This window comes from Narcine bancroftii, chromosome 5 (assembly GCF_036971445.1).
Source record: "Narcine bancroftii isolate sNarBan1 chromosome 5, sNarBan1.hap1, whole genome shotgun sequence".
Lineage (NCBI taxonomy): Eukaryota > Metazoa > Chordata > Chondrichthyes > Torpediniformes > Narcinidae > Narcine > Narcine bancroftii.
In genome coordinates, this window is record NC_091473.1 from 233,350,191 (window position 1) to 233,926,906 (window position 576,716).

At 39.7% G+C, this 576,716-nt stretch overlaps 4 protein-coding genes and 3 long non-coding RNA genes across 8 annotated transcripts; 3 read left to right on the forward strand and 4 right to left on the reverse strand.

Annotated features, from left to right (window-relative positions):
- The first annotated feature begins 127,370 nt into the window (after positions 1-127,370).
- Positions 127,371-429,385, forward strand: LOC138765041 (leucine-rich repeat-containing G-protein coupled receptor 6). The gene is made up of 18 exons (XM_069941695.1): positions 127,371-127,631; positions 220,062-220,133; positions 286,504-286,575; positions 299,869-299,940; positions 345,432-345,647; positions 351,982-352,053; positions 379,592-379,660; positions 390,130-390,201; positions 392,024-392,095; positions 393,687-393,755; positions 393,972-394,043; positions 406,080-406,145; positions 413,145-413,216; positions 416,350-416,421; positions 420,128-420,253; positions 422,989-423,149; positions 426,887-426,967; positions 427,208-429,385. Exons 1-18 carry the CDS (start codon positions 127,390-127,392, stop codon positions 428,458-428,460), a joined length of 2,931 nt encoding a protein of 976 aa, XP_069797796.1. The 5' UTR covers positions 127,371-127,389; the 3' UTR covers positions 428,461-429,385.
- Positions 362,861-415,740, reverse strand: LOC138765042 (uncharacterized). The gene is made up of 4 exons (XR_011358435.1): positions 415,590-415,740; positions 390,943-391,065; positions 364,142-364,266; positions 362,861-363,209 (listed from the first exon to the last, which is right to left on the reverse strand). It is a non-coding gene; the product is annotated as an uncharacterized lncRNA (long non-coding RNA).
- LOC138765043 (uncharacterized) lies at positions 396,369-401,810 on the reverse strand. The gene is made up of 2 exons (XR_011358436.1): positions 401,758-401,810; positions 396,369-396,897 (listed from the first exon to the last, which is right to left on the reverse strand). It is a non-coding gene; the product is annotated as an uncharacterized lncRNA (long non-coding RNA).
- Positions 429,386-470,194: 40,809 nt separating the features above from the next.
- On the forward strand, positions 470,195-482,761 carry LOC138765045 (uncharacterized). The gene is made up of 3 exons (XR_011358438.1): positions 470,195-470,267; positions 472,440-472,566; positions 482,600-482,761. It is a non-coding gene; the product is annotated as an uncharacterized lncRNA (long non-coding RNA).
- Positions 476,624-490,773, reverse strand: ube2t (ubiquitin-conjugating enzyme E2T (putative)). Of its 2 annotated transcripts, XM_069941697.1 has the most exons (7): positions 490,689-490,773; positions 488,814-488,935; positions 486,345-486,414; positions 485,385-485,490; positions 483,312-483,410; positions 479,143-479,229; positions 476,624-476,831 (listed from the first exon to the last, which is right to left on the reverse strand). In XM_069941697.1, the coding sequence occupies exons 2-7, from the start codon at positions 488,920-488,922 to the stop codon at positions 476,712-476,714; spliced, it is 591 nt and encodes a 196-aa protein (XP_069797798.1). In that variant the 5' UTR covers positions 488,923-488,935; positions 490,689-490,773; the 3' UTR covers positions 476,624-476,711. The 2 variants fall into 2 exon arrangements, with proteins under 2 accessions (XP_069797798.1, XP_069797797.1); XM_069941696.1 differs by lacking the exon at positions 483,312-483,410 and having other exon boundaries at positions 490,689-490,751.
- A 9,742-nt stretch (positions 490,774-500,515) lies between these two features.
- LOC138765046 (ADP-ribosylation factor-like protein 8A) lies at positions 500,516-530,679 on the forward strand. Its single transcript, XM_069941698.1, has 7 exons — positions 500,516-500,927; positions 508,545-508,625; positions 509,633-509,706; positions 511,233-511,326; positions 518,771-518,838; positions 524,360-524,430; positions 528,755-530,679. The coding sequence occupies exons 1-7, from the start codon at positions 500,805-500,807 to the stop codon at positions 528,802-528,804; spliced, it is 561 nt and encodes a 186-aa protein (XP_069797799.1). The 5' UTR covers positions 500,516-500,804; the 3' UTR covers positions 528,805-530,679.
- Positions 530,680-559,431: 28,752 nt separating this feature from the next.
- Positions 559,432-566,352, reverse strand: LOC138762942 (G-protein coupled receptor 37-like 1). Its single transcript, XM_069936449.1, has 2 exons — positions 565,291-566,352; positions 559,432-561,013 (listed from the first exon to the last, which is right to left on the reverse strand). The coding sequence occupies exons 1-2, from the start codon at positions 566,062-566,064 to the stop codon at positions 560,210-560,212; spliced, it is 1,578 nt and encodes a 525-aa protein (XP_069792550.1). The 5' UTR covers positions 566,065-566,352; the 3' UTR covers positions 559,432-560,209.
- Between the last annotated feature and the right edge of the window lie 10,364 nt (positions 566,353-576,716).

The window sequence follows — 576,716 nt, forward strand, 5'->3', positions numbered from 1 at the left end:
GAACTATTTCTAACAGTGACATCATAATTTCAACGCGTTACCGCCACCAAATAGGCAGGAGTCAAAATCATGTTTCATTCTTCCATTGCATGACTGGGTCATCCTATTAAAATATACAACATAAAACACTGCAGCACAGTCCAGGACCTTTGGCCTTCGATGTTATGCCCACTCATATATTCATTTAAAATAAAGTGCTAAACACTCCCTACCCCATAATCCTCTATTTTTCTACCATCCATGTGTCTAAGAGTCTCTTAAATGCCCTTAATGTTTAAGCCTCTACCACCACCCCTGGCAAAGCATTCCAGGCACCCACAATACTCTGTGTTAAAAAAAAAACATACTCCTGATGTCTCCCCTAAATTTTCTTCCCTTCACTTTGTACAGATTTTCTCTGGTGTTTGCTACTCATGCCCTGTGAAAAAGGCACTAGCTGTCCACCTTATCTATGCCTCTCAGTACCTTGTAGACATCTATTAAGCCTCCTCTCATCCTTCTACGCTTCAGAGAGAAAAGTCCCAGCTCTGCTCACCTTGCCTCATAAGACTAGTTTACCAATCCAGACAACATTCTGGTAAATGTCCTCTGCACACTCTCCATAGCTTCCAAATCCTTCCTTTAATGAGGTGACTAGAAATGAACACAATATTCCAAGTGTAGTTTCACCAGAGATTTGTAGAGTTGCAACATGACCTCTTGAACTCAATTCCGCACACCCCCCCCCCACCCCGACAAATGAGGCCCAGCATCCTATAAGCCTTCTTAACCAAACCTTGAGGGATGTATGGATATGGACTTCAAGGTCCTTCTGTTCTTCCACACTGTTAAATATCTGACCATTAACCCTGAACTCAGCCTTCCAAAATGCCTCATCTCACACTTATCTGGACTGAAGTCCATCTGCCACTTTTCCACCCAAATCTGCATCCTGTCTATATCCTTTTTCCACCTACGACAACCTTCAACACTACCCACAACTCCTCCATCTGCAAACTTACTGACCCATCCTTCCACTTCTTCATTTAGGTCATTTATAAAAATCTCAAAGAGCAGGGGTCCCAGAACAGATTCCTGCGGAACTCCACTAGACACTGACCTCCAGGCAGAACACTACTACATCCATCCACTACTACTCTGTGCTTTCTACAGGCATGCCTGTTATGAATGCACATAGCCAAAGTTCCATGGATCCTATGCCTCATGACTTTCTGAATGTCTCTCACGGGGGACCTTGTCAAAATGTCTTTCTAAAATCTATATAGACCGCATCAATTGCCCTACCTTCGTCATTTTGTTTTGTTACCTCTTCAAAAAAAACCTCACTTAGGGTTGTGAGGCACATGACCCCTCACAAAGCTATGCTGACAATCCCTCACTCCATAGTCTGTACTCCATCTCCATACTCCACTGAGTAAGCACTCTCCCTTGATTCTGAGAAACTTCTCATTCAGTAGGAAAGGTGCCATCAGTGACAAAGGGACAATAAAGACGAACAAAGGTGTTGTAGGTAATTGTATATTGGGGAAACACAATTAGCAATGTGATAATTTTAAAAAGTGATTGAAAGCTGAAGGAGAATATTGGAAACATTTTGAAAGCCTCAAACAGAAATTGCATTAAATCTCAAGGAGCTCAGCAGGTCAAGCAACATCTGGAAAGCAATTGTTACCGGGTCTTGACCACCCCCTCCCCGACGTCAACTATCCACCTCCCCTTCCGCCCCCCCCACCCCCCCCCACCAGATGTTGTTCAACTCACTGAGTCGAATTTTCCTCTGGCAAATTGCTTTTTGTTCCACATTCCAGCATTTGCAGTCTCTTCTATTAAATCGCCATGTTCTGGGTTGAGAAAATGCTATGAAGATGCAAGGCGGAAGGGCTCATCAGTCACTGAAAGGTGTACGAAAATTTAACCTAGTCTCATTTCTAGGTCCAGAATCAGTGCCCAGTGAACTCTGCAGGCAAAGTATCTGTGAAAAATATTTGGAATGCTTTTCTCATGTCAGGGCTGTTGAAGGGCAGCAGCTGGAGAGTTCATGCCTCCGAACCATGCTAGTCAAGATGAAATTTTCAGTCTTAATAATAACCGGTCTCAAGATCATCCTTAATATCAATAAATGAAGAATAGAATTGAATTTACAGATCTCATTAAATGTAAGATGTTACATATTGAAAATTTTAGCTCTCATTTATCTCATATTCTGATTTCAGATCTATTGCTAGAGTACATACATGAGATGGGTGGCATGGGGTTAGTGCAATGCCTTTACAGTGTCAGTGATTAGACCTGGGTCTGAATCCCATACTATCTGTAAGAAGTTTGTACCTTCTCCCCATGTTTGTGGTGTTGGTTTACTCTAGGAGCTCCAGTTTCCTCCCACCGTTCAAAGACGTACAAGAGGTGTAGGTTAATTAGGGGCTAATTAGGCAGCATGGACTCGTGGGCCGAAATGGCCTGTAACCGGGCTGAATGACTAAATAAATGGCATCACATACATCCCTGAGATTCTTTTTCCTGTCGTAGTGCAAAAAAATTGTACACATGTAAACAAATAAAGAAGTGTAAGCCAACTGGCTGAATACAGAGAGAGAAAAAAAAAATCAGTAAAGTGCAAGAGTCCTTAAATAAGTCCCTGATTGAGCTTGCTGTGAGGAAACTGATGGTGGAGGAGTAGTTGCTATTCCTGAAGCTGGTGGAGCGAGTCGTGTGGCACCTATACCTCTTTCCTGATGGTAACAGTGAGAACAGACCGTGTGCTGGATAGTGTACATTCTTGATGATTGCTGCTGCTTTCTAACACCAGTGCTCCCCAAAGATGTTTTTGATGGAAGGGGTTTGCCTTTGATGTCCTGGGCTATGACAACTACCTGATGCAGGGCTCCACGCTCATGGGCATTGGTGTCCCCATGCCAGATCGTGATGTAACTGGTCAGTACATTTTGCACCAGAGACTTGTGGAAATTTGCCAGGGTTTGTGATGTGACACCGAACCTCCGCATATTCCCAAGGAAATAAAAGCACTGATGTGCTTTCTTCATGATGCATTAGTTTGTCAGCTCCAGGAAAGATCTTCTGAGATAGTGACTCTGAAGAATTTAAATTTGCTCACTCTGTCCATGTCTGATCCCCCATTGATCACTGAATCATCTGGTTTTCCCTTCCTGAAATCAACAATTAACTCCTTGGTTTTTGTTTCATTGAGTTTGAGATTATTGTATGTGCACCATTTCACCAAGTTTTCAATCTCCCTCCTGTATACTAACACATCACCTCTTTTTATACAACCCACTACCATGGTATCATCAATGAATTTGTAGATGGTATTGTTGTAGTACCAAGCCACTCTTTAAAATACAGTTATTTCCTAGAATAAAAACATATTGTACTTATGTTGTCAGATACATGACGATGATATTTTGCAGGTATTGATAGAATACCAACACTGGACAAGTTCACACAGTAAGCCATCAATCACTTGAATCAGCTTGGCCTCTGACCAACAGATCTGGATGGTGCATGGCAGAGTTCTGCAAGAAACCAAAAGCAAAATTGTTTGGGGCAAGCATTATTTTGCCAGAACCTGGTGAGGTATGGTCCCCAGATGTAACAGGCAGGAGGTCTTATTCCAGGAGGCCGCAAACATCCACCAGATCTAGACTCAGCCTCTGATGTAATATCCTGTTTTGTGGTTGTGGCTCCTGTGGGCTGCATGTCTGTTTGTCATTCATCCACTGCTGGTTACCTCTGGGGCACTGCTTTCTGTGAGGTGCAGCCTGATGGAGTGGAGTTAATTAAATTGCTCCCTGAGATCCAAGATAAGGTAGTTCCAGTAGCACCTGATGTGACAAAACAAAGCTGCAAAGTGTAGAGTGTCAAATCCCAGCCAAAGAAGTGTCTGAAGAAACTTCTTTTTCCTGCTTTCAGATAGGAAAGCTACTGAGAGTGGATTGACCTATTTGCCCAAGATTGCATGTCGACTTGTTTTTGTTTTTTTTGAGAAATCCTAGAAACAATTAGAGCAAAAATTCAACTCAAAGGTCTATGTAAATGCTTTATTTATTGACCAATTCACATGTTAATTGTTAACCCGTCTCACCTGACAGTGTTGCCATCACATCGCCTGGCCTGCTGTGAAATTGAGCATCATTATATTTACCAGCAACCTTATCTCACTTTTGATAGTAGACTTAAATGAGGACACAATGCTCTTGTTTGCTATAGTCTTAATTTCCTGGTTTCCTTCCCTTCCCTAAATCTTTTTATCACATCAGCATCTTTCTATTAGTAGGTTCAGCCACTGAGATACCACTTAGATAAATTGCTCCCTACAGTTCACACGTGGGTGACTTGATTCCTTCAAAATCTTGTGCAAATGGAAATAAGGGTTCTGAACACAAAGAAAACTTCCTCACTTTGCATTTAACTTCCTGAAACCAACAATAACTACAGGACCGTTGTATCTTTCTAAATGTAAATATGATATTGAAACTAAGAATTTTGTCATATTTAATGGGCTAAAGTAATGAAGGTGATAATATTCTGGAAACAAATGAACTTATTTTGCAGCACACAAAATGTTCACATCTTTATATCAAACCAGTTGGTGAATTACATAATCTATTAATGTATCATAAAACCCAATTAATTAAAATAAACTAACTTGAATACAAAGTAGATTAACCTCAATTTAATCAAGTGGCATATAGGTCCATGAAAAGTTGCTGAGGTTAAAGAGGTAAATATGATGATCAAAGCTTTATGTGTGAAAAATGGGTTCCAAATCATGGGATATTGACACCAGAAATGGGGAAGAAGAGAGCTGTACTTTTGGGATGGGCTCCAGCTAAACCATGCTTGGACATGTGCCTTGGTGAATCACGCAACTCTTTTAAATATTTTTAATTGAGTTTTAGGAGTAAATGATACTGAGGTGGTATAATAATAATTATCCACCAAAGTAACTATATTGGTACATATAACAATGAATAACCTATGATACATAACCAAAAGACAGAAAAATAATTATACTAATAATCTACCCCCACCCTTACAAAGTTATACATACTCCACTAGTGTAAAAAAAGGAAACCGGCAAATCATTAAATGAGATCTTATTAGCCTTATAAATTATGAAAATAATTCAAAAAAGGACCTCATAAACTGATAAAGTTAAAATTCATTTCAGTAGTAGAACATTTTTTTCTAAAGTCAGATATGCCATCACATCAGGCAGCCACTGGGTATGCATAGAAGGGTCAGCATCTTTCCATTTCATCAATATAACTCTTCTAGCAATAAGAGAAACAAAAGCTACTACATGGGATTATGACCCAGACAACATCAAGTCAGTAGGCTTACTTATTCCAAAGAGGGCAAGAAAAAGATGAGAAGTCAAATTAATATTAAGAACTAAAGACAAGGTGCGAAAAATACTTCCCAATAATTGGAAAGAGAAGACCATGACCAAAACATATGAAACAATGTGGCTTATTCAGTCTTGCATCTATCACATCTTGAGGAAATATTAGACTAGAATTTAGCCAAATGAACTTTTGAGAAGTAAGCTGATGCACTACTATAAACTGTAATAATGAGTGTTGGGCACATAGAAAAGATGAATTTACCATTTGTGCGTCACATAACTAAGGATGTGGATGGGACTTTCAACAAACCAGGAAGAGGTGGTAGGATTGGCTCCAGGAACAGTTGGTTCAATACATCAGGAGGAAATGGAAGAGCAATAGCACAGGTTAACAAGTGGTGTAATAGACCAGGGCAGAAAATGTTAACAAAATAAAAGCAAAACAGAGCATGTTCAAAGTTCAAATTTATTGACAGAGTGCATAACCCTGAGATTCTTTTTCTGTGGGCCAGGCTTAGTAATTTCTATACTGGTAACCGTAAACTGTACTCATCATGAACTGTAAACAAACTGACTGTGCAAATGCAGATCTATAAATCTATAAATATACAGTAATAAATGATGAGCATATGAGTCTCTGAATGAGTCTACTGTTCAAGAGTCTGATAGCTGAGGGATAGAAATGACTTGTAAAGTGAGACCTGTGGCACCACCGAGAACTGGGTGGTTTGGATCTTATTCATCATCTGTGATAAGTAAATTGAAACAGATTTATGTCACCATTTAGACAGGACCAGATATGCCTCAACACTAGCCTCTAAAAACACTTCACCAATATGGATGTGAGTGCCTCTCATTGAATGTCATTTAGGCAGTTTACCACACTCTTTTTGGGTACCAGTAATTGAAGTCTTTTTTGAAACAAGTGGTATCACACCCTGTTGGCATGAGAGGTAACTGTGAATATACTAGTCGACACAGATTTTCAGTAGCTGGCCAGGTACTCCATCTGGACCAGATGCTTTCCTTGGATTCATTCTCCTGAAGGCAGACTGCACATAATCTTAAGATACTGACAGTAAGAATCATCAGGAGACATGGGGAAAATTCAGTTTGATGTTCTGTTACGAGCCCAGAGGACCCCAAAACTCAGCAGCAATAGATATTTACCAAGACAAATGGTTACTTAAACAAAGTTGCTTTTAATTATCTTTAAACATGAAAACAGGATCAAACTCTTAACTTATTAATATTAACTAACCTAACTTAGCCCCCTTCTAATTCTAAGTGCCCGTGCATATAATGTATGTGTAAGTTTAGAAAAGTTATTTGATTCACAGTCCAATCTCACTTCTTATTCCTTCAAGTTTACTGGTTGCAGGCAATTCTTATACTGTGCACAGAATTTAACATTTATGAAGTTCACCAGGCTTTGGGGCTTGAAAGATAAATGGTTACCACTCAGAAAGGTTCTTGTCAGTTTTCAGAGAGTGATTTGTTGTTCCTGGACACAAACTGATCCCTTCTAATCAGCCACATCAGTGTCTTGCTGAAGAAACTTGCCCCATCAGAGTTTTCAAGATGATAATCTTTCTTTCAGGTCACCACAGAGTTCCTTTTTATTTCGCTTATTTCAAGTGAAACATTAGGCAGCCAGTTCTCTCCTCTTGCATGGACCACAAGGTCTTTGACCAGGCTGATCTAAGCCCTTACAACCTGTCATCAAAATGTTTTTTTTTCCACAATCTTTCCAGCTTGTCCTGTTCCAGTCCCAGCTGTTATTGTTGACTGTAAGACTGCAGAACTGAACTCTCTCTCTCTCTCTCTCTCTCTCTCTCTCTCTCTCTCTCTCTCTCTCTCTCTCTCTCTAACTCAGAGAAAAGCCTGTTGGACTCCCTCTCTGCTTACAAAAAACAATGACCCTCTTAGAACAGCAAACAGCACTCCCAGACAACCTACTCCTCTGAGTTCTTTCATCTGTTGCTTTTCAAAACAACAATCCGTTAGAAAAGTCTCTTGGACACTCTCGAAAGCTTTTGCAAATGCTCTTGGAGTCGGCCTGTCTAGCTGGAGCAGAGCTCCAGTATTTTAAATGAGATCTGTTTTGAAGTGTGTGTGTGACCTACACTAAAAAACCTACACCAATTTATTGCCTTTAAAACATATCTATAATCTGTTGCATATAGTGTTTGCAACTACTGTACAGAGATGAGTTGATAGCACAAATTTTTAAGTGTGATGTGATAGTTTTTTTTATAGAAATGTTGACACAGACAGGGTTCTCAATATTCCAGGTTTTAAACTGTTTGAAAATAACAAGGACAAGAGGAATGGGAATGAGGTAGTGTAATCAAGGAAAAGACCAGAGCACTGGGGAGTCATGATATACAGGCAGTGGATAGTGACATGGAATTGGTTTGGGTTGAAATATTGAATAGTTGGGTAGGGAAAACATGGATAGAGTAGTATATAGATATCCAAGATATGAGTTCTCAATAGGTCAGACCATAAATAGAGAAATATGAAAGATGTGTTTGAAAGGAACTGCAATTCTTAACACAAAATCTCTGTAAACAGTTCCACTTATTTACATAATGTAAAGTTCTAAACAAAGATTACTCCTAACATTTCAAGAGTAGTTTTATGACAATAGAGTAGATATCAATGATACAATTATATTAGGTTTTTTTTTATCTGTTCAAGATATCTGTAAACAAAGGGCAGAGCTTGACCCATGCTAGAGCTAAGACTGCTCTAATCTTTTGTGGCTGCAAGGTTGATCTCTTGAGCACGTGGGGCAATCTTGCTTTTGACAGCACTTCATAAAACCTCACCCCCAGCATCACCTTGTGTACTAACAATAACCACACCAGCAGTGCGAGTATAAGACAGCTTTAATAAACTAATATGTACACTAAGAGGTCTTGTCTCTCTGCAAGACGAACATAGAAGGCTAGACTGTAGCTCTGGACTGCTTTATATACAAGGTCACCGGGATGACCCCTGGTGACCTAGTGGTGTAATTAAATATCACCACATTCACCCCCCACTTAAAAAAATTGTCATTTCACCTGACCCCCCACCCCCCACCCCCATCCTCCTTCCCTTGTTTGTAAGTTCATGTCTAACATTTTTCGTGGCTTCCTTTGCCTTCTGGATCTCCTCGGTAGTGCGGTGTGCCTTTCGGCCTTCCTTGGTGGAGGTGTGGGAGTGGAAAGTACTAGATGGCCATGTGGCCGTGTGGGCTGGGGATCCTCTTGTATGGGATTAGGTCCTACCATCATTTAGGGTGGTGATATTTTGTGGGGCGGGCATACCCAGAGTCCTGATTTCTGGGATGGGTGTATAGTCCTCTGGAGTGACTTGATGGACGACTTTTCTAGTGACTGCTGCTGTGCTCCTTGTTAATCCATAGACATCTGTGTTTCCTCCGCGTTGTTCACACATCCGGCTGGCACGAGATCCCTGGTGGCCACCGAGTCTTCTCTTCCATCTGAGAATGTGACGAAGGCGTACTGAGGGTTTGCGTGCCTCAACTCCACTTGATCCACCTGTGGGTCCGCTTTATGGGGTCTGCAGTGCTTCCGGAGGAGAATAGGTCCTGGTGTCATCGTCCATTTAGGCAACACTGTGCCCATCATGGCTTTCCTTGTGAAAGAAAAGATACGGTCATGTGGGGTCATGTTAGTAGAAGTACACAACAAAGTACGTATAGAGTGTAGGGCTTCTGGCAACACTTCTTGCCATCTAGCAGGTCGTTTACTTTTAAAGTCAAGAGGACTGTTTTCCAGATAGTGGCATTTTCCCTTTAGACTTGTCCATTCCCCCTGGGATTGTAACTTGTAGTGCAGCTGGTAGCAATCCCTCATTCATGTAGGTACTGCTGTACTTCTGCGCTCATGAATGCAGCTCCCCTGTCTGTGTGTATGTAGTTCGGGTACCCAAATATGCTTAAGATGGGTTGGAGGCATTTTATAACAGTGGCTCCTGATACATCAGAACATGGGATTGCGAAGGGGAAATGGGAATATTCATCTATTACATTTAGGAAATAGACATTTCTATTTTTGAACGGGAGCGGGCCTTTGAAATCGAGGCTGAGGTAGATTTGGTCGCTTTTATCAGGGTGGCTTCGTCTGGCTGATAAAATAGCAGTTTGCATTCTGCACTGATGGGGCAGCTCTTGTTCACTGACCTCGCTTCCTCTACCAAAAATGGGAGGTTTTGGGTTTTAATGAAGTGAAACAATCTAGTGATCCCCAGGTGGCCCAGCTCATTGTGCAATCTCTGCAACTGGGACATGTGGTTAAGGATGGCATAAGTACCTCTGGTCAGCAAGTCCGGTGGCTCGATGAGTCTCCCAGGGTGGTATAGAATGTCATAGTTAAATGTAGACAATTCTATCCGCCAGCGCAGGATTTTGTCATTCTTAATTCTCCCCCTGTTCTGGTTATCGAACCTAAAAGCCACAGACCGTTGGTCCATGATGAGGGTGAAGTGATTGCATGCCAGATAATGTCGCCAGTGCCTTACTGCTTCCACAATGGCTAGGGCCTCCTTCTCTACTGCTGAGTGTCTTACCTCTGATCCCTGTAGGGTTTGCAGGGAAAAGGCCACCGGTTTAGGGTGGCTGCCAGAGCCACATCGGATGCATCCGTTTCTACTTGAAATGGGATCGACTCATCTATGGACCGCATGGTAGCTTTAGCGATATGGTCCCTAATGTCCCTGAATGCTCTGGTGGCTGCTGGGCACAGTGGGAAGCAGGCTTTTATAAGTTGGTGGGCCCTGTCGGTATAGTTGGGGACCCATTGGGCGTAGTAAGCGAACAGTTCCAAACACCTTTTTGGTGCTTTCAGCATGTGTGGCATTGGGAGGTCTAGGAGAGGGCGCATACAGGCTGGGTCTGGGTCGATTTCCCCATTCTGCACCATGTACCCCAGGATTGGCAACTTCCTGGCGCTAAAGATGCATGTGTCCCTGTTGTATGTTTGGTTCCTTTCCTCGGCTGCCTGGAAGAAGCGTTTTATATTCGTGTCATGATCCTCCTGAGTGTGGCCTCAGATTGTCACATTGTCGAAGTAGGGTAGCACCACTTTCAGTTGGAACTCATCTACTATTTGGTCCATTTCACTCTGAAACAGGGATACTCCATTGGTGACACCGAAGGGGAGTTGCAGAAATTGATACAGCCTGCCGTCTGCCTCAAATGCCATGTAAATGCGATCACTCTTTCTTATGGGCATTTGATGGTATGCTGCCTTTAGGTCTATGGTGGAAAACACCTTATACTGAGCAATGTTGTTGACCATGTATGCTATGCGTGGCAGGGGTTAGGCATCTAGTTGTGTAAATTTGTTGATTGTCTAGCTGTAATCCACTACCATGTGCGGTTTTTTTCCTGACTTTTCTACAACCACCTGGGCTCTCCAGGAGTTGGTGCTCTGCTCTATGATGCTCTCCTGTAGTAGCCTGCGGACCTCTGTCCTATTGAAGGCTCTGTCCCTCGGGATGTACCTCCTGATCTTTATGGCTATTGGTGTGCATTCTGGGGTCAGGTGTGTGAACAGGGGAGGGGGTTCTATGTTCAGGACGGACAGGCTGCAGTGTTTCTTCATAAGGCATAGTGGGGGCTGAGGCCCGTTGTGCATTATTGTAATGCTTTCTAACCGGCACTGAAAATCTAACCCCAATAATACCGGGGCACGGAGGTGAGGGAGTACTAGTAATTTGAACCCTTCGTATTTTGTGCCCTGGATTTCTAGAGGAACCCTGCAAAACAGTTTTACCTCAGCCGCAAGGCTGCTGGCTGCTAACACGGTCTAGTGCTCACTCGGGCATGTGGGGAGGGCAAGGCGGTTAACTAACCCCTGGTCAATAAAACTTTCAGTGCTTCCACTATCTATTAAGCAATTTACTCTCACATCATTAATTTTGATGCACACAGTGGCATCAGATAAATTGTATGGACTCGCCTGATTCATGCATAGGGAAGCAAATCTGGCGTGTCCTTTGTGTCCTTCCATCCAATAGTACTCGGCGTCATATTCATCTCCTGAAGACTATGTCCTCTGCTCTGTACCATTTGTCCAAGATGGCCGGCTGCACGTGGCATTCTTCTTCTTCATTTTGTCTGTGGAGAAAGAAGAGCTTTCCCGCCTCTCATTAGCATGAGAATGGGCCTTGGTTGTGGCCTTGGGGCTTCTGCAGACTTGCATAATGCCCACGTTTTCCACAGTTGGAACAGACATTTTCTCTGGAGGGCAGAGGGCTCTGGGGTGCTTTCTTTGTCCACAGAAAAAGCACTTGGGACCCTCAAGGTGCTGCTGCTGTGAATTCCTGTGAGGCAGCAAACTTTTCTTTTTGTGGGGCTAGAGAGTCCAGCAGTGTGACGTTTGTCTAAGCCCCAGGGCCCTGTGAGAACTCCTCCAATTCTTTCCTGGTGCTTTCTAAAACTTCTCCAATAGTCTCTGCCTCATCTAGCCCCACCATTCCTTTCTCTAGCAATCGATGTCTCGTCTCAGTTGACCGTATGCCCGCAACAATTCTGTCCCTAATAAGTCCTCCGCATATTCCTGTGCTGATACTGCTTTAAAGTTGCAGCCTCTCGCCAGGTCTTTCATAGAGAGTACAGAGTTGCAACGTGACCTCAGTATTCCTGAACTCAATCCCTTATTAATGAAGACTTGCATTCCATAGGCCTTCTTAACTATTCTATCAACCTGTGTGGCGACCTTGAGGGATGTATGGATTTGATCCTCAAGTTACCTTTGTTCATCCATACTCTTAAGTAACCAACCATTAACCCTGTACTCAGCCTTCTGATTTGTCCTTCCAAAATACATCAATTCACACTTATCCGGATTGAAATTCATCTGCCACTTTAATGCCCAACTCTGCATCCTGTCTATATCTGGGGACAACCCGCACGCACGTGCATCCGAGGACAGTGATGGCGAGGGACCGCTGTACTGGAATCGTGGTGGAATGCAGGGAAGACCACAGAAGTCGATAGGGCAGGTAAGAGCCCTACCTACCCGTGGGTTCGCCAATACAGGTGCCACCGACCCTAAACCCCGGTCCAATCAGAAAGTGGCCACTACAAACGCGGGTGGAAGGATCTCTACAAGTCGCGCTCCCGATCGCCACGTATGTACAGAATTCCCGACCACTCCAGAGCCAGGAAAAGCAGACACCATTACCATCACTCCCCCAGCAGCAGTTTACCCAGTACCACGGAGACCTGACGCTACCTCTTGGATCCCCCCTAAGCCCGCTGCAAATGTCCTAAAGCCAGAGACTCAGCCAACAGCCCCAAGCACCCTGGTTACTCCTCCAGCAGACACAAGCCCCACAGAGGCTCTACCAGCAGCTCCCAGTAGCCCTTGCTACACCTAGACCCAGAGACCATGTGGAGACCGGGAACGACCGCTGGGGTGCCCCCATATTACAGAAGGGACAACTGATTGGCAGCCGGCCAGGTGTTGTCCCCTTATACTCCTGCAGGTACAGAGGTTTCCCCCTACAGTAGGCCGGTGATGTACCACCACATCCTTGGCAGTCAGTATTATCCCATCAGCTTTAAGCTGTGCAATGCACCATATTATTGAACAATACGCAGATGTGTCCCCCTCCTCTAAGTTATTTTTACAGCTTCGGTTCACGTTAATTCTTGTAAATCACATGATTACAGCAAGAAACAGGCAACTTATTTTCCAGAACTTCTTGCTGTCCTTGGTCCGGTTAGTGGGATTTCAGCTTGTCTGTCTTTGCCAGGCAACACACATCCTCAGCCCCCCTCACTGTCCTTAGTTATCTGCAACTGTCCAAGCATAAGCATTAATCAAGTTTTTAATTAATTAATGTGTTAATGTATTAATCAACATCAATCTAAACTAGAAAGATCCTTACTTCTACAAGTTGCACACCGTCTTTATTTTAAATTATTTTTTCATCACTAAATTCTCCACTTTCGTGCATGTACTCAAAGGACTGAAGCAGTTTAAGCAGGTGGTTCTCTACCATCTTCTTGAGGACAACTATGGATAGGCAGCAAATGCTAATGGAAGCACAGATCATGAAAAGTGAATAAATACAACAAAAAACCCTCGTCTACAAACTGAATAAGAAAAAAATAATATTTGCATTTTTTTTCTGAATTCACGGTCTGCTCTGTTTACTCAAGTTTCCTGGTGGAAGCAGATTAGACATTTGTTCCCCGTCATATTTTGCACTTGTAAAATCCCCAAATTTCAAATTTCTGACTGTCATTGTCAGAAATTAGTTCGAGACATAATTTACAACTTATGTATTAATGAAGAAAAGTTATGAAATTTATGTGATTTAAAGCAACTCCCCAGGATACAATTTTTAATTTGTTGAATGTCTTCCACCTTTAATTTTGATTTCTGCAACATGTTGTTGCCTGCTGCCTTTAGTATAGTCTAGGGCTTATTTGCGGTTATATGATTCCCTTAATCTGTGACTTGATGCTTCCATAGATCCTAGGTTTGAGGGAACATCTGTGGCCAAAGGGCATGATCAGCTCACTTCATTAGATGGGAGGAATTTTCTCAAGGAGATCTTTTTGCACTGTTATCCTTTTCCATCTGCATTTCCCCTGTTACAATGTTTCATGATCACTCCTTTCTCCACTTCCCCCTCATCCAATTTGCCCTCATCTGCAAGGTCACACGATAGATGTTGATGTTAATACTGATAGAAAAGATTTCCGTGCTCCAGAAACCCTTTTTAGTCCAGTTTTAGTATAGAGGTGCTCCCCAACTTACGACGGGGTCACGTTCTGGCAAATCCATCTTAAGTCAGGGAAAAATGGTAAGTCAGAAAAAGAATACCACACCTTCCATTTTATAGAATTAAAATTTGAATACCTTTATTCCACACTGAAAAAGAAGCATTAACACACGGCTGAAAGCACATTGGGCAAAAAGAATGCTTGAAGGATTGAACTAAAATTAATTTCTCTATGGTGATTATGCTAAAGTGACCTAGTACCACATATCTCAAGTGCGGGAAGAGATTGGAATTCAAAGTTGAATGTACAGATTCTAACCATCATAAGTCCGACCATTGTAAGTAGGGGAGCACCTTACAGTGAAAAATGCAACAGACGTTGTAGATATATGAGAGCGGAACCCATCTAGAAACAAAACTACAGGTAGTGAGATGAGAGAAGAATTGTTCTAAATTGATCCTAAATTCCTAAACTGTACAGTCCTTATTGTCCATCATCCTAATTCTCACTCTACTACATTGGTTCCTGATCTAGCAATAATTTGATTTTTAAAATCTACTTGTGTTGGACTCCCCAGATTGTTTGCAAATCAACTGATTATTTTGCTTAACTTCTTTTCTGCACACAAAATAGCAAATGATTACATTGATGATTATTCTTCAAAATGGAACCATTAGAATCAGATTCTTGATTTCATATCTGCATTCTGATCTGTATTCAGATCTGGTCATTCAGCCAACACCGGTGAAACTATCCATGAGTGTATTTTCTTATCATTGCCATTCTGGTGTCTTTTTGGTGTGCGCATTGCTTGACAAGTTTGTTAGTTATTCAATCTTGATATTCTCATATACTCAAGGTGGTTGAATTTCACTCAATCCTGGATGCAAAAACCATGAAATCTATGATGATGGAAATGAGGAATGCACCCAATCCAAGGTACAAATGTGAATGCTGGTTAAAGTCTTGTAAGCCTGACCCTTCCCCTTTAAAAAAAAACAGGTGGAGGAGGAGTTATACGATTTAGTATGAAATGGAATTCAAGTGAAAACAATTAAAGTGATTGGGAAATATTAACTACAGGAATGCCTATACCAATTTGTGATGAACAGAAGGCAACCTCCTTCACAGGATGATTTATATTCAGAAGCCAAGGTTTTCAACCAACTAAATCTATTTCATATATCTATTTTAAATGTAATGGGGGTAGATTAATTGGGTGTAAATTGGGGTGCACAAACACATGGGCCGAAATGGCCTGTTTCCGTGCTGTGAGTCAAATTGATTTTGTAAATCGTCAAGATATTGCAAGTGTAGATCATGGTCTGTTGTGCAATTAAGCTGGTCCATTAATAACCATAAGTATCAAGGAAGAAAACGTTTGTGTATTAGTAGTGTTCAGGTGGTCACATGCTCACAATGTAAAGCTGAAAAGAAACACATGTACGGAACTAGATATTTTACCTTGGGCTAAAATTTGATGCAAATAGATTGTAACCTGTCAACTAAAAGATGGAATCATTTGTGAAAGCAAGAAAACTGAATACATTGTCAAATTTAGGTCATTCTTTGGCACAAGATTTTTTTTTTTTTAAATTTTTTATTTTTCACACCATAAATCACAATAGCCATGATATACACTTTTTCTTTTTCACACATTTACAGTGACTTTTTCTCCCCCCCCCTCCTCCCAAGCCACCCCCCCTCCCTCCTCCCAAGCCACCCCCCCACCCCCCCCCCCTCTCATCCATTTTAGGTATACAATCTAGGTTGCATTAATTCAGTCAGACTATGTTGTCATTCAACAAAAATACACCAGAAATTCTACAGAGTCCATTCTTTTCTTTCCTTCTCCTTCCATCAACTTAGGTATTGTTTGTCCCCGGTAGGTTTTCGCTATTGTATTTAATGTAAGGCTCCCATACTTGTTCGAATATTTCAATATTATTTCTTAAACTATATGTTATTTTTTCTAATGGAATACATTTATTCATTTCTATATACCATTGTTGTATTTTCAAATTATCTTCCAATTTCCAGGTTGACATAATACATTTTTTTGCTACGGCTAGGGCTATCTTAACAAATCTTTTTTGTGCATCCTCCAAGTCAATTCCAAATTCTTTATTTTTTATGTTACTTAGGAGAAAGATCTCTGGATTCTTTGGTATATTGTTTTCTGTTATTTTATTTAATATCTGATTGAGATCATCCCAAAATTTTTCTACTCTCTCACATGTCCAGATTGCATGAATTGTTATTCCCCTTTCTTTTTTACATCGAAAACATCTATCAGATACTGTTGGGTCCCATTTATTTAACTTTTGCGGTGTAATGTATAGTCTGTGTAACCAATTATATTGTATCATACGCAGCCTCGTATTTATTGTATTTCTCATCGTTCCAGAACATAATTTCTCCCATGTTACCTTTTTTATCTTTATATTTAAATCTTGTTCCCATTTTTGTTTAGTTTTACCATTTGTTTCCTCATTCTCCTTTGCTTGCAGTTTAATATACATATTTGTTATAAATCTTTTGATTAACATTGTATCTGTAATCACATATTCAAGGTTACTTCCCTCTGGTAAACTCAAATTGCTTCCTAATTTATCTTTCAAGTAGGATCTCAGTTGGTAATATGCCAGCGCTGTATCTCCAGTTATATTGTACTTATCTCTCATTTGTTCAAAGGATAAGAATCTACTTCCTGAAAAACAATTTTCTATTCTTTTAATCCCTTTTTTTTCCCATTTTCTAAAGGAAAGGTTGTCTATTGTAAAAGGGAGTAGCTTATTTTGCGTCAATATTAGTTTTGGTAATTGATAATTTGTTTTATTTCTTTCTACATGAATCTTCTTCCATATATTGAGGAGATGGTGTAATACTGGAGAAGTTCTATGTTTTACCAATTTTTCGTCCCATTTATATAATATGTGTTCAGGTATCTTTTCCCCTATTTTATCTAATTCTAATCTCGTCCAGTCTGGTTTTTCCCTTGTTTGATAAAAATCTGATAGGTACCTTAATTGTGCGGCTCTATAATAATTTTTGAAGTTTGGCAATTGTAAACCTCCTTGTTTATACCATTCTGTTAATTTATCTAGTGCTATCCTCGGTTTCCCCCCTCTCCATAAAAATTTCCTTATTATTTTCTTTAACTCTTTGAAGAATTTTTCTGTCAGTTATATTGGCAATGCCTGAAATAAGTATAGTATCCTTGGAAAAATGTTCATTTTAATACAGTTTATCCTTCCTATCAGTGTTAGTGGTAGCTCTTTCCAATGCTCTAAATCGTCCTGTAATTTTTTCATTAGTGGATTGTAATTGAGTTTATATAATTGGCCTAGATTTTTGTTTATTTGTACACCTAGGTATCTTATTGCCTGCATTTGCCATCTGAATGGGGATTCCTTCTTAAATTTTGAGAAATCCGCGTTATTCATAGGCATTGCTTCACTTTTATTTACGTTTATCTTGTATCCCGACACTTCTCCATATTCCTTCAATTTCTTATATAATTCTTTTATTGATAGTTCTGGTTCTGTTAAGTACACTATCACATCATCCGCAAATAGACTGATTTTATATTCCCTGTCTTTTATTTTTATTCCTTTTATATTATTATCTATTCTTATCGATTCTGCTAGTGGTTCTATAGCTAGCGCAAACAATAATGGTGATAGTGGGCATCCCTGCCGCGTTGACCTGCTTAAGTTAAATTGCTTTGATACATGTCCATTTATTGTCACTTTCGCTAACGGTCCCTTATATAATGCTTTAATCCAATTAATATACTTCTCCGGTAAACTGAATTTTTGCAATACTTTGAACAAGTAATTCCATTCTACTCTGTCGAAGGCCTTCTCTGCGTCTAAAGCAACTGCTACTGCAGGTGCTTTATTTCCTTCTACTGCATGAATTAAGTTAATAAATTTACAAATATTGTCTGTTGTGCGTCTTTTTTTGATAAATCCAGTTTGGTCTAAATTTACCATTTTCGGTACCTGTTCTGCTAATCTGTTTGCTAATAGTTTAGCTATTATCTTATAATCTGTGTTTAGCAGAGATATTGGTCTATATGACGCTGGTGAGAGTGGATCTTTCCCTTGTTTTAGTATCACTGTAATTATTGCTGTTTTACATGAATCTGGTAAGTTTTGTGTCTCATCAATCTGGTTGATTACATCCAGGAGGGGCGGTATTAATAGATCTTTAAATGTTTTGTAGAATTCTATTGGGAGTCCATCCTCTCCTGGTGTCTTATTATTTGGTAATTTTTTTATTATCTCTTGTATTTCTACTGTTCCAAATGGTTCTGTTAATTTATTTTGTTCCTCTATTTGTAGTTTTGGTAGTTCAATTTTAGTCAAAAATTCAACTATTTTCCCTTCTTTCCCTTCGTTTTCAGTTCGGTATAATTGTTCATAGAATTCTCTGAAGTTTTCCTTAATTTCTTTTGGATTATATGTAATTTGTTTGTCTTTTTTCCTTGTTGCCAATACCATTTTCTTAGTTTGCTCTGTCTTAAGCTGCCATGCTAAGATTTTGTGTGTTCTTTCACCTAGTTCATAATATTTCTGTTTTGTCTTCATTATATTCTTCTCCACCTTATATGTTTGTAATGTTTCATATTTTATTTTTTTATTCGCCAATTCTCTTCTTTTGGTTGTATCTTCCTTTATTGCTAATTTTTTTTCTATGTTTACTATTTCCCTTTCCAACTGCTCTGTTTCCTGATTATAGTCCTTCTTCATCTTGGTTGCATAACTTATTATTTGTCCTCTAATGAATGCTTTCATTGCGTCCCATAGTATAAACTTATCTTCCACTGATTCCGTATTTACTTCAAAGTACATTTTTAATTGTTTTTCAATAAATTCTCTAAAATCCTGTCTTTTAAGTAGCATGGGGTTTAATCTCCATCTATACATGCTTGGAGGGATGTCCTCTAGCTTTACTGTCAGTATTAAGGGTGAATGGTCCGATAGCATTCTCGCTTTATATTCTGTTTTTCTTACTCTATCCTGCATACTAGCTGATAACAAAAATAGGTCTATTCTTGAGTATGTTTTATGTCTAGTCGAGTAGTATGAGTATTCCTTTTCTTTTGGGTTTTGTTTCCTCCATATGTCCACAAGTTTCATTTCTTGCATTGATTTAATTATAAATTTGGTTACTTTGTTCTTCCTGTTAATTTTTTTCCCCGTTTTATCCATATTTGGATCCAAATTCAGATTGAAATCCCCTCCTATTAGTATGTTCCCTTGCGTATTAGATACCTTCAAAAAGATATCTTGCATAAACTTTTGATCTTCTTCGTTAGGTGAATATATATTAAGTAGATTCCAAAGCTCCGAATATATCTGACATTTTATCATAACATATCTCCCTGCTGGATCTATTATTTCCTCTTCTATTTTAAATGGCACATTTTTGCTAATTAATATAGCCACTCCTCTTGCTTTTGAATTATACGATGCTGCTGTTACATGTCCTACCCAATCTCTCTTTAATTTCTTGTGCTCCAATTCAGTTAAGTGTGTTTCTTGGACAAATGCTATATCTATTTTTTCCTTTTTCAGTAAATTTAGTAGTTTCTTCCTTTTAATTTGGTTATGTATTCCATTAATATTTAAAGTCATATAGTTCAGCATAGCCATTTTATATTTTGTTTATCTTCTCTTTCCGTTTTTCCATCATTACCTTTCCTCCTTTTCCATTTCTGTTTTCTTATTTTCAACTCTTTACCAGACAACATTCCTACAACATCCAACATTTTCCTTATTCTCCTATTTCTATCTTCTTTATCCCCAATCTCCCCTTCCCCTCCTGAGTTGTCCTTTATCCCTTGTCGGACAACCACATCTCCCCTCTCCATTTGGATTTGCGAATCCACTCGCAAGCATCAACTGATTTTGCAGTGACCGCTCTTTTCCCCCACCCAGCCCCCCCCAGAAAAGATTTCACTTTTCATATGTCACAAAGGTCACTCTTTTAATTCCCTCCTTATTCTCTCTATTTCATTACCTTCCCTTATTAATTATTGTCGATACTATCTATGTTTTCCTCTAATTACAGATACTTTCACATATGCCCATTGTCTCTATTCACTCTTATACCTCTTTACCCGCATACATATCAATCGTGGTCATTTTTACCCTCATTACCCGTCTTCATCCCTCAGTCTATTTTTGTCTTTACCCACATACATATCAATCGTGATCATTTTTACTCTCATTACCCGTCTTCATCCCTCAGTCTATTTTTGTAATTGTTCTGCAAATTTTCATGCTTCTTCTGGATCCGAGAACAGTCTGTTTTGTTGTCCTGGAATAAATATTTTCAATATCGCAGGATGCTTCAGTGTAAATTTATACCCTTTCTTCCATAAAATCGCCTTTGCTGTATTGAACTCTTTTCTCTTCTTTAGGAGTTCAAAACTTATATCTGGATAAATGAAGATTTTTTGCCCTTTATATTCCAGTGGTTTGTTGCCCTCTCTTACTTTTTCCATTGTCTTCACCAGTACCTTTTCTCTTGTAGTATATCTTAGGAATTTTACTACAATAGATCTTGGTTTTTGTTGTGGTTGTGGTTTAGAGGCCAATGCTCTATGTGCCCTTTCTATTTCCATTTCTTGCTGTAGTTCTGGACATCCTAGGGTCTTAGGGATCCACTCTTTTATAAACTCCCTCATATTCTTGCCTTCTTCATCTTCCTTAAGGCCCACTATCTTTATGTTATTTCTTCTGTTATCTTCTTTGGCTTGGCTTCGCGGACGAAGATTTATGGAGGGGGTAAAAAGTCCACGTCAGCTGCAGGCTCGTTTGTGGCTGACAAGTCCGATGCGGGACAGGTTTGTTATAATTTTCCATTATATCTATTTTTTGAGCTAGTAGTTCTTGTGTCTCTTTAGTTTTTTTATTAGATTCCTCCAATTTCTTTTTTAAGTCTTCTACCTCCATTTCTGCTGCTACTGCCCGTTCTTCCATCTTGTCCATTTTTTTCCCCATTTCTGTTAAGGTCATATCTATTTTATTCACTTTCTCTTCTGTGTTGTTTATTCTTCTTCTTAAATCATTGAATTCCTGTGTTTGCCATTCTTTAAATGACTCCATGTATCCTCTAACAAGAGCAAGTATATCCTTTACCTTGCCTTTCCCTTTATCTATTTCACTGTATTCTTCCTCTTCTTCTTCCTCTGGGATGGCCATCTGTTGTTTCTTTGGTGCCCTTTCCTCCTCTTCTTTCTTGTTTCTATTGTCTTCTGTGGTCTCTTCTTGCTGCAGGTGTTCTGCAGCTGTCGTTGCCGGCTGTGGAGATCGACTCCCCAGCTGGTCCCCCCTCCCGTTGGTGTGTTTTTTTTCATGCACGGTTGCGCACTTTTACTCGGCTCTGTGAGCCATTGTTGTAGTTCTTTTTCTACCGACCTGAGGTAGCGGGCTCCTCTCTCCACAGCGGGCCTCTTCGGACAGGTAAGGCCTTCACCTTTTTCCTCCGTTGTCTTCTCTTCCTCTCTTCTTACCGTTGATTTTGATTTTTCTTCTTTTGTCTCCATCTTCTTTCCACCTTTATACTCACTTTTCTTTAACTTGTATTTCTGTGCCGTTGTATTTTCTCTTGTTTTTCCCGACTTTTCTGGAGAGGGCTGGAGTTCACCGTCCGGCCACTACTCCATCACGTGACTCCCACCGGCACAAGATTTTTGATGGCACTTTCAAAAGTATTGATGCGATTATGTCTGTAATTGAAGAACGGCGAGAAATGGAATTGAAGTAAAGAACAACAAAAACCTTGAAAAGGGTGTGTGAAGTATCATAGAGCCATACAGTGAAAGAAATTGGGCCTTCAACTGTATTTTGGAGGTAGCAGGATTCCTTAACACTCACTCAGCAGATGGAGCCGTCCTCCCACCAGCCCAAACTGAAGAGATGATGAAATATTCACACGTTAATATCTGATTGCTTTCTAATGTTCTTCAAAGTTATCAAACTCCTGATTTCAAAGCTTATGGCACGGGAACATTAGTTTTCACCACTAGGGGGGGGGGTGTGGGGGGTTGTGGGGTGGGTGGGGGGGGGATGAGGAGGAAATATGCAGAGGACAAGAAAGTAAAAGAGAAGGAGAAGGCATGACATGGCCAGGATATCTGAGGAATAATTTTCTTATCTAAACCATAGTGTAGAACATTATGTGAGATATTTGACCTTCAATAATATGCCAGCCACATTGCAACTTCAGGATACCATGACAAATAATTTAACTCCATCCACTTGATCTTGGAAAAATTTAAGTCAAATTTATTCTCTTCTGATTACACATGTACCACCTGAGGAAACAGTGATCTCTGGTCCTCAGTGCAAAACACACAGACACACAAGTAACATAGCACACATACAGACAATATACATGCAGGACAAGTATCCATATATACAAATAAATAAATAAATATTGTTTCGGAAATATGAGAGTCTCAAATCGTTAGTGTGAGCAGTTCCTTTGTTCATTCAGCAGTCTCACTCCCCATGCAAAGATGCTGTTTCTCAGCCTGGTGGTGCTGGCTCTGATCCTTCTGTATCTCTTTTCTGATGGGAGCAGCTGAAAGATGCTGTATGCAGGGTGGAAGGGGTCCTCAGTGATTTTGCATGCTCTCTTCAGGTAACAATCCTGGTAGATCACGTCAATGGGGGAGAGGGAGACTCAAGTGATCCTCTCTACCACTCTTATGGTCCTACGAATTGACCTCCGATCCATTTCTCTGCAGCCAATGTACCCACACTATGATGCAGCCGACCAGGACACTCTCGATAGAGCTACTGTAGAAGATTGACATAATGGTGGCCGGTAGCCTTGCCCACTTCAATTTACTCTGGAATTTATATTCCATTGTGACTTAAATGCAGATGTGCACTGGCGCAGAATGAAAGCAAGCTAATCTATCTGCAGCTGGTGGAGTTGGAAGCAAAACTAAAATGTTGGAAGAACTCAGTCAGGCACACAACATCTAAGGAAAGAGAAACCAGATAATGTTTCAGGTCAAGGATCTGTGTTATTGTGTTATTCCAGCATTTCTGTTTCACTTTCAAATTGAGGGCATCCTGACTTGCATAATGCCTTGCCTAGGTTCACACTCAGGGAATGGAATCTCTTGCTTTTCCTTTCTGGGGCCATGCTGGCAATAAGGCCCAGCAAACTATCATTCGTGAGCATGGTCAAGGAAACCTCACATAACATCCTACATCATATGCAAAATATAATTCACTCTCTTTGAATGGATAGCTCAGGGCAACAGTGGACAGCAAACTGAAATGTTGTCCACATCAAGTCCTATCTCATTGTTGCCACAGATATCTCCTAACCCCAGTTCTCACAAAATTGTTGCTGCATCCAGAAACAGAATTCAAGATAGAGCTTTTTTTTGTTATTGAAGCAGGCTCAATTTTAAAATTTAAGAAAAATTTGGACAGATACATGGATGGGAGGCTATGGAGGGCTTGGACTGGGTGCAGGTCAGTGGGAATATGCAGAATAATAGCACAGACTAGAAGTGCTGAATGGACTGTTTTCTGTGCTGCAATGCTCGATGGTTCAAAAGAAAACTTCTTAGCTGAAATCTCTTGTTTTCTATGTCATAGGCAGAAGGCATTTCAGCTCAGCAAATCTGTTCTAGCTCATGGATTCTACCTCATTTATACATTAGGGACAATTTACAGTAGCCAATTAATTCTGATATGGGAAGAAAGCAGAATACACACACACACCAAAACTCTCAGAGACTGGCCCTGCATTAATTAAGTTTTAAAAGAACCAACATATGGTACTGGATAAAGGAGCTGGTAAATGATGTACGGCAGCAAAGAAGGGCAAGTCCCTACATGTCCTTTTGCAAAGGAGTCCATATAGATCTTTCTTGGTTTAGATGACAGCAAGAGACGAATGCAACTAAATAGTTGTTGCTTGGAATATCTTCCTGAAAGTCTGCATGAATTGAAATGGGGAATCCAGCAACAGATTTTTGCAATATTTATGCACAGATTAGAAACCATTCTTTCTAACACAAAACACATGGCCACCACGATCAACACTACAAAGAATTTCAGGTTGAGAAAGTCTGATCAATTGGCTCTCAGCTTTTATCACTACACAGATACTTTCTATTGCCTTACAATCACTAAAATGTCAGCGTGCAGCAGTGGAAGCTCATGCAAGTGGGGCAGCAGATAAAGAAGAGTCAGAAAGTGGAAGTAACTGAAATTGGAATATTCAATATTTGTGTGGTTGGATTTTAGGAAACCTCTAAAAAAAGGTTGCAACACTTTATTTCCAACCATATTACAATTTTTGCTCCAAATTTTGATTTGTCAAGTGCTTTGTAGGCTGTTAAATGTATGCCTGGACATGGATATTTTACCCATACCTGAAGCACCTTTCCATATCCAATATCCAATACTGGACTACATGATATTTCTTCTTAAGTGTGTGCTTTGAGTACATTCAACAGCTGTGGGGGCGGAGGGGTGGGGGGTGCGGAAACAGTCTGCAATATAAAAACGATGTGTCACTTTTCTGTGAGCATGAAACGAGAAGTAACAGCAATTCTTGGTAAATATTTCTCTTGACCCAATAACACACAAAAAAAGACCCACCTTACCTTTTATTTCTGCAACATATAAAGTGTAAGTTTTTTTATCTAAAAAATAATAATTTCCAAGCAATGTATTGCTGCACAAATCAAAATGATTTACTTTTAAAAATTTTATTGCTGAGGTGATTATCTGTGAGAGAACATAAACTGAATGCTCATTGAATTCTCTGAAACTTGCAGGGCAGAACAAGATAGAAATAAAACTAATTTCCTTGATGCAGGGCGTGAATGGTCCTGTTTTATCGAGAGAACATCTGCTGCTGGAGGTCGTGCTATTTGTGAGTAAAGGCTCAGCTCAACCTCTGCTTTATTTGAGCCACAGAATTTCTCTGCTGCAGGGATAACACCATGCTGTCAGTCAGATGCCATTCAATCTTTGACTGGTATCTTCTCTCACTCTCAGGGAAGGCCACTTCATGTACAAGTCATTTATCCCAAACAACCGCGGAAAGGAGATAATAAACTCTCTAACATTTGCTGTTGCATTTTATTATTGGTTCTATCTATGAAGAGCAACAATTCTTAAATCAACTGAAAATAGGCTTATCATTTCCTCTAAAATCCCACAGGGTGAATATACTGTTCAGAGCAGTGTTGAATTATTGTGATCTATCTCCTTGCTGTCAAGATATTTCCCATTTAGTTTCATGAAGGAAAACCCATTCCAATATAAATTCACCAGGGTGATGTAGACAAATGTGAAGTGCCAGTTGATGAAGACGATGTGGTCAAACAATAATCATGTCTTTTATTAGCAGAAACTCATGGTACAATAATGAAAGACAATAGGTGCAGACACAGTCATACCCAAGGGGAGTGTCCTTAACAGTAGAGATAATGCACAGCCAATGTTAGTACCGCAAGGCTCGCCAGAGGGGAGCTTGGCAGACATTCACCACAAAATGATTCTCCAGTGGCTGGGGAATCTCGCAGTGAAAGTAAAAGCAAATCAGTCAGCTGTTATTAAATGTCACTTGCCAAACCTTGACTGCCATTTTTGTTAAATTGAGATGCTCATTTTAGAGAGAAATTAAAAATAAAGGTGCAAAATGAAGACAAACAAAAATCGCTGCAAGCCGCTGATAATGAGGTTGGATTTCTACATCAACATTTGGTTTGGAAAATCGCATCCGTGAGAGATAACCTCCTTCAAGCTACTGTAGCCCAGGACTTTGGGTCATTGCATGCACAAAAACTTGTTCATTCTACTGAAAAGTATCTAGCAATGTCCAAGGATGCAAAAATAGCAGCATCACCAAGGAAACCACCTAGTTAAGGTTCTAAGGATTGATCACCAAAACAGTTCTTTGTGCTTCTGGGTAGAGATGGAAAAATGTTTCTAAGTGTTTGATTTCAATTGCATGATTTCTGCAAATGGATCAAGTATTTAATATTTACCATATATGTGTATCCCACAGAGAAAACTGTAATTACTATAATTCCATGTGATACAATTAAGTGAAATTATTTGCCCTATAATGCTCTGTTACCTGATCAGCTATTCTTCACCCATTGTTCAACGGGTAATATTGTTTCCGACTGACATTTTACCATTATCCACGTGAACTGCATTTCAAAAGTAAGATCATAAATTGTCAAAGTGTGAAACAGACAGATCAATGCTTAGATTGGAAACATCATGCTCAAGTTCTTGTGCAATATTTCAGTTTCAATACATAACCGATGTTTCAGGCTTGAGCCCTTCAGCCCTGAAGGACTCAAGCCCGAAACCTTGGTTCTGTAGCTTTGCTGTTGCTACATACAGGACACTGTTTGGACCAGCTGAGCCGCTCCAGCATTTTGTGTTTTTATCAGTCACTTGCATGAACATTCGGCAATGTGAAACTATTCTATCTAATGTAATCAGACCAAGTTTAAATCTACTTCGCCATAACCTTCACTCAAGCGCCATGTTGACATAATAATTAAAATATATTCTCTTTCAAGCGAGTACAGTATATTCTTGGTTGACTAAGTCTTGCCTGAGGACTGAATGCATTCAGATTACACAAGCTCCTCCACAGTTGTATTTTTTGACAGTATTATTTAATTGTACAAGTTCAGACAGCTGACAGGCATTCTTGTACAGCGAAGGGGAACAAAATGTCCAATATTTTAATCAGCCATCAATTATATGTTCAAAGCCAACATTTGTTTTGAACTGCGGACATGAAAATAAAAATCAATAAATGATTAACCATTTTCAGATTAAGTTCAGTGTTAATGGTTATGGAATATCTTAGCTTTTAATCAAATGTTACACACAAATCATAGCGCAATTGTCACAAGGAACAAAGTGAAGGAGGTCAATTTCTGGCCACTTGGTTATTTTTTTTCTAATTATTCCTGGAAGTTCTTTATTTGGGTTTCCAGTTACAAATTTAAATTCAAAGAAAGATTTTGAAATATCCAATTTATTGTATTACCAAATGTAATCTAGTGACTTGCATGAATCTTGAAGCTGCAGAGACGGATACTATACAATTAACTGATTAATATTTTCAAACAACTTTCTTAATTGAATTCCTGAAATTGAACAGTGATGGAATTAAGTGTCAAAATGTTTTTGCTTCTGCCCCCAGGTGTTATATTTTGGAAACAGTCATGTTTAAAATAGTAAAGGGAACATGTGTATTATCAGCAGGAGTAAATCACATTGATTCAATAAACCTGAAGATTTTTCAGTGATTGTTTATTTTCAGAGTATTCCTTTGGGCCAGAGCAGTGCTTTCATGGATCCTGAAGCAAGCATTCAAACACTCTTTTTCCAAGCTGAACTTCTCCCTACTCCTGACAATGAAATACAACTCAACCCAGACCCACCTCTGAACACGATCTTTCCCTCTCTGATTCTGCTTATTCTCCTATGGCTGTCAGCTCAAAGGGTTGAAGGAATTCACAGAGGTTTGGTCATATGATATTCTGACCACATGGCAAATGAGCAGGCAGAGCCTGATAATGTAACTTCTACAAACTGCATCCCCTTCAGCTTGGTAAGGATTTGCACCGCACCGTGCTACGCTCTTCATGGTAGAGCTTCTATTTCTTTAAGTGAAATATCCTTTGTCACATTTTGTGAGTTGGTAAGTCTTGTTATAAAATGATCTCAACACTCCAAGAAGGTTGATTTTCATCTCGTTAAGCTGACCCATAAATGCTTGGTGCTCCCAATTGTTGATTACCATGAGATCATCCTGAACGATGCCTCATCTACTACACTCTGGAAACTGCAGTGAGGCCAAAAACCCAGAACCAGTCTCAATCAGGTGGAGGAGGAGCCTTGGGAGGAAGAAAATGTAAAAAAAAAAAGGCCAAGAAAGGAGGGAAATTAGGGGTTGGGAAGAAAGGAGCTAAGGGTGGGGAAGAAAGAAATCCAAGAATGTGGCAAATTGGAGATACCATTTCAAATATTTATCCCATTATATTTAAATCTAAAATTATTCATGAACAATTTAGCTAAATTAGCATGAGAGTATCAACTGCCAGTTGTATACTTACAATTGTACTGACCTTCTTCCCATTTTGTATTGCAGTCAATACAATCCTATCCCAAGGTGATCCCCAAAGAGAATAAAACAATAATTAAAACACCAATTTGGAGGAAAGGAGTCTAAGAAATTTATTCAGACTCATCCAGACAATTAAAACTTACACAGGAAAATGCTAGTCCTGTGGTTTCAGGTACTCCCCAACAACAAGGCTATCTTTACATCCTTCCTGTTCTCTCTATCCCTCTCATTCTTTACACTTTAAAACAAACTTGTTCAGGAACATTAATCTGAATTAATTAATTCTGTTTACTCTTGTCCATCTGGGTGAAAAAGGTAGGCAGTTTTATGTGCGGTGAAGAAATTAAGCGAGATGGATTGCTTCCTGTGGCAAGATCTTACCTTTCAAGAAGGGACCTCCCCAACTGTATTGACGATAACCACACCAGCAGTGCGAGTATAAGACAGCTTTAATAAACTAATATGTACACTAAGAAGTCTTGTCTCTCTGCAAGACGAACCTGGACTGTAGCTCTGGACTGCTTTATATACACTGGGATGACCCCTGGTCACCTAGTGGTGTAATTACATATCACCACACCAACCAGATGGCATTAACCTCGACTTCAATTTCTGTTAAACCCCTCTCCCAAACTTCTCTCTTTCTCTAACCTGCTTCCTTTCCTCCAGCTCCCCACCTCCTTCCCTTTCCATTGAGAGAACTATCCCTTTCCCCTACCCATCACTTCTCAGCGTTGGTTTCTTCTATCCTCCCACCCATGTACACTTATGACCACTCACCTGTTAGCCTGTAATCCTCCCTCTGTCCCTTCCTCGCTCTTCTTCTCTCCTTCCCCCACCTTTTTCTTCAGGCACCTGCCTACCTTTTGCTCATACCTCAATGAAGGGCTCAGATCTGAAATGTTGGTAGTGGTTTACTCCCTCTAGATGCAGTGTGACCTACAGAATTTTGTGCACTATGGTTTCTTCAGAAACTGATCAGTTGCTTTGGAATTTTTTTTTTCACTGAGCGAAAATATGGTCACAATTTTGCCATTGTTGTTTTTTTGCTCTCAGAATAGATAAATGCTGTTTTAATGAGAGCCACCATGTATCACAATGGGGCAAACATTACTAAGATAGATTGAATAGCCTCTTTCCTTTAAGTAAACCTTAACTGCTCATTAGCTTTAATGGTCACATTTGTTTATATTTGTATTCTTCAATTAAAAAAAGGAAAGTCGCCACTACTTGGCAGAAGATTCTGGATTCCCAGAATACTCTCTTTCAATCTTTTTATAGAAGATTTATAGAACAAGCCCTCATTGTATAGAAAACACAAGATTACCATATACAAAGAATGTAAATCCATTTCCTAAAATAAAACAATAGGGATTATGCCCTATTGTTGTCAGAATGACAAAAAAGAAAAAAAAAACAAAGAAAATAACTCACCCCTTACTGAAAAAACTTGAGATGTTTTGACATAAAAATAAAGGTAATATAGTTCTGATGAATCAATAAAACATTACCAACTGAAGAAAAAAAAACCATATACATAAATAAATACATTCAATGATCAAGGCAAACAGATTTAATGAGCATGGAAAAAGTCCATAAAAGGACTCCAAATTTAAAAAAAAATAGTGTTAGTATACAACGTGGAGCCCCTGATCTTTACTAAATTAAGGCAAGACATGACATGATATAACCACTGAGTACTAATGGGTGGAACAGGATTTTCCATCTGAGTAGGATAGTCTTTCATGCCATAAGAGTTGTAAATGGTATGACTTTATGATCAGAAGAAGAAAATAGCTCGTTAATATCATGAACACTCCAAAACAAGCCACTAAAGGATTAGGTTCAAGATTAACATGTAATATTATTGACAAAACATGAAAATCTCCCTCCAATAAGGTCCAAAAACTCAACAAAACCAGAACATATGTATCAAGGTTGCTTCCCCAACATTCCATCTGTCACATCGGGGATTTAGATCAGGAAATATACAGGATAATTTGTCTTTAGACATGCAAGTCCAATGTACAACCATGAACTAAGTAAGAGAATGTTGAGCACATAGTGAAGAAGTGTTAACTAATTTAAGAATCAAATTCCAATTTTGCCTGAGATAGAAAACTCTAAATCATGCTCCCATGCTCTTTTAATCTTATTGAGGGAAATCTGATGCGATTTTGAAAGCATATCATATATCAAGGTTGTTAAACCCTTCTGGGAGGCTTGTAATTTGAAAATTACATCCAGCATGTTAGATTCACAAGCCATGGGAAAATTGGAAATTGAACCTGCAAAAAATTTCTGATCTGCAAGTATCTAAAAAAAATGTGAATTTGGTAAATTAAACTTCACTGATAGCTATACAAAAGACAGGAGACAACTGTTAACAAACACTGAAAACCATTAACATACCAATTGACAAACATTGAATCATATAAAGAAGGAAAAAATACATAATTAGATGTTATAAAACTTGATTAGGGTAAACCTTTTAAATCAAAAAAAATCCTGAATTGAAACCAGATACACAAGGAATGTTTTACTAAGATACACAAGGAATGTTTTACTACACGGCTGTATGTAATTTTAAAAAAAACTTTAGCTAAAGAAAAGGGAAGTGCTACTCTTAAAAAGGATAAAACAGAAAACTTCTCAGCCGACCTCAATTCCAAAGAGACCCAAACTGGACAGTCCAAGCAATTAAAATATTGAATCCAGTAATAATATCCAAAATTCGGCAATACCAAGCTTCCATTTCTTTTAGATTTCTGCAAATTAAGCTTATTCAGCTGGTTATTTGTTTTGCCAATTATAGGAAGATATAATCATATAACCATATAACAATTACAGTATGGAAACAGGCCATCTCAGCCCCTCTAGTCTGTACCAATTTAAGTGATTTCCTCTAGTCCCACTTACCTGCTCCCTACCCATAACCCTCCAATCCCCTCACATTCATGCACTTACCCAACCTTTTCTTAAATGACAAAATTGACCCTGCTGCAACCACCTCTTCTGGAAGGTCATTCCATTCAGCCACCACTCTCTGAGTAAAGAAGCTCCCTCTCATGTTACTTCTAAACTTTTGACCCCTATCCCTTAACTTATGACCAATGAATAAAGACCCAGTCTAATCAATCTTTATAATAGTCAAGGGAATCAAAAATGACTTGGGGATGAAGACTGGAATTGCATAAAAAAGGTATAAAAGATTGGGTAAAAATGATCATTTTAATAGAGTTAATATGGCCAAATAATGAAATAGAGAAAAGTGACCATCTGGATGATGTCTGCTTAAATTGTTTTAATAAATTAAGAAACTTTTCTGTAAATAAATGTTTGTGGTTTTGGGTGACTATCTTCTTTCTTTGGCTTGGCTTCGTGGACGAAGATTTATGGAGGGGTAATGTCCACGTCAGCTGCAGGCTCATTTGTGGCTGACAAGTCCGATGCGGGACAGGCAGACACGGTTGCAGCGGTTGCAAGGGAAAATTGGTGGGTTGGGGTTGGGTGTTGGGTTTTTCCTCCTTTGTCTTTTGTCAGTGAGGTGGGCTCTGCGGTCTTCTTCAAAGGAGGTTGCTGCCCGCCGAACTGTGAGGCACCAAGATGCACGGTTTGAGGCGATATCAGCCCACTGGCGGTGGTCAATGGGGCAGGCACCAAGAGATTTCTTTAGGCAGTCCTTGTACCTCTTCTTTGGTGCACCTCTGTCACGGGGCCCAGTGGAGAGCTCGCCATAGAACACGATCTTGGGAAGGCGATGGTCCTCCATTCTGGAGACGTGACCTACCAAGCGCAGTTGGATCTTTAGCAGCGTGGATTCGATGCTGTCGGTCTCTGCCATCTCGAGTACTTGGATGTTAGGGATGAAGTCGCTCCAATGAATGTTGAGGATGGAGCGGAGACAACTCTGGTGGAAGCGTTCTAGGAGCCTTAGGTGATGCCGGTAGAGGACCCATGATTCGGAGCCGAACAGGAGTGTGGGTATGACAACAGCTCTGTATATGCTAATCTTTGTGAGGTTTTTCAGTTGGTTGTTTTTCCAGACTCTTTTGTGTAGTCTTCCAAAGCCGCTATTTGCATTGGCGAATCTGTTGTCTATCTCGTTGTCGATCCTTGCATCCGATGAAATGGTGCAGCCGAGATAGGTAAACTGGTTGACCGTTTTGAGTTTTGTGTGCCTGATGGAGATGTGGGGGGGCTGGTAGTCATTGTGGGGAGCTGGCTGATGGAGGACCTCAGTTTTCTTCAGGCTGACTTCCAGGCCAAACATTTTGGTAGTTTCCGCAAAACAGGACATCAAGCGCTGGAGAGCTGGCTCTGAATGGGCAACTAAAGCGGCATCATCTGCAAAGAGTAGTTCACGGACAAGTTGATCTTGTGTCTTGGTGTGAGCTTGCAGGCGCCTCAGATTGAAGAGATTGCCATCCGTGCGGTACCGGATGTAAACAGCGTCTTCATTGTTGAGGTCTTTCATGGCTTGTTTCAGCATCATGCTGAAGAAGATTGAAAAGAGGGTTGGTGCGAGAACGCTGCCTTGCTTCACGCCATCGTTAATGGAGAAGGGTTCAGAGAGCTCATTGCTGTATCTGACCCGACCTTGTTGGTTTTCTTGCAGTTGGATAACCATGTTGAGGAACTTTGGGGGGCATCCGAGGCATTCTAATATTTGCCAAAGCCCTTTCCTGCTCACGGTGTCGAAGGCTTTGGTGAGGTCAACAAAGGTGATGTAGAGTCCTTTGTTTTGTTCTTTGCACTTTTCTTGGAGCTGCCTGAGGGCAAAGACCATGTCAGTAGTTCCTCTGTTTGCGTGAAAGCCGCACTGTGATTTTGGGAGAACATTCTCGGCGACACTAGGTATTATTCTATTAAGGAGAATCCTAGCGAAGATTTTGCCTGCAATGAAGAGCAGTGTGATTCCCCTGTAGTTTGAGCAGTCTGATTTCTCGCCTTTATTTTTGTACAGGGTGATGATGATGGCATCCTTGGTCCCAGCAGAGCTTGAAAAACTCATGCAGTTTGGCATGCAGAGTTTTGCTGCCAGCCTTCCAAACCTCTGGGGGGATTCCATCCATACCTGCTGCTTTGCCACTTTTCAGTTGTTCAATTGCCTAATATGTCTCTTCCCGGGTGAGGACCTCATCCAGCTCTAGCCTTAGGGGCTGTTGAGGGAGCTGGAGCAGGGCAAATTCTTGGACTGAGCGGTTGGCACTGAAAAGAGATTGGAAGTGTTCTGACCATCGGTTGAGGATGGAAATCTTGTCGCTGAGGAGGAATTTGCCGTCTTAGCTGCGAAGCGGGCTTTGGACCTGGGGTGAGGGGCCATACACAGCCTTTAGAGCCTCGTAAAAACCCCTGAAGTCGCCAATGTCGGTGCTAAGCTGGGTTCGTTTGGCGAGGCTAGTCCACCACTCATTTTGGATCTCCCAGAGTTTGCACTGAAGATGGCTGCATGCGCGACGGAAGGCTTGTTTCTTCTCTGGCCAGGACGGCTTTGCAAGGTGAGCCGGGTGGGCAGCTCGCTTCTTTGCCAGCAGCTCCTGGATTTCCTGGTTGTTTTCATCAAACCAGTCCTTGTTTTTCCTGGAGGAGAAGCCCAGTACCTCTTCAGTGGATTGCAGTATGGTAGTCTTCAGCTGATCCCAGAGGGTTTCAGGGAACGAGTCTGTGAGGCGGATTGCATCCTTGAGCTTTGCTTTGAGGTTTGCCTGGAAGTTTCCAACTTTAAAAGAGATATTGCCATTGATAGGCACCATTGTATTCAGGGGAAAAAGTTCACTCTTTGTAAATTTAGTTTATACCCTGAAAAGTGACTGAATTCTTATAGTAATGACAACATAAAGGGAATAGATACTTGCAGATTTGAGACAAATAAAAGAAGGTTGTCCATATATAAGGAGAATTTGTGAACTATATCCCCTCTAGAAATCGCAGAGATGTCCTCAGAATCATGAAAAGCAATAGTTAATGGTTCTAAAGCCAAATCAAACGAAAAGTGGACTGAGAGGGCATCCCAGCCTAGTTCCATGATGTAAGTTAAATAAAGTGGATTGTTGATTATTTGTAACAACAGATGCAGGAGATGAATGGTATAATAATTTAATCCATGAAATGAAACCAGGACCAAAATTGCATCTTCTTAGAATTTCGAAAAGATATTGTCATTTAACCCTGTCAAAGACTTTCTCTGCATCCAGAGAGATAACACACTCTGGAATTTTAGAAGATGAATATATTATATTTAGTAATGTACAAATATTCAAATATGAGTGAATTTTTTTTAAATGAAACTGGTCTGATCTTGTGAAACAATCAGAGGTGAAATATTCTCTAGTCTGTTAGCTAACACCTTAGCAAGAATCTTAGCATCTCCATTCAATAATAAAATAGATCTGTAGGAGGCACATTCAGTTAGATCTTTGTTATTTAAAAAAAAAATTAGTGATATTTAAGTCTCATAGAAAGTTTTGGGCAAAGTCCCCTTCGCAAAAGATTCAGAAAAGACATTACTTAATGAAGAGGACAATAAGTGAGAAAAGGATATTTTTAAAAATTCTTCAGGAAAGCTGTCCGGACTGGGTGCCTTCCCAAATTGGATAGATAAAATGGCTTTAGAGATTTCCTCTTTTGACAAGGGTTCCTCCAATCTTATACAATACTCTAAGGATGAAGCTGGAAAATTAAGTTGATCAAGAAAATTTATCATTGAACCATTTTATCTGGAAACTCTGAAACATATAACCTGAAGTAAAAATTTTTAAATGCATTATTAATTTCTGTGTGATAAGTTGTGACGATATCATTCTTTTTACACACTTCTGTTATCTGTCTCCTGATGGAAGCTACTTTTAATTGATTAGCCAGAAGTTTTCCAGATATATTGCTGTGTATTTAAAATTGACTTTTAATTCTTAAGAGTTCAGTTTAAATCAGATAGGTTAAAAAAAGGTTATACTTTATTAGTAATTCAACTTTTTCCTTTATAAATCCAGACTAAGAATTGAGGCATGCCAAGAGTTCATTTGTTTTAACCTATCTGTTAATTCTTTAAGTTCTCTGTTAGTGATTTTCTCTTCAAGTTTGCAGAGTAGAATATAATTTGATTCCCAAAATACTCCATGCTTCTTCTTGGAGATAAATGTTTAGTGGAAAAAGTGAATGTTTGGTGGCTATAAATCTTAGTGTGCTGACGGGCACACTATTTTATGATTGCTGTGGCATGGCAATGAACTAAAGATAAGAAAAAAACCCCCAGAAATTAAAAAGCACATCATGAGGCTTTCCAAGTGAAGCAAAACTTCACTTAAGGATCTGCAGGCGTCATTTACTGTGTCCATTGTGGCCTCCTCTACATCAGTGAAACTGAATGCAAACTGGGAGATTATTTTGTTGAGCACATTAGTTCTGTCCGCTGCAACAGCATCGACCTCCCAGTAGCCAATTATTACAATTCCACACACCATTGTCACACCAACATGTCTGTCGATGGCCCGAGATACTGATAAATCTAGCCCACCCGCAAAGAGGAGGAACAACATTCTATTGAGCACTCTCCAACCAGACAGCATTAACATTGACCTCCAATTTCCATTAACACTCTTAGTCTCTCTCTTTCCATATCCCTCTGTCTCCTTTTCCACAGCTCTCCACCCTTCCTTCTCTTATCAGAGAGCAACCCTTGACCCTCTTCCCCCTGTATTCATCTATGACCACTTACTTGCGAGACTGTGCTGCTTCCTCTGCCCCTTCCTTCTTTCCTCCCTCATCTCCTCTCCTTTCCTCCTCCCACCTCCCCCTCTCTCCAGTTTTTTTTCTTAATTCAGGCCTGTAATTGCTTATACCTGATGAAGGATCTGGGTCTGAAACATTGGTTACCCTTTTATTTCCTGTGAATGCAGGGAGACCTGCTGAGTTTCTCCACCACATTTGTGCATTGCAATAAATGTCAAACATTGAAAAACAAAAAGGAAAAGAAACCAGGTGTTTCCTATTACTTTCATCTGACTTTCATGCCCTAAATTACATCAGGAGCCCATGAGAGAATTACTTTGAAGCTGGCTCTAAGGTAAAGATTATATTTCCTGAAACAAAACAATTATCTTCTAGTACATATACAGCACCTTTGCAAGGGGAAAAAAAGGACCTGGCATATAAAAAAATATTCGTCTCTGCTTAATGGCTTGGCTTCTATAAGCATAGCTTCATAGCCTTGTCAATGGATCAAAAGCAGGCAGTGTGAATTCTATGTTATTAGGGTAGTGAGCAAATTTTTGCACATTTATATAATGATAAAATGGTTTGAATATGGTGATCCAACTTGGTAAGTGTAGGTACAATGGTACCTATTGCATGGTTTTTGTTTAACATCGAGCTTTTCTTGGTAACTGCGCACCTTAGCGAGAAGGGGATTGTGGAAAAGGATTTTGGAGGAGTGGAGGCTTCAGTGGATGAACAGCTGATGGGCCAGATGATCAGGGAGGGGAATGGAAGTTGACCAAAGCACTGAGAGGTGATGATCAGGTAGACGACGGAGGATTAGAGTGAGGAAACTTTCAGTGGAACCAAGTGAGGCTCACCCTATGGCTTGGAGTGATGGCATGGGAGCATAAGAACATGAAAATTGGCAGCAGGAACAGGCCATACAGCCCACCAAGCCTACTCTGCCATTTAATGAGATCATGGTTGATTTGATGATACCTGCCTTTTCCCATCTGCCTTATTTCCCCTACTCTATAAAAATCTATCCAACCTTGTCTTGAATATATTTATTGCTTTAATGGGCAGCAAATTCCATAGATTCACCACGCTCTTGGAAAAACAGCTCCTCTTCATCTCCTTCTTCAATCTTTTATCCTGAATCTTGAGGCTATTCCCCCTAGTTCTAGTCTCCCCCACCAATGGAAACATCATATATAATTGTATGGATCGATCTGCTGGGCATTGGTTGGAGGTGATGGCTATCACGGAGGATCCATTGACACAAAGCAGCACGCGACGAAAATATGAACTGGCAAAAGATTTTGACCATAAAGCTGCAAGTTTTCACGTTTATTGTACCTAACCGGCAGAAACACCAGTTTGCATTGGCAAATATCGAAAACATGGACAAAACCCCCATGAATTTCGACTTGATAGGCAATAGGTCAGTGGAATAGAAAGCTGTTAAAACTGTGCAAACCAGAAGGACAGGGCATGAAAGGACCAGGTTTACTGTGGTGTTATCGTGTATGGCTGAGGGGACAAAATTAAGAGCTACGGTAATCTTGAAACCGAAAATGAAATTCCTTGCAGGTATTTTTGTAACTTTCATAAAAAACGATGGATGGATGAAAATCATGTAAAACTATGGATAAACAATGTGTGGAACAGGTGGCCAGGCAGTTTACACAAAGAATGGATTTGTTGGACTGTGATATGTTTCGTAGCCAATTAACTGAAAACACTAAAAGTAGTTAGCACTACCTAATATCTGGGTGGTTTGACACTAAGACCTTTCGATTTCTGCTTGTACAAGCCATTCAAAGACCACGTGCATGAGGAATGGAAAACATGGATATGGGGTGCAGAAAAGTTGTTTACCAAAGCCAGAGCAATGCAGGCTGCATCACTTGATATGCTGTGTAACTTCAAGGCACGGGACAAAATTGAAATTATTTAAAAAGTGCAGTATCTCTTGTGCAATTGATGGCATGGAAGATGATTTATTTTGGGACACTGATGACGAAGCTGAACCTGCCTCATCAGATAGAGACTGGGACCCATATGATTACAGTTTAAACAGTGAGAGTATGGATGAGCTTGCCGCCATCTTTGCTTCAAATGATGATAATAAGAGTGATTTTTAAAGGGTTCTAAATGTGTTGTTGTTTTCAGACAGTGATAGGGATTTTGAAGGGTGTTAATTGTGTTGTGGTTTTCAATAAAAATCTCAATGAAAATCTATCACAGTCAGTATTTTGGGGGATTTTTCAAGGGTCAACTAATATGCTGAATCTGTTTTTCAAGGGTTGACTTATACGTTGGTTCAGCACGGATTGGATTTTGAGCTGAATTTAAGGTAAACAAAAGTATATCTGGCATATATGTCGAGCCTCATTTTTGAGAGATATTTTTGGGTTTCACGACTTGACTTGTATACTGAAATATAGGGTATATATTGTACAATTTATATGACAATAAGCCTATTGACAAAAGGCAAAGGAGGAAAAACCCAACACCCAACCCCAACCAACCAATTTTCCCCTGCAGCCGCTGCAACCATGTCTGCCTGTCCCGCATCGGACTTGTCAGCCACAAACGAGCCTGCAGCAGACGTGGACTTTTACCCCCTCCATAAATCTTCGTCCGCAAAGCCAAGCCAAAGAAGAAGAAGAAGCCTATTATAATTACCATAATCTTCAAATTTCTGTGTCCAGAAAATAGTCTCTCAGTACTAGTCTCATGCAACCTTGGAGAAAGTGAAGAAATATCATTAAGCCTTTAATAGCCAAAATTTCTGAGCCTTTGAATTATTTGTGGATTCACTGATATCTCTGTCCTGCAATCACTTAAAATAGAAAAGAACGTATCCAGGAAGGCCTCTAGTCTGTGATGGGTGCATAAAAAGGTCATGCACAAACAACATTCCTTACTACCCTCCCATGTGCCCTTCCTATCAACTGCCCCAACTGGTAGAGTCTTCAGACCATGTTGGTCATGCCACCCACCACAAACTTTACAGATCTGCGGTGGAAGCAAGCCTTTCTTGAATCCCAGAAACCATCTAAGAAGAGAAATCATATGTACTCTTCAAGCAGATTGGAAGAAAAAAAAGAATATATTTAAGGTGAAAAATCTCATTTAATACCCCTAATTTAAAGATGAAAATCAATATTCATCCACTCTTGAAGTAGATGTGCTGGAAGTTAGCAAATTGGACACTATTCTCAGAGGACTTCCAATTTTTACAAAATTTATATAGTCCCTAACCCAAGTTATTAAACCCAAGTTAAGAAAAGAGAGCTGTCATTATGTCTCTGCTGACCTTCATACCTAACCATACCAATCCCATTTCCCTCCATTAATCTCATATCCCTCTAATTCTTGCTCACTCAAGTACCTGACCAGATGACTTTTAAATATTGCAACTGTTCCTGCCTCCACCATCTCTTCTGGCAGCTCATTTCAAATATCAGCTATTCTTGGAAGAAGAGCATATCCTTCAAATCCCCCCTGTCACCTTAAAACTATGCCCTATAATTTTAGATACACCTACCATGGGATGCAGATCTATTGTGAAGGATATATCCTAGATTCTCACTGTTCAACAACCCTCCCCTCAGGGCCCTGTGATTCACTGTGTATGTGCTCGCCTGGCCTAATTCTCAAAATGCATCACCACATTTGTCTGGAACAGGAACCTATTGGATGAGCTTGCTACTAGACTGAATTTGATATATCTTTCAAGGAATTAGTGATTCCACAACCCAGGTAATGCAGGGAAACTGTAAGAGGAAGAATTCACTGATGAATGTTGAATGTGGATCACCTTCAGCAAGTAGGTGAGCTCAAAAACTCCCTTTCTGCTGTGCTAAAAATTGAAATGGAAACCTTATTGTTGGGTAATTGGTTCTGTGTCTACAGTTACATCTTCTGACATTTATGTAATCAATTGACCAGAAGGACCACCTCCATGCCATGCCTTTCTTTTAAAGTCCTCATCACCTTGAAAAAAATTATTGACTTCTTCTGAAGCTTTTCTGCTTTCTCTTTCCCTCATGCTTTTTGCCTCTTCTATCTCTTTGCTACCCTGGTAGCAACTCTTTAATCCTTTGCAGTTTCAAGAAAATCCCTCAGATTTGAAGACTTAATTCTCCCTTTTTCTCTACAGGTGTTGCCATGCCTGCAGAGAATTCCCAGCTTGTTAAATTTATAGCTTTGAACATGCAATGTTGTAGAATAGGTTTTCATATAAATATGTTAATGGTGCAGCTGATTATGTCCTACCTGTTTTTCGTTCTTCACTTCCACTGAAGTCAATGGAAATTAAAATCAACTGTTTTGTTATAATGGTTGAAGAGTCCACAATTTTAAGACCATAAGACCTTATTACACAAGAGTAGAAATAGACTATTCATCCCATCAGTTCTTCCCTGCCATTCAATCATGAGCTGATCCATTTTCCAACTCACCTGCACCGCCTGGCCTTCTCGCCATAACCTTTGACTCGCTGACTTAAATATACCAAATGATGTGGCTTCTACAACCACCTGTGGCAACAAATTCCACAGATTTACCACCCTCTGGTGAAGAAATTCCTGCACATCTTTGTTCTAAGTGGATGCTCTTTAATCCTGAAGTTGACCTCTCTTGTTCTCAACAACCTTTCAACGTCTACTCTACCCATGCCTGTCAACATTTGAAACGTTTCAATGGCATCTCATTCTCCAATATTCCAACGAATACAGGCCGAGCTATCAAACGCTTCTCATATGACCCTTTTATTCCCAGAATCATCAATAGTGGACCTCTTTTGAGCCCTCTCCAATGTCAGCACACCTTCTCTTAAATGAGCTCAAAACAATTCACAATACCCCATGAGGTCTCACCAGTGCATTATAAATCTCAACATCACATCCCTACTCTTATATTCTAATCCTAATTACTTTTACCTTCTTCACCAGCATCTCAACCCGCAAATTTACCTTCAGGTTATCCTGTTTGAGGACTCCCAGGTCCTTTCACTCTTGGCCATTGATAATTTTCTCCCCATTTAAAAAATAGTCTGCTCATTTATTTTTTTCTACCATACACTTTACGAAATAATATTCCATTTGGCACTTCTCTGTCCATTCTCCTAATCTGTCTTATGTCCTTCTGTGGCCTCCGTGTTTCCTCTGCACCACCTGCTCCTCCACCAACCTTCATATCATCTGCAAATTTTGCTAAAAAGTCATTAATTCTATAATCCAAATCATTAATATACAACATAAAAAAGAAGCATCCCAATTCCGATCCCTGTGGAACAGTGCTAGCAACTGGCAGCAAATCAGAATGTGATCCTTGTATTCCACAATGCTCTGCTTCCTACTAATCAGCTAGTGCTTGACCCATGGTAATATGTTTCTGGGCACTTGTCTTGTTAAGTAGCCGAATGTGCGTCATTTTGTCAAATGTCTTCTGAAAATCCAAATACACAACATCCACTGCATCTCCCTTATCCATCTTGCTTGTCACCTCCTCAAAGAATTCCAATAAGTTTGTAAAATAATATTTTCACTTAAGGAAACCCTGATGGCTTTGGCCTATCATGTGAATCCAAGCACTCCGTAACTTCATCCTTTATGATGACTTCAACATCTTCTCAACCACTGACTTCAGGCTAACCGGTTTATAATATAAAAGAGCCCATGGTATAACAGAAAACATACTGCTGCCTCTCCCCATCCACCACCACCTCCACCTTCTTGAATAGTAAAAGCTTAGGTCATAAATTGAAATTTTATGGGATGTGTAAAAAAATCGGAAAAGTAAAGAAAGTTCAGAAAATTTTGCACTGGAAAATATAAACAGACAGATAACATTTGCTATTTTGCTCTTTTCAGATACCTGCATGGATATAATCATACATGAAACATTATATGATTTCACGATAGATCAAGCTTTGCTACATGTCAAGAGTATCAATAACTTTTCCATGCAGGCATAAATCCACTAGGAATATTCAATTATCCTCCACTCTCCAGCAAAATATCTTAGATTATATCATTTGGAATGCATTCCTAAGGAAGAATTTAGGGAAGCAAAAAGAAAACTTAGCAGAAACTTCAATTACAATAATTTACTCACCTGCAGATGATATATTTGCAACATATTGCACATATGCTAAAAAGCAACATAAATTAGGATTTCATTGGAGCTTCAGGATTTCAATTGCTAATTTCACACTTCAAAACATCACTGCAAATAACAAGAATTGAGCTGACCACACTGGAGAAAAACTGAAAAGTAACTGGTGGCCTTGCCCTGCAACTACAAGATGAAATAATTATGACATTAATATTCATTTGTTAAAGCATATGAATGACTGTTGTTTTAAAAGAAAATCACAGAAATATACAGGGTGTATTTTTTGTGTTTTAAACTACAGATTGTTGATTATAAAGGGAATTAATCCATATTTTCATTCCAACAGAAACATGGTGACAAAATCTAAAATAAACATATCATCTTATCACTGGAAATGTATATGTGAGAATAAACCTTCATCTAAGTCCTGCTGTAACAAAACTAAATGTGATTTAATCTTTATCTGCTTTACAGAGTCTTTGATGGATCTATGGTGACATTTTAAATTTGTACTGAAGAGTAACAGGCCATGTAGCAGGCCTTTCAACACAATCTATGCAATTGACACTTCTAGGGGGATGAATGGGTCATTAGTTTAAGGGGGAGCCTTGTCTTAAGAGCTTGAGGTTTGAAATATGGCTAAAGTCATTATTTGCTGTCACCCCTTGACAGATATTTCTGCTATCAGAAATTTCTGGTCAGGGTTTTTCTGGTAGAGTTGCTCCCCCAGGAAGAAAATATGCATTTGCCCCACTTCAAGGGTGATTTCAATCAATGTTCTTGTCATGTAATTTAACACATTCTTTTCATTAGGCATTTTAAAACTTCCCATTTCAGAACCAATTTTGGCACAGTTAGCGAAGTGGTTAACACAACGCTGTTACGGAGCCAGCGATCATGATCAGAGTTTGAATCCCACACTGTCTGTAAGGAGTTTGTACATTCTTCTTGTGTCTGTCTGGGTTTTCCCTCAGGGCTCTGTTTTTTTCCCCCACTGTTCGAAACATACTGGGGTTGTAGGACTATTGAATATAATTAGATGGCATGGGTTTGTGAGCCAAAAGGGCCTGTTACTGTGCTGTATGTCTAAAGAAAGAAAATTCATATTCCAACTTGCTACTGAGAAGTGAAAACATATCATACATTTTCAGGTTGCTGGTAGAAAGGGTTTCTTTTGATTCTTGAACTTAATTGTCTTTTTCCCAAATTGTGAATAGCTCGTTTTGAAATGCTGCTTGCATGAATGATTAAGGGAATGCAAAATAATGTTTCATTTGAAGTGCGCAATGTAGCAATGATCTATTTCAAAACAAAATGAATGGCATTATTGAATAACATTTGATAGTAAAGAGGAACACTAGGATCTTCCTCCCCCCCCCCCCCCCCCCACCCCATTGACATGATCTACCAGGATCATTGTCTGAAAAGAGCTTGCAAAATCATTAAGGATCCCAATCACCTCTCACATAGCATCTTCCAGCTAGTCCTGTCAGGAAAGAGATACAGAGCCAGAACCACCAGGCTGAAAAATAGCTTCTACCCATGGACAGTGAGACTGTAGAATGATCGATGAACTGTTTATACTGCTCATACAATCCCACTGAGAATCTACTATTATTTAACAATATTTATTTATTGTTAAATATAGTATGTACTGCATATAATTTGCGTGTATATATCCGTACTATGTCATTATATGTGTTTGCATGTTTTTACAGTGAGGACTAAACAGTGCTGTTTCATCCAGTTGTACTTTACAATTGTATAATAATAATGAATTGTCTTGAATTTGTATCTGTATCTTGAAGAGAATGAGAATCAAATGAACCAAATATAATTATGGCCTAATCTAAACTCATCAACAAAAAGGGTAATGACTGCATATTTGCAATCCAAGGCCACAACCCCTTTAATAATAGCAAACAATCGAACGATCAGCATAGAAACTACAAGACAGATGCAGTCAAATCAAATGCAGACATAGGCACCAATAGGGACCAAAATGTAACCTGGAACACCAATGATTTCAGATCTCAAAAATGCAAACTCAGATCATAAAAATGCAAATCGGACATAACAAAGCTAGAAGAATCTTGAAAATCAAACTCTAAAAGTAAATACAGCCAAAAAAATGTTTCAGCTTGATGCTGAATGACAACTTTATTACACTCGAAAGGCCAAAGAGCAGAGGTTAACATCACCAATCACATATTCCCAAAATTGCCCTGTCCTATAAAATAATCAGTTATTTTAAGAGCAAATAACATTGGAAATAACCTTTTGCTTTTTAGGAAGTTCCTTTAAATAATAATATTTATTTATATTCCCTGTCTGAAAGTTAAAAAAAAAAGCATAATAAACTTTCTGCTAAATTGAGTAGATGTCAGCTCCCTGAGGGGCTGCTTTTTATCTTTTCACTTGAGGAGCTTGTTGCACCATTTGCTAAAATATGAATGGGCTCTTTGTTTTGTTGTATGAATATAATGCAAAATCCTCTGTGGGATCTCAGATGTTTTTGCCTGATTTTATAATAGTATATTCCAGCTGAGAATGTAATTGAGATGGGTGAATACAAAGGGCCATTGACTTTTTTAGTAGATGTTCTATATTCTGAGATAATGTGTTAGTTCAATTCAGGGGAAGGGTGGTGGTGTTTTCTTTTGACTTCACGAAACTAGCACTTGATTTAATTAATGTCTTTGTGGGGGGGGGGGGGGGGAATGATTACAAAAGAGGTCACATTTCAAAAGTAATTTAACTTCCTGAAGTTGTGAAAGGTGCTAAATATATTCAAGTTTCTTTTTCACTTCATGAAGTTGTGAATTCATAGAGCCATGCACAGAAATTGAGTTTTCAGTCCATGGTATGACAGACCATCGAGCACTCTTTATTCACTCTGCATTCCAATCAACTCCTACATTTTGCTCATACTTTAAGGGAAATTTATAGTATTTGCATGGTTTACATGGCTTCACTTGACTCTGATGGGGAGGCTAAGCAGATATTACACCTTACCCAAGGGTGACCTGTAGGCTATTGGACAGAAGGAACACCTTATACCTCCTTTTGCTGAGCAATTGCGCAGCACTGACACCAACATGAAGCCATGGAATGCAGATGGTGGATGATTTTTACAAGCAGATTCTACAAGTTGATGGTCGTAGAACTAAAGACGCTGGGCATTCGAATCTGCTGATCAATGGCCAGAGTTACCTGCCGAGTATGGACATTGCAACTGAAGAAGGCAACAGGAAACCACTTCAGTATTTTTCCCTTGTATAATAGTGAACTCAGCATCAACCTCAGCCTCGGCTCAAAGATGGAGCCTTCATCAAAGGAGAACTACAATTCAGAGGGTCAGAGATCATGACGGATGGAGGAACATGATTGTCTACACCAAACAGCAAGGCACCTGAATGAATGATAGTTGTCAATTAAGCACTCATTGATCTGCAGACCTCATGTAAGTTATTTCCTTGCAGTAATTCTTCACTGGTGGTCTTAAGAATTTAACAATCTATAATTAAGGACAATTGGTTCACTTTCAGCAGGGTCTCGGTTCAGACAAGGTTTCAAGCCCAAAAGGGATTAATTTTTGAAAGTTTCTACCATGCTGACCATGACCTAAAATGAGCATCCCAATCCTTCCTCATCTAAATAGGCATGTCTGCTACATGGTGTGAGAGATGAGAAAAACTGACATTGCAATATGAACATAAAGAAATGAAGAAAATAAAATTGATACATAAGTAAATGAATGAAGCCAGTACAAACAACATGAGACATGGATATTAGAAGGCAGGAAGCTGACACTGTCTGAGTAAGGTAAGAATCTCCTAGCCCTTCAGATAGAAGCAGCAAGTTCACTGAATGAAGGAGATAAGGACAGACAATTGAGAATAGAAGTAGAGTTAGTCTGAACGAGATAAGGGTCGCCAAGCCCCAGATAGAATTAGCAAGGCTTGCATAAATAATTAGAAAACCTTAGATAGTATTAGCAAGTTATACATATATAATTAGTAAGCCATACAACAGATTTTTCAAGTATGCATATCTAACTAGTAAACCCTAGACAAGATTAACGAACCCTGCAGATGAAGGGACTGTAGCCCTGAGAGTCCGGAAGGTGTGAATGGGGACAAGGGCTAGGATGTGAATAAGGACAATGGGAATAATGGCTTAAGAAGACACCGACAGGATACCCCCTGGTCCTCCAAGTCTACTGAAACTGCACGTAGGCAGGAAGGATTGCCTCTGCCAAACCCATCCAGGGGGCAGAAGAATGTAAGGGGGAGGGTATTCTGATGCTGAAATTTACTGTATAAAAGTTGGGTGAGCCCCAGTGTATGTGTGTATTCCCAGGGTAAGGGGAAGCACCCAACTTTGCATTGTTGCTGTAATAAATGTTCTTTGTTCTCAATTTTTGTCTCGAGCAATTTCTTTAAAGGTACATCTATTTCTAACAATGGTGACTACTTTCTCAGAACCATCAAATACAACATAGTAAGTGACATGTTTTATCATTCAGGTCTATATTATATACTGTATATCTCAGTGAATAAGAAGACTCTGTATAAAATTACCCCCAGAATTTGCACTTAAAATCTAGATTTTGAGCTATACTTGCTGTGAGACTACCCCAAATCTGCCACTTACCACTGACCAGTGGAGTGATGCTGTCACAATATTTTCAACGAAAATTACCCAGTAAAGGTTTGAATTTTATCAGCATAATTTAAAATAATCCACCATGGGCTCTTTTAATAGGCCATTTAAAGCCTGTAGAGAGCCAATGGCAATCAGATGTGGTGGATGGATCCTGTGGAGGAGTGCTGAGACTTCACTTTAAGGTTCAGATTTTATGCTTGGTTCCCCATAAGATGACCCCTGGTTTTGGGGTGACATTTTTAAGATTCAAATGCCGTCTTATATGCTGACATATACGGTATTCCTGGGATATGGTTGATAGAATAGGTACTCCTGTGATCCATTGTTCAAAAAAAAGAAAGCAAGCAAGAAAAAAAAATCCTTTTGATATTTCTTTCTTTGGCTTGGCTTCGCGGACGAAGATTTAAGGAGGGGGTAAAAGTCCACGTCAGCTGCAGGCTCGTTTGTAGCTGACAAGTCCGATGCGGGACAGGCAGACACGGTTGCAGCGGCTGCAGGGGAAAATTGGTTGGATGGGGTTGGGTGTTGGGTTTTTCCTCCTTTTCCTTTTGTCAGTGAGGTGGGCTCTGCGGTCTTCTTCAAAGGAGGTTGCTGCCCGCCACAGCTACAGCTACAGTGTTTGTTTTGTCAGTTAAGCAGTTTTGATGTTTTGCACAGCAAAGTGTCACAAAGGTCAATGAGGTAATGACCAAGTATCCTGTGTCACTGCCATCAGGTCAACCTCCTTTGAAGAAGACCGCAGAGCCCACCTCACTGACAAAAGGCAAAGGAGGAAAAACCCAACACCCAACCCCAACCAACCAATTTTCCTTGCAACCGTGTCTGCCTGTCCCGCATCGGACTTGTCAGTCACCAACAAGCCTGCAGCAAACGTGGACTTTTACCCCCTCCATAAATCTTCGTCCGCGAAGCCAAGCCAAAGAAAAGCACAAGAATTGAAAATGGCATCAGAACTTCCAAAAGAGTTAAATCTTTTTAATTCATCTGAGAGGGCAGAGTGCACCTTTGTTAACTATCTAATAGGTGATGGTGAGTCTTCTCTCTACCACTAATTATCTTTATAGACATTTACAGATGGCATTTAGCAGAATGTAAACTTCCTGTTGTTGAATCAACTGGGATTTTTATGGCCATCTTGTGCCAAATCAACCAAGTCTATATTTTCAGTTTGTCATTTGCATGTTGCTCAATATAGAGCACCAAGGCTATAGCTGATCTCATATGCATGCTTTTATTTCATGCTTCCATGTGCACAGAAGACATCATCCTCTATTGGATTATTAATTCCCTCACATAAAGTGATAATTTCCATTGTAATTTTCTAATTTTTGCAAGGATTTTATTTTTAACACTATTTCACTCCATGCATGCAACAATTATGTGAACGTTAGCCTGGGAATTCTTGTGCCTAACTCTGAATGTAAACAAAACTGTATGGCTGACAATTCTTTTTACTTGGAGGAGAATAAAATTGCATGCATTTCTGCAAATCTCAGCATCCTGCAGGAATTTGGTTCCAGAATTGCAGTGGATTTTTTTGTTTGCTCTAGAACTTTCTTTCCAGTTGAAAAAAAAATCTCTCAAATGTGTAGAGTACAATTAATTTTCAGTGAGACATTCAAACTTAGTGATCCTAAAAATGTAACAATTTTTGTTTACACAAAGAATATTCAGCTTTTACTAAGCCCATTTTCCATCGAACTATTTCAGTACTCAAACTGGATTCCTTATCATCAGGAGGAAGGTGGAGCTCCTACAACCTCTTGGAGTGCCTTCTCCTCTTTGCCTCTGGAAGTTAAGATCGATGGCACTCTCAACTACTGAGTCTTAGGATTAGTATTTGCAGTCCATCATGGAATCAGAGAAGCTGCCTATATGAAACAATCAAACAGAAGTGATTTTAGTTCATCAGGTATAGGCAGAGCAGACATAGTGATTTACCTGCAATGTAGACTACGCAAATGAGAAGATTGCAGTCATGATCTTATGAAGTTCTCCTTGACCATCTCACAAGAAAATAGGAGCATGAGTGTCCACATGGCTCATCTGCTCCAGCTCCGGGCCTCAATTTCTCTTTCATGCTGTTTCCATTCGCCAACATTTTTCCCATCGTTCAACAATGTATGAATCTCCCCTAAATGCCTTCATTATTTCCAGCATCTGCAATTTGCCATTCACTTACTTGTTGAATTCACTACCACTACAACTCCATCAACGACCAACCTGAAGAAGCTGATGAAATTAATGACAGTAAAACCCCAGGAGTTCAGCACATATGGAGATTGGTAGATGTCGGATAAGTGAATTTTATGCTGGCTTGAGATTATGTGTTGCATGGATTAGCAAACAAATCACTAGGGAGTGCCAATTTAATTTGTTTAACACATTTTTTATCCACAATATTTTTGCCAGTAGCTTGAGGCTGCTGGTTGCTTGAATTCCGGATAATGGGGATTTTACTGTATATTTCACTTCCAATAGATGTGGCATGATCTGTTGAGTCCTTTTTCTTTTTAATGTAATATAGGTCTTAGTACTATTTGTATTGCTGTACGAGATTTGTTAATATTTTATTTTTATGTACCTATGGAAGAGTTATTTGATAAAACCAATAAAAATATTGAAAAAAAGGATACGATAAAAAGAGAATTGATTTTGGCTCTTTGAAAGGAGTCAGAAGGAAAAGTGAAAAGAGAGAGAGAGTGAACTAGAAGGGAGAGAGAACTAGATTGGGGATGAAGATGGGTAGGTTTTAACAGAAACCAGAGAAGTCAGTATTAATACCATCTGGTTGGTGGATGCCCAGACAGAAGATGAAGTTTTGTTCCTCCAATTTGCACATGGTCTTTGTCTGCCGGTGCATGAGACCATGGACAGCATGGAAATTGGGCAGGGAATTGAAATGAGTGGCCACTGGGAGATCCACGTTATTCCAGTGGATAGAGCCGAGGTGCTCAATGGAGCGATCTACCAGTCTGGGCTGAGTCTCTCCCAGATAGGGATTTTCCTGCATTCACAGCCTCTGCAGACTTCTGTGTTTCACCTCATAATTAATAGAGACAATTTAATGTTTGCTTAATTTTAATTTTAATGAAAAAGGTCTTAGAACTATAGAAAAATAGTAGAGGGACTGGAGCCAACATTGTTGTTGTGGCCATAATGTTGAAGCAATGATGATACCCCACACAAATGAACACTAGTTTTGGGTTGTAGCTGATTTTGCTGTTAGCATTTTTTTAATGTCAATGTAAATGATTTGTTTTTCCTGCTGTATTGAAGCAAATGTTTTTTCTTTCTTCTTTATTTGGCAAACAGGGTAATAGAATAAAAGCTTTAAAAGGATGAATTGGTTGTTCATAATTATATGAAAAAAAAAGGAATTAACCTCATTAGTTTGCTTAAATGGGAAGTCTGCTGCACGGAATGGGAATATTTATATTGTATTTTGAAGCTTGAGCACATGAGTGCTTTCACCAAATTTAATTATGAGTAAGTTTAAAAATGTAAATGAAAATGTACACAAGAACATAAAGAAAAATAGGAGTAGGAGCTAGGCAATTTATTCACCTTTTTTTCTGTCTATTTGTTATTGGTTTGATCGTTTTGACCGGGGTTGTAAATCCTTACAGCAGATATCCTTCACGGAAGAACAATGAGCCTTAACATATTCCTGAATTTCTTTGTCATATTTAGGTCAGGCGGTTTGGTTACTGTAGCGGTTAACACAACACTATTGCAATGCCAGCAACCCAGGTTTGAAGCCAGCGCACTCTGTAAGGAGTTTGTACGTTCTTCCTGTGACCTGTGTGGGTTTCCTCTGGGTACTCCCATTTCCTCCCACCTTCAAAAATGTATGCAGTTGTAGGTCAATTGGATGTAATTGACCTACAACCTTTAGAACTTATTGGAGTGGGGTAGGAAACCGGATCCCCCAGCATCAGGCTCTTGATGCTGAAAAAGCTTTTGATCGGGTTGAATGGAATTTTTTATTTAAAGTCTTGGAGAAATTTAAATTTGGACCCTTTTTTATTGGTAAAGGCACTATATAATAATCCTATTGCTTGGGTGGTGACAAATGGTCAAATCTCTTCGTTATTTAAATTATCGCGTTCAACTCGTCAAGGTTGTCCTTTGTCGCCAGCTCTATTTGCATTGGTCATCGAACCATTAGCTCAAGCTATAAGGCAGAATGAGAATATTAGAGGTATAAGAATAGCAGATGATGAATATAAGATTAATTTATTTGCCGAGGGTGCTTGGGTTTCTGATCAACTGGGCTGTTTTTCCATGAGTTCAAGTCAATTATTTTCTGATTGTGCATATAAAACCCGTCAAAACTGTATATCTCTAGTTCACAATGCAGGCATACAGATACACAGTACACCCTACACAAAAATGACACATAGATATAGCGATCCAAAATAAATATATATAAAAATAATTTATGGGATTTCTAGGATTGTTCAACAGTCTCACCACCTGTGGAAAGAAGTTGTTTCCCAGCCCTGCAGTCCTGGTTTTTATGATCCTGTAACTCCTCCTTGAGGGTATTGTCTCAAAGATACTGCTGGCTGGATGGTAAGGGTCCTCGATGATTCATTGAGCCCTCTAAGCATATCTCCCTGAAGATATCGTCAAAAGAAGGAAAAGAGACCCCATTAATCTTCTCAGCAGTTTTAATCAACCTCCGTACTGACCACTGAGCAGATACTTTGCAAATATCATCCTACCAGCCAGCCAGGACACTTTCTATTATGCTCGTGTAGAACATTGTTAGGATGGTGGCAGGTAGCCTTGTCCTCCTCAAACTCCTTAGAAAGTCTTTCTTGATGAATGAGAAGGTGTTATGGGTCTTTTAAATATTCGCCAAGGAACTTTGTGCTCCCCACTCACTCTATGATGGAGCTAGTGATATGCAGAGGGGAATGGTCCTTCGTCTTCTTAAAGTGATAACCTTTTCTTTTATCTTGTCCACATTGAGACTCAGATTGTTGCTTTTGCACTACTGTACAAGCCTTCTAACCCCTTCTCTGTAAACTGACTCATTATTATTGTCAATGAGGCTAAATATCATTGTCTCATCTGTACACGATGATTCTGCTGGAGCTGAACCTAGCATTACAGTCATGGGTTATCAGCATGAACAGTAGTGAGTTGAGCTCACAGCCCTGGGATGCACCAGTGCTCAATGTGATGGGGCTTAATGTTCTGATGCCAACCTGGACAGATTATGGTCTTTCAATCAAGAAGTCCAAGATTCAATTGCAGAGAGGGTACTGAATCCCAACAAGGATAGTTTATCCAACAGCTTCTGTTGAATGCTGAGCTCGTCAATGAACAGCAGGCTGGCATATGAGGCATAATTTTCTAGGTGTCTCAGGATGGAATGGAGGGTCAGGGCCATTGAATCATCTGTGGATCGGTTTGACTGATAGACAAACTGGAATGAGTCCATTATCGCTGGTAGATATGTTTTGATGCGCTCCATTACCAGACACTCAAAGGACTTCATGATAGCAGAGGTTAATACCACTGGATGGAAGTCATTTAATTCAGCTTCCATCTCTCTCTTGGCCACTGGTATGATGATGGCTGCCTTGAATCCTGCGGGGACAATGGACTGCTGGGGTAAGACATTAAAGATGTCCATTAGGACCTCAGTCAGCTGGTCTGCACAGTCCCTCAGTACCCTATCTGGTCCTGCTGCTTTGTTTGGGTTCACCCTGGATAGGATACAACTCACTTCAGCTGTGCCTGTTCCTAGGGGCATCAGGGTTTTCATTGGTGACGTGCTGTTTTCTGCAATGAACTGTGTGTAAAAGATGTAAAGCATCTCAGAAATGGAGGCATTATTATCATTGACCTGCAAGATTGACTTGTGGTCAATCTTATGGTCGCCAGTTGTCTATGGATCTTCTGAGTATATCCACACTTTGTCTTCTAGATTGCCAGGGAGAGTTTGGCCCTTCTTGTTCTTCATGCCACCTTATTGCCTGACCTGAAAGCAACATCCTGAGCTCTGACTAGTGCACAGACCACTGCATCTATTTTTTTTCTGGTTCATCCTTGGTTGTGTAGTGTGGAAAATTCAGAACTTGGCTGGAGGAGATTCATTGAGTTGGCCACCTATATCAACAACATTGGCATCAATGAGTATACAAGCACAATGACCAGCCTTAGGCAAGTTTCGATTTGCCCTGACATCCTCTATATACTTGCCGATGCAGCTGGTCACTGCACTTGAACACACGTTAATGTCGATGTGTTCATTTTAGGTGGCTGCCTCTTTGAACCTCCTCCAGTCCATGGTTCCAAAGCAGTTCTGTAGCGCTAATGTGGCTTCACCTAGCCAAGTTCTGATCTCCCTGCATACTGCTTTGACTCTTCTCACATGTGGTCTGATGCAAGAGTTAGCAGAATGGAAATGTCTGAGTTATTTCATTCTGAGTTTCATTCATTCTGGCTATTTAAGAGTGTGCTACAAAACTTCTGACACACTTTGTAGAAGGTGATAAGTCTGTGTTGTGAAGGACCAGGATGAGGAACTCATGCCACCTCTTACATGAGATAAAACCATGAAAAATTGAAGCAGGATGTCCACTGGGATGGTCTTGCAACTACATTATTTATGCTCTGGTTCATTTTATGGTTAATGGTGAAATCTTTGTATCATCAATAAATCTTCATTCTTTATCAAGTCTTCACATCCTCCCTGAAGTAAGGCACTCAAGCTGATCACAATATTTTAAGTATGACCTGACCAATAATTTGAAGAGGTCTGGCATTTTCACATCTCTCTGTGCTTTATAGTTTTATTTAAAAATCTAGAAACATTCCTGTATACCTTTTACTTTCACCAAGCCTACTATTAGTCTTTTCTGCTTTGAGTAACATCTCAATATTATCATTACCTTTTGAAAATGTTAGCATTAAGTAATTTGTACAGCTGAGTACATATTAAAGCATTCTGCAAATTAAGACACATCAGAAAAAAAAGCCTTGTCGAATAAAACAAGGAAAATTTTAAATATTTAATTTATATTTTCACTTAAATGAATTGATGGCCAGTTTCAATTATGCCTTGGTCATATCAGGGATGAAAAATAAAAGCATCTATTTAACTGTATAGTGTTTGTTGTTCAGCACGGAGAAATCCAATCAGGTAACCACTTTTAAAATGTGTGTCCAATTGCATTGGGAGTCATTGTTATCGAAATTGCAAATGTCACTGCAATTTAATATCAATTTATTAGATTATAAATTCAATTAATTTGAATGTTCATGCATGAATCAGGTATGGCCAGTAATTGAATATAATGCAAGGTATGAACCTCAACTGATCCCTTTGACTCACAAGACCCCAGTGATGGGATTCTCTGGCAAGCTCTATGAATGGATAATCTCCTATTTGAATCAGGTGTAAGCCTGAAAAATGGGGGAATTGGGGTCCTATACTCATTACAGAACCTGTGTACCCAGTTCAAGTACCTGCAGATATTAGAGTAATCTGACCATTGGATGTCACCCAAAAAGCGCGCAGAAAAATCTAAGGTTTTATTTTTTGTGAGCCTGGAGTATGTTTTGGATAGAAATTCATTTTTTCAATTACATTATGTTGAGGCATTTCAATGTCTCAGGGCACCACAGCAATGCAGTTACATTGGTGCAACACTGATCATTTTACCACTAGATATCCTCCCCAGGCCCTCACCCCACTATCATTTAGTTCGGGAGCCTGCAAACATTTTTCATACTTTGATGAAGGGCTCAAGCGTGCAACGTATCTTTATCTTTACTATATAATGTACACTGTTTTACCAGCTGAGTTTCTCCAGCAGTGTGTTTTTACTTCAGCCATGGTGTCTGCAGACTTTTGTGTTTGACCACAAGTACGTTTGGGATATGAAATGGATCATGTTTTAGTCTAAAAGTGGATCATGTTTAAATGTAATAATCCCACATAAATGGCGTTATTCCAGAGCAGATTACTTTAGCATGTAACATCAATATATTTGTGCCATGCTTAATTTGGCCCATATTGTATAAATTGGCACTTTTGGATGCAAATTTCTTGTATCTTTGAACAGTCACGCATTAATTGGATTGTGCCATGCTCCTTCACATTATTTTTCTTTCATGTAAAAGAGCATTTTACCGAGGATAGTTGTAGGCTGCTCTAAGTCTAGAGCTTCACTGTCAATGGACAGGCAAAAAATTTTCCACATTAAGGATGGCTATGACATTCAATGTGCCTAAATAGTGACATACCAGCAGCGCTCCATGACCAGAAAATGAATTTGAACTACTATTACAAGGCTTTTAACTTTAATGGGATTAAACACATCTCCAGTAAGAGTAATGTGGTGGCTGATGCCCTGTCCTGCTCCTTTGTTCAAGCAGTCCGTGCCCTCTCTCTGGATGTAGACTTCATGGCACTCACCAAAGCTCAATGCCAGGATGACAAACTCCTGGCTTATAGAACTGGTGTCATGAGCCTGCAACTCGAGGATGCAGCCTTTGGGTCACAAGGTACCACTCTCCGGTGCCACGTTTCCACAGATCAGGCTTGCCCTATTGACCCTGCTGTGTGGAGACATTGCATTTCTGATGCCATTTATGGACTGCCCCATCCCTCCTATCGCCGATTCTGGGGAGAGGCATGGAGAAAGTAGCGGCTCACTGAGGCTTAATCGAACCAGCTCGAGAGGTTCACAATGCGATTACATCATTTGGAATGCATGGGGCTTTAAAAAGCTGCGTGTGACTGTTTGAATAAACGACTTTTACTGAACTTCAACTCGACTCCGTCTGATCGTTTTCTCATTCTTCATTTCACACAGTTGCTATAACTTGTTCATGACAATAAATCCTGATTCTGTTTCTGACACAGCCAACCTCAGAGTGATTGACCCGCAGATATTTTCCACACTCACCACTGTGGAGAGTGGTGTGTCTTGCGTGACAAAAGTTGCTCCCAAATTCCCGATTCACCTTGCTCAAATTCACACCCTTACCACAATTCTTGGCTTTGTCACATTGAGAGCCATGGAAATTCCAGAAGGGTTGTGGAAAATGCTATTTATCTTCAAAACAATGTAGTGTTGGTACTTGCATCAAATGGCAGGCATGGTCGCACAAGCACTCAGGAGGTTCAAAAACATAATGATAAGATTGGCACTTATCTATAGACCTGGTGTGGCAGTTGTTAGAAGACATTGACAACTTCTGTTGCAGCATTTTGTCACAAAATGTCAGTAGTTTGTTTTCACTTCATATATTCTGCTCAACAAGTTGAGTTCCATCAGCACTTGTTTATGCTCTAGAGTCTAGATTTAGGCATCTGCTGTTTTGAATGTTCTTTAACTTGATAGATTCTGCATTACAAAGGTTATCCCCAGATATCGGTGTCACATTTAGAAGGTACAATATGGCTGGTGGATTGAGCAAAAGGCATTGAAAGAACTGGTGAAATAGGGACAAATGACAGAAGTGAAGAAGTCATATCTATCCAAAATGTTCATGGAACATTTCTCGCATATATGCCTTCGCAAGGATCCATATGATATCTAATCTTGACTTGCATACTCAGATCAGGGTAAGAAACAAAACTTCAAGGATAAAAAGACAATGAAATTCAAAGCATTTGTCTCCCTGGAGATTGGGTTGGGGAGGTATTTTTAATTGTCTACAATTTCCTATCTACTGTTGTGCAAGGACACTAGCAGGTGGAGATAGTACTCATCTTTCCCAGCAATGTAGGCTTCCATGTAGCTCTTGCACTATACCAGAATCAAAACTGAGGTGTATGAAGTCTTCCATGTAGATCAACCGAGATGTCTTCCAAAAAGCGTGGCTTCCCCTCTACTACAATCAAATGGCCCTCACCATATATCCTCCATTACTCAAACTTTTGCACTGACCACCGCTCTGCCTCCACATGCAACAAGGGCTGGATTCCCTTTGACCTTACCTACCACCCCACCAGCCTCTGTACCCAACATATCATCCTCCACCATTTCTGCCACCTACATGATCCTATCACCAGACACAACTTTGCTTCTTCTCTTCTCTCCGCCTTCTGCAGGGTCCGCTCCGTCCATGACTCCCTTGTCCACTCCTCGTTTCCCACCAATTGCTTATTTGGCACCTACCCCTGTGACCTGGACTTGCGCCCACACCTTGTCCCTCACCACCATTCAGGGCCCCAAACAGTCCTTCCAAATGAAGCAACATTTCATTTGTGAATCTCCAGGGGTCATCTACTGTATCCAGTGTTCCTGTTGCGATCTTCTCTACATTGGAGAGACCGCTCACGGACCTGGAGATCTGGGAGCATCTCGGTTCTGTCCCCACAATAGCGGGGATCTCCCAATGGCCACCCATTTCAATTCCCATCTCATTCCAATGCCGACACGGTGTTCGTGGTCTCATGAGACCACCTGCAAATTGATGGAAAACCCACTTTGTATTTCGTATCTGGACAGGATTAACATCAACCTCCATTTTCCATGAGTCCCCCCCCCACTTCCTCCCCCCAATTTGTCTCCTTTATTCTAGCTCTGTCTCCCCCTTTCCTTCTCCCTCTGTTTCCTTTACCCCACAATTCTGCATCCAAAGATCCAAATCCCCCTCCCCAAATCAATTCTGACCACCCTCTCTCCTGTCCTCCTATCCATATCTCATTTACACCTTTTCTCTGGTGTTCTGTGCTCCTCTCTCTTCCTTTTCTTTTCTGCAAAATTTCATTGTTAAGGTGCCTGTTCATCAATGAATAATTAGCCAGCTGTCATTTTACAAATAGCCAAAATGCCTGGCTAAATGCATTCAAAAATGCCTGACTAATTTTATATCCAAATCAGGGGCATGCTTAGTATGGAGGGAACTTCTGACCAGCTTCATAACACAAACTGCTGGTAGGAGTCAGCACGTCAAGTAGTATCCGTTGTTGACAGTTTGGACCGAGACCCTCCATCAGGACTAAAAGTGGGGAGGGATGGTAGCCATTATATTGTGGCGGGGGAAGGGGTGGATTAGGGGCCAGTTAGGGTTAGGTGAATGGAGGAGGGGGTGAAGGATGATGGGCAGATGAAGCCAGGTGGAAAGGGATCAGGGGATGGATGATGCTCTTAGAAGATGAATGACAGATGAAAGCCAACAAGGAAAATAAAAGGGCAAGTGGAGGTTGAAAGCAGAGACAACTCATGGAGGGTGATGCAGGGATCAAAGGATACTGGTACTAGATTATCAGGATAATGAAAGCTATAAAGGAAGAGATGAAGGGGAGATAAAAACAGATTGGAAAAGGGAACAAAAATAGGTGACGGTGCGGGGGGGGAGGTGGTGGGCTGGGCTGGAGGTTGGTATGGGAAAGGGATCAAAGAGGAGGAATGGGAGAGAGAGGGAGGGAATGCAAACAGTAAGAACTAGCTGAATCTGTAAAACTCATTGTTTAGACCATTAGGTTGTAGAGGATACAGTTAATGTTCTTTTAGTAGAACAACACCTTATGCTCTAGAAGCAAAAGAGAATGCAGATACTGGGATCTGAAGCTGTTGGAGGATCTCGGTGGGTGAAGCAGCATCAGTGAGGGGAAAGGAATGATTGAGACCCCCATTGGGACAGAGGGTGGAGAGGACAGACAGAGGGTGGAGAGGACAGTTGCCCACTATAAAGAGGAGAGAGGGGTGGAGTGAGGAGACAGAAGCTGGCGGGTGAAGGATGATGGGCAGATTAAGTCAGGTGGAAAGGGATAGATATCAAGAGGTTCCATTTTGGCTGCCACTTCACTGAGCTTCTCTCCCTTGATACTTTGCTAACATCTGGAAGCATCTAGGTGACCACAGCCTGAATATATCATATTGTGTTTCAACCTTGGTCCTGTCTAAATGAGGTCATAACTTCCATTCCTTACCTTTGATGCAACAGACAAAGAGCACACAATGGACAATTAGTTGAGCGTGTCAATATCAATTCCTAATATTGCAAGCCATAGGGACTACGGTCTCATTAAGGTAAACATTCAATGCCTGATCAAGTGCTGGGGGCAAAAGTGTTGGAGAAACACAGCAGGTCACGCTGCATCCATGGCAATCAAAAGGCTGCTGCCATTTAGGGTCTGAACCCTTCTTTGTGGGTGCTGAAAATCAGGCAGACCCCTGAAAAAGTTGGAGGGAGGAGGGGCAGGGAGAGGAGTTTATCACCTGCTACCCAATGGTCCTTAGCTTCTGTTCAATGAGTCTTCCATTGAGTATTGTTTAAATTGGAAGAGATACTTAGAATAAAGAAATGTATTGATGGTGAATTTGAAAGACTCGCTTGATCATATATTACTGAAGTTTTGCCTTGAAAGGAAGATTTTTATTTCAGCTTTTCAACCAAATAAGAACTCAAAAGCATTCAAAATATTCGAATCATATTTTAAAAGTTTGCAAATATTTCCAGATTTTATCTGATACTGGCAACTGACTGAAAACATCACTGCATTTAGTTGTATCTCACGTAGACCTGATTTTTAATGTAATAGACAATAATCTTCTGCTGTCATACACAAGAATCCATATCTTCTATTGTTTGCCAGATAAACAATCATAAAGAAGAATAAGACTTTATTTTTTTGTTGTGGTTGTTGGGTTAAGAATAATACCTTACTAATCTTGCTAAAAAATTCTAGAAAATGAAAATAAATCCAAGATTTGATCTGTTACTACTAGCTAATGTCTGTTCTTCAAGCTAGTTTTTACAACTGCAAGTCATACTTATATTTAATACAAAGCACGAGGTAACATCTCCCACATGTTATTTTTGGAAAGCAGCATGGTCCCATATGTGAATATTGTCAACTTTCCATAATCTTGCAAGAAATCTATTGGATAAAGTTGAAACATTTAAATAATTTACTTGGTTTAATTTTCACATTTTGGCTGGCATTCATCTATAAATATGTATGATACTGTCCCGCTTCATAGAAACTACAAAGTAATACAACTTTAGCCCAAAGCATGTTTCACTTGTAATTTATTTAAATGTTTGAATATATTCAGTGTGCTGCTTTTAACCATTTACTAATATAATGAATATGATCCCAATCCAAGGAACTCTGAAACAATATTTTTCTACTTTGTAAAGCTTACATTGGAAGTGCAACATAGAGTATCATCTATAAGTGCATTTTTTCTGTCAGAAAAAAAAAGTTTAGATATACACATTCTGAGATGCCCAATGCTTTATTACTGAATAATTATATTGTAAAAAAATGTAAAAATGTAATGATAATCATAAAAAATTAGAATTTTAAAAACCTATCAAGAGTGAAAGAATGACCAAAGTAGATATAGAACCGATAGAAAATGATGCTGAACAAATTGTAATGGGAGATAAGGAGATGGCAGAGGAATTGAATGAATATTTTGGATCATTATTCACTGTGGAAGATGTTAGTAGCATACTGAACTGTCATAGCTCTCTTGGAAAAGAAGTGAGTGCAGTTGAAATCCTGAGAGAGAAGGTATTTGGGAAGAGAAGCTAAATGGTCTAAGAATAGATAAGTCTCCTGGACAGGATGGAATGCACCATCAGGTTCTGAAGGAGGTAGATGTAGAGATTGTGGGGACATTGTAAGTAATCCACCAGGAATCAATGGCATGCTTCCGATAGACTGCAGAATCATGAACATCATACCTCTGTTTAAGAATGGAGCAAGGTAGCAGAAAGGAATTATACATCTATTAGCCTGACATTGGTGGTTGTTGGAGACAATTGACAAGGATGAGGTCACAGAATACCTGGAACTACATGAAAGATAGGCCCAAGTCAACATGGTTTCCTTAAAGGAAAATCATGCCTGACAAACCTATTGCAATTTTTTGAAGAGATTGCTCGTAGGATAGACAGGTGAAATGCAATGTATGTTGTGTATTTGGCCTTTCAAAAGGCCTTCGACAAGGTGCCACTCATAAGGCTGCTAAACAATCCATGGAATTACAGTAAGGATACTAGCATGGGTAAAGCATTGGCTGATTGGCAGGAAACAGAGAGCAGGAATATAAGAACCTACTCTGGTTGGCTACCAGTTACCAGCAGTGTTAGGCTGGGGTCTGTGTTGTTGGGGCCACTTCTTTTTATGTTGTATATTAGTAATTTGTATTATGGAATAGATGGCATAGTGGCTAAATTCACAGATGATACAAAAATAGGTGGTAGGGAAAGTGATGCTGAGAATACGGAAAAGCCGCAGAGAGACTTGGATAGATTAGGGGAACGGGCAAAGAGGCGGCAGGTGAAATACAAGGTTAGAAAGTGTACGGTCATGCACTTTGGTAGAAGAAATAGACAGGCAGACTATTATTTAGATGGGGAGGAAATTCAAACTTCTGATGTGCAAAGGGACTTGGGAGTCCTCATGCAGGATACCCTAAAGATTAACCTCCAGGTTGAGCTGGTGGCAAAGAAGGTGAATGCAATATTGCCATTCATTCCTAAAGGAAGAGCATAGCAGGGATATAATGTTGGGAATCTACAAAGCACTTTGAGTACTGTGTACAGTTTTGGCACCTTGTTTGAGAAAAGACATGCTGCCATTGGACAAAGGTCAGAAAAGATTTACAAGAATTATACTAGGAATGAAAGGCTCTTGGACAGTACAGAAGAATGAGGGGGGACATCATAGAGGCATGTTGAATGCTGAGAGGCCTGGACAGAGTAGATATGGCAAGGATGTTTCCTGTGGAGTAGATTCGAGGACAAGAGGGCACAACTTCAGGTTTAAAAGGCATCCATTTTAAACAGAGATGCAAAAAATTCCTTTCGCCTGAGCGTCATGAGTCTGTGGAACTTGTTGCCACAAGTGGCTGTGGAAGTGAAGTCATTGGGTGTATTTAAGGTGGAGATTGACAGGTATTTGATTAGTCAGGGCATCAAGGATTATGGGGAGAAAGCCAGGGAGTGGGTGGATGGATCAGCTCATGATTAGAATGGCAGAGCAGACTCGATGGGCCAATGGATCAACTTCTGCTCTTATATCTTGTGAACTTAGAACAGTAAACAAAATATTTCTCTTAATCATTCTTTCAGAATCGATTGAAGGCAAGCATCTGAAATGCTTATTAGAACATAGAACATTACAGCACAGTACAGGCCAATACAGTACAGTACAATGTTGAGCCAACTAATTTACTCCTCTTCCACCTCAATTTCACCTTCCCTTTCTCACAGCCCATAACTCCCCATTGCCAGCCTTTACATATAAATTACTTTTTTTTCTATTAGTAGAAAATAAATGTCAAAAGTCTATCAGTCTTAAGAAACTTTTTTTTTAACCACAAATTGAACTTGTAGCATAATGGAAGAATGTAAACCTCTGATGTTCCAGAATACATTACAAACCCAATATATAAACTCCAATCAACCCTAATTATCTAAATTATTAGCCTTGATCAAAACTATGATTGTTAATTTAATTAATTTAATTTAGACATACAGCACGGTAACAGGCCACTTTGGTCCACAAGTCTGTGCCGTCGAATTTACACCCCATTAACCTACACTCCCGGTATGTTTCGAATGGTGGGAGGAAATTGGAGCCCCCAGAGAAAACCCACGCAGACACAGGGAGAGTGTACAAACTCCTTACAGACAGCGCGGGATTCGAACTCAAGTCCAGTCCCGATCGCTGGCACTGTAAAAGAGTTGCCCTAACTGCTACACCAACCATTCTTTAAGGTATGGAAAATAATTTCTAATCAACAAAATGAATACATACAGATCAACTTAACTGAATAAATAAAGCAAATTACCTTGTATTTATCTTTCTTACTACAAATCTTTCTTCCATTAAAGTTACTGGACCCATGATTAATTGGTCAGAATTAGGCTGGGAAATTTGGAGATGGCCTGTTCAACCCTTGGAATCAAATGGAAGAATGGAGTTTTCCTAGGAGTAGTATGAATGGAATTTCAAGGCTGTTGGTTTCTAAGTTCCTGTACAGTTATGTGGATTTTAAAAAAATTGGAATACTGTGTACAGTTTTGTCACCAACTGATAATTTATTCAGACAATCAATGGCAAAATCTGTATAACAATAAGTCAAACCCAGATAACCGAGCAGAATTTTGCATACATTGTGATTACAAAGTTTTATAAATACTTGGTTTCTTAGTTTACATACTAGATCTTTAACTGTATGGGTACTTGGCTTGGCCAGACATCAAAGCATTTCATTGGGACTGACAATTTCTTTCTGCTTCTCAGGGCTTTGACAATCACTTTGGAGCCTACTTCTCTAAAGGATTCGTTTTGAGCAAGAAGATGTTTAACTGTTTCGAGACTACCAACTGTGGGTGGTGGTGAGAAGTGTTTGCAACAAAAAAAATAACCAATTAACTACTTTTATTTTTTCTGCTTTAATCTCTGATACAGTATATTTCCTGGCCTTAAACCATTGAGGTAATACCTTGTATCAGGAAGTGATGCTGCAATTGGACAACATGCCAACCTGTAAATCTGCATTTGTTAAAACCTCTCTGGGACATGGGAATAACATCAATGGCTTCTTTTTTTGGCTAGCAGGTAGATCAATCTGAATAGTATTCCTCTATATTGTATATTTTTGTAATTCTGAACAGGTAACTATACAGGTATAAATTTTGATCCTTGAGATTAAAATAAATTAGCATTAAACAATGGAAAGTTTCGGTTTTCACTTATCATAAAGTTAAATATAAAATCATAAGTACAGCTATGTGAATTGCAGAGGTGTTTTGGCTGTCTTGTGTAGTTTGTACCATCCATTGTTTGTGCCCTGGAGCAAGAGAACTCACCTCCGATCCACAAATCATTTCCTGAATGGCTTTCATCCCACTGTGCCATCTGTGAAATGTGCCATGTAAGCACAAATCCCATACGAGTGAGGGGTGAGTGAGTAGGGAAGGGGGAGGGTGGGTGGAGGGGGAATGGCAGAAGTGGGGAAGAAAAGGCCATAGAAAAAATGAATGACAAGTCAAGGCAGTCCAGTGATCCTTCCAATAAGCATTTCAAGAGTAATATCTTTCAGATGCCCAACAAATGTTGTTTTTCTCTTTTCAGGCAAAATAAAAAGCACTGGAGATGGTGAGGTGAATAAATCTACAAGAATTATGACAGTTCATCTATAACATCTAAACTGTGTGATCAACATAAAAGATACCTGGCCAAAAAAAACTTTTCCGCAGTACTGATGTACTGTAACATCAAGGTTAATGCTCCAACTACACTGTATTTTCAAAGTTGAAAGATAAAAGTTCAGTTTAATTTATTAACAGAATACAAGCATAACATGAGATTCTTTTTACAGCAGGCAGGGCTTAGCAAATCTATATATAAAAAAAAATTAGACATACAGCACTGTAACAGGCCAATACGGCCCTATGAGTCTGTGCCGCCCAAATTACACCCCATTAACCAACACCCCAGTAGGTTTTTGAAGGGTGGAAACTGGAGTCCCTGGAGAAAACCCATGCAGACCAGCAACTGTAAACATCAGGAATTGTTAACTATAAACCAACTGCAAATTCAGATGTAAATAAACAGCAATAAATAATGAATGTAAGAATACTTGAATGAGCCTCTAAATAAGTATAATTGGCTCCTATTGTTCATAGTAGGCAATTTATCCATTTGGAAGCACATCATTAAAATTTCATCACCAACTGATGCATTGGCATTGTATATTTATTACAGGATCTTCATCTGTGACACATTTTTCCTCACAAAGATTTGAGAACTTTCACCATTTGGCCAGTCTTGACCGTTGCAGTGACTGTCACCATCAAGTCATACTTCCATCAACATATCTGCTATTTCCTTTACATCTGAGTGACTCTCAAGGGTTATTCTACTTTATCAATCTTTACTGCTCAGGAATACAATTGAAGTTATTTTAGCCTGCAGCCTATTCATATAATTTGTACACATCCTCTTCGTTTATCTCCCAAACCTCCTATGCACTGCTGGACAGAGAAAATGAGTGTCATCAAAAGAGAATTTTCTGCTTCCCAGCTACAATGTTTGCAGGATGGTGGTGGTTAATGGTGGAATACAGAACATTTTTATCGTTATTAGGAATTAACTCTTGGCTTTTATTCTGCTGAGTCAGAAGGTATTATTTCACACAACTGCATAAGAAAAACATGACACCTTTGAAATTGTATTTTAAAATGTCAATATACAATTTGCTTTCTTCATCCTGTCTGAGATCTGTGATATCCTATGACCTCAAGCTTGCCCAGATGTCTTCATCTTGGAGGTCAAGGTCATAGTGTTCGAAGTACTGGCAGAATTTCAGACTGCTGATTTTGCAGGACTAAGGAGGTCAACCTGGATCTATACAAAAAAAAACCCATTTCATTCTCTTATTTCCCATGAAAACAACAGGCAGGCATGGGAATTTGACTGCATTGCAGGATTACCTAATTCTATGTCTGGAAATTGGACTCACCCATTCTCAGTGCACTGGACTGCCATTAAGCTTGGCGTTAGTGATCTTTCAGGTTCCCAGGAAATATTGTACGGTAGAGTCCTTGGCCCACCATGCCAACCATCAAATACCCATCATTACTAATCCAATGTTCCATCATTCTGACCACTAAAAGAATGCCAATGCTTTTCCCAATAGGAACTGCAGGTATTAAAGGACCTATCCCATGACAACCCTAAAGCTCCCATGGAGATGGTTGAAAAAGCAGGGAAGAAAGGGCAAGGTAATCCTCAGTGCATGTCCATACCTGCAATTCATACCCCAAGAGTTTCATGACATGTGTGGTCCTGCAAACTGTGACATGCAAAATGATTAGTGCTGCAGAGATCGCAACACTATGCACTGTGAATCAAAAAGAGAAAATATTTGTAAAGATAGTTTGATCAATGGAATATGAATCCACTAGATGTGCTCAAAACTTTAAAGCCAGGATAAAGACCATTTAAATATCACCTATTTTTTGAGACTCTTGTTTGTATCTTTGAGCTCTAGATGACAAGGCTAAGGGAGGAATTAAATATTGTGCAGTGAACAACATCATTTGGTGTGTACAGTATTGCAAAATGTCAGGTAGCAAATCTGAATAACATATGGAAAAGCGACATGAAAATTTACAAAGGGTGAAGATCATAATTGATCGAATTTACTCATGGGTTAACCTGAATTTACACAAACAAGATTTGCACAGATAAAATGGACACTAATTAATCTAATTTCTAGCTTATGGATTGAATTTACCATGATATAAATCCCTGACCAATAGCATCCAACTCAAGTCCTGGAGAGTCTTGGTTGAAAGTTGCATGAAATGACACAATTCCAGCAGGTACTGTTCTTCACCAGCCTTTTCAAGTTTCCATGACTAACTGTTGAACACCCTTCTGAGCTCTTCTGCAATCATTCAGCACATGTTTAGTCAATACCTATGCTCCCCTTTTATTAGGATAGTATCGTTTGTACATGCTCTATGAAGTCTTGAGCTGAGATCATAGTTGCTTGGCTAAATGATGGCAACAAATAGAATTTATAAATCATTTAGAATGTTGCCTTGAAATAGAAAAAAATTACAATAGGGGTTTTGTCACACTCATCAAAGATCCCAATCTTCACACAATTTAACCAATGTATAAGGGATCTACAATGTTGCTTCAACACCAATAAACATAGGTAAAATGTTTTCTAAAACATTGGTTCAAACCTTGCTTTGGATAATCCTGCAAAATTGCACCAAATTCTGGGCTTGCATTGTTAGGGGCCCATGGGACTTTTAACCATCAAAACCTGTAGAACCCCACAAAATTCTCTGTGTATAGAAAATTTCATATCCTTTGCGTTGATTGCAGCTGTGAAAGGATTTACAGTCAGTTAATCAATGGCCACCCATTTACACTAGGAATAGAGAAGCAACAAAGATTGCTCTCAGACAACCATTGCATCTTGTTTGTGAACAATGAGTTCTGAAAAACAAGATATTAATGCAGTCAACATGGTCTGTAAAAACTCAACGGGGAACATTGGCTCAGAAACAAGACTGACATTTATGAGCTTTTTTTTTACAAGTCAAAGCTATATTGAAACTGTGTTTTTACAACAACAGTCATGTACAATCTGGTTGTAATGGATCTGCTTTTACAATGTGTTGCAAGAGGATTTGACATTGCGACAATCTTCCAGCAAATGAGCCATGTTGAATCTCTGGAATTCTCTGAGGGCAATGGAGACCAGATCATTAGCTAGATTTAAGGTGAAAATGCACAAATATTTGAAAGATTGAGGAATTGATGGTAACAGAGAAGTTCTGGTGAGAGTGAAATCTTGGAGAAAAGGATCTTTGCAAGAACACTCCATATAAAATCTGACCTGTGATTAGAAACATACCAAATTGAGAAAAGTTAGATAACCGACGTGCAGCTTCATAGCTTGTAGCAAATGTGCTGGAGAAACTCAACAGGTCACGCAGCATCCATAGGAATTAAAGGGGAACTAGCACTTTGGGCAATCAGGCAGGTGGCTGAATCCATAGGTGGTGAGAGGATAAGAGGAGGGAGGAAAGGGAATGAAGAGGAACACAGGTTGACAGATAGGAAAAGAGAAGAGAACCACCATCAGCCCTTTTCCGATCACCTTTTTCTCTTCTACCCCATTACCTGTATCCATCTATTGCCTTTTACCTGTTAACCTCAGCTCTCCCCTTTCCCCTTCCTTCCCCCTTCCTCCCCCATCTTTTTATTCAAGCTTCTGTCTGTTTTTCTTATTCTTGGCAAAAGTCCCAGGCCCAAAATGATGATTACCCTTTACTTCCTATGGATGTTGTATGACCTGCTGAGTTTCTCCAGCACATTTATGTAGTGCACTTGACCCCAGCATCTACAGATTTTCTTGTTTAACTATTATAGCTTGTCAATTGTAAACTCTACCATAGTTTTTTTCAATGGTGCTGAAGTTAAAGCCAACTTTAAGGTTAAAATAACTTTCAAAATGTTTTGTGATTAACATTACAGATGCATCAACAAATTAACAAAGACCAGAGGACATCATGAACTCAACATCAACTACAGTCCAAGCTCAAACATGGAGCTTTCACCGAAGAAGAACGGCAGAGGCAATAACTGCAATTCAGAGGGTCAGAGATCGCGACGGGTGGAGGGACACGATCGCCCTCACCAAACAGCAAAGGCGTCTCAATGAATGAAAGGTGAGGGGAAGAAAAATTAGTGAAGATGTCAGGGGTAAGTTTTTTTTCCATAGAGAATAGTGGGTGCCTGGAATATATTGCCAGGGGTGGTGGTGGAGGCTGGTACACGCAGGTGTGTAGATTTAAGAAAAATGGGTTGTGGGTACAAGGTAGGGAAGGTTCCGTTAGTTGAATATGGGCCTGTATTGTGCTGTCATGTTCTATGTTCATTCTATTCAAATAATTCAAAACATTTTTGAACTAACTGCATACCCACAAGGACAAGTTAAAATATCGAAATGCAAGAAAAAAAAATTGAATTTGTTTTCGTTTTATTTTTTTCTGATATTCAGATATTAAAAGGTTAAGCTATTTCTTTTAATTTCCTTGCATCTCAGGATTGGTAAATAATTTGAATTCTCACTCTCAGAAATGATGGACTAGTTGAAACATTCAATACTGAGATATATTTCTCTTAGATAATTGTGTCAAGGAATTAAGAAACAAGGAATTAGAGCTGACATGCAAGAAAACCATTGAATCATGGAACAAGATGAAACCTGAAAAGTGCCATACTGTTTTGTGATCATTATAATTAATCCATAAATGATTCTAGAGTAGACTAGGAACTGGTATTGCATTCCTTCAGTTCATAATTGGAGGATTTGATGAGTACATCTGAAAAAGCACTTTTTGTCACTTGTATATCATTGGATATTATTCACCCCACTATAGGAAATCGTGTGGTCAGCTGTCCAGTCTTCAAGCCTTGAAGTATACAGCCTAAACCACCCTCCCTCTCTCCTACATTGAAAGCTCTTTGAACCCTATTTGCCCAACCATTTGGTTAATCTACTTTAAAATCAGCATGTGTTTATTTTTGTCATATTTCAATTAATACTGGTCTTTTTAAAACGTGTTACGTAATCATAAGTTGTTGCTCTATTTAAAAACTTTGTGAATATTGGGATAACACAAAATGTGCACACTGTGAAAATTTGCTGCAATATAAGAAGAACTGTGATTATATTTCTAATGTAATTAATTAGCTATGAAGTACTTTGGGATATATTAGTATCAGGAGTAGTGGAAGTGAAAGTACTTAAGTTTCCATTTTCTCTTTCACAAAATAATGATGCTGTTCTAAATATGAATTGTCATGTCAAGCAGAACACCCTGGAGTTACACAACAAATCAGGTGGCAGCAAAGGAGAGAGAAAAGCAAGGAGCAACATTTTAGGTTCCCTGCTTTGCATCAGAGCACCCTCAAGATACACTTCACTTTAAAATTTGCCCAAAAACAAAAGATACACTAGATACTGCAGATGCTGGAATCTGAAGCTAAACACAGGCCGAGCATCATCACTAGGCAAAAAGAAACAGCCAGCGTGGTTGACCCTTTATCAGGGTGCAGTTGAAGGCCTCTGGCACCAAACGTCAACCATACTTTTCTTCCCACTGATGCTGCTCGACCTGCTGAGTTCTTCATGCAGATTGCGTTTAGCCAAAACAACAAAGCAGCACTTTACCATTTCTGTACTTTGTTTTTGTTACAACAAACTAATTTTCTTTTCTAGGATTAGTCTTTGGCTTGGCTTCGCGGACGAAGATTTATGGAGGGGGTAAAAAGTCCACGTCAGTTGCAGGCTCGTTTGTGGCTGACAAGTCCGATGCGGGACAGGCAGACACGATTGCAGCGGTTGCAGGGGAAAATTGGTGGGTTGGGGTTGGGTGTTGGGTTTTTCCTCCTTTGCCTTTTGTCAGTGAGGTGGGCTCTGAGGTCTTCTTCAAAGGAGGTTGCTGCCCGCCAAACTGTGAGGCGCCAAGATGCACGGTTTGAGGCGTTATCAGCCCACTGGCGGTGGTCAATGTGGCAGGCACCAAGAGATTAGTCTATAAACAAATAAAATGCCTGAAACATAGGGCAATATTTTTAACAATGGTACAACTTAAATTGGTTGAGTTGTTCAGCGGATAACTGATTGTAGATTTTTGAGCTGTCATGTTTATTTTTCTCCCTAGCTAGCATTCAGTTTTTTTCTAGCTCCATTTTGAATAACCATACAATTTTATAAAGTAAAAAAAAAAATTCACGATGATTGCTGACATTGGGCAGGAATGGTTGACCCACCTTACCCATCAGAGCCTGGAAAACGCCCAGTGGAGCACAGCAGTCTTTCCTTCCGATGAATCCCATGTCACTCTAGTCTCGTTAGGTCATGAGATGTCACTCATCCATTCTTGAGCAAAGTAATGATACTATTATTAAAGGCTCACTCCTCATTGACTTCATACAATGTACAGACAATGACAAACATCAAAATTGCCATTATTATAAAGGTAGATGGGAATAAACATTTCCACACCATGCATTCTAATGTTGCACATTTTATGAACAGAGCAAGATACCTTATAATCTGTTTTATGAATGCTACTCCACAGTATTAAGTTTGCTAGATTATTTTGATCATATCCTTTTGCCTTGGGTTTGATCAAATCTTTAATAAGGTCTCAATATAATTTTGTTTCAACCAGGCTTCTTTTTTATTGATGCCATTAATTGTTCTGTCTTTCCTTGTGTCCTGAAGGTGCTAAATTTTGTCATATTTCTATGCATTTCACTAATAGATTTGCAGATTCAATCTCCCATAAAATAATGTCTGCACGATTTCTTCTTTCTTTGGCTTGGCTTCGCGGACGAAGATTTAAGGAGGGGTAAATGTCCACGTCAGCTGCAGGCTCGTTTGTGGCTGACAAGTCCAATGCGGGACAGGCAGACGCGGTTGCAGGGGAAAATTGGTGGGTTGGGGTTGGGTGTTGGGTTTTTCCTCCTTTGTCTTTTGCCTTTGTCTTTTGTCTGCGGTCTTCTTCAAAGGAGGTTGCTGCCCGCCGAACTGTGAGGCACCAAGATGTACGGTTTGAGGCAATATCAGCCCACTGGCAGTGGTCAATGTGGCAGGCACCAAGAGATTTCTTTAGGCAGTCCTTGTACCTCTTCTTTGGTGCACCTCTGTCTCGGTGGCCAGTGGAGAGCACGCTAAAAGGAAGGCCAGCACAATAGGTGTCTGCATAACACATTGCTGGAAAAACTCAGCAGGTCAAACAGCATACTCTGTACAGCAAACGTAAAGAAACATAACCAATGTTTCGGGCTTGAGCCTTTCATCAAGATATGAGCAAGATGTATGCAGCCGCCTGTATAAAATGGTGGGTGAGAGGGCAAGAGAGAGGAGCACAGGCACACAGGCAAGAGGTAAAAGATCAATAAAGGGAGGAAGGTCATAAGAGAAAAGGGGATCACTCTGTGAATGGAGAGAGCAGGGGAGAGAAGAGCTGGAGGAATAGAGACAGGGGATAGGGAAGAGAGGAAAAATGGGGAATGATTTAGCAGAAACTGGGAAGTGGGCGAGCAGAAAATGGAAAAGTCGGTGTTAATGAAATCCAGTTGGAGAGTGCCCAGATGGAATATTAGGTATATATTCTCTAGTTTACGGGTGGCCCTGTTTGGCAGTGCACAAGGCCATAGACAGACATGTTGGCACGGGACTGGGGCCCAGTATTGAAATGGTTGGACACAGGGAGATGCAGACAGAGTGGAGATTCTCAGTGAAGCAATCTCCCAGTCTGCATCCAGTCCCTCTGATGTAGAGAAGGCCACAATGGGAGCGACACCTGCAGATTCACAAATGAAGTGTTGTTTTACTTGGAAGGACTGCTTTTTAATTTTTTTTTTTATTTTTCACACTATGAACCATATTAAACAAAATACACACAAACATTTCCCTCTTGAATATACACAGTGTCATTTTCTCCCCTTTTTACCCCTTCCCTTCCCTCCCTCCTTCCCACCCCCTCCCTACCCACTAAATGTTCAACATATACAATACAATAAACCCATTAAACAATGTCATCACACAATGAAAATAAACAAGAAAATTGTGTCATCTACTTTTACACACTGGGTCAGTTCATTTTGTCACTGCTTGGGGCCTTGAATAGTGGTGAGGGAGAAGGTGTGGACATAAGTGTGGCACTTCCTGCTGTCACAGGAAAAGATGCCAAGTGGATGATTAGTGGAAAGTTATGAGTGGACAAGGGAGTCACTAAGGGAGGAGGAGGGGGTAAGATTTGTCTTTTACAACACATAAATGGAGAATTTTTACAAAATAAAATAGACACACAATAGCTTCTTTTTGGTCATGTGATTTGACTTTGTGTGAGAAGTGAGTAGTACTTAGAACTGAGTTGGGAGTGGAGATAGAAATGCCTAGAGCATAGACTGACACTCATCATTCCAATCAAACTCATCAGCTTCAAATGAGTCTTCGGACTGAAAAAGAAATGTGGTCCCTCCAAGGTTGAATAATTGGACTCCCTCCAAGGTTGAATAATTGGACAAATTTTGCTCCTTTCAAAAACATTCTCATTCCTCAATAATGTGTAAATAATTACCTCTTTTCTTTATTTATAATTACTCCTGTGACCCCCTTCAGAGATGAAGCGGTTAGCCAATGGGGAGAGTTTGAGTCATCTGAGACTATACTTACTAGAAGAATGAGAAGGGGTCAACGTATAAGCCAGTCAATGGCCCATCTAAGCCATTGTGAGTTTTGGGGGGTCAACTTATATGCCAGTCAACAGGGCACCTCAGGCATCCAGAAAATGGGGGTTAACATATACCAGTCGAGTTAAACGCCGCAATGCTTACTTGCTTTTTACTGGTTGCCTTAGTTGCTTTAGATTGGACTTCAAGCATAGTATAGAAAGGCAATCAGAAGTAAAATCATAAGTGGTTATCTGAGGGAGCACCTGAAGTCACATTCAAAACTAATCAGAGTGTACAGAGAAGAGGGGTATCAAAATCATGCTCCCCTTTGTTAGTTTATTATTTTGAGTTAAATATTAGCCAGGACACTCCATTGTTTTTCTTCAATATGGTACTAATTGCACTAACCCAAGAGGAATGACAGGCCCTCCTATTTCACATGGTCTGAAAGGCTCTTCCAATGGTGCAGCAGTCCAACAGATCCTTCAGATATTCAGATGCTGGAATATCTGATGATACTTTTATGCCCACATCCCCTGATTTCCTTCCATCAATGAGTGTGCATCATGTTAACCAAAATACAACAGTGTCTATGGTTATATCAAGGTTTCTCATCCATTACTATTAACAATGTTTGAGAGTGGATTTTGAGAAAAAGCCCATGGGACTCAAAAGTCTTTATTGTGTTGAAGATGGAATTTTTCTGTTTTTCTTAGCTTTGGTCTGTTATGAAAATAGTTATCCCAAGATTCTAATTCAAGGATTCAAAAATAGCTGTTGAATGTTCAGGAGTTGGTCCTGAATTTAAATTTAGGCATACAGCATGATTACAGGTCCTTCTGGCCCACAACCCCATGCCCCACCCAAATACCCTAATTAACTGACAACCCCCTGACTGTTTTTTTTGAAAGGTGGGAGGAAGCTGGAGCACCTGGAGGAAACCTACGCAGATACAGGGAGAATGTACAAAGTCGTTACAGACAGCGCTGGGTTCGAACATGGGTCGCTGACATTGTAATACCATTGCACTAACTTCTACACTAACTGTGCAGCCCATGGATATGAACATAAAGATTCCCAAATATTAAGATGTGAATGAATGTTCACACAAATGATGCAGTTGTTGCTCAGTAAAGTATTCCCATGATAGCTCACCTGAAGTAGCAATTTTAACTTTCAGGGTATTTGTTTGTATTCATTATTATACTGCTTTCTGAAAAAAGGTTTCAGGCAATAAACTCCTTCAGAAACTGACTAATGCAGGAAGGAGTATCCATACTGTACAGAGTGTGGACCTACTGTAATTTTCCATTTGATGTGCAAAGTATGCACACACATAGAATTCCCCTTGCTCTATGTTCACTGGATACCATTATCTGAGATATGTCAGCCTATCTGCCAGTTTTATATGCAATCAGTAGGCAAAAGATACTTATCTGAGATGTGTGACTTGCTGAATGTACCCCTTTCAAGCTAGTTTCCGTGTCCAATTACTGTAACAGATTTTTTTTAAATTGGTTCTGGATACATCTCTGCATCTGATGCCTCAGAGATTGCCATTTGAATCTAATTTTAATGATTTACAGATATTTTATCCTGAGTGAACTTTGTATTTAAAGGGTTAATTCTCCACTTTGTAAAATACCCAAGCAATCAAATTGTGTAATTGCTTTCAAGGCCGTAAGTGTGACTTCCTATTAAGTATCTAGAACAATCATATTTTGGATCACACATTGTAATCATTATGTGTTTAGTGATTGTAGGCAGGGGAGTGTCTGCAGATGTACCTGGACTAGGATCAGTGACCCTCATACTGTGTTTCACAGTGAGAGCAACAACTAATGAATTCAAGCTGAACTGAAGTTTTTGCTGTTCTTTACGCTTTGACTGTTTGCTAAAAAACACCATATGAATCCAATAAAAAATCGCAATAAACAGTCATCCGCATTCATCCACATCTCCCTCCATGCCAGAATCAGCCCTTAGTGACTTAACCTCCCATCATAAAACTAAACTGATTTTAGCCACCATTTAATATACAGAGAACAGTAGGAAACCATGAAACTTTTCAGGCACGTGTGTGAGACTGGCTTTTTCTATGTAATCCAATATGTCAGAAAGAAAGAAATTCTGTTTCAAAAACCATTAATGAAAGCCAGAGATTTTTTTGTTACTAAATCTACAATATATAGAATTGTCAAAGGGTTACTTCATCTGAATTGTAAAATAATTAATCACAATTTTAATTTAAATTGATATATGTGATAATAGACAATAGGTACTGGAGTAGGCCAATTGGCCCATCGAGCCAGCACTGCCATTTATTGGATCATAGCTGATCCTTCTCTTTCAATAACTAATCCCAGCCTTAACCTCATAACCCTTAACTCCCCTGTCCACAACAGCCTTATCCAACTCTCTCTTAAATCTATCCGGCGAATCTGCCCCCACCACCCTCTGTGGCAATGCATTCCACAAATCCAGAACTCTCTGGGTAAAACAAATCTCTTCATTTCTGTCTTAAATCGCCTTCCCTGTATTCTTAACATATGTCTTCTAGTCCTAATCTCTCCCATCATTGACATGCTGAGTTTTTTTTTCCATTTTCTCACATCGAATAATTTCTAATTGCACTGTCTTATAGCAAGATGCAAGATTTGTTCCAATGTACAAAGTTCAAGGAGGTACTAAATCATTAATTCACTTCTTCATTAACCCTGTTTATTTGAAAGCTCCATATATGATTTTTCAGTATGAAAGATTCAAAGATGAAGCATATTCTAAATTTACTTTGTTCAACATGTTTGAGAATAGAATTTTTCAAAATTTTTTTTACAATTACAATCCTTGGACATAGGTTTGTGTTCAGATGATATCTTAAGATTCAAAATTCCAATTTACACACTAACAACACCAAAAGTGCAATGCATACTCATTCAAATTCTTCTATTACCACCCTGAATCTATGCCAGAAGTTATCAACTTCTAGTCTATCTAAGGTCAGTAATTGAGCAATAGCCCAATAATGTTTAGGCTTTAAAAATTATACAGCCATCTATCACCTTCAGCTTAGTAAACAGAAAACACCATGAAAACAATCTGAATCTCATGTCCATAAAAGGGAACGTGATCCATGCTACATATCAGCAAATTGTAAATAGATTGCAGAAAAGGAAAGAGAATGGAATTGGAGCACCCAGTTCAAATAGTTTCATTAGGTACAATGACTTGTATTCTGTCATTTATGCACAACACTTAAGCATGCTGGATCTTTAACAGAATAATAGTGAAACCTTGAAAAATAGTGAACTCCACTGCACAGCAGTCATTCATAAAGCGACTCTCTCACTTTTCCAAATAATAGATATTAAGACAGTTTTCAATCTATTAAAAGTAGCACTATGGCATCACGCACATGGAATTAAGGATTAAAAATTAATCTATACAATTCTAGGTAAGAGCTGCAAGGAGACCGGACATAAGGCAGAAAACACTGGTAGTACTCAGCAGGTGAAGCAGTATCTTTGGAGAGAGAAACAGAGTTAGTGTTTCAGGAGAGTGACTTCGTCAGAACTGGAAAAGTGAGAAACAAGTTTTAATTTGCAGAAAGGGCGAGAAGTCGAGAGAACAAATGAATGTCTTTGTTCAGGTGTGGATTGTGGTTGTAGTCACACAATTTTAATGATCTCCAAAATAAATTTGAGGAACAGCATTTCATCTTCCAAATGAACGTGCTGCTCAATCCTGAATTAAATATTTCAAGTAACCAGCTATTTCTGTAGCATGTTTCAGTTTCAATTTTTTTCTTGCTTCTTTTCTATTAGTGTCTAATTAAAATTGATTACTAAGTACAAATGGTTCCTCACAGCATACATTTTTTACACACTTGCCCAAAGGTTGCAGAGTACATCAGAACAAAGTCAATCATCTTACAATGCAGATTAGTTGAGATATTCGCAGTTTACACTCATTGTGGGCCAAGCATTAGAAATTAGATGTGAACAGTGGGAACAAGCTACACACCCATGCTAATTAAAGAGAGATCGATCATTTGCAAGTTTCTTATAGGAACTGTTGGAACATGTCTCAGAAACACAGAAGTCTGGAGATCTCCATCATGTCTGGTGATTACATCACCCAAGGTGAGAGATATTTTCCTTGAAAAGAAATGGGTGGTCTGGCCAAGGTCCCAGTAACCTTTCAGCACGAAGCCAAATTGGGAGGGGGAAAAATGGCCATGGCTTGGAAATAGTAACCATGGAAACCTTCCAGATTTTCCAGTCTTAGCTCATTTTCCAGGGAGTTAACCATTAATTTCATTAACGGTTCTTGAAACAGAATAAAGTGCAATTTGTCACTTATCAGCTTATTGATTAAATGTGTATCTGAAGAGTAAATTGAGAAGAAAATTTAAGGTTTCCTGCAACAAGGACAGACAAGAGACATATCAAGTAGGAACTTCAGGACACTTCACATGTCTTGCTGAGATACAAATGCAGATGGCAAGGCATAAAGTTCCTGAGCTTGAGAGGCTCTGAAGCTGAAAAAATGTAAGGTAAGGTAACACTAAGTCTCTTAGCTAAAGTTTTGCAAAATGTGGGATAAATGGAAAGCTCCTGAAAGGCTTTTCTTCTTTCCAGGGATCTTCTATTCAGACCAGGCACCTAGTCATGCTAGAGGAACATTTCAACAATACTCACTGAGCCATGAGGATATTTCTACTGATTTGATTTATGGACTATTGAGGAGTTTAGAGTTTCCCCTAAGAATCCCATTTTGTTGTTGCTTATTGCATCTTTCACAACCTCATCTTCATGAAAGCGCAGCATGCATCTGCCACAGAGAAGCAGTGGGAAGAAAAATGAGAAAGAAGAGCAACCAAAAAAAGTGGAAATGAGTAAGAGGTAGTAGATGAAGAGAAATGTTTTCTAGATCTCTTAATAGATGGCTTATCTTGTTAAGATGCTACATCATCCACAAGTCCCGTCAGGTTTGTGCGAGTACCCATTGATGTCTGTAGAGATGAAATGATGTTCTCCACATGCCTTGATGGATGTAACATGAAGTTCTTTTGGAGTCACTATCTCAAGAATCTTTCTTGGACCCAACACACTAATGGGATCATGAAGAAAGCACGTCAGTGGCTCTACTGCCTCAGGAGTCTGCAGAGCTTTTGGCATGACTTCAGAAACATTGGAAAATTTTTATAGATGTGTGGTGGAAAGTGTGTTGACCAGCTGGGGGCATGAATACGTCTGAGCTTAAAGCACTGCAGAAGGTTGTGAACATAGCCCTGGATATCACAGGCAAAACTCTCCCCACCATTGAGAATATCTACAGGGAGTGCTGCCATTGGAGAGAAGCAGCAATCATCAAGGATCCACACCACCTAGCACATACTCTGCTCTCATGGCTACAGCAGAATACAGCAACATACAGAATGGCTACAGGCCCTTCCAGCTCACAAGTCCGTGCTGCCCAAATACACCCAATTAACCCCATATGATCACCATCAAGAAATAAGTATAGATGCCACAAAACTCACATCATGAGGTTCAGGAACAGCTGCCAACCCTCCACCATCAGACTCTTGAACAACAAACTCAATTATAGAATAATTTAAGGATTCTTAATTTTGGACTTTATTGATTTTTTTTCTCTCTGTATTGCACAGAAGTCTGTTTACAATTTTTTATTTGTTTGCACGTATGTGTATCCTCTTGAGTACAGTTTTTTTTTGCACGACTAATAAGTGGTAATTCTGCTTGTCCACAGGTGAAATAATTTCAGGGTTGTATATGATGTAATTATATACTCTGACAATAAATCTGAACTTTGAATTTCAAAGACAATGATGAACCTTCATCTAGTTCTCCATAAAACAGATAATTCAAGAACGACCCAGAACTTTTACCACATGCACCATGTCCCATGTACCATGGATAGCAGCAATTTGTTAAAGCTTTCTTTCCTTGCAAAGAGGTCCATGGATACTGAAGAAAAACTAAATATATTCAAGGCTGAGATCAATACATAGTTGATCATAACTCAGTGGAAATGGCAATTGCGCAGTTAATGGATATGGTGGGAAAATGGAAAGATGTGCAATCAGATACTGAATGGTGCAGGAGGAGTGTATAGCTTACTTGTTCACTTAATTCTGTATGGGGAAAATGCTGCAGGAAACAATTAGTCCACATCTACCCTCTCACCTCCTCTCAGAATCTTGTTTGTCCAAATGAAGTGCTCTTTAATCCTTTAAATTCCACTCAAGAGATTGTGACTAAGGTTATGGGGCCCATCTATGAGATTTGCACCTTTATAGTGCTTTCGCTGGATGGGAGGTCAACTCCATGATGTACTTGGCTAGGTTTGTCACTTCCTGTTGCCTTCTGGGTTCCTGGGCACTCAAGTTTCCAAACCAGGTAGTTATGCACCTAGTCAGTATACTTTCTGCTGTATGCTAGCAGAGGTTTGATAGAGTATTCAATGACATGCCAAATCTCCTCAAATTTCTGTGGCTTTTGTGTGGTTACGTCAAAGTGCTGTCTCTAGGAAAGGTCCTCCGTATGTGAATACCAAAAACTTGAAGGTATTAATCCTAATACCTCTTGTTAATGAGGATAGCTATGTGATCCTTCAGCCTCACCTTCCTGCAGTAATCTACTTAATTTTGCTGATGTTTAGAACAAGTCTATTGTTCTGACACCACAAAACAAGATTCTTGATCTCCATTCTCTTTTTAAAAAAAATATATTTATTGAGTTTAATTTTAAAAAAAATATGCACACATCTTAATTCAATACATAGACTGAAATATAAGAAAAGACAGATCATTTGTACTTCTCGAATAATACCTTAATCATAAATAGTATAAATTGTGGGTACCCTTCTCAATCAAACACATTTTGTCAAAATATCTCAAAAGGCCCATTCTACATTCTGATTCATAATTTCCCATTATTCAGCCAACAATGGAAATATTGTCAGTGATTTTATCAATTGGAGCCAAACTTGACTATTCCATGTGTAAACAATGTGTCTTAAGCCAGAAGCCAGAGTGCCAGAAATGGATGGATTTGATTTGGAGCACTTGCATGAAAGATACAGGTCAGAATTTATTGTCGTGAACAAGTCACGAAATTTGTTGTTTTGCGGCAGAATCACAGGTCCAAATATTGCTGTAAATTACATTTTGAAAATAAATAAATGAGTGCAAATAGAGGAGAAAGTGAGGTAATGTCTGTGATTCATTGCCCATTTGGAAATCTGATGGCCGAGTGGAAGGAGCTGATTTTGTGCCGCTGGGTGCTCGTCTTCAGGCTCCTGTACCTTCTTCCTAATGGTAGAAGTGAGAAGAGGGCATGATCTGCATGGTGAGCATCCTTGAGGATTGAGGCTGATTTCCTCAGACACTGCCCCTTGTCCTCATTGGAGGGAAGACTGATAACCATGATGGTGATTTCTGAGTTAACAACTCTGCAATTTTTGCTGTCCTATGCATTGGCAGCTCCATACCAGAGAGTAATGGAACCAGCCAGAATGCTCTCCACAGTAGAAATTTTCGAGAGTGTTTGGGGGGCATGGCAAGATAGCGTAGAGTCTAGACGTGCAATCTCGACCTCTCTGGCCAGACTTTTAAATACTCATTTTTTAACCCTTTGCTTCCAAGTTTAAACTTTTAAAATTTTAGTTTTAAGTATTAAGGAATTATTCTGGCCTCTAATGGTAAAAAGACTAAATCTCAAGTTCAAAAGAAAATACATTTTCGAAATACTGAAGATTTGGGGCCTAGATGACTTGAAACAGCCCCAGGCTCAATTTCTTCATTGCCTAAATCCCAAGGATCGCCTGTGGAGGCTGAAAAGGAAATGCATCAGGCAGCATTACAATCTGGAAAAGTAATTTTTCTTTGCGAATGGATGAGAAGACAAGATGAGGGGGGAGACCAGCGGCGACTCCCTGAAGAAGTTGGGATGCCGTCAGTGGGAGTTCAGACCCGCAGTAAATCTTTTAAAATGCCTTTTGAATTGCAGCAGGTGCTGCAGTTACCTTGTTCTGCCACCATGTCAGAGAGAGCAGAGCTGAGATTTACGGATTCACAATGTATGCAATTGAATGCATTTATTCAACCTATGTTGACATCTCTAATGAATGAGATGGTTCAAATGAACGCTGGTATAAGTTCAGAATTAAATATAGTTAAGACACGTGTGGATGCATCTTTTGAAGAATTAAAAAATTTCAGACTGCTTTTTTGGACTGTAAACAACAAGTGACTTCTAACACAGAAAAAGTGTTGAAGGTGGAAAAATCAGTCATAGAATTAGGATATCATGAGAAGGAGCTAGAAAGAAAAATAGATTATTTGGAAAATCAAAGCTAAAGGAATAATGTGAAAATTGTTGGTTTGCCAGAAGGTATAGAAGGACAAGATCCTCTTCATTTCTTTAAAGACTGGATTCCGCAAATATTAAGGCAAGAATTTTTCTCTGGGGGATTGGCACTGGAAAGAGCCCATAGAGCTTTAAGAAGAATACCCTCAGCTGGTCAACCCCTGAGACCGGTAATAATTCAATGTCTGAGTTATTTCGATAGAGAAGCAATACTTCAACTTGCAGTACAAAATGCGAGACGACAAACCCCATTATTGATTCAGAATAGTAGAGTCTTTTTTTATCCTGATCTGAGTCAAGATGTCATTCAACGCCGACGTTGATTTAATGCAGTTAAAGAAGTTTTGTGGCGTAAAGGTTATAAGTCTACTTTTCATTACCCTGCAGTGTTGAAGGTCTTTTACGGAGACTATCAATTTCGTTTTTTTGAAACTGATTGTGAAGCAATGATTTTTGCTGATTCATTGCCGGATATAAGAGGACAAAGACGTAGCTCACCATTATCTTCTAAAGAAAAATTTGGTAGTTCTGGAAATGGAAGAAATGGAAGAAATGGGAAAAATGGGAAAGGAAAGAGTCCACCTCCTTCCGAAATGGGATCTTCGAGACCGAGTCTTTTGGATGAAAAGAAGAATTTTCTTATTTTATTTTTTCTTTTGTTATTATGATACTTGGATGTTACAATCCAAGTAGACATCGATGTTTGACTGGGGAGGGGGAGATTTGCACTAAGTTCTTTACTAGTCATCAGCCACTGATGGGTGATCCACACCCAATTTTTGTTTAGGGGATTGGGATTACTACCTTTTGGTAGTTTTTTTTGGGGAGGGGTTATTTGTTTTTTTTTACTTTTTTCTTAGTTTTTAATTTGTGATTTTTTTTTAAATTGGAGGGCCTATATACGTTGATTTGAGTTTTTATATAAAGATTTTCAATACATAATCAAAGTTTATTGCATTGGAGATTTAAAGGTGTGGAAAATTTGGGAGATTGTTTTAAAGAGGGTAAGTTTTTATCTTTTAATCAGATGAGGGAAGATTTTGGTATTGATAAGAATTCTTTATTTTTTAATTATTAAATTCAATCTTTGGTAAAATATACATTTGGTAGAGATATAATTTTACATAAAATTACTAAATTTGAGACTTCTTTTATGAAGGTACCAGAGAAGGGTTATATTTCATTTATGTGTCAAATATTACAGGATGGTATGGATAAAAAGGGTTGGGATAGATCTAAAATTAAATGGGAAGTGGATATTGGTTTTACTTTTTCTGAAGAAGATTGGTTAGATATCTGTAATGATAGTGTAACTAGATTGATAAATGCATATTATGGAATGATCAATTACAATTTTTTACATCAATTATATTTGACACCTGAAAAATTAAAAAAAAATGGTTTTAATGAATCAGACTTGTGTTTTAGATGTAGTGATACGGTTGGAACTTTTTTTCATGCTGTTTGGTCTTTTTGGAAGAAAATTCAATTATTTTTAGAATATCTGTATAAGATTAAAATAGTTTTAGATCCAACAGTATTTTTATTGGGTAGTTTGCAACCTCTGAAAGGCTTGGGATTAGATAAGTTTTAGCTTGCTTTTGTATATTTAGCTTTATCCGTAGCAAAAAAATGTATTGCTAGTACGTGGAAAGATACAAATATGATTGATATTAATAGATGAAATAATGAGATGAAATATTGTTTAATAATGGAAAAAAATATGTATGTTTCGCATATTGCAAGTTACTGAAGGTTCATTTTAGTGTCATGCAGTAATACATAAAAATAATTATTACAGCAAAACCGAGATCTGGATATGTTTATCAATGCATCAAAAATTTCAACCTGAACATCACGTGGCGGTGAGCGGGAGGTTTGAGCTAGTGGTTATATGATAATTATAATTTTTTTATTAATAAGTGGTTGTTATATTCAGAATATTTACATTTCAATTTATATTGATTAGATTTTAATATGTATGTTTAACTTTTTTAAAATATTCTTTCTTTTTTCTTTTTTTATGGCTCTCCTTAGGAGAGTTGGCTGAAGGGGGGGATCTTTTCATTTCTTTTTTTTATATATATTAAAAAATGTTCATGTTCATGTTTAATTGCTGTGTATGTCATATATTATTTGTTTTTTGAACTAATAAATAAAGTTTAAAAAAAAAGAGTGTTTGGTGACAGACCAAATCTCCTTAAGCTCCTCACGAAATATAGCCACTGGCAAGCCTTCTCCATGATTGCATCAACATGGAGGCTCCAAGACAGATCGTCAGAGATGTTAACACACAGGAATTTGAAATTCTTAACCTTTCCACTTTTGACCCCCCATGAAGACTAATTTCCCCCTCCTGAAGTCCACAATCAGCTCCTTAATTTTGATAATGTTGAGTGCAAGGTTGTTGTTATGACACCACTCAATGAGCTGATCTATCTCCCTCCTGTATGCTTGCTCCTTGCTATGATCCTGCCGACAACCGTGGTGTAATCAGCAAATTTGTAGATGGCATTTGAATTGTGCCTGGCCGCACGGTCATGGGGGTAGAGTGAGTAGAGCAGTGGGCTAAACACATTGCCTTGAGGTGCACCTGTGTTGATTGACAGTGAGGAGGAGACATTGCTTCTAATTCGTGCTGACTGTCATGTTCCGATGAGAAAGTAAAGGTTTCAGTTGCAGAGGGGTGCAGAGTCCCAGGTTTTGGGGCTGAAGTTATGATGGTCTTTAAAGCTGACAGTTAGTTGATAAAGAGTAGCCTGATGTGTGTGTTACTGTTGTCTAAGCGATCCAGAGCTGACTGGAGAGCCGCTGATATTGCATGGAGCGATTGCGACGGTAGGTGAATTGCAGTGAGTACAGATCTTTAGTTAGTTACAAGTTAATTCTGGCTATGACCAACTTCTCAAAGCAACCTCTTAAAGGTGTGACATCAACCCACATGAACAAGTTTCAAGTGGTGCACGAGACGCCTGATCTTCCTTGTCTTTCTTGTCCGCTAATGATATACAGGTTGCTATTGACAGCTTTGAAATGAATACATTTGTACAAGAAAGTGGATACAGCAGAATAATATGCCACAATGAGCCCTCTCAGCACCACAATTTTAATGCAAACATCCTAGAGATTTGATGTTTTCAGTCTATAATTGAAATGTAAATGTCTAAAATTGAATTCTACAATGCCCATGTCTACAAAGGCTCCAAAGAAAGTCATTGAAAATATTATTTATTGAAAGGCAGTTAAAATAAGGAAAGAAAGGTAGTTCCTCTTAATAAATGAGAAAATAGAGCAAATGTATAAATATATATTTTAATTACTTTAGCGCAAATGCAGTCCTCTACTACCACAAGTTTGGCATGCGAGTATCTTGCATTTGGGGACATCACAGACATCAGCACATCCGAAGTGCAATGGGTTTGCCATGAGCTGGGAAATCTGCCATCATTCTCCTAAGAGGAGGGTAAATGGGAATGGGAATGGGAAGAATGGGAAGAAAGAAGAGCTGACACAATGTCTTCTTGACATCGAGGACCCGGAACAATCATTGGGTCTGGAATCATTGGGCTGAATGTATCTGTTATATTTGATTGTGTTTATTTCGGTAATGTACATAAGTCTGGCTTGGGGAGGAGGCGGGTGGATGGCACTGAAAGCCTTGATCATCATTTGCCACTAGTGGGTTTACCACACCCATATTTTTAGGGTGTTATTACCTTTGGGTGGTTTTTTTTGGGGGTGATTTTCTTTTTGGGGGGATTTTTTTTCTCTCCCCTTTTTTTACTTTTGTGTTTATGGGGGGGATTGTGATTTTGAAGATTTATAAGGGGAGCATTATTTTATAGTGTGTAAATATACTAACAGTTAGTAAGAATGTCTACCTTGAACTTTGCAACTTTTAATGTTCAGGGATTAAATAATCCAATTAAGCAAAAGCAGGTATTGGCTTTTATTAAAAAAATGAAAATTGATATTGTCTTTTTGCAAGAAACACATTTGACTGAAAAAGAACACTTGAAATTGAAGAGAGATTGGGTTGGTCATGTGTTTTTTTCTTCTTTTAATTCTAAGGCGAGAGGGGTAGTGATTCTGATTCATAAGAATTTGCCATTTGAATTGGAATTGTAGAGGGAAATGCTCGGAGAGTTTTATGGGTGAACTGTAAATTTTTTGCTGAATCTTGGACTTTACTTAATCTTTATGCACCTAATGTAGATGATGAACGATTTATTTTAGAAGCTTTTCTATTGTTAACTCAAGCTAATGAAAATATTTTAGTTGGGGGAGATTTTAATTGTGTTTTTGACCCTTTATTGGATAGAAATCCGAAAAGTATAAGGAAATCAAAGATGGCAACACAAATTGGCATGTTGAAGAAAGATTTAAATTTGGTGGACATTTGGAAAAGGGTCAATCTTACGGAGAAAATTTTTCTTTTTATTCTTCATGACATGATTCATTTTATAGAATAGATTTTTTTTTGGTATCAGCACATTTACAGGGTAGAGTATTGCAGGCTGAATATAAAAGTAGGGTTATATCAGACCATTCATTATTATTTTTTTCTTGTGAAAGTTCGGAAATAGTACATTCGTCTTACTAAGGAGGTTTAATGCGATGTTATTGAAAAAAAAACTAGAGTTTGTTACCTTTGTTAAGAGATTTCTTTATTTTTGACTGAGAATGTTAATTCCATGGATAGTCATTTTGTATTATGGGATGTCTTGAAAACTTGTTTTAGAGGGCAGATTATTAGTTATTCTACGAAAGTTAAGAAAGAATATATGGCAGAAAGTTTAATGTTGGAGAAACAGATTGCTGAGTTAGACAAAAACTTTGAGGTGGATGTGACAGAAGACAAGAAGGCTGCATTAGCGAAGTTGAAATTATGTTACAATACATTACAAACTTATCAATTTGAGCATTTAATTAATCGATCTAAATAACGTTATTATGAACTGGGAGAGAGCTCATAAGGTACTTGCATGGCAATTGAAAACTGAACAGGTATCACGGACTACTAATGCTGTCAAAAAGAGTTCAATAATTACCTATAAACCTCAGGAAATTAATGATCAGTTTTATTCATTTTATCAAAAATTATATACTTAACCATATAACCATATAACCATTTACGGAGCGGAAACAGGCCATGTCAGCCTTTCATGTCCACACCGGTTCACTAGAACAGCTCCACTAGCTCAAACCTCCCGCTCACCACCAATAAATCCTGATGGGAAGCAGGATAATGGTTCTTTTGAATCTTACTTATCCAAATTAACACTACTAGTATTAGGAGAGGAAGATGTTCAGGAACTGGAATCTCTTTTTACAGATTTTGAAATTAAGGAAGCAATCCAAGGAATGCCAAATGGAAAGTCCCCAGGGAATGACAGATTTTCTGTGGAATTTTATAATTTTTTTAATGATGATTTATCCACTGTATTTGGAGATGTGTTACAACAAGTTACTGAAGATCATGTGTTCCTGGAATCTTGTTTGAGTGCTTTAATTACTGTTATTCCAAAAAAAAGATAGAAACCATTAAAAGTATTTTCATATAGGCCTATTTCCCTATTAAATGTAGATTATAAAATTATAGCAAAAGAGTTAGCTAATAGACTTGCTAAGTATCTACCTAAGTTGATACATGCTGATCAAACAGGTTTTATTAAGAATAGCAGTGCATCAGATAATATTCTTCGATTGATTACATTGGTCATTGCATATCGACAGCAACCCAACTATCCTATGGTGGTTGCATTAGATGCAGAAAAGGCCTTTGATAGGGTTGAATGGGATTTTTTTTATTTAAGGTGTTAGAAAAGTTTTAATTTGGCCCTTTTTTATTGGTTGGGTTAAAGTTTTATATACAAACCCGATTGCTAGGGTAGTGACAAATGGTCAGGTTTCTTTACTATTTAAGTTGACTCGTTCAACTTGGCAGGGCTGCCCATTGTCACCACCCTTGTTTCCATTGGCTATTGAACCATTGGCTCAGACTATTAGGCAGAATGATTAGATTAAAGGGATGAAGTTTATGAATGAAGAATATAAGATTAATTTATTTGCAGATGATGTTTTGATATATTTGACAGAACCAGAACAGTCGTTGAAGCAGTTGCAAGAGTGTTTGTTGAAATTTGGAGAATTATCCTGATACAGAGTTAATTGGGATAAGAGTGAAATTTTACCAGTTGGAGTAGGTGATTATTCTGAATTTTAAAATATTATAAAATTAAAGTGGACAGATACAATTAAATATCTGGGTGTGATTGTAGATGCTAATTATCAGTCATTGTATCAGTTAAATTATGTTTCTATATTAAAAAGGATTAAAGCAGATTTGATTAAATGGAAAGATCTTCCATTACCTTTGATTGGTTGGGTCAATTGTATTAAAATGAATTTTTTTTTCAATGTTCATTTTCAAAGGGTTTTCTTCAGGATTTGAATAGAGCAGTGCAGGAGTTTTTATGGAAAGGTAAATCCTTGAGTGGCATTGCATAAACGTACATGGAAATATGCATTAGGTGGACTTCAGTTACCACATTTTCAAAATTATTACAAAGCAGCTCAGTTGAAATTTATTAGTAGATTGATGGAATTGGATCAACCCCCTAGCTGGGCTATAGTGGAAATGGCTTGTATTTCTGAAGTTGAGATACATCAGTTTATATTTAGTTGGAATTTAAATCTGTTGTGGGAATGTAATATGCCGGTATTGAAACATTTGTTAAAGATCTGGACTAAAAAAGATATGGTCTTAGTATCAAAAGGCAAATTATCAATTTTAACTCTATTATTTAATAATCAGCTTATTCCTTTTTCAATGTTTAATAATCATTTAAAGGGTTGGGATTCTAAGGGTATAAAGACAATACAGGACTGTTTTGAAGAAGGACAGTTTCTTTCTTTTAGTCAATTGAGGGAATGATTTGATATATCTGTAAATTCTTTGATTGTGTATTATCAACTCAGAGCCTTGGTAAAAGATAATTATGGTAGAGAGATGAGTTTCCCTATATTTATGAGATTTGAATCTTTGATTTCTTCTATACCAAAGAAGGGTTATGTTTTGGTTATGTATCAGTTGTTACAGGATAATATGGATAAACTGGACTGAGAAAAATCTAAACTTAAATGGGAAAGCAATTTAGCATTTATTTTCCCTGAAGATGATTGGGCAGATATGTGTCATGATGGTGTAACTAAATTGACTAATGTAAGATATGGAATGATTAATTATAATTTTTTGCATCAATTATATCTGACTCCGAGAAATTGAAAAAAAATATGGGTTTAGTAATTCGGATTCTTGTTTTAAATGTGGCTTATGTACTGGATTTTTTTTAACATGCTGTTTGGTCTTGTATTAAAGTACAACCATCTTGGCAAGGAATTAAGGTAGTTTTGGAAAAAATATATAAATTAAATTACCATTAGATCCATCGATTTTTTGTTGGGCAATATGGTTTCTTTGAGGGGACTGGGGTTGGATGAATTTAAAATTGCTTTTGTACGTTTAGTGTTATCAGTAGCACATAAATGTGTACCTAGTACTTGGAAGGATAATATAGAGATTAATATAGCACATTGGCATAATGAATTGAAAGCTTGTATTGTTATGGAAAAAATACTTATAATTTACATGATAATTATTCTTTTTTTGTTAATAAATGGTCTCCTTATTTGGAGTACATGCATTTAGATATATTTTAAATAGTTATTAATACCTATAATTTATAAAAAAAATTATATCTCCCCTTAAGGGAGTTGGCTGATGGGATGGGTGGGTAGGGTGGGGTTTTTATGATTCTATGGTCTTTTTTATGGTTTCCATTTTGTTGTTTTTCTTTCTATTATATTTCTGTAAAATTAATTTGTGATTGTATGTTATTTTTTAAAAATTATCTTTTAAATAAAGTTTGAAAAAAAGGAAATTGGCCATCATGACCACAGATTCTCCCCTGCCAGGTAAGTAATTTTCTCAATATTGGACAACATCATTTGTATGTGTAGTGAAATAATAAATAAGAGTTTGTTATAGAATCAAACAGTGAACTACTTTCATGTTAAGAAACTTTAAGCTGCCACCAACTGTCAATCAATATAGTCCACAGGTATCAATCAAACATGGAACTTGTGGCTCAGTCCCTTGCACTGCCTTCTCCCTGAATCTTTCTACAGCCTCTGTTGGCATTCTAATGGAAATCCAAAATCTTCTCCTTTACTTTATTAACTCATTGCACTGACTGAAAGCCTTGAAATAATTATTTACACTTCTCCTACCTACACCCCCCAAATAAAATTATGACAGCATATCTTGTTCAAATTTAGTGTTTTTTAAAGAACAATCAGAAAGTATTTTACTTCGCTGTGCTAACTACAACAAGCATATATTGGAGAACTAAAGAATCACAGGAGAATTTATTTTGCAGTTTTGCTCATCATCCTTAACCATTTACTCATTTCAGTTTCTTCAATATTATGGGGAAATATAATTGTTAGACGCAAATGGTAATATCAGGGGGAAAACATTTGAACCATGTGGCATTATGAGCTAACATCTGATTCTAATGCTCCTCTGCAAAGCTAAGGTTCAATGCTCAATGTTAAGTGGACCAATTGTTTCAAGTGACCAATGTTGCTCAACAGTTTCGTCATGTTGACAACAAAAGTGGAACCAGAAGAAAAGTTTCAACATGGATTGTTTATATTGGTAATAACGGCCCTAGCCACACATGTCGAAAGCTATGATTATTTTATTCTCTGTGTATTTAACCAAGTATTCTTTCAACTTAAGAGTGATTTGAATCTGTAAGGTTACATTATTACAAAATTTGGCATTTCTTTTCCAATATTTTCATTGGTTTCTTCAGGTAAATGTTACATAGTTAAATGATACTAAAGCATTAACAAATCACATATAATAATAAAAATGGTGTTAAGACCTATGTTACATTGAAAAGAAAAAAAAAACACTATACTAATTGTCAACCTCCTCCCTTTGAAGGTTACTGGCTAAACATAAACAGTCCACTAACTAATAGAAAAAAAGGGGTGCTAATCAATGGGGGTTAAAAAAAAAGATTAAAAGTAAACTAACCTTAAAATTTTTGAAAATAATTAAGAAATGAACCTCATAAGAAAACAAAATTAAGATTCATTTCAGTAGTGGAGCATCTAATTTTTTTTCCAAAGTCAGAGATGCCATCCTATCAGACCACCGTTGCGTATGAGTGGGAGGGACAGCATCTTTCCCTCTCATTAATATGGCCCTTCTTGCAATAAGGGAGGCAAAGGCAGCCCTCATGGGATTGTGAAGCAGTCAGTATCAGACCCTTTGGCCCACTTATTCCAAAAAGGGCAAGAAAAGGATTTGGAGTCAAGGTAACATGAAGAACTAAAGACATGGTACAAAATACCCCTTCCCAAAAATTGAAAAGACAGGGACATAACCAGAACATTAGAAATTTGGCATTTCTAATGTTAAATTTAATTCTTGATTGCAGAGGCCAGTACAAGCAGAACCAAATATTGAAGGCATAAACATTCAATGAAAATATCAAAGGGCTTTAACTAAAAAAAAATAATGATAGCCATCTCTTTATTTATGACTTTTTCCTATTCTGTCTGTGTTCATTGGTACATAACAAGGTCAAGCTTTATCAAGCACCCTGTTTATATTGACTGGCTTAGAATACAGATAAAATCTTTCATATGAAAATTCACAAGTTGAACTTCCATATTATTTTTTCCAGTCAAACAAGTCACAAAGAGAATTTACATGTAAAGCAGACTTTGAGTTTGATTCCTGGCTAGCGCTCACATGGCTAACCGAGTAAGACATCAGTGAGTCACTGACCAGCTCACATCCTTTTCCAATGTCTGGTTTAAAAAACAAGCAAAGCAACAATATTTAAGAAGATGCTTGGAATCTTGTGCTTCACTCTTTCAGATTAACCTCTTTTATTTGAAATCTTCCCCACCGTTTCAAGGAGACATTGAATTTTAATGATCAAAGTGGAATCTAATGCAGAGAGTTTCGGAGAAAAAAAAATTGGTCTGCAGAATGTTAAGATTGAGTCATCATTTTCCCTGATTGGGGAAAGCAGAGAATGAAAGCAAATTCCATCCATTAAATTATGCAAAGGGAAAATGTCTTTTCATACTGAGTAATCTCCCCATGTTCGATCACAGGAACTCACAGCAATGTTCATATTTTTTTAAAAAAAACAACAGATTTTATAAAAAATTGATTATTGGGTTTTTGTGATACGATTCAGTCATAACTTGCATCACAAATAATATTTCTTTACAATGCAAGAAATCTAACTAAATGAGTGGGAGACAGATGATAGAAATCCCTGTGATTAATAAAAACAGAAAATGAAATATTAATGACTTCCTCATGGCGCAGTACATAAATGAAAAGTGTTATGTGGAACTGAGCTTACAAAAGCACAAAGGTCCTGGGGGCTAAATTGAACAGTGCTGGAACAAGGCTATGAGATCAATAACAAACCTGTTATTAATTGAGGATCCCTTGAAATAGCCCAGGTGGGGGTTTCTGATGTTATGTGCCATGCTTTCCATGCAAGTCGAACACATGGTTTAAGCATGGCTATTCACATTTGCAGCCCCAGTGTCAGACAGCAGTCCATAAGGATTAACTTTGTGGTGTGTCCGCTTTGCATAGTTATGGCATGGAAAAACAACGTAGATGCTGGTGTCCTATTAATGTGACAGATGCTGCCAGTTGTATGAGAAATATTTGCCCATGATTTGGCCAAGAAACCTGAGTCAAACTAATACCTGTTAAATCTGCATTTTAGTTCCTGGAGTTCAATTTCAAGACATTTGTGTTGGAATCAAACATGCTGAATTTGGGACAAATTTTGTTTTTGGTCTTTACACTCCAAGATTTGAAAGGGAACATTCCTGTGTTGAAATTGGATGAGCCCATTTGTCTCAATCAGATTGGTTGAATATATTTTTAATTTATAAATTTAAACATACATCAAGCCCACAAGCACACAAACCCATGCTGCACAATTACACCCAATTGATTTAAAATCTCCAGTATGTTTTTTTTTGAATGGTGGTAGAAAACCAGACCACTCAGGGAAAACCCATGCAGACATGAGGAGAATGTGCAAACTCCTTATGAACAGCATGGGATTTAAACCCCGGTCCCGATCACAAGCGCTATAACATTGCGCCAACCGCAACGGCAACCGTGTTGATTTTCCCCCCACAGGCAGTGAGAAAACAGAAAATGCAGAGCAGATGGCGTGAACAGGAATAGAAACAGTATTAACATTTCGGGTTTGAGAAAGGGGATAAAAATCAGCCAATATTTGCCGATTCTTAGGAAATTGTTGGAATTAAATAAGTTTATTTTAGTTGAGAGGACCGATTTTATGATACTTCACTTGACCAGTGGTGCCAATGAACATAGAACACTACAGCATAGTACAGGCTCTTCAGCCCTTGATGTTGAGTCCACCCATATATTCCTTTAAAAAAAGTACTAAACCCTCCCTACCCCGTAACCTTTTTTTTCTTCCATCCATGCACCTAAGAGTCTCTTATATGCCTTAATGTTTCAGCCTCCACCACCATCCCTGGCAAGGCATTCCAGGCACCTACAATTCTATGTAAAAAAAAATGTACCCCTAATGTTTCCGCTAAATTTCCTTCCCTTCACTTTGTACATGTCCTCTGGAGTTTGCTATTCCTGCCTGGAAAAAGGCATTGGTGGCCTCTCATAATCTTGTAGACATCTATTAAGTCTCCTCTCATCCTTCTAAAGTCCCAGTTCTGCTAACCTTGCCTCATAAGACTTGTTTCCAAATCCAAGCAATATCCTGGTAAATCTCCTCCACATCATCTCCATGGGTTCCACATTCTTGCTCTAATGAGGTGATTGGAACCGAACAAAAGACTCTAAGTGCAGTCTCACCAGAGATTTGTAGAGTTGCAACATGATCTCTTAACTTTTGAACTCAATCCCCCTATTGATGAAGCCCAACATCCCATAGGCCTGCTTAACAATCCTAACAACCCATGCAGCAACCTTGAAGGATGTACGGATTTGGCCACCAAGGTCCCTCTATTCATACACACTCTTAAGTAACTGAACATTAACCCTGTACTCAGCCTTCTGGTTTGTCCTTCCAAATGCATCACCTACATTTATCCAGATTGAAATCCATCTGCCAATTTTACACCCAACTCTCCATCCTGTCTATATTCTTTTATAACCTATGCCAACCTTCAGCCCATCCACAACTTCTCCAACCTTTGTATCATCCACCAACCTACTGACTCATCCTTTCACCTCTTTATCTAGGTCATTTACAAAAATCACAAAAAGCAGGGGTCCCAGAATAGATCCATGTGGAACTATCTTCCTTCCTCCACTACTCTCTGCTTTCTACATGCAAACCATTTTTTTTTAACCACATAACCAAGGTCTATGGATGCCATTCCTCATGACTTTCTGAACGTCTCTTGTGGGGGACTTTGTCAAATGCCTTACTAAAATCAATATAGACTACATCTACCACCCTACCCTCATAAATTTCTTTTGTTACCTCCTCAAAAAATTTGATTAGGTTCATGAGGCAGGACCTTCACTTCATAAAGCCATGCTGACTATCCTTGAGTAGACTTACTTCTCCAAATGCTCATAGATCCTCCTATCCTTAAGAATCTATTCCAATAGCTTGCACACCACTTACATAAGACTCATTGGTCTATAATTTCCAGGATTCACCCTATTACCTTTTTTAAACAAGGGGACCATATTTGCCATTCTCCAATCCTCTGGCATCTTCCCTGTGGCCAAATAGGTCTCAAGCATCATAGCCACTGTCCAAGCTATTTCTTCCCTCAATTCCCACAGAAGCCTGGTGTATAACATGTCTGGCCCCAGGGACTTATCAATAAAATTGCTTTAAAGAACATCCATCACTTCCTCTTCCTTAATATCAACATCATCCAGTACACAAGCCTGTTCTATTCCAACCTCACCCTGATCCAGGTAATTTTCTCTCCTGAATACTAAAACAAAGCATTCATTTAAGACTTCCATTTATTTAGGGCCTCCCCAACCATTTCTGGATCCAGGCACATGTTGCCTCCTTTACCTTTAGTGGCCCCACCTTCTCATGCCCCCTTTGAGCTCTCCTAAGTCCTTTCTTGAGCTCCTTCCTGGCTACCATATACTTATAAGCCCTTCCTGTTTTGTGCTTCCTGTATCTAATGTATGCTTCTTTCTTCCTCCTAACTAGCTGCCTCACCCATTTCATCAACCACGGTTCCCTTTTCCTCCCACCTTTTCCCTAACAAACCTGAACCCAGCACAGGGTTCTGTACTTTCACCCTTGAACATCTGTTTCCAATTTACTCCCACTATCATTCTTGCCTCCTCCCCTCATAAATATTCCTTCCCCAATTAATGACTTCCCATTTTGTCTGCTTTTATCCTTCTCCATAGCTATCCTGAAGCTCAGGGAGTTGTGGTCACTCTCACTAAAATGCTCACTCACTCAACCACCTAACCAGGTTAATTACTCAGAATTAGATCCAATATGGCCTCCATTCTCTTCAGCTGTGTCAGAAATCCTTCTTGAACACTCCTGACAAATTCAGCCCCATCTATCACTCTTGCAGTCAAAAAGTGCCAGTCAATATGAGGGAAGTTGAAGTCTCCCGTAACAACCGTGTATTTCCTGCACCATTCCAAACTCTCCCTGCTTATCTACTCCACATGGCCCCAAGGGCTATTTGGAGACCAATAGACTACCTCTAGTACAGAGATTGCTACCTTCCTATTTCTGACTTCTACTCACACCATCTCAGTGGGAAATCCCTCTGCAGCGTCCTCCCTTTCAATAGCCGTGATACTATCCCTGACCAGTAATGCTACCCCCCCTCCCCCACCTTACCTCCCATCCTATTCCTTTTCAAACACCTAAAACCCAGTACCTGCATCAGCCAATCCTGCCCTTCCTCCAGCCAAGTCTCTGTATTGTAGTTCCACTGATCTAAATTAATATTGGAACAGAGCAAATGGACTGAATAACTCGCTCATATGCAATGGGGCAAACTCTCCTGTGTAGAATGAAATCAAAACATAGAAATGCTGGTGGAACTCAGCCAGTCTTGCAGGATCTAAAGGAAGTAAAGATATATTAATGATGTTTAGGACCTGAGCCTTTCTTCAAGATATGATTGAAAGAAGCAGATGTTTGAAAAAAAAGGAATTAAAGAAAGTGGGAAGAATGGGAAGGAGTACAGACAAACAGACAGGAATGCACTTGCTATCTGCATGTTTGACTCTTTATAATTTAAATATTCCTGCTGGTTAGCGTAGCGGTTAGCACAATGCTACTACAGTGCCAACGACTGGGTTTGAAACAGGCACTGACTGTAAGGAGTTTATCCATTCTCCTCGTGTTTCCATGGGTTTCCCCAGGTGCTCCATTTTGCTTCCACTCTTCAAATTATACAGGGGCCATAAGATAATTGGGCTATTGGGCGACACGGGCTCATGGGCTGGAATGGCCTGTTACCATGCAGTGTGCCTAAATTAAAATTAATAAATAAATAGATTTTTTAAAAGCTGACTGATCTTGTTGGCTGAGACAGTGCGAGAGACACACACTAATGCACTATAGCCCTGTGATCAGTATTCATGTGTGATCAGAAATGTTGAGTGTCAGAAAACCACTTGACTAGAGGGGGTATCCCAGCAGGCCTGAATTTTTTTCTCTCTCACTCAACATTCACAAGCGTGTACATTCAACAGACATTGATCTATAATGATTTGCAGTGAGGAACTTGGTTGATTTCCCCTTTATGATCCAGGGGAGACCTGAAGGCAATTGTACTGCTCTGGTTGTAATGAAAAAACTCAACTTCGACCAGCATTTGAGCCTGGGATCTTAATTTTTGGTAACTAACTACTCAATGCTGAGCCATCAGGGCAACAGTTTCTGCATATCAATAAAAGCTTCCAAAATAAGAAAAGAAAAGACAAAATAAACTTTATTGCTTTTGACAATTATAATCAGGTCAGGAAAGAGACTGGGAATAATGCTTAAGATGTTTTAATGAAGTTCTTTAAATGGGATAGGAAAAAAAGCTGTGATTGAAATTAGAAATGGAACTGAGTCACATATAAATTCATCAGGCAAACTGATTGAGTATAGAAAGTTAGTCTGACAAAATGAATGGCTTTATCAGTTAGTAATTTCTACGTTGTTTTTAAATCCCATCCATAATTAAGTTTCTTTTTAAAAATGGAAGAACCAAGCAACACTCCATGTTTTAAACTCACTTGGCCCACTGAACCATGTTTCCATAGAACATTACAACAGAAAAACAAGCCTTTTCGCCCCATTTAGTCTGTGTCAAACATTTTATTTTGCCTAGTCCCACTGACCTGCACCCAGTCAATAGCTCTCCATACTGCTCCCATCCATGTCCCTGTTCAAATTCTTCTTGAATGTTAAAAGTGAGCCCACATTTACCACTTCAGCCATGAGACAACACATCCTGATGCCTCCCCGATCATTGTAGGGGTCTTCAATCAGGCCAACCTGAAGAAGACTCTAACTCTCACCACTCCCACCACTCTCTGCATGAAGAAGTTCCATTTCATCTTCCCCTAAACTTGTCCTCTTTCACTCTTAACCCATGACCTCTAGTTTGTATCTCACCGAACCTCAATGGAAAAAGCCTATTTACATTTACTCTGTCTACCCCCCTTTTAATTTTAAACACCTCCATCAAATCTCCCATCATTCTTCTACATTCCAAAGAATAAAGTCCTAACCTGTTTTATTTTTCCCTGTAATTCAGTTCCTGAAGTCTGGGCAACATTCCAGTAAATGTTCTCTGCTCTCTTTCCATCTTATTGATATCTTTCCTGTAGTTAGGTGAGCAAAACTGCACACAATACTCAAATTTGGCCTCACCAATGTCTTATACATCTGTAACATAACATCCCACCTCCTGTACTCAATACTTCGATTTATGAAGACTAATATGCCAAAAAAAACTCTTTACAAACCTATCCACCCGTGATCCCACTTTCAGGGAATTATGCATCTGTATTCCCAGATCCCTCTGTTCTACTGCACTCCTCAGTGCCCAACCATTTACTGTGTATGTCCTTTCTTGGTTTATCCTTCCAAATAACAAAATCTCACACTTGTCTGCATTAAATTTCATCTGCCATTTTTCAGCCCACTTTTCCAGATGGTCCAGATCCCTCTGCAAGCTTTGAAAACCCTTTTCACTGTCCACAACACCTCTAATCATAGTGTCATCTGCAAACTTGCTAATCCATTTTACCTCATTATCATTTAGAACATTGATATAGATGACAAAAACAGAACAATGGACCCGAAAGATTATATCTTTAATGTCTATTTGTTTTAAATTTAGAGATCCAGCACGATAACAGGCCATTTTGGCTCATGAGTCCATGCCGCTCGACTTACACCAAATTAACCTGCAACTCCAGAACGTTATGAATGGTGGGAGAAAACCGGATCCCCCGGGGAAAACCTACGGTGACCCAAACGAGAATGTACAAACTCCTTACGGACTGTGTGGGATTCAAACCCCAGTCCCAATTGCTGGCTCTAACCGTTACGCCAACATTGCCGCCCCTGGCAGGGTGTTGTTGGCAAGGTACTCAAGTCAATAACCTAAAAGGAAATAACTGATACCTTAAGAAGGCTAAATATTACAAGGTTTTATGAAAGATAAACATTTGCTAATTTTCCTCAAATTCTTTGAGGATTTAATTGAGGGGAACCTTACACAGTGGAACCCGTAGATGTGCCATCTCACTGTCCCAGTAATATGCCTGATGAAACATATCTTGTTTATTGGGCAACAAGGCCAAGCTACACACAGTACTCCAGGTGTGGTCTCGCCACGACCCAGTATATTTCCAAAATCACATTTTTGCTTCAGTTGTCTGAATCCTTTGCAATGAAGGGCAAGATAACATTTATCTTTCTTGCCTACTTGCTTCAACTGTATATTTGCTTTCAGTAGCTGATGTTCAGGAATGTCCAGTTCCCTTTGTACATTAACATTTCCTCATCTATCATCATTCATAATAATATAAATTAAAACCAGAAAATGCTGGTAACACTCAACAGGTCAAGCAACATCTGTGGAAGCAGGAATAGTGTTGAGGTTCCAGGTCAAAGACCCTTTGTCAGAACAGCTCTTTAAATAGTACAGTATTATACTTCTCTGCTTTCCTATTAAAGTGAATAACTTCACATTCGTCCACATTATATTGCATTTTCCATTGGTTTTCCTGCTCATTTAAGGCACATACCAACTTGAAATCTATGTGTATATTTCTCATGCAGTTTTGTGCTGTTCGCAGGCATTAAAATTTTATATTCAGAATCAGAATCAGAATTTATGGTCATGAACAAGTCACGAAAATTCATTGTTCTGGGGCAGCGTCAAAGTGCAAACATCCATATAAATCAGCATGTAAAGATTGTGCACGAAAAGTCAAAGTAAGGCAGTGTCTTTGATTCATTGATTACTCGAGAATCTGATGGCAGTGGGGAAGAAGCTGTCCTTGCACCGCTGAATGCTCGTCATTAGGCTCCTGTACATTTTTCCCGATGGTAGCAGAGTGAAGAGGGCATGGCCTGGGGGGTGGGGGTCTTTGAGGATAGAGGGTGCTTTTTTAAGACACTGCCTCATGTGGATATCCTCAATGGAGTGAGGTCTGGCGCCCATGATGTTGCAGACCGAGTTAACAACCCTCCGGAGTTTTTTTCCTTATCTTGAACGTTGTGACCTCTGTACCAGACAGTGATGCAACTAGCCAGAAGACTCTCCATGATACACCTGTAGAAGTTTTCAGGAGTCTTCAGTGATATACTGAATCTCCTCAAACTCCTCAAAAAGTCTTCTTCATGATTGAATCAACATGGTGGCTCCAGGATAGATCTTCAGGAATTTGAAGTTCCTGACCCTCTCCACTACTGAGCTCTCGATGAGGACTGGTTCGTGTTCTCTGGCTTCCTCCTGAAGTACACAATCACTTCTTGGTTTTGCTAATATTGAGAGCAAAGTTGTTGATGTGACACCACTCAACAAGCTGATCTATCTCCCTCCTATACACTTCCTCAATTCCATTGTAATTCTGCTGACAACTATGGTGTCATTGGCAAATTTGTAGACAGCATTGAGATTGTGGCTAGCCACACAGTCATGGGTAGAAGAGTGGGCTAAGCATGCACCTTTGAGGTGTGCCTGTGTTGATAGTCAGTGAGGAAGAGAGATTGTTTCCAATTTATACTGACTGTGGACTTCTGATGAGGAAGTCAAGGATCCAGTTGCAGAGGGGGGTGCAGAGGCCCAGGTTTTGGAGATTGTTGACCAGCACTGAGGGAAAATGGTGTTGGAGGCTGAGTTATAGTCTATGAAGAACAACCTGTTTTCGAGGTGATCCAGAACTGAGTGGAGAACCAGTGACATTGGCCTGCTGCAGATAGGCAAATTGCACTGGGTCCTGTCTTTTGCTTAGGTACGTTTTAATTCTGCCATGATCAACCTCTCAAATTTCATCACAGTGGATATTAGTGCTACAGGTCATTGAAGCAGATAACTCTACTCTTCTTTGGCAGCTGGGTGATTGATACCCTTTTGAAGCAGATGCATCAATGAGAGATTGCAAATGTCTCCAGCTAATTGGTTGGCACATATTTTCAGTACCCTGCCAGGTATGTCATCAGGGCCTGACGCATTTCGAGGGTTCACCCTCTTGAATATGTTCTGACGTCTGCTCAGAGACAGATATCACAGAATATTCTGCCTTTGCAGGGATCCTTGTAAGCACTGCTGGATTTTCCTTCTCAAAGCAGTCACAGAAGGTGTTCAACTCATTGGGTAATGAAGCATCCGGTGATGAGGTAATCTTTACCATCACTTTGCAACTACCACTCTGTAATGGACTGCAGTCCCTGCCATAGCTGCCGCATATCTGTCTCTGTCTCTAGCTTCCTCCCAAATTACCACTTTGATGCAGAAATAGCCTTTGCAGGTCTTACATGGACTTCTTGTAGAGATCTGGAACCCCAGCCTTAAATACTCTTGATCTTGTCCTCAGCAGGTTGCGAATCCTCTGATTAATCCAAAGCATCTAGTTGGGGAACACCCAGTGTATGCATGTGGGCACACATTTGTCCACACGGGTTTTGATGAAGTCGGTGACATGTGTCATATTCATTCAAGACTATGGATGAGTTATTGAGTTTGATGTAGTTCACCATTTAAGCAGTCTTACAGATGCTACTCCACCTCCCTCAACCATACTACTGGTGCTATGGTCCTCAGTCCCTGCTTGAACGCTGGGAGTAGAAGTACAGCCAGGTGATCAGACTTGCCGAAATGTGGTCGTGGTATGGCTCAGTAGGCCTTCTTCATGGTGGTGCAGCAGTGGTTGAGTGCATTATCTCGCATGTAACATGTTGGTGGCAGTTCATTAGAGTCTTCTTCAGGTTGGCCTGATTGAAGTCCCCTACAATGATCGGGGAGGCATCAGGATGTGTTGTCTCCTGGCTGCTATTTGCAGTGCTCAGTCCTTCCAGTGCGAGCCAGGATAATGGCAGTGAACTCCCTCGGCAGATAGAATGAGCGGCACTTGATCGCCAGATGTTCCAGGTCAGGGCAGCAGGACTGGGACATAACCATCATGTTTGTGCACCACAATGAATTGATGATGACACAAACGTCACCTCCCCCGGTTTTTTTTCCTGATGCCAGTGTCCAGTCAGCACAGTGGAGGGTGTAACCCCCCAGGCTGCAGTGCTATGCCCGGAATGCCCTCGTTTGATTATGTTTCTTATTAGTTTTCTTATGAAAGTAATTATTTTTATTATTAAATTAATTGATCAATAAATTGAATAGATAGGACTCAATCTCTGCACTAATTTATGTAGTTAATTAATTTGCAATCAATAATGATATTTACCCCTCACCCCTGTGCTTTAATTTTACATACTTACATCTTATACAGAACTTCATCAAAGGTCTTATAAAAATCAAAATATGCACATTTCACAAGTTGTTCTTTATCTATTCTGCCGAAAAAACTCCAACAGGTTTATCAAAAACATAATTCCCCTCTCTTAAATTCATGCTGTTTATGTTTAAATATAACATTCTTTACAGTAGTATTTTCCAAGATGCTGATGTTCAATTAGCCTTGCTTTACCTTCATTTAAAAAAAATAGTGAGGTTCTATCTACCATCCTCCAATCCAAAGGAATTATTCCATATACTATTGAATGTAATGTTATACCTGATAGCAATGATAACAAGAACTCCTCAATCTCATCCCTTGCTACATTTTTTAGAGATGAAATTGCTAAAATAAGATAATAGCATTATATTCTGTGGTACCCTTCCTCTCTTCAGGATCATCTCGGGTAACATGGGAAAATAAGGAGTAGTCAGGTTATCTGAGTGACCATCGCTGATCTTACAGGCCCCTACACCAAACATACGTAAAAACAAAAGAATGCAAGTTGTGACTATGTGAGAGCAATTGGGCATCTCTAAACTGTGCTACAACAAGGAAGCAGTTGTCCAATTTTGTCACACGTTAATCAGGGTTAAAAAAAAGGTAAATGGTACCTTCTCGTGATAAGCGTCATATGATGCAAAATCTATCTTTGTGCCATTGAGTTTCCAGGGCAGAATTAATTTGAAATGGCATTCAGAAGAAAAATCAAACAGGCCAAAGATTATTTCTCAGAAATAATTTGGGCAATATGATTTGTTGATATTTTTTTCTGCAATTAGATTGGACTGAACTAAAGTGAAGAGGCAGAGGAAACATACCCTTTGTCTTCGGATTCCTTGTGCCAGGACATTGATTGTTAAGTGCACCAGTAGAGGGCTCCAGATCCCAAATTACCATGGACAATACATTCAGATGCAATTTACTCAAGTATTTTTTTTCCACAAAATATGGTTGCTTCTTTCATTCTTTTTTTTTCTGAAAATAAGTTTTGTCAGTAAGAAAGAAGGGTCAAAAATTATAATTATTTGTCTAGCCATATTCATCTGCAAATACTTCATTTTTATGTAAACACAAGCCACTGAGAGAATTTCATATCTTCTCTGGATCTTGGAAATATCATTGTGGTGATTTGTGCACAATTTGTGACTTATAAGAAAGCTCTTCTGATATATGGCAGGTTTTAAAATACTTACATTAGGCATCATCATTTTTTAACGTTCAGGATTACAGAAAACATAACTTTCTGTGAGGAGTTTGAGGAGATTTGCTACATCACCAAAGACTCTTCAAAACTTTGGCAGGTGTACCGTGGAGAGCATTCTGTCTGGTATGGAGGTGCCAATACTCAGGTCCAGAAAAAAACTCGAGAATTACTAACTCGGCCAACCACATCATGGGCACCAGTCTTCATTCTATCGAGGACGTCTACAAGAGGTGGTGTCTTAAGAAAACAGCCTTTATGCCAGTGGTTCTCAACTTTTTTATTTCCAATCGCATACCACTTTAAGTAATCCCTATGCCATAGGTGGTCTGTGATTAGTAAGGGATTGCTTAAGGTGGTCTGTGCGTGGGAAGGGAAGGTTGAGAATCACTTCTCTAGACCCAATTGTTACTGAAATATTTTGCAGGAGAAAAATTGTCATTAGCCCATTTCTTTTGGAGTGATGAAAATGTGCAATAACGAGTCAATTAGGTCTGATTAAAACAGTGATTTTCAAACCTTTTCTTTCCACCCACACACCGTCTTAAGCAAACCCTTACAAATCACAGAGCACCTATGGCATAGGGAAGTGGCATGTGACTGGAGAGAAAAAGGTTGAGAGCCTCTGCTCTATCCTTGAGGATTCTCACCACCCAGGTCATCCACTCTTCACTCGCTACTATCAGGGAAAAGGTACAGGAGCCAAAAGACAAGCACTCAGTGGCACAAGGACGGCTACTTCCCCTTTGTCATTAGATTTCAGAATGAACAATGAACCACAAAACCACTTTGTCTTTTTTTCTTTTTCTTCCATGATTTCATTTATTTTTGAAATGTTTAATAAAAATGTTTGCATTCTGACGCTGCTGCAAAACAACATGTTCATGACAATAAATTCTTATTCTGATTTATTCTTTACTTTTATTTCTGTTGAACTAACTGAAAAATGTTTTAAATTACTAAAAGGGCAGCTGATTTTTTTTCACTAATGGGTTAATAGCACCAATTACGACTCTTATTAGCTAGGCATAGTTTATTTTAACCACAGTGTAATCTGTGTGTAATTATTCTGCACATACATGTAATGTCCATATGTTACATGACAGCAGATCTAAATAGGACATCTACAGGAACAGGAGTAGTCTTGCTTTAGTTGAATTATCAGAAAAAATAAAAGCCAAGATGAAGATTAAAAAACTGGAACAGATGGTGCTGATGGCACATAGCATTGCACTGTATAGAATATACACTCAAGTGTGAAATGTTAGCGATGGAGATCAGATGCAGCCATTTCTCTGGTAAAAAGACATAGGCCATCTACATCTCCTTCTGTGCTCCTGGACTAACCGCTAAGACCAAAGATATTCAATAACTAACTGAGCTCAGACACTGGACAAAGTTTGTTTCTAGGCCATCAATTATGTGCTCTTAAAATATGCCCTTCATTGAAAAGAATTAGGGAAAGATTGTTCTTCAAAAGGGATCACTAATCTTCATAAAAATATGTTTAGCTAAGAAATGTATTTATTTTTCTTTATTTGTTGTACAGCTATACTGTAGGTGTTGAGTGAAACACAAAAGTCTGCAAACACTGTGGTTGTGGTAAAAATGCACAGAAATGCTGGAGGAACTCAGCTGGTCTTGCAGCATCCATAGGCCTGAGTACTTCTTCAAGGTATAAGCAAATAAAAAACAGTCCACAAAACATGTTATTGGGATATGATAAGAGGAGAGGTGAGAAGTGATTGTGGCTCTATGTAAGGAGACGGCGGGAAAAGTGAAGAGAGAGAGAAAACGTGAGTTGGGGGAAGATTTAAGGTGTTCTTCAACTAAACATTTTTTTTTAAATTAATAGTTAAAAGCTATTTTAATTGCTTTTAAAATCTCCAGTTATCACAGCAAGGATTTAGGATATGTGGTTTAGAAGCTTGGACAGAACTGCTGAAGCTTCCAATTTGTTGCTGGATATGTATCAGAAAGGGTCAATAGAGCTGAGGCCATTGAAATGAGGAAGCTCGGGTCCAAGTGAACATCTTCCTGTGTTAACTTAAGAGACAGTGAGTCACATTTACTGTTCCAACATGCCAAAAGGCAACCAATAAAAATTTACACATTCAGCTTGACCTATTGATTCTAAAATGAAATAAATTAATTAAGCATAGAGCAGTTTAGCTTTATTCCTTTGTCCGATCTATTTGTTTAAGTATGCTGAGATTTTTATGTATAATCAAGATATATAAGCGATATAGTTACTGAAAACAATTCATCTACCATTTTTAAAATTTATCCTCGTCTTTTGCTCTGTTGCAAAATAGTTTGAGATTATTTTGCAGTCAGTCCCATTTTTTGGTGTCCTTTTCTTCCTGACAAATAAAGGTTGTGGATTATGCAGGTGGTATTTATGCAAATGACATAAATGTAGGGGTTGAGAAGCTACAGAGGACTTAGACTAGGAGAACGGGTAGAGAATTGACAAATGAAATACAATGTCGGAAAGTTTACTATCTTACGATCATGCACTTTGGTAGAAAAAATAATTGGGCAGACTGCTTTCTAAAAGGGGAGAAAATTGAAAATACCCAGATGCATATGGACCTGGAGTCATTTTGACTGTCAAAATAGAAAAATACACATAAAATCATAGACATTATTAAGTCACACTAGTGGGAATGAGTGATACTAATATCAGGTAGACCATGGCATTCTTGTCAATGTTGAATCTCATTCAAAGAACACAGGAAAACAGTACCATATTTAAGGCTTTTTCTAGCACCATACCTCTTACAAATTGATAAGCACATCTCAATGTATTTGTTTGAGGCTTAATGTTACAAGTCCTGGTTTAACATATGTCATTGTGTCCTCTCTTATGAAATGGAAATGATTGACATCAGTCATTCACATATACAAGTCAATTCAAAGAGATTTAATTTCTTGCATACAAATGAGTTAATGGCGAGAAGATTTGGTTCTAATATACTTTTACATCCGTGTTCTATGTATCTGAGATTTAGACTTTAATTATCACATGTAAATTACCAGTCTAGCAGTAAAATCAAATTCTTAACATTCACAAAGGAAAAGGAAGCTTCTAGGTTATGCAAGAAACAGAACAGAACTCCGTTGGCGGCTTAGCGTTGACATGTACGTCCAATGGCCTTTCACAGTTGTAAGGCTTAATCAGCTGTCTTTGCCTGGGAAACTATTTATGAATTGAGACCACTACCTTGACAGTTTTGGCTCAAATGCCAAAGCCATTAATGCTTCTGTAAGCTTCAGTTTAGGAAATGGCTTTGGATGGTGGCTTGGAACAATCAGTTCAATTGGTGATTTAGCTTGTCTGGAGTTGCTCAGTAAACATTCACATGTGATCTTTTTCTCACACCAGCTTTAAGGAGAGGGAGTTCCGTATTTATTAAAGACAAGATCAGTGGTGCTGTTTCAGGATGGCTCAAAAATAGAATCTTTAACATCATTATGCAGGAGAGCCTGAAAGATAAATTTACAGGTTGAGTCAGTGGTGAAAAAGGCAAATGCGAAGTTGGCATTTATTTCAAGAGGTGTAGCATATAAGAGCAGGGATGTAATGTTGATGCTTTATAAGACGTTACTTGGTGTATTTGAGCAATTTTGGGTTCCTCTTTTAAGAAAGGATGTGCTGACATTGGAGAGGGTTCACAAGGATGATTCTGGAAATGAAAGGAATATCACATGAGGAGGGTTTAATAGCTCTTGGCTGGTACTTGTTGGAATTTAGGAGAATAAAGGGAATATCTGAAACAATTCTAATGTTGAAAGGCATGGACAGAGTAGATATAGAAAAGTTGTTTGCCATGGTGGGAGAATCTCGGACAAGAAGGCACAACTCAAGGTTTGAAGGCTGTCCACCTAGAACAGGGATGTGGAGGGATTTCTTTAGCCAGAGGGTGGTAAATCTGTGGATTTTTTTTTGCCACAGGCAGATGTGAAGGTCAAATTGTTGGATGTATTTAAGGGAGGGGTTAATAGATTATTCATTAGCCAGGGTATCAAAGGTTATAGTGAGAAGGACTCTGGGTAAATGGATCAGCTCATGATTAAATGGCAGGGCACAGTCAATGGGCTGAATAGCCTATTTTTGCTCCTATGTCTCATGGACTTATAATCTTAAGATGTGCCAAACTGTTGCAATGTAATTTGGAGGTGGTGCACAAAGTAGGCAGGGAATCTTGGAGGTGGAGGAAGTGAGTGTATTGGGCCATGGGTGGACTACAATTAATTGGATACCATTGAGCTTTGACCGTTATCAAGGGAATAACATATCATCGTGTCTTTATTATGCCATCTGGACAGTAAATTGGAAAGTGGTCATTGCTGGAGAATACATTGGATAATATCAACTCTTCCACCCATATTTTTCACACAGCTGGTTCAACTTAATTTAGGTTTATTTGTTTGAAAATAACTCCTCAGCTGTTTTCTTAATTGTGACCTCCATTGTGTGGATGCAACTGAATGTCAAAAGACTGAGACAAAAGCAAGGTTTTAAAGAATGTATGAAAGGAGGAATTACAACTGAGAGGTGGAAAGATTCAGATTTGTAGTGGGCAGCTGCCACTGAGAGAATAATAAATTCAGGGGTAATCAAGGAGCCAGATTAATGGCAGCACAAGCACCTTGGAGAGTTATAGGACTGGACCAAGTCCCAGGTTGGAATTAGTAAATTCACTAAGGTGTAAGTCAATGGGAAAGAAGGTTTTTAATTGTTTTTTCTAATTTAGAGATTCAGCACAGTAACAGACCCTCCTGGCCCAAGAGCCAAATACACCCATTTGATCAATTAACCTACTAAACCTGTACGTCTTTGGAATGTGGGAGGAAACTGGAGCACTTGGACGAAACCCACACAGGGGAGAAAGTACCAAACTTCTTATAGAGAGCATCGGATTCAAACCCTGGACCCTAGTGCTGTAATAGTATTACACTAACCACTACACCAACCGTGCCACGCTGGTGGAACACTTCAGAATAAAACCTTTGCTCTTCTGGGTTCCAATATGTCAGCAAGCCTCAAGTGTCTCGCGATGGAATGCATCAAAGCATGCCTCTGAGGGATGCTGGATCCATTTCAATTTGCTTAAACAAATCATTCAACAGATGATGCTACAGCCTTGTTTCACTCTGTCCTAGCCCACCTAGAAACGATGCCTCATATGCTAAGCTGGTTCATTGACTTAAACTTGGCATTTAATACGATCATTCCCCAGAGGCTGGTAGAGAAGCTGTCCTTGCTGTGTGTACAGCCCACTCCTGTTCATGCTACTGACCCACAACTGCATCACCCAATCCACCTGCAAAAGTGTCATCAAGTTTGCAGATGACACAACAGTAATCGGCCTCATCAGCAACAATGATGAATCGCACCAAAGGTGAAGGTAAGAGGTGGAAGATCTTGTGAGATGGTGCGAGAGTAACAACATAAGTCTCGACATGAACAAAATAAAGGAGATGATCGTGAACTTCAGGAGGACTCGGGACGACCATCCTCCACTACACATCAACAACTCTGTAGTGAAGAGAGTGGAGAGCACCAAGTTCCTTGGACTTCACTTAACTGGTGACCTATTATGGACAATCAACATCCTCTCATTTGTCAGGAAGGTGCAACAGTGACTGAACTTCCTGAGAAGATTGAAGTGTGCAAGGCTACCAGCTACCAGTCAACCTTCTATAGAAGCTCTATTCAGAGTGCCCTGTCTGATTGCATCACAGTGTGGTACAGTTTCTGCAGAGAAATGCATTGGAGGTCAATCCATAAAAGTGGCAGGGAGGATCACTTGATTCTCCCTCCCCCCTCCCCCCCCCCCCCCCACCACCGAAGTGATCGACTGAGATTGTTGCCTGAAGAGGTCGCGCAAAATCATTTAGGACCCCTTCCACCCTGCATACAGCATCTTTCAGCTGCTCCCTTTGGGGAAGAGATACAGAAGTATGAGAGCTAGCATCATCAAACTGAGGAACAGATTCTTCTCATGGGCAGTGAGAATGCGAACAAAACTGGTCCAAGACACTCATTTGTACAAAGCAATATTTATTTATATAGATATAATACTTGTTCTCCATATGTATTATTTGTTTGTCTGTGTGTTATGTTTGGTTGTGTGACTGTGTTTTTTTTTCCACTGAGGGCCAGAGAACACTGTTTCCTTGGGTTGTATTTGTACAATCAGATGGCAATAAATGAGTTGACTTGATCTACTCATTCCAGAAAGCAATCTTATGAAACAAAAACAAATAATACTGGAAATACTGGCAGCATCTGTGGAAAGCTAAACAGTCAATGTCTCAGAACTGAAAACCTTCATCACAACCCAAACTAATTTTTTTTACTGGTTAGTCTACCTCCTGAGACAGAAACACATAGACGTAGAAAGGGAAGAGAAGTGTCAGCATTTAAAGAAATTCCAATGTGAGGGCAAAATGAGCTTGTGAATGTGTGTTCTAATGAAGAGTCTTGGGTATGAAACATTAACTCTGTCTTTGTAATAATTACTTGCATTTTAATGTTCAGCAAACACCTTCAAATCTTCTCTGCACACCTTTTGCTCAAAAATAACATACTGAAGGATACAATGACCTTCCAGAGTTCCCCATTATACTTCATCTGCCATCTACTTGGCCAATTATTTAACTGTTAGGAGGAAGTCAGGGAACACAGCCCAGTCTTCATTGAGGGATCAGTAATGGAGAGGGTCAAAACTTCAAATTCCTGCATGTCAACATCTCCATTTTGATGCAATCACCAAGAAGGCTCAGCAGCACCTATACTTTGTGAGGTGTCTGAGGAGATTTGGTATGTAACCGAAGACCCTCGTAAACTTCTACAGGTGAACCGTGGCTGGTTGCATCACTGCCTGGTATGGAGGCGGCAACTCTCAGGACAAGAATAAACTCCAGAGGGTTGTTAACTCAGTCTGCGACATCACAGGCACCAGAATTCACTCCATCAAGACATCTACATGAGGCGGTGTCTTAAAAAAGCAGCCTCTATCATCACCCAGGCTATGCCCTCTTCTACCATCGGGGAAAAGGTACAGGTGCCTAAAGATAAGCACTCAACAGCACAAGGACAGCTTCTTCCACATTGCCAGCAGATTCCTGAATGATCAATGAACCAAAGACACTGCCGTATTTTTTGTACACTATTTAATTTTTTTATAATGTTGTAAGATGATTATAATATGAACGTTTGCACTAAGAGGCTGCCACAAACCACCAAATTTCATGACCTATTCATGACAATAAATTCTGATTCTGATTCTATCCATCTGTGCCCTTATTGTCTCCTCCCCATGGTTTGTCTTCCAAATTCTGTGTAATTGTTGAATTACTAACTCACATAAAGTATAAAGTGTAAATTGGTCGATGTCATGATAATGAATATGTATGAGATGTACCGGAAGACACGTGGTATGAGAGAGATAAGAACACAAGCAGGAGAACAAAGGAAACGGGAGAATAAAAGACACTAAGAAGTTTACCTGATAAAACTAGTGTTTAATGTTTCATTAACTTCACATTTCTGGCCACAAATGTGACATTGGCGACGAGGATGAAAGAAGCTTGAAGAAAATTAAAGACTAAACAAGATTACAGAGGATTACAGACAACTTCAAGGTGATAAGAATTTTCTCTTTGTCTCAGTACTTTTGGGGCTTGAATATTTCCTCATGGCTGGTGCAAACGGTGACTTTCTAACACATAGTGGAATTGCTCATTTTGACCCGACTGGTGATGCAAGCACTGTAAGTGTGAAGTGGAAGGCATGGCTGGAAGAATTTGAATCCTACCCCGACAGTCGTGGCCTATTTCTACATACTGGTCTTCTCTTTGGCTTGGCTTCGCGGGTGAAGATTTATGGAGGGGGTAAAAAGTCCACGTCAGCTGCAGGCTCGTTTGTGGCTGACCAGTCCGATGCGGGACAGGCAGACACGATTGCAGCGGTTGCAAGGGAAAATTGGTTGGTTGGGGTTGGGTGTTGGGTTTTTCCTCCTTTGCCTTTTGTCAGTGAGGTGGGCTCTGCGGTCTTCTTCAAAGGAGGCTGCTGCCCGCCAAACTGTGAGGCGCCAAGATGCACGGTTTGAGGCGTTATCAGCCCACTGGCGGTGGTCAATGTGGCAGGCACCAAGAGATTTCTTTAGGCAGTCCTTGTACCTTTTCTTTGGTGCACCTCTGTCACGGTGGCCAGTGGAGAGCTCGCCATATAATACGATCTTGGGAAGGCGATGGTCCTCCATTCTGGAGACGTGACCCATCCAGCGCAGCTGGATCTTCAGCAGCGTGGACTCGATGCTGTCGACCTCTGCCATCTCGAGTACCTCGACGTTAGGGGTGTGAGCGCTCCAATGGATGTTGAGGATGGAGCGGAGACAACGCTGGTGGAAGCGTTCTAGGATACATACTGGTACAGTTGAACAAAAAGCGCAGAGAAGGGCGTTACTTCTTTTCACTGCAGGACCCTCAGTTCGGGCAACATTTAAGACACTTTTGAATACTGGAAGAAAGGATGAGTACCAGAAAGCAGTAGATGCATTAAATGCACACTATGTAGTGACACCGAATGCTACATTTCAACGCCATTTGTTTCGGAGAACGAGACAAGAAGATGGCCAGACAATTGCTCAGTACGTGACGAGACTATGCCAGCTAGCTGTTGGATGCAATTACATGCCAGCTGATTTGGACAACCAATTATTGGATCAAGTCGTACAGCACTGCAGATCAGATAAACTCAGAAGACGTCTACTGGAAAGAGGGAGTGAGTTGGAACTCACAGATGCTTTAACCATTGCTGCTGCATTAGAGGCTGTTGAAGGGCAATTTCATACCATGACCCTGAAAGACAACTCAAGCCAGCAAATTAAGAGGCTCTCACATCGCCATAACCAGCCAAGATATGCGCCGACACAGGACGTGGAGTGTTATAGATGTGGAAACCGAGGTCACTTTGGAAAAGACCCATATTGCCCGGCCAAAGGCAAAGTTTGCAGAAAGTGTGGAGGTAAGGACCACTTTGCAAAGAAGTGCAAAAGCAAGTCCAATGCAGACCAGAAGAGGAAGAATACAACTTCCAAAGGCAAAGCCTGGGGGAAAGGAAAGTATCCTGGAAAGAAAGATACCATTCGCCAGATAGACGGTGACGATGATGATACCCAGGAGGAACAGAGTTGTTACCAATTTACGTTGAATGAAGTACATCATGAGAAGGTCCAAGTGATCATTGGTGGAGTGATAGTGCAGGTCATTGTAGACTCAGGCAGTGACAGTAATGTGATTGATCGACATTTATGGGAGAAGTTGAAAAGGAAAAAGATCATCTGTACCTCAAAGAAGTGTTCCAAGAAACTGTATCCATACACAGCAACAAAGCCATTGCAGACCATTGGATGTTTTACTGCAACTGTTGAAGCTGGAGATAAGTACACTGAAGCAGAGCTTATGGTCATAGAAGAGAGGGGAGAACCATTGTTGAGTAGAAGCACAGCGCAAGACCTGGCAATACTTCATATTGGAGCTTGTGTCAATTCAATTCAGTCATACGAGGATATGAAGCAAGAATTCCCCGCAGTCTTCCAAGGAGTAGGAAAGCTGAAAGGTCGACAATTGAAGCTAGTGGTAGATGAAACGGTCAAACCCAAGGCACAACCAATGCGCCGAACTCCGTTTGGACTTCGTGGGAAAGTCGAAGCCAAAATTAAAGAATTGATCGAACAAGACATTATTGAACCGGTGGAACATTCAACACAATGGGTCAGCCCAGTAGTGATTGTGCCCAAACCAAAGGGTGACATAAGACTATGTGTTGACATGAGAATGGCCAATGAAGCTATGATTAGAGAATGACACCCTATACCAACGGTGGAGGAAATACTTCAAGAACTAACTACCAGCAAGGTATTCTCAAAAATTGATCTGAAATGGGGCTATCATCAATTAGAGCTGGATCCAGGTTCCCGAGATGTAACAATATTTGTGACTCACTGTGGATTGTATCGTTACAAGAGACTATCATTTGGAATTAATGCAGCTTCGGAGATCTACCAGTATGAAATCCATCGAGTGATTCAAGGTATTCCTGGAGTTGCCAACATTTCTGATGACATCATAGTCCATGCACCAACGAAGGAAGAGCATGACAGACGGTTGAGGCGTGTACTATCTAGACTACAGGAGGCAGGCCTTACCGTGAATGGAAACAAGTGCCAGTTCGGTGTGTCAGAAATGGACTTCATGGGACACAGACTTACACGGGAAGGACTAAACCCTGCAGAGGCCAAGGTGAAAGCTATTGCAGAGGCACGTGCACCTCAGAACGCAACAGAGGTGAGGAGTTTCCTGGGATTGGTCAATTTTTGTGCAAAGTTCATTCCTAATTTCGCTACAGTGGCAGAACCACTAAGGAAACTAACCAGGAAAGATGTACCATTTCATTTTGGATCTGAGCAGAAGAAAGCGTTCACAGCGCTGAAGCAAAGCCTGACAGATGCAAAAACTCTTGGATATTACGATCCGGTGGCATCAACCAAAGTCATAGCGGATGCCAGCCCAGTTGGTTTAGGAGCTGTGTTGGTCCAGATGCATGATGGAGGACCAAGAATCATTGCCTATGCCAGCAGATCGTTATCAGATGTGGAGAGAAGATACTCTCAGACAGAGAAAGAAGCACTCGGACTTGTATGGGCCTGTGAGAGGTTCCATGCATATTTATACGGCATTGAATTTGAACTCATCACAGATCATAAGCCATTAGAGGTGATCTATGCACCTAGATCCAAACCATGTGCCAGAATAGAGAGATGGGTACTCAGACTACAACCCTACAAATATAAAGTAATCCACATTGCAGGGAAAGCAAACATTGCAGATCCGCTGTCCAGATTGGTGAAGGATGGTGGTCCACAATCCAAGTCAGAATTTGGAACAGAAACAGAGAGCTTTGTACGCTTCGTAGCTATTCAGGCGACATCGAAAGCTGTGACTACGAAGGAAGTCGAGAGAGAATCCGAACGTGATCCAGAACTCATGGAAGTAAGAGAATGCATACAGAGTGGACAATGGGACAAATGTACTCACAAGGCTTACATTCCCATTAGAGACGAACTTTGTTGCATCGGACAGTGTGTATTGAGAGGTTGCAGATTGGTGATACCACAAAGATTGAGACCGAAGATCGTATCCTTAGTGCATGAAGGACACCTAGGCATTGTTGGTACCAAGCAAAACCTCAGAACCAAGGTATGGTGGCCAAGTTGTGATAAAGACGCAGAGAAATTTGTTAAAACTTGTCATGGATGTCAAATCACAAGTAGGAGTAATCCGCAGAACCGATCCGGAGTATGCAACTTCTGACAGGACCATGGATCGACGTAGCTGTTGATTTTCTTGGACCTTTACCGATGGGTGAATCAATTATGGTAGTGATAGATTACTACAGCAGATACTATGAGTACGTGGTGTTGAAGTCCACAACCACTGAAAAAACAATACAAGCATTAGCAGAGATATTCGCAAGATATGGATTACCTGTTACATTATACTCTGACAATGGTCCACAATTCACTTCAGAGACATTTGCAGAATACATGAGGACCACAGATATCCACCATCATAAAGTAACTCCGAAATGGCCGCAAGCCAATGGAGAAGTAGAGAGACAAAATCAGTCCATTGAAAAACGATTGAGGATTGCACACGCAGGACAATATTGGCGAGAAGCATTGCTATCTTATGTGGCTGTCTATCGAGCAACGCCTCATGCAACCACTGGAAAAAGTCCTGCAGAAGCATTTTTTGGGAGAAAAATCCGCACAAAAATGCCAGAAATAAAGGAAATCCGAGACGACCAGGAGATGAGGGACCACGATGCTGAAAAGAAAGGTGCAGCAAAGCTGTACACAAAATCAAAACGTGGAGCCAAGTACTCAGACATCATGCCAGGAGATAATGTTCTAGTGAGGCATGAAACTGGTGGTAAGCTAGACACACCTTATTACCATCAACCCTATACTGTCGTATCCAGAAGTGGCAGTATGGTGACAGTCAAGTCTCCGACTGGAGTCCTGTATAAGAGAAATGTATCAGGTGTAAAAAGGTACCAGTCCAGAGATACATCAAGTGAAGAGGTTGAAAGGCCAATACGAGATGCTGAAACTGAGAGACCTGATGATGTTCCAGAGGCAGTTACCAGCACTCCTGATGAAGTGACTAGAGCGCCAGAAACACCCGAAGCCATGGCGAGCAGTATTTCCGACGCTGAGAGTGAACAACTGAGAAGCGACGACAATATCGCAGGCAGGCTGAAACGAAACCGGAAAGTGCCCAAACGATACGAAGACTTTGTGCCATAGTTTTAATAAGAACTTTGGGACAGCAATTTAATCTTATATCATACAGTGCATGTATGAATGCTGTAGGAAGTAAATTTTATGTAGTTGAGTTATAGTATTACCATTAGTTACGATGTTTGTAGGTTTCCGAGGGTTATTGGTAAGTGAAGGTAAAGTTTATTTCTGATTAAAGGAGGGATGTCATGATAATGAATATGTATGAGATGTACCGGAAGTCACGTGGTATGAGAGAGATAAGAACACAAGCAGGAGAACAAAGGAAACGGGAGAATAAAAGACACTAAGAAGTTTACCTGATAAAACTAGTGTTTCATGTTTCATTAACTTCACATTTCGGGCCACAAATGTGACAGTCATATGCTGATCCCTTGGCCATAATTCAGCTCTGTTATCTTGAAAATAACTCAGTAAGAAAATATTGTGGATGCTGGGTCTAAAATGAAAATATTCCACAGATTCAGCAATGTTTGTGGAAAAAGAACGAAAGTTGAAGTGTAAGAATGATAACCTTTCATTAAAACTAATAGATTCTCCTTTTTTCCTCTTTCCTCATTTCTCTACCCTTGCTGATGTATTGTCATAATTTAAAGAGATCCAATTTTCCATGACACTTATAAAACACTTATGTAAAGACCTTTTGAAAATCCATTCATGCATGCATGAATTCTTGTTAAATTTCATTAATTATGGTATCCACCTTTTCACAGCCTATCCCTTTGTTCTTTTGTTTCATCCTTCCCCTCTTCCTCATTTTCTCCTAAATCTACTTGTTTAAAATTGTTAATTCTGAAGTTCAAGTGTATTTTGCACATTACATCTGGTACAGTAAGAAATATTCTTCAGTGAGTAGTCTTGACAGATAACCTCCAACATGCAGACAGCCGTACAAAGTACAAGGAATGTGGGGTGTGATTGGTCCTTGAATGTTTGCTGCCTCTTCTAGACCATGGGAGATGTAGGTGGATTCTGTGAATGGGGAAAAAAGTTTGTGTGATATTTCATTCACCACCTGCTGTAGCTTCTTCCAGTCTTGGACTGAGCAGATTTCATACCATGCTGCGATGCATCTAGCAAACATGTTTTCAATGGAACGCCTGTAGAGGTAAGAGAAAGACAGAGGGCCATCCTTAGTCTTCTAAAAAAGTAGAGGCATTGTTGTGGTTTTTGACCATTGTTTCCAGCTGGTTGATCCACATCAGGTCATTGGAGATATTTACTCCCAGGAACTGAAAGCTATCTCCTCTTTTCGCTTCAGCACGTTTTGTGACATTCGTTTTAAAATGCAAAAATGTTGCTGTTCACATATCAATTAATTTGAAGATGGAGTTGGAACAGTATATGGCTGTACAATTCTGGGCACAGAAGGAGTGTAAGAGAGGGCTGAATACACATCCTTGTGGATCTCCAGTGCTGAATGCGATTGCAGAGGTGGTGCTGTTATGAATTGTGGTCTGTGAGACAGGAAGGCAAGAATCCAATTGCATTGGGGGCACTGAGTCCTAGAACCCAAAGGTAGCCGCTGAAAGAGCAACTTGTCCGTGAACTACTCTTTGCAGACAATGCCGCTTTAGTTGCCCATTCAGAGCCAGCTCTTCAGCGCTTGACGTCCTGCTTTGCGGAAACTGCCAAAATGTTTGGCCTGGAAGTCAGCCTGAGGAAAACTGAGGTCCTCCATCAGCCAGCTACCCACCATGACTACCAGCCCCCCCACATCTCCATCGGGCACACAAAACTCAAAACGGTCAACCAGTTTACCTATCTCGGCTACACCATTTCATCGGATGCAAGGATCGACAACGAGATAGACAACAGACTCGCCAAGGCAAATAGCGCCTTTGGAAGACTACACAAAAGAGTCTGGAAAAACAACCAACTGAAAAACCTCACAAAGATTAGCGTATACAGAGCCGTTGTCATACCCACACTCCTGTTCGGCTCCGAATCATGGGTCCTCTACCGGCATCACCTACGGCTCCTAGAACGCTTCCACCAGCATTGTCTCTGCTCCATCCTCAACATTCATTGGAGCGACTTCATCCCTAACGTCGAAGTACTCGAGATGGCAGAGGCCGACAGCATCGAATCCACGCTGCTGAAGATCCAACTGTGCTGGGCAGGTCACATCTCCAGAATGGAGGTCCATCGCCTTCCCAAGATCGTGTTATATGGTGAGCTCTCCACTGGCCACCGTGACAGAGGTGCACCAAAGAAGAGGTACAAGGACTGCCTAACGAAATCTCTTGGTGCCTGCCACATTGACCACCGCCAGTGGGCTGATCTCGCAAACCGTGCATCTTGGTGCCTCACAGTTTGGCGGGCAGCAACCTCCTTTGAAGAAGACCGCAGAGCCCACCTCACTGACAAAAGACAAAGGAGGAAAAACCCAACACCCAACCCCAACCAACCAATTTTCCCCTGCAACCGTGTCTGCCTGTCCCGCATTGTACTTGTCAGCCACAAAAAAGCCTGCAGATGACGTGGACATTACCCCTCCATAAATCTTCATTCGCGAAGCCAAGCCAAAGAAAGAGAAAGAAGAAGAAATAGTATTGAAGGTAGAGCTGCAGTCGACGAACCGTGGTCTGACATCAGAGTCCTTGGTGTCTAAGTGTTCCAGAACAAGTAGTGGGCCAGGGAGATGGCATATGCCGTGGACCAAGTGACCCAGCCAGCACTCCCTCTATTATGAGATTTGCAGATTTCTACTTATTCTTTGCTATTCCAAGAAGAACGGCTCAGGCCTGAAACACCAGCAATGTATTTTTTATCTCCTATGGACAGTACAAGACTGGCTGAGTTCCGCCAGCCTTTTTTGTGTGTTTTTTTTTATATATTGTGGAACTGTTCTTTAGCTCCCTGGTCTGAGGAAAGGTTATAACCAGAAACACTATTTCGGTTTTTATCTTTATAGATGCAGTCTGAGCTCCCAAACGCTTCCAGTGTTTTCTGCTTACCGTTCACTGCTTAAAGAAAACATTCCGTTAATATATTGGAGATAAATGTAACGCTAAAAGGAGAAACTAATTCACCGTGATCACACAAAGATTGTTATGCAAAAGTCCATCAAATGGGATCTCAAATATTTTCCACAAAAGCTCTTATGGTCCATTACTTTGATACTTATTATCAGAATAGAGGATATAACTTCCCATTATGTTTCAGGGTGTTCCCCATCAGGAGTGGCTCTGGATCCACATCGGCCAGGTACCGTGAGGTCAGCAGATTTCTTCCCCTGATGGAACCCAGATGGGTTCTGTTTTTTTTTGTTTTGTTGTCATTGTCAAATCCCAGATTCTTAACATCGTGCATCCTGCAGCTGTCATTAGACTTGGTGGCTGTGGATCATTAGTTTATGTTCTACAGGTTAAAAAAGCCTGAGACGTTTTGGATAAAGACTGTTCCTGAGCTCAGAGGTGCTGGACTTCAGGCTCCTGTACCTTCTGCCTCAAGGGAGCAGTGAGAAGAGAGCTGGGGGCCCTGAGGGAGCACTTGAATCATCAGAGCAGAACAGGATATGGACCAAATAAGGGTAAAACATAATGGCTGCCATGGATCAGATGGGCTGAAGGGCCTGTTTGTGTGTCTCCATAACACTATTAACAAAAGGCCCAATTCTCAACCTTCTCTAGGTCAGCATAACATTGTCGGCCGAAGGGTCTGTACTGAGCGGTAATGTTCTATGTTACTAAGCTGGAGCTGACATTGTGCTTAACTCTTCCTCTTCTAGCATGTGCACATAACTTGTATGGACGTGCATGTGAAAGGAGAAAAAAGATATACATGCATCAAAAACAATAAATTAGCTGCATATCAAAAGCAGATGTGCACAGAGTACCTGTCTACTTGCCTTCCTGTCCCTTCCTAAATCATTAAGCAGAGATGTGCATGAGGGGGCTATTGATGGAAAAGTAAGACACAGAAAGCAAGAATTAAAATAATTAAAATGAATGTAATAGGAAGTTCAGGAAGCTGGGCCATGCCTAAAGAAATAAAGATATTTCTGGTGATCACTTTTATGTTACTTTGACGCTGAGGGCTGCGATTGTTCATTTCAATCCATCTGGGGATTCCAATAGCCTCAGGTGTATTTTAAAACTGGACTTGGGATTGGTCATTCTAGAACTTCCACTTTGTTTCCTTCAAGTTACTATCTAACTTTGCTTTGATCTTTGTACAGAGACTTTTTTATAGAAAAAAAACATGAGCTTGTCCGCCACAATGAAACCCAATGAGTGAAATTTAACGCTTTTCCACTTTGAAGCAGATGGCATACTTACACTTCTGTTGGGTATTAACAGTTGAATTGGTAAAAGTAATTCAAAACACCCTTTGTAATACAAGGAAAAAAGGCAACCCAGAACAAAACCTGTTGCACCTACCTTTCAACTGTCCTCTCAGCCCTGACCATGTTATATAGATGATGTGGATGTCATGAGATGAAATTGAATTTAAATCAATTATTTTTTTTTTATTCTTAGTTTCTGTAAAGGGAAAGAACGGGAATAATGTCATACTTAACAGCTGATCACAGGTCACTGAATTCATGAGAATCAGAGTCTCTGCGTGAGCCTTTCAATCTCAAGAATTTAGATCCTGAAATAAAACATTAACTCACTGGTCAAAGTCTTCGACAAGACAAAAAAAAATTGCAGGGAACCTATATGATAAATAACCTTGCAACTCCTGGCAAAATATAACACAGGTAACATAAAAAGCAAAATTATTTTTCCTCCTTATCAGTTCTTCTAGACTTGAAATTGTCAAACTACAAGCAAGTCTTACCTGCATCAAATCAACAGAATTTTCAAACACATGCTGCCATTCCTACAGGTATAATTTTTGCGTTGCTTCTTGTGTTTCAGTTGCTGATATTTTCTAAATTAGAATGCGTTTTATTTTTCAAATCAATTATAAGAAATAGTCCATTGTTCCGGGTTATCACAAGCATATGCTGATCATGAAGTTTATTGGTTTTTCTTACACTTCTCTGATTCAGTTTATCTTTTTTTTTTACACACTTCTCCTAAGTTCAAATTCCTTATTTAAAAAAAAACTTTATTCATTTTTTTTTAAACCTCATATTCTTCAGTTTTCTCCATTCATTTCTATTTTGTGATTCATTTCACTCTCTATTTCTCGATTAAAGTTTTACTGATTTCATCTGCTAAATTCTGCTTCCTTTACCGCTGAACGTCCTCATTTATTAAGTGGCACTTTTGTTACCTTTAGTGATTTTACCATTGTTTCAAGGTTTCACTGCATCATTCTTTCCCTTATTAAATGATGTCTGTTCTTTCCTTTTATGTGGTATGAAATAATATTCCTTTATCTCTGTAATTTTACATTTGTGATGGAACCGTCCTCTTGAATTATTTTCCTTTTCATATGCCTAGAAAGATTTAAATATAAAAAATCTGTTGGTCTCGAGTTCATCTGTGTATGTAAACTAAAGAAGTAATTTCTTTAACAATATCAGAGCATCCTCTTAGACTTCCTCTTTTCTTTTTATTGAGTTTAACATATAAATCCTACATACTAAGTTTCCAGTATAACAAATAACAGATACCATATATATAAAATATATATCACACTTTAATATAAATTGAAAAACCTGTCCATTAACCTGCTCTTAATCTGTTTGATTACTGATTCTTCATTTTGTGCGAGGCATTGTTTATTACAATTTAAGGTGGTGCATAGAATACTTATATATAACATTTTATCGTCGTTATTTATTTAACAATGTTTCTTAAAAATAACTCTGGATAGAAACCAAATAAGCTACATTAGACAATCCCTTCATCTAGACAAAGGGTAAATTTTGTCTAATTTAATGATATGATCTATGTCAACCATCATTAAACCCATATTAAACTAGTTAATCTAAAACAAAGAATAAAAAAAAACCTTAAACTAAATCTAACCTATCCCCTCCTTCTAGTTAAGGTTACCTTGTAGAAAAAGATGTAAACATATGGATCAAATAGCGACTTTCAGAAACTAGACAGAGAATCACCAAAGCATCCAAACTTCTTAAATCTTCCAGTCATGAGAGTGTTCAATGAATGGGCCCCACATTTTATCAAATTGAAGCTTTCTATCTATAATGTTGTATCTAATTTTCTCCAAGCTTAAATAGAACATTACGGTCATGTAACCACTGTGTATGAGTAGGTGAAGGGTCATTTTCCATTTTAATAAAATTGCTCATCTATCTATCAACATGATAAAAGCTAAAGCTTTCTCCTGGGTTACAGGCAGAGGTATATCTGGTTCATGAGTAAAACCAAGCAATGCAATTAAAGGGTATGGCTCTATTTTTCATCTTAAAAATTGTTAATAAAGTTTGGAAAATATTTCCCAAAATCTTCCTAAATTGGGACACTCCAAAAACATCAATGAAGCTTCAAAAAATTTAGACTTCTCACATATGAATCAACATCTGCATAAAAACAAGATAAGTTGAGTTTGGACATAAGTATTCTATGCACCATCTTAAATTATAATAAACAATGCCTTGCACAAAATGAAGAATCGGTAATCAAACAGATTAAGAGCACAGTACTAATCTTCATCTGAAAATGTTAAACTGAGATCACATTCCCAATCATTCTTAATCCCAGCCATTGAGGCTGATCTTCAATCCAATGTCATTATAAATAGATCCTATTAATCCACCATGAACAAACTGTAAGTTAGAAAAAATAAATCAAGAATATTTGTATTTGGGATTCAAGGGAAATCAGAAAGTTTGGACTGAAGAAAATGCCTAACTTGTAAATATCCAAAAAAAATGTCTAGATTATATTTAGCTGACAATTGTTCAAAAGAGGTGCAGTTATCTAAAATGAAAATATCTTTATAACTTTTGATACCTAATCTACACCATTCCTTAAAGTCTGCATCCAACACAGGCAGCTGATAAAGAAGGTTGTCTATAATGGGACTAGCAAGAGAACAATGATTATTACCAAAACAATTTTCTAAATTGAGCCCATATTCTCAACCTATTTCTCTTTACTGTGCTAATTTCGAAAAGGAAAAGGGTAAAATTTCCAACATCGATGATTTTTTAGAAAACTTCAGTTCCATTTCTACCCAAGAAGGACAATTCACTAATTCATCAAAATGTAGTAATAAAAGTAGATTGCGTAATTAATCGCCCAATGATAAAATCAAAAATTTGGAAGTGATAAGCCCCCATTCTTTATAGTCTTTTGAAAGTGGGTTTTATTTATACATGGTTGTTTTCCCTGCCATATGTATGAAGAAATAACAAAATCTAATGAGTTAAAGAAGGATTTAGGAATGAAAATTGGTAAGGCTTCTGAAAAGCACAGAAATGTAGGTAAAATTTTCATTTTAATGGAATTGATATGTCCAATTATTGTAATAGAGACAATGGCGATGATCCCAATAACAGTACTTTAATCTGATTAAGTAATACCAAAAAAAATTCTTTCAATAACTTTTTATAACTTTTTGTAATTATAATTCCCCCCAAAATGGAATTTTTACTATTCCATTTAATGTAGTGAATATTTAATATTCACTATTTAAAATGGAAAATTAGGATACCTTGAAAAAGATCCTTTGAGGGGTAATAGTTCACTCTTGTGCAAATTCAATTTATAACCCAAAAATTGGTTAAATTGGGCAAGCAAAGTTTGGTAGAGAAACCTCAGGATTTGAAATAAAGAGCAATAGATCATCTGTATAAAGAGACACTTTACATTTCCTAATCAATGGAATTTTCTTGAACTGTTGCAGCATGGAAACGTTCTACAGGTATTTGCCATCTCAAAGGAAAATCTCGACTAGTTTAGAATATTTCACAAAACAATATGATCTGAATATTACTGACCTAAAATTTTATGTTTTTAGCTGTGGAAACTATGTGCATGAATTTAACTTGATCCCCATCCATAATCCAAAGGCAAAATTAGAAATAAATTCTTACAGAAGTTTGTGGAAGTTTGTCATGACATCGGAAACCCTGGCAAATTTCTACAGATATGTCATTGAAAGTGTGCTGATTCACTGCATCATGATCTGGTTTAGGGTCTCCAATACTCCTGAGCATAAATCCCTGCAAAAGGTAATGGACACAGCCCAGGAAATCACAGGCAAAACCTTTCATACCATCGAGAACATCCACAGGGAATGCTACCATAAGAGAGCAAAAGTAATCATCAAGGATCCACACCACTCAGTGCACAGGAAAGTGGTAACGGTGCCTCAAGACTTGCACCACCAGGTTCAGGAACAGCTGCTCCCTTTCCATCATCAGACTCCTCAACAACAAACTCAATTAGAGACTCATTTAAGTTCTCTTATTTTTGCACTTTATTGATTTTTTTCTCTTTGCATTGCACATTCAGTCAGTTTACTTTTCATTATTTGTTTACATGTGTATGTTGAGTACAGTTTTTTTTTGCACTACCAATAAGTGGTAATTCTGCCTCGCCTGCTGAAAAAAATAGAATCTCAGGGTTATATGTGATGTCACATATGTACTCTGACAATAACTGAAATATGAAATATTTCAGACTGTCTCAAAGCTTTATATATGAGGAACAGAGTATTTTTGACATGCCAACACCATTATAGAACATAACAAATCAAGGATAAGAAATTAATTTGCAGTGTTTTAGTGTTTCAAAGAATGAGTATTGGTTCCAATTGCATAGCTCAGGGCTACAGTTAATTTTCTGCTTTTGCATAAAAGCACATAGGATATGCCACCTATGTAAACTTAGCAGTAAAACACCTGGAAATATTAAAGCTATGCAGCAGAACTATTGTTTATTGTAGCTTTTGTACCATCGAGAACATCCACAGGGAATGCTGCTGTCAGAGAGCAAAAGTAATCATCAAGGATTCAAACCACTCAGCACACACTTTGTTCTCACTGCTGCCATCAGGAAAGAGGTACAGGTGTACCTTTTTTTTATTATGGGGAGCTTAAAAATTAAACATTTAGATATTTTAATGTCACTGAGAACAAATACTTAAAATAAAATTAGACATTTAACATGGTAACAGGTCATTTTGGCCCACAAGTCTGTGGCGACCAATTTACTCTGCATTAACCTACACTCCCGGTACATTTTGAACTGGAGCCCCCAGAGAAAACTGAGGAGACATGGGGAGAACGTAAAAACTCCTTATAGACAGCGCGGGATTCGAACCCAAGTCCAGTCCTGATCACTGGTGCTGTAAAAGTGTTGTACCAACCACTGCACCAACCATACCACCCTATTATTCATTTTTAGCTTACAATAAGAAAAGAGGGGCAATAAGGTAAAGATAATCATATAAAAGCAAACATACCTCCTACAAAGAGAGCCTGAATTCCAAATAAGGATAGCATAGAATATAACTCAGGTATAACTCCCAGAATCACAGTGCGGCTTTCGCGCAAACAGAGGAACCACTGACATGGTCTTTGCCCTCAGACAGCTCCAAGAAAAGTGCAGAGAACAAAACAAAGGACTCTACATCACCTTTGTTGACCTCACCAAAGCCTTCGACACCGTGAGCAGGAAAGGGCTTTGGCAAATACTAGAGCGCATCGGATGTCCCCCAAAGTTCCTCAACATGATTATCCAACTGCACGAAAACCAACAAGGTCGGGTCAGATACAGCAATGAGCTCTCTGAACCCTTCTCCATTAACAATGGCGTGAAGCAAGGCTGTGTTCTCGCACCAACCCTCTTTTCAATCTTCTTCAGCATGATGCTGAACCAAGCCATGAAAGACCCCAACAATGAAGACGCTGTTTACATCCGGTACCGCACGGATGGCAGTCTCTTCAATCTGAGGCGCCTGCAAGCTCACACCAAGACACAAGAGAAACTTGTCCGTGAACTACTCTTTGCAGATGATGCCGCTTTAGTTGCCCATTCAGAGCCAGCTCTTCAGCGCTTGACGTCCTGCTTTGCGGAAACTGCCAAAATGTTTGGCCTGGAAGTCAGCCTGAAGAAAACTGAGGTCCTCCATCAGCCAGCTCCCCACCATGACTACCAGCCCCCCCCACATCTCCATCGGGCACACAAAACTCAAAACGGTCAACCAGTTTACCTATCTCGGCTGCACCATTTCATCAGATGCAAGGATCGACAATGAGATAGACAACAGACTCGCCAAGGCAAATAGCGCCTTTGGAAGACTACACAAAAGAGTCTGGAAAAACAACCAACTGAAAAACCTCACAAAGATAAGCGTATACAGAGCCGTTGTCATACCCACACTCCTGTTCGGCTCCGAATCATGGGTCCTCTACCGGCACCACCTACGGCTCCTAGAACGCTTCCACCAGCGTTGTCTCCGCTCCATCCTCAACATCCATTGGAGCGCTTACACCCCTAACGTCGAAGTACTCGAGATGGCAGAGGTCGACAGCATCGAGTCCACGCTGCTGAAGATCCAGCTGCGCTGGATGGGTCACGTCTCCAGAATGGAGGACCATCGCCTTCCCAAGATCCTGTTATATGGCGAGCTCTCCACTGGCCACCGTGACAGAGGTGCACCAAAGAAAAGGTACAAGGACTGCCTAAAGAAATCTCTTGGTGCCTGCCACATTGACCACCGCCAGTGGGCTGATAACGCCTCAAACCGTGCATCTTGGCGCCTCACAGTTTGGCGGGCAGCAACCTCCTTTGAAGAAGACCGCAGAGCCCACCTCACGAACAAAAGGCAAAGGAGGAAAAACCCAACACCCAACCCCAACCAACCAATTTTCCCTTGCAACCGCTGCAATCGTGTCTGCCTGTCCCGCATCGGACTTGTCAGCCACAAACGAGCCTGCAGCTGACGTGGACTTTTTACCCCCTCCATAAATCTTCGTCCGCGAAGCCAAGCCAAAGAAAGATCAAGCTCTAGTTATGTCTGTTGGTTGTATCACCACACTCCCAATTACAATCAAAACCATTAATATTCATGTATTTTCATATAATTGTATGTTGGTTTAAGATGTACTTTGACAACATAAGGCCACATTCAGAAAACTGGATAGGATTTCCCCATACATGTCATTTCAGAAAAGAAAATCATGAAATTGTGTTCATTGTCTAAGGTGCACAGCTAGAAAAAGGAAGAAATAAACAAGAAACTTATTTCAAACTGTTGAATAGTTCAACAGCAGCTTTAAAACAAAATCAATCATTCTTTATCAAGTTATTCACTGCTGAAGGATTAGATGCTTTTACAAGGGGATTTTTTTTGGTAAATAGAACACTTTTCAGATGCATTATTAAAAATGCCAGACTACATCTCTTAAATACATCAAAGAATGGGGGGGGGGGGGGGGGGAGAGAGAGAGAAACAGTCACATTCTATTAGGCTCCACAAAGAAATTGCTTCTTGTGTAAGATTAAGTCAATGAGTTTCAAATGAACTTGACATTCATTTTGACCAGTTTCACAATTTGGGTGAAGTTATGCTCCTCGTTGTATCTCCACTTCGTAATGTGCTATAACCAAAACCATACATAATTCTCCCGTCGGAGTGGCAACCCGTTCTCGTTCTGGTGAATTTATTATCGGTGTTACCTTGTAAGGATTGGCGTTTCCAATCACACCTTTCAGAACGGTCATTCGCCTATTCCAAACTGCGCCAGAATTTCCCCAAGATCCCGTTCACCATCCTCCGTCCACAAAATAAAATCTAATGGACCCTAAAAATAATAGGGTTTTTGTCAATCCAGGTTACGCAAAAGATTAATAAAAAATCTGTGGAGGCAGCTTTAGGGAATAAAACGCTCCATCCAGAACGACCCCAACATAAAAAGAGGGGACGGTGTGATGGGCAGGGAATAAATCACAGAGAACCCTATGCCTACATGTGATAACAAGACTGTGGGAGGACGTCAGTGTGTAGTGTGTATGTGGTTTTGATCACAATTCAATATCTTTGTACTGTATAATTAAACAGGCGCCAATACCACTTAGTTGTGAAAGACCAATAAAATTTGTATTAACTTTAGGAAAAGGTGAGGCTTTTAAATATAGGGAACGATTTCAGGATCTTGACGTTTAGATGAATGGAAAAAAAATATAGATCTTTAGCGTATACTTTCCCATTCTAATCTGTCCTGACATTGAAGGTGATTGAGCAGCGGGAAATTGTTTTGAACCCAGTCGGTTCATCGGGGCGATTCTTATCAGCAAATTTCTAATTGTTGACCATTACATTATTTCTGTTTTGGCGCCATTCGTGCAGCAGGACACCAAATGAGTCGTACAGTTTAGAAGTACATTCATTCGCGGGATTAATGTTTAACTTCAGGGGTTTTTCTTTCAAACAGCGCAGTTTTGTACCTGTGCGATTGCTACTTGCAAAGCGTTCACCTGCGGGTGGGGGATAAAGCCAACTTTCCAGATTCTCTCGCTTAGAATAAAACATGCAGTGAAAATGTCCCAGTTAATAACATACCATTAAAATATGGAATGAAGTCGGCCCTTTAAGAGACTGGAACTGATTTAATTGATAATAACATACCATTAAAATATGGAATGAAGTCAGCCCTTTAAGAGACTAGAACTGATTTAATTGATAAAGAATGGATTGGAGGATAAATAAAGGAAAATTAACTATTTGAAAGGCGGCTGTAAATTAAGTCTTGGCGAAGTAACCTTTCAAGGAATCGTTCCATGCGCTGGAGAAATTGTAACTCCACCCAGAGCGATCAATCATCCAACTTCAATGTGCGACGTCAGCCAATAAGGACAACCTGTGTTTGCCTGGAGCTACAATAGGTGGCGGCCAGAGCAGAGTGGGGGTTTTGCAGCGATCTGCGTCCACGCACGTGTGTTGATGAAAGTGACATTTGGCCAGACCCGTCAAGCCGCTCCATCAGCTCAGAGGAGAATGTCCTTCCCCTGCTCGGTGCTGTTCCTCGCTGCCTTGGGCTACGAATGCGGGAGCCAAGCGCCGCCGAGCTCTGCGTGCCCACCTCTGTGCCACTGTGAAGAGGATGGCATCCTGCAGTGGGTCGACTGTTCGGAGCTCGGGCTTGAAGCGACGCCGGAGGACTTAAGCCCGTTGACGTCTTACCTGTAAGTGCCTCCGGGGCTGCGGCGTGGCATTCGAGGAGATCAATCGCGGCATTTGCGCTTTCAATCTGACCCCGAATCCTCAGTGCGCCCGCGGAGGATTGCATTTAAAAATAAGACCCCAGAGCAATTCGGAGAAACTCATTCAAATGGGCAGAATTGACAAACTTTTCCACTGACAGCTCATCCGCGCCGCGCTGAAACTAACCAGACAAATAAAGGCGGGTGCGTGGTGGCAGGGAAATCATCAAACCCATCCAGTGTGATGAGTGTGAACCTCTGCACAGATCGATCACGGTGACCCAAACAAGGGACTGAGCAGGTTGAACATTGTCGTTCAAAGGTGGGGGGGACACGTTTGGGAAAGAGCTGGGCAGTGCCACTTGGAGGTATAGGCTTCATGATAATGGGCCGAATGAACTTTTTTACGGTTTTCTTTTTTTCTCTAGTTAGCATGTCAACGAAGATTGCATCTTGCAAACATTACACGCCGCTTTACTTTCTCATTATCTCAAGATCAAAGTCATCGGATCAGGCCCTTTAGCTCACGAAAGGTTTAGAAGCCATATCATATAATCCGCAGGAATTTTACGCATTAGATTAGGGCGAATGGTGTTCATGGAGACCAGAATGGAATATCTGGACCATCACGGAGGTAGCTTCCTCGAGTGAGGTTATTGATAGTCAATAGCTGTCGTGGAGCAAGAGAGACGAATCCGATATCTGATCACTTATGCTTATTGTCGACTGATCGAACACATTGTTTCTTGCGTTGAAGCTCTCGGCTGCGCGGTCGATTGGCTTCATTCTTGTTGGGATGCTCTGCACGGAGGAGTTTCATTGCAGTTGTAGCCGTGTGTTGTCACAAGACAGATTCCTGTTGAAATTAAATTATACATTTCATTGTTGTAAAGGGAAACGAGAGTCCTGTGCCAAAAAAATGGACTCCAAAAAGAAAAAAAAGTAATTACTTGCTTCCGTCGGTTGGTTAAAAGGGAATTTCCGCCCTGTGCTTAGAATTTTAAATAGCTGAAACTTTATATGAAGGCTGCAGCAGGCACACCGACATGCTCAGAAATACACATCAGAACGCTTTTACAAACCCTCCGTTCACGCTGCACCTGCCAGGAATATTAATCCGGCTCTTTGCATAATTTACGAGCAGTTGTCTACATCTCAAATGTACATGGACAACGATCTCAAGGTGGCCCTTTCACGAAGCGTCTGCCCCTTTAACGGCGGCTACTTGGTTGCTATTGTCGTTAACAATTAAATCACGATGGGACAATGTATTTTCGGAAAGTGATTGCCAAGTGATCATTAATTGTGCTTTTTTTAAAAAAAAACCCTAAAATGAGCAAGTTTCCGTCTCCTTGAGCTCAAAGAGTTACTTCTTCATGGTCTTGGTCCACATCGGTCGGACCCTGACCGCAAATATCCTGGCGATTTCGGATACGAATGTCGTCTTCTGGGGTTGCCTTGGACATTGCGAGCACATTCTGCCGGTTGGTTTGCAAGGTGCAATTCTATCCCTACCGTCTTTGCTGCTTTACAGCAGAATGGCTCATCCCGAATAAATTAGCGGGCTAAAGTTTAACAAAACTGGAATGGCAAACAACTGCCAGGAAAAATCCGGGTCCAGCATTTCATCAAAGTAATTAACAGAGCAACTTCAAGCCCCCTTTCATTCAGCAGAAAAACGCGATGGATTCGGTATTTTCTTTCAGACACAGGCTATTTTAAAATTGAGTCAATTTCACAAATCTTTCTGTCCCAGTGAAAATTAAATGAAAGCTCTGCAGTTAAAGCTGAGCGATTATGCTCTCAACATTCATGCAACGTTGCTCCAGAATCGTGACACGAGTTAGGGTTTAGATGGACTGACAAGGTTCTCGGTCACTTTTAACACGGCGACCTCGTCAATTTCCAGACTAAATAACATTTGCTGCGTTTTTGGTTTTCGCACGGAAGCCCGGGGGCGGGCAGGAGGCTGGGGGCTGACATGGGAAGCCCGGTGAAGATGCATCGCTTCTTTGAAATTCCTGGAAGTGTGCAGGAGAATTGACTTTGCCACCACAAGGACTTCTTATCAATCAGTGGTTTTCGCCTACGGTCTAACTCGCAATCCCCCCCCCCCCCCCCCCCCACTCACATAATTCCTTACTAACCAGAGCACCTAGAAGGTCTAGAATTACTTAAGGTGTCCTGTGAGAGGGAAGTAAAAGGTTGAGAAGCACCTGCGCCATGAATTTTCAATGACAGCGATCGATATTTGATTTATAAAATGTAAACTCTCAATAATCAAATCAAAATAACTATTGAATTGCATTATTCCAAAACTCGTTTCTGAAGGTTTATAATTAAATGGCATTGTTTCTCAGAAATGTGACAGTCAGTGTCCACCTTCTCCCAAATTCCTCATCACCACACTGCTCTCACAGTAATCAGTCCTGGTGTGGAAAACAAGTACCATTCCCTCCCCAGCATTAACATATTTTAACAAACACTAATTTAAAGAATTGAACTAAAATGAGTGTATCTCATAACAAGTGTCAACATGCATATTTAGCAATTGTCTGCTATCGGACATTATGTTGCCTACGAGATGCCATAAACTGATTGAGTGCATTGGTCTTGCATTTGCAATGATGCCAATTGCTACTAAAACTAATTGCCTGGATTGAGTAAGGAAGGAGGTGGTCTTCCATGGTTTTCTTTTCATCATGACCTTTGATGGGATGTGAGGTTTGCTGGTAATCCATCAGTTACTGCCCATGCCCGATTTTCCTTGAGCAAATGGGAATGAGTTCCACGCTGGAATCACCACTGTGTGTGTGGTGAAGCTTCTGCATCAGCAGAATGTATTAACTAAACAACAATGTAGGACTTGTGATTTATTTCCAAGTTGGTGATGTATAAAATTTTGACCGGATTAAACAGATTAGATGCAGGAGAAATTTTTCCAATGTTGGGGAGGTTTAGTACAAGGGGTCACTGCCTAAGGAAACAAGCTGAGGAAAAACCTTTTAATTGCAAGAGTGGTGAACTTCTGGAGCTCCCTACCACAGAGCATTGTTGATGCCATTTCATTTGGGAAATTCGAAGGGAGTAGGATGTGGCTCTTAGGGCTAAAGGGATGAAGGGGTAGGGATAGAAAGCAAGAATAGGGTATTGAGGTACCAAAATCTGCATGATCATACTGAATAGTGGTGCAAATTTGAAGAGCTGAATGGCCTATCCTGCACCAACTTTTCATGAATCTATAATTAGGTACAATACGTTTTCCCTTTATCCAAAGTTCTGAATACCGAAAAGATCCGTTAACAAAACTTTTTTTTGTAGCACCGGCATGACAAAACAAGTTGAAAAAAATTCATCACCTGACTTGCCCACATGGGATTCTGACTCTCTGATGGCACCACTTTGATAACACGGAGCATTTATCTTATTTTGTAAGCAGAGATCAAGTTGTTTTTGGTACATATTAAATATTATTTAATGCTCAAAAGGCCTGCCTTTTTTCGTGGTTGATTGACTGCTATCTTTAATGCCATCTACAAATTTGCCGATGACACCACAGTTGTTGGCAGAATCACAAACGGCAATGAGGAAGCGTACAGGAGGGAGCTAGATCTTCGAGTGGTGTCACATCAACGACCTTGTATTCAACATTAGCAAAACCAAGGAGATGATTGTGGACTTCAGGAGGGACTCAGGGGAACATGACGTAGTCCTCATCGAGGGCTCAATAGTGGAGAGGGTCAAGTACTTCAAATTCCTGGGTGTCAACATCTATTCTAGAGCCTCCGTGTTGACACAATCATGATGAAAGCCCACCAGTGGCTATATCTTGTGAGGCACTTGAGGAGATTTAGTATGTCATCATAGACTCTCGAAACGTTCTACAGGTGTACTGTGGTGAGCATTCTGGCTGGTTGCATCACTGCCTGGTATGGAGACTCCAAATCTTAGGACAAGAAAAAACTCCAGAGGTTCGTAAACTCAGCCTGCGACATCGCTGGCACCAGACCTCCCTCCATCGAGGACATCTGCATGAGGCAGTGTCTTTAAAAAGCAGCCTCTATCCTCAAAGACCCCCACCACCCAGGCATTGCCCTCTTCACTCTGCTACCATCATGATGAAGGATGTACAGGAGCCTAAAGACAAGCACTCAGCAGCTGCTTCTCCAAGGCCATCAGATTCCTGAAAGATCAATTAACCAAAGACACTGCATTACTTTTCGTGCACCTTTATTTTTATTTTTTATATATTGTTATAAGATTGTTCATAGCATGAATGTTTGCACCGTGATGCTGCCGCAAACACCGGATTTTGTGACTTGTTTATGACAGTAAATTCTGATTCTGGAACAAGTCATCTGCTGATGCGACTGAGCTGGTTAAAGCCATTGTTGTTAACTGAAAAAAAAACAATTACCAAAAAACCACATTGTCCCAAGCTTTTCAGATAATGGAGAAACATACTGTAATGTGAAAATTTTGAACGGGGTTTGAAGAAGATATAGTTTATGTACTGGTGCCTTTGTGGGCATTTGAGGTTTTGGATTTATGCGGAGTACTTGAATAGATCTTGTATGCATCTTATACTGCTGCAGAATGGTTCATACTGCGGCATCAGTGAGCAAGTGGGGGAAGAATAATCGACGTGTGTCGATTATTCTGCCAATCAAGCAGGAAAAATTGTGTGATGGCAGTAAGATTGTACAATTTATCCCAGCAAATTGAGGATATTTAATCACCTATATCTTGTAAATGTATAAAACAGCAGTTTATTTTAGCCCCTACACGTTACTCACTGATTTTCTAAGCGGCATTCATATATTTTGGCCACCGATGAAGCAAAGGAGATTGAAAGTAGGGGATTTGATTATGACCATGCTATTAAATGTTGACACGATAGTGTGGCGGTTAAAGGTGCAGCATTTTAGCTCCAAGGACCTCAGATGGATTCTGACTTCATGCGCTGTCTGTGCAAAATTTGCATGTCTCTCTGACTGTCTCAGCTTGGTTTTTGTGCTCTGGTTGACCACGCCCCCACCCCCAAAGGCATGCACAAAGGTTGCTGCACTACTATAAATGATCATTTAGTGTTTTGTTGAGGGTAAAGTAAAAGAATCAAGTAAGAGTTGATGAGTGTGTGTGAGAAAAAAAATGACATTACCGGGGTAAAAGGAAATAAGGAAAACTGGAATAAATAAGATTTCTCCCCTGGGAGCTGGCACAGATCTGATTGACGTGGCCTATTATTGTGTAATTTTAATGACAAGATAATGATAAGCCAAGAGCAAGTTCATCTGTTCTTTCAGTTAAGCGTTGGCAATTGGCTGTCACTTAAGTGTTACTTTCCATTTATTCACCCTACTTTAATAGATTGTTTCAGTTTTTGAAAAGATGTAAGAAGAAGACTGCACAGTCATTGGTGATTTTTGATCTTATATGAAGAGAAGTTCATAGGTGAAACAGTCGAAGATGGTTGGATCTTTGGACATTGACTACTGCAGGAAGTTCTGGAACTCCAACAGATAATCCACTTTCACTATCCTAGTGCTAACTCCAGTTGTCTGTCCCTCCATCCTCACTGGCAGGTTTAGTTAAATGTTTAGCATGACCTCTGAAATTCAGTCCTTTTATCATTGTTTTGGACAAAATATTGGGTGGTCTGGAACTAGATGGCTTTCATAGAACTCAAATTGAACATCGCTCGGTGGAGTATTGATCAATAAGTTGATGGCCCAGTTCAATTATTGCACCTTCCATCATTTTGTGGAGTTGACGAAGTGTAATTGGTTCAGTATAACCATGGGCAGGTGTGCACATTCTTTAAAATGTTTACTGAATATTGTAGGCACTAAGTTTTAAAAAAAATGTTAACATATGACTGACAATATCATTTTTGCTCTCCCAATATTAATATTTGGCTTTGAAGGAGCAAGTATGTGGCCTGAGTAGTAGATGAATGAAATTTACTGGACAATCATTTACAAGATGGAAAATATTTGTAATACCACTCATGTTTAGTAAATCAGGACAATCTTTCTGAGATATTGACAATAAAACTAGGTGCTTGTTTGGAAGATTGATTTCACATTTTTGTCGCTTAGAAATCAATACTTTGAAATCAGTTGTACAAAAGGTTTGCATTTGAAATTTTATTTCAGAAATCAAGGTTATTCAATATGTTGGAATAGGCGGGCAATTTGATTTCACTTTTTACAAATTAGAATGTACCGGCCAGTTCCATTTCCCTTGGCCAGGTAATTTGCAGCAATTGCTAACATTAGTCACATCCCCACCCCTGTCATAATGGGTATTAATTCCCATCATTGGTTTGAATTTGATCATACCAAGTGCTTTGCCGTACACCAAGGCCGTAAGCTGAACGTGCCCAAGAATTTGCGCTTTGATTTTTTTTTTGAAAGACAGATCACTTTGAAGATGTTCCCTTTGATGTTATGAAAGTCTGTGCATTGCATATATAATGTTAAACTCAGCAACATTCTTTGAATTTTATTCATCATTTAGATGATGACTCCAGCTGGTAAAATATATTTTTGATTAAGAAGTGTGATAGATAAATGTTTGGATTTGCTGTGAATCTAGGATAAAAATATGGTTTGGCTCAGTATCAGAGCATTCCTTCATTATTGTGACTGCAACTGAACGAAGGCTTGGAGAATGCACGCGAAACAAAAAGGAATATCACTTCAATAATGAGCTCCAAGGTGTGCCTTTATTTAAGTGCTAGGCACCTGTTATCAAGTTTAGCACTTTGCCATGTCCTAAACATATGCTGATCTGTTAATAACCTATAATAAATGTACTCCATATCATTCATAATCTAAGACTTTGCTAACATTGCCAAGTCTTCAAGAGAATGAAGCAGATACAGACTCTATTCTTGGGGGGGGGGGGAACCTGGCAGTGCAAATTCTTCAGCTTGGTATTGTAATTGAACACCCATTTCTTTTGCTGCAAATTCAACATATTTCATCTCTCCTAAGGCAGTAAGGAAGATTGGTGCAGTTGTTTGAAGTCATGACACAGGCATCCTTGCTCTACAACTGTCTGACTTACATAATTCAAGGTCTTTACTAGTGTAATGGAAGAAGGAGAAGCATTATTATTGGAACAGCATCATGTTTACATTTGATATTCTATGCTGTTGCATTGCTACATTTTATTGTCTTGTGAAGTTGTACGGTAGGCAAATTTAAGGATATGAGATTGCTTGGCAAGTGTAACATTGCTTTGTAACCTGCTGAAGTACAAGCAGAGGAACAGGTTGCCTACCTGTTCCTTCAGGTTTGGCCGAAGCACAGAAACAAGGGCTGGGGAGCAGTCACACAGTGGAATGTAAGCCTAATAAATCTAGAGTCTTAACCTTCCTAATTATCAAGGTCCTCTTTCTGGATCCAATCTGACTACATTCTTAGTTAATCCAAATTAATGCTGGTTGTCCAGCCTTTTATAAATCATTATAATCTAATTCTCATTGTTGAGCAATTTAACCAAATCCTCATTTAATGCACTAGATGGCAGTCTATTCCATATCTCATCTACTCAAAGACATGTTTGTTTTAATTATAATTGTTTAAATAATTAAAATCAAATCTTCTTATGCACTAATGGATTTTGCACCAATACTATTAAATTTCTAATTGATTCCTCAAAACACAATGATTTCTTTAAGAATAATTTGGAATGACTCTACAATCTATTATCCCATACCCAATGAATTTTAGTTCTTTATTCCTTGTTGGCTCAATAAATAAATCTGGAATACTAATTACTTCTTTTTATGCCTTAAGGTTTTGAAAAATAATAATTTAATATTTTACATATGGTTTCTCAATCACGAATTCCAAAATGATTTCCTTAAAAATATTGTTCCTTACAGTTAACTATATATATTCTTTATTTTTGGCATTACAATTTACAAACTAAGTTGCAGCCACACATTTCTTATTTATAGGAACATTGTACATAAAATCTTTATCATACCATTAATCTCAGTAGATTATAATTATCAAAAATATATTTACTTCTCTTGGTGGCAATAGGCATCACTTTCCAGTAATACATCCCATTTTATCTTCTAAATCACTGAACAATTTTGAGAATTGGGCCTCATTTGTCTGAATACTTGTGCTTACATGTTTGGAATGTACAGATCAAAATGCTGATGAATATTTCATTTTTAATTATTTTATCAAGATTGTCTATAACTATTTGGAATAACACTGAATAATGTATCAAATGGAGTATAGGGTGCATTCAACTATAAGCCCATGATCAGGTTATTCTCTGCATTGTTAACCTGCATTTCTTTCTTTTTCAATATTTTTATTGAAATTGAAATTTACATTAAAAAATACAGAGTAGATAAGAATGCATACTAAAACTCAAAATATAGAAAAGTACAGAATACACTGCACTCAAAATTTCATCCAGGGAATCCAACATTATGAATCAAACAGTTTATTTTAAGGCAATATTTTACTATAAAAAGAAAATCTAATCCCACTACCAAAACTGAAACTGTTTCCAAAAAGAGAGAGGAAAAAAAATTCCCTGTCACAGTGATAAATTACCTTATTAGCCAACAGTTCTCCTCATGCTCAATGATTAACTGACAATATGTTGTCTACATTTAGGGAAGCTTTTTTCCTCAATATCTGATTTGAATTTAAATTTTCAAACACTGTGGAGACACTTTTTGAATTACTTTCAGAAGTGAAGCAACATCCTTCCATCTAAGCAACACTGCCCACCTAGCCATAAGAGAAATAAAAGCCAATACATGCAAATCAGATGTCGTTAATACTATGTCTCTCTCTCTCTCTCTGTCTCTCTCTCTCTGTCTCTCTCTCTCTGTCTCTCTCTCTCTGTCTCTCTCTCTGTCTCTCTCTCTGTCTCTCTCTCTGTCTCTCTTTCTGTGTGTGTCTCTGTCTCTGTCTCTCTGTCTCTGTCTCTCTGTCTCTGTCTCTCTGTCTCTGTCTCTCTGTCTCTGTCTCTCTGTCTCTCTGTCTCTCTCTCTCTGTCTCTCTGTCTCTCTCTCTCTCTCTCTCTCTCTCTCTCTCTCTCTCTCTCTCTCTCTCTCCCTGACAATACCAAACAAAGCAGTTAAATATAGGCTTAAAATTTACTTTAAAAAGTACAGAAAAAGTTTGAAACACTACCTTCCAGTATATCCCAAGACTTGGACAATTCCAAAACATATGAATTAGTGATACATCTTCATTAAAGCATCTAACACAGCGAGGAGATCTTCGCATTAATGTCTTGAGAGGAGTATTCATGTGATTGCCATGCTTTTACACTCATAATAGGAGAAAACAAATATGAATAGCCCCTGTCAGTTCAACATCCTTAGCCCCTGTCAGTTCAACATCCTTTCACTACATGTGCAGAGTACATAGCCTCAATGTCATTCATAGATCTGGTGCCTTCTTCCTGGTAATTGCAGATGGTGCCGACAACAATGAAAGAAACAGGAATTTCTTGAATTTGAATATATTTATAGCTGACATTGAGGAATAAGTTCATGAAGATATTGCCTATCTCACGCTTTAGTTTGTTCTTGTACTCCCCTGGTTCTTTGAGACAATCACCAGCTCTTTGCAAAGTGTTGGCATAAGGGATCTATCATTCTAACAACACACAATATGGAATGTGTTCTTTAAAATGGAGTGAGTGTTGGTTATCTTATTTCAATGGATTTTTAGACTTTCTCCTTCCTCCAATCAGAAAGAAGGCTTAAGAATGTCTAAGCATGAACCAACAGGCTTGAAACAGTTTTTTTTCCACCCACAGCTATCAGGCTCCTGGATGAGCCCCATGATATCAGAGCTATCATGCTTGGAGCTATTGTTATTCCTTTTCATTGTAAATCATGCTCTTTTCATGGCAATATAAATGCTAAAGATAACCTGTTAGTCTGTTCACAGAAGGTCCCTTCTCACTGTATAAGGTATTTTATGACCAGTAATCTTAAGCATAACACAATTGAGCTTCAATCTTGGGTTAATTTCAAGTAAGCGAGGACAAGTAGCCCTTCACTACTATTACATAAGCCCTATAATATTCAAATGCTTTGCAGCATTTAATTTTGTTTCACTAAAACCTGATTGATAAGTTGGTAGAAGAATTGTAGATAAAATAATTTCAAAGCAGTTATTTCTGTTTAATACCACCACCTCAACTTCAGGCAAAGGCCAAATGTTGACAACTATGTATCTGGTAAGTGTAATTATTATTAAAATGTCCCATTTTTAGTAATATCCATGCTCGATTGAAGTCTGAAAACTCTCTTTCTGTATCTTTATTTTCCTTTCATTTTCTTTCCTCTCCCTCTGTTTTTTCTTTCTTTGATTAATTTTATAATAAATTTACCATTTTACTTGCTAATCAGAATTGGCGTCGTTAATTTCATAATCCTTCAATAGAATCAGTTACATATGTGCAGTTTTCTCTGTTTACTTCAATGCAGATGCCCTATAAAGGGCACAAAACTAATTTCAATTCCATCAACTTGTCAAAGTGTCAGAGATTTAATGGGGAAAGAGAAGCCTAGCTAATGGTAAGTGATGAAAATGTATTATTCTTTAATGATTTATCTATTTTAAACACACGATTATTGTAAGACACACAATGTACCTTTGTTACATTTCAGAATCTGCAACATTTAGTGAGTGTGATTGATGGAGTTCACTTCTTTTTAATCAAGATGCTCTCCGTAAAATTTGAAAGTCTTCAAACCTTAACAGTAATTTAGATTTTTTACATTTCAGAAGTTTTTAAAAATTATTTTTGGATCAAAATAAAATCCTATTGGAGCTTCTCAGGGGAAATTAATCCCATTTTTTTTCCCAGAAGGACATGAGTCTTTGAAACTCATTCGCTCAAAGTGCAATGGTAATATTGTCTTTACATATTTTTAAGGCCGAGGTCAATACGTGCCTTTGATAAGGACAGGAGTGAAAGATTATTGTGGATAGGCAGGAATCTAGAGGTGGTGTAACAATCGGATTAGCCGTGATCTTATTAAAATGCAATGCAGATTTGAGGACCTCGGTGACCTACACCTGCTCCTGACATTTATGTTTGTAAGAGTACCATGATTATCACTCCCGCGAGAACTAGGTTCCTGGAACCCTGCTCTTGACTCTGAGTTAACCAACGCCTCAATTTCAAACCACTTCACGGCTACACGTCTCTCCTGTTTTTGGCCATAAAACCTTCCACTATATCAACTTCAGCCTCTTGAATATCTTCGGTTTAAAACACAGCATCATTAGGTGACCATGTCATGAGCTGCCGAAGTGTTAAGCTTTCTGAGCTATAGATACTTCCCTTTCTCTCTTTTAGCCGTTAAACCATTCCTTCAAACTTACATGCTTAGTTGTATGTACTCCGATGTCAACTTCTATTTTTGTGAATGCTCCTTAGGATGTTTTCGCAGGTTAAAGAGTTTATAGAAATGTGAATTATTATTTAGTTGGCAATGTTTGGTCAGTAGTTTAACCATTCTAAAATAGCACCATCATGGGCTTGATGGTAGAGTTACTTGAGGTGATTTGAATGATGAGAAATGATCCTTCACTATTTTCCATTTTAATGCAGTGACCTTTCATGATGAAACAATAGATCTTGACCCAGGATATGAATAGAACACCAAATCTATTCAATCCATTAAGACCACTATCATCAACAGTGTTGTCCAAACAAATCTGTACATTCTCAGCACATTCCAGACATATTCATCGATGATGTAAAGTTTGCCATCAACTGTAATGTATGTAAATAATACACTGAATTTATGTATCAGCCATTATCACAACTAGTTAACTAAATGCAGGAAATCACATCTCTCAAGCGATAAACCTGTGTGAAAATTTTCCGTGGTCCACAAAAGAGATTAATCAATGACTAGGAAATCACTGTTTCTACCACAACAAAGACATTTCACCATTAGATTATCTCCTATACATGCTATAAATTTTAAGTACTCACATATTTATATCTTTGTATAACTTATGAGAGTATTTAGACACACTGTTGTGCCTAGTTTTATTATTGGCCTTTACAATATTGTATCTACAAGTGAGTAAACAGATAATAATTGAGTTCAGAAAGTCATTGTGGAATAACTGAACAGTGAACAGCAGCAAAATTACAATGAATACTTTTGTATCCCCTCAACCAATTACCTTTCATGAGATAGTGAAGACTGCTTACAGGTTCTTGGATACACATTAAGGTGCACATGCATTTCATTATCAACACCCATTAAAATAAGGTTTATTTTATACAATTAAATAACTCATAAAAATGTTTATTGTATTTTAGGCAATTAAACCAGAAAAGGCGAATATTAAGCTCCATGCACCTCAAAACTATAATCTGTTTGGTGATTTATAAACATATTGGTAAGCAGAATTATTTATAATCATTGGGATCAATGCATTGAGCAATGATAGCTCCATTTCTCATTCACTCTGCAAAATACAATGTATTCCGATCAGTTTTGTGAAAAATGTTGACCTGTATTTGTCAATGAAAGATGTAAGAGTTTAGTGGTTCACTATAAAGTACATATTCTCAATGCTGCATTGCAACCTTGGAATTAATGATTTTCAAACGGCATAAATTCTACGTCTATTTTTTAAAAATATATTAATGTGTTATGATTTCTTCAATTCAATTCTATGCTTTGAGCTTGGTTACATCTGTCCTTGCCTTAAGATAGACCAGAAATAAAGGGCAACATACATTCCATTATATAGCATTGCAAGCATTTTTGTATCTCAATCAGCAGTTTCGGGTCAGAAATTAAAGGCAGAACTACTCAGAATGTCACTCAACGTCTGTGGAGAAAAGGAGTAAATTATTTAGGTCAATGTTCTTTGATCAAAATTAGAAATCACACATGTTTCTCTGTCAAACATAATCGGTATACTTGTTTCCTAACGAGTGTTATCCCTGATGTCCAGGCCAATATTTAGTTTTGAATTAGCATCAACTAAAAAAAAACAGATAACTGGTCATCACCACTTTGCTGCACACAATTCACTGCTGTATTTCCTGAATGACAACAGTAATTACACCAAACATACTTCAAAGACTATAAGAGCCTTCATAACAATGGCTAAGCGATATAACTGCGTCTTTCTTTCTTACCATACTTATTTAATGACCTTTATATTTCAGTGCTGAAAGTCAAACCAAGCACATCCTATCTAAATTAAAATCTTAAATTTCTGTGTCACCTTTATCTGGAACATTTCAATATCCTTTTATATACCTAAAGCTTGAAGCAAGTTGTCTGCTCTCTTAAAGTTTGGTAGGGTGGCATCATACATACTTTCAACTATTAAACTTCATTGTTGGCGATCCAGGGTAATAAATATAATTTCAGGATTTACACTGTGTTGCTTTCAAAGAAATCACACAAAAATGCACGAACGTGTAGGTAACTACTCAAGTTTTGACTATAAGTATTCATTTTGCTCTGTGGTCTCCAGTCGAACAACTCTTGAAATAACAATGAGTTGTTGCAAGCAAAATTGAGATTATATTTAAACTTTTTGTTTCATGTTAGTATTAATAACATGAAAGTCCATTTTAACTTATTAATTAGAAAGTAAAACCAGCAACTGATGTGTAGCTGTTTATCTCCTGTAATGGCCTGACTCTGAGCTGATGAATGAATGAATTCATGATGAATTCTTAAATCTTTTCTATTACAAAAAATAACTAAAACCACTTTTAAAGATGACTGTAGATCTGATTATAAAAACAAAGGTAAGAAATGTTTGATTCAAACTTATTTGTCAAAAGTGTGAAATTGTATTTATCCTTCAGCCTTTCAAAACTAGAGCATTAAAAGTTGACATCTGCTAAGCTTTGCTGATACCTTGCGGTGTTGAGGACTTGCTCCCATAATTGCAACAGTGTCTTATTTCATCTTGCTGTTGATTTCAAGTCTTTTTGAACATAATAGTCAGAACTTGAAGGATAGAAGCAACGGTAAATAAGTAGTGATTTAGCATTTCAAATGAGAAATTAGATACAGTGTATTAGGGGTAGATTTTACACTTTAGGCAAAATAAATTTACATTTAAAATGTATATGTATTTACACTGGTTGCATTCCAGTTAAAGTTTGTGCTAGTATTAATTTCCATAACTGTATGGAACTGAGTTGTATGTCTACATTTAAATTTAATTTAGATTAAAAAATTTTTAAAATAAAAAAAATTTAGGCATGGAACATTTGGGATGACTGCTCATGGAATCTAGAGTTAAAGGGACATACAGCAAGGAACTTGATTAACCCACTGGAGGGTCAGGTGTCATTGAAACTTCACATGATTTTAGGCTAATCCCTGTCACTGATGTCATGTACGTGACATCTGCATTATTTTCTGTGAGTTTTATGGACTCTTATCATCTAAATTTGGAGGGAGTTGAATCGCCATGATACCCACAGAAAAAAAAATGTTTAAATATTGTTATTAAATTTGTATTTTAAATGTTTTAAATTCTTTAAATTTAGACGTACATCACAATAACAAGCCCTTTCGACCCATGAACCCATGCCGCCCAATTACACCCGATTGACCTACATCTCCATATGTTTTGAAAGGTGGGAAGAAACAGGAGCCCCTGGGGAAAAAAATACACAGACACAGGGAGGTATAACGTGATTTGAACCCCGGTCCTGATTGTTGGCAGTGTAACAGTGTTGAGTTAACTGCTACACTAACTGTGTTACCCTTTTTAAAATAGAATTAAGTTGATTGTTATTTCATAAACTCTGATTTTTTTTTATTCTGAATCATGAGATGGCTTGTGAATTTGTCTTTTTAAAAGCATTTTAAAGATGTATAAGTGTTGTAGGTGTTTGACAATTCCCCGGTCTAGGGATAAAGTTCAGACACCTGTCAATATGCATGTGGACCTTGATTGGCTGCCAAATGTGATATCCCATGGGTCATGGAAGTCTTATAGAGCCTCAATGCACCGAATGCTCCCAGTGGTTTCTGAAAATCACCTCTAGAATTAGCAAGGGGACATTTAGGTATTTTTAAGTGGTTTATTTTCATATTTGCGCAAGGTTCATGAAAGCTTTGGCAGTGTTTGGCATTGACAGGGACTGTTGTAGTTAATAATGTTTCTAGTTTTAATGCATTGCATTCAATGTAAGTCAATCTAAATGTTTCGTAAAACTTGTAGAAAGCAATTATCAATATCCTGAAGGCACAAGTGTCTGCGGATGCAGGAATCAGAAACAAAAAAAAAACTATTCGAGAAGCTACAAGGTCAAGATGATTCACATGATAATGAAGCAGATTCTTAACCCAAAATCTTGGGAATTCTTTTTCCCCCTCCCCACTGCCTATGGATGCTACTCCAGCAGTTTTTTTTAATAAATATTCTGCTTGCTCAAGCACACAGTTTTAATTTTCCCCTTGCGAAGTGTGAATTATTTTGCAGAGAGGCAGCATTATCAATGCAGTTGTTTATAGATTGTAACAATGTCACACTCATACAATGTCGCTACCCAAATGAGAGTGAGGTGATTTCACTTGCTGCATGTGGAGCTTTGCAATTGCCTATTCCATTTTCGAACCCAATGTCTGCCTTCCAGGGTCCTGTTGGATTTTAAAGCAGATGATCATCTTAAGAAAAATAATTTGAGGTTTGACAAAAAATATCGCCTTTATCAATTCTACAACAACCTACATTTATAAAACATAATTAGTATTTGTAGACTCCAACAGGAGTTTCATCAAGCAAAAATCAATGCCTGGGTGTTAACAGAGTGTGTAAATGATCTGTAATTTTACGCATTCATTTTTTTTACATAAGCACTCAGATTTCAGTTACAGCAACCGTAAGAAATGAAAATCAATAACAAACAATCTTCCCAATTTATAAAGTAATGAATATGTAATGATCTAAAAATTATATCACGCAGAACCATGTTTTATTAAAATACAGTACACTTCCGATTATCCAAAAATTGTTCTACCAAAATTCTCGAATATCCAATTTTTTTTTCAGCTGAGACAAGTTGAAAAAAGTTGAAATTTATTTTTTTTTACCCACCGTGCTCAAGTGGGGCTAAAGGAAGTCTGTTTACAAAGGAGACATTTGTCCACAGAATACACAATGAAGGAAAGGACAGCACTGATAATTTATTTATAAATTATCATTTTTTTTTTGCCAGGAGTTACTGCAACTTTTCTTACTGCAATCCCTTTGCCATAGGTGCTCTGTGATTAGTAAGGGGGATTACTTAAAGTGCTATAGTATGTGAGTGGGGGAGAAAAAGGTTGAGAACCACTTCTCGTGACCCAATTGTTACTGAAATATTTTGCTTGAGAAAAATTGTCATTGGCCCATTTCCTTTGGAGTGATGAAACCGTGCACATAACGAGTCAATGAGGTATGATTAAAACAATGGTTTTCAAACTTTTTCTTTCCACTCACATAATACCTTAAGCAATCCCTTTGCCATAGGTGCTCTGTGATTAGTAAGGGGGATTACTTAAAGTGCTATAGTATGTGAGTGGGGGAGAAAAAGGTTGAGAACCACTTCTCGTGACCCAATTGTTACTGAAATATTTTGCTTGAGAAAAATTGTCATTGGCCCATTTCCTTTGGAGTGATGAAACCATGCACATAACGAGTCAATGAGGTATGATTAAAACAATGGTTTTCAAACTTTTTCTTTCCACTCACATAATACCTGAAGCAATCCCTTACTAATCACAGAGCATCTATGGATTGAGATTACTTAAAGTGGTATGTGAGTGGAAAGAAAAAGTTTGAAAACCACTGCTCTATAAAATAACAGCAGCATATAAACCAAAGTGCTAAGCCCTTGCCATGTCACAGAAGTACTACCAACAGTAGGAAAGGCATTTTGAATATAAAATATTTATTTTGTGTGTGGAAATCATGTCTTTGTTCATACTAAATAAATTCAGTTCATTAAATAGAACAGGGCTCATGTGAAAGTAACTGGATAAATTCTATAGCTCCTTGAAATTATTGTGGGGGTTAGTCTTGATAGCTTTCAGTATTGTGTTTCTTCAATATCAATGACTTGTGGTACTGGATCCTTCAGCAAGCTTCATTAAGAAGAAAACATGTAAGATTTTAAATAAAATAGTTTTAGACAGTTTCTATTGTTTCCAATACCACATCATAACCTTTTCTTGAATAAAAGAAACATCTGCTTGATTGAAATCCAGCTGACAGCTACAGTATATGCCTGTTTTCAGTCAAATTTCGACCTTGTATGATGCTTGAGCTTTCTTTAGAAGAGCTACCTACAGGCCTGAACATGCTTGAGATAGATTTTGGCAACACGTGCCAATGAATTATAATTCACTCTTCTGCAAGTTTTTCATGCCAAAAGTTAACAATGAAAATATTCTCAATTTTATAACAGTCCTTAGTCAATCCATGAGGGCTTCATCCTGGAATGAAAATCAGTTCAAATGGATGAGAAATAGACCAAAATAACTTGTTTAAACTAGAGAAAGGGTGAAATTCCATTGCGATACTATCATACAAACATTTTGTTTTCTCCATATGAAATACCACTACTACATGAGCAACAATCAATAATACTAGACAACATTTTTTTTTCAAAAGGTTTGCTTCCTGAAAAATAATTGGGCATTATGATTGACAATTGCATGCTGAATGCTAACATAATTTCAGATTTACTGTATCACATAGGAAGTTGGAGAAGCATTAAATTAACTTTCATTGAACTTAGTAGGTTTAATCACATAATGAAGTTGACACCTTGCGTTAGTTCAACAGACCTAAACATGCTGCTAATTTTCATTTGTACTCAGCACCTGCTGCCTCTCGCATTAGTATCCAGCAATAATTGACCACCATTGATGGATTCCACTTGCCCTCGTACCACTTTTCCATGGTGGCAATGCCCCGGTGAAACCTTTCACCTGACTGCGCCAAGATCAGCAGGGAAGAAGTCAAAGTGCGAATGCAGGAAATGAATTTTCAATGACTTTGCACTTCATGGTTTTGTACAGAATATTTGAAGTACTGTATATTAAAAATATGATAGGAAATGACAAAAATCAGTTATATCTGAAATAAATGGTACACAATAGAAAATTTTTAAGGTGATTTTTGTGATTAGCAGCCAAATATACATAAAAGATGCCAAAAAGTTTTCAAGAAGGAAAATCGTCATTACACATTTATTGTGACCATCAAGATGTCAGGATTAATATGCCAATTGTAATATTGCATTGTACATTTTCACCTTCATATATTGTAATAATCACAAATGGATTAAAGCAACTATCCCTTAACTTAAATCTGTCAATGTGTATCAGTTGATTTCACCTACTCCTGGGGTAGACCAGGCCTATCCATCTTATTTTTTGTTAAGCACCTGCTGCAGTGAATTATCAATAACCATTGTATAGAAATTCTACCAAATTGCCACAAATTCAAAAGAAAAAGCTCAATGCACATTATTGGTACAAAAAAAGATAAAGATTTTGCAGATGTAATATATGTAATGCTATTTATTTAACAATTTCAATTTGTTGTTTGAGACACTTTTCTTTCTTTGAATCACTTGCCATTAGTCTGGAGCACGAAAAAAAAAATTCATTCCTCCATGTATCACTGTAGGTTTGCATGACTTACTTAAGATACATGTAATTTACTTATTCCCCATGGTCTGGGTTTGGCTGATTGATGCCAGACAAAAATGATCTAAACTGCTACTAAAGCACTTCATAAACATCCTCCTTTCACTCCAATCTAAATACCATTCTCTCATAACAGCCCAGAAAAAAATAAACTCATCCCAAACTATAGAGCTAGATTAGAACTCAGATAATGCTTAATAATAAATCCATGTTGCACCCCTCTTCAGATAGTGTTTCTTCTTGACCTATGTTTTTCCAGTCTGTTGCTGCCTTCCTCTCTGGGTTGCTCTGGGGGAATTCACACATATTCTCCACTAGGTCAGATGGAAGTTACAACAGATTCTGCACTCTGTGACAGCACAATGAGGACCTTGAAGAACGAGCTCTGTGTGGAAACCTGCCCTTTCTTACAGTTCAGAAGGACCATCAAACTGGTCAAGCAACCAATCACTTGAAAGCTTTCCTTCAGTACACAAAATCTCTCAAATATAATGAAAATTATGTTGAATGATAAATAAAGCTTAGAACTAGGAGGAAGTAGAAGTCCATGCTTTTTTTTTTGTTAAAGCCAAATTGTTTACTCTGTAGTAATGGACAGTTAATTATTTTTAAACTGAATTTTGGCAATTATTTTTAAACTGAATTTTGGCATTTGTGTTGTAATTATGCCTTCAACTGACATTAAAAATTTACAAAATTCACAAAAGGATTTTGGAGTATTTTATATTTCAATTAGTTTGGAAATAACAAATTCACTTCAGTCCCTTGATTCCACTGGAGAAGGCTATGTTAAACATGACCAGTAATGCAATGGTTCTCAATTTTTTGTTCACTCACATATCACTTTAAGTATTCCCTGTGCCATAGGTGTTCTATGATTAATGGGGGATTGCTTAAGGTGGTATGTGGGTGGAAAGAAAAAGGTTTGAAAACCACTGTTTTAATCGTACCTAATTGACTCGTTATGTGCTCGGTTACATAACTTCAAAGGAAATGGCCCAGTGACAATTTTTCTCAAGCAAAATATTTCAGTAACAATTGGGTCTGGAGCAGTGATTCTCAACCTTCCCTTCCCATTCACATACCACCTTAAGCAATCCCTTACGAATAACAGAGCACCAATGGGATAGGGATTGCTTAAAGTGTTATGTGAGTGGAAATAAAAAAGGTTGAGAACCACTATTCTATACAATTGTAGGATGACATCTTTACTCCCACATTTTAAAAAAATATTAACCATTATGCCATTTTTCTTCTTAATTGGCTGCTGTACGAACATGTCAACATTCAGTGACTGAAGCACAAAGACATACAGGTCTCAATGATGACTGAACAAATTGCAATCTTATTTCAAGGTAGCATACAGAATCTCCTCAAACACCTCACAAAGTATAGCCGCTGGCGAGCCTTCTTGATTGCATCAGCATGGAGTCTCCAAGACAGATTCTTGGAGATGTTGACACCCAGGAATTTGAAGTTCCTGACCCTCTCCACTATTGAGCCCTCGATGAGAACTGGGTCGTATTTCCCTGACTTCATCTTGAAGTCCACAGTCATCTCCTTGGTTTTGCTAACGTTGAGCACAAGGCTGTTGGTGTGACACCACTCAAAGAGCTGATCTATAGCCCTCCAGTACACTTCCTCATTGCCGTTTGTGATTCTGCCGACAACTGTGGTGTCATCGGCAAACTTGTAGATAGCATTGGAATTGCGTTTGGCCACACAGTCCTTGGGGTGCTCCTGAATTGATAATCAGTGAGGAGGAGACATTGTTTCAAATTCATACTGACTGTGGCCTTCAGATGAGAAAGTCTAGGATCCAGTTGCAGAGTATTTAAAAAATGTGGCCTATTATTTATTGAAACAACATACAGAGATTTTAAGTTGAATTCTCTACTGTAATCAAGAGTGAGAGATCATATTTACAGACATTACTATTTCTAAGTCACTATTTTTCATTTATACTTTGGAATAATATTGATGGATACTAGAATTTTGCTTGTGATTTTATTCAACTATATGTTTTGCTCAATATGTACTTTTCAAATGACAACCATATATAAGTTACATTGAAAACATATTCCAGAACTTTTATTTTAAAACTAATTTCAAGAACAAAAGAAGTTGAAAAAAGTCTTGAGGTATGAGCTGACCCCTCAGGCAGTGTAGTACTTGACTCCCTGCCCAGGATGTTGTGGGTTCAGCTCTTGAATCACCCTGATACTTGAACCGTATGCCTCCAGGGCTAATTCTGATTTGTTCTCAGCTGAACTACTTGGGAAGATGCTTCTCAGAGGTGTAGTATTCCTTAGCAGGAGAAGGGGAAGTGGAATTTCCCATCTCTTTTTCTCTTATTTTGTTTTCCCTAGAGGCTTTGAAAGATATTCACAGCCATCATTATCCCATCCTCCTGTAACACAAGATTTGAGAAGAGGAAAACTTTGTGTATAGGATAATAAAATATTAAAGACAATTGTGAAGATTCCCCTGAATAGAGACAATTACTTTTTAAGATTTTAGTAATTTAAGCTTATCATTAACCAACTTTCATGTTTCAAGAACTTAGAACTCAAGTAACTAAACATAACAGCTGACTGCTTTTCATTTTCGTGAGATTCATCTGATTCCATTGGCTTAGACAATTAATTTGTCTTTCGATGATGAGGACTTGTATTGATGGCCTCAGTTATTGACATGAGGCAGGTGTAATGGCACATATCTATTTTCAACATGTTAAATAATTATCTGCAGTAGAATACATCAACCTTATCTTAACTGTGCCCTCAATGTAGTTAAATCAAGCTAGCATCTTTCACATTTTCTTTGTTTCCAAACAGTTAGAGACCTTGACTACTTGAAGGCAAGAATTCAAATTGCCACACTATCCACCAAGATTTTCATTCAGAAATTTGGATTTGCAAAAATAACGAGAGTTATGAAATGACCAGATAATTGCTAATGCACTGTACGACTCATATACTGGATCACTCATGCACTAAATGGAAGAAAATCTGTTATCCATACCACATCTGATCCCTTTGTGGTTTTAGATTATAAGAAATGTGGCTAACTCATAATTGACACATCGACTAGCCCAACACACCATGAAGCTGTGCCATATTTATTCATTCCAACAAAATTAAAGCAAAATTGACCAGCTCACTCAACATTCATCTAGATACGGGATTAAGACATGAAAATTTCAAGCACAGCCCAGACAAATTCTGAAACATTTGGGAACAGAATGCCAGAGAAGATGAACTGTCCCAGTCAATCAACTGCTGATTTGATTGTAATGAAAGGAACATATTTTTCAGACTCCCATATACATTCCCTGGGTATATGTTTCATGCTGGCAGGACAGACCAACAAAAGGTAGGCACATAGCCATATACAGAAGAAGGTGGGGTTTCAGGAGTCCCAACCACAGAAGTCTTGATATTAGTTCAAACACGTGCAAGTACAGTATATGTACTGTTGTTTGTAACTAATCTAACCTCAACCTTCAATTAGAAGATGAATCATTGCTACTTCACTTTGAACACTTGGTAAAAGCACCAAGCATAGCAAAGGGACAGAAGGTACTCTGGAGGGGGACCATCTAGATGCAAGAATGATTCATCTGCACCAGGAGTGACGGAGCTGGCCAGGGCCTGAAGAACATAGCTTTCTTCTTATGAATCAACCTGCTGCAGATCCATTCATCTCTGAGCAGTCCACGTGGATAAATGATTCATGTTCATACAGAGGATATGCTCCATCATGTTTGCCTTACCACTCACAGGGTAGATTCAGAAAAAAAAAGAGATGTTGTTAGCCATTAGAAGCACATAGTTAAATTCCAACATAATCCATAACTTTAAGGCTTGGCATATACCTCACTATGTCTAATGTCAAGCAAGGAGACCAATTCTGGTTCTATGTAAAATGTAACAAAATATCCAGAGCAATTGGCCCTCAAGCTAGAAAGCATGCAGTTTGGGACTATGTGCATGATTAACAGCAAAACAAACAGATTCCACAACATGTCAAAAAAATATGCCGTAACTGAAAATAATCCTTAGTAAAGATGGATAGAAAGGGAATCAAAGAGAAGTTGATGGGCAAGTTAGTGACAATAGGTTACAGGGAAATAAACAGGAGGAAGGAATTGCTGAGATTGAGATCCAACATGGACTGAATAGTCTCCTACTGTATCATTTGGAAATTGTTATTCATAGCTCTGTTTAATCTGACCTTGATCCTCCCATTAAAGATGGTTTGCATTTGAGAACCATTCATTTTCCGAAGGAGGTATTTCAAGTTCAGTGTAGCAGCAATAGCCTGAAATATGCGTGACACTCTAACTGATGCCACTACTGCACGGCAGTGGCCTCCATGAGTGGGCACATCATCTTGATGGAAGATAGCAATTTAATCTTCCACTTCACATTGAAGTTTCACTTCCATTTCACAATCACTCTTGAACTTATAGTATTTTATATATTTATATGTTATGTAGATATGTTTCTAGCCCAACATGAACATATTAAACATTCAATGAGTAATACTGCTCACTAATTTTAGGACTTGAATTCCTTTTGTAGTTGTGATAGAATCAGAGCTTCTCATGAAATATGTTGATCTGATTATCTTTCTCAGAAAATGAACAAGACTTGAGGTCAGGCTGGGTGCATTGATGTTCAATCATGGCCAATCAAAATTGAGCCATAAAATTCATCAAGTAATATACTATATATGCTGATGTACAAGATGGTATTGAATCTTAAAAATATCACCCCAAAACCAGGGATTGTCTTATTCGCCTCGGTGACTGAGAACGGCATAAAACACATAAATCTGTCTAACGTATCTTAAGATAACAGCACAGCAATCAAAGCTAACACCATATGCCAGTTGCCATTTGCAACAGCTGACGAACAACGAAGTCTCTGCGCTCCCCCACTGGTCCATCCGCCCAGTCCAAGTGCTATCGGCTCTGAACAAGCTTTAAATGGCCTGTTAAAGGAGCCAACGGTGGTTTATTTTAATATGTGAATAAAATTTTAACCGTTGCTGGGTAATTTTAAAATATTGTGACAGCATCACTCCACTACTCGGTTAAATGTTTGGTAAAGGATATTGGGGCAGTAAGCTCTCAGCAGTAAATGCCAGACTTGGGGTTGTCTTCTACTGTGAGTATAGTTCAAAACCTACATTTTAAGTGGAAATTCTGTAGTTGTTTTATACACCTATTTGTCTTTTATGCCAGTATTTACAGTATGTTGTTCTTGACCACACTTTAATAATGTGGAATAATGTGGATGAAATCTGACATAGTGTAATTGGTTTCAATAATCACAGTGAGAGAGCTTTACTTAAAATATCATATTTCACAATTTATTACATCATTATTTTATCCTATTTGAGGAATGATAAAAAAAGTTTGCATTCTCACTGTAATGGTGACTTTTAATGCAATTACTAAGGCCCTGTAGCAATTGGTAATATATTGAAAATAACCTGCAAGATCTTAAGACTTAAATTTTACCTTTAATTTGTAATTTTCAATCAAATTTAAAACAGAACCCTCTCTGTCGAAACCATTTTGAATATGCAAACATTTGGAAACCTTAGTAACATCAACTCATTTTTTTATTTTATTATATTTTCCTCTGTTTAGAACTCCCATGGCTTGGCTATGGATAGCAAAAGGGTGTTCATAGCTGATATAATAAACTGACCTTTAAAAAAAATGAAAGAAAGTTTTGAGCACTCTCTCCAACATAAGTTCAAATGTCAAAGACTGAATATTTCTGATTTTAGCACAATCATTAAAAACCAATTTAGTAAAAACATTTTTTAATATTGCCAAACTAAAATTCATTAAAATGTTTAAAAGGTCACCAACAATTGAAAAGTATACTAAATTAACAGACATACAGCACTGTATCAGACCAATTCAGCCTTATGAGTCTGTGCTGCACATTTTACACCCCATTAACCTACACCCTGGTACATTTTTGAAGGGTGGGAGGAAACTGTAGCCCCCCCCCCCCCCAGAGAAAACCCATCCAAACATGGGGAGAATATACAAACTCCTTACAGACAGCCCAGGATTTGAACCCAGGTCCAGTCTCGATCGCTGGCACTGAAAAGGCATAATGCTAACTGCTACGCCAACCATGCTGCCTGAGATTCTGAGTTCATATTGACCACCAAGTACCCATTTACACTAGCACCAATGATATTCTATCATGGCCATCAACTCCATCCCAGAATATACCATGCACCTACACAATTGGGGTAATTTACAGCAGTCAATTAATTTACTAATGTGCATCTTTAGGGTTTTAGAGCAAATCAAAGCTCCCAGAGGGAACCCAAATGATCACAGGGAGAATATAAAAGATGGCTCCAAGATAAGTAGATTGTAGTCAAAACACAGAAATACTGGAGGAACTCAGCAGATCTTGCAGTGTCCAGAGGAGGTAAAGATATATTATTGATGTTTTGGGCATGATCCCTTCTTCAAGGTATAGGCAAAAAAGCAGGCAGGTGTCTGAATTAAAGATTGGGGAAAAGAAAGGGGGAAGAATGAAAGGGGAAAGACTCTTTATTTGCTGGAACAAAACTATTCCAAAGGACATCAGTGGTGCGGCAATACCTAAAAAATGTGTCAAGAGAAATGGTAGGGCCAGACTTCTCACCCTACCATGAAATGATATTGGGCTGTGTCCCCAATATTTCTACATTGAATCTGTGTCCTTCTACATTGAATCAGTGATGAATCTGGTATGGAGGCAATAGGATCATTGAGATTAATTGAATTGGAAGAAATTAAATAACATAATTACTGAAGTATTTGAGACAGTAATTTTTTTTGTATAAATATGAATTTAATTTTTTTGAAGGCAGTTAGTTTCCAGTCATGATTTGGCATAGTATTGTAAACACTGATGTGATTAATTGAGACATTTTATTGAAACTGACTGTGGAGAAATTTGGTCTTGAATACAATTTTTTAAATTAAACAACACTGATTTTCAATTTTAATGGGAAAGGGATGCAAAAGTCCAGGGCACATAATCCAATCTCCTGTGATATTAAACTTAAACTCACTAGGTTTTCCACAGGATAAATGGCAGATATATATATATATATCTATAAAAAAACTCACACATTTCAAACTACAGTGATGCTCAAAGTTGAAAATAATATTTACCAGGAGGGGAGTACTTTCGCACAATTTCTGAGAGCCTTAGCATCTGCTTGATAATTTGCCTCCTCATTTTTATGAGGATTTTTATCTTCCTGGGGCTTATTTGCGGGAACAAAACTGCCCCAAAGGATATCAGTGGTGCGGCAATACCTAAAGTGTGTGTCAAGTGGAATTTTCAATCTCACAAGCCTGATAAACAACAGCTCTTGAATGGTTATCTCATTTATCCTGAAACCATGCCATTTAAAGGTTGCATCCATCCTATCAACTGTATAATCTGCACTAGCTGAGAGCAGAAACCATTGGCTGTTAACCTGCTATACTCCCATTGCATTTAAGGGCCATAAGTTAATTGGGCATCATATTTGCCATATTCATTTTAAGGGTAACCAGATTTATTCCTTTAACAACTAACTGCTTTGCAGAAAGCACTGACTTAACTGATAATATCCCAGTGTTGCAGAGGCATGAAAAAAAAAACTGGTAATTCGAAGCAACATCTTTGGGAGAATTTGCATGTTGAGTTATAATTCCAGTTGTAAGTGTTATGAATTTTATCAGGTTAATTCTTAATCACAAAAAAAAAGACTGAACTCAAATGGAGGTTGTCAGATGAAAAGCTGCCTTTTCCCCCTTTATATCAGCAAGAAAAAGTGCACTGTAGCTTTGATCAGATTCAAACCGCTATCTCAAAGCATTGTTTGCATTTTGCGGATGGGCAGGTAGTAGCACTGTCACTGTGCAGACAGAGCAAAGACTGGAGCAGAATGTGAACAACATGTTTCTTTAGCTGAAACACTAGGGGACAATTGGAGTGGCGAGGCAGACTGACTCCAGCGAGGAATCTGCGAACACGTACTGGCAGACAGCCTGCAGCCAGATGAGATCATCTCTCCTCATCTTTCTACAGTTGTTCAAAGATAGGAAGGAAAACTTGTTCCTGCTCTTCTACAACATTTGAACTGTCACACGCTGAGTAGTTTTATGTAGTTTGTTGATAAATTTAGAATGTGACATTGATCATCAGTTGCAAGATGACAAAATATTCACGTTGTGGAGGGTGATGGTGGATCTAAGCATGGAAATGCTTTCATTTTTCTCTGGATTTATGTCCGATAAGGTGTTATGACTGGCTCTATGTTATGCTTCCATATGGATCTATTGTTTTCAAGTGCTTTGCCAATGTGGTGACTATTATTTCTTGACAAAGAAACTCAAGAGACAATGCAACAATCTGGAATGTTACAGCCACGTCTGATCTTGTCTTACCAGCGCTTCTTACTTTGAGTCCTGTTTAGTGAATCTATTCCATCATTAACTCTTAGTTTACGTATTAATCATACACTAATTGGTTGATATGAGGTTTAAAAAAAACAATGATGAAATGTCATTATCAGTTCAAAATGAAATTGAAATATGGATCTCATGGTTAGCCTAGCAGTCAGCTCAATGCTGTTACAATGCCAGCAATCGGTACAGAGGTTTGAATCCAGCGTGGTTTGTAAGGAGTTTGTACATTCTCCCTGTGTCTGCATGGGTTTTCCTCCAGGTGATCTGATTTCCTCCCACCATCAAAACATACCGGGGGTGTAGGTTAATTGTGTGTAATTAGGGCAGCTAATGGGCCGAAATGACCTGTTACTGTGTGGTGTCTACATTTAAATTTCCATGCACATGTGTGGATGGACCACAACATATATTGGACATCAAAGACTGAAGTGTACATGCATTCTGAAGAATGCCTGGGGAGTGAATGGAAAACTAGGTTTTAACAGGAGGAAGGTAGCCTGCAGTATCCTAAAGATGCAATTCTTACACGAGCCACTGTCAGTCAGTCTGCCATTGTAAAGTGTCATGGAGTTTTCTCTGAGACATCAGACATCTTTGAAGTTCCAGATAAAACTTTCTACTTTCTTTGAAATGTGGTGGCATTTAATGTTTTTCTTTCATTCCTTATACCACAATGATAGAATGATAGCCAGGGTTCACTTCTATCTTCAATCTGTCATTCCTGGTCACTTGAGGCCACTGCATGAAACAGCTGATACCATAGAGAATGGTAAGTTTAAAAGTCCCAGCCATGGCAGGACTCACACATGTTTGTTTGTACTTTACCATATAACCATTTACGGAGCGGAAACAGGCCATGTTGGCCTTTTGCGTCCGTACCGGTTCACTGATTTTGTGCGCCCTCTTCAGGCATTGGTGATTTTAAGTGGAGTGTATCTTTGAGAATTTTAACATCTATCCATAGGTTCTCTGTACTTTGGATGTGAAATCTCATATTAAAATCTTCAAAAACATTGGCTGTGTGGGAGAAGCCAGTGAGTGGCCGTGGATAATAGCTTCTCAGACTGGAGGCCTGTGACTCTTCTACAGTTCTTGAAAAGATGTGTGCGTCATGCATTGATCACTTTGGAGGCTCTACTTTTGTTCACCACTCTTTGTTTGTTTGCAACAAAGAATATCTCTCCACCACAACCTAAATTAAAACAGGTCTTCTACACAACATCACTATAGCAGGTGTCTGGGTGCTGTAGATTTACCAGGCACTTGAATTTTAAAGCATTATTGTTAATTTTCTATTTATAAATTGACATTAATTGACAATAGCAAGAAAGTCAGGATATGAAAAAATAAATTGAAATTTACAGTTCCACATATCTATATTTGCTCCTCATTTTATATTTGCCTTATTATTGTTGCTCAATTTTATTAAATTAAGCAAAATACACTGGTGGTTGTAATTCTATATCTGAATGTATTTAATAATTCATTCACCCACGACATTTATGTAATCAAAATAATTCTGCAGCCAAAGTGAAGAACATTCATTCACAGCTTCTGTGGAGCTCTCAGCAGGGACTAAAAATGTTTGGAAGTTCAAGTCATTTCACTTAACTACTCACAAATAGATTTGGCATGAAACAACTGCTTCTATTACACTGGCTGCAATAGGATAATACAGAGTTGAATACATTCCTAACATCAAGCTTTTGAACTTGTCAGTGGGTGCTATTTAATTTTTTTTAAATTAGGATAAATAAAAATTTAATTAACTGTTTAAAATTGTAAAGGTAAATGTTCTGTGAAGTAACACATCAACCTTTGGTGAAGATAGAAGCAAATATTCAGCGCAGTGCATTGGTTGTGCTTTTTCTCGTAGCAGCTGGTTGAATAAAGTTGTGTGAAATAACAATGGTGTTGCCCAGGACAAAAAGCTGTTTGTTGCTCCTCACTGTTGGGGTGAATCTCTTAAAGTGTCTCCTTATCCCTGCACAGTCGGAGTCTTTATCTTCATTAGTATACTATTAAGGCTTTATCTCTAAACTTGGGGGAGGCGGGTTTAATTATTGTTCATCTTTCGGGCAGCTCCTTGGAGGGGGAGGAGCCTATAGATGCAGCAACGGTTGAATGCTTTCAAAGAATGTGACTGAAAATAAAGTAAGATGCTTTAAGATTTATTTATTCATGCAAGAAGTTTGTTCAGTGTAAGTTCAGTATAGTATTTTTGTCTTTTAAACTATTCTTAATGCAGGTATTTTCATTAGGCTTTGTATGAATGAGCCTCAAGCAAACAGAAAACTTGCTTATCTGGCATCTACCAATCCCCATAGATGCTGGAGACCTGGGGATATACTGTACTATTTTATATGAATATAAAAGACTCCATAGTACTTTTCGAAGAGATGTTTAACCCTCAACCAATGTTATTTGATCAGAGTTATCTGATCATCTGTTTATAAAGACACATCATTGGATACAAATTAGCTGTAATATTTCCTTAGATTACAATTGTGATGAATCTTTACCAATTGTTAATGTCGCCTGATATGTTTTCAAGTTGCCATAAAAATGGAGGTTTTACTGCATTTGTTGTTTGACAAAGTGAAATGTTGATGGTGCATTTTTGCTGCAGGTCTTGAAATTGAAAAACATGCCAAATTTGCCACTTGGTGATGCGACTCACTTTATTTAAGTTTAATTAAACATTACACTTATTTGAGGTTATTACGATTTCAGATTTATTGTCAGAGTACATACATGACATGATATGCAACCTTGAGATTCTTTTTTTTTCCTGTGGGTGAGGCAAAATTACCACTTATTGGCAGTGCAAAAAAAAAGACTCAATGTACACGTAAATAAATAAATACATTTAAACCAAAAAAACCAAACTGACTGTGCAATACAAGTGAGAGAGAGAGAAGAAAATCAATAAAGCGCAAAAGTAAGAGTCCTTAAATGAGTCCCTGATTGAGTTTGTTGTTGAGGAGTCTGATGGAGGGGGGGGGGGGGCACAAATGCTTTTGACATTGCAAGAAGAAATTTGTGAATTTTGGGTAAAGCTGGTACTGATCTAGTTAGCAAATTCAATTGTGGTTTTCCTACACATCATTTTTATATTGGCATAATCACTCATACAATACCAGTAATACTAGTAAACTGCTACTGAAAATTTAATGGTGCTTTTGTCAGAATTTGACAATCTCACCAGAATGTTAAAGGTTAAACTATAGATACAAAGTGGTTTTTTTTTCATTCTTTGAAATTGAACTTAATAGCTAGTAGCCATACGAAGATTTTGCTCAGTCTAATTTGTAAACTGGTTGCTTTTTTGAGTCATTGCATCTATCATTTGTTGAAAAAAGCACATTTATCTTCTCTCAATGTCAAAAGCCTTTGTGAGTACAGCCAATTTCCTTTTGCATGTCTACGTGTGCTTTGTACAGGCACATTGTGAACCTCTCTATGTGTCAAGTCTCCTGTTCTCAGCCAAAGATGTAAAATATCGAGCCTATTCTCTTGCCTACTGGATCAAATAACCAAACCGCTTGACATCCTGAGGTAGGAGCAAATAAAGAATTGTCAGCCTGGTAAAAAGGATTGAAAGAATAGACAGAATAATGAAAGAAATAAGCAGAGGAACAAAAGGGAAGAAAGAATAGACAAAAAAAATAACAAAACTGACACGAGAACAAAAATAGAATAAAAGGGCTTAAATGTGACAATATAGATTACATGGATTTTTCAAGGTTTTGTGTCCCCACCTGTTTGCCATCAGGAAACACCTCAGTAATACATCTGTTTTCTCAAACCCTCTCTTTTCAGCGCTGAAAAAAGTCAAGGTTATTTCTTAAGCTTAGGGGAAGTGAGTGATTGGTAGAAGAAATGATATATAGCTCCACAAATGTTCTAATTTTACTTCCTGAAGAATGACATTGAAATCTGTAGGAAACAGTTGCATGTTAAATTTAGTGATGTATATTAATATTTATACAGCTCCTTTTCTCTCTTTTTAATGCTTACATTTGCACTTAACACTTACATGACACCAGATTTTAATAATTTAGTTTGACAAAGAGCAATTACCCAGATCAGTCAGCAGTGGAAGGACTATGAAATTGTAAGTAAAGCTCATTCGTTTTTGAGCCCCACCAGCATACTGATCTACCCTTAATATGCCATATTTGTTTTGAAAGCTGCAAACTCAATTGAGGTTGCAGCTTTGAAAATAAAAGGATATATTAGCAGAGCTCAAAGCAAGGATTTTTTTTTTTTTGCAATGCATAGCTTTTAACTTCAAACTTCATTTAATCCTCTTAGGTTTTAATTTGTGTGAGGTGGAAAATAGAAATTTCATCAGAGGGGAATGGATATTGTACACCAATGCGATGACAAAGCTTGAATGGTGGAAAATTGCCTTCAAAGCCAGTATCACAGGGGAGGTTTTAAAGAAATGTGGCTTTGTCTGAACCCGAACTGATTTGAAATCACCCAAAGGTGTGTTATGCACCATCCTGACCCTGAGGGGCCTTGTGAACTCTTTGAAAAATTAGAGGTTTCTACTGTAGGGCTTTCGATAAATTACTTTTAATATCCTCACTGAAGCATACAGGAAGCAAGTTGCATAAAGAGACTATTTCACAAACATTTCCATATGTTGTGGAAAGATATCATTGTTTCAGATTGCTTTTGTGTCTTTTGACTCAATGTCTTATTAAGTCAGCTTGTCTAAACTTCACAGCTGTTACAACAGTCAGGATCAAACAATTGTATGGCCTGTTTGCTCAGCTTGATGAGCTCAGACGTGCACAAAAGGAAATATGTAATTGCACAAGGCCTGCTCAACTTTTGAAATAAAAGTAAAATATACTTGACATATTTTCTCACAACTTAAAATATGTCATCTTCTGTTTCTTTCTCTGCACCTTTGAGTGTTATCACTGGATCTCCCACCATCTTATTGGATTGATGGAGGTGTTTTGCAGTCCATATAATGACTTCGTTTGGGGATTGCCACCTTCAATCTTTTAGGGATATGTACCTGTCAACAAGTCTAAGTGAACACTGCCATTGCTCTTGATCTCTTGGTATGACATGGAACACCCAGCACAAGTAAAGGTTAGTTAGAAGATATTTACATCCCTTATTAGCCTCTTTCCATCTTCATATATTCCTGTCAACAAAGCTTATTTATTTCTGACAAGTTAAAAACTTTTTTTTTGCAGATTTCAGAAGTGTAGTTGTTTCTTTTCCTTAAACTAATCAAAATTGAACTACAGGCATTAGATTTTACTTCAGAAACTGTATTGAAACAATTCATGGCCAGTCATTTTAGACTGGTGCTGAGGTGGGGATGTACTTCATTAGGTTCAAAGACCACCAGCAACAACTTTCAGGTGGTCTGTAAATGTGTGAACAGCTTGCCTACTTGAGACAACTTGGCTCAGGCCACACTCCTACCACAGCATAGACAGCCATTACTTGGTGATTACAGGAGCTGATCAAAAGTTATGATAACCAGAGGGGTAGAGGGATCTAGTGGATGGAATATGCGGAAGGATGTGGATGGAATCAGGCAGTGGAGGGGTAGGAAAAGGGATAGAGGAGGGTTTGGAGGTGGCATGGAAATGGGAAATAGGAGAGAAGGATGAGCGGATTAGAAGACAGTGGTGAACACAGGAGGTGAGGGTTACCTGAAAAAAAGGAAAATTAAATGTTCATAGGGGCGACATGGTTAACCTAGTGGTTAGCGCAATGCTATTGCAGCGCAAGCAGCCGGAGTTCAAATCCGGGGCTGTCTGTAGGGAGTTTGCATATTCTGCCCATGTCATTGTGGGTTTCATCTGGGTACTTCGGTTTCCTCCCACCCTTCAAAACATACAGGGTTGTTGGTCAATTAGGTGTAATTTGGCTTGAGGGCCAGAAGGGCCTGTTTGTCTAAATTTAGATACCATTAGGCTGCAGACTACTGAGGCAGAATATAAGGTGTTACTCCACTAGTCTGTGCTGGGTCTCTGGCACTACTGAAAGCTGAGGAGGGGGTAAGGGTAGTTGAAATGGCAACCAAGCAGCAGCTCAGATTGGTCATTGCAGATAGAGTGCGTGCTCTGAAAAATGGTGACCAAGTCAGCGCTTGGTCTCCTCAATGTAGAAAAGTTCACATTGGGAGCACCAAATGCAGTAGATAGAAAATCACTCTATTGACATTTTTGTTCTACCTGGGCATGTCAAATTTTTATCATCATGAATGCTTCTCACTAGATTTAATTTCCTTTGGGAAATGTTGGGGTTAGAAAATAAATTCTCAAACTATTGTCTGGATTTTTGAATAGAAAAGAATTGGCGGCGTTTGGTAGTCCTGAAGTTTGCTTACTCAGTTTATGGCCTCATCACGACTGAGAACGGATGGGTGACAAATTCTACTACAGATCTAATTCCATTCCACTGATGAGTCATTGAGTCTAAGGGATTGAGATTTTCCAGTATGTCGCTGGTCAGGCTACCTCAATGATTCCACCCCAGTGCATGAAAGTTTGTCATACATAATTGAACTTGTATGTTCTTGCCCTTTAAGGATGTTAAACTTGTGCAGTTTATTCATAACCTTCAACAAGAAATTCTACTCACTTTCACCTTTGTTGATTTCCTTTCAAATTTTGCATGATATCAAGTATCTAAACAAACCATATGACCAAAGTTAAACCTATCTGGTGAATGGATAATAGAGCATGATATATAACAGCAAATACTTCACTAAAAGATTTTAATTTTTGCGGACTTTAAAAGACTATTGCATTTCATATTTTATTTAACAATAAACAATGATTGAACTTTTGTTCAGTATTCTTATTATACTCCATTAAAAATTAATAAAAGTAACCTGGAAAATGTGATCTGTACATATTCCTAAGTACACGAAACAGTTTAAAAATGGTTTCTGCATCACGTTACCTGACCCCAGCAGAACACTTTTGGACTGAAGTGACGGAAACTAATTGGCCCTGTTCCTGACCATTACCTGCCTGGTTGACTGGAGGTACAATTGCAGAGCTCGCAGGTGAGGTTTGATGCCTTGTTAAATTTGCTTGTCATCATTTAATGTAGATGAAACATGGCAGCTGAATGAAGTCTAAGACGATGACTTGAATACTTGGAGCCACCCTCCAACATGAATCATTTACTTTAAGTGAAAGGGGTAGTCAGAAGGGGAAACAAAGCAGCCACCTGTAAGCTCAACCTCATAATTTGCTGAAGGCTGATTTGGCAGCAAAATGCAAGTAGACCATAAAAATAACACATTGTGTTGCAAGAATATGAGCTTAAGAACATATTGATGATACTCCATGGATGTTTACAAATTGTAACATACTTATCTTTGCTATATTTGTGGAACAGTTAATCAGTTTAAATTAAAGCTGTCAAGACCAAAAATAAATATACATAACCATATTGAAAGATGAACTGCTAATGTTACATGAATATCTGGGAGCATTTGCAATGCCTTCTATATTCACACTCTGATTTGATATTCAACGACACATCACGAGCATTTGCAGTTCTGCGGCTTGGAATGAATAGAGCATAGAATACAAGAATTTTACAGCAAGTTCCAATCTTCCCAGATCAATATCCAGGTTACTTATGCTTATTTGATTGAAAACAAAGTTCAACAGTTATGTCATTAGTAGATATGAATAAATAATTTCATAATTATTTATTTCATACATGAATATTTCAAAAATCAATGTTGTGTGCACTATGAGGTTTATTGTATTTAAAATGTGAGTTGATAAACCAAGTGATACAACTCACCAGTTCCTGACCAAGTATTCATCTCTATCAGACTATCATTTGTACGGTGACAGAGTATTTAGAGGTGGTTTGGTAGGAATTGTTAGAGCAGCTTGCACACACACATTTTAAAGGACAGAATATTTGCAGGACTTTTGCAGAATGCTTTTTGCAGGAGGTAACAATATACCGACAGCAGCTTGCCTGGAAGAGCATGTGATCTTTGCAGGCAGAGAAGAACAGTTTTGCTCTCAGAGAGGAAGGGTGTGAAACAGAGAGAGAGGAGACAGAAATCAGTTCCAGAAGGACAAGCTGGCAAACTTTGGAAGGCTGCCTTGTGAAAGGAGGAGATTGGCAGTCTGAAAGGTGACCTGAGAGAAAGAGGATCATCTGGAGAACCCTGAAGGGGGAAAATTTCATCAGCAAGACTGATTGAGAAGGAATCAGTTGCGGATGTCCTGGAAAAGGAATCTCTCTCTGAAAACCAGCAAGAACCCTCCTGAGTAGTGCCTGTTAAGCACCAAAGACTGGTGAACTTTGTTAATGCTAACTTTTGTGCACAGGAAAAAGAATTGCCTGCAACCAGTGAGATTGGACTGTGATCCAAAGAACTTTTCTAATCTTAAATATACATTATGCACACCTGTGCTTAGTCTTAGAGGGGGGATTAAGTAGTTAGGTAGGTTAATAGTAATGTTAAAGTTCAATTCTGTTTTCTTGTTCAATTGTAATTAAAAACTACTTTTGTTTAAGTAACCCTGTGTTGTGGTGCATATCTATTGCTGATGGCTTTTGGGGTCCTCTGGACTCCATAACAATACCATGAGGTTGGTCTCCAAATCTGAGGATGAAAATAATTGAATAAGGCGATCCCATATAGATGGTGAGAGACCATTATCAGTTAAGTCACGGGGGTCACAATCTAACAACCTCTGTTTCAAATTCAAATCTTACATGGAGGCTGGGGAACTTAAATTTGATTAATTACAATTTTTTTTTAACTTGGATTGGTGATCACTAAATTATTGGGTTTTTTAAAATCTACCCTGTTCAATCTTATTATTTTAAGGAAGGATAAGTGCTGGCCTTGCTCACTGCCAGTGTGGCATTCCAACTGCCCTCAGAGATGACTTACCAAAGTGTTCATTTCTGACAAAATATTTGTGTCAAGACAAACTAGCTCAAGGACCATATGTTGTCCATTTCCAACTCCTCTAAAGCAGTTAAGGTTTTCCATTACAGTTTGCTCTTGCCAGCAACACCCTCATTATATGCGAGAATCAGAAAAAAAAGGCAGACAATTTAACACAGTTTCTATTATTTTGCTTTATTTCAACATTTGTCAATAAGCTCTAAAAGGCTTTACACCTGTGATCGTGTGGCTCGACATGAAAACACCATCTACAAATTTGTTGATGATACCACGATAGTGGGTTATACCAAAAACAGACAATGAGTCAGCATACAAGAAGAAGATTGAAAACTTACTGAATGACATACTAACAAACAACATCTCATAAAATGTCACCAAATGCAAGGAGCTGATTGTAGACTTCAGGAAGGGAAAACCAGGGGTTTTATGATCCAGTGATCACTGGGAGATCAGAGGTGGAGAGGGTAAGCAAATTTAAATTCCTGGGAGTCACGATCTCAGAAGACCTTTCCTGGACCCAACATACAAACGTCATCATGAAGAAAGCACGTCAGTATCTCCACTTTCAAAACAGGAATTTGTGGGGGGTTTGGTGTGACATTGAAAACCTTGGCAACCTTCTACAGACGTGTAGTGGAAAGTATGCTAATCAGCTGAATCATGGCCTGGTATGGGGGCACCATACCATTTCCTCTGAGTGGAAAGCCCTGCATCACAGGCAGAACTCTCCCCACCATCAAGAAAATGTACATGGAATGCTGCTATCTGAGAGTAACAGCAATCGTCAAGGATCCACATCACCCAGTACATGCCCTGTTCTCATGTCTGCCATTAGGAAAGAAGTGTAGGTGCCACAAGACTGGTACCATGAGGTTCAGGAATGGTTGCTACCCCTCCACCATCAGACTCCTAAACATGCTCAATCAAAGACTCATTTATGGACTCTTACTTTGAACATTATTTATTACAGATTTTTTTTCTGTATTGCAAGTCATTTTGTTTACATTTTTTCCTTTGTTTAGGTTTCTCTCTTTTGTGTATGTACAGTTTACAGTTATATATAAGTAGAAAATACAAGAGTAAATACATTTTGTTCAATAAAACAAACCTTTCAAATATTATACCATCACCTCCCCTCCTTCCCCAGACCTGCAGAAAGAGAAAAAAAGGAGAAAATATACGAAAAAAGATAGAAAAAGAACTGGAAAGTGTCAAGGGAATAAACAATATATATCATAACATTTAATATTAGAGTTTATCAAGAAATGAGGTCTTCAGAGAGTCTGTTAAACATTCATACCCACATTTTGCAAATAGGAGCACCATATTTTCCAAAATACATATTTATTTTGTAAACTGTAAGAAATCTGCTCAAGTGGAATGCAGCTACAAAATTCTGCATTTGTCTCTCCATCCCAAAGTCTGTATCTGATTTCCAAGTTGTCATTATGCACTTCCTAGATATTGCTAAAGCAATTTGTACAAATTCAGTTTGATACATCGTTAATTTCAATTTAGATCTTATAACCTTAATGTTGCCCAACAAAAATAGTATCGGATCCTGTAGGAATTTGACCCCCATTATTCATAGCAAAGTATTATTAGGCACCGTACATTTATTCTTCATTCATTCAAATGTTATAAATCTTCCATCTTCAAAACAATCCTCTACTCTCTCAATACCCATCCACATGCAAGTGCCCAACAATTATCCATAGAAAATTGGAATAAGTCTATTTTGGTATAAAGGCATTTTTCCTAAACTCGTGCCTATATCATAATCAATTTTATTTGAACAATTTGATGATCAAAATAAATTAACTCTGGTTCAGTGACAAGTTGTCAGAACTCACCATATACAGGTCCTCATGATTTGAGAAGTTACCTCTTTTCATGGAGAAAGCAAGAAATACCTCAGATGTTGGAAAACTGGAGCAACACACATAATGCTGGAGGAACTCAGCTGATCAGACAATAAGATTGTCAACAACTCAGGCTATACCCTTCATCAGGAATAACAAGAAATGTGGTTTGTCAAGGACCTTTTTTCCATCTACTGCCATGGGCTTGATCTCCTGGTGGTGAACCACATTAATTCCACTTCCCATTCCCATACTGACATGCTTGTCCTTGATGTACAGTACAGCCAAGCTGAGGCCAGAGGCAAATTGGAAGAACAGCATCTTATATTTCATCTTGGCAGTCTCTAACAAGACAGCATCAACATCAACTTCTCTGGTAACCAACCCCCTCCACCAGTGTCACCGTACACCTCCACCATTGACTGCATGGTCATAATGTATCCCCCTCCCCCCACCTGCCTCCGATGACTGCAGAGTCACTGGGCACCCCCTCAATGACCCTAGGGTTGATATATACCTTCCCTATCACTCTTGCCCTACCTTTACCCTTCCCTTTCCCATCCCTATCACTTTTACCTGCCCATCACCCACACCTTCCTTCATCCCATGACCTTCCATTTATCCCATGACCTATTTCTCCAATCAGAGTACCACTCCCTCAGTCCCCTACCTCTTCTCCCATCACCTCCCAGCTTCTTATTTTTTTCCCCAGTTATTCTAGTCGGGGCAGCACAGTTAGTGTAGCCGTCAGTGCAACAGGGTTACAGCACCAACCATGGGTTTGGAATCTGGTGCTCTTTGTAAGGGGTTTGTACATTCTCCCTGTATCTGCATGGTTTTTCTCTGGGTGCTCTGGCAACCTTCCACCTTTTAAAGCATACTGGTGATGAGGAGGAGGGGGGGTTGTAAGTTGATTGGGTGTAATTGGGTAGCACAATTTGTGGGCCCAAAGGGCTTGTTACCATGCTGTATGTCTAAATTTAAAATTTAAATTTAAATTTATTTCCCCCTCCCTCACAGTTATTTGCCAGCTGGCCCTTGCTTCTTCCCTTCCCTTTCATTTCAGGCTTCTGTCCTTTTCTTGATATTCCTGATAAAGGTTTATGGCCCAAAACTTTGAATATGTATTAGCTCGCATGGATTCTGCCTGACCCATTGCGTTTCTCTAGAATTTTGTGGGTTGCTTCTCTTTTCATGGGTGTCTTCACAAAGGATCAATTTAACTGATCCACCAGATCAAGAGCCAATTTCTATTTGTGTACAGCTACTGTCCTTAATAGACTCGGGCAATAGGTGCATGTTCATGAAAATAAATTCTTATTCTGATCTGGTCCAACAGCTAATTTACACTTTTTGCTTGTACTCACTGCCCATTCTTCGCTTCTCCCCTGCCTTTTAATTCAAGGGCCTGCCTGCTTTTTGCTCATATCTTGAAGAAGGCCTCAAGCCTGAAACATGTTATATAACTTCACTTCTGTGGACGCTGTGAGACCTGCTGAGCTCCTCCAGCATTTCTGTGTTGTTACTTGGTCCAATATGCATCCAACTTGATTTTTTTGTGAACCCAGGGAATAGCCATAATCAGTCTCAAAGCACCGAAGCAATCATTTGTAACACAGCACCCAATCCTACCCAGCCTTCCATTGCTTATCCACCTATTACCTTCTGCCTATGGCCCTGTTCTCCTCCTCTGGCACCATCCCCTTCCCACTCACGATTTTATTTAGTGATTTGCCTACATTTTGCTCGTACCTTAATGAAGGGCACTGACCCAAAATGATGGTTATGTATCTTTAACATTGCTATATAAACCCTAACCCAGCTCTCCTAACACCTCACATCTGCCAGACAGCTGTATGTTACCACCATCATTTTTTTGCCTTAATAAATTAGGGAGAACAGTTCAACAGATGTGAGCTCATTTTGTGCCAATAGTTTATCCAAAACATAAAGCTGAGCATATTATAACGCAAAATGGAATTAATTGGGTAATTCCTACATCAATAAAGTCTGTTAACTGCAGTGCTCTAGAAATTGAGATAGATTTTATTTGCATGATTATTATGTAACCATCCCACACCCAATACATTTTTCAGCTAAACTTACTCTCCATTATCAGGAGAACCTGATGTTGTTTCTGTCACAAGTTCTGCTTCTTCAAGTCTTTAAGTGGACACCATTTTCTGAGTAAATTGAACATCAACTGAAACAGTTACACCAACATATATATTATACAATTACTCATTGTGACTCCAAACATACTCCCTCACCTGCTCCCAGTTCTGAAGAGTCTTTGAAAGAGATACTCAAAAAATGACTAACTGTTCAAACTTCCCAGTTGAAAAACCAATGTCTTCAGATACCGTGGTTGAAGTAAAAACACAATGCTGGAGAAACTCAGCAGGTCAAATTGTATCCTTTACATAGCAAAGATTCATAGCCAACATTTCAGGCTTGAGATCTTCATCAAGGTACTAAAATACGTAGGCAGTCACCTGAACAAAATGTTGGGGAGGAGAGCAGGGGGAGGAGCACAGAGCCAAAGGCAAGAGGTAATAGGTAGATAAGGGAGGGAGGGCATACCAGCAAGCAGGGGGAGGAGGGTTGGTTCTGAGAAAAGTGAGGTGAGGGAGTGAAGAGCTGGAGGACAAAAGATAAAAGGAAAGGGACGAGAGGGAGAACAGAGAGTAGGCTAGCAGAACCCAGAGAATTCGATGTTAATGCCAATTAGTTGGAGAATGCTCAGATGGACAATTACTGTTGCTCCTCTAGTTTACTGAGGTCTTGATGGAACAGTACTTGAGGCTATGGACGGACGAGGTCAAGCTTCCCAGTTATTGTTTTGAGCGCTTGGGTACACACTCTGGCAATATCTTACCATTGTCACATGACTTGACATTCACTCTTGGTGAGTGTGTCCCCACTGCCTGTGCTTCCTGCTGTATAATGTTGACAGTAGACACAATGGATTGAGGCATGTGACTGAGCCAGAACAAGCTCTATCCTCTAAAATTTGGTTCAAATCAAAAACCATGCTCTAATATTATGGTCCATCAAAGTATTTTAAATTTTATGATTATCCCTGACATTCAGAAAAAGTTAGAAATTGTTTACAAGGTGTTTTATAGCAATTTAAAATACTGGATATCTGAAGGATCAATTTAGCTGATCCACCAGATCTGGAGCCACTGTCTGTTACAGATTCAGGCAATGAGTGCATGTTCATGACAATAAATTATGATTTCTGGTTCTGATTCTGATCTGGTCTAATATCCAATTAATACGTTTTGTCTATTGGTCTGTACTTTTCTCCCTGCCCATTCTTCCCTACTCCCCACCCTTTTAATTCAGGTTTTTATTCATACCTTGAAGGAGGCCTCAGGCCCGAAGCATCAGTTATCTATTTTTACTTCCTATGGATGCTACGAGACCTGCTAAGTTCATCCAACATTTCTGCATTTTGACTTGGTCCAATATGCACCAAATTTGATTTTCTTTTGTGAATCCCAGAATAGACATAGTTGGTCTCAGCAATCATCCATTTCATTGCAGCCAATCCTACCCAGCCCTCTCTCCCTTTTGTCACCCTTTACCTCTTTCCTGTAGGCCTGTGCTTCTCCCACTGCCCCTCCCCCTCACTATTTTATTCAGGTGTCTGCCTACATTTTCCTCAATCCTTGATGAAGGGCTCAGACCCTTAATTTTCATTATGTATCTTTATTTTTTGCTGTATAAACCAACACTATCCCAAAATCATGTCTGCCAGAACTTTGACAAGGCTTGGTTCATCCCAGGATTCTCCCTTCATGACTGACCATCTGCATTGTACAGTGTAAGATGCCATGCGATTCTCTTTAATTCTACTCGCCAAGGACATTTCATGGACTCTTTGGCCTTCCTAATGCCTTGTGCTCTTTTGCACAATCTTTACATTCATTCAGCCAGTATCTGATTTGAATTTACTTAATATAACATGTGTAACCTTTTCCCCAGGATTCCTGAACTTATCAGTAATATCTTGGTCAATGTTTTGAAATTTGTACTCATCCAGCTTCAGTGAAGATTTCTCAGCAGTGATACCAAAACGGTGTAAGGGAAACATATTTGGATCAACATAACATTATATAACATATAACCATATAACAGTTTACAGCGCGGAAACAGGCCATATTGGCCCTTCAAGTCCACACCGGTTCACTTGAACAACTTGTTCCATTTGTTTGCAATGACACAATCCGCTTGTCCTGTTCGACTCTGTTCATGCTTGGCTGTTTGGTTTCTGTTGGTTATAGAATGTTTGCTGATGTCATGAAAATATGTGCTCAGTGGACAATGAAAGTTATCTGGATTTGCAATGGGATGTAGACCAGATAACTACAGGCTAATTGTTTAGAGTTGATGATGACCTGCTTTTAATTTTCACGTGCATTATCAGTATTTTGAAATAAATGTTATCTTTTCGGAATATTTTTTTCAAAAGGTAAGTATGAATCGCTTCTCTTTTCAAGTTAAAGAATATTTACTTTGAAGAGACATCACCCACCAATTGCCAGTGGCATATACTTCATCATACAGCTTCTGCCAATAAAGTTGAGAGGTCAATATTTTCTTTGAAATGTAAAGGAGAATTCCAGCAAGGGAGGCTTTGAATTCCATGATGCTAAAACAGCCAAACTTCAAAGCATTCTTCTTGAGTGACAACAAAAAACCTTTTTAACTAAAGCATGATTCAGAAGCTCTCAAGGAATGTGAGTTTTGACAGCCTTGTTTCATATTTTCATCTCTAAGTGTGAATTAATGGCAAATTTGACAGTTTAATTGTGTGCTTCAAGTAAACCCAAGATGATTCAATAACTATAAAATATTTTTTTTCAATCCTCTGTGCAAATTTGCATATAAAATTAAATGAAGAATATTCTATTCTCAAATTATATTAAAATGTCATTTTAATTCATTAAAAATTATTTAGTTCTTTTTAAAATTCAGATTCTCATCTTTATAAAAATCTTTTTATTATGTCTTATCATTTAAATGTTTGAATAGATGTTTGCAAAAATTTCAACTGGATTACCAATAAATAAAATCCTCCATCATATTTTAGTAAGAGAGCAGTAGGGGCAGACCAATCATTTCTTTGAGCCTTATCTACCATCCTGTAAATATGTCTTGATCTGTATCTCAAATTTATTAGTCTGCCTCAGTTCCAAATCATTTCCTAATCTCTTACCTGAAAAAAATGTTTCATGTTCAGTTTCGAGAGTTCAAATTTCCCAGACTTTTTGATTCTCTGGTGGTTGTGGGTGAAGAAAAATAACTTTGGATTTTGGGTTAGTGAACTGTGGGCAGGTGGGCAGGTTGCCGGTGGGGGAGAAGGAGTATGGGCTCCAAACTTCTGTTTTCCAAACTACTTGCCCTTTCCCCTCCTTACCATTTTACCAAGACAGTATCTTTATTATGGAGAGTGACTTAATGGATGTAGAAGTTATGAGGCTATAATATTTTTTACAAAGAATTTAATGAAAATTTTACGATGAAGAATGTGGGAAAAAGCAAAGTAAATTCAAAATCTCAACTCTAAAAGATATTTTCTTTATTGAAGTCTGACAAATTATCAAAGTGTCACACCAAAAATTAGTCGCATATTAGTTTTAAAGCTAGTAAAAAGAAACAAAATCTATAACGTTCAGAATTTTAAAATCAGAAATTTGAAGATTTAAATGTCAAAATCTTTGGGTTTCATAAGTAGTGAGAATTAGGAAGTATGCTGCAATATTCCTGTCAAAACTGAAAGACTACATTGCTTATAAATTCTTGCAATTAATCCAATAATCAGAGCAGATTGAAAAATTATAAATTCCCACAGAAGCATGGAAATTATCAGCAGCTTTTAATACTCTCAGTGCAATGAATTTAATATTGAATGAGAGCTGTAAACTAGGGAGTCTCTTCTTCATGGGATGCACCCCTGTGAAACTCATGAAGGAAAATGGTATATAAATCTGCAAAGAGTCAACTCTTGAGGATAATAGGAATCAATTGGATATTGATTAATCAGCCTGTTCTTTTGGACATATTGATTATGCCACCCCATTTACAGCCCATTAACCTACACTCCCAGTACATTTTGAATGGTGGGAGGAAACTGGAGACCTTAGAGAAAACCCATGCAGACACGGGGAGAACGAACAAACTCCTTAAAGACAACATGAGATTCAAGAGGAATCATGAGTTATGGCCTGCCAAACACTGAGCTGGGGTCTAAGATTAAATTATGTGACTGGGACCTGGAGTTGAGGAGATCAGAGAGAAGGAACTAACAGTGGCAAGGATAATGAACCAGGGACTAGGGCACACATGTCAAACTCTGGCCCGCGGGCCAAATTTGGCCTGAAATATAATTATATTTGGCCCGCAAGATCATTTCAAAAATGTATTAGAGGTGGCCCGCCCTGCAGCGAGAGCCGATGCTGTTTTTTGGTAATGTCACCCCCACCATCCTCCCCCTTCATTGCACATCCTTCCCCATTGTAACACGAGAAGTCTGTCGATGTCATCAGCCGGCAAGCCAGTTGGAAGGCTCCCCGCACAACCAGTCACTTCTCCCACCTGTCGAGCGGTGCGGCAGATGGGCGAGCGCCTGTGATTTCCTGTCGGCGCGACGGGCATGGCAGGCTGCGCACGGCCCCCGGGCAGCGCGAGCCCCGCGCGACTGGCACCGGACGGCCCTTCCACAGCGCGAGCGCACTTCTCCCGGTCGCCACGGCCTTCAGCGCTTGCACCCGTGCGGACCCCAGGGACGGCTGGTTCGGCCCTGCACGTGAAGAGAGAGATGGTGGCTCTCCGCAAAGGCTGATTGGCAGTGCGCTGGGCCTGAATGGGTGGGTAAGCAGGGGTGGGCAGAGGGTGTAGGTGTGGAGTAATGGGCAGGGGAAGTTATGGTGGTGCGAGGGGCAGTTAGAGGGAGGGATGAGTAGAAGGAGGGGTGGATAGGGAAGAGGTAAAAGGGGAGGGGCAGGGCGAGTAAGGGAGGGGTGATTAGAGGGTGAGAGATGGGTAGAGGGAGGAACAGGTTGAGGGGAGAGGCAGTAGAGGGGCGTGCATAGGAAGGGGTGGGTAGAGGCAGAGCGAGTGGAGTGTGAATGAGTAGAGGTTGGGTAAAGGGGTCAGGTAGAGGGATGGTGGGTCGAGGGTGAATAGGCCTGAGGAGTGAGCAGGAAATGCTGAGTCCTGATGCAGGCCAAAATGGACACAGCCTGTGAATGCTGACTACATCTCCACAGGGACCAAATATGTTTCCCTCAGGTCAAGCAAAGGGTGAACTTGAGCTACCTACTCCTGACCTGTAACATTATCCTCCTAAAGTTATATCCTAAAGTTTAACATTACATATGTTGAAAGAAGAGAAAACATGCAGATGTTGTTGAAAATTTTCAATAAATATTTAGTTCGACCCCCGACTTAGACCAAGTTTTTAATTTTGGCCCTCCGTGAATTTGAGTTTGACACCCCTGGACTAGGGTTTAAACAATGAAGGAAGGTTGAAGCTATTTAATAAATATTTTAAAGCCAATCAGTCTGAGTCTCAAGGCTGGGACTTGATTGGTGAGCTTCCCTTGAAAGGAAAGCACCACTGCTAAAATACCCTTGCTCTTGCAAAATGAAAGACAAGCCTCTGAATGGAATGAACTCACATTTTTTTGGCAATATTTAAAAAGAGCTTTGTGTGAGGAATACATTTTGACAGGGAAAACACTCATTGGCATCAACACTGTTCATGACTGGATGTGCTCCACTGTGGAGCAATTTGACCCAGAGATCAGCAACATCATGTTTCCATTCCAGTTAAAAAGAAATAGTTTTCAAATGCATTGTGCTGAACTTGATTGCTAATGTTCAAGCGTATTTATTATAGGTAGAATGAATAAGTGCTCTTCGATATTAATGGCTTGCCATCTAAAAGTTGTTGCTTCCTTGTGCCCTTTGCTTGCTGCTTCTTTGTTTCATATCATTTCTGATGCATCAATATATTTAAGTTCACAGAAGGTTTCACAAATTCGGACTGAAAACTGAAAGTCTTTGAGGTGATGGATCTGCAATACATGAGTTATATTGATGATAATTCATGAAATTAAAGATTTGTTTTAAAATGCATTTAATAACACTGTACAGCAAATGTTTTCAAAAAGGTTTGGTTCCTGATAAAAAAAATTGGGATTAAAATAGACAACTTCAAGCTGATAATTTCTGCATCATGTAGGAAGTTGAAGAAATATTACATTAACTTTTTAATTAATTTAGCATGTTTAATTGCATGTTCAAGCACTCATGGTGACTGCACATGTTACACAACAAATGTGTGGTTTGTTTTGGTCAACAATTTTACAACTGAAGTAGAGCTCATAGGCTTTCTTAATAAATGCGGTCATGCTGTGTCTTTAAGCCTTAAGCATGTAATTGCCACAAATGCAAGAGAATACTTTGCAGCTGTTGTGACATTGATGAGATATTTCTGCTATATTGAATCCTCCTGAAGAAAATAAATGCATTTGTTAAGTACACTCACTATGTTATTGCCTGGAGAACATGTGTTCAATCTATGTCAATGTCATCCACACCATTGATATTTGTGACTTGCTTTTATAACCTGTCTTTCTTTTTAAATCTATTTATTAATCATGTTATAGGTAAATAACACATGATGAGAATAGGAGTACACAATCAAAAAAATCACTATATGACATCATATGATATAAAATATTGCATTACACCACAATTAACAAATATGTTCTTATCTCCTCAAACTGAAATCTTCAAAAAAAAAGAAAAAATATTCTATAAATCCTAACTAATCTAAAAAATAAGAAAAGGAAAAAAGACTGGGCAGCCTATCCTGAGAATTCATTAATAAAAAGTAATTGTCTGCTTTTCTCCAACAAAGAGGAAAGAAATAAAATATAGTCTGGAAGGGAAAATGATTATACTAACTAAGTCACGTGGAAGTAATTAATAAAAGGTCACCAAGTCTCTTCAAATTTAACAGAAGTATCAAATATACGACTCTTAAATTTCTCTAAACTTAAACATGACATAATTTGAGAGAACCACTGAGTCAAAATAGGCGAATTAGAATCTTATTCTTCTTCTTTGGCTTGGCTTCGCGGACGAAGATTTATGGAGGGGTAATGTCCACGTCAGCTGCAGGCTTGTTTGTGGCTGACAAGTCCGATGCGGGACAGGCAGACATGGTTGCAAGGGAAAATTGGTTGGTTGGGGTTGGGTGTTGGGTTTTTCCTCCTTTGTCTTTTGTCAGTGAGGTGGGCTCTGCGGTCTTCTTCAAAGGAGGTTGCTGCCCGCCGAACTGTGAGGCGCCAAGATGCACGATTTGAGGCGATACCAGCCCACTGGCGATGGTCAATGTGGCAGTCACCAAGAGATTTCTTTAGGCAGTCCTTGTACCTCTTCTTTGGTGCACCTCTGTCTCAGTGGCCAGTGGAGAGCTCGCTATAAAACACGATCTTGGGAAGGCGATGGTCCTCCATTCTGGAGATGTGACCTACCCAGCGCAGTTGGATCTTCAGCAGCGTGTATTTGATGCTGTCGGCCTCTGCCATCTCGAGTACTTCATCACCAACATCCAAGTACTCGAGAATCTTATATCCATATAACTTATAACTATATAACTGTTTACAGCATGGAAACAGGCCATGTTGGCCCTTCGAGTCCACACCGGTTCACTTGAACAACTCCACTAGCTCCCCCCTCCAGCTCTCCACCCATAACCCTCTAACCCCGTCACCTCCATGTATACATCCAACCTTCTCACCTTCTCTTAAATGACAGAAGGGACCCTGCCGCAACTATCTCTTTTGGAAGATCATTCCATTCTGCCACCACTCTCTGAGTGAAAAAGCCACCTCTAATATTTCTCCTAAAGTGTTGCCCCTCTACTTAAAACTAAAATAGCTCTTCTAGCTAACAATGTAGAAAAGGCTACAACTTGATGTGCAGAAGTGGGAACTCATCGCACTTCTGGAAGTATAATTCCAAAAAGAACAGTCAATGAGTTAGGTTGCAAATTGATATCCAGTATAGCTGACAAAGTCTTAAAAATATCTATCCAATACTTCTCCATCATTGGACATGACCAAATCATGAGTTAGAGAATTCACTTCTGATTTACATCTCTCACAAATAGGACTAATGTTATAAAATACAGGGCAATTTGTCCTTCGACATATGCGCCTGATGTACCACTTTAAACTGAATCAATGAATGATGAGTGCATATTGAAGAGGGTGGCAAGGTTGGTGTAGCGGTTAGCGGAACTCCTTTACAGTGCCTGCAATCAGTACTGGGGTTCGAATTCCACACTGTCTGTAAGGAGTTTGTACATTCTCCCTGTGTTTGTGTGGGTTTCCTCCCACCATTCAAAACATACCGGTGCTTTAGGTTAATTGGGTGTAAATTGGGCAGCACAGACTTGAGGGCAGAAATGGCCTGTTACCGTGCTGTATATCTAAATTTAAATTCAAATTTAAAAGATTTTAGATATTCTACTGCATACTGAGTCATTGTAAATATGGTTGGGATCTGTCTCAACATAGAGGTTAACTATTTAAGAATGAAATGAGAAGAATTTTCTTCACTCAGAGGTTAGTGAGTTTTTGGAATTTATCACGGAGTATAATCAGAACAGAAATCAATCAGTTTTTGGATTGTAATGCAATCAGGACTTTCAAATATAGTAGAAGAAAGTGATGCTGAGGGCAGAACTGAGTTTAATGAATTGGTGTGGAGGCAAGGGGGACGATATAGGGGATGATATAGACTGCTCCTGCTTCTATTTCTGATATTTTTCTGTTTTTGGTAAGTTCCCAGCCACTCAGGAGATGTCACTTTGCAGAGAAAGTGGGACACATTAAAGATTGCTTCTTTGATATTTTTATTTGTCTTTGACTGTATGGCATCCCATAACTTTATTCAAAGAAGCACATGGAGTTTCAAGTTAATTAATTGATCAGGTTCCTTTTTCAAACTTGCATTGATTGTTTAATGCCTTGTTTGGTGCTGAAAGTTTGGATCTTTGCATCTCACTCGTATTAGCGTGGACACCAAATCTGATACAGAATCAGATAACCAGATTCAGCCACCTGGCAGTAAGTTCAGGTGTGTCACGGATATAGTTCAGATAATTATGAGCCTATGTCAGTCAGTCAGGCATTAACTGCAGCTGTGACAACAATCTACTTGTGTGCTTACAAAGCCACCAACTGAAGGATTCATGGACAATAGTCTAATTAGAAAGCCAAGGGACAGATTTTGTCTCTCTTAGTATTTTGATAATTTTCAAGCATATGTGAGATTTTTTTCTCAAATCTCAGTGTTGAATGGTTAAAAACCTTTCTTGCGGGCTCTATGTGAATTCTTTATCCTTGCTGAGGATGTGGCATAGAAGGCTCAATAACTACTGCTGGCAGCTTCACAAAGATAGCTTTTTATAAACTTCCTGTCATGGCTAGCTAACACTGTGAAATTCCAGACAAAAGCTGAAAGCCAACAACATGCAGTGAAGTACATTGGGCTGAAAAGAGATCTCGCTTGGCAGTGTTTGGTGATCTTTTCCTGCTAGTAGCACTTAAGAAGCAAACAAAATAGGCACCAAAAAAAGGGGATGCAATTTGACATGTTTTTGGAATTTGGAAGAATAGTTTGTTCTTAATAAAGCATTCCACAGCCATGTGATGTGCACTCAATGCATCTTATCATTAGTAGTGCTAGAATATCCTAGATAAATATCATCAAAAACATTTATTTAGATTATATATTTTATAAAAATACCATATTTCTAATGCTATGTTTGACATGTAATTTTACAAAGATATAGTCCAAACTATAAGAAATTGCTCCAAATTGCAAAGATTCTTCTTTCTTTGGCTTGGCTTCGCGGACGAAGATTTATGGAGGGGTAATGTCCACGTCAGCTGCAGGCTCGTTGGTGACTGACAAGTCCGATGTGGGACAGGCAGGCACGGTTGCAGCGGTTGCAAGGGAAAATTGGTGGGTTGGGGTTGGGTGTTGGGTTTTTCCTCCTTTGCCTTTTGTCAGTGAGGTGGGCTCTGCGGTCTTCTTCAAAGGAGGTTGCTGCCCGCCGAACTGTGAGGCGCCAAGATGCACGGTTGGAGGCGATATCAGCCCACTGGCAGTGGTCAATGTGGCAGGCACCAAGAGATTTCTTTAGGCAGTCCTTGTACCTCTTCTTTGGTGCACCTCTGTCTCGGTGGGCAGTGGAGAGAGCAAATAATTGACTCACAGAACATATAAGGGGGCAGCTTAGTTGTGTTCCGCCAACTCCTCAAAAGTACCAGGTGGCTATTCCCACTTTCTGACTCTTTCCCCATTGTTTGGTTCATCATTTGTTTAAAGGAGATATAAATCCAAATCAAATTCCTTTTAACTTATTTTTGTGGATGAAGTAAGCTATATTAAATCAAAAATAAAACACAACTTCAGGCAGGAGTCATCATCATAGTTCATTCTCAAGAGTAGCATTATAACATTTAGAATAGCAGTATCTCTACCATTCAACACACCTTTATCTTGGAAGAAACTACAATGCACCATAGTCAGACCAACTATTCTGTGGTTCCTTTTACAGAGTTAGGATGTCCATTCCTCAGGAGAAAGTTGAAAACTCTTGCCAATCAATGGTTTTGCAACCAGCAGCATCTAATTTTATATATATATATAGGGACATTTTATAGTTATAGTAGAAAGGATATCCAGGAAAGATTGTCAAATGTAGACATCTGGGTAAAGCATTTAAATAAGAGAGGAGTGATCTCTTGGCTAGTGTTCCACTATTGGCTACCCAATAATAGAAATTAAAGGAAGAAATACGTAAGAAAGTTGAAAAAATATAAGAGCAAAAGGGCTAGAGTACTGAGGAATTTTAATTTAGCCAATATTGATCTGGAATTCCTTTGAGTACAAGGGGTTTTGATGGGATGGCATTTCTTAAGATCAAGAGAGGTTTTTGAGATAAAATTTAGTCCTACCAAATCAGCTATCAACCTTATTTTGGGGGCATGAAACTTGGCAGGTGGAGGAAGTGTCATTAAGGGAAACAGCAACCATAATTCTGTCAATTTCACGGTAGTTGTGGAAATGGAGGTGCAAATGGTCTTGGGAGAACCCGTGCAGGATACCGGGTGAGAAGGTCTCCAGGGTGAGACGATGGTGAAGAAGGCAAATGCAATGATGGTCTTCTATTCTAGAAGAATAGCCTTTAACAGAAGGGATGTAATGTTGAGACACTATAAAGCACCTGTGAGACTTCACTTGCAGTACTATGTACAGTTTTGAGCATCTTATTTGAGAAAAGACGTGCTGGTGTTGGATAGGTTTCAGAGAAAATTTACTAGAATGATATCAGGAATGAAAGGGTTCACATATGAGAAATGATTGTCTGCTTTTGGACTGTTGTGAGTCTGTGAAACTTGCTGCCACAGGCAGCTGTGGAAGCAAGGTCCTTGGGTGTTTTCAAGACAGAGATTGACAGCTATTTGATTCATCAGGGCATCATGAGTTACAGGGAGAAAGCCAGGGAGTGAGGCTAAGTGAGAGGATGGATCAGCTCGTGATTAGAATGGCAGAGCAGACGTGATGTGCCAATGGGTCTATTTCTGCTCCTATATCTTGTAATAAGGTGCTCTACAAGTGAAGGCCCCAAACTAAGGGATGGCTGGCTCCAAGAGGGTTAGAAAGAACCCTGTAAAAGTATGTTGAGACCAAAAGAGACAACTGACAAGTGGGAGTCTTTTAAAAGAGACTTCTTAAGAGTTTAGGGCCAACATGTTCAAGGAAGGATGAAAGACAATGATAGTATTATTAGAGAACCTTGATGACATTGAACTTTTGATAAGGGGAAAATAAATTAGGCCTACTAAAGGTAAAAACAATTGGAATTGAGTGAGTCGATAGATGAATATAGAATTTTTCTTCAAGAAAATTTTGTAAAAGCAAGCTGCACAGATGGGCTGTGCTAAGTTAAAGTTGTATAGATATCTGTGATTGAGGATTAGACTATATTTCAAAATTGTAATTGCAACTGAAAAATTAAAAAAAAACCAAATAAAAATGCACAGGTGTACTGACAATACAGTGTAATGTCAATAACATCTGAAATCTACACTGGCAATGATATTGATGTCTGTTTCTCTCATTCTTGTGCTATCCAAAATGTGGTTGTAAGTGGGTGGTGGATAATCTATCCAGAACTGTGAATACTGTACATTTACAAGAGAATAGAATCATCTCATGGTGAGGACGCACTGATAATATCAAGGACATGGATTAACCACATCAGAGGGCCCTAGTTTGATTCAGCCCCCTATGGGAGAAGGAAGGGCCAATCATGCTTGATTCAATTTAATATGAAATAAGTACATTTGTTTCAATCCTGCTCATAAATTATCCTTTGTATTTCTGGCTTCAGATAACAGGAATATTGTTATTTAAAATGGCACTTACTGAACACAGTGAATGATCATTTTGATTGTGGTAGAAAATTTTGAATTGACACCCATGGTTTTGGAAATGCAAGACAATTTGGAACAAATATCTTCAAGAATGCATGTTATTTTTATTGAATCAGCGAACAGACAAGTTTGGCCTTCTCTACACGGAAAGACTGGATGCAGACTGGGAGATCACTTTGCTGAGCACCTTCGCTCTCTATGCAGCAATGACGGGGGCCATCCATTTCATTTCTGTGACCTACTCCCACAATGACATGTCTGCCTGTGGCCTCGTGCACTGCCAAACCAAGGCCACCTGATAATTGGAGGAGCAACACCTAATATTCCATCAAGGAACTCTCCAACCCAATGGCATTAACGTTGATTTCTCTGGTTTCCACTGGGCCACACCTCTCTTCAACATCTCTCTCTCTTCCCCATCCCTCTCTTTCCACTGGCTCTCCACTGCCTTCCCTCTCCATTCAGAGAGCTATCCCCCTCCCTCGTCAATTCTCAGCTTTTTGCCTTGTGCCCTCCCTCCCATATCCACCTATGTCTCTTGCCTGTGGGCCTTGTGCTCCTTACCCTGCCCCTTTCCCCTACCATTTTACTCAGGTGCCTTCCTCCATTTTACTCATATCCTGATGAATGGCTCAGGCCTGAAATGTTGGTTATGTACCTTTATTTTTACTATATCAAGCTCACTGTGACTTGTGGAGTTTCTCCACCAATTTTTTTGTAAAGTCCCAAACAGTGTTTAGGCTATAAAAAGTAAGACCTTTATCTACTTATTAATGTTCTAATGGTTTTACTTTAGCTTTAATTTTAAGTTAGACAAATCATGCATTTCTTTCTTTTTTTGGGGAATGGAGATTATAAATCTCATTATTGAAAATCACATTTTAAATTTAAAAAGTTTAAATGTAGACATATAGCACGGTAACAGGATCTTTTCAGCCAACAAACCAATGCTGCCCAATTACACCAATTAACCTACAACCTCCTGTATGATTTTTGAAGGGTAGGAGGAAACTGAAACATCTGGAGCAAACCCACACAGACATAGGATGAATGTACAAATATTTTACAGACAGCATGGGATTTGAACCCCAGTCCTGATTGCTGGTGTTGTAACAAGGTTGTGCTAACCGTTACATCAACCGTCATGTTTAAAAATGCTTTCAAGATTATTTTTCATCAAAATAGCACATTCTTGGCTATTGTTTCCAAGTAATTCATTTACAGTTCAGTTAAGCCATAAATGTACACCAAATTGTGCTTTTAGCTGATGCAGAACAGTATAAAAGATCAGCCAAGGAAAATGTCACATTTAAAATTTTGATGGTCAGAATTAGAAACATCTAAGAATGCTTTCTGGTTAACTTTCTCATGGATTGAGTGTTCACTCCCAATTGCCAAAGACCAAAAGAGGAGCAAAGAAAATACAGGCTAGGGATTGGGTTATAGATTCTTTGAAGGATTGTAAACTAATTAATGATAATGTTAATGAGTTTATTGTCATATACATTGTATAATGTACATATCCACCAAAATTCTGACTCGCTGCAGCCAAACAGATACTTATAATAATACTATAAGAGTAAAGTAATTGAATTATAATAGATAATAAGTAGTAAAATAGATTATAAATATTCAGTTATCCTGGAAAAAAAAGTGACTTAAAAAGAGTCTTCTTGTGATGTCGGAGCAGTCCAAGAGGATGTCCAAGAGTCTGATAATATAGAAGTGCAGCTTTGCCCAAAATTAGCAGTGAGGAGAGATTGTGGCCAGGGTGAAGGGAATTCTTTTTGACGTTGACTACCTTCTTCAAGCAGCACCTCACATAGTCTGCAATGGGTGGGAGGTCAGAGTCTGGGATGGGGCTGGCTATGGTTGAAAGTTACAAAATTCAGATTTATGGTCAAAGTACATGCATGGTATCACATAGGTCCTTTCTTCTTTGGACCAGGCAGAATTTCTACTTATAGGTAAGTATAAAGTAAAAAGTGTACTCAAGGAAAAAAAAAAGATGTATATGGAAGAGAGAAATGTAAATTAAGAAAGAAATGTAAACAAACTGAGTGCAAAATACAGAGCAAAAGAAATATTCAGTAATAATGTGCAAAGTTAGAGTCTTTAAATGATTGGGTCTTTGTTGAGGATTCTGATGATGGAGGGGTAGCAGCTGTTCCTGAAGCTAGTGGTATGAGTCTTGTGGCACCTAGACCTCTTTCCTGCGGGAAACAACAACAGAGCATGCCCTGGGTGGTCTGAATCCTTGATGATTGCTGCTGTTCTCCGACAGCAGCGTTCCACATAAATTTTCTGATTGTTATACTTCTGGAGCCTTCTGTGTTTCAGGGCACCCGAATTAACAACCTTGTCTTGTTCTTATTTATTCATTGATTATGAGGTAAGTGTGTACTAGACTAAAAGTGTTACGCATTGGGTTTAGACCAATAATAGATCCATGTGTGGCATGGTTTGAGAGGCAAACAAAGAATATTGATTAAAGATGGTATTTTGGAATAAGAAGAATGAAAAACACTGTGGAACTGAAACATTTTGAGTAAGTTATTCTGCAATTTCTGGTTTCTATCACAAACAATAAGAAATGCCATAGTCTTTCAGGGGAAATCCCCACTAATGCCTTATGAGCCAAGATGGTGGTGGAAAAATATGTCAGCTCAGCGAAGAGCAATGATTGGAACTGTACAATAATAGTGAGTAGCAGATCACAAGAGCCAATAGGTTTGGAGGCAAAGGTGAGTAAACATCAGGGGTAAGGTTTAAGATCAGTCCTGTTTGGTAATCATGATGGATTTGCTTACTAAATAAATAGAAAGGAGACCACCCTTGAATATGATGATTGCCACATGGTGGTATTGTTTATGCTGAAAGGCAAGAGGAAACTCAAACTAGATTGAATCAGTGAAAAGAAAAAATTGCTTGAGGGAAATGAAGATCAGTGATACAAAACAGATCAATTGCACTTGTGGTGTTTCTGAGCCTGATGTTGAAACATGATAAACATTGAAGAAAATGCTTGTAAAGTTTGCAACTTTAATTATCTGAGGTTAATCATTCAGTTGAATGATAAATTAGATATGAACTGGAAATTGGTGAAAGAAACATTACATGAGAGGTCAAAATTGAAGCAGAGCAGGAAAGCCCACATGGACATGGACATGGACATGGAAAGCCCACATGGACATGGACTTGGAAAGCCCACATGGACATGGGCATGGAAATGGAAAGCCCATATGGACATGGACGTGGAAAGCCCACATGGACATGGAAAGCCCACATGGACATGGATATGGACATGGAAAGCCCACATGGACATGTGCATCTAGCATCATTGTATGGAGCAATGACCTGATTTTGAATGAAAATGCAATGAAGGAGATGGAATGAGACAGAAATGACAATGTTCCAAAGGATGTGTTGAGTCAGAAAGATGGTGTGACAATGTTCCAAAGGATGTGTTGAGTCAGAAAGATGGTAAAAATGTGGAATTTATACATTAAAGGAGACCAAAGATTGTGATGGCAGCTCAGAAAGCTTGGCATATCATGGGTATGTACAAAAGGGCCTGAAAAGATTTATTACCAAATTACACTATGGTGGAGAATTGAATAAAGAACAGGATCAAAAGGTTGTGAACAGTCTGGTTCAGGTTCAGAGAGCAGCTTGAGAGAAGGATTGCATTAGTGATAAGATGGGGTAAGATGAAGCAAAGTGGTGAAGCAAGATAAAATACACATTTGAAAGAAAAACCGATACATATGGCAAACTTAATGGAGAACCAAGATCAGTGGTGGTTACAGTCTGTTATTGAGGAGGCCACGACTTGGAAGTTCAGTACAGTAAGAGACAAGAAAAGGGCACCGATGCTGGAATCCAAAAAAACGCAGAATCCTGGAAGAATGCAGTGGGTCAGATTGAATCTGGAACCCTGGAAGAACTCAGATTGTCTCAACTTAGTCAACTGCATTTGGTGCTTGTGATGTAGACTATTCCACAATAGAGAGACCAGATATAGATAAGACCAAATAGACAACTGCTTTGCTGCATCTGTCCACAACATCCATCCTGAGCTTGCTGTTGCAGGTCACTTTAACTCTCCTTCCCAGTCTATACCATCTTGTCTGCCCTCAGCCTTCTCCTTTGGCCTATGCAAATAGCAAGAAAAATATCTATTATTCTTAAATTTTATATTTTTCAAAAATTAAACTTAGATGTACAACATGGCAACAGACTCTTTTAGCCCACGTTGCCCAATTAGACTCAATTAACCGACAACTCCTGGTACATTTTGAAACAGTGGGAGTAAACCGGAGCACCTGGAGGAAGCCCATTCAGGTGCGGGAAGAACGTACAAACTCCTTACAGAGAGCGCAGGGTGCGAACCCAGATCCTGATCTCTGGAGCTGTAACAGCATTCCACAAACCGCACTGCTAACCATGGGGCTTGGGTTGAGCAGTAGACCAGTGCATGGGTCCAAAAATGGGGATAACATTACCCTCTCTCCCCCCCACCCTCTCATGTTGAGCAGGATAAGCATGAGAGTGACCCTACACAGAAGGTGACTATAGCAGTGGACCAGTAGAGGCTCATCAGCTGAAGGGCCCACATAGGCAGTGGTCTGTTAGTGAATTGCAGTCAAAGGACTCACATAGGGAGCAGACTGCTGGAGTTTGACTCATGGGAACCAAGTATCGGAACCAGGATTTGAGAGGATTCTGAGGTCAAGAAGGGCTCGCGAAAAGAATTCTGTGAGGCTGCAGGAGTGTTGGATGTAAATCCATGGATACTCAGTGCCTCTGAAGGGATTCTCTCTCGCTTCTCTTTCTCTTATTGTTAGGGGCGCTGACCAATGCTCATAGAGACTCTTTGTTGCTTATGGCAGACAAAGGTTAAGTATATCGTGTATAATATATTTTTATGTAACATTACATGACAATAACAGGAACTTTGAACCTCAAACCTTGAATGAACATTAAAATTTCCAATTTGAGTTACCCACAATCTACAGTATTTTTCTTTCGACTTACCTGTCCACCTTGTTTTCTTCTACTTTTGTAGAGATCTCCCATGTCCGCTCCCCCATAGTTACATCTGGGCATCAATCCCTCCCCATCCACTTCCCCCTAATAGCTACTAGCTACTATCACCACCAACCTCCAATGCTGTACTATTAAGCACTGGCAATTTTCCCTCTTCTTTCTCATCCTGTTGTAACGTCTCAACCTAAAACCTATTTTCCTAGACAGATGCTCTTTGATCTGTTAAGTTCTTACTGCAATCCATTTCTTTGTTGCCTAAGATTTTATTTTTTTTCTCATGCTTTGCCATTGCAGAGCTTTGAAAGGACTTCAGGCGTCACTGAGGTTGAATTGCATAGGAGCTGGAGTACAGGGCAGAAAGATGAGTAATTGGGTTAGGTTAGCTGTTTGAATGAGTGATAGACTGTCCTGGAAGGTTAGCTGATGTGGTTTGGGGTGAAAAATAGGTCTGACATGTTGGGAGAAGGGGCTGGCTGGCAGACTAGTAATGATGTTCATAGGGCTGACCTGTCAGTCTGGAGAAGGAGCTTAAGAACCCTAAAGTAGTGAAGCTGACATGTTAGTCAGTTTATCTGACCAGCAGGCTGGTAGTAGATTTGAAGCTAAATTCACCTCTAATATGTCTGGAGCTGCTGGGTGATATTGTAAGCTAAAAAGGAAAATCAACAGATGCTGGGCTCAAATGCAATACTGAAATGTGCTGGAGTAACTCAGCAGGGCATGCAGGAAGTAATTGATGACCAACATTTTGGGTCTTTGTCAGGAAAGGGTGTCAGCCCAAAACATTTACTTCCTGTGGATCATGCCTGACCTGCTGAATTTCACTAGTTGGATATTGCAAGGGGATATTATAATAACGACTGTTATTGGCATGGTAATAGATAATGAGCTGGAGGCAGTCACTGTCTGATCACATCAGTATGCAGGCTGAAGGCAAACTGATAAATATATTTCTCAAAAGGGACCTGGGTTCTCAGCATTAGGAGTGTCGAAGAAGGCATCACAACTGATGTGAGAACTTGTTTCTGCATGAATGGACCGCATTGACCACAGGCTGTGACATAAATACAAGGTCTGACCTCAAAGTGTGGTTAATACAGTTGTGAATGTCAGGGCTTCAGTGCCTCAAACACACAATTTACCCATAAGGAAAATTGGCGATTATGCAATTTGCAGCAAGTTCCCTTCTCCTTCAGTTTAATAAAAATATAATTATTTACTGGTTTATTACTAGCTTGTTAACCTGATGATGGAAATTATAATTGATTTAGTTTATGAATCATTCTCTAATATTTCTCTTCAATTATTTTTTAATCAGTTACATTTGTTTTTTGAATGCTGATGTAAATACTGTGCAAAATATCCTGTTTCCTTTTAAATGCCTAAATGGGTGTCATGTTGTTATTGATGAAGTTGGAGCTTAGGATCTAAATATAATATATCTGTGTTACAAAAATATATCACATGTGTGTGGTAAATACCGTATTCTGGCAAAAAAAAGATAATTATTTTGGATTAAATAGAATTCCAGAGAACATGATACATTTTGTCTGAATGAATGGTTGTACACATTAAAGGGTGAATCCTTCATGCAATTATAGCTCTCTAACAAGTATGCTGTACAAGAATAGTTGCCTGGATTGAAGCAATGTGTAAGTCTTATTATCTTGTGATTTAATATGCTCTGCTTCCAGAGACTACAAAAAATATCCATCCCAAATATAATTGCTGTGGACCTTATACATATAAATGACTGTGGTTTATTATACATTCTGCAATGCAAAAAGGACCCATGCCATCAAACATTGGTCAATCTCATGAGAATCACAAAATATTCCCAAATCTTGCTAGAAAGTGTCAAAGTTGTGAAAACTGGCCATTGTGCATGAATGATGTTGTCCTTGGCAGCAGTATGTGTATGACTTGTTCTGTTAGGAGACAGCCATTTTCAGGGAACTGATTCTAGACTGGGCATGGGAAATACCAATACATCTGACACTAGTCTTGTCTCTTCTCTTTGGCTTGGCTTCACGGACGAAGATTTATGGAGGGGGTAAAAAGTCCACGTCAGCTGCAGGCTCGTTTGTGGCTGACAAGTCCGATGCGGGACAGGCAGACACGGTTGCAGCGGTTGCAGTGGAAAATTGGTTGGTTGGGGTTGGGTGTTGGGTTTTTCCTCCTTTGCCTTTTGACAGTGAGGTGGGCTCTGCGGTCTTCTTCAAAGGAGGTTGCTGCCCGCCAAACTGTGAGGCGCCAAGATGCACGGTTTGAGGCGTTATCAGCCCACTGGCGGTGGTCAATGTGGCAGGCACCAAGAGATTTCTTTAGGCAGTCCTTGTACCTTTTCTTTGGTGCACCTCTGTCACGGTGGCCAGTGGAGAGCTCGCCATATAACACGATCTTGGGAAGGCGATGGTCCTCCATTCTGGAGACGTGACCCATCCAGCGCAGCTGGATCTTCAGCAGCGTGGACTCGATGCTGTCGACCTCTGCCATCTCGAGTACTTCGACGTTAGGGATGAAAGCGCTCCAATGGATGTTGAGGATGGAGCGGAGACAACGCTGGTGGAAGCGTTCTTGGAGCCGTAGGTGGTGCCGGTAGAGGACCCATGATTCGGAGCCGAACAGGAGTGTGGGTATGACAACGGCTCTGTATACGCTTATCTTTGTGAGGTTTTTCAGTTGGTTATAAACTGAAAAACCAACTGAACAACCAACTAGTCTTGTATCACAGTATAAAAGGGCTGTGCTGAACAATAATTACTGTACTGTCGTCTATTGGTATAAGGCACGTTATCTTGAAGCAGAAGGATGAGCTAATCCTTGTTTGAATGCCAGAGTAAGCTATTGTGATGGCATTCATGACTTAAATATGCCTGAGAATAATGTTAACTCTTTTTGATAAAGTATTCTCTGATTCACAATTAATATTTTATTGATTTTGACCATAGAATAAACCATACATTTATCTGATATTTTACTGCAACAATAATTTGGTCAACGTTCTTATCAAATCAAATTAAAGTTTTGATCTGTTAATCTTTATTTGTACTTATTGTCAAAGTAAAATAAATTATGAAAAATAAATCAGAATTTTGAAAATGTATCAGAATAAAAGTGACACGAGGGACTTGTGATTTAAAACACACTCCAGAGATTCATCGAACAGCAGCCAGACATGGAAGCCAATGTCTACACTGCTTACTTGACCCAAGCGCCCAGAGTTTTCCATCGAGCTGCAGCAGTGTAGTTAGAAGGCTTCTGTGCAATATCACATTTCCAACTTGCAGCACCAATGTCCAGAACAAATTGGGATACATTGGCAAATGAAGCTGGTTCTTGGATCTGGCCTGAAATGAATTTCTAATCCATGGGTGCCAAATTATTGAGTGGCAGGCAAAACACCACAATTTCCTTTATCTCCGTTATCTGTGTGAGAATGTTCAACAAAATATCATACATTTATGAATTTTATAGTACAAAGAGTACTGAAATTATTGGTTGGAATTGCTTGTAATTTGTTCATTTCAAAATTTAATTCCAAACATACAAATTCTTAATATTAGGAATGAGAAGTGACACGAGTGCTGAGGTACAATTTGAGGCAGTGGATGTTGAATGCGCATGTGATTTTTGTGTTTCCAAAAAAAAATGTTTATAAGATGACACAGCTAATATTCTGAAAAGATTGGTTCAAATTTCATTGTTTTGAGCTTCTGAATTATATTGTTGTATTTTAGATGATTATACATATTAGTGTTTTGAAGATATTGATGATCCATATATTAATTTAATTGTAATAAATTATTTATTGATGTTGTTATGGACCATGGACTGACCTTTTGGACTGTGGACTATCATTATAAAGGATGGATTTCTGCTAAGAACTCTATGCAACTTGTGGTAGAGCTGGGTGCTGACTCACCAGGTACTTGAAACTTTCGAGAACAACGAGATAATCTGACTGTGAAGCAGTTGGAGTGGCAGAACAGCAGATGGAACGGCAGTTGGAGAGGCAGAGGGCAAGTGAGGAGTAGTGTGAAATCCACGTCTCGTAAGTGAGGATTCATAAGTTTACTGCAATGCATGAGTCATTTCTCTCTCCAATGTTCAATATGGCATCCTTTATTATCGCTTAAAGAACTGAAATTGGACATTGAACTTTGGATTGAATTCCGTGGACTGTCTTTTTGGACTGGCTCACTTGACTGACTGATCTTGGCTTTTTGGGGTTTTAGGGATTTTTCCTTTTTGAATATTGGGCACAGACTGTACACACATACACACTGTTTATAAATATAAGATATCTGTATATTTGCTTTTTCTAGTGGGGTTAATTGTGTTAAGACATAACATTGTTAATAGTCATTAATAAATAGAGTTAAAATTTAATCCTTTTGCATTGCAAATTCTGTTGTTGCTGGTTTGAGACGTAACAATATATATTCTATTAGTGCAACTCATTGGAAGAACCGCAACAATATATTTTCAATCATGGCAAAATCTTTAGGATCTCCACTGACAAATGAAGAGGTTAGTCAGTAACTAATATTAGATTTGTCTTCAAATATTAGGCACATGTAATGGTTGCCATACTGATTTCTGAATATTAATGGACTAGCAGCATTTCCTTTTATCACAGTATAAATCTGATATCAGCTTTCAAAAGGCACTCTAACAAAATTAAATAGGGAAATCAGAAAGCTGTTGTTTAAATTTCCCTTTTTCACAAATGCAACCTGTGATAGGACAGATTCTATCACCAAGGTGTATATGTACAGATGGTAGTGTAGGAGGACTGTGATTGGCTGAGAGTGTAGCCACACCTACTGCAGGTCTTAAAGGATTGCTCCTAACCAGACCAGGTCATTCTGGACTGGTCGACCTACGTGATATGCTCCAGTCTTTCAGTTTATAAAAGCCTTGGTTTGGATCAACAAGTCTTTGGTTCTTTCGACGTGCACTACAATTTTATTAACTAAAAGGCTGGAGCATATCACAAGTAGGTCGACTAGTACAGATTCTATCACCAAGGTGTATATGTACATATGTACAGATGATAGTGTAGGATGACTGTGATTAGATGAGAGTGTAGCCACACCTACTGGCAGGTCTTAAAGGATTGCTCCTAGCCAGACCAGGTCATTCTGGACTGGTCGACCTACTTGTGATATGCTCCAGTCTTTCAGTTTATAAAAGCCTTGGTTTGGATCAACAAGTCTTTGGTTCTTTCGACGTGCACTACAATTTTATTAACTAAAAGACTGGAGCATATCACAAGTAGGTCAACTAGTACAGATTCTATCACCAAGGTGTATATGTACATATGTAGAGATGGTAGTGTAGGATGACTGTGATTGTCTGAGAGTGTAGCCACACCTACTGGCAGGTCTTAAAGGATTGCTCCTAGCCAGACTAGGTCATTCTGACTGGTCGACCTACTTGTGATATGCTCCAGTCTTTTAGTTAATAAAAGCCTTGGTTTGGATCAACAAGTCTTTGGTTCTTTCGACGTGCACTACACGACGAAACTACGGATTATGTCAGCAGGAGAGGTAATATCTGTGAAGAGACAAAGAAAGAAAATGTTTCAAGTCAGTGACCTTACATCAGAACTCTTCTGATGCAAGGTTAGCTACACAAATTCTGTGGGACCTCCAGAGTATTTACAGTTTTTTTTAAAATCTTTGATATTCAGCATGCACAATGTTTTGGATTTGCTGCTCTGGAACTTATTTTTCTCTGTAACCTAGTATACTGACATTGCGCTCAAATGTGTGAGTATACTTACCTAATAGATGTCCTCAGAATCAGAATCAGGATTTATTATCATGAACAAGCCATGAAATTCAGTGTTTTGTGGCAGCTTCATATTATAAACATACATATTGCAACCATCTTACAACATTACTATAAAATATAAACTAATAATAACAATATCAGTGCACAAAAAGTTTGGTTCATTCATTATTTAGGAATCTGATGGCAGAGGGGAAGAAGCTGTCCTTGTGCCACTGAGTGCTCGTCTTTAGGCTCCTGTACCATTTCCCTGATGATAGCAGTGTAAGGAGGACATGGCCTGGGTGGTGAGGGTCTTTGAGGATAGAGGCTGCTTCATGTAGATGTCCTCGATGGAGTGAAGTCTGGTGCCTGTGAGGTCGCAGGCCAAGTCAACCACCCTCCAGAGTTTATTTTTGTTCTGAGAGTTGGCACCTCCATACCAGGTGGTGATGCAACCAGCCAGAATGCTCTCCACGGTACACCTGTAGAAGTTTACGATAATCTTCGATAACATATCTAATCACCTTAGCCACCTCACAAAGTATAGCTGCTGATGAATGATGGGCGATCAAGTGACTCCACGAGGCAGTAGATCACAATCAAAAGGCTTTTATTGGCTTAGACGTTAGCTGGGGCACAGAGAACATCCTGAATCCGAGCAGGAAGTGATTTGGGGTCAAGGTCTTGGGTCAGAACCTTTGTTAGGGAATCTCCTGGAGGGGAGGTGGGTCAGAGAGAAGGAAGGGGAAGTCCAGGGCAGTACATACAGTTATTACAGTGGTGTAATCCTTCATACTGCCACAGTGAGCCTTCTTTGTGATTGCATCAACATGGAGGTTCCAGGACAGCTCCTCAGTTGTTGTTCTTGGCCCTCTCTAATGAGGATTGGGTCATGTTCCCCTGACATCCTCCTGAAGTCCACAATCATCTCTGTGGTTGTGCTGACGTTGAGTGCAAAGTTGTTGTTACACCTTTCAACGAGCAGATCAATCTCCCTTCTGAACGCTTCCTCATCGCCCTTTGTGATTCTCCCAACAACTGTGGTGTCATCGGCAAACTTGTAGATAGCATTTGAATTGTGATTGGCCACACAGTCAAGGGTGTATAATGAGTAGACTAGTGGGCTAAGCCCGCGTCCTTGGCGTGTACCTATGTTGATGATCAGTGAGGAAGAGACATTGTTTCCAATTCGTACTGAACTGTGGTCTCCCAATGAGAAAGTCAAGGATCGAGTTACAGAGTGGGGTACAGAGGCCTAGAGTTTGTAGCTTCTTTACAAGCACTGAGAGAATAATGGTATTTAAGGCTGAGTTGTAGTCGATGAAGAGCAGGTGTATATATGGGTTGCTGTTTTCGAGGTGATCCAGAGCTAAGTGGAGAGGCAACGATATTGCATCTGCTGTGGAGCAATTGTGACAATAGGCGAATTGCAGTGGGTCCAGAGCTTTACTTAGGTATGTGTTAATTCTGGCCATGACGCCTCTCAAAGCATTTTATCACAGTAGATGTTAGTGCTACTGGGTAGTAGTGGCTTAAGCAGCCCATGCTACTCATCTTGGGTACCGTGATGATTGATGCTCTTTTGAACCTCCGTGAACCTCTGACTGCCACAATGAGAGGTGAAAATATTCACAAACACTCCAGCTAGTTGGTTAGCACAAATTTTGTATTCCCTGCCAAGGTACGCCGTCAGGGCCTGACGCCTTGCGAGGGTTCACCCTCTTGAATGATGTTCTGATGTCGCCCTCAGAGACAGGGTTTCAGGGTCCTCAGTCTTTTCAGGGATTCTAATAGGCATCATTTGGTTCATCTTCTCAAAGCGACTAATGAAGCATCACAACCCTCGCTTTGGCCTGTAATGACCTGCACTCCCTGCCATAGCTAGCATCTATCTGTCTCTTACCCTAGTTTCCTATGGAATTGCCACTTTGCTTTGGAGATAGCCTTCCGCAGGTCATACCTGGATTTCTTGTAAAGATCCCTGGGCTTAAACACCCTTGTTCTAACCCTCAGCAGTTTGTGGATTCTCAGATTCATCCAGGGCTTCTTCTTGGAGAGCACCTGGTATTTGCACGTTGATCCACGTTGGTCTTGATAAAGTCGGTGATACCTGTTCAAGCCAATGCTTACATTAAAAAATTAATTTTAATGGTATAGCAGGGCCTAATTACTCCCAAACAACACTGGGATGCTGAGAATTTAAGAAGTGTGCCATTTGTAATATTGCTGTACATTTTATAATTCACTTATTTTTCCTCCTGAAACTTTTATCTGTCTGTTTCTTTATCCCTGTGTATTTTGTTTTCAGTAAATAACTTTAGCTTGATTTACTCTAACCTACTGTATATTTACTGGGTTAGACTCTGCAAATATCAATAAGGAGTTTTCAGTCTGATTGTTTAAAGAGACAGGCAGCTGCTTGCCTCATCTCAGGTCTCCCATGGAGCTGTTTGCAGTGGCCATAAAATGTGAAACGACATTTCATGACTAGCCCATGGGCAGTCCTGAATGGAATAAACAACCTGCCACTCTATTCAAAATCCAGGCCAATTATTTAATCAGATTTGTCATCTACTTGTGTGTTATCAAGTCAGCAGTTACAAATGTACTCCTTCAAGGAGAATAACTTTCATTTTGTAATGTTTTCTTTGAAATGATTCCAATGCTTTGCTCATGTGAAAAAAAGATCAAAGCCACCCAAAATCCAAACTGAAGATGCCACATGATGGTTATCTTTCATTCATTGTTGCTAATTGTCCTAAATCATGAACTGTCGTCATTCTTAATTGTACTCCAAATGGATTTGTGACTATTGGACTCAAAATGGATTGCTCACAATAACCATATAAAGCAATCATTGTTTTGTTAAATTTGAGACAAATGTTGGGTATAGATCAGTGGTTTTCAAACTGCCCACCACCCCCCCCCCCCCCCCCATAATTCACATTCCACTTTAATCAATCCCTATGCCATTGGTGTTCTGTGATTGATAAGGGATTGTTTCAGATGGTTTGTGAGTGGGAAGGGAAAGTCGAGAACCACTGCTCTGGACTCAATTGTTACTGAAATATTTTGGCTGGAGAAAAATTGTCCATGGCCCATTTCCTTTGGAGTTATGAAACAGTGCACATAACGAGTCAATTAGCTATGATTAAAACAGTGGTTTTCAAACTTTTTCTTTCCACTCACATACCACATCAAGCCATCCCAGAGCACTCTACCTTTTAACTTATGCCATAGGGATTACTTTAGGTGGAATGTGTTTAGGGACAGTTTGAAAACCACTGTAAGTAGACTGATACCAACATCGCAATGATGTATAGGACAATGTTCATTGAAACATGAATTGCTCATTACTAGAAGTTACACAAATTAGGAATTCCAAATGGATGCAATTAGAAATCTGGGCCATAATTATGCACAAAATGTACTTGTCTTTCGAATTGACTTCATTATGCATGTTTCCCTAGATAATGTAGTAGGTCGTGGAAACTTAATTTGCACTGAACATACTTTGATATTTGATTTACATGGACTGTTATGTTAATAATATGATGCATTAGTTAATTTAATTTAACCAACCCCAATTTGTGTGTGTGTGTGTGTGTGTGTGTGTGTGTGTGTGTGTGTGTGTGTGTGTGTGTGTGTGTGTGTGTGTGTGTGTGTGATACCCAGACCATTACAGCTTAGGCACAATTCTGGAAAGTAATTCCAAAGTTCAGTCTTAGAAATCCTGTTTTGAAATGCAGACTCTTAAACAAATGCCCAGAAATAGTTAAAAAGGAGGTGGGAGAGACTGGATCGCTGAAAACTCATGAATCCTTTTCAAGTTTCTTGCTGAGAAATATCCTTTTGGACAAATGTTTGTCACAACTACCCTTTTCCTTGCACAGGGGAAAAGAAACGGGTGACTTCCATGATGCTTCCAAAACCTAGGCATAGGTCAGTTGAAATAACCATTACTTTGGTCACGATCCAATGCCGCAATTCTTCTGCTTTCAAAACCCAGATACAGGTCAAGCAGACTGTGATGATACGTTGCAGTAAATCACTCGGCCAACAGTTGGCCTAGAGACATGGTACCCGACCTAATGACATCTGACCACCAGGTGGGCCCAGAAGGTCCATGATATAAAACCGAGGTGCCGACCATGTGCTCTTTCTCTCTCTCCGGGATCACTGTAAACACAGGTAGAAGCCGACTAGATATTTATGTGAGTGGAATAATGCTGTGTTGCCCCAAACAGTATTGTGCCTGTGTTTTCTTTTGGTGCAGCCTGCCACACAGAGTGACCTTTCCTTTGGTCAAGGTGGTTCAATAATTCTCTTGGCAGGGAGAATCAGCCAAATTGTCCATTTCACACAGTTATTCCACTTCTGTGTTTATCAGATTGCTGGTGGTCAATAATGAAATCCTGTTTCTTTAAATGTCCCACACACATGACTCTCACATCACCTGTTTTCCTGGAAAAACAACCATTGTTTTTTTATTCCTCCAGAGCATCAATTTTGTAGTTAAAGGTGACATCAGTCTCACCTTAACTGTGAATGGTGGCAGCCTGTATTAACCCTTAAAGTCTAAATGAAACATGAGCTCATAATAGGACCAATTTCAGATGATGTTTGCAGTTTAAATGAATAAAAGTAAATATATAGGTGGAAATTTTAGTTTGTGGCTTCCTGCTGGGCTGTAACTTTCTTTGCTTTTTTTTCTAAAAAGGGTATATACTATTTAGAATATGAATTATGGATATGATTTACAATTTATATATGTTAGTGATATATGGAATATCTTATTTAGCTTACATAAATGTCCATGCTATTTTATTGAATTGCACCATTTTTGTTTGTATAAGTTCTTTATCAAAATCAATAAAAATATTTAAAAAAATAAAGTTAAAAGCTCCCAAGCACTTCAAACAATTGAAAACTTTGAATCAAGTAATTAATTAAAATGCAAATAATCTTATAAATAACTAAGTCCCTTGCCACTTTTAGTATGCAATCAACTGAATGGCTTTGGTGTCCCTGCAGTATATCTAATCTATCATGGATTTAGCTCGCTGGTGTACCTTCTATAATTGTGAATGAACTACGGTAACCTATGCTCAGCTGACGGACTGTAGTAGTCGAATACAGCTGAGAAATCATCGATGAGAAGTGGCTGATTGTTTTCACTGGGAAATATTTCAGGGACAAGACCAAAATTGGAACTGAATTTATATCTAAAAAATTGTAAAAATTGCATTAGCAGTTGCAAGAAAATGTATAGCAGTGACGTTGAAATCTAGTTCTCATTTAAGTTTGGAAAGATAGCACACGCAAATTCATAACTGTTACCTCTTGAGATTAGATATATCTTAAGAAATAAGTATGATACATTTTTGAGAATCTGGTGTCCATATTTCATACTGTAGGTATAAATTTATAAAGGGCTTTCCCAAAACCTCTTGAAAACTCGTTAACTCCTTAGAATAAATAAACAAATAAAATGGAAAAAGGTTAGAATTGACTGAAAGGCAATGATCCCTTGACAACAAGGTCTGCTTCTTTTTTCTTACCTTACTAATTATATTTTTCTTTCTTTTTTTATTCTTCTTTTTCTACCCTTATTGGGGTTATTATTTGGGGGAGGGGGTTGGCGGGGTTTTTATTTTTTTTTGTATAAAACCATCATGTCTAATGGAATTGATATAAATATACAATTATTATATTTTGTATGTTGATATGAATACATGTATAGAAAAGTTAAATAAAATATTTTTTTTAAAAAGAGAAGTGACTGTCAATTTGCCTGTACGGAGCCATCCTGAATGTGGTGGCTCTTTGATGCAGAGCTGCAGACATTTACTGCCAGGTTCCAACCTCTTCATCAAAGCCAACACAATCAGAAAAGTGCTTTAGAACTTTTTTTTCATTTTTGAGTTAAAAAAAAAGTCCTCAGTCTATTAATGAATGGTAACCAGGTGCAATTTTTAATGTGTCATATATTTGCCTTATCATGAAAAGAAAACATTTTTACAATAGCTTCTTGTATGCTTACCTGTGATTTAAGATAAATGAAAATCACTTCAGCAATTGCATTAAAACATTTACCTGCTTAATTGATGACACTTGCCAGTTTTGTGCTGATTTGAATATCCTTTAATAGTTAAAAGTTACATAGTAGAATCCCTGCTATCCAGATTTCAAGCAACCGACAGCCTCAATCAACTGGAAAAAAAAATCATAGAAAATAAAATGGCGAAAAGTACGGAAGTTTAAAATTGGTGTGCCTCCCCGTTAGTTCACCAATCACTAAACATGCTTCAAACAACCGGAAAATTAACTTGTCCAGCATCTACCAATCCCAGGGGTTTTACTGTTTTAGTATCCTTGAGATGAGTGTTCTTCATGTTTTTGAGCTTAATGAAAGCTTGTAAATGCCTGCATTGAGCAGAAAATCCCAATAGTGAGTAAGGATGTGGGCAGTTCTTAGAATCTGGTTGATCTCCAGCGCAATGCTTTTATTAAAGCTGATGTTACCGGTTTTAGAAACTGAATTAGTGGTCTGGACAATTCTAAACAAATTAGAGCAGCACAACTAAGTGTAAAACAATTTCTAGATTTTGGTAAAAACTCAAAAATCCTAAAGGAAAGGAGACATAGGAAGAGGGGAAGGGGAGAGACGGAGTCGGGGTGAGTGAGGAGGGTAATGGAAGCCAGAGAAGTCGGTTATCTTCCAGCTCTGTCTGTCTCTCCCTCTTTGCCTTTCCCTCTCTCCTTTCCTCCAACCACCTCGCTTCTGAATTAACTCTCACCTTTCATGTCCTATTATCGCCTCTTGCCTGTGCTCTCTCTCTTCCCTCCTCCCCCAGCCTTTTGATTCAGACGCCCTGCCTGGAGCATTATATTTAGAGTCTAATCTGCAACTCAAGCCAAAGCAAAATGAGTTGTAAAGTCCAAAACTAATTCCCATACTCAAAATTAAAGGTCGTTCAGTGGCTGAAAATAGGAAATAAAATGAGAAATTTCTGGAAATGTTCAACAAGTCAGGCAACATCAGTGGAGAGATAAACAGAGTCAAAATCTAACAGATATAAAAAGATACTGACATTAACTTTGTTTCTTTTCTGTGGATTCTACTAAGCCTGTTGAATATTACCAAGATTTTCACTTTTCATCCCTGTGCGCAGTTACTTAACGATGGGTAAGATCATGTAAGTTTGACAGTATTAACTAACAGAGAATACGGATGAGAGAACACAAGAGTGATTATGTAAATTAGAAATCCCTTCACTAAAAAAAGAAATGATTGTGAGGTGATACATTGGTTGCTTTTAGGGAAATAAATAGTTGGAGCAAGACAAGTTATTTCTCCATCTCAAAGACTACAACCAAAAAATACATGTGCGCTTATTGAGACTGTAGGGAATTGAGGTTGTAAAATTTGGAGAATTGTTTCAAGTACAATGGAACAGACTTTCCAGGAAAGTTGCTGGAATAATTTATTAATGATTCACTTAAATTCAAGAGGAATTGTTTTTTCCTCTCTGAAAATGACATGTCTAGGGGACACTAAGGAATAATTTGAGACATGTACTTGTAATGTGGAAAGCACAGCAAGATTCAGCTATGTATATATTTTCACGGTCACAGTATGTGCCCCAAGTTTGGCAGAAAATTTCCATAAATTATTTGCAAAAAGGATTCAATAACCTTTTTCACTAAAATTATCATAATTCCATAATGATGACCATTAATGTATAAAGATAACTCATTTATTACAATCAGTGATTTTTCTTTGATAAGCCTAGAATCAGCCAGACTAATACATTAATAGATTTCTAAAGTCCATTCATCACTGAAGCACATACAGCAATCTTTTCTCATTAGGCTTTAGTAATCAAGTCTCTTTCCCAATCTCTTTTGATCCCAGCCATTGAGACTGAATTTAAGTCCAGTAAATTATTATAAATCATGCTATTAATCCACCATGAAAATAAAATCATATATTAAAAAACAGATCAAGAGCTTTAATGATAGAGATTTGTGTGAAATCCAAAAGTTTGGACTGAACACAATACCTAATTTGTAAATATTTTAAAAAATGCCCATTGGAAAGATTAAATTTAGCTGATAATTGCTTGAAAGAGACAAAGTTATATAAATAAAAAGATCCTCAAAACTTTGAATGCCTTTTCTATGCCATTCCTTGAAACCTACATCCAACACAAATGGTTGAAATTAGCCCCTTTTATACTTGCAAGTGATCCCAGGAATTAACTTCCCATCAGCCTTTAAAGTGTGAAAGCAAAATCAGATCATTGTCGGCATCAGATGATGTCATCTCACTACTTCGATCCCTAGAACAAACCCCAGTGTCTGCAGACACTTGCATTGCAAACATGCAAGTGTGAAACGGATAATTGCGTTGAGGGATTGAAATGATCTGTTTTTGCATGAGTGCAAGAACATGAAGGAAGAAAAGATTAAAATGATGGTAAAAACTTTGCCTGGGAAAGTCGCAGCGGGAGAGAGAGGGAGAGGAAATAAATAGCAATAAAGAGCAACAGTGGACAATTTTTAAATAGTGTGGGAAAGTTTGTAGTTCTATAGCGCTCAATTTATAAAGACCATGGGAAAAAGCAATGGCAGACCTGACTTCTCAGAATACTGCGTGACTGGGAAACCCCTCCATGAATGCTCCATGCATATTGCCATTTCTCTGTCGCATGGAATTCTGGGAGGGCAGACCTACCATCTCTTTTTCCCCACAGTATATTGTACGCGATAGAGCTACCAACTTTCCTACACTGTATAAATTGTGCGCTAAATCATTACCAACTTCCCTGCCCTGTTTAAAAATTGCTTGCTATTGTTATTTGTTGCTAGCATTTTCCCACAGTCTCTTATAAATGAGAGGTCGGCACAACAACATTAGGGGCTGAAGGGCTCATACTGAGCTGTACATAAAACTTCAGTATGTTATAATTAGGCCTGATTAATTTTGCTCAAATATAAGATCATAATACATTGATCAAGATTTAGGGCAGGTCCACCATCACTCGTTGTGTCATGTTACTAGCAGAAGGTAGAAGAGTCCTAACCCAGGAGATGTCTCCTTACAAGTGTGAAAGTGTTCGATGTCCCAGTTAGAAGTGGTCAGTGTGAAAAGCCAAAGCCTCATTCCTATACTGGGAACAGTGACCGGCCAATTTAATGGGATGCAAGTGTGAAAGGGGCTATTTTTCATCAATGGATTAGAAAAGGCAAATGGTACAGAGGATCCTAAAATTGCTGACATAGAAGTTATTTAGTAAACTATAATTCCATTTCTACCCACTGATTTATCCAAATGTAATAATAAAAGTAAATTATGTAAATGAATTGCCCAATAGTATAATCTAAAATCAAGAAATGATAATCCTCCATTTAATGTAGTCTTTTGAAGATAGGTTTTGTTTATATGAGATTTTTTCCCTTGCTAACATTTCAGAGGAAGTTTGATACACTCTTGAATAATGATTCCTCATTCCATGTAAGACATTGCTTATTACACTATTTAAGGTGGTGCATAGAACTCAAATGTCCAAAATTAAATTATCCCCTTGTTATGCAAATATTGATCCTTTTTGTGAGAAATGTAAAATCTTTGAAGCCTCTCTGATTCACATGTTCTGGGAATGTCCAAATGTAGAGAGATTTTGGAAAGAAATTTTTCAAACGCTTATCAACGATTTTCAAGATTAATTTGGAACCCTGTCCGTTAATATGTTTGTTTGTTTTCTCGCAAAACGGATGAACCTCTATCGGCATCTCAGGAAAAAGTCTTAACTTTTACTGCATTGATAGCCTGATGATCTATTGTATTGAAATGGAAAGGAGAGTCATCCCCTACTCATAAACATTGACTATATGATGTAATGCCCTATTTACATTTAGAGAAAATCAGTTAGGATATTAAAGATATAAAATTTTAATTTATGAAATTAGAATTTTTTTTTACAATTGGAAGAATAAATAATTAATATATGTCTGTGAATTCTTTGTCTGTTTTCTAGGGGTCTCCAGTGATTCCACATCATTATTGATTTTTAAAAATTCTCTTCATTAAAAAAAATGGTTTATTAGAGGGAGGGGACAGATTAGATTAGTTTACTAGTTAGAAGAGTTCTTTTTTTTAATTATCATTTTTAAATTTAACAGTCCAATAAATGGGTCTGAGATGGTTGCATGCATTATGTTTATCACCAGACTGAGTTATTACAAGTAACTATTAAGGTAGTTATACATATTTTATTATTTACTGATTATTTTGTATCTATTTACTTGTATACAATTGATTCATTATGTAATCATCATTCATTATGTATACTTATATGTTAAACTCAATAAAAATATTTTAGAAAGAACTCAAAGTTGGACTCAATTATAATTCCTATTTAAACCAATACCATTTGATGTATTTCTGACATGGTCCAATCCATTTCAATATTGAGGCTCTGTAGAAATGTCATTTTAATTGGTTGTCTTGATGCCTATAATTTTTTTTCTGCATGCTGTGACAAAAATTCCATCAACAAACTTATTGACACATAGATTACACCAAAGTCACAGCTCCAAATGTTGCCATTTAATACTGTAGTTTGCATGCTGGATTTTGTAATGAAAAGATCTTGGTGTATTTTTCACTTTTTTAATTCACTTCATCCATTTGTTCTGAAGATTGAACTGAGAAAATATGAGAGTACAGTTGAGCATGGAACAGTTGGCATAGCGGTTAGCACAACGCCTTTACAGTGCCAGTGATCGGGACCGGACCAGGGTTCGGTTTGTGCGTTCGAGTTTGTACGTTCTCCTGTATATGTGTGGGTTTTCTCCCACCATTAAAAAACATATGGGGCTGTAGGTTAATGGGGTGTAAATTGGGTGGCATGGACTTGTGGGCCGAAATGGCCTGTTACCATGCTGTATGTCTAAGTTTTTTTTTATTAAAAAAACCTTCCCAGTATTTTGTAGGACTAATTATTATAAGCAAATAAGGTTATCAAAGGAAATGAATAATATTTCTTTATCACTGTCCACATCTTGACTTCTATAAAAATAAATGTGTCAGTTCTGAAGATAAACAATCATTAAAGAAGATAAAATATATTATCTGATTAGTTCTTAGTGTGGATTGGTTGAATCAAGGATGTGTGAATGTAATTCAGCTCACCTCAGGTCATTTCCACCTGCTGAATCAGACATGGTCAGATTTGCAGTAGAGGTTTAGTGAAACACAAAAATGATAGACGTTAGAATCTTGAGCAAATGATGAGATGTTGATGAAACTCACCAAGTCAGCCAGTTCCATGGGTATAAAATAGGGCAAGTAGGATAAAAGGTCCCAACCAGAAATCATGACTGCCCATTTCTACCCATGGACATACATAGCAGATGCTGGAATCTGAAGCTAAATACAACCTTCAAGAGGAATTCAGTGGCATCACTGGGAGAAAAAGAATGGTCAACGTTATGGGTTGGAACACACAATTACAACTGAGAGTGTTGAAGAGAGAGGCTGGTATAATAGGCTCAGAGTGGGAAGGATAGGACCGAGGCTCGTCGAGGATATGTCGACCCGAGTGAAGTGAAGGATGCTGGACAGAGCCAATTGTCTGTCAGAGATGGAGAAAAGCAAAGTGATGAGGTGGAGGAAGGATGAGTCATATGTGGAGGAGGGGGGGCGGGGGGGGTGGAAATAGGTGATAGGCTGCCAGTGCTGTAACCTGATAAAAAGAGAATGGAACAAAAATGGTAGAATGAAAGACTAGATGGAACCAAAGTGGAGGGAGAAGAAGAGAAACCAAAGGGGTAAATAGGGTTGGAAAGGGCTGGAACTAAAACACTGAATTTTTTAATTTTAGGTAATCCATCCCCTCTCTTTTCTTTTGAACTACTTCCACTTTTCCCTCTCCTCCACTCCCACCCCTCCCTGCTCCTTCTCCCCTTCCTCTTTGGCTCCTTCCTTCTGCGTGGACAAGGGGCTGGCAGATGGAGAAAAACATTGCAAAGGATAGTAAATCAGATTCTAATTTACATAGTGAAATATTAAAGCCTGCGTAGACTAGGAATGCTTGTGCATGAATGGCAAAATGTTACTTTGCAAATGCGACAGGAAATCAAGAAGGTAAATGGGATTCTGGCCTACATCGTAAGAGGGATTGCATTTAAGAGCAGCGATTTCCTGCTGTAATTGTACAGGGTACTGCTGAGCCTAAAACTGGAGTACTGCATGTAATTCTGGTCTCCTTACCTGAGAGAGTATATGCAGGATTTGGGGACAGAGCAGAGGTTGATTCTGGAAATGAAAGGGTTATCTTATGAGGAGAGACTGAGTAGCCTGGGACTACATTCTTTGGAGTTGAGAAGGATGAGGAGGTATATGGATTTAAATTAAAAATAAGGAAGAACTGTTTTTCTTAGAGAGTAGTGAATCTGTGGAATTCTCTGCCCAACGAAATGGGAGATGCTGCCTCATTGACTATAGTTAAGACACAGATAGATTTAAGAATGGAGAACAAATAGGTCAGTGAGTGAATGTTCTTCAAGTGAGTGAGCATATCCTGTATGATTCCATGTTTTATGAAGATGTATTGACAATTTGATGCTATTTATTCACTTCATTGCATTATGTAGATCTTCGAAGTATCCCATTTCCTTGTCATTTATCTCGCACTACCTGTAAATAACATCCAAGTGATTTGAAAACCTTTGAACATTAAAACTGATCTTGGTTAAGGTAGGATGTGGAGCAACAAAGAACTGGGGTGACAAAAAGGGTGGGCAGGTGTTAGGAATACGTCCATTGAACAGTTTTAAATGAGTCGGCCTTGCCAGAATTAGGAACAATAAGAAACCTGTTCAGGTTAACCATGTAGAACTGAAAAAACAAAACCTGAAAGCTTCAAAATTGCGTGTTGACTCAGGTTATGAAGCTAGCTCTGGTCTTTATGAAGGAACACCAAAGTAGATCTTGAAAAGACTTGCTGTCAAAAGGAAATGCACCTTTAATCGTTCATAAAGAAAAGTGAAAAGATAAAGCAAGAAGTATTCTGAACAAATACAAAACACATACTTATGAAAATATTTTTAAAAAGCAGCATTGTATGATATTTCAGATTGCTCATTATTTTGTTTTGGAATTGGTTTATACATGCACACATTAGGTGAGGAAAATAGACATTTTAAGTGAAAATGTGTCAATTTTCCTACAATAACAGGAATAAAATAACGTGTTTACACGACACCTGATTTGTTTCAGGACATTTCAAAGAGCTTGATAACTAATGAAGTGCTTTTGCATACAAACTTCCACAAACTTTATGGACTTTGACTAGGTCCGGCAAGCATGAGAAATTGGACAAAAAGTTTAGTTGCTCGATATTTTTGATGAGGTAACAAATTAGATGAGCCATTGGCTTTGCAGGAGAAGCTAGAGAGTGGTAGTAGATGATTTGCCTCGTTGACTGGAGGCCTGTGACCAGTGGTGGATCTCTAGGATGGGTGTTGGATCCATTGCCTCTGTATCAACAACCTTGATGATAATGTGATAAATTAGATCAGCAAGTTAGCAGGTAGCACAATGATTGGGGGTGTAGTGGACAGTGAAGGATGCTTTCAAAGATTGCAGTGGGATCTGAATGAGCTGGAAAAATTGGTCTGCAAAATTGCAGATAGAATTTTCTGTGGACAAGTGTGAAGTGTTGCACTTTGAGAGAACAAATCAGAAAAAGACTTACATGGTAGGCCACTGCAGAGTGTATTAGAACAGAGGTATCTTGGAATACAGATAGACACTTCCTTGAAAATTGAATCACAGTTAGATATTTGTGTACCAGGAGTCAGCCATCACAATACTTTTCAAGTTCAAATTCAACTTCAAATTTATTGTCAGAGCACATGCGTGACAGCACGTGCAATCCTGAGATCATTCTTCCTGTGGTGGTCCGGACAGTTATCGGCAGTGCAAACTATTCTCAAGTAAAAGATGTGTATTCAAAAGAGAGAAATGTGAACCAAGAAAGAAATATAAACAAACTGACTGTGCAAATACAGAAAAAAAAATGAATGTTCAGCAATAAATGGCTGCAAAGTTAAGAGTCCATAAGTGAGTCTCTCATTGAGTCTGCTGTTGAGAAGTCTGATAGTGGAGGGGTAGAAAATGTTTGTGAACCTGGTGGTATGAGTCTTGTGGCACCTATACCTCTTTCCTGAGGAGAGCAACCAGAACAGGGCCACCCAATACACTCAATTGACCTCCATCTCCCATATGTTTTGAAATGTGGGAGGAAACTAGAGCACCCGGATGAAACCCACGCAGACATGGGTTCCTTACAGGCAGCACTGGATTTGAACTTGGTTTGCTGACACTGTGACAGTGTTGTTCTAACCCTTTCCCTAACTATGTAATTGATTCAACATTCAATTTATTGTCATGTAATAAAGACAGAGCAATATTACATGAAATTTGTTTTTATCTGCCATAAGGCAGACAGATTCGTCCTCGGCAGAAATTGCCTCTGCAGCACCTCTAGGAGTCACCGAAAGAATGTCCCCTCAGAGTCACTGTTTGTTCATGGATTGACCTCCAGCCCTCCTGCAGCCCCTGCAACCATACATAGTCCAGCCCAAACATTCAGCAGCCAGAGCTCCAGATCCGAACCTCCAACACAATAAGGAACCCTTCAGCATCCTTGGTACCCTCTTGCATCCCAGTTCTAATAAATGGTACCCCTTCAGCTAATCTTGAGCCAGTCTCCAATGATCAACAGCCTGGTGCGAATTCCTTGACCACAGTTACCGGCAGCCCACACCCTGTGTGGGTTCCTCACCTCGAGTCGCCAACTACCCGCTGTCCGTGCGTTCTTCTGCCTCATGTCCCCTCACTGGTCTGCCGTTGTGGTCACTGTCCCATAGGTTGTCTCCTCTTCTTCGTCTTCTCAAATGGGAAGTGTTCTCCCCATTTTCTGGCACCGTGTGCCAGTCCTCTCCTTCCTCGGAATTGGTAACCCTTCGTGGCTGCTGACGATCATAGGTGCTGCCATCTTTGGCGCAGACCCAGTAGTCGCTGGATTTTTAAATAAAGCCTGTATGGATCTGACGGCAGTAGGACTGAGCAGTTGGACCCGCATGGGAGCGCTATGACTCTGCTCCCTGCTCTTTTGGGTCCGTTACAGCAGTTGTTGCATTGTTTTTTGCCCACAGTGACTGTTAATGTGTTGCCTGAAAAGGTAACATGGATGGAACGAATCAGAAAAATGCATTGACCATAACTCAGAAATAATGGACTGATGTATGACAGCTGAAGGCGCTGCATGAGTACAGAGAACAGTAATCGTTTTTCATAAAATAATTTCACTACATCTTATATTTTCCTACTTGTTTTAAAACACATGGAAATGTCTGCTTTGTTCTATTATAGTTATGGACACTCAAGAATGGGGTAAGAAAACATTCAAAACCTCTCCCAGTTATCGGCTATCATTTGGCAAACCGTGAAAAATTCATTGTTGGTGTTTCGACAAAAATGTATGGTTAAGGATGTACTTTTGTCATTATATTATTATGACAGTTCTCCATCGCCCACCATCACTGTTTATTCAAGTGCTGTCATATTAAGGGACTTGGAGAGATGATTGAACCTATCATTTTGTGGCTTTGACCATGTTATGTCCATCAGAAACCAATCCCGACTAGTCATTAACAGGCAGGTAACAATGTTGGCATTTTTGCACAAGTGGTGGATTGTCTGTCAGGAATGTGAACAAAAGCATTCCTCATCTCTGAAGAATGATTGCAGAACAAATGAGATTGGTGACTCCTTACAATAACTAACTTGTTTCTCAGTGGAATATATCCAAGTTAACATTTTGTAATGAAATAATGTGAATCTTTAAATCGAGCCATAAAGCAATATATTTTCACAGATTCCAGGAAAAAAAATATGATCATTTGCACATTTGGATTGTTTACATATTTTCACACCAGTTTCCTATTTCCTGGAGTTAGATGTGTTACTCTCTATGTGTTTTACTTCAGTGTTTACTATCTTTTAGAATTTAGCAATTAGTGTAACGTTATTACAGGACCAGCGATCGGGATTTGGATCCTGAACCGTCTTTAAGGAGCTTGTATGTTCTCCATGTTTCTGTGTGGTTTCTCCCCCAGAGCTCCGGTTTCCTCCCACAATTCAAAACATACCGGGGCTGTAGGTCAATTGGGTGTAGTTGGGCGGCACAGGCTCGTAGGCTGAAAGGACCTGTTACTGTGTTGTATGTTAAAATTTTTAAAAGAAATCAGAAGTATATTGATGAATAGGCTTAAGGTTATGTCAGTGTTGAAAAATTCGTAGCCTTCTTTGTTAAGGTCTGCAGTACATACAAGTACAGTCATCCCTCCTTATCTGCAGGGGATAGGTTCAAAGAAACCCAGCGGATGCCTGAAACCACGGATAGTACGAAACCCTATAAATACTATGGTTTTTCCTCTACATACACACCTATGATAAAGTTTAATTTATAAGTTAGGCACAATAAAAGATTCACAACAATAACCAATAATAAAATAGAACAATTATAACAATGTTACAAAAAAAGGTAACTTGAACACAAGCACTGTGATACCATGACAGTCGATCTAAATACGATCTGTACTGTATTTTCAGACCACAGGTAACTAAAACCACGGAAAGTTGGAAACCACTGTAGTGATGGAGTTTGATCCTAAGAATTAAATCTGATAGGGAATATGCAATCATTAATTGACTTAGGCTTAAATGATTATCAGGTTTCTTTTATCTATTTAGTCTTAGCGGTGGCTAAGAAATGTATAGCGCTTACTTGGAAAGATAGAAATATACTAACCTTAGACAGGTGGTATTTAGAGATGAAGTCTTGTTTAATTATGGAAAAGATATCTTTTTCAATTCAAGATAAGATGTCTTTTTATAAGCTGAAGTGGACTCCATTTGTTAAGTACATGCAATTAAGTTTGATTTAAATATGTTTTATGTGTGATATTTTAGATTTGATAACTTTTTAAAATTAATATTTTTACGTTATTTTTTTGGTTTGTGAGTGTTTTTTTAATATATAATATTACTAACTTTATTAATTCTTCACTCTTTATTTTGGGGGGAAGGGTGTTTTTTTTTTAATATATATAGTTTTTTTTAGTGGCCGTATATATGAGGGGGGGTTAGACTGACTTAAGTTAGGTTATTAATGCTGTGTTGTAATAATTACTTTATTTTTCTTTAAATGTAATTTTTTTTGTTTTATTCATGTGATAAAATCTTTAAATAAAGTTTCAAAAAAAAAGAATTAAATCTGCCTATTGTATGAGGCAACTTAATCTGTTCACAGTTGCCATGCTCACCAAAACTGACACTTTTTTTCAGTTGGAAAGTTCTCGTTTCTGAAAAAGATTTTGGTCCAAGCTCTTCTTTAAAGCTCCTGCACATGGATCTGAGTTAACACCTGAATGAGTAGCTGCTGACAAGGGGGAATATTTGTCTCGAACTCAGTACATTACTTTAAAGAGAAGGAAAGAAGTCTGCAAGTGTGATAGTACAGATCTATCACCAATGTACATAGTGTATATAGTTACTGTATCTAGACTGTGCTTACAGCGATTGGCTGAGAGCTAAGCCACGCCTATTGTCTGGGCCTTAAAGGGTTGTGTCCCTAGCCAGGTCGGATCATTCTGGACTGGTCGGCCACCTGTGAAGAGCTCCTGTCTTTTGCTAATAAAAGCCTTGGTTTGGATCAACAAGTCTTTGGTTCTTTCGACGAGCTCTACAGCAAGCAAATCAGACTACACTGCTGTACTATAGAACACATCAAGGAGAAGAGGTCAGAGATGAATTTCCAAGCAATAACTTTTTTAAGGAAAGTTTGAGCCAAATCCTGTCCAAACATGTTCATATTAACAAAATAGGATCCCATGGCACAGTTTGAAGTGAGTATTTCTCCCTGCATACTGAGTGACAAGATAGTTCCATTTTAAAAGAAAATCACAACGGACATTAACTAGTCATTTAACATTTGGTATTTTGTATTGCATTTTGTGCAAAATTGTTTTCTGCACTTCTACATCCCACCATATGTTATCAAGACTACCTCATTAGCTTTTTGACAGAAACATGCTAAGTTTATAGAAGGCACTGTTGCGCTGGAAGTTGATTGATTTGTTTCACCATCTATTGTTTTTGTGTAGTGTGTGCTTCTAACATGGTCTGATGGGATGAGTTTGAGGCAGGAACGGAAAAGAAGCAAAGGCTGATCTGAAGACCAGCACACTAATCTTGTCAACAAACTAAAGTAGTTTTGTAAAGATAAGGAATAGAACACTCTTTGGGCTTAATTTATTTAATTATTCAAATTGGGGCCTTCTTTTAAAGAAAAAGGTCGAGTTTGTATCATACTGGAGAATAAGATATAGTTAGGTTATCTTTTATTAGCTGATATCTGCTTCAATTTTCATTTATGGAGATGGTAATCTCAGATTATATGGAGCTCTTGGACTGTGAATGATATTTTCTGAGTACAGTAGGAATGCTAACAGCCAGTACCAACAAGATTACAAGGGAGTGTGCAAGAATTCTTTATGTCCAATCTATTTTTTATATATTCCTAGGAGCAGTTTATTGTACTAAAATAGAAATAAAAATGGATGTTCTGAAGAGACTAACATCCCTCTCTACATATTAATAATTCTGAAAATTTCCAACATGTTGCCGAGTTCACGATGCAGTAAAAGTCCAAAAATCTGGATGCCAGAAATCTGCACCACACAAGAATCTGAACTTCTCGACAACTCTTGGCTGTTGTGCGGGTGCATGAATGCATTGCATTAGCATGTGTGTTTGTGCATTGCGTGCGTGCATGCACACATTGTGTAAGTGGCACAGATGTACTGCCTGAGAATCTGGAAAATGCAAAAATCCAGACCGACCCGATCTCTGAGCAGTCCGGATTTTTAGACTTTTACTCTGTTAGTCAATGCATGAGAACTTCACTAAGCTGTCCCGTTCATTAATTTCTAGTTTGTTTTCATCTGGGAAATAATCATCTCTTGTCCATGCCAACATTGTTACAACTTCCTTTCAAATAGAACAAAATGTCCAAAGAAGTATTAACAAAAAAAATTATGTTGAGCTCTATTAGGGCAGTATTGGATGGAAACTTGGACACTTGCAGTGTCCAATAATATTTTCATTGAAATATGGTGCACTGCAGAACAAAAGGAAGCCGTCCATTCTCTTTTGCCCTTCAAACGTTCAGTGCAGTTGAACCCAATTAAAAGGAAGAACAAAGCTGATATTTTCTCAATACTTTTTCAAGCTTCTGCAAAGCAAACATTTTATTCCACTTTAAAACAAATAGAGGACCATGATGAATGTGTTGTTCATTTGTCTTCATGTTCCTCGGAATCTCTTCTAAGGTTTTAATTTTCTGTTTTATTCTGGAGTTTGTTTTTCTGTTTACCCATCAGCTCTGATCTGAGCATTGAATGATAGTCCTCAAAGAAGTGCACGATAGAGGAATCAGGTTCTCCGTGTAATTGGTGCCTTAGGAGCCTGGCGACTTTGATGATGAAATCTAATCCTCGGATTAAAGCATACTTTCAGTTACTGTCATTCTTTAAAATGTTGCAAAGTCAACTTCAAAGATCTGTCTCAGTGAATTGCCATTCCTGAATATTCAGCAGAGATTTGCTGTGTCATGCAAACCAAAATATATTTTTTTAAAGAGCTGCATTTAATTTAGCATCAGTGAGTTTGTCAACAAGAAGGGTGCTAGGTTTAAGAAATAGAATCCATTTCCATTTATTGCCAGATTTCCTTATTTATTTAAATTAATTTTGGTACCCCCAGCCAATGATATGTCACAGGAGTAAGACTAAGTTCACCCACCCCCCCACCCATCCGTTGGCCCCTCGCCCGCCCGTTCGCTCCCTCCCTCCATTTTCAACCCCCCCAACAGTCGCCCATCGCCCCACACCCTCATGCTTCGGCACATCATGACGGAGGCACAATGCGGGATGAATGACCAACTTATTTTCCCATAATACCTCACACAGCTCTGGGAAATCCAGCTGCGTGAGGGATTATGGCTAACAGGGATGGGCATTCATCCCACATTGCGATGCTGTCATGACGTGCCGAAGCAGCCCGCTGTTGTCAAGCGGTATGTATCTTTTAATTCTAATAACCTACATGATGCAGCATGCAAGCCCTGATGTCACAAGGCTTCCCTGCTTGGCCATTTGTCTTTTCACATCGCAGGCAGAGGGTGATCAGGGAAAATTTCCCGGTCCTACGGCCTACCTACGAGGGCCTTTTCACACTGCAGGTTCACGGGAGGGTTCCCAGGAAAATTCATTTTTTAAATTATTTGAACTACTTGTTGTTGCAATTGGCAGTTGTATTATTCAAGACTTGTGGCCAAATTGTTTTTAAAAATAGAAGAAAAAAATGGTGGCGCTGCTGTAACAAGCAGCACTAAAGCTGGTGCGGATCCGGGAAGAGCAGGGATTGGAGACCCAGCACTCCACCAAAGTGTCCCATCACCCAGTCCAACTGCTAATGGCTCTATGCAGGATTTAAGCGGCCTGTTAAAGGAACCAATGGTCTTTTATTTAAAATCCTGCGACTGCGAGGTATGGACCCAAGATTGCGGGTCTGAATTTGGTAGGGGCCATGAAGGGTTGCAGACTTCAGGGAGGAACGGAATGGCGCAGGTCACCAGGAACAGGGAGAACACCCCCACACCCTCACGTTGAGCAGGAGAAACAGATGACGCTAAGGACAATGACAAAAGCGACAGACCAGCGAGGGGCTCTGTGGCTAAACAACACACAGGCAGCGAAATGTTGCCGACTTGCCACACAGGCCACAGGATGCTGGTGACTTGAGGTCAAAGGACTCACACCAGCCTGCGGGTTGCTGGAGACTGGCCCATGAGAACAAGGTATTAGAACCAGATTCGAGAGGATGCTGAGGGCAAGAAAGGCTCCCCTATGGCCCTGGGTACTGAAGGCTTTTTCATCATGTTGGAGCTTTGGATCTTGGCTCAGGTTGCCTATAGTTTGAACTGAACTGGAGGCTTGTGCAGTTGCAGAGGCTGTGGGAGCGCTGTAGGCAAAGCCACAGCTTTTGCTTCTTTTTTTCTCTTACTGTAAGGGACACCGGGCAATTCACACCGGTGAATCTTTTCCTGTCTTACGGCAGACTAAGGGCAATTTTGTGCAATATTATAATTTTATTTTAATCCTTCCTTTGGCTTGGCTTCGCGGACGAAGATTTATGGAGGGGGTAAAAGTCCACGTCAGCTGCAGGCTCGTTTGTGGCTGACAAGTCCGATGCGGGACAGGCAGACACGGTTGAAGCGGTTGCAGGGGAAAATTGGTTGCATGGGGTTGGGTGTTGGGTTTTTCCTCCTTTGCCTTTTGTCAGTGAGGTGGGCTTTGCGGTCTTCTTCAAAGGAGGTTGCTGCCCGCCGAACTGTGAGGCGCCAAGATGCACGATTTGAGGCGATATCAGCCCACTGGTGGTGGTCAATGTGGCAGGTACCAAGAGATTTCTTTAGGCAGTCCTTGTACCTTTTCTTTGGTGCACCTCTGTCACGGTGGCCAGTGGAGAGCTCGCCATATAACACGATCTTGGGAAGGCGATGGTCCTCCATTCTGGAGACGTGACCCACCCAGCGCAGCTGGATCTTCAGCAGCGTGGACTCTATGCTGTCGACCTCTGCCATCTTGGGTACTTCGACGTTAGGGATGAAAGCGCTCCAATGAATGTTGAGGATGGAGTGGAGACAACGCTGGTGGAAGCGTTTTAGGAGCCGAAGGTGATGCCGGTAGAGGACCCATGATTCAGAGCCGAACAGGAGTGTGGGTATGACAACGGCTCTGTATACGCTTATCTTTGTGAGGTTTTTCAGTTGGTTGTTTTTCCAGACTCTTTTGTGTAGTCTTCCAAAGGCGCTATTTGCCTTGGCGAGTCTGTTGTCTATCTTGTTGTCGATCCTTGCATCTGATGAAATGGTGCAGCTGAGATAGGTAAACTGGTTGACCGTTTTGAGTTTTGTGTGCCCGATGGAGATGTTGGGGGGCTGGTAGTCATGGTGGGGAGCTGGCTGATGGAGGACCTCAGTTTTCTTCATGCTGACTTCCAGGCCAAACATTTAGGCAGTTTCCGCAAAACAGGACGTCAAGCGCTGAAGAGCTGGCTCTGAATGGGCAACTAAAGCGGCATCATCTGCAAAGAGTAGTTCACAGACAAGTTTCTCTTGTGTCTTGGTGTGAGCTTGCAGGCGCCTCAGATTGAAGAGACTGCCATCCGTGCGGTACCGGATGTAAACAGTGTCTTCATTGTTGAGGTCTTTCATGGCTTGGTTCAGTATCATGCTGAAGAAGATTGAAAAGAGGGTTGGTGCGAGAACACAGCCTTGCTTCACGCCATTGTTAATGGAGAAGGGTTCAGAGAGCTCATTGCTGTATCTGACCCGACCTTGTTGGTTTTCGTGCAGTTGGATAACCATGTTGAGGAACTTTGGGGGGCATCCAATGCGATCTAGTATTTGCCAAAGCCCTTTCCTGCTCACGGTGTCGAAGGCTTTGGTGAGGTCAACAAAGGTGATGTAGAGTCCTTTATTTTGTTCTCTGCACTTTTATTTTATTTTATTTTAATATTTGATGATTAATAGTACCTGATCTGAAAATAAATTTAAATGCATATCTTCGTGAACTATATCTTCAAAGAAGATGTTATCTGTTTGAAATGTTTAAAACAATACTCCCAAGTTCCATATTTTCTAGAATTTATTCTGAACTCTAAAAGCAATTGTTTTAAGATGGTTATAATATGAATATTTGGACAAAGATGCTGATGCAAAACATTGAATTTCATGACTTCTTAATGACAATAAATTCTGATTCTGAAACAATTACAGTGGTTTACTATGCCAGACACTCGATCCATATGTGGGGCGGATGAGAAGTTAAAATTGCCAATACATTCAGAATTTTTTGCAGGAATTATTTCTTAAATGCTCCTGGTCATGCACAAAGTTGGGTTTGTGTGGTTTTGCTTTCTTTTCCAGTGATATTAACATTCCTGTACATTTGAAAGTCTCTGAAATTTGCAAGAGTCCCATGCTGTAATTCCAATAATTGTGACTGTCAAGGCTACTTTTACTTTTAGATGGTTATGGGAAACAGACAACAGATGCTTCTGTGGTTGTTTCATCTAAATTAAGGAAAACAAGTAATTAAAAGCAATTATCCTACTTCCCACTGGAGGGCCATAATTTTTGGTTTTTTTTTACAAAAGCTCTTTTGCTTCAAATGTAAACATAAAAATACCAACTTGCATATACACATTCAAGAAAAGCTATGGAAGAATGGGAACAGCAAACCTGTTAATAAATTGGGAGATGATTAAATCTCCTCAGTATGAGTATCTCCACACAAGATTCCGTGAGATTGTTTTATTGTTGGTGGGATAATGATCAATTCATTCAAGGGAAAAGCAGACATTATTTCAAATCAAGAAACCTCCTTCAGAAATGGAAGACACATTTGTGCCCGTCATTTTATTTAAAACAAATACAGAGACAATGAAAGGGGAAAAGAAATTGACAAAAAAATGGTGGTGTTGCAAAATGAGAAATAATGAAGCAAGAGGAAATAAATAATTACAGTAGAATAGCAAAAGAGGGAGAAAACACAAATCATCTGGCAAAGGTCTTGCAGTTTGCAGAGGTTTCAAGATTCCTTTATTGCCTTGTAATACTATAGCACATGTAATATTACACAAAATTCCTTTAGACTAGGCAGGCAAAGAGTCACCATTAGTGTCATCCAGTGCCCCTTAACGTAAGAGGGAAAGAGAAGCAGAAGAGAGTCCCTTCAGAGTCATAGAGTGTCCGTGGATTTACCTCCAGTACCCTCCCAGCTTCTGCGGCCGTGCAGACTCCTGTTCGATCCATCGGCAAACCAAGATCATGATCAGGAAACCTTCAGCACCCGAGGCCCTTCGGGAGCTCCTCTCACCCTTAGCACCCTCACGAATCATGTACGTGTGGCTCCTATGACAAACAATCTACAAATTTGCTGACGATATCACGGTAGTGGATTGTATAAAAAGGGGTGATGAGTCAGAAAACCGGAGGGCAATTGAAAACTTGAATGGTGCACCGACAACAACCTCACACTTGATGTCTCCAAAAACAAGGAACTGGTTGCTGACTGCCGGAAGGGAAAACCAGAGGTGTAGGATCCAGTGATCATTAGGAGATTAAAGGTGGAGAGGATGAGTAAACTTAAGTCCTTGCGGGTCACTATCTCCGAGACTCTTTCTTGAACTCAACACACTAATGGCATCATGAAGAATGGACATCAGTGCATCTACTTCCTCAGGAGATTGAGGAGGTTTGGTAGGATGTTGGAAACTCTAGCAAATTTCTACAAATATATGGTGGAAATCATCAAGGATCCACATCACCCAGGTCATGCTCTTGTTTTCGCTGCTATCATCAGGAATGAGGTGTAAGTGCCATAAAATTCATACTGCCAGGTTCAGGAACAGCTGTTACCCCTCCACCATCAGACTCTTCAACAACAAACTCAATCAGGGGCTCTTTTAAAGTTTCTTACTTTTCTACTTTATTGTTTTTTTTCTCTCTATATTGCACAGTCAGTTTGTTTACATTCCTTTATTTGTTTTCAGGTGTACAGTTTTTTTTTCATACGTGGTAATTCTGCATTTTCTGCAGGAAAAGAACCTCAGGGTTATATGTGATGTCAAGTATGTACGTTTGACAATAAATATGGAATCTGAATCCCGGTTCCTTGCGGGTTGCCCGACCTCAAGCCACCAACAGCCTGTATGGATCCTTCAGCTGCTGAGCCTCTCGCTGGTCTGCTGCCATGGTTACTTCCCTGTAGGGTCATCTCCTCTGCTTGGAGAACCAGAACCCAGAGCTGTGAACTCTTCCGTTCCCAGTAGTTCTCTTGCTGGGTATGTTCTCTAAGACCGTCAGAATGGCATTTATGGTCAAAACTTGCTTACATTTCAAAGTGAGGGGCAAAGTAAAATCAATAAAATGTTCCTTCACAGAAGAGCCAATCCATAGATAAATTTCCATAGGTGAGGGAAGTGAGAAGACTATTGGGTAAATTTGGCTCATTATCAGGACCTCCCCACCCACCCTCTGACACACACTCCATCGCCCTCACTCTACACCTGACTGTACCTCGTGTGAATGCTTGGACACAATCAACTTTGACCTCCTACTCCTGCAATAAAGCAGTGAAGCACAACTAGGCCTCAGCTGGCTTATGAAGAATTTCCCCCTACAGCCAGAGGATATCCACTCTGTTGGATGACGGCATCTAAAGCAAGCCACGCGGACAGGAGGCTTTGCGACTGCGGAAGTTACTGTGGCGCATGATGCAGCATCAGCAAAGCAATTGTTGGGATCCAAGATATATCGGGGGACTCTTCTCTCTTTCTTGTCCTGATGGTGACATTGGACTGGTGGCACCACTCTGTGTTCCTTTATTGGTCAAACAACAGAAAACAAATTTTGTGGACATGACGATAAAGGAGGCTTGAGTCTTAATCTCTCAGTTCTTGAAGTGCCATTACTGGCAGTGGTTCTCACCCATGAGTTTTTAAGACAAAATCATTGCATGAAGCATGAAACAGCAATACTGGGAAGACATTAGAGGCTGCAAAATTCTTACAGTGGAGAACAGTACAAGAAGGATCCAGTGTATTAATATAAGATTAGTGCAACACCTGACTGTTCAACACCTCTGCCTCCACTAACTTTCAGACATTACATCGATTTCAAACACAAGGAGAGCTATAATTAGGATGTGGTTTGAAAATTTGAAATCGTATGGCAATAACGGATTATTTTAGTCAGCATTACCCTTTGGCAGCTTTGTTTGAACTAACACATACTTATAACACATACTTTTTAGGACCAAGAGTGAATTAGATTAAGCATGCTGTAGATTACGCTGAAGTACTTTGATTTTGAGAAGGATGGCAACATCCTGCATGAGGTGATTTTGGGACTTGTGGCTGGGACCCTGTCGGAATTGTCTTGAGTAATAACTCGACTCTGAAAACAATGACACATTTTGAAAGCGGAGCGAGGTTGGTCGAAGAGGTGAAGGGGCAGCACAAAGGAACCGCACAGCTCTTTGTGCTGCTGCCTCTCAGTTCCAGCGGCCCAGGGTTGGTCCTGACCTCTGGGGCTCCCTTGTGTGTGCAGTTTGCACATCCTCCCTGAGACCACACGATCTTTCCCGGGGTACTCGGTTTCCTCCCATGTTCCAAAGGCATGCAGGGCTGTAGCTTGTCACTGTAGATGACTGCCAGTGTGTGGCTGAGTAGTAGATGATGGGAGAAGATCATTGGAATGTGGAGAGAATAAAATAAGGCTAGTGCAGAATGACTATAAATGGAGTTTATTCCCTGGAGCATAGAAGAATGAGGGTGATTTGATGGTTATAGATAGAGTAAATGCAAGCAGACTTTTACCACTGGGGGGGAAAAAAAACTAGAGGATATGGGTTAAAGGTGAAAGGGGGAAAGCTTAAAGGGAACATTAGAGGGAACTTCTTCATGCAGAAAGGGTGAGAGTGTGGAATGAGCTGCCAAATGAATTGGTAAATGCAAGCTCAATTTTGACATTTGAGGGATATGGTCCAGCTGCAGGTCAGTGGGAGAATAATTAGTTCGGCACAGACTAGAAGCGCCAAAGGGTGTGTTTCTGTGCTGAAGTATTTATTTATCTATTTACTTAGTGTCCAAATGTAGACATAGAGCACAGTAGCAGGCCCTTTCAGACCATGAGCCTGTGCCACCCAATTGCACCTAATTAGCCTACAGCTCCAGTACATTTTGAATGGTGGGAGGAAATCGGAACGCCCGGAGGAGAATGTACAGACTTCTTACTTAATATTCTATGGGTGTTTATGGTCAATGTGGGCTTGGTAAGCTCTGAGTATCCTGCTTACATGCCATATGACCATAATACTGTGAAGTAAGTAATCAAAGTGGATGGTGCTGCACACAGAGCAGACACCTGATGTGTGAATGAACCTGTATCTGAATTCAAGTTTCAGGATTCCTTTATTGTAATGTTCTAATATGAAGATGTAACAATACACAAAATCCATCGACTTTTGTCTGCCAAAAAGACACACAAAGAAATGTAACTAGTATGTCCAGCGCACTCACCAATAAGAGAAAGAGGAGCAAAAGGTAATCCCTTCAGAGACACTGAGTGCCAATGGATTCGCCTCCAGTTCTTTCACAGCCTCTGCAGCCACAAGGCCTCCTGTTTGATCCATTGGTAACCCCAAGGTCCCAGATTCCAATCTCTGACACAATTGGGAGGCTTTCAGGGCCTGAAGCCAATTCAGGAGCCCTTCGTGCCCTCACCACCCTCTTGAATCCAAGTCCACATGCCTGGATCCCGCCAGCCAGTCCACAGCAGCCCACTGCCAGTGTTAATCCTTCAGCTGCTGAGTCCCTCACTGGTCTGGTGCTGTGGTCTTCTCCAAAGCTTCTCCTTCTCGAGAGAAAGGAGATGTTCTCCCGCTACTGGCACCATGTGCTCCCCCCACCCACTTCTGAGTCCACAACTCCCCGTGGTCCACTGAAAGTATGGGTGCTGCCATCGTGGGTTGGAACTCTGTGGTTTTCAAGATGTTGATAATATATCGACCCCTTTAACAGGCTGTTAAAAGGTATATGGGATGGTCAGGATCACATCTAGGCAGTTGGATCTATGTCTCAGATCACTGCTCTCCTAAGTCGCATCATTACCAGCACCTGCTACTACAGCAGCCCCAGCATTTTCTATCAATCGTATGAATTGTCATGTTCTATCAGGATTATCATTGGTCAATCAGCATGTGTGAATACCATATATACCCATGTAATAGTCAAATTCTGGGGATCAATTTTTTGGGTCAAATTCAGGGGGTTTACTTTTACACAGTTACTACTTTTGACTGCGGTTAAAATTTCAAGGTGCCAGGAGCTTGGAAGTCTGGGACCAGGTGGTAAGTCTGTATTCGGAATGTCAGGAGCTCAGATGGGCGGCTGAGGTGACGATCCATGGCTGGGACATCGCAAGCTCCAGTGGGCGGCCGGCTGAGGTGATAATCCACATTTGGGGCATTGATGGATGGGCAGGTGGGGATCCGCATCCAGGGCATTGGTAGCTCGGATGGGAAGGCAAATCTGGTTGTTGGGAGCATGGATGGGTGGGTGGCCAGGGCGAGGATCCATGGTCAGGAAATCGGGAGTTCAGATGGATGGGCGGCTGGGGCTAAAAATAGGGGACCAACTTTAACATGGGATATACAGAAAATATGCAATTTTTGGGCCAAAAAAATGGGGGTTGACTTTTACACAGGATTAATTATGAGTATGTACGATAAGAATTAAAACATGCTCCATCAAATATTTGTGTAACATTTCAATGTTTATTGAAGAACACTTTTAAGAACATGGATAGTCTCACTGATGTATAGTAAATTCTTTCGGAAAAATCATGGCCCAACAAGCAGCTTTGACCCCTGCAGCAATAGTCTTTAAAGGCTTCTTTGAACAATATGCAGTCTTGGTGCTACTTGCTATTGACGTAGTCAATGAATGAAAATTTTCTTTTATTCTTATTCTTGACATCTGCTTTTTATTTCCTTCAAAGTACATTTTTCATTTGAATGACATTCACAAGAGATTGTTTTAATCAGGAAAGAAATAATGTATCTTCCAGATGAAACTTGCATCATGGAGTTCAAAAGCTCTGGTGGCAAAGCGGCAAAACAATTTATCTCTCGTTGTGGTACTGAGTGAACAATAAACCTACATTGAAGAATGACAATGAAATGGCAAATATCTATGAACATTGGGCATACCGTTACTTTCAAAGCCAAAAGTAGTTTATTAATTTTTCTGTATTTTTTTCTCTTTTCAGTGACTTGAGCATGAACAATATTAATGACCTGCAGCCAAATTCTTTTGAAGCCCTTCACTTCTTGGAAGAGCTGTAAGTAACAAACAACATCCAGAATGAACAGTTATGCAAATATTTTGGAAAAGGATGAGATGCAATTAATATTTATTTGTTTATTTTTAATAGCAGTAAATAGGTCCAAAGGCATTTGTCACTCATTTACAAACCTATTAAAAATTGCAAAGAACTTGAATTAATATAGCAGCTTTTCACCACCTCGTGGCATTTTGAATTGTTTAAAAATTATGTCAGTACTTTTCAAGTGTTATTGATGTTCTTAAACAAAAAGTTTGCAAGTAATTCTCACAAGGCAGCACACAATTCACAATTAATCTCCAAAATTAGTTTTCTGTTGTTAATGCTCATTCTGGTCTGATTATTGGCTCAATCTCCAGCAGAGTTTCTGGTTGTTCTTCATGTCATGTCATGACATCTTTTATTGCTACCTGTGGGTTAGCATCACATCTGAAAGGCATCATCTCTGTGCTGAGAGTGCCTCCCTCAAAACTCCATTGAAACATCATTTAACTTATATGTGTTCCAGTCATGGCAATGGAACATGAACAGACAACCTTTGACTCACAGCTGAGAATAGTATTGATTCATTGAGAACCACTGTTGGCACATGAGTGATGATACTTAAGAAAAAAACCCTCAAAGTTAATGTATTAAAGGACCAAATAAAAACAGTCTTTGCACCAAATTTAGAAGGACCAATGAAACCCTTGTGGCCTGTATTAAGTTGTGATCTTTTCCTGCCCTGCTATGATTTAATTACTATTTATTTAAATATATATTTATAATGATTAAAATATGCCAGAGTTATTGGAGAGAAAACAGAAATGGGGCAAAGATGAAGTTCATAAAGTTAATATATTTTCAATATTTCTTGCTAATTGTTTTTATAAACATTCATTTTGCTTCAGATTATCTTGAAACAAGTGAAATCCAATTTTTCTTTATCTTCCATATATATATATATATATACACACATACATTATATATATTTATATTTATATATATATATATATATATATATAATATATATTTATATATATATATACACACACACACACACATATATATATATATATTTATATATATCCCAATGTTTGAAATCCGAATGATCAATGGAGCAAAGAGAAAATGAAATCTTTTATTCACCCCTGCACTCTTCATTCATATATTTTCTGTTACCTCATGTGAATAAATCATCCACCATATTTGTCAAATGAACATGTGATTGTTGATATTATAAAACTGTTTAACTCCTGCAGGGAAAGGTGAGTGAATTGCACATGTTAAATCTGTTTTAATCATTGTGATATTACAGATTCTATCACCCATTCTGGACTGGTCGCCTACTTGTGATATGGTCCAGTCTTTTAGTTAATAAAAGCCTTGGTTTGGATCAACAAGTCTTTGGTTCTTTCGACGCGCATTACAATCATTTATTTGATGATGCTTTGATTTTAGATTTCATCTTCTGTAGGTGCAGACAGATCATTAAACTTGTAGCCATTGAATCTGAAAGCTTGTTCATGATTATTGTTTTCGAAGAATTCACCTATTAATGATTAATTATTCATCACAAATCAAGAAATATTACAGTTCGTGTAGCGCTTAGCACAAAAATGTTACAGCGCCAGTGACCAGGTTCAAATCTGGTGCTATCTGTAACGTTCTCCCTGTGCCTGCATGGGTTCCACTAGTGCTACGGTTTTCTCCCACCACTCAAAAACATACTGGGAGTGCAGGTCAATTGGGTGTAATTGAGCAGCATGGTCTCATGGGCCAGAAGTGCCTGTTAACATGAGATATGTTTAAATTTAAACTAGTGGTTTTCAAACGCTCCCCCACTCCCAAACTCACACTCCACCTTCAGCAACCCCTATGTTGCTCTGTCATTAGTAAGGGATTTGAAAACCACTGACTTAAACTGTTGTAACTTAAGAGCAAAGGCTGTTGATTATAAATTATAATGAAATGTAAAGGTTATTTCAGTAAAACAAAATATTACAACCGGTAATCACTAAGTGAAACAAGAATGTATCTTGTCCAATATTGCCATGAGGCTGGTGCAGCCTAGATTAGAAAATGACTGGCAGCTACTTCAACACATTTGATTCTAGCAATACTTCTGACCTGACCTGAACTTATACATGCTTCAACATCATCCAAGTTAGAATCAAGAATCCTAACCTCATCTGATATTTAACTGTACAGTTAGTTCAATGCCTCACACAGAATTAATTAATTGTCTGCACGACTTTCCGCCAATGGTCAGAGCTTTCAACCACTGGCATGAATGGGGCTGTTTGGGGTAGATGTGCCTTTAATTTGTGGGGGGAAAGAATGGACATGGACACCACATGACACCAATGACTGATTTGCTGTAGAAGGCAGGTCGATCAGGAAGAGATTTCCTGCAATCGTGCAGGAAAAGAAAACGAGGAGATAAAACATAAAATTTTTTTCCTAAGTGAATAATCATCCTGAGGTGTTTTCAGTGGCTTACTCCCAAATTGGCCCAGGTAGGGTTAGGCCTTTTCAGAACGGGAAGAGTAGGCTCCCACCTACCAGGTGCTTCTGTAGTCGAGCCTTGTACTGTTTGCTGACTTCACAGTCACTTTATAACATTGCCAGAGTGAAGTTATTTATGTGTGACACATCAATTCAAATGTACCAGTCTATCTCGAACTTGGGTAATATGCACAGTGGTTAGGAGATTTTCTGAAAGTGTGTGAAGGATTAAATTCCATTGTGCTGTGTATAAAAACTGAGTATGCGGTAGAATTTTCAGCTTTAATATTTTTTTTAAATATGGCATTGCTTCAAGAAATAGTGCTTCATTGAAAACACTACTCTTAACTAAACATTAAAATTTGTAGTTGATGCTCTTGGTGTAACCAGAGTATGCTGGCTCATCAATAACCTTGCTTGTCTTGTAAGTGCTAGTTTACAGATTTTTCCTGATGGCCAATTTCTATTCGAATGGACCAAGAGCTCAACTGAGTCACCCACTTTAATTTTTGGCTGTAAAAGCAGGGTCAGAAGCTGGGACAGGAGACTCACCTCCAGATATCACAGTATCAGGAATGTGATGTCATATTCTCTATTTGACACAGATAGGATGTTTCCTGTAACCAGCCAAGAAGCTCCACCACTGGTACACGTTAGCTTCAAAGTGAGCAATCCACAAAAGGCACTTTTAACATCAAAATAGGTAGCAGGAGCAGATGCATGAAAACATGCCAATTATGTAAAGACATCAGTTGACTCTACAACACTTGAGGGTGGCATGGTTAGTGCAGCAGTTAGCACAACGCTGCCACAGCACTAGCGACCGAGCTTTGAATCGAGTGCTGTCTGAAAGGAGTTTGTACGTTCTTCCGGTACTTGCATAGGTTTCCTTCAAGTGCTCCAGTCATAATTAATCCCCCCCTCCCCAACTTTACAGATAAAGTCTTATTTATTCTAACAAAGATAAAGACCCTTACTAAGCAGGGTTAGGGAGACACTTTGGGATAGTCGTCTGAGCGGCGAGCGGCATCAGCCAGCTCTTCATCCTGGTCACCACCATTTTATTCAAACATATCTTTATTCAAACTTCATTGAAACACCTGGGTGGGCATGACCGGGGTGATCGCTGGCTGAATGTTTGCTCCCATCTTCACAAAGGGGTTGCATGTTGCTTCAGAGAACATTTACTTTTACAATTTTAAACTTTTATTCTTATTTATTTTAATTTTATTTATTTAGTTATTTCATCTGGTTTTTTTTTGTTTTACCAATTGGTTGGGTTGCCAGTTGCTTGAATTCTGGAGACAGGGGATTTTATTGTACATCCCAAATACAGCTCACCTCAACTATACCAATGCAATATGACTTTGGTCAGGGTTTTAACCAATCAAACTAAATTGTATTTGCAGATGACTGATTGGGTGGAGTGTAGGGAGTGAGAGAAATTTGTAGTAACATAGAAGGAAACCACAATAAAAGCAGCCCATATTTTTTCATTGGAAAACCCAAAGGATTAATCTTCTCTTAAATCCACAAAATTATGCATCACAATTATCTGAAAGAGCTTCTCCTCCTTGTTTGGCCAACTTTCATTCGGGTGTGACTTATGATGGTAAACTGCCATAAGCATGGAAGACTTGTCATAGAATATAGAATATTATAGCACAGTACAGGTCTGCCAGCCCACGATGTTATGTCGAGATTTACAGTATTGTGGTAAAGCACTGTTGCATGTATTTGTCTGGTCAGGCACACCCATTGACCAGCTGTTCCTGTGGCCCCTCCCAGAAGCCCCTGTATAAAGGTAACTGTTCCACAGTCCCCTCCTCAGTGCAGGCCAGTTGCGCTGTATGGATGTGTCTTTGTTCTTTAGTGAATAAAACCCTGTTGGTTTCTCAACCTCAATCTTTGAGTAATTGATGGTGCATTATTTTTAACAACCAAACAAAAAAAAAGAAAACTAAACCCTCCCTATCTCATAACCCTCCATTTGCCTTTCATCTACGTGCTTGTCCAAGAGTGTGAAATCCCTTATTATTGCAAACTCCACCACCACCCCTGGCAATGCATTCCAGGCACTTACAACTCTCTGTGTAAAAAAAAACTTGCCCCTGATGTCTCCCCTAAACTTCCCTCCCTTCACTTTGTACAGATGTCCTCTGGTGTTTGCTCCTAGGAAAAAGGTGCTGACTGTCTACCTTAACTATTCCTCTCACAATCTTGCAGACTTCTGTAAAATTACCTCTCATCCTTTTTATGCTACAAGGACAAAGGTCCTAGCTCTGCTAACTTTGTTTCATAAGACATATGTTCCAATCTAAGCAACATTCTGATAAATCTCCTCTGCACCCTATTCATAGCTTCCACATCTTCCTGTAATGAGGTAACCGGAACTAGGCATAATATTCTAAGTGAAGTCTCACCAGAGATTTTGTAAACTGAAACATTACCTCAATCCCCTGATTAATGAAGCCCAGCATACCATAGGCCTTCTTAACTATCCTATCAACCTGAGTGGTGACATTAAGAGATCCATGGATTTGGACCTCAAGGTCCCTTGGTTCTTTCACACTGTTCAGTATCCTACCATTAACCATGTACTCTGCCTTCATTTGACCTACCAAAATGAGTCACCTTACAACTTATCCAGATTGAACTCCAACATTTCTGCCCAACTCTGCATCCTGTCTATATCCTGTTGTAACTTATGATGTTTCAACACTATCCATTACACCTCCAGCCTTCATTTCATCTGCAAACTTACTGACCCCATCCCTCCACTTCTTCACCCAGGTCATTCATAAAAATCACAAAGAGCAGGTGTCCCAGAACAGGTCCCTGTGGAAATCCTCTAAGTCACATACCACCAGACAGAATTCATTCTATATACTGCTACCCTTTACTTTCTGCAGGCCAATTCTGAAACCACACAACCAAAGTTCCATGGATCCAATGCCTAATGACTTTCTGAATGAGTCTACCACATGGGTCCTTGTCAAATGCCTTACTAAAATTAATAAACACCACAACCTACTGCCCTACATTCATAAATTTATTTTACTACTTGCTCAGAAAACTCAATTAGGCATGCAAGGCATTACCTACCCCTCATAAAGCCATGCTGACTATCCCCGAGAACACTATAGTTATCTAAATGCTCATAAACCGTGTCCATAAGAACCCGCTCCAACAGTTAAAAACAAGTTTCCCATGTCCAGGAAATATTTGTCACTGGTGAAAATGCCCAGCACGTTCATTTAACCTCAGAAAAGATGCAATTTGCGTATAATGAATGGAATGAATTCTTTTTTTATAAAACTTCATTTAACCGCAGGGAAGCAATTAGAAGATGGACATTTGTAATTGGGGTATTGATGAGTTACAAATGTGGATTTGAAAGATCAAAGAAAGAGAACATTCTTTGGCAATCCTTTAGTGAGGAAGAAGGATTATGATGTATTAATTTTTGTATTTGATTGGAGAACTTGAAGCTCTGACTTCAAATTCCTTTATGACAAGTTATGCATTTGATCTGGTCATATCTCGGCCAGCATCTGAAAAACAGCAACCTTCGAAGTTGATGAATTTAGTAGAAAATCTCAGACTCTCAATTAATCTGTTCAGGGAAAGGAGTAGGCAGCTCATATCATGTTGATCCCTTGTGTGACTTCATCCCACAAGAGCTGAACTTAAAGAATTAGAAGTCCGAGTAAGTCATTCTTTCAAATAAAAAGTCTCCATTGATCATTAACCTGGCATGACTAGGTCTTCCTTAATTCCCTTAGTATATTAAAAAAAAAACTCTCTTTTTTCAAATATGCTCTGTCACTGATTCTCAACAGCTCTTTTAGAATTCTACAGATTCACCATCCTCTAGCAAAAACATTTCTTCTCATCTTTCTCCTGAATGGCTGACCTCTTATTTTGAGATGAGTGTGGTGAAATGTAATTACACCACTAGGTCACTAGGGATCATCCTGGTGACCTTGTATATAAAGCAGTCGAGAGCTACAGTCTCGCCTTCCAGGTTCATCTTGCAGAGAGACAAGACCTCTTAGTGTACATATTAGTTTATTAAATTGTACTGACAATAACCACACCAGCAGTGTGAGTATAAGACAGTTTTAATAAACTAATATGTGTACTAAGAAGTCTTGTCTCTCTGCGAGACGAAGCTGGAAGGCTAGACTGTAGCTCAGGACTGCTTTAAATAAAAGGTCACCAGGATGACCCCTGGTGACCTAGTGGTGTAATTACATTTCACCACAATGAAGATTCCTGGTTCTAAGATAACCATGCAGAAGAAGCATCCAATTCTCAACAACCCTGTTAACCTTAAGAGTTTTGAACATATAAAATAGTCCTCTATGTAACTGAGTGCAGGAGAACTGGTGGATGAGGTAAACTTAGATTTCCAAAAGGCATTCAATAAGGTGCCACAGAAAGAAAAAAACATGCATAAAATAAGGATCCATGAAGTTGGGGGTAATGGATTGGCATGGAGAGAGGTTTGGTTAACCAATAGAAGGCAGAAAGTTGAGTTGAATGGGCAGTTATCTTCTGGTTAGTAGGCTGCTGGAGGGGTTGGCGTTGGACCTTCATCCTTTCACAATATACATAAATAATCTGGAGGAAGGGATCGAGTGCAGCAAATCCAAACTTGCTGATGACACTCTATTGAGGGGAAAAGAAATCGTGCAGAGAATGTGCTGAAGTGAATCACGAAAATCTGTAGACACGGTGGTGGAAGTAAAAGCACCAAATGCTGAAAACTCAACTGGTCAAACAGTGTCCTTTATGTAGCAAAAGGTAAAAAATACATAACTGGCATTTTTGGGCTTGAGGTGAAGAGAATGTGCCGAGCCTTCAGAGAGATATAGGTATGTCTAAAAAATTGGGAAGGATCAATAGATGGAGTACAATGTTGGTAAATGTGAGGTCATCCACTTTGGAATGAAAATAGTACATCAGATTATTCTTTAAATGATGAAAGATTGCAGCATGCTGTTGTACAGAAATTTGGGAGTCCTTGTATACAAAGTACAAAAGATTAGTTTGCAAGGAGCACTAAGGAATCAAGAAGGGAATTGGCCTTCACTTTTGGAAGGAATGAATGTAAGAATAGGGGGATTCTGCTCAACTGTACAAAGTACTCGTGAAACCCACAAGTACTGTCTGAAATTCTGGTCTCCTTTCTGTCTATAAGTATATATATTCCTCTTTCTCTCTCGCTCTCTCTCTCTAATATAGATAGATACACACACACACACACACACACACACACACACACACACACACACACACACACACACACACACACACATGTATCTCTCTGTCATATGTGTGTATGTGTGTGTGTGTGTGTGTGTGTGTGTGTGTGTGTGTGTGTGTGTTTAATTCATCAGGGCACAATAGGTAGTTAAAGAACAAAATGGTAAGAAATTGTTGCGGGTATGGCTGAACGTTTCAAAACTGCCTACCTGGAGCATGGATGCTGACATTATTCGACTTCATAACTCCTCTATATTTCTCTCAGAGTGGTAGGAAGAGGAGGCATAAGTCAAGACTGAATCTAAAGGAAAGGCTTACAGGGATCTTACCCTGACTTGCCTTATGTCTACATAGGAATATTGGAAGATTTGGAAAATTTAATCCCAGTTCTTCAATGGACAGCAATTCCATTGCATCTTAATTAACAACATTAATTTCTGTTCCTCAGTGCTTCAGGGTAATATAAGGAGGATGAAAAGAGGTCATTTGATTTTTGGTTCAAATAACAGCCAGTGGCCAAAGTAATACTTCGACCACTCAAGATGACAGTCCATTTGAAGCAACGCATCATTTTTAAAATTTTGTTAGGCATCACTGCTGAGATGTTAATCCCGCCAAGACACACTTGAGTTCAACTTGGAAGGTCATCTTAGCAGTATGGAAGTAAAAATATAAACTAAAGGCACATCATTTAATTTATAGTCAGAGAAGAGAAGAAATTAAAATGGGTGCTTGACATAATCGTATCAATCAAAATTTCTGCAGGGTGCTTAGCTTGATGAGTTCAATCTAGTTCTGACAAATGTCTGGTACATATCGCATGAGTTAATCTTGAACTGGGGGGAGCAGTAGAGGCTAAAAGTAGTGCAACATTCTTTGGGTTGGAAGTTGGCTGGGAGAGAGAAACAATCAGCGAGAGTTCTTGATTCTGATCACTATCCTGTGATCCTCGCTGACTGAAAATGTTTATCAACCACTGATACTTTTGATAAGCACGAGAGGTTTTCCTTTCTTAGCAGGCAAAGAAAACAGAGGACATTTCTACATGTCATATAGCTATTCCTGGGTGAACTATTCTTCATATTTTGGAAGCAAGCAGTTTTCATCCTGCCTTGCATTTATATACAATTTTGATTTTTTTGTGTTATGAGCAGGATTTCTATATAACATAATCCAATGAAGAAACAGCATACTCCATTTAAACTGGAAATGAAATATTAATATGAGCTTAATCAGGCCGATCTGTGGACTTTCCTGGAAGTTGAGAATGTCTGCAATCCCAGCTGTGGACTGCTTAATAAGTACCGATCTGTTCTTCCCTTTTTTTTTAGTCATGACCTGAACGTAGCCTTCCTCCCACTATTGAGCTGTCAATTGAAATATTGGCACAATGTCATCTGGAGATGCCAATTTTCTTCATAAAACAAATTGAGTAGGTTCTATCAAGGTGAATGTGTGTGTAGCTGTCTTGGGGGAATTCCTAACAATTGAAATGAAAATTCTGCAATTAAAGTAAATTATATCCCTACCCTTGTTATAACATGATGCATAAATACTTCAGTGAAATTGGCATTAGAGTTAACAGCCCTTCAGAAGAAGACAAGTTATAACAGTGTTACAACTGAGAGCTTTTGGGCAAGAATGAAATGCATGTTCCACACACAGTACACACACACACACACACACACACACACACACACACACACACACACACACACACACACACACACACACACACACATACACACACAAACGCATACTTTTTTTTGTAGCACTATTTAAAGAAGAAAAGCTGCTGTTAAAAGTCCTATCGAACCAAGATTAAAATTCTAATTACGTAGACAGCTCCAAAAACGTTTTAGCTCTTTATTTATTAGTTGCTTAGAAACTTACTAAAATTATATTCTTATCCCAATCGCCGATTTCTAAAATTGTAAGAAGAATAAAGCAATTAAATACATTTCAAGAGCATATGCAAAACAAGTTGCTTCAAAATTATTTATAAAGACGTAATTTCCACAAAAGCTTAACTCATCTCCCATCATGCCTTCAGAAAGAGACATTCACACTGCAGCAGCAAGTGGATCTTCATTGATCCTAGTGATCTGTTTTCAGCCCTGACTGACTGACTGTGCCATCTGTGTGGAATTTGCGGGCTTTGCCAATGAAAACCTGAGTTTCTACTGGGTGCTCCTGTATCCTCTCCAATCCCAAAAACATGTGATTGCTAGGTTAATTGAGCCCTATAAATTGACCCTGAGCCCTATAAATTGACCCTAAGGTGCTGGTGAGTTGTAGAATTATGGGCAATTGATAGGAGTAGGTAAAAATAAATAAATAGGGATTAGTGGACAGCACGGTTGGCATAGTGGTTAGTGCAATGCCTTTACAGCACCAGTGATTGGGACCAGGGTTCGAATCCCACACTGTCTGTAAGGAGTTTTTATGTTCTCCCCATGTCTGTGTGGGTTTTCCCTGGTGGCTCCGGTTTCCTCCCACCGTTCAAAATGTACCGGGGGTTATAGGTCAATTGAGTGTAAACGGTTCAAAAATTACCGGGGGTTATAGGTCAATTAAGTGTAAACCGTTCAAAATGTACCGGGAGTTATAGGTCAATTGAGTGTAAACTGTTCAAAATGTACCGGGGGTTATAGGTCAATTGAGTGTAAACCGTTCAAAATGTACCGGGGGTTATAGGTCAATTGAGTGTAAACCGTTCAAAATGTACCGGGGGTTATAGGTCAATTGAGTGTAAATTAGGCAACATGGACACATGAGCCGAAATTGCCTGTCCCGTGTTAACCACAACCATATAACCATATAACCATTTACGGTCTAAATTTAAATAAATAAATAGAAATAGCATACAAAGAGTATTTGATGGTCAGTATTCATCAGTGGGCCGATATTATTGACATATGAATTAAATTTAGGCATGAGGCCTCTTACAGGTTCTTCTGGCACATGGGCCCATGCTGCCCTATTACACCCAATTGATCTACAACACCGGTATGTTTTGAATGGTGGGAGAAATCTGGAGCACCTGGAAGAAACCCATGCAGACATAGGGAGGACATACAAACTCCTTACAGACAGTGACAAATTTGAACCCAGGCTATTAGTGCTCTAACAGCATTGTACAACCACTTTGCTAACTGCCATCCCATAGCCATGATCTATGGCTTTATGGCATTGCAGTGATATATTAAAGAATTTCTGCTTCTTAATTGATCATGTACAAGCATACTTTTGCACATTGGTCCAAAAAATTATAGAATTAGGGATTATGCATTCTTTGTCTGTATGTGTATTATGTCTGGTTGTGTATCTGCATGTTTTTGCTCAGAGGATAGGAGAATGCCATTTTGTCAGGTTGTACCATCAGATAGGTAAACTGGTTGACCGTTTTGAGTTTTGTGTGCCCGATGGAGATGTGGGGGGGCTGGTAGTCATGGTGGGGAGCTGGCTGATGGAGGACCTCAGTTTTCTTCAGGCTGACTTCCAGGCCAAACATTTTGGCAGTTTCCGCAAAGCAGGACGTCAAGCGCTGAAGAGCTGGCTCTGAATGGGCAACTAAAGCGGCATCATCTGCAAAGAGTAGTTCACGGACAAGTTTCTCTTGTGTCTTGGTGTGAGCTTGCAGGCGCCTCAGATTGAAGAGACTGCCATCCGTGCGGTACCGGATGTAAACAGCGTCTTCATTGTTGGGGTCTTTCATGGCTTGGTTCAGCATCATGCTGAAGAAGATTGAAAAGAGGGTTGGTGCGAGGACACAGCCTTGCTTCACGCCATTGTTAATGGAGAAGGGTTCAGAGAGCTCATTGCTGTATCTGACCCGACCTTGTTGGTTTTCGTGCAGTTGGATAATCATGTTGAGGAACTTTGGGGGACATCCGATGCGCTCTAGTATTTGCCAAAGCCCTTTCCTGCTCACGGTGTCGAAGGCTTTGGTGAGGTCAACAAAGGTGATGTAGAGTCCTTTGTTTTGTTCTCTACACTTTTCTTGGAGCTGTCTGAGGGCAAAGACCATGTCAGTGGTTCCTCTGTTAGCGCGAAAGCCGCACTGTGATTCTGGGAGAATATTCTCAGCGACACTAGGTATTATTCTATTTAGTAGAATCCTAGCGAAGATTTTGCCTGCAATGGAGAGCAACGTGATTCCCCTGTAGTTTGAGCAGTCTGACAGACTCGCCAAGGCAAATAGCGCCTTTGGAAGACTACACAAAAGAGTCTGGAAAAACAACCAACTGAAAAACCTCACAAAGATAAGCGTATACAGAGCCGTTGTCATACCCACACTCCTGTTCGGCTCCGAATCATGGGTCCTCTACCGGCACCACCTACGGCTCCTAGAACGCTTCCACCAGCGTTGTCTCCGCTCCATCCTCAACATCCATTGGAGCGCTCACACCCCTAACGTCGAGGTACTCGAGATGGCAGAGGTCGACAGCATCGAGTCCACGCTGCTGAAGATCCAGCTGCGCTGGATGGGTCACGTCTCCAGAATGGAGGACCATCGCCTTCCCAAGATCGTATTATATGGCGAGCTCTCCACTGGCCACCGTGACAGAGGTGCACCAAAGAAAAGGTACAAGGACTGCCTAAAGAAATCTCTTGGTGCCTGCCACATTGACCACCGCCAGTGGGCTGATAACGCCTCAAACCGTGCATCTTGGCGCCTCACAGTTTGGCGGGCAGCAGCCTCCTTTGAAGAAGACCGCAGAGCCCACCTCACTGACAAAAGGCAAAGGAGGAAAAACCCAACACCCAACCCCAACCAACCAATTTTCCCTTGCAACCGCTGCAATCGTGTCTGCCTGTCCCGCATCGGACTGGTCAGCCACAAACGAGCCTGCAGCTGACGTGGACTTTTTACCCCCTCCATAAATCTTCGTCCGCGAAGCCAAGCCAAAGAAGAACCATCAGATAACAATAAACTTGACTTGATTGTAGCATATCCCATAAATGAGACTATTCACTTTGCTCTGAAGTGCAAATTTATGTAGAACAAGGACTAAATTCTAATTGATCAGAAGCCTGGCCAAGTGATCGAAGATTCAGTGGGGGAGCATTTTGGGAACAACAATCATAATATCCATAACTTTAAGATAGTTTTTGTAAAGGATAACACTGGTTTTCAGGTGAAAATACTAAATTGGGAGGAGCTATTTTCCACAGTATCAGGCAGGAACTGCAAAAGTAGATTAGGAGTGGATGCTTGGGGCTAAATCTATATCTGACGTGGGAGACCAGAAAATGTCAGCTGGTTAGAGTTCAAGACCAGCATGTTCATGTAAGGGTGAAAGATAAGAATTGCAAGATTCAGAAAACTTGAATGACAAGAGATGTTGTAAATTTGGTCAGAAAAAAAAGGTTGTAAGATTTAGGAAGCTGACATTGGAAAAGGCATATAAGGAATAAAAATTGGACCAGGAAAGAACTTAACCAAGGAAATAGGAAAATAAAAGTGACTATGAAGTGTTCTTGGCAAGTCACATTAAGCAGAATCCCAAAGCATTTTATCAGTTTTATAAGTATATATATATTTGGAGCAAGATAGTAGTTAAGTAAAGGTCAAAAGAGGAGATGTATGCCTTGAGACAGAGACAGTGGACAATGTCTTATATGAGTATTTTGCATTGCATTTGTTGCCAAGGAGAAAGACATGAATAATGATGATGCCATGGAAGGATTTATTGATATTCTAGGCTTGTTGACATTAAAAAAGATGTGACATTGAGTGTCTTGAAAAACTTTTAAGGTAGATAGGATTTCAAGGCCAGGTGGTATCCAATGTTAGGATTCTGAGGGAGACTAGGGTAGAATTTTCTGGAACCTTGACAGAGATCTTTGTATCTTTTTTTTAAGCTGTAGATGAGATCCTAGAAAACTGGAGAATGGCTAATTTTCTCATGTTTATAAAAAGCAACAGGGAAAATCCAGGAAACCCTAGATTGATAACCCTTACATCAGTGTTAGGGAAATCATTGGTAAAGATTTTCTTTGGGACAGGATTTACTGACATTTGGGAAAATATGGGGATTATGAACAGTCATTATGGCTTTATGTGGGACAGCGCATGGTTCGTAATGTGATTGAAGATTTGAGGAGATGACAAAGATGATTGATAAGGATAAGAGATTTAGTAAAGCATTTGATGAAGTCCTTTCTGGTATTTTGGCTGGTCTATAATATTAAATCAAATGGATCCATGATGAGTTGGAAATTTGGATTAAAAATTGGCTAGGTCATAGAAACCAAAGAGGATACTGGGGAGATATAAATATAGTATAATATGTACTATATATGAATCATTTGAATAAAAAAATAGATGGTCTGACTAGAAAGTTTGCAGAAAACATGAAAATTAATGGAGCTATATCAAATGGAGTTTAATGCAGATAAATGTGTGGTGTTGCTTTTTTGAATGACAAACCAAGAAAGAACATACACGGTAAATGGTAGGGCACTGAGGAGTGCGGTAGAACAGAGGGATCTGAGAATACAGATGCTTAATTCCCAGAAAGTGCAGTCACTAGGATTGCAAAGAGAGCTTTTATCATATTGGCCTTCATAAATCAAAGTATTGAGTACAGGAGTTTGGATGTTATGTTAAAGTTGTATACAACATTGGTGAGGTGAAATTTGGAGTGTTGTGTGCAATTTTGGTGACTTAACTATGGGAAAGATATCAATAAGTTAGAAAAAGTGCAGAGAAGATTTAATAGGATGCTGCCTGCACTTTAGGAACTGAGTTACAGGGAAATGTTAAACAGGCTATGGCTTGAACCCTGGAGTATAGAAGAATGAGGGGAGATTTGATAGAAGTATTTAAAATTATGAAGGGTAAGAGAGAGAAAATGTAGATAGGCTTTTTCCACTGAGAGTGGGAGAGAAATAAACAAGAGGACATTGGTTAAGGGTGAAAGGGGAAAAGATAAAGGAACTTCTTCACACATAGTGGTGGGAGTGTAGAATATTTCTAGCTGAACTGGTAAATGTAGGCTCAATTTTAACATTTAAGAAGAATTTGGACAGGTACATGGATGGGAGAGGAATGAAGGGCTATGGGCAGGGTGCAGGTCAGTGGGACTAGGAAAGAAATGGTTCAGCACAGACTAGAGGGGCTGAGGTGGCCTGTTTCTGTGCTGTAATTGTTTTATGGTTCAATGGACAGAGAGGAAAGTTGTCAAAAGATATAGCAGGAGATAGTTCAGTTGGGTTTTTCAAATGGCAGATGGAATTTAATCCAAACAAGTACATGGTGATGCATTTTGGATGTCAAATGTAAACAGTAAATATTAGGTCGTTGAGAGCATTAATGTACATAGGGAAGTTAAGGTGCAAGTCCAAAGCTCTCTTAAAGTGGTGATACAATAAATAAAGTGATAAATAAAACATACAGCTTGCTTACATTCATCAGTCATGGATTAAGTATAAACATTGATGATACATGTTGCATCTGTATACATTTTTTATTAGGCCCTCTTGGAGTTTTGTATGCATTTCTGGTCATCTCAGCAACTCCTCAACTGTTAGGAAGGTGCAACAGCGACTGCACTTCCTGAGAAGACTGAAGCAGGCCACCATTACATCTCTTTCTATAGGAGCTCTATTAAGAGCATCCTGTTCCATTAAGTGGTATGGTTGCTGCAGAGAAATGGATGTAGGTCAATCAATAGAGAGGCAGAGAAGATCAACGCAATCTTCCTCCTCTCTCCACAACTCCCCCCCCCCCCTCCCCACATCGATGTGATCTACTGGGATTGTTGTTTGAAGATGGTGTAGAAAATAATTGAGGACCCCTTCCACCCTGCATACAATATTTTTCAGTTGCTCCCATTGGGTAAGAGATCCAGGAGTATCAGATGCAGCACCACCAGGCTGAGGAACAGCTTCTTCACAAGGCAATGAGAATGCTGAGCGACACAAGGACCATCCGAGACTCTCATTCGTACAAAGCACTATCTATCTATCTATTTATTTATTTATTTTACATCGATAAAATACTTGTCCTGCATATGTATTTTTTGTCTGGTTGTGTGTCTGCTCTACATGCACTGCACTGAGGTCCAGAGAACACTGTTTCATCGGGTTGTATGTGTACAATCAGATGACTCGAGTAAACTTTGGTGGCTCAGAACGAAAAATGTTTAGCAGAAATACTACATATGCATAACATATTCAAAATAAATCTTAATACTTTAAGCTCCTTTGTTAATATAACCTACATTTCACAGACCATCAACACAACAATCTGTACCTATATCGTATAAGTATTCCTTCATATTAATACCTTGTGTATGTCTACCAAATGCTGCAAAATGTTTTAAATTTAGACATACAGCAAGGTAACAGGCCCTTTCGACCCATGAGCCCGTGCCTCCCAAATACACCCAATTGACCTACAACCCCCGGTACATTTTGAAGGGTGGGAGGGAACCGGAGCCCCCAGGGAAAACTCACTCAGATGGGGAGATTGTACAAATGATTAAAATCATGGTCCAAATCGTTCGTATTATTACAACATTGTGCGAACCGCTGCGCCAACCCTGCTGATGGGTTGGAGCTGTTGACCATGTCAGCTAGTTCCTTTAAAAATAATAATAAATAAAATTGCTGAAAGTGAGATATCATCCAATGGTCTCTGAAACCATCGACACATGACAGGTTAATGACCTTTCTGATGAGTAGTGAATGGACATAAAACAGTTTCTCTCTTCATGACTTGATGGGGCATCTTCTGTTTTTATTTGAAATAATCAGTAACTGCAAAATGTGGGTGTTGAATATCTAAAAAGAAGTTGATATCAGTTGATATTGCGTGCTGAAAGTATTAGTGACAGTGACATCTTTTCATTCCCTTTCCCAAAGTAAAAGTTTAAGGTGTAAATTTACGCTGGCGTTGAAAGGGGCATTTGTTACACTTAATTTCCATGTATATAAATAGCATGCTAATGAAGTTAGGTCTTTTCAACTCAACTGAGAGATACTTTTTCCCTTCACTAATCTTTTCTGCCACATTGGTGCCTGCCACATTGACCACCGCCAGTGGGCTGATATCGCCTCAAACCGTGCATCTTGGCGCCTCACAGTTTGGCGGGCAGCAACCTCCTTTGAAGAAGACCGCAGAGCCCACCTCACTGACAAAAGGCAAAGGAGGAAAAACCCAACACCCAACCCCAACCCACCAATTTTCCCCTGCAGCCGCTGCAACCATGTCTGCCTGTCCCGCATCGGACTTGTCAGCCACAAACGAGCCTGCAGCTGACGTGGACTTTTTACCCCCTCCATAAATCTTCGACCGCGAAGCCAAGCCAAAGAAGAAGAAGAAGAAGAAGAATCTTTTCTGGATCCCATCAGCTTTTTTTTGCATTTCCACTGTATTGACTGGTGATTCTTAAAAAGTTGGAATATTCTACAACGTGCAGTCAACCCACACATTCGAATTTTAAGAACAAGGTTGGATAGATTTTTATATAATAGCGGAATTAAGGGACATGGGGAAGAGGCAGGTAGGTGGAGATGAACCTATCATCAGATCAGCCATGATCTCATTGAAGGGTGGAGCAGGCTTGATAGGCTGAATGGCCGACTCCTGCTCCTATTTCTTATGTACCATCTTACGTACAGGTAAATATTATGTTGATAGATATGTTCCTATATACAGGTAAATATTACCACTCATTATTTTTTCAGCTGATGGGTGATGTGATTTATTTGTTAATAAAATGTATTTCAGGTTAATTCAATTTTTTTTATCAGTTCAATATTTATTTTAAGAAAAGATTTTTAGTAAACATAATTTAAAAGAAACATAGCTGGGAGAAATATGCATTGTCAAATAATGTCAGTTAAATGGATGTTTGCAAATGATTTCATTTCCCTTTTGTGGAAGTATAACATCATCGAGTTAGATCTTACTGGTCCAAAGAGGAATTAAGGATGCTGCTCTAATGGTCAAGGCATTTTTTTTCATATAGCAAAAAAAAACTATCAACCTGCATGTTTTTGGAAAGTGGGAGGAAACCAAAGCACTTGAGAAAACCCTCACCATGAGAATTTGCAAACCCCACACAGAGAGCACCAGAGACCAACTGCCAAGACTGGTCTTTTGAACTCAGCCATTGTAGATGAGGAACGAACTAGTGCACGCAACACTTGCTTCTTGGGATAGAGCCTTCTGCCAGTCTAAGAATGGAGAAGATGGAAACATAGCATCTGCCGTCAGGTAGTTCAGCTCCCTTTGCGGGAGTCGAAATGTTTCCTGGATGTAAGCATTTCCTGTTACCACTTGGAAAGATCTTGGTGCAAGTAAGTCGAGATTCAGCAAGATTTCAATGAAGAGAGCAGGCTTATGTGACAATGGTCTTCCAATAGCATTTTGCATACCTCAATAATGACAGTTTTGGAAAACTTGAATATCTTGCTCATCAAAGAGGCCCAAATGGCTCCATAAAGACTTCCTGAACACAAGGTGTTTGTTGACAGACCATCCCCAAATGTAGTCACTATTCCTGACAATAGCAATGGGGTATGGTCAGTGAAATAATTAACTATATGATTATCTCAGCGGCACAATGATCAAGAAATTGTTTCACTATTATTTCACATTCAGCTTCCACATCTCATATTTGTACATGATACTGAAGAAGGCCAATCAACCCATTGTGCCTGTGTCTGCTCAGAGATGAAACATGGAAGTCTGAGAATGCCATGTGGTAGCCCAAACACCGAAAAGCTGGAGGAACTAGTCAGTCTCACAGGATCCAAAGGAGGTAAATATATATTACTGAGATTTCAGGTCTGAGCCCTTCTTCAAGACTCAGGTCCAAATATCTCTTTATTGACACTATGAGACTAGCTGAGTTCATCTAGCATTTCTGTATTTTGGCCATCAGTTTTATGGTTTTTACTTATTTCGCTGTAGTCTATTCCCTCTCACATATCCATTAATGTCCACCGCTGTACAACATTCAACGAATTGAACAACCAGAACATCTTTAGGATATGGGAGGAAACCAGATCACTTGAGGGAAATCCATCTGGTCAGAGGGAGAATATGCAAACTCTATAGAAACAGCCCAAGCTGAAACAGCAGCACTTCTGTGACTTTAAGTACTCTCCATGGGTGTTGGAAGGTGATGGACGAGCCCACAGTCAGGTCTGAAGCTGTCCCATCAATACTCCCATTAGCGACAGAGTGCTATGTCAAAAAACAAGAAAAGCAACCAAGTCATTCTAGAATGAATAGAATCAGACATTATGTGAAACATGACATAATTAAGTATTCAGAGTAAAAAATGAAAGTCTGAAGATGCAGTGATTGAAGTCTCAGCAGGTCAATCAGCGTACTTTATAGGGCAAAGATAAGTATACTGTTTGACCTGCTGAGTTTGTGTTCTTACATTATTAATTGTGTGACTGATACCAGGAAACAATTAAACTCACCATTGTTAATCATGGCCAGACATGCCCAGTGCAATTTTCCACTTGCCACAATGTCACACAAGAAGAATCCAACATCTGGTTGATGTATTTCCAAGTCAGAATCAGATTAAATTCAAGAATTAGTTGTGTTGCAGTGTGTCTGCTGTTATCCCTCTAGGTGGCAAATGTTGATTGTGGGAGGCACACCCTTCTGCCACCGTGTGACGGTTGTGGTGAATGTGAATATTTTGATGAATGATCACATTCAATCAGTCAAGCCACTCTGACCTTGAACTTTGAAAATTGTTGGAGCTATAAAAATACGGCCAAGTGGGAAGGATTCTACCAGCCCGTGACATGTAGATAGTAGAAAGGCTTTAGTGAATCAGTAACTTGAAGCGGAAGAGCCAACCTTTGATCTGCACTAACCCCCACCTTATTAACTTAAGTGTCTGACCAGTGGCGATCCCTACAGGATGTTAAAGGTGAAGAGTTTAATGCTGGAATGCTGTTGCGTGGACAACAAAGGCAATTGTAATTTCACTTCTCATAATGACCATTTCTACAATGGTGCAAATAATGGATACATTATATCAGCCTGAACATTGTTTTGTCCAATTATAGGCACTGTTTGAGGCATGAAACCTTTTTCAACCATTTAATTAAGGTCGACAACTGATAAATGAGTTACAGTGTCCATTCCTTTCCTTTAGGTGGTTCACTGTGAAAGAAACATAGCCCACATTTGAAAATATCAGAATTGTAAGCAAACCCTCAAACCCTTAACTTTTAAACTTCAAAAATCCTTTCAATGGCACAGATATTGTAAATCGGTGGAGACAGAATATGGCCCATTTTATTTTTATATAATTTTAGCATGTACTGTACTTAGATTACACTGGACAGCAAAGATTTTGGTTCCTAAAAGCTGTTATGGATTTGGGGCTACTGATCATGAAAATCACCTTACATTTTTCCAATCATGAACCATTTTGAAGATATAATCTATTTTTGTGATTTCCTGTCGTATTTTAATACATTTCAAGCACACAAAACCATGAAGAGGAACATGTCATTGAAAATGAATCTTCTGCATTCGCACTTGGACTTCTTCCCTGATGATCTTGGTGCAGTCAATGACAAACATGGCCAAAGGTTTCGCCAGGACATTGTGACCATGGAGAAACGGTATCAGGGCAACTGGAATCCATCAATGCTGTCCGATTATTGCTGGACACTGATAGGAGAGGCATCAGATGTAGAGTAAATTAATGGCAAAAAAACATTTTTAGGTCAATTGAATTAACCATGAGTCAGCATCATTATCCTATTAAACATGCTAATTTCAATAAAATTTCATTTAATGTTTCTCCAAATTCCTATGTGAATCTGAAATTATCTTTGTGCTCAGTTTGAAGTTGCCTCTTATAATCCCCAATTATTTTTCAGGGAGCAAAACTTCTGAAAAAAAATTTGTTCAACGTTATCTGTTTTGTGACTCAGGGAATGGCCCATGTTTTTAGCTACGCTGCCGGCGTCATGTGGTATGTCTGCTTGGACTGGGATTGGAAGGGTTATTGAGCATCAGTAAGTAGACCTGAAGGAGGAATGTCTCAGCAGTAGGTGCACAGCCTGATAGTTTTAGGCAATGAGCTGCCAGCAGATGGAAAGATGGTCAGGTCTAGCAAGGCAGGAAATAGGAGGATCAAGAGTGAAACAAAGCATGAGGATATAAATGGAGAGGGACAGGGCTGAGAAGGATGACAATGAAGGGAAGGGGAGACTCAGGAAGACAGTTCTAGAAGTAAAGAGGGGGACGAGGGCCACAAGGAAGGGGTTTGAAGAAAAGGACATCCACATGTATATATGAGAGAGTGTGTGTGTGTGTGTGTGTGTGTGTGGTGTGTGTGTGTGTGTGTGTGTGTGTGTGTGTGTGTGTGTGTGTGTGTGTGTGTGTGTTTGTTTGTTTGTTATGTGTGTGGTCTCTTATCATCTTGGAAGCCCATCTCAATAAACCAAGATCTCACCTATCAGGTGCCGTAGCATCTATGCAACTGCCAGCCCACACAATTATCTTCTACTTCCACTTCTGAGATCTAGAGTGGTCATAAGCCATATCTGAGATGAACTCTTTGTTAGATTTTCATTCCCACATCATTAGATCATGTGGGACTTGAGGACATCTGTGCTTGTTTCTAGGGGACTGTTAATGAACAATGGGCTCTTTCTGACAGGTGATGATTACCAGTCCAATAAGTCTCAGAAAAACAATTTCTGGTTTTATGGGTTGTGGTTAAATAATTTTCCTTAATCTTCCCTTATCAACCAGGATTTTTTCCATTTTTACAAATGTAATTCAAAACCAGGTTCCAATTCTGGATGAAAATAAACACACAATAACTTGTATTAAATTCTCAGTGATTCATTGAATTTTGGCAAACAGTTTGTAACATTTGTAACATTCTGCTTAAACCTTGAAGTGCAGACCTATCCATTTTATTCCATTGCATCATCTTAAATCTTCATCAGCTACACAAATGCACATTTTTTTTGCCAGTATTTCTTTTAAGTTGCCCCTGCTTTTTATCTTCTTAGAATTACTGGTTTGGTAGTGAAGCTCAATTCCCAGTTGATATGCATAAAGTTCTAGAACGAAATGTGAAGAAATTAAATCTTTAAGAATTATTTTTAAAAATATGAAAGCTTGCAAGATAAATCTTTTTGAAAGATCCAAGATAATTGTTGCTATTAATTCCTTTTTATGTGGATTGTAACATTCATCTATAATGGTGTGAACTAATGCCTAGGGAAATAATTGTTTAAAATGAGTGATATTGAAATAACACCATTATTAGAGCAAATATTGTAACATGATGTTGCAGAGCTGTTTAATTTCTAATTGGATGGTAGTGGATGAGCATCTGATTCACTGAAGTCTGGAAATCCATAGATCAAGTCCTGGGATTTGTTCAGATGGCAATTATGCTCAGCATTGTCCAAGGGAGCCACAATGCCTATGTTTTTGCCGTGTGACAATATGACTTGATGACATCCCACTCTGCCAAACAAATCATGAGTCAATTAATATAACACAATCTGCAAAACATTATAAATGGAAGTTATTGGGGAGTAAACGACAAAAGTCTACAGACAGCTTGATTGAAATAAAGACACAATTCTGGAGAAACTCAGCTGGTCAAACTGTTTATGGTACTGACAGCAAAGATAAAGATATATAACCAATGTTTCAGACTTGAAACCTCTATCAAGGTATGACAAAATGTAGGCAGGCATCTGAGCCACATGTTGCTGGGTAGGGGCAGGGGGAGGAGCACGGTCCCACAGATAGAAGGCAATAGTTATATAAAGGAGGGAGGGCAAACAGTGGCAAGGGGAGTGGCTGTGTGAATTGAGAGGGAAGTGGTTGGAGAGCTGGAAGAAAGAAGACAGAGGGAATGGGAAGTAGGCTAGCAGAAACCAGAAAAGTTGATGTTAATGCCATCTGATTGGAGAATGCCCATAAAGAAAATTAGATGTTGCCCCTCCAATTTATGGGTGTTCTTGGTTTGACAGTTCTTGAGGCCATAGGCAGACATGTCAGCATGGGAGTGGGATACAAGACTGGAATGGTTGGCCACTGGGAGATCCCTGTCATTGATGCAGATTGAGCGAAGGTGCTCAGCGAAGTGATCTCCCAATCCGTGTTCAGTCTCTCCAATGTAGAGGAGGCCACAATGGCAGCACAAGATGCAGTAGTTGACTCCCACGGATACAGTAAGTGAAATTATTGGGGTTTTCACTTTTGAAGATTATTTCCTCTCAGGAGGAAGTCAATCTTAATTATGGAAATCATTTTAATCCAAGAGAAAATTATTGCAGATGTTGCAAATTTGAAATAAAATTCTTAAAAAAGGTCAGGTGGAATCTGTGAAGTTAACTGGTAAATATGTAATTTTAATATTATTTACCCTATGTGAAACTGACGAGATCAAATCCTGTACTCCAAATTTCACATTCCATAGGAAAAAATTAACTTTGTGCCATGGTGCATTATAGATCTGGTACTTTTTGTTCAGTTTAAACCTTCAACTTCTTCGCATAGTTCATTAAGAGTGACTTTTTTACACTCCAGTTTTCTTTGCTCTGTCATGGCTTAAAAGGCCAACATGGGACTCTTTCACAAATGGTTCAGGAGGTGGTTGATGAGGTGGATATGTAGGTAGTTTGTGACAATTTGTTATATGCTCTGCTTGATTATCTCATTTAGAATGAGAGAGGAATCAGGGATGGCAAACAATGGAAGATCAATCCAATATCACCTACTTCACACTGTCACCATAACATAACTCTCTCACTGAAATTCAAATTAAATTGAATGAAAATTGAGCCATCAGTACAATCCAATCCAGGGAGTCATCATAGACCTAAATTATACCTTAATTTTATTTAATTGCCCAGTTACACCTTATGAAATTGAGCAATTCACATTGGCTCAAACTTTAGCAAGCAGTTCCACTGAAAAGTCACTCAGTTAAATGCCTCAGGATATTTTATTACGTTAAGGGCGATATACAAATGGGAGCAGTTGTAGTTTTTTAAAATCTACTTCTGAGAGATTTTCTATTTTTATTTTGGTTTCATACCTGTTCAAATAAAACTCCCACAGAACTGCAGTGACTCTTCAGACATTTCAAGATTCAAGATTAAATTTATTGATTGTGGTAATAAAACTGTGTCGTATGACATGAAATTTCTTTTTGCCTGCTGCAAGGCAGACTGCTTCACCACAGGCAGGAATTGCCTGTGCCTTTTACAGTCAGACTTGCAGTCAGTCAGAGAGAGAGAGAGAGAGTCCCCCCACCAGAGTCACTGAATGTCCATAGATTTGTCTCCAGCACTTCTCCGCGGTCCGCAGCCATACAGAGTCCAGTTCAAACCGAGCTCCAGATCCAAACCTCCAATATGGTCAGGAACCCTTCAGTACCCTCGGCACTACCTTCAATCCGGTTCCAATACCTGACACCCCTCCAGCCAGCTTGAGCCAGTCTCCAGCAGTCTGCAGCATAGCGTGAGACTCCCGAGAGTAGTCTCCACCAGCTCACACCTTCTATGGGTTTCTCGTCTCGAGCATCCAGCAGTTCACAGCAGAGCCCCCTCACTGGTCCTATGCCGTGGTCACAGTCACCATGGATCATCTCCTCCACTTTTCCTGTCCTCTGGTGCCCTGCTCCAGTCTTCCGCTCCCTGGAGCCTGCAAGCCCTTATGGCTGCTGCCGATTAATAGGTGCTGCCATCTTGGGTGCAGATCCACGGTTGCAGGATTTCAAATAAAAATCCCTGTCAGCTCCCTCAATAGACTGTTCAAAGCCTGGTCAGAGCCAATGGGAGATGACTGGATGGCTGGACCCCATGGGAGTGTTGCTTCTCCACTCCCTTGCTCCCCACGGGTCCACACCAGGAGCAGCGCCACCATCATCATTTTGACGTGGTCCAATAAATTGCTTGGGAAGTTTCTAACTCCCTCCCTCAGTACGTGGCTTGGAACCAGTCCAGCAACATGAAAGTTGTGCTGACACTTGAAGGTAATTAAATTGTGCTACCAATCAAGCATAATCAGAGAGGGAATCGTGATTAATAGGCTTTAATCATGATGAAGTGTCAGCGCAGTTTGCACATTGCTGGCCCGGTTCCAAGGCAGGTGCTGAGGGAGGGGTTTGGGTGTAACAGCCTTTATGGGGATATCTTGGCGGGAGGAGTCACAGGTCCAGGGTGGTGGGCCAGCCCAAACAATACATACATCTAGAAACATGATGGTATCACTACAACTTCACATCATCAGTAATAAAATATTGGCTTTATAGCTAGAGGAAAAGTTAGCAAGAATTGAGATACTGGTAGATACTGAGAGCCATGATGAAACTGGCAGCGATACCGGATTATGGCTGACCATGCATTATTTACTGAACATGTCCAGAATGTAATTGCATGGCATCCTAAAGAGAATAAAACAAAATTACTCTCATTGTTGCTAATTTTTGTTCTCAGTTTCCCACTGTTGCAGAGCTGCTAAGAATCTCAAGTTCTCTTGGAAGCCTGCACAACCAGCTGATCAGCTATTAGCTAACATAACTGTCCCCAAAAAAGATGATTTTAGCCAAGTTCAGTCATTTTGCTGCTCAACTTCATTATTAAATAGCATGTTATTATTATTGTCATCTGATAATATAATCAGACCAAATTCCATTTTCTGTATTATGATGAAATGACATATTCTCTAAATGGAGAAAGTGTTCCACCTATTAAATTATTAGTGACAGGAGGATAGACAAACTCTCCCATTAGATGTCTTTCCATTACCTGCTGCAAATACTCATGTGGTATTTGTAATTATAATTGTTGAGAGCAAATAACATTCAAAAATCTCAATCTCCAACGTCACAAAGTGAAGGGGGGGATGGAAAGTTTAGGAGGCACATTAGGGTTTTTTTTTCACAGGGAGAATCGTGCATTTCCAGGGGTGGTTCAGGAGGATGGAACAATAGGAGTATTTAAGAGACTTTTAGACAGGTACATGGATGAAAGATAAATAAATGGTTATGAAGTAGGGAGGGTTTATATATCTGGTCTGCACAACATTGTGGGCCAAAGGGACTGTGCTGTGATGCAACATTCGATGTTCTTTAACTGTACACTCATATGGATGGACATGCAAATTAGGAATAGAGGTGGTCCTCTTGGAATTACATTTAATGAACTCATGGCTCATCAGCTTCTGGGTTCCATGTTTATCAAGACCCTCTATCTTTGCCCTAAATATGGATGTTCAGCATGGATGTGCCTATGGTTTGAAATATTAAGATGGTCAAGTCAAGGTTTATTTACCACCTTCTTTGACCAAGTTTATTCAAAATATCCAGAGAGAGGGTGAGCCACAAATGCATGACATTTTTCTCCAAAATCAAGTTACCTGCTCCTAACGTGGCAACTGGATCATTGTATTGAAGATGCCAAATTGGATATTGGCTAAGCATTCAAGTCCAAAAATTGTCAGCTTGGAATTTTGGATATTCTGTTTTGGGTGTTTTGACTATTTCATGGATATTCTGAACTATCTGTGACCTTGTAACAGATTCATTATGTGCTTCTTCAGGCTGACTGCAGAACTTCACCAAATGAATGCTTGTGGCCCAGGGACTGCTTCCTTCCATTGTACTGAAATTAATTATTACTTTTATTACATAATATTACAATTCAGTTACTATGCTGCTCGTGGTTTATGACTGGGGCGCCCAGTTTTTAATAAACTGCCTAGGTTTTCCCATTGTTCCTTATGAACCTATGAAAAAAAATAAGAATTTCGCTTTTCATTATTAGTATTTCTCATTTAATTATAGCTGCAAATTACTCCACTCACTTACTTTTGAATGCAATAGGGTGTTATTGTACCAGAAACAGGCACCAACATGAAGACAAAAGCTTCAATTATGGTCTTTTTTATCACTAGATTGCTGGCCTATATAGGAACATTTGGCAATGTTATAGCAAAATGCTGTCTAAAGGTATGGCCTGGAACTCCTATTGCAGAGGACAATGTATATGCACACATGATCCTGAATTGTTTTTAATCGGAAGCCAGTCACTAAACCTGATCAGTAAACCAGATTGCTGGATTTTTGTTCTGTTCCTGCCACGTATACTTTGTGAATATCCAAGGAACCCATGGGCAGATGCAAATGATGAGAAATTTCTTTGTTGCTTGTGCACAATTGATTTGCAAGATCACGCAGTGAATCAGGCTTTTATTGAAGGGTGTAGTTCTGCTTTCGGACACAATTTAAAGGGACACGTCCACAATTTGGACACTGGACATATCAGACACGCATATTTTGCAGTAAATTATTCTCTGAGTTCTATTTTTTTAAATTTAAATTTAAAAACATACAGCACAGTGACAGACACTTTCAGCCCACGAACCCATGCCACCCAATTGATCTATAAACTCCCCCGGTCCATTTTGAACTATGGCAGAAAATGGGAGCACATAGAGGAAACCCATGCAGACACGGAGAAAACATACAAACTTGTTACAGACAGCATGGGATTTGAACCCCGGTCCCAATCACTGGGGCTGTAGCTGGGTTGCGCTAACTGCTACGTTAATCGATTTTTCCTCAGCCACCCACAATATTCCACTTGATTAATTCCTGCACTTGAATCTTGTACACCAGCCCCCTGCCAGATTCCTTCAGACACCATCACCTGAACTTTCCCTTCTCCCACAATTATATATTCATGCTCCAACCACTTTCCTGCATTCTCTTCTTCCAGCATCTCTTCCTAAGCTATAATCTGCAATCTGGTACCTAAACTGCTTCTTCCAAAATCTGTATTCTTCAAAGTGCAGGTGCTTAAAGACATAATTATCTTGAGGGTCTAGTCTATCAGGCATGGGCTTCCTAGAATTCTTAGACAAAGCTCACACAGAATTTAACAATTGAAAATGTCATTGCAAACATGACAATACTTCCATTTAATTGTTACAATCTGCTGTAAGATCAGATTAAAACTAAACAAATGCATGAGAGGGAAAAGAGCATTGCTTGAGCTATGAGATGCTGAGCACAGCACTTGCCTTGAAATACTCAGTAGATGTAGCTGGTATCTATGGAGGCAGAACAAACTGGGTTAATGTTACGGATGGATGCTAGTGCTGGAGGCCAAAAATATACGGTCAAAGTGGGGTCAGATGGAGAATTAAAGTTCGAAGGAGCTGGAAGTTTTGGAATTGTCCTGGAAAATTGAACTGAACAGAAGAAATATTCTTCAAGTGGGTTCTCACCTGTGTTTGGTTTCTCCAAAGTTAAGGAGACCACATCATGAGCACCAATGAACCAATTCAATGAAGTGCAAGTGAATTTCTGCTTCATGTTGAAGGGCAGCTCTTTCCAGTATTCTATTATTGGGTGGGAAGAGATGAAAGGGCAGGTATTCCCTTCCTGGAAGGTGTTGTGAGCTGTGGGTGTGGTTGGAATTTTATTAAATGTGGTGAAGTGTTTGAACAAATAGCAAATAACAGAAACTTAACTGGAAAAAAAATAAATCATGCTGTAAAAGCTGTAATAAAAGAAAGTAGCTTCATTTCATTAAATAAATACTAATTAATCTTTCTATCAAATGGTGATTATAGCTGACAGAAACTTAAAAAAAAGAACAAGAAACACAACACAATAAAGCCCTTTGGCCCTTAAATTCGGCTTCAACCATGGTGCCACTGCCTAGATATATGGCTTACAACACTCTACCCCATGCCTGCTTTTAATTTTTAATTAAATAACACCGTGGAAGGCCCCTCTGACCGATGAAACCTTTGCTGCTCAATTACATCCAATTAACTTACTAGCTCCTGTACATTTTGGAGGGTGGCACCCAGAGAAAATCCACAGAGGTCATGGGGAGATAGTACAAACTCCTTACAGACAGCGCCGGACACAAAACCATGTTGCTGGTGCTGTAGTAGCGTTGCACTAACTGTGCCAATCAATTGCATACATGGGCCTGTCTAAATGCCTCTTAAATGTTACAATCATATATACTTCCAGCACCCCCGTTGAAATCGCATTGCAGGCATTTAATGCTCTTAGAAAAGTCTATCCTTTCTGTATACTGTAAAATAATATCAAACATTTAAAAATCATTTTGCATTAAATTCTTATTTTAGGTGTTTTAACTCTTCAAGTTAAAATATTGAGACCCAGCCTGCTTTATTTCTTTGGTTATCGGTGAAAAATAATTAGAAGTACTTGCATAGACTTGTTAGTTTCTCATTACCCATTTCAAACTCAATTTCAGATATAAATTAATTAATTTATGCAGAAGAGTGGGAAAAAATGCTGATTCTGCCGCAGTCAAGGAACATGTGGAAAAATTCAAGGAAATACATCAATTTCCCATCAGTCATAATGGATTAGTTTGCATGACACAAAATGATGATTTTATGACTTTCCACTGTCAAGCACTTGGTCCCCAAGTGTTTGATTTCAGGGACTTATTGTTTATAAGGGGTATGTTGGGGAGGAAAATCAATAAGCATTCCACTTTATATAATTTATGTCAGTAACATATTTTAGAAAATATTCTCTAATTGGATTCATATAGATGGTGTCAGATCACTTGAAAATTTTAGATCTTCTCCCAAATCTAAAACATTGTTTGGGTTGAAATCTCCATTATTGGGATTAAGATAATATTAACAGAAAACAACAAATTATTGCAAGAACTATGTGGTTCTGTTTTCCAGCAAACCAATTGTTCTGGTTGTAAGTTGTGCCTACACATCATTTGCAGCGATACTTCCAAAATCTGATGGAGAACTCGCCCATTGTTTCTTCCTGTGCATCGTGTTGAAGCCTACATAACAAAGCAGGAAGCTTGCCAGCCATTTTATTTAAGGGTACAACCCTGGCAAGTTCACGTGTTGTAAAATATTCGTACACGGCTATGAAAAAAAATGTTCAGCATCTTCCATCTTCCAGAGATATAACTCTCTCTGAAATCAGATACACCTAAAGCACTATGTTCACTGAGTCATGAGTAAAACGAGGAAAGACATTCCCCAAATTGGAGTCAGGAGGAGATCTTCACCCCTACCCCCCAAAAAATAACATTTTAAAAATTTCCAATAATCAAAGTGATGTTATTATCTTACTCCTTCTGGACACAGAGCAATAATTGTAGTGTGTCTAAAAAACATCCAAGATATGTTGGAGTGCAACAGATTTTATTGTGCCAACATTAGAAACATAGAAGATAGGAGCAGGAGTAGGTCATTCGGCCCTTCGAGTCTGCTCCGCCACTCAATGAGATCATGGCTGATCTTAAAGTTCAGTACCCCATTCCCACCTTCTTTCCATAACCTCTAATTCTGTAACTCCTATAACTGTTATACTGGTATGATAATTTCAGATATTATATAGATATAACCTTTGGAACAAATTTAAAATCCCCACTTTTATTTAGGATAACATAATAAAGGCATGAGATCTCAAGTTTCAAGGGATAAGGTTTAGGACACAAATGAGGAGGAACTCATTTTCTCAGAGAGTGGCGAGTTTGTAGAATTCTCTGCCCAGAGAAACAAGCTCTTTGAATATTCTTAAAATACTGTAAAGAAGATGTTTGCAAAGTGGGGGAATTAAGGGATAAAGGGGAAAAAAAGTTAAAAGAGTTAAGGGAAAAAGACAGGTAGGTGGAGCTGAGAACTTATTCAGCAGTGAAAATGCTGAACGACTAAAGGAACTGCTCACACCTACAATCTAACATGCCCATATTCATGAAAGAATATTTGTTTATTTGTATATATGAATACTTGTCCTGCATGTGTATTGTTTATCTTCATGTGTATTATGTTTGGTTGTATGTCTGTGTGTGGTTTTTTTTACTGTCGGGTTGTACTTGACAATAAACTTGACTTGATTTGACTTGACTGAGTTCTAGACCAGATCTGCTAATGGGGGAGCAGTCTCCACATGCTGAGTAACCTACCCCTGCTCCTCTTTCTTATGTACATATGTTCAACATCATAATGACCCAGCAAGAAGCTGAGTTTTACTGATAAGAAAGGTTCTATGTTCATCCAGAGATTTCTCAATTTGAAATTTGAACAATTTGGCCCTGTAGTTCCTGGAGTCATGAAAAGAAAAGTTGCAGTCACAGTTCAAAGATTGAGGGTAGTTGGACTTGAAGATGTGGAACAAAATAGCAGCTGATGCTTGAATTCTTCAGAAAAAGCTTGGAATGAGACAGGGCTTTTCATAATGAGTCAGTATTCATGGTAATACTTTTGTTTCCTTGTTCAGCAAGAATGGCTTTAATGACAGTGTTGCACGGTTTGCTGCAAAGAAATGGATTGGAGGTCAATCCAAACGTCCATAATAGTGGCAGAGAGGATCACTGGAATCTCCCTTCCCCCCTTTCCCCCTCGACCAAAGGTCTACCGAGATCATTTAGGACTCCTACCACCCCACACACAGCATCTTTCAGCTGCCCCCATTGGGAAAAGGATATAGGAGTATCAGAGGCAACACCACCAGGCTGAAGAGCAGCTTCTTCCCACAGGCAGTGAGGATGTTGAACGATCAAAGTAACTGCTCATACTGACCATCCAAGATTTTTATATTTACAAAGCAACATTTATTTATTTATTTGTACATATGAATACATGTCCTGTATTTTTTGTCCATATGTATGTTATGCCTAGTTATGTGTCCGAGTCTTTTGCACCGAGGACCAGAGAACGTTTTCTCATCAGCTTGTACTTGTACAGTGAGGTAACAATAAACTTGACTTGATTTAGGACAAGGTTTGTAGCCTTGAATTGAAAAGCTGACAAGTATCCCTCTTCAATATTGCAGGATATATAGAATCTGTACATGGAGAATCAATGGATGATATTGCAATAGGTTTTTGTCTTGACTTTGCAATGAAAATTTTAATAGATGCCATTGAATTTGATGAAAACCATTGGAGTAGTCATACAATGTAGATGATGTATTGAAAGAAACACAGCATCCAACTTGCAGGGAGCCAGGTGTCACAGTCATAAATATGAAGATTGATTGAGGGATAAATATTGGCCAGGACAGAGGAGAACTTGAGGAATACAACCAATTTTGTTCCCTTACCAGTGGATTTATCTTTCCCAATGTCCTTCCTCGACTATTATAAAACTAATGAACCACAAGCGACTTACAGGAAAAGTTGATTGGGGCCTCACCTCCAACTCTGAATTGCTCTACATTACCACATTATCCATGTGGTTCAACCTGCTTGCCTAGAAAATTGTGAACAAATCAGAAATCCAGAAGAAGTCTCAGCCACATGTGAAACCTTTGATAGCTGCCAAGGCCGTGCCACCCCAACTTTACCCACTCCTTGCTTTTTCTGTCTGTCGAAAATACAATGCTTTGAATATGTCTATATGCATTTTTTTAAATTACTGCAAATTCAGAAATGAAGTGCAACTCATCTTATTCTGACCTTTCTTCCTCAAGGTTGTAATTTCTTTCCATTGAAATTAATGCTTTGCAGGTCTTGTTGCAAATTTAAGATCCGTGAACAAATCCTCCAGGTTAAATGCTGGAGAATCTCAGTACACTTATGCTGTGCCATTTGATCCATTCTAATTCCAGTTGCAAAGCTAATTGACAGATTTGCCAGCTAGAATTTGTCATAATTTTGGGGATGTCTGCAGTTATGTCCACATGTGCTGGCCCAAAATTTGTTTTATAATTACAGCTTGAACATCAACAGCTTGTGGTGGAAGTAACATTTCCTCCAAGATTTTACCAATGGTTTGTAAATCCCTTTCCTTCAAAGTCTGGTGAGAGGATCACTGTAACCAGTGCAAAAGGGCAGCAATCATATTTTAAAGCATTTTATGTCTCCCAAAAAAATAGTAGACAATGTTAATAAGCTATCAATAATATAGTGTGTACACATGGAACCTGTTACTGGAAACAAATGCATGTAAACTTGTTAATAGAAACACCTGGCAGATCTGAGACTTGCTAAAGTGCATTAAGTTATTAATAGACTGCTTAAGTGCACACCTGGAACCAGTTTAAAAAGTAATCGTGCATTAAAATTCCATGAAAGAAGAAAATCATTATTTTGACCAGTTTATTGCTACTTGTAAATGTTTATTTATGATGCAATATGGCAAAAAAGAGAGATTATCTGCAGAGATCACCTCCTTTAGAAATGAAATGCCTGTGAGGTATCACGCTGATTCATTGCCATATAGCCAAGTAATATTCCAACAGTCCTGCAATCAGCTCAGACTCCTGTTGACCCATAAATTCATTTTCCCAAAATATAGCATATAAACAATTAAACATGTTTATTTAAAAAATGATGAGGTGAGACAAAATGTGGTCAAACCATGAAATATGGCAATCAATAAAGACATCACTGATAATACTTTAGCTACTGATTTAATACTGAATGAGATTCAAATTGAACATTAAGAAATACAAACTCAATTAACCCATTTTCACTCCCATGCCCATCAACATTTTAATTTGCTCTCCACCAACCTAGCCTATGGGTAATTTATACCAGAGATTCTCAACATTGTTTTGGCTACGACACCCCACCCCCCACACCCACCGCCCCAGAACTCTGCTTGAAGTTTATGGGCCACCTTCCCTGTGAAGCAGTCTAGTTATGGTTTCTTCTATACTTCTCTCCTACTGACTAAATAAAAAGCATAAACATATTTATGTTACGTGCAGTGTGATGTGTTGAGGCCCCCAGCGGGACCGTAGGACCCTCTTTGAAAATAGCTGGCTTATACCATCATCTATATGGGAATGAAAATAAACTGGACCATTCCATGCAATCACAGTGCAAGCAGTCGAGTTGTTTCTTAACTTGGACATCGTGTTTGGCAGAGACACATGGGCTGAAGGGCCTGTTCCTGCATTGTGGTCTTCTATGGGAGAACTTGCAAACTCCCCACAGAGATCAGGACTGAGCCTGGAGTTATTAGGTCTGTGAGATAGCATTACCTCTGAGACTCTGCACCACCATAAATCAGTCTATAAATAACATGCACAGACACAAAGAAAATCATTCTACTATAAACACAGCAAAATTTTCAAGGCTACTTTTCAAACACATTCATCCATAGGGAGTCACTAAACCTTCAGTTGTCCGTCTGTGAATTTTGAGCACAGTCTAGTTCAGATAATCCTGTGGTTTAAATTTTATCCACCTTGAAGAAGGGCTCAGGCCCACAATGTTGGTTATATACCTTTACCTAAATTTTACTTCAATTTTATCTTGATAGTGTCACAATGAGTTTCCCACTGAAGTATGTGTCAGTGCTTTCATAATTTAGTTAGTTACCGCTCTCCTGAGTCACTTCATGGTTCTGTCAAATTTCAGACCCATTCTTCAGTACAAATTCACCTTGCCTGTCCACAGACTTGTTGCCTCATACACCACTAATCACATTTGCAAACTTATTATGGTGTCCCCAATTGTGCCTCACACGCAACCATCAGTCAGTATTTTTTTCCGGTGACCCTCAAAAGAATGTGAGGAGTTTAAAGAGCCGCTTTTTTTTCTTTCCACAGCTCAGGCAGTGGGTAGGTTAGCCACATTATCTAATGACTAAAACCTTCATCAAAAAAAACATAATTTTTTTCTTCAAGAGAAAGTGATGAACTAATGATTCTTAACCATAGCTTTCATGATGTTAAGTTCAAAGCCAAATTGATTTCTGTTGGTGAATTATACTCAGATCATTTAATCCCATTTACAAACATAATGTAAAATTTATGATCTGGTGGGAGTAATTTCTCTGTGATTAAAGCTGCTGTCTCCCTCATAATCAGGGAGTCTGGAAAAAAATAATTTCTGGCACAGTATTTTCATAACATATTTAAATGATAATCAGGTATTTCCTCAAGAACCAGCTTGATTAATTTAAATCCAATAAGTTAACACAGATTCCATCTCAGACAAACCCATCCTGCATGTGCACGATGCTAAAAGATTCTCTGATCAGATGTGTGGAACATCTGATGATCGAATACCAAAGCAGCTGCTTTATCAAGAACTGACTGAGGACAAACGGTCATGTTGTGACAGAAAAAAAAGAGATTCAAAGGTTTTCTTAGAGTATCTGTGAAGACTTCCAACATTGACACATACCATTTAAAACAACAAGCTTAGTGTTGTCTTACTTGGCATGCCCACATAAAAAAATGGTCTTCATTCATGTGAGGAAGCTAAAATGGAGGAAGCAAAGAGAACCTTGAAAATCAGGAACCACTGATGCTACTGAATCTCTATACCTCTGTTACCTGTGAAGAAGGGACCTTCAAGCCCAGATTGGTCCAATCAGCCACCTTAAATATTACAGCACTAAAGACTATGCATCATGTTTACTCAAGAATGAGTGAAGAAGAACAATGACAACTTATATCATAAGAATGTCTCAGAAATTTTGTAGAATATTGATTCATTTCCATTTTCATTCCAAAATCCCAAATCTAAACTCGTCTCGGTTAAAATTTTATTCTGTTACACTTTCTAGCTGATAGAAAAAAATACCCTCGCTGTTATTTGTTTTACTCAATTAAATATTAAGTACACTACAACTCCGATTATCCAAAATCGGATCATCCAAAATTTTCAGTTATCTAAAATCCTTTTGGGCCCGGAAGTGACGTCTGTACAGCTCTGTTTTTTTTTTATTTTCCAGATAATTAGAGATTTCAGAAAAATCAGAAATCCTCATTTATCCAAAAAATTTGAAGCTGAAATGACATCATTTCACCTCCAAAAATTTTTGGATAAATGTGGATGTCCAAAACAATCAGAAACCCTCAGTTATGCAATTTTTTTTTTAGAGCCGAACTGACCTCACAGGTTGAAAAAAAATTGGAATTTTGGAAAAATCTCCGAGTAGAATTTCGAGTTTTTGGAGTTGGATTTATCTTATTTTGTTCAAGTTGGGTTTTTTTTGGTGAGAATTAAACATTATTTCATGCTTAAAGAAAGCCTTCACTTGTTGTTTGTTGTTGTTTAAACACTGTTACATGTGATTTGTTGTTGTACTGGGCTGTTTTTAAAAAATGACCAAATATTTGAAAATATTGTTTATCCGAAATAGGTGCAGCCCCGACCATTTTGAATAATCAGAGTTGAACTCTCTAAGCCTTGTGAAGGCAAAATATTTTTATTCAAATTGTCATTTGAAAAATGCGGATACATTCCTAGATTCTTGAAACTGGACCTTTTGTTTCTTGTGGTTCCAGGCTTTAACGCCAACAGTTTTATGGCTCTGCTTCGAAGCAAAAGGAGTTGATTTGCCACTACAGGAAAGTATTCAATCTTTGTGGTTCCAGTTTTTATTTTGCTAACTGTCTGCTTTGTAGCAGATGGCATGGTTAGCGAAGCAGTTAGTGCAACGCTGTTACTGTGCCAATAACCAGGGGTCAAATCTGGCACTGCCTGTAAGAAGTTTGTACATTCTCCCCATGTCTGCATGGGATTCCTCTGGGTGCTCCAGTTTCTTCCGACCCTTCAAAAGTACGGGGATTGATTGTCAAATAGGTGTAATTGGGTGGGTCAGGCTCATGGGCCGGAAGGACCTGTATGTCTAAATTGTTTTTTAAAAAATAAATCTTCAGCCACATTTTTTCTAAGTCAAGAATTAGTCAACAAAAATCATCTCAAATATTCCAAAATATCAATTCAAACTATTCGACAATTGTTAATTGTAATAACTTGGAATTTTATTTTAGAACTTTTCACATAATTTGCAGCATTAATCAGAATTATATATGATCATCACATATGATCATCAGAATTATATATGATCATTAATCAGAATTATATATGATCACTGTGGACTTGAAAGCCTTATCTTTAATATTAATTCTTATAGTAAATATTGTTTAAAACACAGTAGCTTTGAAACAAAGTAAAAAGAGTCCATTCATAAAATAGGGAGAATAATGTACAATATCCGCACGTAGGCTTTCCTTCTTCATTTGGAAATACAGTAAAACCCCTGTTATCCAGCATCTTTGGGGATTGGTGGATGCCGGATCAGTGCATTTTCTGGTTGCTTGAGATTGCGTGTTTGCGTGGTTGGTGAGATGCGCTAATTTTAAACTTACGCAATTTTTACCTATTTATTTTCCTCAATTTTTTTCCCAGTTGCTTGAGGCTGTGGTTACTTGAATTCTGGAAACCAGTGGTTTTACTGTGTATTGAAAACTTTTAAATGAACTCTTACAATTCCCTCACATTCAGACAACTTCTGAAAGACATACTGCCTCTTGACATAGGAAGTCCTGCAATTTCATTTCACAAGTAATAACAATAATTAGTCCATTATTTGTTTAGGAAGAACCCTGATTGATTCAAATTTCCTCCCACCTCGTACATACAAACAACCTCATTTCCTTATTATTTTATGAACTTTCTCTCTCTTAAAATCAAAATGAATTTCAAATGTTGCTAAATCTCACGCCACATTTAAAAGCTGACAAACTTGTTAGCTCATGAGTTCTGATACAAACATGCACATTTCATGGATCCATTTAAACTTTCTTAAACAGAGAAATATTGTAAAGCTCTTAATAATAACCAAACCTCTAATAGCCTCTAAGAGTCCTCACTTTCTAATCTCTGATCTAAATCAGAACTGGTTGTAATATAGAGGAAAACGCAGAAGTCTGCAGATTCCGCAATTGAAGTGAAAACACAATACTGGAGAAACTCAGCAGGTCAAACAGTGGATTTTATATAGCAAAGATAAAGATACAGAACTAATATTATGATAAAAGGCTCAGACCTGAAACATTGGTTATATATCTTTATCTTTGCTATATAAAGTATGCTGTTTGACCTGCTAAGTTTCTCCAGCCTTGAGTTTTTTTAAACTTTGTAATATAGTTTTGCCCTAGAAATCTAGGTAATGAATCCAATCTTACAACAGCTACACCATGATATCTTTTCTGTGTCCACTGTGGTCTGTATTAGATTTCTTCAACTAGGTTCTTTGCTTTCTGGTAATCATTCAAAAAGAGTTGAACTCCACCAAGAGCAAGACTGAACCTGATTGCATCTTGAACCCATTGGTGGGAGGCATATCCTTTATGGTGTTCCCCCACCCCTTCCAGAGTAAGGGATTTGTTTGAACTTTCAGTCAGGCTCTGAGACAAAGAGGAGACCTGCAACCATCAGAATTTTTGAAAATTTTCTACTACAGATAGTATGGCACTGATGGCTCATGGAGAAAAATTTGTTCTAAAAAAAGAATGTTCAGTCTTTCATTGCTTGGAGAAATTCCTAAACCTCTTTGATCCCAATTAAGGGCCATATTTTCAGCTAGGATCTTTTCCTACACATCTTTCAAATGACACAATTCTTCAAAAGCAATAGCATGATTTTTTTTACCCCCAGCTGCTCTTCTGCATAACATTTTCCATCCTTTACCTCGGAACAGACTTGCTCCTTAAGAAACCCCAACTTCTTCCTGATGCTTATTTCAATTAAAATAATCTGCATATGGCCATCAATTTGATCAGATAAAGATCTGCTTTAATTTTCTTTTGATCTACTCATCTTTTCCACCTTTGAGAAGGGGATTTGGTCTCCCTTTGTGAAGCACTCTGCCCTGGTTAACATATGCAGGCACAATACCTGCATGTGACATTCTTAGTGGGCCAAAAGCATGAGAGGTAGAAGAGTGCAGAAACCTAACTTGTATTCCCTTGGTAAGCGTTATCCATGTCTGACTATGGATCCTGATAAACCAGTACTGGTTTAGTACAGTAAAGTCTTATTATACAAATTTATCAGGAGATTGTAGTAATTCCATAATGCAATATTCCCACAAGTAAAATCTTCCACATTTGAGGACTCTAACTTTGCATATGCATCACCTACGGCTCCTAGAACGCTTCCACCAGCGTTGTCTCCGCTCCATCCTCAACATTCATTGGAGCGACTTCATCCCTAACATCGAAGTACTCGAGATGGCAGAGGCCGACAGCATCGAATCCACGCTGCTGAAGATCCAACTGTGCTGGGTAGGTCACGTCTCCAGAATGGAGGACCATCGCCTTCCCAAGATCGTGTTCTATGGCAAGCTCTCCACTGGCCACCGTGACAGAGGTGCACCAAAGAAGAGGTACAAGGACTGCCTAAAGAAATCTCTTGGTGCCTGCCACAATGACCACCGCCAGTGGGCTGATATCGCCTCAAACCGTGCATCTTGGCGCCTCACAGTTCGGCGGGCAGCAACCTCCTTTGAAGAAGACCGCAGAGCCCACCTCATTGACAAAAGACAAAGGAGGAAAAACCAAACACCCAACCCCAATCAACCAATTTTCCCCTGCAGCCGCTGCAACCGTGTCTGCCTGTCCCGCATCGGACTTGTCAGCCACAAACGAGCCTGCAGCTGACGTGGACTTTTACCCCCTCCATAAATCTTTGTCTGCGAAGCCAAGCCAAAGAAGAAGAAATATTCTGTGTTGTACAGTTAGTTTGTTTGCAGTTTTATTTGTTTTCATTTCTCTCTTTTCTATGCATATTTTCTCTTAAGTCCAGTTATTTTCACTACCAATTGTAGAAACTCTGCCTGGCCTGCATAAAAAAAGAATCTTAGGGTTGTATATGATGTCATGTATGTACTCTGAATAAATAAATCTGAACTTTGATTTTAACTTTGAACTGGTCTTTCAACACAATTACTGCTGATGACATCAACTTCTAATTTATTATTTAGAAGAATTGCCAACAAGGACATGACTCAGATGATCCTGTCTGATGAATGAGTTGACAGTTGATATGAACAATTTTCCATGAGATAAGAGATCTGCAGGAAAAATGGGGATTGGAACAGGTGTGGATGTGAGAGAGGAAATGGCAAGCGATGGCCAAACTATCATGAGGTGGTTATCTGGGTTGAACTAGAAAGTCACTTGGTCACCATTTCTGTGCCATTTTTGATCTTTGGAGCCAATGAATTCAAGTGCATTTTCATAAAGATAATGTATGGATATTGACTTTTCAAGAGGGTTAGGGGAGCGCAGTGGTGCGTCCGGTGGTCCTGTTGTGGCCTTCTCTACATTGGACAGTCTGGACGCAGACTGCAACATAGCTTCATTGAGCACCTTCGCTCTGCCCGCATCATGAGAGATCTCCCAGTGGCCAACCATTTCAATTCTGCACCCCACCCATGCCAATATATCTCTCCATGGCCTCATGCATGACCAAACCAAGGCCACCCATAAATTGGAGGAGCAACACTTAATATTCTGTCTGTGCTCTCTCCAATCGGAAGGCATTAGCATTGACTTCTTCGGTTTCTGCTAGAAAAGTACACATTCTCGCTCTCTCCACTATCCCACTGTCTCCTTTCCTTCAGCTCTCCACCCCCTTCTCTCTCCATTCACAGAGCTATCCTCCTCCTCTGTTTGCTGTTGTGCCCCCTCCCTTATCCACCTCTTACCTGTTCAAGTAGAAATAAACAAGACTGAGAACATCAGTCCAAGATTAGCTCTATTTTTGAGCCATGATGTGACAAAAAGGATTTATGGATCCAGTTTGTTTCACCTTGATTTGTTCTGAGTAACTATGAATAAGTATGAATAAATAATCAATTCCTTACCACAATAATAATGCATATTCATTGCAAAGATCCACTTTGACATTTCAAGCTCTGTAAAAGTTTATTTGCCTATTGGCTCTGTAATCTTGACAATACCAGTTCATCCAAACTAGTGCCAGCTGATTAACAAAATTTTTTGTTCTGTGCTTTCACATTCACAATACGGAATAGTGAGTGGGAAACTCTTCTAAAATTAGTGCTCTCAACTCACTTGGTACATTATAACCATTCCGTGTTTCATTTATCTAACTCTGTTCCATTGATAACTCATTTAATTAGTTATTCTTTGGCTTGGCTTCGCGGACGAAGATTTATGGAGGGGGTAAGAAGTCCACGTCAGCTGCAGGCTCGTTTGTGGCTGACAAGTCCGATGCGGGACAGGCAGACACGATTGCAGCGGTTGCAAGGGAAAATTGGTTGGTTGGGGTTGGGTGTTGGGTTTTTCCTCCTTTGCCTTTTGTCAGTGAGGTGGGCTCTGCGGTCTTCTTCGAAGGAGGTTGCTGCCCGCCAAACTGTGAGGCGCCAAGATGCACGGTTTGAGGCGTTATCAGCCCACTGGCGGTGGTCAATGTGGCAGGCACCAAGAGATTTCTTTAGGCAGTCCTTGTACCTTTTCTTTGGTGCACCTCTGTCACAGTGGCCAGTGGAGAGCTCGCCATATAACACGATCTTGGGAAGGCGATGGTCCTCCATTCTGGAGACGTGACCCATCCAGCGCAGCTGGATCTTCATATCAAAGTGTCATCTAATCATTATCAAATGCATTATATTCTTTAAAAGTTTTATTGTATCATAATTTTAGAACAATATCATGGGTCTTCTTGATATGCTGCTATTGACCTACATACTAGACCTGCCCCACAGGTGTTAATTAAACTTTTTCACTTCAAAGAAAATTCTTTGACAATTTAAATACCATTTCTCTCATTCTTCATCAATGGATGTGGTTCAAGTATAGTTATATTTTCTTGAGCTTCCTCCACGATGCAAATGAAAAGTGCTCATACCCCATAATTCACATCACACAGAAATCTTAACTCCATGTAGCATTATAAACAAAAACAGTTCACATTCCAAATTCCATTTAAATAAGTCATATGCCATTTTATATTCTTAGCTTTAATTTCTTGTCTTGTTTTTCTTCAGTCATTGAAGATTGTAAAACTGTACTTTTGCTGGGGATGATCTTAGTCCTGCAGTAGTCTGAGCTTTAAATGCCTTCATAATTGCTGCAACCTGGAGTTCACTTAACCAGCATCTATCTTATGCATGTCAGATCTATGTGTAGTTAGTATGACTACCTTAATTAATTCTAGATATAGACTGATTCATTATAATTTTCTGCACCAATTATATCTCGCACCTCAAAAAAATACATAAAGATAAACTAGAATTTTCTGCTAAGTGCTTTAGATGTGGCATAGATGTTGGAGACTTTTTTTGGATAACCATGTTGAGGAACTTTGGGGGGGCCATCCGAGACGCTCTAGTATTTGGCAAAGCCTTTTCCTGCTCACGGTGTCGAAGGCTTTGGTGAGGTCTACAAAGGTGATGTAGAGTCCTTTGTTTTGTTCTCTGCCATGAAAGACCTCAACAATAAAGACGCTGTTTATATGCAGTACTGCACGAATGGCAGTCTCTTTAATCTGAGGCACCTGGAAGCTCACACCAAGACACAAGAGCAACTTGTCCGTGAACTACTCTTTGCAGACGATGCCACTTTAGTTGCCCATTCAGAGCCAGCTCTTCAGCGCTTGACGTCCTGTTTTGCGGAAACTGCCAAAATATTTGGCCTGGAAGTCAGTCTGAAGAAAACTGAGGTCCTCCATCAGTCAGCTCCCCACCATGACCACCAGCACCCCCCCCCCCCCCCACCACATCTCCATCGGGCACACAAAACTCAAATCGGTCAACCATTTTACCTATCTTGGCTGCACCATTTCATCTGATGCAAGGATCGACAAAGAGATAGACAACAGACTCACCAAGGTAAATAGTGCCTTTGGAAGACTACACAAAAGAGTCTGGAAAAACAACCAACTGAAAAACCTTACAAAGATTACTGTTGTCATACCCACACTTCTGTTCGGCTCCGAATCATGGGTCCTCTACCGGCATCACCTACGGCTCCTAGAACGCTTCCACCAGCGTTGTCTCCGCTCCATGCTCAACATTCATTGGAGCGACTTCATCCCTAACATCGAAGTACTCGAGATGGCAGAGGCCGACAGCATCGAATCCACGCTGCTGAAGATCCAACTGCGCTGGATAGGCCACGTCTCCAGAATGGTCCATCGCCTTCCCAAGATCTTGTTATATGGCGAGCTCTCCACTGGCCACTGTGACAGAGGTGCACCAAAGAAGAGGTACAAGGACTGCCTAAAGAAATCTCTTGGTGCCTGCCCCATTGACCATTGCCAGTGGGCTGATCTCGCTTGAAACCGTGCATCTTGGCGCCTCACAGTTCAGCGGGCAGCAACCTTCTTTGAAGAAGACTGCAGAGCCCACCTCACTGACAAAAGACAAAGGAGGAAAAACCCAGCACCCAACCCCAACCAACCAATTTTCCCCTGCAACCGCTGCAACCGTGTCTGCCTGTCCTGCATCGGACTTGTCAGCCACAAACGAGCCTGCAGCTGACGTGGACATTACCCCTCCATAAATCTTCATCTGCGAAGCCAAGCCAAAGAAAAGAAAGATCTTGGAGACCTGAAGATGCTGTGAAGGAAGCCCTACACTACTGTGGCATCCAACCAAGAGGATTAGAAACTGCCGCTGCTGACAGATCCCCTTGGAGAGCGCTGTGCTCCGAAGCCCACACCAGTTTTGAAGACAGAAGCTGCCAAAAACTGATGCAAAACTGGGGAGAGTGCCACAAAGGAGCAGCCATGGTTATTACAAAAATGGACTTCCAGTGTCCCCATTGTGTTAGACTTTGCACTTCTAGACTGGGATTGCAAAGTCATCTTTGTGTCCACAGATGAACTGCACAACACATGTCTTCTTCAATCCAAAGGACAACTAATAATTAAGACCCTTTTGGATAGACTTGGGGGAAGTGTTGACAAAAATTGTGGGGTTGAACTTCCCTCTTGACCCAGAATTTTTCCTTCTGGGGAATTTGGCAGTTATAAAATTTCCAGAAGTACATCTAAATTTATTAAAATTGCATTTGCCAATAGCCAGGAAATGTATAGCAGTAATACGGGAAATCCGATCCCCTACTTCACATTGATTGTTGAATCATGGTAGTACAAAGTTTTATTCCCCTTGAGAAGATTTCTTATAGTCTTAGGAATAGGAACAGTATGTCTGTGGAAACTTGGCAACCTTATTAAGATTATGTAAATGCACAGATTGTATAATTTAATTTGATATTTGTTCATTAGTATACCCCTTATTGAAAATTTAATACTTTTTAAATGATGTGACTCTGAGGTGTCAAACCTTGCTTTTTCTTTTCTATTTTCTTTCTTTTTTTCTCCCTCTACTCCCTGCTATCTGTCCCCTTTTCTTTCGAATCTGGGATGGGGGAGTTAGGAAAAGTGGAACTCTCCTTTTCTTTTTAATTTTTTTGGACAGTATGAATGTTTTTCTATGATTTTATACTCAATGTATTATTATTATATTAATTGAGTCCTATATTCTGTATTTTCTTAAAACTTAAATAAAATATTTTTAAAAACAGTGACCTGTCATGGACACGCAACATCTCCACACTTATCAGGAAGGCACAACAGCGACTGCACTTCCTGAGAAGACTGAAGAGGACAAAGCTACTGGCCACCATTTATGTCAGCCTTCCACAGGAGCTTTATTGAAAGTGTCCTAACCAGCTGTATTACAGTTGCAGATATCAATCGTATCGGGGATTGGAGGGTTATGGGCATGGGAGTGGGTAGGTGGAACTAGTGGAGTTTCAAGTAAATTGGTGCAGACTAGAAGGGCCGATATGGCCTGTTTCCGTACTGTAAATTGTTATATGGTCACGTGTCAATTCACAGGACAATAAGAGTTGCAGAGAGGATCACTGGAGTCTCCCTTTCACCCCCCCCCCCCCACCGCACAACCATCAACAAAATCTATTGGGATTGTTGTCTAAGGAGGGCACACAAAACCATTGAGGACCCCTTCCAATTCGCACACAACATCTTTCAAATGCACTCATTGGAATAGAGATACCCTAGTATCAGAACCAGCACCACCAGGCTGAGGAACAGCTTCTTCCCACAGGCAGTGACAATGCTAAACATCTAAAAGAAATGCTCACACTATCCATCCAAGATTCTCATATGCATGAAACAATATTTATTGATTTATTTGTTTTTATGAATACTTGTCCTGCATATGTATTGTTTGTCTGTATGTATGTTATGTCTGGTTGCATGTCTACATGTTTTGCACTGAGGACAGGAGGATGCTATTTAGTCAGCATGTACTTGTATAGTCAGATGATAATATTCTTGACTTCATTTGATTTTTTTTCCTGTTCATTTGCAATTAATTCCATACATTTTATAGCTAAGGTAATTACTTATTTGTGAATAAATGGAAGTGTTTTTATTTTGTGTTTTACCTTGTCTTGATGTAGCCAATAGACACTTCTAATTCTTGGAGATTTTACTCTTCAGTGATCTGCATTTGTAATTTTCTAAACATTGCAGTTTGATGGCAGGTTTGCCCAGGAAAAATGAATCAGTCTACTCTGTTGTAGGTACGTGTAGAAACAGTATTACAATGAGTCAATGTGGCTTGTCTTCACCACTATTCCATCTATTCTAATTCATGTTCTTCAATGTTTATGGAACAATTGAAAGCTCACAGTGGATTGGTGTTACACGCGGATTTGTACTGATGTCAGTAATGTGGTCTGCATAATTTCACAATAATATGACTAAATAAGCATTGTGCTTCATCTACTGCACAGGAAAAAAAAGTTACATAACTCCCTTAATAATAACTGCCTTCTATTATATATTCAAATAGTAAGTGTTTATGTCACAAACCAGCAGCAATAGAAATTCACCAAAGCAATGTTATTCTTGAAACAATATATTCATTATTACCTACTAATAATATAATGCATTAATTTACTTAACCCATCTATGCACAAATATGTGTGTGTGTGTGTGTGTGTGTGTGTGTGTGTGTGTGTGTGTGTGTGTATGTGTGTGTGTGTGTGTGTGTGTGTGTGTGTGTGTGTGTGTGTGTGTGTGTGTGTGTGTGTGTGTGTGTGTGAAAGTGAGAGAGAGATACTGAAACCATTACACCTTAGATACAATTCTGGAAAGTAATTTCAAAGTTCAGTCTTGTTGAAACTGTGTTGAAAGTCAGATTTTTAAACTGATGCTCAGAAGTAATTACAAAGGAGGTGAGTGAAAGAGAGAGACTCTTCGATCAGATTTCAAAAAAAAACCTTACAAATCCTTGTTGAGTTACTTCTAGAGAAATGTTCTTTCCTATGAATGATTGTGTAGGGGAAAGGAAATGTGTGACTTCCATGATACTTTAAAAAATCAGACCATTAGAATGGTCACAATACAAATGCAGGAATCCTCCTGCTTCCTTGACCCAGATATGGGACAATCAAAAAGACTATTACAATGGTCATGGTGGTTCAACAATAATTCCCCTGAAAAGGAGAATTCTCAGAATTGTCCATTTCACAGAACTGTTTCCATCTCTGTGTTTTATCAGATGATTTGCTTATCAATAATGAAACCTGTTTCTTTAAGTATCCCATGAATCATAATCATATGATTCTTTGTCAGAGTCCCATCTTACCTTAAAATGAACAAAAGCAACAGGTATGGATGGAATCCCCCCCAGAGGTCTGGAAGGCTGGCGGCAAAGCTCTGCATACCAAACTGCATGAGTTTTTCACGCTCTGCTGGGACCAAGGAAAGCTGCCTCAGGACCTTAGTGATGCCATCATCATCACCCTGTACAAAAACAAAGGCGAGAAATCAGACTGCTCAAACTGCAGGGGAATCACACTGCTCTCCATTGCAGGCAAAATCTTCGCTAGGATTATCCTTAATAAACTAATACCTAGTGTTGCCGAAAATGTCCTCCCATAATCACAGTATACTTTCGTGCAAACAGAGGAACTACTGACTTGGTCTTTGCCCTCAGACAGCTCCAAGAAAAGTGCAGAGAACAAAACAAAGACTCTACATCACCTTTGTTGACCTCACCAAAGCCTTTGACACCGTAAGCAGGAAAGGGCTTTGGCAAATACTAGAGCGCCTCGTATGTCCCCCCAAGTCCCTCAACATGGTTATCCAACTGCACAAAATCCAACAAGGTTGGATCAGATACAGCAATGAGCTCTCCGAAACCTTATCCATTGACAATGGCATGAAGCAAGGCTGCGTCCTCGCACCAACCCTCTTTATTATCTTCTTCAGCATGATGCTGAGACAAGCCAATAAAGACCTCAACAATGAAGACGGTGTTTATATCCGGTACCGCACGGATGGCAGTCTCTTCAATCTGAGGCGCCTGCAAGCTCACACCAAGACACAAGAGCAACTTGTCCGAGAACTACTCTTTGCAGACGATGCCGCTTTACTTGCCCATTCAGAGCCAACTCTCCAGCGCATGACATCCTGTTTTGCGGAAACTGCCAAAATGTTTGGCCTGGAAGTCAGCCTGAAGAAAACTGAGGTCCTCCATCAGCCAGCTCTCCACCATGACCACCAGCCCCTCCCCCCCCCCCCCCCCACATCTCCATCGGGCACACTGAACTCAGAACGGTCAACCAGTTTACCTACCTCGGCTGCACCATTTCATCTGATCCAAGGATCGACAAAGAGATAGACTACAGACTCGCCAAGGCAAATAGCGCCTTTGGAAGACTACACAAAAGAGTCTGGAAAAACAACCACCTGAAGAAACACACAAAGATCAGCGTGTACAGAGCCATTGTCATACCCACGCTCCTGTTTGGCTCCGAATCATGGGTCCTCTACCGGCATCACCTACGGCTCCCAGAACCCTTCCATCAGCGCTGTCTCTGCTCCATCCTCAACATTCATTGGAATGACTTCATCACCAATATCAAAGTACTCGAACTGGCAGAGTCTGCAAGCATCGAATCCATGCTGCTGAAGACCCAACTGCGCTGGGTGGGTCACGTCTCCAGAATGGAGGTCCATCGCCTTCCCAAGATCGTGTTGTATGATGAGCTCTCCACTGGCCACCGAGACAAAGGTGCACCAAAGAAGAAGTACAAGGACTGCTTAAAGAAATCTCTTGGTGCCTGCCCCATTGACCACTGCCAATGGGCTGATCTCGCCTCCAACCGGGCATCTTGGCGCCTCACAGTTCAGCGGGCAGCAACCTCCTTTGAAGAAGACCGCAGAGCCCACCTGACTGACAAAAGACAAAGGAGGAAAGATCCAACACCCAACCCCAACCAACCAATTTTCCCTTGCAACCGCTGCAACCGTGCCTGCCTGTCCCGCATCAGACTTGTCAGTCACCAACAAGCCTGCAGCAGACGTGGACATACCCCTCCATAATTCTTCGTCTGCGAAGCCAAGCCAAAGAAGAGAGTTACTGTGGAAGAAGTTTTGGAGAGATTAAATTAACCATGCATAAGAGCCATGAACAGGGGCAATTATGCTGTTTGGGCCACCTTTGCATATTGTAAATTAGTCACATAACCAAAGACCTATGATGCCAGGTAATAGCAAGGGAATAAAAACACAGGACACCCCTGTTTCACTATAAGATGCAAGCAAGCGACATATGAAATCATTTGAAATTGATAGTAACCAAGCGAATTGATTTGTGAAGAATAATATAACAACGTTAATTTCAAACTATTGTAAATGGTGTTTGGTATCGACTCAGTGGGATGAAGACTTGTTTTCATGCAGAATCTCATGATGAATCTATGATCCTTGAACAGTGGTAACATCAATAATGTTGGGGTTACTTCCCATTGATAAAAAAAACAACCAGCCTATAATATCTGATCAGTAACAGTGCTATCATGTAATTAGTCATCAATGTGGATCGTTATCAAGGGTTTATTGAAGTATATATAATCTTGAGAATATGAGAGAAGTAATAGCAACATCTGGAAATGACTGATACCAATTAACTGGAAAAATTATTCATAATAGGGCCAAAATAATGCAAAGTATTTTTTTTTACAAATGTTATATTTCAGGAAAAGTTAACTTTACAACTAATTGAAAAACAAAACTATTGTGTAATTCTAGATGTGAAAACAGGTTTAATTTGAAATACAATTAGAATCTCCTATTTTTGATACTAATATTTAGAATCAATTTATTTTTGTTTCAGTGAATTGAATCAGAAGGCAGATTATGTGACTTCTATACTAATGCTTAAGCCTGATCTGAATGTGCAACAATTCAATAATATTTAACATCTTGAATCAATTCTCAAAGTCCATCCCCCTGGACAATTGAAATTGGATTTAATTTTCAGGAAAATATTAACCTTTAGCCTGTTGAGTAAACAGAGATTCCATATGGTTCTCAGGAAGAGTACTTGCAGTGATGCTTTAATGATTAAAATCTTATTCTATAATTGTTTTCAGTTTTACTATTGTCATTTTGATAGCTGACTCCTTAATGCCAATGTATGATCTACTTCTTGCCTCCTATGGATTTAATTAATTTGTTCCCTGTGATCTCAGCGCCTCCATTCATCACCACTCGTCAAGAAAAATCCTCAAAACTGGGAAATTTCATAACCTATTGCTGCTTGGATCCTTCTTGATTTTCAAGAAAATATTGTACCAGTGTTCACACAATTGCACATCTCCTTTCACTGTAAGGAATTTGTTTACAATAAGCTTTGGACAAATTTTGAGAAAGCTTTTATTTATGCTGTGTCGGCTTTTACGCCAAGATAATTGGCTATATTTAATCCTATTAATGTGAAATCTTAAACATATGAATGAGGAATCTGCTCCTTCCATATGTATTAGTGATTCATACAAAGTCAATTAAGAGCAGCCAATGAATATCAGCTGTCCTATCATTAAAACTGTCTGCGAAGAAGATCCTGTGACATAAAATTCTATGTATTCTAAAGAGGAAAAAATGTCCTTAAAATTCAATTAATCTAATTTGCAAAAAATTTGAATAGTCATTCTAAAGTTTAAAACAAACGGAAATATTATTATTCATCGAGATGGATACAGGGACAGTTAAATCAAGAAACAACTCAGTGAATGAACCTTAACCGGAAGTTAGAAATCAACAATTGAATCCTTCAGTTTATGCTATCGTGACAGACACATATTTTATCTAACCCATCGAGGAACAAAGATACTCTTCAAGCCAATAAAAATATTTTCAATACATTTCAATAAATTCCTCTTCATTATTTTAACAAAGGAAATTAAATATGTTAATAGGACTGCTAAAATAGGGTGGAGATATTAAGGAATATATAAAAAGACATTTAGTGAATGAGGCATTACCTTCAAGAATCAATATGAATTAAAAAAAATAACCCATATGGAAAACAGTTAAAGAATCATAGAGGTGAGTGACATGCAAGCAGGCCACACATCCCTACTCATCCAGACCTACCAGTGGGCATGCTTCCATATTAATTCCGCCATTCAATACTTGCTCCAAAGCCCTCTATATTGAGGCAATTCTTATATGTTGTCAGTGACCCCTTTTCAACAACCTCCCTTGGGCAATGCATTCCATGGATTTACCAGACTTTGTGTGAAAACGTTTCCCCACATAACACGTCGAAATCGCTTGCCCCTTATCATAAATGTGTCCTTTAGTTTTATCTAACTCTCATATAGGAAGACGTTTCTTGCAATTTACTCTATCCATAAACCTCAAGGATCTATGAGAAAGGTCCCTCTGATCCTGAAGAATACCGAAAAGACCCTACCATTCATGGCACATGTCCTTGTCACATGAGTGTCCCAAAATCCATTAACTCAGATTACATCATTATCTACTCTTTCGCCAAAACATTGATAACTCTGCAGCCGCAGACTACCTTCCAAACTATCAACAAATCCGTCAATTTTTGTGTCACCTGCATACACACCGTCATGCTTCCCACATCCGCATCTAAATTACAAACAGGAAAGGTTCCAGCACTGATTCTTATGGGACTTCACTGGTCACAGGCATACATTCACAACCACAAATCTTTCCTATCCCTTTCTGTCTCACATTGCCAAGCCAATTTTTTTATCCAGTTTGTCAACTTTCTCTTTATCCCATGGCCACTGGCTTTTCAGCCAGTCTTCCATGTGTTAAAGGCCTTGAAAAAGTCCATGTAAATCACATCTACTTTCCATCTCTCATTGATATACTTTGTTATCTCTTCAAAGAGTTCATTGAAATAGATCAGACAAGGTCTAGCCCTGACAAAAAAAAACCATGTTGGCTGTCTCTAATTAGTCCCTGACTTTCCAAAGGATTATTCATCATTCTCTCAGATTTTTTTTTCAAGTACCCTCCCTGGCTCACTATAATTCCCCAGCTTTTCTCTACTGCTTTTTTTTGAAATACATTAATCTCATTTATATTCAGCAAAACTAAATATCTTGAGCCAGAACCCCTGCTATATCTTCCCTTGCCGCTCATAGAAGTCTGGATAAAATCCCATTCAGTCCTAGGGATTTAACCATCTGTCAAGCCTGCAAAGGTATCAAATACCTCCTCTTCTTTATTTGTTTCCTTTTTCAATCCCTATGCCTATCATGTCCATCTTTTTAAATTTAATTTGAACATACAGCACGGAAACAGGCGCATACAGCCCACAAGCCCATGCTACCCAATTGACTGACAACCCTCATATGTTTTGAATGGTGGAAGGAGACCAGAGCACCCAAAAGAAACCCATGCATGCACAGGGAGAATGGACAAACTCTTTACAGACAGTGCTGGATTTGAACCCATGTTGCTGGCACTGTTATAGCATTTTGCTAACTGCTATATTAACTGTGCTGCCCTAATGCCACTTAATGCAAATTTATCCAAACACTTCTAGGAATTCTGCAAGAACATAATTCCTAGCCATGGGAATTGCTGATAAAAAAAATCCCAGAGATTTGCTTAGGGCCATAATGGTGATAATTTTGGGTAGGTTTGCTTTTTATTAAAAATGTTTTTTTATGAATCTACAGGACCTCTGTAAATCACTTACATTTACCAAAACTACAATTTTGTTTTTGTTAAAGATTGAATAATTTAATGAATGATAATCAAACTGATTTTAACCATGTCAAGAAAAAAATAGACATTTAATTTAGCTCTGTTCACATGTCTTTTAAATTGGAAATGTAATTTTAAAATATTTCTGTTGCTTTAGGACTGAGGGCACATTTGTTGAAGAAGCTTACTGTGTTTGAACTTTAGCCAGCTATCTACTCTCACTTACAAAACATCACACAGTGCCGTAACATTCATTGCTGCATTATCAAAGAGTTTAAAAAAATCTGAATACATATTTGTGGCACCTTATAACTTCAACTGCAACTGATGTCAATTCACATCAACGAATACTTCTGAAAAGTGCAAAATTAAGCAAACATTGTTCAGTGTCTCTGAAAAGTACGAAAATTAAGTAAATATTGTTTGATGTCACTGAAAAGTACGAAATTAAGCAAACATTGTTCGGTGTCACTGGTTAACAAATTGTCTTGTCCTCCTAAAATTTTCTTTAATAGTTATGCATTCTTTCCTGTCATATTTTATTCAGAAAATTGATTCCAGTTGCTCTTGTTGAAAGCAAACACATGTGGTAATCAACCACTTTATCAAGGATGTTTATTCAGTTCATCGAGTATTCATTTTCCATGGATTATGCTGCCAAATAATTTTAAAATTCTGAAGAACACAACCGCAATCCATAAGCTATTGAGGACTACTGAGAAGAAAACCAGTGCAATTTTATCTCACAATTTTAATGCACTCCAGAAACAAAGCCAGATTTTGCAGAATACAAGTTGAATCATTGGATTAGTTAGTGAATAATCAGGTCACAGATTTCTGCAACTGGTCAATAAGGCTTTACAAAAACCTGTCTGGATTAAAAGTGAGTGTGTAAACCAAGGTTTACAGAAGTAAGGAGCAAAGTTTCATGAACGGGAACTGCACATTGTGTAAGAATATATTTTGAAAAAGAGGAATAAAAAAGTCACCAATTCTTAGCTTTATCATTGTTTTAAATGTAAATTTTAAATTTTGAATTAAATTTAAAATTTATTTACAAAAGAGTGGAAGCCAATTCTGGCCATTTAAACCCATGCCACCCAGTTATGCCCAAATTAACCTACAACCCCATATGTTTTGGAGGGTGGGAAGAAATCGGAGCACCCAGCATAACCCATATAGGTCACTGGTAGAATGTACAAACTCCTTATAGGCAGCATTGAATTCGAACCCAGGTCGCTGATGTTGTAACAGCATTACGCTATCCACTATGCTCACTGTGCCGCCTCGTTTAGCAGGTTTTAAATAATAACAGGTTATTTCCTATGCATTTAGTCTCTATTTCAAGATAATAATTGTTTAAACATTTTATGACACCGCAGAGGCACTTTAATTATACTTTGTGTGAAGTCAACTATTGTTATATGTTGTACAAGGGCTTATCGCTGTAAACTGCTTCACCATATGAGGCGAGGGATCATGCATAATTTCAGCACTCAAAGGCCTATTTTTCCATGATCTACAAATGATAGGATTATTGATAGTGGCAGAGGTGATGGCCTGGATTTTGAAGAAGATTGTAGGATGGGTTGGAAAGAATTGTCTTCGCAATTGGAGGATTTAGAGAAAGCCCACCTGGAGATCAGTGGTGGAATTTGACATTAGATCAGGGTTGGATGGTTCAATAATGGCTTATTAACTAGATGTGGGTCAACATTGAAGGTGGTGCTCCAGGTAGGTGAGTTGTGATAGTAGGAGAGGTGCAATTTAAAGGGGTATGGAATGTGACTGGTGGGATGGGGCCTGAGAGGATACCTGCAGGATGGCCGAGGACCTTATATGAAAAAAAGCAGTGGCAAGGCCTGGACCTGCTTGAGTAACAAAGGAACAGCCCTGCCAAGCATTCCAATGGCATGCCTTTGCTTTTGTGGCCTGTGTCCAAGGTCATAGTGTTGACAATCAGGTTTACTTTGTGAACTATTAAATGCCACCAAGTCCTTCCTCCCTTGCAGTAGGATGTCAAATGCATGGAGTACCTAAAAGGAAAGTCACAGGCAATGTGAACTTCACTGTGACAAGATTTCCTTTGGAAATCATTTTATTTTGGCTTATTTTTGTGTGACGCAGCTCATACATAAGTTGGGGTACATGGTGCAACTTTTTCCTAGAGTTTAAGCTGAGTATGCCAGTCAGTATTTGGTTAGTTATGTTGGAGACTGAAATGAAACATTGGCAATGCCAGCCCTCTCAATTATAACCATTGAGAAATGTCTGACAATTTTTGAAGACTGTGAATAAAAACCAAACCACTTACATTGATTATTACGTGAAAGATTATGCTGTAAAAATCTTGAAAAATATATGTTTTATACCCACTGGTTACATACCACCATAAGAAAATCTCAGATAAATATAGTGATCTGTATGTAATTATTTTGGTCCTCACCCTGGATGAGACATATAAGGCAATCGAACAACTGAAAAGTGGCAAAGCAGCAGGTATGGATGGAATCCCCCCCAGAGTTCTGGAAGGCTGGCGGCAAAACTCTGCATGCCAAACTGCATGAGTTTTTCAAGCTTTGTTGGGACCAAGGAAAACTGCCTCAGGACATTCGTGATGCCACCATCATCACCCTATACAAAAACAAAGGCGAGAAATCAGACTGCTCAAACTACAGGGGAATCACGCTGCTCTCCATTGCAGGCAAAATCTTCGCTAGGATTCTACTAAATAGAATAATAACTAGTGTCGCCGAGAATATTCTCCCAGAATCACAGTGCGGCTTTCGCGCAAACAGAGGAACTACTGACATGGTCTTTGCCCTCAGACAGCTCCAAGAAAAGTGCAGAGAACAAAACAAAGGACTCTACATCACCTTTGTTGACCTCACCAAAACTTTCGACACCGTGAGCAGGAAAGGGCTTTGGCAAATACTAGAGCGCATCGGATGTCCCCCAAAGTTCCTCAACATGATTATCCAACTGCATGAAAACCAACAAGGTCGGGTCAGATACAGCAATGAGCTCTCTGAACCCTTCGCCATTAACAATGGCGTGAAGCAAGGCTGTGTTCTCGCACCAACCCTCTTTTCAATCTTCTTCACCATGATGCTGAACCAAGCCATGAAAGACCCCAACAATGAAGACGCTGTTTACATCCGGTACCGCACGGATGGCAGTCTCTTCAATCTGAGGCGCCTGCAAGCTCACACCAAGACACAAGAGAAACTTGTCCGTGAACTACTCTTTGCAGACGATGCCGCTTTAGTTGCCCATTCAGAGCCAGCTCTTCAGCGCTTGATGTCCTGCTTTGCGGAAACTGCCAAAATGTTTGGCCTGGAAGTCAGCCTGAAGAAAACTGAGGTCCTCCATCAGCTAGCTCCCCACCATGACTACCAGCCCCCCCACATCTCCATCGGGCACACAAAACTCAAAACGGTCAACCAGTTTACCTATCTCGGCTGCACCATTTCATCAGATGCAAGGATCGACAATGAGATAGACAACAGACTCGCCAAGGCAAATAGCGCCTTTGGAAGACTACACAAAAGAGTCTGGAAAAACAACCAACTGAAAAACCTCACAAAGATAAGCGTATACAGAGCCGTTGTCATACCCACACTCCTGTTTGGCTCCGAATCATGGGTCCTCTACCGGCATCACCTACGGCTCCTAGAACGCTTCCACCAGCGTTGCCTCCGCTCCATCCTCAACATCCATTGGAGCGCTTTCATCCCTAACGTCGAAGTACTCGAGATAGCAGAGGTCGACAGCATCGAGTCCACGCTGCTGAAGATCCAGCTGCGCTGGATGGGTCACGTCTCCAGAATGGAGGATCATCGCCTTCCCAAGATCGTGTTATATGGCGAGCTCTCCACTGGCCACCGTGACAGAGGTGCACCAAAGAAAAGGTACAAGGACTGCCTAAAGAAATCTCTTGGTGCCTGCCACATTGACCACCGCCAGTGGGCTGATCTCGCCTCCAACCGGGCATCTTGGCGCCTCACAGTTTGGCGAGCAGCAACCTCCTTTGAAGAAGACCGCAGAGCCCACCTCACTGACAAAAGGCAAAGGAGGAAAAACCCAACACCCAACCCACCCCAACCAACCAATTTTCCCCTGCAGCCGCTGCAACCGTGTCTGCCTGTCCCGCATCGGACTTGTCAGCCACAAACGAGCCTGAAGCTGACGTGGACTTTTACCCCCTCCATAAATCTTCGTCCGCGAAGCCAAGCCAAAGAAAGAACATACCACCATAAGAAAATCTTAGATAAATATAGTGATCTGTATGTAATTATTTTGGTCTCTACACACATGCACGCACATGTGTGTTTGTGTATGTATAAGACAGTAAAGATGCTTCTAATTACCTGAAAATAACTATGAAAATTTTAATTGGTATCATTGCCTTCAATTACTTTAAAACCCATATGGAAACAATTTAGCCCAACGTGGCGATTTCATTTCTGAGAATAAGCTCTTCTAATTCCTTAAAATCCCAGATAGTTCCAGATTGATCTACAAATATTTTATTCACAGAAATATATTTAATTTGTTCTTGCAAGTCATAGCTAAATGTGTTTCCCAACTTCTTTAGGAAGTATAAGACAAGTTTTTTTTTTCTAACTTGCTTTAAAGCTTTTAGTGGAGCCCACATTAGCAAATGACATGTCTACATTCAACAATGTCTCCCCAAAAATGTACAACAGCTGCTCACATTTAACATCAGAAATCTTGGGATTCAGGTCCATTGCTCCTTGAAAGTGCCCATGTTATTAGTTGGGGTGCTAAATCAGGAATATTGCATGTTTTCCTTCATTTGGTGGGGCACTGAAGTATATGAAACTTTAGTTAGGCTTGCACTTGGAATACTGTGTGCATTTCTGGTTGCCCAATTGCAGGAAAGATGTGAAGGCTTTGGACAGGGTACGGAAGAGATTTTCCAGGTGTTGTCAGCTAAAGAGGATATGAGATGGAAAACTGAGAAACGACTCAATAAAGGTTTACAAAATCACGAGAGGCACTGACAGGGTAGAGAGTTAGAATCTTTTTCCCATAGTAAACATGTCACAGTAGAAGGTGGACATTTAAATTGAGAGGAAAGAAGTTTAAAAAAGATGCAGTGAGAAAATATTTTACACAGAGGGTGGTAGATGCCTGGAACAGACTGCCAGGAGGAGTGATGGAAGCACATACAACAGCAACATTTAAAAGGCTTCAAATATCTCAGAGGATCTTTTCTGTACCCATCACCCCAACGGCATTGTGAAGAAAACATGAGAGTGCCTCTACTTCCTCAAGAGTTTGAGGAGGTTTGATATGCCACCAGAAACACTGGCAAATTCTGACAGAGGTTGGAGGAAAGTGTGCTGACCGGCTGCATCACAATCTGGTATGGGAACACCAATCCCCCTGAGCGTAAAGGTAGTGGACACAGCCCAAGACATTACAGGCAAAACCCTCCCCTCTACTGGGTACATCTACAGGGAGCGCTGCCGTCAGAGGGCAGCAGCAATAATCAAAGACTCTCACCACCCAGCACATGTTCTATTCTTGCTGCTGCCATCAGGAAAGAGATGTAGGTGCCACAAGACTCGCACCACCAGGTTCAGGAACAGCTGCTATCCTTCTACCATTTGTATCCTTAATGACTAAGTCAATCAGAGATTCATTTAAGGACTCTTACTTGTGCATTTTATTGATTTTTCTTTGCTCTCTCTGTATTGCACAGTCAGTTTGTTTACATTAGTTACCTGTTAACAGTTCTTTTGAATGTTTACATGTTTATGCAGTGTACAGTTTACTTTTTACACTACCAATTAGTGGTAATTCTGCTGCACCCACAGGATAAAGGAATCTCAGTGTTGTATGCAATGTCATCTATGTACTCTGATAATAAATCTGAGACTAAAATGAAATCTAAAATAGACCAATGAATATACAGGGAAAAAAGGGAATCTATCATGTGCAAGCAGCAGACTTTTAGTTTGATTTGCAAACTATGCTCAGCACAGACATGTGGAATGAAGGGGGCTGTTCCTGTGCTGTACTACTAAGAAAATTCTGTATTTAAATATATGAGCCATTTTATTTTCAGAAAATGACATACTGTGTTTCTAGTATTTTTACCTTTAAAAAAAAAATTTATGTCTGATCAGGAAACCATTAAACGAAAATCATTTATAGACCCACTGAGCCTCCAAGTTAAAAGATATAACCAAGATTACACAATATGTCCCCCTATAGTTGATTCCAGTAATTAATTTATCACAAACTTTTTCAATAGTTAATCTTTAGGAACTTCCTCACATTTCAACAGTGTCGTAAGTATCCAAGTTATAGAACAGGTACTCATGAAGCAATATATGTTTATGGTCTTTGTAAAATAACAGAGCCGTGATAATATTGTACATTGATAATTTAAGAAAATGTACAACATGCAATTTGTAACCCTTTAAAGTCCAAATGAACTTGACTTAGAAATTTCCAGCTGTGGGTGAATATTACAAATAGCAGAACCATTAAGAACATTAATGTGCAGCAGGATCTTCCAGTACAAGTCCATAACTTACTGAAAATAGCAACACAGGTGGATACAATGTTAAACAAGATGTACGAGGCTTATGTTCATTGATTGGGCAACTGAACCTAGAAGTCAGGAAATCCTGGGGCAGCTGTACAAAGTTGGCATGGCACAGTTAGCGCAACAGTAGCGGCTTTGAATCCGGCACTGTCCATAAAGAGTTTGTTCCTTCTTACCCCGTCTGCGTGGGTTTCCTCCTGGTGCTGCGGTTTCCACCCCTTTCAAATAAATGTATGTGAATTGTAGGTCAATTAATGTGTTTGGGAGGCATGGACCTGTTACTGCTGTATGACTACATTTTAAAAAAAAAATCATTTAAACCACATTTTGGATATTCTCTCCCATTATGGTTGACACATTATCGGAAGGAAGCTTTGGAGAAGGTACAGAAAAGGTTTATTTGGATGTTGATAGATTGGAGTGTGTGAGCTGGAAGGAGAAATTGGATAGACATGAATTGTTTTCTCTGGTATTAAGGCTGAGCAGCAATCTGATATATAAAATTATTCTTCGCAAAGATAAATGGAGCCTTTATTTCTAGAATGGAAATGTTAAATAAAAAAAATGCAATAGGTTTAAAGTGAGAGAAGTGGAAAGCAAAGCGAGGAAAGGTGGTAGAATTAGCTGTGATTAGCAATATTTAAAAACCATTTTAACTGACACAAGCAGGCAAGAAATAGGGGATACAGATTATACACAGACAAATGAAATTAGCTTAAATTGACATCTAGTTTGGTGCAGATATAGTCAGCTCAAAGGTCTTTTACTATGTTTGATAACACTGGACAACAATTTTTTTATCAAAGGTTTGCTTCCTGAAAAAAAAATTGGGATTATGATAGACAACTTCAAGCTGAACACAGAGATAATATCAGATTTGCTGTATCGTGTAGAACAATGGAGAAATATTACATTAATTTCTGTTGAATTTAGCCTGTTTAAACACATAATGATGCTGACACATGGCATTAGTTCAACTGACCTAAAAATATTTTGCGGCCGATTTTCATTTGTACTCAGCATCTGACGTCTCTCGCATCAGTGTCCAACAATAGTCGGCCAGCTTTGAAGGATTCCAGTTGCCCTGATGACACTTTTCCATGATTGCAATCTCCTGCTAAAACGTTTCACCAGGATCATCAGGGAAGAAGTTCAAGTGTACAAGCAAAAAATGAATTTTCAGTGGCACGTTGCTTAAAGTAGACTTAAAATATGACAGGAAATCACAAAGGTAGGTTTATCTAAAAAAAACAATAGGGCAATTTGAAGGTGATTTTTGTGATCAGCAGGCCAAATGACCCAAAAAATGTTCAGGTAGCAAAAATCTTTGCAGTCTGGTGTAGTTTTACACACACACACACACACACACACACACACACACACACACACACACACACACGCACACGCACACACACGATACAGTTCTTGAGATATGAGGAAGATGAAATATTAAGAATGGGAAATATCTTGAATTATATTGTGATAATTGCAGGAATACTTTTGACAATTGCCGTCATTGAAAATAATCACTCCAGAAGAATAATTAAAGGAGATCTGAAAAGTTAGGTCGATACAAATCTGTCCTCATTGTAGTTATCCACAATTGCCAGAGAATTGAAGTAGTAATTGAAGCTTAATGCTGTTGCAGTCTACTGCAGTGCTATTAATGAAAGAGACATGTTGGCATATATTTTTGGACAAATAATTCATTCTGTGGCATAAAACAGCCATGTCAAACAATTCTGATAGCCTTGGAATACAACAATTTTTACCGGCAGAGTAATAAACAGATGAGAAAATTTACATAAAGCAGTAATGACAATGAAATTCTGTTGTGTTTGGTGATGGAACAGCTAAGATCCAAAATTCGAATGTAGTTCCATATTATTTATGCAGTGCCTCCAAGTGGAGGTCAATGGAACTAGACAGGATAATAGTTCTGCCTGGACCAGATAGGCCAAAGGGCCTGTTTCTGTGTTGTATTGTTTTTTAGTTCTCCTTGGGTAAAGTGTAAAAATACCTTTTAGCTTATATGATCCATGAAATCCAAGCTCTGGCCTAAGAGGTTTTGGAACTGATTTTAATTATCATTCTTTAGAAATTCTGGAGAAGGACCCCCATTCAATATATGTTGTTATTGCTTGAATCTGAATAAAATGAAACGACCTCGACCAGTCCATGGATATTATGATACCAGTCCTGACTTGGCATTCGCTGGCGCTTCATTTCTGTGAGGGGCGCTGGATAAAGTGGTGACTCTCTGTCCTCCTTTTCATGTATGTTACATTCTAAATACATAATAATGTATTTTACCTTTACCTTCATTAGACAATTAAACATTTTGAGTAAGCTTTTCCGATGGATTTGCCAATAAAGAATTGCCTGACATACGTTGCATTAATTCACACATCACCAAATGACTCAGTTCAGCATCATCTCATGCCAGATTTGAGAAGGCACAATTCATCCCACTCCAAGCATCATATCTAGGTAGCTATGCAACTTCTCAAGTAAATCCAATATAATGTAATACTTTACATGTCATTGGTATAATTATGAATTTTGATTGATCTATTTGTACCTTTTCAAAGGGGCATGTAATCTTACATGGAACATTCATAATATATTAATATTTTGCATTTATACCATAAGTAGAATATTGAAAACAGAAGTTCTGTCTGTATCCATCCAAAGAGAACTCAGGTACTGCCTCACAATTTGTTCAAAGTTCAGATTTGTTGTTAGAATACATACATGACATCATGTACAACCCTGAGAATCTTTTTTTTTCCTGTGGGCCAGGCAGAAGTATCACTTATTGGTAGGGCAAAAAAAAATCTACTCAACGTACACATCTAAACAAATAAAGTATTGCAAATAAACTGTGCAATATAGAATGAATAAACAATCAATATAGTGCAAAAATAAGTGTTTAAATGAGCACCTGATTGAGTTTATTGTTGAGAAGTCTGATGGTGGAGGGGTAGCAGCTGTTTCTGAACCTGCTGGTGCGGGTTTTGTTTCACCTATCTCTTTACTGATGGTGGCAATGAGAACAGAGCATGTGCTGGTGATGTGGATCTTTGATGATTATTGCTGCTGCTCTCCAATGGCGGAGTTCCCTTGTAGATCAGTGATTTTCAAACTTTCTTTCCACTCACATACCACCTCAAGAAATCTGTATGCCATAGGTGCCCTGTGATTAGTAAGAGATTACTTAAGATGGTATGTGAGTGGAAAGAAAAAGTTTGAAAACTATTGCTGTAGATGTTCGTGATGGTGGAGAGGGTTTTGCCTGTGATTTCCAGGGCTGAGTCCATTACCTTTTGCAGGACTTTTCACTCAGGGGTAATGGTGTTCACATACTAGACCGTGATTCAGCTGGTTAGCTATTGCTCAATCTTAGCATTAATCTGAAATTTGCATGGCTACATTATACCCATGGATATAAAACCATAACATCTATGGTTACTTTTAGATTATTGTTTTAGTAATGTTAGAAATTAAAGTACCTTTAAAGAAATTGCTCGAGACAAAAATTGAGAACAAAGAACATTTATTACTACAACAATGCAAAGTTGGGTGCTTCCCCTTACCCTGGGAATACACACACATACTGGGGCTCACCCAACTTTTATACAGTCAATTTCAGTATCAGAATGCCCTCCCCCTTACATTCTTCTGCCCCCTGGATGGGTTTGGCATAGGTAATTCTTCCTGCCTACGTGCAGTTTCAGTACACTTGGAGGACCAGGGGGTATCCTGTGGGTGCCCCATCATGTCATTGTCCTTATTCACACCTTCCTGATTCTCTGGGCTACAGTCTCTTAATATGCAGAGTTGACTCATTCTATCTAGGGTTGGCTAATTTCATATGTATAAATCTGTGTATGGTTAGCTAATTAGAAATGTATGACTTGGTACTTCTGTCCAGGGCTAGGAGACCCTTATCTGATCCAGACTACCTCAACTTCCTACATTCTATTGTACCTTACCATTCCTTATCTTAGTCCTATGGTCTTGTCACAAAGGATAGAAGATTCTTATGTTAATCGTGCTGACTCTGCTTTCCTGCATCCTAAGCCCCAAACTTATCCTGTTTGAACTGGTTTCAGCCATTTTACTGATGAACTTTAGTTTCTTCCATGTTCATAATTTTAGGTCAATTTTCCCATCTCTCACAGTAACTATGTTACAAACTAACCAACCCCTGTAGTACTAACACAAGAACAGCAATGGAAGATTCGCCAGACAGTGGTAAATTCAAAATAATAGTTTTTATTAAACTATTAATCACTTCGCTCTCAACTTACTTAACTCTAAGCTTAAACCCTGAATGTAATTGTATAAATGTATGTATTAAAGTCGAATCTATTTCAGTTTAAACTTGAGTCTGAAAAGTTATTTTTAAGGTCCATATTTTAAAGTCTTGGTGAACTTGAAGGTCTATAAATTGTCATTCAGAAGTGATTATGAAACATCAAGTTTTTTTAAGTTGTTGCTTAAAGCAGTAATGAAGAGTTTGTTAACACAGACTTAGTCCTTAGGCTGTTCAAACTCACAAATCTTGTTGAGTTATTACCCCAGGAAAAGAGTTCTTCTTTAACTCTCACACTGGTTGGAAAGAAGCTTCAGAACTCTTAAGAAGCTTCTTTCCAACTTGAGGTTGGCTTCTAATAACAAAAAAACGACAGTCAGAAATGGTCTGCCTTATATTAAAGCCACTTAGAAGAGCACCTATTCCTTCACCAGAGAATACTGTCAATCTTCTTTTCCTTCTGGTTTCTTCTTCTTCTGGTCTTATGAGCTAAATATATATATATACCCTTAGACTCATGAAATTACATCACCAATGAAGTTAATCTTAATTCCTGGAAAACGTGAACGGTTATTGGAATTTTAAACAGTTGCCAGCCCCAGTTTCTTGTAAACCATATGATCTTCAAACCTTTGGCTTGTAAATGTCATGACTCAAAAATATTACCTCACTTTTGCTTTAAAGGCTAAAGTATATACTTCACATGGCTGTGAGTTTCATTTATCTTGTTCAAGAGGCCTTAAGTGGTTTGGTTTAAAAACAGATAGCTTCCTTCAGCAGTTCTTATTGAGTGCTTAGATCAGTGGTTCTCAACATTTTTTTTCCACTCACATACCAATTTAAGTATTCCTTATGCCATAAGTGCTCTCTGATTAGTAAGGGATTGCTTAAGTTGGTATGTGAGTGGTTAGGGAAGATTGAGAATCACTGCTCTAGACCTAATTGTTACTGAAATAATTTGCTTGAGAAAAATTGTCATTGATCCATTTCCTTTGGATTATGAAACCATGCACATAACAAGTCAATTAGGTACGATTAAAACAGTGGTTTTCAAACTTTTTCTTTCCACCCACATACCACCTTAAGTAATCCCTTACTAATCACAGAGCCCCTATGGCATAGGGAATATTTAAAGTGGTATGTGAGTGGAAAGAAAATGGTTGAGAACCATTGGCTTAGATACTTAAGATTTTAATTAAATGAACACTCCATTATACTTGAATAATTAAGACCCACTTCAGATCCATTAGCTCTGTCTTTCTAATAGACGTCGACTCTGAAAATAAGCACTCTTTCTGATTTCAATCTATAAATGTGCTGACCTATGTATCACCCTGTACTAGCCCACAACTTACTAAGAATACATATTTATAAGATATATAGCTTAACAATAACCTAAATATTACTATTAACACAAATCCATTACAACTGCCACCTCTCCATGGGTATTTCCAGCTTGAAGAAGCTCTGCTGCTCTCCCTCGAGTCCTGTTTTACATTTATATTGTGTTCACCTTCTTTGGTTGCTGTTTCCCATTGAGAATATTTAGAAGGATGTTGCCCTGGGACTTGAGGAACTGAGTTTCAGGGAAAGGTTAGACAGGTTAGGACTTTATTCCGTGGAGCATGGAAGAATAGGAGGTATATAAAATTATGAGGGATATGGATAGAGGCTTTTTTCCCACTGAGGTTAGGTGAGACACAAACTAGAGGTTATGGGTTAAGTGAAAGGTGAAATGTTTGGGGGAAACATTAGGAGGAACTCCTTCACACAGAGAGTGGTGGGCGGGTTGAATGAGTTGCCAGCTGGAGTGGTGAATGTGGGCTGGATTTTGACATTTAAGAAAAATATGGATAGGTTGATGGATGGGAGGAGTATGGAAGACAATGGTCCGGGTGAAGCAGAATAATAGATCAGCATGGATTTAGATGGCCTGAAGTGCCTGTTTCTGTGCTGTTGTGTTCCATTGTTCTGTATTTACCAAAAGTTGCACTTGCCACCTTTTTACCATCTATTTTATCTGCTCTTATAATGTAATAAAATAAAAAATCTTATCCATTTTAATTGTGCTGTGAAAGAAATACGATCCCTACAACAACTTGTTTTTGTGTCCTATTTGACGATAAGAATATGGGTACATATCATCTTTTAGTAGTAGAAGTCTTTGATGGACCACAACTGAAATATAATACATCCATTTTAGTGCAGGGGTATTTTTCTTTACATTTGTAAACTGTGCTTCTAATGGTAGCCTACAACACTCGGGTAATTGTTTCTTCATGTGACTTCTAGGGCCTGTCAGCTATCACCAGGCAAGATGATTTGCCATCATAATTCATTTTTTATCTCTCCACTGCTGGTTATATTTTGCAGCTCCTCACCTTCATTTAAATGAATGTATTTTCGATTGCCCGTGAAGTGCGCACAATATGTACACTTTGATTGAAAGAATATTTGTAAATCACAATGTATTCAGCAAAAGTTGAGTTTGTTATGTATCTGCACAAAGATTGAATTATTGATTTTACATAGATAAGCTGTTCCATAGAACATAAATACATTCATTACAAGCATATGTTACAGGTCAATTTAGGAGATTGCATTGGTCTAAAATTGCTGTTAAAATGTGTTTATTCACAGTCAGTACAAACATCCTGCTGGGAAAGGCCTTAGCTGGTCAGATTCATGGTTTAATTATTGTCCTTAACATTTGGAACATCGGTAACTATACATGACCCTGGACTAATATTCCTGAATTAACAGAGTGGAGCTTTGGGAACTGGAGAGAATCATCCAGTCATCAAAACCTACTTACGTTTAAATGAACATGACATGCTAAAGTGTGTCAGCCCAAAAGGAGTTGACCCAACCAGTTAGCTTCAATGGTACAATAGATTTTAATTGATAAATTCAGAATCCATTGTCATGAACATGTCATGAAATTCATTGTTCTGAGGGAACATTACACAGAAAACATTTCTATAAACCACCTTACAAAATAAATAAAACAATAGTGCAAAAGAGAGTGAAAGTAAGGCAGTGCCTGTGGTTCATTGTTTGAACTTTGAACTATATTTATTTAATACAAGGTATATAATGAGTGTGATTCGCAGTAAAAATTGCTATGAGAGCTTCCATAACCAAATAGGTATGGTACCTGAAATATTCTGTGTTCAATAATCCTCACAGTCAAAACTAACTATTCCAGTGGCCACTTCCATCATGAGCTATAAACTAATCAGTAATAAACAATGATAAATTACTTCCATAGAATTATCAGAGATTTCAGTTGGATTTGAACTTGTGTTCCAGAGGTTTTTTATGAACAAAACAAACCTTAAAAGATATCCTTTCTGGTGCACCTGTGTTTACAGTGTGCATTTTGAAAGCCGGCCAAGAAATAACAAAGTTGAACCATCTACTGAAATTTAAATTAGTCTTTTCACCATTGTTTTTGGTAATACCAAGGGTAAAAGTCCTTTATCCTTTGCATGGGGGTGACATTTCAAAAAGAAGTATTTACTGATAGATTTGGACAAAGTCATCTCCAGGCAAATATTGATCCAAGACTGCACTATTATAATGTACAGATTATTCTGCCATGGTGATCTATCTCTTGTATATCCAAAAAAATGCAAAAAAAAAATAACTTGGAGTGGTTGAGTTAGGGTGCACATTGTTAAATATTTTCAGTCATGAATATACATCACTGATTATTGATTATATGTTATGTACAAATCTCTGTTTACCCTTTTTCAAAATATTATGGAAATCTGGTTATGGTTAGCTTGCACACCTGTTCCTCGTATTGCATTTCTGGTAATGTAACCAATTGGCTGTTTTCATAGAGAATTATTTTACCTAGATTAAACACACATGGCTCTATTTCTGTTTTCTTGCAGACGGCTGTCTGGAAATCACCTTGCACAAATCCCCATTGATACTTTTACTGGTCTCTACAATTTGAAAGTCTTGTAAGTATCAGTCACTTGTATCACCTGAAAACATCTTTAGAAATATCAGTCCATTTAATTTGAAATGCTGAAGGGGGATAGAATTCTGAGAACCTCCTCGTCTTGTTCTTTAATCTGAATTACAATTTCAATAGTTTCTATAGCTATATTAATATTAGAAATTGATTTTGCCCAATCTAATAACAAATATGGAATCAGTCCATAAACAGAAAATTAATTCATTTTCTCTTATCAACTGCAGCTACAATCGTTTGTAAAGAGTGCCTTTGAAGTTATAAAAAAATTTAAAAGGATGTTGGCTGACTTGATAGCATTTACATCTTTTGTTAATTTTATCGTTGGGCTTGTTTTCAAATATATGTTAAGAGTTTAATTTACCATTGAATTACTGCTCTAACCTACTTCCACTGAAAATAATTTGTGATATAGGCAGTATTTTAGGAGAAACATGTCGCTTGATATATGACACATTATAGGCCTGATTTTTTAACAGCAGGCCATTTTCCAGCAAAGGTATTTTGTATATAATTTTAATTCATACCTTTCCTTTCATTTGCTATCCTTTCAGTTTGGCTGAAAGCCCTGTCATTGCACCAAAAAAGATGGACCTTTGAATAATTTTAACTCTCTCAGATTCATCTAGGTATCATTATTTGAATTTTCATCTCAGGTATACTATGACAGAGATTCAGGGACTACTAATATTTAGATGAATGGTAGGATTACCCATTAACATCAAAGGCGGAATCAGATAAACTTGAGGAATACCCGTAAAAAAGTAAAATGTAAAACTCACATTTTAAAACTGTCATCTTATTTATTGTTTTGGACACACAGGACACCCACTGTGACTTACAACTCAGGACAACAATTAACAATTGTTGTTGGGCCTTTGTATGTCATGTGGACTTGTTATACATGTTTATTTAGCTTATTTAGGCATCTACTGAGAAGATATCTGAATGTCACAGAAATCCAACTCCCAGCTCGCCAGACTTAGTTGAACCACTTTATTTCACCATCTTAAAGCTAGCAGTGGTTTAGCAGTTACGGTAAATTGTCCCAGGTGTGAAACATTCACTGCTGGCTGCAGTTTCTGAAGCCAGTGCTCCCATTGTGGTCTCCTCTACATCAGTGAGACTGTGCACAGACTGGGAGATCGCATTGCTGAGCAGCTCTGCTCTGTTGCCACAGTAGCACGGATCTCCCAGTGGCCACGCATTTCAATTCCCTTGCTGACCTGTCTGTCCATGGTCTCAAGCACTGCCAGACTGAGAACACCCGAAGATTGAAGGGACAACACCTCATCTTCCGTCTGGGCACCATCCAAACAAATGGCATTAACATTCAAGTCTCTGGTTGAATCCTCACTCCCCTTTTTATTCCCCTGTCTCCTATCCCCCCCAGGTCTGCCTTTCTCTGTCTGTGTGTGTGTGTGTCTCTCTCTCCTCTTTTCCCTCTGTTCACAAAGGGTTTTTAGACTGCAGGCACGTAACGGCACAGTCAAGGAATTTTGCCGCTGCACTGGCAGTCTAAAAAGGAATGTGCAGGAATTTTGAGTCAATTCCTGCACCGCGATTCATCCTGTAGGACCCCTTCAACTTTTTGGAGCAAGCCTGCAGTGTAAATCGTACTGGAAAAATTCATTGTCGGTTATTTGTTCTACTGAACGTCCAACCACCGGGACTGTTGCCCTCAGGGACTTGCAGTCTATAAAGGCGCCCAGTGTGAATGACCACATGAGCAGTAATTATGTTAATTGTTTTTCAGCGATTTCTATGACATTTAGATATTGCAGTCTAAAAAACACCACAGAGTCAAAATCAATTCTCACCTTTCCCCTTATCATATCTAATTAACATATTTTATTTGTTAGCCTGGACAACCCCCTCTCCCATTCTTCCACCTTTCTCCCTCAATCTTTTTTGAGAAGCTGCTGTTTGCTTGTACAGGTACACAATCCTTTATCCAGACATCTAAAATCCAGAAAGCTCCAAAATCCGGCAAGTGGGGAGAAAGACAGCAGCGCAAATCGGGCGGGCGTGGGGGAGTGACCGGCAGTGCGAGTCAGCTGGGCGAGAGACCGGCAGCGCGACTTGACGGGCAAGAGACCGGCAATGCAAGTCGGGCGGGCGAGGAGGGGGAAGATGGCAGCGACTGGAAGGGGGTGGGGGTCGATACGGCAGCATAATTTGAGTGGGCTTAAATCTGGCTTTCCGAAATCCAAAAAAGTCCAAAATTTAGAACACACTGTCCCCCAAGGGTTTTGGATAAATGATTGTGTACCTGTACCTTAGGCCTGAAACGTCAGTAATAAATCTTTACCTCCCATCGACACTGCGCGACCAGCAGTGTTCCTCCAGCATTTACTGTTTATTTCTACTACAGTCACAGTGTCTGCAGACTTCCGTGTTTCACTCCAGATTCTGCCTGTTCAATTCAGTGTTTCCTGTATTTTCTATTTATAAATTAGCGTCTTAACCTGTGTAAATAGTGCTAATTAAATTATCTCAGGTTTGTGGACAATTACCTGTTTCACAATGTTCATTATTTTGAAATCAAACTTTCAAAGGATTTTGATAAATTTGAAAGAATTTAGATTTGTTCCAGCTTATGTATTGAGAGTTCTCACTTAAAAAAAAGTATTGGATCCCTCCAAAATTCCAAATGTCACCTTCTTTGGTGAAGATTGGGAAAAATGTTAGCACTGCAAATAAACAAACTTTCTCCAATGAGGTGTGTTACCTTTTCTCCTTTCAAGTATTTTGATTTAATGTTGACTAGAGTTAAGATGGAAAAGAAAACAAATTACAGTGCTGTGAAGAATGCAATATAAGTGCAGGGAAACAAAGGGAAATGGAAAAGATGAAAGAACGAATGGAAGAAAACAGCTTTCTGATCCTGAAATCTGAACTCCAACTCTTTGATCGTGAGACCTTTAAAATGGGGAGATAATGAAAGGCATTTCTGCTGCACAGATTTGGTTACTGTACATTAGTTAATAGCACAGAGTGACTTTTCAGGCTTAAGCTACAAGTAATAAAGTATTCTTAAGAAAAATAATTGCACCAACATTTAAGTTATAGAGCCACAGATATCTCCATTGAGCATAAATCTCTTTCTCTTAGAATGGACTCTGTCCTGGATAAAATTCTGTTTTCCTATTCACTTTGTTTGTCAGCTTATTCCCTTGATATTTTTGGATCAACAGGGGGAAGTTCCAAGAGACAGCAATGGGCCATCAGACACCCCAAACAGGGGTGGCCAAACTTGCTTAATGTACGAACGACATACGATAAACTTCAGATGTTTGAGAACTGCAAGACATGAAAAAATATTTTGCATAATTTGTTGCAAAAGTTGAATATAAATATTAAGAAATACATGTACATAATTGTCATGATAATGAATATGTATGAGATGTACCGGAAGTCACGTGGTATGAGAGAGAGATAAGAACACAAGCAGGAGAACAAAGGAGACGGGAGAATAAAGACACTCAGAAGTTTACCTGATAAAACTTGTGTTTAATGTTTTATTAACTTCACATTTCGGGCCACAAATGTGACATTGGTGACGAGGATGAAAGAAGCTTGAAGAAAATTAAAGACTAAACAAGATTACAGAGGTTTACAGACAACTTCAAGGTGATAAGAATTTTCTCTTTGCTTAGAACTTTTGGGGCTGGAATATTTCCTCATGGCTGGTGCAGACGGTGACTTTCTAACACATAGTGGAATTGCTCATTTTGACCCAACGGGTGATGCAAGCACTGTAAGTGTGAAGTGGAAGGCATGGCTGGAAGAATTTGAATCCTACGCCGACAGTCGTGGCCTATTTCTAGATACCGGTACAGTTGAACAAAAAGCGCAGAGAAGGGCGTTACTTCTTTTCACTGCTGGACCTGCAGTTCGGGCAACATTTAAAACACTTTTGAATACTGGAAGAAAGGATGAGTACCAGAAAGCGGTAGATGCATTAAATGCACATTATGTAGTGACACCGAATGCTACATTTCAACGCCATTTGTTTCGGAGAACGAGACAAGAAGATGGCCAGACAATTGCTCAGTACGTGACGAGACTACGCCAGCTAGCTGTTGGATGCAATTACATGCCAGCTGATTTGGACAACCAATTATTGGATCAAGTCGTACAACACTGCAGATCAGATAAACTCAGAAGACGTCTACTGGAAAGAGGGAGTGAGTTGGAACTCACCGATGCTTTAACCATTGCTGCTGCATTAGAGGCTGTTGAAGGGCAATTTCATACCATGACCCTGAGAGACAACTCAAGCCAGCAAATTAAGAGGCTCTCACATCGCCATAATCAGCCAAGATATACGTCGACACAGGATGTGGAGTGTTATCGATGTGGAAACCAAGGTCACTTTGGAAAAGACCCATATTGCCCGGCCAAAGGCAAAGTTTGCAGAAAGTGTGGAGGCAAGGACCACTTTGCAAAGAAGTACAAAAGCAAGTCCAATGCAGACCAGAAGAGGAAGAGTACAACTTCCAAAGGCAAAGACTGGGGGAAAGGAAAGTATCCTGGAAAGAAAGATACCATTCGCCAGATAGACGGTGACGATGATGATACCCAGGAGGAACAGAGTTGTTACCAATTTACGTTGAATGAAGTACATCATGAGAAGGTCCCAGTGATCATTGGTGGAGTGACAGTGCAGGTCATTGTAGACTCAGGCAGTGACAGTAATGTGATTGATCGACATTTATGGGAGAAGTTGAAAAGGAAAAAGATCATCTGTACCTCAAAGAAGTGTTCCAAGAAACTGTATCCATACACAGCAACAAAGCCATTGCAGACCATTGGATGTTTTACTGCAACTGTTGAAGCTGGAGATAAGTACACCGAAGCAGAGTTTATGGTCATAGAAGAGAGGGGAGAACCATTGCTGAGTAGAAGCACAGCGCAAGACCTGGCAATACTTCATATTGGAGCTTGTGTCAATTCAATTCAGTCATACGAGGATATGAAGCAAGAATTCCCCGCAGTCTTCCAAGGAGTAGGAAAGCTGAAAGGTCGACAATTGAAGTTAGCGGTAGATGAAACGGTCAAACCCAAGGCACAACCAATGCGCCGAACTCCGTTTGGACTTCGTGGGAAAGTCGAAGCCAAAATTAAAGAATTGATCGAACAAGACATTATTGAACCAATGGAACATTCGACACAATGGGTCAGTCCCGTAGTGATTGTGCCCAAACCAAAGGGTGACATAAGACTATGTGTTGACATGAGAATGGCCAATGAAGCAATAATTAGAGAATGACACCCTATACCAACGGTGGAGGAAATACTTCAGGAACTAACTACCAGCAAAGTATTCTCAAAAATTGATCTGAAATGGGGCTATCATCAATTAGAGCTGGATCCAGGTTCCCGAGATGTAACTACATTTGTGACTCACTGTGGATTGTATCGTTACAAGAGACTATCATTTGGAATTTATGCAGCTTCGGAGATCTACCAGTATGAAATCCATCGAGTGATTCAAGGCATTCCTGGAGTTGCCAACATTTCTGACGACATCATAGTTGATGCACCAACGAAGGAAGAGCATGACAAACGGTTGAGGCATGTACTATCTAGACTACAGGAGGCAGGCCTTACCGTGAATGGAAACAAGTGCCAGTTCGGTGTGTCAGAAATGGACTTCATGGGACACAGACTTACAGGGGAAGGACTAAACCCTGCAGAGGCCAAGGTGAAAGCTATTGCAGAGGCACGTGCACCTCAGAACGCAACAGAGGTGAGGAGTTTCCTGGGATTAGTCAATTTTTGTGCAAAGTTCATTCCTAATTTCGCTACAGTGGCAGAACCACTAAGAAAACTAACCAGGAAAGGTCTACCATTTCATTTTGGATCTGAGCAGAAGAAAGCGTTCACAGCGCTGAAGCAAAGCCTGACAGATGCAAAAACTCTTGGATATTACGATCCGGCAGCATCAACCAAAGTCATAGCGGATGCCAGCCCAGTTGGTTTAGGAGCCGTGTTGGTCCAGATGCATGATGGAGGACCAAGAATCATTGCCTATGCCAGCAGATCGTTATCAGATGTGGAAAGAAGATACTCTCAGACAGAGAAAGAAGCACTCGGACTTGTATGGGCCTGTGAGAGGTTCCATGCATATTTATACGGCATTGAATTTGAACTCATCACAGATCATAAGCCATTAGAGGTGATCTATGCACCTAGATCCAAACCATGTGCCAGAATAGAGAGATGGGTACTCAGACTACAACCCTACAAATATAAAGTAATCCACATAGCAGGGAAAGCAAACCTTTGAAGGATGGAGGTCCACAATCCAAGTCAGAAATGGGAACAGAAACAGAGAGCTTTGTACGCTTCGTAGCTATTCAGTCGACACCGAAAGCTGTGACTATGAAGGAAGTCGAGAGAGATTCCGAACATGATCCAGAACTCATGGAAGTAAGAGAATGCATACAGAGTGGACAATGGGACAAGTGTACTCACAAGGCTTACATTCCCATTAGAGACGAACTTTGTTGCATCGGACAGTGTGTATTGAGAGGTTGCAGATTGGTGATTCCGCAAAGATTGAGACCGAAGATCGTATCCTTAGCGCATGAAGGATACCTAGGTATTGTTGGTACCAAGCAAAACCTCAGAACCAAGGTATGGTTGCCAGGTTGTGATAAAGACACCGAGAAATTTGTTAAAACTTGTCACGGATGTCAAATCACAAGTAGGAGTAATCCGCCAGAACCGATCCAGAGTACGCAACTTCCGACAGGACCATGGTTCGACGTAGCTGTTGATTTTCTTGGACCTTTACCGACGGGTGAATCAATTATGGTAGTGATAGATTACTACAGCAGATACTATGAGTACGTGGTGTTGAAGTCCACAACCACTGAAAAAACAATACAAGCGTTAGCAGAGATATTCGCAAGATATGGATTACCTGTTACATTATACTCTGACAATGGTCCACAATTCATTTCAGAGACATTTGCGGAATACATGAGGACCACAGGTATCCACCATCATAAAGTAACTCCGAAATGGCCGCAAGCCAATGGAGAAGTAGAGAGACAAAATCAGTCCATTGAAAAACGATTGAGGATTGCACACGCAGAAGGACAAAATTGGCGAGAAGCATTGCTATCTTATGTGGCTGTCTATCGAGCAACGCCTCATGCAACCACTGGAAAAAGTCCTGCAGAAGCATTTTTTGGGAGAAAAATCCGCACAAAAATGCCAGAAATAAAGGAAATCCGAGACGACCAGGAGATGAGGGACCACGATGCTGAAAAGAAAGGTGCAGCAAAGCTGTACACAGATTCGAAACGTGGAGCCAAGTACTCAGACATCATGCCAGGAGATAATGTTCTAGTGAAGCATGAAACTGGTGGTAAGCTAGACACACCTTATTACCATCCACCCTATACTGTCGTATCCAGAAGTGGCAGTATGGTGACAGTCAAGTCTCCGACTGGAGTCCTGTATAAGAGAAATGTATCAGGTGTAAAAAGGTACCAGTCCAGAGATACATCGAGCGAAGAGGTTGAAAGGCCAATACGAGATGCTGAAACTGAGAGACCTGATGATGTTCCAGAGGCAGTTACCAGCACTCCTGATGAAGTGACTAGAGCGCCAGAAACACCCGAAGCCATGGCGAGCAGTATTGCCGACGCTGAGAGTGAACAACCGAGAAGCGACGACAATATCGCAGGCAGGCCGAAACGAAACTGGAAAGTGCCCAAACGATACGAAGACTTTGTGCCATAGTTTTAATAAGAACTTTGGGACAGTATTTTAATCTTATATCATAAAGTGCATGTATGAGTGCTGTAGGAAGTAAATTTTATGTAGTTGAGTTATAGTATTACCATTAGTTACGATGTTTGTATGTTTCCGAGGGATATTGGTAAGTAAAGGTAAAGTTTATTTCTGATTAAAGGAGGGATGTCATGATAATGAATATGTATGAGATGTACCGGAAGTCACGTGGTATGAGAGAGAGATAAGAACACAAGCAGGAGAACAAAGGAAACGGAAAAAATAAAAAGCCACTGAGAAGTTTACCGGATAAAACTTGTGTTTAATGTTTTATTAACTTCACATTTCGGGCCACAAATGTGACAATAATAATATTTATTCATGTGTGTCATTTTTTTAATGCTAGTTTGTATTAGTTTTTAATCATCAAAAATTACACATATACATACCAAATATTTTCAAAATCCTGACTGATTTTCTGAGGCTATCTCTGCCCAAGGTAGCAGTAGAGGGAGCCTCATTAAATATATTTAAGATACAGTAAGATCGATGTTAGCATCATAGGGAAATTAAAGGTTATGGGAGGTGGGTAGGAAATGCAGAGCTGGGTCCACGGCTAGATCAGCTATGATCTCATGGAATGTGGGTGCAGGGCTCGACGAGCTGGATGGACGACTCCTGCTCCTGTTTCTGAAGTGTTCTCTTCAGGACCATTGCTGCTACTGATCTTTGCAGACATCTGCACCATTGCAATGCCCACAGCTGAGTAAACAATGCGGATAGCGACCCGATGCAAAGCTGCCTCTTGTGGCTGGGCGAAGCCAAATGGCCCACAGCTCTGCTCCTCCCCGTCCAACCCTCCACTCCTCACTTCCTAGTCACTGGCCGAATGGGGAGAACGGCTGGTGGGCCATGGAACATGGAACACTCTAACTTCTGTGCAGCTTGGTGCTGACTCTCCATCCGGTGGGGCCAAGGCTGGCCCGTTGTCACTGACAAGATCTTCCCTTCTGCTGCCGGCTCTGTCTTGGCTTGGCACCTGGACTTCCTCATTGGGGGATCCCCTCCATCCTCTCCTCCACGTTTCCATCACCTTGCTTCCCCCCTGCCAGAATACCTGCTTTGAACAGATCTCCATCCTCTTGGCAGGCCATGCCTCATCAGAGCTCTCCTAGCCTAGCCCTGGCTTCCTGACCTCTGTGGCCATTCCCTGCAAAGGATCCTCAGCTTTGCCCGACCTTCCTAATGCACACCCCACAATGGCAGGCCTTTGCTCTGGTGTGGCCTGGCCTGAACGAAGAGAATCCAACTCAGACTTGCACTGCTCCCTCCGTTCCACTGAAGGGGCCATTCCTCTAGTGCCACTCCCTCTTCCCTCTCCTTGTCACGCTGCCTGGGCTATGACGATCCTGGGATCTCCCGGTCTGGCTGCAGGAATTCAGTGTCCCTGGGCAGCTTCTGGATCATTGGTATCTCCTTCAACCAGCATATTTCCTCGAGCTGCACGTCATATGTCAAAGAGCAGGATGTGGCCTGCGAGCCGCAGTTTGTCCACCCTGTGTGCTCTTCAAAGCTTAATGAGAATAATTTGATTTATAAAAGGATCCCTTCACAGGTATCCAAAGAAAGGACAGTTAACATAAAATTCAATCCATTTGATTGCAATCTATACATTCATGTGTATTTTAATCAGTTTCATTGTTATGTCAGAAAATAAAGATTTTTGTAATGGGCTTAATCGAAAATCTAAAACTATGCTGTCAAATCAATGTCATTTATATTTAAATTTACGTACTCTGAAGTAACATGGCAGAGCTCTGATTGTTTCATAATGTCTGGTAATCATCAAGGTACATTCTTTATTTTTTTTAAACATTTGTTGTTAATATAAAAACTAAAGGGTGCTTCAGTTTGATTCATTACCATCAACTTAATACAATAAGTAAGTTCCGCGATTCTTTTTTTGTTTGCAGTCCTGTATTGTCAGAACACATATATCATTTTTTATACCCGCGCTGAGTTCAGGCAGTTTGATGTAAGACAACTCATTCAGTATTTTAGTAAAAAAAAATGATGTCTTGCATTTATGTAGCAACTTGCAGTGTAATAATCTTTGATGAATTCCCAACTGAACAAATCTTTTTTTTTCTATTTTGTGAGAAGCAAACTATTTGACCTTTGTTGAGATCTTTTGAATTGATTTCTTAAATACTTGAGGGTTTGTAAAATATTTCACTCTTCCAGCTTTCTGGATCACAAAAGTAACAAAATTGTACATTATACTGGAACCTACAGGAAAGAAATTGATCTTTGGATGTGAACTAAATGCGAACACGTACCCGTTATCCATAGACTTGCATTTGAACATTCAGTTCCACTGAAGCCAATAACTGAACAATCAGGATGAATGCATTCAAAATTGAATTGTTGTACCTGTTTAATGTTATTGATCAGAGATGGATTTGTTCCCTAAAACATTTCATAAATGTCACATGACACTTCACCAGAATGTTACAAAGCAAAACCTGACATCTGGTCAAAGAGGATATGGTTTAAAAAGCTTCTTGAATAATTAAAGAAAAGATGAAGAAGGATTACCTAAGTTTATGGCTTCAGCATCTGAAGTCACACAGTCACTAATTTTAAATGTAGACATATAGCACGGTAACGGGCCCTTCCGGCCCATGAGCCCTTATCCCCCACAAATACACCAATGAGCTAACAATCCCTATATGTTTTTCTAGGGTGGGAGGAAACTGGAGTATCCAGGGGAAACACAGGGAAAACTTACAAACTCCTTACACCTTGCACCTGGGTCGGTGGCCCTGTAATAGTGTTGCACTAACCCCTACCATGACCATGAAGCCAGAGCAGGAGGAGAAGGATAGTCCACATTATTAGCTGCAGCTGCATTCAGGGATAGAGAGGGATATGTCCATGCAGAAATATGAAAAGAAGAATGAGAACTGCACTTCAGAGTTTCCTCTGTAAAACATCTAACAATGGATTTTTTTTTTAAAGAGCATTAGTAGCTGAAGCAGTGATGACTTTTTGGGTGAGGATATGGGTGGGAATAGGACAGTGAGAGAATGTAATACTCCTGCAAGAAGAGAAATATGTTTTACAGCAAAAGGATACGTCACCAAAAAGTCAGATAGAAAATTCAGAGGATATATCTTTATATCTGAATGGATCAAGCATTTGGAATGTTCAATTGAATTTTTTTTAAGAGAGTACTGGAAGGAGAATCAACTCGTGGATATATTGATAGATGTGGGAAGTCAGGAAGTTACTTGAGTGGAGCATAGACAAAAGTAACCTATTTCTGTCAGAAATTCTATATACATATGTAACACTTGGTTTATATAAGAACATGTATAGGACGGTTGTAGATCACCTCAGGTTAACACAAGAGAAAAAATTTTAAAAATTGGAATGGGGTTAAATGAATGATGTAACAAAACATTGGATAAGAATTCCTTCAACTAACAAGTGGAGGTAGAGAGCTCTTTGTCAACATTATAAGTTAAGTTAGCCAGCATAGCTACCATTAATCAGTCTATGGATATTGAAAATCATCCAGCACTAAATATTACACCAGAAGAGGGGGGGGGGGGGGTTAAAGGAGTGTAATTTGTGATGAGCCCCTAAGGTATTAGAATCAGCATTTCTAGTGTTTAATTGGATGAAGTATCTAGTTGCTGAACATTGGCTTTGAGACTTCAGTTAAAAGAAAGGAACAATAAATGCGAAGGGTTGTCCTGAAAATGTTGGTGCAAACTGATGATGTGGTTTCTGGATGCTCCAATGTTCAGAAAGATGACAAACAGGAGGCTCTAATGTTATGTTAATGTTTGGAGTCTTATGCTAAGGAGAATCTGACATGTAGACATTCATGATGTTAGATCAAATTCACAATGGGTTAGTTCTGTAGAAGACCATCAAATGAACCCTTGAAGATAGTGGTCAAAACATTATTCATGTGACTCATGGACACTGGATTTATGTTTAGTTTGAGCAACTTTCCTGTTTGGTCAATGCTGACCAATAACTTTCCCTTTAAATAAATAAATTTATATTTGGTTTGACATTGAGTTAGTTTCTCACTGAGTTTAAAGTTCAAAGGAAATAATGTTTCCATAAATTTTAACCTTTTAAACAGCATAATTAGTTGTAATCACATAATCTCTGTACAATCTCAGATGCCTGCATCAAGATTACCCTGAAGGAAAACGAGCATTCGCCGTTAATTTCAATGGGTGTCCTCCCAATCTCTCAAAGCAACTTCGGAAGAATCACCAGAGAAGACAGTGGATGATCTCAGCTAAATTACCATTCATGCAGTGAAGGAGCAGAATTTTAGTTTCTGTTTGAAAAATGTGCTTTGGTTTTCACTCCATATTGCTCTTCTCCAGAACATTCTATAAAGAATTGCATAAGAATCATGATTTAGATGCATTGCTGCCTTGTTGTTCTTGACTTGCTTCTCTGAAGTCTTAATTTCTAGCATTAATGATCAAGAAGCCAATCTAGTTTTGATCTGCACTTTGCATAGCCAAGGGATCAAGTGTATTACTTGTCTCTAGCTGAGACTATAGATCTTGCATAGATAATGCACTGAACTTGAAGCCTTTCTGATTGATATGCTGTAGTTCAATGTAATTTTCCCTTCTCAGCCAAATGAAACACAGGGAAAGCCACTTTTGGTTTGTCTTATTATGTACAAAGAGAATCAATTGTAGCACCTTGGATAAGCATTCTTCCACTGTCAAGCTGAGGTGGATGTCAAGCTGAGGTGGAAAGGTGGTTGTCAACATTATGGAGATGGAAATAAGTCAAGTGAACCAGCACGGATGTCACTAATTGGTCCGTGGAAATTGAAATTTGTGTAAATATTACACCAAGAAATTAGATGGATTCTTCCATTTATCACTCATCTGCTTCCATCTTCTAACTCCATCTCTTACCCCTGCCCGATCTGGCTCCATCTGTCTCTCATCCTACACTGTTCCTTGACCGACTAATCACCTACTGGCCCCAATCTCACCTGCCATCCTCTCCTATTTATACTGGCTCTCTGTCCTCTACATTCTCAGTCCTCATGCTGGGTCTCAACTTGAAGCACCACCATTTCACTTCCCTTCCACCGTCCCGCTTCCCCCCCCCCACCCCCACACCTCCACCACAGATGTTGCACAACCCACTGAATTGCTTCAGCAATTTATTTTTTTGCAAGAGATTCTATCATCTGCCATCTTTCACGTCTCTAAATTCGATCAAAGAGTTTTCAAGTGCCTAAGGCAACCCATTAAAATAGGCATTCAACCCCATATGAAAATAAGATATCTAATGGTTGACTTCAATGGAACCAAATATTGAGAGGCAAGTACCCCCTGCAGCCAATATCTTTACACTCATTTATCACAAAAGACTGTCTATTCTTTAATTTTGGAACAATTAGTGTGAAATCTAATGTCAATTTATTGCCTTGATTTCAAAATAATTAATTTATATTTCTTTTTAATAGAATGCTACAAAATAACCAATTAAAGAGGCTCCCCAATGAAGCATTGTGGAATCTACCCAACCTCCAATCACTGTAAGTTGTCAAGATTTGCATGCATTAATTGGAGATTAGAATGGGCAGCGCTCTGTAGAATCTAGGTTCTGTAACATTTTGAAGTGCTTGTCGATTCTCATTTCATTAACCATGATGTGCTCACATTGATCCAAAACTGAAAACAATTTTGATTGGATGGCTCTGTGAAGCATAAGAATCTTTTTTTTCTTACAATTTCCCCTGAGCTTTACAATCTTAAATCTTATACCCATAATGTAAAAAAAAACATTTCATACTAATTATGACATTGTTACTGATCTCACATTTGATAATTCATATGAATATCATGCTCTAAAACACATGATTTTCCATTGTCTTAAGGACAAGAAATTGAATTAATAACAAACAGAGAGGGGGGGACAGGTGGCAAAAAACATTCTTTGTGACTAAAGATAATCTTCAAATCCAACATTCAATTAACATGATACATTGATGAATCCTATTTTTATGGAAATATAAACCCTCTTCAATTCCTAAGCAAATTGGTCTAGCCTTTTGTAGTATATCTTAAATGACCAGTTAAATGATTGGCAAATAATTGCCATCATTTTTCGGTCATTTTCTTGTTCACATACTGTAGTAATTTCAAAAGAAAATTGCCCCATGGTATATACCACAACTATACTTAGGAGCATGCCTTTATATGCATTACATTTTCTAAAAATATCCTTTTGTAAACAAGCAGGTACATACAGTAGATACATATAGTAATTCCCTGAAAGTGGTGTCACAGCTAAAGAGAAATGTTGGCACATTGGCCTTTACCAATTATAACATTGAGTATAGGATGTTATTCTTTCTTTGGCTTGGCTTCGCGGACGAAGATTTATGGAGGGGGTAAATGTCCACGTCAGCTGCAGGCTCGTTTGTGGCTGACAAGTCCGATGCGGGAAGTTGTATAAGACATGAGTGAAGCCAAATTTGGAGTATTGTGGGCACCTAATTACAGGAAGGATAACGAATCAATAAGATTTACAAGGACTTGAAGAACTGAGTTACAGGGAAATGTTCAAAAGGTCAGGACTTTATTCCCTGAAGAATGAGTGGAGATTTGATAGAGGCATACAAAATTATGATGTGCATGGATAAAGTAAAGGCAAGCAGGCTTTTTTTGCCCTGAGGTTAGGAGTGATAAAATCTAGAGGATATGGGTTAAGGGTGAAATAGGAAAAGTTAAAAGACATGGTAGTGGAGCAGTTAGAGTAATGCTATTGCAGCGCCAAGGACCCGGATTTGAATCTGGTATTGTCCGTTAGGAGTTTGTACATTCTCCCCGAATTTTCCTCAGGTGCTCTGGTCTCCACTCAGCCTCCAAAACATATAGGGATTTAGGATAATTTGGGTGAAATCAGGCAGCATGGGTTTAAATGGCAGGAATTGACTTCTACCATGCTGTAAATAAAATTTAAATTAGGGGCAACTTTTTCACACAGAGAGTGGAACAGGCTGCCAGCTGAAGTGGTAAAATTTTGAATTTTGAGTAGAATTTGTACAGATTCATGGATGGGAGGGGTATGATGGGATATAATCTGAATGCAGGTCGGTGGGACGAGACAGAAAAATAGTTTGGCACAGACCAGAAGGGCCAAATGGCCTGTTTCTATGCTGCAATGTTCTATCGTTCTAGATAATCAAATATTTATCGTGGATCAGCAGTTTTATTTTACAGAAGCAGAGAAATAAGATGGAGAACTGCTATTTTTGTTAACTTGCAATTAAAACCTCATGGAACATTAGACTGTATCCAGAGAAGAAAACTGGATAACATTCACATCCCCAGTAAACAAACATTCCCTTCATTACACTTGATACCATTCAAGGACAGCTATTCGACAATCAGATAAGGATGAATGTGAAAACTAGGGCTGCAGATAACAATGCCCACATCAAGCAACTAGCTGCAATGAACTTTGCTATGTCTCCTACCTCCTGCTTTTAACCTAATTGTGATGGGCCTTGATTATCTTTTTTTATACAAAAAAAAGCAGTAATTTCTTTGTGTCCAAAGCAAAGCTGAATGACAAATCTTCATTCAGATCTTACCATGACAGTGAATCTATACTGGGGTTTCTAAGCTCATTCAGTTGAGATAAATGTTACCATGTGCATTTATTGGCTTGGAACATCTGGATACTGTATATATTTGAATTTGTCATCAAACCTACCATCAAGACAAAAATAAGCTTGACTTTGAAAGCAGGTTTGTCCAGAACTGCAAATAAATTGATATTTCTTTCATTTATATTTTAAATGTAGATATAACAGCACGGTAACAGGCCCTTTCAGCCCACGGGTCCATGCTGCCCAATTACTCCCAATTGACCTACAACCCCCAGTACGTTTCAAATAGTGGGAGGAAACTGGAGCCCCCAGAGGAAATCCACACAGACACAGAGAGAACATACAAACTCCTTACAGACAGCACAGGATTCCAAACCCGGTCCCGATCACTGGCGCGAAACAGCATTGCACCAACCACTATGCCAACCATGCGACTCTGAATTTTTAATTTTAAATTTAGACATACAGCATTGAAACAGGCCAATTCAGCCCTATGAGTCTATGCTGCGCAATTTTACATCTCATTAACCTAACCCCCCACCCGCAATACGTTTTTGAATAGTGGGAGAAAACCGGAGACCACAGAGAAAACCCATGCAGTCACGGAGAGAATGTACAAACTCCTTACAGACAGCTCGGGATTCAAACGCAGGTCCAGTCCCAATCTCTGGCGTTATTAAGGCATTGCGCTAACTGCTACGCCAACTGCGTGTTTCTCTAAATTTTGCAATGATTGAATCATACAAAATATCTACCCTGTAAATGACGTTTGAATAAACTTCCCAAGAATTAACAACTTCCCCACACATAGAAATACAAACCACATAAACTATTTACTTTTTTATTCCACCTGGCAGATCTCACCACTATTATTTCCCGGCAGTCAACTCCATAAATATATTTAAATTTTGTAGGTTGTAAACAAAGGTAATTGTTTTTGGAGTAATGCAGAGATTTCCAAATTAGCAATAAAAGCAATATCACAAATTTATCTGTTAAGGAAATTTAAAACATTTTTTTTTCAAAAGTTGTTTGATATACCCGGCAGAAAATAAGTAATAGAGATTTATGTAGTGCTAGATTTATAGTTCCCAGGAAGTAAATTGAGCTAGAGTTTTTCTTTTTTTCTCCACATTATTCAGTAAAATAATATTTGTTTCCAAAGAGAGATGTACTAACATCCACTTCCAGGAGACTTTGAACAATGCAGAATTTCCAAGTTAAATAACCTTTGCATCAGTGGTGCTATTTCCATGGTAGAGGTGCATGGAATGACATAACTTCTTGTGCAATATTTTCTTTAAAAGAGCATTACAGGGAAAATTGGACCAGGAAGATTCCATTGTTAGGCACTCAGAGACAATCAGATGTTCATATTATATTGACTAACTTAGTGGATACATAGAATTTCAATAAATTGTTTTAATCATTTGGATCAACATGCTGGATTGAATCAAACTCTCCATCAATTGACTCATCCAAGGCTGAGAGTGTTTGATCTGCCAGCAATCAGTGCTGCTAAACTTTCATGTTTAAGAACTAGCATTCCAATTTCCACATTCCTTCCCCCAACCCCATCACCCCTCACCTGACACAACAGCCATCCTCTATCAATTCCAGATTAATTGCACAATCAATTATAGTGAGAAGCCAGTGACTGAAAAGTGCTTAGGGCACCCAATGGGGTCCAGGAGACTTTCTATTGCATTTATTTCAGATAAACAAGATCCATATCTAAAGCTGAGAAGCAATGACTAAGTTTCATATGCAGGTTCATATGCAAGTTTCATATGTACCCAATACCCATTAGCAGACTCAGTGGGAAGCAAGGATATTATCAACAGAAAGATAGAGGCCCTATTTGTTACCACTGGCTTCAAGTTTCTACTCCTGGCCTACTCCTCTTTTTCATTTTGTAGCAACAGTACAGCACCCAACAGGGCTATGAAGAGCACACATTGACAAGTCTCCAGTTTCTGTTCCTGGGCTGATACCCATTCAGAATCATTCTCAATAGGCGCTTGTCTGACATATACAATATTTTTATATTCTATCTGAGGCACCTTGGAGAGAGATCAAACGCATTAATTAAATCTCAAGGTTCAGCCAAATCTCTTGATTCACGATGTTGCCTGCACACCTTCAGTTAGATTACAACTTTCAGCTGTTCTCTTGTAATGACAGCAAGTGATTAAAATCTCTATTGAAATGTGGATAAAGGGAGCATTGATATACATTTTGGCTAAATAATAACTATAATTTCATAATGTTCTCAAGTCCTGAAATTAAGTAATGTGAAAAATCACATTGCTTATTCCGATTAAAAGCAGAAGAAATAAAACAAATTTAATCAATTTTTAAATTATCTTCAATCAGAAAGTTGTGAATGTAGAAGTTATTGCATTTAGTCATATTACTTTTTCTTTGGCTTGGCTTCGCGGACGAAGATTTATGGAGGGGGTAAAAAGTCCACGTCAGCTGCAGGCTCGTTTGTGGCTGACAAGTCCGATGCGGGACAGGCAGACACGATTGCAGCGGTTGCAAGGGAAAATTGGTTGGTTGGGGTTGGGTGTTGGGTTTTTCCTCCTTTGCCTTTTGTCAGTGAGGTGGGCTCTGCGGTCTTCTTCAAAGGAGGCTGCTGCCCGCCAAACTGTGAGGCGCCAAGATGCACGGTTTGAGGCGTTATCAGCCCACTGGCGGTGGTCAATGTGGCAGGCACCAAGAGATTTCTTTAGGCAGTCCTTGTACCTTTTCTTTTCATATTACTTAAGTTTAACATAAAACATTAAACAAGAAATTGCAAAACACTGCACAGAAACAATTGTTCCGGTCGGTGTCACTGGGTCACTGAATGTGAACTATACTGATCAATATGCTTTGTGAAGTAATTTGAATTCAGTGAATCATTCCAATGGCATTTATTGTTAATTGGCAGGAAAAGCTTTGGGGTAGTTCAGAATTGTATAGATGGGAATGTTAATTGGAGGCAAAAAGGAAAGATTTCCTCTTGCTTGCTCACAAACTGCCCTTCCCAGGAGAGTTATGTTCAAATCCAGCCAATCTCATTTTCATCTCCATTTTTTTTTGGTAGCTATGCACCATGGTAGGAGCCCATGAAACCTGTGCATCACAATTACACCAATTAACCCATCAACCCCATACGTTTTGAAGGTTTCCATATATAAAAATTATGTGACTGTCACTGTTCTAGACCCAATTGTTACTGAAATATTTTGCTTGAGAAAAATTGTCATTGGCCCATTTCCTTTGGAGTTATGAAACCGTGCACATAACGAATCAGTTTGGAATGATTAAAACAGTGGTTTTCAAACTTTTTCTTTCCACTCACATATGACCTTTGCAATTTATGGCCTGAACAATTTCCTTTCTCAAATCATCTGTACCATTTGACATAGTTGATCATGCCATCTAATCAAACATTCTCCATCTGACGCAATGCTCTCCATTATTCAACTGGGCAGAACTTCATTCAGTTGTATGTACTTTATCCCATCCAAGGAAATCCATGCAATTGTCTCTGTTTGTTACCTCTGATCCCAAATTTCTACTCCCTTTTTCCATCCACATACTTCTCTTTCCAGCAATATCCATATCCTTTATTTCCTTTGGCTTGGCTTCGCTGACGAAGATTCTTGGAGGGGTACGTCCACGTCTGCTGCAGGCTCGTTGGTGACTGACAAGTCCGATGTGGGACAGGCAGGCACGGTTGCAATGGTTGCAAGGGAAAATTGGTGGGTTGGGGTTGGGTGTTGGGTTTTTCCTCCTTTGTCTTTTGTCATATCCATATCTATATATCCATATACACAGCTCTAGTTTCCACATTCATTCATATGCACCTCAACACCATCTCTCTCAATTCTCTTCACTTTTTTAAAATTATATAACTGTTTCTGCAATCCATTTGGAGGAACAAAAAAAAAAATCACCATAACTAAATACTGAAAATACTAATTTAATTGTTTCCAGTTCGTACCATAAATTTCATTTCTGACTTACTAATTCCATTCATTTGCTTGGTCATTGACCGAAGCTGATCAGATCATTCACACCCTCTAGTTGTTCCACTTATCTTTGCAATAAAAGCTTACAATTCACTAAACTCTCTATTCTCCACAACGTCTCGTCTCTACTCATTCTGTCTGTTTCCCTCCTCGGTTACTGTCTGACCCCAAGTTCCTCCAGAAATCTTTTTGTCCAGATTCCAGTACAGTATCAGTTGTGTCTTGCATTTCCACTTTTACCCAGCTCCTCTGCTACCGGCACCCTCATATTCCAGTGGCCATTCTCCATCTTCCTTCGCGAGCATAGACTAATTCAAAACCCTGTTCTCTACATCGCAACACATCAAAGCACATTCATCCTTTAACCTAATGGTTCCCAACCTTTTACTTTCCACTCATATACCACTTTAAGTATTCCCTGTGCCATAAGGGTTCTGTGATTAGTAAGTGATTGCTTAAGGTGGTACGTGAGTAGGAAGGGAAGGTTGAGAATCACTGCTCTAGACCCAATTATTACTGAAATATTTTGCTTGAGAAAAATTGCCATGGACTATTTCCTTTGGAGTTATGAAACTGTGCACATAACGAATCAATTTGGAATGATTAAAACAGTGGTTTTCAAACTTTTTCTTTCCACCCACATACCACCTTAAGCAATCCCTTATTAATCACAGAACACTTATGGCATAAGGAATACTTAAATAGTTTGTGAGTGGAAAGTAAAAGGTTGGGAACCACTGCTAACCTGTCCTTTCCACTTGATTTTTGCTTCCAAGTCTGGCAGCATATTCACTTTTAGAATTGTATTTCTTTTCGATTTCCTCCATGACTTAATCATTTTCCTTTCTCTACAGCCATAAAGTCATGGAGATATTTTCATTCCTCTTCTTGCATTTTACTTATCTTACCGGCTCCTCCAATAATTGGCCATGTCCATATCCTAAGATCCAGAAATTCTGTCGTTCCACATCTCTCCAGTTTTCTATTTTTTCCCCTTCAAATGCTTCTTAATATTTCCTTTGGTGGCTTTATTTCACATTTTGTTTGGCACTCCCGGGAATTATTTGTTGCAGTTTAGTATGTTAACAACTTGCATTTATTTGTTTTTGTAATTAAGAAAAACTGCAGACTATCTGTGGTTAACAGAATTTCCATTATTACAGAGAGACCTATCTGTCCTCAACTTCATCCACTGACAGAATGAGAGCAAACATAAACTTGCGGAAGTCTGGGTAGCCTAAAACCTCTTGAATTTTCCAGTTTCAGGTGACCCCACCCCAATCCAGTTGCACTTTTTCCAACTCATTTTCTCCCCACTGGACTCCTCCTTTACCTCCCACCTCCCCACCCTCATTTATCCAGTATTCAATTACCTCTTGACCCTTTTCCATATTTGCCTCAAAAAAGTGTCCCAACCTGAAACATTGATTGTCCCCCTCCATGGATGTAGCCAGACCTGCTGAGTCCCTTTAGCTTCTCAAGAGAAGATAATCAAACAAGTATATAATGAATACTGGCTTTGCAGTTTATTTTTTGCTTCACTAAATTAGCCCAGTAAAATGCACACTCACAACTCCATTGAAAATTAAATTTATCATTAGTCACTGCTCAGAAGATCGTTTTAAAATTCTATTGACTAAATTCTTATTCTGACTGCAAGAAATTAGAACATTCAGTTATTTCCTATTTATAATATTAGTCAACAATCAGAGAAGGTTCATTTTCTTTCAATCACTAACTGACAAAAAGTCCCAAGTGGGGAAGTTTACTTCAAACTTGCATCAGGATTCTTACATAATACGAGTGAATGGGAGTAAAATTCAGTCCAGTCAATTTTTGATTTTGTCCTTCAATAAAAAGGAATGAAATAGTTTATTTAATGTGGTGATGCAACCACCAGCCTACTGCAGGGGGCGGTCATCAGCCAACCTGAATATAAACCTGAGCCGGCCCCTCCTGACCCATTCACACATGGAGCCACCTAGGCTTGAACTGGTGTTCAGAATTCTACTGGAATAAAGCCTGTTGTACAGTCTTTTGAGTTTTGCGCTTGCTTGCTGCTACCTCAGTGCACCACATTTAGGCAGTGGATATAAGAATCTGAAAAAGATAAATATAAGTATTAAGATATTACAAACATTGCATATGTACATTTCACTATATATTCATTAAATTAACAGAAGACAACTTGTATAATTGTTCTCAAGAATTTAAATATATTTAAAATTATGATTTGTATTTGTCAGTAAATGAAATATGAGTGCAAATAATGCATATTTCTAGAAATTCCATCAAACATAGGAGCAGAAATATCCTATTCATCCCATCGAGTTTGCCCTGCCATACAATCATGAACTGATCAATTTTCCAACTCAGCCCTGCTGCCTGGCCTTCTCCCTGTAACCTTTGATGCCGTGGCTAAACAAAAACCTATCAATGTCTGCCTTAAATACACCCAATGACCTGGCCTCCACAACTACCTGTGGTGACAAATTCCACAGATTTATCACCCTCTGGGTGAAGAAATTCCTGCGCATCTCTGTTCTAAGCAGACACCCTTTAATCCTGGAGTTGTGCCCTCTTGTCCCAAACTTTCCCACCATGGGGAACAACCTTAGCCACAAAACTTGGAGAAACTACATTTGTACACAGGGCCCTTTGCATTAACAGCTTTCACACAGTCAATCACATATGTATATTTGTAAATTTCTTTAAATATGTGCCATGAGGTCAATTGTTTATTCATGTAATATTGAAGTGTACATTTGAAAGGTATTAAATAAGAGAATTCAAGCCTTTGAGGAAATTAACTAATTGATGTATATTTTGGGAGAACAGGGAGCCAAGATATAACTCCCATGATAATGTTGCGGGTAATTACTTCTTTGGTCATTATAACAAACTGGACAGGCTAAGAAGATAACTGCTTTGATTTCCATTCTGTTTGGAATTAACTGTTCCCAGCAGAAATGAGGCTAAAATTGACTTCAGTATTCATAAGGTACCAAGGGGAAATAAACTAGCCTTGGCTTCCTTTCTGATTGCTATCATAAGTCCCTTTGGAGCATGTGTGCCTGTGTACATGGAAGGTAAGGTCAGGATCAGGTTAAGGGGCAAGTCCTCTTGGTTGGATAGTCACACCAGTGCAGGTCACTTATGAAGAATGAGTAATTCCTGAGAAGCAGTGCAGTGTGAAGGGAGCAGTCTTGTTTGGAAAAAAAAATGACAGAAATATGTGAAAATTCTAATTTAAATTTAAATTTAGACATACAGAATGGTAACAGGCCATTTTGGGCCACGAGCCCATGCTGCTCAATTACGCACAATTAATCTACAACCCCCCCAAGTACGCTTTGAATGATGGATAGAAACCAGAACCCACCCCCCAGGGAAAACTCACGCAGACACAGGAAGAAAGTATCAACTCCCTACAGACAGGGTGGGATCCATAGTGTTCGTTCCACCCCTACACTAATAATACCATCCAGGCACATGCTGTGATTTTGGATCTTACTATATTTTTTGGTGGAGTATCAATTTTGTCCCTTGCACTCATGGGAAACAGTTGCGGCAACTGAATAACATAAATGAAATGTCAGCATATATTGCAAGGAAGGTGTAATACGAGAGTAAGCAAATATTACTGCAACTGCAAAGAGCAGCAGTGAAACCATACCTGGAGTATCATCTGAAGATTTAGTCTCTTCATTGAAGGATCATATACTTGCTCCGATACAGTGAAGGGTCATCAGAATGAATTCTGGGAAAAGGAGATTGCCCTATGAGCAAAATTTAAGCAAATCTTGTCAGAACATTTTAGGATAATTAGAAAGTGAAAACTGGTTTAGTGTATCCATCAAAATAAACCAGTTTCAAAGCTGATTATAAAATGTCAAATATAGAGCTGTGTTCACAATGTTCATACATGAAACTGATTAGGTAAATACAATCCCGAGCAGGCATGTATTCAATTTGTTATGGCAACAGCGTTTTATGAATTATTGTACTAATACCTCCAGCCTCAGCCTCAGCTTCACATTTTGAGCCATTATCATACCATAACTTGCTTCAGATAAGCATTCTATCAAACAAGATCTTTCAGGGGAAAAAAAAACAGTGAACAAAGAGAAGCTGGAAGGATGGAGGCACTCAATAGGTCAGACAGGAACCATGGAGCAAAATAACCAGTCAACATTTTGGGTTTTTTTTTTATAGACACTGTTAAGAATCCAGAGGACCCCAAAACCCAGCAACAATGGATATGCACCATGACAAAGGGTTACTTAAACAAAAGTTGGTTTTAATTATCTTTGAACATGAAAATAGAATCAAACTTTAGCTTATCTCTATTGACTCACTTAACCCCCCTTCTAACTCTAAGCACAGATGTGTGTAATGTGTGTGTAAGTTCAGCAAAGTTCTTTGGTTCACAGTCCAATCATGACAATTCTTGTACTGTGCCCAGAAGTTAACCTTAATAAAGTTCACCAGGCTTTAGTGCTTAACAGATAAATGGTTACCAGTCAGAAGGGTTCTTGTTGGTTTTCAGAGAGAGAGATTTTCTTGTTTCAGGTCACCACAGAGTTCCTTTCTGTTTCTCCTATTCCAAGGGAAACACCAGACAGCCAGTCCTCTCCTTTGACCAGGCTGTCTTCCAAAGCTTGTCAGCTTGTTCCTCTGGAACAGATGTCTGTGTTTCTCTCTCTCTCTCTCTCTCTCTCTCTTTCTCTCTCACTCCCCCCTCTCTTAGAGCAGAGCCTGTTTTTTTCCTGCTCTCTGCCTGCAGAGATCACATGATCTTCCAGACAGTAAGTTGTTTTCCAGACAAAGCTGCTACTGCCTGTTGTTACATTTGTTGCCTTTTGCAAATGACAGTCCATCATGAGTCTGAGCTCTCTTGCAAAAGCTCCTGCAAAAAAAATTTGTGGTTTAAGTGTTTGTGTTTGACCTGCTCTAACAAACCTTTCCCAATTTATCTCCCAAACACCTCTATATACTCTGTCATAATACTAAGGTAGGAAAGGGAGATACTAAACATCCACTTGCTAATGACCTTAGCTGGGTGTTTAGTGTCTTGCAGCATATAAGCAATGAATATGAAAAGGTAAAAATAGAAATTATCCAACATATTCCCAAGAGGTAGATTTAATGTGCTCCATCTTCTTCTTCCTGGTCAGGGGGAGATGGCCATTTTGTTTGGCAAACTGACAGAGGATGGAATACATTCACAGTCCTAAATTCTAAGGAAATATGGTGCATTAGCCTGGATTGGAGGATTCAGCAGACTTGGAATCTTCATCATAAATCCAAAAGCAAAACTCACAAACCTCTGAATTATTAGTGTATTCATTTTTTTGTTCCCTCTTGGGATGAATTATGGTGTACCACTATTTATTGTTTATTCCTAACTGGTCCTGAACTATTAAGAGTCCACCATATCGGCATATCTGTGAACATGGATGGACCAGATTGGATAAGGCAGTGGTTCTCAACCATTTTTTTAACTCACACGCCACCTTAGGTAATAGGATGCGATTGGTGTTCTGTGGTTAGTAAGGCACTACTTAAGGTGATATGTGAGTGGGGAAAAAAAGGTTGAGAATAAGAACTGCATATTTTATACTCTTAAAAAAAACATTCAAGAACCAGGCAACGCAAGTCCTTCCATTGTTTTTTTTTGGATCAATTTTTTTTCATTTATAGTTAAAACAATACCAAATCATTGAATTGTTTATTTGGCCTTGAGTGCCTCTCAAAGAGGAATTTGTTGAATATAGTGATGGAATTAAATGGAACAAAGGTGCAATAGAATTTAAGTTCCATTTGGTTGTTTTAATTTTAAAAACTGCAACATTACCAAATCATTTCAAATTGAGACAGCTGTTATTATTATTTATAAAGTAAGTTATACCATTTTTAAACAAGATAATAAATCAATATAATATGTCATAATAAATATGATCATTATACTTCTCCTCCAGCCTCTCTGGTTTCTGTTAACCTACTCTGCATTCTCCCTTCCCTTCCCTTCCTTTCCTTTCTCCCTGTCATCTTTCCCTCAGCTCTCCTCTTCTTTTCCTCTCTATTCACCTAGCCATCCCCCTTCACCCTGCTTGTTGCTGTACCCTCCCTCCCTTCTCCTTTTATTACTTCCTGCCTTTAGATCCATGGTTCTCCTCTCTCCCTTCCTTCCTTTACCTTTTTGTTCGGATGCCTGCTGACATTTTTCCATAACTTATGAAGGGGGTCAAGCCTGAAGTGTGGGTTCTGTATCCTTATCTTTGCTATAAAAGTACACTGTTTGACCTGCTGAGTTTCTCCAGCCTGGTGTTTTTTTTATTTTTGATCATTGTACTTTGTAGCCATTTCACATCTTTTCATCCAAGTTATCATGTTTTTGATAGACATACTTTGCCTATTATTTTTCAGGAACCAGTTTTTTTGTTTACAAATGGTAAAAATGGACAGCTACATTCTATTTCACTGAATTAATTCCAAAAAGTTATAAATTGTCAATAGAAATTCTGTAATTGTAATTTGAATACCAATGGAAGAGAAGTACTATTTAGTAATTTGGCCAAATCTCTCTAAGCAAGGGCCAAAGTCCATTAATCAATGTACAAAAGATTTTTTTTTATATAAGCAGTTTAAGATTATGTGCCCATTATAGAGTTGTATGGTATTTTATTTTTGTTAAATGATTTATGAGAATATTCCAAGGTACCAAATAACCTTCAAAAAATTTGTGATACATACACAATCTGAGTTTTCACATGAGGCTGTTTAAAATGAGGAAATCAGCTTCAAACACTTGATTTGAGTAACATAGAAAACCTACAGCGTAATACAGACCCTTCGTCCCACAAAGTTGTGCTGAACGTATCGCCATCTGGGTTTCATGATGGTGTTGAAAGTTGTTAGCAATTAGACACCAAAGCCAAAAACAAATGGAAATGTGATCACTGGTCTACATGTTTAATATCAGAATCAGAATTTTTTGTCATGAACCTGTGTCACAAAATTCATTTGTTCGCAACAGCTTCATTGTGCATTTATAGCTGCAAAAACTGCAGTGAATTACATTTTTTAGAATAAATAAATCAGTGCAAAAGAGAAGATGTCAGATAGTGTGTATGGTTTATTATCCATTCAGAAATCTGATGGCGCAGGGGAAGAAACTGGTTTTGTTCTGTTGGGTGTTTGTGTTCCGATTCCTGTACCTCCTTCCTGATGGTAGCAGTCAGAAGAGGGCATGGCCTGGGTGGTGAGGCAACTTCCTTCTTGAGCCATTGCCTCTTCTAGATGTCCTAATATCTAATTCCCACGATGGCACTGGGTGAATTCACAACTCTCTGGAGCTTTTCCCTGTCCTGTGCATTGGCCTGTCCATACCAGACAGTGATACAACCAGTCAGACTGCTCTCTACATTACAACTGTAGAAATTTACAAGTATTTGGTGACATGCCAAATCTCCTCAAACAGTTAATGAAGCATAGCCACTGGCAAGCCTTCTTCATGATTGAATCGACATGAAGGCCCCAGGATAGATCTTTGGAGATCTTGACACCCAGGAATTTGATGGGTTTGAACATATACCAGGGTTTCAAATACAAAGATTAGCATTTATAAAGCAGCTGACCTACCTCTTTCAAAAGGTTCCAATATGCCTGTTATTTTGAGATGAATCCACTGTTGCTTATTTAGACATGTGGCAGCAAATTTGCAGACAGCAAGTTCCTTCTTATAGTGGATATACGCAGGTCATTCATGAAGGAATGATGTAGAATTATGACTCTTTCAAATCGTGCTCAATGGAAATGTGATGTCATGTTGAAATTTAGAGAAGATTAGATGCTCAATTTCTGATTTGAATTTAAATTTTCAAACAGTGCGGGGACCCTTTTTGAATTACTTTTATAATCTTTGATTTGATTTGAAGGTAGATGTGTTCACTAGTGAGGTAATTTATCACTGATAAGAATTCTATCTTCCTTTTCTTTTGGCCAAACAGTTTATTTCTTGGTAGTGGGTTTAAAATTGCCTTTTTAATAATAAAATAATATAATATCAATATAATCTGCTTGATTAAAATGTGGAGTATCTTGGATAAAATAATATGATTTAATGTGATGTTTTAAATATATTCAAATTCTATATTTTTGGATGTGAAATTTCAATGTTAATAAAAATATTGAAAAATAGTGCATCGTAGCCTTGTCATCACACCAAATCTCTAATGGCACAGTGAGGAAGTCCCACTGAAATATTCCAGTGTAACGGGCTTGGATAGGCCACGGAAAAAAGACCCACCAAATCTCCAATGGCACAGTGAGGAAGTCCCACTGAAATATTCCAGTGTAACAGGTTTGGATAGGTCACGGAAAGAGGGACGACTCGGGGAATTATTTTCTAGCATTGATTCACTCCCTGCAGAAGACAATGTAACACATCAATTGCCTTCAGGTCTCTCTTCCTGCACCTCTGCTCCCTCAGCAATGCAAAATGGCACTGTGAGGGCGGCATGGTTGGTGTAGCGGTAAAGCACAACGCCATTACAGTGCCAGCGATCGGGACAGGAGCAGAGTTCGAATTCTGTGCTGAGTGTAAGGAATTTGTAAGTTTTCCCCATGACTGTATGGCTTTCCTCTGGTGGCTCCGGTTTCCTCCCACCCTTAATTTTGGAGGCACGGACTCGTCGGGCTGAATTGAACTGTTTCAGTCCCGGGTGTCTAATATAAGTTCCTGCTTCTGCCATTCTGGGGCATTTAAATAAGAAATAACTAAAAATTACCAACATTGTAAAAATTGAAAAAAAGCTGAAAATAAATAAACAATAAAAAGATTGAGCATCAAATTACATTGAATTATTAAAAACCTTATATATTCTCTTCCCTTTGTTATACATTTGCAGCATTCTAATCCATGTTGAAATCAATAGATGACAGAAGGGGCAGAGACAGGCCACATTGAAAATTTTAATGGATTCTCAACATATATACATCTGATGTCCAATTAATTAACAGATCCATGTTCTCAATCTCTCAGACTGAACATGATTTTTGATTGGTCAATGCATGTCTGACTTCCATTTAAGCAGATGGTTTCATTCAAATTCATTGGCATTTGCCAGCAATGTTAAATGCTGGCATGAGTTGAGGCGGTAGTCTGTCCAGAGTATTGAAAAGAGTGATATATAAGAAAAAGTGCTCAACAAAATTGTTCCACTCAACTGAAGGAAAATCTTTGTAATATAGTTTAAAAAAAGCTGCCATTATCGCTGCTCAAACCTTTACCTGGGATTTGAGTTGGAATTACCAATAACATTTTCTACCTTCCATACAGAAGGACAAAGATCTACAAATTTATTGCATCTGCATTGCTTTGCTTGATCATCATTGCTGCCGTACATTAATTATTTGGTGTTAAGCCCTCAACTGCAAACAGTTTACATTATGAAAAGTCACTTGTCTGGGTGGAGGAGTTAAGAATTGTGTTCAGGGACATAATTGGGCTGGAATCCAATCAAAGGGAGAAAGCATTGGCAACAATAGTATCTTTCTTTGGCTTGGCTTCGCGGACGAAGATTTATGGAGGGGGTAAAAAGTCCACGTCAGCTGCAGGCTCGTTTGTGGCTGACCAGTCCGATGCGGGACAGGCAGACACGATTGCAGCGGTTGCAAGGGAAAATTGGTTGGTTGGGGTTGGGTGTTGGGTTTTTCCTCCTTTGCCTTTTGTCAGTGAGGTGGGCTCTGCGGTCTTCTTCAAAGGAGGCTGCTGCCCGCCAAACTGTGAGGCGCCAAGATGCACGGTTTGAGGTGTTATCAGCCCACTGGCGGTGGTCAATGTGGCAGGCACCAAGAGATTTCTTTAGGCAGTCCTTGTACCTTTTCTTTGGTGCACCTCTGTCACGGTGGCCAGTGGAGAGCTCGCCATATAATACGATCTTGGGAAGGCGATGGTCCTCCATTCTGGAGACGTGACCCATCCATTATACAATTATACATTATACAATAGTATAATCAGATGTTATAAATAGGACTGACCTGCAGCAAGATAAATCCACCAGACTCCAAGTCTTAAACTTGATCAGGCTGGTCTTTGGTGATGCACCAAGTCTCAACCATCTTGTGAAAACTTACCAACATGAACGTCGCGTTTATTCGACTTCATGTGAAATTACTGCATGTAGTTAATGCCTCCCTTTCATTAGAGCACCTAAAAATGCCTGTTGTAAAACTTCTAGCCTTAGATGTAACAATTGTCATCTTATAATAGGAAGACCGTATCAGCATTCATTCAGAAATTAGTACATACAATATGTTACAGATCCAGAATTATCTGAATCCCCTGAAATTTGCAATCCTTTCTATACCTGCCAAGCACAGGCTAATATGCTGAACAGATGATCTAATTAATAAAAGATCTTTTCCTCTTCATTCTTCAAGTGAAGTTACCCTATCTGAAGATATTTTTTTGCCAAGGGTAATGTTTTTAAATCTTTCAGGCTTGAAATGTAAAAAAAGCTAAAATGATTTTGGCTCTGTGTCATCAGGTCTGACCTAAAGGAAAATATTCATATTTCTAAACTCCATCGTTAAATAATTAATCTTTAGTTTAACCAATTCGTTCATATCTATTGTCTGAAATTTGTTGGTCCAATTTTGAAAATGTCAAGAAAATTCAAGGAATTGCAATGCATGGAGAAAATATTGCTTTTACTAATTTCCATTTCATTTTCCAAATAAGTACCAGGTGATAGAATGGAAATGTGATTATAGTCCACTGAGAGAATTCTGAAGTTGTTCCTTGATTCAAGAGAGTAGCTAATGATGTACCCTTGCTCAAGACAGGAATTAATGATAATACAGGAAACTATAGGCCAGTACACCTCCCATAAGTGAAATAGAAACTACTAGATAGGATTAATGCATATTGGAAACGTCATGATCAGTTTAAGAACATTCAATGTGACTTTGTGAGAGGCAGGTCACGTCTTTCATGAGTTTGTTGAGGAAATGGCCAAGGTGTTTGACGTGGGTACAGCAGTGGATGTTCTCCATAGGGACTTTAGTAAGGTGTTTAACAAGGTCCCTTGTAGAAAGCTAATTCAGAAGGTGTAGATGCATGAGATCCATAATGAGATATAAGAATTTTGATACAGAATTGGATGGCCCATAGAAGACAAGGGGTAGTGGTGGAAAGATTTTATTTGGTCCGGAGTCCATGATCAGTTGTGTTCTGCAGGTATCAGTGTTGGAACCCCCATTTTTGATATATGTAAATGGTCTAGATGAAAAAGTAGTTGAAAAGTTCCGTAAATTTGCAGATGATACCAGTTGTGGACAGAGTAGAGTAGAGTAGAGAGCCCACCTCACTGACAAAAGGCAAAGGAGGAAAAACCTAACACCCAACCCCAACCAACCAATTTTCCCCTGCAACCGCTGCAACCGTGTCTGCTTGTCCCGCATCAGACTTGTCAGCTACAAACGAGCCTGCAGCTGACGTGGACATTTACCCCCTCCATAAATCTTCGTCCGTGAAGCCAAGCCAAAGAAAAAGAGAGATATCAAAGAATACATCAGGATATAGATCAAATTACAGATATGAGCAGAGAAATGGCACATGGAGTATAATACATACAAGTGTGAGAAGCTGCACTCTGGAAAGTCAAATGTAAGGTAATGTATACAATTAATGTAGGGCTCTTAAAAAAAATTGATGTGCAGAGGGATCGAGATGTCCAGGTCCATAGCAAGTGACCACGCATGTAACTCAGGTGATGAGGAAGGCTTATGGTATGCTTTGCATCATCAGGTAGAGTATTGAATATGAAAGGAAGGAAGGGATGTTGCAGCTGTTTAAAACTTTGTTTTAGCCACACTTAGAATACTCTGCACATTTCAGGTCAGCCCATTACAACAAGGTTATGGAGGCTTTGGAAAGGGTGCAGAAGAGATTAACCTGGATGTTGCCTGGTTTAGAGAGTATGAATTATAAGGAGAGCTTGAACAAAGTTGGGTTGTTTGCTCTGGAGTGTAGGAGGCTGAGGCTGAGAGGTGAATAAAATCATGAGATGCATTAATAAGGTGGAGAGTCATAATCTTTTTTTCCCCAAGGTAAAAGTGTCACATAAAGAGAATATGCATTTAAGGTGAGAAGGTGAAAGTTTAAGGAAGATGTGTGGTGCAAGTATGTAATGCAGAGAATGGCAGGTGTCTGGAATGGGCTGCCAGGTGTAGTAGTAGAAGCAGATACAACAGTAGAGACTTCTAGATGGACACATGAATATGAAGAGGATGGAGGGATATCGATCAAAGTAATGGGCCATTTAGCGTAGAGATTAGTGCAAAGCTATTACAGTGCCAGCCATCCCGAATATGATCTGGCACTGTCTGTAAGAAGTTTGTATGTTTTCCCTCTGTCTGCATGGGTTTCTACCATGTGTTCCGGTTTTTTCCCACATTTCAAAAATGTTACTAGCTTAATTGGGTGCATTTGCTCGGTGCAGGCTCATGGGCCAGAAGGGCCTGTTACCTCGTGCTGTATCTCTAAATTAATTTTTAAAGTGCGCACAGCAGTTTTATTTTGGTTTAGATATAATGTTTGGAACAGACACATGGGCAATCTATAGGCTGAAGGTATATTGTTCTGGGATAATCCGGTTGATTTATCCCATATGCATACATGACTTCAGAATACTGGGTTTTCACGCTGAATGTTGAAATGAATAATGGTCTCCTTAAACATCAATATGTAGGGAGGAGGAAGAAAACATCCTTGCCTTTGCAAACATTGTTGGTGTGACTAACTTTGCTAATCCTGCATTTCTGTTCAGTACTTGACAAAATAGGCATATGGTAATTTGAAAGCCCCAAGGTTTGTTTGAATCGACATGCAGCTGCAGTGAATAAATTATCACACAGAGCACAGACACGACCAGCATATTGCATTTTTTTTTGTTGTCTTAATTGATCTGTGACATATTAATTCCTACGTCTGAACTCCTCTTTGGAGGTGTTCATCCTTCAGACTACAACGCACACCTGCCAAACAAGTTTAAAGCTGCTCAATTACTCTCTGATATCTATTTTAAAATATTTTGATAATATGCTACAATCACAAGCTATGATTAAACTCAAGGTTAGTGTATTGCTCCATAAAATTCAAAGATTGTGCTTCTTTAATGCAAGAAGTATTTTTCTCTGAACACCTAGTTTATACAAGACTACATTTTAGATAAACCTTCATGTTTATCACATGCAGTGAGATGTATAAGGAGTCAGGAATAAGCCACAGATAATTTATACGATAAAACATGTTATTTTCAATAATCTACTGTTGTAATACTTATAAGTTTGTAACTTTTAATTCCTATGATATTTTATTTGGATTGTTTCATGTGTGGTTATGTAAATATTTTCTCCCAAACTTTCATTCTTTTCAAACAAAAAGTTGATTAAATTATACCATTAAATTAAATGCACCCATCACAATAAAATGCTCAAAGAAAAATAAGTTGATCAGTTTACATACTCAACTCAAAACCTTCATGTGTTTTAAAATAACATGTAAGCCTTTTCTCTGAAACACACAAATTAATAACAAAGAAATTTTTTGTCTACCCATTGCCTGCCTGATTAGATGGTAAAAATTTAACTAAATTCCTGAGGGTTCCATTTGGAACTGGTTACTCAAGCTTATTGCCTTTGATCATGTGTTGGCATTTCATAATTCATAATTATCAACCTGTGTAGATTGATCATCTCCACTTGTACAAAACCCTCTATGAAGTAAATGGCTTTGGAATTCCTAATGTGGTTTTTTAAATCCAATCCCTCAATAATCTGATGTGCTGAGAATTCCCTTTGCCAACTTTAAAAGTTTTTAATTGCCTGTATATTGATGTTGGATATGCCGAAGTCGCAAAATATGTTTCATAAATGCGTGTTTTTCTCTGTTCTTCCGGTGCAAAATCACATGCCTATGGGGTTGTAGGTTAATTGGGTTTAATTTGGCGGCACAAGTTTCAATGGCTGAAATTGGCTTCTGTGTTGTAAATTTTAAAAATTACAAAATTCATGGTATTGGAAAAAAATTTGGTGACTTGCTCAGTGATAACTTCTGCTCTTTTATCCAACTTTCTTCATTGTGTTATTATTGTCCAAATCATGTTCACTTCTTCCGAAACCAGTTCTTCTTTCTCTTTAACTCTTTGAGAACAAAACAGAACTGAGATTCCCCTTGTCTTCATGTCATCACAATGGCAAATAACTAATCTATCTCATCATTCTTGACCACTCATATTATATGACTGATATTTGCATTCAACTCCACTATGACTGTGGACCATCTTTCCATCACCTTTAATTTGTAGGATCAACTCTTGTTTTCTAATATTGAAGTACAAAAAGGTATATTAGCCACTGCACTAAGTAATTTCACACCAGGTTTAATGCTCAACAGGGATCTCACTTAAGTCTCATGATTATTACCATCTCCATGCTATGGATGCCCCCAAGACTGGTCTTTGCTCTACATTTGGCTGCTTCTGATTGCTACCTTGAATGGGTCTTAAACTGTTGCAGTTTATGATTGAAAGAGCTGATGTTGAACAATTGTTTTCAGCAGTATTAAAAAGACATTGCTATTGATCTTCAAGCTTCTGACTGCTAAATTAGACAGCTCAAATATTAACACAGCTTCCAACAATATGTCAAATCTAGCTCAGTGGTAAACTTTCCTATAGAATGTGGCCTAGTTATATCTGTCCATTGCATAAAGTTAATCATACATGCCTCCATCATCTTGGGGATTGACCTCAACTGCTTTCATCTCTGATCTTTCTACCTGTGGATTTTAGGTGCCACTCCGATATAAAACCTACGACCCAAGGACCTCGCTGCCATGTCCCAGCTTGCTTGGCCACGGCACACGAACCATGGGTGTAAAGGGTGGGGCCAGCACTGCGCGCACTGCACTCCACCTAAAAGCTCCTTTGCGCAGGCCCGAGGACAGGTCCACGTCCTCCCCCTCCACTACAAAATGTTGAATAAGCCACTGTATTGAAAGTATTATCTGGGACATTTTTTACAGGAAAAACTATAAAAAGGTAGTGGAAATGCTATCTTCCCTAATTATATCAGGATGCTGCCTGGACTGGGGTACTCTGGTTATGGGAAGACATTGGATTGTCTGGGCTTTATATTGACCAGATAGAGGTCAAAATAATTAGGAAAAGTAGAACGTGGAAGTGAGTATCTTTTGTCTCATGGTTGGGGTATCAAAAACAAGAGGGCATAGGTTTAAAGGTGAGAGGAAAGAGTTTTAAAGGGGATATTTTTTTCTACACACTGGAGTGGTTGATATCTGAAACTCGCCACCAAAGGATGTGGTTGAATAAGATACAATCAGTTTAAAGTGTATTATGTTTACATTTTTAAAGTCAATTTGAACTATTTTTAAGCATCTCCAACAGTGACTTATCCGAAGGCCCTTGACAACAATGAACCTTTCTGTAAGGGTATTCTGGAGCTAGAACTTCTGGATGCATACCCTGATACTCAGTTGCCATTTGCAGTTTATTTTACTTCACGAGATGCTACACAGCAGTAAAGAATCTGCTCAGATGTCCTTTCATTCCCAGACTTTCATTTTCAGGCTAACTTAGGAAGGACCCCCCCCCCCACCCTGCCCCGAGTCAATATTCAGGCAGCGAGATCTGGCCAACGGACTGTTAAGCAAAGAATTCCAAAATCAAATAGGCAAAATTAAAATTTCAAACAAAGAGTAATAAATTCATAGAATATTCTTCTTGGCCTACATCATTTGTGATTGACCACGGGTACTGAGCTTCTGGTAGTCACTGGTTTGTTGAGCAGCGTCGACTGTGACTAAGGAGGCCAATGCAGGCTCTGCCACCGATGCTGCAAGGGTAGGGCATCGTTGAATTCATAGAATAGATTTCCAGGTATATCAATATAAGGTAATGAGTAGAATTCAAGTTCAGTTTGGAAAGGTAAGCAAACATGTTGCCATTTGAATGATTAAGCACTGTAGGAGGCCTTTTAACCCGTTAAAGCTATGTTGCCCGTAATTAATCCTACATTAATGTATTTTCCCCTTAACCCTGGATTTTCACTCCTTCAATTACTTTCCCTTCTCTTTTCAAGTCACTATTGAATCTCCTTCCCTCATCACTGTGCATTCTACATCAATACAACTTAAAAGAAACTCCTCATGCTATATTAATGACAAGAAACATAGTCATATTACAATACTTCTCAGTAATGTAATAGAAATAAAGAAAAACATTAGAAAGAGTAGGCCATTCAGCCTTTTGTTCCTGCCCTGCCATTCAATATAAATATAGGTGATCCTGTATCTCAATGCTATATTCTGCTCTTACCTTTAGCTTTTTAATGTCTTTTGAATCTAAAAAGTATCAGGTATCACCTGTAGGGATTGGTCTCCAAGGAGCTGCTCGAAAAACAAACAATAACATTAGAGAAAATTAAACCCCCCTCCCCTCCAAGTTTACTGATAAAATATCTAACCAGAAGGACTCTTACAAAGCAGGGATAAGGAGACACTTTAAGAGAGTCACCCAGTGGTGAGTGGCATCAACCAGCTCTTCTTCCTGTTTCACACAACCAACGCACTCACTTGCTGAATATTTGCTCAAAGGTTTATGTGTTACTTCCAAGAACATTTATTTTTAGTTTTAAACTTTAAAAAAATGTTTTACCTATTTTATTCTTATTTATTTTAATTTTTTTTTAATTTATTTTCTTCGATTCTTTTTTTGCCAGTTGCTTGAGGCTGCTGGTTGCTTGAATTTGGGATACCAGAGGTTTTACTGTATACTGTATATGATTTAGAGCCCACAGTCTTCTATGCTAGAGAATTCCATAGGTTCCACAGGTTTACTCCCCTGTGAGTGAAGACATAGAAATGTTATTTCCCATTTCGAGAGACTGTGATAGAATTCAGATGGCATTGGAAGAGTAGAGCATTCCAGGAGCTTCTTCTAATCATAGCATGTTCAAGATGGGAGTAAAATAGTCATATGAATCATTCAGGCAGATGGCGTGATTGGTGACTTTTCCACATAGGAGATTATAGAAAGACAGTTTAAATATGCTTTATCCTTTTATTGTGGCTCATTTCTGAGGTTCTTCAACAGCTTGAATATCTTCCTTTGTATCATGGAATCGAAATGGTTATAACATTTTGTCATCTGAATCCTCTTTCCCATGCAAAGAGAAGCAAAATATATGTGATGATACAGTAGATATGATGGTTGCTATCAATAGGCAGCAAGGTGAAAATATCAAGATCTCAATCAGAATCAGAATTTATTGTCATAAATGTCAGGAAGTTTGGTGATTTTTGGCAGCATCAAGGTGCAGCATTCAAATTATAACCATCTTACAACATTTCTAGAAATAAAAAAAGTGCATGAAAAGTAAGGCAGTATCTTTGGTTCATTGAATCTGGTGGCAGCGGGGAAGAAGCTGTCCCTATGCTCATCTTTAGGCTCCTTTACCTTTTTCCCATTGGTAGCAGAGTGAACAGGACATGACCTGGGTGGTGGGGGTCTTTGAGGATAGAGGCTGCTTTTTTTAAGACACCGCCTCATGTCCTCGATGGAGTGAATTCTGGCACCTGTGATGTTGCAGGCCGAGTTAACAACCATCTGGAGTTTACTCTTGTCCTGAGAGTTGGAACTTCCATGCCAGGCAGTGAAGCAACTAGCCAGAATGCTTTCCACAGTACACCTGTAGAAATTTCCGAGGGTTTTAAGTTTAGTTATATAAATATACTGAAACAATTTCTAATCATAGCATGTTCAGGATGGGAATAAAATAATTATATGAATCAGTCATATATGGTGTGATTGGTGACTTTTCCACAGAGGAGATTATAGAAAGATGGTTTAAATATGGTTTATCCTTTTGTGGCTCATTTCTGAGGTTCTTCAACAGCTTGAATATCTTCCTTTGTACCATGGAATACAAATGGTTATAATATTTTGTCATCTGAATCCACTTAGTTCCTCTTTCCCATGCAAAGAGGAATGTAAAGACAACTTCTAATTTTAATTTTGCAACCTCTTCCACCCATAACATTGGTGTCAGGCATCGGAATAGAGTTTTTTTTTGTTGCAATTCCTTGCTGAGGATTGAAAGGGCTGAGATCAGGGAGAAACCACAGTTGTCCGAGAAATAATCTATTCTCCATTTGAGATTTTTATTGGAATGAAATTTTGTCCCAACCATTGATAGCAGAAAAAGCTTTAAGCCACAATGAGTGGCATTGCCCCAAGTTATTGCTTTCTATCTGCAGGTCCATAGAATTACAGTTACTTAATTTTGAAACATATTGGGGCTTTGTACCAGTTTGCTCTCATTTAATATCCACCTATGTCTTTTAAATAGCACTTTGAGTGAGTCTTGTTTTCTAAGAATTGGGTCAAACTGCAGTTTCTCAATCAACTGCCTCAGCCCTAGCATCTGCTTTCCAGAAATGTTTTAGTTTGTAACATTTAGCATGCCATGAATAGAGCCGTTATCAATTTCATAATGATTGGGTATTGAAGAGGGAAGTGTGTGAGAAATGATGGCGGACACAATGGTGAGGGTTCCTCTAAGAAGAGGTATATTTTGCAAATCATATGTATTGGCTTTCTTAAAATCATTAGATTGATTTATGGATTAATGAATGCCCGCTTACTGTAAGATAGCTTGACATTGCAAATCAAAAGACAGATCGACTTTTATTCATTAAAATAATGGAGATTGTAACACACCCAAGTTATATGTATTGTACACGTATAACCCGATCCTCGGTGCAAAAGCATGCAAACACACAAATACAGACAAACAATACATATGCAGTACATATATAAAAATAAATGAATATTGCTTAATAATGGTAGGGTCTCAGAGGGTTAGTATGAGCAGTTCAGTCAGTCACTAAATTCAAATTTATATTTCTTATCAGTGGTCTCGTGTATAATAGTTAACCTGCTGGTGTACTAGGGCAAATTTTCAAAAGAATTATAGTCTTTTCCACTCAAGGTTTGCATAAATTTATTAATTTTACATATTGTTTCAAAATGTACCACATCACAAAACAATTATAATTGTTCTGTGTAACTCCTGCCACCACGGTAGTGATGGATAGCTATTGGGAGAAGCCTTCCTGTTTTTTGCAGGCGAAATTAACAGATGGGCTGTTTGTCAATGTTCTGGATTACACAAATCCATCAATCTAGCCAGATCCACTCTTGGAGACTGCAGCCAATTTCTTGACAGCCACTTGACAACTCTGTGGGGAAAGACAAATGTTTCCCTTGTCGTGTCACTGGACAGTGGCTTTGATCTCAGAAAGTGGGTATGCATGAAAAGATGGTCACATCCACCAATTCTGACCCACTCCTCCCTGTCCTTTTCATTGTTGTCTGAAATGGAGCAAGTATCTGCCTTTGGGCAACAAGGAGAGGTCAAAGATTAAGAATCATACTTCTGACCTGCTCCTGAACAGAGAACATGCTTCTGGCAAACTGATTTATGTTGATGGTTGATGTTTTTGTTTCAAAGCAGTCCGCATTGTCATTCTTAACACAAAATGCATTGTATGTGACAAATAGGCCAAATGTTTCATATTTCCTTATCACTTACTTCTGTATCCTGTTTCCTGGGTCACTCAAGCCCATGGCATATTTATGCTTTTTGTATTTGCATTGATTGTTGACATTGGAGGCACCTGAATCTAAGTGTTGTTGTCAACAACAGAGAGTGGCAGGAATGTATAGAGTCAAAAGGGCTACCACGCAACTCACCAAATGCATTACAAGGAAGTTTTCTGGTGTTTTTTGCTGCATTCTTTCACTTCTTCCTGTAGTGTCTGATATAAATACACCTGGGCATTCCCTATTAATTGATTGTGGAGGAAATTACATTGCAGGCACATAATGATGTTATCACCCAGAGTTAGCTTGGTAACCCATAAGTGATTTCATAGTGATTTCTTTCCCTTCCATTCCTTAGGACTTTGTGTTCAGTTGTAATGCCTTGTTAATATGCTATAAACGAACAAGAAATTCGACTGCTTATCATGTGCACTTAAACAGGATTAATTTAAAATCTCATCATAAAGTATTTCCTAGAGAAGGGAGATCATAATGTGGTGGTCATTTGGTTGTAGTCAGCACACCACAGGAAGAGGCTGTTCAGATCTCTGAGACCATATGGCTTTCTACTGAGCAGTCCAGTCATTCGCATTCCCCTCCTCTATCTCCATAGCCATAGAAGTTATCACTTTTGAAAAAGAATTTATCACCTTTACTTCCATCACTACTGCAGGTAATGATTTCCAGGTTGTTTCAATTATTGTACAAAAGTCAATCTCAGGACCTTTCCAAAAAACCATTTAGTCCTTGTTCTCTCAGCTAATGGAAAGAGTATTGCTTTATCTACCTTGTGGTCTTGTCTAAAATCTGCTGTCAAACTCCTTCATTGCAAGAACATGCAGTTTTCCTCATCTAACGTTGAAGCTGAAATGCCTTCTATCAAGAAGCTGTCAGTTAAGTTGCCCTGAACACGCTGAAGAACTTTCACACCTTTCTTCGAGTATGGTGTAGACTCAAAATTTTGGTCGTTTTTTTTAAATTTTAAGTTTCAACATATAGCTCAGTGACAGCTCTTTCTGACCACCCAAATACCCCAAATTAACCTACAATCCCCATACATTTTGAAGGGTGGGAGGAAACCGGAGCACCCAGAAGAAGTCCACACAGACATGGGGAAGATGTACAAATTCCTGACAGACAAGATTGGATTCGAACCTGGGTCACTGATGCTGTAATCGTATTTCACTAGCTGCTACACTAACCGTGCTGGCCAATGCAAGGCTACCATTACTTATTCCCACTGTCAAGACCAAAGGTTATTTCCTATCCCTATTTCCCTTTAGAAGTCGATGCTAAGCCATGTACCCTAAACCACTGCAGTCTTTCTAGCAAAGGTACTCCCACAGTACTATTCAGCAGAGAGTTCAAACAATTTCCAAGGTTCCCAAAATATTGGGGGAGGGGTGGAGGAGTGGGGGTGGGGTTTGGGGCAGTGGTGGACTATCCAACATTTAGTTGCTGAGATACTCACTGCTGGCAACACTCTATTAGCAGCAACGTTAATACAGCAATGGCTACCTGTGTAGAGTGGGATAGGGACCTCATCGAGGAGATAAGGGCAGGCCCATCTGTGAGGATTTAGCTACCAAAGATACCACATGGACATCTCTGATGATCATCCAAGACAATCATCACTAAATCCTTGTGCAGGAAAACCTTCAGCTATGCTCTCATGTCGAGTCTCCTCTCTACATGGAGGTCAAGGTCACCTGGACATTAAATTTCCTTGCCACAGGATCTTTCCAAGCAGCCAGATCAGATTCTGTTGTATCTCCCAATTTTCTACTTACAGCTGCCTCAGAATGTCCGTCAAGTACTGTGTTTTTTATTCTTAAAGATTTCTTATTCTTTGATGTTGAGCAGCAGTTGGAAACTTACATGCTACAATTGGCCAGCATCACTGGGTGCAGGTGGTCAATGTCTGTACGTATGTCCGAATGGGTTCCCATCAATAATCTGGACCTAAGATCAAAAAGAAAACTTTCCACTCCTTCAGTGTTCAAAGGGGTTGTGCATCATCCTGTATTCCTGCCAATCAGTGCAATGTTTCCAGGAAGTACTTATGGCGTATTTATCCTCAGAGAGTCTGAAGTGTCAGACATTTTCCACAGCCTGCACTGTAGGGTCATTGTCTTATTTCCCTGGCTCCAGACACCAACCTGCAGTCTACCAGAGCTTCTGCAAGAGTCATGCAAGTACCCAAATAGTTGTGGAAAATACAATTCATTGGCTTGCATCACTCCAGGTTCACTCCATAAGGTACAGAAAGCTGGAAAGGAAATGAAACAGTGTTATGAGAAATGGTGCACAACCCAGAGGTCTGGACATTGAGAGACAAGAGGGCCATGGTGAACAGAGCAAGGGTGGAGTTGGGGGTGGGGGGAGGGGGGGTGGAGAGGAGGGGAAAGCCTCACGAAAACACTGTCAATGTCATTTCAAGCAGAATGCATCGACTGGACAGATAATAAGCAACTACCCCTTAGAATAGTAGTTTTCAATCTTTTTCCTCCCCCACTCACATACCACTTTAAGTAATCCCTTACAGAGCACCTATCGCAAAGGATACCATGGGTATGTGAGCCATGGTTGAGAACCATTATTCTAAGGGGTAGTTACTTGTTATCTGTCTAGTCAATGCATTTTTCTTCTACCACTGCCTTAGAAAGACACATTCACAGGGAGCACATTAGATCATATTCCACTCTAGACTAAGTGAGACACTGTATGCTCTCATCTTTAACATCTCCATAATTCTCTAATCAGACAAGAGAGCCTGAAATGATCAAAAAGGTTCCACTCCCTCAGTGTGGGGAGGGGTTGTGCACCATCAGGTATTCCTGGCAATCAGTGAAATGTTTCCAGGAAGTACTTATGACATATTTATCCTCAGAGAGTCTGAAGTGTCAGACATTTTCCACAGCCACTATGACATATAATCATCTTTCACATCTTCCTCGGCAGGGCGGCCTGCACTGATAAGAAGGCATCAATGAGTTAAATGCTGATCTATTTATTAAAGTGAGTCACTAAAAGTTGTTTTCATGTGTGGGAAGTGTAACTGACACACCTTGTGGGGATATTAAATGTGTGCAGTACTTCAGTTAGTGGGGTTCCTTTTCATGGAGAAGACTAATGTAGCTATTTGCTGCCTGACTTTTCCTGTAGTGGGTCTTTCAGATCCCCTACATCCCTTAGTGGAGGGGCCTCCCTTCTGAGATTTTCCTCATTAATGCACAGACCCAGTTTTTTTTTACTCAGTACTAAGTCTAGTAGTTAGTTTTCTTTTTCCTGTAGCCTCCATCTCCTCCATTACAACCATGGCCTGTGTAACGATAATCTGCCTGCCAGGTGGAGCACACAGTTACAAGTTGTTGGTCTGTGCTCCTCCCCCTGCTCTTTCTTTCCATCTCCCCAGCCTTTAAATTCAAGTTCTTTATTTATATAGTGTAGCAGCGGCGACACTCCTCCTGAAAGAACACACACAACCAGATGGGTTGAGCTGAGTGAGCAGACTGGTTTATTGCAGGTTGCTGGGCTGTACTTATACTCCCAGCCCAGACCTGGCTAAGAACCACGCTGGAGGACGCTGACATCACCCGGGCGTCACGTGGTCCCCTAGCGCGGGCTTATCAGCCCCATGCTGGGAGGAAGGGAACACCCCCGACAGCGCCATTTTGGCAGGCTTCCCTGGCACGTGGCTTACAAGTGGGGCCGGTTCGCCTGCCTAGTGGTGAGCCGCCACACAGCCCCTCCCCCCCCCGAACCAGCGCCAATGTCCTTTTTCACCGGGCAGTCTCGCTTCCTGGGCTGGGCTATGACCATGGGCTCAGTGGGATCGAGATGCGCTGGCTTCAGCCTGTCCACGGTTAACAGCTCCCACCTGCCGCCAATGTCAAGCGTGAATGTGGAGCTAGAATGCTGTACTACCCTGTACGGCCCCTTGTACGGTCACTGCAGAGGTGCCATGGTTGGGCCCCGCTGAACGAAAACATACTCTGTGGAAAGCAGTTCACCGGGAACGTGAGACAGGCGGGTGCTATGCCTGGGTGGCGGTGGGGGTTCGATCGAGTCCAAGTGTGCCATGAGGTGAGGAAGTAGTTTGTGAGGCGACCGCTGGGGATTGAGGTACGTTAATGAACTCACCAGGTAGTGCCAGTGGCGCACCATAGACCAGATCAGCAGATGACACCTCCAAATCTTCCTTGGGAGTGGAGCGGATGCCCAGGAACACCCAAGGCAGTTCGTCCGCCCAGTCAGGCCATGAGTGCCGACTTAAGGTGGCGGTGCAGTCCATTGGCCTGCGAGTGGTAGGCTGTGGTGCAGTGTAGCTGGATCCCCCACCTGTGGCAAGCTGTGCCCAGAGCGCAGATGTGAACTGGGCGCCCCAATCATTGGTGAGGTTAGCCAGAACGCCGAACCGGGCGACCCAACCATGCAACAGTGCTCAGGAGTCGCTGGAGGTGTCTAGCTTCGGGATCACCTCAGGCCAGCGAGTGGTGCGGTCCACCATTGTAAACAGGTAACGGTTGCCCCAGGAAATGGGTAAGGGCCCAATGATGTCCACATGAATGTGGCTGAACCGTTCCCAGACATGCTTGAACTCCTGTACAGGCGCCCTAGTGTGCCTGTGCAGCTTGGACGTCTGGCAATGGGTGCATGTTCTGGCCCAGCCCGCGATCTGCTTCCGCAGCCCATGCCATACAAATTGTTCTGCCACCATCCGGACCATGGACCTGATGGACAGATGTGAAAGGTTGTGGATGTGACTGAAGATGTGCCTGCGCCACTGCTGGGGAACCACTGGTCGTGGAGTGCCCATGGAGATATCACACACGATGGTGCCTTTGCCGCTCGGAGTCGGGAGGTCTCGGAACCGCAGACCTGTGATGGTGATCTTGAAGGCCTTCGTCTCCTCATCAGACTTCTGGTCCCAGGATGTCAGTGCGCAGATGGCCGGTCGCGAGAGTGCACCGGCAACCACATTGTTCTTCCCCGCCTTGTGCCGAATGTCGGTGGTAAACTCCGACACAAAGGAGAGGTGACACTGCTGGCGAGCCGATCAGGGATCCTTTGCCATTGTGAGTGCTTGGGTGAGGGGTTTGTGGTCGGTGAAGATGGTAGAAGTCCTCCCCTCCAAAAAATAGCGGAAATGCCGCACTGCCAGGTACATGCCCAGTAACTCGCAGTCAAAGGCACTATACTTGCGTTCCGGCAGGTGGAGCAGGCGGCTGAAGAATGCCAGCGGCTTCCAATGTCCATTCACCTGCTGCTCCAGGATGGCATCGACAGCTGTGGCAGAGGCATCGATAGAGAGTGCCATATGCAGGTCGGTGTGCGGGTGAGCGAGCATGGTGGCCTTCGCAAGGGCGTCCTCGGTGTCCTCGAATGCGGTGCAGGCTTCTGGGTTCCAAGCGAGTATTTTGTGCTTGGCTTCAATGAAGGCGAATAATGGCTGCATGATGCGCGCAGCTCCTGGGATGAAGCGGTTGTAAAAGATGACCATACCTGCAAACTCCTGTAGCCCCTTGAGGCTGTCCGGGCATGGGAACTCTCTGATAGTGGTGACCTTCTCAGTGGTGGGCGTGGCTCCTTCGGCTGTGATGGTATGGCCCAGGAACTGCATGGACTTTTTCCCAAACTGTATTTGGCCGGATTGATGGTAAGGCTGAAATCGGCCAGCCGGGAGATAAGTGCGCGTAGGTGGGCCTTGTGTTGTGCCTGGTCCTTGCTGGCAATAAGGATGTCATCCAAATAAATAAAGATGAAATCCATGTCCCTGCCCATAGAGTCCGTGAGGCCCTGGAAGGTCTGAGCGGTGTTCTTGAGCCAGAACGGCATGCGCAGGAATTTGAACAAGCCAAAGGGGGTGATGATGGCCGGCTTGGGTATGTTCTCAGGGTGCACCGGGATCTGGTGATATCCACGCACCAGGTCAACCTTGGAGAAAACCCTCGCACCATGCAGGTTGGCCGTAAAGTCTTGGACGTGAGGGATGGGATAATGATCAGGAAATGTTGCCTCGTTGAACCATCGATAGTCTCTGCAGAGACGCCAGCCACTGGAGCAGGTGGAGCAGCGAGGCCCATGGGCAGTCGGATTGCCGAATGATCCCCAGTTCCAACAGGCGTGAAAACACCTCCTTCGCCACCTGGAGCTTGTCAGGCGGGAGCCGGCGTGCCTTGGCATGAACCGGTGGGCCGTGGGTGGGGATGTGGTGGAACACCCCGTGGCGCAGCAAGGCAGCAGAGAACTGTGGCTTGAGGAATGTTGGGAACTCATCCAGGATTCGCTGGAATTTGTCTCTGGGCATGCTGATTGTGGCCATCTGTGGTTGCACCGAGTGGGAGGCATCGAGGTGAATGGCCTGGAAGGTACGGACATCCACCAGGCACCTACCTCGAATGTCCACCAGAAGCCCATGTGCGAGGAGGAACTCTGCACCCAGGATGGCAGTCAGGAGGGATGGGACGGCGAACCTCCACGCAAAATTTCGTTGGCTGATCTGGAAGTGAACTGTTTTCTTTCCATATGTCCGGATTTCTGTTGCATTGGCCACACAGAGGGGAAGTCCATGAGGTCAGTTCCTGGACTCGATGGCCGTGGCCAGGATGACGCTGATCTGGGCTCCAGTGTCAACGAGGAACCGCCGGCCGCTGACTGAGTCCCGCAGGTAGAGGAGGCTATGTCCTTGGCCAGCCATCGCAGCCATTAACAACGGCTTGCCGGGTCATTTCCCTGAAACGAGCAGGGCTGACGACACTTCCAAACCTTGGCTCCCCAGTGCTGGTGGTAAAAGCAGAGGCCTGGAGCAAATGCTGTGGCCTTGGTTATGCTCTTGGGGGCCCCTTCAGGGACCATATGCTCTACCACAGCACTAGGGGCGGGCTTGGCGTGGTCGTGCCCATGCCTCGTGAACTGCTGGACTGCTGAGCCTTCCAGGAATCATGCGAGCCATAGCTCTTGGGCCTCCTCGGGTCAGTGAAGCTCTCCTGGACCAGCAGCGGCCGGATGTCCCCGGGCATATGGTAGAGGAAAATGCGCTTGAAAAGTGGGCAGTTGGTGTGCTCACCCATAAGCGTGAGCATCTTGTCCATCAGCTCCAATGGGAACCTGATCCCAGGGCATCGAGGTGCAGCATCCAAGCGGCATGCTGGTGTCTGGATAGTCCGAGGGTTCCGGTAAGCACTTGCTTGATGGTCTCGTATTTGTCTTCAGCAGGTGGATGTTGAACGAGGTGCAGCACACGTCTGGCGATGGCCTGGTCCAGGGCAGCGACCACATGGTAGAAACTGGGCCTCTGCGTGGCTGAACCAGGTCTCCGGCTCCTGAACCCAGAATTCAGGCAGTTTCTCAGCTAGAGCGCTGATCCCAGGCTCGCTCATGATGGGTTCAAAGACGTTTTAACCAGTCGGGGTCACCAATTGTAGCGGCAGTTACACTTCTCCTGAAAGAACATACACAACCAGACGGGTTGAGCTCAGTGAGCAGACTGGTTTATTGCAGGCTGCTGGGCTGTACTTATATTCCCAGCCCAGACCTGGCTGAGAACTGCGCTGGAGGGCGCTGACGTCACCCAGGCATCATGTGGTCCCCCAGCATGGGCTTCTGAGCCCCATGCTGGGAGGAAGGGAACACCCCGACGACACCATTTTGGCCAGCTGCAAGCAGGGCTGGTTCACCTGCCTAGTGGTGAGTCGCCACAAAAGCACATTTTTTTCAACTTGCATTGACCAAAGTGCTGTACAAACCAAGGCAATCGATCGAAACTAGTACAACTATTTACAGAACAATGGATTAAGATGTTATAAATAGACCACAATAGCAGTGAATAGTACAGTGCTGTCAGAGGTTAGGAACTTACAAAGGGTTTCAGGTGTTAAAGCAGTTGAGGGAGGGGGGGCTAGTTTAATGGTCTGGGGAATGCTGTTTCTCAATTTGGGGGATACAACCGCAAAGACCTGGTCTCCCCTTTGTGTGCGCTCAGTGTGTGGAACAGCCAGGTGTCCTGCAGTAGCTGACCTGAGCTGCTTGGAAGCAGTGTAGGGCATAAGCAGATTGGAGATGGGGGGGGGGGGTCATGAGGGCCTTATATGTAAATAGTAGCAGCTTGAAGTCGATTCTGTGCTGCCACAGCAGTCACTGGATGGCCAGAATTGGGGTGATATGATCCCTCTTCTTGGCACCTATCAGGACCCTATTCAGACACCTGCCTGCCTTTGACTCAAACATTGAAGAGGGACTCAGGTCTAAAATGTCGGTTATATCTTTTCCCCCTTTGGATGCGGTGAGACCTGCTGAGTTCCTCCAACATTTATGTATTTTTACTACAATCACAGCACCTGCAGGCTTTCGTGTTCCACCTCATTGCTTAGATAGGTCTGCAGGGTATTGTAAATGAGAGGGCATTGTGGGGAGGGACCACAGTCTAGACTCTTTCTGTTACTGGGCATTGAGGGGCTGAGACTGAGGAGAAGTCATTCAAATAACAGAGGAGTGAGTAACCACAAGGTGTGATAGCAACGTTGCTAAATGAAGAACAAATGTAACAATGTACAGTGATAGAAATGTATGGATATGACACTAAGGATGTGAAAGAACTTTGAGTGGTATTTCCTTGGTAAATAACTTATTGCGAAGAAAGTTTATTTTGGGGGAAAAAGTAAAATGACTATAAGTGAACTTGGTCCAGTCAGGAAATACCCAGGAAATGGAAATTCAAAAACTGCAGAGGAGAGAGAGCTTCTTCACAGTTGACTTCACTGAGAGAGAAATCACAGTGAATTCAGAAGTAAATAAAAATCTTAAAAGTGCAGAATTCTAAGTACTTCCAACATTTTCTGCTTTTACACAAGGAGCCACTTAGTTTTGGTTTTCGCATCTGATTCTGGATGTAAACTACCGTAAATTTTCTATTTTTTGTTTGTTTACCAATTTCATTATGTTTTTCTGGATGATCTGATTGAGATTATCATTAAAAATAGTGCATTCTTAGCATGCAAAACCTTCAATGCAATTAGGTGACTGCAGAGATTTGTAAATCTAGTGATTCATTCCCTTTTTCCTGTAGCCTCCACCTCCTATAGAGTGTGTAACTATTATCTGGCTGCCAGATGGAAGAAACAGCTATAAGTTGTTGGTCTGCGTTTCTCTCCCTGCTCTTCCTTTCTTTCCAAGGAATAAGTGATGAGTATTCTCTTTGCTCAAGGGTTTGTAAATATTTGGGATTCTCTCACATTGAAAATTGTGAATTGACAATGAGATCAATAGATTTTTGGAATTACTAGATATGGACTTTAGGTGGAAAATGTAAAAGGTTGTGAATCTCCCATTACATCGACTTGGGAGTGTATTGAGGTTGTCATTTTGGGTGCAAATTAGATTATTTTTAGAGAAAGTTTTAAAGGTTAAATTTTCAATAGACACAATGTTATTTTTATATGGAAATATTAAAATATTTAATTTAAAACCAAAGTTAACTGTGTATCAAATTGAATTTTTACAATTGGCTTTAGCTGTTTCATGGAAATGTGTAGCCATTACTTCGAAGTCTGATATAGATTTAGCAATGCAAAGATGACATACTGAAATGTAATCTGGTATTCCTCTTGAGAAAATAACATAGTTTACATGATAAATATCATTCTTTTTTTGAAAATATGGAGCCCAAATTTACAAGTAGGTTTGAAAATTTAAACTCTCAGTGGCTCGTCCTGATATGGCTTTTGTTTCCATGGCAGTTAATTAGAATCTATATATTCATTGATAATCTCTTTCCTTCTTTCTTTTTTTTTCTTTGGTGTGTTTGGGAGGGTGGTGGGGAAAAAATAAGAAAAAAATAATCTTCCATAACATTGTTCAAAGAAGATTTTGCTTCATGAATACTTTTGGGTTTATTTATGGATTTTGGGCTGCTAATTGCGGAAATCACCTTCATATTTTCCTATTGTTTTATTTTTTAGATATAACCTATTTTTGTAATTTCATCTGATATATTAACATGCTTCAACCTTACAAAACTATAAAGTGCACAATTCATTGAAAATTGATTTCCTGCATTCACACTTGGACGTCTTCCCTGCTGGCTTGCTGCAGTCAGTGACAAACATGGTGAAAGGTTTTACCAGAATGTGGAAAAGCGGTATCAGGGCAACTGGAATTCATCAATGCTGGCCGACTATTGTTGGACACGAATATGAGAGGCATCAGATGCTAAGTACAGATAAAAAACAGTGGAAAAACTTTTTTTTTTAACTAAGTTGAACTTATGCAATGTGACAGCATTATTATGCAATTAAACATACTAAATTCAATAAATATTAATTTAATATTTCTCCAACTTCTTACATGATACAGCAAATCTGAAATTATCTTGAAGTTATCTATCATACTCTTTTTTTTTTCAGGAAGCAACCCTTTTGGAAAAAAAATGTTTGTCCATTGTTGTCTTACAGGGGAATGCATTTGTCTACTATTTTTTATTTGTTATTTTGTCTTTGTGAATTTATTAATTAAAATTTCTTTCACTTCAAGGTTGATTTTATTTGTATTGTTAAGCATTATTGAAGGATCGATATCTACAATGTAGACTAGGAAGCTTTTGCTTGAGAATGAAGATGTTGTCAAAATAAAAGACAATTTCTATGTGTATATAGAGGGTCCAAAAATTAAATGATACTCAGACACATGATAAATTAATGATGTTTTGTCCTAGTGTCATTGGTGGGTGACTTTCATTCATGTTCCTGATGCAGTGCCAATAACAGTGTTTTCCATTAATGCACAAAAAGTTATGTGCTATTTCAAAAGACCAACAAAGATAATACTCAGATAGAGGACTAGAGCTCTGTCTATGGAAGATGGGAGACTTTTCCAGCAAAATCCTTGTGAATCTAAGTACCCAATATATTCTGCATCAAGTCGATGAAGGAGCAATTGGTAGCCTTGGGTACTTCTCTTTCATTACAAAATTTGTCTTGCTGGCTCTCCCTCTCCTCCCAGCCCTGGTCATGTTGTAAGACCAGTAAGATTGAGGCTGTAGTGAAATTAACAGACATTGGAGCTCTAAAGAGCTGAATGTAGGTTGATTTGACTCACTGACCAATGAACCTGCATGTAATAAATAAGAAAGAGCAAGGTTTTCCCCTGCTGTTGGAGCTGATCTTCAGTACGAGGGCAAGTTTATAACTCAATTTCTCAAGAGTAACTTTAATTTTGCATTGCATTATAATGACTAATATTTTTCAATACTTTGGGCATGTAGAAATTACACCTTCTAATATGTTGTGTGCTGTGAGATATCAGTCACATTTTGCACTTCGTCCTGTGGTACCATTTACACCTTTTGCGCTTAGAGTACATGCTTTGCACAATTGCACTTTTTAACAAAAGATGTTGCGCAAATATTTTTTTTTCTTATTTTACAAAGCCATGTCCAGGAAGAGGAAGTGTCTGTGAGGATGAGAGTAAATGGCCGTGGGTGGCTATCAGTGAAATATTGTCACAAGAATCTTTCTGTTGATTACAATAAAACTGGAATCTTTCCAGGTTCATTCATCTTGTTGATCCATCCATGATGAGGAACAACTCATCTTTGGTGTATCCTAGATTCAATGAAGCATGGAAACATTAAAGAATTTCTTTCACCTTAAATTCTGACAATCCTTAGTCAAATGTTATTTTAGCATTTCTAAATTTTTATCTTGGCACAAGATTGAAAAATGAAGTCCTATAATACTATATAATACAGAGCTTAAGTGAGAGAAACGTCAATTAAATTTGGAACTCTGGAAGAAGTAAGACATTTATTCAACATTCTTTTTATGTTAATCAATGGATAAAGCAGCCACAATTACATGTAAAATATAAGTTTTGAAATGATGCTTAGCTTATATTACCTGCAAGTCTATACTAATTTTTCTTTGAAGTCTGCAATGGAGCAATAGATTTAAATACTCTGTATAGTTATTTCTATTTTGTCATGAATGGAAAATGTTCCTCTGATTATAATTACAGTGAAAGTTGTGCCAACTATCTCATCACATTATTTTAAAAACAGACCCTGTCTATATTATATGAGTGCAATTTTTGGTGTGTATCTGTAAATTAGTACACAGCTGAAGATTGCACACATAAACATTCATCACATCTGGTCAGCCTCTCATTCTCATCAAACTTATGGAACATTAATTAATTCCTTCTCGGAAAAACTTTCAAAGCATTAGTCCAAAATTCAGGCAATAACAAAATTAAGATGGTTGTGAAAGATTCTTGGAAGCTAATTTAACATAGAATCATAGAGATTAGACATGGAGTCTTACAGTGGAAAAACAGGCCCTTCAGCCCAATTTCTCCATGCCAAATAAGTTGTCTACCAGAAGTAAAACATGAAAGTTCTGGAGGCACCATGATTGAAGTAAAAACATAATGCTGGAGAAACTCAGCAGGTCAATCAGTGGACTTTATAGAGCAAGGATAAATATACATAACCAACATTTCAGGCTTGAGCCTAGTCCCATTTGCCCAGCTTCAACTCATATTTCTCAAAATCTTTTCTTTCCACATATCTGTTTAAATACTGTACCTCTAAAACATTACAATCAAGTTTGCCTGTACCTCTTTCTCTGGGACCTTGTTTCAGAATGAAAAATGTGTCCCTCAGCTCCTTTTTAAATATTAACCCTCTCATCCGAAATCTATGCCTATAAGTTTTTCATTGTCCTTCCTTGGGAAAAATATAACGACCTTATCCATCCCAAAATAATGGATGAAAAATTAGACTGTTGTGAATAGGTTTACATAGGTCAATGCAGCTTCATGGACTGAAGGGACTGTATTATGCTGTCATGCTCTAAAAAGAATTCCATTATGAAAACAAGTAACATCTCGAAGACACTGGTAAAAATTTATTTATACACGTATTATTTTGCAGCACTGGACCAATTTGATGGTCAAATCACTCATGCATGTAAAAGTAGGCATTCTTTGCTGTACAACACAGTACTGTCCGTTTTCAGTTCTTAATGACCCATCCAATACTAGCCAGTTGCCTGTATCAAATGCAAATAGGCAGCCGATATTTGGGCTTTATCAGGGTGGCCATGTTTAAAGTTTGATAGACTGTACATTACATTTTTATTTTACTAGGAGCAATGGTATTGGGTTTATTATTCCATTGTTTTGAATTAATTTGAGATCTCTCTAGTGAATTGCAGTGTTTCTGAACATTCTGATCATTTTTTTTTGTTCACGTTGCAGATTTTAGGAATTAAAGTACAAAATCCAAGAAAGTCTCAGAAATAAAACTATTCTTGTTTTTTTACATCCTGAACCAAACCGAGCAAATCTGGATGACTCCAAAAGACACTTATTTGACTAGAACTGTAGTTGTTTTTCATTAAATGTGTGGCATTAAGTAGATTTAAGCTGTTTTTAAAATCATTCAAGATTATTTTATTGTTATGTAATAAAACAGGAAGTGTGATATTACACAAAATTTCTTTTGGTCTATCTTAAGGCAGACAAAGATTTGCTATCAGCCAAAATCCCCAGTGCCCCTTACAGCCAGAGAAAGAGAAGCAAAAGAGAGTCTCCCCAGAGTCATTAAATGTTTCTGGCTTCGCTTCCAACCCTCCCGCAGCCACACAGTCTTCAGTCCAAACCATCAGCAACCCGAGATCCAGATGCACACCTCTGACATGATCAAGAAGCCTCCAGCACCTCTCGCATCCAGGTCCCAATACCTAGTACACCTTCAGCCAGACTCGAGCCAGTCTGCACCCTGGTGTGAGTCCCTTGACTGCAGTCTGCCAGTAGCCCGCAGTCTACGTGGGTTCCTCGCCTCGAGCCACCAACAGTCCGCCGCCTGGTGTGTTCTTTAGCCTCACTAGTCTGCCGCCAAGGTCACTATCCCATGAGTCATCTCCTCTGCTCCTCCTTCTCAAAGGGGGTGTGTGGTCTTCCTGTTTTCTGGTGCCCTGCACCAGTCTTCCGCTTCCCTGGAGTCTGCATCTCCTCATGGCCTCTGCCAAACGTGGGCACGGCCTCCTTTGCCCCAGACCCCCGTGGTTGCGGGGTTGTGAAAGATGCCACCGTCAGTTCCTTTAACAGGTCAGTTAAATCCTGTTCACAGCCGATGGCAGTCAGACTGGGTGGTTGAACCCAGATCAGGAGTGCTGTGTCTCAACTCCCCGCTTGTCCCGACCAGTGACAGCTCTGCCGTTACAGCAGCTCCGGCAACTTCTTTATTTCTTCAAGGTTTCTGACTTTGCCAGAGGCAAACTAGCACTAGCTAGAATGCATAAATAATACAGTCCAACCAAGCAGATAATTCCAATTCGTGTATCATGCCAGAACAGACAGGGAAATAAGCAAGAGGCCAAGGGAGTGTAAAAAGCAGGAGTTTAAGATGTCCAAAGGTGTATAAAGAGCATGAGATCAGGAAGTCACAGTTGTAAAGTGCAAGAGATGGAAGGGACAAGAGAGGGTAAAGAGAAACGTCAAGAGGGCAAGTGAGTTTAAATAATGGAGTGAAGCACAAAAGTTTGCAGATGCTGTGATTGTCAGAAAAACAGAACAAAATGCTGGAGGAACTCAGCCGGTCATTCAGAGTCCATAGGAGACAAAGATAATATTGCCAAAGTTTTTGACCTGAGACCTTCTTCAAGAAATAAGCAAAAATAAACATGATAAGCAGATAACAGGGAATATCAGAAAGGCAAAAGGGGTGGAGTTCAGACCAACAAAAGATGATAATTGCATATGATAAGAGATGAAGTGAGAACTGATTTTGTCTGTCTGAAAGGAGACAGGGAAACGGGAGGGAGACAGAGCAGAGGGTAGGCGATGGGGTAGAAATGGGGGAGCTAATGAAAGCCAGAAAAGTCGATATTAATGCCATCTGGTTAGAGATGAGGTCGTTGTTCTTCCAATTGGTCACAGTCTGGCAGCGCATCAGATCATGGACAGACATGTCAGCAAGTGAATGGGATCGGGAATTGAAATGGGTAGTGACTGGGAAATCCAAGCTATTGCAGTGGACTGAGCCGAGATGCTCAACAAAGTGATCTCCCAGTTTGCGCCCAGTCTCTTCAATGTAGAGGGAGCACCGGATGCAATGGATGACCCCTTCAGATTCACAAATACAATTTTGCTTCACTTGGGTACAGATGCAACAGAGATGGAGAAATTAATTGAATGGAATGGAATCCCTACAGGGGACAGGGTGTAAAGGGAGTTGGTGGGTTTGCAGATCTCTGTTGAGAGTTGGTCTCCTGAGATGGTGACAGAGAGATCGAGGAAAGGGAGAGTGGATGAAGTCCATTAACTCATCCTGGGTGCATGAGACAGTACCAAAATAGTCGTTGATGTAGCAGAGGAAGAGTTTAGGGGACTTACCTATGTAAGCTTGGAGTATGGATTGCTCCACATAGCCAACAAAGAGGCAGACATAGAAGGGGCCCATGTGGCTATCCCTTTGACCTGGAGAAAGTGGGATGAATCAAAGGAAGTTAATGAGGATGAGGACAAGTTCTGCCAACCAAAGTGGGGAAAGTGGAGTTGTTGGGTCTTTTGTACAGAAAGAAACAAAGGACTTTGTTGCCTTCGGTATGGGGGATGGAGATGTATAGAGTTTGGATGTCCATGGTAAACATGAGGTGATTGAGTTTAGGGAACTGGAAGTTGTTGAAGTGATGGAGGGTGTGTGAAGTGTCCCAGATGTAGGTGGGGATGGAACTAGACCAGGGGGACTAAACAGAGTCGAGATAAGTGGAGACCAATTTGGTGGGGCAGGGCCATGCAATCATGATGGGTCTGCTGAGACAATTGTTCTTTTGTTTAAAGAACAAAAGATGTAGAGGCTGAGTGAGTTTAAAAATCAGGGGTCTTCCTGGGAGAAGGAAAAGACTTAGGCCTAGTCACAAGCAATTCCTGGCGGTTATTGCCAAAGTATGTTGTCATGGCTGATTAGAGGGTATTTTTCTCAATGAGATACAATGCAAGTTTTAAAAGAGGGATGATTAGTTTGTAGTTGGCACAAACATTGGTGGCATTATTGACTGTGACCAGGATATCCTTTGATCATAGGATATTAAATAAAAACTAACAGGTCAACGATAGATCGAATATAATCCTCCTAAGTGCAAAGTGATGCAATTTGTAGGTTTAATGTAGTTACAATCACGATGCTGTATGGCATGGAAACAGATCCTGCAGCCTTAAATCTGACAATCAAGTTATGCATCTAAGCTGGTCTCATTTGCCTGCATTTTGCCCTTATCCCTTTAAAGTTTTACTATCCACATACCTGTCCAAATGTTTTTAAAATTTCATAATTATACTCACCTTTACCACGTCCTCTGGCAGCTGATTCCAAATACTCACCAACCTCTATACCTTTTAAATCTTTCCCTCCTCACCTTAAAACTATTTATTCTAATTGTGGACTCCCCTGCTCTGGAAAACGAAGTCACATCTCACAAACCAGGGAAAAAGATTTAGTGTCTCCCTTATAACTCAAGTCGTCCACTACCAGAAACATCTTTGTGAATCCTTTTTGAATGCTTTCCAGTTAAATGACACACTTCCTATATCAAGGCAAGCAGAAGAGTGCACAGTATTCCATATGTGGCCCATCAACATCTTGTACATCTGGAACATGACATTTTAACTCCTGCACTCAATTCCCTTACCGATGAAGGCAAATGTACCATATGTCTTTGTCGCCACCCTGTCTACCTGTGTTGGTACTTTCATTAAACTATGCACTGTATTTCTGGAAACACACACACACACACACACACACACACATACAAAATATATATGTATATGTATGTAAAAGGAAACAGTATGATAGATAGATGGATAGATAGATATATTTATATATAGATATACTGTATATATAGATACATACTGTATATCTGTATCTTTGCTATATAAAATTCACAGTTTGACCTGTTGAGTTACTCCAGATTTGTGTTTTTATTTCAATCACAGCATCTGCAGGCTTTTGTGTTTTACACCTGTATGTTTATATTTCACTTTTCTACAGCAGTCTCCAGGGCCCTATGATTTACTGTACAAATTCTGCCCTGGTTTGACTGACTGAAATGCAACTCCTCACATTTATCTGAATTAAACTTTATGTGCCATTCCTTGGCCTATTACTCAGTTTTTCAAGATCCCATTGTAAGTTCAGATAACCATCCTCACTGTTCACTATTCAACCAATTTTAGAGACCTCCACATATTTACTAACTTTGCCACGTCCATTCTTAGCTAGATGATTAATATAAATTATGAACAATGTCTGAACCAGAACTGATCCCTGTGGCACACTGCTAGTCACACCCTTTCAAATTGCCTTATAAAATTGGGTTAACCGAGCAATTCACTAAGTCGAAGACCCAGGTACAGGGCTATTTGAAAGGGCTGAACCAGGCAAGCCCAGTCAAAATCTACCCTGGTCCCAGACCTATTTTGGAGGTGGTCAGAAAACCAATTAAAACTTACCCGGCGTCTTTCTCTGCCTATTTGAAAGAGGAAATGGTTCACCCAGTTGCTCTGGAACTTTGAAAGAACACAGAAAACAGGGGTTTCCCTATGGCTCACCACGTCATCGCAGGGGTGGGATCCCCCTTAAATTTCAAGGTTGGCAATTTAACAGGTAGGTTAGGCTGCTATTTGAAAAATGCAGGAGGCATACACTACCCAGTAATCTCACCTGGATCCCAGGAGGGGTTCCCGGATGCTGCAATTCGTAAGTGCCTACACTCCCCAGTCTGCAAAACAACCACTACCATCCTCAACAGCTAAGCCAATTTTGAATCCAATTAGCCAGCCCACCCTGCAACCCTTAGGAATTAACCTTTTGAACCTGCCTACCATTGCTAAAGTCCATGTAGAGACCTGCTCCTTAGAATATCGTCCTCTCTTCATTAATCTAGGTAATCACTTTGAAAAGATCACTCATACCAAACTGTAGCATGAATACAATTCTTTTCAAAAGATTTTGTTCCCGAAACAAAATTGGGGATTATGATAGACAACTCCAAGCTGAACACAAGGATAATTTCAGATTTGCTGTAACACGAAGGACGCTGGAAAAACATTAAACTGACTTTTATAGAATTTACTACGTTTAATCGCATATTGACGCTGCCACATTGCGTTAGTTCAACTGACCTAAAAATGTCTGGCTGCTGATTTTCATTTGTACTCAGCATCTGATGCCTCTCATGTCAGTGTCCAACAATAATCAGCCAGGATAGGTGGATTGCAGTTCCCTGATACCGCTTTTCCATGATGGCAATATCCTGGTGAAACCTTTCACCATGTTCATCACTGACTGCACCAAGATTAACAGGAAAGATGTGCAAATCCAGAAAATGAATTTTCAATTACATTTTGCACTTCATTGTTTTGTAAGCTTGAAGTAACAAAAAAATGACAGGAAATAGGTTATATATATATAAAATGGTATGTGATAGGAAATATTTAAGGTGACTTTCATGTTCAGTAGCCCAAAATCCATAAAATACACCCAAAAGTGTTCAGGAAACAAAATCTTTGTTGTCCAATGTAATTGGACCCTCAGGGGAGTTGAGGAACAAAATGACCTTGGTGTACCACTCCAAAGATACGCAAAGCCAGTCAATTCAATTGACAAAGTGTGATGTCAAGCAATTTGGTAGTGGAATCAAATGGCAGACTATTATATAAATAGAAACTGCCGATGGGTGGAATAGCAAGAGATTGAAGCATTCTCATGTATGAAATGCAAACAGTTATCATGCAGGTGCATCAGGTAATTATGAAGGCAAAAGGCTTTATTGGTGGCGAGTGTGAGCTTAAAAAATAGAGAAGTATTGCTTCAATTGTACAGGGTGATGGTGAAGCCGCATCTTAAGAAAGGATTTACTAGCATTGAAAACAGTTCCGTAGTTATTTGCATGGCTAGTTCCTGGAATGAAAAGGTTGTCCTACCATACATGGCTAAATGAACAAGTCATGAAATTCAGTGTTTTGCAGCAACATCGTAATGCAAATGTTCATATTATAACCATCTTATAACATTACTATAAACAAATTAAAATAATAGTGCACAAAAAATAAGACAGCCTTTTTGGTTCATTGATTAGTAAGGAACCTGATGGCAGCGGGGAAGAAGCTGTCTTTGTGCCGTTGAGTGCTCGTCTTTAGGCTCCTTTACTTTTTTCCTGATGGCAGCAGAGGGAAAATGGTATGACCTGGGTGGTGGGGATCTTTGAGAATAGAGGCTGCTTTTTTCAGACATCGTCTCATGTTGATGTCCTCAATGGAGTGAAGTCTGGTGCCTGTGATGTCACAGGCTGAGTTAACAATCCTCTGGAGTTTATTCTTGTCCTGAGAGCTGGCGCTTCCATTCCAGGCTTCATCTCCAACTCAAGTAAATTGTTGCTGCTCTCAACTCCACCTACCCAGTTAGCTTTGCCTTATAAAGTTACTGTATGTCAAACCTTTCAACTGTTTCAGTTTTTAGAGAAAATTCCAGATATCCACAATATTATCTCTTTTGAGGGTCTTTGAATAGCCTTGTTCTAAGTTCTGTAGATTAATATAATTAATTTGTTTCTTTAAAAGGTTATTTTACCACCAAGCAGTTTTACTAACAAACTAGCAAAGAAGAAGAGTAATTGAAATTTGATTGTTCTTGCAGACGTCTGGATGCAAATCTGATTTCAGACATACCACAGAACAGCTTTAAAGGATTGCAGTCCCTCCGGCACCTTTGGCTCGATGATAATGCCCTGACTCAAATTCCTGTTCAAGCTCTCAACAACCTGCCGTCACTTCAGGCAATGACACTAGCTCTCAACAAAATAGCATTCATCCCGGATTCGGCATTTGTCAACTTATCCAGCCTAGTTGTACTGTAAGTATTGAATTGTTTCTTTTCATTGAGCAGGAGACTCAAACATTAATATTAAATCCTCAGTTTCTTTATAATCTGCTCACCCTAATTTCTCTCCACACATCTTTTATTCTTAAGGAACAAGATTCTGTTTATTGTCACGTAATAATCCAAACAATATAATATGCAGGATATTTATAGTCAGTCAAAAAGTTGTCATTTGCATTCCACCAATCATGAGAAACAAAGTAGACCCCCTTCAGAGACACTGAGAGTCCATGGATTCATCTCCTGCGCTCCCAGAGCCTCTGAAGCCACACAGACCATTCCATCCATTGTTCAGTCCATTGACTACCAGATCCAAACATCTGATATGATCAGGAAGCCTTCAGCACCTGAAGGCCTTCAGGGGCCCTCTCGAATCCCAGCTCTGGGAAATAGGATATTGGGGTTAACCCTATTTAAAAACTACCATCCAGATTTTATTTGTTTTATTTCAAACAGAGCAGCAAGCTAAAAAGAGGCTGGTCAAGCTGGGCAGCACAGTTAGCATAGCACAGTTACTGCACCAGCAACCTGCGCTCGAATCCAAAGCTGTCTGTGCAGAGTTTGACGTTCTCCCCATGTCTGTGTGGGTTTCCTCCGGATGCTCTCGTTTCCTCCCGCCACTCAAAAATGTACTGGGGCTGTAGGTTGGAGGGGAGGGGAGTAGGGTTTAGAATCACGCTTTAGGTGAAAAAACTATATTTTTCTTTCTTTATAGGTTAATTGGGTGGTTTGCGCTCGAGCGCCAAAAGGGCATGTTACCATGCTGGCTGTCTAAATTTTAAAAAAATTAACTTAAGCTGAGATAAAAACAGAAAGTGCTGCAAACCTTTCAGAGGTCAGGTAGCTTCTGCGGAAAGAGGAACAATGAACATTTTAGTTTGAACTGGGAAAAAGAGAAAACAAGTTGGATTCAAATTGCAGGGAAGACTTTGATAAATTGATAACAAAGGCAATATCTTCACTAGGGTGAGGTCAGGATAGCCAATGGGGCCAAGGTATGAAGCTCATCTGATTGATGAGTTTATGGCGGCAGTTAGAGTGAGAAGAAATGAATGAAAGCTACAAAATTAGGAGAGCAAGGGAGTAAGGCACAATGAAATTTGTAAAATGCAGATCAAAAGAGTACATCCAGCAGTTCTGGCTATGCTATTGAAGGGATAAAAAGTATATCGTTGACCTAGAGCAGAACTAGCCAGTTCCAATAGAAACAGAAAATATGTTACCTGATGCTATGGCATTTAATATTGAGTAATAATGCTGCTGGATGTCCAGATCGAAGATGAAGTTCTGTTGCTCAACCTCTTTATGCAGGAGGCCACAGCAGTTAGATTAGACAGGGATGGAAAATTACACTGAGGTTACAAGAAAGTTTAATTCACCTCTAGGAATTGAACCAGTATCTCTAGAGTTGTCATCAATGAGTCTTTGGTTTCTCCAATGTAGAAGGGACTGTGTGGCAGTACACTTGACTGGAAGAAGTGCAAGTTAATCATTGCTTCACCTGAAAGGATTTGTTGGGTCCCTGAATGGTGAAGATGTGACATATCCTGCAGCTGCTTGCAGATGGTTAAAAGTGTCATAACAAGGGAAGAAGCTTGTGAAGATGGAAGAGTAAATCAGGGCATCACCAAGGAAGAGGTTCCATCAAAATGTTGGGTGAGGGCAGAAAGTGTCTGGTGGTAAAATTTCTTTGAAGCTGGGGAAATGGTTACGGATCATTAGTTAAATGCATGGAAACTAGTGAGGTGGTAATGAGGACTAGAGACTGTTCTTGCACTGTCAGGGGTTGAGATGCATGATTAGATAAGATCCATTGTTAAACAGGAGCTAAGATTTTGGAAGAAAGAAGCCTCTCTGGGGAGACTGTCATTCAACATTGAAGCTCCTGCTTATATTCCTAAAATATACTATTTGTCGCCAAATGTTACTCGGCATACTACATATGAATCACGTTGATGAAAGGTAATTGAACTGGAATGTTAACACTGTTTTACTCTTCACGGCATTGGCCTGAATTGATGTGTCATTTATTTTCTTTTTTTATGTCCTATCAAAGAACTGAGGTGGCTACAGTAGGTCAATATGGCTCCTTCTGTGTTCCTCCAGAAACTCACACAATCTGGAGTGAGTCCTTTTGTCTCCCAGCACCTCGCTAGTCTGCTGCCGTGGTCACCTTCCCTGTAAGGTCCTGAGGGCAACACTGCCCTTGCAGCAGCTGCTTTTTTTTGGTGACATCTCGTGGTGTAGCAAAAGTATTGTACAGTAAAACCCCTGGTATCCAGCACCTATGTGGATTGGTAGATAAATGTATTTAGGGGGGCATGGTGATCAATTGGGTGTAATTGGGCAACATGGGCTCATGGACCGAAAGGGCCTGTTACCGTGCTGTACTTCTAAATTTATAAATTTGCCGGTTGCTTGAGATTGCATGTTGAGTGATTAGCAAACTGACCACGAGAGGTGTCTGTTTTAAACGACCGTATTTTTTTACCTATTTATTTTCCGCAATTCTTTTGCCACATACTTGATGCTGCTGGGTCAGGAATTTTACTGTATCGAGAAGAATACAGGTTTTTTTTAAAGGCTTTTTAATTACAAGAAAATTATTCTCAGGCCTTTGAATGTAACTTCCAGTAGATAGGAACATACATCAAAGGCCACTTGGCTGTTCACTGTGATCCAAATGGCATGAAGTACACATGTTGTCCTGAAGATAAAACAATACTATTGCTGTCAGGAGCAGGTTAGTTGTCCCTCCTTTCCAAGTAAAGCTCATTTACTTTTAATCATTGCACAACGAGACTTCGTAAAGATCATGAATAATTTCCCTGGGATTCCTTTCAGATTTCACTTCTGCTGATAATTAACTTCATTGTTAATTGTTTTAATTTGGGAGAATTGTCATTAAAGAATTCTCTGTCTGATGTTAATAATATTGGGAATTTTTGCACAACATTGGCAGAACACCAGATTTTCATCAAAAATTAGCAACAGGATTTCTTTGACTGCACTCAGGAAAGCAGTCCAACATTCATAGGAACATAGAACATAGGAAGTAGGAACAGGAGTAGGCCAAAAATGGCCCATCGAGCCTGCTCCGCCATTCAATACGATCATGGCTGATCGAATTTATGACCTAACTTCACCTACCTGCCTTCTCCCCATATCCCCTAATTCCTCTATCATGTCAAAATTTATCTAACCGAAAGTTTGTATGAGAATTTTTTATTTAAATCTGGAAAGAAAGTTACGCGTGTATTCTTGTTTTTACTCTTAAGTTCTCAACTTCCTGTGTTAAATATTGGTAAAATTTTGTATATATTTATTTTTGATCTCTATGTATATCTCGGGGTATGTCGATTGTGTACGCACAGGGTGTCTGTGTGTACAATGGTCCAGAGATCCACTATTTCATCAGGTTGGGTGTATATATGTACAATCAGGTGACAATAAACTTGAACTTTTGCATTTTGCTTCTCACTGAGAAATGCAATTTGCAGCTTGTGTCAGTAAGACACAGATTTTTCCTGACTATATACAGTTCAGGATCATTTTGAATTATCTGCCGTGCAGCATTTTTGATTGTCCAAAAATCCCTGTTACCCAGAATCCAAGCAACCAGCAGGCTCAAAGAAACAATCGAGGAAAATATATAGGTAAAAAGTATGAAAGTTTAAAATTGACGCGGCTCACCATTAGTTCTTCCACCATGCAACACGCAATCTCATGCAACTGGAAAATTCACCTTCGGCCATTTACCAATCCCCAGGGGCTTTACTGTCATTTATTTTTGGCACAAATGTCTACAAATTCACAGAAATTTGTTTTATTTATTGACTGATGGAAGATGAATGTCCCTGGCTATGTGAGTGCCTATCCTGAGCAAGTAGTGAGTTGTTTTTGGAGCCAGCCCTCGTGGTGAAGGTATCCCTAGAGCGCTGCTAGGTAGGGAGATCTAAGATTTTGACAAAGGTAGGATGGTAAGTTACGTGGAAGTAAATTTGGATATAGTGATGGTCCTGGTTTCCTGCCAACAGTGGCCTTCCAAATGGAAAATGTTGGTGCTTTGGTGATCCTGTAGAGAAGGTTTGAGCTCCCTTGCTGTTGAAACTCTCGAGTATTACCTGGTAAATGTAGAAAGTTTCTTCATATTTTGGCCTCTAGTAAAGAATTGTCACACTGCAGAATGCAAGGCCTCTGACCACCCCTCCTGGCCACAGTATTAAAATGGTTGATCTAATCATATGTCCAGTGATTTAAGATGCTGATGAAAGTTAATTCAACAAATGCAATATCACTTAAAGTTAGAAGAAGTAGTTAATATCCTTCCTCTTCCATCAAGGTTTCAAACCATCCACTACATTTACAACTTCCAATTTCCCTGGCCCCACCCCCCCCCACATCTCATCTTCACCATGGATGTGCAGTCTGTGCACACCTCTAAATCCCCTCCCAACCTGTCCTTATTATGTGACTATCTCCTCTCTGCCTCTCAGTTTTGATGTAGGATTCTGACCTGAAACGCTAACCCTTCTTTTGGTCCCACTGTTGGAGCTCGGCCCACAGAATTCTTCAAGCAGATGGTGTTTTGCTCCAGATTCTAGCATCTGCAGGTTCTCATGCATCCATTCCTTCTTGGATATAGTTACTGGCAGGTGTTTGAGTATTACATTCCACCTTATTTTAAATATTGAGGCCTTTCCAACCCACAAGCCCGTTCTGCCCAGTTACACCCAATTAACCGACAAGCCCCGTATATTTTGAACAGTGGGAGGAACTAAAGCACTTGGGGAAAATCTATGCAAACACTGGGAGAGCGTAAAGCACCGGATTCAAACTCGGGTCACTGGCGCTGTAAAAACATTGTAATAACTGTAACACTAACCTTGCTGTAAGTTATCCAAATCAGAAGTGACAACTTTCTGTCTTCCTTACTGTTGACAAAAGTTAAAGAATTTCATGTACGTTACATCTAAATGTAGTATTACATGACAATAATGGAACCTTTACCTTTACATTGCCAATAGATACAGTTAATAATGTTAGCTGAATAGTTGCAAAAGAAACTGAACATTGTGTAATTATTAGTAAACTTCCATAATTTAAATTTACAAAGGAAGGAGACACTGCAATGAAGTAACCATGCTGGGTGGTTAAAGGGCGTTGCCCTCACAACTTCTACAGTGGACCTGGACTGTCCTGAACTGCTCCAATACCTCCAATAAACAACTTGTTTTTTTGCTAGAGAGTGTGAATGATTCATGGTGATAATGAAAAACAAGTTTACTAGTATATCTTGGGGCTAAACTCACTCAAATGTTGCCTTGATATCACCTCTGGAATTCACCTCTTTAGTTGAGAACAAAATCTCTGAGATCTAGTACTGAATATATCTATCATCTGTTATATTTACAAACACATTTTAAGCAAAATGTGGTGCAAGAAATTCTAGTTTGAACCTGATTCATTAATCAGCAAAACCAAGACGATGTTCTTCACCAAGTGGTTAGGCTAATTCTTCTGAATGAACCATGCGAACAAATGTTGTGATCAATAAATTAAAAATGGGGTTCATTCCAAACCGAGAAGAAAGTTTTATACAAAGATCCAGCAAGCTCTATGGCAATGGTTCTCAATCTTTTCCAGTCCACTCACATACAACTTTAAGTCATCGCTATGCCATCGGTACTCTGTGATTAGTAAGGGATTGCATAAGGTGGTCTGTGAGTGGGAATCACTGCTCTAGACCCAATTGTTACTGAAATATTTTGCTTGAGAAAAATTCTCATTGGGCCATTTCCTTTGGAGTTATGAAACCGTGGCCATAATGAGTCAATTAGGCACTATTAAAAGGTTTTCAAACTTTTTCTTTCCACACACATACCATCTTAAGCAATCCCTTACTAATCACAGAGTACTGATGGCATAGGGAATACTTATAGTGGCATGTGAGTGGAAAGAAAAAGGTTGAGAACCACTGTTCTATGGTGAGAACCTTCCATTTTCCAGAGGCTGTTTGTAAAACCCTCAGTTCAATAAAAAGTTTTGAATGTATTAACTGAAGATTTTTTTTTCTGCTGAGTGTCATGAAAGCTGAATACTATTTCTTTTGATAATGTTAATTATCAGTATTATTGCAAATGACTGGCACAGAAAAATAAACATGCTTGCATTATATTTAATATACAATTTTTATTTATTTAACAGAAAGGATGGACTTTGTGTTAATCAATTTAAAATATTATACAGTTATTTAATTTATATCCCAACTATCTTTTCCTAAATGCAATACCATTGCCTTTCACAGGCATCTCCACAACAATAATATTCAGGCTCTTGGAAAGAATTGCTTTGATGGACTACACAGCTTAGAAACACTGTAAGTAATTTTGTAACTGCTCCCTTATAAATCAAGTTAAAGTTTATTAGCTTTGCATAAGTCATAAAGAGCAGATTTAAAATAAATGTGGATTGACAGCCTTAATAAAATAACATGAGGAAGAAAGAGAATTTCAAAACTATTGCTTCTGCTGTTTCCAACGTGTGACTATTGAATTGATTTTACAATGCATAATTTGAAGTCAAATCACAAGTGCGCGTGCGTGCACTCACACACACACTCACACACACACACGTACACACGCACATGCACACACAGTACAGACGTGCGCGCACGCGCGCGCACACACACACACACACACACACACACACACACACACACACACACACACACACGCGTTTAGCATCATCTCTGGATTCTAAATCTCCCCAGCTCATCTGATCAATATTGTCCTTTGGCAACAAAACACTTTATTGAAGCTGTCCGAAATGTTATTTAAGAGTGTAATTTGTTTCTGCCCTTGTGGCAACTCTCAGAGTTCAAGATAGATTCAATGTTTTTGGAGAAGGGATGATTTAGGAAAATATCACGAAAGGGAATAAAATTGACATTTTAATTTTGACCTGATTGACTTTATCAGTTAATTTACACTTTGAATTTCTGAAAGGTCTTGTGTGATTGACTTGACTGCAATTGTTTATGCAATTTATGTCTGAGAAAAAGGCAAATATTCTTCTCATTGTATTAAAACGAAAACAGAAATACCAAACTATTTTAATGTATTTTAGTTATAGCAATGCTCCTTGACTCACACTTCATCATCCATAGGTTTAACAATAATGTGGAGTAGATCTGCATCATCATAACCAATGACCAATGGCGTTTAAAACAGATCCGTGCAGACTGTTCAAATAAAGCTATGAGTCACCAAAGCTTTCCAAGCAAAATCTTCTTGAAACTTCAAATTAAAAAAACTTTAACTTTTAACTTGATCTTTACACAAGGGTTATAATAAGCATATTTTCGGTTTTACTATTGGCATTTAAAGAGCATAGAAGTAGCTTGCTAGTAGTGACAGTATTTTTACCAAACTTTACCAAAAATATTTAAGGAGGTAACTTTATTTAGGTCCAGTCAAAGGATATTATTTTGCATTTGGATTTGCTGAAGTCTCTTGATAAATATTCACATGTGAAGGATTTTGAAGTTTATGAGGGTAATGAAAATCAGCTGCTAGATTTATTCTTTATAATGGCCAGCAGAAGTTGATGACAGTGGGATTGCTTGAAAGCAGAATCCAATGCAGCAAAATAGATTTTGTTCCCTTTGGTTTACATTATCTGCTAACAATGTGGTTTATCAAATTATATATAACTAATAATCCTGGCTGGTTTCCTAATGTGAGGTCATTTAAAACTCTGCTGCTTATACCCTAACCCAGTTGTTCTCAACCTCTTTTTTCCCACTCACATACCACCTTAGGATGCCATAGGTGCTCTGTGGGTAGTAAGGGATTACTTTAGGTGGTATGTATCTCGGCTGCACCATCTCATCAGATGCAAGGATCGACAACGAGATAGACAACAGACTCGCCAAGGCAAATAGTGCCTTTGGAAGACTACACAAAAGAGTCTGGAAAAACAACCAACTGAAAAACCTCACAAAGATAAGCGTATACAGAGCCGTTGTCATACCCACACTCCTGTTCGGCTCCGAATCATGGGTCCTCTACCGGCATCACCTACGGCTCCTAGAACGCTTCCACCAGCATTGTCTCCGCTCCATCCTCAACATTCATTGGAGCGCCTTCATCCCTGACATCGAAGTACTCGAGATGGCAGAGGCCGACAGCATCGAATCCACGCTGCTGAAGATCCAACTGCGCTGGGTAGGTCACGTCTCCAGAATGGAGGGCTATCGCCTTCCCAAGATCGTGTTATATGGCAAGCTCTCCACTGGCCACTGTGACAGAGGTGCACCAAAGAAGAGGTACAAGGACTGCCTAAAGAAATCTCTTGGTGCCTGCCACATTGACCACCGCCAGTGGGCTGATATCGCCTCAAACCGTGCATCTTGGCACCTCACAGTTCGGCGGGCAGCAACCTCCTTTGAAGAAGACCACAGAGCCCACCTCACTGACAAAAGACAAAGGAGGAAATACCCAACACCCAACCCCAACCCACCAATTTTCCCCTGCAACCGCTGCAACCGTGTCTGCCTGTCCCACATCGGACTTGTCAGCCACAAACGAGCCTGCAGCTGACGTGGACATTTACCCCCCCATAAATCTTCGTCCGCGAAGCCAAGCCAAAGAAAAGAAGAAGAGTGGAAAATAAAGGTCGAGAACCATTGCCCTAACACATGCCAAGTCCTTCACTCATTTGCTTGTAGATCTACATAGTACCCAAGATTCGTTCTTTTTATTGACATGTAATAATCCAAAAAACATACATGATAGACATCAATGTTTGCCTCCTGTAAAGGCTAACAAAGAGTCACCATTAGCATCAAATATTACCATTAATTCTAGTTCATTTTAAAACTCTCAAACTTATTTCCAAATACCTCCATCGTTTCATCGTTCTCGATAATTTCTTTAAACCATGTGGTGTGGCCTCCATCAGTCATGGTCAACCAGGGGTACTGCGCCTCTGATATAAAGTAAAGCTAGAGTGGCCTTTCCAGGGCAGAGCTGAGATGGAGATCCCTCTGTTGCCCAAGCAGTTGGGACAGCCCTCTCTATGCAATGCACAAAGGAATGACAAAAGTCGATGCAGTTTGGTGTTGCCATGCCAGTGCTGGGTACAGCAGTCAGCCGCCTTCGGGACGCCTTGGGGTTTACTGCCAACGACTTTCCTGTGACCGAGTATAGTCACAAGGCAACAGAGGTTTGAGATTGCAGTTTTCCCTCACCTAGATGAGTTACCACCCATGGTTAAAGAACCCCAACTGCCTGGATCAAACTATGTTGACTCCAATATATCTCTGCTTCTCTAACCATAGTTTTTTGATTGCCCCATCATTGGTGGTTATTCCTTCCAAACCCTGGAATTTTATTCCAAATTATCTCTGCATTTCTATTTTTCTTGTCTTCTTTAAGTCATGGCCAACCTTTGGTCATGTATAATATGTAGCTTGGTAACTGTTTTTGTTATTTTAATTCTCTGAAGCATCTGTGGATTTTTAGCTGTATTGAAAATACAGAACAAGTTGTTGTTATTGCTTCACAGCACCTAATAGCCTGAATACGCTTAAGATTGTCTGAGCAGGCTCAGGGCTGGTCAGTACTTAGAGGTGCTGTAAGTTTCTGTGAGGGGCGCTGGACAAAGTGGCAACTCTCTGTCAGCCTTACAGAAGACAAAAGTTAAAGGATTTCATGTATGTTACATTCTAAATATAGAAATGGAACCTTTACCTTTTCTTACATTTTTGATAACAATTCCATTATATTTTTTTGATGGTAACAGGTTACACAGCTAACAGATTTACTGATAACATTCAAAGGTATCCAGACTCTTTGACATGCTGAGAAATCCAGACTGGATTCTTTTGTAGAAGATTTACTGTAGTGTACATTAGTAGATGAAATAAGTACAGTAAGTACTTCGGAGAAGCTATTGTCAATAGGGCTAATTGAAATCTGGGATGTGTGTCAAATATGTTTGATTAGAACATTGTGTATATTTCAAACACCTTTACTTCAAAGGAAATGTGAGAAATTAAATCGGGCACAGAACACGACTAAGTTATGAATAGATGTCTACAAAATTGCTTTCTTTGGAGAAGACTGTAAGAGATGTGATTCAAATCTAGATAACATTGAAAGCAGCATGTAATGTTTATTTAAACTGAACTGTGAATAACGAATTAAAAGAAATAAATCTGATGGACTGCAAATGCAGCTGAAACTGAAAAAATATACGCGGAGTAAGCTCTCGTTAAAAAAAATTGCTTGGGGATTGGTGACTACCTTTATTTCTTGTTGATGCTACATGACCTGCTGAGTTTTTCCAGCAATTTTATGTATCGCACTTGACCCCAGCATCTGTAGACCTTCCCGTTTAGAGTGCTGATTGATACGGCCTTTGGTTCACCACATCCATTTCAACCTTTTTGCTCATCTACAATGAAATTATTTGCCTGCATTAAAGCCATATTGTTCAATGTATTGCCTATTAAAACATCTATCTAAATGCCTGTTCCAGATATCAACCACTCTGTGTGTCACTTTCCCCTGCAATCCCACTTAAACTACCTCTTCTTGCCTTTGATATCCTGGGCATGAGGAAAAAATTCTACCCTCTCTCTGCCTCTTATAATTTTATATATCTTCATCAGTTCACCCATCAGCTTCCTGCTCCTTGAGTTAATCCAGCCCTGCAGATTTATCAATATCCTTATGCACTCAATAACTTTTTTTATCACCCCCTCCTTCTCATTCAAGACCGATTCCAACAATGTGTGATGCTGGTGAGACCACACCTGGAGTATTGTGTGCAGTTTTAGTATTAAAGGAAAACTTGGATGAGAGACGCATGGAAGTGGGTCACTGGAACTAGGTGGGAAAAGGTGTTCGGCGTAGACTAGAAGGGCCAAACTGGCCTGTTTCTGTGCTATAATTGTTACATGGTCTTTCAGGTAGAGGAAGCATTTCTGAATTCATTTCCTTTCATAGCCTTCTCCATGGTGAACATGGGAAGTATTCGTTCAGATCCTCAAACACATCCCCTATTTCTCCTCTATATATCTTTATGCAACTTGTTTACATACTGTTTCTTTTTGATTCATAGTGTTCCACAATATAGAACAAGGCTCTTCTGCCCAACTTATCCATGTTGACCAAGTTCCCTCTGCTTTTCACGACTGCCCACCAGGGGTGGAGTTGATGGGAGTTAGTTATAATGCTGCTCTGGGCTTCCAGAAAATTCTCTTGGCTTGACCAATCAAATGCAAGGAGGGAAGGCTACTGCTAACCATTTTCAAAAGATTGTGAGTTTATGGGGGAATGTTCTTCAAGTGAACCACAGCTCCATTCTGTCTAACTTTGTATTCTTAGTATCTCCATGGACTGATACGTGTTTGAAATACTAGATAGATAAGAAAAGGTGGTCAGAGAGCTATCTTTCTTTCCCCTCTCCACCTATAACTTCTCAGCTTCTTTCTCCTCTATCCTCCCACCTGTGTAGTGTGATAAATAATGGCAAGCAGACTCGAAGCGAGCCCAAATCCAAGGCTGGTATGGAGGGAGGAGACTAGGGCTATCAGCCTTTATTGGGAATCTTATGGGGAGAAGTTACATGGCCGGAGGCGGGCCAGCCTGTACAGTCGAGTGAGGTCACACATGCACTACCACTTTCCACCTCAACCTATATCCATCAATTATCTCTAACCTGCGAGTCCACACTTCTCCCCTTCCTCCCTCCCTCCACCTTTCTTACTCACTCCTGCAGAAGGGCTCATGTCCAAAATGTTGACTACCATTTACTTCCGATGAATGCTACGTCACCTGCTGAGTTTCTCCAGCACTTTTGGTTACTGCACTAGATCCCAGCATCTCAAGAATGTCTTGTTTATTTGCCATAGTTTTGCTATGCTGAGCTCCATGTCTAGCTCAGCAAGTTCGGAACTTCCATCAGTGTTCAGGATCAATATGGCCAACCATTGCATGATTCCCAGCTCCCCGTTCTGCTTGACCACATCTGCAAACTAATTACCAACCATGCTAACTGCATTGTCATCCAAGTCATTAATATGGATGTCAAACAGCAGTGGACTCAGCACTCCACTCGTCACAGCCTACAATCTGAATAACATCTCTCCACTACCACTCTCTGTCTCCTACCATCAAGGCAATCCTTTAAGTTTGACCATAGTATAACTCCAACAAAGTGATGAAGGGCTATTACTTTATTCCTAATTTCTACCCATACAGTTTCACTGGGTGATTCCTTGAGAAAATTCTCTTTAAGTACTGCTGTTAAATTCTCCCCCATCAATAGTGTAACTCTCCCTCCTATTTTAGATTCCGTCTGTCACATTTGATACTTCTATACCTCTTTAAAGTAAAAAAAAGACAAATTCTGCCTTTTTAAAAACCTTTCAAATCCTATTCATGATATCGGAAAGAATCTCAAGAAACAAGGTACTTCTGATGTTTGGAGTTAAACAGGAACGTATTCAGAAGCAATGCACAAAAGAGCTGGAGAAACTCAGCAGGACACAGGGCATCTATAGGGCTTAGCCCTTCATCAATGTATGAGGGAAAAAGCAGGCAGGCACCTCAATAAAAAGGTGGGGTGGGGAAGGTTCAGGAGTGGAGGGAAGAATGGGGAAAGGGGAGGAGCCCTGGCCAACAGGTGAGAGGTCACAGGTGAATATCAGTGGGAGGGCAGAACTGAAAATAAATTGAGAGGTGATGGTGGGAGAGAGTAGATCTCTGAATGGAGAGGCAAGGGGGTAGAGGGGGAGCTGGAGAAAAGGAGTCAGAAGGATAGGGAAAGAGAGAGATGAGGGAGGGGCTTGATGAAAACTGGAGAAGACAATGTCAATGCAATCTGGTTGGAAAGTACCCAGGCAGAATATTGGGCGCATTCTCCAATTTTTTTGGTAGACTCAATTTGACAGTGCATGAGGTTATGGATATGCAATCCCAGCGACACTGATTGAGAACATGGAATCAATTCCATTATACTACCAATCAATAAAACCTTTGCTTCTGCAGTTGCTTCCATCCAAAATTCCTGTTTCCTCTGCAAAAATGTCATGTTTTTAAAAATGCTGTCATCTGCAAGAGGCTGTTGTGTAACAAAATCTTTTTTTTTTCCACAATTGCACATCCTTCTGTAGCTGTGGAATTCATTTCTATGGTTAGTGTTTGAGAGGGAACTACGTCAAACATTCAAAGAGGCTGATGAAGGAACAGATGTTGAAGGGATATGGGAACAGGGTGGATTAAAGCGATTTGCTCTAACAGAGCATAAATACTGATGTGAGCGAGCTGATCAATCAGTAATTCTTATGTAATGCCCTTCTCTGCTGGTCTCTACTGGTTTCCAATCTTGGAGGGGACGGAATTCAAAATCATTGTACTTAAATGTAATTATCTCTTTGAACTTGAACTCACCCACCCTTCCAGCTCCTTCCAAATCCACATCACACCATGCATCTTGTCACTTATTTAATGTCTTAGATTTTCTCATTTGGTGACAGAGTATTCAAACATCAAAGCACAATCATCTCAAGGTCCTAAACATGCATGTGTATGTGAAGATATCTATTCCGCAAATGTACATGTACAATGTAGTTAGAAAGTTGAATAAAACTGTGGTGTGCTGTTAGCCAGAATCAGACACACACAAGGTAAAGACTGTACAACAGGCTTTAATCCACAAAGACTTCCACAGAGCCAGGCTGGCTATAGCTGCAGTAACTCTGAGTGAGCTTCGGGAGGCCGGCACAGGCTTATATACCTGAGGGTGATTGACACCCGACCGGGTGGGGCTTGATCCCTTCAGGCCGATTGATTGACAGCCGACAAGGTGTTGTCCTGTCCCCTTACACTCCTGCAGGTACTGAGGTTGCCCCCTGCAGTGGACTGTGTACCAGCACATTCACCCCCTTCTTTAAAATTGTCCCAGGAGGGGGCAGTAACAAGGAATTGTACCCACTATACACATACACATACAATATTTACAGGTTGGGATGGTCCGGCAGCCGCCGGGGTCTCTGTGACTGTCGTAGGACTGGCCCCTGGTCACTGGTCGGAGGGGAAGTGGGGGGACTGGCGGCAAGGGTCTGTGTTACTGGTGTGGTGCCGCGCGGAGGGGTGGCCAGGGGGGCCGGGGTTGACGTATGAGGGTCATATTGGATGGGTTGGAGGGGCAGGTTCGTCTTCCAGGTCTGAAGTGGGTCCCTGGTGATCAAGGAGGTTCTGCATGCCCCATAACTGCCTGGGGATGGGAATGTATGCCCGGTCAGCATCATGCTGAGCTGGATGATTGCGTGGTTTGGTGGGTGTACCTGCTGGTGCTAGGTCCCTGGTTGAGACAGTATCCTCCCTGCCACTGCCGAACCTAACGTAGGTTTGCATGTCGAAGGAAGACCTGCTCGACCAGGGCTTTGGCCTTGTGTGTCCATACGTGCTTATGCAGGAGCACCGGTCCCGGGGATGTGAGCCATGCTGGGAGGTCAAGGCACCTGCGGAGGGCCTTTAGTGTTTGGGGAGGAGAGGTAACTCCATTAATGGGTGCATCCTTTCTGGATCTGGGCCGACGATGTACCCAAGGATGGTGAGGTTCAGCTCCCCAGCCGTCTGGAGGAATTTCTCCAGGTTAGCATCGTAGTCCTGCTGGTCACGGCCGCAGATAGTGACGTTATCCAGATATGGGAACATCGGCTTCAGCTTGTGCTGGTCTACCATGCAATCCATCCCCCTCGTTCGTGACCCCAAAGGGAACTTGGCGGAACTGGTACAGGCGCCTGTCCTCCTCAAAGGCGATGTAGGGCTTGTCCTTTGGGTGGATGGTTATTTGGTGATATGCCAACTTCAGGTTAATCGTGGAGAAAACCCAGTAGCGGGCTATCACAGTAACCATGTCGGCGATCCTCGGCAGTGGGTAGGTGTTCAGCTGGATTTACCGGTTAATGGTCTGGTTGTAATCCACGACCATCCTCGGCTTACTTCCCCCTTTGACCACCAGGACTTGGGCTCTCCAAGGGCTATTACTGGGCTCTATGACACCTTCCGCCAGGAGTCGCCGTAACTCTGCCTTGATGAAGTCTTTGTCTGCGGCACAATAGCCCCTACTTCTGGCAGCGATTGCCTTGCAGCCTAGAGCAAGATGTGGGAAGAGCGCTGGTGAGATGATGTGCAGTGTGGAGAGGCCGCAGGTTGGCTGGGGCTGGTAGGTTGGCGTACTGTGTAACGTGAATGGAGGTTGGGGCCCCCCTGAAGGCAAGGGTGACCCTCTGCAGGTGGCAATGGAATTCTAGGCCCAGGAGGACTGGGGCACAGAGTTTGGGCATGACCAGGAGGCTGAACCCTGTGTAAGTCTCCACTCCCACACTTATATCGGCTGAGCAAACCTGAGGGTACCAACAGTTTTATCCTTGGCAGCAAGGACGATTGAGCAGGTGGTGGGGTGGACTTTTAATCTCAGGGAGTGGGCCACCCTCAGGTGAATGAAGCTCTCTGTGCTGCCACTGTCGAACAGGCACTTCGTTAGATGCCCGTTGACTTGTACATCCATCATAGAGAGCCTGAGGCCGTGAGGGATGTCCTTGGCAGCATGATGGTGGCCAGGACCGACTCGGAGTCAGAGTTGTCCCTCTCCGGTTGTGCGCAGCAATTTATGGTGTCCAGAGGCATGGGGAGCGTCTGTAGGGTGGCCAGGTCATCGCCCGTGTTGCCCACATTGACATCGGTCGTGGTGTGTGGTGTGTGGCAGCCGTTGGCACCCAGAGGCATGGGGAGCATCGGTAGGGCAGCCTGGTCACTGCCCGTGTTGACAACGTCATTCTCAATGTCTTCGGGGGCCCTCCGTGTCAGCCGCTGCCTGGCCCAAAATGGTGGCGGCATGTGGGGGGCCGTTGCGTGACTGGCCTCCTTCCCCAGCTGTGTTCTTTGCACTGGGGGAAGTGACATTATCGCGGCCACCGGCAGTGACGTCATTACATCAGCCAGAAGTGACATCATGCCGTGAGCCGAATGTGACATCGCTATAGTTCTCGGCGAGTGGCACTGGCGAGGGCGGGGGCTTGTCCAGGTGCTCAGGGCACACTCTGCGACAGTTGCTGGCGGGGCTGGATGTTGCACCGTCGAAGTCGGGGAAAGCAAAAGTCATAGCGGGAACAATGGTACCGCCTGGCACGCGCACGTAGAAGGGGTCTACAGGGGAGGGGGGGTTCATAGAGGGCCGCTGAGCTGCCGGCTGGTTTTGAGAGGCACACATTAGCGAAGTGGCCTTTCTTGCCACATCGGGAACAATACTGGTTCCTAGCCAGGCAGTCGGTCTGACACACACCATGACCCACAGTACTTACAGGGGCACTGGGCACCTGCCGCAGCGATATTTTCCTCCCCAGCTTGGTCTGGGACTGCAGCTGCAGTGTGAGAGGGCCATGAGCGAGCCTGGGGGATCCTGGAATCGAAGGCTTCGATGAGCAGAGCTGTCAATTCCAGGGTTTGGACCACCTCCACTGTCTTGGTTAGGGCGTAGATATTGTCTTCCAGCAGCTTCTGCCGGATGGCCCGCGAGCGTAGCCCTCAGACAAAGGTGCCCCGGATCGGCCTTTCAACCTCCTCTGCACCTACACCGGGTTCAGCCAGACACAGTCAGGCCAACTCTCGCAGGTGTCCCAGGTAAGACTCAGCCGTCTCCCCGGGTTGCTGGGCTTGGGTGTTGAGGAGGTACCTTGCACCATGATGGTACAGTCCTTCATGATTTGACCTGCTTTGCCCTCCAATGTGTTTCGAATGCTTTAATCATAGGTGGGGTCTGTGAGTTCTTTTCTGCAACAAAGTCATTGATCGAGCATAATAAGTTCAATGGTTGTGAAGGTTTCTTTTGTTGGTTGGGAGGAGGTTGACAGATCAGATCTGTGGATAGGGAGCTGGTGGCAGATGAGGTTACAAGCTTTGGAAGAGGACAGGGATCCTGACCATGGGATGGGGTTGCAGGGTACTTGAAGGAACTACCTTGTGCTTACTTACGACTTCTTTAAGTTATGCAGAGAATAGCTGTACAGGCATTCTGACCTCATTGTGACTGGCCTGTGAACAGAACAGACAATGCATGTGTGTTTGAAAATCACAGGAATGGCATTCATGTACATATGTAATGCTCTTTATTGGATGCCATTTTGCATGCCCTATTCTACGTTTATGCCTAATTTTAATTAACATTTTTCCTCGATAGAAATTGAATCATGGACAATATTTTCTGAAAGATCTGTGTGAGAAGACAAGTCTTTTAGAGATGGCCATTGTCAAGTTGAAACAAAATGATAAATTAAGAAATTAGAAGTTGGCTGGCTATTGTCATTACAATTCTTAAGCCAGGGACATCAGGGAAAGGGAGGATGTGGTGGGGGGGGGGGTGGGTGGGGGTGGGTGGTGGTGGGGGGTGTGGCAGAGGCAACATCCAATGAGAAATATGGAAGTAATCTCCTGTTCAGTTTCACCAAAGTAAAGGTTCCTGGGAGAGAGAGAGAGAAGAGAGATTCAGAAAAGCATTGACAAAATGAGTACACAAGAAAGCTTTGAGTGAAAGTTTTACCTGCCCAATTCAACTAATTCTGCCCTGTTAACACTTTAATTTACATGAAACTCTGTTGATTATAACTTTTATAGCTTTCCCTACCTGTGTAGAAACAGAATATTGTTAATATCTCTCAATGCAAGTACCCTTTCATTAAAAAAAAATTGGATACAGCCACTGTTCCTTATTGTCTGTTCCATAATTATCTTCATGTGTGAGGAAAATATATTCTCTCGCCATTTGTTTTTGGCCAAATTAACCAGTGCTTTTCATTATTTTGAAGCGTATCAGAAGTATTTTTCTGGATTATAGTTATTGAATAAGTATAATAAGTTTATAAAATAAATGTATATATTTATTATAATTTATAATCATTATACAATTGTATAATTTATAAAATAAATATAATAAATATTGTTAATTCATATTTTAACCATTTCCATAACTCAGAAGCCACACACAGGACTCCAGAAAGGATCTTGTTGAAATTTAAAGCGTCACTATAATGGAGGTCTGATTCTGTGAAACTCAACCCGAAATGGAGAGCCTCAGGTGTGTTCAGCAGTAAATGTGACCCCACAAGTCAACCCAGCCTTATTACTCATTCAGAATTCAACGTGTATTCACATTTCCAGCAAGAACCTCTCTGCTCCCTGCTGTGAATGCAGTCAGTTTCCCCTTACTCCGGAACAATTTCTTTTTACTCAATTAATTTATTAATCTCTTTTATCAAAGCAAACACCCTGTCCCTGAATGATATAAGCCAGTTTCGTTTTTTTTTTGTTTTGTCTTAAATAAATCAAGTAATGAGTATTGCACTTAACCACAGCATCTGCAGACTTTCTTGTTTAACTCAAGTAATTACTCACCTGTTTTGGTCCACTTGCTGTATCAAATGACGGTCATTGGAACATTTCCTTATGATGTTTTTTTACCAGGCTCATTACGTGATGTTTAGATCACTAAGCCTTCTCAATCCAAAGATAAATTTACACTGGAAAAAAAAAATCAATTGATTTAATTTTTCTAGAATTGGCACAACATTGTGCAAACCAATGCCAGCAGATTATAAATCACTGCCTTTTTTTTAAATCTGTTCCCTTTTTTCTATAGATCAAAGGTGTGCAAATATTTGTATGTGCCTCAGCTCCCTGGCAGCAATTACAATTGAACATATTGTGTGGTTCAATCATGTAGGAAATTTTTTGTGAAAATTTAAAATGAACATTAACGTTTTATATATACCTACGATAATAAATATGTAGTGATCAGCTGGAGCAGTAAAGTATTTCTCAACATATCTGATATGTATCCCTATAGATATTGGCAGGTTGGGGTTTTTTGGTCCATTGGTTAATACAAGTAGCTTGTCTTCTTAAAGAAAGAAATAAGATTTTGGCAGATTAATAGTTATCTGTAATTAAAACAAAATGAGAGCTTATCACAGAACATTTGAATCCTGCTTCATCAATAACTTTCTTTTCACCACGAGGTCAGAAGCAGGAATGTTTACTGATATTTACCCTAGATTCATTTACATTTGTCAAGTCAAGTTTATGGTTATCTGATTGTACAAAACACACAGACACACAACCAGACATAACACACATATCAACAAACGATACACACAGGAGGAGTCACGTGATGGAGTAGTGGCCGGACGGTGAACTCCAGCCCTCTCCAGAAAAGTCGGGAAAAACAAGAGAAAATACAAAGGCACAGAAATACAAGATAAAGAAAAGTGAGTATAAAGGTGGAAAGAAGATGGAGACAAAAGGAGAAAAATCAAAATCAACGGAAAGAAGAGAGGAAGAGAAGACAACGGAGGAAAAAGGTGAATGCCTTACCTGTCCAAAGAGGCCCGCTGTGGAGAGAGGACCCCACTACCTCAGGTCGGTAGAAAAAGAACTACAACAATGGCTCACAGAGCCGAGTAAAAGTGCGCAACTGCGCATGCGCGACTCCTCGCGCATGCGCGATGCGCATGAAAAAAAACACACCGACGGGAGGGGGGACCAGCTGGGGAGTCGATCTCCACAGCCGGCAACGACAGCTGCAGAACACCTGCAGCAAGAAGAGACCACAGAAGACAATGGAAACAAGAAAGAAGAGGAGGAAAGGGCATCAAAGAAACAACAGATGGTCAACCCAGAGGAAGAAGAGGAAGAATACAGTGAAATAGATAAAGGGAAAGGCAAGGTAAAGGATATACTTGCTCTTGTTAGAGGATACATGGAGTCATTTAAAGAATGGCAAACACAGGAATTCAATGATTTAAGAAGAATAAACAACACAGAAAAGAAAATAAATAAAATGGATATGACCTTAACAGAAATGGGGAAAAAAATGGACAAGATGGAAGAACGGGCAATAGCAGCAGAAATGGAGGTAGAAGACTTAAAAAAGAAATTGGAGGAATCTAATAAAAAAACTAAAGAGACACAAGAATTACTAGCCCAAAAAATAGATATAATGGAAAATTATAACAGAAGAAATAACATAAAGATAGTGGGCCTTAAGGAAGATGAAGAAGGCAAGAATATGAGGGAGTTTATAAAAGAATGGATCCCTAAGGCCCTAGGATGTCCAGAACTACAGCAAGAAATGGAAATAGAAAGGGCACATAGAGCATTGGCCCCTAAACCACAACCACAACAAAAACCAAGATCTATTGTAATAAAATTCCTAAGATATACTACAAGAGAAAAGGTACTGGAGAAGACAATGGAAAAAGTAAGAGAGGGCAACAAACCACTGGAGTATAAAGGGCAAAAAATCTTCATTTATCCAGATATAAGCTTTGAACTCCTAAAGAAGAGAAAAGAGTTCAATACAGCAAAAGCGATTTTATGGAAGAAAGGATATAAATTTACACTGAAGCATCCTGCGGTATTGAAAATATTTATTCCAGGACAACAAAACAGACTGTTCTCGGATCCAGAAGAAGCACGAAAATTTGCAGAACAATTACAAAAATAGACTGAGGGATGAAGACGGGTAATGAGAGCAAAAATGATCACGATTGATATGTATGTGGGTAAAGACAAAAATAGACTGAGGGATGAAGACGGGTCTTTGGCTTGGCTTCGCGGACGAAGATTTATGGAATGGGTAAAAAAGTCCACGTCAGCTGCAGGCTCGTTTGTGGCTCACCAGTCCGATGTGGGACAGGCAGACACGATTGCAGCGGTTGCAAGGGAAAATTGGTTGGTTGGGGTTGGGTGTTGGGTTTTTCCTCCTTTGCCTTTTGTCAGTGAGGTGGGCTCTGCGGTCTTCTTCAAAGGAGGCTGCTGCCCGCCAAACTGTGAGGCGCCAAGATGCACGGTTTGAGGCGTTATCAGCCCACTGGTGGTGGTCAATGTGGCAGGCACCAAGAGATTTCTTTAGGCAGTCCTTGTACCTTTTCTTTGGTGCACCTCTGTCACGGTGGCCAGTGGAGAGCTCGCCATATAATACGATCTTGGGAAGGCGATGGTCCTCCATTATGGAGACGTGATGAGGGTAAAAATGACCACGATTGATATGTATGCGGGTAAAGAGGTATAAGAGTGAATAGAGGCAATGGGCATACGTGAAAGTATCTGTAATTAGAGGAAAACATAGATAGTATAGACAAGAATTAATAAGGGAAGGTAATGGAATAGAGAGAATAAGGAGGGAATTAAAAGAGTGACCTTTGTGACATATAAAAAGTGAAATCTTTTCTGGGGGGGGCTGGGTGGGGGAAAAGAGCGGTCACTGCAAAATCAGTTGACGCTTACGAGTGGATTCGCAAATCCAAATGGAGAGGGGAGATGTGGTTGTCCGACAAGGGATAAAGGACAACTCAGGAGGGGAAGGGGAGATTGGGGATAAAGAAGATAGAAATAGGAGAATAAGGAAAATGTTGGATGTTGTAGGAATGTTGTCTGGTAAAGAGTTGAAAATAAGAAAAGAGAAATGGAAAAGGAGGAAAGGTAATGATGGAAAAACGGAAAGAGAAGATAAACAAAATATAAAATGGCTACGCTGAACTATATGACTCTAAATATTAATGGAATACATAACCAAATTAAAAGGAAGAAACTACTAAATTTACTGAAAAAGGAAAAAATAGATATAGCATTTGTCCAAGAAACACACTTAACTGAATTGGAGCACAAGAAATTAAAGAGAGATTGGGTAGGACATGTAACAGCAGCATCGTATAATTCAAAAGCAAGAGGAGTGGCTATATTAATTAGCAAAAATGTGCCATTTAAAATAGAAGAGGAAATAATAGATCCAGCAGGGAGATATGTTATGATAAAATGTCAGATATATTCGGAGCTTTGGAATCTACTTAATATATATTCACCTAACGAAGAAGATCAAAAGTTTATGCAAGATATCTTTTTGAAGGTAGCTAATACGCAAGGGAACATACTAATAGGAGGGGATTTCAATCTGAATTTGGATCCAAATATGGATAAAACGGGGAAAAAAATTAACAGGAAGAACAAAGTAACCAAATTTATAATTAAATCAATGCAAGAAATGAAACTTGTGGACATATGGAGGAAACAAAACCCAAAAGAAAAGGAATACTCATACTACTCGACTAGACATAAAACATACTCAAGGATAGACCTATGCCTGTTATCAGCCCACATTCAAGGGAGAGTTAGGAAAACGGAATATAAAGCTAGACTATTATCGGACCACTCACCCCTGTTATTGGCAATAGAGCAAGAGGACATCCCTCCAAGAATGTATAGATGGAGATTAAACCCCATGCTACTTAAAAGACAGGATTTTAGAGAATTTATTGAAAAACAATTAAAAATGTACTTTGAAGTAAATACGGAATCAGTGGAAGATAAGTTTATACTATGGGACGCAATGAAAGCATTCATTAGAGGACAAATAATAAGTTATGCAACCAAGATGAAGAAGGACTATAATCAGGAAACAGAGCAGTTGGAAAGTGAAATAATAAACATAGAAAAAAAATTAGCAAAAAAGGAAGATACAACCAAAAGAAGAGAATTGGCGGATAAAAAAATAAAATATGAAACATTACAAACATATAAGGTGGAGAAGAATATAATGAAGACAAAACAGAAATATTATGAACTAGGTGAAAAAACACACAAAATCTTAGCATGGCAGCTTAAGACAGAGCAAACTAAGAAAATGGTATTGGCAACAAGGAAAAAAGACAAACAAATTACATATAATCCAAAAGAAATTAAGGAAAACTTCAGAGAATTCTATGAACAATTAAACCGAACTGAAAACGAAGGGAAAGAAGGGAAAATAGATGAATTTTTGACTAAAATTGAACTACCAAAACTACAAATAGAGGAACAAAATAAATTAACAGAACCATTTGGAACAGTAGAAATACAAGAGATAATAAAAAATTTACCAAATAATAAGACACCAGGAGAGGATGGACTCCCAATAGAATTCTACAAAACATTTAAAGATCTAATAATACCGCCCCTCCTGGATGTAATCAACCAGATTGATGAGACACAAAACTTACCAGATTCATGTAAAACAGCAATAATTACAGTGATACTAAAACAAGGGAAAGATCCACTCTCACCAGCGTCATATAGACCAATATCTCTGCTAAACACAGATTATAAGATAATAGCTAAACTATTAGCAAACAGATTAGCAGAACAGGTACCGAAAATGGTAAATTTAGACCAAACTGGATTTATCAAAAAAAGACGCACAACAGACAATATTTGTAAATTTATTAACTTAATCCATGCAGTAGAAAGAAATAAAGCACCGGCAGTAGCAGTTGCTTTAGACGCAGAGAAGGCCTTCGACAGAGTAGAATGGAATTACTTGTTCAAAGTATTGCAAAAATTCAGTTTACCGGAGAAGTATATTAATTGGATTAAAGCATTATATGAGGGACCGTTAGCGAAAGTGACAGTAAATGGACATGTATCAAAGCAATTTAACTTAAGCAGGTCAACGCGGCAGGGATGCCCACTATCACCATTATTGTTTGCGCTAGCTATAGAACCACTAGCAGAATCGATAAGAATAGATAATAATATAAAAGGAATAAAAATAAAAGACAGGGAATATAAAATCAGTCTATTTGCGGATGATGTGATAGTGTACTTAACAGAACCAGAACTATCAATAAAAGAACTATATAAGAAATTGAAGGAATATGGAGAAGTGTCGGGATACAAGATAAACGTAAATAAAAGTGAAGCAATGCCTATGAATAACGCGGATTTCTCAAAATTTAAGGAGGAATCCCCATTCAGATGGCAAATGCAGGCAATAAGATACCTAGGTGTGCAAATAAACAAAAATCTAGGCCAATTATATAAACTCAATTACAATCCACTAATGAAAAAATTACAGGACGATTTAGAGCATTGGAAAGAGCTACCACTAACACTGATAGGAAGGATAAACTGTATTAAAATGAACATTTTTCCAAGGATACTATACTTATTTCAGGCATTGCCAATACAACTGACAGAAAAATTCTTCAAAGAGTTAAAGAAAATAATAAGGAGATTTTTATGGAGAGGGGGGAAACCGAGGATAGCACTAGATAAATTAACAGAATGGTATAAACAAGGAGGCTTACAATTGCCAAACTTCAAAAATTATTATAGAGCCGCACAATTAAGGTACCTATCAGATTTTTATCAAACAAGGGAAAAACCAGACTGGACGAGACTAGAATTAGATAAAATAGGGGAAAAGATACCTGAACACATATTATATAAATGGGACGAAAAATTGGTACAACATAGAACTTCTCCAGTATTACACCATCTCCTCAATATATGGAAGAAGATTCATGTAGAAAGAAATAAAATAAATTATCAAATACCAAAACTAATATTGACGCAAAATAAGCTACTCCCTTTTACAATAGACAACCTTTCCTTTAGAAAATGGGAAAAAAAAGGGATTAAAAGAATAGAAAATTGTTTTTCAGGAAGTAGATTCTTATCCTTTGAACAAATGAGAGATAAGTACAATATAACTGGAGATACAGCGCTGGCATATTACCAACTGAGATCCTACTTGAAAGATAAATTAGGAAGCAATTTGAGTTTACCAGAGGGAAGGGAAGTAACCTTGAATATGTGATTACAGATACAATGTTAATCAAAAGATTTATAACAAATATGTATATCAAACTGCAAGAAAAGGAGAATGAGGAAACAAATGGTAAAACTAAACAAAAATGGGAACAAGATTTAAATATAAAGATAAAAAAGGAAACATGGGAGAAATTATGTTCTGGAACGATGAGAAATACAATAAATATGAGGCTGCGTATGATACAATATAATTGGTTACACAGACTATACATTACACCGCAAAAGTTAAATAAATGGGACCCAACAGTATCTGATAGATGTTTTCGATGTAAAAAAGAAAGGGGAACAACAATTCATGCAATCTGGACATGTGAGAGAGTAGAAAAATTTTGGGATGATCTCAATCAGATATTAAATAAAATAACAGAAAACAATATACCAAAGAATCCAGAGATCTTTCTCCTAAGTAACATAAAAAATAAAGAATTTGGAATTGACTTGGAAGATGCACAAAAAAGATTTGTCAAGATAGCCCTAGCCGTAGCAAAAAAATGTATTATGTCAACCTGGAAATTGGAAGATAATTTGAAAATACAACAATGGTATATAGAAATGAATAAATGTATTCCATTAGAAAAAATAACATATAGTTTAAGAAATAATATTGAAATATTCGAACAAGTATGGGAGCCTTACATTAAATACAATAGCGAAAACCTACCGGGAACAAACATTACCTAAGTTGATGGAAGGAGAAGAAAAGAAAAGAATGGACTCAGTAGAATTTCTGGTGTATTTTTGTTGAATGACAACATTGTCTGACTGAATTAATGCAACCTAGATTGTATACCTAAAATGGATGAGAGGGGGGGGTGGGGGGGGGTGGCTTGGGAGGAGGGAGGGGGGGGGTGGAGAAAAAGTCACTGTAAATGTGTGGAAAAGAGAAAGTGTATATCATGGCTATTGTGATTTATGGTGTGAAAAATAAAAAAATTAAAAAAAAAAAAACGATACATATGCAGGACAAGTAATGCTTTATCAATGCAAATACAAACGAATGAATAAATATTGCTTTGTACATTGTAAGACCCAAGTGGTCAGTGCGAGCAGTTCCTTTGGTTGTTCCACATTCTCGCTGCTTGCGGGAAGAGGCTGTTCCTCAGCCTGGTGGTGCTGGCTCTGATCCTCCTGTATCTCTCCCCCATGGAATCAACTGTATAGATGCTGCATGCAAATTGGAAGGGGTCCTCAATGATTTTATGCACCTTCTTCAGACAATAAACCCAGTAGATCACAATGATGGGAGGGAGACTCTAGTGATCCTCTCTGCCACTCTTATAATCATGTGGATTGACCTCTGATCCATTGGTCTGCAGCAACCGTACCACACTGTGTTGCAGCTGGCCAGGACACCCTCGATAGAGCTCCTATTGAAGGTTGGCCTAATGGTGGCCATAGCCTTGCCTGCTTCAGTCTTCTCAGGAAGTGAAGTCACTGTTGAGCCTTCGAGACGTCAGGATATGTTGGGTGTTGTAAGGTAAAAACATCATGAGATGGGACCGGAGAAGGAGTCACCCAGTACTAAGGAGTAACAGAATGCAGATGTGACCTTGTACACTCAAGATAAGCTTTGCACTAACAAGAATGATGTGCAGCAGACTAACAGAGAAGGATAGCAACAGTTTATTCATTGGACAATGTAATGGTATGATCATTTACTAAGTACGTATCCTGAGGTATAAAAAAACACCACTTGCTGATAACGGCAGAATGCATTCTCCGACTAACATGGTTGGTCGCAAGTGTTACAATCCGGTAATAAAGAACAAAGAACCCTGATTTCGACTCAGCCTGGTGTTTGTCTCACTCATTCATGAACAAAACAGACCTAACAGTGTCCACGATAAGTTATTAGTTAAATGAACTCCAAGGAACTTGGCACTCGTCACTCTCTCAACTACAGTGTTGTTGATGTATAGTGGAGGGTGGCCATTCCTGGTCCTCCTGAAGTCAATGAAAAACCCTTCATCTTGTCCATTTCAAGACTCAAGTTGTTATTCTTTAACTATTTCATGAGATTTTCCAACTTTTCTCTGTAGTGTGACTCGTTGTTGCTGATGAGACCAACTACTGTTGTGCAAACTTGATGATCTGGTGGTGCCGTCATGGGTCAGTAGCATGAACAGGAGTGGTCCTGAGGTACTTAGCGTGACGGTGCTCAATGTTCTGCTACTGACCCAGAGAGACTGTGGTCTTTCCATTAGTAAGTTCAGGATCCCATAACAGAGAGGGGTGTTGAGTCCCAGCAAGTACAGCTTCTCCACCAGCCTCTGGGGAATAATGTATTAAATGCTGAGCTGATATAAATGAACAGCTGCCTGGAATATGAAGCGTCGTTCTCCAGATGGGTCAGGTTGGAGTGAAGCAACAAGGCTCTAGCATCTTCTGTGGAATGGTTTCTTCTACAGGCAAATTGAAATAGGTCCAGTGTTTCTGGAAGGTGTGCTTTGAATCATTCCATCACCAGTCGCTCAAAGTATTTCATAATGGTGGAGGTCAGTACCACAGGGCAGTAGTCATTGAGGTCTGTTATTGTCATTCCCTTGGGTACCGGGATGATTGTGACTGCCTTGAATCCTGCAAGGACAATGGACTGTAGCAGTGAGGTATTGAGATGTCCGTGAAAACCTGCGTTAATTGTTCTGTGCAGTCCCTCAGTACCCAACCAAGTATGTTGTTTTGTCCCGATGCCTTTGTGTGGGTTCACCTTGGATAGGGTTTTCCTCACCTCGGCTGCATGTATGCAGGGGACAGGGAGCTTTATTAAATATTCAGCAAAATGAAGCAGCCCATACCAGCATGCATCAAGATGTGGGCAACACAGGTGAAAGGGTTGATGACCATTTGCCTGGCAGGTAACATTTTCAACAAAAGTGAGCTTACATATCTCCCCCTGATGTTCAATGGAATTATTGTATCAAATCCTCTACCATCAGCATCCTGGGGATCACCTTCGACCAAAAATTCAGTTGGCATCTTTTTAGATTCAGATTCAGATTTCAGATTTATTGTCAGAGTACATACATGACATCAAATACAACCCTGAGATTCCCTTTCCAATAGGAGGGGCAGAATTACCACTTATTGGTAATGCAAAAAAAAGTACACAACGTACATGTGTAAATACATGAAGAAATGTAAACAAATAAAAAAATGTAAATAAACTGACTACTCAATAGAGAGAGAATTTTTTTTAAAAACATCAATGAAGCATAAAAGTAAGTCCTTAAACAAGTCCCTGATTGAGTTTGTTGTTGAGGAGTCTGGTGGGAGAGGGTAGGAGCTGTTCCTAAACCTGATGGTGTGAGTTTTGTGGCACCTATACCTCCTTCCTGATGGTAGTAGTGAGAACAGTGTGTGTGCTTGGTGGTGTAGATCCTTGATGATTGCCGCTTCTCTCCGACGATAGCGTTCCTTGTAGATGTTCTTGATAGTGGGGAAAGTTTTGCCTGTGATGTCCTGGAATGTGTCCACTAACCTTTGGAGGGCTTTTTGCTCAGAGTTATTGGTTTTCCCATCCCAGACCGTGATGCAGCCAGTCAGCACACTTTCCACCACACATCTGTAGAAATTTGCCAGGTTTCTGGTGTAATTTCAAACCTCTAAAAACTGCTGAAACTCCTAACGTTTAAGAGTTATCTTAGATTAAATACTTATCTCTGGAAAGATACATTTCACTGATATCAATTTGTGAGTTATTTTGTCTTTCACATCATAAATTAATTTACAAATCTTACTTTTTGTACAACCAGAGTGGATAAATCTCTCATAAGAAATTCAAAGCAATAGTCTTCAAATGTGACTCAACCTCTGTTGCAATAGGCTTGTAGTACTAATAGTAAATTTGGCAAGTGCTGTAAAACATTATTAAAAGCATCCATTGTCTATTGTGTACAGAAATCAATCTAAGTCAAATATTGCAACCACCCATAAGAGATAAAAAAAATTGTTGAGCACTTATTTTCAAATAAAAGCTTTGATGTTTCGATGATTACAACAAATAATTCAGACAAGTAAATGAACAAATTTAAGAGAGCAAAATAAAAAAAAATGAATTCTTTGAACCAATGCAGAGATTACATTGGTTTTATGACTTTTTAAGCCTTTGTAAATTCACGAGCTAAAAGCAAATGCCTTTTCCTGAAAATTTTATCCAGAGCTGAGCTTATTAAAACAGACTGCAGATAAATCTTGCCACGCATGGTAACATTTAATTTTCCTTCCATCTTCATGCTCTGACTGTAATCTATTTATCAAATGAGATAGTCCAAGGAAAAAGCCTATAACCTAAGACCCAGCATAACAAAGCAGTTCCTGATCTTCACCATAATGTGAAACCAGAGAATTTTCATTTGATGGTGAGATGTTTTCAGTAAAATGCATCAAGCTCCCATCAGGAGACCAAGTCTTGTAAATAAAGCAGAGCTTCAGAAAAAGAGAGTACAGGTAGTCCCCGACTTACGACCGTAATTCAGACTGAAGGATCGGTTGTATCTCGGAATGAACGCATGTCGGAATTGTGCACGTGTTTAAAAAAAATGAAGAAAAAATGTAAAATTTATGCAGTTGATGTTGTATTTGCCAAATTATAACAGGGACACAGGGCAGGTAAGAGCCAAAATGTGCATACTTACCTTGTTAGTTGGCATTCCAGGGTCCGTAAGCTAGGCATAGCCATCTTGATTCCTGTGCGCATGTATGGGTCTCCGGTTGGCACATGCATGGTGGGTTTGCATATTGGAGTTTGGTTGGTGCATGCGCAATAGTTAAGAAATCTGACAATATTGAATTTGTGCCCTTAACTCACGCGCATGCACCAACCAAACTCCATAGGATTCCATAAGTGCTCTGTGGTTTGTGAGGAATTACTGAAGGTAGTAGGTTAGTGGTGGGGGGGAAGGTTGAGAACCACTGTTTTTATATCCAGGAGGAACCCCTTTTAAAGTACAGGATGTGTGGAATTGTGTGAGTGCATAATGTGACAAGATTTATTCAGTTTTGTTGAGGAAAATCCAAACCTGGCTTATCCTACTTCTTGCATATCCAAAATATACAATTGTCTGAGAACCAAAATAACCTGATTGGAATGCTCTACTTTATCTATTGATTAATAATGTTGCATAATGGAAATTTTTTCTGCTATAGTGAGTTTGCTTACGTTGTTACAGTTGTATCATTGTTATGCACCAATCTCTTTTTCTTGTATAAAAATCTAATAATAATATTTAAAAGGAAAGGAATGTTCTGAAAGATCCCATTACACAAACAATATATTTTAGATATACTGCAAGGTAACAGGCCCTTCCGACCCATAAGGCCACGTTGTCTAAATACACCAACTGACCTACAAACCCTGTAGGGGTGGGAAGAAACCAGAGCACCCAGAGGAAGCCCTTGGAGACACAGTGCCAGATTCAAACTCTGATCAATAGCTAACACTACACTAATCATGCCAACCTTGGCTCACTTATGCTAACCTTGCCACCCATTATCCATTAATATTTCCCTAGACTCATTGCAACTTCCTCTGCTATCTTACAGAAGCATCTACAACCCTGATACCCAGTTCTTGGCTGACACAAACTCCTGCTCACCTATCAATCTGCCAATTCCTCCAGTGTAAATGGTTACTAGTGTGATCCCTCAACAGCTTAATTACTTATTGCCTATTCTCTCTCACTTTCCCTACACCCCTGTCCTCCTGCATGTCTCCACTTAAATTCTCTATTCCTCTCCTCATACCTTCTCTACACTGGTGGTCACCATGCTTCAGCTTGCTCTTCTCCTTTTACATACTTAATTTCGGTAAGATTCTGACCAAGTTTTTCTTTAATCTTTCTAATGTGGTGCACTGATATTTGTTCTAATTAATACACATTGGAATAAGTTAATATCCTTTAAGGCAGCCGTTTTCAACAGGGGCCTTATGGCCCCGCTGGGGGCCACAGCACATTTTAAGTAAAAGCCTTGTTTTTTTTTTCACCTCACATGGCATGAATATTTGGGTTTTTTTTGTTTAGTTGGTGGAAGAGAAGTACAGAAGAAATCAAAACATGACTGCTTCACAAGAAACAGGGCCCATAAACCTTAAGCAAAAGGGGGCCAAAACCAAAAGAAGATGGAGAATGGCTGCAAGAGACTATTATACATGGGTAGAAATGTCTAGAATAGATCAGTGCTTGCAGTCCCTTTTAAGTTATTTCAACCATGTCTATTTAGTGACTAAAAAGATGCAATATAATTAGCAAGGTAAAATCTCTCTTTAATTTCATTTTCTAAAATTAGCTGAATGTTAGATTAAAACCTAGATTCTTTCTATCACTTTGTCTTACTTTCAGAAAGGTGATACTCAGCATGGAAACTTGCTGACTCAATAGAACAACTAAAGAGTGTAAGGTATAAATAACAAGATGCGTAAAACATCCCTTTTTGAGATTGTTTTACATGAAATAATTGCCTTTAGCTTAAAATATATTTCACTTTGTTCGGTCTATCTCTCCTCCAACCTCTCCTAGTGTTTAACTTGTTTTCTCTCTTACTGATAAAGGCTCATCATCCTGAAACTTTAATTCTTTTTTCACAGATGCTGTCTGACCTGCTGAGTGTTTCTAGCTGTTTCTTGTTGTTTAGAAGAATAATTGTTTTTAAAAAAATTAAGTTTGAAACCCTATTTATTCTCTTCATAATGTACTGTATATTTTGGCTGATTTTCCAATCTAATAAAGTTTATTTTTTAAATTAAAATTTTTTTAAAATGTTTTTATTTACAACACAGGAAAAGTCGATTCCAGCCATTTACACCCAAATTGACCTACAACCTCGTACGTTTTTTGAAGGGTGGCAGGAAACGGAGCAGGCAGGGAGAACCCATGCAGACACAGGGCAAACGTATAAACTCCTCACAGACAGTGCCAGATTTGAACCCAGAATAAAATATGAAATTACAGAAATTAACTGATTTGAAAAATAATGATCAGATTCTACCCAGACTAATTTTATTACATGAATAAAAGTATAAATTTGTCACAATAGTATATAATACCTCCTCTGTTCAATCCTTGCTATTATGGGTTTGATTGACTTTTAATTTGTGCTGTAATTTTAGCATTTGGAGCATCAAAGATGATGTAATTTTATGTTTTCCATGAAATATTAGGTCTTTTTAAATTGTTAATAAAAAGGTGATATAAATTTGAAATAAATCTGTCAGAAACTATTTTATGACTGCAATAGAAAATTGTTCTACAGAAACTGAAATCTCCTATTGTTAAATGATGCATCTGCTGTTCAATTTCATAAGCAGGTTTTGATTCCAAAACCAAATACGTCTTCAGTATTTATCTACGGAACATTCATTGAAAAGGGGTGTATTTTTTGTAAAGCAAACCGAGAAGATAGCACCAGCCAGGTGCTGGAGTTCCAACTGTAAAAGAACTTTATTAAGCTGAGCAAACACCTTATCATATTTCCTGTTCAACATGCTTATCATTTCCTTGGCAATTTTGTTTTGGAACATGTCCTAACTGCCCTCAAAGCATATGAAAAGCCATTAAAAGACTGCATATAAAGGGTGCTTTAAGCATTGAAGAGGATTGTCCTGCTTTATAGGGCAAGGTGATAGAAGGCATTTGCGTGGTGCAGTCATGTTCAGAGAAAACATTACTCACAAAATCAGAAATTTGTATTCTCAGCCCCAATTAATTTCTCTCACTTCAGCCACAGAATTCTCTTTGTTCTCCACATGTCTTTCATCCCAATCCCCTTTCCTTTCTCATTGCTTCCACTGATTGTTTTATTCCTGAATCACATTACCTTCCCCACCAACCAGGCAACCTTCATCCATCCCCTGCTTCAATCCACTTACTTTCAAACATTCCCCACAATGTTCTCAAGTGTCAGTCACCTTCTGCGCAAATCTCTTGTTGCCGGCGAACCACATACAATAATTCTAACAAAGCTCTGCTTTCAGATTGGCGAGACAGACTTTCACGTTTTTGGCCAATTTTAGGTTTAAGCAAAACATTTAGCTTTCTATTTAGAAGGCAATTTTCACTTAGCCTTTCTATCACATGTAAAAATTGTAATTATCTTAATTAAGCAGCCATTCATTAATAAAGATTTAAACCAGAAAAAATGTTTTCCTTTGAATTAGATTGTGTCTGCATGAGCAATTTGGGCAGCTTGAAGTTATGTGATTCCAATATTTATTAATAACTTGCTGGTGAATATATTTTTATAGTGATAGATCATTTCTTACTGCTGTTTTGCAGCTCACTGCAATATGAATAATTATGTAGTGAAAAGGAAGAGAACTGGTGAGCAGGAAACTGTTGATTCAAAGAATCATCTCTGATTAAATTAAAATTCAAGCCTTTTTAATTTATATAAACAAAGCTCATTGCACAAATAGCTCACTGCTATTTTTATTGCAGAGTTACATTTGGTAATGATTTGGAAAATCTAAACAAACAGGTTAAAATTTATTATTGTTAAAAACTGTATTTTGATAGCAGGAGTTTTCACTATTTTAAATAACATGGTTATTAACATTCTTAACATGTAATTCTGTTGAAATCTGTGGAATTTTACAGAAAAGAGGAAACACAGCTCAAACCTATTGCTAAAGGATGCTGTAGTAAAGGAAACCCCTGAGTTATAAAACGTTTAGCAGATTTGTAGACAAATGTGAGTGATATTTGTCTACATGTAATAAGACTAAGTAAAACACATGGATCATCTGTATAAATGCATACGCTGTAAAACTGCTGATTAATTGAAGATAATGAGTTGTTTTTTGAGATTATTCAAGCTGGTTAAAAGGCCATGCTTTATCACCTTGTCATACCATATAAATTCAGTTTGAAGACTAATAGGATCTACTGCATCACTCATTTAGCTGAACAGTATTTAAGAATGCAGAAAACGGCTTTTGTTGTGTGCCAGTTCATAAAAAAAAATTCCTTGGCTTTAACGATGAAACTTTCTTAGCTTTTTTTGAGCATGCATTTTAATAATGAGGGGCAGCCCATAAGAGTGCATCATTTAATTTGGTCAACAAACACTCATCTACATTGTGTGCCATGGTTTAGTTTGCCCAACCAGTGCATGATGAGTTACTTCAGAGACCCCAATAGTGTTGATTAACTGCACAGAATTTGCAGGGTCATTAATAAAGCATTCCCCTTTTATTTTAACCAGAGACCTAAATTATAACGACTTGGCTGAATTTCCTGTAGCCATCAGAACTCTGAGCAAGCTTCAGGAACTGTGAGTATCAATTTATCAACCATTGCAAAAAAAATAACATCTTGATTTTGGAATAACAAAATGTGGTGTGTCTGTGACTGAAAACAGCTAGAGAACTTCTGCATTTCCAAAACAATGGACCAAAAGAATACAAGTTCAAATTCCACCATATAAAATAACAAGGAAAATTGACAGAAAAAAGGACAAGAAATGTTCAGTGTTATTTGCAAACTGTTTTGTAATCACACTAGTGGGATAATAATTGGGTTACAGATGTTAATTAATCACTCTCATTGTGTATAACATGCCATCATTCCAAAGGTTTCTCTGCTATTCAGGATTAACAGTGATGTTCAAGTTTACTATGATCTGTCTGAACAGAACAGAACAGCTTTCCTTCAGACCAAGTTGCACACACATACACAACACATGGAAATCACATGAATACATAAACAGATAATTTAAAATAAATATATTTAAATATTTTTGGGATGATTTACTCGGTTACAGGATACTGTTCATCAATGTTACAGCCTACTGTTTCTCAGCCTGGCAGACCTGATTTTGATGCTCCTGTACATCTTTCTTTCATTTTTTGAATATTTTATTTAATACTCCATACATGCAGTAACTACAATTATACAAATAGCAAAAAAAGGACAAATTGATTACATACTTGATGGTTTTCAACCTACCACAAAACCCCTCCCTCCCACCCCCAAAAAAGAGAAAAAAATACAAATTAAAAATAAAAATATATATAAAAAGATAGAAAAAGAAAAAGTAATAAAGAATCTTTATTACTCGGCAACCTTCAATATTTCCAAATAAAAATAGATCAGGATTTAATGGAAAAACAGTTCCTGTAACTTGTAGAAAATTACTTATAGACACAGAAAAAGATCTCACATTTGAACAAGACCATTTTGAATGTATGAAAATCCTACATCTTCACCACATCTAAAATATTGATATGATAAATATGATTTCAATCTATTCTATTTCTGAAGTGTAAGATAATAATTGATGTAAAAATTGTATTGAACTAATCAAAACCTTACATTAATATTATCAATCATAGAATCTCTACATAAATTTTCCAAAAATTGTTGATCTATCATGATATTCAAATCTATTTCTCATCTCTACCCAAATCTATCAATTCTAATTTAGGGCTTTCTACTTGCAATAATGAATATCTTCTTCTTTATCTTTGGCTTGGCTTCGCGGACGAAGATTTATGGAGGGGGTAAAAAGTCCACGTCAGCTGCAGGCTCGTTTGTGGCTGACAAGTCCGATGCGGGACAGGCAGACACGATTGCAGCGGTTGCAGGGGAAAATTGGTTGGTTGGGGTTGGGTGTTGGGTTTTTCCTCCTTTGCCTTTTGTCAGTGAGGTAGGCTCTGCAGTCTTCTTCAAAGGAGGTTGCTGCCCGCCAAACTGTGAGGCGCCAAGATGCACGGTTTGAGGCGTTATCAGCCCACTGGCGGTGGTCAATGTGGCAGGCACCAAGAGATTTCTTTAGGCAGTCCTTGTACCTTTTCTTTGGTGCACCTCTGTCACGGTGGCCAGTGGAGAGCTCGCCATATAACACGATCTTGGGAAGGCGATGGTCCTCCATTCTGGAGACGTGACCCATCCAGCGCAGCTGGATCTTCAGCAGCGTGGACTCGATGCTGTCGACCTCTGCCATCTCGAGTACTTCGACGTTAGGGATGTAAGCGCTCCAATGGATGTTGAGGATGGAGCGGAGACAACGCTGGTGGAAGCGTTCTAGGAGCCGTAGGTGGTGCCGGTAGAGGACCCATGATTCGGAGCCGAACAGGAGTGTGGGTATGACAACGGCTCTGTATACGCTTATCTTTGTGAGGTTTTTCAGTTGGTTGTTTTTCCAGACTCTTTTGTGTAGTCTTCCAAAGGCGCTATTTGCCTTGGCGAGTCTGTTGTCTATCTCATTGTCGATCCTTGCATCTGATGAAATGGTGCAGCCGAGATAGGTAAACTGGTTGACCGTTTTGAGTTTTGTGTGCCCGATGGAGATGTGGGGGGGCGGGTAGTCATGGTGGGGAGCTGGCTGATGGAGGACCTCAGTTTTCTTCAGGCTGACTTCCAGGCCAAACATTTTGGCAGTTTCCGCAAAGCAGGACGTCAAGCGCTGAAGAGCTGGCTCTGAATGGGCAACTAAAGCGGCATCGTCTGCAAAGAGTAGTTCACGGACAAGTTTCTCTTGTGTCTTGGTGTGAGCTTGCAGGCGCCTCAGATAATGAATATGACAAATAAATAAATAAATGTTTTGACATTCCCACTCCTAAAAAGAAGTTTTACCTCGGTACAATTAAGCAAAGACATTGCTGGCCCTAATTTACCTCTCAAATATACCCTTTATTGAAAATAACTAAAAAGAGTTAGTATGTTGTATATCATATTCCTCAATTGTTCAAACAACATTAATTGTCCTCTCTCACAGAAGTCTTCCACATTAAAAATTCCTTTACGATACAATGTACTTAAGAACTGATTATCTCTTGAAAAGACCAAAAGAGGATTAATCAATGGCATTTTAGGCGATAAAGACCCTCCACCAATATCTTGATTCATGTTATTCCAAATATTGAGTAAATGCTTCAATAGTGGTGTGTCTTTATCAGCAACCAGCAATTTTGATTCCCACTTATTTATAAATTCTTCTGATTTCTTTTCCCCAATTTTGTTCAGTTCTATGATAACCCTTGCCAGTTTTACATTTTAAAAGAAAGAAGCAAGGACTCTCATCTGTACCACTTTAATAATTCTTAAAATTAGGTAGTCCTCCTAATTCATATTTCCAGATTAACTTCCCTATAGGAACTCTTGCCATTTTGCCTTTCCAAAGAATTTTTCCTTATTTGTTTATTTAATTCTTGAAAAAAACTTGAGGTATTAATATTGGTAATGTCTGAAAAAGATATTGTATCCTTGGAAATACATTCATCTTCATACAATTCACCCTTGCAAGAAATGTTATGGGTAAATTTATCCATTTAAAAAAAAATCTTCCTCAATCTTTTTATATAAAGACAAATAATTCAACATGTATAAATTCTTCAAATTATTATCCGTACATATTCCCAAATATTTACTACCTTCCATTGGCCATTTAAACTTCACATCTCTCTGACACTGGGTATAGTCACCTATTGTCAAAGGCATAATTTCACTTTTATCTCAATTTATTCTATAACCCGAAACTTTCCCATATTCTTTCAGTTGGGCATACAATCTACATAAAGATGACTTGGGTTCAGTCAAATATATTAAAACACCACCTGCAAATAAACTGATTTTGTGTTCCTCTTGACCTACCCTAAAGTCCTTAATTTGTAAATCCAAGCAAATCATCTGGGCACATGCAGTTCCATAGCTAAAACAAATAAAACTGGTGGCAAGGGGCATCTGTCTACTTGATCTTGTTATATTATGTGACGTACATACCCGTGCATTTGTTACAACTTTAGCTTTAGTTAGCATATTCCCTGTGCCCGGACCGGTGCCGCCGCCACCTTCTTTCTGCCCGGACCAGGGCCTCTGCCTGCTTTGCTCTGCCGAGGCCAGGGCCGCCGCCTCCCCCTCGCTTTTGCCTGGATCGGGGCCGCCCCTGCCTACTTTCTGCTCGGACTGGGGCCGGGGCCGCCGCTGCCTTCCCTGTGCCCGGACCGGGGCCGCCGCCTCCTTCTTTCTACCCGGACCGGGGCCTCTGCCTGCTTCGCTCAGCTGAGGCCGGGGCCACCACCTCCCCCTCGCTTCTGCCCGGACCGGGGCCTCCTAACATACTCCTAACATATAAATATAGGAAATGGAAGTGGAGGCCAACAGGTTGCATTGCGACCAGGTATGGTCTGACCTAGGAGGGGAGGCAGGCCCCTCCAGCCCGGGTAAGAAACCTGCATAGGAGAAGGCCACTCCAATATAAAACCTATGACCCAAGGACCACTCTGCCACGTCCCGGCTTGCTTGGCCATGGCACACGAACATTGGGTGTAAAGGGTGGGGCCAGTACTGCGCACACTGCACTCCACCTAAAAGCTCCTTTGCGCAGGCCCAAGGACATGTCCACGTCCTCCCCCTCAAAAGATGCTCACAAACTCAAGCTAGCATGCTGTAACATCAAAACCATGCTAGACAAGGCTGACAGCCACCAACCTGAACATCAATCTGCCCTCATCGCACATGAAGTCCTCAGACTTGACATCGACATAGCCGCTCTCAGTGAAGTCCGCCTTGCAGATGTAGGCAGCCTCCAAGAACACGGCGTGGGCTACACACTCTACTGGTCTGGCAAGCCTATGGATGAACGACGCCTATCTGATGTAGACTTCTTGGTCAAGAATTCCATTGCCTCCAAACTCAAAAACCTCCCGACAGGCCACCCGGACCGGGTCATGTCCATGTGACTCCCCCTTCAAAACAAGTGTCGCATCAGTGTCTATGCTCCAACCCTCCAGGCAGAACCAGCAGAAAAGAACAAGTTCTACACTGATCTGCGCAACCTCATTCAACGCACCCCTACAGCCGACAAGGTTGTCATCCTTGGCGACTTCAACGCTCGCGTCGGCAAAGACTCAGAAACCTGGCCAGGAATCCTGGGCAAGCATGGTGTCGGCAAGTGCAACGACAATGGGCGCCTCCTGTTGGAGCTCTGCGCAGAACAGTGGCTTGTCATTACAAACACCCTTTTTCAGCAGAGGGACAGCCTGAAGACTACCTGGATGCATCCCCGATCCAAACACTGGCACCTTCTGGACTACGTCCTGGTGCGAGAAAGAGACAAACGAGATGTGCTCCACACCAGGGTCATGCCCAGCGCGGAATGCCACACTGACCACCGGCTGGTTTGCTGCAAGCTCAACCTTCATTTCAAGCCAAAGTCCAGGAACAGTAAAGCCCCCAGAAAGTGGTTCAATGTTGGAAACTTGCAGTCAGACGAAGTGAGAGGAAACTTCCAGGCAAACCTCAAAGCAAAGCTCGAGGAGACAATCCGCCTCACGGACTCGTCCCCTGAAACCCTCTGGGATCAGCTGAAGACTGCCATGCTGCAATCCACTGAAGAGGTACTGGGCTTCTCCTCCAGGAAAAACAAGGACTGGTTTGATGAAAACAACCAGGAAATCCAGGAGCTGCTGGCAAAGAAGCAAGCTGCCCACCAGGCTCACCTTGCAAAGCTGTCCTGGCCAGAGAAGAAACGAGCCTTCCGTCACGCATGCAGCCATCATCAACGCAAACTCCGGGAGATCCAAAATGAGTGGTGGACTACCCTCGCCAAACGAACTCAGCTCAGCGCGGACATTGGCGACTTCAGGGGTTTTTACAAGGCTCTAAAGGCTGGTTACAGCCCCTCACCCCAAGTCCAAAGAATGCTACACAGCTCAGATGGCAAAGTCCTCCTCAGCGACAAGATCTCCATCCTCAACCGATGGTCAGAACACTTCCAATCTCTTTTCAGTGCCAACCGCTCAGTCCAAGAATCCGCCCTGCTCCAGCTCCCTCAACAGCTTTAAGGCTAGAGCTGGATGAGGTCCTCACCCGGGAAGAGACATATAAGGCAATTGAACAACTGAAAAGTGGCAAAGCAGCAGTTATGGATGGAGTCCTCCCAGAGGTCTGGAAGGCTGGAGGCAAAACTCTGCATGCCAAACTGCATGAGTTTTTCAAGCTCTGCTGGGACCAAGGAAAGCTGCCTCAGGACCTTCGTGATGCCATCATCATCACCCTGTACAAAAACAAAGGCGAGAAATCAGACTGCTCAAACTACAGGGGAATCACGTTGCTCTCCGTTGCAGGCAAAATCTTTGCTAGGATTCTCCTAAATAGAATAATACCTAGTGTCACCGAAAATGTTCTCCCAGAATCACAGTGCGGCTTTCGCACAGAGGAACTATTGACATGGTCTTTGCCCACAGACAGTTCCAAGAAAAGTGCAGAGAACAAAACAAAGGACTCTACAGCACCTTTGTTGACCTCACCAAAGCCTTCGACACCGTGAGTAGGAAAGGGCTTTGGCAAATACTAGAGCGGATGCCCCTCAATGTTTCTCAACATGGTTATCCAACTGCACGAATACCAACAAGTTCGGGTCAGATACAGCAATGAGCTCTCTGAACCCTTCTCCATTAACAATGGCGTGAAGCAAGGCTGCGTTCTCGCACCAACACTCTTTTCAATCTTCTTCAGAATGATGCTGAAACAATCCATGAAAGACCTCAACAATGAAGACGCTGTTTACATCCGGTACCGCACGGATGGCAGTCTCTTCAATCTGAGGCGCCTGCAAGCTCACACCAAGACACAAGAGCAACTTGTCCATGAACTACTCTTTGCACACGATACCGCTTTAGTTGCCCATTCAGAGCCAGCTCTTCAGTGCTTGACGTCCTGTTTTGCGGAAACTGCCAAAATGTTTGGCCTGGAAGTCAGCCTGAAGAAAACTGAGGTCCTCCATTAGCTAGCTCCCCACCATGACTACCAGCCCCCCCACATCTCCATCGTGCACACAAAACTCAAAACGGTCAACCAGTTTACCTATCTCGGCTGCACCATTTCATCGGATGCAATGATTGACAACAAGATAGACAACAGACTCGCCAAGGCAAATAGCGTCTTGGAAGACTACACAAAAGAGTCTGGAAAAACAACCAACTGAAAAACCTCACAAAGATTAGCGTACATAGAGCCGTTGTCATACCCACACTCCTGTTCGGCTCCGAATCATGGGTCCATCACCTACGGCTCCGAGAACGCTTCCACCACTGTTGTCTCCACTCCATCCTCAACATTCATTGGAGCGACTTCATCACCAACATCGAAGTAATCGAGATGGCAGAGGCCGACAGCATCGAATCCACGCTGCTGAAGATCCAACTGCGCTGGGTAGGTCACATCTCCCGAATGGAGGACCATCGCCTTCACAAGATCGTGTTATATGGCGAGCTCTCCACTGGCCACTGAGTCAGAGGTGCACCAAAGAAGAGGTACAAGGACTGCCTAAAGAAATCTCTTGGTGCCTGCCCCATTGACCACCGCCAGTGGGCTGATCTCGCCTCAAACCGTGCATCTTGGCGCCTCGCAGTTCGGCGGGCAGCACCCTCCTTTGAAGAAGACCGCAGAGCCCACCTCACTGACAAAAGACAAAGGAGGAAAAACCCAACACCCAACCCCAACCCACCAATTTTCCCTTGCAACCGTGTCTACCTGTCCCGCATCGGACTTGTCAGCCACAAACGAGCCTGCAGCTGACGTGGACATTACCCCTCCATTAATCTTCGTCCGCGAAGCCAAGCCAAAGAAGAAGCTTTAGAACTATTATATAATACTTTAACCCAATTTTAAAATTACAAAACTTTTCTAATACCTTAAACAAAAAATCCTATTCTAATCTAATGCCTTTTCTGCATGTAAAGCCACTGCAACATTCAGGTCACCTTTTTATCTGCTAAATAAATTATGCTAAGCAATCTAGCTACATCTTCTGAAGATTGTCTTTTTAAAAAAAAACAAACCCTGTCTGATCCATATTAATTAATATAAGCAACAAGTTATTCATTCTATTTGCCAAAAATGTTGCTACTATTTTATAATCTACATTTAATAATGAAATAGGTCTATACGATTAAAGTTTCTATACCTCTTTATTGATGGTAGTGGGTCAAAGATACTGTGTGCATACACTAATACCGTATAACTTCAAATGCCAAATGTAACATTTTAGCTTTGCATTTACAATTAAATTTTTAGAGTAATAAAATCAAAGAATATTTACCGCAGAGGAGAGCATTCAGACCATTGGAATTTACAGGCTTTTTTTGACACTCAGTTAGCACCCTGAGTGCCATTTTACATATAAATAATCATGTGCAATGCTTTCTTCTTTCTTTCTTTGGCTTGGCTTCGCGGACGAAGATTTATGGAGGGGGGTGTCCACGTCTGCTGCAGGCTCGTTGGTGACTGACAAGTCCGATGCGGGACAGGCAGGCACGGTTGCAGCGGTTGCAAGGGAAAATTGGTTGGCTCGGGTTGGGTGTTGGGTTTTTCCTCCTTTGTCTTTTGTCAGTGAGGTGGGCTCTGCGGTTTTCTTCAAAGGAGGTTGCTGCCCGCCGAACTGTGAGGCGCCAAGATGCACGGTTGGAGGCGAGATCAGCCCCCTGGCGGAGGTCAATGGGGCACGCACCAAGAGATTTCTTTAAGCAGTCCTTGTACCTCTTCTTTGGTGCACCTCTGTCTCGGTGGCCAGTAGAGAGCTCGCCATAGAACACGATCTTGGGAAGGCGATGGTCCTCCATTCGGCAGACGTGACCCACCCAGCACAGTTGGGTCTTCAGCAGCGTGGATTCAATGCTTGCGGACTCTGCCAGCTTGATATTTGCATGAATGACAATGTACATCCAATTACGCACTGATGCACTGCTAACAAGAAGAACTACTGGCTTTGAAACAGCTCTAGTAGCAACTCTTTCAAAATATTTGTTGTGCCTATGCCAAAGATCACCTATCTTAAAATCATGGGTTAGCTGGGGTAAGTGACAACTACAATCTTTGGCAGAGATGCTCACTATTACACATCAAAGCTAGGCGACGGTGGCTCCCATTCATTCCCACCCCACTGCCGTCAAAGAACAATCTGGCTTCAAGTGGGACAACTAGTTCTGAGAATAGCCAATTAACAGCTCTGCAATGCCAGGATGATGATCTACAATGTATGCATTCTTGAAAAGGAAATATGTATTCGTCTTTTGTGTGGTGCACTTCCGAAGACCTGAGATAAGAGTGCTGCCCAGCGACCAGCTGGCTTTGAGGCAAGGGAAGAATTTTAACCCAACATATTTTAACCCCAATTTAAACTGAGCATTTAAAAGTGTTTGATTGTTTGAGAAGACTATTTCTTCAGTAGGTTACATGTAACTTAATACATTTGGAAAGATGTCTATGTATTATTATGTATGGAATCTATTAATTAAAATTAAAAATTTGGTTATCATATATATTGAATAAAATTACTTCTAATAGCAATCCCCAAGGCCAAAAAAAAAATTCTAGACCCAATCCTGATGCCAAACATTTGGGGTCCTTCCAAGAAGGAACAGAGTGGTTCTTCATTAGTGAAGATGCTATTCTTTAAGATCAACTATTGACTCCCATCCTGTCAACACTTTTCCCTCTAAGCCGTGTGCACACATTATGTTTGGCAACCAGTGCACAAAGGGAATGAATGTGCGCACAGAAAGGGTCAGTTACCTAAAACTAAAATAATGTAGTCATTAATAAATATATTTATTGACATTTGCACAATCATTCAGTGCGCACAGTGTCACTGAAAAAAAACTTGCACAACCTAAGATTTTTTGCACATACTGACTGCTAAAATTTAAATGGAGCATTGCCTGTCATCCTGTTTGAGTGGTTCAGGTGGTCAAATTTCTCAAGGGGACAATTCAAAGTACAAGAACATTTATTGATATCTTGGCCAACATACGTCTTTCAAACAATAATATTAAAAGAAAAGTCATTGAGAATTCATTTTATAGCTATGAGAATTTGAAAATAAGGTGTTTCACTCCAGAATAATTAAATGTATGTAATGACCTCTTTCAAACAATAATATTAAAAGAAAGTTCATAGAGAATTCATTTCACAGCTATGAGTACTTACTGAAAATAAAGTGTTTCACTCCAGAATAATTAATTGTATGTAATGCTGTATCTGGCAGAAAAAAAGCTCCTAATTTTAATGCCCAGAAATTCATCAATACCTTTAATAATATGTTACCTATACTCAAAATAGGAGGTAATGGGCACATCTACCAAGAAAGGCTTTGAGCATGTACATAATAAGATGTCAAAATAGGATTGATGTGGATGGGAAAATCACAGGACAGAGATAAATTGGGTGATAGAGAGGGTTGGAGGCAGGGTAAATCATCTTAAAGTCTTCTACCTGAGTGGGGTCTTACCTGCTCAAGTTGTCCCTTTTAACTCACACATCTAGATGTGAAGTCAGAAGGCTTGTGAAACCCTTGTTGGGTCATGAGTGCCCGATGATGGATATACTTTGGAAATCAGGATTTAATTCCTTTCAACAACATTAAAATGACGTGACTGGATTTCTAGCCACATTTTTCCACAAAAGAAATTAATTGAATCTGCCAAGAAAATTAATGCAACTTTGCGAAGAGAAAGAAAGGCTTGGATTTCCATTGTATATTTCATAAATTTACAATATTCCAAGACATTTCATGGCCAATTAAAAGCCTTTACAACTGCTGCTGCACGATAAGAACAAATACAGCTAATTCACTCACAGCAGGATCACACAGACAGCAATGTGATAATAATTTGATAATATACTTTGAAGCTATTGATCAAAAAGCAAGGGATCTATCTTCTGTTTTTTTAAGAAGAGAGAAATAATGAAATCTGCTGAAGTAACATAATTTCCAAATTCACATGACTGATTGTATTGTAGCGGATTCCACAACAACAATATCAAAGCAATCCCAGAAAAAGCTTTTGTTGGAAATCCACTTCTTCAAACAATGTAAGTTTAAATACTATCATCTACTATTTACAAATCTACTATTTGTTCTGTCTCGGAGTGTTATTTTTATTGTGTTTGAAACAATGCTAAATTAAAAAGTTTAAGTTTTATTTATATCCTTTCTTGACAAAAATTCAAATTCTTTTGAAAGAATATATTTACCAACTGCAAGGAAAGAATAAGGGGGGAGTAAAGTGATTATGCAAAGAAAGATTTCAATGACCTTAAATGTGCCAATGCAGCCAGGCCAATAGGCAATTTATTCAACAGTCTGGCACTGGCAAAGTTAACGATGCAGAAGCCAAAGAAAATCTTTTATGGAACTTGATCACTGTGGCGGAGTTCTGGAAGAAAATCAAGAGCTAGACCAGGTCTGGAACAAAGCCCAGAGCATCAAGAGCGAGGCTCAAGAGACAAGGGGAGACGTTAATGGAGAAGAATGGAATTCATGAATAATTGATGATCAGTGTTGGCTCCCAGGGCACTTAGAAATATGGGACTAAAAATGCTACTGGTAAGGGATACAGCAGGTTTAATGATCAATTATTGTTTAATGATCAGTTATTGTTGAACCGAGAACTGGTTGGGGGGACTTTCTATAAAGGCCACATGCTTGTTCAAGGTTTAATGGATAAAAATGGGATTTCCTCTGCAGAAGGGGGTTCATTCTTCCAAATCAGACATGGGTGAGTCACCACATGAAAGAGCTGGGTTCCCACTGATGCCTTGTAATTCAATCACCTGTTGAGTCGGGCTTCACATGTGCAGAGAAGACCTGTTTGTGAGAATGACTGTAGATAGAATGGTTGGCTGGATTTTGTCCAGTCTGCTGGATTCATTAGTGGATCTCCTTCCTTCCATTGCCTTGCAGAAGCAAACAAAAGTATCTGATTTCAGTCAGTGGTTTAATACCTATAATAGTTTTGAAGTGTAATTTTTGTTATAACTAAGGATACAAAATATTCAACTTATACACAGAAATTTCTCAGTAACAACAAAATAACAATGAGTGCTTGCATTGAGTGCTTCCTTCAAAGCAGCGGTATGCTCACATAAGAAAACAGACAAAGCTTCATTTTAAAACCTCAGCACTGAATTGGAGTGTCAGAGTCTAGTTTGGAAAACGAAATAAATAAAGTACAACTGGGGATTTTTAAAAATTGTTTGACTGTTTAAAGTTGTTTATGAGCCTTAGCATTTGCTCCCTACAGAGAAGCAAGTTCATGGATCAATAATTAACAGACTAATGTTTGCATTTAGCAGAATGGGATGTGGACATAGCCACACACTTCAAAAGAATATCCTTTATTTTTCCTGGCAAAAACAGCCCTTCACACCTAAAAATTATACTTCTTTGTGAGCTAAACTAACTGTTGTTGTTAATTATTCAATGCAAATAGCTATAATATATATAAAGAAAAACTCACATTGTAGCTCAGCCAAGAGCCTTTCATGGTCACCCCTTAACTTTTTTTTGTAAATATCAATTTAATTTGCTTTCAATGTAAGATTAGAAGCAGTTAATAGATAGCTAATCGCTGGTCTGGTGATGCCATCTAAAGTCTGATTCTTAGACCTGTACACAAATGTTAGTCTTAGGTAAAGAAAACTGTCTTCCATCATCTGTTCAAACAGCTAAATAAAACATATGGATTTCATGTCTGATTCTCAGGCTGGTTTCAATTAATTCTGCAGGCAACTCTGGTACGTTTTCTTATTGAAGCTGATTCTACACTATGTTCACATCAGCATAGCAGATGTGAGCTTTGACACTGATTGATGTAGTATGAAGGCTTATCTAAACAATTTACTTCCTTTTTAGTCATTTTTATGATAATCCGATCCAGTTTGTGGGGAAATCAGCCTTTCAGTATCTGCCAAAGCTTCACACCTTGTAAGTATGAGCTGAGCCATGTGTTCAATTTCCAAAGTTCTGAATGCTAGCCCGGTAGTTGTAATTGAATGCTTGACTCCCAATCCAAGTGTAATGAATCCAAGTTCTTGGGGTGTTTCCACTGGAATCCATTAGCCTTAGTGATTGAATTTAGTTTTTGTAGGTCTTACTGAGGAGCTATGAAGTATAAAGTCAATCATAGGCTGGAAAACCTCCTCCTGCCGTTCGATTGAGAAATTTGACATATTGTGTTGGGAACTTTTCTGTATAAATTGTGCACGATTATATATGTTTGAGAATAGTGTCAGAAGCAAGAATGACTTTAAAAATAACAATGAGTTATTTACGCAGTTCTATAGCACCAAGAAGCCATAGCGCTTAGGTTGAAACTGTACATGCTATTAAAGAAATTATTTTTTCTTGTTTTACACAAAGATGCAACTAAGAAGGATGGTAGGAACATGGGTTTATGTGATGTTGGCAAAGAAAGTGCAAAGCTTCGCAAGTGTTTTTAATTTGATAAATGTTGTGGTATTTGAATAATAAGCAGGGATTCGTACGTTACTTGTGTTAGGCTTTGTATTGGGCTCACGTTCATAGGATGCAGTTTTGAGATTTAAGGGTGTTATTTGAGATTTTAATTTCATTAGCCCATAAAGAAGGAAAAATAAATAATTGGTGTTCACCTTTTTGATCACAGAATATCTTGAAGTACTTTACAACAAATGAAGTAATCTTAAAATGAAGAGCCTACAGTAAAGACAAAAAGCTTGGCAATCAGATTGCACACAGCAAAGTTTTCTAGCCATTAATGCAAAAAGTAACCAAATAAAGTATTTTGGAGAGGTGGGTTGAGGGATGAATCCTGCCATTAACTTGGGAAATACCAACATTCATTTTTGATTGGTATTATAGTATTTTTCATTGATCCCAGAGGCTGTGGATGGGATCAGTGAAGTTAAAGTCACCTCTTGATCGCTCCCTCTAATCACATGATATACTGGTGTCTCTGCTCTGTGTTCCATGTGTAAGCGATGGAAATTAATTTCAGAAGTTTGAATGCCAATGCCGATGCCACACCATTGTGCAGGTCATATAGGTGGCCAAAGGCAAATTTTTATAGTATTATTGCAAGAAAACAACTCCCAGCAATCAAGAAAAGTGGTTACAAAAACGATAAACTTAGAAGCACGACACAGGAGTAATTATGGGCATGTTTTGAGTTGGCAGAGTCAAACGAGTAAAATAAATGGTGAGAATTTCTAACACTTTGAATTGCAGAACAAAAGGGTAAAAAAAAACATTCATAAAACTTGGAAAAGCAGACGCTTTTTTTCCCCCCAAAACTAATTGCAGAAATGCAACCAAGCTGAATGGAATGATGAAATACAAATGGAAAATAATTCATATATTTGAAGTTAAATTGAAAATACATTTTATATTGTAATCAAAATTATGAAAATAAATGAATATATTTCAAACATACAGAAGGGATAGTATAATTCCTTATTTTAAATGTTACAAGGCAATAATTGCAAACCACAATGTTGTGTCGGATATTTTTTTTCATGATTTGCGCTGTCAATTCCAGGTCACTAAATGGAGCAAATGAACTAAAGGAATTCCTGGACCTTAAAGGAACAACTAGCCTGGAAATACTGTGGGTAGAAAATTTATGTTTATCAAACTTAGATTCTGAATGAACAGCAGGCATCATTTTGCTGCAATTATTGCTCTTTTCTTTTGATGGCCATTCATTCATCACAAATTATCCAGTAAGTTGTCAGTTCTGTCAGTAAAAATAAAGGTGATGTAGTGAGGAACTTCTCGCATGCCTTCCTCCAAATAATGGCATGAATTTTTTGCTTCTGGACAGGACTCTGACTCGAGCTGGAATAACCTCACTTCCCAAGGGTCTCTGCCAACAACTCCCAAACCTAAGAGTATTGTGAGTATGGTTTCGTTCCAGGTTACAAGGGAATTTATCATCATCATTCAGTAAAAAAGTTTCATTATTCCTATATCACAATAACTCAGACACTGAACTGACTGACACACAGAAATTGATTTCAAGAAACATTTAACCTTTGTGTCCTTAAGATGTCAAAAAACTTGAATTTCCTTCTTATACCATAGTATGTTTAGTAAAATTTGTCTTAAATAATTCTGACTGGTCTTATTAATTTATTTATCCTTTTCAATGGATGTCCAAGATAATAAGAATGGGGTCACTGAGAGGTATGGATAGAATTCTGAACCTATTGATTATATTATCTTTGTCCTACACTTTCAGTGTGTAGTTGAACATTGAATATACAGTAAACTCCCTGTTAACTGGAATTCAATCAACCAGCAAAGAAATCGAGGAAAGTAAATTGGTAAAAAAAATTCGGAAATTTAAAATAGGCTGTTAGTTCACCAATCACACCACACGCAATATCAAGCATCTGGAAAATTAACTGATCCGGCATCTACCATTCCCCATAGGTGCCAGATACCAGGGGTGTTACTGTACTATGCTATATATACACGTAAAACCTAAATAAGATTTTCACAGCTGTACTATAAAAATAACCATATTCACTCATTAATAATACCTCCTATCTTACTCCAGGAATAAGTTCTATTGTAAAGAGCTTTATTATTGATTCTTTGGCTTGGCTTCGCGGACGAAGATTTATGGAGGGGTAAATGTCCACGTCAGCTGCAGGCTCGTTTGTGGCTGACAAGTCCGATGCGGGACAAGCAGACACGGTTGCAGCGGTTGCAGGGGAAAATTGGTTGGTTGGGGTTGGGTGTTGGGTTTTTCCTCCTTTGTCCTTTGTCAGTGAGGTGGGCTCTGCGGTCTTCTTCAAAGGAGGCCGAATTGTGAGGCGCCAAGATGCACGGTTTGAGGCGATATCAGCCCACTGGTGGTGGTCAATGTGGCAGGCACCAAGAGATTTCTTTAGGCAGTCCTTGTACCTCTTCTTTGGTGCTCCTCTGACACAATGGCCAGTAGAGAGCTCGCCATATAACACGATCTTGGGGAGGCGATGATCCTCCATTCTGGAGACGTGACCTATTATTTATTGATTATTTATTGGATAATACACATGCCAAATGCTTTTTTAACCTTTGTGTTAAAATTTTGGCGCACAGTTAGCACAACGCTAAGACGAGGGTACGAATCCAGTGCCGTCTGTAAGGAGTTTGTATGTTCTTCCCCATGTCTTCAAGGATTTCCTCCAGACACTCTGGTTTCCTCCTGTCCTCCAAAATGTATCAGGGTTGTAGGTCATTTGGATAATTGGGCAGCACGGGATCATGGGCCGAAAGGGCCTGTAACTGGGCTGAATGTCTAAATTTTAAAATTTAAAATTAAACTTTGAGAAAAAATACTATAACATGGTTTTTATATTAAATTACTTAATCCTCTGGGTTAACACCAGCTTTATTCCCTTTTTTATAAATATAAATATCATTACATCAATGAAGCTGATATTCATGCCCAATCTAACAGCACATAACAGAATGACTACAAACCAGCCAATAATATCAATAATATGATGTAAAAGATCCCTTCAAATAAAGTTTAAACTGTAATTTAATTTTTCATGGAAGCAGACAGGAATATTTTGTTGTAATATTCATCGTACATAGAAGTAAAAATGAATGACTTTTTAGTAAACAATATCAATTAAGAGAGATTTGATCAAAAATTAGACGTAGGAATTGGAATGAACTGGATGATCGTAATGTGATATGAAAAATCAGAGAGCATACTGACATGAAAGGAGCAACCTTTAGCTGATTACATTCATTTTCTTAGAGAACACATTTAGAATTTAGTCTTCCCAAACAGTTGCTAAAAAACCATTAAATTTTGGAGTGGTGCTTTACAAAGTGATGGGTCACCTAACAATGGGAGCATCACCACCTTAGTAATTCCTACACTTGGGGTCTATTACATTTTTTTCGCAATGTGAAGTAATAAAGATGCCTTTATTATGCCTTTGCATAATTGTTTCATATGTGCATTTGCAATAAAATCAGTAGCTGCCTTGTACATTCAAAGTGTTTAATATCAACGTGATAGGTATTGCACATTGCTGTTGAGAGCCACATATTGTTTGAACTAAGCAGTCGCAAGCTAATACATCAGATAAGCAGCTGTCAAAATACATCATGTACTGAAAGCAAGATCATGTTTTGTGTTAACACTTCATTTCTAATGATGTGGTGACAGTGCATCTTTAGTGAAGAAAGATTATTCCAGGCTAGAAACAAAAGCTAAACAGGTTTTTTGTTTATTTTAATCTCCACCCTATTGTTTCTTGATGTATCATGAGTTATGGTTCATACCAGCTGGACAAATTGTATTGATGGCCCGAAGTGTGAACACCCGACTCAGCAGTGAAAGATTATGATAAGTGAGCCCAGTGCCCTCAAGTCAACACATGCCCTCTCTCAAAGAGGGCTCAGTGGAGAGCAATCAAAACGAAGTGGCTGGGTTACATTATTTTCCATCCAACTTAAGAAGTCCAGGACAACTTCAAGCAGCCCTAAGGTCAGCCAACTTGTAATCACGATGCTTTGGAACTTGTGCTTCTCATTCTGCATCCTCACCGCAGGGAGTGGAAAAATATGGATCATTTGCAGGCACAAGAGATTTAGTTTAATCTGGCCTTGTGGCTGGCACAGAAGAAGTGCACCAAGTGGCTTGCTCCTGTGCTGCCCGGTTCTAAGAAGAAGTGCAACAAATGGCCAGTTCCTGTGCTGCCCTGTTCTATGTGGATGGTGCACTAGCCAACTTAAAGCAGCTGCAAGAAAGCATTTTCATGTCATTCATGTGCTAGAAACCATGGAGCTGAAGGTCATCAAGCTCAGATAATCAACTGAATGAAATACCTAACTAAGACTATGCGATTAGATTATGTATCAAATATTTTCTTTTAAAGTGGCAAAAGGTAAATAGTTCCAGATACTTGGCATTTTTTTCTTAATACTTTGGTATTACTTTGACAAGGGGATTATTTGTTAAGTTCACATGACACTGATATATAACCATATAACCATATAACCACTTACAGCACAGGACAGGTCAGTTTGGCCCTACTAGTCCATGCCGTAGCAAATCCCCACCCTCCTAGTCCCACTGAGCAGCACCCGGTCCATACCCCTCTAGTCCCCTCCTATCCTTTCCTTAAATGTAACCAATGATCCCACCTCGACCACGTCTGCCGGAAGCTCATTCCACATCCCCATCACCCCCTCTGCGTAAAGAAATTTCCCCTCATGTTCCCCTTATAATTTTCCCCCTTCAATCTTAAACCATGTCCTCTAGTTTGAATCTCCCCCTTTCTTAATTGAAAAAGCCTATCCACATTTACTCTGTCTGTCCCTTTTAAAATCTTAAACACCTCTATCAAGTCCCCTCTCAATCTTCTACGCTCCAGAGAAAAAAGCCCCAGTCTGCACAACCTTTCCCTGTAACTCAGACCCTAAAATCCTGTTCACATTCTCGTGAACCTTCTCTGCACGCTCTCTATTTTGTTTATATCTTTCCTATAATTTGGTGACCAAAACTGTACACAGTACTCCAAATTTACCTTCACCAATGCCTTGTACAATGTAAGTTGAAGATCAGTACGGCTTTAGTTTTGCTAGTCACTGAATGGGTATTTTTCTAAGAAACCAACCATCTGTCAATTGTTTGGTTGCTCTGTCTCAATATCCACTGTAAGTTTTATAAACAGCACAGAAACTCAACTTTGCAGTAAAATATCACTACATCAAAATCTGCCCTCACAATGAGAGGAAATAAATTAATTCCAAGACATTTTGCATAGACAGGGAACAGTCAACCCCTGGATAAATCAGTTATTAAAAAAGGTTTTCCATTAGAGGAAAAGCAGTTAGGACATGAACTTTGTGACATGGGTAGAAGTTAGGGCTCTGCCACCCTAATGATCAAGTAATGACACCCCATAGTAAAGGCTGGAAAGACGTCACAAAGCACGAGGAAGGATTGCACTTACTCTTCCAGATGCAAAGCATCTCATTTGTAACTCTTTTGATGCTCTGGGAAGAACTGACTGATTGAATGATTGTTTTTTTTTAAAAAAAAAACACTAAATTGCAGGAAATAATTCAAGGAATTTGGGCAATTTTGAAAGGAATAGGTTCACTATCTGAAGAGAGTGAATAATTTCCAATATCATCTCATTTGTAAGCTAGAAAGAAAATTGGGTGGTAATTAGAAATTCTTTTTTCTTTGGCTTGGCTTCGCGGACGAAGATTTATGGAGGGGTATGTCCACGTCTGCTGCAGGCTCGTTGGTGACTGACAAGTCCGATGTGGGACAGGCAGGCACGGTTGCAGCGGTTGCAAGGGAAAATTGGTTGGTTGGGGTTGGGTGTTGGGTTTTTCCTCCTTTGTCTTTTGTCAGTGAGGTGGGCTCTGCGGTCTTCTTCAAAGGAGGTTGCTGTCCGTCGAACTGTGAGGCGCCAAGATGCACGGTTGGAGGCGATATCAGCCCACTGGCAGTGGTCAATGTGGCAGGCACCAAGAGCAGTCCTTGTATCTCTTCTTTGGTGCACCTCTGTCTCGGTGGCCAGTGGAGAGCTCGCCATATAACACGATCTTGGGAAGGCGATGGTTCTCCATTCTGGAGACGTGACCCACCCAGCGCAGTTGGGTCTTCAGCAGCATGGATGCGATGCTTGCGGACTCTGCCAGCTCGAGTACTTCGATGTTGGTGATGAAGTCATTCCAATGAATGTTGAGGATGGAGCAGAGACAGTGCTGATGGAAGCGTTCTAGGAGCCGTAGGTGATGCCGGTAGAGGACCCATGATTTGGAGCCGAACAGGAGCATGGGTATGATAATGGCTCTGTACACGCTGATCTTTGTGTGTTTCTTCAGGAGGTTGTTTTTCCAGACTCTTTTGTGTAGTCTTCCAAAGGCGCTATTTGCCTTGGCGAGTCTGTTGTCTATCTCTTTGTCGATCCTTGCATCCGATGAAATGGTGCAGCCGAGGTACGTAAACTGGTTGACCATTTTGAGTTGGGGGGGGGCTGGTGGTCATGGTGGGGAGCTGGCTGATGGAGGACCTCAGTTTTCTTCAGGCTGACTTTCAGGCCAAACATTTTGGTAGTTTCCGCAAAACAGGACATCATGCGTTGGAGAGCTGGCTCTGAATGGGGAACTAAAGTGGCATCGTCTGCAAAGAGTAGTTCATGGACAAGTTGCTCTTGTGTCTTGGTGTGAGCTTGCAGGCGCCTCAGATTGAAGAGACTGCCATCCGTGCGGTACCGGATGTAAACACCGTCTTCATTGTTGAGGTCTTTATTGGCTTGTTTCAGCATCATGCTAGAAGATAGAAATTAGAAAGGCCAAAAAGAAGCACAAAGAGGCTTTGGCAGGCAGAGTAAGAATGAATCTATAGGTACATTAAAAGTAAAAGATTAGTGAGGGATAAAATTGGACCCCTTGTAAATGGGGAGGGTAGGCTATGTGAGAAGTCAGAGGAGATGGGGGAAATTTTAAATGATTTCTTTTCCTCGGTATTCACTAGGGAAAAAAATATTGAACCAGTTGAAGTAAAGGAAAATAGTGGGGAGGTCATGAATCATTTAAGGATAACCGAGGAGGTAGTGATGGCATTGTTAAAAAAGATAAAGGTGGACAAATCACTGGGTCCGGACAAAGTATTCCCAAGGACACTCAGGGAGGCTAGTGTACAGATAGTGGGGCCATTAACAGAGATATTTAGGATGTCACTGGTCATGGGGGAAGTGCCAGAGGATTGGAGGGTGGCTCTTGTTGTTCCGCTGTTTAAGAAAGAGTCCAAATGTAAGCCTGGAAATTATAGACCTGTGAGTCTGACGTCTGTGGTGGGTAAGTTGATGGAAAGTGTTCTGAGGGATGGCATTTACAAATATTTGGATGAACAGAGATTGATAGATAGTAGTCAGCATGGTTTTGTCAGGGGTAGATCATGCTTAACAAACCTTATAGAGTTTTTTGAGGGGGTTACGAAAAAGATTGATGAAGGGAAAGCTGAGGATGTTGTCTATTTAGACTTTAGTAAAGCTTTTGACAAAGTTCCCCACGGGAGGTTAGGTAAAAAGGTAGAGGCATAAGGTATAAATAAGGAAGTAGTGAAATGGATTCAGCAATGGTTGGATGGTAGGTGTCAGAGAGTAGTGGTAAAAAATGTTTGTCAAATTGGAGGCTGGTGATTAGTGGAGTTCCTCAGGGATCAGTCCTGGGTCCACTATTGTTTGTTATATATATTAATGATCTGGAAGAAGGGGTGGTGAATTGGATAAGTAAGTTTGCAGATGATACAAAGATTGGTGGTATTGTGGACAGTGAGGAAGATTACCGTAGCTTAAAAAGAGATATAGGAAAGCTAGAGGAGTGGACTGAGAAATGGCTGATGGAATTTAATACGGATAAGTGTGAAGTGTTGCATTTTGGAAAGGCAAATCTAAATAGGTCATATGCATTAAATGGTAGACAATTGAGGAGTGCAGAGCAACAAAGGGATTTAGGAGTTATGGGAAATAGTACCCTCAAGGCTGATACTCAGGTAGATGGACTGGTGAAGAAGGTATTTGGAATGTTGGCCTTCATATGGAGTATTGAATTCAAGAGTTGGGATGTTATGATGAAATTGTACAAAGCATTGGTGAGGCCAAATTTGGAATACTGTGTGCAGTTTTGGCCACCAAATTATAGGAAGGATATAAACAAAATAGAGAGAGTGCAGAGAAGGTTCACGAGAATGTTGACAGGATGTCAGGGTTTGAGTTACAGAGAAAGGTTGAGCAGCCTGGGGCTTTTTTCTCTGGAGCGTAGAAGATTGAGGGGGGATTTGAAGGAGGTGTTCAAGATTTTAAAAGGGACAGAGAGAGTTGACATGGATAGGCTTTTTCAATTAAGAGTGGGGGAGATTCAAACCAGAGGCCATGGTTTGAGATCGAAAGGGGAAAATTATAAGGGGAACATGAGGGGAAATTTCTTCATGCAAAGGGTGGTTGGGATGTGGAATAAGCTTCCGGCAGAGGTGGTTGAAGCAGGAACATTATTTACATTTAAGAAAAGACTGGATAATTATATGGAGGGGAGAGAGGATTGGAGGGGTATGGACCAGGTGCTGGTCAGTGGGACTAGGAGGGTGGGGATTTGTGATTTGTTCCGGCATGGACTAGTAGGGCCAAACTGGCCTGTTCTGTGCTGTATATGGTTATATATGGTTATAAGTAGTGGAACAGCAGGGAAACTGAAACCAGCCTGGACATTCAATAAAATTAAAATTTTTCTCTTCCCAGTTATGACAAAGTCTCCAACCTGAAGTAAAGTCACATCCATTCTTATTGCAATCCCCATGAAATTCAGAATTTCTTTTTATTAATTTTCAATTTTTTAGTTTAAATTTTAAATGTCACAATTTAGACCTACAGCACAACAACAGGCCCTTCTGTCCCACGAGCCCATGCCGCCCAAATACCCCAAGTAACCTACAATATCTGTACATTTTCAAAGGTGGGCCAAAACCCACGCAGACACTGGGAGAACATTCAAACTCCTTACAGAAAGCACCGGATTCTAATTCTGATGCCGACACTGTAACATGTTGGTCTGTAATATGCTGCTCTTATCACTAAGCTAACCATATTTTGCTGCTCCAGATGATGTATGAATTGAATTCATCTCATTACTCACTTTGTCTTTATTTTAATCATTTTTTTATTGTTCAGTGAGGTTTCTGTTATGTGTGTGTTTACATCACAATGCTTTTGGTTAGATTCTCTATCATTCGAACTCACCCATTATTTGAAAGCAGAGAGCTGTCATTGAACGAAAGTATTCTGTCTGGAGGCCAGTGACTAGTGCAATGTCGTAGGGATCTGTTCTGGGACCTCTGTTCTTTGTGATTTGTATAAATGACCTGGATGAAGAGGTGGATGGATGGGTCAGTAAATTTGCGGATGACACCAAGGTTGGAGGAGTTGTGGATGGAGCTAAAGATTGTCCAAAGGTTACAAGGGGATAAAGACAGGATGCAGAGTTGGGCAGAAGAGTGGCAGATGGATTTCAATCTGGATAAGTGCAAGGTAATGCATTTTGGAAGGAGGTCAGGGTTAATGGTTGGTTACTTAGGAGTGTGGATGAACAGAGGAAATTTGGGGTTCAAATCCATATATCCCTCAAGGTTGCTGCACAGGTTGATAGGATAATTAAGAAGACCTATGGGATGTTGGGATTCATTAATAGGGGTATTGAATTCAGGGGTAGAGAGGACATGAAACAACTCCACAAATATTTGGTAAGACCACCCTTAGAGTATTGCGTTCAGTTCTGGTCACCTCATTATAGGAAGGATGTGGAAGCTATGGAGAAGGTGCAGAGAAGATTTATCAGGATGTTGCCTGGATTGGGAAACAGTCTTGTGCGGCAAGGTTACCAGAGCAAGGACTTTCCTCTTTGGACTGTAGAGGAATGAGAGGAGACTTGGTAGAGGTCTACAAGATCATGAGAGGCATAGATAGAGTGGACGGCCAGCACTTGTTTCCCAGAGCAGGATCAGCAAACACCAGAGGACACATGTACAAATTTAAGGAAGGGAAGTTTAAGGGAGACATCAGAGGTAAGCTTTTTATACAGAGAATTGTGGGTGCCTGAAATGCCTTGCTGGGGATGATGGTGGAAGCTGAAACATTGGGGGCATTTAAGAAACTCTTAGAAACATAGATGAATGAAAAATTAAGGGTTATGGGGTAGGGAGGCTTTAGTACTTTTTTAATGAAGGGTTATATGGGTTGGCACAACCAAGGGCCTGTACAGTGCTATATTGTTCTATGTTTCATTTCCCCACCTCTACCACTCCTTTTGACAACTACATAAATCCACGATGCCCTGTATAAGAAACGTTGTCTCTCAGATCCCCTTTAAATCTTTCTCCGCTCACCTTAGACCCTTGTACCCTGGGAAAAAGAGTGTGGTTATCTATTGGAGAAACACGAAAGCAGCAGATGTCAGAATCATGAGCAAAGATTTGTCAGAGGAACTCTGCAGGTCAGACAGGTAGAAATTATCAGTCAATGTTTTGAGACAGAAACTTTCATCAAGACCTTCGTGAAATTACGTGTATAAAGGAATAAGACCACAAGATATAAGGGCAGATGAAAACTATTCAGCCCATGGAGTCTGCTCTGCCATTCCAGTACAAGCTGATTCATTTTCCCTCTCAGTCTGACTCCTCTGCCTTCTTCCCATAACTATAGATACCCTAGCTATTTAGAAATCTATCAATCTCTACCTTAAATACACCCAATGGCTTGGCCTTTCAGCATTTTCAACTTCTATGAGGTCACCTCTCATTCAAAGTTCAGGTTTATTGTCCGAGAACATACATGACATCACATACAATCCTGAGATTCTTTTTCCTGCAGGTCAGTCAGAATTTCTACTTATCGGTCGTTCATAAAACTGTACTCAAGAAAAAAATGAGCATCCAAAATACAGAAATGTAAACAAACTGTGCAGTACTGAAAAAAAAATCTCTATTAAATTATGTCTAAAGTAGGAGTCCTTCAATAAGTGAGTTTGTGGTTTAGGAGTCTGATGGGGGAGAGGTAGCAACTGTTCCTGAACCTGTCTTGTGGCACTTTCATCTCTTTCCTGATGGCAGCAGTGAGAACAGAGCACTGGGCTGTGCCCATTACATTTTGCAGGGCATTCCACCCAGAGGTATTGGTGCCCCCATACCAGGACATGATGCAGCCAGTCAGCTCACGTTCCACGACATATTTGTGCATGTTTACCAAGGTTTTCGATGTCATACTAAACCTCTGCAATCTCCTGAGGAAGTTGAAGCGCTGACGTGCTTTCTTCACTGTGACATTAGAGTACTGAGTCAAGGAAAAGTCATCTGAGATAGTGACTTCCAGGAATTTAAATTTGCTCACTCTCGCCACCGATCCCTAAATGATCACTGGATCGTAAGTCTTACCCCTCTGGTTTTCCCTTCCTCAAGTCCACAATCAATTCCTTGCTTTTGGTGACATTAAGAGCAAGGTATACCATTCAGCCAAGTTTTCAATCTCCCTACTGTACGCGGACTCATCCCCTTCCTTTCGATAACCCACTACTGCGACATCATCAGCAAATTTGTAGATGGTGTTGTCGCATCGAGCCGCACAGTCATAGGTTTAAAACAAATAAAGGAGATGGCTAAGCAGAGTCTATGTCAGAAGAGATCTAATCAGAGGGCATTAGGGTAACCGCAGTGGGGAGGGGCACAAACTGCCATTCGAGAACTTACTCACTGCACGGGGGGGTGGGGGGGGGGTGCCATGCCTGACATGGACCTTCTCCATCTGCCGTGCAGTTACACTTCCCCCTCCCTCCGGCATTTCAGACAAACGGAGACGAAACCGTGTGATTCATTTTGGTGGCACCCCCTTTGATGGCATCACCCGGTGTGGTCCACAAACCCCCTAGTGATGCGAGTGCTGCAGGAGGGTGGTGGGCACAATAACTCATTTGGGGGGGGTCATGGCCCACAAATCCCCCCCCCCCACCGACAGTGATGGTGAGCCTGTGGCTAAGTACGTAGCCCTGCGGTACTCCGGTACTGATGTGGAGATGTTTTTAATTCTTCTAAACTCCAAGGAGTACAATTCAAGAGCTGTGAAACATTCCTCATATACTAATCCCTCATTTCAGAAACCATTCTTATGAATCTTCTCTGAACCCTCTCTAATGCCAGCATATTCCTTCTCAAATAAGGAGCCCAAAACTGTCCCCCTTACTCCAAATGAAACCTCACCATTGCCTTATAAAGCCTCAACATTACATCCCTGCTCTTATATCCTATTCTTCAGGATATGAAACCCAACATTGCATTCTCCTTCTTCACCACCTACTCAAGCTGAAGGTTAGGGTATCCTGCACGAGGACTCCCAAGTCCATTTGCTTGTTAGAATTATTAATTTTCTCCCCCATCCAATCTGCCTTTTTATTCCTTCTACCAATGCAAGGATGTGCATGACAAGTCCATGGCAATGCACTTTCCAACATTGTACTTCATTCACCACTTCCTTGCCCATTCTATTAATCTATCCAAGGGTCTTTGCAGCCTGTCTGTTTCCTCAACACTACCTGTCCCTTCTTTTATCTTTGTATCATCTGCAATGGTAAGAAGCAGGGGGAGGAGCCCAGAGGTGACCTAAGGTCTGGAAGATGGAGAGACAGGTAAAGGGAGAAACCACTGGGAGTGGAAGAAATGTTAGAGAGAGAAGTCCAGGAGGAGTAAAGTGATGGAAACAGTAGAAGAAGATGGAGGTGGGGTTTCCCTAAAATGAGAAAAATCAATGTTCATGGAATTAGGTTTAAGGCAGACAAGAGGAATATATGTTGTTCTTAATTTTATATTTAGGCTCACCATGACAATAAATGAGGCCGAGGACAGACGTCGTAGGAATTTCGGGGGAGTTGAAATGTTTGTCTGCAAGAAACTCTGACTTAGACCTGCATACAGAGTATAGGTGTTTGGCCAAGCGATCACCCAGTCTCCCTTTGGTCTGACCAAAGTAAATGAGGCACACCAAAATATTGATCTCCAAAAGAGGCCCACATTAAAAAAAATTAAATTTCAAGTTTCTGCATGCATAGTCTAAAAAAAAATGCGATCTGCCAAGTTAGACCAGTTACTCCAAAACCGTGTTATTGGCTGATTTCCTGTCCATAGATCTCCACGTTCTGCACTGCTGTAGCTTTTTGCTCTGGAAATTACAGGGGGGGTGCTATACCTTTCATGGACCTGTACTCTCTTCTCCTCTTCTATGAATAGTAACACAACCATTTGTTTGCAAACTAGTCCTAATTTTTGATCACTTAGAGTGCACAATTTTGAAATTCAAATAACCTACACTTCCCATTTTTCTTTGCCAATCAGAAATGAAATTAGTTTTTTCTTTCTTTTTTACAGGGAATTATCCTACAATCAAATTCATACATTACCAAGTTTCTACAATTGCCAGAAGCTTGAAGAAATGTAAGTTCTTCTATTCCATGAATGATATTTTCTGCATCAATTTACTCTGCATTCTATGTACTTTGTTGGATGAAAATTTCATAATGAAATATGAAATATGGAGAGTCTGCAGAGGGATATAGTTAAGCTGGATGAGTGGGCAAAGGTCTGGCAGATGGAGTACAATGTTAGTTATCCACTTTGGCAAGAAAAATAAAAGAGCTGAATATTATTTAAAGGGTGAAAAACTACAGCATGCTATTGTGCAGAGGGACTTGGGAGTGCTTGTGCATGAATCACAAAAAGTTAGGTTGCAGGTGCAGCAGGTTATTAAGAAGGCAAATGGAATGTTGGCCTTCATTGCTAGAGGAATTGAATTCAGGAGTAGGGAGGTAATGTTGCAACTGTATAAGGTACTGGTGAGACCGCACCTGGAGTACTGTGTCCAGTTCTGGTCTCCATATTTGAGGAAGGGTATTCTGGCTTTGGAGACGGTCCAGAGGAGGTTTACTAGTTGATCCCTGGGATGAAGGGGTTGACTTATGATGAAAGATTAAATCGTCTAGGATTGTATTTGCTCGAGTTCAGAAGAATGAGAGGAGATCTTATAGAAACATAGGATTATGAAGGGTATGGATGGGATAGATGTGGGAAGGTTTTTTGAGCTGGCCGGGGAAACTAAAATGAGAGGACACAGTCTCAAGATTCGGGGGAGTAGATTTAGGACAGAGATGAGGAAAAATAGTTTTTCCCAGAGAGTAGTGAACGTTTGGAATTCTCTAACCAGGGAGGTGGTTGAGGCTGCCTCATTAAACATATTTAAAATTCAGTTAGATACATTTTTACATGATAGAGGAATTAGGGGATATGGGGAGAAGGCAGGTAGGTGGAGTTAGGTCATAAATTAGATCAGCCATGATCGTATTGAATGGTGGAGCAGGCTCGATGGGCCATTTTTGGCCTACTCCTGTTCCTACTTCCTATGTTCCTATGTTCCTATTTACCCCTTCTTCAAAAATAGTTGCCTCATGCTTCCACCTTTAAAAATAAAATGTACATTGCAGTCCTGAATACTTGTTTCTCTATCTCATGGCTGAGTGAAGATGAGATGAGAATGGAAGGACAATTGATTGTTTACAAGTGGCCAAGTGGCAATGATAGCCTACTGAAACAACATAAGGCTCAATCTTGAACAAGGAAGGAAAGAGTCCAACAATTTAATCTTTTATGATCCAGAACTTGCCTTTCTGTAATGGATGCCTCAGACTTTAAATAATTTATGTAAATTTTGAGCAGTTAAATCAGCTATTCTTTTTGGCTATGCCCCCCCCCCCCCCCCTTTTAGGACTCTGCTCAAAGATTATGAGCTCCTTCCCCATGAAGCATGCTTATCTCCTACTGACCACATAAAAAAAGTTTTTTAAAAATATTCATGTTATAAGAGAGGAAAAGAAAACAATGCTTTTACTTAAATTGGGGGAGGGTATAGGGCCTCCATTTAGAACATAAGATGATGAGAAATAGGAACAGGAGTAGGCCATTCAACCCATCGAACCTGCTGCACCATTCAATGTGATCACGGCTGGTCTGATGATAAGCTCATCTCCACCTACCTGCCTTTCCCCACCCCCCTACATCCATTAATTCCCTTACTATGAAGAAATCTATCCAACTTTGTCTTAAATATATTTATTGATGTCGCCTCCTCTGCTTCAATGGGCACCGAAATTCATAGATTCACCACCCTCTGGAAAAAGCAGTTCCCCCTCATCTCTGTCCTAAATTTATTAACCTGAATTTTGAAACAAGTTCTTGTCTCATCTACCAGTGGGAAAAAAAAACTTGCCGATATATTTTCTATTAGTTTCATAACTGTATTTATTTAAGATCTCCTCTCATTCTTCTGATTTTCATCGTGTTTAGTCCCAAACATGTCAATCTCTCCTCATAGGCTAACCCCCTCATCTCTGGAACCAACCATGTAAACCTCCCCTGTTCATATTCAGATTTCAGATGTATCGTCAGAGTGCATACGTGATATCACGTACAATCCTGAGATTCCTTTTTCCTGCGGGCATGCAAGAATTGCAACAAATTGGTAGTGCAAATTAAAACTGTACACAAATTGTGAATGTAAAGCAAATTGTGCAATACAGAAAATAAAAAAGAAAATCAATAAAGTGCACAAGTAAAAGTCCTTAAATGAGTCTCTGATTGAATTTATGGTTGAGGAGTCTGATAGTGGAGGGGTTGTAGCTGTTTCTGAACCCAGGGGGTGTGAGTCTTGTGGCACCGATACCTTTTTCCTGACGGCAGCTGTAAGAACAGAGCATGTGCTGGGTGTTTGTGGGTCTTTGATGATTGCTGCCGCTCTCCGACAGCAGCATTCCCTGTAGACATACTTAAAAGTGGGGAGGGTTTTGCCTGTGATGTCCTGGGCTGAGTCCACTACCTTTTGGAGGGCTTTACACTCAGGGGGTATTGATGTCCCCGTACCAGACCATGATGCAGCTGGTCAGCACACTTTCTACCGCACCTCTGTAGAAATTTCCCAGAGTTTCTGGTGTCATACAAACCTCCACAAACTCCTAAGGAAGTAGAGGTGCTGATGTGCTTTCTTCGCGATACCATCGGTGTGTTGGGTCCAGGAAAGATCCTCTGAGATAGTGATTCCTAAGTACTTAAATTTTCTCACCCTCTCCACCTCTGATCCCCCAATGATCACTGGATTGTCTACCTCTGACTTTCATTTCCTGAAATTAACAATCAGCTCCTTAGTTTTTGTGACATTGAGTGTAAGGTTGTTATTGGTGCACCATTCAGCCAAGTTTTCAATCTTGTATGCTGAATCATCCCCTTCCTTTATACAGGCCAGTATATACAAGGCAGTATTATCCTTCCTGAAGGAGACCAGAACTACACACAGTACTCAAAATGCAGCCTCACCAGTACTCTATATAGTTACACCATAACCTCCCTTCTCCTAAACTCAATCCCTCTAGCAATGAAGGCCAACATTCCATTTGCACTCCTGATAGCCTGCTGCACCTGAAAACTAACGTTTTGCGATTCATGCATCAGCACTCCAAAGTCCTTCTGCCTGGTAACATACTGCGATTGCTTGTCATTTTAAGTAATGATCTATCTTTGTTTTCCCAACCAAAGTGAATAACCTCACATTTACCAAAATTGTACTGCATTCACCAACTTGTATCTCTCTGCACTCTCTTCATCCACTTCACAATTTGCTTTTCCACTCAATTTAGTATCATCCGCAAATCAAGATGCACTACACTTTGCTCCCTCTTCCAGATCATTAATGTATATTGATTTTGGAAGGGTGTAGCAAACACAGGGTTATATTTATGGGTGATTTCAACTTCCCTAATATTGACTGGCACCTCCTGACTACAAGGGGAATGGATGGGGCTGAATTTGTCTGGTATGTTCAAGAACTCCTGACACAGTATGTGGACTGGCCAATGAGAGGAGAGGTCATACTGAATCTATTTCTGGGTAATGAACGTGAACAGATGGCAGACCTCTCGGTGGGGGAGCATTTTGGTGAGAGTGATCACAACTTGCTGAGCTTCAGCATAGCGATGAAAAAGGATAAAAATAAAAGACAAAATGGAAAAATGCTTAATTGGGGAAGGAATAATTATGAAGGAATGAAGCAGGAGTTAGCTGGAAACAAATGTTCAAGGGTGAAAGCACAGAAGTAATATGAAGGAAGTTTAGGGAGCTCATGTGCTGGGTTCAGGATAGATTTGTCCCATTGGGACAAGGAAAAAATGGTAGGAAAATGGAACCCTGGCTGACAAAACAGGTCAGAGATATATGATAGCCAGGAAGGAGCTTAAGAAAAGACTTAGGAGAGCTTGAAGGAGGCATGAAAAGGACTTGGCCTGTAGCATTAAGGAGACCCACAAGGCATTATGTGTGTGTGTGTGTGTGTGTGAAGAACTAATGAGAATGAAGTTCAGGCCACTAAAGGATAAAGGAGGCAACAAGTGCCTGGAGGCAGAGGAGGTTGGGGAGTTCCTAAATGAATACTTTGCTTCAGTATTCACAAGAGAAAAGGACCTTGATAAAAGTGAGGATGGGATAGGACAGGCTTGTGTGCTGGGCAATGTGGATATTAAGGCAAAGGAAGTGTTGGATCTTATTAAAAAAAAATAGATTGATAAGTCCCCGAGGTCAGATCCAATATACCCCAGTTGCTGTAGGAAGTGAGAGAAGAGATAGCTAGGGTAATAGTTATGACTTTTGAGTCCTCTTTGGCCAAAAGGGAGGTACTGGAGGATTGGAGAATGGCAAATGTATTCCCCCTATTTTAAAAAAGGTAATAGGGAGAATCCTGGGAAATATAAACCAGCGAATCTTATGTCAGTGGTGTGCACGGATTCTTAAGAATAGGATCTATGAGCATTTGGAGAAGTACAATCTACTCAAGGATAGTCAGCATGGCTTTGTTAAGGAAAGGTCATGATGTGGTCTACATGGATTTTACTAAGGCATTTGACAAGGTCTCCCATGAGAGACTCATCCAGAAAGTCATGAGGTATGGGATCAGTGGAACTTTGGCTGTGTGGATAAAAAAAATTGGCTTGCACGAAAAAAACAGAGAGTAGTAGTGGAAGGAAAGTATTCTGCCTGGAGGTCGGTGACTAGTGGAGTGTCACAAGGATCTGTTCTGGGACTCCTGCACTTTATAATTTTTATAAATGACCTGGATGAAGAGGTAGAAGGATGGGTCAGTAAGATTGCGGATGACACAGAGGTTGGAGGAATTGTGGATGGAGCTGAAGTTGCCAAAGATTACAAGAGGGTATAGACAGGATACAGAGATGGGTGGAAAACTGGCAGATGGATAAGCATTTTAGAAGGACAAACCAGAAGGCTGAGAACATGGCTAATGGTTAGTTACTTAAGAGTGTGAACTTGGGGTTCAAATCCTTACATCTCTCAAGGTCGCCACATAGGTTGATAGGATAGTTAAGAAGGCCTATGGGATGCTGGGCTTCATTAATAGGAGAATTAAGTTCAGGAGTAGAGAAGGATGAGAGGAGACTTGGTAGAGGTCTACAAGATTATGAGAGGCATAGATAGTGTGGACAGCCAGCAGCTGTTTCCCACGGCAGGAATAGCAAACACCAGAGGACATGTGTACAAAGTTAAGGGAGGGAAGTTCAGGGAAGACATCAGGGGTAAGGTTTTTTTTTATGCAGAGAGTTGTGGGTACCTGGAATCCCTTGGCAGGGATGGTGGTGGAGGCTGAAACCTTAGGGGCATTACAGACAATTAGACAGGCACATGGATTGAGGAAAAGTGGAAGGTTACGGCATAGGGAGGGTTTAGTATTTTTTTTGTAGGAAATATGTGTCGGCACAACATCGAGGGTCAAAGGGCCTGTACTATGCTGTAGTGTTCTATGAACATTTGCAATTGCTGTTAAGAATTGGTGAATTAGATGGTGGCAGGTCAACAACTTACACTTGGCAATATTTACCCAGCTGATAAAAGGGACTCGAAGAGCTTTAAGAGGTATCAAAAAGATTTAAAAAAAGCAATTTAATTGAGATACTTGATCAGTTCAGCAAAGGTTATGGTCATCTCCACAATCATTTATTGAAATGTTCATATTGTAAATTCACCATGAAAACATTGAAAGAGGAAGGCATTTTGAGCATATTGAGGCTTTTAATGCAGAAGACATTATATTAGCATGCACACCAGAGTCATTGCCACCAGCTAAGTACCATCAGAAACCATTTCTTGATGGTAAAGTTGCATGTGCTGCTTTTGCCAGCTCTGCATTGGGAAAATTCACAAAACAGAATTGAGGAGATTGCTTTAGGAGATGCTGTAGAGGTCATGCATTGAACATTAGGTCAATGAGTTATCCAGAAATTGGTACCTACGAGTCTTTTTTAGTGAAAAAAAAACACATTACTGGAGCTCAGCAGGTCAGACATTGTAGTTTATCTAACAAAGACCAAGATATATAATGTTTTGGGCTTGAGTCCTTCATCAAGATATGACAAAATGTAGCCAGGCGCCCAAAAAAAATCAAAAATGCTTTTGTTAGTAGTTAACTCATGAAAATGGCTGCAGTAATTTGAATGCAACTCAAGAAGCCTGCACATAATTTTAACATCATAATTCAAGGTTGCATAGAGAGAAGAAAGTAAGAGGTATTTTCAAGTTTAGCTGGGCAATCAAGACCAAAAACTACGGTGTTTCAGGAAACCGAGCAAAGCCAACCAAACTTGAAAAGTCCAAGAAAATACATTGCACTGGATTTGTAGTCAAATAGTCGCAAGTCGATGCAAAACTATTGACGGTTCCTTGCTTAAGTATTTCCCAATTCAGGATTCTAACAGAGGCACAGAAGATGTGAATGTGCCTGCTGCGCATTAGCTACATTTCTGGTGGGGATAGGCCGACAAATCTGACAGCTGAACCAGCACCAGGGGTGGAACGGCACCACCTATCATTTAAATGGCGACAAGGCCGCAAAGAAATCATTAGGGGTAATGATGGTCATAACATAAGTGATCACAATGTTACTGGTCAAGAGGAAGTCGGTCTGTTCGCTCTCACGATTCTAATCCAGTGGACTTGTCTGAAAGTTGTCAGATGTCAGAGAACAGAATCAGCCAAGACTTCAATGCCTCCCATAGTAAAACAGCCTGGTGACCTGATCTCAGACTTTACATATAAAGAAATCCCTCTTAGGCAAGCTACCAGATGGTGAGTGGTACCCAAAGAGATATACCCCAGCAAGGGTCGGTGCCTTCAGGCGGAAAATGGAAAGAAAAACTGATTCAAAAAGCAGATAATGGCAAGTTATCTTCTGTTTAACATTAAGCCACTTCTTGAACATTTGATACAAGCCACTTCCGTTATGTTTTGTCTTTTCTCATGCCAAATGATTGATTTTTTTTCTCTCCCTGTCCTCTGAAACAAGAATGATGTCTTGAAACCTTCATCTCATTGTACTGTTTGTCTTTTCAGTGGCCTGCAGCACAATAGAATCACTGAAATCAGAGCTGACACGTTTCAACAACTAATGGGTCTGCGATCTCTGTGAGTAGGTTTTCACATTCTTTCCTGAAGCAATCCTCCCCAATGAACTTTTACTGCTCTACTGATAAGATAGAAGAAACCTGATTCCAGGCACCAAACTGGAACTCAATCGCACAGGCAGTCATATAAAATAAAATGCCTGTGAATGGTCTTTGTAGGTGTACCATCAATTGCTCTTGCAACGGATGTTTAAAACGTTTGCTTATGAGGGCAAGTCATTGCTTCCTCATTCTGGCTTGAACTGTGTTTTGTCAAGGCTATTACTTACCTTTCCAATGTTCTGTTATAAACAGTTATAAACAATTAGAAAAGACAAAAAAATTCTGCCTCCAGCATGAAACACCATATCTTGCAGCAGTAAATAAACGTTGTTCGTAGTCATTTGCTTCTTTTGTATTCATTGTCTTCATTCTGTGTGGGAAAGTGACTTTTTCTCACAGATGTAACCCTCAGTTAGAAAATATTAACCCTTAGCAAACAATAAATAGCTCATCTGCATCTTGTGTTACAAATCACCGCCCCTTATTATGCTGTTTAACTAAGTCTCCACAATTATTCCTTAAATATTCCAGTGAAATTCCTGATAGCCCAAAGACCTTTCAAAAATTAAAATCTAGCTTATGGTAACCATATCAAAAGCAAACTTATTTTTTTTCCACCCATGAAAGAGAGGAGAGACATATTTCCATTGTGCAATAAGTCAGATACAACCAATTCATTGATTTCCCTTCATTTGTTCATGGGAAGCAAAATAGAAATTCTCCATTAGAGCGCAATCCTTCAATAATTATATTAAATTGACTATAAAATATCCCTCAGTACCTAAGTAAGCTGCACATTTTGCATGCTATTGGAGGGTCTACAAACAGAATGGGGATCATCTTGAGCACAAGGTTCTCTTATTATCTACACTCTTGTCAATGTTCTGAACATTACGTGATGAGTATAGGTCAGGTTGGACTGCAGAACTCAGTTTCTTAAATATTAAGTTGTGCAATACAGAATACTATAAATGGGAGGCAGGACAACTTTCCCTGATACACTCGTTACATCACATTTGCTACTTGCTTCACACAATCATCATTGAACAATGCTACTTTTCTTTGCAACGCAACCCAGAGAAAGAGAAAAAAAAACATTATTGTAGCAACCACATTGTGTGTTTCTCCTGCCCAGTAACCATGTTTTGGACCTTGGCCAAAGAGAGAGTGAAGTTTCATACTAAGTAGGATTATCCTTTGATTTTTATTATCTCTCAAAGTCCATAGGTACTGAGGTCCCACTATCGACTTAGTTCCAGTGATTCTGTTTTGGTCAGGAGCCACTTTTTTGGGAAATACAGTTTGTCACTTTGCTGCATTATCAAGTACACTTTTACTCCAATTTTCTCTCATAAGAATTTGGGATAAATTATTTAGGCCAGATTGTCCAGCCTGCAATCCTAATTAGAAAGGCATTTAGATCACAGGGTCTCTTAACAATCTCCAAACTGTCGATCGCAGACCTCCAACTTGCCATTGAGTTGGTAACTTAATTACAATAATCTCTGCATCAATGGATAGCTTTCTATGTCAGTGATCCAGACTTGGTCAGGATGGGTTAGTCTACCTGTACTGCTGAGCAGTTAAGAGACCTCTGACCAATGGAGACCCGAGGAAGAAAGCAGTCGCTAACTCAAATCGCATCTCATGTGGCAGGTGTAGAGATTGGGAGCAAGTCGAATGATCATGGGACTAGAATGGATTGGGTGTGCAGGTAAAAATGTGAGCTTTTAAGGAAGGAATCAATGCTAGACAGATCATTGGAATGGGTGGATTATCTTCTGAGAAAATTTTGAACAGGCTCAGATTTTGTCTTCTTAAGCTTAGAAGCGTCGAGAGCAGATGTGGTTAAAAACACATGATCCCGAGAAGCCTGCACAAGGTGGATGTGGAGAGAAAGTGCTGTAGGAGAATCTCAAATGGATTGTTACTCTTTAAAAGTAAGAGGTTGACAATTTAACAGAGATGAGGCGATTTCATGCATCTTAACAAGTGGTAAAAACAGGTTCTTGAATAGATTTAAGGCAGAGGTTGGATAGATTCTTAATAATCAAAAGGATTACTGAATAGAGTGAAGGTTTTGATCTTATTGAATGACAGAGAGTTCCTGAAGGACAGAGTAGTCTACTCCTGCGTTCAATTCTTATGTATGAGCAGTCATGATTGGAGTGAAATTCATGCTTTTACGAGGCAGTAAAGTTAGATGTAAGGTGAATTCCTCCAAAGTGCAAGTCATAAGTCACCATTGTGTCATTTCATAGCTGTGTCCCTTTTGGTGACTGGGTAGCTACAACATACTCCAAAAAAAAATGTATCCTGTGTTTCCATTTACCTTGCTTAGGAAGATCATGTATTATATGCCACTGGTGTGCATGGAGTTAAGTAACATGGTCCATCGATGTGTTGCCGATCAACGAGTGGCCTGGAGTTCTCTCAGTCTAGAGTTCAGCGGGTCCTTTTTGGAAAACAATGAGCAAATTAACAGTGGGTCACAGGCAAACGTCCAATCGGATGATCAAGCCATTCACTTCATTACAGGTGTCGATTGTGAAATCATGTTACTTTGTGATCTCTTTGGGTCGAGTTTACATGTTTTGTACAAGTTTTATGTTTCCAGCATGTGTACCTTCAATCGCTTTTGCAGCTGAATCTGTTTGTCACCCTGCATGGGGGGCACTAGTGGTTCCTTTCAATAACCAATCCTATCTTTGTCTGGCCTCTACTGTGAACGCAGCCTTGCTTCACGCCATTGTTAATGGAGAAGGGTTCGGAGAGCTCATTGCTGTATCTGAACCGACCTTGTGGGTTTTCGTGCAGTCGGATAACCACGTTGAGGAACTTGGGGGGGGGGCATCCGAGGCACTCTAGTATTTGCCAGAGCCCTTTCCTGCTCACGGTGTCGAAGGCTTTGGTGAGGTCAACAAAGGTGATGGAGAGTCCTTTGTTTCGTCCTCTGCACTTTTCTTGGAGCCGTCTGAGGGCAAAGTATTTATTTAAATTTATGTTTGTTTCATGTCACTAATGTTGAAAATAGAACATCTCTGATTATTTATCAGATATTTAGCTGATAACAATATTTGTTTCTATTTCAGGGATCTCGGTTGGAACGATATAACATTCATCCATTATGATGCCTTTGTTTCACTGCATTCTTTAAAAAAATTGTGAGTATTTTCATTCACTGTGAGAAAAATAAAAACACAATGCTGGAAAAACTCAGCAGGTCAGACAGTGTACAATTAATCACAGTTATATAAACAAATAGGATGACATTGTTAGTGTAGTGGTTAGAGTAACTGTGTTACAGAGTCAGCGACCAGGACAGTGGTTCGAATCCTGCGCTATCTGTAAGAGTTTGTACCTTCTCCCCGTTTCTGCGTGGGGGTTCCTCTGAGTGCTCCGGTTTCCTCCCGTTGTTCAAAATGTACCAGGGGTTGTAGGTCAATTGGATGAAATTGGGCAGCATGGGCTCGTGGGCCGAAAGGGTCTGCGATGTGCTACGTGTCTAAATTTAAATGTCAGCATTAATTCCAATTTATCCCGGCAATAGTAATTCTTATTGGACAATTAATTTGCCAGGAAGTTCAATGCTAGTCAGTAACACTAAACACTCTGCAGCTCGGAGGATCATTTCAGCTGCCTCTGATGCGCTCAGTAGGACTTGCCTTCCTGGGACGTCAATGCTACAGGCTCCACCTCCTTTTGCACCAGGATGCTGGGTCCCTATACAAAAGGTTGCACTGAACCGGCTTTTCTTGTTTCATTGTGAATGCACTGATCTGACCTGGCTTTAAACATGGGTTGTTGACATGCCAATTTAGTGGTGTAAAAGCACCATAGTGAACTACAAGATACCATTTCAAATTGTTAATATTTATAGTCACTGAATTCTTCTCACAGAATCGTGTGGCATGCCTTAGGGGAACAGTTTTCATAGTTGTTTTCTCCGCACACGATTGGAGCTCTCTGCTTTCCATGTTGTTAATATTGCACACAGAAGGAAACGTGAAAGAAGCACAGGATACAATGAGAGCAATTTCGAGATAATTTAGACTTCAGGAGGTGAGAGGTGAGACTGTCACAATGTGAACACAAAATTCGGTGAGAAACTCAAGTGATTATGAAATCCAGATTAATAATGGAAAACTCGGTAGTTGCCTGCAGGCAATCAGCAAAATTTAGCCGCCCCTCTCTGGAACTAATCTTGCAATGCCAATGCCAAATGTGGTGGCTGTAGAAGTGAGCACAGTGATAGAATGGAGGGAGAGCAAAGGTCAACTGGGTGGATGATCCAATAGGCTTGGAAGGAACATAGACTCAATTTTTTTCCTCCCTTGCCTTGAAAATCTGAATTTTACTTGAAAAACAGAATACATCTGCCTCAGCCAAGTCAACAGGATTTTCACTCAAAACATAGAAATTAGGAGCAGAAGGAAACCATTCAGCCCTTCAAGTTGTTGTGCTGTTCAATGTGATTGTGGTTGGTCATCCAAGCTTGAGCCTGAACTGTGGGTTATGTATCTTTTTCTTTCCTGTTTAAAGTACACCCGCTGAGTTTCTCCAGCAGCGTGTTTTTACTCCAATCATGGTCTCTGCAGATTTTTGTATTTTTCCTTCAAATATATACTGTGAATTAGGTGAAATCCAAGCGCTGAACCTTGAAGAATCCCACTAGTCACTGGCACCCACTCAAACAGAATGCATTTAGCCTGACAGCAGATATATATTATCTAATGACATTATCAGAACCTTGTCTGCAACTTGATTGGAGGACTGAGGAGGGAAGCAAAGCAATAAGTGCATTCCTATTACATCAGCAACAAACAGTCAGCTTTTTAAAAATACTTTTGTAAGATTTACCTGTGAGCTCAGAATGCTCCTCCAGGGCTGAACATGATCCTTTAAGCTGCAAGATATAAAACCAACAACCACACATAAACACACACTCTTCCCCAATTTCTGTCAGCCTACCAGTTCATTGACTGAAGAGCTAATGATAAAGCAGCTGAGAATAGTGTGAATCGGTAGAAACAGTAGAGTTCTCCAACAGTGTTTGTTATTTAGATGTACAGTGCCCTCCATAACGTTTGGGACAAGGACACTTTCTTTTCCATGATTTGTCCATGTGCTCTACAATTTTAAGTTTGTAATCAAACAATTCACATGCAATAAAAATGCACATTCCAGATTTTATTAAAAGTTATTTGTATACATTTTGGTTTGACCATGTAGAAATTACAACATTTTTTATACATAGTTCTCCCCATTTCAAGGCATAATAATATTTGGGACATTTAGCTTCACAGGTGTTTTGTGATTACTCAGGTATGTTTAATTGCTTCATTAGTGCAGGTATAAAAGAACTAGGCTTTGATCACATGTCTTTAGTTGCCATTTTTCAACATGATGACCCGAGTTGTGTCAATGAAAGTCAAAGATGCCATTATGAGGCTGAGAAACAAGAAGAAAATGGTAAGAGACGTCGTCCAAACATTAGGATTACCCAACTCAACTGCTTGGAACATATTTAAGAAGAAAGAGTGTACTGGTGAGCTCAGTAATTGCAAAGGGGCTGGTAGGCCAAGGAAGACCTTCACTGCAAATGGCAGAAGAATTCTCATCATGATGAAGAAAATTCTCCAAACACGTGTCCAATGATCAGAAGCACTCTTCAGGAGGCAGATGTCGATGTGTCAATGACTACTGTCCGCAGAAGACTTCATGAACTGAAATACGGAGGCTATACTGAATGACGCAAGCCACTAGTTAGCCACAGAAATAGGATACCCAGATGACAGTTTGCCAAGAAGAATTCTGGAAAAAAAAGTATTGGGGACAAATGAAACTAAGATTAACCTGTACATGGTGATGGCAAGAGCAAAGTGTGGAGACATGAAGGTACTGCCCAAGATCCAAAGTATACCACCTCATCTGTGAAACATGGTGGTGGGGATGTTATGGCCTGGACAAGTATGGCACCCTTGTCTTCATTGCTAATGGCAGAAGCAAAATGAATTCTAATGTGCATCGAAACATCTTATCTGCTCAAGTTTGAGCAAATGCCTCCAAACTCATTGGACAGCACTAAGTCCTACAGCAAGACAAACTAAATCAATAATCAGCTAAATCAACAAGGAGTTTTTCAAAGCCAGCTGGAAAATTTGTGAATGGCCAAGTCAATCACCTGATCTAATCCAGTTGAGCATGCCTTCTATATGCTGAAGAGAAATTTTAAAGGAACAAGCTCCTGAAATAAGCAGGAGCTGAAGTTGGCTGCAGTAGAGGCCTGGCAGAGCATCACCAGAAAAGATACTCAGTACCTGGTGATGTCTATGAATCACAGTCTTCAAGCTGTCATTGCATGCAAGGGATATGCAACAAAGTACTAAACATTACTACTTTAATATGTATACTATTGCCATGTACTAACTGAGGCGTGCTGGACAAAATGCGACTCTCTGTCTGCCTTTGACCAAAGTCAAAGAATTTCATGTATATTACATTCTAAATGTAGCATTACGTGACAATAATGGAACCGTCACCTTTATTACGGTACCCTGAAATGAGGGGACTGGTATAAAAAGCGCTATAATTTCGACATGCTCAAACCAAAATGTCTACAAATAACCTCGAATAAAATCTGGACTGTGCACTGTAATCAGATGTAAATTGTTTGATTGCAAATTTAAAACCATGGAGCACAGGGGCAAATAAAGGGGGAAAAAAAAGGGTATTTGTCCCCAACATATGGAGGGCACTGTATCACTCAGCAAATCAGGTCAGTGCTTACAAATACAAAAGTATGTTAATTTCAATGAATGAACAAACATCTCTTTTGCTGCTTGGTTTAATGTCTTCAACATTTGGCAGGGACCTGACATTCAACCAACTTTCTTCCCTCCCTTTGAATGGTCTGAGTGGATTAACACATCTGAAGCTAAAAGGAAACCTTGCACTCTCTGAATTCTTCTCAGAAGAAAGTTTTCCCCAGCTAAGGTAGGAAATTCAATCAGATCTTTTGCCCGACTTTAATTTTCATATTTTCCTTCAGAATAAAATATGAATCAATCATCTTTCTCATGACCATCTATGTTTTTATTGTGGGCTTTCTATCTGCAGTAATGAAATAAATTAAAAGGTAAACATTTTATCATCATGGATTCATTTACAGCAACAAATAATAATTGTTTTGGTCACTATGTGTAGCAGCACAGGAAACATTTTGAATGTATGTGGAATTTACAAAAAATGAGTAAAATAGACAAAACACGTGTTTACGATGTCATTGCATCTGCTGACCAGAATTTCCTGTTGTCTTAATTGGAGAATGAGTGTGTAATTAGTAATTAAAAAAAAAGATAATATTAGTTACTGAAATTCTTGTTATATTTCGCTGAGTCAAACATTCATGTTGAAATCTCCCCGTAGACAATTCTACATAGAAAACATTAAGAAATCACAAACGGTAACATGTTTTTGAAAAGTATTAAATTTATCAGGTTGTAAGAAAATAAAGTCTTCTCCTTTAACCATTTACCTCTACCTTTTTCTGAAATAAATAAGGAAATGTTTGATTGTTGAAGCAAAGTATGTACATCAGTTCAGTGTTATTGTTAGTGGTGCAGTTCACTTTAAAGAGTAATTCCACTTAATTGTCTGTTAACCATGGAACGAAGAGATGTAACATCATTACATATAATCCATGATTAAGAAGTATAAATGAAGAGGTAGAGAGAGAGAGAAAAAATAACACCTCTGTGAATGATTTAATAAAAAAGTCCCAACAGCCGAATACAAGTTTCTCTCTCTCTTGAGATTAATCAATTTCTTTTAGTTTCATTTTATTTAAATATATCACCTAAAATGTTGAAACCATTAAACATTGTTGTATAAAAGGAGTTTGCTGGAAAACAAAATAACTTAATGACTTGATTAATCCCTGAAGTGAACATGTATCCCATGAAAGCACTAAAGATATAAACAACTGTCTTGTTAATGAGCTACGGATGATTAGTTCCCAGTGAATCCTGATATAATGGTGTTCTTGCTTTTAGCATTTACCATAATGTATATTTATGAATTAAAGATTACTTCATGGGAAAATGAGCAAAATTCTTCCCAGCAATTCATTTTATTCTTTTGTTGTATGATTATTGCTACTTGAAAGCATACAAACTAGAAAAGTTATATTACATAAACAGATAAAATCTTGTCAAGAAATATGTGCCACATTGCAGTTCTACTCATTTATTTACTTCTATATGCTCCTTCCATCATGCAGTCATCATGGCACCCATTCTTTAAAGAAAAGGCTTATATTCATGTGTACAATATATGTACTCAATAGTTTTGCATATGTGCATCACCTGCACAGAACATTACAATGGGATTTACTGATATATGGTAAATTTGAACAAAATAACCACTGGGCTTCAAGTAAAATTTTATTACAAGGTGAATAGAATTGATATACCATGCAGTACAATTTCTTGGCTATTTTCTTTGCATGGCCCCTTAACCAATGCTGTATCCTCGTACATGTTCCAATAAAGTACAGTAAAACCCCTGGTATCTGGAATTCAAGCAATCAGCAAAAAAATTGAGGATAATAAAATTTAACAATTTAAATAAATAAGAATAAAATAATAGGTCAAAAGTATGTAAGTTTAAAATTGTGAAAGTAAATGATCTCTGAAGTAACACTTAAACCTTTGGTGAAGATGGGAGCAACAAATCAGCCAGTAGAGTGCCTTGGCTGTGTTCACTTGTATCAGCTGTTTGAATAAAATTGTGTGAAACAACAATGATGTCGCCCAGGATGAAGAGTTGGTTGATGCCGCTCCCCGTTGGGGTGATTCCCTTAAAGCATCTCCATATCCCTGCTTAGTAAGAATTGACCTGGCCAGAGGCTTTTTTTGTAAACTTGGGGGAGCACAGGGGTTAATTATCTAAAATGTTATTGTTAATCTTTAGGGCTGTTCCGCGGCGGGGGAGGTACCTCAAAATGCCACGACAGTTAAATGTTTTCAAAGAATGTGACTGAAAATAAAGTAAAATACTTTTAGGTTTACATATTCATGCAAGTGAAATTTGTTCAGTGTAAGCACAGTGGAGTATTCTTTTCTTTTAAACTGTTTATGCTTTTAATGCAATCCCCATAGGTGCTGGATACCTGCGGTTTTACTGAACTTGAAAATAATACATCCTTGCCTCAGCTGATAAGAACATAATATTTAAGAGCAGTGGGACATATTGCTTATCGAGCTTGTTTTGTCATTTGACAAGATCATGAATAATTACTTATTTCAAATCCATTTTTCTGCCTGATCTCCATATCCTTGATGAAAAATCTCAAAGTGCTTGTATTTTTTTTTCCCCAAGGACTTTATTTTCCATTGTGTTTATGTTTGGAGATAAAACTGCTCTGTTAACTCTCACTTATACATGTTTTCCTCCACTGACTTCTACCTAAATTACTGTTCCATAATTTTAAAATTTAAATGCTCATCCAGCAATTTAAATACTTAATATTATATTGGTCAGTAGCAAAAAAAGTACAAGGTGAAAAGAGTTCCACATTTTGCATCATTCAAGAAAATTTACAGAGTGTATCATTGTAATGTAAAGAATGCAGAACTCCTTGTCCTCAAATGCTGTCAGTATCTAGGCTGGTATTTAATTATGTTTGGCTTTTGTAAAGTAATTGGAAATATTTGATACCTTGTATGCAGGGTCCTGGAAATGCCATTTGCCTATCAGTGCTGTGCATATGGGTCCTGCAAAATTAATCACAAACAGGACAACCCATGGTATGGAGACACTACTGTTCGTGATGACGAGGACGGGCAGAAGAGAGCCATGGGAGTGTTTCCAATCCAGCCAGAAAGCAACTGTAATTATATGATTATATATAATGTGATCCTTTCACCCCAGAATTATAATCTTTCTGGCTAGGAGTGGGGTTCAGAAATGGTGCCAATCTATTAAAGGGAACTCTATTTGCATCTAGTTACAGTACAACTCCGATTATCTGAAATGTTTGGGACTGGGCCAATGTTGGATATTTTTTTTTCAGATAACTGGTCATTTGTTTTAAAAAAACAGCCCAGTCGCAAACACCGTATCACTTGTATCGATATTTAAACAACAACAAACACCAAGGGAAGGTTTCTCACCATAAAAATGCTGGCTGCCACTGATCCCTAACACGTCTCCAACGCAGCCACCACGGATTACCGAGACCTCCTATCTGCTGCCGCTGATTCCTGACATCTCCACCACTGCTGCCAAACACTCACTGTCGAGTCAGCGGGCTCCTGTCTCCCCAGTCACCAAAGCTCCTGACAGCGATGCCCAAGTCCCGACTCTGAAGCCTCCCATAGGCCTAGGGGAGTCTAGTGTGCGTGTGTGTGTTTGTTTTTATACATGGTAGTAGTCGAGGGGAGGATTCGGAGTCAGCATCGGGAGCTCCGCTGTGCTGAGGAGGGAGGGAGGGAAAGGGATATGAGGGGAAGGGAAGAAACACCACTGAACCCGAGGTCCCCCTCCTGTCTACGAAGCCACTCTCCTTGATGACACCAGGACAAGGGATTTTTCCAACCTCTTGTGGCTGGGAGACAGTGGTACACAGTTTTAGAGGGAGAGTTGGAGAGAAAAGTCACTGGGGAAGGTAAAGAAGAGATAGAAAGAGAGAGGAGAGAGATTTATCTGAAATTAGGACAATTGTCGTTTTAATTTCACGTCGGGTGAATTTTATTTAAACCTGTGAGATCAGTTCGGCTCCGAAAAAAAATTTGGATAAGTGAGGATTTCTGATTTGTTTCGAATATCCTCATTGATCTGAAAAAAAAGTTTACAATTTGGATAATGGTATCGGAGAATCTGATTTTGAATAATTGGAGTTTTACTGTAATTCCTGTCTAAAATATACTTTCATGTATAAGCTGTTGGTTCTTGCCCCAAAGAGCAAAGCTCAAGGTCCTGAGAACAAATAGATAGACCTGCCCCTGAAATTTTATCACCTAAGGATGTACTTGACAAATTGCAACTGTAGAAAAGGATCAATCACCTGCAGGAAGCTACATTCAGAGGCCTCTGCAGTTGCTTGTGGTCTTGTACGGGAACTAAACCGCTCCATCCTAGTCCCCAACAAACCACAGAAGGTTGTGAACATGGCTCAGGCCATTCCACACACCCTGCTCCATCTACAACTCCCACTGCCTTGGAAAAGCAGCCAGCATATTAAAATACATCCCTCCCCATTTCATACTCCCTCCTACTAGGAAGAATATTCACGGGTATGAGATCACGCACCACCCAATGTAAGGACAAGTTCTTTCCTGCTTGTTTCTGAGTAGGACCAGGAAGAAAAGGAAAGGAGAGAGATTATTAGGATGAGGCAATGCTAAAGGTGACTCACTTAGAATGGATCTATCACAGGGTCCATGAATCATACGACACTATTTCTCAGCAATTGCCAAATAAAGCATATAGAAAACCTTCTTCCCAAACATATGAATCAATTAAGGAACTGATTTATTTTCCCTTTATATCATAAAATGGCTTTAATGTGTATTTATATATTTATGACAAGTACTTTTTAACCAGTCATCACACCTGATGCTCTGATGTTTTTAAAGGTGCAGAGTGAGAACCAGGAAATCTAAATGTGATCACCTCGAGTGTGACAAACCTTCTGAAATGATAATGTTGCTCAGAGCTAGTGATCAACAGGATATAAACAACAGGAATCTTCCAGTGGCCAAACATTTCAATTCTGCACCCCACTCCCATGCTGACATGTCTATGCATGGCCTCATGTACCGTCAAACCCAGGCCACCTATAAATTGGAAGAGCAACACCTAGTTTTCCCATCTGGGCACTCTCTAACCTGACAGCATTAACATCAACTTCCTTAGTTTCTGCTAGTCTACTCCACCTTCTCCCTCTCCTCCCCATCCCTCTATCTTCTTTCCAGCAGCTCTCCGTTGACAGAGTCATTCCCCCTCCCTTTGTTTGCCCTCCCTCCCTTATCCATCCTAAAATGTTGGTTATTGTGGTGGGCTGTTAGCCAGAATCAGACACACACAAAGATAAAGACTGTACAACGGGCTTTAATCCACAAAGACTCCCACAGAGCCAGGCTCGCTGTGGCTGCAGCAACTCTGAGTGAGGCCTCGGGAGGCCGGCGCAGGCTTATATCCCGGAGGGTGATTGACCCCCGACCGGGTGGGGCTTGATCCATTCAGGCCGACTGATTGACAGCCGGCCAGGTGTTGTCCTGTCCCCTTGCACTCCTGCAGGTAGAGAGGTTGCCCTCTGCAGTAGGCCGGTGGTACATTCCTGCAGGTACAGAAGTCGCCCCCTGCAGTAGGCTGGTGGTACTCTCCTGCAGGTACAGAGGTTGCCCCCTGCAGTAGGCCAGCGGTATTACCACCACAGTTATGTATCTTTATCTTTGCTACATAAAGTACTGTTTGACCTCCTGTTTCTCCAGCATTTTAACTTCAATCATGGTGTCTGCTGACTTTTATGTTTTACACCGATCAAGAGGATATGTTTCCCCTCAATATGATAAAACATTTGAATGGGTTAACAGAAAAAGTAACATAAACTCTCATCAGGAGATAGGAATGTATTGTGAAAGTAAATTTATGCTATTAAAATTTTGCTAGGTTATAGAGAGCTCGTTGATTAGCAAGATGTACTAGTACGAAAGATCTGAATGCTGATTCCAAATTTCATAGAATCGTGTTGTGAAAGTTCTCTTAATATCGTCGCAAGTCCTGTGGGGATGTGGTGAAAATATCCTTGTGGATTCAATGGCCTGTTTGGATTCTTCATTGGTGATCAAATTTGATGGCTTCACTGCAGGGAACAAGAAATATTCTCTTCTTTTTGTGTTGGATGCCAAGTTAAATTCTCCTGAAATCCCTGCTACTTGTATTATGGGCATTTAAAATGTTTATGCGGAAAGTTCAGAGGGAGTAACTAGTTTATCTTGGCTGCTCAGTATGAGGTCGCTAAGCTCCATCTTGTCATATAAAAATCAACTGGTCATGTCAATTTGTGGTCATATGCTTCCTCCTTCATCATGGAAGTACAGCATATTATTGGTAGAATTCCAAACCAAACACCATTTCGACTGAGATAGATCTCAATGAATACAACTAGCCAGTCCAATTCCTTGAAATTTCCCCAAGGTTTCATTGACTCAGTTGCCATTATTCTTGTCCACTTTGGTTCATTTCTCCATTGTTGTCAAAGTCTTGTTGTTTGAGCAGGTCTGATTCCTTTCCAAGTATGTTTCAACTCCCTCCACACACTCTTTAGCTGCACTCTTAAATTTATTGAGCTATGCTTTCTGTAAACTAAATTCCCTGCATAACTCTGTCATAATGTTGACTCCTTATGAAAATATAAAACACAATAATACAAGAGTTTATACTCTAGAGTCTATGTTAAGATAACTAAGCTTATTTGAGGGGAAATAACTGAATATAGATGTAGTTTTAAAGAAATGTACAATGTCATGTGATGTTCCCAGAACTTGCGTGCATGTGATGATATCATTGCATAAATTCTCTCAATCCCCCACATTATTATTGCATTTGTTTTATAATATATAGACTACTTGCATATGGATGACTTCCAGTTAGAAGTGGAAGATCCCAAGCTGCATCCCAGTATACAGTGCACACCTGCTCCAGGTAAGTCACCAAAATATTCCCAAAGCAAATCTAATACATGAATCATAACATTAAGCTTTTCAAAATTAAGCATTTGTTTCACTTTCAGATATAAAATGTCAGAAAGCTTTATTGTATGCATGTGATTAAAAACAGCTATTGCAGGATAAATAAAATGATGCAACAAGCTTTAAGTAACAGGTACTACATGTCAATATTTCTGCATTCTAAGGTGGTATTTAAATTTTTAAATCTTTTCAGGTCCATTTAATCCATGCGACTACCTCTTTGAAAGCTGGACAATACGTCTTGGAGTTTGGGGGATAGTTCTTCTCTCTGTGGTGTGCAACGGACTTGTCATCGTAACTATATTTGCATCACCTGGCTACTTAGCTCCAGTGAAATTTGTCATTGGTCTGATAGCAGGAGCCAACATGTTGACGGGGTTGTACAGTGGCACATTAGCAATTGTGGATGCAATGACTTTTGGGCAATTCGCAAAGCATGGTGCAAGATGGGAAACTGGCTTGGGATGCAGAATCACTGGATTTGTATCTGTATTTGCCTCAGAAGCATCTATTCTGTTCCTGACACTTGCCGCTGTTCAATGTAGCATCTCTGTGTCTTGTGTCCGTGCATATGGAAAATCACCATCTTTCACCAGTGTGAAAATAGCTGCCTTCTGTTGCACGGTCCTATCTTTCAGTGCAGCCGCACTGCCTCTGTGCTCAGTTGGAGAATTTGGGACCTCACCTCTTTGTCTCCCGTCACCTCTCCCTGGTGGAAAATCTTCTACTCTGGGCTTTATGGTAGCTCTAATTATGATGAACACCCTTTGCTTCCTTGTTATAACTGGGGCCTACACCAAACTTTATTGTGACCTAATGAAAGGGGAATTTGACAGCATCTGGGATTGTGCAATGATTAAGCATGTTGCTTGGTTGATCTTTACCAATTGCATCCTGTATTGCCCGGTGGCCTTTCTTACATTTTCTTCCCTACTCAATCTTTTCCCAATCAGTCCAGATGCAATTAAATCAATCCTACTCGTGGTTCTTCCCCTGCCTGCTTGCCTAAACCCTTTGCTTTATCTGTTACTTAATCCACATTTCAAAGAAGATCTCCGCATCCTCCGTGACTGCAAATGGCAAAAGAGGTGCCAGTTGAAACAAGCCAGCATAGATTCCCTCAGTTCAGAAGATAGCGACAAGCAGTCATGTGACTCCACCCTCGCATTGATGACCTTTGCAGATCATGAAATCATCCTTGATTCCACCAAAAGCCTTGGGGTCCTATCAAGTCATCGTCAGGTGATGGAGGCCTATCCTTTTCCACCGGTAACTTTAATTCCATGTCAACAGAGAAAAGGCAAGGAAGACATCTGCTCCACCCAACAATCCCACCTCACCGATGAGGAGCTCTTAATTACTTCGGAGATCACAGAGCAGGCACATAGCAGCATTCAGATCACTTTCTATCCAAATAAAGGACCTTCCTTCACATCAAATGTATAAATGCTTGAACTGCATTATCTGAAGAGAGCCACAGCCTTGGTAATCATCTAATGATATAAAGAACTGATTAAAAGAACACCAGATGAAAAACAGGATTACAATATTGGGATTACCTCCAAAATGTGTACAATCAGTCAACAAAGGACACTGTCATTAATTTAAGTAATTCATAGATGGGCAGGAGTAAGTTACAGATGTGTACTGGTCTTCAGATGATTTTTGGCTGATATGTATGAATTGTAAAATTACAAGTGATATGAGCCAGATATCAATGATCACCGATCTGAAAGTGTATAGAAGTTATTGCAAAATGTTAAGGAATAGTTATTTCATATTGTTAAGTTAATTAAAGGGAAAATCTATTAGCACTTGAATCATGGGAGTCCTGATGAACCAATGTAAATGCATTCTGTGTTGCAAACATGCATGGAACCTATTGGAAGATTGCTGAGTTGTATGACAATATAATGTCGTATACACTCTACATTATATTTTTTACAATATTATAATTACATTACTCAAACAAAGGGTAAATAGTTGAATTGTTCATTTCATATTATCATATTCAGATAGAAAAGCATAAGTACGTGATGGCTTTAAAATGCTGATTTTTTTTATATTTTGATATCTTTGTAGAAGGAAATGTTAAATGAACAATAGAAATATATTTATTACGATAGAAAACTTTCTCTATAGAGACCTTTATAAATCCTTCTTTTTCATACAATTGGACCACAGAGCAAATGATGTATAGTAAACTACCTCTTACTAGTACACTATATATCGCTTTTACTGACAAAAAAAAACCTTTTTATAAGAACTGTTTAAACTGCTTAGTTGTAAAAATAGGAAGATATTTGGATGTACTTATTTTATGTTCTGTACTCTGTTTTTAAGAGACTAAACTTAGCAAATCGATATCAAAGTAAACCATTCTTTTCTTGTACCTGCTTTGTGGTCATGCATTAATATTGCCACAGGTCTCCATTTCATATTTATTCTTAATTTCAACAAGATATGATCGATAGCGAGAAGCACTGCCCACAAAGTGGCGACTCTGCCTGCCTTACGGAAGACAAAAGTTAAAGAATGTCATGCATGTCACATTCTCAATACTGGAACCTTTACCTTTACTAGAAATGTTTAAAGAAAGCAACAGCTAGATTTAACCATGAGCTGGCTTCATGAAGTTTTCAACAAGAGTAGAATAGATCTCTCCTGTCAAAATTAGCAGCAATATACATTCTTGAGGATGCTTGTCATTGCTTGGCTAAAATACAGTGAAGACACCATCTTAAAAATCGATAGCTTCATGATAAAAGAAAATAAAGATATTTTTCTCAAACCTAATAATACAGCAGCATTTAAATATTAGAACTGTTATTCACCCCATGCAAGTGGACATAATATCAAAGCTGTGCCATTGCAACTGTTCTACCATTCTGAAATTTAACTTCAAAGTAATTAATAAGAAAAACAAAGTTTGTGAGTCAACGATGTCTGAAATTTTGTATTGATAAAATGTCGAGTTTCTCCTCTGTGGGCATACCAATGACCATTTTGCCAAACGCCCAGAAGACAAAGCAGTAGATGTAAGCTATTCAGCCCATCGAGTCTGCCCCACCATTTAATCATGAGCTGGTCCATTTTCCCACTGCCCAGCATTCTTCCATAACCTTTGATGCCCTGGCTAATCAAGAACCTATTAATCTCCGCCTTGAATACATCCAATGAACTGGCCTCCACAAATGCCTGTGGGCAACAAATTCCACAGATTTATTTTCCTCTGACTGAATAAATTCCTCCGCATCTCTGTTCTCAACGGACGTCTTTCAATCCTGAAGCTGTTGGTATTGTTATGTTGCTAAGTAAAGCATTTCACCTTGATGTGGAAACAAAAGCTTAATCTGCCTTTTCCCAGAGCAAAACCTTTCCTTGTACGGAGCTAGTACCGAAAACATTGGTTATCGGTGCAACCCTAACAGGTGTGAATTTGTAACAGTTGTGAACTGTATCTGAATTTGCAGACAGGATAAAATGCTCATAAAGAGAAATATAAATGTTATTATGCTTGCTCCCTTAGTTCCTCACAAGTTTCTCTAATCAGTAGTTGATTCATATAAATTGGGAGGAACCCAGAAATGATCCCCGCTTTAACCAAGACCTGGCTTCCATTCAATAATCAGAATTTTTTGTTGTTGTAAGTTTTTATCTGTGTAAATAGCAGGCCAGGGCAGAAGCAGATTCAGGAGAAATTTGCAATGTCTGTTCAAGTCAAATTGCCATTCACAGTCCTAGTTCACATTTGAATAGCAATTACTTTGTGGGGTGAAAATCGCAGACTCTGGAAATCTGAAATGAATATTGAAAATGCAGGTCAGAGAACATCCCTGGAAACAGAAAAAGGGTAAACATTTCAGGTCAAAGACCAATGAGGATGATTGGGGTTGGAAAGCAGTGGGAGTAGTATGAAACATAACAAGAATTCAAAGAATCGTACAACAATAAACTGAAAATAGGCTATTAGTTTGCATCAAATAGTAAACTAGAATTGAGAGAATCTGTCAGTGATTATTTAATGTGATATTTATTCCCAGTAGAGTGGAGGAGGGAACTTAGGCCAGACTACTTGAGCAACTCCAGAATAACCAGAAAAAGACACGTGATTTGGAATTCTCTTTTTAATTTCATTTAGACATACAGCATGGTAATAGCCGACAAGCCCATGCCGCCCAATTGCATCCAATTAACCTGCACACCTTGTACATTTTGAATGGTGAGAGGAAACCAGAGCATCTAGAGAAAACTCGCACAGATACGGGGAGAATGTAGAAACAGCTTACAGAGAGTGAACCCTGGTCCCTGGCACTGTAACAGCATTGTACTAACCGTTATGCCAACCGTGGCACCCCTGAAGGGCAAATCAGAGTCTCAAATTTGGTACAAAAACTGCCAGTCTGAAAACATGCTACAAACTTACTATCTTTTTGACAGTCCCTTAGCAGCAAGGATGGTTTGTTTCAATTGCGGGTTGGTTGATTCTGAGGTGGCTGACAAATCACAGAATTGTCACGGTAGCATACTTGCCTTCGTCGGGAGAAAAGAGCAAGTGTCAGGTTCACCCATGTGATGGTGAGCCAATGAGAAGATCAGAAGGTGGTATTTGGGGATCTGAAAAATGCAATGTTATGTTTAGGGAATAATAGAAAGAAAGTCATCTTCACGGTCCGCTGAAAGAAACTACTGAGTGTATTCTTTATTTGTTTGTCAGTTGTTTTATATCAATGTGATTTCACACTCTTCCACCAATGGGGCAGGAGATGAATAACAGGGCAAATAGCTGGGTGGATTGTGAGATAGTTCGCTCCTTCCATCGCTTGCACAGGGTTTCTGTGTGTTCGTGATGAATGGTAGAGCATGCTAATCTACATGTTCTTCATGAAAAATGTTAATGGAGAGAGGAGGTGAATCTATTCACTGTAGCAACAATCTTCTAAAATCCCCTTTACAAATGGGCAATATTTATTGAAGAATGGAAAGAACAAACTGCTAACATACATCCATAGAGGGAAATACAAAATCCAAATATTTGGGTTGAAACCTTGCTTCATTTCTGAATATCAACTTTTGTTCTAGATTTCAACATCTGCAGTGTCTTAGATCTCCAACAGATCCCAGTTTGTTCTTCTGGACTGAGAAAGGGGAGGGAAGGAGAGGATTATGGGTCAGTAGGTGATAGGTGAACCAGGGAGGGGTGTATGATGTTGGATGGATAGAGTCAGGTAGGGGAACAGAAGAGGTGGAGAAGAGAAAGAAACAAATATAAATGGCAGATGGAGCTGGGAGTGGAAAGAACAAGGTAAAGACAAAGACAGTTTCTGAATGGAGAAACATAAAACATAGAAAATAGGAACAGGAGAAGGCCATTCAGCCCTGTGTCCCTGCTGCACCATTCCATTAATAGCTTGCCAAATCAGGATCATTTGGAATGGTGACCAGAATGGAATGGTGGGTTGTTGTGGACAGGTGGAGCAATGAGGAAGGGGAAAGGAATAGAGTAGGGTGGGGCTGGAGCAGAGGAAGGATTGAAAATAAGTGGTATGTGAGAGGACCTAGATGGGAAGGAGAAATAAAAGGGAGCCAAGGGGGAGCGGGTTATTTGAAAATGGAGAAAGCATTTGATGTTCATACTGCCTGCCTTCCCACTCATTTTGCAGTCCAGAAACTTGATCCATGGATGCTGTGTGACCTGCTGAGTTCCTCCAACAATTCTTTGGGTGTTTAAGATTCCATCACTGGCAGTATTTCTGTTTCACTTAGTGCATGAATTCAGGTCAGAATAAAAATGCATTGTCTTTTGCAACAATCAACTTATTTAATTTTTGAAAGGAAATGGGGCCCACTTCCACATCTGGTGTCAAATTATGTCTTTTCAGGGACAGCATGGGTGTAAAAATGATTACAATTTGTCCGTTACAGTTAAAAACCCACTCAAACTCTGGAGCGAGAGCTCGAAATAGGACTTTAATCATTAGCAGTAAATAAGCATGCACGAAGAACGATCCTGCAACTAATAAAATTTTTAGATCGAAGGATGGATGACATCTGACAGTTGATTGTCAACACATTAATTGTGACAATAGCATTTTGTGTCAAGATTCTTTTTCAAATACAGCCACACATGCTGAATGCCATCATCTGCAGTTTTTAATATATATTTTCATCAACCCTTTTAATGGAGATCAGCTGCACCTTGTGATTTAAAAACTGCTTCAAAAGAAGTAGTTTGAAAAGGGCTTCTTGCTCATATTAACCAGATAGTCGCTAATCCTTAACAATGTGCTGGCAGTAAATTCCCAGTCAATAACTCAAGAAAAGACAGTTAAGGAAAAATAGTTTTGGAATTGTTTCAAACAGCGTAGCTGATCAGACTCCAGCAATAAAAAAAGGAAAGAAAATTCTGCACTAGATAATTAGGTAATGTAGAAGCTTTGTAGTGATAAAGAATGAGAGAAGGAGTGAGAAAAGAAACCATTTCCAAATGGATATGAGGAAATGGAAGTTAAAATGGGAGAATAAGATGGCAACTTTGGTCACTGCCGAAATGCCAGTACATTCTACCTCCAACAACTGCTACAGGTCTATACTACTGTCAAGAATCAACATGTCCAACTTCAGACCAATTTGAGGGTGTACTGTTGAACACAAAGAAATAATTGTTCTTCTTTTGAGTAAAATAGATAGGGATTTGTCAGAATGCTCATATGGGCCATTTCCATGATTTTGATGGTGTCTGAGTTGTCCTTGTGCTACATCAATGGCAAATGGCACACATCAACATGATTTTGCTCACTCTTTGCCAATGTTAGGCAATGCACAAATGGACAGTATTTCATTCATTTCACTTCCAATAATGAATCATTTGATATGGGGATCCAGACAACATATTAGTTTGAGAATGCCCAATCAATTTCTGGTCTTGTTTGCTACTCTTTGCCTTTTGTTACTACGACAAAATTTGTCCCAAATGGTTCTTCAATTTGACCATATTCTGTAGTAGAAACCAACGTGTCCTATGTTAAACATTTTCTGTCAATCAGGATTCTAGCTTTAAGGTGCTTGTGTCTGTTGCATGAAGCATTGATGCTATACAGAGAAATATTTGTGTCATCTGCAGTTTTTTGTAATATTGTGAAGGTGTCCTTTTTTGACTTCCATGGGAAACTCTGAGGTTTCATTCAAGATTACAATACTTCTTGTTGCATTTAAGAAGTCATTGTGATTTGTCCTTTCTTCTGACATGAATAGCACTTAAACTCTTTAAAAGAACAATTGCCTGGAGAATGACTACTGAAACTGTATATCTATAACAAAGACTAAAGATGCTTACAATCACATGATGCTATCTGGAATAATGCTTTGGGAGCTGACAGTAGGCTACTGTTACATCCTAAATACTCCTCAGAACTGAATTTTGTAAATGATATGCTTCTTGATATTCTTTCATGACAGTACGCAAAATCCGTTTCCATCTAAAAAATATTGCTGATTGAGAAAAACAGCTCGATCTTCTTAATTTAGAATATAAATGATTAATACAAAGATTATTTACATCCAAGATGTTTCTGAGGCCTTTTTGAGTTTGAGACACCACTTTTTTTCCCACCAAAATAGCACATTGATCCTCTTGTATACAGTATTTACACTCTCATCCTGTTATTTGCAGGCATACACAGGCTTTTTTTTTGTTTTAATTGTACTTTAAATATTGGTTGATGCTGCTTTAAACAGTGAAAAGCAAATATCTGGAGCTCTTCCTGTTTTGATCTGACACATGGTACCCAGGCATATTATACTTACTGAATCTACTCACTTCATTTTCAAATTGTGCAGCTGTAGACCTTCCATGAAGCACACAAGGCAAGAACACTGATCTTAAAGATGTGACACTAACTTCCACCTAATTTTTTTTAAAACATTTTCGATCCTAGATGGGCCTTGAATACAGCTGGAGCTTTAGTTTGTTCTAATTACAATAATGATTACAGCGTACAGGAGCTTCAAATAAAGGGAGTTTAGTTTAACTCCAATGGCAAGCAGTTGCCTATTTATAGATAGCATCATTACATTCTCTGACATTTATGTAATTGCATACAAATACCTGGCAGTGGGTAGCTTGAGGCTCATGGAGTTTGACAAGGACGGGGTTACTGATTAAATAAAACTTGTGAAAAGATGGAGGAAATGTAACTTAAAGAACTTATTAGGGCAGTACGATCAGCGTAGCGGTCAACACAATGCCGTTACAGCACCAGTGTCCCAGGTTTGGATCTGGCGCTGTCTGTAAAGAGTTTATACATTCTGTGTGGGTTTCCTCCGAGTGCTCGGATTTCTTAAAAATGTACCCTTCAAAAACATGTCAGGTTTGTAGGTTAATTGGGTGTCATTGGGTGGAATGAGCTAGTGAGCTAAAAGGGCCTGTTACCATGCTGTATATTTAAATTTAAATTTATATTTACTTGAAAGTCCTTTCATGCATCTGTTTAGGCTGAAACCCAGAAGATAAAATTGAACATACCAAATATATCATCCACAATCTTATTCCCATTTCCGATGATCATTTATTGAAATACAGAATCCCCACTGACTCTTTGTCCCAATATTGAACAAAGCAAAAGGGTGTCTGGGACGCTGATGAAAACCTCGTTCTTGTATCAGAAGCCTGCAAAATAAGTGGTTGAAGTTATACAGGGCCATAAAGACTACCTACTCTCCAGTCCAGTCTGTGACCTCCTACTCCATCTGTGGAAGACTCATTGCAGCCCTTTTGTTGATCTCATCTGCCATCTCAGGACTCATAATACAGGAGTGGGACTAGGTCCTCCTCAATCCTAAGGGACTACTTAAGATGAAGCAAAAATACACATCAGATAATAGGAAATTTTAATTAGCCTTTTAGAGTTGGAGAAGGTCTGTGGTTTGCTTTCCTCATATATTATTCTGAAGCAAGACCATTATTCTGCAAAATCTGATAGACCAAACTGAAGGAAATAACAGCTGAATTGTTCTGCTTCAAGGATGTGTGTCACTAACTGTGAAGCCTTCTGATGGATTATTAAAAGGACCAACTGCTAACAAATATAATAGAGCATCAGAAAATAAAAGTTGTTTACATTTCTTTGTTTGTTCACATTTCTCTCTTTTGCCTAGGTATCTTTCCTTGAGTAGTTTTTTTTTTCTTTTGCAACACCAATAAGTAGAGATTCAAATTTAGTCTGTCCCAGAGGAAAAAAGAATCTCAGGGTTGTATGTGATGTATATGTGTTCTGAAAATTAATCTCAACTTTGAAACTTTAAATTCACCTATGAGGCCCTGTATTTGTGTTTTTTTATGATTTTTTAAGTTATTTTTTTAATGGCAGCATGATGCACTCTATTTGAACCATGGATTGGGTTACATTAACTTAATGTGTAACATAATCCATCTAATTGCTAAATGGCATATTCGCAGAATCTATCCATTAGAAAGATTCCCCCCCTTTCCTAAGCAGTCCACAAATTCTGTCCTGTAGAACTTCCAAAGAAATCTGAAAAATGAAGAGAGATTAACTTATTTTAAAAGAAGTTTTAGATTAATCTAATCTTTGTTGATATTGTAATTGAACCATATAATTATTATACCACTATAGGTTCGACCCTTAAAGTTAAAACAACCAAATGGGAATACCAGGTTGTTTTAATTGAGTTTTACCCAGTTTTGTTTACTGGTAAAGTTTCCTGTCTGAATTGTCTCTCCCAGGCTACCACTGGTATTCAAGTAGTGTGTGGTCTCCATACATCTGTCCCACTAGCAGACAGATTCAATTTGTAGCACTAACATCTCAGCCTTATATACAAACTAGATGCTGTTTCATGATGTGTCTAATGTTCATGTGTGTACCATTCGGATGGAAGTACTGTAATTTATCTACAGCAGTCTTAGCTTTATCCAGTCTCCAGTTTAAAGGTTTGCACGTTACCCTTGCTATTACTTGGTGACTTTTTTCTTTTCCTATTAGCGACACCATTTCATCTTCCCCTGGTCGGTTAAAAAAAAAACAAGATATTAAACGTCATATATAATTAACTTACTCAAATTTAAAGGAGCTCTTTTAGTGTTCATGTACTCAAGCGGCACTCGTGAGAGTTTCAGTTGTTACAGAGTTCCATTTGTGTTCAGGAAAAATACGGATGCTCAGTACAATAAAATGCAGACAAGTGAAGACTTTTTTTGCAGAAGTCATATTGAAGCAATTATTTGAAAGACTCAGAAAAGCATCCTATTAATTTCTACCATTGCAAATAAATAAGATGCAGACAAAAATTAAGAGAAAACAAATCTCATCAGAAATGTTGTTGAACCACGCAATACAAATCAACCAAGAGTTAATAACAACAATTTATATGGCGCATTTAATAAAATATAACATTGCAAGGCATAAATAAATGGAATTACAACTGAAAGTATTTTAATGGGTGATCAAAATTCTGGCTGAAGAAGAGCTTGAAAGACTGAGAGAAGGTTATAGTGGCAGAAAGTTTTATGGAGGGAATTTCATGGCTTACAAGTTGGTATTCAGCATCATGGCAGACATTGGTAGAGAAATTCAATGGTAGATGGACAATAAAATGACAAGAGCAATGATTTTGGAGAGTAGTGAAAAAGAAATTGGTTTAAAAAATGGAAGGGAGAAACCATTTGGAAACAAAAATATGAATTTACAGTCAAGGTGTTATCAAGCCGAAAAAGTTTCAGCAGTAAATGCAGAGGCAAGAATCTGCTGTTGTGAAATTGAGAAGGATATAGTGTCTTGGTGATGGAGTGCTCATGTGTTTGGAAGCTCATCTTGATGAACCGGCTGGTTACAAAAGGGTGATAGATGGTTCAGCACCTCCACAACTTAAATTTGTGGCTGTGATTAAAGGCAATGGCTACACGGTACCTAATATCTTTGCAACATGATCAATCATACTCACTGATTTTCTTTTTCCCTCATATTTATGTTCCTTATTGACTGGGAGGCCATTTAGTACATCTGATCTCTTTGCTGGTTAAAAAAAAAAATTGAAAGGTTTATGTGAGATAAATTTATAGCAGTGAGAAGATTCTTAGATGTATTGCAAATAAAAATTCAGTGCATATCTACCTGCACTACTGACAATGTACATTTTTGGATTTCTTTTAAAATTAATGATCTATTTTTCTCTCTTTGTGCTTTATATTCCAAGAAAGCTGAAGTGAGACTTTTATTTTTACACTATACTTATGATTCATCTATCTCAAATTATCAACCACATTATTGATCCATACCCTAAATGTGATTTTTGAGAAGGTACAGATAAGCAAAGTGTGTCAACATATAAATTTTAGATATTAATCTGAACTCCAATTGGTTGTTCTAATATTTCAAACAATACATAGAGAGAGAGAGAGAGAGAGGAGGGAGTCACGTGATGGAGTAGTGGCCGGACGGTGAACTCCAGCCCTCTCCAGAAAAGTCGGGAAAAACAAAGGAAAACACAAAGGCACAGAAATAAAAGTTACAGAAAAGTGAGTATAAAGGTGGAAAGAAGATGGCGACAAAAAAAGAAAAATCGAAAGCAACGGTAAGAAGAGAGGAAGAGAAGACAAAGGAGGAAAAAGGTGAAGGCCTTACCTGTCCGAAGAGGCCCGCTGCGGAGAGAGAAACCCGCTCCCTCAGGTCGGTAAATAATGGACTACAAAAATGGCTCGCAGAGCCGAGTAAAAGTGCGCAACCGCGCATGCGCGATACTTCGCGCATGCGCGATGCGAATGAAAAAAAACACACCGACGGGAGAGGGGACCAGCTGGGGAGTCGACCTCCACAGCCGGCAACGACAGCTGCAGAACACCTGCAGCAAGAAGAGACCACAGAAGACAATAGAAACAAGAAAGAAGAGGAGGAAAGGGCACCAAAGAAACAACAGATGGCCAACCCAGAGGAAGAAGAAGAGGAAGAGGAAGAGTACAGGGAAATAGAAGAAGAAAAGAAAGGCAAGGTAAAGGATATACTTGCTCTTATTAAAGGATACATGGAGTCATTTAAAGAATGGCAAACACAGGAATTTAAGGATTTAAGAAAAAGAATAAACAACACAGAAGAGAAAATAAATAAAATGGAGATGACCTAAACAGAAATGGGAAAGAAAATGGACAAGATGGAAGAGCGGGCAGTAGCAGCAGAAATGGAGGTAGAAGACTTAAAAAAGAAATTGGAGAAATCTAATAAAAAAACTAAAGAGACACAAGAACTACTAGCTCAAAAAATAGATACAATGGAAAACCATAACAGAAGAAATAACATAAAGATAGTGGGCCTTAAGGAAGATGAAGAAGGCAAGAATATGAGGGAGTTTATAAAAGAGTGGATCCCTAAGACCCTAGGATGTCCAGAACTACAGCAAGAAATGGAAATAGAAAGGGCACATAGAGTATTGGCCTCTAAACCACAACCACAACAAAAACCAAGATCTATTGTAGTAAAATTCCTAAGATATACTACAAGAGAAAAGGTACTGGAGAAGACAATGGAAAAAGTAAGAGAGGGCAACAAACCACTGGAGTATAAAGGGCAAAAAATCTTCATTTATCCAGATATAAGTTTTGAACTCCTAAAGAAGAGAAAAGAGTTCAATACAGCAAAGGCGATTTTATGGAAGAAAGGGTATAAATTTATACTAAAGCATCCAGCGGTATTGAAAATATTTATTCCAGGACAACAAAACAGACTATTCTCGGATCCAGAAGAAGCACGAAAATTTGCAGAACAATTACAAAAATAGACTGAGGGAGGAAGACGGGTAATGAGAGTTAAAATGATCACGATTGATATGTATGTGGGTAAAGACAAAAATAGACTGAGGGATGAAGACGGGTAATGAGAGTAAAAATGATCACGATTGATATGTATGCGGGTAAAGAGGTATAAGAGTGAATAGAGACAATGAGCATACATGAATGTATCTGTACTTAGAGGAAAATATAGATAGTATAGACAAGAATTAATAAGGGAAGGTAATGGAATAGAGAGAATAAGGAGGGAATTAAAAGAGTGACCTTTGTGACATATGAAAAGTGAAATCTTTTCTGGGGGAGGCGGGGTGGGGGGAAATAGCGGTCACTGCAAAATCAGTTGACGCTTGCGAGTGGATTCGCAAATCCAAATGGAGAGGGGAGATGTGGTTGTCCAACAAGGGATAAAGGACAACTCAGGAGGGGAAGGGGAGATTGGGGATAAATAAGATAGAAATAGGAGAATAAGGAAAATGTTGGATGTTGTAGAAATGTTGTCTTATAAAGAGTTGAAAATAAGAAAACAGAAATGGAAAAGGAGGAAAGGTAATGATGGAAAAACGGAAAGAGAAGATAAACAAAATATAAAAGGGCTACGCTGAACTATATGTCTTTAAATATTAATGGAATACATAACCAAATTAAAAAGGAAGAAACTACTAAATTTAAATGAATAAATGTATTCCATTAGAAAAAATAACATATAGGTTAAGAAATAATATTGAAATATTCGAACAAGTATAGGAGCCTTACATTAAATACAATAGCGAAAACCTACCGGGGACAAACATTACCTAAGTTGATGGAAGGAGAAGGAAAGAAAAGAATGGACTCAATAGAATTTCTGGTGTAATTTTGTTGAATGACAACATTGTCTGACTGGCTTAATGCAACCTAGATTGTATACCTAAAATGGATGAGAGGTGGGGGTGGGGGGTGGCTTGGGAGGAGGGGGGGGGGGAGAAAAAGTCACTGTATATGTGTGAAAAAGAAATAGTGTATATCATGGCTAATGTGATTTATGGTGTGAAAAATAAAAAAATTAAAAAAAAAAGAGAGAGAGAGAGAGATAATCTAGAGGTTGGAATATGATATTGCTTCTATAGTTGAAGTGATTTATACGGCTAGGGATTCCTTGTAGAGTTTGAGGCAGTAGAGTGTCATTTGTTTTTACCTTTTCGACATGAATTTGTTTTGTACATATCTTTAAGACATATTCTTCCTGGAGTAATTTAAAAGAACCATGCAACCTAATTATGACATCAATTTACATTTCATACTTACTCCTAGTCTGTTGTCACAAGCTCTGGCTGCACTGATTCCCTGAGCTAATGAAGCACACGTGGAGGCTTCTGCGCCAAGGAATGGGTAGAGTAAGTAATGATGCTGGTTGAGGAAATAATAACTCACTGAACAATTGGGAGATTGGCTCATCAGAATCTGTTTCCTGCAGCAAAAAGAAATGACAAATATCATCAAAAAATCGCCAGAAAAAAAACCCATGCATTAAAAAAAAATGCAATCTTAAAATTTTGCAAAAATTCTTAGGAAGAATGATTCCTCACTCATACTTTGAAGTCCTGCCTACTTTAGAATACCTCAGTGTCAGCATAACTTGGTTAGCTCCTTCATGAATAATAGTTCCTCAGTGAAGTACACACAAAAATAAAATTGCAACCACCATGCAATTATATCATAGAGGATTGATAAACAGGCCAGAAACTACTGGTAGGGATAAGGTTAGCAACCTGCGACCAATGTGGTAGGTACCATGATGACCATTTTCAGGAGCTGTTTACCATATACAGTAAAATCCTTGTTATCGAGAATTAAAGCAACCATTGGCACGTCTCATCATTAGTTCACCAATCCATGCAACATGCAATCTCAAGCAAATGGAAAATTCACTTATCGAGCATCTACCAATCACCAGAGGTGCTGGGTATCACGGATTTTACTGTACATCGGAGACACAAGAGACAGAAGATGCTGGAATCTGAAGCAGAAAACAAACTACTGATGGTTGAAGGAACTTGGGTTTAAACCTGAAATGTCATCTGTTCATTGTCCTCCATTGATGCTGCCTGACTTGCTGAGTTCCTCCAGCAATTTGATTTTTTACAATATAATTTAAAGACTTGGAGGAAAGAAGAGGAAGTGTGCAGCCAATATGCAAACACTATAAATGAAGGTGGGAAAGAAAGTTGGAAGGAAGGTACAAATGCAAAGACATATTGATATTGAGCAAAAAGTTGGCAAATGGAGTAGCTTGTGTGAAAATGTGAAGTTGCTCTTTTTGGAATGAAGAACAAAAGTACATGATGTTATTTAAATGATGAAAAATTGTAGAAACTGGGGATTTTTTTTGGCCTATTATGCATGAAACACAGAAAGCTAGCACATAAGTGCTGCAAGTAGGACTAATAGAGTTGGCCCTTATTTCAAGGATGTTGGGGCATAAAAATGAGGAAGTCTTACTGCAAGTACCAGTGAAACCTCATCCAAAATACTCCCTAATTAACAAAAGACATTATTTCATTAAAAGCAGTTCAGAAAAGATTCTGGGTATGGAGATGTTGTCCCACAAGTAACCTAGGTAGGGTATGGTACCCTTGAAGATTGTCTGGGAGCTAACCCATACAGACCGGCATATGTTTGCCTCAAGGCACAAAGTCCCAGATCTATTATGAGAAGTTTGCCATGGTCATAACAATGTCTTCCAGTAGTTCAATGTCATCATCAGTTACACCACTGCATATCCTTTGCATTATCTTTTTTAAACACAAATAGACTTTATTCACAAAAATTATTTACAAATTGAAAACCATTCAAAGCCTCTAACCAGTTTGTTTCATATCCATATATTTCCATCTCTCTACATTGTTACATTTATTTATATTTACACGATTACCACCCGTTGTCATTACTCCCCCTCTGTTAATGGAGGAGCTTCCCCCCTCGGTCTCAACCCCTCAATGCCCATGCATATACTGAAGAAGATATGCTCTGAACTTTGCAAGGTGTTTTAAGCAGTCTGCTATTCATTCAGAAGCTGCCCATGCCCAGTAAGTCACTTAAGTGACTCTTTAAATATTGAGAAAAGCAATAAATTAGTGCAATGTTTTTGTTCTACTGACTGTTCCAAAGGATCATAGTTTGAACAGTGATTTGAATAGGGATATTATTAAGACCATGCAATGGTCATGCGTGCAAATGTAGATTAAGGACAGAAGTATCCAGTTCAATCTCACAATTAGCATATTCTCGCCGTCAGGGGTTCAGAAGCATCATCTTCTCTGGATGATAAAGAGCTCCTTTTGCATAATTAGCACCAATAACAAAAAATATATTTCCAATTTCCAGGCAAATATATTTCACTCTTGGACTCCAGATAATTTTTTCTGTCAAGTTCACATTTATTATCATCCGATGGCATATGTAGAACCTGATGAAACCCCATTCTCTGGTCCTCGGTGCAAAACTTGCAAACATACGTACCGACAAACAATACATATGCAGGACAACTGTTCACATACGCAAATAAATAAATATATATAGTTTAGTGAATATTAATCTCTCGAATGGTTCATGCGAGCGGTTCCTTTGCTCATTCAGGATTCTTACTGTCCATGGGAAGGTGTTCCTCCGCCAGGTGGTGCTGGTTTTGATACTCCTGTTATCTCTTTCCTGAAGAAAGTAGCTGAAAAATGCTGTGAGAGGGTGGAAGGGGTCCTCCACAATTTTGCACACCCTCTTCAGTCAAAGATCCTGATAGATCATGTCGATGGGGGAAAGGGAGACCCTGGTGATCCTCTCTATGACTCTTACCATACTGTGGATTGACCTCTGATCCAATTCTCTACAGGAACTGTATAACATTGTGATGCAGCTGGCCAGGACACTCATCTATTTTCTCTTCTATCCTCCCATCTATATCCACAAATGACATTTTGCTTGTTGACCTGTACTCCTCTCCCTGCCCCTTTTTCTCTTCTCCTCCTCCCTTTTTTTAAAATTCAGTCACCTGCCTACTTTCTGTTCACACCTTGACAAAGGATTCAGGCCCATAACATTGGTTATATATATTTGCTTCGTAGACCTGCTGAGGTTCTCGAGCACTTTTGTGTACAGTATTAAATTACAATCACAGCACCTGCAGACTTTCTTGTTTAACTGCATAATTAGTGACTGATCTTTACTCCTTCTCCAATCGATCCTGTTGTCGAACCTATTCAAGAGTGGTTTCCCAAATTAATATTAGTACTGTAAAAGTCCTAAAATCTGAACTGCTCAGGGATTGCATTGGTCTGGATTTTCAGATTTTTCTAATTCTCAGGAAATACTTTTAAGATTCAAATTTAAGAACGAACGGTCAATGTTGATAGTTTATTAACAGAATATTTTTCATATAAAACGCAAAGTACAAAATTTTTTTTTCTTAAATTAACGCAACTTCCGTGTAGTCACTTGTTGTCTCTAGGCATCTCTTGCACACAATGCATGCACGTGCACCCACAAAGGCCAAGAGTCTTTGGGAAGTCTGGATTCTTGGGTGGTCCGTATTTCAGGCGACAGTTTTTGAGAAGTCCGGATTCTCAGATGGTCGGGATTTCGGGTGTGCGGATTCTCAGACTTTTACCTTGTTCACTTCGAAATGGACTTCTTGATGCAAGGTAAAAGAAATTCCATTGATATTTAAAACAGTACATTGCCCCCACCTTGTACATTTAAAACAGTACATTGCCCCCCCTTGTGTTTCAGCCAAGAAGTGGCACCAAGAGTCAAATGCAGATGCTGATGGACTGATTATTTGGTGCATTAACTCTTTGATGCATGTGTTCTATACCTTATTTCAACAATTAAGTCAAAAGTATTTTCAGTAATATTAGTGTTCAAACAATTTATCTGTTTACTATATTGAATTGATCAATCATTCCACCAAAATAAGATTATGGGGAATATATTTTGAACATTTAATATTTGGTCTTGATGATTGTAAATATTAAACATTGGACCATTCATTAATGCATATTGTGAACTTCATGCTAAAATCTATTAATGAAATTATATCAGGTTTCAGAGCCTCTGTTCATTTAAGTGGAGGCTGAATGAAGAGTAACTCCAATGGCAGTGATTACCTTTAAATATTCTTCAGTAAAATGGAGTAACAATCTCTTAATAACATCTAATTGGCTTTACATACCTGCAAGGTCACTGCCAACTTACCAAAAAAGCATTTTAAGCCAGCAATCTCAATAACCATATTGTATCTTAGTAAAACTTCACTGTCGGTGAACAATTATGCTGACATGAAATAGAGAAATTCATAAGTAAAACACAAAAGTCTGCAGACATCATGATTGAAGTAAGAACATAAAGCTGGAGAAACTCAGCAGGCCAAACAGTGGACTTTATGTAGCAAGGATAAAGATACATAACTAACATTTCAGGCTTGAGCCTTCGTCAAGTTACAAGCAAAATGTAGGCAAGCGTCCAAACAAAATGGTAGGGGGAAGAGGGGCAGGGGAGGAGGACAGTCCCTTAGGCAGGAGGTAATAGGTGCATAAGGGAGGGAGGACACAAACAATAGGAGTTGGGGAATGGCTCTGTTAGAGGGAAGGGGCAGGAGATTTGGAGGAAAGAGACATTGGGATGGGGAAGAGGGTGAGAATGGGGAGTAGAAACCAAAGAAGTTGATGTTAATGCCAACCACTTGGACAGTGTCTAGGTGGTGGAAAAATTAGGTGTTGTTCCTCAATTTATGGTTTGACAGTATATGAGGCCATGGACAAACATGTCAGCATGGAAGTGGGGCACAGAATTGAAATGTTTGGCCACTGAGAGATCCCCGTCACTGATGTAGACCGAGTGAAGGTGCTCAGCAAAGCAATCACCCAGTCAGCTTCCAGGCTAGCAGATTTCTTCCCTGTTAAAAATTCTGTGCAGGTCTACTTGTCTTTTATTTACTTAAATAGGACTCAAAAAATTAACTAGGACCCTTTTGATGCATCACTCAATATCTTTGACCTACTACTATCAAGAAGGAGGTTCTGAAGCATTAAAATCAGTACTGCCATGCTGAGAAATAGTTTCTGTCTGCAGGCTGTGAGATTGATGAACATGAATTGAGTAAATTATTCCTATATGTGTGTGTGTGTGGGTGTGTGGGTGTGTGGGTGTGTGTGTGTGTGTGTGTGTGTGTGTCCAGAGAAACATTCTTTCATCTGGTTGTATATACAGTCAGGTTTACCTTGGTCCCAACAAAGCTTGAAAAACTCATGCAGTTTGGCATGCAGAGTTTTGCCGCCAGCCTTCCAGACTTCTGGGGGGATTCCATCCATACCTGCTGCTTTGCCACTTTTCAGTTGTTCGATTGCCTTATATGTCTCATCCAGGGTGGGAACCTCATCCAGCTCTAGCCTTAGGGGCTGTTGAGGGAGCTGGAGCAGGGCGGAATCTTGGACTGAGCGGTTGGTACTGAAAAGAGATTGGAAGTGTTCTGACCATCGGTTGAGGATGGTGATCTTGTCGCTGAGGAGGACTTTGCCGTCTGAGCTGCGCAGCGGGCTTTGGACTTGGGGTGAGGGGCCGTACACAGCCTTTAGAGCCTCGTAGAAACCCCTGAAGTCGCCAATGTCCGCGCTGAGCTGTGTTCGTTTGGCGAGGCTAGTCCACCACTCATTTTGGATCTCCCGGAGTTTGCGCTGAAGATGGCTGCATGCGCGACGGAAGGCTTGTTTCTTCTCTGGACAGGACGGCTTTGTAAGGTGAGCCTGGTGGGCAGCTCGCTTCTTTGCCAGCAGCTCCTGGATTTCCTGGCTGTTTTCGTCAAACCAGTCCTTGTTTTTCCTGGAGGTCAACCAGTTTACCTATCTCGGCTGCACCATTTCATCAGATGCAAGGATCGACAATGAGATAGACAACAGACTCGCCAAGGCAAATAGCGCCTTTGGAAGACTACACAAAAGAGTCTGGAAAAACAACCAACTGAAAAACCTCACAAAGATAAGCGTATACAGAGCCGTTGTCATACCCACACTCCTGTTCGGCTCCGAATCATGGGTCCTCTACCGGCACCACCTACGGCTCCTAGAACGCTTCCACCAGCGTTGTCTCCGCTCCATCCTCAACATCCATTGGAGCGCTCACACCCCTAACGTCGAGGTACTCGAGATGGCAGAGGTCGACAGCATCGAGTCCACGCTGCTGAAGATCCAGCTGCGCTGGATGGGTCACGTCTCCAGAATGGAGGACCATCGCCTTCCCAAGATCGTATTATATGGCGAGCTCTCCACTGGCCACCGTGACAGAGGTGCACCAAAGAAAAGGTACAAGGACTGCCTAAAGAAATCTCTTGGTGCCTGCCACATTGACCACCGCCAGTGGGCTGATAACGCCTCAAACCGTGCATCTTGGCGCCTCACAGTTTGGCGGGCAGCAGCCTCCTTTGAAGAAGACCGCAGAGCCCACCTCACTGACAAAAGGCAAAGGAGGAAAAACCCAACACCCAACCCCAACCAACCAATTTTCCCTTGCAACCGCTGCAATCGTGTCTGCCTGTCCCGCATCGGACTGGTCAGCCACAAACGAGCCTGCAGCTGACGTGGACTTTTTACCCCCTCCATAAATCTTCGTCCGCGAAGCCAAGCCAAAGAAGAAGAAGAAGATATACAGTCAGGTGACAATAAACTTGAACTTGAATGATGCAAGAGGGAATCTTAAGATAATGTTTCATGTAATTCTTGCCTTCCTACTTTTCAAAGTTCATAGCTGGGCTAATGGACACAAACATTGTTGCAAAGATTGACAGGCCAGAGAACATACTAATAAAATAATGAGCCCCAAATCTCATTTCAGTTTTTCTTATTGTATAATTGGTGAGCTTGATAAAGGGTAGGTAAGTGGATTCTGCTATGAAGCTTTGATTGAAGATTCTATTTCTTTTTAAAATATTTTTATTGAGTTTAGCATAATAATCCAGATACAAGTTATTAATATAGCAAAGCAACAGATAACATATACATAGCGTATAATTAAAGTAAGTGGACAATACGGTGCGGACTAGAAGGGCCTAATGGCTTGTTTCCGTGCTGTAATTGTTATGTTATGTTAAATTTTAAATTTCATCTCTAATTGTTAAATGTCATTGTTAAAATGATAATGCATATAGATCTGTTAAATAATATTATTACAAACCTCAGTATACCTTAATATAGTATCTAAAAAAAGAGATATCATCAAGGATAATCATAATTAAACCCCATAAATCCATTTATCTAAAAGAGAAAAAAAAACCCTGAAACTAATAATCTAACCCCTCCCTCTAATCAAGGTTACAAAGTCAAAGATGAATCAAGTCACGACCTCCAGAAGACAGATGGATCAGCACCAGAGCATCCAAATCACCTAAAACTGCCCATTATGATAGTATTCTAGAAATGGGCCCAAACCTTTTCAAACTGAAACTTTTTATCTTTAATTTCCTCTAAACTTAAATATGTCATTTCATCATGTCGCTACTGTGCATGAGTCTGTGAGAGTTCATCTTTCCATTTTATTAAAATTACTCATCTAGCTATCAACGTGCTAAAAACTAAAACTTTCTCTTGAGATGCTGATAAAATTTTATCCGGTTCATGTGAAAAACCATACAGGGCAATTAAAGGGCATGGATCTAATTTAATCTTAAAAATCGTTGATAAAGAATGAAAAATATTCTGCCAATATCCTTCTAATTTAGGACATTCCCAAAACATATAAATCAGTGAGGATTCAAAATTTTTATACTTTTCACAAAATGGAGCAACATCTGCATAGAAACAGGATAATTTGAGTTTAACATATGTATTCTGTGTACCATCTTAAATTGTACTAAACAATTCCTTGCACAAAATGAAGAACCATTGATCAAACTAAGAGTGGAATACCAATCTTCATCTGAAAAAAAATATTAAGATCACACTCCCAATCATTTTTAATCTTAGCCATTGGGGCTCGTCTTAATCCAATAAATCAATATAAATACGTGATAACAATCCACTGTGAAAAATTGTAGATCAAAAAGTATATCAAGAGTATTTGAGTTTGTGATTCGAGGAAAATCATTCAGTTTAGACTGAACAAAATTCCTAACTTGCAAATATCTAAAAAATGTATATTAGAGAGCTTAAATTTAATTGACAATTGTTCAAAAGAAGAAAGTTATTTAGAATAAATAAATCTTTTTAAAAAATATTTCATATTCTAAATTGACACATTATCAGATAATGAGAATTAGATTGAGAATATGGGCTCAATTTAGGAAATTATTTGGTTATAATAATTTTTCTCTGGCTAGTTGTATTATAGATAATCATCTATTCCTGCCTTCAGTATTCGATGAAGGCTTTAAGGAATGGTACAGACTTGGTATTAAAATTTTTAAAGATTTATATATTCAAAAATTATACTTCACAAGTTTCAAATTCCCTCTTTGAATTTACATTAAGTAGAGATAAAAATAGTTAAAAAGACAGGGAGGAGGATATCACGGGTTGATGCACACTTGCTTGATGACCCTTGAAGAAAAAAATATGATAGATGTTGAATAAAGATTAATGATCCAGTGGTGTCCTGCAACATGATCGTCTGTCACCATATGTTGTGCTTTCAACTGTAAACACATTTGTTTTCATAGGGGATTTCCTGCTCATGAAACCAAAATCTCTAAAATTTGCACATTTTAAATGTGAATGTTCCTATTGTATCAGTAAATTGCAGGTGTTATCACCAATAAAAGTAGCATCATGTATTGTAAGAGACATTTACAGCATCTTGCTTCTTGCAATAGTGGCATAGGTTGACTTTTCTGGGTTGTTTTGGCTGTGTCTCTATTTCCTCAAGCATAGGCAGCTGAGATTTGAATTATAGAGGTTTATATAGCACTATGAGGAAAAGGTACAAGGACTGCCTAAAGAAATCTCTTGGTGCCTGCCACATTGACCACCGCCAGTGGGCTGATAACGCCTCAAACCGTGCATCTTGGCGCCTCACAGTTTGGCGGACAGCAACCTCCTTTGAAGAAGACCGCAGAGCCCACCTCACTGACAAAAGGCAAAGGAGGAAAAACCCAACACCCAACCCCAACCCACCAATTTTCCCCTGCAACCGCTGCAATCGTGTCTGCCTGTCCCGCATCGGACTTGTCAGCCACAAACGAGCCTGCAGCTGACGTGGACTTTTTACCCCCTCCATAAATCTTCGTCCGCGAAGCCAAGCCAAAGAAAGATGAGGAAACAAAGTGAATGCTTACAGTCTTTTTACCAGGGTCTACAATTCTTGAATTAAAGGACACAGCTTTAAGGTGAGAGGAAAGTGATTTAGAGGATACATGAAGGACAACTTTTCCATCCATGCTGAAGACCCTATATGGAACAAGCTTCTAGGGTACCAAACAATGTTCAAAAGACACTTGGACAGATAAATGAGTAGAAGGGGGTTAGAATTAAATGGACTAAATGCAGGAAAAATAGGACTACCCCAGAATGCTATTTTGGTTAACATGGACAAGTTAAATGTTAGTTATCCTTTACAACCTATAGATGCTGCATGACATGTTGAGTTTCTCCAGCACTTTTGTGCATTGACTTCACCAAAGGGCCTGTTCTGGGCTTTATGTCTGTATCTCATTACACAAGAGCTTACACAAAAGTTTCATTTTGGGCTCAAAACCATTCTTGCAAGCATAACAGCATAATTTATGATACATTATGATGACTGCAAAATTAATTGACTAAGAAACAACAAAATAAATGATCAACTATTTATATTTTGTTCATAGGAAGTCCTTCTGAATTGAGAAAGTTTTTTTTTCCACTCTGGCTTTGAGATTCTGAGGTGACTGATGAGGCCAATGTGGAAGCCACAGTCTCTTATAGACTGGGCAGGAAATGCCTGATTGAGCAGGTGATCAGGTAGTTTATGAACAGGCATGGTCTTTCTCATATTTATGCTGGGCTTTGATTGTTTCTGATGGATAAAATAAATCGCCAATTCCACAAAAGGATCACTGATATGCCAGACAATTTCATTCTTTACAGTGAAGCTCATTCTGTGAAGATGACATTCCTCTTCCTGTTTGGCCCTCCTTTAGGTGCATACACTACCTTGTTCCTTAAATTAGTGACCTGTAGATTTTAGATTTATTGTGTGAGTACATACATGGCATCACATAGATTCCTAAGATTCCTTTTCCTGTGGGTGAGGCAGAATTACCACTTATTGATAGTGCAAAAAAAACTGTAGACAATGTACACATGTAAACAAATAAAGAAGTGTAAACAAACTGACTGTGCAAAACCGAGAAAAAACTCTAGTCAATGCATCTCACTCAGGGTGGTGATGTTGACAAAAGCATCTGGGTTGCTGATGTATGGTGGCAGAATGATGGTTAAGCCTATGTTGCTGGAACCCTTCTGAAGGTCCAGACTTCCCAGGTCCTGAGCATCATACAATATAGTGGAAATTGGCTGTTTTATTTTACAAAAGATAGCTATCACAAAGAGCTGCCAAAGCAAGGATTTGATCCAGTAGCAGAGAGGATCAAGACAACTGGAAACAAGGCTTCTGCTGCATGGGAATTAATGCTCACTTTGATGGGTACACGAGCAGATGGTACCCAACCCATACAAACCCTCATACGCACGTGTATACACACACACACTTGTGCTCATTTACAAAAGCCTGTTTACACTGCCCCATTCCTTGATCTTTAATGAATTCTCCCACTCATGTTCCCAGCCAAACTCTCTAATCACTATGACATCGGTGCTCTGTGATTAGTAAGGGATTGCTTAAGGTGGTATGTGAGTGGCAAGGGAAGGTTGAGTATCACTGTTCTAGACCCAATTGTTGTTGAAATATTTTGCTTGAGAAAAATTGTCATTGGCCCATATCATTTAGAGTTATGAAACTGTGCACATAACTAGTCAATTAGGTACGATTAAAACAGTGGTTTACAGACTTTTTCTTTTCACCCACATAGGTACATGTATTTGAGATAGATATCTATCAATTTTGTTGCTATCCTTTAAAGATTCTGAGCTGTACAGTTTTGAGTAGGTCCAAAAGTGAGCCCTTTTTGGTGAACATAGGGAAATTATTAGAACAAATAGCCGGTATTTTATATCCACAAAACCTTGATTTATTTTTTATTAGGGAACATGGAAGGGACAAACCCTAAACTGAAACTTTCATTGAATCAAAGGAAATTTGTGAAAATAGTATTGGTGGTGGCAAGAAATAGTATTGCAGTTACATGAAAGTTGGACTCATGTCTGGGTGTCAACAGATTGCATGCAGAAATTCAAAAGACTATCCCATTAGAAAAAAAAAATACTTATAATTTGAGGAATAAATATAATATATATTTACAAATATGGGACCCATATATACAAAAATTATATATTGTGGTTTAATTTTATCTCTTCCAATCTCTGATTCCTACAGTCTCATCTGTTAGTGCAAATCTTATCTGTCAATTAAAGTCCTCGGTGCACCATGGCCGATCCTAGTACAATCCAGTAGCTTTTCTAGTTTCTTTCTTTCTTCTTTTCTTTGGCTTGGCTTCGCGGACGAAGATTTATGGAGGGGGTAAATGTCCACGTCAGCTGCAGGCTCGTTTGTGGCTGACAAGTCTGATGCGGGACAGGCAGACACGGTTGCAGCGGTTGCAGGGGAAAATTGGTTGGTTGGGGTTGGGTGTTTCTTTAATATGTTACTATATAACAGAGGTGGCCAAATCGTGGCTCACGAGCCACATGCGGCTCTTTGACCTTTAATATACAGCTCATGGAAAATTCAAATATTCTAGAAATTTCGATCCCCTCGCCCATCCAACTTGCGCTGCCAATCTCTCGCCCAGCTTCTCCCTCCTTGCCCGCTCGACTTGCGCTACCAATCTCTCGCCCGGCGTCTCCCTCCTTGCCCACCAAACTCGCGCTGCCGGTCTCCCCTCCTCATCCACCTGACTCGCACTGACAGTTTCTCGCTCACCTGACTTGCACTGCTGGTCCCTCCTCTCACCCCATCTGACTAATTTTGTAAGGTGGAAATCTGATTAAAATATCTCTAATTTTTTGGTTTACATTTTTTTACATATTTGTGTCTTTCTGATTACTGAAATTAATACAAATTAACAGTATAAAAACTATATGCATGAATAAATATTACTGCATTTAATAAGCATTTCTTAAAATTTATATAAAATTTTTGTACCAAAATGTGTATGTAACAATAAAAACGTATGTGTGAATTTTGTTCACAGAGCATATTTCATTTTCCAGTCAGGACTAATCTGTACTAATATGATGGATGTACACAAATTATTATATACATGTATGAAAATTCTAAAATAAAGTATTAAAAATGATTTAGCATAAAATGATTCAGCAGGTAACTAACCCAGATTTTTTCTTTGCATCTTGACCAAGTTCATTAACACTTGTACTAAACAAGATTTGTATATTCTAAGGGTATATAAAAATGCTATTGATCACCTTTAGGTCTTGGTTTAGATTACTGTGGTACAAATCGATTTGAAATTGCCATTGGTTTGTTCTTCATTTAAATTGTAATAATTGCAAATGAGTCTTATACCCAGATTTTCCATTGCATCTTCCAATGCAAAATACATTTTGATGTTTCTCCCCTTCCATCAAAACAATCTCAGCTCTCAATTCCAATTCTGAGTCTTGACCTGAGATGTTGGCGGTCCATTTCGCTCTATGGATGCTCCCTGACCTGCTGAGTTCTTCCAGTTTCTCATTGTTCACTCAAGGTACCAGTTTTGATTCCAAAATGAAATGTTAATAGTCAGTAAGCTGAACAAATAACAAACCATTGAATCCAAAAAAAATTGTAAATGATTATGTTAACAACTGCCAGAATTTCATCCCCTCATACTCCCATACACAAAACTATTACAATTTTGTACAGAGGCAGAGAAGTGGTCAAAATTGCTTGACTTGCAATCCAAAAACCAGAGGTCAAAACACACTATGACAGATATTAAATTTAAATTCAAATTAATACCTAATATGACTGTAAAATTATGAATTTTTCCAACAACCCACCTGGTTCAAGGAATTACCTGAATCTCAAGAAGCTGAGAATTGACCCAAAAAGTTGACTGTCCTTTTCTCTCTGTAGATGCTGCTTGACCTGTTGAGTCCTTCCAGCTTCTCAATGTTCACTCAAAGTACCAGCATCTGAAGTTATTTGAATACAGTTCAAAACATGGATCAATCTTCCAAAGAAAGTGCAAAATAGGCCCATAACATTATTTTTCATGATTATGTTCATCCATTGATTCATACTTGGAGCTTAGAAAGTCTTGGGTTAGAAGTGGATTTGAAATTGCCATTGGGTTGGCCTTCAGTTAAATTGAAATGATCCCAAATATCAGATTTGCCATGACATAACAATTTTGTTCATGTGGAAATTCAGAGACTGACCTTGGACAGAACTTGGAGTCTAATTATATGTTGAGTAGTGACAATAAAGAATGAGTAAGAATGATTCTGATATGAATAAAAGTCTTTTAATGAACGATTCAGGAATGTTAAGAGTAGAGAAAGCAAAACAATTCTGAGGTTGGGTGTGGAAAATTGAGCTGTTATGGCTTGAGGCGACAGCAGCTAGTATGATGGAGAGCTGGGAAGTGAGGAAGGATGGTGTAGAGATGATGGTCATGAGAAAATGGAGGACTGTCAGTGGCCCAATCCTTCAGTGAGAATAATCAAAAGACATGTATTAACTGTGAGCCCTAAAGGCTAATTTCTTAGCCATTATCAATAAGGTAACTGCATACTTCATATGAAGGGACCTTCAAAAATAGTAACCAGTGTCTCTTTAAGTTTTATTTGTAAAGGTGTCAACTTTAATAAATTAATACATGTTACAGATGATTACTCTATAAAAGAAATGCACATTTTGCACAAGGTTCATGCAGATGATTCCTGGCCTTCCTTGCATCCTGTTAATATTGGAAATTTGAGAAGAACTGTACAAAGTTCTTGAATTGAAATGGTTAGTGACTGGAAGGCCCCCGTAAGCAGACAGAGCAAAGGTGCTCAATGAAATGACCTTCCAGTTCGTGTTGTCTCTCTGACTTTATAAAGTCAGTGCCCTATTTGTATAGTGAACTATTGCATTTGAAGTGCCTGCTTCCAAGGTTGAATCTACAATTATTTTACACAGAGCAAGGATTAGTCTATGTTTGTTTCTAAGAAATGCAACGTGGGGCAACACATTTTATTTCAAAAGGTTTGCTTCCTGAAAAGAAAAAAATTGGAGAATATGATAGATAACTTCAAGCTGAACGCAAAGATGGTTTCAGATTTGCTATTTCACGTAGTAAGTTGCAGAAACATGAAATAAACTTTTCTTTGAAACCTTTCACCGTGTTCGTCACTGACTGCACCAAGGTCAGCAGGAAAGACGTCCAAGTGCGAATGCAGAGAATGAATTTTCAACGTCATGCTGCACTTAATGGTTTTGTAGGTGTGAAATAGACTTAAAATATGACAGGAAATCACAAAAATAGTTTGTATCTAAAAAACGGTATATGACAAGACATTATTAAGGTGATTTTCATGACCAACAGCACAAATCCATAAAATACACCTTGAAGTGGTTCAGGAAGCAACATCTTAATTATCCAATGTAATTCTTTAAATTTGAATCCATTTTGTGTGTCCATTCTTGGGTTTTCCATTTCAGAAACTGAGACCAACATTTCTCTAACACTACAGCCTTCTAAAAAGAAATTTATGAGGGCCTTTCCTATTTCATTGGATAAAATGTTCCACCAAAAATAATTTCTGTGCTATTTAAAATCAACAGGTTAGTAAAAGCAAAATAATTTATGGCAAGATACTAAGTATTGAACTGCCAAGCTCCTAAAATGCTCAACAGTAATCATTCCATCCTGATTGCTATATTTTCCCATGTCCTTCCATTAAACTGATTCATCAACAGAGTTGATGGAATATGCACAAAACCGTAATGTGTTAGAGCAAATCACAAGCTCGATACCAGAAACACCCATCACAGAGAGAAAAAAAAATCTCTACTAGTCGTTCAGGAAGTGCAAGCTACATAAAAAAAAAACATAAGACCATAGTCCGGTCCTCTAATCAGCAGTTGGTTCAAATTTTGGATGAAATGGTGTGTTTAACAGTGTTATTTGCAAAATATATCATGATTTCTATATGTGTATTTTATGTACTGTCCTTATCTAAGGACATTCCCATAAGCTTCCATCAATAGGTGGAGAAAATTGGTGCCAAGTCCTATGATTTAATTGCACAATTTACTGCTATTATCTATCAACTATTGCAAGTTTAAGAATAAACAAATTTTATAACATTGTAACTTTTGGAGATTTGTTTACCAGGTTTTATTTAAATTATGATGATAGAAGGAAGAATATTGTCTTTTTTCCATTGAAAGAGGAATGCTTCTCTTTTGCAAGCCAGCTGGATAAATATGAATGCAAATAGCACAAATTGATTAGGTTAAGGCCAATCCCAATGGGCTTCCTGTAGCCATCATTCATGTGGATGACCTAAATTTCAGACACATCAAAGTATTTTACAAAGGAATTTTATTTTTGTGTGGTCTATTCCCCAAGCAAATAAAAAACGAAGTAAATGACCTGGTCACACATGGTTCATTGAATGCCCAGGCTGTGTGTGGTACCAGTTTTATTTGTTGTTTTGCCTTTGTATTTCAAGGATTTTTTTTATATTCACAAATAGAATCTGGAAAATGTTGTGTCAGGAAGTCACAGTTAATTGGAGGCAATTAAAGCAGATATTTTCCATGCTGCATCACCAGTGTCAACACTGAATTCATTCTCTAGTTATTCTATATGATTTGCGTCCAAAGAAATGAAAAAAAGAACGACTGAAATTATTTAAGCAACGAACGTCAAACCTTTGAATGCTATACAGTTGTCCCTTAATTGTACATTACATCCTCCTTTCTGGCATGATGGTGTTCAATCCACAAAAGTGCTGGAGAACCTCAGCAGGTCGCCAAGTGTCTCTAGGAAGCAAAAGGATACAACAAACATTTTAGGCCCGAGTCCTTTGTCAAGGTATGAGCAGAAAGAAGTAGATGCCTGAATAAAAGAGTGAGGTAGGAAGGAAGGGACAGGGGGTGGAGCACAGGCCAACAGGCAAGAGGTGGGAGAGTAGAGAGAGAAAAAAAAACAGAAGTGATATGGGAAGTCGCTCTGAATGAAGAAGAGATGGGGGGCTGGAGGAAAGGAGACAGAGGAATGGGGGGGGGGGGAAACCAGGGTAGGGTCCTAACAGAAAATAGTAAGTTAATGTTAATCCCATCTGGTTGGAGAGCACCCAGATGGAATATTAGGTGTTGCTCCTCCAATTTGTGAATGGCATCAGTTTGGCGGTGCATGAGGCCATGGACAGACATATCAGAGTGGGAATGGGTTTTTGAATTGAAATGGTTGGCCACTGGAAGGCCCCTGTTATGGCAGCAGACAGAGCAAAGGTGCTCAATGAAATGATCTTCCAGTCCGTGTTCTCTCTCTGAAGTCCGACGGGAATATCAGATGCAGTAGATGACTTCTGCAGATTCACAAGTGAATCGTGGTATCCCCATTTTTACTACACCATTTTTCAATGCTAAGAATGACCAACAACCGTCCTTTCTTTCATGCATTAATGGAACATATATGTTTAATGATAACTCCACAAGGGAAGGATTAGATTATTAGCATAGTTTTTTTGTTTTTTTTCTCATTCATAGGTTGTTTACAGCTATTTGTTAATATATATTTACTTTGTTGGATATATATTCTTGTTATTACCTATGCACGTTCACACATATATAGGAAGGAAAGAATGACCAACAACTGCAAATCACAAAGCAACAATTATTTCAACCAAGGGAACATACCTAATTCACAAGACCTAATAAAGACATTCGTGAAATTATAATTTTTGAACTTAATTGCTTGGAAATTCTCTTAGAACGCTTGAGAATTTCATCGTTAATGTCAGGCATAGACTGGGCAATAACACCTGAATATTTTGTGTTGCTTTCGAGAATTATATAAGACTGTTTAATTTATATGACTCATATTCTGTATTGCTGTAGCAAACTGAGATTCTCTGGAAGGGTGCTGTACTGATGACAGATCCCGCATCCCGGCTCCTCCCCTGGGGGGGGGGGGGGCGCTATATATAACCCTGGTTTCCTGCCTAAACCCAGAACCCCTCTGAAGCCTATACATGAACCCTACCTGTGTTGTAAGCTAATAAATGTGTTCCACTGTTCTCCCTCCAGTACAGTATGAGCTTTTATCTGTGCTACAATTTTATTAGCTTTAAACAAGAATGGAGGTGTTACTCAAGCCCAGTATGTTGTTAACAGACCCCCAGTCCCCCGATGCAGCTGAGGAGTTCGCATATTGGCTCGACTGCTTCCAGGCCTACCTGAACGCGACCAGGGACGTCTTCCAAGCAGACGAGCTCTGGAGGTCAGCGCTCGTCTCAAGAGTAGGGATGAAGGGGAATGCAGTCGTCTGAGACTGCCCGACATACATGGCCACCGTCGAAGTGGCACTGACTTGCCCTACACAGTCAATGGCCCTGAGAGTCAATCAATGACTACCTGCTGGATCTGCGAACGCTGCCTAGTAAGTGCGGGTACGAGGCCACTTTGGTCCGCGACCAGGAAAATGAACAGATCCGGGACACCCTAGTCACAGTGGTCCACTCAAGGTATGTGAGGCAGTGACTGCTCAAGTCGGGAAGGAAGGACCTCGCTAGCCACGTTGAGCTGGCCAAATCACTGGAACAGGTCAATCTCGAGAATGATGACCTTGAGGCCAGCGAACTCGCACTCTCGGGTGAGCACCTCCAAGAACCAGCTACTCCCGCTAGGGCAGGCCCTGCTCTAACAGCTGCTGCTTCCCAATCCCGGGAGTGCTTTTTCTGTGGCAAAGGACAGCATCCTTGTGTCCGCTGCCCGGCCAAAGATTCAGCGTGCTCCAGCTGTGCGAAGAAGGGACATTGGACGAGGGTTTTCCATGTGAAGGGTGGTCCAGGGAAGTCCATGGCCTGTACCTCTCCTGGATCTGATTCCAGCCCCAGACTCACCCAAGATCGCCTGCTGTGCAACCTACCACCTATGGAAATGGCACGAGAAGGCTCAGTGGCCACAGAGGGGGCCATTTCAAGGGAAGAACACAGTGTCTTCAGCAACCTGGCATCGCTGGTCCTCAACCAGAATAGACCTCACCAGCTCAGCAACTCAACGGTGACGGTGAAGGTAAACGGACATTCAACCAAGTGCCTGATTGACACGGGCTCCACGGAAAGTTTCAGACTCACGGGGACTGTGCAAAAATATAACTGAAAAATGTACCCATCTAATTATCGAATCTTCCTAGCATCCCAGTCCCATTCAGCGCGTGTACAGAAACATTGTATAGTTCATCTGTCATTTGAAGGGGGAGGAATCTTGTAAATTTTGCATGTACCTTTTAGATGAATTGTGTGCTCCAGCATAGTTGGATCTGGACTTCCTGTGTCACCTTAAAAGCATGACCTTGGGAATTTTCTGGTCCCCTTCCCCCGGTAACGTTACGGAATGGAGAGCTCTCAAAACCAGGACCCACTCTCAGCCTCTCCACGCTGAACATAGTCCGCCCCCCCATCTCTGTTCCCAAACCTGTCTTCCGACTGTAAGCCCATTGCCACCAAGAGCAGGAGGTGCAGCACGGCAGACAGGAGTAGCCCTGGCTGCTACTCTCAATTAAGTGGGCAGGCTGGTTGCCTTTTTCTCAGACGCTTCAAGGCCACGAGCTCCAGAACCTGTCTGTGGGAAGGGAGGCTCAGGCCATTGTAGAAGCCATAAGGCACTGGAGGCACTAGCTGGCTGGTATAAAATATACGCTCCAGCACTCTGTCGCATTTGTGTTCAGCAACATCAAGAGCGGCAAAATCAAGAATGACAAAATTGCTAGGAGGAGAATCGAACTCTCCACCTAGTTTTGACATCACCTACTGGCCAGGGGCCCTTAACAACCCTCCAGATGCCTTGTCCAGGGGATGCTGTGCCTCCGCAATACACAATGAGCTCTGCCATCCACTGGTCACCCGCATGGCTCATTTTGTCAAGTCCTGCCATTTGCCCTACTCAATAGAAGATGTCAGGGAAATGACCAGGTCATGCCAGGTCTGCACTAAGTGCAAGCTGTACTTTTTTTTCACCCCGCCAAAGCACACCTGATTAAATCATCCAGGCCCTTCGAATGTTTCAGCATCGATTTTAAGGGACCTCTCCCCTCCACAAATGGTAACATCTACTTTCTCTCGGTCATTGATGAATACTCTCATTTCCCGTTCGCCATCCCGCGCCGAGACACATCCGCCTCACCTGTTATGAAGGCCCTAGACTCTATTTTCATCCTGATCGGGTATCCCAGATATCTACATGAGTGACGAGCTAAGTCAATACGTGCTGGTGAGGTGCATCGTATCCAGCAGGACTACCAGTTATAACCCCCGGGGGAATGAGCAGATTGATAAAGAGAACACCGTGACTAGAAGGCTGTCAAACTTGCCCTGAAGCAAAAAGGCCTTCCAGACTCGTGCTGGCAGGATGTCCTCCCCATTGTGCTCCACTCAATTTGGTCGCTACTCTGCACTGCGACCGATGCTACTCCTCATGAGCTCATGTTTACATTCGTCAGATGGTTAGCATCAGGGTCTACACTCCCACCCTCACTCACTAGTCCAGGTTCGGTCCTTCTCAAGAAGCACATGAGGCGAAGCAAAACCAACCCCCTGGTGGAAAGGGTGAAATTGCTCCATGCCAACCTACGTACACCTACGTGGAGTACCCAGATGGCAGGAAGGACACCATCTTCATCAGGGACCTGGCATGCACCGGAACAGTGGATCCATTGCCTCAGGTTCCCATGAGCTACTGAGCTTTTTATCACCACCCTCGCTCAGAGCCTCAGGGTATCCAGTTCAGGAGGAGAGTGAACCCCCTCTATCATCAAGCCAGAGACCCAGCCCACTACCCTTCCACCACAGGCGGACCAGGAGACTCAAGGAGCCCAAGGCCCCCACCCCAACCCGGTGCTAAGGCGCACCACCAGGATCTCCAGACTCCTGGACCACCTGAATCTGTAAATAGTATTGTAAATATTTTTTTTCTGTGTCTATTACCAGCTTCTGATCCTTGTTCTCTTCATCCACAGACCCTTCATTCTGAAGGAAGGGGTGAATGTAGTGAACTGGGATTCACTAAAAGAGTGTTGTACTGACGACAGGTCTCACCTCCCAGCTTCTCCCCCGGTGGTCCGTATATAACCCTGGTTTCCCGCCTAAACTCAGAACCCCTCAGAATCCTGTTCATGAACCCTACCTGTGTTGTAAGCTAATAAGAGTTAGTTCTCCCTCTAGTCGAGTGTAAGCTTTTATCTACACTATACATTGTATAAAAGCTATATAATTAATTTCTAAATATATACATGCCGCTTTAGTTGCCCATTCAGAGCCAGCTCTTCAGCGCTTGACGTCCTGCTTTGCGGAAACTGCCAAAATGTTTGGCCTGGAAGTCAGCCTGAAGAAAACTGAGGTCCTCCATCAGCCAGCTCCCCACCATGACTACCAGCCCCCCCACATCTCCATCGGGCACACAAAACTCAAAACGGTCAACCAGTTTACCTATCTCGGCTGCACCATTTCATCAGATGCAAGGATCGACAATGAGATAGACAACAGACTCGCCAAGGCAAATAGCGCCTTTGGAAGACTACACAAAAGAGTCTGGAAAAACAACCAACTGAAAAACCTCACAAAGATAAGCGTATACAGAGCCGTTGTCATACCCACACTCCTGTTCAGCTCCGAATCATGGGTCCTCTACCGGCATCACCTACGGCTCCTAGAACGCTTCCACCAGCGTTGCCTCCGCTCCATCCTCAACATCCATTGGAGCGCTTTCATCCCTAACGTCGAAGTACTCGAGATGGCAGAGGTCGACAGCATCGAGTCCACGCTGCTGAAGATCCAGCTGTGCTGGGTGGGTCACGTCTCCAGAATGGAGGACCATCGCCTTCCCAAGATCGTGTTATATGGCGAGCTCTCCACTGGCCACCGTGACAGAGGTGCACCAAAGAAAAGGTACAAGGACTGCCTAAAGAAATCTCTTGGTGCCTGCCACATTGACCACCACCAGTGGGCTGATATCGCCTCAAACCGTGCATCTTGGCGCCTCACAGTTTGGCGGGCAGCAACCTCCTTTGAAGAAGACCGCAGAGCCCACCTCACTGACAAAAGGCAAAGGAGGAAAAACCCAACACCCAACCCCAACCAACCAATTTTCCCCTGCGGCCGCTGCAACTGTGTCTGCCTGTCCCGCATCGGACTTGTCAGCCACAAACGAGCCTGCAGCTGACATGGACTTTTACCCCCTTCATAAATCTTCATCCACGAAGCCAAGCCAAAGAAAGATATACATGTAGTATTTTTCTCACAAATTAATAAAAATATTTTAAAAATAAAGAAGTGTGCTGCCTGCTGCATTATTCTAAAAGGACTATTTCCGAGAAAATAATATTTCTAAGAAATGTTTTTAAGGTCCTAACAATAATACAGTAAACACCTGGTGAAATTATCCAAATGATGGTATTTGAGCTGGAAATGATCTTCATCATGTTTTATCCCAGAAAAAAAATCAATTTTCAATTGCATAATGCTGAAAACGATGTTATCCAATTAACATTTTAGTCAGATTTCCTTTCCTTTTCTTTTTTTCCCTGCTTCATTCTACAATAACTCTGACACTCTGAGCAAGCTTGTAAGGTGGTTGTTGGCAATGCATTGACAGTGTTTATAATAAATTCAAGTCCTTCTAGCAAATGCCTTTTCATAAAAGCAAGTGTATCCCATAACCACAAATGATTTCTTGGGATCTTCCATCTGACAAAATTAAAGACAGCTCAATCGATACCAAATTTTGGAGGGACTTTATTGGTTCCCTTCCCAAATATAAGTAGAGAAATCAGACCTGTATCCAATATTCCAGATGTGATCTCACACGAGTTTCATATGAATGGAGCAATAGGGGGCAGCATAGTGTGGCTATAGCAGTTAGAGCAATGCTTTTATAGCACCAGTGATTGGGACTGGGGTTTGAAACCCGTGCTGTCTGTAAGGAGTTTGTACGCTCTCCCAGTGTCTTTCCTGGGGGCTCTGGTTTCCTCCCATTTGAAATGTATCGGGGGTGTAAATTGGGTGGCATAGACTCGTGGGCTGAAATGGCCTGTTACCCTGCTGTATGTCTAAGTTTTATTTTATTTTAAATTAAAAGCCTCTACTCCCATCGTGAAATCTCTACCTTTGTATTCTTATAACCTTATCTACAAGGAAGTGTGAATATTCCTGCTAGCTGTCTTTTGAATGTTCAAAGTTCCGATTTATTGTCAAAGTACATACATGACTTCAAATACAACAATAAGATTCTATTTCCTGTGGGCCAGGCAGAATTTCTACTTATCTCTTTGGCTTGGCTTCGCGGACGAAGATTTATGGAGGGGGTAAAAAGTCCACGTCAGCTGCAGGCTCGTTTGTGGCTGACAAGTCCGATGCGGGACAGGCAGACACGGTTGCAGCGGTTGCAGGGGAAAATTGGTTGGTTGGGGTACTTATCTATCCTGCAAAAAACTATACTCAAGACAAGATCCATGGGCAAAAGAAATAAATAAAGTGCAAACAAGTCTAAATAATGTGCAAATCAAAAGTCCTTAAATGAGTCTCTGATTTGAGTTTGTTGTTCAGGATTCTGATGGAGGAGGGGTAGGATCTGTTCCCGAACCTGGTGGTACGAGCCTTGTGGCATCTAGACCTCTTTGCCGATGGCAGCAGCAAGAACAGAGCAGGTTCTGGGTGGAATGGATGTTTGATGATTGCTGCTGCTCTCCAACGGCACCATTCCATGTAGATTTTCTTGACGTTAAGGGGAGTTTTGCTTGTGATGTACTGGGCTGTGACATTTAACTTTTTTTCTGGGCTTTTCTCTCACTTCTGCATACTTCTGTTCCCAAAGTATTGAAATAGATAGGCCTTTGTGCAAATTGATAAAGATCAAGTCGTCTGTGTGAAAGTGTTGTTTTGTCAGCTTCAAGAAGAATGGTTCCCATTTGTGTACATTTATCACTCTTTTGATAAAATAAAACATAAGAGCAGGAAGAAAGTAAATGTTACTGCTGACATATGAAGCACTATTTACCATGATGTGGTATTATGGTTCCAGATGTGTTCTGAGGATGATTCATTCTGAATACAATTTTTTTTGTTTAGTCTACATTAGTTTCCAACCTGCAACCAAAGGAGAGGGAAGAATGGAAGCCAAAAGGAGACTGAGGGGCTCAAAAATTAGGATAAATAAAAAATATATATAACTGAACAATGATTTCCCATGAAATTCATTGGACAACAAGGCTTTCATAAGGAATGATGATCCAAATAGATTTAACATAAATTAGATCAGCCATGATCGTATTGAATGGTGGAGTAGGCTCGATAGGCCATTTTTGGCCTACTCCTGTTCCTATGTAAAACTTTAACATGAACGAAATAAGCATTAAATATATATATTTAAAAAAAGCTGAAAATATATGTGTGTCGAATGGCATTAATTGGGTTCCTTAGTACAAATTGTAAGGCTATTAGATCCCCAGTGACCTAGGTTCAAATCTGGCGCTATCTGTAAGGGGTTTTAACGTTTTCCCCATGTCTGCAAGGGTTTTCTCCGGGTGCTCCAGTTTCCTCCATCCTTCAAAAACGTATGGGGATTATTGATTAGTTGGAGAATTTGTAAATTGTAAATAAAAACATGTTCTATCTTTTATTTATTAATAGAGACAAATGATGAGGCAGAGGTGATTATAAATCAATGAAATAAGAATAAGTTTGTTAGTTGATATAGAAGCCAACAGAGCATACGTTTTAAGTCAAGATGATAAAGTAGACAGAGACCATGATAGAATGATCAGCATTTCTTCAACATTGGAAAAATAATGAGAAGTTTACTTGAGGGTTCACTGAAATCATCCAGAAGATAAAAGCCATCATGAGTTCAGAAGAAAATCTTGATATTCTGTACAACCATGGATTATGTAAATCCATGAAACACGATGCACCTAAAGTTCAAAATATCTTTGACATTGGGGGCCCAGCTGTTCCCAATTAATATTCAGAAGCCAAATACAAACACATCTAGTTTGCAAATAATGCTAAAATAAAGAGGGTCATTAGAAACCCTCAGGACAAAATGTCAAAGTTTAATTGTAAAAATCATGAAGTATTGCAAACCCAAAATAATAAAAAAGGGTTATAAGTTATAAATATTTTTGGACTGATTTCAAAGTAACTAAAGTTGAAGCTGAAAGTGATCCAAGAATACCCATAACTCAATGTTCAATAGGTTCATTCGATGCAGGTCATCAAAAAAAAATAGTGCTGAATTCTAAGATGGTTGGCAACTCTCTACTCAATATTGATTCCGGAGACTGAAATTATTCTAACTTTAAATACAGGAAAAGCCACAAAACTGATGCCCGGCCCCTAGAGAAGTGAAAGTGGAGTATGTTGTATAGTCAAAGTAAATCTGATACTCTTGCTGATTAAGTCATGAGAATCACGAAAATTTGAAAATGATTCCGCAAAAGCATATGTGGTCAAGACAAAAAGAACACAAACATAAAATTATTATATAATTATAAATATAGGTTTTTAATCCAATATTATCGGACTTGTCAGCCACAAACGAGCCTGCAGCTGACGTGGACTTTTTACCCCCTCCATAAATCTTCGTCCGCGAAGCCAAGCCAAAGAATTAGGATGCAGAGTGGGAGAGATAAGAAATAAATAAACCTCTCTGAACTTCTTCACATTGAGAGTGTGGAAGGAGCTTCCAGCTGATGTGGTAAATGTGGGCTCAATTTTAACATTTAAAAAGAATTTGGACAGGTACATAGTTGGGAGAGGTATGGAAGGCTATGGGCTTGGTGCAGGTCAGTGGGACGAGAAAAAGAAATGGTTCGGCACATTCTAGAGGAGCCGAGGTGGCATGTTTCTGTGCTGTAATTGTTTTATGGAACCGGGACAAGAGTAAATAGCTTTGAAAGCCTCTGAATTTGACAAAAGATGCAATTCAAACAAGTGAAAGGCAATATGGGACTGATTTCATTCTAAGAACAAGCAACACATCAAATGCATTCGAGGTGAGATGTAATGATAAAAAAAAAACCTGGAATCATTTAAGAAACAGCTTGATGGGAATCCTGCAATTTATTTTCTGGTGAGATGGGATGGATGGTCAAATGCTCTTCTTCATTCAAAGGAATCTTGCAATCTAAAGGTGGGCCATTTCCAAAAGCTTTACAGCTTTAAATGAAAAGATGAAATTTATGTCAGATGGCAAATACTATAAACCTTGCAATTCTTTTTTGGACGAAAGTGGAGGAATCTGTGACACCATTGTTTATTCAAAAGTGCACATTAAATCTATGTTTAATATGTCATGCACTTTCTTTCTGCTTGTCATGTTTGTTCCACAGGGAAAAGACTTACTTAATTGAGATTAAAAAGAACAAAAACAATTTATTTTTGTTTTTGAGAGATTGATTCAATTGGAAAGTTCCATGCAAAATTTAGAGTGCATTACATACTGTAATGTGATTCAGTATAGCTGAAGCAGATCATGTTGGAATGATTTGAACCTTCACCATATTATGCAAACCAAAATACATTTGTTTCAAAAAAAACCCTATAAACTCGGAAATGCCTCTTTTTTGGTTGATTTGCATAAAAAATTGTAGGCTATTTTATTAATATAATGTCCTCCAGTTCCAATAGTTTCACATCAATTTTATGTTACTGTATTATGGTTGCAGAAAATCTTCCATCATCCTCATTTTAAATTTAGACACAACTTACAGATGTGATTGAGTTGATTATAATGATGTATAACATGCAGTGTTGCCATGAAATTGAACTTGTAACATTCTGTTAGATTGAACAAAACTTTGGAATGTCTGTGACTGATTAATATATATCCTACATTGAGTATAGTCCTTGAAAACATAATTTTTCCAGAAAGAAATAAAATATACTCTACCTGTCAGTTAGGTTAGTCCACTGAAGAAAAGTTTATGTTTTCCAGTTAATTTATTTGTTTCCTTTTATTTTCAAATGTATCTCTGTTGCTATCTCTATTGGTACATTTTTTATGAATTCTATTAACATTGGATACTTCTTTAAGGCTGATCTCCACTAATAAATCTAGACGGTTAGTTTTGATATAAAATTCAATGTTATTGCAATTAATTGAAAGATTTTCGAGGAGGTTACCAGCAAAGTTGAAAGAAAGGCTGAGGATGTTGTCTACATGAACATTTATAAAGCCTTTAACAAGGACCCACATTAGTCAGGAAGGTTGAGACGCTCCATATTCGTGGGAGGAGGTAAACTGGATTTGACATTGGCTGGATGGGAGAAGCCAGGGTGGTAGTGGATGGTTGCTTCTCAGACTGGAGGCCTGTGACGATTTGTGTGCCTCAGCGATTGGTGCTGGGACCATTGTTGTCCGTCATCAATGATCTGATGCAATGTGGTAAATTGGATCAGCAAGTTTGCAGATGACACCAAAAAAAAGGTGTTGTGGACATCAAGTAAGGTTTTCAAAGCTTGCAGAGAGATCTGGACCAGCTCAGAGCATAATTTCTGAAGGTCATTGAAATGAAACATTATTTCTCTCTCCACATGCCATCTGATTACTTCCATATTTTCTTTATAATTTAAGTCCAAATCTACTTCCAAAGACTAATAGGCCAATTAAGATGTAGTTATGATTTACAGCATTGTTTGACACCATCCATTTGAATCATAATTACAAGGCCATAGCCTTGTGATTCATTTCCACCGACTGAGGATCAAAAATTTAATTAGAATTGGTTATGTTGATTTGATTTTGGCAATTTTAAAGTGGAATCTATGAGCACAATTCACAAACTCGTGTAAACAGCTTATTTAAATTGGCCAGTGTTTCTTTTTTATTTCCTTAATGGCTCTCTGGTTTCAAATGAGCAAATGAAAAAAAAAGCTGCTTTACAAAGGCATGATGCAATACCCAATGAACTGGCCAAATAAACGAGAATTTGGTGTTTCTGATCTTTTGATCCAATTTAAATAAACTTAACTGGGCCACTTGAATCAACACTGTGATTACTACAGCAGGGTAGAGGCGGATTACTCTGCAATTAACTGCTTACCTCCTGACCTCTAAACTTGTGTTATGAAATACTGTTTGTTTACTTGCAGCGGGCATACTTTAGAATGTAAACTAGTGATGCAGTTAGTAGAGAACATAAAGAGTAAACCAGGTTCAGTCCTGACTCTTGATGCTGTCTGTGTGGAGTTTGTACTTTTCCTCTTGCCACACATGACCTCCAGGTTTCCATTTACATCCCAAAACATACAGATTAGTTATTGACAGCTAAAAATTACTTCTATTAATTGGCTGAGCTGTTGAATCTGGGGAGAGTTGACATGAATGTGGGAAGAATAGATTAGTGTACAGGGATGCTTAACACCTAGTAGGGACTCAGGGGGCCAAAAGACATGTCTGTACTGAATTCTTCTATGTGTTTACAACAATCTAAATAAAATTAGCAAAATTACCATTTCTCAACCACTGGTCCCTTCTGGCTGTTGTATGCATTGATTACAAAAGTTACATACATACAACTTCTCAATGTCTGTTTGAAAACGCCAAAGACTATGTGCATGATAAATGGAATAGATGACTGTCGAGTGCAAAAAAGTCATTTACAAATGGCGGGGAAGTTTGTGCTGCATAACTTGGTGCTCAAGGCAAAGGACAAACTTAAAATAGAGACTGATAAAATCGTTCAAAAAGTACAGCATCACTTGTGCAACTGATAGCATGGAAGAGGAATTGTTATGGGTCACTGACGACAAAGCTTAAACTACCTTATCAGATAGACTGGAACCCATGTAACTGTTTAAACAGTGAAAATATGGATGCGCTTGTCCCCATCTTTGCTTCAGAGGATGTTAGCAAGAGTGATTTAAGAGTTCTAAATGTGTTGTTTTCAGATGATGATAGTGGTTTTGAAAGGTTCGAATTGTGTTGTTTTCAATAAAAATCTCAATGAAAATCTGTTGCAGTCATTTTTTTTTTAATTTTCAAGGTTCGACTTGTATGCAGAATCTGCTTTTCATGGGTTGACAGACACCAAATTGGCATGGAATTGAATTTCAAGGTCTCAAAAGTATATTCGGCATAAATTTTTTGATAATTTTTTTGGGTTTCGCCGAAATATATTTTAACAGTTAATGCATTTTAATTTGCTTCACACTTTGTCCAGGTGATACAATAATATTAATAATAGTTTTTTTTCTAATAAAATTTCTGTATTTAATGGCAAACATTTTCATAAATAATCTGCAGTTTCAAAACAATATGCAGCTTAAAACCTAAATATCTCCAAGTAATAGCCAAACATTTTTTAGAAACTGCCAGAGCCAAACGTAAAAATTCAATTTGATACGTAGTCAATCTCAATCCTAAAGCAATCGACTTAGCATTCCCTAATAAAAATAACACTGGATCAAACGGTAATCTTACTTTTAATACTTGCTTCAAAAACAATTTAACTTGTTCTAAGGTTAAGAATTTTTGGTTACAAGTCCAAGTTGAATGAAAAAAAAGTACCTATTTCTTGTCCGGATCTAAAACATAAATCTGAAGAAATTAATTCAAATTTCTTTAATTTCTGATGTAAAAAATTATATTGTACTAATCTACATGCGGAAATGAAATCCTGTATTCCTTTAGAAAATAAAATGTATAATTTGAGGGATAATTGAGCCCATATTTAAAAACTTTTGGCATTAAAATTTAATCTCCTAGTCTGCTCCAGTGGATGTCTCTGTCTCTACAGCTAAAAAGTTGATTATTGTCATCTCTTTTCTTCCTTCTTTGTAGCTGGGTAGGGGAGGAGGGAGGGTGTTTGTTGGGTGGATGAGGGAGGTTGGGGGGGGGGGGGCTTATTCAATCACATAATGTTTATAAGAATATGTTATAATTAATGTCATATGATTTAAAATTGCAAATAAAATATTAAAAACATAAAGATCCTCAAGAACTGAAATACAAGATAATCTTTGATTGCATCAAGATGTTATATTGATATGCCTATATATTCCCACTTACTTGCCTCACCTGGTGCCAAATTTAATTTTTCTCTTAACTATTTTGTCTCTTCTGCAGCCCACCCAATCAGCTGAAATGGATAAATAAAATTAAAACTGGATTTTATAAAATCAAACTACAGGTACTTCCGATATACAGGAATGTGACTTCATGGTTGTTAATTTAATTTTTGGGCAAGAAATAGATTACAATTGCCATATTAGAATGGTTCATTAACTATCAAAATGCAACTTCTAGTGATATTTAAAAATCATGAGCTTATAGGCAAGATGCTGCTCTGCAAAACTAAAAGCAAAGGGATCTAAATTTCCAGCAATTTGTCACTATTCACAGGTACTCCATTCTCGTCTGAGTTGCAGACTGCATTGAATATTATGAACAGCAAGAATCATTGAGGTGTTTCTTTTCGCCCCAACAACACATTCATCAACTGAATGCAAGTTATCCCCCCAGTCTACATGGGTTTCCTCCAGGTGCTCTGGTTTCCTCCCACCCTTCAAAATGTATGAGGGTTGTAGGTCAATTGGGTGTCATTGGGTAGCAAAGGCTTGAGGGCCAGAAGGGCCTGTTACTGTGCTGCATGTCTAAATTTAAATTTCACATTACTATTCACCCAGAAGAACATGGAGGAAAGCAATATCAGTGGGAGGAAATGTCTGCTGATATTCTAGGGCACCCATTCTCAACCCATTTTTTTTGGCTATAGCCCCCTTAGGACTCCTCTCAAAGTATATTGGTTAATTTCTCTATGAAGCAGTCAAGTTTTGCTTTCTTCCATATTTCTCTCCTACCAATGACATAAAAAACAAAAATATTTGTTACACAAAGTGAAAAGAAAACAAGAGCATCTAAGTGGACGTCCAAAGGGCCAAGTTTATTGCAAGAAAGGAAATCGCTGGAGCCTCAAGATTTTTATATCCTCTTTAGCTACAAGGTCCTAAAGGACTGGAGAACAAGTGTTGTCCCTCTGTTTAAGGAGGAAATGTGAAACAAAGAAATATGCCAATAAGCCTTGCATTAGTGTCCGGGAAATTGTTGGTGTGATTCTTCAGGATTAGTCACATTTGGATGAGCATGGACTTGCTTGGAATAGTAGGCATGTAAAGCAGTAGTACAGGGGAGGTCATGTTTTACAAGCTTGCTTGAGCTTTAAGGAGTGGGAAAAAAAAATCCACAAGGCTGTAGATATTGTAGATTTTGTGTTTGCACTCACACAATTAAGACTCAGAGCCATGATGCTTTCTCATCCTTTCCTTCTATTAGATTAACATGGCTACTGAGACACAGGGTTATATATGGTTGGCATCGTGACGTTCAGCAGAGGGCGGGCTTATACCCAACACTCTTCTTCCCCCCCGCCACCCCTTCCAGAAAATGCTGACTGGGCCCCTTCTAACTAATAAGATAACATTGGGCCCAGGACTACAAGAATTAGAATACATCTCATGAGTGTTTATAAAAGGGAAAGTATTTAATAATAATCAGGGCACATAGTCCTTAAAGCTTTCAGGTGGTCTTCTTTCTCTTTTGGACCACCTTGGCAGGTTTTGCAGTGCCAGTCTTTGCTCAGGTTGGTGGCAACTGGCTGCCTTCACTTACCTTCGGTGACTGCCTGTCTTCGCTGGCCTCTTGGCTGTGTCTCATTTACTGGACTCCTTGGCTCCGCGACTGTCTCTGTCCCCTCACTTGGCCTGAGGGGTGGGGTGGTCAGGGCAGGCCACGGCAGGTCTGATTCCTCCTCCTCCAGTTCATGAGGCAGTCATGAAATATCCTCGACAATCCCATGTAATTTAATGTCAGTCAATGCTCATAATTGGACAATGTGTTGCTTCCACAATCTGTCCCCCACTAGAACAGAGGCTCAATTTTTGTAAGATTACTCCTACCACCCATGGTATTGTCTATAATCCTGTATCAGAACTCTCTCAGCCTCTTCCAATGTTCTAGGTGAGGTTTGTGGCGATGCTGTTTTTTTTTTTTGCAATCAATTTTAGTTCTGCTGGGATGTGTTTTGTGCTAGAATGCGGCATGTTTCTAAACCCCAAAAGAAAATCTGAGATTTTGTGTATCCGTAAGGCATTTAGAAGTTTCATGGTTTTCATTGCTTTTTTTTGAACGTTTGTACAAAATGTTCTGTCTCCCCATTAGTACTTGGGTGTGGACAAAATATATGTGACATTGTTCACACAAATTTTTTTTAATGTTCTGATGTAACTAATTCATGAGGCAACCAGTAAGCGGCAAAGATAGCTCGTAGACAGTCAATTGTGGGATCTGCTTTGGTTTTTTTCAGCTGTGAATCTACTGACCATTTGGAGTGTGCGTCCATAGCTAGATGTCTCACCCATGAATGATCCAGCGAAGTCTACATGAATCCACTGCTCGAACTGACAGTGCTCCGCCAGTTTACACAATGCCAGGTATTCAGTTACTGTTTCTCCTGGTCCTTGTCTCCTTTCATAGAATCATTGCCTTTCTGTCATAACTGATGATCTGGGGCTTAAATAATTCCTTAGAGCTGTGCATAATTCCTTGAATGTCTTCATGCTTGGATCCTCCGGGGCCAGCAAGGTTTTAAGGAGGTTGAATGTTTTGCTGACCATTATACTGAGGAAGAGGGCACGTTTACGGTTTACTGGACCTTCCGCAATATTGTGGGCTACGCAGTAGTGGTTAAACCATTCTATAGTTATCCCAACATTCTTCTACTTTGTTGAATTCCCCAAACTTTCCCTCCCCCATCTTGGTGAACTTTTGCTGGGTTTTTTAATGTTTTTATTTTTCACACCATAAATCACATTAGCCATGATATACACTTTTTCTTTTTCACACATATACAGTGACTTTTTCTCCCCCCCCTCCCTCCTCCCAGGCCACCCCCCCCTCCCTCCTCCCAGGCCACCCCCCCCTCCCTCCTCCCAGGCCACCCCCCACCCCCCCCCCCCTCATCCATTTTAGGTATACAATCTAGGTTGCATTAAACCAGTCAGACAATGTTGTCATTCAACAAAAATACACCAGAAATTCTACTGAGTCCATTCTTTTCTTTTCTTCTCCTTCCATCAACTTAGGTAATGTTTGTCCCCGGTAGGTTTTCGCTATTGTATTTAATGTAAGGCTCCCATATTTGTTCGAATATTTCAATATTATTTCTTAAACTATATGTTATTTTTTCTAATGGAATACATTTATTCATTTCTATATACCATTGTTGTATTTTCAAATTATCTTCCAATTTCCAGGTTGACATAATACATTTTTTTGCTACGGCTAGGGCTATCTTAACAAATCTTTTTTGTGCATCCTCCAAATCAATTCCAAATTCTTTGTTTTTTATGTTACTTAGGAGAAAGATCTCTGGATTCTTTGGTATATTGTTTTCTGTTATTTTATTTAATATCTGATTGAGATCATCCCAAAATTTTTCTACTCTCTCACATGTCCAGATTGCATGAATTGTTGTTCCCATTTCTTTTTTACATCGAAAACATCTATCAGATACTGTTGGGTCCCATTTATTTAACTTTTGCGGTGTAATGTATAGTCTGTGTAACCAATTATATTGTATCATACGTAGCCTCGTATTTATTGTATTTCTCATCGTTCCAGAACATAATTTCTCCCATGTTTCCTTTTTTATCTTTATATTTAAATCTTGTTCCCATTTTTGTTTAGTTTTACCATTTGTTTCCTCATTCTCCTTTTCTTGCAGTTTAATATACATATTTGTTATAAATCTTTTGATTAACATTGTATCTGTAATCACATATTCAAGGTTACTTCCCTGTGGTAAACTCAAATTGCTTCCTAATTTATCCTTCAAGTAGGATCTCAGTTGGTAATATGCCAGCGCTGTATCTCCAGTTATATTGTACTTATCTCTCATTTGTTCAAAGGATAAGAATCTACTTCCTGAAAAACAATTTTCTATTCTTTTAATCCCTTTTCTTTCCCCATTCTCTAAAGGAAAGGTTATCTATTGTAAAAGGGAGTAGCTTATTTTGCGTCAATATTAGTTTTGGTAATTGATAATTTGTTTTATTTCTTTCTACATGAATCTTCTTCCAAATATTGAGGAGATGATGTAATACTGGAGAAGTTCTATGTTGTACCAATTTTTCGTCCCATTTATATAATATGTGTTCAGGTATCTTTTCCCCTATTTTATCTAATTCTAATCTCGTCCAGTCTGGTTTTTCCCTTGTTTGATAAAAATCTGATAGGTATCTTAATTGTGCGGCTCTATAATAATTTTTGAAGTTTGGCAATTGTAAGCCTCCTTGTTTATACCATTCTGTTAATTTATCTAGTGCTATCCTCGGTTTCCCCCCTCTCCATAAAAATTTCCTTATTATTTTCTTTAACTCTTTGAAGAATTTTTCTGTCAGTTGTATTGGCAATGCCTGAAATAAGTATAATATCCTTGGAAAAATGTTCATTTTAATACAGTTTATCCTTCCTATCAGTGTTAGTGGTAGATCTTTCCAATGCTCTAAATCGTCCTGTAATTTTTTCATTAGTGGATTGTAATTGAGTTTATATAATTGGCCTAGATTTTTGTTTATTTGTACACCTAGGTATCTTATTGCCTGCATTTGCCATCTGAATGGAGATTCCTTCTTAAATTTTGAGAAATCCGCATTATTCATAGGCATTGCTTCACTTTTATTTACGTTTTTTTGATGGGGTTGTTAGGTGTGTCATGATGTCCAGCAGAGGGCGGTCTTATACCCAACAGTAGATATTGACTTTAAACAAAGCAGTTGATAAAGTCGCTCATGGTAGGCAGCTGCTGAAGATAAAGGCACCCAGGACCCATGGTAGAATTGATTCTAAATTGGTTTGGCTGTAAGACAGTGGGTTGTGCTAGCCACTGTAACTAAAATCCCACTGATGTAGTGTTATGCTTTATTGAAAACATTAGAGCAGGGTTAGTTCAATTGGACACTCAGTAACCAACCATTCAGTGTTGCTTGCTCAACTTTCTGGTTATATATTCTTAGCATTTGAGAAGTTCTTGGTGGGCCACCCTTTCCTTCAAGAATTATGAGCACTTCTATCTGCATCATATTGAGCAATGGACTTCTTGTCTTGGATCACCTAATAACTTTTCTAATGGTTTGGTCTTTCTTGCTAGTTCATGAGATTTGGCATTTCTTCCTTTAAATATCAATTTTTTAATTACTCTGCAACCAAGTGACAGAAAAAAGTTTGTATTTACAAACAAAATCAATATGTTAGTTTGCCGCAGTATGAATGGAAGAAAGCAATAGTGAGGAAAGTGGCAAGAAATGAGGAGCCAGAATATTAAACAAATGGGATTGGCTTGGTAAAAAAAAAGTAAGTGGGGGGAGGTGAGGGACAAGAAAGAAAACAATCAGAAATGAAGATGTTAGCATTTTAAATAACTGATATATACTAACACTTTTCAGTAGACATGTGTGCACAACCAATTATTACCATCCCAAACAATAAATGCAACTGTTCTTTAATTTCTTCCACATCTCTGCCCATTTTCAAGTATTTTAATCCGAGATAATTTGGCTAACTACACCTACTGTTTGCAGTATAATCTACACTAAAACGAGTGGATAAATTACAAAGAAACTTTCACAAGCTAACCATTTTGATAAATCTCATTATTCCAGCCAGATCCCTAGCTCACCTCTTGCCATTCCAATTCTTTGCCTTATTGAGCTTTGTCAACCTTCTCTGGACTGAACACAGGGTTTAACAACAAAAAAACCTCCCTTTACAGTAGAAAAGATTCATCCCTCTGGTGTGCACATTGTCCATTTACTCCTAATCTTAATATAATGAGGTTTTCACATTATGGGTTTCAACCTACATCAAATATTGCCTTTATTAAAAAAATTCTCTCTGGTTACTTACATCCTAAGATTCAAGGTTCCTTTATTGTCATGTAATTGTATAAATGTAATGTTGCACGTAACTGCTTTCATCACTCCTGCAGACACAAAGACTCCTATTCAATCCATCAGCAACCAGAGCTCCAGAGCCAACCCTCCAACACAATCAGCAAGCCTTCTGTGCCAAAGGCCTTTCTTGCTCTCAGCACCCTCTCAAATCCCAACTGCAATACCTGGTTCCCACAAGCTAATCTCCAGCAGATCCCCTGACTGCAAGTTACACCACTGTGACTAAAATGGTCACTGTCCTGTCGGGTATTTTTTTTTCTACTTATCATTCTCCACAGAGGGTGTTCTCCTGTTTCATGTGCTGATCCACTACTCCCAGAAGTCTGCAACCACTCATGACTGCTGCCAAGCACAGGCACTGCTATCTTGGGCACTGTCCAGTGGTTGCAGGAGTTTGGATTCAAGAGACCATCAACTCTTTGAACAGGCCATTTAATGCCTATACAGTACTGGGACCTGGCAGTTGAACCCTTCTGAGCTGTGCTTTGTCCTTCAATTTCTAAATCTATACCCTGTTCAAGTAGTTTTACAGGCGATCAAAAGTCAAAATTAAACATTTTATTGAATCAAAAGTGACAAATTCATAGGACAAACATTAAAAAACAGCATCAAATGCAAAAAAAAATTCATACACATAACTTTTTGGCATTTTCATAATCACAGATAGATCTTTTTTGTGGTACAGGCCTATCCATCATTGCAACTGGTTCCACCTGGTTAAGATTCTCTTTGAGGATTTCAGGTACCTGAAATGGAAATTAATCACTTCAAATTATCTGTTGTACTTTAGAAGGACAATCCAAGGAATGATATATGCAGTAAACACTAGAGTCGAGAGGAGTGCAAAAAAAACCAGAAGAATCTGGTAATACAGATACATTACTCCCTGAGAGTTGTGCCACAGGTAGATTGGGTCATAAAGAGAGCTTTTGGCACAATGGCCTTCACAAATCAAAGTATTGAGTACAGGATCTGAAATGTTTTGGTAAAAGTTGTACAAGACATTGGTAAGGCCACATTTGGAGTATTGTGTGCAGTTTTGGTCACCCAACTACAGGAAAGATTGAAAGAGTACAGAGAAGATGTTACGAGGATGTTGCCAGGAATTAAGGAACTGAGTTACAGGGAAAGGTTAAACAGGTTAAGACTTTATTCCCTGTAGCGTAGAAGAATGAAGGGAGATTTGATTGAGGAATAAAAAATATGATAGGTATAGATAGAGTATTGCAAGTAGGCTATTTCCACTGAGGATTAAGAGTGAAAGAGGAGACATTTAGGTGAACTTCTTCAGAGTGGTGGGTGTCTGGAACAAGCTGTCAGCTGAAGTGGTGAATGCAGGCTCAATTTTAACATTTCAGACAAAAATTGGACAGGTACATGGATGGGAAGATTATGGAGGGATGCATAATAGGTGCAGGTCAGCGGGACCAGGCAGAAAAATAATTCAGCACAAACTAGAAGAGCCCGTTTTCTGTGGTCTAATGTTCTATGGTTCTAAAAATTTAGCTTCTATCTTATCTGATAATATTGAGATTAAGATATCAAACTGTGCAATTTGTCCATGTGAGGAAAAATCCTCTAAACTATAAGTTATATACTTATTACATGCAACCAAAATGCAATTATGCCATATGTAGTGCATCTTGTATTTGGGTCAACCAAGAATACTTATTTCTGCCACCATATTACCTGGTTCACCCATGTGTTAGTTTACTTTCTCTTGCAACTCGCATTCATACATCTGATACCAGAACATTGAAGAATCCTTAAATGGTTTCCCACACTCACATATGCTAGCTCAAAATAATCTCAAGCTATTAGGTAATGTCCTAACTAGCCAAGATTTTCACGTCCATCAATCTTGTGATTGCTGACCCTACACTGGCTCTGTATATTTGACTGATTATGTTCTGGAAGTCCTTGGAGCATTTTTTGGTTTGCATAAATAGAAGTTGTTGTTATTGGAACAGTGATTTGTACCAGGAACAGTGATTGCTCTTTCTCATCAGCTCATACAATTTTTGTGCTTTAACTGGAAGCTACAAGCTGATAGTGCTCTAATGTTGGAGACATTAAGGCTCTTAATTTCCAGCTATGATTTAAAAAAAAACAATGAAATGAAATAAAAGAAAAAAAAACCAAAGGACAGATGGTGTTTATCCAAAGCAATGAACATCATGCATGAAGTTCTGGCACTGATTTTGATTAAATGCCCTGAATATACAAGCCCATCTACACATTAACAAGTTTTCCAAAAGGTTCCCTGTTATGTTTCACTATTATTGGACTTGATGGTCAGAAGAGGTGCAGCTGCATGCTGTGGAAGATCAATAATTACTCAAGGTTGATCTTGGTAAGAGTCATTCAAGACTATCAATTATTAGATTCAAATGTGCATTTTCAAACACAGTGAATATAAAGGCTGTGCAACTTCACAAACAATGTCCATTTTAGGGGTCTAATGATAAACCATAACGAAGTCCTAAAAAATTTGTCAAGCTCGCTCCAATTCTATGATAACAGATCTAAAGATAATCAGTATTTAATTACTGCTATTAGATTTGGTCTGTTTTTTTTCCCCCATGTGTACAAGCTAAACCATGGAACCAACATTTTAACCAAAGCCTGTGGACGTAAGAAATTGGGAACCTTCACCAAAAAACAAACAATTTTACTTTGATAATTCAGCTCAAACTTAACAGCTTGACTACAACAGATTTGGTCTCATGTCAGTATCATCCATCTTTTGTTTTCCCAAGGCATTATTTGAATCAATTGTATGCTATTTATGGGAAGAGTACAAGGGTGGGGTCAGTAAATTACAGACCAAGTCAAATCACATATTTACAAGATCCTTCATTTATATGTTATGGTTTGCAATCATACATCTATAGCAAACCATAGGTAAACAACTGATTCCCTCTGCACTAAGTCACTCAACTCAAGTTTGGAAAGAATGCAGTACCATTTCAAAATGTGCATTTAACAAACAGTTATTAGGATTGGCACATACAAAGGATTAAAAAGTTTTATTTCTCTGTAAACATTTAAACAAACCTCTTCCTTTCTTTGTGTTGCATGTTTTAAGGTCCATCGTTTTGCATTTTCCAGAAAAGTCTGTCTGTTATATTTGAATTCTGATGACTAAAATAAAAAGTGAAATTGTATCAGTTAAGAATAGATTTTCCTTCTGTTTATACTTTAACTGAAAGAATAAAGAAATCTTCAATCTTTATCATTGGGTTACAGCAAGCTTAGGTCTGCAGATCAGAAAGACATAAGCCTAAAGGAAATAACTATTTAACTATGTTTTACATAATTACTAAAATTATATAACCTTGTACCATGAACACAACTCTAAATGCCAGTTATGATGGGATTTATACTCAACAACAGATTGTGGAAATAGTGGAATCATTACTACCAGAAACACTGAGTATAGATCAATGAAATTGCTTTAAAATGTCTGAGAACTTGTTTCAAGGAATATTAAAAGCTTACATTTAAATATTAAATTAAATCACATTTTAGATGAGAAAGGGTAAAAAACAAAAAAGGTCCATGAATTAAATCTCAATACCAATGAAATGTAGTATCAAATTCGCTCATAAAAGATAAAATAATCTGATTTAACTATTATTAACTATGATTAAACTAATTTAATCAATATGGTTGTAGGAAAACATGCTTAGGAATTTTTGGAACTTGAATGAATTTTACATTCCCAAGCACAAAAAAAAATTTAAGGGTAAATTATGGATTGCAGCATCCTGCGCCTCACGCCGACACAACAAATGGCAAAGCATCAAGCAGACTGAAATGTCTGTTTCCATAGGCCACCAGCAGAATTATGAAACTGGCCAATCACCGCCGGTGGATCGCAGGGGGCCCAATCAGCAGCCAGCCCGCTCAAGCCAAGCCACGCCCCGGTGGTGACATGGCAGAGCTCCCACTGAATAAACTCAGTGCCGAATACACTCTACTGGTGTGCTTCTTCTGTGGATTCGAGTTATAACCTTAGGGCTATAACCTAGAGCAACCTAGCTGTAGCGACCTACAGACTTAGGGCTATAACTGAGAGCTACAACCTAGCTTGTTTTTGACAATTTTATAATGATTTGGGAACCAAATGTGAAATGTATGTGCAATAGAAGAGTGTAACACTAGAGGTCCTCTGCGAGCTATGAAATACAAGCATACACACTTCAGTTCAAAATTCCCCCATTTCTCCACAACTCTAAATGAAAAACATGCTACCAATACATAATACATCTAAAAAAAATGCATGAGGTTATCACTGTTTTTAAAGTAATTATTTATCTTTTTTTTAAATTAAGGACTCAACACACAATTGGCTAATCCAGGGAGTTAACTGTTAGCTGCAGGGCGTGTTATAGCACAGAAATATAGAACGTTAGAGACCAAATGCAGGAATACTACAACGCAAGGTTAAATGTGAACTTAATGTGCCCATAGAACCAGGGATAACAGACTCAAAAAAGAGAGGTCAATGAGACAGGACAGAGACAAGAAATTTCATCCGGAGCTTCTTTGGAATTCTTCAGAAAGCCATCTATTCAAGAAAAACTGATAGCCTTTGTGTATATTAAAATGAATCCAGGGATATTAATGCAGAGGTTAAAGATTACAGTAGTTACAATCTTAAAGAATAAATGCCCTAGCCCTGCTTGTATTTCTGTGCATGTTACATCTTGCTCCAACCCACCAAAATATTGCATTTGTATTGAGCCAAGAATTCATATAAAAAAGACATTTGGAAACAGCCAAATGGTGTTCCAATAGAATTTTGTCAAGAGCTATTAAAGGCAAGGTCCATTATGATCAAACACATGGTCATTGCCAAGTACGACAAGTGTATTTAATATGGTGTACAAATTAATTTTCAAAAAGAATCATTTAATTCTGTGCTTTCTAATAATCTGATTGCACTGGAGAGTGTACAGAGGAGAGAGATTGTACATTGTTCTCTGGAGCAAAGGTGTCCAAATACAAGATTATGAGAGGCATGGATAGGGCAAACAGTCAAAATCCATTTCCCATGGTAAGGGTTTCAATAACAAAATGGCACAACTTTTAAGGTGAGAGGAAAGAGTTTAAATGGACCAGAGGGGCAAGTTTATAGAGCCATTGCATAGTGACTTGTTTCTGAGCAGTATAACTTTGTGACTGAATTTGTACTTCTATCCAAAAGATAACATCTTGGAAGCATTGGTATGGAAGTGTAATAAGTATATGCTACTATAGAAAATTCAGTATTTCAGTAAGATATTAAATTAAGACCTGTCTGTTCACTTGGATGTATGGAAAATGCTCCATGTATTAGAGAAGCTACATCTCAAAATTCAGCTTTAACTAAATTAACTAAATTATAAGTCATCAGAGCTGTTTGCATAAGTTTGCATGACATGATTACACAAACTGACTGTTCCTTCAATTCAAGAATTCTTCACTGCTTCATGTTTTTGTGACATCCTGAAATATCAAGTGGCTTATGGATACATTTCTCCAACTACTACAAATCTACAAGGTCAGATTCTCAGCTCTTGACTACACCTACATTTTCTCCAAGAGCTCTACGCCATTCTTTCATTTTCAGACACTCAATTCTTTTGATGACTATTTTTGCCATTTTCCTTAACAGTCCTCCCAGTTCTCCATTTCCCAAAATCCATTATGGTTTTAAGTGCTCACTCTGTGGCCTTTGAAGATACCTAACACAAATTTGGCCACTGGTCAAGTTCAATCCACAAGAGTGACAAAACTTCCCGTTACTTCCTTAAATTCTCTATCCTACTCCAACATATTTGTTCTCTTACATGGTTTCAATGTAGCCTAACATCAAGCTTGAGGAATACTCTATTCTGACAAACACATTTGTCTTTGGAGTCAATTTTGAATTCAACAATTTCAGATAATTAACCTTTCCAATTTACATCAGAATGGACTTTTTTTTCTCTCCAAGCTGCCCAACTTGTCAAGAATTTCGACCATTTTCTTATTTTAGAATTCTGCAACTGTTCTGCATTTCACCTTTCAATGTCAACACTATTTTTCCTGATCTGCTCATTCACCTCACCCTCAGAGCAGCTGTGATCAAGTTTTCATGGCTGAGATAACACCATTTTCACATGTTAATCTCTCCATCTTCCACCCTTCCTCTCCCTATTTTCACTTTCTGATGAAAAACCACCACGATGAATTTTTAATTTGTTTCTTTCAAGAGATACTGGTTCATCTCTTCAGTACAGAACAAACTCTGATTATCTGAAATCAGATTCTCCAAAATCCTCATTTATCTGATTTTTTTTTTAAAAAAAGAAACCAAATTTACCTCTTAGATTATTATAAAATAATTCACTTGACATGAAATTAGAACAACGATTGTCCTTGTTCTAGGTAACTCCCTCTCCTCTCTTTCTATTTTTTCTTTACCTTCGCCTATCGACTTTTCTCTTCAACTCTCCCTCTCAAACTGTGTGCCACTGTCTCCCAGCCGCAAGCAGTCGGAAGAATCCCGGTGTCATCAAGGAGAGCAGCTTAACAGGCAGGAGTGGGACCTCAGGCTCAGTGGCATTCTCTCCCCAACACGGACTCTCAACTCTCCCCTTGGCCTACAACCGCACACCGGCATTGGGAGCTCCAATGACCAGGGAAACAGGAGCCCGCCAACTTGCCAGTGAGTGTTCCACCAGCCCAGCAAGCCACCATAGGGAGAAGCGACAGCAGTTGGGATGTGTGGGGATTAGCAGTGGTGGTTGGGAGGTCTTGGTGATCAACAGCAACATTGGAGTCAGCATTTTTTTGGTGAGAATTAAGCATTGCAATGCTTAAAAAGCCTTCCCTTGTTGTTTAAACATTAATATGTGATTTGTTGTTGCTACTGAACTGTTTAAAAAAATGACCAGTTATCTAAAAAAAAACATTTATCCAACATAAGTCTGGTCCTGACCAGTTCAAATAATTGGAGTTGTACTGTATTTTCAAAATTCCATAATCTCATTTCCAATTTTCACCTGCATGTTTTATTTTGACTGTCAGCTTATTTCTAGTTAGTCATACAGAACAGGCCCTTTGACCCAAGTCGTTCATGCCAACCAAGCTGGCATTCTGGGCATGCATTTGGTCCATTTTGTTCCCAAACCAGTGTAACTCGATCACACTTTCACTTTGAGATGGATTTCCAAAACAATTTAAAAATAACTTACAATATCAGCCATGAGAGGATCATCTGGATTAGGTTCAGACATCAATAAATGAATAGAGGTTAAGACAGTAGAGAGATTAAGAGATGGCCTCCAGGCTCCCTAGATAACAAAGTTAATATACTTTACCATAATGCATTTGAATAAGATGTTAATGCATTTAATTTTCAATTTAAACATACAGCACAGTAAAAGGCTCTTTGCCCCTCAGGTTCGCGCCTCCCAATAGCACTCAATTGACCTACAATCCAGTACATTTTGAAGGGCGGGAGGAAACCAGAGTACCCACAAGAAACCGACGCAGACATAGGGAGAACCTACCAACTCCTCACACAATATTAACACTTTTTGGAGTACAATGTTTAATTGTCAGGAAATACCGGTAGATTTTTTCTAAAAAAAACCTCACTAACCTATAAATACAATCTTTACAACTACAGGTAACATTTTGTTAGAAATACCATTTCCAAATCAAATATATATTGGCATACCCAAAGAGAAAACTAGTCTTACTGAAATTTAATGGAGCTGAGAAATTGAAAGAACCTCAATGGGCAAATGAACAGCTGTGCTGCTATTTAACTTTTAATTAATTTTATTTCAAAGTTTTAGTTTGAAGCAACAACCAACATCAACTGACAATGGAAAATCTACAACAGCAATTTGAAATCTACTTTCACAAACAGATATGAGGACTTGTTGCTGCAAATCTCATTAAGATAAACCAACTTCATTTGATTCCCTACTCACTTCAATGAATATAACTAAGTGGAATATAAACAATTACTTTACAGATGAGACGAACAAACCTTATCATCTCCCAAGTTGGTAAATGACTAAATGTAGTAATAATCATTTTCATGGCTACCACAAAATTCCCTCCATCCAACAGCATTTCAGAGTGACGAAGCCGAGTAGCTTCAATGACTCAGACTGACCTCCCAGTGATCATACAAGTTCCCCCAACAAAAAAAAAGGCATGATGATTGGTGCATAATTACACCAAATTTTCCTGAGTGAAAGTGGGCGATTGGAAAAATCAAGGTGGAATTGTTGAGTGTGAAGTTGCAAGTAGGGAAATGGAATAAGGAGCTAGCATGGCAACAAAAGGTCAAATCACTTTCCTCCACACAATATAGAATCAGCCCTATATTAAAATGTAGTAGCAGTCTCAGAAACAGCTGAAAGGCAAAGTGAATTTGCATTAAATTTTCACTCACATTATAGAGCACCTGTCAAAATCTTTGAGCAGCCAGATGTTAAAAAGTTATGGTTATTAAATTGTAATTGGGAGACCTTATCATTTGTTTGTAGACTCCTCTGTGCAACCAGAATTGAAAGTTCCAAGCACATATCATGGCCCTTCTAAAGTACTTTCAAAAATAAAGATGCACCCAATTGCATAAATGTGATACCTCTTCAATCATTCATTGTGCCCTTAAGACCACAACTTGGCATTTAGGCCTAGTAAGGATGACTAAGAATCTTCAAAAACACTAAATTTGGGTAAAGTTGATTAGGATCTAATTTAGGATGCTCAAGGCAACAAAAAAAATCATTATAATCAACTGGACCACTTGAATGCAAATGCTGTCAGATGGTTCAGAAAAAGAATATGACATTTGTTCAAATTTGTGTGTAAACTGGGCATCATATTCAGCATAGACAAGTTTGTGGTCTGAAGGTTCTCTTCCTGTACAGTATATTCAAGGAACTGGGAATTATTACAAGTTATCAAGACATTCCCAGTTCAAAAATGTGGCACTGAATATCATTGATATAACTAAAAGTTCTACACAGTTTTAAAAAAAAGTTCATTGAAGTTGACGTTTGACTTATTGAGAAGGTTACAAAGCAATTCACAATATCTAGGCTTGCCATTTCAATTGCTAAAAATGGTACATATGTCCAAAGAACAGCAAAATTCCAATGCATCTTTTTGTCAGTTTGTCCTTCAAAACTAATGGAGGTAAAAATAATACATTTTGTAGTTTTTGGCAAATGAACTACAGAAACTCTATAGTCATTTTTATCCAAGATATCAATAGCAAAACCTTAATAAAACATTCTGATTACCTTTGGAGGCAACTTCAAGATGTCCAAGCAGATCCTTCCTGCTGTGTCAATGTTAGGATGATAGATCGGAGTAAGAAAACGAATTTTTGGAGGTTCAAATGGGTACCTAATTAAGAGCATGTAAAAAAAAAAAGTATATTATTCCATTTATTCAAAACTTCTTGGTTTTTAAAAAATTATTAATAAAATTACTATTTAAACTTTAGCTGCTTTAAATTAAACCAAACAATATTTACTTTGAGCTTGTTCTTAACTCCAAAAAATAAGATATTTCCTTCACAAGTCCAGCAAACCAAGATCAATTCTGACCTCCAATATTAAACATGCTCCATGACTGCATGAATTTCCCCCCTGCTGCTGCAGTTTCCTCCCACATCCGAAAGATGTAAACTGACCTCTGCAAATTGCCCAGAGGATGATGAGGTGGTAGGATGTGGAAGAAGTTGGATTGTGGGGAGAGTAAAGTGGGATTAGTGTATGAATGCTTGATGAGTGGCACAGACTAGATGGCCAAAAAGACCTCATTCCATACTGCATGACCCTGACTCAGATTCATTACTGACAACAAAGCCTTAATGGGGAATTATAATGGCAGTAGGTACAGTTTTACTTAATCCTTTCATATCACTGACATAAACATACCTTCCAAAGATCTTAAGAAAACAAAGATTGGAATAAATGACACATCTCCTCCTCTTTCTGGACAGTTATAATACTACAGAACTTTGGAAGCACACTAAACTTATTTTTTCCTACAAGTGCATCACAGGACAAAGAAAAAATAAATTATTTTGTCTATTAGCAGGTCACATTTTTTTTTAAATTACAGCAAGTATAGAGATGGTCACAATTCAATCAGCTATAAATGCTTAAAACACTGGAATAAGTAGAAGTATTCTTCTATGCAGGGGTACATAGCAGGAAAATCAGAAAATGCTCAAGATATTAAAGGAACCTTACCTTTCAGGAAGAATAATGTCAAGATCAAATATTCCACCTTCATATGGTGAATTAGCAATTCCCAAAATCTCTATAATAAAGAGGATTGTGGTTATAACAGGTAGGCCATCAGATTTTCTGCTTGAAACCAAAGAAAATGATAACCCCAATTGCTCGGGTCAATAAAAACCACACAGGGATCATTCAGGAGTTATGAAATTAAGTGGACATATCAAGCATTAATACAAATGAGAACCAGCAAAGACTAACCCACAACATTGCAATGGGGGTGGGGGTAAAGACAGAAGATGTGGCTTACAAACGGAGTGCTTTACATATGGCTCTGGCAAATGAAGATCAAAGGGTGTTCTTTAGTTCGCTGAAGATATCCAATGCCAGATTTAATACAAGGCAAGTTATTCTTGCAACATGATAGAGATCAAGGAGGGCTTGCCACTTGGCACATCAAAATGTTTTGTCAGAGTGCTACCATTATAAATATGTAATTCAAAGGAACCACTAGCTAGACTCAAAATATTGAGGCAAACTGTGTAATTGCTCTATCACGTACAATTTATAAACACCATGGGGAAAAAGCGATGGTGGACCTGCCCTCCCAGAATGCCATGCAGCAGAGAAAGGATGGTATGCATGGCTACATCCATGGAATATTCTTGGAGGGGTTTTTCTACCACATTGCATTCTGGGAAGTCAGGTCAGCCATTGCTTCCCCCCCACCCCCCCGGACTTTATAAATTGTACATATAGCACTACCAATTTTCCCATGATGTTTAGAAATTGTCCGCCATTGCTATTTATTGCCTCTCTTTCTCTCGCTGCTACTTTCCCATGGCAAAGTTTATATCTCATTTTAATTTTTTCATCCTTCTCGTTCCTGCACTCACAGGAACTTGGGTCATTTCAATCCCATAATGCAATTGCCCATTTCACACTTGTCTGATTGCAATGCTGATTTCTGCAATGCTGATTTCTGCAGACGCTGGCGATCAAGGGCTTCAATCCCCGGCATGGGATGACGTCATTTGACACCAGCGTTGAGCTGATTTTGCTTTCACACTATGCACTTTATAGGCCAATTAGTGGTTAATTCCTGGGATCACTTGTAAGTATGAAAGGGGCTATGCTGTGGTACGAGTGCTGTAGAGAAATGGATTGGAAGTTAATCGACAGGATCATAAGTGACAGAGATGATCACTGGAGTCTCCCTCCCCCATCAACATGATCTACCAGTATTGTTGTCTGAAGAGGGCTCGCAAAATCATTGAGGACCCCTTCCAACCTGCACACAGCATCTTTCAGCTGCTCCCCATCAGAAAAGAGAATCAGGAGTATCAGAGCCAGTATCACCAAACTGAAGGACTGCTTCTTCTCATGGGAATGTTGAACGACAAAACTGCTCACACTAACCATCTGAGATTCTCATATTTATGATACAATATTTGTATATACGAATACTTGTCCTGCACCTGTATCATTTGTCTGTATGTGTTACGTCTGGTGGTGAGTCAGTGTGTTTTGCACAAAGGACTGGAGAATGCTGTTTTGTTAGGTTGTACTTGTGCAATCAGGTAACAATAAATTTGACTTGAATATACTACTAAATCTCTTCTGTGTCCTTTCCAAAGTGTCCAATTTCTTCTCTATTGGAGTGAACAAAATTGCACACAATATTCTAAGTGCAGCCTACCCAAAGTTTTACATGGCCGCAATGTGACTTTTTTTTAATTTCATTGCCCCGCCAAATTAAGGTAAGCATAAACATAAGCCTTCTTTACCATCCTATTTACTTGTGTGGCCACTAACAAGAAGCTATTGTCCTGAAACCCCCCCCCCAGGCCCTTCTGCACATCAATTCTTTTAAGAGACCTGCCATTTACCTTACACTGGCGCCGATTAAGTGGCACTTACAGAACTATTGTGGAAACATTTCTGGATCCTACCTATTAAATTCCAAACTTGATTCAAAGCACCCAGCATCATGCAGTTTAGGCTTTAAGCAAAATCCACTAACATTGCTTTCTAACGAAAATATGTAGCGTTACAGAGGCTGGGGCTAAAAGCAACTTTGTCTATAATTCAGTCCTTCAGCCTGGTGATACTGGCTCAGATCCTCCTGAATCTCTTTTCTGATGGGGGCAGCTGAAAGATGCTGTGTGAGGAGTGGTCAGAAACTGAAGTCCAAATTACAAAAATGATCTGCAAAAAAAAAAAACAACTTCATCCTGCCAGTATACAGTAAATTCAAGTCAGCTGTAAAGATAGACATTCAATTAAGCCATCACACTAGGAAATTTACAGTTGAATCTTCCATATTTAATTTACATTTTGGTCAGACAACAGAAGGCAGCTGGAGTCACTTTACCATCCCCTAATATCATGTCGAACAGCATAGGATTTGAATACTAAGACAATTTTAGTCGTCAACCCCAGCTGCACCACGACAGTAAAATAAAAGTCAAGCAAACTTACGTGCTCGCAATTCACCCTTTTGATCACAATTCTGCCAGCATGAAATCCCAGGTGGGGGCTGGTTGGCCAAGAGCTGTAACTCTTTTTTTAACCTCGAAATTCTCTGCATTCTTGCTCTTGATCTAATGCATTTAAAAAAAAACAAAAACAGAAGCGTTTGAATAATTTGGCGACTTCAGCAAGTCTAAAACTTTCATGTGCACTTTAGTCTCAAATGGACTGAGATGCACATCGGAGTTTCAGACAAATAAAGATTAAAAACATCTCGCCGCTCTCAGTAAGTTTGCACAGTTTAGGGCTGGCTTTACACAGTTTAGGACCACGTTTGCAGTTTAGGGGCGGGTTTGCACCGTTTAGGGGCACGTTTACAGTTTAGGGCCGGCTTGGCACCGTTTAGGGCCGGCTTGGCACCGTTTAGGGCCGGCTTGGCACCGTTTAGGGCCGGCTTGGCACCGTTTAGGGCCGGCTTGGCACCGTTTAGGGCCGGCTTGGCACCGTTTAGGGCCGGCTTGGCACCGTTTAGGGCCGGCTTGGCACCGTTTAGGGCCGGCTTGGCACCGTTTAGGGCCGGCTTGGCACCGTTTAGGGCCGGCTTGGCACCGTTTAGGGCCGGCTTGGCACCGTTTAGGGCCGGCTTGGCACCGTTTAGGGCCGGCTTGGCACCGTTTAGGGCCGGCTTGGCACCGTTTAGGGCCGGCTTGGCACCGTTTAGGGCCGGCTTGGCACCGTTTAGGGCCGGCTTGGCACCGTTTAGGGCCGGCTTGGCACCGTTTAGGGCCGGCTTGGCACCGTTTAGGGCCGGCTTGGCACCGTTTAGGGCCGGCTTGGCACCGTTTAGGGCCGGCTTGGCACCGTTTAGGGCCGGCTTGGCACCGTTTAGGGCCGGCTTGGCACCGTTTAGGGCCGGCTTGGCACCGTTTAGGGCCGGCTTGGCACCGTTTAGGGCCGGCTTGGCACCGTTTAGGGCCGGCTTGGCACCGCTTAGGGCCGGCTTGGCACCGTTTAGGGCCGGCTTGGCACCGTTTAGGGGCGGGTTGGCACCGTTTAGGGGCGGGTTGGCACCGTTTAGGGGCGGGTTGGCACCGTTTAGGGGCGGGTTGGCACCATTTAGGGGCGGGTTGGCACCGTTTAGGGGCGGGTTGGCACCGTTTAGGACCGGGTTGGCACCGTTTAGGACCGGGTTGGCACCGTTTAGGACCGGGTTGGCACCGTTTAGGACCGGGTTGGCACCGTTTAGGACCGGGTTGGCACCGTTTAGGACCGGGTTGGCACCGTTTAGGACCGGGTTGGCACCGTTTAGGACCGGGTTGGCACCGTTTAGGACCGGGTTGGCACCGTTTAGGACCGGGTTGGCACCGTTTAGGACCGGGTTGGCACCGTTTAGGACCGGGTTGGCACCGTTTAGGGGCGGGTTGGCACCGTTTAGGGGCGGGTTGGCACCGTTTAGGGGCGGGTTGGCACCGTTTAGGGCCGGCTTGGCACAGTTTAGGGGCGGGTTAGCACCGTTTAGGGGCGGGTTGGCACCGTTTAGGGGCGGGTTGGCACCGTTTAGGGGCGGGTTGGCACCGTTTAGGACCGGGTTGGCACCGTTTAGGACCGGGTTGGCACCGTTTAGGACCGGGTTGGCACCGTTTAGGACCGGGTTGGCACCGTTTAGGACCGGGTTGGCACCGTTTAGGACCGGGTTGGCACCGTTTAGGACCGGGTTGGCACCGTTTAGGACCGGGTTTGCATCATCTAGGACTAGGTTTGACACAGTTTATCTGACTCTGGTTGTATGGCTGGAAACCCCTCCCCCGCCGCCGCCGCCGCGCCATCCCACTCCCGCCGGAAAGGGGCTCCGAAGCCGGCTGCGTGTAATAGCAGTGACCCCACCTGCCGCCGCCGCCGCCGCCGCCACTCGTTTGAAACCGTCCCGCCAGCGGAGTGCGCTTGCGCGTCACCGGCAGCGTCGGAGGAGGAGGAGGAGAGAGAGATAGAGAGAGAGAGGGGGAGGGAGCAAATCCCGGCGTGGATCGGCAGCCGGGGGACTGGGGTGGGGGGAGGTCCAAAAGCCTGGAGATTCCGGAATCCCATCTCGGATCGAAGCTTTGCCTCGGAGAAGATTTACCAGGTAAAGGTCTGGACTTTTTTTTTTAATGTTAAATGTATGGGGTATGGTACATGGATATGACTGATATTCACACCAGTAAAATAATCTCTGAACATATGTTCAGCACAATGAATTAAAGTAATCATTCAGAGCCTGAGGATCAAAACACACGTCCAACCAAACATCAAAAACTACAAGAATAAAGCACAAAAGTCCAGACACCGTGATTGAAGAAAAAAAACCACAAAAGTTTGCTGGATGGGAAGGGAGAGCCCAAAGGAGGAGATGGGGATTGAGTGGGGCGCGGTTTGGGGAGATGGGGAAGAGTAAGGCAATGGTGCTGGGGGTATGAGCCTATTCTAGGTACTTTCAGGTGGCCAGTTGCCCCGCATGTAAAGCCGCCTGTTTAGGTAATATGAGGCTGTTTTGAGGCCGCCTGAATGTGCAGGTGCTCTCGAGGCAAGCTACGTAACCCTCGTCCGAGAGGGATGCTCAGCTCAGTGGCTCCCCCAGCCACCTGAATGCAGCTGGCTGAAAGCGGATGTTAAAGGGTCAGGCTGCTGATCACAGCTGTCTCTGGGCAGGAGCCGGAGTGGGCTCAGAGCCGCATCCGGTGCAGCTGTGTCCTTCAGGTGGCCAGCGTTGCGCTTTAAACGCTGCCACCTGAACGGCAATTTAAGGGGCCGCTTCCACTTCCTCAGGCGCATTCTTAGCGTAGAATGCACCTGAAAAAGCCTATGGGATCCAGGTGTCCGCCTTGTGGAGTCCGGGGCTGACGTGGGAATTGGCGAGAGTCTCGGGAAGGGGATAGGTATCTGCGTGGTCCCATCTGGATCCGGATCTGTCGGCAGCTGGGACCGTCAGAGACGTCGGGAGCCCCATCTGGATCCGGATCTGGAGGCAGCCGGGAGCGTCAGAGGCGTCGGGAGCCCCGTCTGGATCCAGATCTGCAGGCAGCCAGGGCCGAGATGAGGGATTCTTTTTTTGGCCAAAAATAGGTCTACCTTTACATGAGTATATGTGATATAAACATCTGGAAAAGCAGAAACTTGAACGTCTGCTGCGCTTTTGTGCATTTATTCACTTAATAGTTGCCATGGCTTTGTGCAGGGGAGGACAGGTATCACAAATTTGAACAGAACTCTATGGCATATTGATGTTGTGCTGAAGTACTGAACCCTCCCTTCCCAGATAGAACATTATTTGAGTTTTTTTTTTAAGTGACAAAGATGATTGAGAGATCTTTTATACAAGAACTATGGTTGTTAAAACATTCAACAAGGCCCTTCATTGTAGATTGGATGCAAATTTGGCTTGTCCATGAAAGAGAGAGGGTGACTGACTGACTCCTCTCCAGCACTTAGGAAGTCAGATCTGATGAGCAGTGACAAGCCCAGTGTCATTGACAGCTTTAATTTTTTTTGTACAAATATCACTTGGAACTCAAATTTGAGTGACACATATGCAAATATTAGAGCAGCAAAACAAAATGTAGTGTTGAAGATCTGAATCTTTAACTTTCAAAACAAAAGAGGGACTATATTTCTAGTTGTGTTGGAGCTCCTGAAAATAGTTTCCTTCACAAGTAAGGCTGACAGAGGAGAGAGTGAAGTGAGCTCTGGGCAGGAGGTTTTAAAGCTGTAAATATCCTCCCATAGGAATGTTCCAAGAAGTAATGTAGCTGGATAGTATGTTACTCTGAGGGGCAACAGGGATCTGTTAGCCCAATGCTTGGGCTGCTCCACCTATGGAGGAACTGTCAATTGTCACTGAATATCAATCATTCCAGGCCGCGGTAGTTGATTTATGGTCACATTTTCATGGTTTGTAAATCATAGCTGTATTCAGGTCCTTGTGACCATTCTCTACTCAGTGGAATTCAACATCAAAAAGCAGCAACATCCAAGAATACTCAAAAGTGCCTGGATTGTTCCCTTTTCAGAGATTCTCAGCAAAAGTCAACATGAATCTGGAACCCTTCATGAAGGCTAGCAGTCACAATGAACAGCCACATAGTGTTGAACCATAAACAAAATAGCCTCTTGAACATTGGCTTTCTGCAATCTGAGGCATCCATTGTTCCCATTAAGGTTCATCCACAAATGTCAGAGAAATGGTTCTTAGAAGGCAATAATCTCCTCTATCCTTGATTTCTCAATCAGTTTCTCATTATTCCGAAGAGCTCAGTCACAAAGGTCCACGTGATGCCCAGTGGAATGTTGTTATTGGGCTCCTTAATTTGCAATTTCATATCCTGGATAAGGCAGAGAGTATCCTGCAGTACTTTCTAGTAAACACAACCAATGGTGTCACTGGGGTGGGTGTCACTCAGTGCAGTAACTAATCACGTCACCCCCCCCCCCTACCCCCACCCCCACCATGGACCTCATCCCGTACCAGACCTTACAGAATCCTTAGTAATGTTTTTTTGTACTTATGTTACTTGTAAATCATAACTCCCATATATCACTGAATGTAAGGCAAGTAATAGTGAGGTAAACAAATAATAAAATTAAAATTGCAGCTTTAAATTTCAATTTAAAATTTAAATTTTGCACATTCTAATTACTGCAACATTGTAGCTAAAACAACGAATATAGAAACAGCAGCAGACAAAACCACGTAATATGAAGCATCATTGTGATTGGGAAATAATGACGGCTCTGACCGGAGCGCATTAGAAGGTTCAAAAAGTAAATTAGCATAGAATTTTAGCCCTGTAGGTATATTGATACATGTAAGCTGGGCTTATGAAAAATAAAACATTGTTATAACTAACTACAGGGATATTTGTCTAAAAATAATAAATTTTTGCTGTAGCTCTGCACAAAAATTTTAAAGACTGGTATTTTGGTGTCACCCCCTCTGATGGTGTCATCCCTGTGTCCCCCTAGTGACGACAGTGAACAAAACTCCCATTATCATCAACTCCTGAATTCTATATACTCTGACCTTGCCAACGACACAGAAGCAGGAAAAGGACAAGGAGAGGATGAAGATCATAAATGTAGATGCGGAAATGGCGGCGCTGCTGATGCCTTTGCAGCGGCAGTGCTACCACTGGTGCAGACCCGCGGGAACGAGGAGCAGAGACACAGTGCTGCCGCAGGGTCCAACCGCCCAGTCAGCTGCCATCAGCTCCACAAAGGCTTTGAGCAGCCCATTAAAGGAGCCGACAGTAGTTTTATTTAAAATCCCACAACCGCAGGATCTGCACCACGAGGTGTTGCAACTCCAGGAGGCGGAGGACTGGCTCAGGGCCCCAGAAAACAGGGAGACCATCCCCCACCTGTGAAGGAGAAGCAGAGGAGAGAAGACAGCGAACACGCCGGCAGACCAGTAAGGCGGCTCTGCGGCTGAAAGGCCAACGCTTGTGGTGGGCTGCTGGCGACTTGAGGCAAGAAACCCTTGGAGGTTGGAGACAGCTGTTGGGAGACGCGCGCTGGGCTGCATACTGTTGGAGACTGGCTCAAAACTGGCTGAAGGTGTACCAGGAATCGGAGCCTGGATGCGAGGAGGTGCCAAAGGCGCTAGAGAGTTTCTGACCATGTTGGAGGTTCTGATCTGGAGCTCGGGTTGCCATTGGTTTAGACTGGACTCTGTGTGGCTGTGGGGGCTGCAGAAGTGCTGGAGGCTAATCTACAGACACTCGGTGACTCTGAGGAGACCCTCTAAAGCTTCTCTCTCTCTAATTGTAAGAGGCACTTCAGGCAATTTCTGCTGATGGTGGATCTGTCTGCCTTACAGCAGACTAAAGCAATTTCACTAATATGACATTGTTTTATTACAATGACAATAAATTGAATCTTGAATCTTGAAGATATGACAGGAGGTAGTGAGGTCTTTTTAGGTGCACTGACAGAATGAGTATAAATCTCTGAGATTTGTTTCAATAATGCCTCAGTAAATCAGGACATGAACTGGGAATTAGATTTTACCTGAATGTAGCTGCAGAAAGATATTGCTTTCTTTTAGAAAAGGAGTACCCAGGAAAATTTTACCAGAAAACCTGGAAATGACTGCATTCAGTGTTTATTCTGCCACCCCCACCCCCACTACTCTTCGTTATTCCCATATAGCAATACACAGGGGATATCACCTGATCCAGGTGTTTCATTATGGTGTACGCAAGCACCTGTGCCACAGTAAATGCCTTAACCCTGTATTTCACAAAACCCTCCTTGTACCATTTGCAAGCCTCCAGTCATGGCTGTGTTCATTACACCCACAAGGATAGTAAAGAATACTGATTTAGCTGAACATGTTTGTTCCACTCATTGGATAACATTATTCTATTACTTTCATTTTGCTGATATTGATGTTGCTAAGCAAAGTGATGAAACAGCCAGAAGCTGCTTTCGTAGCTGTTTATCATTCTTGGATTCATCATTAAACTAGACCTTGCTTTGACATTGCCTTTTCTGTTGGCATGTTATCTGAATTGATTATCTATTTATTGGAGATTTTAAAGTAAATTTCTATTTGTCCTGTGAGTGTCTGAAGCCTTTGACCCAGTAAGGCACACCAATTTATTCTGTGTCTGTCATTTTTGTTATGGGCCCAGAGGACCCCAAAACCCAGCAGCAATAGAAATTCACCAAGACGAATGGTTATTTAAACAAAAGTTGCTTTTAATTATCTTTAAACATAAAAACAGGATAAAACTTTAACTTATTACTATGAACTTAACCTAACTTAACCCTTTTCTAAGCACACATGTATGTAAGGTGTGTATAAGTTCAGAAAAAGTTATTTAATTCACAGTCCAATATCACTTCTCACTCCTCCAATTTCACTGGTATCAGGCAATTCTTATACTGTGCATAAAATTTAACATTTATGAATTTCACCAGTCTTTGTTGCTTGAAAGGTAAATGGTTACTGCTCAGGAAGGTTCTTGTCGGTTTTCAGAGAAAGATTTGTTGCTCGTTGGACACAAACTGATTCCTTCCAATCAGCCACTTCAGTGTCTTGCCACAGAAACTTGCCTCATCAGGGTTTTCCAGATGATAACCTCTTTCTTTTAGGTCACCACAGAGTTCCTTTTCTGTTTCCCTTATTTCAAGTGAAACACTATACAGCCAGCCACCTCCTCTTGTATGAACCACAAGGGGTTTGACCAGGCTGAACTAAAAACTCACAACCTATCTTTAAAATGGGGTTTTTACACAAGCTCGCCAGCTTGTCATGTTCCATGCCCAGCTGCTGCTACTGAACTGTAGAACTGAATTCTCTCTCTCTCCCTCTCGTTCTCTCTCTCTCTCTCCCTCAGAGAACACATTACGCTCTTAGAACCACACTCTGCACTCAGACAGACTGCAGAACCGACCTGATTTAATATTTGAATCCATTCACCTGTTGCTTTCCAAAACGATAATCCATTAGTCCACAGCATGTCTAATGAACACCTACCTGTAAAGTCTCTATAGCCATTCTTCAAAGTTTTTGCAAACGCACTCAGAGCCTGGACTGTCTGGCTTGAGCAGAGATCTGGCATTTTAAATGAGATCTGTGTTGAAGTGTTTGTATCTTTTTGTGACCTGCACTAAAAAAACTTGCCACAATTTATCTCCGTTAAAACATATCTATATACAATATAAAATATAACATAATCTGTCACACTATTATCTAAAAACTTGATTCCAATCTTCTATAAACAGTTCCAAGCCAATCTTTGGATTTTCTCCTCTTCATCACAGTTGCCTTTTATATTTTCACAGATCACTTATTGGCCCCTCCAGTTTCCCATTGAGAACAACATAATCTGAAAACAACTTTATTTTCATGTATAACTTACTGACACCAGGCACACAATAGCACAACCTACTTTGATCTCTCTACAGTTCTCATATTGTGAGATTATTTTTTCTGACAACCAGCATATATAAGCAGATATTTCATCTAACTACACATTGGGAAAACTGAAGGCTTGATTCTAGTTCAACAGCATCTCTTGTGGAGGATTGGTGTCAATCCTCAATCCAGGTTCTGGGGCAAGATCTCGATAAGCCATCTACTCTCCTTGAGGAATGAAGGAGTTGGACTCTTCTTCTGCCAATTCCTTTTGTAGACCGGCCTATGGGAAGTTCGTCACCTCTCGTAGAGGATCAAGGAGCTCCCCGAACATACAAGTGTATACCCCGCCACAATCTGACAACTAATCACAGAACAGTTTTCTCCCATAAATGGGTTTCACCTTTCTCAGGCATTGTTCTCACAGGTTACATGATCTGGGAAACTCCAGGCGAGTGGAAATTTAGCAGCTCGGCTGGGGATGCCCGGCAACACATCATGACTACATTTATATCCATCTATACTAGGCAGAAGCTTCAGACCCTTACTTCCACACTCTACACACACAAACTCTCACAACACTTTAAACTTCATGGTATTTGTCTGTATTTTATCATTGCAGTTCACAACATTGATATCCTGTTTGACCTCAAGGTGAGCTATGGTCTGAATATCTTCATTATTTCCATCTTCCTAATATCTGTCTGTTTATTGATTGCTAAAAGGCTCATCTGATATGTCTGCATGAAAATTTGTTCAAAAACACTTGATGGTTGTTGTTAGTCTTCAATAAAGTGTGAATACATATTCCAGAGCTCCTGAGATGCCTCTAGGTTTTAGAAAATGCAGTATAGTATTTACAAGCTCTGCAATAATTGTTTACAGACCAGATTGCCTCCCATACGCTTTATCTCCTCCATGTCTTTTTTCTGTCTTGGCCTGACTAGCTTAACATGCTCTTGAGTGGCCTATCTTATCAACCTGAGTTCATCCAAAATTCTGCTAATCATGATCTGCTTTGCACCAAGTCCTGCTGGCTCATGATCTCTTCACCCACTTTTTTACACTGGCTGCTAAGTCAGTAATACTTTGAATTTAAACTTATCAGATTTATTTCAGTTCCAGCTATATGCCCTACAGCCTCCAATTTTAGATTTGAAAATCAAAATTGCTTCATTTGTATATCTTTAACCTCTTTGCATAAAACTTGTACCTTTGAACAAATTTAAATAAATATAAATTACTGGTGATACTTTATGACTGTTATTGCCTGCGCTCACTGTTTCAAGGAATTATGGGAATGCACACCATCACTTGAATGTATACATTCCCTCTCTTCTCCTTTCATTGCAAAAGAAAGTCTCACAGTTCTTATTATCAAATTAATTTTGTCAGTTTGCTGTTCCTTGGTCTGAAGTATGTCAATGCCTTTCAACGACCAAACTCAAAGGTAGCTCATATTGCAGATCCAAAACATGCATGCACCTGAATCTTTTGTGCACGTTTTTTTGCCAAACTCTATAATTATAATTTCACCGCCTGACACTTCCAATTGACAAATTCAAATCATCTGCCCCAACTGACTACAAAAATGCACTTAGCATTGAGCACCAGGTTAGCCCTAATTATTTCTTTCCAAATTGCAATCAATATCAATATCCTGTTATATCTTCCAATGCCTGAATTAATATCTTTTGTTCAGTTTTTAGTTTAATATCTGTATTCCTTCTACCATATACTTCCCTGTGCTGTATTCCATGTGCCATTTTTTTTTTTTGCCCATCCTTCCAACCTATGGAAGTCCCTCTGTGGATTCCAGTCAGCCAATCTTCTATCCATGCATTATACCTTTCCTGCATTAGGATGGGTTCCTATCTTGTTTAGAAGCCTCTTGTTTGGCACCTTGTCAAGTGCCTTCTGAAAATCCAAGTAAACATCATCCATTGACTCTCCTTTGTCTGTCCTATTTGTTCTTCCTCAAAAACACCTACAAATTTGCTAGACAAGATCTCCCTTGGAGGCAACCATGCTGACTTCAGCCTATTTTACCTTGTGTTCTCAAGCACCTGAAACCTCATCCTTAATAATGGATCTTGCCAAATACTGACATGAGGCTAACCAGTCTGTCTTTTCACTCTCTCTCTCTTCTGGAAGAGTGGAGTGACATTTGCATTTTTCCAGTCATCTGGATTCACGTCTGACTAGCAATTCCTAAAAGATTATGACATTAAGATAATAACAGTATAATGTTTTAAAATGTGAAATAAACAACACATATTGATGCATGACATCAAAGATAATTACAAGGCTCATCTTCAAATTAATCCAGTGGGATTTTTCTCATCTCACTGAGATGAGATGAGGCTTTCTTTTCATACCTCACTTGAAACATTGAACTTTATAGCTCATGATAAAAGCAGAAGAAAAAAAATGTTCAATCGTGTAACAAAAGAATACTGCTGACATCTACTGGACAAGTTGAAATTCTGCATGAATCCCACCAAAGATTTTGCTGCTGCAAGCCAACTGTTTAAAGAAAATAAAAATAACACAGAATCAATTTAAAGTTGGCCATGGCAGTATTCAGGAAATTAATCACCAATCTTGGGAGAAATAATAACTGTAAATGATTGTCAATCATTTTGCCTTACAAGTCTTTATTGAATACGTATCTGCCATTTGTTAAAATAAGCAGGTGGACCTGTCAGTTTTCTGATCATGATTATAATTCCTAATGTTCTTCACCATTGCCATAATTACTCAAAAATGATTGTGCTAAATCAATTAACAACTTCATCCTTAGCTGAAACCCTTGCTTATTTAACGTCCATGATATTGACCTGCAAATTACTGGAAAGTAAAAACTGTGGCCTTCAATAAAATAAAGCATTCCAAGAGGTTTCACATGAATGTTATCAATCAAAACTGGCATCAACCTTTTGGGTTGCAAGATCTCCTGTGTTGCAAATATTTTGTATGATATAACACTGAAGTATACAGACATCGTCAATGATTCTCTTCTCCACACTAATGGTTTGGATGTGTAGAGTGTGGAGAGCACAAAGTTCCTTGGTGTGCATATAAGGGAGAACCTATCCTGGACTCACGTCAGCTTCTCATTAGTCAGGAAGACACGAGAATGCTAAGGAGAATGAGGAGAGAAAGGCTACCGGCCCCCCAACTTGACAACCTTTTACAGGAGGACAATTGAGAGTGTCCTGTCTGACATCAGACCAGAAGTCTATGCAGGGGATCATTAAAACATTCAAAAGGATCACTGGGGTCTCCCTTTCCTCTGGAGACCACATTTACTTTGAGCATTGTCTAAATTGGGCTCAATGAACTATCGAAGACCCTTTCCATCCAGCACTCAGCATCGAAAATGACACTGTGTACATTTCAAGAGGGAAATGTTTGTGTGTATTTTGGTTAATATGGTTCAGAGTGTGAAACATTTAAAAAAGAATTAAGAAGAAGGTGGTGCAGGAGCATCAAAATCAGACATGCTGTTAGGCTGTTAGACTGGCGAACAGCATCCAAAATATTTATATCTTTTTTGATCCTGATGTGTTTTTGTGTGGGGAGGTGCTTTTTTTCTTCCTCTCTCTCAGTCTCTGTTCCATCAGATGACGATCAATTGAACTTGATGTGAGGGGAATTGTCCAAAAGCTTGGGCAGAGGAGGGTGCTGAAGGAGATGGAGAGGTTGAGCAAGCCTGAAGGTTGTGGATTTATCACTTAATTCCCCAAATTAGTCCCCACATGATTGCAGCCATGGCAGGGCACGGGGGCCAATGGCGAACTCCCTCCGCGAGGGGGCGCGCCAGCGAGGGATCTGGGCGGTGAGCTCGTCGGAGCCGGGGCCTGCACTTCACTTGGCTGAGTCCGCCCAGCGGCCTTTCAAGCACAAGGACGGGCACCAGGTGAAAAGCGTCCCCTCTCTCCCGAACTGACGAGTCGCGCCGGCATCGAAGGAAGGGTCTGGCGGCAGCAGCAGCAGCCAGAGAGCCGTCCGACCGACCGACCGACCGACCGACCGACCGACCGACCGACCGACCGCGAGCGGCTCCCGCTGCCCTCTCCCACCCACCCACCCACCCGGCGGTGATGTTGGCCCTCTTCAACAAGCTGCTCGACTGGTTCAAGTCCCTGTTCTGGAAGGAGGAGATGGAGTTGACGCTGGTGGGGTTGCAGTACTCGGGCAAGACGACCTTTGTCAATGTGATAGCGGTACGGTGGCGGCGCTAGCGATGGCGTGGTCGCGGGGGCAAGGGGGTGGGGGGCAGGGAGGGAGGGGGGGTGGGTGGGTGGGGGGCAGGGAGGGAGGGGGGGTGGGTGGGTGGGGGGCAGGGAGGGAGGGGTGGGTGGGGGCGTGGGAGAGGCGGGGAAAGGGGGCAGGGAGAGGGGAGGGAGCAGGGAGGGAAGGTGGAAGTGGGGACAATGGGGGAGGTTGGGAGGGTGTGGGAGGGGGCAGAGGGTGTGGGAGGGGGCAGAGGGTGTGGGAGGGGGCAGAGGGTGTGGGAGGGGGCAGAGGGTGTGGGAGGGGGCAGAGGGTGTGGGAGGGGGCAGAGGGTGTGGGAGGGGGCAGAGGGTGTGGGAGGGGGCAGAGGGTGTGGGAGGGGGCAGAGGGTGTGGGAGGGGGCAGAGGGTGTGGGAGGGGGCAGAGGGTGTGGGAGGGGGCAGAGGGTGTGGGAGGGGGCAGAGGGTGTGGGAGGGGGCAGAGGGTGTGGGAGGGGGCAGAGGGTGTGGGAGGGGGCAGAGGGTGTGGGAGGGGGCAGAGGGTGTGGGAGGGGGCGGGAGGGGGCGGGAGGGGGCGGGAGGGGGAGTGAGGGGGCGGAGGGCGGGGGATGGACACACTCCGCGCTCGGCCGCATCCCCTGTCTGAAATCCTCAGGCCAGGTTTCAGGAGCTAAGGAAGTGGTTTTACTTTGGTGCGAGCAGTGCTTGATTTTATTTTATTATAAACTTGCATTTCATTGATTTTTTTTTTAATTATGCTGTTCGGACTAACGCGACATGATCCCCCCCACTTCCTCGTCTAGTTTTTTTTTAACCCGTCCGCGCACTCAATGTTGTCTTTGTTCATGGGGTCGGCTTCTTTTTTCCTGCCTCGGTTCCCTTTGCCAAGTCGGGTGTATTGACATCTGGTCGAACATCCCGAAGAAATCACGTCCTCCAGTCGTCGCTGCAAAACCTCCGGACTCCAGACCGAACCTGGAGACCAAGTGGGCGAATAATTAGAGGCAAATTCATGTTGGGGAACAAGGCGCATTCAGTCGGCCCTTTATCCTCTCTAAAGGTTGTCAATGTCAAAAATGTAAGCGCTTTATTTCTTGGAAGGAATTGAAAAATTCCCAACTGTTAACCTCTGTGTAAGAGCAGTGGTTTTCAAATTGCCCCCTAAACACATTTCACCCTATGCCATGAGTGCTCTGTGATGAGTAAGGGAATACTTCAAGTGGTACATGAATGCTCAAGACCCAATTGTTACTGGAATATTTTGCTTGAGAAACATTGTCATTGGCCCATTTCCTTTGGAGTTATGAAACCGTGCACATAACGAGTCAATTGAGTACAATTAAAACAGTGGTTTTCAAACCATTTTCTTTCTACTCTTATAGACCTAAAGCGATCCCTTACTCATCATAGCACACCTTATGGCATAGGGATTGCTTAGCGTGGAATGTGAGTTTAAGAGAGCAGTTTGAAAGCCACTGCTTTAGAGGAATAGTTTAAGGTTAGTTTTTTTTTCCAACTAGACTTTATTTTGTATAAAATCTTATCTGGCATTTCACAGGACTGTTAATCAATTTTAATTAAATTTAGTTGTTACTCACTTTGGAGATTGGACTGTGAAAGATGTAAAGGAGGAAAGAGTTTGATAGTTTTGGAAAATCATTCGCCAGGGAATGTATGAACAAAAATTGTCAAATTTGACCCTTGACCACTCATCTTTCCAGTGCAGTTGTGACCCAATTCCATATTGTGGAGCAAGCTCCACATGCAAGTTGGCTATAATGCACATAAAATGGAAAGATCGTAAACAATGACTAGCATTTACATAATTAGTGCAAAGTTTACAAATGACATATTTTCCTTTTTAAGAAAAACTGGTAAAATGGCCTTCAATATCTGCTATATCTGATTCTCCCGACCTATTTGTAATAGAAGGTGTGCATGAATCTTTGACAGATTAATTCTTGGAATGACCGTTCTGTTTTGTGGTCTGTTCTTGCACTCATTTCTTGTCTTCCAAAGGTAATAGATGTATGCAAGTGCAGGATTGATCTAATGTTCTGCATTAGATTGCAATTTAGTGGCAGTCATTTCTCAGTATTTGTGGTTACAAGACATTGGACACAACCTGTGAGTCAACTCGTTAGTAAAGCACCAATCTTTGATTTTTTTTTTAAGGGCTTCTCTTGCAATACTGCAACTTAATGCAATTTTAATTCTTTAACATTACGATAAGATGTTCTTGAATTTTGTTTTGCTTGAATTTCTGATGACATTGATCACACTGAGCTAGAAAAAAAATGTATGAAAAAATGTTTCCTGAGTTGAAGCGGTTTCTCTTGCTGCTGAAGCATCATTGTTTGCTCTCTCTTATTGGAGTATCTCAACATTTGTTTTGCCTCATAGTTGTTTGCCCTCTTTCATATTCCTCCTTCCACCACTCCATCTTTCTTTTACCCCTGTTTGATGTGTTTCTTATTCCTATTCTCAAATCTCTATTACGTTTGAAGTACTGTATTTTGAGAGTGATTGTCATCAGTTAAAACCACGTCAAAAGTAAAAGTTAACTCCTCAAAAGGCAAAACAAAAAAGAAAGTTTTGTCTTCTGTATCCCATATGGAAAGTCAGTGATCTTTTCAAGTCTGTTCTGAATTTCTTCTGCAATATTAAGCCACAGTGTTGATTTTGATTTTTGAAATTTAAAAATAGAAACACTTAACAGGTCAGGCAGCAAAAAGAAACATGGAAAGAGAAACAGTTACCCTTTCAGATTGAAAGCCTTTTTCCAAGTTCTAAATGACCGATTTTTTTTTTTTTCTTGGGTTATTAACAATAACTGACCTAAAATTGTTCCCCCTTTGTGTTCCTCGTGGATTTCAAATAGGTTGGTTCCCTTTGAGAACTTGGTGACTTTTGGAAAAACTTCATCAAATAGCTCCATTATCTCTGCCATAGCTTTATTTAAAGCCATGGAGTGTAGGCTCTCTGGATCTTAGTGATTTGATTATCTTTAGTACCTTCATTTGCTGCCGTTCTCATAATAGGAATTACCATATTTTTCTGCCTCCTATTCTCTTTAAGATATTTGCATTGTCCTCTAACATGCAAGGTGTCAATTTAATCTATCCATCATTATTTTTTAAATTTCCTGTTATTAGTTTTTCAGTCTTGCTCTCTGGGGATCATGCATTTTAACCACACTCTTCCTTTTTGTCTATCCATGGAATCTGATTCTTTTGATATTTCTTGGTTTAAAATTTTGAGGCCCTCTTTTGATGGCCATAGCAGATTTATCATTCTCCTTGAGATTCTCTTTCTAGACAGGATAAATTTCTGCTGAACATTATAAAATAGTTGCTTAAATATTTTGCCCCGGCTCATCTATTGATCTTTCCTTTAGTCTATTCATTCCAACAACTTTTCCTTTATAATTTTGTATTGCCTTCACATAAGTTAACATTGCTAGTTTTGGGCACAGGATGTTTGACCTCAAACTTGTTTGGAAATCCTCTATGTTGTGGTCACTACTCCTTTGAGAATCCATATATAAACAAGATCTTTTAGTCATAATTTGGATAATTTAATTTAGACATTCAACACGTGACAGGCCATTTTGGCTCACAGGGAGAACATACAAACTCCTTACAGCATGGGATTCAAATCCTGATGGCTTGCGCTGTAAAGACGTTGAGCTAACCACTATGCTAACTGTGTCGTGCTATCTCTGCGATGATGATATGTTTAGGGAATTTTGGAAAATAAATACCAAGGCGCAAAAGCAACTGATGATGAAATTATTTCATGTACTGAGACGTATTCCTTCAGGATCTGAAAAAAATGAAAGCAAGCCTACATGCCAATCATTTTTTAGCACAACTGCTCAAATGATTATAATTTTCCCAAGTTCTTTCCTCTTCCTTTCAGTTCCTGATTGATAATACGTATTATTGAATATATCAAAGTGTATATCTGATCTGTTCTGAAGCAACTTAAAAAAAAAAAATTCAAGTCTATAGTGCCTCATTCTCTTGATGGCTTCTCTGATAAATGTGTGTCCTGCCCATATCCTCAGTTCTTGTAAGATAGGAGGTCATTCAGTCTATCGGGTCCATTTACATCCAAGAGATCTATTCTACCAATCTTGTTTCCCCTCTTTATTTACCTATTGGCCTGCAATTTATGCTCTCAGTTATGCACAAGCTCCTCTTGATTCTTCATCCAGTTTATTACAACAGGGGATAATGACGTCACTAGTGATCAGGACATTGTCTGGAGCATTACTAGGTTTTAAGTTCTCCTCTTTCTATCAGTGAATATGCACCAATTTGTTATATAAATATGATATTCTGATTTTTATTGGCCATAATAGCTTTTTCAAGTGTGTATGCCAATAAAGGCATTTAGATTGAGATTGCAGAGGATGCCAGCAATTTTGTAAACAAGAGATTTTCAATTAACACTGGACAACAATTTTTTTCAAAAGGTTTGCTTCCTGAAAAAAAAAGTGAATTACAGAAAATTTCAAGCTGAACACATAATTTCAGAATTGCTGTATTCCGTTAGGAAGTTGGAGAACATTAAATTATCTTTTATTAAATTTAGCATGTTTAATCACATAATGATGCTGGCACATTGCGTTAGTTCAACTGACCTAAAAATGTTTTCCCGCTGAATTTTAACTTGTACTCAGCATCTGATACCTATTGTGGCAGTGTCCAACAATAGTCGCCCAAGAACTGATGGATTCCAGTTGCCCTGATGCTGCTTTTCCATGGTCACAATGTCCTGATGAAACTTTTCACCATGTTTGTCACTGACTGCACCAAGATCAGCAGGGAAGAGCTCCAAGTACAAATGCAGCAAATGAATTTTCAATGACTTATTGCACTTCGTGATAGGTTATATCTAATAAATAGGATGTATTAGGAAAATTTTAAGGTAATTTTGTGATCAGCAGCCCAAAATCTATAAAATACACCCAAAAGTGTTTAGAAAGCAAAAATCTTTGTGTCCAGTGTAATCAGCTTTTAACTAAATTTGAACATAATAAACATTGTGAAGGACTCCGCACACCCCTTGTGTAAACTGTTATCGCTTCTGCCATTTGGTAGGAGGTACTGCGGCATTCAGGCCATTGCGTCCAGATTGGGAAATGGCTTTTTCCACCAAGCCATCAGGCTCCTGGATTCCCAGAACATTTGTGGATGGAGTACTGTGGACTGTTACTTTATGCGTCTTAATATTTTAACCTGTTTTAACTTCTATTCTCATTTGTATTTATATCAATATGCTCCATGGTCCTGGAGAAACACTACCTCATCTTTACCCTGTGAGCATGGTTTGAACAATAAGTAAAGGTGACTTGACTTGATTGCCCGGGAGAGTTTGACCCTTGGTGCTTTGTTTTTTGCCTGACCTGAATTGTGGACACAACACCACTTGAGGACCGCAGCACATCACAACATTCGTTAGCCTTTGAAATCTACATTCTTGGAATTTTGAAAAGAGAAGATGCCAATAAATGGTCTCCTTTTCTTCATGGGCAAGTTCCATTCGACAATCCTACTTCACTGAAGATGTAAATGGCGTTAATGTGGAATTGAAATAACAGTAATCTCGACTACCCCACACAATGAATGAAAATTGATTTTATCTTGCAGTAAATACATTGCATGCAAACTCATTTAATCAGTAAAATACCTTATGATTTTTTTTTTAAAAAACCCTGATCTTGTGGTTATTCTCAATTTTCATAGTGATTCTGTCATTGTTTTGGCTTTTGAATATTCATTGTTCAAATAATAATGAAATGCAAAAATCTTTACTATTGCTAACGTTTCAGACCTTTTGGCCAGCATTGTCTCAGCCTATTTCGAGTAAAGTTGGTAACTAAAGTGAGCCTGTTTCTGCCACATAATAATGTTTACTGGGTTTTTTTATTCGTTTCAGTACTTGTATGATTATTTCAACATTTCTATATTATATGAGTGTTTCTGTGATAACCTGATGTGTAAAATCTGTAATATTATGCTCATAAAATCACTGGTATTTTAAATCATTAAGCTGGCATGTGAAATATGGAAATAAAGAAAATGTTGGATTTGAAATGGAAACTACTACAATGAGAGTTGCATATGAGTATTGCTTGGGGTACCCAAGAATGTGGCGTTAGATTGATGAATAGGCGCAGAATCTGCATATTCAGCTCTTTGTTTGCCATCTTGATTTCTCACATAAATCAATTCCAAAATACCTCTGTGCTCTCTACTTGCCTGTGATAGTAGCAAAACAAATTGGATATTTTTGAGCTCAGTATTTGAATGGGGTTGATTTAGGATTTCTAACCCCTCTTTTGCATTACCTTCTGCATTGTTACATGACTTTGCTGTGTTTTCAAGTTGTGCAGCAAAGTGAAAAAAGTTGGGTTTCTTGTTGTATTTTTTAATGTTACTTTTGTATTGTTAATCTCTTTAAATGTCATTTTGTTTTGATAAATGCTGCCTTCTGCATTAATGGCTTGTGCAGTAGAAGTAATCTTGTAACTACAAGCTTGTCATGACCTTGAAATGTCTTTGGTGGCTTCCTAAATAGTTTAATTTGTGGGGGATGGTGGTAGGAAGGTAATGATAGGGGTAACTGTTAACTCACTGTAGCACTTCCCCTCTTAAATTCCTAATAGTATTCTTCTGTCTAGGACTCTGCTCATACTTCATTAAAACAATGGGATGAAGGTGTATTATTTCCTTCTCTGTGCTATAATTATCTCCATTTTGTATTTTCTTCATTGAACTGGCTGTGTTTCCTGCCTGTCCATCATATTCTATCCCTCTTAGTCTTTAAGTGTTCTTAATACTATTTATTATCATGAGAAGTCTGTTGTTCCATTAGTTCCTAAGATTAAATAATTTGAGTAAGGGGGCTTAGCATTACCACATTCCCCATCCCTAGCACCATAGAACGGTCTGCAAGAGGGAAGTTAGAAAATCTTTGAATTGCAAATATTTAATACTTTGCTCATCGTGTCTATTAAACTGTCAGAATTTAAATATATATTGATACTGCATAATTTATATAGTGAATGTAAAATATGTGGTGAGATATTTTCTCTTGTATCTCTAAGATTTCTGGCGTGGAGAAAGCAAATTTTAAGGAATCTACCGTAATTGATTAGTTTGACACGCAACTGTCATTTCCATTACTGGTTACTTTTAATGCCATTGAGCCAGCAAATACACTGACCGACGACGGTCTATTCTCCACCTTAATTTTTCAAATGGAATTGTCTCAAATTATTTCTGTTGAAGAAGCAACAATAACACCTTTAATTTGTCTCATTACAAAGATGTGTGGTTATCTTCTGGCATGACTCGTCACTAAATAATATCTTGGCTAAAAAAATAAACATTTTCATGCACTTCTATAAAATTTCTTGGATAAAATTGGTTATTCAACAAGAAATATTTTTTCTTGATTTTATTTTCAAAAAATTCTGTTCAACATGTGAATATGCAAAAACTAAGTCATGGCATAGAATAATATAGTTGAATGATTCCTAAAGAAAATTTATTTTGAGCTGAATTAGTTTTCATTATTTTATTTTTGTATCTATAGTCTGGACAGTTTAGTGAGGACATGATACCAACTGTTGGATTCAACATGAGAAAAATTACCAAAGGAAATGTCACCATCAAGGTACTTGTGATTATTTTTTTTTCAGTTACCTGTTCTTTTAAACATTTATAATAATATAAGAATAAATGATATAAAAATAGCTGATAATACTTTATTTGTGTCTAAAGTTTTTGTATTTTCATTTGTGCAATATAATGCTTTAGGGACTACTTTTACATTTCTCAGATTGCAGCTTTCCTGTATTTTTCCTTTTGAATAAATAAGTAAATGCCAACGCTTTTGACTGTTTATAATCCTGTAGAAATTAGTCTATTTGGCTTGGTCAAAAATGTTTTCTTTACACTCTTTTCAAGTATCGAGTGTGGGGAAAGGGCAAAAACAGTAATATCACGGAAAATGAGCTGAATTGATATTGACTTGTATCTTGGACCATCACAGTAAATAATAGGGCTCTGGAGAGTGTTGTAGAACAGGGAGAACAAAGTGCAAATAGATGAAAGTGAAGACACGGGTAGACCTGATGAAGGTACTTGCCTTCTATGGTCAAGCAATGAGTATAAGAATGGGGCATGTTGTAGCTGTAAAAGATGTTGGTAAGACCACACTTTGAAGGATGTGTGTAGTTCTGGTCATCCAGCTCAAGGAAGGATGCCATTAAGCTGAAAAGGGTATGGAAAAGATTGACAGGCATGATCTTGGGACTGGAGTTGTAAGGAAAGGCTGGGACATTTTTATCCCCCGGACCATAGGAAGGTGGTGGATGATCTACCGGTATATCGTGGTGTACAAAACCTTAAGATGCATAGGTAAGGTCAACAGTTGTTTTTTCTCCGCCTAAAATTAAAGGCATTGGGTTTGTCACACAGGATGTTGGGTGTGGGAATTGGGCTGCCAATTTGGATGTACATGAATTGGAGGGTCTAGGTAGATTGGGACCAAATATAAGTAATTTGGAGTGCATAACTTTAAATTCTTCACAAAGCAGAATCTATTACTAATTTATTGTATAGTACTCAGTAACATAAATTGTTATGCATACGGTTTTATTTATGCTGGTTTAATTTTAGCTTTGGGACATTGGTGGGCAGCCTCGATTTAGGAGCATGTGGGAAAGATACTGCAGAGGAGTCAGTGCAATTGTGTAAGTATATTTAAAATTGTTTTATTAATGGGAAAATCGATAGTTCAAATTGTATTTGATGGCTGATTCAATACCTTTTAAACAATAAACTTGGTGATGTGAGAATGTAATTGTAACTAATTTAATTTGCTTTAAGCAAAAATGCTGGGGAAGTTTAACAGGTCACGCGGTATCTATAGGAAGTAAAGGGTAAGTAACGTTTGGGGCCTGAGCGGTTTGTCAAGGTATCAGCAAAATGCAGGCAGGTGTCTCAATTAAAAAGATAGGGAGAGGAGAGAGGAAATGGCAAGAGGAAGAGTACAGCCTAACAAGTAAGAAGTTATAGGAGAATATAAGTGAGAGGGTAGAAGAGAAAAAAAGCTAAGTGATAAGGGGAAGGAGTAGCTCAGAATGGTGAGGGAAGGGGCAGGAAGTTGAATGAAAGGCGACCAATAGGGAAAGAGAGAGACTTGGGCAGGCATGTAATGAAAACTGGAGAAGTTAATGTAATGTAAAGTTAATCTGGAGAGTGCCCAGAAGAAATATTAGGTGTTGCTTCTCCAATTTTTAGGTCGCATCTGTTTGGCATGGATAGATGTGTCAGTGAGCGAATGGTATGTGGAATTAACTGGGAGGTCCCTATTATTACAAAGGACCGAGCAAAGGTTCTCAATGAAACTATTTCCCAGTCTGCATTCAGTCTCTTTGATGTAGAGGAGGCTATAAACAGGAGCAATGGATGCAGTAGGTGACCCCTGCAGGTTTACAAGTGAAGTATTGCTTCACTTGGAAGGACTGTTTTGGGGCCCCGAATGATGGAAATGAGAAAGTGAGCTGGCAGGTGTAGCATTTCTTGCGGTCTCATGGATAGGTGCTGAGAGGGAAATTGGTGGGAGTGGATGAGGAAGTCCCAGAAGGAGCTGTCCCTGCGGAAAGCAGAGGGAAGGACGTGACTAAAGGTGAGATCATAATAAAGCTGGCAGAAATTTTGGAGGCAATTGTTAGATGAGGAGGCTGGTGGGGTGGTTGGTGAGGACAAGGGGAATCCTCTCCCTTAAAGATGGGTTTGTCTTTTACTTATAGAATTTTAGGCACTATTTTAAAATTGAGGTTGGAGTTTCATTGCAGTGTTTGATTGCAGTATTTAACAGCCAAACCGGTTTTGGAGATGAGGACGACAACATTGACCTAAAAACTTCTCTTTCTCTTTGCAAACACTGGCTGATACATTGAGTATTCCCAGTACTTTCTTAGTTTCAGATTTGTAATATCTGCTGGCATTTTTTTAAAAGAACTTCAATTGCTCCTGTACTTGCCTAATATCTCAGTGCTTTTGGATACTGAGAGCAATCCAAGCAGAAAATTTGGTATTTTTTTCCTCTCTTTTGCAAAGCACTCATATACTCATATACTGTTACTTTTCTAAGTGAAATTGGCTACCACAACTGGAATGCGAGATTAAACTTGGCTTGTCCCTGATTGGCTTAATTGAAACCATTGCCATTCAAAGATGGTTTTTGACATGCCTGTGCTTTTGCATTCTTCAGGTACATGGTGGATGCTGCAGACCATGAGAAGACAGAAGCTTCAAAGAATGAATTGCTTAATTTGTTAGAAAAACCACAGTTGCAGGGCATCCCGGTATGTCAGCTACTTTCTATTTACAGTGAACTGAACTATTTTAAATGAGTAATAACAAATAATCTTCTGTCTTATCAGATTAATGATTCTGACTGAGCGACTCTGTGATCTAACATTTGTATTTGTTGATTTTTTTTAAAAGAATTTGAAAGCAAATTGTGATATTTTATTACATAATAGTTTCATACTAAAAGAACAAGTGTAATAGTTTGTGTTTTAGAAAATAGGTCCCTCAGCCCATGATGCTGTCCATTTGAGTAAACACATTTTAGCAAATAGATGAAAGATTAGGTATGCAGCCAATTAGTACTTGACTGTTGGAAGAGTGCCATCTTGATCTTTTGGAAAAACATTAACCTGTGGGTGATACAAAGTTGATGGTATGTTCTTGGTATTTCTTCCATGCGTGCGTTAAAGTTGTATCAATACCCTGAATACGTGGTTGACAACCAGGTCTTGACAAAACATTTAAAGTGCAAAATGCGGCTGAATTTGGAGCATTCAGCCCACCGGTGCTTCATTCTCTAGATTTGTACTTTCTCTATCGTGCAGAACCCTTATTGTAACATTACAATTCCATTATCCGCTTTTGCAAGTGGATAGGTGGCTTCTTTCTCTGTGAGATCGCGTTTTCAGTTTTAAATTTTGGATTATTTGTATCCAGTAAGGAGGTATTTTAAAGTTTGTATCAATTTATTGAGCTTTATGCTTATCATACCAAAGAGAAACACTGAAATAACTGGAAAAACTGCTAAAAAACCTATGGATAATTTATGCATGTCCGATAGCAAATAATAACTGTTTTCTTTCTTGTGGCATAGATGTGGAAATATAATATAGTGAGTGGTAGAACCTGTGGGGAGTTGTTAAAAAATTAAATAAAATGAAGTTGGTGTCAAAGTGGTTTAAATATTTGTTTGGTCAGCATGAATTATGTCATTTAGGGCCTGTTTCTGTGCTGCGACTCCACTTATTGTGATCAAAAACAATCCTGGTGTCTCCTTTTCAAAGCAAAAAAGACTTTCAAAAGAGGGAAATGGAATGTGACTCTTCTTTCTGAACCATTTTGCATTGTTAATGTTCTGTTATCATAGGTTTTCATAAGTTACTTTGAACATTGACCTCCTTGTACAACATTTTAATACCATTAAGGATTTTGGAAACCTTGTATGGAAGCTGGTTAAAGTTTTACGCTGCTGATAATTGGTATGTTTGTTGTAGTTAATATTGTATAAAGTTGTAGAGTAAAACCTGTGTTATCCGTAATTCAAGAAACCGGCAAAGAAAATAAATAGGTAAAAAATACAGAAGTGCGCCAATCAGGCAACACACAGTCTCAAGCAATTAGAAAATACTGATCCCCGTTGGTGCCAGATACCAGGGGCTTTACTGTATTATGATTTTTTTAAGCTGTACCTTTAGAGAAGAAAGAGGAAAAAAATGAAATGAGCAATGTCAATGAACCTACATCCCTTCTGAGGAAAATGGCAGGCCAGAATTGCGTGGCTTAATTTATCTTGAGCAGAATTGCTGCCCCATGTCACACAACATTGCTGAATGGATTTTCTAGATCAGGCCTTTCTCCAGATGATGCATTGACTCCTGGACGATGTGTTGCCTCCCAGGTGCAAGAGTCAGGGATGTCTTGGAGCAGCTGTGGGGGATAATGAAATGGGAGGGTGAACAGCTAGTTGTAGTCCAAACGATATCAACAAAAGTGGCCAGGAGACCAATTAATAAGACAAACCTCAGAAGTAGGTATCCTGTGCCATATGCTTGTTAGAGTAGGAATAGCAGAATTGGCTTGAGCATAGATGCACAAGGGAAAGTTTTAGATTCCTGGGGCATTGGAACTGGTTCTTGGGGAGGTAGGACCTGTACAAACTGGGTAGCCTGCACCTGGGTAGGACTTGGATCAATGTCTAAGGAGGATTGTTTACTTGTGCGGTGGGGGATGGGAATCCATGAAGAAAGTCTCATCCAGAAAGTCATGAATCATGAACTTAGGTCTCCTTGAGGTCAGTGACTAGTGGACCCCTGCTCTTTGTGATTTTTAAAATTTACACACACACACACACACACACACACACACACACACACACACACACACACACACACACACACACACACACACTCGCTTGCACACTTACACATAAATAAATGACCTGGGTGAAGAGGGTCAGTAATGTTGCAGATGACATCAAGGTTGGAGTTGTGTATGGAGCTGAAGGTTACAAAAGGATATAGACAAGATGCAGAGTTGGGCAGAAAAGTGGCAGATGAATTTCAATCCAGATAAATGCAAGGTCATTTATTTTGGCAGGAGTAACCAGAAGGCTGAGTACAGGGTTAATGGTTGGTTACTTAAGAGTGTGGATGATCAGAGAGACCTCGAGGTGCAAATCCATACGTCCCTCAAGGTTGCTGCACAGCTTGATAGGATATTTAAGAAGTGGTATTGAATTCAGGAGTAGAGAGGCCATGTTACAACTCTACAAAGATTTGATAAGACCACATTTAAGAGTATTTTGTTCAGTTCTGGTAACCTAAGTATATGAAGAATGTGGAAGCTATGCCGAGGAGATTTACCAGGATGTTGCCTGGATTGGGAAACTAGTCTTGTGAGGCAAGGTTAGCAGAGCTGGGACTTTTCACTTTGAGCGTAGAAGGATGAGGGGAGACTTGATAGAGGTCTACAAGATTATGAGAGGCATTGTTAAGGTGGACATCCACCACCTATTTCCAAGGACAGGATCAGCAAACACCAGACGACAAATATACAAAGTTAATGGAGGGAAGTTTAGGAGAAACATCAGGGGTAATTTTTTTTTACACATAGAGTTGTGGGTACCTGAAATGCCTTGCCAGGGATAGTGGTGGAAGCAAAAATATTGTGGTTATTTAAGAGACTCATAAACACAGATGAAAGAAAAAGAGGATTACAGGGAAGGGAGGATTTAGTACTTTTTTTTAAAAGACACAACATCAAGGACGGCAGGGCCTGTACTGAGCTGTATTGTTCTATGTACTATAAAATTCAAGTAAAAGCGGGGCAATATGTTTAGCGTTGTGGGGCAACACTGTTAGCGCAACGCTATTTCAGCGCCAGCGACCCTAGTTCCAATCCTGCCCTAGACTATAAGGAGTTTGTGTGTTCTCCTCGTGTCTGCGTGAGTTTCCTCTGTACTCTGGTTTCCTCCCAGGCTCCAAAGACAGACAGGGTTTGTAGGTTGGACTAAATGGGTGCCTGGACTCGTGAGTCGGAAGGGCCTGTTACTGTCCTGTATGTCGATATAAAAAAAATTGAAAATTATACAAAAAAATCAAATACAAAAGACACAAATTGTTTCATCTGAATACCTGTAATATTTGAAACCAGGTCAATGAACTGTGGCACACATCAGTACTGCAGCTATTGTAGAAATGCAGTTGCAGGGTGCAGATGTTTTGGAAATTAAATATCCAAGGGTAGCAGATAATTCAGAAAGATAAGAAAATAAGGGAAATCAGATAGTGCTCTCAATTAAGGTTGAGATCAGGGTGTTAATGAGAGATGATATAAGATCTAAGGAGCAGAAGATTGAATTCATCTGGGTGGGTAGAGATTAGGAATAGTAAGGAAAAAAATATCACTGGTGGGGAGCTGTCCATAAGCTACAAGATGCAGTGGATTTCTTCCCCATCTCGCAGTTTTGCTTTCCACGGTTTCAGTTACCTGCACTGCAAACTGAAAATATTGAATGGTAAATTCCAGAAATAAACAATTAATGTTTTAAATTGTACGCTGATCTGAGTAGTGTGAGATCTCATGCCGTCCTGCCTAGGAGGTAAATCATCCCTTTGTTCAGCATATTCACACTGCATATGCTACTCGCACATTTGTTACTTGGTAGCCATCTCGGTTATCATTATCGACTAACGCATTATTGCAGTGTATGTGTTCAAGTAACTTTTTTTTAAAGTTTTTCTATTTTATTAGATATTGTTGTTAATCTCTTAGTGTGTCTGATTTATAAATTAAACTTTATCATAGCATATGTATAAGAAAAAACATAGTGTGTGTATATGTGTGTATAGGTTCGGTACTATCCACTGTTTCAGGCATCCGCTGGCGGGTCTTGGAACATATCCCCTGGGGATAAGGGGGAACTACTGTAATAGTTTGAGTTGTGTAAGCAATCAACTAAGAATATCTCTGATGCATGCAAAAATGGAATGCCGGTTGTCATTGGGGACTTTAAGTTGTAAATTGGGCAAATTTAGTTTATTAAGGCAATCTTTCAGGAGGGATTCATAAAATGCATTCATGATCACTTTCTTGACACCATGTTATTGAATCTGCAATGGATCATACTGTCTTGGATGTGGTCCTGTGCAGTGAGACAGGTAAAATTAATGATCCTGTAGCTGGAGATCTTCTTGGAAAGAGAGATCACAGTATGACTGAATTTCTCAAACAAATTGAGAGTGCAATAGAGTTTTATACCAAAATACAGGTGATTGGAGTATGAAGTGGGAGAAGTTAGCTCGCGTAAACTTGTGTGATAGTTGAGGAATATTGGAAGACTTTCAGAGAGATTTTTCAGTGCTCAACAAAAGTATATTCTAGTAAAAACAAGGACTGTAATAGAAAGAGCTAGCCCAAGATATTTAAAGAAATGAAGGTATCATATTAAAAGCTCATGCATACAAGATTGCATAGTGTAGTGGGAAACTGGAAGATTGGGGGTAAAAAAAAATTTTAAAGCAACAGAATACCACCAAGCAAGCAATAAAGAAAGAAAAGTTAGATTATTATAGTAAATGAACAAAAAAAAATAAAAACACTAATAATTTTTTTATAATTGTATGAAGCGGCAAAGAGTGGTATTGTGAAGTGCTAGAAAAATTAATCAGGCCATGCACCATCTATAGGAAGTAAAGGCTAGCAAATGTTTCAGAACTGAGCCCTGTGTCAAGGTATGAGTAAAATGAGGGGGGGGGGAGTTGGGGGCGGGGGTTGAGGAAGGAGCAAGCACAGGCTAACAGGTAAGAGATCAGAGATGGATTTAGGTGGGAGAGTAGAAAAGAAAAATATTTAAGAAATGATGGGGAGGGTGTAGGTCTGAATGGAGAGGGGAAAGAAAGGGGTGGGGAGCTAAAGTAGAGGAGACCGGGCTAGAGAAGGAGAGACTTGGAAGAGTAGTTTAACAAAAACTGGAGACCCTTTCAACCTGCCATGTAATTTGCCTGGTTACCGCCCCATTTGTGCAGCAGGTTGAAAGGGTCTGACCTGCTCAAGGTTGTCCCAATTCAACCGGATCCCTGCCCTACCTTTGAGGTAGTCAGGGAACCAACCCAGTAATACCCACCTAGATCATGTCCTCCTGCGGCTTGAAACCGAAAATGGCTGACTTGGTTGTTTTGGTGATGTCAGCATGTGTATGCTAGCGTCATAGGGAAACCCCTGGTGAAGTGCCTGGCACAATCGGGAGGGGAGAGAGAAGTCGTTGCCGGGTGGGGGGGGGGGGAGGTGGGTGAAGGGAAGAAGGTCGCTGCTGCAGGGTCGGGGAGGAAGGATGCTGCCATGGGGTGGAGGTGTGTTGTCATGATCAAAGGGAGAGGGGCTGCTGCTGCGTGGTGGAGCACGATTGATGGTGGGGGGGTGAGCGACTGACAGCTGGTGGGAGGTTAAGGGGGAGACTAGTTTGCGTGACACATCACTTACAGCGACGCCACAGGGTGGGATTCCCCCTTAAATCGACAGGTTGGTGATTTACTGGGGCTATCCCCCCCCTCAACTTTGCCCCACTAATCACACCTGGGTCCCAGGAGAGCTACCTGGGTGCTGCAGCTAAAAAGCACCTATTTCTGCCTGGTTGGAGAGTGCTCACAGACTGAATATTGGTCCCTAGGAAAATAAGGAGAGAGTAAATATTGGGTAATGCAGAGATGGTCGAGGCCTTGAATGACTATTTTGTGTCTATCTTCATAATGGCAGACGTGTTCTAACGTCAAAAAAATTGTTAATGATGCAATGTGAAGATGAAGACCTCAATACACTTGCTATTGTTAAAGAGGTAATGCTGAGTAAAGTAGTGGTCTACAGGGAAATAAGTCCTGGCATCCTGATGCAATGCATCTCAGTACTGGGGAAAAAAAAATGCAGTCTACAATAGAAACGTGTGTGCTATTTTCCTGAAATTCTCTGAACTTTGGGCAGGTCCTGGCAGATTAGAAGACAGCAAATGTCATGCCATTGTTTTAAAAAGTATGTTGCCAAAGGCAGGTAACTATAGGCCAGTTAAACTTAACTGGTAGTCATAAAAATGCTTGAGGCTATCATTGGAGAAGAAATAGAATAGGCAATTCAAGGACCAAGATGTAGTGATAAAGTTTGTTTTACATGCAGTCCAGCTCGATATCTTGTGTATTATAGCAAGATACAGTACAGAAATGCAGGTATGGAGAGATTAGTTGGTTCAGAGCAAAAGCAGAGTTTTACTATTGTGAGTTACATTCAGGAATCTAATAATGGCGGAAAAAAAACTTTCCTTGAAACTGGTGGTACGTCTTTCATTCCTGAATCTTCCTTTTGATGGGAGGGGATGGGTGAAGAGAGCAGCTGGGGTGGAATGCAGCTTTAATATGTAGTCTGCTTTTCCAAGGTAGTGAGAGGAATAGATGGAGTTGATAGAGGGAAGGTGGTGTGTGGTGGTCTGAGCCACATTCACAGCCCTCTGCAGTTTCTTGAAACCTTAAGTAGGGCCATTCCAGTACCACACAATGTGCATCTGTCGACATTGTTCAGGGATGCAGTGATGTGCCAAATTTCCTCAGGCTTCTGAGGAAGCAGAGGAGCAAACTGGTGCACTTTCTTGGGCATGGGTGAGACCGTTCAAGTCATTGGAGATGTTTACTTCTTGGAATTTAAAGCTATCTTCACTATTGACATAGACGGGAGTGTGCTTGGCTCCTCTTCCAGAAGTAGATAACCAGCTCCTTGGACAGTCGGGGAGAAATTGTTGTTCTGGCACCAAGCCCCAACTCCCCCTCTCTCTTTTCCTGTACTCTGATTGTCATTAATAAAGATTCTGCCTGCTATGATGGTGTCATCTGCAAATTTATAGATGGAGTTGGAGCAGTTTGGCTACCATACAATTCTTGGCTACCTGCACCTATAAACGTAAAATATTGAAGACTAAGGAGACAGCTAAAGTACGCAATTTTTTTTGTGATTTATTAGTTAGAAATGGTGGACATTTTTAATGTGAAATTTTAAAAAAAATCTAAATCAAGTCACTGGTCAGTGCTGAGTGATGCTGGTGACCAGCTGTTGATTTTAGCCAGTCTCCCATATGAAGAAAGACAAATTTGAAGTCATAACATGTGAGATAAGATTTTGTTTTTAGGGTTGTTAAATATTTTCCTTTGTATAATCTAATGAGTATCTTGTTTTTATCAGGTGTTAGTCCTTGGGAACAAACGAGACCTGCCTGATGCATTGGAAGAGAAAGACCTTATTGAAAAAATGTGAGTAGCTTACTTTTATGTAGGGTGATTTTTGTTTTAAATTGCAGATGGCAGAAATCATAGAAGTTTTTGCACATCCATGACATGATATTAGTTTGAGAAGTAAAATTGTGTAATTGTAGCTGGTATGGAGTGATTATAAACTAGATGTTTCCTTGTTTAACCTGTGCGGTAACCACAGCACCAGCAATGGTGTTTTTTTTTGAAAGGCTGGTGTTGAAACATATCAACTCCTGGATCCATTCTAATTTTCCATTTGTAGCAACATATCTACAATGGATGCCATCTTACTGGCTCTTAAAAAGCCCTGGAACACCTGGACAGCAAAGATGCATACATCAGGATGCTCTTTATTGAATGCAGTTTGGCATTTAACACCATCATATTCCCCCCTCCTCCCCTCAAAATTGATCAGCAACTCTAAGACTTGGTACTCAACACCCCACTATGTAATTGAATCCTAGATTTCTTCACCTCCAGACCACGATTGGTGAGAATCGGTAAGAACACCTCCACAATCTACATCAGTATTGGAGCACCACAGGGCTTTGTGCTTGGTCCCCTGCTTTACTCACTTTACACCAACGACTGTGGCTCGGTATGACAGCAACAAGTTTGTTGACATTACCCCACGGTAGCAGGTTGTATCAATGGTTTACGAGTCAGCATATAGAAGGGAGATTGGAAACTTGGTTGAATGGTGCAGCAACAACAAACTTGCCATTAATGTCATCAATACCAAGGAGTTGATTGTTGATTTCAGGAAGGGAAAACCAGAGGTATACGATGCAGTGATCACTGGGGGAATCCAAGGTGGAGAGGGTGAGCAAATTTAAGTTCTTGGGAGTCACCATCTCTGAGGATCTTTCCTGGATTCAACACACAAATGGCATAATGAAGAAAGCACATCAGCACCTCTACTACCTCATGAGGTTGCAGAGATTTGGCATTACACTGGAAACCTTGGCACACTTCTACTGATGTGCGATGGAACATCTGCTGACCAGCTGCTTCACATTCTGGTATAGGGACACCAATGCAGCTGACCATAAAGCCCTGCACAGGAGCAGCCGAGGGCACACTGGTAAAGCCCTCCCTACCATAGAGAACATCTACAGGGAGCACTGCTTTCATAGAGCAGCAGCCATCATCAACGATCCACACCATTCAGCACATGCTGTGTTCTTGCTGCTACTGTCTGGAAAAAGGTATAGTTGTCATAAGACTTAGACCTCCAGGTTCAGGAACAGCTGCTACCTCTCCACCATCAGACTCCTCAACAACAAACTCAATCAGGGACTTGTTTAAGGATTATTACTTTTGCACTTTTTTGAGTGGGATGGGAATGTTGAGAACTGCTGCTCTAGATCCAATTGTTACTGAAATATTTTGCTTGAGAAAAATTGTCATTGGCCCATTTCCCTTGGAGTTATGAAATAGTTCACATGATGAGTCCATTAGGTACGATTAAAATATTGGTGTTCAGACTTTTTTTTCCATTCACATACCACCTTGAGCAATCCCATACTAATCGCAGAGTGCATAGGGAATGTGACATTTTTCAAAAAAAAGTTTGCTCACCCCTCGTTTAAAACATCAGTATTGCTGGAGGTGGTTTTGAATGATAAGCGGTGAAATTAGTTGGGCAGTGTTTTGAGAAAAGTATCTGATTTGGTGGGTTCACAGAGTGATGAGTCTGGACACGAGTTTGCAATCACATATAGCTTTTATTAACACAACAATTTATAGAAGAGTGTAGGAAAATGTTAACGGGAATAAAACGCACATGCACAATTTATAAAGGAGCATGGGAAAATGCTATGGGAATAAAACATACACACAATTTATTAAAGAGTTTGGGGAAAATGTTAAACAATACACAATTATTAATTCACACAGGCGGTGCTGATATTATGATACCATAAGTAGGGGTAATACCTACCTGTGAGGCAGCTCTGATACAAATGGTACTGCAGGGGTATAAACACTCTTGGACCCCCTGATCATTTGGAGGTGCACCTCCACTGCAAGTATCGATCTATAGCAATTTGAACTATAGCAGTACTACGGTTCAGCTTGAGTGCAGTGCACACCTTACCTGCGACCCTTTCAAGTGACATCCACAGTAGCAACCTGGCATTGAGCGGCATTGGGGCTATCTTCATGAGGGAGAGAGATGTGCTCTGCGTTGGTGCTAAATATAGTGCTAATTTGTGTGTCTAGCCAATAGTGACACTGAGGGCTTTGATTTAGCTAATAGCAAGATGTGCACTAATTAGTGGCCGGAGCCAACCTTAACTAACAGGTGATATAATTATTGGCCAGAGTCCAACCTTGATTGACAGGTGATTTGACTTCTGAATAAGTTCCAGGTTTGGGGGGGGGGTGGGGGACCACCTGCAATACACACATTCCAGACATTTCCTCCACACAAGATTCAATTTATTGTCATAGTAATAAAACAATTGTATTACATTAAATTCCTTTTTGCCTGCTGCAGAGCAGACAGATTTGCTACTGGCAGGAATTGCCCAAGTGCCTCTTGGAGTTCTTATAGTCTGACTTCCATTCAGTCAGAGAGAGAAAAACAAGAGAGTTCCCCCCCCCCCCCTCCAGAATCACTGAGTGTCCGTAGGTTCACCTCCAGCACTTCCACAGTCCAGTCCAAACCATTGGCAACCCGAGCTCCACATCTGAACCTCTGACATGGTCAGGAACCCTTCACCCCTCGGCACCTCCTTGCATCCTGGTTCCAATACCTATTGCCCGTCCAGCCAGCTTGAGGCAGTCCATAGCCCAGCCCAAGTCTCCTGACAGCAGTGTCCTTCCAGCAGCCCACAGCTTTCATGGGTTCCTCGCCTCGAGTCACCCGTTGCCCATCACCAGCGCTGGTCCTCAGCCACAGAGAACCCTCACTGGTCTGCCACTGTGGTCACTGCCCCTGTGTGTCATCTCCTCTGCTTCTCCCTGTCAGATGTGGGATGGTCTTCCTGTCCTCTGGTGCCTGCTCCAGCCCTCTCCTTCCCCAGAGTCTGCAGCCCCATCTTGGGTTTTTGGTTCAGGCTGCTTCATCAGATTCAATTTTTCAACTTGGGTTTTGAAGGAGTAGGAAGATTCAACTATACATAAGCATTTTTGACATTAATGACCTGGTTTATGTGATTGCTCAAAAAATATATAGTTAGGTCCCAACTATTGGAGAGATTTAATGAAATGTTACTAGGGATGCAATACTTTAGAGACCAGTGAAACAGGGCTTGTTATTTTCCCTGAAAAAGTGAACACAAGAAAATAAGTGCATGAATAGGCTACCTGACATTTTGAGCCTGTCCTGCCATTTAATGTGATTATGGCTGATTATGGTTTCGGATCCTCTGTGCTAGCCCTGAATTCCCCAATCATTCAAAAATTTATCTGACTCTTTAAATATTTTAATTGAACTAATTTCCATGCCCTCTAGAGTAGAGAATTCCAGAGATTCACCACTCTCTGAAATTAGATGAAGAGATTTGAGATTCCAAAAGATCTTCGAAGTAAGATCTGGCAGAAAAGCCAGTAATTGAAGGTTTCTGATTTAATTCAATAAATGTTTTTTTTAATGTTTTTTAACTGAAGGACTCAATATCTGTTACATTTAGTTCAAAAGTATCCTAGGCATTTGAAAAGATTGAATGTATCACAAGAGGGTGATTTGGTCAAATTTGACTTGTCTGTGCTTGTGCCCTCTTTCTGTTTTTTTGGAGATACTGCTCACACTTGCATCCCACTAAATTGGCCGTTCAGTGTCCCGCGTTAGGAATGGGGGTTCAGCTTTTCACACTTGACCTCCCCTAACTGGGACAGTGAATGCTTTCACACTTGCAAGGAGCCATCCCCAGGGTTAGAACTGTTCTGGTGATGTCGTGATGCATCGAGTGATGGTGGATCTGCCATAAATCCTGATCAATGTATTATGATCTTTTATTTGTATAAAATCAATCATGCCTAATTTTAACATAATTAAGCTTTATGTACAGCACAGTATGAGCCCTTCAGCCCCTGTTGTTGTGCCAACCAATATAAAATCTTTATAAAGGGACAATGGGAAAGTGCTAGCAATAAAGGACAAATTTTAAACAGGGTGGAAAAGTTGGTAGTGGTGTAGCACACAATTTATACAGCATGGGAAGTTGGTAGCTTTTTCCCCCCATGGTCTTTATAAATTATGCACTATTTCCTGTTTTAAGCTTTGTTCCACCTTTGATATGTTTACATAGGGGGTTTCCATAGGGGTCCATTTTTGTTTTCTGGCATTTTCCGTGATCCGGCAATGGCCAAGTCCCAACATTGCAGGATTAAAGGGGTACAACCTGTACTAACTTTAAGATCTGGATCTTGTTCTGATAGCTCTAGTGTGTTGGATGACTTGTAACAGAAGCTGACTTTGTGTAGACTGAGTGACTCCTGGTTGTATCTCAGAAATGTGATATTGTCCAAATTAACTGTGATATGATGCAAATCAGTTACCTACTTCAGAGTGCATTTTTCAACCATCTCATTGCCTGTTTGAAAGCATGTAGTTCTTTCTATCTGTAATAGTTGATCACTTTTTATATTTAATTTCCAAAAGAAGATGGGTTGGCACAGTTAGTGTAGCGGTTACAGCACCGGTGACAAAGGTTCAAATCCAGTACTGTCTGTAAGGAGTTTGTACATTCTCCCAGTTTGGGTTTCCACTGGCTGCTTCGTTTTCCTCCCACCCTGCAAAATGTATGGGAGTTAATCAGTTGTATTTGGGTGGCACGGGCTCGTGGGCAGGAAGGGCCTGTTTGTCTAAATTTTTTTTAAAAATCAAACATCCCCAGAAGATTGACATAATTTCTCCTTTTGCTTGGAATCTACTTTCCCCTGACCAAGAAAAAAAAATTTGAATTCTGCTATTTTTTTTTAATCCTTGCCAGAACATAAAACCAAATTGCACTAATTAGTGTTACTAGTTGCGATGTTTTCTGCATTTAAAAATTGCACTAAAATTAATACCTCTACATCACTCCCATTTCAAAAATCATTAACAGGATTTCTTGTCATTGTGGCGTGCATATTTAATTAAATATTGAATTATTCAGTTGATGGAGCAAATTGGTGTGCTTGTTACTCCTCATGGCTAATTAATTATTGAAAGCCTTAACTGCTCAAGTAGGAAAAAAAATCTTAATGAACTTCAAAAAACTACGTATCTCAGGTAATCTTTAAGACCTTTCCATCAATTTTGCTGATCTAGTTTGAAACATTTTTTTTCTGTGTTAAAAAGGAAATAATGTTTGAAAATTACCATTTTGTATGCTTAAAATTAATTTAAAAATTGGAAAAGGAAAATTAAATTTTTATTCATTTAATTCATTCATTCCAAATGTCGATTATTAGTATATATTAGCATTCTATTGGTACATGATTGTTCATATTGGAATTGTAGACATTTTGAGGAATTCAGTGCTGCAAACATTTCACAATTAAAATATCCCTTTTTTTCCCATTTTGCTAGGAACTTGTCTGCTATTCAAGACCGAGAAATCTGTTGCTATTCCATCTCCTGCAAGGAAAAGGATAATATAGGTAATAGCTTGTGAGCAAATCAGAATTTGTGGATTATCATCTCTTGTGCATTAGAGAACTAGGGATAGCCAGGTCGTGTGGGGAAAAAAAAGATTCAGGTCGAGTCCTTTGATCTGCCTCCCTATTCTATATTCAGTTGTACAGGTCAGCTGGAGTCTAAATTTGCCATTCAATCAGGTTGTGGCTGCATTTTGTAAGAATATTTTTTTACCCCTTTGTTTTCATTTGCCACTGGTTTTGGAGCTATGCCTTCAGAGCAAACTTGCTAAAGAGTAAGGCATGATCCTGTTGAGATGAAATGTTTGTGGAAGAAAGGTATCATGTATACCATTGTACAAGGTGCAATTTATTTTGCAGGATAACAATTGAGATCCATAAAAGTGGTCTGTAAAGTTTAAAAAAAAATCTGAGATCTTTGATTGTGTAGGCTTTTTGTTAATTTTTATTTCTCAAAATGCTTCAGTGCAGTTATTGAATCTGAAAGGTGGATGTTCTTTTAAAAATCTGCAGCTATAAGTCATGTGACACAAGTAATTAGCAATTCCCCTATGCATAAGTAAATCTGCCTTTGTACAATATTATCCTGTGAACACAATTCAAATGTTTTTAATGGAGATTTATAGTGTGGTTGGAGATACTTGGTGATTCAGGCAATATCTGAAGAAACCAAGTTAACTCACTTATGAAGAGTCATTTACCTTCAACATTAAATCTGTTCTGAGTCTACAGATGCTGCCAGACCTGAGTTTTCCAGCATATTAATGTAAATCTGCATGTTTATCATAAACAGCTTGTAATCAGTTATGTATATTTAAGGATGAAATTGGTTCACAACATCTGTAATTTTGTGCCTTTAGTCCAATTGTGGCATGAATTGGTTGAAAGCCAGTCAGGATTCAAACCTCATCTGAGCTGATCTGGCAAATTATGGGGCTAATAGTGAACAGCTGACCTGGAAAACTACAGGATGCAAGTACATTCAGGTCTGAGAGTGAGAATAATAGCCAAGTGAGATGTAAAGATGGAAGAAATGGCCCAAGTTTGAATTGTGTAATCGTGGTGGACTGCAGATGGGATGCACAAGAGACTATCACTGTCAATCGATTTGAAAGGCTAGCCATGAAGTAATAACATGGAATAAGAGATGTCTGCATTTAATTTGACTAATTGCTGCAATGGGCAAGGACAAGAAGGGTCTTGAATTGGGTGCTGGGGCCTCCAGAATTGCAGGTAGCAACTTGTTTCATAACCATATAGGGTGCAAGAGTCTGAGGTGATTAGGATTGATCTTTTTTGAAATAAGGGAGATAAAGCCTTGTATGTAGCAAATGTTGGAGGTTGAGTATGCCATTGGAGTAGATAACAGGTCATGCAACATGAGAACCTGGCAACATTAAAAGAGAAGGAAATGAGATATCTCTTCCATTAGCCATTATGTCTTACAGAAAAATATTTTCTCCCAAAAAAAAAACTGGCAATATGTTGATTTGCAACACAATTTGTTTACAATTGATTTAGGAACTATATAAACTCTGGTTAGTGTTTTTGAAATGTAGCTATAACTACATAGTGAATATAGTGTTGGGGGGGAAAATAATAAATACTGCCGAAAATTTGGATGTCAAATTAGGGAAACTACTTTATTTGGAGGATTCGTTCAAGCACAAACAACGTTGTGATGTTGCAGAGGACTTAAGCCCTGCAATATTTTTCTAATTTCCAATGACTGCAAAGATCCACTAACTATGAAGTGCAGGCACTGTTACCATGGAAATGTTGCTTCATTTTGAACAAAGCAGGATTGAGAGATGAAGAAACAGTTGTGCTTTTCCAAATAATACCATTAAGTTCACCTAAATTGATGGAATAGACAGACATTTAATCCAAATCCTTGACAGTACAGAAATCCTATTTTACCAAAGTTCTTTTTCATTCTTGGAATTGGAGTTAATCTTACTATATTCTGACTGGAATAAACTTCCTGCTGATGAGAATGATCATTCTATTTGTTCAGTCCATTCTCAGTATAAATCTTTAACCACAGGTTTCTACTATTGCTGCTACTTCAGCCATAAAGCAAACACAAGGTTCTACAAATATGCAAATTTGGTGATGGTAAAGGAATTTTTAAGTTTTGCTTTTTTTCTGGCAACTTTCCATGGTAGGTCAGATACATCTAAGAATCTTGTAAATTGAGCATGTGCCATTTTAATGGTATAGTGAAAGATTTTCTGGACAATTACAGTTTTGACCTTTGCTGAAGGTAATGAACTATTTACTTTTAAATGAATCATTTTCTTGATCTCTTTTCAGCTTTGTTTGACTTGCAGACAAATCAAGTTAATTTTTGGGAATTTTCTGGTCAGCAGTGAGGGGGACACAAAAGTTGCTTGGATGAAACACCAAACCAATTTTCTTTTCTCAAGATTATTTTGGTACCCTATGTGTCAAAAACTGGGTATGCTGAACAGAATCTCCTTTCCCTTCTTTCATCAGATTTGTATTTGTACAGAGGTCTTTAAAAGTTGGATGCCAAAAAGAAAAGGGGTGGTTTTCAATGTCCGCAACCTTTTTATAGGTTTTGTATACAACCTTGCTAATGAAGAGCCACCCAGACCTTCAAATCTGACCATAATCCTTCTTTTCGAAATAGTTATAAATGATTGAACAGTACAATTATACAATTTGCTACAAGATTCATAAAAACAAAAAAAATTAAACGTTATATAATCTCAGAATAAGAAAACCTAGAGAATAATCATAACAGTAAAATAAGATTTAACAACAAAGAAAAACCCAAAAAGAAAAGTTTCAAACCCCTTTAAGCAAAGTTGAAAGTTGTCATGTATGAATCAAGTGATACCAGTTTGGAGAGGGACAACACCATGCCAAAATTCCAGAACAACATTACATCTTAAGATTATGGTAATAGTCCATAAAAGGGCCTCGTATCTTTTGGAACTTAACATTTGAATCCTTGATAGCCTATCTAATTTGTTTTCTAGAGTTAAACACGTCATAATATTTCTTAGCCATTGTGAATGTATAGGTGGAATGTTAACTTTCCATTTAATCAAAATTGCATGTCTGGCTATCAATGAAGTTAAAGATAAAATTCAGCTTTTATTTATATCTATTTCTCTCGCTCTATTTCTCTCATGTGCGTGTTTGTGTTCTCGCGCTCTCTTAATCCATTTAATAAAACCTGCTTCAAAATTAAACATTTCCAGGGACACAAATACAGGACAATTCTGATGATCCAAAATCTTCATTAATTTGAAAAGATTTTAGAAAGTTTTTGGATAAATGAGGATAGCCGAAACAATTCAGAAATCCTCATTTATCTGAATTTTTTTGGAGCTGAACTGACCAGGGAGGTCGGGCTGCCGGTGGGGATGCTTTGGTGATCGGCATTGACCAGCATGTTAGTGCAAAAATATAAAGCTTCTTTCATCTTGTTGGATTGCAATATTAGCATTAAATTTAAATGTTGTTGAAGCTAAAAGGATGTAGTGATGTATTCATTAACTGATGGCTCTTTTCAGATTTGTCAGTCATTTTAACTGCATATAATTAGTGTATTTGGGTTAAATTAGTTTCATGAAGTCTATTTGCCACTTGTTTATTATTTAAAAAATGAAAAGTATTTTGTGAAATACAAAAGTCTGCAGATACTGTGATTGTAAAAGCATAGAAATGATGGAGGAACTCAGCATGTCTCAGAGCGCCCATAGGAGGTAAAGATACATAAATGATGTTTAGGGCCTAAGCTCTTCAAGGTAGGAGTAAAAAGCAGGCAGATTCCTGAATTAAAGGGCTGGAGAGAGGGGAAAAAATGGGCAGGGGAAGAGCACAGACCAACAGACAAAAAGTGTTAATTGGTCATGGGTAGGAGGACAGGAGTGGAAAGATGAGAATTGATCGGGAGAGGCTCTGTGAGTGAAGACGTGGAGGACTGAATCCGAAGAAAAGGAAAAAGAGACCGAGCCAGAGGAAAGGAGAAATGGGGAGGGGTGGAACAAAAAAAAATTATTATAATGGCCTAGGAAATATCACCAAAGTGTTATGTGCACTGATTAATAAATTTAATTCCAATTAATGTTGTGAGAATTGAGAATCTGGTAATGGTCAAGATGCGGCAAAAAGTTAGTAAAATATAATCTGCAAAAGGACTTTAAATTCAGGACATGTTTTGTGCCTGAAATCGTGTAACTAACACACTTAATCAGTTGTGTCATAAATCAGAGTAGCACTGTTTTATTTAAATGTTCATTGTGTGGAATTTTATTCTGCTTGCACATCTAATTTTCCAAATTAATTTCAGATATAACACTACAGTGGCTCATTCAACACTCAAAGACCAAACGCAGCTGAGGACAAGGATGTTGATTTCTTGCTCATACCCAGGACCTGCCATAGTTAACCAACCTCCTTCCCTTTTAAAAAAAAGTTTTAGAAAGGAGTCCAACAAAAGGGGTCAAATTAATGTTTTTATCATGAGAGAGTGTACAATATTATTTTGCACTTTTTTTATGTTTTTATATAATTAAGCTGAGTTACTAAATTTGACCTTGTCAAACTTAATACTTTACCCACTGTCTATGAATGGGGTTGTGTTATATATAAATGGGACTTTTTTATTTTTAATGTGCATGCTTATAAAGTCCCAATATAGAATGGAATTCCTTATCCCAGAATGCCATAATTGAACCATATTTGCATTTCATTGTATCAACTAAGCATGCTCAGGGGATACGTGCAGTGGCCCAGTTATAACACAAGTGAACATCTTTTACTAGTCTTCGTTTGCACCTCAAAAATAATTTGGGGTAGACTGGAGATGTTTGTTATAGTGGATAAAAATTAAATCAGTGCAGGTTATTTATAGTGAAGCCATATCTTGTGTATCATTAATTATAAAACAATACAAAGCAAATCTGTGCATTGAATTTCTGTTAGTGGCAAATGATGGAACTTAATATGGTCATTGTTGCAGACTGGCATACAAATTAAAATGTTTTAAGTTTTCCTGATTAACTCCAACAAGTTGTTCAAGGCTTCTCCAACAATCTAGTTATTATAATTGGGAAAGACCAGATATCAGTTGTGGGTTTTAGTATGCACTCAGAGGCTGAAGTACATTATGGTTGTTTACAAGATTGACATATCTAATGGAGAAAATGTATAAAAGAATTCAGGTATATATGATTTCATTTTATCCTTCAATGAGCCTTGAAGTTGCAGGTGACCTTTTTTTGGTAGCTAGCAATAAGTTATGTACTCAGTATTTCTGCCACTCGTTTTCACTTCCCCACACTGACTCCACCAGAATGGAGTACCACAGGTAGCCAATGTTCTGACATTTATTTACCTGTCACAACCAATAAAAAATTCTTTCACTCTGCATTCTTTGACGCAAAGCCTGCAATGCAACTTTTCCAGCAATGACAAAGATTCACCACACTGAAAAATTAGAGAATTGGCAACTTTATCGTCAGACATTTAAAATGGGCATTATTGCCTCATATGGCACTATCCCTAGTCCAGCAAAGAGTTTTTCATGGAAACAAACAATAAGTGGTTATGCTTGATATCTAATTAAAATGTTGAATTTTTTTAATGCACATTTTTTTAAAGAAACTCCATTTAAAGCATTAAAAACTACTCAGGATGAGGATTGAGACAAGTTGCTACATTTGTTTTCCTTTTTGCCTGCTTATGTCCTTAAGTATTTACACTGCTGCTTTTCTTAGCACATCCCAATTGTTGCACATTGAAGTATTTTTACTTTTGACAAGTAATGTAACAAGTGATCAGCTTTTGTTTTTGTTGTCACTTGCCTTTTAATAAGTTTACAGTCTGTTTTCAATTGCAGTTTTGTACATATAAATTTAAGCCAAATTGTTGGAATTTATAAAACCTACAAATTTGTGATAAATATTGTACTAGATAGTAATTTGCTTAAATACAGGTACTCGGGCATAAAAAGCTAATAATTACCAATGTTTACTACTGTGTAAGGGGAATGAAGGACTAATAGCTTGTGTGTTTTTTCTTGAATTATAACTGGTTTTAAGTGAATCCTTTATCCTTCAATTTTAATAAACTAATAAATGAAGTTAATGCATAAAGTGTGATAACAGCTTGACTTGTACAGTCAGCTTGTCAGATATTTGTCCTGCGGGTAATTAATGTGCTGTTGCCTTTGTTATTTGATGAAGCTAGCGCTGTAATAAATACATTCACACACTTCTTGCCTTTTTGTAATTTTACATAAATGTTTTGTATCTCTTAGTTTTAGGTCTGGGTGATTCTGCAGTTTTAAGAAAAAAAATTCAATTTGGGCACTGCAGTTGTATTAAGTGTGGCTCAAGTTTGGAGAAAATTTGAGATCATTTATTTTTGATACTTTTTTTTGGAACGTACGAGGAAACCGTATGGGTAAGTTAATTGATCACATGGGAGTAACTGGGCAGCACGGGCTCATGGGTCACCAGGGCCTGTTACCATGCTGTATCTCTAAATTTAAAAATAAAAGCATGCTACAGATGAAGTGATGTGCACAGAATTAGATGAACCACCTGGGCCTCGAAGCTGGAAAATATTGCAGAAAAAGAATGAAACAGAATATTCCTAAACGCTTTTGTGTTGCTTTTCCCTTCCCAATTTCACCACAGAAGGAACCAAGAAATCATGAGTTGGCTTGAAATTAATGGTTTCTGCTAAATTTGGTATTGCAGCAAGGAGTTAACTAATATGAAGTGTTAACGTGGAATTAAATCTTTTGGTTCAATATTTTTTTAATGAAATTTGATCTTTGTTTGAAATTTAAATTCCTTGATTGTATTCCAATGTTGCAAAGCTATTTTTTAAATCTAAAGTACACTGATCAAGTGGTAACATGTTCTTTCTTTGGCTTGGCTTCGCGGACGAAGATCTATGGAGGGGGTAAAACGTCCACGTCAGCTGCAGGCTCGTTTGTGGCTGACAAGTCCGATGCGGGACAGGCAGACACGGTTGCAGGGGAAAATTGGTTGGTTGGGGTTGGGTGTTGGGTTTTTCCTCCTTTGCCTTTTGTCAGTGAGGTGGGCTCTGCGGTCTTCTTCAAAGGAGGTTGCTGCCCGCCAAACTGTGAGGCGCCAAGATGCACGGTTTGAGGCGTTATCAGCCCACTGGCGGTGGTCAATGTGGCAGGCACCAAGAGATTTCTTTAGGCAGTCCTTGTACCTTTTCTTTGGTGCACCTCTCACGGTGGCCAGTGGAGAGCTCGCCATATAACACCATCTTGGGAAGGCGATGGTCCTCCATTCTGGAGACGTGACCCATCCAGCGCAGCTGGATCTTCAGCAGCGTGGACTCGATGCTGTCGACCTCTGCCATTTCGAGTACTTCGACGTTAGGGATGAAAGCGCTCCAATGGATGTTGAGGATGGAGCGGAGACAACGCTGGTGGAAGCTTTCTAGGAGCCGTAGGTGGTGCCGGTAGAGGACCCATGATTCGGAGCCGAACAGGAGTGTGGGTATGACGACGGCTCTGTATACGCTTATCTTTGTGAGGTTTTTCAGTTGGTTGTTTTTCCAGACTCTTTTGTGTAGTCTTCCAAAGGCGCTATTTGCCTTGGCGAGTCTGTTGTCTATCTCATTGTATACTTTAGCAAAACACTGAAATGAGCTTCATGGACAAACAAAACCAATGGTTGCTATTAATATTTAGAAATATTTAACAAAAGTATTCAAATATTTGATAAAATTCAAAATGTTATTTTTAAATGATAATCTTGCTTTCTTAGCCAAAAATAAAACTAACTTAATTACCTGAAGGATATAATTTGTGTGGAGGCAATTTTATCAACCTTATTTGTCCAATTGGAGGTGAGAAGCGGGAGAGGTGCAGAAAGGCAAAATTCTAATCTGAACAAGGAATATGACAATGACATTTTCATTTGGTTCTGATTTTAAAAACACACTTAAAATGGCAAACATGATCATGATGTTTTGAATGCAGCATTCCAAATACAGGTATCCGCCACTTCTCTTTTATGAAAGACCTACCTTAATACCTCTTTTTGCTAACCAAAAGAAATCCGAAGAGGATTTTCGTTTTTATGCAAAAGGCAAAAAGCGAAAATAGTGTTTAGCATTTGTTTTGCAGCGAGCTGTTAAAAGAGGCAGTGCACACCCCAAGCAGTGGGAGTGGTGCCACCAAGAGCCTTCCCTGGGAACTATACTCAGATCTCAGCATCAAGCCGCCATAGCTTTGAACTGTGTCAGCATCTGTGCTTTATCTCTATTTTGTGCAACCATTAGCAATATGTGTCCTAAGAGTGTTATATGCTTGGTGTAAAACTAGACTGGGAACGCTCAAAAAATGTTCCCATATAAATTAATGGTAATTGCTTCTCTATGAAAGTTTGACTTATGAAAGGTTTCCTAGGAACGCTCTATTTTCGGATAGTTGGGGAGACTGAAGGAACTCAGTAGGTCAGCTAGCATCCATGGAGAGAACTGGACAGTCAACATTTGGAAACTAGAGGGAAGGGGAGATAGCAAGCTAGCAAATAATTCTTGTTTCATTTATTCCAAATTATATTCTGCTTGCACAATTTCTCAGGGAATACTAACTGAGGTCAATTGTGGGTTAGAAAATTAACTGAAATGTGGTGGTGGGGATGTCAGAGAAAAAACTGCATGATGTAATCATGACTTCTTAAAAAGATGTACAGAGGGCTGGCTCTCCCTGCTGTCGGTCATGATGATCCTCTGTGCCTCCTTCCAGAAGTCACAGAGCTGCTTCCTAAATTGCAATATAATTACTCCAGCTGGAGGCTTGAGTGACATGTAGACAACTAAAGTCCAGGTACAACTTTGAGTAATGCAAAAGCAGAACCAATCGGACTACCTATTTTATTAAAGCCTTTCAAAACACAACAGTGGTGGGTGGAAGTTAATTGGAGTAAATTGGGTGGTATGGAATTGTGGGCCAAAATGACCTGTTACTGTGCTGTATCAAAATTTTAAAAGAAAATTCAAATTATGTATCACAGTAAAATTTAACTGCCCACAGAAATTAGTTTTCATCTTTTATGATGTGCAAGTCGTGAGTTGATCAGTGGATTGGCCACAGATAATCTCAGTGAAGATTGATATCACACAATTGTGGGTCAGAAAATTAACTGAAATGTGGTGGTGGGGATGTCAGAGAAAAAACTGCATGATGTAATCAAGGTTGCATTATTACTCCAGAGTTTTACCTCATCCTTTCTCACTGCATCTTGTGTGGAATTGGACTGAATCTTGAGAAGCAATGGGAAGCTGTTTGCATTGTGTAGACAATATTCCAGAACCACAGTCAATCGAACTCAGTAGTTGAGTTGCAGCAGGTAGATAGAAACATAGAATATTATAGTACAGTTCTTCGGAGTCAGTGCAGAACTATTATTCTGTTTAATCACACTGACCTGCACCCAGCCCATAGCCCTCCATACCCCTCCCATCCATGCATCTGTCCAAATTTTTCTTAAATGTCAAAATTAACCTGCATTCGCCACTTCAGCTGACAGTTATAGTACTCTTGGTGAAGAAGTTCTCCCTTAATAGTTTCCTTTGCATTGTCTGCCAAAGCATTCTTGTGTCTTTTAGCCTTCCTGATTGCTTTTAAGTTTTTTTGCATTTTTTATAATCCTAATCTATGCCTGCTAACCTTGCCTTTAATCTTGACAGGAACATGCACATGTAAAACACGAAAATCTGCAGACACTGTGGTTGAAGAAAAAACACAAAGCTGGAGAAACTCAGCAGGCCAAGCAGTGTCCTTTATATAGCAAAGATAGAAATTCATAACCAATGCTTCAGGCTTGAGCCCCTCATCAAGGTATGGAAAAATGTTGGCAGGTGCTGGGGGAGAATAGGGAAGGAGAGCAGCAATAAAGGGGAGGAGGGATGACTAGGTGAAGGGAGGGAGGAGAATTGGAATTGGGAAGATGAGGGGGAAGAGGAGAGCAGGTTAGCATAAACTGGAAAAATCTATGTTCATACCATCTGGCTGGAGAGTGCCCAGACGGAAAATTAGGTGTTCCTCCAATTTGCGGGTGGTCTTAGTGGGTCGGTACATAAGGCCATGGACAGTCAAATTCTGTACTCTTAAATATTTCAGCTTTGAAGGTCCTCCACTTAACTCCCACATCCTTGCCAGAAAACCACTCATCCCAATCCACGCTTTCTAGATCCTTTCTCATTTCCTCAAAATTGGCCTTTCTCCATTTTTGAATCTCAACCTGAGGACCAAACCTATCCTGATCCATAATTAATTTGAAACTAATGGCAATATAATCACTGAACCCAAAATGTTCCTCTACACATATTTCTGGCACCTGTCCTGTCTCATTCCCTAATTGGAGATCCAGTATTGCACTCTCCCTAGTTGGTGGTACCTCTATATAATCTTGATTTTTTTTAAACTTTCCAGAATACATTTGACTCCAAGCTGTCCAGCCCTTTTACATTATGGGAGTCCCAGTCAATATGTGGAAAGTTAAAATCTGTTACTGTCTGCTATCTACAGATTTGCTCCTCTGATTCTCACTGACTATTGGGTGGTCTATATTATAACATTCGTGTGATCATATCTCTCCCGTTGCTCAGTTCCACCCATATAGCCTCAGTAGACAAGCTCTCTGGTTTGTCCTGTCTGAGTACCACTTTGCTATTTTCCCTGACGAGCAATGCCACTCCTCCCCCTTTCAACCTTTCTGCTTTATCTCGTCTGAAATAACCGAACTTCGGAACAATGAACTGCCAATCCTGCCCTTCCTGCAACTAAGTTTTACTAATGACCACAATGTCATAATTGTATGTGCCAATCCACACTCTTAAGATTCTCTACCTTTCCTGCAAAACTCCTTACATTGAAATGGAAGCATTTGAGAACATTTCCACTACATGCAACCCTTTTATTTTTGACTTTACGGGCATTCTTCACATCATCTTTTGCCTCCACTCCACTTTCTGCTCTGGTTCCCATCTCCCTGCAAATCTAGTTTAAAGCCCTGGGATTAGTACTAGCAATCCTCCAAGCAAGGATATTAGTTACCCCACCCCACCTCCCCCAGTTCAGATAAAAAAATCATCCTATCAAAACAACTCCTACCTTCCCTGGAAGAGAGCCCAATGATACAAAGATCTACACCATCTCTTTAGCCATGTGTTAAAGATGCATTATCCTCTTATTTCTAACCTCACTAGCAGGTGGAAATCCTAAGATCTTAATCCAGGAGGTCCTGTCCTTCAATTTAGCACCAATTCCCTGAACTCTCTTTTCAGGACTTTCCTACCCATTGTCATTGGTGCCTACATGGACCATGACATCCGGCTGCTCACCCTCCCTCCCTCCTGAGAATGCTGTGAACTCGATCTGAGTTATTCCAGATCCTGGTACCAGGGAGGCAACATGCCATCTGGATTCTCACTCTCTTCCACAAAACTTCTTAACTGTTCCCCTAACTATGGAATTCCCTATCATTACAGTTCACCTTTTCTCCTCCCTTCCCTCTTAAGCACAAGACCAGACTTTGTTCCAGAGACCTGTCACTATGGCTTATCCCTTGATATACATGTTACTAAGGGGAATGCCACATGGGGTGCCCTACACTGACTGCCTGTTCCCTTTCCTTTGCTTGACTGTCACTCAGCTACCTTTCTCCTGGCCTTATAACTTCTGTCTCTCACCCCCTCAGCCTTCCAAATGATCCATTCAACTCCAGCCCCAATTCTTGAACTCGGTTAGTAAGGAGCTGCAGTCGGATGCACTTCTCACAGATGAAGTTGTCAGGGATACTGCTGTCTTCTCTGACTATCAACATTCTGCGAGGAGACCATGTCCCTCACCTGGCTGCCATCCCCAATCTCTATGAACTTATCAAAACAAAAACCTGCCCTTACCTGTGCCTTCCTACTTAATCCTTTTTGTTCCTTGATAGGGTTGTCCTTACTTCAATTCTTGCACCACCACCTCAGGCTCTTCTCACTGAATTCTCTTGAGCCAAAGCCTCAAGTTGCACTCTAACTCTGGCCCACTCACACAATAGCCTCTCCGCTTTTACCGTTCATCTATTTAGACAGCTGACTCGTGCTCTTTCACGCCAATGGCCACTTGTGTCAAAAGGCCTATTTCAAGCAGCCAATTATCTCAGACTCTCAACCCAACTCCCATTTGTACCAAGATGATGCTTGTTTGCATGCTTAGAAGTGAAGCGCTGAGCCATCGTCAGGTCATGAATTCAATTGTCATGTGTGCCAATGTGCAGTAAAAAGGTTTGCTTTACCTGGTATCAAGCAATTCTTCCCATGCACACATACAGTCCAGAGAACAGAGAAGAATATAAGGCAAGGCACTAAACATATGCAAAACAAAGGTTATTCTGCTGCCCTCTTACAATAAATATTCTTGGAAATATCCTGGAAAACCAGGAATTTTTCATGCATCTCTGGAGTCACTTCTCCGAGAAGGAAGAGACTGATGATTGAAATTCATTGTTCACTATTTCACTTTGGTCAAATGAAGGAAAGAGAGGTTTATTATTTTTCAAATTTAAAACCTGGTGTAAAATTTAAGGGCTTCTGAGTAGCCTTCCAATATATGTCTCAGACCTGGACTACCTGCATCGGACACCTCAAGATGCTGCAAAGATCTCATCAACACCATTTCAAGTAAAATCTTGCATTGAAGGGGTAGATAGTCAATGTCAGTGATTTCTCTAATTAATTACATTCCGTTCCAATGGGCAGGTCTTATTATATGCAGGCTTGACACCAGACTTCTGAATCAGATCACCCAAGGCATAAAATTACAAGTTAGACTGAGGAAAAGATTCAAGGATGTGTTTAAAATCTCCTTGGTTGTTTTAACAAAAAAAAACACGTACAGACTTTTGGGAATCCTGGCCCATGGCCTCTCTGAGTAGAGAAGGAGCACTGAGGATAGTGTTGGGAATTTCATGTTTACATCGTGTGTATTCAGTAGCCCTGCAAAATGGGAGAAGTGCCCCAAATCTGAAACTACCTGTCTTGTCAACTATCTCCTTCTCTGTCTGTGATTTCCCTATATGGGCCAGTCTGTCACCCAATGGACTCTCAAAATTCCTTTTTCCTACTTTGTCTCGTGAGAAAATATCAGCAGAAGTGTTTATATCATGAAAAGTTCATGCAAAATGCATTAGATATCAATTCTAAATAGGATTGTTCAGTGCGAATTGAACTATGGGTATACTAGGCAAACAATGAGCTTCTGGGGGAACAGCAAGTCGGGAAGCATCCATGGACAGAAATAGTAAGTCAAAGGGTCAGTCAGACCCTTTATTGAGCCCCAGTTGAAACTGTAACATTGATGCCATTTCTATCCATAGATGCTGACTGACATGCGGACTGCCTCCAGCAGTTCATGGTTTCCTAAAGATTCCAGCATCTCCAGTTTCCAAAATGTTAAGCATAATCATGTACCATATGGCTCCCCTATTTTAAAAAAAAACTTGCAGATTTTAGTGTATACATTAAATAACAAAATTTTCTACCAGAAATATAGTTTTGGGAAAACATTTTAAATCCAATAATAGCTTTAAGATTTAAAATGCAGCCATCTAGTTTCATGTCAAATGCTAATAATGGAGCTGAACGATAAGCTGCAGCTCCTTTAGACCTCGTTGTTGCATAGCACTTGCACTGAATGATGGTAATGATTTTGTTTTTCATTTTATTTCAGTTCATTGCCTTGTTTTGTTTGGCTCAATGTTTTCCATAGGAGCTCACTGAATGGCCTGTTCTGATGGTGCTCTAAGGATTGCTAAAAATGACAAAGTAGGACAGCTTAAACCTTGTCACCATCAGATGTTTTCAAGCTTGTTGCCTGGTAGATTCATTCATTTGGATGGCTGCTTTCTTTTTTCTTGTGTCCTTGAACATTGTGTCAATTGTTCTCCTTTGGTACCCAGAACAAAGGAGTTTTAAGCTACTTTGATATAGGTAACCATTGGTTGTTGGTAGCATGACAAGTCTGAACTCTGGGAAACTTTTTTTAATTCAAAAAATTAGAAAATGTGCAATATGTTTATTTGCCATAAAGTAATGTTTTAAGCACCATTCCTGAGATTGTTCAAAATTATACACCTCAAATTCTAAGCAATAATTTAGTGGAAATATTTGATCTTGGTGACTAGCCAGGACCTACTGGGACGTTCCTGACCACCCTGTGCATTTCAGCAAGGCTGAAAGAGGAGAGATCCTACCCTCGCTCATAGGAGTCACATTCCATAGCCAAGTCACTGATATAATTTTGGGATTTATTTAATGTGGAATGTGCGCTCGTGGCAACCAATTAAGTAGATAAACGATTTGTTTTTTTTAAAATGATTGTTGCAGCTTGATCCAATAATCTTTTAAAAGCTTGATATCAATTTTCCTGGAGCAAAAAGAGCAGAGATATTTCTCTCAGTCTTACAAAATTCCTCCCCACTCATCGCCGATCCCACTTTAGCCATTCTTCCACTGCATTTCCTTTTCATGTATGGGCCGACTTTTGCCTTTCTTTCTGCAGCGAGCTATCAGCATTCCTGTCCTTCTCTGAGTGAGCTGCCTGTCAGCATTCATTAAAAGCTGGCAAGTAAGCTTAAGATTCTTTGTGAAGCTCAAATACGAGGGGGGGGGGGAAGGTTCAGATCTCATGAATGCCATTGGGTTGGCACTGCAACCATCCACCCACCTCTTCAGAGTGCACTCAAAGTACAAAAGAAGTTCTTTCCCTTTCTCTGTTGTTAGAAAGCAGCTTCGCCGCCTATTTTAAATATTCTTTCACTAGTTTTTAAATCTTTCTAATTCCTTCCATTGAGTGGCACGTACAGGGTTGCATCGAGGTATTTCCCACTAATAATTGAGCATGTGCTGCATCCGCTTAAACTGTTCACTCCAAGAGTTGTCAATGCAAATATCTTGTTTACATTGAGTTACAATGCTTAGAAACTAATTAGGGGTCCTAGCAGCTCCAGGTTATTTGTTATTCAGAGTATGTGAAACAGGTTCCTTTCAAAAGAAAGGACAATCTGAAATATAATTGGATTCTTGGTTACACTATTTTAAATGATTACATCTTATGCAAAAAGAAATTGTATTTATTTATTTTCAAAATTAATTGAAATTAAACTGCTTTTCAGTTTCATTGCAAACAATTTAGTAATTAATGTGGATCATTTGGAGGTAGGGAAAAGTATGATAATAGAATGCTATGTGTGATAGTATATAGATATGTTTTTTGGGAAATAAATTAGGAAAGGTTTATTAGAGTATGTCACATGCAAACACTTTAAAACAGATTTTATTTGAAATACTGGAGCTCTGCATGTCGAAGCCTCACAGTTTTTGCAAGAGTTTTGGATTGCTCAAGAGACTTCACTAATGGATTGTTGTTTACAAAAGGCCACAGATGAAAGAGCATGTCTGAACCCTTGTGACTGGAAGAGATTTTGCTGTTCTAAGAGGGTCATGTGGTTTTGTGAACAGAGAGAGTCAAACAGGCTTTCTCTCAGAGAGAGAGAGAGAGAGAGAGAGAGAGAGAAACACACAGATCACTTGTACAGTGTTACAGACAGCAGCTGGGACTGGAACAGGGCAAGCTTATGGAAACCCCCGCCCCCCAATCTGGAAGACGGCCTGGTCAAATCCCTTGTGGTTCATGCAAGAGGAGGGGCCTGGCTGTCTAATTTTTCACTTAGAGTAAGAGAAACAAGAAGGAACTCTGTGGTGACCTGAAAGAAAGAGGCTATTATCTGGAGAACCCTGACGGGGCAAGTTTCTTCAGCAAAACAATGAAGTGACTGATAGAAGTAAATGTACAACAAAACTCTGAAAACTTTCAAGATCCTTCCTAAGCGGTAACCATTTACCTTTCAAGCACAAAAGCCTGGTGAACTTTATTAGTGTTAAATTCTGTGCACAGTATAAGAATTGCCTGCAATACATACACGTGCGCTTAGAATTAGAAGGGGATCAAGTTAGGTTAAGTAAGTCAACGGTAATAAGTTAAAGTTTGATTCTATTTTCATGTTTAAAGATAATTAAAAGCAACTTTTGTTTAAGTAACCATTTGTCTAGGTGGTTATCTATTGCTGCTGGGTTTTGGAGTCCTTTGCGCTCATAACATATGACAGGAAAGAATACTATCTTTAATTTTAAAGAGATTTTAAAATGAAGATGTGCTAATGTAATGAGCAAAGTGCCAGAGAAAAGATTTACAAGAATGTTGCAATTGGATGGCTTGAGTTACGAAGAGGGAACAGAGAGGCTATGACTGTTTTTCCTGGAGCAGAGAAGGCTGAGGGAGATAGTATAATGGGTAGAGATTAGGTCAAAAATTTAGATTTAAGTTGAGAGGGGAAACATTTGAATGGGGGGCCTGAGGGGTAGGTTATTCATACACAGAGTGGTGGATGTATGGAATACAAGACAAACATAATAACATCAGAAACAGGAGCAGGAGAGGGCCATCTGGCCCATTGATCCTGCTCTGCTATTCAATAAAATCATGGCTAATTGGGCTGTTGTCTCAGCTCCACACTCTTGATTGTTCCACATGATCCTTAATTCCTCTAATATTCAGAAATGTATGTCTGTGACTTAAATGCATTCACTGAGACTGCCTCAACTGAGCCAAGAATTCTATTGATTTTCTCCTCTCTGGAAGCACTTCCCCCTTATCTCTATCTTAAATCAACTCCCCTGAATCCTTAAAATATCAACAATTCTAATTTTTTTTTAATATTAAATTTAAAGGAGTGAAATAATGTGAAGAATGAAACAATTTCTTCCCATGGCAGTGTGAAAGCTGAACAACTAAATGAATTGCTCACACTAACCATTGGGGACACTACTATTTATTAAGCAGTATTTATTTATTTTTATTTTTGTATATCTGTCCTGTGTATGTCTATGTCTGATTGTATGTTTGCATGTTTTGCACCGAGGACTGGAGAATGCTGTTTGGTTGGGTTGTATTTGTGCAATTGGATGATAAATAAACTTGAACTTAACTAGTGATAAAATGAATATTCATTAAGAAATGATGAAATTTAGCCAAGAGCATTTGAAGTGATGTTGGAACCTGCAGCTTTTGTTATCAGTTGTTTTGGTTCCTCATTAGTCACAGAAAATATAATTAGAAAGATAATCTACTTGTTCCCTTTTTCTAAAAAAACACAAAGGTTTTAAGAATGATGCTAAGAATTGTAGACACCTGAGAGTAATCGTATTGAACAGAGTGATCATTGAGATCAATCATAAAGAAAAAAAATTCGAAAACATTAAAAGGAATAGTGTACTGTAAAAGGAATACTTCAAATCTAAAATAGTTTTCGTCAAAGTTGGAAAAATCTATTAATTCTTTGACCAGTAATTTCAATTGATAAAATGGATGTTGCTTTTCAGAAAATGGTCGAAAATAATTCAGAAATGTATTGCGGAGCCTCTTAAGGGGAAATGGAGGACTGCGAGGTGTAGATGGTGTGGTGGAAACTCTGCTAATTGGCTGCATCATTCTCTGGTATGGGGATACCAATACCCCCTGAGTGGAAAGTCCTGCAAAAGTTCATGGACATAGCCCAGGTCATCACACACAAAACCATTCCCACCATTGAGAGGGGACCACAGGGAATGCTGCTGTCGGAGAGCAGCAACAATCATCAAGGATCAACGTCTCCCGTCACATGCTCTGTTCTTGCTGCTGCCATCGGGTAAAAGGTATAGGTGCCACAAGACTCACACCACCAGGTTCAGGAACAACTGCTACCCCTCCACCAACAGATTCTTCAACAGCAAACTCAGTCAGGGACTCATTTAAAGACTTTTACTTTTGATCTTTATTGATTATGTTTTTTCGCAGATGCATCATACATCAAGGTCAATGATTCATTCACTTTTGGAACAGAGGAACAAACTGCACGTTGTGAAATTTGACAGCTTGATTTGGCATGACACTGCTCCATCATGGTCATTTTTTCTCCTACAAATCTATATTCAGTAAAACTCCTGATATCTGGCACCTATGGGGATTAGTAGATGCCGGATTAGTGAATTTTCCAATTGCTTGAGACTGTGTGTTGTGTGATTGGGGAACTAACCATTAGAAAGTGCCAATTCTAAGTGTTTGTGATTTTTATTTGTTTATTTTCTGTGATTTTTATTTTTGCTACTTGCTGAGAATTTTGGATACAGGCACTTTAGAAGAGCAAATCAGGGTAGGACATACAAGGCCACTGAGGATTGTGGAAGAGCCAAGAGATTTGGGAATAGAGATACATTGTTCCCTGAAGGTTGTGTTGCATGTGGACAGGGTTGAAAACGAAGCTTTTGGCACCTTAGTCAAATCAAAGTATTGAGTATAGAAGTTGGGATGTTATGTTAAAGCTATTCAAGTCATTGGTGAGCCTGCACTTAGATTATTGTGTGCATTTCTGCTCACCCAGAAACAGGAAAGTTATCAATAAGATTGAAAGAGGGCAGAAAAGATTTGCAAAGATGTTTCCAGGTCTTCAGGAGTTGAGTTAAACAGGTTAGGACTATACTCCTTGGAACAAAGAAGAATGAGGGGAGACTCGATAGAGGTTTATAAGACTGAGGGATATAGATGGAGTAGATGTGAGTAGAATGTTTCCACTTAAACTGGGGGAGATATATGAGAGGTCAAAACTTTAGGCTGAAAAGGATGAGTTATAAAGGGAACATTAGGGAATTGTTTTTCACTCAGAGTGGTAGGAGTGTAGAATGAGCTGCCAATTGATACAGTGAATGCAGATTCAATCTTGAGTTTTAAAAATAAATTGGATAAATACATGGATTGGAGGGTTATGGAATGAGAGTAGGTCAGAAATGAGACCAGCTGGTTGTATTGATAGGCACAGGCCAGAAGGATCAAATGGCCTGTTTTATGTGCTGTAATGTTCTATGGTTCTACATAAATGGGGCAGCATGGTTAGTACAATGCTGTTAAATTGCCTGGGACTGGGGTTTGAATCCCATGCTACCTGCAAGGAATTTCTATGTTCTCACGTGCCTGCATAGGTTTCCTCCAGGTGCTCTGGTTTTCTCTCACTGTTAAAAAAACAATATACCAGAGGTTCTAGGGTAATTGGGTGGCATGGACTCATGGGCTAAAAGGCCCTGTTATTGTGTTGTATGTTTAATTTTTTTTATTTGTGGAAGTCATGTATATATTCCTGTAAAAGTTGGGTTTAGGGTACCAATTTTCGAGTCAAATTTGGGGGTTCAACTTTTACACGGATACTACTTTTGACTGCAGAAAATACTTGTGTCGTTCAAGATGTCAGGAGCTCAGATGGTGGGAACCGGGTGGTAAGTCTGTGTTTGGGGCTTGAGAGCTCGTTTGGGCAGAATGCTGGGATGAGGGTTTGCAGTTGGGCATCAGAAGCTCAGCTAAGCGGGTGGCCGAGATGAGGATCTGTGATCGGGGGCTTGGATGGGTGGGTAGTCAGGGAAAGGATCCGTGGTTGGGATGTTGGGAACTCAGATGTGAGGGTGAAACAACAAAAAAAGAGTTGAATTTTACATGGATATACAGAAAATATGCTATTTTTGAGCCAAGAGAGGGAGGGGTCGACTTTTACATGGGATTGACTATTGCACGAGTACATATGGTACTTGTTTACAGAGTCCACCTGCACGGGTTCCGATAGGTTGAGAAACTCTAGATGACTGATTTCACAATGGCTGATTAGCACTGGGCTGCTTTAGAGTATTAAGTGAACGTTTCAGTTAGTTAAAATCAGCTTGTACATGGAGGCTGGGATCAGGTCGCTATCCTGTTTCACTGCCTTAGAATACAAACCCTTCTATCTACCACCAGAATTCCTATGAGTGATTCTCACCGTAGTTTATATCCCTCCCGATGCCGATTACACACAGGCACTTTTGGAGCCAAATGATGTGGTCAGTAAATAAGAGATTCCCCTGCCCAATGCACTATAAATCTTAGTCGGTGACTTTAGCCAGGCTGTACTGGAGGTCCCAGCAACTTGATCATTACTACAGCAAGATGGGGAAGGCATACCTTTCTTTACTGAGATTAGATTTTGGCAAGTCAGATTACCTAGCAGTGCTCCTTCTGCCTTGAGTCAGTGAATTGGGTGATGTTCAAGAACTCAGATGAGGATCTGAGTGACGACACCAGTACAGACTTTATTAAAACAACTTTGGATGAGTGTGTCCCCATCAAATTGTTCAGGGGTTTCTCCAACCAGAAGCCATAGATGAACAATGGAATCCAGAACCTGCTGAGAGCCAGATCATCGGCATTTACATCTGGAGATCTTGTGTACAAGGAGCAGGTACAAATTATGAAAATTCATTGCCCATGCGATATGAAGATTCCTGATGGGAATGCAAACAAAGAAGAACACCTGCCAGCCTTGTCAGGGCCTAAATAATATAAGCTGCTATAAAATCAAATCGTGTGCAGTAGGATACAGTGAAACTTCACTCCCAGATGAACTCAGTGCCTTCTACGCCCAATTTGACTGACAGAACAAGGAAGAATCAACGCGCACCCCCATGTGTCCAATGATCCTTTACTGTCAGTATCTAAAGATGAAATGTGGGCTGCTTTCAGGAAAGTGAATCCAAGGAAAGCATCTGGTCTGGACAGAATACCCAGCTGAGTACTGAATACCTGTGCTATTAAACTTGCCAATGCATTCACAGATACCTTCAATATCTCACTCTGGCAGAACGTGGCACCCAATTGTTTCAAATAAGCATCAATCAATTGGTGCCCAAGAATAGTGTGGTAACCTGCCTAAATGACTATTGACTAATGGCACTCACATTCATACAGATGAAGCTTTTTTGAGAGGCTGGTGTTGAAGCCTGTCAGCTCCTGTCTGAGCAGCGACGTGGACCCATTCCAATTTTCCTTGAGCAGCAATAGGATGCTCTTTTTTGACCATAGTTTAGCATTCAACACCATCATCCTCTCCAAGCCAATCAGTAAACTACAGGACCCGCGCCATAAAATCCAAATGTGTAATTGGATCTTGGATTTCTTCACCTCCAGAACGCAATCAGTAAGGATTGATAAGAATATCTCCTCCACAACCTTCATCAGTACCAGAGCATCACAGTGCTGTGTACTTACCCTCTCCCCTGCCTCTATGGTTCAGTACAACAACAACATCATCTACAAATTAATCTACAGTACTATGGTAGTGGGTTGTATAAAAATGGGTGATGAGACAGCATACAGAATGGTGCACCAGCAACAACCTCGCACTCAATGTCACCAACACTAAGGAGCTGATTGTTGACTTCAGGAAGGAAAAACCAGAAGTGTACGATCCAGTGATCATTGAGGATCAGAGGTGGATACAGTGAGAATATTTAAAGTCTTGGGAGTTGTTATCTCAGAGGACCTTTCCTGCACCCAATCCACTAATGCCATCATGAAGAAAACACTTCAGTGTCTCCACTTTCTCAGGGGTTTGCAGAAGTTTGCTATGGCAAACTTCTACATGTATAGTGGAAAATGTGCTGACCGGCTATATCGCAGCCTGGTATGGGAGAACCAATATGTCTGAGTGGAAAGCCCTGCCCTTATCTTAGAGTGGAATGTGTACTTGAGATGTTTTAAAAAATAGCAACATGGCAAATCAGCAAAGAAAATCTTTAGCAACCCAATCAGTTAGCATGAATATAAATGCTTTGGCTCTAGATCAAGGATTGATCTGTTAAAATGGAGTAGATCATGTTAGTAATTTGAGTGTGTCTCTTCTTAAAGACTCAATGAAGCAATCAAAGCATTAAGTTCTCTGGGCTGTACAGGGGGAAAAAAAAGCAGATCTCTGCCAGATTTTCTGCACCCTATGTTTAAAATGAGAAATAAACTTGATTGAAAGTCAACAGACCCTGTTGGAAGTCCAAATATCAGATATTGACTGATAATAAAATCAGGCTCAATTGTGGTTTTCTCTCCTATTCCAAACCTAGTCGATGCTCAACCCAGAAGTTGATGATCAATTTTGTTTTTGAACACTGATTGGAACATTCAGAGATGAGTAATCAGTTGGGAAAAATTGGCATGATCAAAAAACTGACAGAGTAATCATGAGGTGATTTCAATTTTAAATACAGTGTTACGTAGAGAAAAAAATCTTTTCAGAAAGTAGGACGGAGAGAATGATGAGGGAAAAGGACAATGGGTGGAGTGTGGTTGAAAGATAAAGAGAGGGATGAAGAGAAAGGAAAGGGTGACTTCATTTGTAGTGGGAACTGACCCAGCCTACCCTCCATCTTTTCTCCAACTCTCACTCTACCCATTCTCTCTCAAATCGCGCTCCCTTCAGTATGCCCCACTCTTTCCTTCTCTTTAGCTACCCCTCCCTCTTTCCCACCTCTATCCCTCATTCTCCTTTCTCTCACCCTCCCCTCTTCTTTCTTCCCTCTTTATTTTCTCTTCTGGTCTCTTGCTCCCCTTTGTTGTCCTCCCCCCCCTTTTTTCTCTCACCCTCACTCTCTCCATTCTATCTCTCCTTTCTTTCCCTCACCCTCCCGATTCTCAAGTTCAATTTCAAGTTCAGGTTTATTGATGCATTTATCAAAGCGCAGTGATAAAGTTTGATTTGTGAGCAACACAGCAAGTAAGACGCAGTGGAGAAGTGCAGAGTTACAGAGAGAGATCCGATAGTACAGAGCAGAAGCAACAAACTTTTTGTGAGGGTCATTCAGGAAAGAAATTTCTCTCACTCATTCTCTCAATTTTTTTCTCTCTCCCCTCTTGCCTCTCCCTTTCTCTTCCCACCTTACCTCCTCTCTGTGGCCCTCCCTTTCTATCTCTCCTTGCATTCCCATCTCTTGTCCTCTCTTGCTCTCTTCAATCTTTCTCCTCCCTCCATCTCTCGATCCTTTCCAGTACTTCACTGTTCCATCTCTGTGTCCCTCCTCCCCACTCATTTTCCCTTCTTCTCACTCTAATCTCTCCACTCCCCATTCTCTCCCCTCCTCCCTTTTTTGTCTTCTTTTCTACCCCATTCTTGCTCGCCTCCTCCTCTCTCTTTCCTGCAAATACATTTTTTCTGTCTCAGAACTGGGAACACTGCCATTTGAACTGCATTAACATGTAAGAAGTGGTAATACCAGTGGATTAATGTTATTATTACAACTATATGAATGTTTTCAGAGAAGGGAAAGCAAAACTTTGTCAGAATATCATCAATCCCTAATTTTTTTTTTTCAAAACTGAATCAGAACTACATCCATGTTAAGAATTCCTATTTCATTTTCTCCCAATCAGTGGATGAAAACACCCACAATTTAAAGATTGTTAGATTGCTCAAAACTCACTGTGCAAACTGTTGCTAAGGGGATGAAGCACTTTAATTCTAGGAGTGAATATTTAAAAGATCACAGTGTTTTTTTTTGTTTCTTTTATCACTAAACTACCATTACAGGCCTTTGAAAAGAATTTGTTTTGCAAAGCATCAGAATATCATGGGAAACCTTGCTTTAATTCTGCCTATTGATTATGAGCAACTTCTCATGAGTTTTTAAAAGACATTTTTGAAAATTTTCAGACTTACCTTTTTATATTCCTTCCATATTTGGTTCCTCACATTTGTTTTATGAAACAAATTGTTCTTTCAGCTTTGTTAAAGATGTTTAACACAGTGTGGACTTGGATAATCTCCTGCCAAAACATGGTTAGCTTTTATTATTAAGCACTGTGCCTTCTAAGGCACAGGAATAGATCATCCAGCTGCTGGAATCTGCAGAACCACTCAATTAATTCATTGCTGATCTCTCTCTGAATTCAAAATACTTAACTGCAATATCCATAAAAGTTGTATTTAAAAAGTCAAGGTTGCAATTTCACTTTTAGTGCCACAGTGACTTAATCTTTAATTTTTAAAAACCTTTTAAATTTGGACATTCAGCACGATAACAGGCCATTTCGGTCCACGAGTCCGTGCTACCCAATTTACACAATTAACTTACACCTCCAGTACATTTTGAAATGTGGGGGGGAAACTGAGGCCCCCAGGGAAAACCAATGCAGACATGGGGAAAAGGTACAAACTCCTTACAGATAGCGCGGGATTCGAACCCCAGTCCCGATCATTGGTGCTGAAAAGGCTTTGCGGTAACTGCTTTGCCAACCATGCCGCCCTTAATCTTCCTTCAAACCAAAAAAATGTAGACAAGTGTGATTAGTCACAGAGCACAGATGGAGAAAGTTATCAGCAGGAGGTAAACATTAACAGCTACTATGCGACACGTAGAGGTGAATTCATTAACTGTTAAGAAATTGGGAGTTTACATATTTTGAGCTGTTGATCTGTTTTAGATTAAAGCTTTAAAGCATCGCTTTTTTCCATGATGTTCCAGCTACAAATTTTTTTTTTTAACCACCTAATGAAATAATGACAAAATTGTTAAATATTATACAGCAAAACCTCTGGTATCCAGAATTCGAGCAACCGGCAGCCTCGAACAACCAGCAAAAAAAAAATGAGGAAAATAAATTAAAATAAATAAATAAAAATAGGTTAAAAATATGTGAGTTTAAACTTGTAAAGGTAAATGTTCTCTGAAGTAACACAAACCTTTGAAGATGGGACAAATATTCAGCCAGTGGAGTGCCTTGGTTGCGCTTTGCTTGTAGCAGCTGTTTGAATCAAGTTATATGGAATAGGAATGTCGTCACCCAGAATGAAGAGATGTCTGATGCTGCACACCATTGGAATGATGTTCTTACAGTGTCTCCTTATCCCTGCTTAGTAAGAGTCACCCCGGTCAGAGACTATCTATAAAAAGGGGGGGGGGGGGGGGGTGCTTAATTATTTGTAATGTTATTGTTCATCTTTCAAGTGGCTCTGTGATGGGGGAGAATGCTGCACTCACAGTGACAGTTAAATGTTTTCAAAGAATGTGACTGGAACTAAAGTTAAATGCTTTAAGGTTTACATATTCGTGCAAGTTAAGTTTTTTTCCGGTCTAAATACAGAACAATATTTTTGTTTTAGTCTTTTAATGAATTTAGGCATTGGAAGAATAAGTCTCAAGCAACTGCAATATGCATTTACCTGCCATCTTGCAAACCCCATGGGTGGGGGATACCAGGGGTTTTACTGAATATCTTTTGATTTTGTTTTGGAACTAATAAAGGAGAATGCATGTAAAAGCACAGGTAGCTAAATGGTACTATGTGTGACTAACAATTCCCAAGTCATCTGTAGTTCAAACATTCTCAACATGCTCTATGTTCAGGACTTACTGAGTCACAAATGATGCTCCATTTGCCACTTTACTTTTTCAACAAACTCCTGTCGGATTGGGATGGATGGCATTTGGCAATCTTGTAGTTTATTACTAGATTAGTATGCCAAAGTCTGGACAATTGAAATAGAGACATGAATTTAAAACCCACCATGGCCACTGAGATAAATAATGAAAATCTACAAAAAAAAACCCTGGTATCGGTTGTAGATGATCTTAAACCCTCATCTAGTTCACTAAAGTCCTCTGGCTTCCATGTGACTCCAGATGAAGTTGGCTCAGTTGGCCAATGAAGTGACTTAGTAACTCATTCACTTCAAGCACAATAAGGGAGGGGGGGGGGGGTGGCAATAAATGCAAGCTTTGCTAGTGATGTTCATATCTTACAAATGAATACAAGAGGATGCAGTTGGAAACTGGACTAGAGGCCCATTGTAGGGCAGGCTCATACTTCTTTCTTATGTTCTGATGGTCATATTGAAAAGAAGGCTTAGCGAAGATCTTTTGGCAAAATCACAATGGAAAGTTGCAAAATAATTAAGTGTTTGGTTAATTTGGATAGCAGAGGTGCATTTTTTTTTCTCATAGCTAGGTCGATCTTGTGCTCATTCTGGTTAAATAACTTAAAGATATTGTTCTCCAACATCATAATCAATTGTTTGTTTATTTAAAAAAAACTTCTGTGTGATTACTATTTATATTTCTTGTTTTCTTTCATGATAACATGAAACATATGGAATAAATAGTTTTAGTGATTTAATTATTATCACATAATACTAAATTTAGAATGTTACATGCATGAAATTCTTTAACTTTTGTCTACTGTCAGGCAGACAGAGTTGCCACTTTGTCCAGGTCCCTCACAGAGACCTCCAGCACCTGGTGTTCCTAGGCAGTCCTTCCCTCCAAGTACTGACCAGACCTGAGGCTGCTTAGCCTCCAAGATCAGACAATCTCAGGCATATTCATTAGGAGCTGTAATCAATGTTAAAATACTTGGAATTTAAGCATATTATTTCCTGATGGATTTTTTTTGCAACCTCTGTTTCAGATCTGCTGCCTTTGGTAAATGTAAAAGAGATCTTAGTCTTCTCGTTCAGTTACAACGGATGGTCCTGAATCTTGGGTAAGTGCTGGTTAAGTTGAAAACCTTCCTCTATTTTCATCATCTTAGATCCTTAGATCAGAATTCCAGTGCTAACCATGAACATCATAGTTATTAGCCTCCACTCTGAAAGGAAAAAAAAACATTAGGGGAGGTGGAAAACTTGTTTCTAAGGTTTAATGTATGGTGATATGGTATGCAAGGATTTTAATAAATATGATTATGTACAGTCAGAAATTGTGCATTATTCAGAGACAACGTAACTTATTTCCAGAAACCTGTACTATTCACTAACTCATCTGATTCATTATTCTGCCATTTGTCGTCTTCAACTGGTTTCCATCATTTTGAAGACAGCTCAGTCCTCTTTTTCATCCATTAGCTACCTAATGCTCCAGAGAAAAAAAGATATTGTTTAGAATAATATTAACCCATATTGATTAGATGATTTGATTAGTTGTGTTTCTTATTTTGTTTGCTTTTTAATAACCTTTTCTGCATGGTAGCATTGAGTAATAATGAGATTAGATCTGTCATATTCCATGATTATATAGTTTGCTAATCACCATTTTAGTTCACATATGAAAAAAAATCCTGTTGAGTGAGAAATTAAGACAACTGCTGAAACATATGCAACCATAATCCAGCCCATTGGTACTTTGAGGAAGTTACATTTTGGTTTTTAAAAACACACAGTAAACAGCATCTTTATTCTGGATTTGGGCATGATGTCGAGGATCTGTCATTGAGCTTCCACGTTGATGCAATCACAAAGAAGGCTCATCAGCGGCTACACTTTGTGAGGTGTTTGAGGAGATTCGGTATGTCACTGAATACTCAAAAGCTTCTATCGAGTGTACTGTGGAGAGCATTCTGTCTAGTTGCATCACTCTCTGATACAGAGCTGCCAATGCTCAGGACAAGAAAAAAACTCCAGAGAGTTGTTAACTTGACCTGTGACATCATGGGCACCAGTTTTCACTCCATCAAGGACATCTCCAAACAGTATATTAAGAAAGCAGCCTTTATCCTCAAAGACCCCCACCACCCAGTGGTGGTGTTGCTGGGTTGAGGTGGCTTGGACTTGCATACTTTCATGTAGTGCCCTTTCTTCCCGCAGCTGGAGCGGGCAGCACGTTTCGCCAGGCAGTGTTTCCTCAGGTGCTTGGCCAGGCCACAGAAGTAGCACTTTGGATGCTTGTGAAGTTCAGCAGCTGTGGTCAGGTTGTTGGCGGGATATGTTGATTGTGGTGTTAGAAGCTCACGGAGTGCTGTAGCCATGATCGGATCACTGGCATTGCATGGTGATGGCAGCATTCTCCAAGGTGGCGGTGTCCAGGGCGTTGTCGGCTGAGTAGGCTTCGATATTCTGTAGTGTGACCCCCATCATGCCTGCCAGTTCAACTGGCCTCCACAAATTGAGCTCATCTTGCTTTACTAGTCTCTTGGGGATGTAATAGGATCTGTTGCCTGCGACATGCGCATCCCTGATCATGTCCTCCGTGTACTCTGCAACCATCACGGCCTTATAGTCACAGGCCCATCCGAGAGTTCATAGGGCCCAGAGGTACTCCGTGCTCAATTTCCCAAGTCACTCTTTTCACGTGACCAGGAGGTGTCTCATTTAGACGTTCACCTTCTTTAGGTACTGTCCATTGTCTCCCAGTACAATGTGGTGTCCCTGATCATGGAGTACCAGGAGCCTGATTCAGGAGTGTAGTACCTGCAGCTTGTCGTTCCCTGCAGGAACGTTTCGAAACAACATAGCCAGAGTCCACAATTGATGGAGGCTTCAGGTGATTGAGGGTCGATTTCCAACTTCTCCAGCTCCTAGATCTGCTTCATTGACAAAATTTATAGCGAATAAAATTGATGCACCATCAATACCTCCAAAAGACTGGAGTTATGCAAAACTGATAGGCTTGTATTCACAATAGACTGGAGCCACGTCCATGCTGGTTGACTGCCCTGAACAGAGGAGGGACTGAGGAGCAATCACCTTTTATTCAGGAGTCTGTGGGAGGAGCCACAGGTACAGTCGGCCAATGGGTGCGTCCAGACAGGTTAAACATTCAAACAGTGGTTTACCACAATGTCTTACTTTAACTTTTTCTTGCTTTTAAAAAATTTTTTGGTAAGGCGGTTTATATAAATGCTGTGATGCTGCCACAAAGCAACAAATTTTGTGACCTGTTCATCACCGTCAAATGTGAAAAGACAGTGATAATTCCTATAATATAATTTTGGAGAGATTTTTTTTCAAACATGGATCACATCTCACCTAGAATCATGAAAGAATTCAGTAAGGCTCCAAAATTCATTTGCCTTCTGCAATAAAGGTCACTGGGTGCTGTTGCTCCTGGTAACAGCCAGTCAATCTCCTGCAACATTTTAAAATCTTTATTGTTTCATGTGTGATTTCCTGCTTTCCAGCAGTTTAAAATTTATTTTTCGTGAATTCGCTTTCCCCCATTTCAACTTACACGAGATCGAAAATGAGCAGAAAAATGTAGTTCCTGTGTTTATTCTGTTTACTGCAAATGGTACAATTCCCTTTCAATGATGTTTGCATACTTCAGCAAATTAAACTGAACTCCTTGGCTATATTCTTGGCCACTGAACAATTTGTAGTGCTCAGAATTGATAGCTTGACTTTCTTAGCTCCACTCAGCTGAACTTTGAATAAGACAAACATTGTCCAACACTGGCAAAAATATAGGGGAGCGGACTACATTCTACTTCCTTCGATTGGATCTTGAGCCAAGTATGATGATACTCTCTTAATACATTCTTATCACAAGTACATTTTGTGTTCAGAACAATCATTTATTGATAAAGAATTTCAATGTGTGCTCCACAGACAGTTGTCTATATAATGTACTTTATTCATAGATTGGTTGCATCTGTATGATTTTCCCCCTCCCCCCTACCATATCTTATAAATGGAGTTTTGTGTTGAAGACCAGCAATTATCAAAAGGTATAAAAATTTAACAGATTTGTATTTTATTTTGAGATCAATATTTGCTCAACTGATATAATGCTCAGCTTTATTTTGGAACAAAACTCAGATTTGATGGTTCAGAGACTATATTCAGTCAACGTTCCATTGATCTGTCTTCATTCCATTTAATAATTCCTTTCATTGCTCTACAGACCATCTATTTTGTTTTATACAGGGATAATCATGATATTAAAATATCATGGTTTGAAACTCCTCCTGTGAAGCTATTAACTTTGATCCTGCAGATCAATTACCAAAAAATCTGAAATTTAATTTTTATAGCTTGGAGCATTAACATCAAAAGGAGAGATGGAATTTATAACATTATCATGGAAAGTTTTTATGAAGATTTTTTTTAAAAGTCTTTGATTAGCAAATTAACACTCTTCACTTAGGCTGAATGAAGTGTGTTACTACTTTTAAGTGTCAAAAGCATTAATTCTGTAAATAAAGTTTAATACAGAAAAGTGCTGGAGAAACTCAGCAGGTCACGCAGAATCCAAAGGAAGCGAAGGTATATAACCAACAGTTCAGGCCTCAGTGTGCCCTTTGTCAAGGTGTGAACAGAAAGCAGACAGGTGCCCAAATAACGAAAGGAAGAGGGAGGAGGGTAGGGACGGGGAAGAGCTGTAAAATGAGTTATGAATGTACTGGAAGACACATCTGTAGGGAGCCAAATGGCATGTTTTTAGTATAACATATATTAAAGATGTTTACTTAATAACAGACCTTTTCCGGTTTGGTTAAAAGAAGGCGCTGTCTTTTATTTAACAATTGAAGCTGAAAAAAAAGGGTAGGAGGTTCATCTTGAAATTTTCATTTTCACTACTCAATAGGTAGCAAGCCATATTCAACCCTTACTTTAACATTTTCATATTAATAAATGGTGTGCATCTGATAGAATTTCAACGTTTCTCAAGGATAAATTGTTGAGTTCAGAGTAGATTCTGATTCCGCCTACAGACTATAATTAATTGATATCCACTTCATGTAGCATGGTATTCTTAAACAAAAATGTACAGTGCATGTTAGCAAAATCAGGGGACTTCAGTAGGAATCAGTAGAACAGCCCTCATTTGAGGGGTCAGCAGAGGAAATGGCCAAGCAACACAAATTCCTGGATATCTACACCTCTAAGGATCTGCCCTGGGGCCTCAATGTCGATGTGATCACGAAGAAAGCTCACCAGTGACTATACTTTGTGAGGAGTTTGAGATTTGGTATGTCACCAAAGATTCTCGAATATTTCTACAGCTGTACTGTGGAGAGCATTCTGTCTGGTGTGGAGGTGCCAATGAGAGGACAGGATAAAACTCCAGAGAGCTGTTAACACAATCAGAAACATCACGGGCACCAGTCTTCTCTCCATCTTCAAGAGGACATTTTCAAGAGGCAGTCTTTAGAGAGTAGCCTCTATCCTCAAGGACTCCCACCACCCAGGTCATGCCCTCTTCACTCTGCTACCATCCGGAATAAAGGGACAGGAGACTGAAGGTAAGCACCCAGGGTCACAAGGACAGCTTCTTACCCTCTGCCATCAGATTTGTGAATGTACCACTTCCTCACTTTATCCTATTTTCTTGCACTATTTACTTATTTTTGAAAAATATTTTGTAGCAATATTTGCACTGTAATTCTGCCACAAAACAATGAATTTTGTGACATGTCCGTGACAATAAATTCTGATGTTATATTGTTTTATGCTTCTCACCCCATTGTATTATGAGCAATACTAATGCCACTCGCTTGAGAAGCTTTATAGATCTAATTTTTCCAGATCTGCTAAATGTATTTGTACGATGTTTTCATAATTTACGATGTTTGCTGCAATTGTTTAGTGGCAGAGAAGAGTATTAGGTGTAGCCTAGAAAACTCCATTTCTTTTCTTGCATCTTTTAAAAATTATTACTGTTCATGACTGGCCAATGCAGTTTTGTCATTCATTTTCATGAAAAAAAACAGGTTTGAACCATGAAGAATTACAACTACTGAGGTGGGCTAGAAAACTCATGGCTGGAGTCATTCAATAATGAAGCAGCCTGGTTCTTTGGCAAACCATTTGTTTAACATCAAAACCATTTCAATTGCTTCAATGATTGCTTCATTATTGCTGTTGGTGGGAGAGCGCTGCTAGGTTCAATAGAACATACTGAGAGACAGAATATCTACTACAGCTATCATTAACCTTTCCATCTATTGTGCTACATTCATCTGACTGGCACTTGCCTCCAGGTACGCTAAAGATTTTTGAGAGATTGAAAGGTTTGCACGTTCTCCTTAGCAGTGAGTCTTATTCTCCTTCAGGGACAAAATTGCATCCATGATGTGTGTATAAAAAAAAAGGACAGAATTCTAATTAAATAATGGAAAGTGAGCTGATCGGATGCCTGGTACGAGGACACAAGCACCTTGACGCAGAAAGTCCTACAAAAGGTAGTGGTCGCAGCCCAGTACATCAAAGGCAAAACTCTCCCCACCATCAAGAAAATCTACATGGAACGCTGCCATTGGAGAGCAGCAGCAATCAACAAGGATCCACACCACCCAGGAAATGTGATGCTCTCACTGCTGCCATCAAGTGGTATAGGTGCCACAAGACTCGTACCACCAGATTCAGGAACGCTTGCTTCTCCTCCACCATCAGACTCTTGAACAACACTCAGAGACTCATTTAGGATTCTTATTTTGCACTTTAATTATCACTGAATATTTAATTTTTGTATTGGTATGTTTAAATTTCTCTCTTTTGTATACAAGTATATATCTTTCTTCTCAAGTACAGTTTATGATCAGTGATAAGAAATTCTGCTCAGCCCACAGGAAAAAGAATCTCAGAGTTTTATGTGATGTACTCTAACAGTAAATCTGAACTTGAACTTCAAAGGTAAAGGTTCTATTTGTGTCATGTAATACTACATTGAGAGTGTAACGTACATGAAATTCTTTAACTTAGTCTAAGGTAAGGAAGACAGAGTTGCCACTTTGTCAAGCACCCCTCACAGATCTGAGGCCTGAACTCACGACCCTGGTTTACAAGACCAGTGCTCTAACTACTGAGCTATCGGAACTAAATAGAACTATGAATGTGGGTGAAAAATAATCCTAAAACTTGCATTTCTACGGACCATATACATTTTAGAGCATTCCAAAGTATCCTGAGGTAACATAATTAAATAAAAATTGTCACTAATAGTCTCATGATCAGCAAACGAAGATCTGACTTTGAGTCTTAAGGGCAAGGTGAAGGTTCTAACACCAAAATTAACAATACATTTTGAACAAATGTTCTAAGGTCAGAGGAGCAGACAAGGAGCTTTGATAATTGGATGCAAGAGTTATTCAGAGCAACCTCCAACAAAGAGCTTGCCATCATCAAGGGTGAATTGTCTCCTAGGATCGACATCCCATCTACCCGTTATAAATAGCCACTCTCACCACCTTCAGCATACTATTCATGGTCTTCACCATCTTCAAAATATACAGCAGTTGTGTACGGAGGCTACAGCACAATACAAACCTATGATATTTATCACTTAGGACATAGCCAAATGGCTTGGAAACATTGCCATCTGCTAGATCCACTCGAAGTCGCATACAATCCTGACTTCAAAATGTATTTCAGTGCTGTCTCATTTTGGAACTCTGGAATCTTTATCATCATAATCGGGGCACTTTCATCAGAAGATCTCCAGCAGACCAAGACAACAGCTTACCAGAAGCTCAAGGGCAATTCTAAGCCTTGTCAGTACATCCAAACACTCGATGTACACAAGCAAGCAGGCTTATCTTTGCCACTGACTGGCTTGGAATGTAGGTTAATGGGGTGTAAATTGGGCACCACGGACTCGTAGGGCTGAATTCGCCTGTTAAGGTGCTCTGTCTACATTTTTTTTGGGAAAGGAATGGTTCTTATAATCTTAAACAAAAACATTTGCCGTGAAGAAAAAGCCAACATTAAAATGTAGCAAGATTTTGTTTCAATTTTGGCTTTGAGTTACAGATTTCATCTCTTCCATGGCTTAAATTTGATATTTTTTTGTACATTTAACTAACCTCCTTAAAATCCCCATAACGTAACAGACAGAGACATAGATGTAATTGATGGAATTTATTGCCCAGTCCACATTAATCCTGCTGCAGCCACTGAATGATGTGGACACAGTCTTTGGCTTGATCACATTACTATTTCTGCCACTGACTCCAGCAGCACCTTGACCACTCTAGGGGTATTGTCAGAAGTGTGTATGCACAAAGTGGGCAATTTCATGTATTATTTAATCCAAGCTACATCACTGCTCTGATTTGGTTCACCAGTGGCAGGTGAAGTTCATACAAACTAAGTTAAATATCATTGATGTTCATAATCTTGTAGAAGAATTGAAGCTTCAATAAAGAGTGAAACACAAAAGTTTACAGACACTGTGATTGTAATAACACACAGAAATGTTGGAGGATCTCAGCAGGTCTCACAGCGTCCATAGGAGGTAAAGATATATAACTGACATTTTGCACCTGAGCCCTTTTTGTCAAGGTATAGAAATATTTAATTATTTGATTAGAGAGGTATGGTTTGTAAGTAATTTGGTTTGTGCTCTAAATTGTAGGTTTTTTAAAAATCATTTTTCAATTATTAGAAATGCATCCTGGATATTACAACGTAATAACATCAGAAGTGCTGACTATCCCATGCAAACATCCACCGTTTTTCTACCTAGGCTCATATGATGTGGTACTTATTAACATTCTCCACATACATCATGGCGAGCAACAACTGATTGACAGATCCGAGCAGCAGACTAGAAGGGAGGGCAACACGGCATTTACCAGAATTAGACCTTCCTTGGTACATGAACTGTGTGCACAAGTCTGATCTAAGCTTCAACTGTGCAGAACATAACAGTCTCAATCTGTAATTTAGTTACTCATGAATGCTCCTGGCATGGGAGTCAGACTCTCAATAGCTATTGCCCTGTGACCATAGAAATACCCACTGCTTGGTACCATATTGTACTAGCCATATTGTCGTCGACTGAAACATTACTCGAAGGAAGTAGAGTCAGAAAGCATCTGGAGCCTTTAAGTAAATACTAAAATCTCGACTAAAATTAACGATTGTACATTTCTCAGCTGATTGAGACCACTGCAGGCTACTTTTATTAGTGTTCAGAAACTTACTCCTATCTGATATTTGTAGTGGAGTTCTTATCAAGTCAATACATGATATATAGGTTTGAGTTGAACAAGTTTTGTTTTGATATGCTAAATAGAGAGCTTTTTTTTGGTACTGCTGATTCACTCTGAAGTACTAAAGTCAAGTTCATCTGGCAGCCTCATGGCTGAGACTAGTAATTTAATGTGGACTAGAAATGCGCTCAGCTGTGAATTGAGGAACTTTGCTGAACCATTAATGCAGTCGAACTCTTGTCCATCTCAAGGAGTTTGGGTGCAAGCAAATATGGAACAGAACTATTGTCTTGGACAGCAATGCTCAGTGCATTTTCACTTGCTTGAACTAAAGTGGATGGAAAGTAAACTAAACGGAAAGTTTGAAAAATAAAACAAAAGCCAGTCCCACGTTTTGAAAACCAAAGAACTGGTCACATTTTTATTTGACACAATACTAAACCAACATAGCAGAGCTAACAAAGTACATCCCTATCCTACATTTATATGGCATGCACTGCTTTTTCAACATGTATTGTGAATGTAAAAATATCCATTTTCCTAATATTTTATAAAATCTAGATAGCTTCCTGGGAGTAATATTTTCTTTATAGTCTAGGGCTCTAGATCAAAAGAAAAAAAAACCCAACATACCTAAAACCTAACAATAATAAATGTTATAATGATAATAACATGTAATAATAAATATTACTTCGTATACAATGAACATGTTACTTTAGACCTTAATGAAAAATGTTCTACGTGTAAATAGTGACCCCAAAATAATAGGTTATGATGAAATATGTCTTAGTAAAGATAACCTTTAACATTAAAAGACTATTAGGCATAATTCATTATAAACAATTGAAAATTTTCTATTGGAGCAGCTGGGTATATTACTGATATTTTGCTAAAACATATCTTTTTAATATTTTCTGACATGTTTCATTGAATGACAAAAATTCACAACCTGACGAAGAATTGAAACACAATCCAGTTATTCACATACAGTCTTCGATTGCTATCACAGCAAGAACTTACCAGAGCTAACTAAAGTTCTGCTGATGTGCTAGTTCAAGAACCTACTGCTGTGCACCGGTAAGTAAAAGAGAATTAGCTGTCTACTAAGAGCTGCTGACAGACATCTTCACTGTTCAGCCATAATCTTTCTTATTCCGAAGGATCGCTGCATTAGCACTGGGTACCAAGAGTCAACGTTGTTGTCGTTTCCTTCGGATTATGGCAGAAAATTGACGCCATTTCCATCTTCAGCTTCCTGTCACGAACATCACTTCCTGAGGGCTCCGGGGTACATTCATCACAGCAACAGCAACAACAGTCCATGAAGGCTAGGCCCAATGGCTTACAAAGGCAGAGAACCAATACTGGGGTTACAGATGATTTAAAGAACAGAAAGAACTGATTAATGATATTGAGTAAATCAATGGTCCCCTTGGAGATTTCAGAAGTATAGCCCACCACAATACTGGAGATATTTTCAGGTATGATACAGCAGCTGTAGAGGATGGTTAGGCCAATTAAGGTGTAATTCCTTTGACTTTCGTAATGGCCGAGCTTCGATGTACTTTTGAGGTCAGCTTTCTTTTCAGTGTTTTTCACCCTTCTTGTCACTAACTGGCAACTCACTGTAAAAATGACAGGCAAACAAAAGTAGCAGCCAAAATACCACCACATCCTGGAATTCTCATAGGTTAATGCAAGTCCATAGATATGCTCGGGAAGGTTTGAAGATGTTTGCATGATACAATAGTCAGTGATAACTCCAGAGATAATGGAAGTCTTTTGGTCCAGTTGCCAGAGAAGAACTTCAGGGAGTGCCAGTAACATGGATCCTATCCAGATGACTGCCATTTTAGCGATAATAGACAGGCAACTCTCTATCAGCCTAATCTGTGACTGTACAGTTGTCGCAGAACGGAAACCGTCAATGCTTAGTGCACACAAACTAAAGGTGGTGACCCCAAGAGAAGAGACCTGGAAATTAAAATAGATGAATGTAAAAGAAAATCCAACAACCGTTCTGTGCCAGCAATGCTCATATTCCCACATAAAACCACAACGTACAATTAAAACTTGTAAAAAAAAATAGAAATAACTATGATTTATTTAATGAATGCTAAATGAGATTGTGCCAACTGAATTGATAAATTGACCTTTCAAATATAACAATGCATTTAGCAACACTACTAAATCAGAGTTAAATAAAAAAAATATTTTCCAACAATATAACATTTAATAATATTTGTTTGAGGCCTTTTGAATTACGTTGAATTTTGATTATCCATTTTATATATTGGAATTTATTGTATTCCATTTTTAAAAAATGTAGAATGATAGAACATTCCTTTTTGAATACTCTCTTTTTGTGCAGATTACTTGAACATTTGGCATGTATGTGGGCCCAGCAGTGAGCTTCAATTTGTAAAAATTGTGCACTGCCTTTGAAACCTACTTATTCTCAGAGGACTAACACATACTGTCAAGACAGTAGGAGAATAATAATATCAATCTCATAACTAAATTTCAATGCACAATTCCATAAGCAGCGCTTGTACTTCCAAAAGATTAAAATAATCACTTGAATCAAAACAAATATTTATTAAAAAATCTCTTTTATTGAGCAGAGCCTCTCAACATTGCCTCATCCAATCCATAAAAATGTTGTTTACTCCATCCCACATGTATGTGGCATTATGCTAAGTACAATGAACTGCTGTCACAGTCACCAAGAACACTTGCATCTTTCTTATAGGAGTATTTGCATAATCAAAGCTGAATGCCAAAACTTTGAAACAAAATGAACTTCTGAAAGATAGTACATCCTTTGATATTGTGCTGCTCTACTTCTCCAAACTTCCTGCAGCTGATACTGAAGGGAAAGGCTTCTATTTAGCTGAATTAAAAATTTAAAAAAATGGGGGTGGGGGTAGGAACCTCTGTATTGACAGGACCTGTGAAGTCTCCAAATGGACAGTCAGCATTTATATAGAGATGTGAATAAAACAGGAAAGTCTGCAGACACTGATTGATGGAAACACTCAATGCTGGAGAAACTCAGCAGGTCAAATAGTGAACAAAAGTAGCAGCCAAGGTAAAGATGGTATAGCAAAGTATACCATCTATATACCAAGTATACCTATAGCAAAAATAAAGATGCATAACCAACGTTTTGGGCTTGAGCCCTTCATCAAGGTACCTTGATCAACACATCATTCACAGGATGACCACTGGTGTAATTCACATAACATTTCCATTGAAGGATCAACAGCTACAGGCTGAAATGAAAAAAAAAACTAACATGTTGAGCGCAAGATCATTTTTCAGATCACTGCAAGAACACTGTAGGTACTTCTGTGAGCTCTGAAGTCATAGGTGGAAGTGTGTTAATGTTGATGTGGACATTGCTCCTCTGAAGAGTAAATAGAAGCCCAGGCTTCTCACAAATCTAGGATGGATATGCTGTTGGGTGCGGCTGAACCCTTTCATCTCTCCAGTGATATGTCTCTGAGGGTGCCTGATACATACTCCTGTCTATCAAGAACTAGATAGCAGCAGGCTACCAAGAAAGCCAATGAAATGTCGGCTTTCATTGCCAGAGGGATGGAATTTAAGAGTAGGTCAGTTATGCCGCAAATGTACAAGGTACTGGCGAGGCCGCATCTGGAGTACTGTGTCTATTTCTGGCCTCCTTCCTTGAGGAAGGATGTTGTGGCTTTGGACATGGTGCAGAGGAGGTTCACTAGGCTGATTCCAGAGATGAAAATGTTATCCTGTGAGGAGAGATAGAGTTGCCTGGGACAGTACTCGCTGGAATTTAGAAGAATGAGACAGGATCTTATAGAAACATATAAAATGATGAAAGGCGTAGATAAGATAGAGGATAAGTAGTTTCCATTAGTGGGGACAGGGGAGGTGGGGGGAGAACCAAAACTACCTTCAAAATTCAGGGTAGTAGATTTAGGGCCGAGATGAGGAGGAATTGCTTTTCTCAGAAGGTGGTAAATCTGCGAAATTCGCTGCCCATTGAAGCAGTGGAGGTGACCTCAGTAATTATATTTAAGACAAGATAGATTTATACATGGTAAGGGAATTAAGGGATGTGGGAAAAGGCAGGTAGGTGGAGTGAGTCAATCATCAGATCAGCCATAATCTCATTGAATGGCACAGTAGGATCGACAAGCCGGATGGCCTACCCCTATTTCATATGTTAGGTCATACATAAAGAGACAAATTTAAGTTCTTTGGAATCACTATCTAGGAAGTTCTTTCTTCGACCCAACACACTAATGACATTGTGACAAAAGCATATCAGTGCCTCTCCTTCCTCAGGAATTTGCAGAGGTTTGATATGACATCAGAAACCCTGGCAAATTTCACAAATTTGTGATGGAAAGTGTGCTGACTGGCTGCATCACCAATGGGGGCACCAATACCACTGGGTGTAAGGCACTCCTGAAGGAAGTGGACACAGCCCAGGACATCACGGTTAAAACCCTCCCCATTATCAAGAACATCTACAGGGAACGTTGCCATTTGAGAGCAGTAGCCATCATCAAAGACCCACACCACCCAGCACATGCTCCCTTTGTGCTGATGCCATCATGAAGGGGGCATAAGAGCCACAAGACTCGTACCACCAGGTTCAGGAATAGCTGCTCCCCCTCCACCATCAGACTCCTTAACAACAAACTCAATCAGGAACTCATTTAAGGTCTCTTACTTGTGTAATTTATTGATTTTTAAAATTCTCTCCGTATTCCACAGTCAGTTTATTTACAGTCATTATCTTTTGCAGTTTTTGTTTGCTTACATGCATACAGTGTACAGATTTTTCTTCTGCATTATCAGTAAGTGGTAATTCTGCCTCGCCTGCACGAAAAAGAATCTTAGGGTTGTATGTGATGTCATGTATGTGCTCTGATAATGCATGTGTAATGAAAAATTAGAAATCAGAAATGGACATGGGATGTCACCTTTGCTTGCAATTTAGTGCATGGCCAGTGTGAGGAGTTGGTGGTGGTGGGTATGATGGTGTGTAGCAACCTGTCAGGGAATGGAATCTGAAAATGACTGGTCCTTTGAATAAACTTGTTAAAAGTGTCAGTCCGCCAATATTTATGAAATTTTAATTGATTGAAAGATCATGTCACTTGAGTGAGTTTGACCCATAAACCAAAACAATAGTGGAAAACACATTTCAACCAAAACAAAAGTCCACACAATGATGGAGACTAGTGTTAAGAAAAAAATACAGATTTGCTTTACTCCTTTATAAGATGACTCCAAACCTTGTGTTTGATTTTTGGGTGGGGTCTATTGCAGATGAATTTCTTGGCTTGAGTAAAACATGAAAGTCTGCAGACACTGTGATTGAAGTAAAAATACCATATGCTGTCGTAACTCCACCAGGTCAAACAATGTGCTTTATATTGCAAAGATAAAGATACATAAGCAATGATTTGGGCTTGAGCCCTTGATTAATTATGAGAAAATGTAGGCAGGCACCTTATCAAAAAGGTGGTGGTGGTGGAAGGGAGAGAAGCACAGGCCCACAGACAGGTCGTAACAAGCAGGGGGTAATAGGTGGATTAAGGAGGGAGGGCATGCCATGGGGAGGAGGAGGGATGGCTCTCTGAATGGAGAGGGAATAGGGTAGAGAAAGGACAACAGAGGGAATGGCAAGGGAGGGGGAAAACAGGGATTAAGCTAGCAGGTACCAGAGAAGTCGATGTTAATGCCATCTGATCGGAGGGTGCCCAGATGGAAAATTAGATGTTTTCTTCTCCAGTTTATGGGCGGTCTTGGTCTGACAGTACTTGAGCCATGGACAGACATATCAGAATGGGAGTGGGGTGCTGAATTGAGGTTGGCCACTGATGCAGACAGAAGGAAGGTGCTCAGCAAAGTGCCCCCCCCCCCCCCGCCCCCCCCATTTGGCGTCCAATCTCTCCAATGGAGAGAAGGCCACAAAGGGAGCAAGAGATGACTCGGCAGATCCACGAGTGGTGTTCCTTCACTTGAAAGGCAATGTTTAGGGCCCGGAATGGTGGCGAGGGAGAAGGTGTGGGCACCTGTGAAATTCTTGGCCCAACAACTTTCTTCCAGTCAGTCCGGACGGTTTAGGGCCCCATGAACCACAGTCCTGTGGTCACCTTGAGCAGACTCACCTGCAAGTCCTCCCTCGGCTCCCCATCAGGGTGGCCTTGAGAAAGCACCAGCTCATGACATGTTCACCTAACCAGCGACCTTACCTCCATGTAAGGCACCACCTTACAGCCGATGTCTCCAAGCAACCTTTTCTTGGTGATCTCGTTGAACACGACCACGGGCAGACAGAAGAAGGTGACGAAGAAGTCCCAACAAGCCATGCCGGCCAGAATGTTGTTCCAGGCGCTCTTCATGTAATAGTTGTGGCAGACGATGCACATGACGGCCAGGTTCCCAATGATCCCGACGGCGAAAAGAATCAAGGAGAGCAGGACCACGGCATAAGCGCTGTACGTGGTGTCAGCGACCGAGGACAGCCCGTTCTCCAACTGCAGCCTCTTCGCCGTCGTTTCCACTTGCTGACTCTGCTCGCTGGGGACCCCCCGCTCCCCTGCTCCTTGCAACTGGCCCCCTTCTCCCCGGAACGGGGAGAGAAGGGTCCGCGAAGTGACCTGGAAAGGAGGGGTGGGCGAGAGATGGCGAGGCTGACTCCGCAGGGACGCGGCGCTCGCCTCCGCCGGGAGAAGGCTGTCCTCGGGTGCCCCCCGCCTCGCCCCGAACTCAGGGTGAGGGGGGGAGCCGCCCGCTCCACTCCGGACCCTCGGGCCGGACCTCCCTCTGCTCCAGTTCCCCCCGTCCCAGCTCGGTGCCCCTGCTCCTGCCACCTTGGCTCCGACCCCTCGATTTGCCAGCTCTCCCATCCCCTCCCTTGCCCCCGGGCTCAGGTCGGGCTGCCCTTCGGAAGTTCCCGAGGCGGTGAATCCGGAGACAAAGAACCAGAGCAGAAATAAAATCGCGAAAGAGAGGGACATTTCCATGACTTTCCCGGCAGGTCAACAGCCGACTCGGGATCTCCCCCCCACCTCACGGGGGAAAATAAAACCACCCACCCACTTTGCACGTTTTATTTGCTTGCAAAATCTGCCGGCGCTCTCGATTTGTCAGGAGAGATGCCCCTCGATTACAACGTCGAAACTCTGCCCCTCTCAAACTTCACTGGCTTGTTGCAAGAGTGCGTGGTCGTCCCAATGTTCACGATCCCATGGCTGGTGCAGATAAAGGGAAGGTTTAGTTGCCCTCTGTTGGCGTGAATGAAGGCATTCCCTGAATGACAATCAGAGATGGCACGACCTTCGTTGTTTGGCCGCAGAATCGCAGTGTCCTGATGTAAACTGCAAAATAAATATAGATAGTGCAAGAAAAGAAAATTAGAAGTCCAAGTGGTTCATTGTTCATTCGGGAATCTGATGGCAGCAGGGAAGAAGCTGTCCTTGTGCTCTCTCCAGGCTCCAGTACCCACCCCACCATGGTAGCAGAGAGAAGAGGGCATGGTCTGGGTGGTTGGGGTCCTTGAGGATAGGGGCTGCTTTCTTAAGGCACCACCTCTCGCAGATGTTCTCGCAGCCAGAAAGCTCTCCACCAATGCTTTCCGAGAGTCTTCGGCGACATACCTAATCACTCAAATTCCTCACAAAGTATAGCCGCTGGGGAGCCTGCTTCGTGATTGCATCGACGCCGAGGTTGCAGGACAGATTGTCGGAGATGTTGACACCCAGGAATTTGAAGGTCTCGACCTGCTCTACTGCTGCCCCCTTGATATGGACTGGTTTGTTTTCTCCAGGTTTCCTCCTGAAGCTCTCAGTCATCTCCTTGGTTTTACTTAGTTTGAGTGCAAGGTTGTTGTTGTTGTCACACCACTGAACTAGCTGATCTTTCCCCCTCCTGTATGCTTCCTCATTACCCTCTGGGATTCTGCCAATAACTGTGGTATCATCGGTAAATTTGTAGATAGCATTTGAATTGTGTCTGGCCACACAGTCATGAGTGTAGAGCAAGCAGTTCACAACTTTTTTTTTCCTTCTCGCATATCATTGTAAGTAACCAGCTTAGGATGTCATAGGTGCTCTGTGGTTAGGAAGGGATTACTTAAGGTGGTATGTGATTGGAAAAGAAATGGTTGAGAATTATTGGTGAAGAGTGAGTAGAGCAGTGGGTTAAGCACGCATCCTTGAGGTGCGCCGGTATCGATCACCAGTGAAGAGGAGGCATTGTTTTCAATTCCTACTGACTGTGGTCTTCTGGATGAGGTGCCTTCTAATTAAAGTGTAAGATAGCAGGTTCAGGATGATCTAAATAAATTCAAATTGTATTGTATTAATTTATTAAGAATTCAATCATCAATAACATGGACATCTGATTCCCATCTCCTCAATGAACAGCTGCATTCCACTTGAAAAATGTCACATATAGGCTTAGGAGGGGATAGAACTCCTTTCAAAAAAATCTGGCAGCCCAATAGGTACCTCCCTGGAGCCACCATATGGTCATGAATGCTACTGACTAGCCAGGAGATCTCTGTAAAGATGTTAACATTGTGATATTATCATGCCTCTCTGTGTTTCACTGTACGCAGTGACAATGGGATTTTTCTGTTTTTTTTTATTTAATTGGACATACAGAAGGGTTGGGGGAGGGATTGGTTCTTTTAATATTTTGTATTTTGTATGGTTGTTAAAATGATAAATAAAATATAACAAAAAAGGACCCAATCATCATGGATTTGCTTGTTTACATTTTGAATCTGAATCCTGTTAAAATAAAGCAACAATAACAGGGCATGCTAATTAACACTAATTTCTCCACATCCCCAGTCTCAATAAGGGGATTTGGTCCAAAGCATCAACTGTTCATTTCCTCCCACAGATGCTACTTGATGCACTGAATTCCTCCAGCATTATTGTGTTGAGCTGCATTTTGGAAATGATCAGTTAACAGACCACAGCTGTAAGCCATGGAAACAGTGTACAGACCTGGAGAAGATGAGATGTGAAGGTAAGAAGGGAAGGAAAGTGCCAAGACAGCAATAGGACATTTTTGTGGGGCTGGGATTGGTAGGTTGACTAATGGAAAGTTAAAGTGGCAGGATGAATAATTAAAGACTTAACAACAAAATTCAAAATTTTCACCCACTGAGAAAATATTCAACAGCACAAAAATCACCTAAACAGGTAGAAACATGTTTGTTGGCTCACACAAGCTTATCATTAACAATATAATTCAATTTCAAGGCAAAGGTTTCACCCAAATATGGATCAATTTACTTATGTGGATACCATAAACTCTGATTACAGGGTCATTGGTATCAATTATTGACCTGTCACAAGTAAAATATAAGTGTGTGTGCATTTGCTCTATGTACTCAACTCTATGATTGCACTTGGAGGCACAGAATATATTATTCTGGACATAAGTAATGCAAACTTTCCCTCCCCTGGTTAAATGCTACATCCAGTTTTTTTACAAGGGGTAAAGCCATCTTTGCTGGCTGTCAAGGTTTTCTGAGTGTTTTGATATGGAACCTTCTCACTGCTCCTCCTCAGGCTACTGGACCATTAGATATGGGGAGCCTCTCCACTGGGCCCAGGTAAAATGGAAGATAAGGTGGCATTCTAATGTGGGGAATATGATCCATCCTCATGACAAGAGAAATTCTTGTTCTGCTTTGCTTTGATATCAGTATGGGTTCCTGCTCTGGATGTGATCTGTTTCGCTAATAAGAGTGAGATTTGAAAGGCTAAACAAATAGGTGCCAGCTGTAGAAGATCAGAAAACTAAGGGTGACTCAGGCTTCCAATCTTTAAATTTCAGATTTATTGTCAGAGTACTGTTACAGAGTTCTGTGTTGTGTATTGGCCTGTGTTATATGGTTTTATGTTAAAAAGTGACAGTTTGCCCAAGGTGAAGGTGGACTGCTGAGAGAGTGGGAGACGGACTGAGCATATGCAGAAAATGATCTAAAAATTTCTGGACTTGGACGATAAACCACCACTGGGGGGTGCTGTGGACTGGAAGGAGGCCCAGAGCAGGAGTCATGGTCTGGAGGACAGTTTAGAACGTTGGGATTTCAAAAAGGATGAGCATTCCGAAGGCAGCTAGAAGGATCCGGACCAAGCCGATGGTTCCTCTCTCTGCAAGCAACACAAGACAACTTCAAATTTTGTGCTCTCTCTCTCTCAAAGATCTTTTGGCTTCAGTTTACCAAACAAACTGAATTTTGTTTATGATTTTTGCTTTGGTTGAGATTGAAGTTTTGTGAGTCTTGTTTGTTTTGTGTCTAAGTTTTTCTGTGGGCTGGTTGGAAATATAACTTAGACTTTAATTACATATGTTATATTTAGGCTGGGGAATTTATTAGTTTTACATTGTTATAGAAATTTGCATAGTAACCAGTGGGCATTATAATAAGGCGGGGGGGGGGGGGAGAGGGGGCAGAATTTTGATTTAAAGTTTGAAGGTGAATTTTTTTGTTAATAAAGTAATTGTTCATCTTTACCCCTGTGTGATATGCTTTCTTTGTGGTTGCTGGTTTGATCTTGTAAAAGTACATACATGACATCACATACAACCCTGAGATTATTTTTTACTGCAGGCAAACAGAATTACCACTTATTCATAGTGCAAAAAAAATGTACTCAATATATGTAAACAAATAAAAAAATGTAAACAAACTTATTGTGCAGTACAGAGAGAGAAAAAAGCTCAATAAAGCGTAAAAGTCCTTATTTGAGATCCTGATTGAGTTTGTTGTTGAGGAGTTTGACGATGGAGGGGTAGGAGCCGATCCTGAATCTGGTCATGCAAATCTTGTGGCACCTTGACCTTTTTTCCCGATGGTAGCAGTGAGAACAGAGTATTCTGAAAAATCTGAAAACACAATTCTCCATTACCACTCTCTGACTCCTACAACCAAGACAATTTTGTATCCAGTTAGCTAGCTCACCCTGGATCCCATACGGTTTTATCCTCTGGACCAGTCTGTCATGGGGGAATCATGAAAACAATACCTTGCTAAATCCATGTAGACAACATCTAGTATCTTGTCCTCATCAAACAATAGTGAACAATGGTTAAAAGTGCTCATTTTCAGCAAAACTCCCATCAGCATTAGATTATATTTCATTTAAGCTCATTAAAACAGGAATGTTGTTGGGTTTGGAGACAAATGTTAGAGCAAGAGTGTGTTTATCCTTCCAGCAGATGGCACTAACGGTTTGGATAACATTACGGTGTTGCGGTAATAGGAGAGGGGCAGTTAAACAAAGAAAGGTTGTTGTCGTAAAATTCCAAGCTCAAATTGCACATAATAAATTGCTATTTACTGTAATTATATAATCTAATGACAGAACCATTGCTGAAATAAAATTGCACACTTTGTGAGACATTAGATATATAATCTATATTAATCAATGAATTTATTTAGAATATGAAATGCACCATAATATTTTGGGGTAAATCCACTTAAAACTTGGAAAGATATGGTTATATTGCAGATCTGTGCACCATTATTCAAATATCAGTAAAGCAGTATAGATAGCCTAGCAGTAAGCACAACGCTGTTACAGCACCAGCGGCCGGGGTTTGAATCCAGCGTTATCTGTATGGAGTTTGCAGGTTTTTCCCATGTCTGCATGGGTTTCCTCTGGATGCTCCAGTTTCCTCCCATTCTTCAAAACAAACTGGAGGTTGTAAGTTAATTGTAAGTTAATTGGGTATAATTGCATGACAGGTACGCCTAAATTTAAAAAAAATTAAAAATGATTCTGTGGAATTGAAGTTCCCTTTCCAAAATACACCTGTCAGAGTTCACTTAATGTGACTCTTTTGATTTTATAAATCAGAAATACTTTTGGTTCCAAAGCATAAGATATGAGATCCTTAACACTTTTATTTTTGCACAATTGAGAAGTTGTCAATAGTGGATTAGTCTCTAACCAAATTGTCAGTCATCCTTTTTTCTCTACAGATGCTGTTCAACCTATTAACTTCCTTCTGCAGTTTGGCTTTGCTTCAGATTCCAGCATCTGCAGTTTCTTAAATCTCCAGAAAACATGTGGCTAATTTTCCTGAACCTTGGCCATCGACAGAAAGGTCAGCAAAAAGTGCTGGCAAATCTTGCTGACCACTTTGCTTGCATTTCATGCTCTCCCAGGAGTTCCAGGGAACTGGTGATAGGTAGAGTTTGATTGGTATGGGATTACCCTTGCTGTAGAGGAGCAAAGATAAGCGTATACAGAGCCGTTGTCATACCCACACTCCTGTTCGGCTCCGAATCATGGGTCCTCTACCGGCACCACCTACGGCTCCTAGAACGCTTCCACCAGCGTTGTCTCCGCTCCATCCTCAACATCCATTGGAGCGCTCACACCCCTAACGTCGAGGTACTCGAGATGGCAGAGGTCGACAGCATCGAGTCCACGCTGCTGAAGATCCAGCTGCGCTGGATGGGTCACGTCTCCAGAATGGAGGACCATCGCCTTCCCAAGATCGTATTATATGGCGAGCTCTCCACTGGCCACCGTGACAGAGGTGCACCAAAGAAAAGGTACAAGGACTGCCTAAAGAAATCTCTTGGTGCCTGCCACATTGACCACCGCCAGTGGGCTGATAACGCCTCAAACCGTGCATCTTGGCGCCTCACAGTTTGGCGGGCAGCAGCCTCCTTTGAAGAAGACCGCAGAGCCCACCTCACTGACAAAAGGCAAAGGAGGAAAAACCCAACACCCAACCCCAACCAACCAATTTTCCCTTGCAACCGCTGCAATCGTGTCTGCCTGTCCCGCATCGGACTGGTCAGCCACAAACGAGCCTGCAGCTGACGTGGACTTTTTACCCCCTCCATAAATCTTCGTCCGCGAAGCCAAGCCAAAGAAGAAGAGAGGAGCAGTGCTGCTGTGGTAAAGGAATAGTTCTTAATCTCATGCTTTTTTTCTCTGCTCCTCGTTGAGTTTGTCTGTGCACCACGAATAAAAGGCATATTTGATCTATTAACTCTGAAAGATCACGCAGTAGAAAAGTCCCTCTGAATGCAACACCTCACCAGCTGCCTCTTCTAATGGCGCAGGTCTCTGCTGAAGGGTCTCTTTCACTGTATGAATATGTTTTTTTTATATTTGTTCATTCAGGCATCGTTGATAATTCCAACATTTATTATCCATCCCAAATAGCCTTGACTGGAGAGCCAGTTAAAGTCATATGGGTCTGGAGGCACATGGGGAACAGACTAAATGGGAAAAGGGTGGCAGATTCCCTTCCATGAAGGACATTAATGATCCAAATGGACCTTTGCACCAACCTAGTTGTTTCATTACTGACACTATTTTTTTGTTCCAGATTTATTGAGTTTTTTTTTAATGTATGGTGCAGTCCCTTACATTTTCTGGGGGTTGTTACGAAGGCGATGGCTGGCTTCCTGGCTATGGAGAGCAGAATCAGTTTCTATTTTTATCCTCTCTCAGGAACGAGAAGTAAGCAGAGATATAAATGGCTTGATGTGAGCATAAATTTGAGGAACAGAACTTGTCCTCTGATTAAGTACATTAGAGCCTTCCAGACTTGGCAGCAAGTTTAACACATTCAGATATTGGTTCTGCTTTTCCCATTACACCTCCAGTGAACCAATTCGTTATTTGTTTTTCATTTCCTTTTGTCTTGCCCCATTACTTTTTGACATTTAATCTTTCCCACCTTCTATGATATTACAGATATGTTATGTCAGGCACAAATTTTGTCAAAATTGGCTCGTGAGTTAGAAGAGCACGTTTTTACATACAATAATTTTGGTTCCAATTAAAATCATACTGTTCATTCTGGAAGGTCTATCTCTGCTCAGAGATTGTCTGTATTTTTTTTAAACACTGGAAATCTGAAATAAAAAGAGAATATGCTAGGAAATATTTATCAGGAAGAAAGGAATCACATGAGACTCTGGATACTGAAATCTAGAGGTAAAAACAAATTCCTAGAGGAACTCAGCAGGTTGAACGGCATCTGCGAGGGCGAAAGGAGCCTCTTGCAGCTTTTTAAACCCAAAATAATTTCTTTCTCACCATGGATACCACTTGATCCACTGAAATCCTACAGATTAGAAAACACATTCAGGGTAACAATAACAGTAATTTTAATAAGTAAAAGGCTGGCACAGTTTGTGTAGCGGTTAACATAATCCTATCACAGCATCAGCGACCAGGGATTGATCCAGCGCTGTGTGTAAGGAGTTGGTACGTTCTACCTGTATCTGCATGGGTTTCCTCCTGGTGCTCTGGTTTCCTCCCACCCTTCAAAATGTATGGGAAAAAATAGGTTAATTGGTGTATTTGGGCTGCATGAGATCATGGGCCAGAAGGGCCTGTTACCGTGCTATAGGTCTAAGTTTAGAATGTAATATTTCAGCCCAATCAGTCGTCATTGAAAAATATTTGCTGCATATATACAGTTCTGAATCAAAGTTACTAGTGATGTGATGTGACTGTGAATGTATAATTTTGAGAGAACTCAGCAGATTTTTGCTCGTTTGGAGCATCTCCAATTCCTTAAGCCTGATCTTTAAAGCTCCTGCAGTATTACATCATCATTATTCCTGGTTTTGTCCTTATTTGCCACCTTTTTACACTGTGCTGGGCTATCATTTTGGAGATTATAGTGGATAGTGGTGGATAGTATTCTGAGAAGAACACATCCCTCCTCGCCACCTGACCAAATAAAGGGTCCAAACGTGTTTGAAGGTTGTACTGATATCTCTTGGGTGTGATTTGCCATTGCTTCCTGCGTTGTTCCACCACCATTTGCAGCTTGAAATGCAACAATTCCTTAAAAGGCCACAAGGATGGCATTGGTCAATCTTCATTATATTCATCTGGTCCTGTTCACTCACAAATTGTGAATGTGTCAACACACAAATGCTGGAGAACCTCAGCAGATCAAACAGTGCCTTTATGTAGCAAAGGTAAAGATACATCGCCAACATTTCAGGCTTGAGCCCTTCATCGAGGTGCGGGGGAACATGAGAGATGTCCGAACTAAAGGGGGAAGGGGGAGGGTGGGGGAATCAGTAATCATAATTATCTTTTTGATCTTTGAGTTTATCTGCACAATGAGCCTTGAACTTTCACTTACAAATCTCAGTTAAAACAAGCAGGGAACATCAGATGGATGTTGGGAATTGATTTGTTGCATTAGTTATTTTTATGTTCAGTGAAATACCCAATATATTTCACAATCTAACCTCAAAAGCAAGTGTGAGTGTATGTCTGGCTGCTCCGTCGCAATGAAATATATTTTTATTAAACATAAATCTTGATAAAAACGCTTATGTGATTTCATCTGTTTGCTGCTCTGCCTGTAAGCTTTAAAATCTTAGGAGTAAAAGAGGCCAAATGTGATAGTACAAGCATGTCAATGGCTGATTCCATAAGTTATGTGAAATTGCAGAGATATTCTCTTTATGCTCTAAATAACATTATTACCATGGTCGTCAAAATGATAGTTCGTGGCAGAAGGCAGTGAAATAATTTAAATAATTAAACAGGCTTTCATTAAAGTAGACTTGTGACAGATGGAATGAACCTAGAGGATGGCACCAATTGTTAAACTGATGTTTACCCAAATAGGTTCTATCTATTCTTATTATTTCATTGAGAGCAATTTAAGAGCAGCTGTTATATTGTTATAAAAGCGGATAGGAAATTGAAATTGAAATACTTGATTTGTTAAAATATGACTGTTAAGTATAAACTTTTAATTCAATTGAACTGTACACACAACTAAATTGCCAGACAGTCCACTAATTTCAGCTGGAGAAGACGTTTGTTCTCAGTTGCTTGTGGGAAAACTGGAGAGATTGATGAGTGTTATGCTCTGTTTCTGAAATTCATTTGCAGGAGAACTGAATTCTGGAGTGGAATACATAGGGTGGTGATATCAACTTGGGGAAAATTTCAAAGACTTGAGCAGCAATTTGTATTCTTGAAACTGTTGTACTCATGTTTTACATGTATGTTGTGGTATATGTTACTTCCTATGGGGTGTTGCAGCCCATCCTGCAACACAAATACCAGAATACATTCCTGTCTGAGATAATTAAACATGCATTGTTTATACACGTCTTTTGAATGGATAACACTAGTTCAGCAAGTTCTCCTTGCATTCTTGTTTGGCTCCCAAGAAGTATGACAGGGATTGTACCATCAGTGATAATGGATTTAATTCCTTCAATGAACAATATATTTTTCTTCAAATGCATTTGCTAGGATTAACCATAACAATTACAGCATGGAAACAGGCCAATTTGGCCCTTCTAGTCCGCACTGATCCAAGTACCCTCCTCTAATCCCACTTACCAGCACTCTGCCTGTATCCCTCCATCCCTCTCCCATCCATATACTTATCCAACTCTTTCTTAAATGACAAAATTGACCCTGCCTCCACCACTTTTCCCGGAAGCCCATTCCACACAGTAACCACTCTCTGAGTAAAGAAGTTCCCCCTCATGTTACTCCTAAACCTTTGCCCATCAACTCTCGACCCAGGACCTCTTGTATCCATCTCTCCTACTCTTCTTAATTTTATTTGGGCATTACAATGACTGAACATAATTAACTTACCTGGTCCATCTGACAACAAATACACACCCCTTAGCTCATTCTGCAACTTAAAACTGAGGAATTTTCCACATATAAAGTGTTTTTTTAAAAACTGGATGACAGCTTGTTTTTTTTTTAAATTTTTTAAAATTTTTCACAGTATGAATCATATTGACCACAATACACATAAACATCTCCCTCTTGAATATACACAGTGTCATTTTCTCCCCTTTTTCCCCCCTCCCCACCCACTAAACATTCAACCTATACGATACATTAAACCCATTAAACAATGTCATCACACAATGAAAATAAACAAGAAAATTATGTCATCTACTTTTACTCACTGGCACGCCCCAAAAGTTAAATAAATGGGACCCAACAGTATCAGACAGATGTTTTCGTTGTAAGAAGGAAACGGGAACAACAGTACATGCAATTTGGGCATGTGAGAAAGTCGAAAAGTTTTGGGAAGATCTAAATCAGGTATTAAACAAAATCACAAGAAATAACATACCAAAAAATCCAGAGATCTTTCTACTAAGTAATATAAGAAATAAAGAACTTGGCCTCGATTTGGATGAAGCACAAAACAGATTTATTATGATAGCTTTAGCTGTAGCAAAAAAACGTATTATGTCAACCTGGAAAGCAGAAGAGAGCCTGAGAATACAGCAATGGTACATAGAGATGACAGCTTGTTGATGGTATTGACCTCCTGCAGATCTAGTCATTGTTTCTGAATGTATTCTCAAGTTGTCTTCATATCCAGTGATGTTTCAATTGTTGAAAGATCAAAGTCAATCAAACAAGGTCATTAATTTTACTACATAATCTATATGTAGATATGAATGTTTTATTCCAAATAAGTGTCTAAAATCCATTCAATATTTGGGTAATTATTAATACTACATTTATTCTGACAGTTATAAATCTTTGTACACCTTGTTTACTTACACATTTTCTTCTAAAGGTTACTATTATTTCATGCCCATGATGGCAACTATTTTTTTTAAATCATTTTGGAGTAAATTCTTAAAATATTTTTTTTC

Coding starts and splice junctions, on each gene's coding strand:
- LOC138762942 (XM_069936449.1), bottom strand. CDS start 566,064: ATGGAAATGTCCCTCTCTTTCGCGATTTTATTTCTGCTCTGGTTCTTT. Junction 561,014..565,290: donor AGGTGGTGCCTTACATGGAG/GTAAGGTCGCTG, acceptor TTTAATTTCCAG/GTCTCTTCTCTTGGGGTCAC.
- LOC138765046 (XM_069941698.1), top strand. CDS start 500,805: ATGTTGGCCCTCTTCAACAAGCTGCTCGACTGGTTCAAGTCCCTGTTC. Junction 509,707..511,232: donor AGAGGAGTCAGTGCAATTGT/GTAAGTATATTT, acceptor TGCATTCTTCAG/GTACATGGTGGATGCTGCAG. Junction 518,839..524,359: donor AAAGACCTTATTGAAAAAAT/GTGAGTAGCTTA, acceptor CCATTTTGCTAG/GAACTTGTCTGCTATTCAAG.
- LOC138765041 (XM_069941695.1), top strand. CDS start 127,390: ATGAAAGTGACATTTGGCCAGACCCGTCAAGCCGCTCCATCAGCTCAG. Junction 220,134..286,503: donor CTTCACTTCTTGGAAGAGCT/GTAAGTAACAAA, acceptor GTTTTCTTGCAG/ACGGCTGTCTGGAAATCACC. Junction 392,096..393,686: donor CTGCCAAAGCTTCACACCTT/GTAAGTATGAGC, acceptor TGTCAATTCCAG/GTCACTAAATGGAGCAAATG.
- ube2t (XM_069941697.1), bottom strand. CDS start 488,922: ATGCAGAGAATTTCGAGGTTAAAAAAAGAGTTACAGCTCTTGGCCAAC. Junction 483,411..485,384: donor TCTTGAAGTTGCCTCCAAAG/GTAATCAGAATG, acceptor TTTGTTATCTAG/GGAGCCTGGAGGCCATCTCT. Junction 476,832..479,142: donor CAACACAAAGAAAGGAAGAG/GTTTGTTTAAAT, acceptor TTTCCATTTCAG/GTACCTGAAATCCTCAAAGA.